The sequence below is a fragment of the Paroedura picta genome, chromosome 10 (genome assembly GCF_049243985.1).
Source record: "Paroedura picta isolate Pp20150507F chromosome 10, Ppicta_v3.0, whole genome shotgun sequence".
Classification (NCBI taxonomy): domain Eukaryota; kingdom Metazoa; phylum Chordata; class Lepidosauria; order Squamata; family Gekkonidae; genus Paroedura; species Paroedura picta.
The window spans coordinates 33,802,775-34,329,052 of record NC_135378.1 but is presented as its reverse complement, the minus strand read 5'-3'; the positions used below and the strand labels follow the sequence as shown (position 1 = coordinate 34,329,052).

At 42.0% G+C, this 526,278-nt stretch overlaps 11 protein-coding genes across 43 annotated transcripts; 5 read left to right on the top strand and 6 right to left on the bottom strand.

Moving 5' to 3' along the window:
• Nucleotides 1–14,958: 14,958 nt before the first annotated feature.
• Nucleotides 14,959–75,799, bottom strand: PCM1 (pericentriolar material 1). 12 transcript variants are annotated; one of them, XM_077302119.1, is made up of 41 exons: nt 75,650–75,799; nt 70,272–70,397; nt 68,504–68,749; nt 65,735–66,004; nt 65,002–65,172; nt 64,735–64,851; nt 62,325–62,513; nt 60,271–60,448; nt 58,869–58,978; nt 57,132–57,351; nt 56,134–56,323; nt 54,542–54,718; nt 53,758–53,912; nt 53,141–53,358; nt 51,929–52,077; nt 51,433–51,562; nt 50,002–50,118; nt 47,675–47,865; nt 45,620–45,808; nt 43,859–44,081; nt 41,486–41,631; nt 38,829–39,025; nt 37,598–37,784; nt 36,071–36,432; nt 35,489–35,656; nt 34,372–34,428; nt 32,011–32,183; nt 31,801–31,929; nt 29,416–29,536; nt 29,054–29,194; nt 27,450–27,583; nt 24,546–24,680; nt 23,556–23,753; nt 23,025–23,084; nt 20,661–20,793; nt 19,450–19,607; nt 18,200–18,278; nt 16,915–17,171; nt 15,815–15,907; nt 15,584–15,707; nt 14,959–15,233 (listed from the first exon to the last, which is right to left on the bottom strand). In XM_077302119.1, exons 2-41 carry the CDS (start codon nt 70,365–70,367, stop codon nt 15,208–15,210), a joined length of 6,414 nt encoding a protein of 2,137 aa, XP_077158234.1. In that variant the 5' UTR covers nt 70,368–70,397; nt 75,650–75,799; the 3' UTR covers nt 14,959–15,207. The 12 variants fall into 12 exon arrangements, with proteins under 12 accessions (XP_077158234.1, XP_077158232.1, XP_077158236.1 ...); XM_077302117.1 differs by lacking the exon at nt 75,650–75,799 and adding an exon at nt 75,469–75,649; XM_077302121.1 differs by lacking the exon at nt 75,650–75,799 and adding an exon at nt 75,469–75,649 and having other exon boundaries at nt 18,212–18,278.
• Nucleotides 75,800–83,742: 7,943 nt separating this feature from the next.
• FGL1 (fibrinogen like 1) lies at nt 83,743–117,447 on the top strand. 2 transcript variants are annotated; one of them, XM_077302115.1, is made up of 8 exons: nt 83,743–83,818; nt 89,207–89,282; nt 97,252–97,432; nt 99,746–99,905; nt 101,228–101,325; nt 103,834–103,922; nt 105,005–105,192; nt 113,882–117,447. In XM_077302115.1, exons 2-8 carry the CDS (start codon nt 89,217–89,219, stop codon nt 114,039–114,041), a joined length of 942 nt encoding a protein of 313 aa, XP_077158230.1. In that variant the 5' UTR covers nt 83,743–83,818; nt 89,207–89,216; the 3' UTR covers nt 114,042–117,447. The 2 variants fall into 2 exon arrangements, with proteins under 2 accessions (XP_077158230.1, XP_077158231.1); XM_077302116.1 differs by lacking the exon at nt 83,743–83,818 and adding an exon at nt 85,037–85,131.
• Nucleotides 117,448–144,228: 26,781 nt separating this feature from the next.
• On the top strand, nt 144,229–259,530 carry MTUS1 (microtubule associated scaffold protein 1). 7 transcript variants are annotated; one of them, XM_077302110.1, is made up of 16 exons: nt 144,229–144,298; nt 173,367–175,519; nt 177,413–177,593; nt 189,143–189,328; nt 196,659–196,781; nt 199,709–199,813; nt 200,933–200,983; nt 229,469–229,686; nt 242,763–242,829; nt 250,515–250,729; nt 251,712–251,817; nt 252,774–252,847; nt 253,881–253,976; nt 254,905–255,021; nt 256,470–256,567; nt 257,180–259,530. In XM_077302110.1, the coding sequence occupies exons 2-16, from the start codon at nt 173,507–173,509 to the stop codon at nt 257,394–257,396; spliced, it is 3,867 nt and encodes a 1,288-aa protein (XP_077158225.1). In that variant the 5' UTR covers nt 144,229–144,298; nt 173,367–173,506; the 3' UTR covers nt 257,397–259,530. The 7 variants fall into 7 exon arrangements, with proteins under 7 accessions (XP_077158225.1, XP_077158223.1, XP_077158226.1 ...); XM_077302108.1 differs by having other exon boundaries at nt 144,298–144,450; XM_077302109.1 differs by lacking the exon at nt 144,229–144,298 and adding an exon at nt 161,234–161,579.
• Nucleotides 259,531–262,371: 2,841 nt separating this feature from the next.
• PDGFRL (platelet derived growth factor receptor like) lies at nt 262,372–277,974 on the bottom strand. The gene is made up of 6 exons (XM_077302107.1): nt 277,791–277,974; nt 274,774–275,068; nt 268,987–269,138; nt 267,463–267,756; nt 265,658–265,797; nt 262,372–263,245 (listed from the first exon to the last, which is right to left on the bottom strand). Exons 1-6 carry the CDS (start codon nt 277,843–277,845, stop codon nt 263,057–263,059), a joined length of 1,125 nt encoding a protein of 374 aa, XP_077158222.1. The 5' UTR covers nt 277,846–277,974; the 3' UTR covers nt 262,372–263,056.
• A 2,276-nt stretch (nt 277,975–280,250) lies between these two features.
• Nucleotides 280,251–329,523, bottom strand: SLC7A2 (solute carrier family 7 member 2). 5 transcript variants are annotated; one of them, XM_077302104.1, is made up of 12 exons: nt 329,295–329,523; nt 304,399–304,789; nt 300,670–300,825; nt 299,299–299,464; nt 298,159–298,295; nt 296,898–297,120; nt 293,143–293,282; nt 290,392–290,494; nt 288,245–288,450; nt 287,765–287,931; nt 286,953–287,061; nt 280,251–286,137 (listed from the first exon to the last, which is right to left on the bottom strand). In XM_077302104.1, the coding sequence occupies exons 2-12, from the start codon at nt 304,772–304,774 to the stop codon at nt 285,917–285,919; spliced, it is 2,004 nt and encodes a 667-aa protein (XP_077158219.1). In that variant the 5' UTR covers nt 304,775–304,789; nt 329,295–329,523; the 3' UTR covers nt 280,251–285,916. The 5 variants fall into 5 exon arrangements, with proteins under 5 accessions (XP_077158219.1, XP_077158217.1, XP_077158218.1 ...); XM_077302102.1 differs by lacking the exon at nt 329,295–329,523 and adding an exon at nt 316,415–316,515; XM_077302103.1 differs by lacking the exons at nt 293,143–293,282; nt 329,295–329,523 and adding exons at nt 292,554–292,690; nt 316,415–316,515.
• Nucleotides 329,524–333,031: 3,508 nt separating this feature from the next.
• MTMR7 (myotubularin related protein 7) lies at nt 333,032–390,162 on the top strand. 3 transcript variants are annotated; one of them, XM_077302089.1, is made up of 16 exons: nt 333,032–333,192; nt 333,863–333,924; nt 335,113–335,202; nt 363,225–363,347; nt 364,278–364,440; nt 369,851–370,008; nt 370,931–371,059; nt 372,419–372,553; nt 377,936–378,068; nt 381,797–381,906; nt 383,352–383,477; nt 384,502–384,551; nt 385,125–385,325; nt 385,988–386,119; nt 387,949–388,075; nt 388,605–390,162. In XM_077302089.1, exons 5-16 carry the CDS (start codon nt 364,380–364,382, stop codon nt 388,965–388,967), a joined length of 1,725 nt encoding a protein of 574 aa, XP_077158204.1. In that variant the 5' UTR covers nt 333,032–333,192; nt 333,863–333,924; nt 335,113–335,202; nt 363,225–363,347; nt 364,278–364,379; the 3' UTR covers nt 388,968–390,162. The 3 variants fall into 3 exon arrangements, with proteins under 3 accessions (XP_077158204.1, XP_077158203.1, XP_077158202.1); XM_077302088.1 differs by lacking the exons at nt 333,032–333,192; nt 333,863–333,924; nt 335,113–335,202 and adding exons at nt 348,233–348,444; nt 359,849–360,052; XM_077302087.1 differs by lacking the exons at nt 333,032–333,192; nt 333,863–333,924; nt 335,113–335,202 and adding an exon at nt 348,233–348,444.
• A 3,244-nt stretch (nt 390,163–393,406) lies between these two features.
• On the bottom strand, nt 393,407–409,323 carry VPS37A (VPS37A subunit of ESCRT-I). Its single transcript, XM_077302094.1, has 12 exons — nt 409,056–409,323; nt 403,906–403,980; nt 402,390–402,504; nt 401,571–401,671; nt 399,681–399,897; nt 398,476–398,546; nt 397,588–397,715; nt 397,437–397,495; nt 397,286–397,354; nt 396,229–396,372; nt 395,349–395,429; nt 393,407–393,698 (listed from the first exon to the last, which is right to left on the bottom strand). The coding sequence occupies exons 1-11, from the start codon at nt 409,187–409,189 to the stop codon at nt 395,349–395,351; spliced, it is 1,194 nt and encodes a 397-aa protein (XP_077158209.1). The 5' UTR covers nt 409,190–409,323; the 3' UTR covers nt 393,407–393,698.
• A 140-nt stretch (nt 409,324–409,463) lies between these two features.
• On the top strand, nt 409,464–425,880 carry CNOT7 (CCR4-NOT transcription complex subunit 7). Of its 5 annotated transcripts, none has more exons than XM_077302098.1 (7): nt 409,487–409,760; nt 412,197–412,396; nt 413,902–414,095; nt 414,828–414,989; nt 418,581–418,725; nt 422,430–422,540; nt 424,146–425,880. In XM_077302098.1, exons 2-7 carry the CDS (start codon nt 412,280–412,282, stop codon nt 424,272–424,274), a joined length of 858 nt encoding a protein of 285 aa, XP_077158213.1. In that variant the 5' UTR covers nt 409,487–409,760; nt 412,197–412,279; the 3' UTR covers nt 424,275–425,880. The 5 variants fall into 5 exon arrangements, with proteins under 5 accessions (XP_077158215.1, XP_077158216.1, XP_077158213.1 ...); XM_077302097.1 differs by having other exon boundaries at nt 409,489–409,702; XM_077302099.1 differs by lacking the exon at nt 409,487–409,760 and adding an exon at nt 410,474–410,492.
• A 1,916-nt stretch (nt 425,881–427,796) lies between these two features.
• ZDHHC2 (zDHHC palmitoyltransferase 2) lies at nt 427,797–463,579 on the bottom strand. The gene is made up of 13 exons (XM_077302096.1): nt 463,226–463,579; nt 448,298–448,324; nt 446,568–446,662; nt 444,252–444,372; nt 442,177–442,246; nt 439,732–439,764; nt 439,025–439,145; nt 436,997–437,129; nt 436,770–436,896; nt 436,531–436,623; nt 434,929–435,038; nt 433,255–433,330; nt 427,797–433,101 (listed from the first exon to the last, which is right to left on the bottom strand). The coding sequence occupies exons 1-12, from the start codon at nt 463,404–463,406 to the stop codon at nt 433,290–433,292; spliced, it is 1,152 nt and encodes a 383-aa protein (XP_077158211.1). The 5' UTR covers nt 463,407–463,579; the 3' UTR covers nt 427,797–433,101; nt 433,255–433,289.
• A 3,645-nt stretch (nt 463,580–467,224) lies between these two features.
• On the bottom strand, nt 467,225–503,559 carry MICU3 (mitochondrial calcium uptake 3). 4 transcript variants are annotated; one of them, XM_077302091.1, is made up of 15 exons: nt 503,173–503,552; nt 495,303–495,456; nt 493,465–493,496; nt 492,668–492,746; nt 490,685–490,732; nt 489,552–489,634; nt 486,541–486,612; nt 485,249–485,284; nt 482,854–482,949; nt 481,301–481,401; nt 477,484–477,655; nt 474,824–474,932; nt 472,804–472,961; nt 471,444–471,517; nt 467,225–470,522 (listed from the first exon to the last, which is right to left on the bottom strand). In XM_077302091.1, exons 1-14 carry the CDS (start codon nt 503,512–503,514, stop codon nt 471,449–471,451), a joined length of 1,551 nt encoding a protein of 516 aa, XP_077158206.1. In that variant the 5' UTR covers nt 503,515–503,552; the 3' UTR covers nt 467,225–470,522; nt 471,444–471,448. The 4 variants fall into 4 exon arrangements, with proteins under 4 accessions (XP_077158206.1, XP_077158205.1, XP_077158207.1 ...); XM_077302090.1 differs by having other exon boundaries at nt 467,225–470,689; nt 503,173–503,550; XM_077302092.1 differs by lacking the exon at nt 482,854–482,949 and having other exon boundaries at nt 467,225–470,689.
• A 13,371-nt stretch (nt 503,560–516,930) lies between these two features.
• Nucleotides 516,931–525,093, top strand: FGF20 (fibroblast growth factor 20). Of its 2 annotated transcripts, none has more exons than XM_077302085.1 (3): nt 516,931–517,136; nt 522,612–522,715; nt 524,047–525,093. In XM_077302085.1, exons 2-3 carry the CDS (start codon nt 522,686–522,688, stop codon nt 524,290–524,292), a joined length of 276 nt encoding a protein of 91 aa, XP_077158200.1. In that variant the 5' UTR covers nt 516,931–517,136; nt 522,612–522,685; the 3' UTR covers nt 524,293–525,093. The 2 variants fall into 2 exon arrangements, with proteins under 2 accessions (XP_077158200.1, XP_077158199.1); XM_077302084.1 differs by lacking the exon at nt 516,931–517,136 and adding an exon at nt 518,608–519,437.
• Nucleotides 525,094–526,278: the final 1,185 nt, after the last annotated feature.

Sequence of the window (526,278 nt, the reverse complement as noted above, 5' to 3'; positions counted from 1 at the left end):
CCCGGATCTCCCATGAAGCCGTGGCACCTTCCTGGGCCCGCAGCCCCTTGCATTTTAAAGCATCATCCTGCGTTCCCTCCCTTATCGCCTCTCACAAAAATGGCCTTGCTGGGAGCTCAGACTAAATACCAAATGGCCAGACGGGCTGCGTTGACACCTTGTAGATCTGAGGAAACTGTATTACCCTTTCTGTGTGATTTGATATTACCACCAAAAGCAATCCCTGTGTCTCCCTCCCCCCTTCCAAGATATATAAGCTATGAAACCCCCTCCCCTAATGTCTCTGTCAAGAATCCTCTCTGTGAGCTGTTTGCGAAGTGCTGATCTATGTCCTGATTCTCCAAATAAAGATTTCAGCCTGAAACCTGAGAGTGATGTCTGTTGTGCGAATCTGCTGGGTCTCACACTCCTTGTTTCTTGTTGATTTAACCGCAATGCAATTCATTGAAGTCAACAATGGTTTAAAATTGGCTCACGGCACTCTTTTGCACAGCCTTTAATAGAAACCTCTCCAACATTGGAGTTAGCTGTACACAGAGGAGGCTATACATTGATGTTGCTTCGTCAGGGAGGATCCTCCTTGCATAGCGTGATCAAGACTAGAGGTAATAAAACTTCTAAAACAACATGGAGCTTCCCAGCATGCTCACTCCAGGCTTCCCAACAATTTGAACGAACAGATAAGACAGCCAAGTATTTTAAAATGAGGAAAAGAGTAGACTTATCACCGTGTCTCAGCGTCCCCCCAGTCCCCAGTTTGTTGGTATTCGGGTGCAAATAACATAACCCCCTCAGAAACCTCTTGACAAGGTCAAATGAGTGAATAACGACTTATCGTTCACCTCCGTGTGAAATGCGGAAATGGCAGCTAAATACACCTTCAAAGAAGAAAAACTCAAACCTGCCATTTTTAATGACAGGAGGTATTCAAAAACAGTTTGCAAAGAAGCATTTACAGGGTTCTCATGCTTAGACTCCATTCTCTAAACCTCCACCACCTACAATCATATGAATTTCTAGTACTCTGCTTATGCAAATTCAGTAAGACGTTCAGTTCACTATAAAATATCAGATCTCTGTCCCTTACCTACATGCTGTTAATTGGCGTCTCTGTGGGCTGTAATGAAAGACTACTGACAACATCAAGAGATCTGGCTCTTGGGGAAGGTTCTGCCACCTGCCCCGGGACATTTGCAGTAGGGTTGAGAACCAGACCTGCCGAGGACAGAACGACACTATTAAAATTAACTCTTTCTCCCTCCTGGCCTTTTCTAATACTCGGACTATCAAGGGAAGTGGAGAGAATGCCTAGAACAGTGTTCCCTCCCAACAAAGCTGAAGGCATCCACCAAGGAGCCTTCTCCTCTGCCAAAGCAGGAGCAGTAACTCCAGGTTCTGGAATTGTTCTGAGTGGTGAATAAATCCACCTCCAATGTTCCCCATACTGTATTTCCTGGAGAGAACCCAATTGTGAGAGATGGCCATGTGCCTGCTGAGCACATCTGCCTGAGTGTTGACCTCCCCAGGGATATGTAAAGCCTGCATAGTAGAACCTATTCTTATCAACATCTCCCAAAGTGTGAGGGCCTCTTGACACATTCATCTGGAGCCTTTACCCCCTTGCTCATTGATGTAAAACATGGTGGCCATGTTGTCTGACTGAAGGAGAATATTGCAACCTTTGACCATATCTGAAAAACAGGTAAGGGCATAATTCATAGCTTTCATTTCCAACAAATTTGTGTGGTGTTGTCTTTTTGTGTCTAACCAAACCTAACTGATCTTCTCAGTTCTGCCCAAGGGAAACAACCCTTTACTCTGCAGAAAGTCAAGACAACAAATTGTACACTCTGAGATGGCTATAATTTGGATTTTTCTCAATTAACCAGCAACCCCAAGTGGGAGCATGTATTCAGAGTGGTCTGATCGTCAAGAGCTTCTGCAGACTCAGCCACTAACAACCAATCATCTAAGTATGGGAAAATATTACATCCTAAAACTCTCAGATAAGCCACCACTGGGGCAATACATTTGGTAAACATTATGGGCCTGGTTGCTAACCAAAATGGGAGTATGGTATACTGGTACACTGTGTCACCACATTTGAACAGCAAATATTTCCTATGGTTATATTAGGTCGCCACCATTTGTTATTTGCTATTTGCTAATTGTCATTGTTATATGTTGTAAATTGTTTTTATTGTTTTAACTGTTATGGGGATTTTAAACTGTATGGATTTTGTTATTTGTTAACTGCCGCAAGCCAGCTATGGGAGTGGCGGAAAAAATATCAAATTAATAATAATAATAATAGTGTGAGATGGAGTTTGTTCAGTAGTAATCGACTTAGCAGTTTGCTTATTCATTTTTATGGTAAGCAAAGTCTCATCAGTCTTAGAAGAGAACAAAGTTGAGCCTTCAAAGAGAAGATCCTCAATCTTGCAGTTCGTCTCAAAAGGGTAAAGCTGTGGAACACAACCAGGAATGCTGGCAAAGAACCACAGCACCCGCCATGGACCGCGACGTAGTGTCAGCTGCATGCTTGCTAGCCTGGATCTGTTGCTTTAACAGTCAAGTTGCTTCCACCTGGAACACTTTAGTTTTCTTGTCATCAGGCAATAGCCCCAGGTACAGAACCATATTTTTCCACAAAAAGGGTTGATATCCAGCCATGACAGTCTGATAATTAGCCAAATTGAATCCTAACACAGCAGAAGAGTAAAGCTTCCTGCCAAGCCCTTCCAGCTTCCTAACCTCCTTGTCAATAGCTCAGAATAGGGACAGGATGGCCAGCGCATAGGTAAATAGCGGTGGTGCTCCAGTTCAACCCAGGGTGATGGTTGGTGAAGAGAGGTATTAGGTGCAACCTCCCCCTCGGAAACAGAGGAAATAGGTAACCCAGGCAACGGCACATCCGACAGTCCCTCAAGAAACTGCTGAGTTGGTTCCGGGGTGTCACTAGATACTAAGTCGGGTGGGAGGTTTGGGTTTCTCCTTCTTCCCTTTTACTTTCCTTGCAGGTACCTCAGAAGACGCCCGTTGCTCATGAGCAGACTTCGACGCTACTCAGGTCCAAGCAGACCTCAAACCCGATGCTTTCTCAGTCGAGGCTCTTGACAAGGCCAGTTTGGACTGAAGAACAGAAGCCTGTAAGGCTTTCTCCCACAATTCTGCCTGGAGCTTACAAGCTTGATCCCCTTTAGCTTTAGAGGTAAACTTTTGTCAGATCTTACAGGTGGGAACAGAATGCTCTTCCCCCAGACAGAACAGAAAGAGGTGCTCATCCATCTGAGGAATCTTCGCACCACACTTGGTGCATTTCTTGAACAAAACTTTCTGAGCCATAACGCTCGATAATGAAGAAGAAGCACACACTAGGCAAATGTCCAACTCCTTCAGCAGCAAAAAAGGAATTGACGGGGAGGGCACTGTGGCATAGGGTGCATGCTCCATAGGAGGAGTCACAAATTGTGCGCAACACCCTCTTGAAGCTTTAAGAAGAAGAAGAGTTGCTTCTTATATGCCTCTTTTCTCTATCCAAAGGATCTCAAATTGGCTTATATTCGCCTTCCCTTTCCTCTCCCCACAACAGACACCCAGTGAGGTAGGTGAGGCTGAGAGAGCCCTGCTTGGTCAGAACAGCTTTATCAGTGCCATGGTGAGCCCTAGGTCACCCAGCTGGCTGCATGTGGGGGAGTGCAGAATCAAACCCAGCTCGCCAAATTAGACATCTGGACTCCTAACCACTACATCAAACTGGCTCTACTAGGGAATAACCTCTCTGAGGCAGGCCTGCTCATGCGCTGTCCCCATGTGTGAACTGCACAGAATGACCCTGGGTGCTTGACTTCTGCGTCGGAAGAAGTGGAACACTCTAGTTCCACTGGATCTGCTTGTTTCTCAACATGCTTATATTGATCAAAGCTGTTGTTTTATTTACCAAAGACTTGCTTCATTCCTAAGACCTGCTTCTTGTTTAGACACCGAGGGTTTTAGTGAGTCCAATTAGCATAATTTCACCAAAAGAAAAACATGTATGTCTTAAGTGCCACTCTTCTAACTGCTATGCAATAGCATATACTGCTATAGCAAGCAGGGCAAGTTGATCCTGCTATGGAAATGGTAGACTGACACCAGGAGCTTCACCTAGTTTTTCACTCTCAGGCATGCAGAGGGGAATTGAGGGTGTTGTACTCAGCTTGGACACATACCAGCTAATAGGCCAAGTCTGAAATTATTTTACCAGTCACCCAGTAACGAATTAGCTGAGTAAGAAAAATTTTTAATAGACTAGCCAGCGAGTAATGTTTCTTCTCTCTTATTGCAAATCACTTTCTTTTGTAGGAGAAGCAGCAAAGAGTGTGGCTGCTTTTCTAGTGAGAGGGATAATACAGACAGTCAAACTCAACATTCCAGATTTTGTGGGCAGACAAATACTATAAGACAAAGTATAGAAAAACCATATTCTAGTCACCCTGGGCCCATTCTGCTTACAGGGAATACTTTACACCTGAATTCTTTAACTTGACCATTCAGAACAATTCTTCACTTCCAAGAGGAGTGTGCATATATACCCAGCCAATTTAAATACTACTGGCAATTTAAATACTACTAGGAATAGCTAGGGAAGCCCATAGTTTATTCAAGTTCACTAGACAATGTGAAACAAGCTCAGTGAGTAAGGAACACACACAGGCTGTATTTCCTGTATTGTCCTGCTTATCACATCTGAGACAGCCCTTCCTTTAGATAACAGCTGCTTCTTTGTACCCTGCTTTTTACTACTTTTGTGCACACTTGGGTGGTTTTAAAGGTGCCACTTTGTCCAGGGGTAGTCAACCTGTGGTCCTCCAGATGTCCATGGACTACAATTCCCATGAGCCCTGGCCAGCAAATGCTGTAGTCCATGGACATCTGGAGGACCACAGGTTGACTACCCCTACTTAACTCTGCACAAGAGTAGGCTGTTGATGTGACAGGCTGAGAGTTTACTGTCCAACTTCAGTGGGGCAAAGTCATCCACAGATGGTTAGGTCACCCCTCTGCTCGGCCTATTCATGTTCAAAATTATTTTGAGTGGCCTTAATGGATGACCATGGACTCGCCTTCTTGTTTTGAATAGCCCTCCATTCAGGTAGCAGGCTCCTGGCTAGCTCCAGTCACTCACTGGAAAGAAACCTTTTTCTACTATTTAATTGCAAAATGAGCAAAGGAAAAACTCCAGGGGCTGCGCCCACTCAGAGATCCAGCGCAACAGCCCTGAAGACAGTCGAAGAGGGACTTCAAGTAGTCAGCTGAGAGCCTGCCCAAGGCTTTTGGGCTGGGGCCTCAGACTATAAAGACGGATATCAAGGAGGCAGCTGACTCCCTGCCTGAGGCTTCTGGGTTGGGGATTCAGAAGGTGGAGTACACAGGTGTGCAATCAGCAGCCTCTGCAGAGTGAGCCCCCCTCGAAATCTCAGGAGGGGGGGGTTGTCTGCCACCAGTTGGGACTGGAAAGTGGACGATGCAGAGCTCTGTGGGAGTCACACGGGGCCAGCATGCCCCAGCAGTTAGACTATTCCAGTCCTTGGGAAATCCCTAGCTGTGGGATAAAGCCCTTGCAGAAGCCAAGACCATCCCAGGAGTAGGAGAGAGCTCCAAGGTGCCAGGCAGGAAAGGGGACAGGTCAAGTGACCCATACCTGGGCACTAGAGAAAATGTGTGCAGGAGTAGAGCAACAAAATGGAGCTACAACCACATCTGGCAAACTTTGAGGCAGTGGGCAGCAGACTTGAGTCAGAGGTGGCAGACGTGGTTCAGGTTTTGTTCAATGGCTGTAAGAGAGCTCTGAGACCGAATGCCTTGGAGGGACAGATTGCTGTGATTAATGAGACTCTAGGCCGCAGCAGGTGCAGGAGTTTGAGCTCAAATAGATAGGTGTAAGAGAGTCATCAAGGGCTTGATGCAGCTGGCTTCCTCAATTAAGCACCATTTCCCCTCCAGGAAACTCTCTGCTATCTTGATGGCACAGTTGTACTTATCATTTGAATATCTAAGAGCAGTTAAACTACAATGTCTATTTTGGAAGTTGACCTTCCTAATGGCAGTGACCTTTGCAAGGAGTGTCAGAGATTGAAGCACTGTCCTAATGAAAGGAGCTGTGCATCTCCCAGAAAGATTCTGTGGAACTGTTCATGGATTTTTTCCTTCATCCCCAAAGGGAACTCAGTGTTCTGCAGGGCCCACAGTCTGGTATGGCCCGCCTTCTGTCCCAAACCAAAGGACAGGAAGAAGGAATGGCATACCTTAGACATGAGCTGGGTTCTACGTGTTTACCTGAACAGGACAGCATCCCTTACAGTGTCTGAAGCCTTATTAATTTTCCCAGAGCACCCAGAACCTGGGGAAGCCAGTGTCCTATCCACCCCTATGTTCTGGCTGAAACCGTGCATCTATAGGGCATATGAGCGGTGATACGGTGGTCTGGTTTGACCTTTGCTAGACACTACAAGATAGACTAATCCACCAATTCTGCCACCTGTTGGAGCATTCTTCTGCCAAAGGCTGGAGGAAGAAGCCTTTGGCAGAAGAATGCTCCAACAGGTGACAGAATATCAGATGGTGCCCATACGCTGTTTGTTTTCCTCGGGAGCATAGCTTGGGCATAGCTAACCATCTGTGGATGACTTCCCCCACTGAAGCAGAATGAAACACTGGCCTTTCCTGAAGGTTTCTTCTCTTCAGTGGGGCAAAGTCATCCACTTCCTACCCAATAACAACAAAAACACCTTGGACTGGAAGGCAACATATGAATACAGATCTGTATGGAGAAGCTTGTGAAAAAAACTGGGAATCCTGCCATGATCACCCAATTAAGGCCAATCAAAATAATTTGAATATGAATAGCCCCACCTGAGTGTGCCAAGGCATGACCTAACAATCTGTGGATGACTTCACCTCACTGAAGAGAAGAAACCTTCAGGTAAGACCAGTGTTTCATTTTGATCTACAACTATGTGAAAGAATTTTATGCTCTTGACTTTAGAGAAGTTACAACTCACCTGAAACAAGTATAAAGTCTTGAAACAACCAGATACTGTACTTTCATACCTGGTTTAAGTTTTGTAATACCTCAGAACCATAGTCCAAGTCAGTGGTCCCCAACCCCCGGTCCGAGGACCGGTGCTGGTCTGTAGATCAGTGGGTACCGGGCCGCGGCTCCTCCTCAGCTCCCCAGCAGCTGCCTCGGGGGGCTGCCCTGCCACTCTGCTGCCAGCTCACCTTTGGTGCTCTCCAGCAGCCTCCATAGCTGGGGCTCCTCCTCGGCGTGGCACTGTGCAACTGCGCTGGCAGGAAAGCAAGTGGAGCAGGGTCTCGGGTGGCAGCGGCGATGTCCCACAGCAAAAGACTACCCCCCTCCCAGGCCTCAGCAAAATTGTCAAGCATTGACTGGTCCCTGGTGATAAAAAGGTTGGGGACCACTGGTCCAAGCCATTCAACTCTGATGTTAGTCGCACCATTCCCTACAAAAAAGAGTTGAGTTGAACACTGAGAATAAACTTTACGAGGTTATTCCATTCATGCTTTTTAAAAAAACACATTTGCTATTTTCCAGGTCTTCAACATCAGCTTAATATTGGCAAGAATTCTGACCTTCCACTAAGAAGCCATTTTAGTTCATGCCAAGTTCACAATTCACTTGGCATTCACAATTACTTCAATATCTTCTTGTTCAAGCATCTCAGATACCATAAAGGAACCACAATGGGTCTATAGGTGGGGGTCACCAACTGAGAGCAAACAGAAGAACTGGCCTTAAAAGTAGTTTTAACAGACAACACATTTTTCCATATATGTAAAACTGTGCATTTCAAAAGGGTTTTCAAAATTGTGCATAAGAAACATCATATACTTCAGCATTACATTTTTTATTTGGGTTTAATGAAGTATCATGCGTGTAATATGCAAATATAAATTTCAATACTGATATATATAATAAATAAATAAAAAGTAGGAAGTATGTGCTGTTAGGTGATGCCAACTACTATGGGCCAATCAGAACAGGCCCATTTGAGCTGCAAAATACAGTTGTAGCTGACAGACCATTGCCTGGTGAAAAAAAACAAAGCCCCCCCCCCAAATACAGAAATTGACCATCCTTAGAGCAGAACAGGAACTTAACTGGCTGCCCTTTAAAAAGAAACTCTGTGTGTGTTCTCCCTCATGACTGGCCCTGGGGAAGCATTCACTATAGATCAGTCTGAACAGCCTCAGATAATTGAGTTTAATTCCCTGTTGTTGAGTAAGCTCTTCCAATGGCTGTCATCTTGTTGCACAAACCTGCTGAAAAGATTTCCCAGAGCCTACCAGCCTCCCCTCATTTTCAGCTGGGTGTGTACATTTGGCAATCAAGACTTCATCCCACCCCCCACCCCCAGGGATCATGGGTGTGAGAGTCACTCCAGTTTCCTAACAGGAGGGAACAACTCACCTGAAGGAGTGCCTCTCAGCTGCAATTTGAATGTTAACAAAGCAGCCAAGAGATAGATTCAAATGCCTAGCCCTGTTGGTCTGAAGTAGCACAATAAAATCAGAGTCCAATAGCACTTTTAAGATTTATTCAAGGCGTGAGCTTTCGAGTGCAAGCACTGTGAGGAAAGGTGGCTTTTGACTGGGAACTTCCTCAAGGAAATATCACATTTCTTTGCAAGGTTATGCTTGAAAGTTTGCCAACAATAAGTGATGCCTCGATTGCAATACAGTTTGGCCCACAAACAGAGAGAGGGAATTATCAGATATTGGGTCCAGCAATAATTTCCACTGATAGTTTCTGTCTGCTCATTGAGATTCTCTCCTCTTCGCTGTCCAGCTGCAGTCCCCAAATGTTCTTGGAGAACAGGCAACCCTGGGAAATGGCATAAGGAGCTGATGGGGAGTCCGCAGTAGAAAGCGGGTAGGGTCAGTAAAACTGCCTCCCTCCCTTTAGTTAGCAAAAATCTGAATCCAACCCCATCTCCCCTTCCGTAGCCTTTTTTAAACCTAGAAAGCTATAAGCTTTAGCCTTCTCTTTCTTCCACTGTTCTCTTGTTTGGGGGACAGGGGGCTCCCACCTTGGGCCGGTCTACTGATAAGTGCAGCTGGGCAACAAGAACAAAAGTGTTCTGAATGTAGCTGTGTTGCATACCACTAGGAGGTCACTGTGGTGCTTCCAAATAATTTATCTAAAGGAACGGGCCTTTTTCAGCACTGTTTCATAGTGAGCTCCTACTTTCCAAGGAGCTTCTCATCGCATCCACAAGATCCATGGAAAAGCACAGCAGAATATTTTGTCCTAATTTGCAGCGCTGCATCTTCCAGCTGCCAGTTTCTGGCCCATTTGTCCTGTATTGGAAAGAGAAATTAGTTGTTGATCTGGCTTAAAAATATCAGCTGCTTCACACATGACACAGATGTAAACTGGAGCCCCAATCCTGTCTGTGAAATAGTAATGCATGAGTCTGTGTGATAGTAATGCATGAGTTGTGGGATTTTTTCACTGTTCCTGCGTGCTCCTTATTTTAATTATACTTGCCTCACAGCCTCCTCCCCATACACCCACACGAATGCTTTTTTTCCAGTCTGTAAACCTGAATGTCAGGTGATAACCATTTTAAAAAGACATATGCAAAAGGTTTTCTTGCGACTATACATAATCTGCATATTAATTTTTGATAGTCCCCTTTTCCCCCTTGATGTCACATTATGGAAGGGGAACTTAGTCTTCCTTTCAGTTAATGAGATTTTGTTTGGTTTTGTTAACACAATCTTATTTGTTTAGGCTCCCTCACTCAGTGCTACATCTGCATAATGGGCATTCTCCCACGCATCCTTTCCTCATATGCAAGACGTTCCACTGGTGTAACGGGAAATCTCACTTTAGTTTTCTTCATCACATTCATTAAGGTTGTTAGCTTTGGGGTGGGAAATACCTGGAGATTTGAGGGGGTCGTGTCTGGGGAGTTTGGAGATTGGGGAGGAGCTTAGCCAGGTATAATGCCGTAGAATCAACTCTCCAAAGCATCTATTTCCTCCGAGAGAACTGATCTTAGTTACCTGGAGAGCAATTATAACCCCAGTAGCCATCCATGTTGCATGGGTGCAACCTATGTGGGCCCCTTCGAGCCTTGATATCACTCACTGGTGGTTGCTGAGGGAAGTGAAAGGCAGGGAAGATCAGCCTCAGCCAGTGGCTTTTGTTGGATTCAATCCACAGGATCCAACCTGTAGACTTTGAAAGTAAATAGGGATTTATGTAGAAGCAGGTGGTGGAGTTCAATTTCCATGTGTTGGGTAGAGATTCATTTTCAGATTAAGAAGCTGTCAACCAGCAAGCAAGGATATAGCTGTTGTGCCTCCTGCTGCAAACGTCTTCAAATTGGTCTCTCATCCCCTGCCTGCGTCGGTGAAGAAAACCCTGAGACTTTACTCACTGCAGCGGGTGGGAACAGGTAGGAGTGAGGTGGTTGGGGAGTGCAATGGTTGCATAACTGAAAGAACTAGAACTTCTGAAGGCACCGACAGGATCTCATACTTGACATCCAGCAACCCTAATTTGCACCTCTGCATCATTTTGTCTTGTGTTCCCCGATGGCCATTAAATAACCAGAACGACATCCAGCTTAGGCTGTAATAAAATTGTGTTAGTCTTTAATGTACCACAAAGACTTCAGTTCCTTTCCTTTAGTGGTCAGATTGTTTGACCTAAGGTCTCACATCGGGCCACACAAAAATATTTTTGTTACTAGCAAAAAAACCCCTTACATCCAGGAATGCAATGGGCGCTAGCGGCCCTCGCCAGTCAGAACGGGCAGTCGGGGTTGTGATGTACCTCAGGCAGCGTCCAGGAAATGTCTGTCGGCAAGGCTGGGCAAGCATGGCTTGTGGAGGCAGGCGCTCTAGGGGCCGGAGCAATCCAGACGTGACCAGCGAATTGGCCCGGCTCGAACGGAAGCCCAGGCTATACAGTGCTGTCCTGATGACCGTTTCCCAAATATTAAGAGGAACTGTAGTAAGGATATGTATATATTTCTGTATAATTCTATTTTCTTTCTCAATTTGGAATTAAACCTTAGACATTTTTTAAGCCCATCATAAAAAAAATATTTTCCTTCCATGTAATCATCACTGAGAATTTTTACCATGGCTAAAGTAATTTTTGGATGTTCAACTTTTAATAAAATTGTACAATTTTAATTCTATTAATGGACATTAAATTCCTCAGGACTGGAACCAACTATTTCACTATTGGGTTATACCATAGGCTATACAAAATCATATAACCCAGTGTTTCATTCTCTTCCCAAACACATCTATAATATCTGTCCTGAAAAGTTAGTAGATGTGTTGCTCTGAAGCAGCATAGTGTAATTCCAGTGACACCTTTAAGACCAACTTTTACTCAAGGTATAAGTTTGAGTTCACACACTTCTTCAATTACATGTAAACTAGCTTCAAAGCCCATTCCTAAGAACAGGCCTTGAAAGGGTCCCTTCCCCTGACCAGGCAGCTTAAGGTGGCTTTGGGTGGCAGCCCAAGTGGGGTGGGCAGGGGCTGGACAGCTCGTTAGCAGGCCAGGGACAGAGCTCCTTAGCAGGCCGGAGGCCCTAATTAGTAGGCTCAATGGGAGGCCCTCGTTAGCAGGCCATCCACCACAACCCTTTGCCCAGGGCCCTCTCCTCTTACCTGCTGCTGGCTCCAGGCACTGAGGCACATCTGAGAGCAAAGAGGCTAGAGTCCAGGTACGGAGGGCAGGAATTGCAGGGGCAGGGCCCTATTCCAACTTGGACAGCCAGACACGTCCCACCCCCCCAGGCGGTTTCACAAATATATAGAGGAACCATGCATAAGGATGGAAGTTGCCAGTAATGTATATTGTTGTGAGCGGCTGAAAGCCAGTTGGCCTGGGAATAGCAGACTATAAGACTAATTAATAAAATAATAAATATATCAAAATTGGATATTAATGGGCAGATGTTCCCTTAAGTGTGGAATGCTGAGAGTAATTAACTGAGACTTTGCTATCATGTTCCATCCATCTCCTCTCAACAATCCCACAGAAAATTGTGCCCTTTCCTTTTTATATCCCCCAGGGAAAACAGCTAGAAAAATACTTTGTTTCTGGAAGTGGATATTATGAGAAATTAATTTTTGCTGTGGAGAGTTGAATGAGCATTTTAACAGCCCCCCTCCAATAATAAAAGCCCTGATTTACATAATCTGCTGTCTTAAACTATGGTAAGAGTTTGGAGGATGGTGACAAATAGTACCTCACTTTTGGACTCCACGCAGCTCATTTAAAAGACACCTCCTTTTGGAGTTGTCTTGTTCAGATAGTATCAACTTACTGAAAAATATCTTCATTAGCAATTTGCCTGTTCTTTTACACATTTGTAAACTTCGAAAAGTGTCAATGGAAACATGAAGGATCCTGCCATGAACAATGAAGTAATAAGAATTCTAACCCACAAATCAATCTTTCTCTGTGATACGGCATGCTGTTCCTTTTGCCAAGACTAAAGTGTGTGAATCTGAAAGTGACACCAATGAGTCAGAGGAAAATGTTAGACTTCCCAAACAAGCAGAGACCAAGCCTACAGGTAGCAATTTAGCGAGGAGAAACAAGAAGTTTCAACCCTATGGTCATGGCAGCTGGACAGCTACACCTGTACAATGAAATCAGTGAAAATCCAGAGCTAGTTTCAGTAATGACAGATGATGTGTGAGAAACTTACAGTAAGGTAAACCAAGAAGTATTCTAATCTCTTTAAGTAGATCTGACAAAATTAAGTCATATGTAGGGAATGATAAACCCCCATTTGGATTTAAACATTTTAAATTTTGTGTTAATAATGGAAGAAACAATCTGGATTATGCAAAAAAACAAAAACAAAACCCAAGTCGTGAGTTGCTCATATCTCTTTCATGGATAGCAGGTTTCCATGGATGGCTAAAAAAGAAGACACTAATATGAAGCTTTGACTCAAGTGGATTCCACTGCCTGTTGGTATAGACTGAGACACAATGGGTCCCCAACCAATCAGATAAGCATCTATGAACAGCTGAAGATCATGTAGATAAATCCCTAGGGACACACCTTTTAGTATGTTGGAGTCTACTGACCACAAAAACAGGAACCTAATGACTTGTCTAGATATTGAAAGTTTTTACCAGTGCAGGTCTAACCCCATTCTGAATGTCCCTAGAAACCAGTTCTGTAGGATATGCACGCAGTCTCACATGATGAATCATTGCTATGATGGAGGTCATAAGACCTAGCATCTTCTGGATGGGAATTCAATGCCCCGGAGGGACATAGCAAAGCCAATGGGTTGAAATTAATTCAAAATAATTTTCAGCTAAGAATCCAGAAGTAGTTACTGACAGAGCGGTTCCTCGGTGGAACAGGCTTCCTCAAGAGTTGGTAGGTTCTCCTTCTTTGGAAGCTTTTAAGCAGAGGCCGAGCCTCAGAGGAAGGCAGTATATAAATGTAAAAATAAATATAAAAATAAAATCTGGCAGAAATGCTGATTCTATGAACTTAGGCAGATTTTGAGTGGTTGGGCAGAAGGGTCTGTGCCAGTGCTTTGATCTTGTAGTCCTTTCTTGCATGCCCAGGGAAATGCTGATCATCACTTGGGATCCGGAGACCATATTGGCCAGAGATTCGCGCTATTTTGGGCATGGAATTGAGGACACTGTGGGTGGGCAGGCAGTTGTGAGTTCCCTATATTGTGCAGGAGGTTGGACTAGATGACCCTGGAAGGTTACTCCGAACTCTCTTATTCAATGTCCTTTGTGGGTATCAGAGTGGACTTAGGACTATTTATGAGGAGAAAATATATCATGTAGGATCAGGCTTTGAAACCAATGAACTAGGTTTCTGGTTCTTAGTCAGGGAAGAGATGCTAATCAGCTGTAGAAGTGAATATGGGTTCAAGTTGACAGTGCTTTAGCATAATTGCTAAGGGTGCTCTCAAACAAAGCGAACAGCAGAGATGGTAAGACAAGGAAGGAAAAGTGTATATATAAGCTGACTTCAGGATACTAAAACTATACTAGTTTCTACTATACCATCTGATTATGGCTTCAGGGGGAAAAACACTTTGAAGCATCTACATATTTTCTCCCATATGTATCTTCACTGCTTCACACTACATGTAAATGCAGCTCTCAAAGGAACACTTGTACACTTAAAAGCAACACTCTCACTTTCATAAAGGGAAAGAAAACTCCTTTTAGGAATATACATGGGAACAGCCTTAATCAGGATTGCATAAAATGTAAGGAAGAAGAAAAGTTGATTCTTATATGCTGCTTTTCTCTTCCCAAAGGAGGCTCAATGTGGCTTACAGTCGCTTTCCCATTCCTCTCCCCACAACAGACACCCTGTGAGGTGGGTGAGGCTGAGAGAGCCCTGATATCACTTGCTTGGTCAGAACAGTTTTATCAATGCTGTGGTGAGCCCAAGGTCCAGCTGGTTGCATGTGGGGGAGTGCAGAATCGAACCCGGCTCGCCAGATTAGAAGTCCGCACTCCTAACCACTACACCAAACTGGCAAAGCTAGATCCAGTATGACAAGGGTACAACAAGCTGGACCTAATACAACCAATAAACAGAATGAATACTGGCGTGCCGTTCTGGAAAAACACTTGAGAAAAAGATTGTGTTCCAACACAATCTGTAACAGTTCTCACAGTTCCAGCTGTACAACAGCTGGAACTAGACCGTAGGATTTAGTTTCATTTCTCAATGCACTAATCGAAGGTGTAATCCTCAGATACCCTATATTCATTAGTGTTGTATGTTTTAAATTTAAAAAACCCTGGCCTTTCACAGAATCCTTTACAGTATAAACAAACACAAGATAATTCAATACAAATTGTTTTGGTTTCACTGAATCCATTACGCTTCAGAGTTTCATTTAGCAACCCTTCAAAACACATACAAGTCAAACTTTATTTAAAACTGCTGAAATTACATTAAAAATGTAAGACAGAAAAGAAAACTGTGCAGCAAGACTGAAAAGTCAGTTTTCGCGGTTTAGGTTTTTATGTGCAGATTAGCATGCCTATTCTAAGAGGCAGTGAAAAACTAATTTACATTTTTGTACAAACATGTGAATTTTAGGAAGAGTTTTCTATATGCATTCACAGAAGTTAGGCCAAGGAGAATCTCTGGAGGGTATTTCACGCACTCTGGGCTCCCGATGGCTCTATAAAAGAACAGAAGAAAAAACTGCTGAGAACAGCCACGGATACAAGAACAATTAGCATAGGGCACTGGCTGAGGAAGTCAGCTGTGCAGGGTGCTGTCATTCACACATGAATGTCCATTCCCTAGATCGAAGCCAGAACAAACAAAATTAGCACAACTATATAAATCCTCACCCCTGTGGGTTGCTGCCACCCCAAGGGTGCACAATAAAGTGAAACTGCCAAGTCCTACTCCAGATTGTCCAGGTATTTTAGGAATGACCATCCAGGAGAAACAGGCTTTTAATACAAATTGAGTACTTTCAAGTTTATAAGGACAAGGCTGAATAAGGAATTTAAAACTCCTCACCTGGTTCCTTTAGCATCTGTGGATCTCCTGCTAATTCCTCACCATGACTTTTTGCACCAGCTAGTATTTCCTCAGCAATGTTGTTGGTCTGGGCTTCTGCCACCATTTTCTTCATTATATCTTCCTGGAAGTAAACATAATCAAAAAAAGTTCCTACAATTCTGTGTCCTTGTACTATTTAAACAGAAAAGCTTTGTACACTTCTCAATACAGATTTTTTAAGCGACATACCTCAGAGTATACTGCAAGTTTAAGAGGCAGATCTTCAACTTGCACAAAATCATCTTCATCTGATTTCTGACTGACATTTCCAGAACCTGTTTCCTGTTGAGAAAATAACATTGTTAAATTAATACAGTATTTAAAGTGGTACAGTCCTGGTCACATTAAGAACTTTTAGGTCCCTCTTAGGGTTGGGAGCTTCAGCGGCAGTTCATGCCTAAAGCAGTCAGTGTGTTGGGGAGGGGAGGGAAGTTCTGCATGCAGGCGCCGGGTTGTGCACCGGTGCTCCCCCCCCCCTGCAGTGCTGGTTGCTTTGTGCGCGAACGGCTGCTTCGGATGCTGAAGCATCCAACCCTAGTCCCTCTGCTGTCAGCAGCATACTTACGCACATAGTTATGCAAGTAAAGTCAATGGGACTGAAAACTCTTTACTTTGGTTTAGACCAGTCTTTCTCAACTTGTTAATGGTTGAGAAACCCCTGAAACATTCCTCAGGCTTTGAGAAACCCCAGAAGGGGCACAATCATGCAGAATATTTTTGGGAAGCAAAACTGTGTACAGGCCCACCTGGGGACACTCCCCTTCCTATCCCCCCCCCCCAGCCCATTATTGGCCATTCAGGGGAGGAGGGCTTGACATGACCATATATGGTCTTATCACCCAATAAATGTTTAACAAATGTTAAATATATATATTAAAAATAATTAATTCCCACCCATTCAGGTAACCCTTCCAGGACCATCAAGAAACACTGGTTTAGACTGTGGCTGATGTTATTAATATCCCAGCCACTGCATTTTCCTCTCTTCTCCCTTCCTGCTGAAGCCTCGTCCCCCTATAATTCTACTCAGGGCAGGGGGATGGGGTGAAAATCATATTCCAGAGGCAAAAATCTCAATTAGTGGAAACTGTTCCTGGGGTTAATTTCCTTACTTCCCAAAGCTAAATTCTTGCTCTCTAGAATGTGGGTAAAATGGTTTGAGGGAAAAGGCTTCCCAGGACTAAATTCTCAACAGGTCATGTTAATCAAATACTATTTTTAAATCCTTCTCCAGCCTAAGCACCTTTCCATTTACATTTCAATGCAGAGTTGAGTCAAACTATACATACATATTCATTCACCAATACAGGAGATTCTGTATCAGGGCTTCCAACCACAGAGCTTTCAGGAGATCCTAATGAAGATTTATTTTCCCCATATACAGTTTCTGATGTGTGATTCTTGTTTTCTTCTGATGAAGGGGTTGGTTCTTCTGCTGTTAATACTGCACTAGGATTAAGATCCTCAGCAACTGTAACAGGTAAAAGTTGCGTATCTTCCAATACATTAATGTACGGAGGCACAACAGCAGGTAAGCTCTGATCACCTAAAAAGAAAAAACAAAAACAAAACGAAGCAACATTTTATTGCACTGATACAAAGGAAAAGCAGAAGGACTGAGTACCCAATGGCAGGGTTGTAGAAAGGGCCAGATACACACTCAAGCTTTTAAAAGTGACCATTAGGCAACAAGGCTAACTCCTCAAATCAGTAAAAAAATCTTCAATTAAAAGAGGATAGTCTGTTATGTCATGCAGAATATCAGTACTAAGGGTCATACTAAAGCTTGCATCAACATGGTATCTGGTACTTGGGGAATCATGAGCACCTCCAGAATGTTCCCTTTCCTATAGTCACTGGAGAAGAAGAGAAGGTCCTGGATAATCTGCTTTGTTTCCTGAAATCATTCTGCTTTATTCTCAGGTTAGTTTTCAGTTTAACAGTACACAAACTGTAACCCACATACATTCATTCACAATCCTTATGCTAGCTGCATTTAACACCTGTATGGCTCCTAATTAGATCACAAAGAGCTAGCATGGTGTAGTGATTAAAGAGCAGTGGCCTCTAATCTGGAGAGCCAGGTTTGATTCCTCCACATGCAGCCAGCTGGGTGACTTTGGGCTAGTAATGATTCTCTTAGAACTATTCTCACAGAGCAGTTCTCTTAAGAGTTCGCTCAGCCCCACTTACTTCACAGGGTGTCTGTTACTGGGAGATTTAGGGAAAGCCATTTGTAAGCTGCTTTGGGATTTCTTTGCGTAATAAAAAGTCGGGTATAATCCTCCTCCAGCTCTTTTTCTTATTGTTGTATTATAAATCTTAAGGGAAGGGGTTCAGTCCTATTCCATCAAGCAAATGATGATTTTTCTTACCTTCCTAGTAACAGCACTGTCCTATGTATAGGTACTCCAGGTTAAGGCCATGAGGAACTCTGCATAGGATTGCCCACTTGAGACCCATCCCAATCTTAGTGGCTGTAAAAGCAGTAACGTGAAGCACGCAGCCCAATTTTGAATAAGGCCACAAAAGTTTTAAGGGACCCCTTGTTTGCCTTTTTAAAAAAACCCACACCTTTATTTGTACCTTCACCATTTATAGATGCCAATTCAGTATTGTAGCCATTTGGATTCTCCAATTCGTGCTGTGAAACCTAAAAAGACAATGTTTAAAATGATGACAAAAGACCAAGAGGTCACTCATATCCACTTACAATGTATTAAGATAAAGTTCCAACAAAACAGCTAAAATGAAAACCAAACTTCTGCAACAATAACATTGTAATTAATATATATCAAAATGATTTACACGTTAAAAACAGCATATCAACTGGCACCACCCCACCAACTTGTGTCATCTCACAATCGGTTTATTTAGTTCAAAGGCTCTCAGGAATAGAACTCACTATAGATGGTTATACGTTTTGAAAACTTTCAAATCGGATCTGATTATTGTATTCTGTACTTCCCAACAGTTTGGAGTGGTCCTCACCCACTCGAGAGTAGATTTGTTACTCTTTGTATTGCATGTAGTTTTACACTGGCCTGTCTTTGAAACATCTCTCCCCTGTCCTTTTGTGGTTTGTACCTTTTAATATAAATGAATCAGCCAAAAGCACACCTCTGATTAAACAAGTTTTTGCCCATGAAAGCTTACAGCAGTCCAAATTTTGTTGGGTGCCTTAGATGCCACTGAACTCCTGTTCGATTTGGCTGCTACAGACTAGCCTCTCTCAAACCAAACTGTCATCAGTCCAGAAGTCATACAGGGAAGATGCCAGGCTCATCTCCAATGCCTTTGTAGCTAAAGTAACCCAAATTAACAGCAAAACCATTTTTTTCATTTCAAAACCCACCACTTCTAGAAGGTTGATGTTGAACTTGAGCTTTCCACTCTAATGAAACTGTAATGTTTCCATCCTTCTATAGCACTGTTTCTGAATGTTACATTGCAAATACCTTTAATTCCTAAACCCACATGTCAAAACTCAGTTTGAAAAGCTACTATAAAAGCTTGTTTAGCTAATAGAAGTTTACCCACCTAAGCATAAGCCTTAGATAATCCTTTGAAAAGCACAATAAACAATTTAAACAATTTTTCTAACTATATCACAAGCTAATTTTCCTAACCATCTACACTTCTCTGCAGAAGCATCACTGAGGGTAGCAGAACAATTATACAGCAGATAAGGAAACTAAACTCTCCAACTGAATCTGGAAGTTTTTTGGTGTTTTTTAAAGACCTATTTATAACGAACTGTACACATCTCTGAAATTCACAGTGTATTACCAATATGATCCCTAGTGTTTCCATTCTGTAAATACCTGCTCTTGTTCATTTTCAACTACAGTTTCATTGTTTGCTTGGAGAGAAGTTTGGACATCTACAGGTCCTTCTTCAAATTCATCTATTTCTTCATCTTCATTTTCATCTTCTCCACTTCCATAATTAGTCAGAGCCTGGGTTTCTGCTTTAGACAAGCCTGAAGTTAAGTGCAATAAGTTTTAAAATGTAACTACAATACAACCACAGTGTGATCAGTTATGCCTCCAAACTTTGTGCCTGCATGCTCCCTCCCCTTTGGGAATGCATCGCTTTTTGCTTTAGTACTAACCATGGTTTTCTATTACATCCCAACTGCCAGATGACAGTGCTCCCTTCAAGCCAGGTAAACAACTCATAAGACCATGCTTTGGTGGTTAGGATGTATAAGAAAACTGTACTCCATGTCAAAGCAACCTATCATTAATTGAACTGTGTAAAAGGGAAAGGAGAGCAAGGCTTTAAAAAGGCATTGGGGGAGGAAAAGTGCAGTCTAGTATTCATGAAATGCAAACTGAAAACCTCCATGTAGGTTTTTAACCAATGGTTTTTTTACCATTGAGAAATACTTGAAACATTCTTCAGGTTTCAAGAAACTCTAGCAGTGATGTCAGCAGTGATATATCACTAAACCATCTTTAAAAAATGTTAAAATTAAGTAATGCCCACCTAATTGGTGAAACCCTTCTTGGAGTTATCATGAAACTCTGGGGTTTCATGAAAACCTGGTTGAGAAAGCCTGCTATAACTGGAAGGCACTGAGGAAGATTGTGTTCTACAGATGACCTCAACTCACCATCCAAAGGCAGCATTTAGAACATATAAGGGAACGGATTTTGAAGCTGGACTATTCTTTGTGGAGTTCTCTGAAAATCACTTTTTAAACAGATCAGTTTACTCCTTGCAGGAAAAGCAACAAATTATAGTTGTGGGCACAGTTCTTTTGTATGTATATTTAATCAAATTCTTTGTATCCTCTTAATGTTCTTTAATTGTTCTCTGACAGTATTATTTTTTAGTTGCTGTGCTTAAAAACAGGAAAAGATAATTTGAAAATTTAAATCTGACGAAAAATGGAACTGGGAGATCTCATGACTTTGTAAAAGTGATTACATACTGAAAATTCAATCTTAGTTTAAAAGTAAAAATATATACAACTATGGAAAAAGCTTAATTGCCTAACGTTGCAATCAATGTAATAAAGGCTGCTTACTTATGGATACGGGGCAATGTTCACTTTCCTCTTCTTCCTGGTCAGAAGCATCTGATCCTCTGCTTTTTGTATCTTCTGCATTATATACTGCAGGTTCATGAGCTTGTTTAACTGTTTCAGTTTCATCTTTATCCTAATCATGAACAAAATTATTTTACTGCAGAGATACATAAAAGTATTCCGTTTATTCTAAATGACATTTAAGAAATGAATTGCCCACTGTCTACTCTTAAGAATCCCTAAATATCAATCAAACTTCATGGAGAACCTAACCATCATTTAAGTTTACAACCCTGACTACAGATGCTGATGAGGAAGGAACTGAAAGCTTATTTATTCAAGTGTCCAGGAAAAAATCTATGACATACTTCAACAAGATGTGCTGATTAGAGATGAGCATGAACCAGTCACAAATCTGTCTGGTTTGTGCCCCCCAAGTTCAGAGGAGGCACCACCCTGAACATTTCTCGAACCTTTTGCCTGGTTGGGCCATTTAAACCTAGCAGCTGAGCAGGGTGGTCTGTTCCTCAGCTGTTAGTTTTAAATGTCTCTGAGTCATTTAAACTGCCCAGTTTGATTCCCACCCATTATAAGGGGGAGGAAAAACCAACCACTAAAATGACTGCTGAGTCTGACAGCCATTTTAGGCTGACAGCAGATGGGCCCAGCTAGGGCTCTTCTGGGCAGTCTGGTTTAGGCCAGAATGCTCAACAGAGCTCACCAAGAAGCCAATCCAAGGGGGAGAATGGGCTTAGCTAGGGAGAATCTAGCTACTGATGAAAGTTAAAGTAGAAAGTGTTAACAATTTGTATTCTTTGGCTCCATCAACAACCAACAGGAGCCTAAAACCAAGAAATCAGAAGGAAATTACTGGTAATATAACAACAACTTTACTTTTTATAGCCCGCCCTCCCTGGTTGGCTCAGGAATGGCTGCTATAAAGAAGTTCGAGAAGGTTCTTAAATGAAAGGATGTGTAACTGGCAACCGAAATCCAGATAATGCATGACATAATATTCCCATTACTATGTATGGCTGTGAAAGTTGGGCAATGAAGTAAAATGATAAGAAGAAAACTGGTGTTGGAGAAGAGTTACAGATAATATAGCCCACTGAAAAGGCAAATAAATAAAAGTTATGTCAAATCAAGCCTAAACTCTCTCTGGAATGACTAAACTGAGGCTATAGTACTTTGATCACATTATGAGAAGAGTCACCGGAAAAGACAGTAATGCTTGGAAAAGATGAAGGCAGTAGGAAAAGAGGAAGACCCAACATGAAAGGGATTGACTCAATGAAGGAAGCCATGGCTTGCAAAGACTTGAACAAGGCTGTTAATGAAGTGACTTAACAGCACATACATACAAAAAAAAAGTTTAATCTTCTAATTAAACCTATAAGCATTACACACCCCACTAGATCTGAGAAGAAGCTGTGAAGAAAAAAAAAACGGGTGGGAACTGTAACATATAAACTGATTTCTTAATCTGAAAAGGCTGCTTAGCAACTTCTGTTCTTATCTCAGATTCCTGGATTCATTTGGTTGCATCTTGTTCAAAACAAAATATAGCTTACATTAACTGTTGTCTCTCCTTGTCATCCCACATCATGCACAATTGGATATAGTGCCAGTGAACTGAATCCTCTCTTCTTTGTAATTTATTTTATTTGGGACAACGTGACTGTAATGTGATGTTTGTAATATGTAATGTAATTCTGAATTTAACTCTCTGGAATCAGGACAAGATAGTTGCCAGCACAGCTTGTCACTTGCAGGGATGTTTCCATGCTTGGATGGAGATGGATGGGGCTAGCAACAGCTGGGAAAGTGTCCTCCATTACTTACTAATGGGGACAGTTTTATTTTCCCAATGTTTCTGTGAACTACAACCGAACGCAAAAGGACCAATTAGCTGTTTTAGTACAGAATTATCATATGGCATCATATGGCTTAATTTGTATATTATGATACAGTTTACTAATTTGACATAATTTGCTTTTTACCCTATATCTCCACAATTATGATGGTTTTTCATTTAGTCTGAAGAAGAGTGCATGCACTCAAAAGTTCATGGATTGAATACATCTTTGTTGGTCTTAAAGGGGCTATTGGACTCTTGATGTTTTACTAAAGAGAAGATCATTTGAGGAATGCTTCCATACATTGAAATAAAACAAAAGTGTTCACCTACATTTAAACATAACTTCTGAGCAAGTCATTGCTAATACTGGATGAGGAAAAAAACATTTAGCTGCTTGATTTATTTGCCTTTTCAATGGGCTATATTAAAAGAGAAATAATAAGCCTATAGCACCCTATTTTTTTAAATAACTCAAAATAAACAATACATTAATATAATCTCACTTTGTCTTCATCAATATCCTCAGCAGATGAACAGGCTCCTCCTTCTAGTGCCTTTTTTGCCTTTGAAACATAGAATTGAAAGTTAGTAGTGTTTCTGTACAAAGCCAAGCAAGCTACCGATAAGTATCAAGTGTACTTTCTACTATGGAATCCATGAAGATAGTCCGTCCCCCTAGAGGCAGAATGACCTATTTCCTGGTTCTAGGGATCATGGAAGAAGGAGGACCCAAGCGCAAGCAGATACCATCCTTTCCTTCAAATGATAATGGTCATTGCTTTTCTGTCCTGGAATGCTTTGGTGCAACCTGGACACAAATAATTATTCTACAAAGAGCATCATGTCAGCATGCTAACATATAGCAGACAGAGCTTCTAATATACTTTCAACCACCAGGGCTTCTAATATACGTTCAAAACAGTTCCATTTACAAATTCATACAATTGTTGTGTGACCTAAAATATTTTGAGAGTGACTTTACCTAAGATGATAAACTATCCATATTAGTTCATTTAAAATATGACAGTCCTCACCTCTTTGGCATATGACTGTATCATTCCATCTGCTTCAATCTTTCTTTTACATCTTTGCTTTACTGTTAGGCTGTTGTTGTCCAAATCTTGCATGAGTTTAAAGAAGGCTAGTTCATTGAATAAGACTTCAGAAATCTCCACAAGAAGGTCCTCCCCACAATCCTTTAATTTCTTACCAGCAAATTTTGCTAGTGAATCCTGTTATTGGGGGGGGGGGGGAAGCACAGAAAACACAAAACCATTTTCATTTATAATTTAACATGTTCTCCAAAGAATCCAATGGTATATATGTCAGTTTATCTCTTTAGATCTTCTCAATTGCTCTATGAGGTAGACAGAGATTAAAGTTGACAAGGCCGATGGACCAAGACAAATTTGAAATTGCTACAATAACAATCTAAATAGTAGGTTATGAAGAAAAAGTATTACAATGTTTTACATCACCATGCTTACTCTGAAGTTTCTGAAATAATTAGGAAGCAGATACTAGCTGTGCTTGAAGACTTTGGAGAAGTACTTAAGGTGCAAAAAATTTATGCTAACTTGCAAAGTAAATGAGGCTTTATAAACAGCATGGACTTGATAAAGTAGCTTTGGTCCTGTGAAATCAACAAGCTCACTAATGTGGTAAAATCAGCTATCACCATGGAAGGGGAGGTGAAGCATGTACACATTAAACTGACAAAGTAAGATAATCTCATAATGTTTCCACTATATAAAAAAGTGAAAATGAGTCCCAGGAGAATTTAGGCCATTTTTCTCCCCAACAGGAATCCAAGCAGCATACATTGCTCTCCCTGCATTTTATCTTAATTACTACCACCACCCTGTGAAATAGGCTAGGCTGAAAAAGAATGACTGGCCCGAGGTTACCCAGCAAGTTTCTACTGCAGAGTAGGGATCTGAACCTGGGTTTGCAGATACTAATCAACATTACAGCATGCTGGCTCCCAATTCTTGGTTTAAGGCCCAGAAACTGATCACACTCACCTGCAATATGCTACCAAGTTGCTTATGAAAGATCTTCACAAATTCTTTGCTTTCATCATTTTGTTGTGTAAGTGTCAAGACCATGCGCCTTACTGAAGTCAATAGCTGAGGAGAGCATACCTCATCCATATGTTCCTAGAAAGAGTTAAAACAGATAATCTTTAACTTATTTTAAAGGAAAAAACTCAAGAAAAAGATATTCTTTTTTAACAGCAGCGGTTCTTATGCAAATTGCACCAAAATGTGGGAAAAGTTAAGATCTTCAATGCATTACTTAATAATATCATATAGTACTATAACATCATTAAATCATCAATGTCTTCTGTGTAGACACACACTGGCATTGTGTCTGCACAGGCTGGCTGCAGACATTTTCTTTCTAGCTCCAAAGCTCGGGAACCTTTCACAGTCAGCCAATACACAGGATTCCCCCCACAATGTGTCACATGCTCCTCAAGTAGGCACCCCTCTTCCCTCAGTTCCTGCTAAGCCACCATGAGCCTATCATGGCACAAATAGACTGTGTGAGAGCTCATGGTAGGGCAAGGAGGAAGGAATGTATATCTGCACAACAGATGTTGATGAACAACAGTTACAGGCAAGCATAACTCAGTTTTCATCTCCCACCTTATTGTGGAGCCCCATATTGGGACCATCAGCGAGCTATTTGCCAGAAGACGTAGGGTGAGTCTCTCACTGAAAAAAAGTCTGCAGAACAGCCTTGTCTACATTAGCTTCTTTTCTTTGCCTTCAGATCTAGGGCATAATGTCTCAAAAATATGTGTCAACTAGATTGCTGCCTTGCAGATATCCAGAAGGGGAACCTGCTGATGAAAGGCAGTTGATGACTCTTGTTCTCAGGCGGAAAACTGAGAGGAGATGATCCTCTAGATGCACAAATGGATGACAGCCCCTACCCATCTAGGTATGGACTGGGCTGATGCAGCTTTGTCCTTCTTGGAAACACAATAACTAAGAAATAATGCTTTATCCTTATGAAAAGGCCTAAATAATATAGGACAGCTATCCAAATATCAAGGGAATGGAGGGGTTTTTCTGCTTGTGAAAGTGGGGAGGAAACCCAGTACGACAATTTCCTGTGCTAGGTGGAACTTGGAAACAACTTAACGGAAGAAAATCTAGACTCAGGTGCAACACAACATATTCATTAAATATCATAAGGAAATGTAGATGAACTCTTAAGTGCTGCAAGTTCATTAACCCCTCCTGGCTGAGGTAGCCACTAAAAATACTACTTTCCTGTCTGAATCAGCACCCTCTTTTCTTTGAGGATATCTGAAAATGAGGTAAGGGCAAATCTTACTGCATGAAGTGCCAAAATATTATTACAGGGAGTTGGTTTGCATCACAAGCCAACCACCCTAAACTGAAAAACCTTGACAATCTTGGCAGTCCTAATCAATAAGGATGCATCTGTGAACCCAAAAACTAAATTGGACCCCCCCCCCCAAAAAAAAGAGAACAGGTGACAATCTTCACCAAACTGACTTAATACAAATGGAAGCTGCTAGAAAGTTTCTTATCCTCATTGAGGGAAGGGGGCTCCAGCTTTTGGTTGTGTGGGAATCCTGCACATGCACTGGCTTCGAAAAAGGTGGGGCACTCCTACCCTGGAGTTTTCTGAGCTAGAAAGAAAATGTTTGTGACTGGCCTGTGTGGGTGCACTCCTGATGTGGAGCTGCATAGTAAGATGGACGATGAACACAGGGCACCACAGACCGAAGAGCGCAAAACTACCATTCCACGCTAAGCACTTATCAGCCTGGACTTCAATTAACTTAGAAAAGTGTAACTCTGTTTAAAATGGTATTGTTAAGTCCCTAAAGAAATTCTAGTCCTCTTACATCAGCCCCTGGTAAATTTAAGTAATAGACTTGTTTTATTGTGGCAGTGAATACTTCATCTAAAGTTTTATCATATACAAACCTAAGTTGCTGAACAATGCTGCCTTATGTCTTGATTTTAGTGTGTAGCCTTAGCAGGTTATGTAGCTATACTGCATATCTATAAGCGTCCAACACAGCATTCAATATACATGCCTGTACTGTAAGAAGCTTCTGCAGTTTAATAAGATAAATGATTATAATGATTGCTGCTTATCAGAGAGAACCAGAAAAATATACATGCCTCTGATTTCTGCTATAAAATCTACATATTACACTTACAGTAGAAGAGAGGCACCCATCTAGCTAGCCGGTAAATATTTGGGAAGAAAGATTACTTTTAATAATCTGGCCAGAAACCCTCAAAACCAGTAGTGCATGACATGGCAGCTAGTCAGGAAGAGGAAGATTCATCCCTGCATATACACAACTGGCTTCACTGAATCCTTTCCAGTTGGGAAAGAAGATGCCAAATGTTCAGCTCACTCAGAGCAATCACACCAAAAACAGGGGGATGGGGAGGAACAGAACTGAAGTCTGCATAAATGTCAAGAGCCTCCGGGGAGGGCGGTATAGAAGTATGATAAATAAATAAATAAGAACTCTGTTTGTTTCTGCTGGCTTGCATCCATTTTGCTGAGAGAAAATGCCGGGTAATTCAGTAGCCAGTGCAACCCAGGCAGTATTCCTTTTGCATTTTACTGCTTAGTTCTCTGTAACACCTGTACATCCCCTCCCCATACTGTATTTTATTGGTAATTAAGAGAAGATACCCACACAACCAGGATCAGATCCATGATATTGGTGCATGCTATCAAAAACTAATCTACCACCATACGTTCTTTATATTAAGGCAGTACAGTGGTCAGGTAAAAATTTGTGCTGCCTGGAACAAAACGGTTAAAAGTGGATAAACTTAGCGGCCTCTTGAGCAAGAAAAATCAAGCTACAGTTTGTTAAAAGCTGGTTTGCTTAATTTTTTCAAACTTAATTTAATTACCTTCAGAAAAGGGATCACCTCTTTCATGATAGCTTTAATTTGCCGGTCAAGCTGCTGAGTATCAATTCGTGGACAAGGGACAGCAGATACTTCACTAGGTTGTTGAGCACAGTGACCTTCAATTGTATCTGACACTTTAAAAAGTAAAAAAAAAGTTAGCCAATTTCAGAATAGGTAGCAACTGCTACCTATAAGATTATGTAAAGGCTTTCAATTATTTTTAGCAAATACTTAAAAGTCCAAGGGTTGTGTTTCATCACCCCACACAGCCAAGAAGAGCGTATTTCTCCAGCACAAGAGCATTCTCCCATGCACAAGGCTTTTTCCTCTGTCAGAAGAGTCTCTTGTGCTGCCAGATGGATTGCACAGCTACAAACCCCAAGGATTGCACAGCTGATAACAGTAGGATATAACCTAATTTGTGTGATCACCATCTTTTCTGCTTGCTCTGCCCATAAAAGGGAATCATTTTCAGTCATTCTCGCCTCTCACAGAAGGCCCTCAACTTTGCTCCCATGTGCATACACATGCTTACTCAGAGAACAATGTTAAGGCACCTGAAGCCAAATATGGCCTGGTCTACTCATGCAGGCGAATATAGTAAAACTAGGCTAATTACTGCATTTTTATTCCACCTTTCTTGAAGGAACTCAAATAGTGGAGAATGTGGTTCTCCCCTCCAATTTTTACCTCATAATCACTCTGTGAGATAGGTTAGGTTGAAAGGAACTGACTAGTCCAAGCTTCATGGTTAAGAAGGGATTTGCCATATGCAAAACCCTGGAAAAAGGAACGCAGAAGTATTCATGTGCACACATACGTTTTTATTCCACCCTCACCCGCCTTCTTTATTGTTCTAACTGAAAAATTGGAAATTTTGGAGAACACTGAAAACACCTATGAAATATCCTCTCTTGTTTGAATTAAGTAAAATATTTTTAAGAAGACAAGATTTTACTTAACTGGAATGTGTAAGATGAAAAAAATTATGTGACAATCCAAAACATTAGATAATGTTGTACATATATGATTGAAAATTTGTTGACTATGAACTGTTTAAATTGTGGATAATTTTGTCCACAATTATATTATTGAATAATTTTCTCTTTAGTATTGGATATTTGTGCAATTTTAATTGTTGGAAATTGAGGCATTTATATTCTAAAATTTAATATGCAAAGTCATTTTAAAGGATTACATCAGTAATATACATCTAGGTTTAATAAGTAACTACTGCATAATTTTGTTTTTTAAGATCCTTTTCTGATCACAACATCGCACAGTATCTAGGAACGGGAGGTATGTGGGTCATAATTATGCTATGTAAAAACTTCCTGGAAATAACAAATTAGCACATCAGAAATAAATGTTTCTAGTTCATCGCTTCATATGTTGCATTAGTTTTTAGGGATTAATGGGAGAAAACTTTAAAAACTGTAAACCCCCAATGATATATATTTTACCACCTCAGCACTCTGCCACTGAAGACTGGACAATATTCTAGATGGGAGACTGTCTGAGAAGGCCACATGTGTTGCGGTGAGGTGCTTTGTAAAAAGGATGGAACAAAACTGTGCTAGATGTATGTATACATATAACCATACCTTCCGGTTTAGAAGCTGAAGCAACCTGGGGATTACTACCACAACCGTCTTCAGAGTCAAGATTACTGTCAGCTGCCATTTTTACTCGCTCATATTCCCTCATCCGAGCCAATGCCTGACCTAAATGAATCACAGTGTTGCCTATATTCAGGCAACAAAACCTTTTACAATATGTTTTAGTTCTGAAGTCAAACATTAGCACATAACATTTAAATATAAAAAAATAGAAGAACAAAGAGTACAATTATGTTTTGGTATACACCAGTGCAGAATAGTTTGATGTGAAAGTAGTTCAGATGCCCTATCAAAACAAACATCAAGTGGCTGTTGTATTTCATTTCAGCATAGGCTTTTATGCTTACCAAGATCATCAGTAGCAAAGGGCTCAAAATTTGAAGATGCAGACATAGTACTGCCATTGTCTGCATCGTTCTGTTCACATTCTCTACTGGCTCCTGGGTCAAAGTTCTTCTCAAATGTCTCCTTTAAAACATACAACAAACTGATAAGTATTTTCCCACAAATAACCTACCAAATACCAATTATCACTTAAAACTATATTTCTTTAAAATGTACTACATAGAGTCATAATTATGAACAAAGACCATTTGGTATAGTGGTTAAGAGTGGAGGCTTCTAATTTGGTGAGCTGGGTTTGATTCCCCTCTCCTCCACATGCAGCCAGACCTCGGGCTAAAGGTAAAGGTAAAGGTATCCCCTGTGCAAGCACCGAGTCATGTCTGACCCTTGGGATGACGCCCTCTAGCGTTTTCATGGCAGACTCAATACGGGGTGGTTTGCCAGTGCCTTCCCCATCGGGCTACTCAGTCCTAATAATGCAGTTCACAGAGCAGTCCTGTCAGAGCTCTCTTATTTCCCAGCCCACCTACTTCACAGGGTCTCTGTTGTGGGGAGAGGAAGGGAAGCTACTTTTGCAAGCTACTTTTGAGACTCTTCCTGGTAGTGAAAATGGGTTATAAAAACCAACTCTTCTTCTTCCATAGGAATATTTGTGATTCCTGCAAAAAGATTAGGCCTTTTCCGTAGTCTCTTGTTCAGAACTGAAACTGTGCTTCATGTTGAGCGTTAAAAGCAAATGTCAAGCTGACCATTGCTCACAGGGAAGATAAGGAGGAAGGGAGGGATTCACAGGTGCTGAGTACATGATCTGCCCTAGTGATTTCAAGGCTGCCCAAGTGGCCCGACACATTCCATCTTGCTATTAATGCAGATATTTGTGCAGAATCACACCAGCACAGGCTGTTAGGCACAAGTACTGATTCTTCATTCAAATTTTGTCCTTAGCTTGGAATACAACTAGTTTGGGACACTTTTTATCTGGGGTGGGACAGCATGGCCAGGCACCTGTTGTGTTGGACTCTGGAACTATCTTGGTCTCAATCCTGTTGAGGCAACCTCTGCATCAAATAACCATTGTTTGTAAAGAATATTAAGATCAGATATTTAGCTTTGTTATTTTATCATCGCTGCTCTTATTGTATATTCCTGCACATTGTTTTAATAAATGAATAGCTTTAATTTTATTTCTTGTGTTCTTGAATACCGTGGCTTCAATATCGATCTACTAATTTGGCCCAGGCTGGCTACAGCTACCAAAGTAACATGTCTCTGGAACTCACTTTGCAAGTGCAGAACCTTGCAGGATTAATTTCCTGTTCAGACTTGGGAGAGCTAGAGGCCTGATCCCTTGGTCTCATAACAGACTTTGGTTGGTTTGTTCTGCCCAACCAATCAACTCCCTTAACCCAAGCTCCCTGTCTTGTGGCGTTTGTGACAGTTCCTTCTTCAGTAGTTTCTTCTTGCATTCATATACATAACCTAACCATAAAACTTCATAAGTGGAGTCTCATCCTTTTGAATTCACTTTCTTAAGAGTAATGCCAATATCAAATAAAAGCAAACACCTGTCTGAGACAAGAGCTCTTTTCTTATAATACATGTCTGGATTAAGGGAGAAGCCTCACAAAAAGGAAGCCACAGGGTATATAAGCTATATGAGATGGATTAACAAAGCTCAGCCTTCTCCATATCTTAGTTAAGGAACACAATAGAGAGAGGAATATATGATTAATGGAAAAGTTGACAAGAATGACAAGGAAATGAGGAAAGAGCCTGGGGAACCTTGAGGATTCCCATGCACAGGCCCATCAAACAATATTTTACAGCTTTTTTTTAAGCAATGGGTTCTTATCACCATTGCATGATACATGGAAATTTTCAATTTATACTTTTATAAAGTATGTTGGTTGGATCCCACATTCTGTCAGTGATCCAGACCTGGAAAACTCAACTCCAGAATTCAGAGACACATTTGGACTGTGGAACTGCACTGAAGAGAGTGATTTCACCCCATCTACCTCTTTCATCAGAAGAGCTATGCTGAGCAAAGTTGACAATGTCACCTGCTTACCCCTCCTGAATACAATCCCCAACTTCAGCAATCAACTTTCGTAGATCTGAAATGGGCCGCTGGGAGGGCAGATTGTGGAAAAGGGCAGAATGTGAGCAGATCACAGGATCCAACCTGATGTCTTATTGATAATGAAGACTTTTCTACCATTCTCTTTTGAAGCCATTCCTCTACAACAAGTTTTACATACATTTCATCCATGTCTGATGACAGAAAGAAACACAGCTTTGTGGTCCTACCAAATTTCAGCATCAAAGCCTGTAAAGAGGTATATTTCACAATTAAATATTCCAAACATCACTTGAAAGAAACTTACATCGTCTGTAGTTGCAAGGCTTTCACTGGGTGTAAGTTCTGAATTGGATCCTACCCACGCTGTTGAGTTCAAAGGTTTTGGACATTCTGCTTTTGTGTTATCTTCAGATGTATGCCTTGCTACTATATCCTAATCAAAGCAATAGATCTGTTAACACTATTATTAGCAAAGAACACACACAGATGTGCAAACATTAAGTTTTTAACATACCTGTAATGCATAAAGTGCTCTTTGTCTCAAATAGTCTGAATTTAGCATCTGAAGTTCATGAAAAAGTTCAATTAGAAAATGAGGGCGAGATTCGTTTTGAGATATCAGTGTAGCTACTTCAGAATAAATGGTGTCTCTCAAAGCTTCAAACATAGAAAGATCACTGCCTGTTTCTGTAGAATGGTGAAGAAAACAGTAAGTACAATCGCCATTCTCTGTTGTTCCTACTGTAACATGAAAATATGGAGGGGCTGTTTCTTATGGGAGGGGGGCATCCAAGTAACTTTAAAGTGAGCAGTGGCAATTCCATGTGCCTGTGCATGACAGCTGAGATTCTAGCTATCATATATGTCTTGCACAAAGATTCAATTAGTTTCTACAGGTTATGCCTCATACATCACAAATATGTCATCTAAACTCTATACAAAAGGTCCTGCTAGAAAGCACAAGAAATCAGAGTGGATCTCTTGCCCAAGAGTGCAGCAAATACAGCAAAACACCACTATTGCCAAAAACTGCAGTAAAGGTATAACAAAACACCACTATTGCCTGTACGACCTGTAGCAATGTGTATTTGCTTGAAGCAACAGCACAATGAACTTGCTATACCTGTGCAACACTGCAATTTGGGATCAATTCATTAGTTGAGATGCAGTACACTGCATCCTAAACTTTGTGTCTCATTTTCAAACACACACTGCTTTAAATATTTATTGGAGCAGCAGTACATTTTCCTATTAGAGCTTTCCTTTCCTCCAGTAAAAACTGATACATTGTTCTTGAGAAGTATTCTTTTGTTATTATTTGTTATTAATTAGTTTTATATACTGCCACTCTCGGACCAGCTAGCTCGTGGCAGTTTACCGGCATGAAATAACAATAAAACCCCAAGCTGTAGTTGCTGTTAATCACCCAATGGACAAAAGGAGTGAACATTTTTTTTGGAACTGATAGTTCTTTTTGGACCCCTGTCACCAAGTAAAAAGGTAATTAGGTCATTGAAGTATACATCAGAATGAGCTTGCAAACACAGTGAAACTACACCTCCTGAGGTTAGCATGCAAAGGACATTCCAGAAAGATATGTGCTATCGTGTCCATCTTACCTAAGGGACAGGGGCAGCTTTGTTTTGAATAAGATAAATGTAAATTAACCCCTCATAACTGCCAAGGAATGAGTACTTAGTCTGGCCAGAAGGAATGCCCTTAACAAGCTGTGAGAAGACAACAGATAGGAAGTAGAATACCAAGCAACTGGGTTGAACAGGTGTGGCATGCTCTAAAGGTAGAGCTTTGGTGGATTGATTTTACACCATTTCTCACCAAAGCAAATGCTGCGTGAAAGCCCAGGGGCTGGATAGTGTCCAGGTTAACACTGAGAGCCAATAGTTTATAGAAAACAGCCTTATACCACTACATTAAGTGTAACTGCCCCACTAACATGTCAAGACACAATTAAATGAAGAGTCATATGACACCTTAAAACACAGTGGCTGGAGTGCATAACATGACAATCTTCAAGTCAGAAGAATGAACTAGATTAAGTTAGAAATTTGTGTTATGAACAGCAACAAGCTTGCATTGTCCAAGTCTCAAGCACAGCCTGCAGCTGTAATGATTGACAGTACAAGCAGCAGGTCACACAAAATATTTACAAATACTGGATTCTTACCTATCCTGAGATAAACACTGCTAGGCTTAAGCATTAGTGATTTCAACTAACTACCAACTGCTTAGTTTCTAAAACAGAGAGTAGGGCTCACACCTGCCTGCGAGGCCTGGTTTACACAAGCCAGAGAATTAAGTGGTAGAATGGAATACACCAGTTTGGAACGTAGGTGATAGATTCGTTCTAAATGTTCCTTCACATGATCAAAATATTCCTGAAAACTGGTACAATAGAGGGAAACCTGAAAACTTGGCAACTAGTACCTCTCCCCCTTCTTTCCCTTATTTTGTTTCTTTTCTCATGTAAGGAGTTTTTAACATGCTGAAGCATTTCAGAACCATCTTCCATCTGCACTCTGAAGTGGTGCAGTTCATTTTTCCACTACAGCATTCTACAGTTTTATTTTATTCTCCTGCTTTTATGTAAATCAGGCTTAAATTGACACACTCCCAGACGTGCACTGTGACAAATTAGGTACTTAATTATCTACTTGCTTTCTTATTTATTTTCCCATCTATACCACAGCCTTAATAACAGTGAACAATTTTTGCAGATTCACCACTTTTGCAGATTCACCACTTTACTTAAGTGTACTATTAGTTAATTTAATCAGCAAGGTCTGAGAAATGAAATTGACCAGAAAAAGAGGAAAAAATTAAGATAAGTTTAGAAGCTAAGCAGTTAATGCGTTACCTGGTGCTTCTATGCATGCATTTCTGTTAGATTGCTGCAGTATTCTCCTAGCATGTGCTGCAGGAAAGGGGGGTGGGAAGGATAGACAGTGATAAACACAAAAATGTGTGTCAGAAATAAAGGCAAGGCCTAATGAAATAATGGGAGAAAGTCCACTTAGTAATATTAAATTTTTCCTCCAAAGGAACAAGGACACTTAGGGAAAGCAAATCTCATTATCTTATAAAATCCCAGGAAAAAATATTCAAGGTTTCAAGAGGGATTTTTAAAAATATGGTATTTCTGGCCCAACAGCCCGTTTCCTGACATCAGAATTTATTACATTTAATTTGCCTACAATACATGTGAAATCACAACATTTTGGTAAATGTAAAACTGAATCAAGTGTTGGGACTAATCTAATCTCCCACAATTTCAAAGAAACCCAAAAGGGAAAGAGAAAAAACCCACACATACACACACCACGCTGGTAAAAAGGGACACTATCAGTTAAGTATTTTAGTAACATACTATCTAGTCTTAGTTCTTAAATGGAAGAAGTATGGCTCTGGCCTGCCTATAAGACCTGTTTTAAATGGAACTATATGGTTGTCTCTTCATGACATGAAGAGTTTATTGAGAAACCTGAAATTCTGCTTGCAAACACTTTCTTCCTTTAAAATACATGCCTGAATGTGTCCCTTCAAAAGTGAAAAAGTGCAATGCTGAACAGTACAGTACATGCAGGTGCAATCTCAGGAAACGAAGTGTTGATTGTTTTATACTTAAAAGAATACTAAAAATTAAACCTATGGTTCAATAAATACCATTAACATTTTAACATAATATAATGAAGCCGAGGCGATTTTTAAGATAAAATTAAATCCACGGTTACCTGTATCTAGTTGCTATTTCATTTATAGCTCCTTAAATATATTTGTAAATGTAGCCAAAATTCCCTGTACGTTCTAAGAACAAACAGTGCTTTCTCATCCATGCATACTTAGGTAGAGGTTTTATACTACAATAACAGTAAACAACAATGTAATTATGAAAAAAAGCTCTTGACTTGAATTTGATTAGTCACAAAACAAATTTTCTGAAGGAAAACTCTGCTAGGTTGTTTTAGTGAGAGTACCTGAGGACATTTCTGATGATCTACTGTATTTAATTATTTTTTCTAGTTGTTCCCGATTCTTTTTACTGAATATTTTTGCTTGGACAACTTCTTCCTTCCGAGTAGAGTGTCTGTTCCTATTGCCCTTGTAAGGTTCACCTGTACTAGAAACACTGGCACTTTCATAACCTTAAAGGAAAAGAGAATTTTTTTTTCAAACTCGGCTCAAAATTTCATTAAAAAGATGTTCTAGCATTCTAACCATCATAAAATTTCAAATACCGGCCAATTATTAGCACAGTTTAAAGGCCTCCTTTAACTTCATATAACCACTCCCCATGACAGCTGGCAGAAGAGGATTGACAGGTGGGGATCTGAACTAGCAACTGGGATAGTTGCCATCTCAGAAGGGGAGGAAGAATCAAGGGAATTGTGAGAGAGGCTGAAGGAAGAAAATTGTCACTGGGTGAGGGGCATGTCTGGCCAAGTTCTCCTTAAGCTAGTCACCTGACCTTCTTCAGTCCATTTCTAAGGAACCAAACAGCTGCAGGTATTAACAAAACTGAGAACAACAAATTGTATGTTTGCACACTGTGCACTTACCTTTCGTTTTAGGCCTGTTTTTAAAATGTGAAGTATTCCTTCTCTTACTCTTTGACTTTGGCGTTTTGTCTTTGGAAGCTAGACTGGCCTGTGCAGATGCTTTCCTGGGTTTGAATGTCTTTGTCACAGTAGTAGGATCTACTGGATCTGGCATGCTACTAAAACTCTCCAGAGATTCCTCATCAAATTCTCTTCTCCTGCTGGTGTCAGGTTCATTTCTGTGATTAACACTGACGGAATTTTGTACTGGAACTGCAAAGCCAGTCTTGAGGAACAACTGGTTCTCTTTTTCTCCATCCTGATGGTCATTTACCCAAGTCAGTCTACTGTTCTCCCCTTCCTCTTCAAGCTGCTTCACACCTCTTAATAGAAAAGGAAAACCGATTCATTTGAAAATACATACTTCCCTATAGAGACCTGCTTAAAGGATGGTGGACAACTAATAGAACAAAACTATTGAGAATCCAGCACATAAAAGTGGCATAAAACAAGCACCAAGTAGCCTAAAATAATATAGATAAAACTATATTCAGGCTAGGAACAAACAGTGGAACTGACCCATTCTGGACTCCGTGGGGACGCATTGGGCCTGCTTTTCTGGCCGCACCGAAGCCGGGACCTCAGAGGGGAGTGGGGAAAGCCAACGGTGCGTCGGGGCTGCTCCTTTCGCCACTCCACGCCACGCCCGGGGGGGGGGCAGGAAAGGCTTGGCCGCAGCACAAAGAGCAGGCCCGGCGTGTCACAGACGCGCTGGGCCTGCTTCTGTCGCTGCGCTGAAGCCGCCAAATAGGGGGGGAGAGGGGCCAGCGGGGGGGGGCCTGCAAGAAGCCCTGCGAGCCCCCCTGCCCCACATGCTAGCGCCCACTGTATTTAAAAATAAAATGGGCTTTGCCCCTAGTTACAGATATAATCAATTAGCAGGGCAATCCTAAAGAGTTACACCTTTTTAAACCCATTCAGGGCCTAGAAGGTTGCAACTCTTCAGGAGTGCACTGTACACTGTAATGTTCTATTATTCGTTTAATGCATACTTCCTTGCATGGTTTTTGCCAATTTCCCTTCCCCACCTGCAGCTTTTCCCACCACATTGCACCACTGTGTGTATCCCCACACCCCTCTGGAGTAATTGTGCAACAGTACAGTGCTTTCGTAGTCACCAAATCCTACTTCATTTTATGAATTAGCACTAAAGTGAGAATAGTCATTTCCCACCCCACCCCACCATAAACCAAAACTGAAGTTAGGTGCTCTAAGTCTGGAAATAAAGTAGAACTTACAGGCACAGCTAGATCAAAGTCAAGCCATGTAATCATTTACATGAAAGTGGCCTTTGTAATACCAACAAACCTAAAGTCTTACATCACTATACAGATGCCTCTTTCAGTATGAAGCATAGTATATCTGAGAACAGCACAAGAAAAGGCATGCATGTCCTGAACTTTAATTCTATTCCTCAATCTTTTATGTCTAATATGGATTCTGATGTGCTGTTGCTCACAGACAAAGGCTCAGTTGAAACTCCAGTACCTTGGCTTTTCTGCTCCAGCACTGGGACTACTTTCAAAGGGCTTTGGAAATGCCATATATTCAGTTTTCCCAGTAGTGTTATGTTCTAGGGGTGGTTGTTGCTGCTGCTGCTGTTCACTAGTCCGAGCAGTATAATTGTGTGGAAAGTCACCCAAGCCAGATGGAAACATGGAACCAAAGTTGATACCTGTGGCAAAAATAACAGGTAGAATATATGGGATTACTTGATCTTATCCTCACAGCCACCTATGAGATAATGCAGTGATTTAGTAGAATGATTTGTTAAGGGCACCCAGTGAGCTTCCTGGTAGGATGAGAGGGGCACAGTGGCAGTACTACTGCTCTGGTCTCAACAATGTGAGATGAACAGATTTTTAAAGGTGAGCAAAATAACTGACAATATACACTGCCTTGTGCAGAAGTTGTAGTGACTCAAACTATTTGAATTGGAATGTTTTACTGGTTTCAAGCACTACTGAAGCACCCAAGTCACTGGGCCCATTAAACATACTATTCCTTGTTTTAACTGAACACTGTAACAACAAAAAAGGGAATAAAGTAACCTAATGTGTATACCCAAGCTAGGAACCCAAATGGTTGAGCAGCAGCAGAATATATATTAAATGCAAATATTTATTTCAATACATGTGCACGTGACAAGGAATCAGAAAACCAAACGTATCCAAAAACATCAATTAAGCGTCTTTAATTGGAGCCTGTAGAGGGCAGGCATGTAGAACAAGCTGTTATTCTTACTTCCTATTTGTTATGTCTAGCCTTTGTAATCAAATGATTGTGTAAACCAAGGTTTTTACTATATTATTTTTCCCCAGTTTTACAAAGATTAAGCCAGAAATACAATAGTTAAACTGTCTTCAATAAATGTTACATTTATTGCACAGATCTACACTTTAGTTTATTTTAAAGAAAAGAAAGGAACACGTTATAATGAAATAAACTGGAAAGGACTAGAAAAGGTTTCTTCCAGAGATAAATATGAAAAAAAAAGCAAAACCCGGATTTATTTAGTTATTAAAACATATAGTTTAGTTATTAAAACATATAGTTATTAAAACATGAGCCTTCGGGGAGGGCGGTATATAAATCTAAATAAATAAATAAAAATATATATTCTGCCTTTCCTCTTGGTTTAAGGTGGAGGAAGTTTGCAACAAATTAGCTTGCATTTCTAATGAATTCCAAATTATTTTACAGAGCCCAAGAGTCCTACCTGGTGGGAAAGGAGAAAAATTTGCAAACCCAGGCATGTTAAAAAGATTCATTGTTGGGGAAGGAAAGCTTAAGGGACAAAACGCAGTTGGTGAGGGAGGTGGTGGTGCCTGGCTGCTTTTCTCTTTCTTTGGTGTTCTTTCTTGCTTCTGCTGCTGCTCTTGTTGGCGCATTAGATCATTTAACATTTGCTTCAACCTGTGAAGATAACAGCAGTTTTGGGGTAGCATTACATAAAAAGACATCTAGGTAGGGTTTCATTTCAATAAATAACAAATGCATACGCGAATATTCTCCCACTGCAAAGCATCCTCCAAGGGCATCTGTGTGCAGTCTCTGTTAGAAAGGGAATTCATCTACATTCCTTAGAGGTTGAGGCTCACTGGCAGAGCATCTGCTTGGCATGCAGAAGGTCTCAGGTTCAAATTTCCTGGAAGCTCCAGTTAAAAGAATCAGGTAGGAGGTGATGGGAAAACCCTCAGCCTGAGACTCTGGAAAGCTGCTGCTGGTCTGAGAAGACAATACTGACTTTGGTTACCAAGAGTATGATTCTGTATAAGGCAGTTTCATGTGTACGTGTGTGTACGTGTGTGTGTATGACAAACCAACAATTTTTTTCCACCTTGAGGCCTGCCAGCCAGGTGAAGGTCTCTTTCTTTTTGCTACTGTTTCTCTGGCCAAGACACACTCTGGCATTTCTTCCTCTAAGAACAGACTGAACTGTCACAGACCTGACTATTAATGTTATAGACTCTTGACTTATAAATTTGGCAATATTCTTTGTGTTCCATCCTTGGAAAAGATAACTATGAATTAAGGGGTGCGTACATAGTACTAAGAAGAAACACATCAGATTTGAAACCATTATTTCTATAGGAAAGTCATTCTAAACTCAGAGGTACTTGCATCATACATTCAGAGGGAATACATTAAACGATAGAGGCATAATGAGTTTCACAAAACTGGATCTATATATGGTAACAACATCAAAAGCACCCCTGAATATCTCAGACATGGGTTGCTTATGACTATTTAATCTTTCTGAAAGTCTTTTGGTGAGAATCTTAGAAATTCTATTTAATCTTTTAAATTTAAGATAAGCATTAGATAAGATGCTTTTCTAATTTCATTAACACATGCAAGTGTTTCGTTGCATCACGGTTCTTTTACATTTAATTATTTCAAGAGTCTTTTTGATTGATTTTAAATAAAAAGCTTTAAAAGGTAACATGAGTGAGCTCTGGCAGAGATATAAGGTTTCCACTTAACACTTGGAACAAATAAAATTCTGACCTTTTCAGTCAGGGCTGACATACTCTAGAGATTAGTTATAGGCGAAAATAATTTCAGTACAGCCTGTTATTTAGTGGTAAACAGGGATAGCACAAATTGGTTCATGCACAAAAAGCTAGCCCAAATTTGGCCTAATTTGGAGCCTCAGGATTCATGTTCATGGATTTTTAACTGATTTTGTCAGTTTGGCTGTTTGGGCCATTTAAGCAGCACAACTGACCTATTAGGTTTAGCTAAGCAGCACAACTGACCTATTAGGTTTAAACGGCTGCCAGCCATTTATTTATTTGATTTTTAAGCTGCCCCTCTCTGACAACGGCCTCATTTAAAACCTATATTTCAGCCTAACAGCTTGGAAGCAGAGAAAGTAAAACTGACCAGGAAAATGGCTGCTAGCCATTTCAATCTAGCAACAGGGTTGGTCCATGGGGCAGGTCCACCTATCAGCTTTTAGATTTCAATGTCTGTCAACCATTAAACCAGTTTCTATCCCTCCTCCATTTAGAAGTATGTTCTGGGCATTTTTGGTTCAATTTAGAGTTTTTTTCGGGGGCTGTTCTGAACGCTGAACCAAACCAGAATATAAACTTCACCTCTGCTCGGTTGAAGAAGCTGGAATACTTCTTCAGAGAGAATGAGTACCCAAGATTCCTGTGTGCAAGAAATGTCATCCAATCGAATCTAGATTCCCAAATAAAGAATGCAATTCTAATTCTCAAACAGATATGCTAAAAATCATTTTCTGGCAATTCCCTTCATCAAGAAGGCCTTTCCATACTTCTAAGCCTTTTATCATAAAAATGTGACTAGCAAACACACAGGAACTATTTCCAACTGTTGAAGAGCAGCAGACATATTTCTTGCTGCCTCTGGTCCCAGATGGAATACAAACACAGAATTCACAAACAATACAACTGATTAAGGGCCCACACTGCATTAAAAAAAGTCAAGAGACACTCTACACAAGGGGTAGTCAACCTGTGGTCCTCCAGATGTTCATGGACTACAATTCCCATGAGCCCCTGCCAGCTTTTGCTGTCGGGCTCATGAGAATTGTAGTCCATGAACATCTGGAGGACCACAGGTTGACTACCCCTGCTCTACACAGCCTGTAGCATGTTAATGGAATTTTGTTTGGTATCTGCAAATTCTATTTCTTCAGCCTATTTTTGGAAGGGATAAAACATGACTGGATCTTAATTAACCCTAGGTTCCAATGTAACTGTCAGAGGATAATTATCTGTATGCAAGTGCACCAGAACTCCGATGTGAAAGGACTTCCCTCAATATAAAGGACAGACCATTTTTCTGTATCATCATCGCATATTCAGTTTTTGTGAGAAGGGAAGGCTATCATATGCATACCTCTGGACATTATTTTGTTGCCAAGTCAGTTGTGTATAGCACTGATTCAACTGGTGCATTATGAGATGAACTTGAGGTGAAGCAACGTTACTTGGCATCACACTGTATGGGCCAGTGAGCAAGGTTTGCAAGAGACAGGAAAGAGTCTGTAAAAAAACCAACAAAAAATGTCAGTGTATTTTCCAAGTCTAAATCAAGTTCAAATTATTTATTTATTACATTTATATACCATTCGACTGGCCGGCTACCTTCTTGACCTGAGCCTTGAGTGTTAAGGCGGCATCGATAGTCACCCCCAAATTCCTGGCTTGGGGCACGATCCTAAGTTGCATCCCTGCCAGGGAGGGTAAGTGTACTTCCTCACCTGGTCCCCTATGACCCAACCACAGAACCTCTGTCTTGGCGGGGTTGAGTTTCAGGCGACTCTGCTCGAGCCATTCAGCTACGGCTTTCAAACATCTGGTGAATGGATCCGGGGGGAGTCTGGGCAGCCATCCATAAGGAGAAAGAGCTGGGTGTCATCAGCATACTGATGGCATCCCAGCCCAAAGCTCACCAGCTGGGCCAGAGGGCGCATAAAGATGTTAAATAGTGTGGGGGAGAGCACAGAGCCTGAGGGACCCCACATGGGAGCCAGTAAGGGCCCGGTAGCTCCCCTCCCGCTTCCACCCCTCTGAATCCTGTTCTGGAGGAAGAGGCGTATCTAGCTAAGAGCTGTGCCCCTTTCCCCATCCCAACGAGTCGGTGTGCCAGCAGTTCACGATCGACCACTTCGAACGCGGCTGTCAGATCTAAAAGAACAAGCACGGTATATCTGCCCCGATCCAGCTGGCAACGGAGATCATCCAGCAGGGCGACCAACATAGTCTCCACCCCGTGGCCAGGACAAAAGCCAGACTGATATGGCCCTTTTACTGAAAAGGGCCTCATATAGTAAAAGATTCTCTCTGAGGTATATCGAATTCTGGTCATCAAAAGTTTTAGATTTCAATACTAGCACCTTTAACTGGATTCAGAAACACTCAGGAAGACACTGCCCCCAAATAATGGTTTAGGATAGAAACTGTCATTGCTGAATTAGCAAAATGCAGAGCCAGACAACATCAGAATACTGAGGACTAGGAGTGTGCATTTGGCTGGATCCGAGTTAAAAAAAATACCTGAAAAATATTTAAACTGTATTTTTCAGGTATTTATGAAGCCAAATATAGATCAGAGAATCTTACCAGCTACAGGTACAGCTAATCCTGAATAAAGCTGAATTGTTTGGCTTTCTTCCTGGGTATATTTGGCTAAACCAAATCACTGGTAGTAGAAAGGTTAATAGCAGGGGAAGTCAACCTGTGGTCCTCCAGATGTCCATGGACTACAATTCCCATGAGCCCCTGACAGCAAAAGCTGGCAGGGGCTCATTGGAATTGTAGTCCATGAACATCTGGAGGACCACAGGTTGACTACCCCTAGTTTACAGGACTGCAAAGAGACTTCCAGTTTTCCTCCAGGGCTCTTTCTCACTTTTTGTTAATTTCCAGGGCAACAGGAGAGAGAGGTGAATCTCTTAATTTCAATGGCAAAAGCAGCTTAGAGCCAATTATTGCAACACTTTTGCAAATGGTATTACTTTGCAGGTTTGCAACTTGCAAGGCTGCTGTTGGTTTCAGATGTGAAGTCCAACTAAGTAATTACCTTGTTTTCCTCACCCATATCCCAGGGAAAAGGAGGAGGGGAAGGGGAGCAGTGGCAATCTGGCTAATAGAATTTCAGGTTAGGAGCACTGTTTTTTAGCCAATCTTTTTCTAAAAAAATTCTTCTGTTCATGGGCAAAGTACATAAAAACATGTGTCTGGCTCAGCTAGGGTTGGAGAGTGTGCACTGGCTTTAGCTTCTGCTCCTGCTGCCTGAGAGACCCTGAGCTGTAGATTTCAGATCAGTTTCTGCCTGCTTACATGGAGAAGAGTGAAGATAACAACTTGCTTGACTGAACAAGAACAGATGGAAACCCCAAAAAGAACCAACTTCTGTGACTGGCTAAAGAGCAGTGTTCCCCCCATCTCCAATTTGATGTGCTAAACCAACAATTTTGCAATTTGGATACCTGCAAAGTAATGCCATTTGCAAAAGCATTGCAATGATTAACTCCAGCTCACCATAAGGTGCTTTTGCCATTGGGCTGCAGAGATGCCTCACCTCTCTGTATTATCTATATTAGTAGCTGACCAGATTCTCTAATCTGTATTCAGCTTTAAAAATACCTAAATGCACGTCTCTGATCTTGGCTATCACACCTGTGGCATTCCAAGGTGGATCAAATCCAGGCATCTTAGTGATGGGGAAATGGAGGAAGAAGAAAGAAAAGAAAGTTTCTCTATTCACCTGCTGGTCCTGCATTAAAGTTTGACAAATATTAACACTGAATTCAAGCTGTTTCTTCAGCTGGTTAATCTGTTCTTGCCATTGTTCTTTCTCTTCCACGTATGACAGTTCAGACATCCAGCGATGGTTTTCTTGCCGCCGCATGCTGAGATTCTGTTGCTGCCTTGCTTTAGTCAGGGGACGATAATTTCCATCTGCTGAAAGAGGACGAGGATTCTTCCAGCTTGAAAGAAAGTTACATCAAATATTTTAGATTTAAAAGTTCTGAGTTCAGTACAAAAAAACTTCATACAGATTTTAAATTTGAGCATTACTTAGAAAGCAAAAGTCTGGATACAGAGCAAATGCATGTGGAAAATAATCTAGATCCCCCCCCCCCCTTCTCCAATCCTGGATACAGAGCAAATATATTTCAAAAACCATCTTGATTTCCCCCCCCCCGAATCATGGGGAACCCCCCCCCCACTTAGTTTCAAGCCTCCTTTACTCTACCTTGTTAGTCTTACCCCTCCCATTAATGAGATGCAGTGTCTGGACTTCTGTAACTCGCTCTATGCAGGCCTACCCTTATCCTTGATCCAGAAACTACAGCTGGTACAGAACACCATGACCAGGATTCTCACTAATACACCATGGAGATCCCACATCTGGCCTATATTCCAACAACTCTGCTGGCTCCCAGTTGAATTCCAGATTACCCTTAAGGTTTTGGTAATCACCTTTAAGGCCATACACGGTATGGACCCAGTGTCTCCGAGGGACTGCCTTCTTGCCTATACCCCCCAAAGGGCCTTTTGCTCTGCCACCTCCAATTGGCTGCGGATCCTTGGCCCCAGAGAAACTCGCCGGACCTCAACAATGGCCAGGGCCTTCTTGGTCCTGGCCCCCACCTGGTGGAACTAGCGCCCTGAAGAGATCAGGATCCTGTCAGAAATCTCACAATTTCACAGGGCTTGCAAAAGGGAGCTCCTCCACCAGGCATTTGCTTGAGGCCGATTAGCCCCAAAACACCCACTGGTCCCCCAGACACCCCCTCCCATGACCGAAGAATCGGACCAACCCTAAGCTGTGTCAATGGTCCTGATTGTTGTATTTGTTGCAATGTTCTATGTAATTACCCCATGATATTATATGCAAGCCGCCCAGAGTCATATGGAAAGGCAGTATAAAAATCTAAAATAAATAAATAAATATGTATGCTTGGAATTATATCTTAATACGGGTATCCATCACTGTTGTTGCAGCCCTAATGATACTGTGATTGCCTGAAAAATAACTGTTCTTCTCAATAAAACTTGATCTCAGCAGATTCCATGTCTCAGTGGTTCTTCCAGTCTTGTCAAGGAGCTTTGTTATCCAACAATCCTCTAGTTACTGCTTGTACTATGTCATTCCCTTGAGTTGGGCATAAATCGTAAGACAGCAGCTGCTTTTTCTCACAGGACTGAGGAGGCAAAAGAAAGAAGCCTTCTTTATCCCTAGTGTGAATTCCATGTGGATTGGAAAGTGGGTCTCAGTCACAGACCCCCATCTAGGACATGCCTTCTCAACCATACTTGGTAACAGATTTTAGAAGATGGGCAACAACAAAATTCACCCTAATAGCAAGCTGATAGAAGTAAAGAAAAGTCAGAATTGGATACACTTTTCCATTTCAAAAGTTACAGCCATTCAGGAGTAAATACAGTAGTACAAAATACATTACTGCAAACAATTTAATCAGGAAATACTGCCTAATTACAATAAGAATATGCAACTAACCTGTCCTTATCGTCCTTCACAAAATATGTACTCTGATCGACATTAGGACACATGGAAAACTCATTTGAACTAGATTCTTGCTCTTCTTCCTCTTCTGCTTGACCAAGTCCATCAGACACGTATGCATCTTCATCTCCTTCATCTTCATCTAAAGCACACTGAGTGGACCCTCCCCACGTTGCCATTGTCCTAGTATATACATATATTACATATTAAAAAATAAGTAATTTTGCTGCCAAAGCATAATACAAGGAATAATTTTACACCACGTACAGTCAGTAATGGTCATGTACATTCAACAGTTTGGAAATATGGTCCTTCATTTGTTCCTTTTCTTTTAGGAGTTCTACAATACCAAAGTGATACTGAAGCAGCAGTTTTCCATTCATAACTTTATAGGAGGACTCCTCAACAGGAACATATTTCACCATTTTATAGCCTAACAGTGTACCATGGACCCAGCCAGTAGTGAACAGCAGCAGAACTGGCTATAAAACCATCAGCCTGGCTATTAAGCACACAACAACTGTTCAAAAGTCACTGACATTTTCAGAGATGAAAGATCCCTGCATAAAAGATTCTTCCAAGAATTTGAGGCTACTCATACTGTTCATTACATTTTGACTGTTTAAGTCAGGGGTAGTCAAACTGCGGCCCTCCAGATGTCCATGGACTACAATTCCCAGAAGCCTCTGCCAGCATTCACTGACAGGGGCTTCTGGGAATTGTAGTCCATGGACATCAGGAGGGCCGCAGTTTGACTACCCCTGGTTTAAGTACTGACACAACTGATTATCTTTCACCAACAAAGCATCGAAGACATGAAACTCGCAGCAATATCATGATAGTACGGGTGGGCATTCAGGGTTACCTGAACAAAAAATATGCATTAGGGTTTTCTCTGGAAAACTGAGAAAACCCCCCCAAGAAAATTCTAAATATATTTGGGAATTATACTAGTAGATCCAAAAACAGTAGAGAGGCAGAAGCAGATAATTCCTGCCTCTTAGCTGTTTTGTCTACTGTAGTCCATTTAAACTTTATGAGAAAAGACAGTCCGAGGACCAGATGTGCCGGGGGGAAGCCAACTGTAGGGAACAATCTGCTAGTTGTGGCACAGCAGATCCTGGGGTCAGTTTCTCCTGCAGCACAGTTTAAACTGCGCTGCTGCAGGAACAACCATCCCAGCTAGGATCTGCATGCAGCAGGGAGAAACCTCTCTGCGGCACACAAATCTTGGGACCAGCATCCCCCCAACTGAGCCTATAGGGAGAGGTCTCACTACAGAATCAGCTCCTTGGTAAAGTCTCTTAAGCACTCTGCTTTAAACTGGGTTGCCCAACAGAGTTTACAGGGAGAACTCTCCCCACAGGATTGGCTCCTTGTCGGGGCTTTGTTGGGCAGTTAGTTTCAAGTCATCTTCACAGCACAGCCCCAGATGAGCCTGTAGGGAGAATTCTCCCTGCAGGATCTGCTACTTAGCCAGCTCTTTGGGACAATTCGGTTTAAAGGAACCATGCTAAAGAGCCCCAACTGAGCCACGGCTCAGCTGTTTTTAGTAGTTTTGCTGCTGCTTTTTCTTGGGGGTTTTTGGTTCAACTCAATTTGATCTGAAAACATTTGAGATTTCCAAACAAATCCCAGATCTGAATACTACACTGGCACTGGAATCCAGCTTTCATCAGGAATCCTGAATTTGGGGGAGGGGGGGCGGCAATAGACTTGATCCAAAAAAAAAACACCAGGTGAAAACTGTACAACCCTATTCAACAGGAATCAACCCAGAAGTTGCCTCATTACTTGTAACCTGCTGAGAGCCCAGCATCACTGGGAGTGGCAGAATATAAATCCAAAACTAAATAAACAATAAATTATAATAGAGAAAGCAATGCCCAGACTCACTATAGGATATGCTAATGACGAAAGAGAGTGTATGTGCATGCATATACAGACACAAAATATTTCTAAAACAAGTTATTTTTCAACAGATTTCTACCGTTATACTGAATGTTTATAGTATTAAACTGTATGAATCACAAACACTAATTCTCTCACTTTTCTGTTCTGCTTTGTTGAGGAGTACACTGAGCCTCTGATCCATCACTCTTAACAGATCCAGCACCACCAGAAGTGCTATCAAGAAGATCTCTTCTTCTCTGGTGTTCAGCCATTAAAGCTTCAAGCTGCTTTCTCCTTTGTCGCAGTTCCTCTCTCAAAATCTCATGTCTGCGCATCTCAGACCAAAGCTGTTTGAAATGAAAGGTTGAGAGATAACATTTTAATGAACTGGAAGAATATTGTCCTAACTGCAAGTTTTTATTTATAATATTTAACATAGAGGACAATCTTGACAAGTGGAAAAGATGCCTCTTCTTGGCAACAACCAGGTCCTCACTCTAAAATGAGCTTCCCTACAGACAATGAGGCATGGTTTGGGGGAACCACCCCTTGTAAGGCTACAGAATCATCAAAGGAAAATATAAGCAACTACAACAATCACTAAAAACAGAAAAATCAAACATAATCCTCAACAAGGAGAAAGGCATCCTCTCATATTCCAAGCCTGCTAAGTAAATGTGCTGGCTCTCTCAACTAGAAGGCAAACCCTAAACCATCTACAGCACTGACATGGATCTCTGTCTCACTCTTAAATACACAAGTGGACAGATTTTCCCATATGTGGAAAGGGGTTTTGAGAATCCATGCCCCCACAAGATCTTGTACTGTTTTTCATCTGACCAGTGCATCACTAACTCAAGAGACTCATGAAATTAAAGACTGGCTGCTCAGAATGGATCACTGTAGGACCTATCCACAGAATTCAGGAACTTGGGAGGCAAGCAAGGAGGATCAGATGTTGTTCAACTGCAGCACAGCCCATACTGTAGCACAAAGTGGTCCTGAGGACCAATTAAAGTCAGACTTCAGCTGAGGAGTCTTACAGGACTTGTGAGGCCCCCACTCTCTCTCTGACTTCAGTGGGAGCCCTGATCCTGCCAGATTCAAAATTCATGTTCTTTTTCTTGAGCTGGACATGGTAATTGAATACTCTGGCTTCAAGGCATGGATTCCTCCTTCTGGTCAACATTGGTGTGGTGGGACCTTGGGGCTTCTCTCTGAGGGTCCTCTTACGCCCATGACCTTTGGAATGGTATAGCTGCAAGAGGAACCTCCTCCTGAAATGGTCCCACCCTATTTTGACAGTGGACCAGGGGAAGTCTCAATAGAACATCACAGAGGAAATTTTCTTGAAGGGAAGGCATTTGCAAATCCAACCCCTCTACCCTGTTGTTAAGAACGCTATAGCAGAAGAAACCAAGAACTGTGTTGCCTGCTATCTGGGCAGGATATGTCAGGAAAGCTCCTCCTCAGCATGTATTTAGCAAAAGGATCATGCCTTTTCTACTCATCAAGAGTGGCCTACACTGGAACTGCTAGAAAACATAAATTAGTATATGATTCCAAATTTTATATAAGATAAAGGATTATATAAATACTAGCAAGAAAGCAGGAATGCAATGGGCACTAGGACCCAGGGGACACCGGAGGTGCATATCTCTGTGTGTGTGTCTCTCTCTCCCTCTCGCTGCATGTCTTGTGCAGCAGGAGGCATAGCAGGTAATTAGGGCTCATTCTTAGGAAGGAATCAGGACTGGTATCCAGTTTGGGGTAGCTCTCTGTGTCTCTCTTCTCCCTCCCTCCATCACAGCATGGGTGGCTCTGTGTCTGTCAGCAGGTTGGGGCAGCTCTCTCTGTGTCTCTCTCTGCCTCTCTCGCAGCAGGAGCGATAGGAGGGAATGAGGGCTCATGTTCGGTCTGGCAGGGCTCTGTCTCTCTCTGTCTCTGGCGCATCTGAGAGGAATGTGGCTAATGTCCTGGGAGGGAGGGTGGGAGCTGTAGGGGCAGGGCCAATCATGGCTGCACCCTGATTGACCCTATTCCACCTTGGACAGCCGGACACGTCCCACCCCCCAGGCTGTTTCACAAATATATAGAGGAACCAAGGAGATTCTATACATTTTTTTTATTAACTCGGATTGTACCTTCAGATTCCTGTACTCTATAGCCACATACCAATACTGTACTAGGTGCTACTTTGTCCCACCCACTAAGAATTCCATCCCTGCATGTCTCAATTCCTTCTCATGGTAACCCATTATTTTACGCCTCTACTTCATCCACTCCCTCCAACATTGTTCAGATCTCTAATTTTTATGCTGATTTAATTTTTCAGATGTCAACATTCTGAGAATTGTTTGATCTGGATATATTATTTAAAAATACAGGAAAATCTACCAGCCAGTCGCAATAGTAAATACAAAATGTATCCAATAAATCAAAATTGCAAAAGAAAATTTAATAATGTCATTAATATATAATACCTCACTGTCAGCCACAGCTGTTTCTTCTTGCTGAGCCACAGCCTTGCTTGCTGTGTTAGTTTCATTAACAACTGGTGTTGAAGCATTACCTGGACAGTTATCCAGGCTAGATGATAGCTAAGAGTAAAATTTAAATCATGATGAAATTAAACAAAATTACAACAAAATAAATATTCTAATATGAGCATTAATATCAAATGATGATTTGGATCCAGTATAGCACTTTGAATCTTTGTTGACCTGTATGTTTTTGTAAGATTATGGAAAGCTACCTCAGAAGGTCAGAGAGAATATGGGATAGGGTACCAGAGAGGAGGTTGCATAGGAAAGGGATACATTGGCAGAAAACCCCTCCTTGGATAAGTTCCCCCTCCATCTGACTAAGAATGTGTGAAGTGGAGCAGTTTTCATGGATTTCCCCCTTCCCATCCACCACACTGCCCTGCATCCAACACTAAGGGGCCCCTTAACCTTCAGGTGTGGACATGAATTTGTAGGAAGACAGCAGCAAAGTCCCTTTCACAACCAGAACAGAGACACAGTGGTCTGAATCCAACTCATCTGTAATATTTATTTTTATCAGTTTAATCAGTGCCACACTTCAACAAGCATACTAGCAGAAAATGCTTTTGAATAAGCCCACAGATGATATACACAACGTTCCACTCACTAGTTATTGTGGGGTTTGCATCAAACTGAACTGAATAAGTTTCTGTACTGCTTGTCTAATCAGAACCTATGGTCTCTTTCACATATAGTTTTGTCCTCCTATTTCTGACCTTTCAGTATATTAGCAGCCTCAATGTCTAAACTTCTCTAAAATGGTTTTTAAAAAATTGTGTAGCCTCTGTATTTTTATCACTTATGTTTCCCCCCCCTACTTTTATAAATCAAGACATTCTGTGAAAAAAGAAAAATTCTAAAATGCTGAACTCAAAGAAAAGATACAGGTAGGACAAATTCTAGTGTCCATACTTTCTAATCTTAAAGCAACAGTACACAAACCATCCTCACTATCACTCAACAGTAAACATCTCTTGAGCTGGAAGGCTCACTTGCATGTCAGTTTTCATGACCATAAGTACAGCCCTGCACATTCCAAATTATACCTATGAATTATGTATCGTTAAAGGTGGAATACTAGAATTTGTTCTTGAAAACTTTGATATACATCTGTGGAACCCTAAGCTGACAATAAACTTGGACTTTTTTGTTAATGTTTCTGATTTTTTTTCTACAGCTCACTATATTTTCAAAACTTCTCTCTGCAGCTGCAAGTATTGAAAAGGTTACAAACACACACATTAATATAAATTAAACATTAATATAAAAAAGAATAGATGCTTGAAAGGTCAACATTCCAATGAGAAACCAAGCCTCACAGAAAACTGGCACTGGGGCTGTCCCTTTCCTAATGTGCAATCTACCTACCTGAAGATCTGGACAAGCCTTCTGCAGCACCTGGATTTTTTCCTGAATCTTTATCAGCTTCTGCCTCTCTTCTTGGAGATGTTTAAGTTCTCTCTGTTGCTGTTGAAGTTTGGCTTCATAGAATCTTTCCCTACACCAAAATTAATATCTTCCTGAACAAGGATTTCACAACAAATAATACAGAAAAAGAAATAGGCAGACTCCAACCCTATATTAATTTGGAACGGAAACCATTAGTCTATCAGTTTTCTGGTACATAGCTTTATCTTTAAAAAATGAATCTACTTTGAATAAGCGAAATTTCCAGGCTTCATAATGCTCCCAATAGTGACAGACAACGCCCCCCCAAACAAGCAATACCTTCTTAATGGCTTTCACTCCTCCCCCCTTGGACTTTAAACATTTGGGAGGAAAGAATAGGCTGGACACCCTGCCTTAAATCCAGCAGATGAGTCTGTACTATCAGGAATTTAAAGAAAAGTGAAAGAGGCCATACCTTGCTTTTTCATTCAGCACCACGCCTTTCTGTGACTTGTTTGTATTGGTTCGGAAGTTGTTTGGTTGCTGCTTTTCTTTTTCCTCTTCAGCCAGAAAGAATTCACCCATGTTATCCCTCACTGCCGCCTGTGGCTCTACATCCTCCTCCTAAAAGAGCAAGTGTCTTCAAGCCATGGTAACAAAGACACAGCCAGGCAAACATCTCTCTATTTTGTTGTTGTTGTTGTTAAGTGTTAAAACATCTATATATCTATGTCTCCAGAGTAAGCAGGACCGTGGATATTTAAATCTACTGCTAGGGCCCACCCTAAAATAGATCTTTCTGCAAATGTGGGGGACCTCCCAAATTTGCAGGAAAATTTGAAAAGGTAAAAAAACCACAAATACCTAAAACAAATCACAAAGGGTTTAAATTCCACCCCGAAGTGCAAGTGTTGCCTGTGCATGTACAGTCAACGCATGTACCTTTTATGGAGATTATGGGGATGAAGGAGGCTGATAGGCTACAGGATAGTAAGCAATGTATTGATGTTGGTGAGGAGGCAGGTTGGCAGCTAGGAAGCCATCCCACAGTGAGCCTAACAGCCACAGAGCAAGGCAGGCTCACTGGAGAGGAGACAGGCAGCTCCGGGGACAGGAAAGGGAGGCTTGACAGTGAAGAGGCCAACAGCAGTGGCAGCAATAGCTTAGTGAACTGTGGTGGGGGGGGGAGATGTTGGCTGGTGATGAGGCTGGCAGCCATGGAAGCACTAGCTCAGGCATGCTGGGGAGACAGGCAGGCTTGCTGGAGAGGAGGCTTAGTGGATCTTTCTGGGAGGCCAGCAGCTGCAACGGCAGGAGCTTAGCAATCTTGGGGGGGGGGGAGGTCCCACCAACAAAAGGCCAGCAGCCGCAGTGGGGTCAGCAACAGCAGACGGCCACCTAGCTTCAGCAACAGCTCAGAGATTGGGGTGGGTGGGGCGCCGGCTTGCTGGCAAAGAGGACCAGCTGGCATTAATTGAGCAGCCTGAAAAGTTGTGCTGCACCTGACAAGCAAGTGAGTTTTACAGGTTCATGTGTAGCTTAATATGGAAAAGTTATTTGCCTTACAGATGAAACCAAGTTTAGACAAACCACAACGTACTACCCAACTTGCTTTTCAGAAACCCTAATAGTGTTGAAGTGGCTATACTGGCATAGAGTCTAAAATCTTGTAAGAAATAAACCATACCTGTACCATAGCAACAAGATTTTGAAGCTGTCTAAGTTTCTGCTTTGCTGCTATCAGTCTACTAATCTTCTGCTCAAACTCCACGTCTACTGGAGCATCATCAGCCACACTACTTCTGCGACTGGATAAGGAGGCTTCGCTGGCTCTATCAGCTTCACCATCCTCCTCACCTTGTGGCATATCTGCATCTTCATCGTCTTCTCTATTATAGTGACAGTCTGAAAGAAAAACAACGTTTTAAAAAGCTTATATCCCGAAAATCTTTTTGGTCTTTAAGGCATTACTTGCTCTTCTACTTCAAATCAGTATTACCTACCTGAAATTAACCACAAGTGATTCTAACAGAAAACTGTACTTTTTCATTAAAACGTGTACATGATCTTAAGTATCTTGATCAGGAATTAATCCCCATAAATTTCATATAATAGTATTAAGGTTTCAATTTCACATTATGATTATGCAAGGACTCCATGAAATATTAAGACATCTTTTAAAAAAAATATTCAAAGCATAAAACAAAAAGAAATCCAAATGGCTTGAATACTCTCAAACCGTCACTGCAACCAGAGGGACCTTTTATGCCCATGCAAACACATTGAGATTATTTTGAGACATACCTAAGGTTGAGGGCATGTTCAGAGTTCTTACATTAGCAGATCGGTTGTTTATTTCACAAGCTGTATTAAGATGCCTTCCATTTTGGTTATTTGTCCCACATTGCAAATTGCTATTGCAATTTATTTCTCCCCAACTACCGGTGCCCTGAGGGTTTCTAACAAAGAAAAAGGTGTAAAATGTATCTCTTCCAAGTTCCAAGCAAAAAATTAAAAAGCTCAAATACACTAAAATACTTATTGGCTCATTATCTTTGTTTGATAACTAGAAAGCTCAAGCTGTGCGTATCACAGCAAGCAAGATGATTCACTATAACAATTCACCTTTAAAATATAATTTGTAAAAACACTACATTTATAACCAAAAACAGCACATTTACAAAGAAAATGACCTACCATTCTTTTACTTACATTTACTTACTTTTCCTGACTTCTACAATCAACTTCATACTTAATTACAAAAACCAAAGATCTTTCAACCTGTATGTTCAAACCCAGGGGAGAAAGTACAACCTCTGACAACTAGGTTGGTCAGGAATGACCATTATAACTGTTTACATGAAGGGAGTGTGAGTTCATGCACTTCCCATTTTTGCACAGATTTACAAGCACCCAAGTTGCCCCACTTCTCCAAATATTCATCAGGCATTACGTATTTCAGATAATGTCACGTTATAGAACAACTGCTGGCCAGACAAAAAATAGCCATTTAGAGTTTGATAATGTAAATCTAGAATCTACTAGCATGATGGTAATATTATTTTATTAGGCAGCAATCAAAACTAACCTAATATTAGTAACAGGCTGTGGATTCTCATGCTCTGAATCACATTCTGAATCTTCAGTTTCTTCTTCCTCTTTAGTGTTTTCATTTACCGCATCAGTCATCATATCAGAGGTCTGTTCATAATAATGGACTAATTCACGCAGTTCATTCAGTCTTTTCCGAACTTCATTTAACTTCCTACAAGAAAAGAGATCCAAGTGACAATTTGTTCATTTGATTTTAACAAAAAAAATCCTAATTTATTATTGTTTTGGGACATTCACAGTTGGCAGGTTCAGAGCTGCTGGTTGCAGATCATTTGAAGAAGCATTTCCAAAGGAGGAAAAATTTAATCTATGCACACATAAAGTAGATTTGCCTCATGTCAGTTTAGGGTACCACACATTTGAATAATTTCTTTGCAATCTGGCTAACAATAAATCAGATTTATACAGCATATTTTAAGTCGACAAAGTGCTTCACGTACATTATCTTCTAAGAAATTCTACAACTGTTTCAGAGTCAGATTAATATTATCACCGGTATAAATTAAGGAAGGAAGTCAAGAAAATGCAGGCCCATCTAGTTCCTGAAAACCATAAGTTTTAAACTAGATAAATCACAATCTCATCACTATGTCATACCACCTCCTTGTTCTGCATCCTATTTTCCTGGTGATCTCCATCGTAAGATAGAATCAAGTTCTGATAGCACAGATAACATGGTACCACCAAGTAGTCATGTGAAGTTTATTTGTACACTAGCTGCAAAGCCCATTCATAAGAATGGGCTTTGAAAGGGCCCCCCCTCCCCACTGCGGTTGCTTCCCCGTGGTCCAGCAAGTACACCAGGGCACCTCTACCGGGTGCCGGGTGTGCTTGCTGGGCCACGGGGAAGTAGTCTGTTCCCCCCTCCCCACCAGCAGCTCGAATGCTTCCCCCCCCCAGCGGCTCGAACGCTTCCCCCTCTCCCCAGGCAGCTCAAACGCTGCCGTGCTCGCCGTCCAGGTGTGGTCTGGCAGTGAGGCTCAGCGAGCAGCGTCCACATGCCGTCTGTAGGCAGGCCCTTTGGGGGCCGGGCCAATCAGAAGACACACAGCGTGCTGTGCGCCTTCTGATCGGGCTAGGGCCGGTTCCTTGATGGACAGGGCCCCGAACAGTCTCCTCCTAGGAGGCTGTTTGCCAAATATATAAGGGAGCAACATAGAGTTAAGGATGTTAGAGATCTGAGCTGAAAGATTCAGCTAGAATGCGCGTGCTAATTCTTTGGGAGAAATCAGCATGAAAGCACCTGAACTTTCTTTTTTTCAGAAGTTCCAACCAACCAAGCACATGTAATTCCTTGCAATGTACTGAGCCTTCTTCCAATAGAAAAGCCACCTGAGTTGAAGGAAAGCATCAAACTTTGCTTGGTGAGTGCTAAAATAGGAGAAGGTGCCCCAACATGTCCTGACAGAACACCTTTACAATAGGAATTGGGAAACAGGAACCCAAAGCAGGACTAACCAGTTCGTCCTGTGTAGCAAGCACAAGTCTGACAAAACATCACTGTTAGCTGGTCAATAAAGGTAGCCCACACAACAATTATACAAAATCAGAATCTAAGAATATTACTGTAGCTTCTCAGTTGGGTTTAGGTGTTCATCATCTTCACTCTCATTCTGAGAGGTTACAGAATCCCGATGATACACAATAGATGATGGTAAACTGGGAGGTTCTTCGTTAACAGCTGCCACTTCAGAAGCTGCTGACATGGGATTTCTTTGATCTGCACTTCTCTGAGGTGAGGTAGAGGCAGGCAATACTGCAAACCAGAAGATGGAACCATTGTCTTTTTTTAGGCAAAAATTAACTCAAGGATTGCTTTTATGATTATGTGTTGTGGATCACTGTACTAAATAATTGCTTGGTGAAACACAAGCCAAGAAAAGAACATGCACACTTCCAGCTTGATCCACTAAATGCCAAGTGGCCTCAATAAAGAACAATCACCTCCCAAGTAGCAAGAGCCATCCTGCATTTTCTGGGTGTACTTTTACTGCTTTTCTTCAGAACTGGGCAAAGAAAATCAAGTTCTCTGGCTTCCCCTCCTGTAAACTTACTCTACAGGAGACTTCAACTGTACCAATGGAAAAGCCAAGTCACGTATTATTAGAGCAAATGTGGCACCAGATATGTTCAAAAAGCGCAGAGAAAAGTTATCATCCCTTTCCTCATCTCCTTTCACTGTAAACCTTTCTGCAACTTTTTAGATTTTTGATATGTATAGACAAATCTACACAAGGTCTAACCTCTTCCCAGTCTCCCTGCTCAGCAGCTGCTTCCCAGGGTTTCCCTATTGTATCCCTAAGCAGGAACAAATGTTTTAGGATCAAGTTAGTTAACTAGCCATGAGCCTGCTACCTGAGTGGAGGGCCATCCTATGTCACCCAGGAAGTCATGCAAAATCATTTGCACAGCCCTACCTGAGCAAGTAGAAGCTTGGTTGACCTCCTCCACTGGTCAGGGATTTGAATAATCCAGATTAAAATGTTCTTAGAAAATGCAAAACTGACAGGACTTCTACTTACTTCAAAAATGGAATACACAACTAAAAATTACAAGCTACTTACGTGATGAATTGTTAAGATGCTGATCCCGAAGTGTATGTAGTTCTCCTAGTAATTTGTCCATTTTTTGTTTTTTACCCTGGAGAGCTATCATCTTACTAAAGAGTTGTGCCTTCTCTTCAGACAAATGCTCAGACAAGGAAGAATTCCTGCTTTGAGAAACCTCCCTAGTAAGAGAGAGACTTTCTGCTTGTCTTCTATTATCTATTATTTCAGGCTGACCCTGAAAGTAAAGATACATACATTTCATTTTTGGTGGTTAACACTAGAATACATCATCAGCTGTAACTTTTAAAAATTCAAGGCCAAATTTTAAGGGTTTCATGTAATTAAAAAATCAATAGCAAGAAAAGATATCTGCACAATACATCAGCTTTTAATAAAATACTCAATTTCTATGTATTTTAAAACAAGGCAAAGGCTGCTAGAAGAGTTGTTTTTATATTCCACTTTTCACTGCCCAAAGGAGTCTCAAAGCAACTTACAATCCCCTTCCCTTCTTCCCCCACAACAGACACCCTGTAAGTTAGATGAGGCTGAGAGAGCTCTGACAGGACTGTTCATCAGCACTATCAGAGTTGTGACAAGTTCAAGGTGACCCAGCTGGCTGCATGCGGAGTGGTGAATCCAGATTAGAAGCCATTGCTCTTAGCCACTACACTACGCTGGTTCTATGTTCTAACAGCATAGTTTAAAAAAGACCAGGCAATACCATCTTGGTTTCTCAGACATATATGATGAGATTTGAAGAACTATTCTGCCCTTACAATTTTTCAGTTTTTTTCCAGCAAGCCTACAAACAGGTATGGATTTCTGCATACTAGTGAGCATTCCAATTACACAGTAACATACAGATTTTTAAATTTAAAGGAATAAAGACTAAGCATAAACATTACCCTCAATGAGGCACTATATAGTGACACCAGGAGAACATCAGTGACACACACATTTTTAAAAAAGCAAACTGGCCTACGAAGGACTCTAGAGTTTAAAATATCCAGGATTGGTAAACTATATTTTCCAAATAATTTTTCCTAAACTCTTTGTAGACTCCAGTGCAGGGGTCCCAACCTACAGCCCGCGGGCCACATGTGGCCCACCAAGGTCATTTATCCGGCCCACCAAGGTCATTTATCCAGCCCACCGGGTGTTTTTGTTTCTTTACTTAAAAATAAGGTATGTGCAGTGTGCATAGGAATTTGTTCGTAGTTGTTTTTTTTAAAACTATAGTCCAGCCCTCCAACAGTCTGAGGGACAGTGAACTGGCCTCGTTTTAGAAGTCTGAGGACCCTTGCTCCAGGGTATCAAATACTGGTCATACCATGAGACATAGAAACATGAAATCACAACTATTGTAAGGATTATAACCAGTTAATGTTTAACTTACTCAAGGACCCTGATCAGTAGACCAGGAAGTCTATCTCTAAAAGAATGGAACAAAGGAAGGTCCCACGTTTGTGTGGCAAAAATGTACAGAAATAATGAATGGCAGTGGGGGGGGGGGGGGGATGATTGTCAAATGGGACAATCAATTTGCTCAATCAATATATTATGCAATTGATTTTTCCCTCTATTTATCAGAACTGTGAATACACATCGTACTCTAAGACAAGCATCAAGGAAGGAACTGCAGAATGGACAGATGAATGCTATTGTTCTTTTTCAGTAGCAGACTTCTCACTGGGATTAATAAACCATTTACTCTTAAGTTTGTACATGTTTAATATAAACAGGTGTTACCTGAGATTCATGAAGTTGGTTGTGAAAACGCTTTATTAAGTCATTTAATTCTTCATTTAACTCAGATGTGAAACTCACTCCTGAAACGCTACCTGTAGTTTCTGTTACAACTATTGGGGGTAGGAAGGGGAGAAAAAAAAATATGAAACTGCATTTTTAAAATCACAGCACAGAGAATAACAAATTTCTATGGAAACCTCAACTTATGGCAGAAAGGATAAATTCTGTTCTAGAGTGTATTTGTTATGTGGGCCGGATCTGACATAAATGTCACTTTGTCAGGCTACGTGTGCCATAAAATGTAAAGAAAGGTGCCATAAAACATAAAGAAATATTATTTTAAACTTTATAAAGGATGCAGACAAACCCTATCAGCATTATTTTTACTCAAAATATCACCAAAAGCAATTGATTCCTAACTCTGAAAGCAAGTGAATTAATAGGAAACCACAAAAGCCAAATAACCACATTAAATCATACACAAGATTACTTTCTGTCCAAGAGATACTATGGGGGGATGGGAATTTAGCATTCCATACGAGTTAGTTATTTTTGTATAGATTGCATTTTTATGAGACAAGTTTACCTTGCAAGTAGATATTGCAAGTAAATAAAACTACCCTCCGCAACTGAGCGTGGCTGTGATCCATCCCTCACTCTTTGTTTCCTTTTTTCCCCCATCTTACCTCAGAGGATCTCAAGGAATCACACCAGACTCCCTCCCCTCCCCTCCCTCCCTCACCAAGATGACAGGGTACTGCTATATTTGGGGGGGGGGATGGGGATTAACTTGGATCTCCCAGATTCCCCTCCCCCATTCCTATCCCTCCAGCATCTCCCAACAGAGGAAATAAGGCTTATGGGAAGGCCTGATAGAGAAGTTGTTTCCAAAACCTCCAAGGGGCATTTTTGTCTCCCTGTAATCCTTTGCCCTCGGTACTGAAAAGAGAGGGGTTGGTGGGAGTGATTGCAATTCCCCATCCCCAATACCCTACTTTCTGTTACCATGGCACCTCTTTTTCCCTTTGGTCCTCCATGTGCTTCGAAGGCCAGGACATCTTTCCCTTCAGAGTGGGAATCCTCGTCCTCCCCCCTTCACCACTCCTCGTCCTCCCCCCTTACCACTGGTCCAAACCCTTTGTGAGTAAACCGATACTCTATACACCCACTCTTGCTTTCCCCCCCTCCCAGTCACGGGAGGGTACACTGTTTTTCAAAGTGCTGTAAGTTGCTGTGAAGATTTTGTAGTAAAAAAACAACATTTGTATGTTGTAAAGAAATACGTTTATCAACTGATGAGTTTCTTCTGGATACTAACAATTAGGACCAAGGCAGCGAATACCCAATCTGTTATGGAAAAGCAAAAAGGATTTTTGTTCAAGGAACGAAAACCTCAGCATACCAGAATCATCCATGACAGCAATGGCTTGCTCAGCTTTGTGTTGCAGGGCAAGGAGAGCTGCCTGCCTCCCTTGAAGAGCTTTCAGTTGCTCCTGTTGCTGCAACATCCTCTTCAGTAAATCATGTTGCTTCTTCAGATTTGCAAGCTCTTCCGTAGCCTCTTGCTGGGGATCTCTGGCCTAGAAATAAAGGAGACAATTATGAAAAATCAAGGGTTTATTTTTTTAGATTTGCATGGTTCTGCTTGAGAAGTAAATGGGAGGAGTAACTCTCATCTCCATCAATGAAAGTCACAATCACTGGACTAATTTCATTATGCCTACAATTGCTTTGTAAAACCGCAACTCAATCATTTGTGATCTTACTTTCAATGAATAAATGAAACCCAAAATTTGAAAATAAAGGAGTTTGGGGTAACAATTACACTGAATAAAATTGTAAGTTACTGCTTAATATCTTGGAAGTAAATTCCAGATATTAATTACACTTTTCATCTATCTGCCCTATCTTATGAGACTCAGGGCAGTTTACATTATTAGGATATAAAAATACATAAAATTGTTATAAAATATAAATTTAAATACATAAATTAAATTACAACATTAAAATAGATATTGAACAGTTACCCGCTCTCCTATCATGGGAGAAAAACAGGGGGGTTATAAGTATTCCCCACTGTGGTTGACCAGTGGGATCTGACAGGATACTTGAATATTTTGCATGTTTCACATTGAATTATTTGTATATTAACCTGCCTTTCTGAAAGTTGCAAGATTCATTATAGGTCATGTTTTAATACTAACTTACTACCTCACATCCCACCCCAAGCAAGAATAACATTAGTTAAGAGTTAAGCTATGTCTCTCACTGAAATTAATGGAACAAAACGATCAAATCAGGCCACATTGCACCCATTACTGCTACTATCACTAACCATTTAATTAATACAATAATCCAGCCCCATGATTATTTAGTTGCCCATATTACAATGAAAACTGGGAAAGACAAAATAAATCACTGATAAAAGCCACGATCCAGACAAAGTTCCTATCACACAACTCAAACATCTTCCCAACAATGAATGAGACAATGAAGGACAATTACAGGTTTAATTTGAAAACTAAATGCTTAAAACAATTAGAGGTAGTAGGATTTTTAAAAAACGAAACAGAAAGGAAGTCACTATAGTAGTAAAGGTGGTATTGGTATTTTAGACTCAATAGTATTTGTGTTGAACAACCAATTGGTATGAAAACACTAAACTAGGTTTCTACAAGGAAGCTATGAAATTTTTGTATCCAGCAGTTCCATGGATTAAGTTTTATACACAAAACTGCAGCAATATTTCAGATATTTGAACTTTACTATTATACTCAAAGAAGAACTTTGTTAAAAAAACACTATAGGGTTATAAAACTAAATTGACATGGCACTGCCTCTCATAAAGGAAGATATTTGTGTTGGGATGACAAGTTTAGATAAAAGGGATTTGCTCACAGTAGCTTTTCTGCTAGTGCAAGAGGAAAGGACACACTCTTTGACCTCTTAAAAGGCTAAGCCAGGAACCATGGGACTCAGACAGAATTTTTTAAAAGATGTTGTAAGGATAAAATTGAGGGAGGGGGAGAGAGAATGATGTTGCAGACTGCTTTGGTTCCTGACTGGGGAGAAAAACAAAACATAAATATCAAAATCAAAATGAATAAAACAAACCACAGGAGATGGGGACTGCAGCACGGAGGGGAATGGGGTGAGATCTTCTCTCTTGCACCAGGTAAAAGCTGGTAGGATTCAACACAACAGAACACTTAAGATGCTAATTTTCAATTGTTTGCTGTAAGCAGGTTTTAAAAATTAATTTTACATGATAAAAATGATAAGTGTAACCAAAAGCTTTTAAAAGTATTAATAAACTCAATTATTTCAAAGTAAAGAAGCAGTAATTAACACATTTTAAACTGCTTTTAAGACAGATAAATCATGGAAGAGGAAGAAAAAGGCTGATTATTTGAACGCCTATATTATAAGATTTCCAGTGCAATATTTGTAGTGTACCTTTGAGAGCAATCCAGGTTCTTGCCTATTAATCATACTAGGCCAGATTTCCCTGTCATTCAGAGGAGCTCTGTCACTTTTCACTTTGGGACTTGCTGTAATGTTCATGTCTGAAACCTGTCCTTGAGAAGCTGAATTCCCTAGTTTGTCCTCAATGCGGGGTCGGGTTCTCAGACTAAAAGATACCTCCTTTATCAAATAGTTTAGCAAGTTAGACTGTGAACATATACTTCTGCTAAGAACAACATTTACTTATACAAATTACTGGCATACTCAGTTTCTGATTTGTCAACACATCACACAATTTAAATTGTCCTATTCCTTAATATTTTAATATATTTACATTTTTACAAAAAGGAAAGTTTCAAATATCAAAGGCACATGAGTACCAAGTTTAAGTTTCCCCATTATAACTCTCTCAATGGAATCTTGCAATGCTTTAAACTCCAACAAAAGCTTTAAAAGCAATTGAGCATAAGGATGGACAAAAAGACCCATTTCTTTCAATGTGTGCATTTTTAAATTTATCTTTCATAGGTATAGCAATCAGCTTTCCAGACTGATTTGCAAGTCGGATGGAATTAGAAGACTCAGGGAATATAAGAATCTAGTCCAATAAACTACTACTTGCATGAGTGGCACTTATACATACTTCTGGATTATGACGGTTATTCAGTCAGAATTCCTATAATCTGACAAAGGAATTTATACAAGCAATTCTGTAAATTCTTTGCACCGGAGCATGCAAAATGCTATGCCGGAGTTGTGCCAATGATACAAAAACAGCTGCAAAAGCAGCTGTGGCCAACTCTATACATAGTAATGTTTTAAAGAAGTGAATCGTTTGAGTTGTGATGATGTTCCATAACAACCAGGATCCAGCAACAGCAATGCACTTAAAAACTATGAGCCTCATTCAAATCATTATATTCTTATTGTTAAACTGCAGTGGAGATCTATTGTCAAAGATCTGGCATATAAATATAAATAATTTTAAATAAAATTTATCAAAAGCATGGCCATGTAGGCCTATGTATGAATCATGCCCAGTTTCTATCCAACTTTTTTCAGACACAATAACCAAACTATGGCTTGTTTATGTAAAGAATAAGGAAGTTCTTGGAATCACTTCCTCCATCTTCATTCAGGGTGCCACATTGTCTAATATCTTTCTTGAACTCTGCAGCCTTTACTACCAGGAACTGCTTCTGTCTGTCCGTACCCCTCCCCACAAAATAAACACTCTTATGTTTTCCCCCACCCCCGCCAACAGCTGCACACTGACTGCTAAGCATATATGAGTGCAAGACAGATCTGTGCTACAGAGTAGGGAATGGGTTAAGTTGACATTTCAACATTTCTACCCCCCTCAGAACGTTGATAAAATAAGTGAAAAATGAGGGGGGGGGGGAGATGCTGGAAAATTTAGGCTCAGGGCACACAGAAACACTGAATAAGCAGAGAATGAGGGGGAAAGGCTAATGGCAGAATGAAGAAATACAACTCAACATCTGCCCTGACTCTTGGATTCTGAATTGCAGGTCAATGTTAAGCATTATAAAGGTTCTTTATGCTTTAAAAATAATTTCTAAGGTTTAAACAAGTTATGGGACTAATGAGCAAGTAACTTTTAGATAAGGACACAAGTTTAATGACTTTTTGGAGTAATAAAATCTGTCTCTATTCAATATATTTTTATTCGCCAAAAGTTCTCTCTTAACTAATTTGTAGATGAATGTGACTCACTAAAGAGACTGAAGGTGAAGAAGTCACCCAGGCAAAGTTGTAGTACAAAGATTTATCACATAAACAAAGCCGTGTTTTCTTAATCTTCAAAAAAATAAAAAACAGTATGTTTAATTCTGCACCAGCACAATTAGTAGCCTGTTAAGACCTCAGCTGTTAAATATTTTTACTCTTCCGGTTACAATTACGGGTTTTCCTATCAACTCATTTTCTAGTATGCTTCAAAACCTGAGGTTACCTCATAAGGTTAAGCAGAGAGGAGTTTCTACACTCCTGAAAATAAACTAGCAACCAGCAGGATACGAGCTATGTTGAACTGACCCCCAAGTAAGGGTGAATAATGAAGTAGGGTTTACTATGCAAATCAACAGTGTTTAGTGGGATCCTATAAGCTAAAACAGACCATTTTTGTGCTGTTCATCATGGTGGGGGGTGGCAGAGCTTCCTGGATTTATAGAAGCTGTTTTAAGTACTGAGACTCACCACTGCAGCAAAGTTTTTCTGTAATGTTTAGTGTCCCTAAGTCAGACGTGGGTATTAGTTCTTTGCATTTCTCGGAGTTTTAAGGATTTCTTTATATCAAAATAGAGACCCACAATAATAGTGATCTGCAGAGAGAAAAAATCTCCACCTCTAGCACCTTAATGACTAAAAATCAGCTTACCGTGGTATCTGAAACTTCAGACTGCACATCTACGTTTAGCGATGTGCTCTCAGCTACAGAACCAGATCCCACAGCTGAATCTACAGTCCGACCATCCTCCTCCTCATTTTCTCTAGCCTGGAATATTGCAGTGGCATAAACAAAAAACTATATAAATGGGGTCGTAAAGTAAACTCGAAGGGAAAATGCTACATTTTGAATTCAACCCCCAAGCTATTGACCAACATCAAAAATTTATTTCACATACTTCAAAGTTCTCCAACTTACAAGCATCTTCTGCAAAAATTTCAGGTATGATTTCTCCTGCTCCTTCAAATGATCTATGAGATGTGCTAAGCGTTCAACATTAGCAGATCTCTCATTTTTCTCAACAAGGTCATCCCGCATTGAACTGGCTTTTGCAATATAGTCACGAATTTGAACTAATCTGCTTACAATCTGAAAAGACAAGGGACAGTAGCGAGTTAATCTATTGCAATGCATAAATACTAAGGGAATGAGTAAGACGTTGCGAAAATCAAATGGAACAGGAAAACAACTTGTCTTAAAATGATCACATGCACAAAAAGTTATACCAGCCACAGGAAGAGCTATGGAAATGTGTATTGCAAATTTAAAATCTAAATCAATAGCCACTCATTTACATAGTCATCATACTATATAAATAAGGACAAGAACAATAATAAACATGGACTGGTTTGAATAGTCTGACTACACATGAAAAGCCTTTAAAGTGTTAAGAGTGCCAAAATCCAATCAGATCAGGTACCTTTATTTCGGCCAGCGACCAGTACAAAATACAAAACAGTAAAACACAATCTGCTGCACATCTTTCATACCTATTAATTATGTACTGTCTGGCTGATTGTTAGCCTACATAATTTAGCTATCAACACACTTAAAAGATGCTATCGACCAATAAATAATTCCTGTCAACAACTAATTAGGCTTAAGATTACTTTCAAAATAACATATATGAAAAATGTATCACAAGCACCACCTGGCTACTGTCCACAGCAGGTTCGCCTCTTCCACCTTCTTCAATCGAAATGGGACAATTTTGCAGCAAATCCTTACTCAAGGCAGCTGTAAGTAATTCTTTATACTGTGATCCACAAGTTTCTTGTGTTTGAGAACTTGCTGTTGCATCTTTGTCTTTGTTGGTATTAATCTGTAGTGACAGGAAGTTGAATGGCTTTCTGTTTTCATTAAGCTGCCGTTTGTTGTTAGCAGCTGTTGCTCTCCCTTGAGAATCACTTCCAATACTTCTCTACACAAAAAGCAAAGTATAACAAGATCACTTAGACCTTTCAAACTTGAGTCCAACCTTGAGATTAAACAACAGACACCCTAGGAGGTAGGTGGGGCTGTGAGTACAGGAGCAGAGCATGCCATTTTGCTTGGCACACAGGGCCAGGTTTTTACCCAAGCAATGAAGACATAGACAGCATTACTGGGGCCAGTGCTGTGAAAGATGGCAACAGATATGACGTGCCCATCACTGCCCTCCAGACCTGCATAGTCATGAGCCAAGTCCAAATCAAAATCTCTTGAGATTCTAGCAGTGACACTGAGACCTGGCTTGTTCTATATGTATGCAGCTAAGTACAGCCTTCAACTCCCCCCCCCATCACACTTTTACCTGCCAGCACACCAACATTTTCACAGGTGTTGCTTTGTTTTCTTGGGCCAAAAAAACATTGGTTATCCGTGCTCCAAACTAGTCTGCATTCTCAAGGACCCATTATGCACGGGGGTAATAACACACATTTGGGGTGGAATGGCGGTGACTAAAATCACCGATAACGCACGGAGCCGGCTGCAACCGGCCGCAGCTTCGGTGCATGCCGCCGAAAAAGCCGCGTCAGTGAAACGCGGAAGAAAGCGCAGCTTCCGGGTGACCGGGGCGCAACCAGAAGCGGCGCCGGGATCGCCGCATGCATTATCGGTTACTCTGGGGTTTGCCGCCGTCACGCCCCCTCCCGTGCATAACCAGTGTGCTTCGCATCTTCCCCCTCCGCGTTTTCCATGTGACCCGAAATCGCCGTTTCGGCGGACGTGCATAATGGGCCAAGGTGTAGCTCAGAGTCCCCCCCCACCCCCAAAAAGAAAGAACCAATTCCCTTACAACTTACTTACAAGAATCTCACCTAACAAGAGAAGCATTGTCCTGAGTAACAATGAAAACACTTGTGTTTTTTCTTAGGAGCATATGACTTAATGGAAAAATAAATTTCCTTTTAAATTGTCCATCTTTCACTTCTTTCTCCTTAATTAGGTTCAAGAAATATCAGCAAATCTTCAAACAAGCTTTCTTGTCTTTCTTGAGTAAGGATTATAAGCCAGTGTTCCCCTTTTCACCTATTTCGCTGCATTGTCTAAATTATCTAAACTCTAAAATAAAATTGTTCTACAGCCCTCACTCCCTTCTGTCTTGCTGTCTCCCCAGACTCCCTAACCTTCTTTTAATTTTAATTCAGAAATAAAAAAGCTTGAACACATGACAATGCATAGGTCACTTACTGCTCCTTTTATCTTGGGGGATAGAATGGGATCTAAACAAAAAGTAATAAGTGGGCTGTGAACTGATTTTTACTATAACAACATTTCGTGTGGAACAAAATCAATTATGTGTATGAGATCAAAATAAATACTATCTTATGATAAAGATGCTTGCCCTGCCACAAGTTTCTACTCACACAAGCGTATATATGAACCTGCCTTATACTGAATCAGACCATCAATATTTCAAGGTCAGTAGCGTCTACTCAGACGGCAATGGCTCTCTCCAGGCATCAGACAGATCTTTCACATCATCTACTGCCCAATCCTTTTAGCTGGATATACTGGGGACTTGCTGCCTCCAAAGCAAACGTTCATCCACTGAGCCAGAGCCCCTTCACTCAAAAGGACCTAAAGCAAATTAGTCCTGCTCAACAAGCAATCACTAGCAGGGATGGGGACAACAGAGAATGGTAAGGGGGGGGGGGAGATGGGACAATGACCTGAACAAGCAGCACCCTAGGCTTTATGGGGATAGGAGTGGGAAAATTTCACCCTACTGCTCAGAAGAAACAAAGGTAAGTGGCATACAGAACTTCTCCTGTCACAGAAATGCTGCTTCTTCTCACTTTTCACCTCCTCTGTTCATCCACAACAAACTGTGAAAAGGAAGTCAGAACTACAGATTGAAGGAATTACTCAGCAACAGCTCCATGTATCCTCTTTTCTTTTCCCAATTACTTAACATGTATTCAGATATCACACCCACTTGACTACAGCTCCTTCCCCCCTTTTCCCTTCCAGAAAACATCTGATAAAGAGGAAGTTGTGTGCACAGAGGAAAACACATGCAAGCAGATGCATTTTGTCCACCTTCACTGCTACTTCATTCACATCCATTGCATGCCCTTCTACAATGCCTATTTTATGCAACTGAAAGGGAATTTAGAGACTAAGCATCAGTATTAAGAAAGCCAAATTTGTCTGGCCAAGAGCAGACATCAATGCAGAATTAACTTCAGAAATTTTAAGATGGAGGGAAAAAAACACCTAGTGCATTGCTATTCTGGGGTTAGAAATCTGATTAAAAAATTACAGAATGTATTTAACTCATATCTCTAACAAGCTGAGATGCAGTTCAATAGAGTGCTAAATTGACATAACGGTTATCTAGTAAAACTAAGGTAAAACTTAAGTCAGTATAGCTTATTAAACATATATTGTCTTTTGCATGTACACTATCGCACTCAATGTAGTAAACACAAACCTGATCCAAATCACTGAAGTTTATTCTTTGCTTAAGTTTTTCCAGTTCTGCCTGCTCAGGGACAGACATCTGAGTCATGTATCTGGTATGAGGAAAGCTCTGAGGGGTCTTTGATTTCCGTCGTCCAATTCCTGGTGTGGATTCTGGAGAGATGTCATTAGTAAGTCTTGTTTCACTTTCACCAATGATTTTTTTCCTGTTTTTCTCTGAAGATCTGTTTGGTCTCTTGGGCTGACCACCCCAACTCTTTGATAACAAAAAAGAAAGAAAAGCATATGACAACTGGAAAGAAGGATTCACTTCATGTTAATAACATGGGAGGAGGATTAACTTAGATTGCATTTGACTTCAAAATATGCACTCCACAAGTTACAGCATACATAACAGAACATTTCAGACAGTGTGTTCAACAATCTATATATACTATAGGCGTGTGTGGCCACCATCTGAAAGTATCTAAGTTATCCAAGATGGGTGATCAAGAGGAGTGGGTGTAGAAATTGATATATTTTTTAAAAAATGGATCAGGAACACAGGGGGCTAAAGAGATTTTTCTGCTAACTTCTAACACCCCCTATGCTAGAAGAAAAATCTTTAAAAAACAAAAAACAACAACAACATTTACACAGGGGCGTTTAAATCCCCCCCAGAGTAATAGAGCAAGCACAAAGAAAGCTTTTTATTGATCACTTTCTGAAGTGGCAGCAAAACAACCCAGGGCCATCTGAGGCTCTGTGGAGATGGCAAAGGAAGCTGGGGACCACTTTGGGCCAAAGGTGGCTGCAGGGGCACTTAGGAGCCATGCCAATGAGGAAGTGGGAGGGAAATGGGATTTCCTCCCATAAGTTTCCAGGCCTTCTCTGTAGGAGTCTCAATGGTAACATAGGGGAAGGGGAACAGAGGGGCAACAGGTTTGAGTTGTGAGCCTGGGAGCAACGCTGGGAGTTGCAGCTGGCCCTGAGATGAGAGCCTCAGTTGGGGATGGGATTATGGGGGCTCAGTGGTAGAGGCTTTGAGGGCAGGAGCTTTGGGGGCCACAGACCCAGCAGTAGAGGTCTGAAGCCATGCTGGACTCTCTAGTGCTGTCAGGGGATGGGTGAGAGCACAGAGGATGAACTGCAACAGTGGGGGCAGAGGGAGACATGATACTCACTTAGCTGGAAGTGTCTGGGGGGAATAAAGAAAGGGATCCCCCTGTGAATATTACATGTCCTCACTTAAATCTCCTCCAAAGCATGGGGGGGGGGGTTGAGGTCACTGAAGACATTGAGGGAGGCCAGGAGAGTCGGTGCTGCCATTGGTGTGTGTTGGGGGAGTTACCAAGCAGGCAGGTGACCAGGAGGATCAGTGGTGCTGCTGTTGGCAGGAGTGTTGGCAGTGCTGTTGAGGCAGGAAGAATGATAAGGTAGGGGATATAGAAACAGTAAGGAAGTGTGACAGTAGGTATACAGAATTGAGATGGAAAGGAAGAGAAGAACCAGGTGAGAGAGACAGAGAGAGAGAGAGAGAGAGAGAGGGGGGGAGAGAAATAAGGGATAGGGGAGAAAGCATAGGTGGGAGGGATGAGATAAGTACTCCTACAAGTTTCTTGCAGGTCCCCATTTGGACCATCTAACCTGATTTCAAGTTTCTACTCTGACACTGATTAATCATCTCCCTTTCTCTTAAAGTAGTCCTGAATTTTTTGTTTCCAAATTTCCCATATAGCTACTTTGTAGAAGAAATTATCACAATCCACAATGGATCAGATCAAAACATGTAGCTGTACCGTATTGTTCAATCGATCATCAAGGCTTTCATTGCCCCAGCTGGGTAAGTCATGGTCCTCCATTCCTTCTTCAAAAGGACTGCCTCCTGCTGCCATACTAGACAATCAACCAGCCACTGAGTATACCTGTAAGGTCAACAGAAGTTGTGCTTAATGTTAGGTTCTACCCATGTAACATATTAACACAAAGATTCCAGTGAATACAAGCCCACTTAAAGAAATATTGTATGTTCGTTTTTAATTTTAAGGATAATTTTTTTAAAAAGCAAAACAACATAATAAGCATCAAGGCAAAACTCAAGAACATCAACAATATACTATTAGTCCAGTCTTTTTCAACCTTTTGAACATGGAGGAGCCCCTAAAATAAATGTTCAGATATTGAGGAGCCTCAGAAGTCATGTCAGCTGGCCATGCCCCCCTGCCATGCCGTCAGAAGTGACATCACTACCCACACCTTTGACCTTCCTTTTGCTCCCTCTCCCCACCTCTACTACTACTATGGTGACTACCTCATGTAGGCCGGAAAGAAGAGGAGATGAGAAGAGTAGGAGACCCCCTCCCATACACACACCATGCCACTTCAGAGCTCCCACAGGACCCCTTCAAAGCTCCCACGAACTTCCACGGGTCCACAGATCCCTGGTTGGGAATCCCTGCATTAGTCTATCAACCCCCCCCCCAAAAAAAAAGAACAACAACACAGAAATACTTTGATAACTGATTTTATAAACCCAAATAAGGACTAACTGAAATGAGAAAACTGCTGCAATTCTATGGAACCCATGAAATAACCCTGAACAACCCAGTGCGTCTCACTTTAAACAACACAGGCATGAGATCATATTGTTTATCATGTTACATCCAAGCAGAAAGGCTTTACTGTTTTTAAATCAAAACTCTAAAAGATAAGATTTTCTTACTAGACAGCTTCTGACCATAGGAGTCACTTGCTTGGCAACAGTACAAGCAGGCAGCACCCATAGCCCTCAAAAGAGATCAAGCAGCAAAACAGCAACTGCTTGTCAGCAGAGCAAATGAAGGAGTTGGGAATGCTGTACCTACAATTAGTATCCAAGCACCACTTAAACTCTACTTGCTCTGAAACTATACATACAGTTTACCTCAATTTTAGCTCTCTGGAAAATTTAAAGAACTGCAGGATGTCACCAGCTCTGAAAGAGCAAGTAGTGGCTAAGTAGGGGGCAGTCTGGTATTCCAGTTAGCCAGGTGCCCAATAAGACAGCTTTAGTTGTATTTAAATTTTATAAAGCACTGAAATAGCTTGTTCAAAGGCAGCACACTTTACCATACTGATATTGCCACCTTCACTCGATATTTAAGAAGCCTAAATCTTTATTGAACACATCAGCACACACTTTGAGCTAGAAGTTCTCTCTGCCTGCCTGCTTTTCCAGGTAGTCCTTTTATGCTCATCTTCCTTGAAGCTATTTTCAGAAGAATCCTCTTATAAAAGCTTTGCTGTCCTGCTGTGGACTCAACTTCCATGAATACCAAGAGATGGTATATAAGCTAACACTGACTTTTGGTACAAATCTGTTGTACTTTAAACAATGCCAAACAAAAATTATACAAAATTGAAATGCAAAGAGTCTTAAGTACTTTACTTTCTGTATTACTGAACTTCTCAATGCTGTAAGAAACGAACTTTTCTCTTTCTGTTTATGCAGAGAGAAAAATTGCTGTCAGAGGTTTGAATTAAACTGAGATAGTATACATATAAGGTAAAGGTAAAGGTATCCCCTGTGCAAGCACCGAGTCATGTCTGACCCTTGGGGTGACGCCCTCTAGCGTTTTCATGGCAGACTCAATACGGGGTGGTTTGCCAGTGCCTTCCCCAGTCATTACCGTTTACCCCCCAGCAAGCAAGCTGGGTACTCATTTTACCGACCTCGGAAGGATGGAAGGCTGAGTCAACCTTGAGCTGGCTGCTGGGATTGAACTCCCAGCCTCATGGGCAAAGCTTTTAGACGGCTGCCTTACCATTCTGCGCCACAAGAAGCTCATCAGTATACATATACATATGTATACATATAGTATACTTCAATTTTAGCTTTCTGGGAAATGTAAAGAACTGCAGGCCATTTAGGAAGTCACCAGCTTTATGGAGTCTTCTTGTATTCCTACTATTAGCTAAGTTCAAAAGTAAAAAGAAATAGATCCAGCACCATTCAATGTTGCTGCTATCAACCAATTCGACAACCATGAAGATCAAATTGTGCAATATAAAGTTATAATAAATATTACAAACACAACCTAAATAATACACTTCTGTGCAAGGAGCAAAACCAGTAGGGGAAAGAATTTGTTCCGTACTTGTGCTTCATAATAGAAGATAAGTCAATCAAATTTAGTATATTGATGTTATCATTCATATATTCAGGTTGTCACATCCCAAATACCAGAATCTTTCATAAATTGTTACAAGCCAGGTATTTTGCACAGTAGAAATACAGATCAAAATAACAGAAATAATTGTATGTTGGAGTTACCATATACAGAGCAGTTTACGCTGTAAACATTTCAGGACCAAAAAGAAAAAAAAGGGGGGGGGGAGAGTCTGCAGCCAAGTTCCAATTCTCCAATGCGCTTATCCTCTATGAAACACTGCTAGGATTGCAAAAAGGATCCAATTATAATGCTGTGTACAACTGTCTTGTGACTGGAAAGATTTTTTAAAATCATGTTTAACTGAATATCCTCCATATAAAACCTTCATACGCCTATATCTGGCACTTTGAAGGAAACAATGGTAGACTGGCATGAACAAGCCAAGTTGAGTCAGTGCTACAGAGGCCAGTTCAGTTTGGCCAGCAGTGCCATCTCTCCCACTGACTCAGTGGTAGTGACAGGTGATACCAATAATTGTTGCTGCCAAACCACCAGACACAGGCAACCACCACAGCACTAGTGGAACATCTGCAGAGATAAGAAATTTGCCTGAAGATTATGGCTTATGTGAGTGAGCTGAGCTTCTTCAAAAAAAAAAAAAAGCTGGCATTGAGGGCGTAACAACATGAACCTATGTATGTTTATTTAGAAATGACTCCTCCCCATTGAGTTCCATTGTGTTTACCTCCTATTTGGTAATCCTAGAACAGCAAACAAAAATTGTGCTTTCTTCCAGATGACCAAGATCCCTCCAGCCCCATTCCACATATATACTCGAGCATAAACTGACCCGGATTTTAGTCACGGCACCTAATTTTACCACAATATATCAATAATAACAGGTAAGTGGGACCCTCACTCGAGTATAAGCCTTGGGGGGCTTTTTCAGCATAAAAATGTGCTGAAAAAGTCAGCTTATACTCAAGTAGTAAATGACCAGTCCACCCATGAAAGGAAATTACAGATGAGAGCAGCAACACAGGAAAGGTGGGAGATACTTCAATGTGTGGCAGGTAGTTCAACAGTATCTTCCCACACAACTGACAATAGGATCTACACAAATCCTGCTATCACAAAATTTCCATCTAGTCTAGGGAGTGAATATTTGTGAACATGGATGAAATCAGTTCCATAACCTGATAAACACCCACAAGAAGCTTGCAGGATTTGACCTGTCATATAAGGTATGGAAGATGGCTAATAGGACACAATCAGGCTATGGCAGTTGTGTGAACCTGCTGTTTAAAGCAGGCAAAATACCAGGTCCCAAAAGTGATTGTAGTGAAACCTACCAAACTATTTTCCATCTATCATAGGATTGTGAGTGTCATGTTTTCAAAGGAGATGAGATGCTCTTTATATTCTCCCCAGCTGTGATTGAATGGATTAAAAATTTAGTATTTAGAGCAGTTCTCAACCACCATAACGCCACGACCCTAACTGTGGCAGCAGGGCTGGAGCATGCGCACAACAATCTGGAGGCAGCCAGTGCCACGGCTCCACCACCGCTGGCTGCCACCAGCTGCAACCCTGGCAACCCCACGGAAGGGGGCAGGTGACCCCAACTGGGGTCGGGACCCCAAGGTTGAGAACGACTGATTTAGAGCAACTGCCTAATCTGTCTGTATAACTGTTGTACCTAGTTTGCTACATCCTCTATATTATTATATGTGTGTAACTCTACTATATGATAAACTTCCTGTGTGTAACTCTACTATATGATAAACAATTCCCACACATGGTACAGTACAGATTACCTATCGTTGACTTCATAAATCCCTTCTCTTACAGGATCAGCCTGCTACAAAAAATGGACTCTCAGATATTCAATCACCCATGATGTAGGATTGGAATAGTCTCTGCAATGGGTCCAAGTGTATCTTATACCAGAACTTTTTTTGCAGCTTGCCTGCCTTTCTTGAGTTCAACCATTTGATTTCTTTTCTAAACGTAAATTAAAATTGTAGTGGCAGACTTCAATATAGTTCTTAGCCTGATATATCTTGCTTCCAGCTTAATCTTGTATGTTCTTTGCTGCAGTTCTCAACTTCTCAACATATTGGTGTCTATTTTTATAGCCCAATTTCGAAATTAACAAAAAGGGGGGGAAAACACGGCCTATAAGACTGGAATACCCTCTGCAATGGATCCAAAAGCCTTTAGGCCGGCGAATCCCCTTCCCACCATTCAATAGTACATACTTAAAATGGGGCCCACCTGCTGAGTCTGAGGGTCAGATCCTGTACGGGTCAGGGCGGAGGAGCGGCTAGAGCTCCCTCTCTGTCGAAGTCCACCTACCTTTCCCCCCACCTAACCAAGCAAAGAACTGGGACGAAGGGCGGTTGGCGGGGAGGAGTCCGCGAAGAAGAGCCCGCTCTTTCCCTAGAACGGCGGCAAAAAGTCTACCTGAGGGAGGGGGCTACCTGGGAAGAGTAGCACATGAAGAGGAAAAATGGACTGCGTCGTCTCCTTGGAGACAAGGTGCCAACCCCCCTCCCCCCCCCCGCACACTCCTCCTTCCAGGCCCGCCAGGTGGTCGGGGGAGGAGCCTATCAAGGGCGCGCATGGGGCTGCGGAGGAAGAAAGCGTGCGGCGAGCGACGCGCTTGAGCAGAAGGACACGCCCCTCCCTCAACTTCGCTGCTTAGGTTTCTGGCGGAGAGAGGCGGGGTGCGCGCGCACCCAGGCCCAGGACACCCTTGCCGTTCTCACCTCAGCCGCCGCTCTCCAGGCCCAGCTATTGTGGAAGTGGCAGACAGCGTGATTGCCCCCAGCCGTTATTTTACCTGACTGTAGGGCCGGCCTGGCCTGCGTCGCGCGCTTTCCTACCGGCGCTCGGCACCTGTGTCCGCGGCGGAGGAACCACCTGAGGGAAACCCCTCACACGGCACCCCTAACGGCTGCTCTCGCCGCCATCTTGGCCTTCTTTCTATGGAAACCAGAGGGAAGGGGCGGACGGACACACACCGTTACTTAGTAACCTCTCCTTGAGATACAGTCATGCTGTTCCGCACCGTTGAGTCCCGCCTCCGTTTCTCCTCCCCGCCTCCCTTTTTTTCTGGGGCACGTGATCCGCGAGCATCCAATCCTGTTCCGTTGCTATGTGCCGCCGGACCAGTTAGCAGCCCAGTGGAAGACAGCCGCTAACGCTACGTTTCTTCTAGAGTAATGCGTATGATGTAATGTGCGGCTGACTGGATTCTGGGATAGGGATTCTGGGAATTGTAGTTTCGTCTCGCTCTCTCCCGCAACTACTGCTCTTGCGTTGCATCCTCCCATGTATCATCAATTCATTGCTGAAGGTCGTTGCTGAGATTAGCTGCAGAATACTGGCTAGCTCACAAAGAGGAGGAGAAGATTAAGCTCAAATACAGATCTCCTTTGTGAGATGCAGTAGAGTTGTCTGTAGCTGAAAAACATAATTTTTCTTGTAGAAAACATGACAAATAATATATTGGTAGGTTCATAACAAAATCGAAGACCAATCAAAGTAACTGTGCAAGAATGTTCCCAAATGTGTAATAAGGTAGGACTGCCAGTCCCCGGTATTACAACTAAGGCTGCCAATTTCTAGGTGGTGGCTGGTGATTTCCTGGCATTTCAACTGATCTCCAGGCAGCAAAGATCAGTTTGCCTGGAGAAAACAGCTACTTTGGAAGATGGACTCTATGGGAATATACTCCATTGAAGTCCCATCCCTCTCCAATCCTGCCTTCCTCAGACTCCGCCCCCCAAATCTCCAGGTATTTCCCAGTCGGGAGCTGGTAATCCGCATTGCAACTGATCCGGAAATGATGCAAATGACTGCTTGGAGGATGACTTCCATGATATTATGCCCTGTTGGAATCAAATTTATCGAGGCTTTTCTTTCCCTCAACCTCCTTTGTCAGATGCATGTGGGGCGGATTGGTCATTGTGGCCACAGGAAAAAGTCCAGAGGGCTGATGGTTTTGGTGGGGGACATCCTCTTGACAACAGGAAAAAGGGTTTGCACAGAGATATTAGAACACCAAAAAATGCGTAAGCAAATAATGGCTTAAAGTATAATAAACAATTTCTGCAAGAGTTGTTGTTCAAAGCCTTTCCCTTCAATTTATTGCTTGAAGTATTCACAACAAATCATCAAAAGGATTGTTTCTGTTAATCCGACTTTTCTCAGTTGATAATTTTACAAGACACAATTAAAAAAAACATTTTACATAACGCCAATTTTTTAAAAAATGCATTGGAAACAGCTTAACAATAATCAACTCACCATACAAAAACAAAGTTTTCAGTATACTCCAAGAAGAGCTTTCCAAAATATACAAGGAGTTTCTTTAAAATGTTTCCAAATTCTTCTATTTTATCCTCTATCTTGCTTGAATTTTTAATGGTTGTCAAACACATTACAATCTCATCAGCAAATAAATTTAGTTTGTATCAGTACTCATGTACAGTTATTCCCTTTATATGATCTGTTTGGCAGATTAAAGCTGCAAGGGGTTCTAGATAGAGACCAGATAACAGTGCTGATAGAGGGTCCCCTTGTCTTACTCCCTTCATTATATTGAACTGTTGAGAGTGCATACTCTCTTTCTCTACGCACACAATCTGGCTGTAGAACCACAGTATATTATACCTGGCCAGTTTATAAAGTTTTCACCCGAGCCAAAGTGATTAAGGCATTTAATTAAATCTCTAAGTTCTGCCCTATCAAAGGCCTTTTCAGTTCCTATAAAACAAACCCCCTAGCTTATTATATTAAAACACTACATTCATTTGTCCGGCAGATGGCAGAACAAGGTAAGGAAAATGTGAAGTGGGTGTTTGGGTGTAGAACATAACAGTTCAATTAAAAGGACAAAATTCAACTTCAGCAGTGGCACCTTTAAGACAGAAGCAGTTGCCTCCAACTTCGTTCTGCAGCTTCAGACCAACACAGTTACCCACCTGAATCTAGTTTAATTAGATATTTATTAAAATCTTCTGGAAATCTCAAGTGAGTACACAATTGTGCTATAAAATGCATTGTGATGCACAGAATATTCATCAGTTTATAAAAATATATTTTGGCCCCATAGAGTTACAAAAGACACAGGTCTAGAAAAAGAAACACTTTTTTTCTCAGATGATTTGGCATACCCATTTCCCAGTAGCAGAAAGATGGTGATCTGACCTTCAGCAAGCTAAGAAAACAGCAGACTCAGTGAAGACTGGAAAAATTGTTAAAGCAGAATATAAAACAGCACCTCTGCACATACCCAACACCTTTTTATTTCTGCTTCTGTAGTAATGCACAGATTGTATAGGAAAGTGATATGTATTCCCATAATCTTGATGGAATTATATGTGTCTTTTCAAAGGTATCTGAAGACCAATATATATGGAGATTCAGGATTTCAGCTCACAATAATTGAAACATTGAGCAGACCAAACTCTGTTTAAAAATACTTAATCACCGCATATTTGCTTTATGACCAGAATCAAATGTGATTAATTTAGTACTGGGACATCTATCTTGAAAACTTTTTCAGTAATGCTAATCTGTTATTATCAGATTAATATTTGATCATATTAACTAAGGTTTTGGAACCAGTTTTTGAGTTTGTTCCAAACTGGGAGAGCCAGTTTGGTGTTGTGGTTAGGAGTGCGGACTTCTAATCTGGCATGCCGGGTTCGATTCTGTGCTCCCCCACATGCAGCCAGCTGGGTGACCTTGGGCTCGCCACGGCAATGATAAAACTGTTCTGACCGGGCAGTGATATCAGGGCTCTCTCAGCCTCACCCACCCCACAGGGTGTCTGTTGTGGGGAGAGGAATGGGAAGGCGACTGTAAGCCGCTTTGAGCCTCCTTTGGGTAGGGAAAAGCGGCATATAAGAACCAACTTCTTCTTCTTCTTCTTCTTCTTCATCTAGCCAATGCTGCCAGAAGCAGGGCACTTTCTTGCTAAGAATTCCTTTTAAAAGACACCTAAATCAGTTGGGAAGTTTTTGATATGGTTGTTTGTATGTTTATGAAAGCTTCAGGTTTCTCACAGGAACTGAACAACTAGTGCAGGGAAACCAAAGGAAGAAAAGATAGGATAGAACTCTTAAAATTAGTTTAAAATTAGGCTTCAACATCCATGTACTGGCTCTGAAAGAGTTTCATTCCCTTTAGATCAGGGGTTATCAACCTGTGGTCCTACAGACACCCATGGACTACAATTCCCATGAGCCCCTGCCAGCATTTGCTGGCAGGGGCTCATGGGAATTGTAGTCCATGTACATCTGGAGGACCACAGGTTGACTACCCCTGCTTTAGATGAATGTTGGAAGTTGGAAGTATGTTGGAATGTTGGATGTTGGAAGTATTCATTATCAAGCAACAAAAATGGCTCCATGAACAGTTCACCATGAAAAAATCCTTTTATGGAATAGGCTATCAATGAAATTTGGGGGAGCTCAGATGACATGTAGTATTTTGTTTGTACAATTTGTTTGTACAGTTTTGTATAATTACTCTAGCAGCAGTGGACCTAAAAAGAATATTGAGATATTTTCTTGGAACAACCAAGCAGTTTTTCCTTGTGCCCAATTAAATCAGACTTCCTCCTCTTCCTTAGGCATTGTTATGGGAAACAAAGTGGCTAAGCACCAAATTCCGAAGCTGCATTTCAAAAACAAACCGTTGAGAACACAATCTGGTTTAATAATTGGAAAATTAAAGAGAGCATCTGATAACAATCATCCCCAAACAGTTTCAGATACCCTCAAAGTGCTCTGCTGTCTCAACACCTTATGGCTTTAATTTAAATAATGTGTCAGCGTTTAGGAATTTAAAGTATCAAGCTATGTTAGAGACTTCAAAGACCAAATAATTATTTGTCCATATGTTTTCATATTTTCTTAATATGAAAACGTGCCTGCCTGAATTGTAGAACATTTTATTATGTTATAAACTTGGACAAAGTTTACATCAGATCTGAGGGCAACATTATCTTTTGCAGATGCATTGTGATGCTTGTTGAGTCTATACTACAGTGTGAGCTATCAAAACACATTGTCAGATTTCAGCAGAGAATAAAGTAATAGTTCACCAAGTATTCTGGAAGTCAACAGAAGGACATTTCCATGTTATAAAGGACAAAGTATTGATTCACATAAGTTCCAGTGGGTGGGTCCTATGTAGAGATGAGCACGAGCCACATTTTTGTAGTTTGGCTGTGTTCGTGGTTCAGGCCTGTTCACAAACTGAATTATTAGCTTGTATAATTTTGCAAGCCTTTTAAACTTTAAACCTCTTCTTTCTGCTCCCCCCAAAAGCTTTCTGCTCTTCTCAAACCTCCACAAACTGCATCAAAATTTGTAGAAGTTCATGGTGATGCTTCAGTGCTCAAACATCGCTTCAAGAACATGAACTGGCCACAATTATTGACCAGCTAGCTGTGTCTATCTGTAATCCTATTCATGAAAATACTTTAGACTTTATTATTATTATTTAGACTTATTACAGGCCACTCCTAAACTGAACCCACATTAGAAAATAAGCACCCACATAACTGACTATTGGACCAAATCCTTGGGACAGCAGTCAGAAAGCTCAGACACATCTGTGAGGGCTGCCCTCTTACCTGTGGCTGAAGGGCTTAGATGGAGTGGCAAAGAGACCAGAGGATTGGGGCCAGGAAGAAAGCATGAAAGTAGAGGGGTACCTGTGAAGAAGAATGGGATAAAGCCAGGGTGAGGAACAGTGTTAAAACCTACCTTCACTGCAGGAGAGTGACAGTTTAGGCAATTCCATGCAGAGGATGGAGACAAAGGCAAACAGTAGGCTTATTGGGGGCTGGCTAGCATTGAAGGCACAGCAGTGCCAGAGTCAAAGAAGTAGTCCCTGAGGAAACTCATTGCCACAGTGCAAGGGGAAATATGAGTTGCAGCAGGGCAAGCTCCTAGAATAGATATTCTACCAGGAATCTGGCAGTCTTGGGACTAACATGATAAAGTGTTCAAAGTGCACTTGCTGTTTTGGTGTTGTGTTGTCACCTTAAATTTGTGGAGAGAAGATTGGGTATGAATATTTTAGATAAATAAAAATTAAATCACCAACCGATGGGGCCCCATTGAGACTTCTTGCATCATCTGCCAGGTCACCTATACAGCCATGAGGGACAGATGTACATCCCATAATAGAAAGTAAAATCTCTTTGCTTTCAATCAGTGGTTAGTAGGTCAAAGAGATGAAGGGAGGATTGATCTGCTTTGGCATGGTTGGTTAAGTACAAACTATTAATTGCCTATTAGTTGAACTCTTGTTCATGAACATATAACTTAAAAAAATAAATACCTTGTCACTGAGCAGAAGAGGGCAGTTACTGAAAACACTCTACTTCTTTATTGATCCTTTTTCTCTAGAACCTTCAACTGCCTGCTATTTTGCAAGTTGGAGAAGTTTAGACAGCCACAGAGAGACTCCTTCTGTTGGCTTGCTTTAAAACATTCATATTTTATTCTTCTGTTAGCTATCTTGAGTATTTTTGATGGAAATATTAGATATTATTATTATTATTATTATTATTATTATTATTATTATTATTATTATTATTATTATTATTATTATTATTATTATTATTATTATTATTATTTCAATTTATTACCTGCCACTCCCAAGTGGCTGTGGTGGGTTACAATAGTCTGAATAAAATCCCCAATAAAACTCCCCTTAAACCTCCAGACATAAAAAACAGAGATCCATAATCACAAATCAAGAAAAGATACAGCGGAAAAACAAATGAATTCAAACAATCCAGTCCCCCCACTAGCAATATCATAAAGGGAGGGGGAAGAGGGGGGCAGATGGAATCCATAGCTGCCATACACAATGCTCTATCCTGAAAGAGCAATTTAGAGCAATTTAATTAATATACAAATAATAGTTTACAAGCCTATTTCTGATAGCCCACAATATATAGGCCTAAAAATAGAACTTCCCAGTGTAGGCAGAAGATTTAGTTCCCATTCATTTTGGATGATTAAATAGAAGGTAACCACCCACAATAGAACCCTTGGGCTGCTATTTACCTCAGTACAAAATACGTGAATGCTGCTGCCTGTCCATGCAAAGTTTCAAAGTAAGGAAACAGCAATTTCTCAATGAGTTAACATTTATCAGCTAAGAATCACCAAAATGCTTCCTCATCCTTCCTCATAAGTATAAATTTTATATAGTTTGCCTCTAACAGCTGAAATTGTGTGCAAGTCCATTACATGTATTTAGTTTGTCCTTGACATGCTACACTGTTTGTATATATGTAAACAAACTGATTCATAACAGATGGCAAGAAAGGTGATTTGAACAAGGACCAAGTAACGGTTTTTTGCAATTGGATGAACTATGACCTATTTTTTTAATATGACAGTTGAAACAGATTTGAAACTTCACAGTCTAAGACTCAGCCTGGTGAGAAATGACAAAGCTTCAAGGTGGTTGTTAGTGCACAAAAGTCAAGGTTGTTCCGAATTTAACGTGTTGCTTCATGGCACATTGATTTCCAAATGACAAAAACATAACATAGCAGGAATAACAGCTTTATAAGCTAACAGGAAGGGGTTTCATAATTAAAATTATTTAATTAGGCATTCTTGCATTAAAAAGAGAGATAAGTAATCTTTTCAAGTTCTTGAGTTATATTACCATTTGTTTAAGAGGCAATAAAATGCAATGTTTAGAGTTCAGATACACTGGGGAGAAGGCTGTATACTTGAAGTGTAATGGAGGCGCGGGATTACTGTGATATTTCTTAATTTTATCTGTACACCACCTTGGTGTGGTGGTTAACAGTAGCGGCTTCTAATCTGGTGAGCTGGATTTACTTCCCTGCTCTTCCACATGCTAGTCACAGTCCTGAGAGTGCTGTTCTCACAGAGCAGTTATTTCAGAGCTCTCTCAGCCCCACCTAACAAACAGGGTTGTGAGGAGAAGAAGAGAAGGTGATTATAAACTGCTTTGAGGCTCCTTCTGGTAGTGAAAAACGATGTATAAAAACCAACTTCTTTACTGAGCACACTTTTTCTGAAATGGAAGATTAACCAACTAGGATAGAGTGGCCCCCCTTGTATCCCAGGCCAACGTTCACTGATTTCCCATGAAAGTCAGAGATGGCAGCCATGGCCACTTCTGTTCCTCACTGTAGGTGTTCCAGGTGCCACACATAGGAGTTCACAAAAAGGCAGATAACAGAAAGTGGGCAACAAAAGCTGCAGCTACTTTGCCACCTTTACAGTGTAAGCCTAAGGACATTTTCCAAGTAGTAAGCTCCAGTTAATAGATCCGAGTAGGATTCTGAATAGATCTGCCTAGGTAGGCTTGGCACCTCTGAGCTGGGAAATACCTGGAGATGTGGTTGGATAGAGCTTGGGAAGGGACTTCAGCAGGCTATAATGCCTTACAGTTCACACTCCGAAGTGGCCATTTTCTCCAGGGGAACTGATCTTAGTCATGTGGCGATATCTTATAGTAGCAAGAGATCTCCAGGTGCCAGCAGGAGGTTGGTAACCCTATGCTTAGGATGGCTCTGTTCAAACCCATCTGCCAAATTGTCCAGACAGTCAGACCAGACTCTGACAAGTACATGAGAAAATGTCTTCTCTCACACTCACAGTTTCCCTATAACATTACTAAAAAGAGCACATATTTTAGGGGATACTAGAAATCTGATCATGCTTCTTGATCATATTTGCACATTTACTGAACTCCCCATTCTGGATTGCAGCCACTCCCCCCGTAATATTAAGAGGTTTTTTCCCTGTTGGTCTTCAGAAATGATAGTCACTGCTCTGGCTGCAGCATATCTTGGCCCTCAAACCTAGATTCTATCTCAAATGTCTTTCTAAACTAGTGCCGTTTAATGAGAGAAACTTAAATAAAATCCGTAACAGACTTTTACACTTCTCCCCCTCCTTGTCGATCTTATTTATATTCTCTTTGGAAGACAACAAGTTAGCAATAGCCTTCACAAACACTACTCCTCTGAACATTCCTCCCCACTGACTCATTACGGTTTGAACTGTTCAAAATTTAATAGCAAAAACTATCTCATTCTGGAGAAGGCTGTGATATTCTGTGCAGCCCTTCAGAAGACATTCACCGCTCAAGGATCTTTACTGCACTCGAAGGTAAACAGGAATGCCTGGAGGGTGGAGGCGGTTTCTATATTACTTTATATAGAATGACTGTAGTGTGCTCTAAGGGGGTTAAATAGGTAAATGAAATGTCAAAGAAATTAAGAGTTGTATTTTGGCCTTCAAATAAACACAGACAATTTCACAAAATGAATATCAGTATCTGTTCCATAGAGGATTTAAAACAAAAAACCCTAATGCTATAAAAGTGATAGCATGATTCTGTTGTAAGTGCTTGCTATTTAATCCCCAGATCATGCATTACTTTCTTCAGAACTGAAAAGATAGTTGAGCTGTGGAGAATTCTCCTTAACTAGAGTATCTTGTATCACTTCTATTGAAGGAATTCTCTTTTAAAGACTCCCTGGGCCATCATTACTACTGTTCTAGGGGTGAGATGGACAGTCTCTATTCCCTTGACCGCGGCCAGGAGATCTTTTTGTAGCTGTCCATTACCTTGTATTGTGTTCTAGGGAAATGTAAAATTTACAGTAGCCTTCTTTGCCCTAGCAGAATGTTCCTATGCAATTTCAAGACAAAAAGAGGTATTAAAATGGATCAACCACTTGTTAATTTCGCCTAATTTTTGCATGGGAACTGTAGCTCTTCCTATGCAAGTTGTTTTGAGAGCCAGGAAATCGACACAACAATAAAAAATCAAGGGTTTGCATTTTGGTTGGTTTGCTGGTTCAGGGCCAGCTTGGTATATTGGTTAAGAGTGGTGTCCTCTAGTCTGAAGAACCAGGTTTGATTTCCCATAGCCAGTTGGGTGACCTTGGACCACTGACAGTTCTCTCAGAGCTCTCTTAGCCCCACCTGCCTCACAAGGTGTCTGTTGTGGGGAAAGGAAGGGAAGGTGACTGTAAGCTGCTCTGAGACTCCTTCAGGTAGTGAAAAGCGGTGTGTAGAAGCCAGCTCCTCTTCCTCTGTTTGTTAGTTTGTTTGTTTGGCTATAGCTATAACATAAGCATATTCTGGCATTTTTTGTGCATTTTATCAGAACAGAGATTTCTTTAAAAAGCTGTGGTTCGTTTAAAGAGTACGAGGGAATAAACGGGGAGGGTGGAAGTTAACAATCCAAAGGGAGGCCAGGCAACAATGAGCCTGAGCCCCAGATCTTAACTAATGAGTGGGAGAAGCAGGAAGCAAAAAGACAAAAACAAAACGAGAAGAGAGGAGAATAGGAAGTTGTACTGCACAATGCCCTTTTGAAATCCCCTCAACTCCTCCTCTCCTCCTGCCAAACAATGGTAATGACTGTGAAAGCTTCTTTCTCCTCTCCATGCCTTCTGTCATTGCTGCTGCAGGTAAGAAGACAGGGAAATGGAGTTTTCAAGACAGTGTTTTGCTTTCAGAGCAGTGTTATGCCTGTTGTTGCTGGTGTAAGCTATTTTTAAAGACACTTATTTGTATTGTGGGGGGTAGAGGTTATTAGTAAAACTGAAAAAAAAACCACTTTCCCCTTGTTTGTCTGTTTTATTGCATGGGTGTGGGAGAGAAAATCAAAGAAACAAAGTAAGAGAGAAGGTAATAAAAGAAGTGTAGGTCACCAGCGTTCCTTCCATCCCAGTTCTGGTAACAAAGTTCAAGTCAGTTCACACATTAAGATGTAGCAGCAGCATTACAGAGTAAATAGATTGTCTTAAACTTGCAGGGAGGGCAGTGATGAAGATAGTGAAATGCATCACTTGGAGGGAAAGAGTTAGATTTTGAGGTATCCTTTAGTAAACAAATCATTATTGCACTGCTCTCCATTGTGGTGTAGCAGTTGAAGTGTTGATCTAGGACCATAGAGGCCTAGGTTAACACCCATGCTCTGCTATCAAGCTCACTGCTTGACCTAAGACTAGTTAGTACAGCCTAATCCATCTCAGAGGATTGTTAAGGATAAAATAGGGGAAGAAGAAGACCTGGGGTGAATCTGCACCGGGCTTTTTATCCTCAGTGACCCTGAATTAAAGAAAGTCATCTACATCTTATTCAATTTCCATTCTGATATTTAGCACTTTAAATTTTCCCTCTGCAACGTCTATGATTGATCTGGAGTCAAACTACCTTTCCCCAGTGATATCCAGGACAAGTTATAAGTCGCTACATTTGAGGAAACCACTCTGAGAGCCCCAGTATTAAGTGTAAATGCCACACCCCCATAGTAAATATTCTGCATTTTGCTGGATTAACTTCCTCCTCCTCCTTCATGCCTCCAATACTGATGTAGTGTGGTTGTCTGTCGCTGATTGGTCAGGGTGTCAGTTCAAAAACTGCCTGGTTCTCAGTTGCCATTCCCTCACAAGACTTATTTTTGCCCTCATTTCGGGATCAATTTTAAAGTGACTGCACTCCAAAAGCCCACACTCTGTGAGGCTGCTGCCTCCCCTCCCCCTCCACTCCTGCAGGAAAAGAAAGATAAACAAGCAGCCTCATGCTTCACTTGTCCCTCCCTGGGGGGGGGGTCGGATGATGCTCCAGCCAGGATTAAAGGATCACAAGGCGGGAGAGTGCTTTATTTCCTGCCTTTTGACTCCTGAGAGGGATCAATGTGGCAAATTGCTTACAGAAAGAAATAACGGAATTTAAAATAGTGGAATTCGGCGTAATGCATACCTGCCTTTGTAGTGGAATCCAGTAGCGTTTCAATCGTTTCCCACAGGTTTCCGGTCTCACCAAAAATCGTTAGAAAGGAAGCGATTTTTTCCGTGCTTTGTCCCGCCCCTAGCTGTCAATCAAATGAGCAGCCAATGGGCGGTTGTTACCATGCTCCAGAAAAGCCCCTTTCTCTTTAAGAACAGGTTTAAAAAAAAAAGAAAAACACACGCTGCAACGAATATGCCTTGATTCCTTGATTCCTCCTAACGTAGAGACCCATCTAGCTGGCAGCTGGCGTGTGAGCTGCTGATTCATCATTGCCATGCTCCCCCGAGTGAAAAAAAATCCCCCCCCGTGCACGGGTGCAATTTTTGGCCGAAAATAAAGGGAACTTGCAAACGGGGCTGTGTTGTGCTTGGTGACTTGAGGGGAGCGTTAAAGCAGCTCTGTGGAGGGACTGCAGCCGGAGACGCCTCGCTGGGTGAATAAAGGCTCGCCGGCTCATTGATCTCTGCTCGCTCCGAGAAAAAAAAATGGCGATCGCTTCACCGGAAGTTCAGAGGAGAGAGCCAAGGGGAGGGATTTTGCTGAAACCGCAACAATGGTAACGCACAGAACTTTTACAAAACTGTTGCAGATTGTTTGCAAGAGTGTAGCGCTTTCCAGAGGGTGAATCCACTTTTTGGAATTTCCCTAGAAGCGCTACAATGAAGCACTTTTCACGGGTCTGTTTCAGGAGTGTGGCAGATTGTGTGCGACGTCGTGCATAACTGCAAATTAGTAGCATTTACAATTTGCCACACTCCTGCTACATTTAACTTGTGTGGAATGGGCCTGTGTATTTTCTACTCCCAAGCCACCACCACCCTAGGAGCTTGGAGGGGAGGGGTCTAGCTTTGAACAGAAAACCTGCCAGAAGAGCTGTCCTCTATTAGCTGGCTGGTAGAGACAGGGAGGGGAGCTCAGAACAATGTAACTGTATTTAGGATTAAGCAGGCTGGAACAGCTTTCTTTTAAGGATGTGCTGGAGTGCCTTGGACTTTGCCATGGATAAAACTACAGCAAATTGGAGACCTGGTAGAGATTTATAAAAATTGCACATGGGGTAAGAGGGAATAGACACAGAGACCTTTTTTCCTCCCTCTCTTGTAATACTTGTATTTGTGGGCTCGCAATGAAATTGTTGGGAAATAGTTTCAGGACAGACAGAAGAAAATTCATCTTTACTTAACAAGTAGTAAAGCAAAAAAGCTGCAAGGATAGAGTTTCTCTTTTAATTTGCAAACAGTTTCTTCCAATAGATCTTGCGTAATACTATTCATTTGGCTCTTATTTAGGATTAAATTCCACTGAGCTTTGTGGGCCACCTTCCCCATAAACCTAAATTGAGATAGGGCTACATAGCTCACATTCGATATTAAGGTAGTTCACCAGTCAACATCATTTTTTTAAAAAAGGAAAAGAAGCAAAACCTTCCTTCATGTCACATGACCAGTTTCAGCTGTGTGCCTGAGGTTCCTGAGCAACACAATAGTTCTGCTGTGCTGAAGAGTCTTTTATCTGTTGCTTCAGTTTGTCTTCATGCTTAATTATAGTCTTTTGTTAGATCTAATTTGTTCTGTTTTCCCCCCATAAGAGCATATCTCATTAGCCAAAAAAATATATAAAATAAATCAAAATAATGAGACCAAAACCTTAGCCAGCTCCATGATGCAAGCTTGGAGTGGATGTCCTTGGGGAGAGAGCTTTCCCAAACAGCAAAATGCTTTTCATTTGACATTTCACCAGCCAAGATTTTAAAGCTGTCGGAATGCAACTGATTTTTTTTAGATCCACCCAAAGTATTGTGAAGGGCTCAAGAAAAGCTGAGGGGCAGAACCCAGCTTGTGAGAAACAAGGGAGTGAGTTTTTAAATTTTATTTCTGTCAGAGGTCAGCGGCGATTCAAATGGCCTCCAGATGTGCTGAAAGAACACACTTAACATTATGAAAGCTTGTTGTACTTGTGCAAGTGGATGGCTGACTTTACTACACTCATCTCTTTGGTAATAAGGAGCCTGACGGCACAGGCGGTTCCTAACACATGTATGCACTGTGAACTGAACTTGGTATTTTGCTAACCTCAGTGACCACCTACTCCTTGATGAAGCTATTCAGTGACCACTGTCATCTTTGGAGGCCTTGCTTTGAGATCCCCACCTTCTGAGATTAAACGGTGGTCTGGGGGATGGTGGTCAGTTGTGGCACCAAAACTCAGGAACTCTCTCCCTAGGGACACTTGTCTGTCTCTTTCTGTTGCCATCTTCCACCAGTGGGTGCAGGCTTTTGGCTTTGTTTTGCTTGGCATTCCTGTCCTAGGATTTATTTCTTCCCAAGACAAATGGTCCATGAGTGTTTTTACTAACCCACAGACTTAATATCAATGAGGTGTTTTGAATGAGTTTTAAGGGTTTTTAAATGTGGTTTTGTTATGTATGTTTTCATTTGCTAGCTGCCTTGATAGCCCTATGAAGTCAGAAAGGTAGTATATGAATTGAATAAATAATGCATTATATGCTGACTGAGAAGCTATTTGTATATGAACATAACGGGAGTTTTGAGGACTTGTGAATGGGTTATATCTTGTGAATTTTGGAAGTAATTCGTTCCCAGTGCTTCTGCACTAATGTACAAATTCAGGAGCACACAGAAGTACCCTCTATCGGTTCTTGGAACCCCAGTGCTGAGCTGTCAACAGCTGTGCTTGTAGTTCTGCTGAAAAATAATGATGCCCCAGAATGATCATGGTCTCTTTCAGGTTCGTCAAAATGAAAAATTGGAGTGTGTTCCATTTTATTCTTCTGAGTGTCTCGATAACAAGGGCTGCCAGCCTGGTAAGTTTTACTTCCTAAATGTCACTTATTGCTTCTTCTCACTTTTAGAATCAGTAGCATAGTGAAATCAGCTTAGTGTATTTTGGTTACTTTGAGATCAAAGGCGAGTTTGGTTGAGGGTCATGTGGCTATGGGGGGGTCTCCGCAGCCTCGCTGCCCGATTGCCCCCTGCAGCAATCCTCATGGCCCCCTTGTCGCTTGCAGCAGCTGCCTGGAGGAGGCCAACCTCGTGACCCAACAGGCCTTTGCAGCTGTGAGCACCACCTGGAGGAGACCGGTCTCACAGCCTTACTGCTCCCTGCAGCTGCAGCCCAGAAGAGACGCCTCATGGCCCTGCTGACCCCTGAAGCTGCAGCCTGGAAGAGGCTAGCCTTCCTGCCCAGCTGCCCACTGCGGCTGCAGTCTAGAGGAGGCCGGTCTTACAGCCTGGTTACCCTGTGGAGCCACAGCCTCCTCCTGAGGGAGGCCAGCAGCAGTGATGGCCTCACGGTCCGAGCCAGGCTGCAGCCAGCATCTCCGAAGCCAAACCTGGGCACTGTCACAACTGCCACACCACCATCCACACCTTGGGGCCCGTGGAGGAGATTAGTCACCCCCTAGAGCCACAGCTGCCATGTCCATCCAGTGGTTCTTCACAGGTAGGCCAGGGCCCCTGGGATGCCTATTGAGAGGCGAGGGGTGGGGTGTGGGTGATCCTCCAACTCAGGGTGGTTTGGGTACCCATGCCCAGAGCTCCCCCTCCCAAACAGCTATTTTCTCCAGGGGAGCTGTCTGCTAGTCTCCCCCATTCTAAATACAACGATCCTCGATACCAGTAATAAACATTAGAACCAGCTTTCTGCTGAACCAGGCTGCGAATCTCATGGTTATCTTTATTGAATAGCATAGGGTTACAGGAAGCAAAAGCTCTTTCCCAAACTTTGCTGCATGAGATCCTTTTACAGGTTATGTCACTGACTGAATCTAGGACTTTCTGTTCACAAATTAAGCGCTTTGATCCATGGTAAGGAAGAATGGGAGTACATTTATTGTGACATAAGCAAAACAGTCCCCAGAATAATTTGAATATATCCTTATAGATTCTACTTTGCTAGCATTATTACTAGAAACTACTTAGCTGAAGTAAAAGAATTTAATCCAATAAGAACTTAAATGTTAGAAATTTCAAAATGCTCTACAAATAACAAAGAATTCCCAGCCTTTCTAGTGGTAAAAATGGGAGCAGGTCCCCTTTGACTTCCAAAAACGCTGTGCTGGTGACCGTGGGATCTGCAGAGGTAAAAGCCATGTGGGATAGGACCTACAGTAAAGGTGCAGTCGTGTGAGCTTGGATGGAGAGACTGGCTAAAACCAACCAAAACATTGTTAGTTTCTTGATACATCTTAATTAGTAGTTGTAAATATTCAGCATTGAGCCAAATGATTCAATTATCTGTTTCTCAACAGTCCCATCAGTGCATACTTATGTCAATAAAAGTTTCCAGTCTCTGGATCTTAGGCGGTGCCGAGAAAGCCAGATTTTTCTTATTTCACATAACTTATTTGATGCATAAGGAATCAGTCTATCAGTGGCCAGTGGCAATGGTGACTGAGTGGAATCTCCACATTCAGAGGTGAAAACCTCTGAATCCTAGAGCTAGGAGATAACATCAAGGGAAGATCTCAGCCTCTATGCCCTTTTATTGGCCTTCTAGAGGAACTGGTTAGCCACTGTGTGAGATGGGATGCTGGACTACATAGACCATTGGTCTTATCATGCAGGGCTTTTCTTATATGTTCTTAAAGTGATGTCATATCATTGCTGATAAAGATTTGTTTTTCTTTCTCTCATTGGCTGCTGTGGATCTGCCACCTCCAGCAGACAAATGAAAACCTTATGAGGCCATGTCCAGCAGCAATTACTGGGCAACTTGCTGCCATATAATCTGCATTCTTATCCAGATGTGGTAGTGGATTTGACTTGATGCCACATAACTCTTCTGGGCACAGTGGTAGCCTCCATATAATATGAGTGACTTGTCCCAGCCTGGAAATGGCAACTTGGCCAGATTTGTTCCAGGGGAAGGCTACTAGTGGGGAGAGGGTAGTAGTTAAGTGTAAAACCAAGATCTGGGAGGACAAGTTTGAACTCCCCACGCTGCCATGGAAGTTGCTGGATGGCCTTGGGCCAGTCTTCTCTCTCAGCCTAATCTATATATATGTGTGTATGTGTATGTGTATATGTATATGTGTGTGTGTGTGTGTATATATATATATATACATATATATATATATACATACATATATATATATGTGTGTGTGTGTGTGTGTATATATATATATATACACACACACACACACACACACACACACACACACACACACACATATATATATATATATATATATATATATATATATATATATGAAAATGAATTTGAGAGATGGGTCAGAGGCCAGCAGGGAAGACATGCCCCCGCCCAGTTGTGCCACTTATAGGGGCCCTACCAGGCCATGCCTGGAACCACCTAGTGACTTGGTCCGAGCAGCTGGAAACCCAGGATCTTTTTCTGAAAAGGAGTGGAGCAGCAAGTGCCAGAGGGGGATCTCTGCCCCAAGCATGAGATGTGTGTGGGGCACACAGGCCAGGAAAACTACTGCGGACAGTTTCCTCTTCCCAGAACTGGAAATGTTTGCTGCTGTTGGGAGGGGGAAGGTATAACCCCCCCCCCCCCGTTGGCACAATTGTTTGTAATAACTGCCATAAGGAATAAAAAATGTCTCAGCTTGAAAAAAAGATGAATTTGAATGTCTCCACTGGGAGCTGGATGGCAGTTTGTGGCTCCACAAAACTATCTTTTTATTTTCCAGATGCATTAAAGGCAGTAGCTGGGCTAAACAATGGGACCGCATGGCCATCCCTCTGCATTTGATAGCAGCTGTTTAGTATATGGCTCTGAGTTTATATAATAAAAATAATAATAACTAACAGAGCACACAGAGCCGGTTACACTCTGCCTGCTTCCAATTACTGACATGGCCACAATCGAAACTGCATTTTTTCCCAATGATTATTTTGTTTTCCATTGCCTTTTTAATTTAGTTGAAGGAAATAAACAACCTGCTAGTACTTCTAAATCTGTGTTGTGAAAATTCTTTCCCCCACATCTAGTATCAGGCTTTTAACTCCAGCTGTCCATGATGGGGTGTTGCACGGGGAGTAAACTTGGGGTGACAGGGTAGTAGCACACAACCTTCAGATGTGCAAGCATCACAGTTGTGTTGATTTCTATTTGAGCACTGTCCTTGTGACTCTCCCCACAGGGAGCAATTCTGGCACTGACACCATGAGAAACTTGCTGTTACCCTTAAATGACTTGTTGGGAGGCAGAATGAGAGTGAGTGAGTCTGGCTGCCTGGCTAGCTTGGATCTGTGGCCTGCCTCTCCCAAGCACTTTTTGTGAATCTGTTCAGGAGAGATGTCACATCTAAGAACAAAGGCTCTTGAATGGCTTTCTGGCATCTCTAGAACTGTTGATTCCATGTGCCTCAGAACATCAAACTGTTGCTAATACTACTTAATATGATTACTTTCATGAACAAAGGCGATTTAATGTACTACAAAGGCAGTGATTACACAGTGCTGTTCATCAACAGGGCCATTTAGGTTGGGTGAGGACGGGGCTCCCATGTCTCAAGCCCCATGTGATTGTTCCTCTCTAAGGTATTTGTTTATTATTAATTTAGTAGTTTTTAATCCTATCCTTTCTCCAAGGAGTTCGGGACACTTTATATCATTCTCCTTGCTTCAATTTATCCCTACAACAACTTGGTGAGGAAGGCCAGGCTGACAGAGTGACTAGCCCAAGATCCCCTGGCAGGCTCTATGACAAGGGTGGGAAATAAATTTCAGTGTCTCAGTCCTGAGTCTGATGCCCTAACTAGGTACACCCAACCAGCTGCTTAACTAACTGGTTCTCTAAACTCTTGTTTACTTCATTGGAGTTTGGCTTTTTGATTTCATGCCCAGCTTCCACACTTCCTCTCCTATATGGTCTTCCTGAATCATCATCATTCATTTGTTCTACAGGTAAACATGCAAAAATTTTCATCAACAGTTGCATATTGTTTGCTCTTGAATGTGAGAATTTCTAGACTGCTGCTTTAGCTTAGGCTGATATATGGAGGTGCAGACCTCTCCATTAATCCAATATGAAGAGGGTCATCTGCCCAGGGGGCTATTCAGCTTTACTCAGGTCTTGACCGGCTCTAACAACTTCAGGATCTTATGCTTCCTAGAATTCCAACCAGATGCCCTTTCAAGCTTCCTGTGCTCTTCCATGGGGACAAGCCACATATGAGGACCGTTATGTGCACGCTAAGAAGTTATGCCTTGGATAAAACTTTGAGGGTCTTCAAAGTGTATTTAAGCACTTTTACTTTTTAACCATTGTACTGGTCACACTACTCCTATACTGTTGTGAGGTGCAGAACAGAATGGGTTGAAGTCGCAGTATTAGGAGTGCTTCTTCGCAGGTTTTCCTCCAGAACAAAGAATCAGATTTGCCTGTGCAAGAACATTTGATGGAGAGCCACAGCCCATCCCATTTCTGAAGCCGTGTGAGTGTAACATGACATACACAGGTTGTTCATGCACTACATTTTACTAGTGTACACTTAAAAAACAGTCAAAGTTGACATGTCAGCAACCATCACTTTTGCGTGTCTGTCCTATTCACATATGAAAAAGAGAAACAGGGCATCTGATTTCTGTATCAAGGGATGTGCGGGTGACAAAAGCTGAGCTTCCTCCTTCCCCATACAGTCTCCAGTGGTCCTTTACTCCAGCTGGATTGGCTGGCTTCCTGTACTGAAACTGGGCTGGTAGGAAAGAAGCTGATGCAGCCCAGCCAGGCAAGGCAGAGAAATGGTCAGCTTGCTTGACCCTGTTGATGTAAAAACAAAGCATGCCAACATCATCCATGGTGGCTGTCACTGTTGTGTTTAGTTTGATTCCAAAATGTACACTTTCAAAAGCATCAGGTGTGAGTTGATCCTAATTAGACAAAGAGTTTAAATGGTTGAAACTATGGGACCTTCTTGGAACATGGCTAAGAAGTTGATTCTATGCTTGGGTGCTTTGCAGCTAGAAAGCCAGCAGAGGGAGCAGGTGTTTTATTGCATAGTTTTCTGTTGAAGTCTATAAAGGGGGGAAAAATCATGAGTAGCCAAGTATCAAGCCAAAGCTTATTACAGCAAAGCTATTAAAGGGCCAATCAACATTCTCAGTTTCCCTAGAAGCTTAGTCAGCAGGTAGTTTTGCTGGAGGGCTGGTGCTCAGTTCAAGTTCACTATCATGCGGTCTGGATGGGAAGATACATGTTTTCAAAGGTCTTGTGTAGACATTTCCCCACTGTTGGTTTCTTGCAGCCATCATTCAGCCCCTCCCCGGCCACATTTCCTGCAAACAAGACTGACTGTGGTGAAACATACCTGCTCAAGGCAAAGTATCACACAGCAATATAGGCATGTCAAGCATTGTTTATTTGTTTGATTTATACTCCGCTTTGCCATCACCATGCCAAAAGTAGCTAACAAATTGCTATGGATCAAACAGTATCACTGACCATTTTCTCCTTAAAAAAACATGCATGAAAGGGCAAAACTTTCCCTTGCCCCCAATGGCATGTATTTTCAATGGGAAAGGCACTATTTAATGTACACCTTTCATTGATATCATCAACTATGTCATCAGCGGGAATTTTCTTTTGTTTGGCTGTTTGGAAGCGACTCTGAATCGCCGCTTTTGGCTCGGCTTTGCAGCCGCTCAAGCTTACCTGAAGCCTCATTCTCTCCCTGGATCCTAAATCTATATAACTGAGTCCATTGCTTACTCTCTTTGCATATTCATTCTGTATGTATATCGTGGAGATGAGGCGTTCCTCATTGCCTGTTTTATAATAACAGCGCAGCAACTTGGAATGGGTTTAAATAGATTTGTCATTGCAAGCGTTAGTTAATTTAGCTGGCAGACGGCCATTTTAATCAGTGAAAGCAATTGTGCTTGTTTGAACTAAGAGCTACGGATATACTTGTTTGGTGTGCTATGGAAATAAGCATGGAAGAATATGCAAATATGATCTAACCGTGAGTGAGCACTTTTATATATTATCTGAAGGCCAATCTCTTTTGTATATTTGTATTGTTGTCCTTTCCCGGAGAAGCTGATTGTGCCATAGCCCTGCAATTTAGGTTAGGGTGACGAAGAATAATGTGCCTGGAGTCACCCTGTGGGAATATGAACCTGAATTTCCGTCATCTGAGTCTAATGTTCTAACCACTATGATGCACCACACACCCCTTGCTATTGGGTTAGGAATCATTGATTTAGGTGGTATTGCCCAAACTTGTCATATCTTGGAAGAAAAGCAAGGTCAGCTATGGTCAGTATTTGGATGGGAGACCACCAAGGAGCCTAAGGTGGTCATGAACAGGCAGGCAATGGCAAGACACCTCTGAACATCTCTTGCCTTGAAACTCACCTGAGGTTGTTGTTAGTCAGCCATGACAGAAAATAAGATTTATATTAAGAACAGCTCTCCTCTTTTAGTATCTCAAAAGACATACTGCCGATTTTGAACTAAGCCATTTGTTTATCAATGCATTGGTTTAAATTTTTTTGAAAAGGAGAGGGATTAATCTATTGTCATTCATTAACCATTTAACCTTACCGTATGAACCAAGGAGTAGTAATCCTTCTATACCTGCTCAATGGAGCCTCATTCCTTATACTGAAACTCATCAAAGCGAGCAGGCAGGAAAGTTGCCTTCTGGCCGAATTGTTACAGCATTACCAAAGCTGCTTTGGACTGGCAACAAGCCCACCCCTCTGGAATAGTTTCCTGACAAGCTGCCTAACCCCACCTCATGTTTTCCAAGCTGTTCTCCGTTGCCATATATTGGATTGCACTCAGGGCTAGGAATTAAATGAAAAGCAAACATCTGAGATGCAACACAAATATTTAAAAGGCAGGCCTGCAACCAAGATTGCTCCAGAGTCAACATGCTGCAAGTAACACATGCTTATTTAGGCAACCTAAAGATGAGTGCTGCAACCAGGAGGGGATCAAGTTAAAAATAATAGCCCATTTTTAATTCCCCCCTTCTCTGAAGGTTTCAGTGTCCCTCTGTCAAGCTCACAAATCAAGGCCATTTCCTGCTGTTTGTCAACAAAGCCAAGTAGCATCTTCAGGAATGAAAAGAGCAGTCTGGTTCCTTGAAAGTATCTCCTGTTTTACCACAATTTACAGTATATAATTATGACCCAAGCTGTGTATATCTTTCCATGCTATGGTAATACTGACTACTTTTAAATTGAGCCAAAACATAATTAATGTGTGTGTGTGTGTGGGGGGGGGGGGAAACGGGACAAGGGACTTATCTGTTGGAGCCAATAAATCCAGAACTGCACAGACCTTGTTCCTGGTGCTGTTGTATCCATGCAAAGGGAAGAAATGCACAGAACTATTTATTGCCAGATCTGACAGAACCAGCATGAAGACAGAATATTTACTTGTTTAAATCAATAGGCCAAGACGAATCATTGTAAAGGGAAAAGGTTTGAACCTTGATATTCAAAAGGCTGTTCTAGGGCATGCCTGGCTTACCATGCTGTTTTTAAAGATGGTTCTATGAATGTGAAAGCAAGTAGGATTAGCTAGTCTAGCCACCAAGGGGAAGGGAGGGGCAGGCCTCAGGCGGCACTGCGAGTGGAAACACTGACTGCTTAAAAAATCATTGATGAGCATGCATGAGCATCTCTTTAACAGACTGCTAATAATGGAATGTGTTTTTTGCTTACAAAAGGGTTCATGAAACTGCATGTGAAATGTTTTTTCTAGTAATGGGTGAAGGACATGCACAAGATGTAATAGTTCACTAATGCTCAGGGTAGGTGTATTCTTTTTAATCCTAATAAATGTTTTGACAGACCCTGGAAAGTTGTTTCCAAGAGCAGTTGCGGCTCCAGGCCCAAGTAAGACTTCTGGAGCACAGCGTGAAGGAGCAACAGGCAAAAATTGTAGAGCTTTTGATGATGAAGGACATAGAACAAAGAGTACAAGGCGATGAAGACAATGTCATCAGTCTGGGGGAAGAGACAGAGTACAAAGGTCAGAACAGAACCTCACTTTCTGCTTTTCTTATGCCAACAAGAAAATCACATAGGAGGGTGGGAAAGTATTTGACCAGTATTCATCCCTCCCTCCATCTTCCAGTATTCTTTATCTCAAATAAAGCACGGAGTATCATGGAGGAGGACCCAACCCATCTTTATAAGGCACAAAAAGGAGCAACTGCTCAAAGGGACTTGTGGACATACCAGATAAGAGCAGAATGCAGGTCCATAGGCTTTTATATTGTGTACCCTAGCCAGAGGATCAGAAACTTGTCATATGAGAATTTAAAAATATACTTGTGAAACACAGGAACACAGTTAGTCTGTAGGTTGTGGACTCTGCTCACTTGCAGTTAGACTTCTGTCATGATATTTTATAGCCTTAAAAGGGATAGTGGTGTGCTTTATTTATGAGTATCATGTATGAAAAATCACCACTTTCCTGTTTTGATAAAAGAGATCAAATATCGAGCATAATGGATTGATTCCCAGATCTCCTTTAATCTAAGACGGATCCTTTGACTATCAACTAGTAAGATTTCCTCCAATGGAGAAAGCTCTTTCTTTGTTGAATGAAATCTTTCTCTGTTGGAAAAAGACTTGGCAGATAGTCATATCATAGAATCCAGTTTAGTTTAAGGGAGCCCTAGGATCCAGCCCTATATGTCCCATATAACAGATTCCTCTTGGAAGATTCAGGCACCATCTTTACCCTGTTCCTTGTTTCCAGCATGTATTATTTGCAGACATATTACCTGAACATAGAGTCCTACCTGTAATAGCTAATAGATTTTATTACTGTCATTTGAGGTAGTCTTATAATGGAAAAAAGGTAATGCATTTCTATGATGCTGATCTAGCAATGGTATACAGGGAAAGGAGGCAGATTCATTTTAGAATTAGCATTTTAAAAATGTGAATAATAGGTCTGACATAAGAAACTGCAAAAAAGTGGAAACTTTTTTTTATGTTTTACTAAGCTTGTATGCTAAAAAAGGCTGAGTCAGCTATAATAGTGGGAAAGCATTTGCGGGTAAAAATATAACTTACAATAAGTTAAGTACAGTTTCCAAAGGTTTATAATTTAGTTATTTAACCAGAAAAACATTGCTATTTATCTTGAGTTTTTCCAGAGGCAGCTCAGCTGGGACTTATTGTGGCAGAAGACTATACAAACAGTGAATTTTAATTTAGCTTCATTAGTGCTAACCAAAAAATCAAAACAGACTAGAGAATTAAATGCCATTTTAGATTACCAAAAGATCTGCTTTTTCCATGGTTAGCAGAGAGGGAGACTGCCGATCTCTAAGGGTATTTTTAGACTGTGCTGTTGTCTGAAAAAATGAATTCCCAAATATTTCATGGGAACGGTATCCCTACTGTTTGGCATCCACATCACAGTGCAAAACTTACGTTAAACACGTAGCTGCCACGTAATTGGAAGGTGTACGTCCAGGTCTCCCCCTGTTGTGTACTGAGCCACAGCTTTCTCAGTTTCTTTGGCCCAATTTTAATTATATTGGCTTCTGCTGGTACAGAAATGCATGGATGCTTCTAGTAAAATGTCGTGGAAGGGGATTGAGTCACAGAGATTCCATGTTCAGGTGCAGCTACACTTTTTATGTAGCATCTAGTTTACCTTCAATGGGAAAGTTTAGAGAGCTTAGTACAGTCCTTTATCCAGTTGTATAGCTGCTCTCAGCAGTGTCAACATGAGACACCTCATATCAGAGGCACAGGTCACTGGTACAGTACATGCCTCGAATGCAGAAGGATCCAGTTTTAATGTATTCTTACATTTTATACTGTGATCACACTGCAATTACTGGCATGTCCACTTGAAGCATCTCAGGTCACAGGTACTGGGAAAGACTTCTCTGCCAAGGAATTGCTATCAGTCGTAATAGAACAATACTGAATTAGGTGAGCTGGTGGCTTGATTCAGAATAAAACAACTTCATGTTTTTGTTGTGGTGTGCCTTTGAACTATTACTGCTGCTAAAAACATAGGCCACCTGTGGTGATTAATGTCTCTTAATTTGAGATCCACCAATCTAAATCAGTATACCATTCATAGATGACATCCCTTTAGGGGCTCAATAGACCTTCAGATGGTTAGTGCTTGCCTGGAATTGCTAAAACGAAGGAATGGCCAAACACCTGGAAGGATCTAATACATGGTGAGTGGGTTGCATTTGGCTTGAATGGGGCACACGTCATTTAGGATTTCACTAAAGAAATGCATTGTGGAACTTACAGAGCATTTAACTGAACTGAGTGGAATGACTAATGCATTGGGATCCCCCAGACTGTGCTGAGATCTATACTGCTGGACACACAGAAAGTGGATTTTACACAATGAAACCTCTCCGGAGTCCCCGTGGATTTGTGGCCTACTGTGATATGTCAGGCAGAGGAGGATGGACTGTTTTTCAGAGGAGGTCAGATGGGAGTCAAAATTTCGATAGGTGAGTGTTGAACTTTATAATGAGCTGCCATGATGACGGTAAATGGGAGATGGAAACGGTGAGCTGTTCATAGTGCAGTCATTATTCCAGATGGTCAAAAAGGCAACTTGCTTCAGTGGTAATCCTGAGTACAAGTGTGGTCCTGATTCATGTTGCTCCCCATCCCCTACCCCAACCAGACACCCAGGGGCATGGACATGGAAACTTTGGTAGTTTCCACATGTCAAATTGACTCCCAGTGGAAATGTCAATCCTGCACTGGTTGAGAGGTATGCATTATTTTTACTCCACGTTTCCCTTTGCATTAACTTGCAGGCACAAATATCCTTTTCTGATTTACACATCTCAAAGCATTCTTTGTTTAAGGAGAGGTAATGGGTGATGTTACCTGGAAACTAGAAGTTTTCTTTGAGGGGGTGATTGGTTGGGGTCTCAATAATGACACCAAGAAGAGAGCAAGTGGGAACTAATTCATACTAGCAGGAGTTCATAGTAGGCAAATATACATGTGTCAGATTTTCTTTTACAAAAGAAAAGCAGCCATTTTTTATCCCCATCAAATGCTTTGTAAAGCACTATAATTGTTAGGGGAATATAAACAATTTTAAAAGCAAATCTGCCCGCATACTTACGATTTAATTAGTATAAAACAAGACAATGATGAAAGGAAAGGAAATCAAAGGGAAGGATGGTCAGGGAAAGTAAGGATAAATAGCTGATTCACAAGGGGTCAGGCCCCATATGGCAGATGGAGAGCCATGCTCAAATCCCACTAGTGACTCTCTTTGTGCTTTCCTGCATTTCTGATTGGGAAAAGGGCGTGGGAAAATGGTGTAAGTGGGAAAGTGAGCCTCCCATTACCGAGCTCTGCATTGCTGATCCATATCAGCGTTCTTATGCGTGTTTTTTTCCATCTCAGCTACATACATGGGGATTTGAACCTTAACCTCCAAGCACTTGAATGTGAAAACCGAGGAAGAGGTTCATATGTCAGGTGGGAAGATATTCCAGTCCCAGTAAGAATGTTATATGGGAGGGAGTAACAGAGCTGCCCTAAGCAGAGTGACACCATTTCTAAATCCATTGGAGTCACTGTGCTTAGACGGGTGTCACTCTGCTGAGGACTCTGCAAGCCCCAAATATATCAGTGTCTTCCTACCATTAAAGGACTCTGGGAGCAGACCTGTGCCCAGGCTGAGTACCAGGGAAGTGTGTTATTAGAATTATATCCTTTGGGACTTAAAAGGGTTCATTTAAGTGACTAATAAGCTACTAATTTCCTTTGAATGGCACAAGTCAGTAGGTTTACATTTTATTTTCAGAGACTGGGCTGAGTATGAACAAGGTTTTGGTGATTTTGCTTCTCCAGAGGGTGAATACTGGCTGGGAAATAAAAATCTTCACTATCTGACTTCTCAGGGTAAGATCTGTACATTCTTGGTCAGGAAGCAAAGGTCAACAGCAAACCGATTTCTCTGCAGACGCATTTCAGCTCCATGCAACCACTTCACATTTAGCCCATCGAGGTCTAAAGCACTTCTGTTTGGGTTTTTGTCAAGACAACCTGAAAGAGGACCTCTTTTCTCTTGAGGGGTTGCTTTCCTGGTTTCCTATGAAAGCCACTTTGTCACTGCAGTTCCCTGTTATGGTTTGCACCTGTGTTACATGCTGCATCGCCATCTTGTGATTTCTGTACAGACAAATGTGGTGGAGAGTTGTTAACGGCAGCATTAGATAGCACGTGTGGAAAGACACCCACATCCCCTTTTAATTGTTTTCTTGGATCAGGTCATGTGCACCTCTGAACTACATACGCATACAGCAAATGTCAGAACAATAAATAACCACCATGATTACATAAACATTCAAGAAGAGGTACATATTGTGATCTCATATTTTGAAAAAAAGGGGGAAAGATGAATACCTCCCTTTTGAATGGCAAGGGCAGAGAAAGGCCAGGTAGACAGGAATGTAGTACAGGAGATTCATGCAAGTATTTCTGAGACAGAAGCTGAGATACTGTGGTTAGAGGTTGGTCGTAAAAATGGTGGGAGCCCCCTCCTAACTAGAGGAGGAAATAGCACCATGATGGTTTACTTGGGTTATGCTGTGCTACATTTGTACTTGATTTAAAATCAATCATGTCAAAATGAACTCTGGAAATGTGGAGAGCAGCAGAAGGATGGGACAGATGTTATTTGGACTGAAAGTAATAACTGAATGAATCAAGCATAATAATAGCAGAGAAAACATTTGTATAATTGTCCTAGATTGACTCCGCAGTTATGATTTGCCGGTGTGTTTTTGACCGCATCGGATTCTAAATGTAGACTCCTAATTTGCACCTGTCATTCTCCATCTATGGTTTTCTCCTGTTACTGGTCAGACCTCCAATCATGGCATGTGCTTGGCATTTTTGTCAGGAGAGTGGGCAGTCATGCCTTCCCTGTTTTTGTCTAAGCATGGCAATAATGTGCTCGCACCATAATGAAATCCTTAAGAGCCTGATTTTTGTGTAAAAGATTTGTTATTCCGTTGGACTTTAGGAAGACTACTGTGGCATTTTTCACGGTTGTGGAAACAGTCTTAGAGTTTATTTAATACTTTAAATTATGATTTTGTCTGAAAACATCCTATTGTTTAGTCAGTCAGCTGAAGACTGTTTAAAAAAAAAAGAACTTTCTCCTCTGATAGACAGGTGTATATGTTTCAGAAACCTGCAGAACCTGTTTGACCAGAGTGAAACAGAATTGCATACATATGCACACCATGAGCACTTTCATCTCTTAAAAATAATTGCCGATCTCAAACATGTGTTCCAATCAGGCAGAGGCATAATTTTGGAATAGTCAATTATATATTGAAATACTCAATTAAAAAATCAGTCATGTGTTGGTGAACATTTCTTTCACTGCTTACTAATCTCACTGCTTGTACATCTTAATATACCTGTTATGGAAATTGCATTGAACTGTAGTCAAAATTTGAACCAATGGGACTTTTGCACCACAGATGTAATCACGATGTTAAATATCATTAACATGTAAATTTAGTACTATTCTGGATCCACACCAGAACAAATCTCATCAGATTTTTTGTCTCCTCAAAACCATAAAGGAGTTAGATTGGCTCAAGAGCAGGACCCTGAAATTGCTCATGGGGGATGGGAAATTGCACCCCCTTCTTAGCCCCATTTGCCCTTGTGGCTGATGCTGCACTTTCTCTCCTTCCCCCTGGCTACTCCCTCCCTTCACTTTTTACTGGGTGGTGGCTGTTGCCACTATGCTAGGCACCATATTGGATGGGGGTCACGACATTTTTTTATGGCAGAAAATGCTGATTTGTAACCCTGAGGGTTTTCCTGGGTTTATGGCCTTCTAATTTGTAACCCGAGCTAGCTGGATTGAGTGTATTAGAGATACGGCACACATATTTTGTTCTGTTTGGTCATGCCCTATTTCATGGACACAGGAAGGGGACTTCACACAGGAAAATTGTACCTACATACTAATATGTTTCCCTACTTTAAGGATGTTGAGTCTGCTTAGACTATTTGAAGTAGTCTAAGCACACTCAACATCCTAAAATTAGAGAAACATATGAGTATGTCCCAGTTGGTTAGTATATGGTTAGAACCAATAGCAAATTGCTTTATTAGGGAATCCCTGCTGCATTGGAATATAGAAAAGAAAGCTTCTAATCATACTTAAATAAAGCCAGTATTAACATGTCAATATGTAATACAGATGTGATGCCGCGGTATCATTCGAATCAGTGGGAAATCAAACTTTAGATAGTGGCCCTATAAGCAAGGAGCAGTGCACACAGAGGACTCTTTTAATGCTTGTAGTCAATTGAACAGAACCTCTTTCAGCCCTTCTTTCCTGCATGTGGACAATCTACTCACAATTTGTTGTTGTCATTCTAGGAAATTATACATTAAAAATAGATATGTCTGATTTTATGGGAGAGCAGCGCTTTGCACAATATGAAAACTTCCGAGTTGGGGATGAACAGGTAATAGAATGCATTCGCATTAATTGGCACATGAAAATCTCGAATTTAAATGAGGTTTCAAAGCAACTTGGGGGCGGAGGATGATTCAATCTTTGGCACAGATATGTAGTTCAGACATGTTGGACTTTCCTTCAAATTCCTCACTTTCACATAAAGTTCTGGATATCAAGGAGCCCCAAATTATCAGTATGCCTAGTTTCCCTATATTGCTTTTGTGTTTGGATCTGGGTTGTTTTTGTTGGGGAAGGAATGTTGTGTTGATATTTCCCTGCTCCATTCTTCCTTATGAGTAATATTTCTGGGGGACCAGAGGGGCTGTTTTTAAGACTACTGGTACCTGTCTTTTAAATAATCACCAAATTTCAAGTGATTGGGCCAAGTGATCCAGTTCTACAGGCCCCTGAATGAGGTGTTCCCAACCATCCTTCAATGTCTTCTGATCTAAAGTATAACATGTTTATAAAAATGTAAAACTCAAGAATCATGACCAACATAGTGTTTCTTGGAGGAACTGCCATCCGAATCCTCGGAGGTCCCCCGCATCCAAATACTAGCCAGGGTTGGCCCTGCGTAGCTTCTGAGATCTTTATGGGATTGGGACTGCCTGGGCTATCCAGATCAGGGTAGCTTAGTTATATCTAAGCACACATCCCCAATCCTATCTTAGATGGAAGGTTGGGATATAAATATTTTAGATTTAAAAAATAAAAAAAATTGTTTCAAACATGATAAGGTAAATTGAGCGAGCTTGATTTCTGAGGCACCTTTCAATGTGGCCAATAATTTGTCATCTGCAGTTGACCATCATAGGGTAAAGATGGACATTCATTAGATTTCTTTATTGGAAGCCAAATTATGTTTTAAAACCCCCTAAAACTATTGTCATCATTTCTCCTCCTCCTATATACTACCTCAGTATTGTTATTATGATCACAGCCAATCAAATGAAATTGTATGAGGTGCTTCTATTTGTCAGTATTTCTGTATAGATAGGGAATATTGTTTTCTTTTTCAAATATACTTCTTAAATGTTGAGATGATGCAGACGTGTGATTCTCCAACCCTCTCCGATTTGCCCCTAGAGTTCCTACATGATGACTTGTGGACAATACTCTGGAACAGCTGGTGACTCCTTCACTGGGGGTTTTCACCCTGAAGTGAAATGGTGGGCAAACCATCAAGGAATGAAATTCACTACCAAAGACAGAGATAACGACAAGTATGAAAAGAACTGTGCTGAAGAAGACAATGCTGGCTGGTGGTTTAACAGGTCTGATACCTTTCCCTTCCTTTGTACTTGAAATATTTGACTGTGATTTTGACTCAAAATGCATTTGTACCAATGCAGTTTTGCTACATCTGGATAGCAGTCCAAGTCTCAGAAATTGCTAGCCCATCAGGCATCCGTCCTGATACTGCATGCATGTAATCACACACAACTGCTAAGGCTACAATCCTTCTTTGGATGTACGTCTTACTGAAGTGATAGAAATTCACTTGTGTGTATACGTTTTTAAGATCATGCTGTGCGTACTTGTGACCAAAGTACAGAAAAAATTATTTCAGCAGAATGAGGTTCCATTGCTCTGCTCTAGGATGTGCTGTGAAAAGGTCTTCCATAAAGCAGAGGCTTAGTTGAATCTTGCCTACTAAATCATTGTCTACCCCATTAAAAAAAAAACAGTGGGAATCTCTGTTCCGCTAGAGAGCCAGCTTGATGTTGCGGTTAAGAGCGGCAGCTTCTAATCTGGTGAGCTGCTTTCAATTCCCCGCTTCTCCATATGCAGTGAGTGGAGTGACCATCGGAGGGGAAGGGCAAGTTTGAGTGGAAGGTACTGTGAGACTGGCTTTGCCCAAAATGTACCACCACTACTTTTAGATGTGGGATATATCAGTTTAAATATTATTCAGTGTAATTGGGTTACATTGCAAACCACCCAGAAAAATACAGCACTTTGTTCTTGCTGATAGTGTTCAGAATCTACTTGAAATTCAGATGAAAGATATATTTGTTGTATTTCATAAATTTGAGTTTCCTTGTTATGCAGCAGCCATTTATTAGCAATCCCATGACTCTTCTTTATGAGCCACTTAAGGAGATTATTTGACGTGCAAAAACTGCCCCTTGTTTCCATATGTTCTCCCCCAGCAATGAATGATCTACTCAGTGATGGTATACATGAGTATTCTCTTCCCCCATGTTATACTCCCTCAAATCCTGTAAAACTGGTTAGGCTGAGGGCCAAACCACGCCATACGTTTTGCCCTGCTATGGAGTGGCATGTGGATTATTCCATGCCCAGCTCCAGCACAGAACAAATACCACCCATGAATCCCTTTCTGCTTCAGAAAAGTGCATGGGAGTGAAGACAATAGCTCCTCCCCCCATACTGTAGTCCTGAGGTGAATTGTGGCTCTACAGGCTGTAAAAACAATATTCTGCACAGCTGCTGAGGGGGAAGCAATCAGGTTCAGGGATTCCATGGGAAATTTCTGCTGATGGAGGAGAGATTTTCACTGACTTGGCTTCCCTTTCAGACCTCTGACTCCCCCCCTCCTCCCCCACGCTGTTCCTGGGGCGTCTACTATTGCCTAGGAGCAAAGGTACACAGGAAAGCCAGACAATCCCCCTTGGCTGATGGAAATCTTTTCTTTTATTTTTTTTTAGTAATGACTTAACTGCAGGATCCAGTCCTAATTTGATACCACTGCTATCCAGTTTTCTATTTCTATATCTTAAAAACTACAAGCTTTTTGAAACTTGGGGGATTCTTCTAAGGAGAGGCACCAACAGCTAACCTGCAAATTTGATATATCTGCCTCAAAAATACACCCCCCATACCCCTATTTAGCCTTATGACTATTGACCACAACATTCCCCATAGCTATAATGGAGGCAAAAAAATCAGGATTCCTCAAAAGTCCGTAATCTGAATACCATATTGGGATTGGAAGTTGAGATTATCAGGAAATATTTTGGGTTCCATTATACCAAATTCCCAAAATGCTGATTTTGTGTGTGTGCACACCTCAACTAAGCCACTGTCTTATGTAATTTGCCTCAACAGCTAAATCAGATATGACATGTGTATGGTGTGGAAGACAAGCTAGAACTGGGGAGAATAAAATGATTTCCCCCTTCAACTTGTTCAGAATGATTTTGTATGTTTTAAGCAACATCACATGAGTTGCATATAATTAGTCATAGAGAATGTTAGGACCAACAGGAACTCTTAATTAGACTACATGTATGCATTGGCAGAAAACCATGCAAAGAAATGTCAATAGCGACTGCCAAAAAAGACAAAAACAAAATGAAATTGGTTGCGAAACAGAATGAGCAACATACTTATGCAATAACCATAAAAATGTACATTTTCCCCTGGAAATTTTACCACTTTAGAGTAGTCTGAAATCACTGGCAAGGGCTGCCAATCAAAATCAGTGTTGGTGTTTGCTTGAGTCTCCCTAAATATTCTAGATTTTTGTAGGGAAGTTGTTTCGACCTGTCCATTACTTGATAACTTGCCAGCCATGTCACAACTGCAAATGTCATGGAATCAGTCCACATTTTGGTTGATCTGGTGCCAAATTTACTGTGTGAAAGTACAGTTCATTTCAACTCTGTCATCAGTGCTACAGTGATAAAAGGAAGAAATGAACCTGTGTGTAATCCTGTTTCCATTGAAGTCAACATTTCCAGTGACTTCAGAAGGAAATTTGTGTATATGTTGTTGGAGACTTTGACAAATAACATTGTTTTCCCACGAAGCATTAGAGAATCACACCCAAGATGTTTTTAGGGTCGCAGGATATAACAATGATGCCGGGCTTATTGCTTCCCTAATTGTTTCATTTGAATTGCTAGTTTAAAGCTGAACACAGACTATCTTCTGGAAGATCAAGGGAAAATTAAAATTGCTTGTAATCCAATCCTATGCATGTTTACTAATAAGTAAACCCTACTTATTCTGAGTCAGTGTGGATGGTAGACAAATTTTGATTTTATAACCTTCCTGTGCAGAGTGGTTTGTCACCTAGTTGTTTTGAGGACAAAGCAGATCTGTCAGTAGATTTTGTTCAGATGACTGAACAAACCATAACTGGCTTGATCTGGGAATAAAATTCCTTGAATTCATTTGCTCCCTTCCTTCACCTGCACAGTTCATTGCATTGAAAGACTTCTAAGTACCTGCTGTTTGTTTCTTATCTACCTACAACTAAGATCTTCAATCAGGATTAAACAATAGAAACCTTGACAGTAGGAAAGAAAATGCATTTCGTTGGCATGTATGAATTTGGACGTCACAACAAATCACGGTTCATTGTTAACGAGGAAGTCTTTGGCCTCGGTGTGGCATGCCAGGAAAAGGGGAGGAGGGGCATGTGTGAGCCTGAGGACTTCCTAAATGCAGTCCTGGTGTTCCTTCTCCACTTCTCACTTGATAGGAAATGCTGGCAGAGCGACGCAAAAGATAGCTGGTGCGCCAGCACTGGGGCTGGTGTTTGGACAGGGCAAGGAAAACATCCTCTCCCCACTCAGATCCTGGCACGTCTGCAGGCCAGCCACCTCAGCCCCACAGCTGCAAAACAGAATCGCTTGCAAAACATGCTTCAGAGTCAGTTCAGCTTAGCATCAATGTAACGAGGGGCTTAGCGCTGAGACTGCGGTGCAGTAATGTGCATGCTAAGGGGAAAAGCTACTGTAGCTCCCGACTCAAGCATTGCAAGTGCAGCATGGGAACAGCAGCATGGTTAGATGGATCAGTTCCTCGTCTGGCGCATGATCGTCATCTTTGCTTGGGAAGAATAAGACAGCCTGCAGTTTGCAAGCACAAGGTTGTGTGCCTCTTTTATGAACAGATAGTGTTTTCTGATGGTCACTTTGTTCTGCAGTGGCAATACGTTCTGAAAATGACAGTGCCCAGCTCCACGTTTCCTCACGTTTGTCCTGAACAATGCAGCATTGGAACAGTAAAACAGTGTACAAGAACAAAGCTGTGCACTGCAGGCCAGAGGGAATCACTGCCACATATACATAATCAAAGGTGACGAAGCTCCCTGCACTACATTCTAGGGGGTTTTATAACTGGGCAAATCTGTGGTTTTTGGAAAGGGTTAAACAATGAGATTTTCTTGCCTTCCATGAAGACATGAGGAGGCCTCCACAGCTAGGAACATACACCCATGAAGCTGCTTTGTCTTGAGTCAGGCCATTAGTCAGCCTGGATGGGAGCATCTCTCCAGGGTCTCAGGTCAAGGTCTTTCACATCCTCTATGACCTGGTCTTTTATAACTGGAGAAGCTGGGGATTGAACCTGAGACAGCTGTGTGTAAAGCAGAGGTTCTGCCACTGAGCCACAGCCTCTCCCCTACACTGTTCCACAGGGCCTGCAAGGCAGAGCTCTTCTGCCAGGCTTTTGGAGAGACCAACTTCAGATACTCAGTAACATCTCAGAGGATACCTGTTATGCTTCAAAGCTGTTTTGTTCCTCTGTTTACAATGTGCCCTCTCTACCAAAACAATCTTTAGAAATACCATCACACAAGGATGCTTTTGGCAGACAAACAACATGGTACTTCTTGGCAAGTGTGAGTTGAGGGTTTCCTTGGTCCTGGCTGAGCCGTCTGGGTTCTTACCTTCACTGAGGGAGTGGTGTCTCAGTGCAGGTAGGACAGGGTAGAAGGACTGTATTGCATCACCCACACAGCCCTTCCTGTCCACCTCCAAGCTGCCACCGCTTTTGAGGTGTGCAGCCCCCACCTCTACCTTGGCTGCTTGAGTTAAGTGCAGGCCAAGAACCACCCTCCAACTCAATGGGGAGAGAGCTATTTCTGATGGAAGAAGTTCTACTCCCCCTCCTTAAAGAGCCTTCTGGTGATGAAGCATTGCTTGTTTCCCTGGAATGGCCCTCTCCATTAGCCAGAGCTGTCACAGCTGCTGGGCCTTAGGCAAGGTCTATCCCTGTCTGCCAGCTCCATGCTCACCCTAGGAGGCCTGACAGCCCTGCAGGACACACTGGCCCATTGGTCAATGCAGCACTCTGTGAGTCCAGCCAGCTGGGGCCTTCAACTTGGGGTGGATCCCCATCTCACAGCTGTAGGACTTCTGGAAGGTGCTGACTGTATGGGAATAAGGGATCTGCAGAGCAGGTAACTGCATAGTATATACTTCTTTCACTTGCCATCTTGAGGCAGGCTCTGTGGAGACTGGCCCAGGGGCTGTCTCTGAAGTCTGGTAGCAAAGACAGGACACAGAACTACTTGCCCTAAATTCAAGGGCCACACTTGAGATGTTGGCAGACGTACCCTCCGCCTCTGAAACTAGATAGCCAGGCCCTCACTGCAAGGAAATCCGTGAGGAGGGAAATGTATCCTGTACCCTAAGAGTCCTTGTACTAACCAAGCATGCTGCATCATTCACAATGAAGGTCATTTTACTAGTCCTTAGATGTCCAGGTGATGCATTCTGGTCCCTGAGAGAAATCCTATCCAGCTTTGGAACATGCTGTCTGCTGAGAAATTCTTTTCACTCCCAGCCTCTCTGCGCCAGGGCTGCCAAACAACACCGTCCACACTACTGTCGTATTCCTGATACTGCTGTTGCAGATCAGCTGACTCACGGCCATTGACTGCAGAAGGCACTGTTGTGTTTTCCATACACAAGCGTCACACTTTCTTTATCTCTTGTGGAAACAAAATGAAGCCCTTGAAGCATCTAGGAGAATTTTGAAGGCAGTTTGTGGTGGTAATAGGAAGGCTGTTAAGAGCTGCCAAGGGGAGGATTTCTGCCTAGCCAATTAAAAGGTAGCTGAGAGGATCTAAGCTGCTGGATGGTGGCCAGTTTGCCTATATTTAACCTGCTGGAGAGAGATCTGTCCCCTAATAGCTGGGCTGATGGTAATTACTTTTGTTCCGGCATGTTATTGCTGGCAAACACACTCTCAAAGCAAACTCCCAAGCGACTGACCCAGGCAGTGCACAAACTCACATTCCTGTCATATGGTTTTCCCTGCCAAAAAGCCTTGTCCCGAGGCACAATCTTCACAGGTTCGGAAAAACATTCTCAGATGAAGCTGATTAACAGGCAGGAACTAATGGCATTCAAGCGTCAGACAGAGAGAACAGGCGGGTCTTTTGTTCTGAGACTGCTGTTCTCAAACCCTGTCGCAGAGAACGCTCCACTGTCAAGGAGGGAGCAACAGAGGTCATTCTGTTAATGGCGGGAAAGTTTCTAGCCTTTTTATATTTCTTCCCAACTGGTAAGTGAATCCTGACTGGAGGTAAAGATCAGCCTGTGCGTTCTGAGATGGGGGACGGTTTAAAGGAACACAGCAGCAGGCATCCCCTACAGAGTTGCTGAGGGATAAGTGTATCTGAGGGGCCGGACACAACGATGGTGTTTAATAACATCACCATCAAGCCAGCTGTAGCTGTCCCTGAATGGCCCCGGAGAAGTCGGGTGGGGTGGAAGGAACTGGGCCACACATAACGGTTTGCATCATCTTTCAACAGGAAGAAGCCGCTGTTTGGTATCAAAATACCAAACAGCAAAATATTTGCAAGTTAAATATATTCTACAGAGGAGCAATTACTGTGCACAGAAGCAGTAATCCACCACATGGCTAGCACAACATTACCGTTGAAGTAGAAAGGGGTAGGGGAAAAGGAAGGTCCTCCACTGGGAGTAGGGGAGGATGTGAACAAATGATCAGTGACGTACAAAAACTCCTACCTTGCCACAAATGTTCTTCGTCTTTGAAGTGCCACTGGACTCTTGCACTTTTCCACTGGAAGGATGCAGAGTGCAGAGTCAGTCAGGGTTCTAAAGCTTACCTGGGCTGCAGAAAATCCTTAAGGATCAAGATAACTTTGGGTTGCACTATTGGTTACTTATTCCTGAAAATGGCAGCAGTGCTTTTGCCCCTCACACTCCAAACTCTCGGATCCTTGTTCAGATGGACTGAAATCTTACATTTGGGATTGGCCTGTCATAAACAGGATTGCCTGGGAAGATAACTAAACTAACAGTTGATCCATCCCTTTGATGTCAGTATGTTCTTAATGTAGACAAGGGACTGCGGTTCTATCCCCGTCAGAGGCCAAAATAAAAAGGGACAGTTCAGCAATGGGCAAGACAGTTAAACTAGGAAGTTTTACAAAGTTTGCCAAGAAGCTAAATCAGACAAGATAAAGAGAGTTTTGTGAATAGAACTCCCAACATCATTCTCTTTAATTAACAGGCATATAAAGTAAAATTGGGAGTAAGAAGAGAAGCAGTTAAAACCTTCTTCCCTGCTGTTTTCAGACTTCAAACCAGACTTTCTCAACTTTTTTTTATCACTGAGAAACCCCTGGAACATTCTTCAGACTTCGAGAAACCCCAGGAGTGGCACGATCATACAGCATATGGTTGGGAAGCATAACTGTGTACATGCCTACCTGGGGCCCCTCATCTTCCCACCCCCTCCACTGGCCATTTGGGGATTGGTGATGGGTTGACATGACATGGTCATAACACACAATAAATGTTTAACAAATTAAAAAAATTAACTCCCACCAATTCAGAAAACCCTTCCACAGCCGTCAAGAAACCCCAGGGTTTCACAAGACCCTGGTTGAGAAAGCCTGATTCAAATGAAGTACCCATATCAGTAACAGTGTATTTCCCTAATGGGCAAATAATGGGGCACTTTGGATCAGGAAAACCTTGCAGAGAGAAGGCTACTTCACCCCACCCTTGCAAGTTGAATCTGGTTCCTGAGTACTTGGTATGGAAAGGGAGGGAAAACATGTTGGAAGCTCCATTCATGGAACTCCCATCATTGCGTCGGGTTTGGCTGTGGGTGTCAGACAACATTTAATATTTACATATCAATAAGCAAAAGTGTTGTGGTTTATTATTATTGTTGTTGTTATTGTTGTTAGATTTATTTCCTGCCATTCCCTGTAGGCTCGGGGTGGGTAACAGTAGTTTCCATCCCATTAAAAGACTTTAAAACAATCCCAACATGGCGGAAAAAACTCTCATTGTTCCCACCCCCTGCTATCAGAGCGGCAGGGAAGGATGGGGAGGAGATATAGCCTGCTAGAACCAAGTGTGTGTGTGGGGGGGTGATGGCTCTCATTCGCTGGCCCCGGCCTCAACCAAAAACCTGACCGAAAAGGCCCTGGCCCTGATCACTGGCCAGGCGCACTTCCCTAGGGCCGGGAATGACCAGAAAGTTTCCCCCCGCAGAGCGTATTGGGAGGAAAATGGTTTCTGGCCCCCTGAGAGATTGGATTTGGATCCGTTTGTCCTAGACAGAAACTGGTGAAGGTGATGGGACCTTGGGCTACAACCACCACCACTTCTAATTGCTGAATAAGCCACAGAAGCAAGAGATGAAGTAGTCTGGGTTTACCACATGATTAGCAGCTACGGGTGACTGCCTTTCCAAGCAGTTACAACTCCTGCAGAGTCTCTTTAAAAGCAGCAACCCTGTGATTACGCAGCATCTGTTTCCACCCCAAATCTAGACTCCATAGAGGAGTTTCAACTATGTGCCTTCCTGGAAGGACTCCCTGCCATTTTGAGAAAGGTGGTCTTCTTGAATTCCAAGATCCCTTGTCATAGCTTAGCTCCATAAATACAGAGGGCTGCAGCCATCAGGTATAAACCATAAGCTCACCATAACACTTTGATTTGGAAGTTTGGTGTTCCAAACCAAACATTTTGGTTTTCCAGCCTGTCAACTTTAACAAAACTCAGCTAGAAGTTGATGCGCTCGGCTGTAGACTTATCATCAGCTTGTTCTGACCCATTCTGATCTGAAACACTTGAAGAGTTAGAAAAGGCTTTCTGTAATGAGATTCTAGCAATATTAATGGCCACATATGCTATGTATAAATGCCAAGGGTAATAGTTTGGTTTGCATCTAAAGGGAAATCTTTTCTTATTCTCCTCTCCTTCCTTCCAGATGTCACTCCGCCAACCTGAATGGCTTGTATTACAACGGACCCTACTCAGCAGCAACGGACAATGGAATCGTGTGGTTTACGTGGCATGGGTGGTGGTACTCTCTGAAGTCGGTTGCCATGAAAGTGAGGCCGTCAAGCTTCAGCCCTGACAATATTTAAATCGGTGTACTCATACTTTTCCTTTTAAAGAAATTGGCCAAAAATGTATTGGAATTTACCTCTGTGTAAACTGGCAATGTTACAGATAAGAGCTGCAAGACCAACAGGATCCACTTCTACATGGCTATCTCAGTTCACAGCAACTCCCCAGCACCTGTGCAGTGTCCTCCTGCTTTGATACACACCCCAGTGTTCCCTTCAATTCCCCCCAGTATTTCCTAAACCTGTTGTGGGACGATCCTTTTGGAATGATTGCATCTCCAAAGCATATTTGCACCAGTGCAGTGAAATGTGCACATCCCCGCCCCCCCCCCAGTCCCACCCCACACTGGCATCGTTTTCCTTGCCTCAGCCCCCTTGCAACTATCACACTCACCTCCATGCTAGAAGAGTGCTGGGGCTGGCTTTTAAAAATGTTTGTTTGCACATTGCTATAGCATTAGAACACTGTACGTCAATTGTTTTTCTATTTGGTTTTTTCCCGGCAAGTCGCAACTGACGTAAAGGCAACCCTGTAGGATTTTCAAGGGAGGAGACATTCAGAGGTGGTTTTGCCATGGCCGGCCTCTGCGACACAACCCTGGTATTGCTTGGAGGTCTCCCATCCCAATACTAACAAGGCCTGACCTTCCTTAGCTTCTGAAATCTGATATGATCAGGCTATCCTGGGTTATCCAGGTCAAGGCGATATGTCCATTACTGATTTAAAAAACAACAACCACACTTCTCCAATGACACAGGAGGCAATGAGATTAAGGCAAGGAAAATGCAGGGGAAATTGCCCATGTGGACGTTCCTTTGCCATTGCAAATGCCTCTGTATTTGCATTAGGAAGCTTTGTATGGAAGCACCCACAGGGATGAATGTTTATTGTCAATAAACCGCAGCATATGTAGCTCTGTGGGAAATTGGGCAAGTGGATTTTGCACAGTGGCAAATAAAAACCAGTATTGGATTCTGCAGTTTATGATGTCGCTGTGACCGTTTATGCACTGGCGGTTTTATTCCAGGCTTTCAGGCTGGAGTTTTAGTCATGGCAGGTTGCCCCACCTCTTCCTGCACCCACATGGGGGAGCATTTGGCCTGGTGCACCTCATCAGCCCCCGATCTGTGCTCCTGACAGGGGGGTGGGGCAGTGAAGTTCCCAGTGCATAAACGGTCTATGTGAAAAAATTAAAGACAATTAGACTTCAAATTTTATCCATAGTTTAGTGTCTTTTGCTACAGTTAATGGTCTTTTAAATCTGCTTGACCCATTCTTTGTAGTTGTCTAATTGTCTGGTGGTTTTGGATTTGACATCCTTCTTAATCCTTAAATATCGACAAGATTCCTCAATGTGGCAACTCCCCCGGACTCAGTGCTGTTGCACCTTAATTCTATCATTTTTTTGGAAAGATGTGACTCTCACAATCTTGACATTTGTGTTCTAAAATTACACTTGATGCAATTCACTTTTCCAGACACTTTAAATTAATGACCTATATATCGCTGCTACATCATGCTTAGTCTGCACTTTCTGTAATGCCCAGCTTGTCACATAACATTTATGTGGAATGGTGGATCTCAGAAGAATAATTTCAGAAGAAATGCAGTATGGAAAAAAAAATCTGGCCAAGGGGCTATTTCTCAGATCCAATGTGTGACATTTCTTACTCTTTATTGTTAGTCCAGCTGTAGATTTAATTCCCTTCCACTGAGTAGAAGGGAAATTTTGGGTCAAACTGGTTTTTGTTGGGGATTTTTTGCAATTAATTTCTGATGAAGTTAGTTGAGGAACCTGGAACACACCCTTTCTCTCAACCTAAGCTACTTAACATAGGGGTTGTAAAAGTAATATGGGAAATGGGGAAATCTCCAACCAAATAAAAGCAATTCAAATCTCCAACCAGGAGTGTGACAGAGTGGCTAGAAGGGGTTAAGAGGGATGTGCTTGTGTCTTGTACCAGGCTACATAAAATGAAATTCTTATTTGAATCCAGAAGTGTGGCCCACGAGGCTAAAAACATATACAGATCACCATACAGGCGAGTCTGTTGGAGTCAGTGTAGGCAGGGAATGTTCTTGTCTCACTTCCTGGTTTATGATAAGCATCCTTTCACAAAGTAAGCTACTATTTATATTCCATATGCATTGTATTATAGGAAATAAATAAGGGTGGCTTCGTGTTTAAAGAGCCAGCGCAGGAAATCTGGATTCTGTTCTGAGCTCTTCTGTGGAGATTTTTCACTTTGAAGGTTTTCTCCCCCTATTCTTATTACACTGTTTTTTAAAATAGTATTTTGTGCATCCAAACCTATCCATATGTAATATCCATGCAATTACTTTTCTGTTCATCTGACCTGCATGTGACAATGAGCACCATCCACCAAAAGCTCATTCTGAAATAAATTTGATTGCTCTTTTAGGGTCTACCAGACTTCTGTTCTGTTTTGCTACAACAAACAAACATTGGCTACCTCTCTGGAATTATTTTCTGTCCACAGCCAGATAGCTAGAATGAATTCTCTTCCTCTTGAGGCAGGAAGATCAAAATGACTCCCCAAAGTACATTGTAATATCTCAGGATACCAGGAAAAAGCTTGCTTTTTAAAAAAAACGTCTGTGGCTTCCAATCAGGGAGCCACATGCCATGCAGGGTTAAGCTTTTCTGTTGGGACCTCTAGCTTGTCCATGCAGCAAGGACCAATAGGAAGAAGTCCCAAGCAAAAGACCCAAGGTAATTATGAACTTCAAACTACTGCAATTTCAAATAATGCTAGCTTTATTTGTTTAAGATAAGTTCCAAATGTGGGGAAAGGAGACTTTGTGGTTTTATTTTTTCCTTGTACCCTTGGACAGCCTGAATGCTTAACCTGACCATGTGTATCATTTTCATTTATTAATCTTCTATTTTTAATGTTTTAAGACTGATCACTGAAACATAAGATACATTTTCTGTTTTAGGTCTATTATTATTGAGGAGAATCTAAGCAGTCAAGCCTTTAAATTTGACTCTGGATTTTTGGGCCTGCTGGACACACCATTTGTTTTCCTCTGGCGTATTTAGTCTGCAAATACCACCCCAAAGCACAGTGTTCCTTAATTGGGTGGAAACATCATATGTGACGTTTGAAGTGGTGTCCAAAATTCTTTCTTTTTACTTCATGTAATTGCCCTATTGCAGTTATGCAATTAGTGTCAAGTACCCTGTATACTCATGTATAAACCTAGTTTTTCAGCACCTTTTTCACACTGAAAAAGCCCTCCTCGGCTTATACGCGGGTATTTATGGTAATTGAAATAAAAGCCTGCTCCAGCCAGCCAATCATTGCTCTGGCAGCTTGTAGGACATTAACAGTTTGAGTTAGGGACTCTGATTTTTTTTTCCCTTTTGCCTTCACTTCTTCCTCTCCTTAATCATTTCTTCCAAACTATTCTTTTGGTTTCTTTGGGTGAAAAACGGGGTACAAAAACCAGCAGCTGTTCATCCTCTTGACTCTTCTGTATTTGTTGGGGGGGGGGGGAGGCTGTATGGGAGAGCCTTTGACAATGGAGCATTTCCCACCCTTGGCTTATATGCGAGTCAATAAATTTGCCCAGATTTTGTGGTAAAATTGAGTGCCTCGGCTTATATGCGGATCGGCTTATATGTGAGTATATACAGTAAGTGCCTTCCATTTTAATCCTCCTGCTTGAGTTCTTTGAATTAAAGGAAACACAAAGGAATGCAGGCAAAGTGGGAGGGGCGGAGGAACCCTTTTGAAATTGATCAAACTATTTGTGAAACTGACTAGAACAACTATGAAGCTCCCTTTTCTTATTGCCAAGCTACTGGATTCTCTGTCTTGTTATCAGCCACTATGAAAAATGGAAGAGGCCCCACCACGTTTTCCTTGCTGGTCCTTCCCTCTGCCTCTCTCCCCTCTCCAGAGCTTGTGAAGAGGCTTCTTGGAGAGCTGCATAATAGACCTTAATGTCTGAAGCACATTAAAGGGGAGGGATATAATATAAACTTGTCATCCCAGGAGTCAATAGCTAGAAATTGCAAAGTTGCAATAAATTGCCTCCATGCTAGTTTATAAAAAAGCAGCAGGAGCAAAGCAGCAAATGTAGCCTCTAAATGGCAATACAGGTTCCGACTGCAGGACATGCTGACTCCATTTAGCAGGAGATATTCTCAGGGTTTCTGGTGGCAGTGGGAGTTACCCAGTTTGTTTTTGGTATCCTTGGGAAGTGAGGGAAAGAATGGCAATGCTGAGCAGACATATGGGGTGGGTGTGGGGGTTTCCAATCCAAATTGAAATGCGTGGTTTGCAAATCTATTCCTTTACAGGTGCCACCAGCTAGTACAGGGACTGGGGAAAGGAGTATTGAGTGTACAATTTTTAAAAGTAAGAAATTGTAAGTTCCCAAGGGCTAGAAACTCGTTTTCCTACCACCTAAATATCCATTGTTTTATTATGCCACTGAAACAAATTTTGCATTATATGAATGCCCCTTTTCTTTTATGAAACGGGTCTTGAAAATGGATAAATGCAGTATATTAGTTTAAACCTGGTGGCCTGCTGGTAACTAGTAACAATAATATTTAACATCCATATAGCGCTTTGTGAAAGTCATATCTTTCTCAGTAGTGCTTTCAACAGCCTTGCCAGGTAGTTCAGTATTTTGAAGTTTATCTTGTAGGTAAAATGGGATGGTGATAGAATAAGAACTGACCTACAGCTACCGGGCAAGTACACAATGGACCTGATACTAGATGGGCACATTTCTCAGTCCACACTTGCGCAGTGCAATTCTATGCATGTCTAATGTGTCAATTCTGCTTCATGGCAATTGGTCCGAGTACATGCACTCAAAAGCTCATGCCTTGAATAAATCTTTGTTGGTCTTAAAGATGCTATTGGACTATTTTGATTAGTCCTAAGGAAATGTGAGAAGCATTGCATCTTTAGCCACTTAAACAATAGTAGCTCAGTTTTTAATAAATGAATAAATATTAAGGCTGTTTTCAAAGAGCAAACTAATTCCAGAAGTGTGTTGTTGTCACTATTAATCTGATTCCTCTATAGGTCTGCAGGTTTATTGGAGAAACCCCGTATGGAATTCTTGTATGGCTGCTGAAGATCAGCTTGCATGTTCTGACATGCTATAGGAGGCATTCAATATTTAGCAGTGTACCAGCATGAATCTATCACAATAGCAAGATCTCCTAGCCAAAGAACAACCAGAGAAACTGCAGAATAGTAGCAGCCTGTCATTCAGGACTGAATAAAGGCTGTTATTGTAGCCTTCAGCAGTGTTTGGAGCACAAAAGCTTTTTAAAAAAACAAAACTCCCTTGGTAGAAATCCACTAAAAAATTTGGTTATACAGGTTTTAGGTTTTTAAAATATCTATAGAGTTATTATCCAACTGTTAACACTTTTTGAACACTAAATAAGTAGTAATGACAGGATAATGGATAAATTAACATTCCGTTGAACAGGCCAATTAACTCAAAGTGCTGGGATTTTAGCTGATTTGTAGACAGAGCTGTAAATAGGATACATAGGCATGTTTTCGCCTGCTGCTTCTTCCCACATTCAGAATCTAGAAATATGAGCCGACAGGCATTGGAGAAGAGCTGGCAGCAGCAGCAGTTGATTTATAAAGGTTTCTTCCACATGGACTATTAGGGATCGATATTCAGAGCCTGCAGCTGATATTAAATAGATGGCTCAAGACAATGTTCTCCAGCCTTTCCAGATGTAGAGTCCACCTTTCATTCCCATGCAGTAGCATGAGAAACCACTGAGCTGCTAGCACCTGACAGGAAGTCATGGGCTGTTACAGCCATGAAGCAGGATGAGGAGGAGCCACAGAGTTACGACTTCACTTGTGTCAAGGGCAGCAAACCAAGAGAGGAGGGGTGGGGGGGAGGGGTGGGAAACACAAGGCAAGAGCCTTGACCAAGACAACAGAGGCAAGCTCCATTTAAAAGCGTTCTGTTGGTGACTTCAGTCATTGCTCCATGAGTCTTCCACCACTGCCAGTCAAACACCACTGCCCTTTGCCTGTGCTTGTGGCAGCTCAGTGCCCAGTACATTACTTCATACATGATTTTCTTCCACCTGTCAATCATTCCAAGCAACCAATCCCCTTTCTTTAAAATCCCCTTTGATTTAAAGGTCCCGCAATGCCCACTATTTTTTTTTAATCATACTTCTCCGTTTAAATGCCTATGCATATAATAATAGATGCATAGTGCTTTTTGAATGCCACCCCTTATGGAATCACGAGGCTTTTGATATTTTTTAAAATTAATCTCGTTCCTGATTGGGGGGGGGGGGCTGGGGGGCTTTAGAGAGGCATGCTTTGTGTTACAACTTTGGGAAAACATTATTTTATTTCTGGCATCGCCTGCATGGTTATCTGCCTATTCGTTGCTCCAGGATGTTAGACATGTTTTAAAAGACATTCCCATCCCCAGGAACAAGGGAGAGGGAGGTGGGTACGAGGGAGAGATGAGGCAGGTGGCCTTAGCATGTTTGAGCCTCCAAACCTTCCCTCTGCTGGTTGCCTGCTGGTTGCTCTCCCTTAGCTAGCGATAAATAGGTTGGGGAATCCACTTTATGCAATTCCCGAACTTGCGCTTTAAAATAGAGGATATAGCCAGCTGGTTACAGCTGAGATGCTGGATGTTGGCGACATCATATGGAGGGCCCGGAATATAATGACTACATAAGATAAGTATTTCACTACATTTAATGGGTATGGAAACTCCCTGTTTTTATTGCTTTGCATAGGATTCCCATGGGTGTTGAAGGAGTTTTTATTTTTGCATTACTGAAATGCAGTAGGTTCAGGGGGGTAGCCATGTTGGTCTGAAACAGCAGGACAATATCTGAGTCCAGTGGCATCTTTAAGATCAACAGTGTTTTACCCAAGGTATAAGCTTTCGTGTGCACGCGCACTGCTAATTCCTATTTCAATGCATGCACACGAAAGCTTATATCTCGACTAGAACTTTGTCGATTTTTAAGGTGCCACTGGACTGGAACTTCATTCTGAAACCTAGTAGCAGTCTCCCCGGAGCAGAAAGGGTATGCCTCCAACGGAATGTTAGGAAAAAGAAATGGCTTGGGAGTTTCATTGATGACTGTAAGCAAAACAGCTCGCCCCCCTCCAGGATGTATTCCAGCTGTCAGCTGATTACAAAGAGCTTCCTCTCCCTGCTGGCCTGAGGTCAAAGGCCCAGGTCATTTGGTAATCCATATTTCCTATGTGGTAACAAGCTCGTATTCCCATGGCACTTTCCCATTCATCTGACTTTTTAACACACCAGGATGTAGCCGCCCTTGTGTTACGCAGCCTGGGGAAAGACGATGAAACAGAGCTGCAAGATGCAGTTTGCACTAGTGGGTGCTCTGCACATTGCCCCTCCAGTTAGGTAAATCACACGTTCGCAAAGAGGCTTAGCTGCTTTCTACACCAAGTGCAATTAGCTTGGCAAAAGGTTCTTGCTGTTAATGCTCCTACAGGTTTCTTGAGATCTATTATACACATATGCAGTGGGCTAGCAAAAATTTTCTGTTTGGGTGAATTTATAAAGTTTGCAGTATTCATGGGCATTCAGAGCTGCGGGCCCTGCGGGAGCTTTGAACATTCCACAGGGCCTGTAAAACGGAGCTCTTCCGCCAGGTCGGTGGTTGAGGCTGGGCCACAAAGTCAATCTGGCCCCCCCATAATATCTATACTAGCTATAGAAGCAGTAGCTAAGACCAACTTACGCCCTCATTCTCCCTCCCCCTCGGTTGGGTATTGGGGGTGGGTTAGTCTAGGTTCATATGTTTTGCCGCATCTTGGCTTACTGTGTTCACTATGTTTTTGTGTTGTGATTCTAATGTATGGGGTTTTTATTGGGGTTTTTATTGCTGTAACTCGCTTCGAGCCTCCGGGGAGAGGTGAGTAACAAATTTAACAACAACAACAACAATAAGATTGCATGTGTTGCTGCTGGAGTCCTTCTTTCTTTGTGTCGCATTCTTTGCCCATCTTTTATGCCCTATTTGCCTTTCATAAGAACTCACTCTTTCATCCTAGTCTGATTGATATGCTGTCACAGGTCATTTTATTTTAGGTGGAAGACTGGCAATGAGGTGATTTTTCATGTCAGATCTCTTGTCCAAGGCTCAGCTCTTCCATAAACTATGAGTAATCTAGACAAATATAGGGAGAGTCCTATGTTGCTTCTTCTATTACCAGGGCCAATAGAGCAGCAACTGTTTATGCCTGTATCTCTTAGGAATATTGTAGCATTCTAAATTGGACTACAACTTGGAGATTCCAAAATGGTATTGATATTCAAGAGAGGATGGGGATATGAAAATAGTCCTAGTGTCACTTTTGCAGGAGCCAAACAACTTGGATCCCAACTCAAGTGGTCCCCTGTGGCATCACCGGCCGCTTAGGAGACACATTGGGCCAGGAGCAAGCTCAGTCACCAGTGGTTCTCCAGGTCAGCAACCCACCATCCCATGAAGGCTCAAAGCTGACCTGTCCCTGTCCATCTTGAAATAGGGAGGCCCATTATGGCAATTCTGACATATCATTGGTAGGCAAAGTCACGAAACTCCAGCTCACTTACTTTGGCCATATCATGCGATCCAGCTTAATGGAGAAAGCAATTATTCAAGGATTGGTCAGTGGAGAAAGGAAACCAGGCTGACAAAGAACACGGTGGCTAGACACGATTGGAATGGACACCGGCCAGAACACTGCATGGCTGAGGGAGGCGGTGTGGGATCGAGGATCATGGCCGTGGCTGTGCCAAGGGCTTGCCAAGAGTCGGACACAACAATTATGTCAATTCAAGGTTTCCTGGCAAAACCAAGTATGTTTAGCTAACATTAACAAGGTATTTATTCAAGCCTGGATTTCATGTTTGAAAGAACATCAGATTCGTGAGAGATGTACAGGTATCATTTGAACGTACAGTTACAATTGCCAGCTGTCCTGGCCGTTTCCCCTTTCATTTCACCGACAGTATCTTCTTTCATTGGAGTGTATTTGGAACACCCGTCTCTAGGAGCGTAAGACGAGCCTGCGAGAGAAGTCCGCTTCAATAAATGTTCCGCCGTGTGGGTGTGTTTTGTCTTGCCAACTCATTCTGATGCAAACCAATCTCATGCTTCCTGCAAAAGGTAGCCTTCCTAGAGTTTCATTCGTTAATAATTTAAAGCAAAGGGGTTTTGGTACGTCGTGCGTATGTTAAGCCACTGTGACAGAGAAACATGAAACTACTGTGGATCACTAGATGAAGGGCTAAAAATAAATTCCCAACCTGCACAAACCCCCCACCTTTACTGCCTTGAAAGAACAAAGCACAGCAGAACCATTTAGGAATGCATCGAAGACACCCCTCATTGAAGTTACCTTTAGAATCTCTAGTCTCCAGGTGAGGCCTGGAGATCTCCTACAATTACAACTGCTCTCCAGATGACAGAAATTGGTTCTCTGGAGAAAATGGTTGCTTGGCTGGGTGGACTGTCATGGTATACACTATAGCATCACTGCTAAGGTCCCACTCCTTCTCAGGATTCATCCCCAAAAATTCTGGGAATGTCCCAATCTGGAATTGGCAGCCATAAATTCATTATCATCATGGTGGTATGAGAAGAAAGCTTAATGGCTTGGGGGCTTTACAAGGATCTAAAGAAGAGCTGCTTTAACTCTGTTCTCATGAGTGTTTGAACCAAGGCAAGAAATGGCCAGTTTCATCAGAGTGAGAATCTTGCCTTTCTTTGCCAAGTTACTTGAAGTCCAGAACCCAGCTTTTGTGTCACCCTCCTCACGTCGCATACTCTGAGGCAGGGGTGGCCAGACTGCGGCTCTCAGATGTCCATGGACTGCAATGACCCTGAGCCCTAGCCAGCACGCTGCCAGCTTAATGGGAAATATCTTTAAAACGCTGAGGTCTTACACTCCTGATCTTGAAAGCAAGCCCTGTTTATAAACAAGTAATAGATTACAGATCAAGAAAGAAATGTCTTTACTCATGTTCTGGGAATACATTTACAATCTCTTCTTAACGTTGTATTGTCATATTTACTTGATGCCTTAATATATAGCCCTCATTGTTACTTTGCTTTCTGCTGTTCTATTGTGTCTTCAGCAGTATTCCATGCAACACAGAGACCATTGTGTTTAGCAGTCTTCCTCAACCTTTTTATCACCAGGGACCGGTCAACGCTTGACAATTTTACTGAGGCCCGGGGAGGTGGGGTAGTCTTTTGCCGAGGGACATTGCTGTCACCGCCTGAGCCCCTGCTCCACTTGCTTTCCCGCCAGCGCCCCTTACTTCCCACTACCCGCTGGGGGACGCTGCCAGTAGCAGCTGCGCAGTGCCATGCTGAGGGGGAGCCCCAGCCATGGTGGCCGCCAGAGAGCACCAAAGGTGTGCTGGCGGCAGAGTGGCAGGGCAGCGCCTGAGGCAGCAGCCAGGGAGGAGGATGAGGGGGAGCTGCGGCATGATACCGACTGATCTACGGACCAGTACCAGTCTCCGGACCAGGGGTTGGAGACTATTGGTGTTTAGGATAAAAAACCAAATGAAAGCCATATGTTTCACACTCAGGGATACTGGAATTTAAAAAGAAGCACAGAAAGAGAGATGGAAGAAAGGGAATTTTACCTAGCCAGAGGTCATTGGGGCAAGCAAACTTTGTAGAATTTAAATTGTTTGAAAGTCGCCTCAACACTCATGCCACTTTTGCCTGTCTCAAAGAGACTGAGCACATATTTACTTTATTTTTAAAGAGAAAAATCTGAAAGATGCTTTTTGCCTGAGATGACATGGAACAAAAGAAATACATGGGAAGTCTCTGAGAAATGAAGCCTTCCTCAGACCTTTTCCAGCTCTCTTGCAGAGCTATCCTAAGCAGGTATATTCAAATGGTGTACTCTCAGAAAGCGTTCTTAAGACAGCACTGGTAAAAAATTGTTATCTGTCTCCAGTCAACATTCCTCTCTGGCTACTAATGAAAGTCAGTGAGTATTACCCCTGGCCACAGCCTGGTGGAATGCTCTGATGACCGAAATCAGGGTCTTGTGGGACTTGAATCAGTTCTACAGGACCTGCAAGACAGCTATTCCACCAGGTCTATGGTTGAGGCAAGGAATATAGCACCTGACATCCCTGGTGAAAAGACCTACTTGACCATCAAAGATGAGATCCACCCATCCAAGGGAGGAAAGCCTTCCTCAGCCCTCCCCAGTCCTCAAACTAATTGGCGAATGTATGGGAACAGTGGCTAAATGTTCTACGTTTTTAGTGTTATTTTAATCGACCTTTATGACTGCATTTTACTGACTGATGTTACCCATCCTGAGCCTCAAGGAAGGGTGGGTTATAAAAATAAACTTTTAAAAATTCTTTTTATCTTATTTTAAACAACATGCGGACATAATGTTCTTAGGCTGTAGTCAAGAGAGATTGGGAGGGGATATGCTTAAAAAGAAAGGTTCTGGACCTTAGATCTCCATGGGAACCCTACCGTTTGTCTTGGAAGGCAGCTCTTCTACTTAACTTTTGAGTGTGTTTGAGTGAGCATGCTTCAGTTGCTTGGCTGAGCCATGAGCATTCTGGTACATACTTTTTGATAGTATGACTCAGATAGCCCTGACCTGGCCTAGCTTGATCTCATCACATCTCAGAAGCTAAGCAGGGTTTGGGCCTTGTTAGTACGTCAGTGGGACACTATCCAGGAAGACCGGGGTTGCTATGCTGGGAGAAGGAGTGACAAACAACTTCTGCTCATCTCCTGCCTTCAAACTCTACGGGGTTTGCCATAAATTGGCTGTGACTTGATGGGCGCTTTTCACCACCATCATTACTTGATGTATTTCCTCAAAGATGGGATTTGGCTGCATATGGGAAAGGACGGTCCAGAACTAGTGTGGATGAAGAAAGAGGGGCAGAACTACAGGACCGTAACTGTAGAACAATGGACGATTTAAATGTTTTTTTCCTTCTTCTGTCATCTTTCTTTATATGCCAGTAAAAGTCTTCTGATTAGGATACAGGATCAGCAGGAACCTATAAGAGATGCCTCTGCCACTGCTACTTACAGTGGTGTCTTTAGCAAACCCTGGAATATGACCAAAATTGTCAGAGCTTCTTCTAGTCCAATATCGTTCAGCAAACTCAGGATTCTGACAGTCTCCTGGCATTTGTCTGGTGGCTCGAAGCTTCCTTTCTGATCCTGTTTCTGTTAGAACAGCAGTCACCCAGAAAAATACCTTACGTGCTGTCTGCTCTCAAGTCACTAATTTCATCACATCTGAAGATTTTGCTCACTCAATGTTCTTGTTTTTTCTTCCTTTCTTCCTTTCAAGCAATGCTTATTTTACTTAAGACCTTACTTACCTCACGTAGGAGACATGCCAGGAGACATCTAAAGGGGAGGCAAGCAAAAATCAGGTTGAAGTACAGAAGGGCAGACACAAGTGCGGGCAGGAGATCAACAAAAAGGGAAGAATAAAGAAGCTAGGAAGTTCTGAAGAATGTTGCCAATTAATCAAGAGCAAGAAGCCCATTGGTTTTTCTGTGAGAAAAATAACTTCCCCCAGGTTTCAGTGCCAGGTATGCAACAACTACAATTTAGCTTGTGCAAGACAATGTACATACTAACAGGGTCACTAGAGCCAGCTTGATGTAGTGGGTAAGAGTGTTGCTCTCTAATCTGGAGAGCTGGGTTTGATTCACCACTTCTCCTCCACATGCAGCCAGCTGGCTGACCTTGGGCTAGTCACAGTTCTGTTGGAGCTGTTCTCCTGAGCAGTAATATAAGGGCTCTCTCAGCCTCACCTACCTCACAGGGTGTCTGTTGTGGGGGAGAGGAAGGGAAGGTGATTGTATGAGACTCCTTTGGGTAGTGACTAGCAGAGTATAAAAAAACAACTCTTCTTCTAGAACGGTTACAATGACGGGGATACATTAGTCTTATCTGGACTAATCATGCTTATCATTGTGTACTTTATAAATGCTCCATCTGACGGAAATTAAAGGGGATTTCACAGCTCAGCAACACAGAGATTCCATTTGAGCATGTTTAAATTTCTATGTTGTACCATAACACATAAACGGTAATGACTGGGGAAGGCACTGGCAAACCACCCCATATTGAGTCTGCCATGAAAACACTAGAGGGCGTCACCCCAAGGGTCAGACATGACCCAGTAATTGCACAGGGGCTACCTTTATCTTTAAGACCTTTGAACAGCAGCAAATTATGATACAGCATAATAAAACAGTTTGCACAGGAGATACCTTTACCTTTACCTTTTACCATAACACAAGACAGTCCTACCTTTTTGTGCACTGGACTGTTTATTAAATCGCAAAATTAAGTTAGGAAGAGATGTCAGGTTTTTGCTTTGTTAAACTAAAGCTTGAATCTTGTGGGTAGGCCCCACTGAACACGGTGGGTTTTAGGATGCCAAGTCAGTACAATATTCATGCAGCCTTCCAAACTCTGCCCTATATTTGTTACAGTCTGCTGCATGACAGACAGTAGATTGCCCTAGACTCTCCTATGTGTGCAAGATTTGTGAAACTTGCCATTGGTGCTAAAATGCCTAGTGATGTCACAACCTAGGGCTTTCGGATGCGCTTTGGAAGGTTCTTTCCTCTTTTTCTTCTTCTGTTGCTTTCTGCTGTCCAAGGCCCTTCGCTTTCCCTCATGCATTACCAGAGGAGATCCATTTTGTCTTTGGAGATCCATAGAAGAACAATTGGGGCACAATCTGATTAAATGTAAGTACTTTCAGGAAGTGGTGGAAATGCTGTTTTTTTACGTAGGGGGTGTACATACATCATTGTGGCAGGATGGCATCCACTGGGTTTACACTCCAATAAAATTCCTTTGGAAAGATCGAGAGAAACATTGGTTCTTGGCCTCAAAAGCTGGCCTTGAGCCGACTACTCTGAATGCACTTGCAAAAGTATTACTAGCCATCAATATTTAATGATAAAGTAAGGTGCTTTCTGTAACATAATAACCGAAGAGGGTGGAGAAAATGGGATTCTATTACATCAGAGGCTGGAATGAGCTACAATTAGTCTGATGGCTGGAGCCCTAAAGTTGTTTATCTGGCCTTTATTTTTCAATTGTGTGGGTTGCTTTGATCCTAAGGCCTCTATATACAGAAGAATCAGCCATATTCCAGATTGACATATGGGGGATGAAAAAGTGTATTTTCACTGCAAGTGAACTGATCTTTGCTACCTGGAAATCTCCTGGGATTACAACTGATCTCCAGGTGACAGAAGAAGAAGAGTTGTTTTTTATACCCGGCTCTTCACTGCCCAAGGGAGTCTCAACGCGGCTTATAGTCACTCTCCTTTCCTCTCCACCCAAAAGATACCCTTTGAGGTAGGTGGGGCTAAGAGAGCCCTGCTATTACTGCTCTGTGTGAACAATACTATCAGAGCTGTGACTAGCACAAGGTCACCAAGCTGGCTGAATGTGGAGGAGGGGGGAATCAAACCCAGCTCTCCAAATTAGAAGCTGCTGCTCTTAACCACTACACCACGCTGTCTCTTCCTTCACCTGGAGAAAACGGTGCATTGGAAGACGAACTCTGTCATTATATCCTATTGAAGTCTCTCCTCTGTTCAAGCTTCTCCAAGATTCAGCCTCCTCCCCACCCCCACAAAAAAATCTCCTGGTATTTCCCAACCGGGAGCGGGCACCCCTAGTATCAGGTGGGGAGAGAAATGGTTTTCAAGTGTTTTTGTCAATTTGTTTGTACTTTTTCCTCTCCCCTGCCTCCCAATTGCCTTTCCAATCATTCTAAATATTCTATATAGTTTAGAATGTTTTCACTTTCCTTTCTGTACCCTGATTTTTATATTTCTCCCCCAGACCTGCTTTTGTTTTAAATGACTACTGTTACATTTTGGAAAAAAACCTTCTGACTGAAGCTAAGAGCACATTGTTCAAGATACAGAGAGTAAGCATCAGCACCTAGTAGTAAGTGCATTTTTATTATGAAGCATATAGGTCTCGGATCCTGAAGATGAAACACAAATACTTTGGCCACCTCATGAGAAGAAAGGACTCCCTGGAGAAGAGCCTAATGCTGGGAGTGATCGAGGGCAAAAGAAGACGGGGACGACAGAGAATGAAGTGGCTGGATGGAGTCACTGAAGCAGTAGGTGCAAACTTAAATGGACTCCGGGGAATGGTAGAGGACAGGAAGGCCTGGAGGATCATTGTCCATGGGGTCACGATGGGTTGGACATGACTTTGCACCTAACAACAACAAGAAGGTAATCTTCTTGTCACTATCTCCATTTCTTCCCCATCTATTTGCCAGGAATTGAGAGGGCTGGATGCCATGATCTTCGTTTTCTTGATGTTGAGTGTCAAGCCAACTTTTGCACTCTCCTCCTTCACCCGCATCAACAGGCTCTTTAATTCCTCTTCACTTTCTGCCATAAGAGTGGTATCATCTGCATATCTGAGGCTGTTGATATTTCTTCCTGCAATCTTGATCCCAATTTGTGACTCCTCTAATCCCGCCTTTCTCATGATGTGCTCCACATAAAAGTTAAATAGGCAAGGTGACAATATACAGCCTTGCCGAACTCCTTTCTCAATTTTGAACCAATCAGTGATTCCATGTTCAGTTCTCACTGTTGCTCTGGTATTCCCATCTCTTTAAGAACTTGCCACAATTTGTTGTGCTCCACACAATCAAAGGCTTTAGCATAGTCAATGAAGCAGAAGTAGATGTTCTTCTGGAACTCCATAGCTTTCTCCATGATCCAGCGTATGTTGGCAATTTGATCTCTAGTTCCTCTGCCTCTTCGAATTCCTGCCTGTACTTCTGGAAGTTCTTGGTCCACATATTGCTGGAGCCTAACTTGTAAAATTTTGAGCATAACTTTGCTAGTGTGAGAAATGAGTGCAATGGTGCGGTAGTTTGAACATTCTTTGGCATTGCCCTTCTTTGGGATTGGAATGTAAACTGACCTTTTCCAATCCTGTGGCCATTATTGAGTTTTCCAAATTTGCTGGCATATTGAGTGTAGCACTTTTACTGCATCGTCTTTTAAGATTTTGAATAGTTCAACTGGAATGCTGTCACCACCACTAGCTTTATTGTTGCTCAGACTTCCTAAGGCCCATTTTACTTTACATTCCAGGATGTCTGGCTCCAGGTCAGTAACTACCCCATTGTGGTTATCAGGGATGTTAAGCTCGCTCTTGTATAGTTCTTCTGTATAATTTTGCTACTTTTTTTTTTAGATTACCTTCTTTTAGGTAGATTACCTTCTACCTGATCCTTTTAACTGGAGATGATGGGGACTGAACCTGGGACCTTCTGCATGCAAAACAGATGCTCTACCATTGAGTCACAGTCAATCTCCTAGACAATGTATACATGATGGAAACAGTGGCTGGTTTTAAAGTAGTGATCAATACTAGATCTTAGATTATTCAATATTTTATGAACCAAAGATGAACTACCATTCCATGATAAACAACTAGTTTTAATGACACTGTTGTGTTACTGAAAGAGGTGAGTTGTCTGTATAATAAAAAATATAAAAAAGAAAGACATTAATTTGCATGAATAGACAGATCATACATTTATTAAAATATGGCTCCAAGTCAGCTATAAAGCTCACACCATTTGCAAAACCATAATCCGATGAATCATGGTAGTGATAAGAACACCTTTGTTCCTAGCTTTCACGCCGTGCTTTTTGTTCCCTTGCATTCTTTTCTTTTTTAACTGCAATTTTCAAATTATTTAGCTGCAGGCATTTTCCTGAATTGAAACCTGCGTTTGGACAGATTTGCTTGTTGAGAAATGAGCTGTTAGATAACAATCTGACTTTAAGAAATCTCTTTTCCTTCTTACTAAGCCTCCTCTTAATTAGCTTTTGGAGATGGGTGTCTTTTACAGCAGTTCTCTCAAGTGCTACTAGTAACTTACTACTACTTTTACATTAGCTAGTCAAAAATTGAGCCATTGGACTTAGTTTTTGTTTTGTTACTTCAGACAAGCACAGCTACCCACTTGAAATTAGCTAATAAAATATGGCTAGATAAAATTGCTTTGTGATCTGCTTCTGGACCATCCTTTATCTTTGAAAATGCCTGTTTCTTACTTTCTGTGAATAGCTTTGTTGGGACAGATTCATTACTCCTAATCCTAAAAGAATACTTATAAGGAAATTGTCTGCATTCCTGTCTTTCTTTCACCAAGGGAGGCTGATTCCAGCAAACAAAGCACCGTACATGTTCTTTGCAGACATAGGTACACCATGACAACCAAGCCATTTCTGGAAATATATTCTCTTACACACTCTTTCTCCCCTGAGTAGTGGGATATTCAGGACAGTCCTGACCAAAGATGTTTTCATGTCTGAGCCCTACCATTTAAAGCCTTTCTCTTTTCACTGTTGAGAAACCCCTGAAACATTCTTCTGGCTTCGAGAAACCCCAGCAGTGGCATGAAGGTGCAGAATATAGTTGGAAAATGTAGCTGTGTATATGCCCACCCAAGGCCCCGCCCTTCCCACTCCCTCCAGGTCCATCATTGGCCATTTGGGGAGAGGGGGGGACAACATGACCGTATATGGTCATATCACCCAATAAGGGCTTAACAATTTTAAAAAATATATAAAAATTAATTAACTCCCACCCATCACGAATCCCTTCCAGGGCAACACAAAACCCTGATCTTATCGCTTCCCTACCTTGTCTCTCTATAGAATTTAAAATGGAAGCCTATGCATTTATCCTGCAGTTCGCAGTCAGGGCCATTTGTGTCTCCTCAGGTTGTACCACACTCCTTGGGGCAGGGGCCAGAATAGCCTTCTATCTCATGAGCCAGTTGATCCTCGGAACTTTGTCCAGCTTCAGGCTTAAATAGCCTGAGGGGGAAACAGCTCTTTCTGCTCTGGAAGCAACACCTGGAACTCATTTTGTCCAGGCTTAACTGGATCCAGAATCCTGCAAAGGATTACACCCACGGGAAGCCCAGGAGGTGGAACACAGGTTGCAGGCCTGGCTCTCTGTCTCTGCTGGGCAATTTCTGCATAAGCCCACTACCTGCGGGGACAGAGGGGAGTTCTGGTGGAGGAGCTCCAACTGCAGGTTTCTCTAGGGCAAGCTCTGGGACAGTTGGGCCAGGGAATGTACCATACAAGGGTCTCCTGGAGTTCCCAAGTTTCCCCTAGGCCACGTTTCTGATTCTCTAGTCTCCACTGAAGCTTCCAAGTTGGACTCCAGATAGAATTTAATGGGGGTTGTGACCACCTGTTTAATCAGAAGTCATACTATATTCAATGGGGCGGTCTCCCAGGTAAGTGTCCATAGCACTGCAGTTTAAGTCATTGTGATTAATTTCTGCTGGGTTGTGCTATTTGTTTTGAATGAGAAACATTTTAAGGGTCAGGATATCTAACAAAGCCTAGACAAGATATAAAACCAGTTCACAAAAGACAAATAGTAAGAAAAATGCACCCCGCCGTAGGTTTAAAGCTGAATTCAAACCAACATTAATCAATCTGACAGTCAAATGAATCTATAACTATGTAGAGGCTTTGGTGCAAACAGCTTTTGTACTGCAGAATAATGGAGGAGGAAGTCTGCTTGGACAACAAGAAAGCTGTGCTTAGAATTACGGGGACTGTGGGTATAAAAGTCATGTGGGAAGGGGGCCGCATCATGGAGGACAACTGAGGGAGAGTGAGTGAAAAAGATGGCTGGCTGTAACCCAATGGCTTGTCATGCTCCTGCCCACATCAGACACAACAACAAATCAGTCAACCTCCCCCCCCCAAAAAAAAAGAAAAGCTGCCTAATATCTGTCCAAGGACTACTCATGATGAGATGATAGTTACAAGGAGCAGAGGAAGAGAACATGCAAAGTGTGTTGTGAATGTCCCACTGAACGCAATGGAAGAAGACTGGCAGATTGATTCCCATTAATGTTTACTCAAAAGTAAGATTCAAGGATGTAGCCATGTTGGTCTGAAGCAGAAGAATAAAATCTGAGTCCAGATCATCAAAGTTTTATTCTGGCTGTAAGCTTTCATGTGCATGCACATGTCTTCAGATATATTGAAAATAAATTCACCAACCATTACATACAAGCAGAGGGTAGGGAGGGAATTACCAGGATAGGTTAATCAAGATGCATAAGTAACCAAGTGATAGATATGGCTAAGGTTGGTTTAAGACAGTCTGTAAGACCTTTGAACAGCAGCAAATTATGATACAGCATAATAAAACAGTTTACAAACAGATGCCAGAACTGAATTACTATAGCATGTGTAGCAAGAAACCAGTATTGCTGTTAAGCCCTGGGGGTAGATCCCATAGGTTTCACATGTGCATATAAAGCTGCCATATACCAAGTCAAACCACTGATCTATCAACTGCTGATTGGCAGCAACTGATCAGGAGCACAAAAGGTTCCTGTTCCTCAAGTCTGAGGGCCATTCCGCACGACTTTAATATAGCACTAGTCTTACATTTTGTTTTCGCCACTAAAACTGCATTACGCATGATGTCGTGAGCAATCTGCAGCACTCCTGCAACACTAGCGTCAAAATCGCTTCTTTGTAGCGATTTTCGGGGAATCGGGAAAAGTGGATTCACCCTCAGAAAATCGCTACACTCTTACCAACAACCTGCAACACTTGCGAAAAAGACCTGTGCGTTCTCAATGTAGCGGTTGCAACAAAGTCCCTCCCTCTGGCTCTCTCCTCTGAACTTCCGGTGAAGCGATTGCCATTTTTCCCCCTTTGGAGTGGAGAAAGCAACGAACCAGCGAGGCTTCATTCACCCAGCGAGGCTTCTCCGGCTACAGTCCCTCCTCAGAAGTGCTTTAAAGCTACTCTAAGTCTCCAAGCACAACACAGCCCCCTGTTCACCAGTTCCCTTTAATTTCGGCCAAAAATCGCGCCCGTGGGGGGGGATTTTTTCCCCACTCAGGGGAGCATGGTAACGATGAATCGCCAGCTCACATGCCAGCTAGATGGGTCACTCCGTTGCAACGAATCAACGCATATTCGTTGCAACGTTTTTTTTTTAACCTGTGCTTAAAGGGAAAGGAGCTTTTCGGGAGCATGATAACAACCGCCCATTGGTTGTTCCGTTTAATTGACGGCCAGGGGCGGGAACAAGCAGAGAAAAAAATCGCTTCCTTTCTAGCAATTCCTGCAAGACCGGAAACCTGTGGGGAATGAATGAAACGCTACTGGATTCCACAACAAATGAAGGTATGTGGAACGCTGAGATTCCACTATTTAAAATAGCGTTTCTGCTTTGTGAAAGCAATTGGCAACATTGGTCCTTGTGCGGAATGGACCTGAAGATTGACCTGAAGATACCCAAGACCTTCTGAATAAAATGAATGACCTGCCACTGATTATGACTTCTTCTCTGTTAACTTTCAGTCCAAGGATCACATAATAAATTTCAGACATGAAAATGGGCTGTTCTCCGGAATCCAGCCAACGCTATTTCAATATTAGCTACATGCAGATTGTCTACACCAGGCTTTCTCAACCTTTCTCAATTTTCATTAAACCTAGGGATCCTTGACAGCCCTGGGTTTCCTGAATTGGAGGGTGTTAATTACACTGCTATACATATTTTAAATTTGTTCAACATTTATTGAGTGATAAGACCATATACAACCTGCCTCCTCCCCAAATGGCCAATGGTGAGTCTGCAGGGGCTGGGAAGAGGAGGGGCCTTGGATGAGCATGTACATAGCTATGATTCCCAACTGTATTCTACATGATCGCACCACTTTTGGGGTTTCTCAGAGCCTGAAGAATGTTTCAGGACTTTCTCCACAGTTAAAAGGTCAAGAAAGTCTGGTCTACACATGAATGCCTATTGATGAGAACCGGAACCACCATGTACAGCTGATGGCAATTATCCCACAACCAACATTGTGGAGCTGGTCCAAGAAATTTCAGCATATAAGCCTTTGCTTATTCCTGGGGAAAGGGGATAAAATCACAGCCAGTGTCTGTGGTTCAGATGAGGCATTCCAGACTATTTTTCTGTGCTTGGATTTGCCAGTGGGATATGAAAACCGCTTTGGGACATTAAGTTCCCTTGACACTAGTATAGGGCTGAAGCTACTACTTTAACAACTATTATTGTTTTCTCCCTGGTAAAATGAAAATAAGTAATAGAGGGAAAGAATGACTCTGCACTAAAACTGTCAGATGAGTGGGCTTGAGGGGAAATTGTGTAAACCAAGATCTTGAAGGGAGAAAACGAAATGTGACAAGCTTTCAAACCTTAACAATCAGGTAATAGAAGGCTACCTTGGCAGTGACAAACACAGGATCTTCACACATAACTTGCCTCACACTAAATGTTTTCAAAACAAAACCTCAGAACAGCCCCTAGCATTTGGAATTTTGTTTAATGAGCCTGGTTTGTATCCTTTGGAACATCTCAATTCTGCGGCGAGGAACACAAATTATGTGCAGATTTATGAAACAAAGCCTCGTATTGGAGCAAGTTCTGTTGGTATAAGAAACTGCAAACTTCTAAGTGAACACAGAATTAATTGAGGGAGAGATACATTGAGGGAGGAAGATTCACTGTCAATCCAAACACTTTTAGTCACTCCAAATAGTAGTTGCAAAAGGAGAGAAACCAGCAGAGGCAGTTAATGGCTGTTGAAATGATCCTGGACACAGGATCAATGCTTATTGGGAAAGATGGTTTAAGAATATCATCAACCGGTAAGGAATGGATGCTTTAGTCTGATCCTGCATTGGACAGGGGGTTGGACTCAAAGGTGCTTGTAAATGGTTCGTCATCTTCTTAGAGAAGAGTGTATGAGTGGAGTGCCTCAGTGATCTGTCCTGGGCCCTGTGTTGTTCAACATATTTATAAATGATTTGGATGAAGGAATAGAGGGAGTACTTACTAACTTTGCAGATGACACTAAACTGGGCGGGGTAGCAAACACACCAGAAGACAGAATCAGAATACAGGATGATTTTGATAGGCTAGAAAACTGGGCTAAAATGAATAACATTAATTTCAATTGTGATAAATGTAAAGTTCCTCATTTAGGAAAAATCAAATGTATCACTATAGGATGGCTGAGACTTATCTTGGCAATAGTACATGTGAAAAGGATCTGGGGGTCTTAGTAGACCATACACTGCACATGAGTCAGCAGTGTGACTCAGTGGCTAAAAAGGTGAATGGGATTTTGTTAAAAGAACTATAGTGTCCAGATCACGTGAGGTGATGTTACCACTGGACTCTGGTCTGGTAAGATCTCACTTCGAGTACTGTGTTAAGTTTTAAGCACCACAACTGAAGAAAGAAATAGAGAAACTGAAGCATATCCAGAGGGATTTGGAGACCAAGTCATATGAGGAAAGGTTGAGGGAGCTTGGTCTGTTTAGTCTGAAGAGAAGACAACTAAGAGGTTATATGATAACCATCTTCAAATACTTGAAGGGCAGTCATATAGAACGGTGGTCCCCAACCACTGGGCCCTGGCACTGGGCCACAGCTCCCTCTCCCCGCCGTAAGAAACTTACCAGGCCGCAAGCTTGCGGCTCAGCAAGCTTCTTACTATGGGAGGGGGGGAGAGGGAAGCAGGGCCGCGCATGCGCACATGCGCCATGTGCGGCCGAAAACGTGCATGCGTGAAAGTTCCATGCATGCATATTTCGGCCATGCATTACACATGCGCGGCCACACATGCGCGGCATGTGCAGCCGGGCAATCGCCCTCCTTTCTGTCGCCGGTCCCCAGCCTCAAAAAAGTTGGGGACCACTAATATAGAAGATGGAAGAGAGTTGTTTTCTGTTGCCTCAGAGGGGCAGACCAGAACCAGTGGGTTGAAATTAATTCTAAAGAACTTTTGGCGAAACATCTGGAGGAAGTCCCTGACAGTTAAAGCAGGTCCTCAGTGGAACAGGCTTCCTTGGGAGGTGGTGAGATCTTCTTTGGAAGTTTTTAAGCAGAAGCTAGATAGTAATATGACAGAAATGCTGTTACAACAATACAATATAACACAAAACCTTTAATGGCATTCACAATATAAAACAATATACAAATCAGTTCTGTAATAAAAGTCTAAAAAACTGTGAGGAAAGTTACAAAAAGGCAAGGGAGCGGCAAATACAAAAAGATGAAGCCAGTGATGTTTACTTCTTTACCCTGTGGGACATTACTATAGATAAAAACTTGGCTACCCGTTCAGTGGTCTCCGAGCTGTTTTTATGAACTTAGGCAGATGGTGAGTGGGTGGGTAGGAAGAAATGCACCAGTGTTTTTCTCTTGTGGCCCTTCCTTGCATACCCAGGGAATTGCTAATCGCCTCTGAGGGATGGCAGGTGAATTTCTTCCAAATCAGGCTGGATTCTGGAGATTTTTGGTGTGTGGGGGATCACCTGGGCATGAAATTGGGGTCACTGTGGGTGGGCAGGTAGTTGTGAGTTCCTGCATTGCGCAAGCGGTTGGACTAGATGACCCTGGAATCCCTTCCAACTCTATGATTCTATGCATGTTAGTTCCATCAAAACAAAGTCTTTTATTTTTACTTGATTCTTTAATAGATGGAACCTTACTATAGGCATCTTCTAATGTCTTCTGGGGGATTGCACTTTAGCTTTTGAACAGTTCTTCCCAAACCCATGAACCAAAGGTTTTTCTTCTCTCTTTCAAGCATTGGAACCACTTGACTTGGTCCCAGGACTCTAAATGGAATTTAGATCTAACCAAAAGGGTTGAAGGTGTGAATGTTTTCAGGATTTCAGCATGGATTCCTAGTGTAATTATAAACTGGGGACTCGGTGAAATGCCTACAATTGTAAGCTATGTTCTGTTTCTGTAGCTTTCTTCCATTCTGTCTAATAATAATCCATGAACAGGGTTGGGAAATACCTGGAGATTTTTGGGGTGGAGCCTGACGAGGGTGGAGTTTGAGGAGGGAAGGGGAATTATGCCCCATTGGATTCCACAGAGCAAGTATTCCCAACGAGGGGTCCATGGACTCCCAGGGGTTTGTTGCTTTCTCCTCCTGCTTTAATGGACTCAGCCACAAGCTAGGGAACCAACCATTTCCATTGCTCCCCCTCTCAAATGTGAGTTATTTCATGGTTTATATGCCTGCATGCCTACTCCTGCTGTAAATCATCTTCTATCTCTTCCCTCATTCAGTTATCCTTGAGCCTGCCTGTTAATGCAGGTGGTGATGTCACTTCTAGGGGCATGGCAGGGAGGCGTGGCCAGCTGACATCACTTCCAGGGCTCCTCGAAACCTAAATAATTATTTCAGGGGGTCTTCCAAAGTCAAAAGGTTGAAAAAGGCTGCCACAGAGTCTACCTTACAAAGCAGTGGTCTTTTACAGGGAAATTGATCTCTCTTGTGTTGTAATCCCAGAATATCTCCAGTCACCACCTGGAGGTGAACCCTGTATCCTGAATCCTGTAGCCAAAATTGAGCACTTATGTTGTGGTATCTGAACAATAATTCAGAAAGTGTGCCACATCATCAACATATTGACTCCAGTTCTTTCTAATACTGTTTTATCCTGGTCCTAATCCGGTTCCACAAATATGGGATTAAGGAACGGGTGTCCCAGCTACAGCACTCAGAGCATAGACCTAGTTTCTGAGGCACTAGATGGGTGTTTCTAAATATACATCCTCCTCTGTGGGTGTTAATTTCAATTGTGGTTTGTCAGGTCCACACGACTAAATCCTGTCGTTTGCTGTAGTTACTATTTTCTTCAATGGGATTCAAATCAAGTGTTCCCTCACCACGAAGTTAACCACATTGAGGGTAAACATAATTGTTCTTTCATGTGGAGGTAAAGCAACACTATGTTTGCATGCCATTCATTCCTTTTATGCTTTTTTTTTTTTTTTTTTTTTTTTTTTTTAGATATACAAAAGAAAAGTTATTATTAATCAACTTACTTGAGAGATCGTAGACCTCACATTAACTGCTTGATACAATCTGAGAGCTATCCTAGCAGATATTTCTAGGTTTGAGTTAGATGCTTAACATTAAACATTTCTTATAGCACAGTATTAGTTTTGGCCCTGTATCAATACCCTGATAAAGGGAGAGGAAAGTAGGGCTTTGCCTTAAAGATGTACAAAGAAAAAAAATTACAAAAGGATTTCATAATTTCTCCTTATCCTTAATACAGATACATCTACAAACCATTTATACTTGGCCCATTCTAAGAGCCATCCTGACAGGTATAAGTTGAGAGCTTTGCATTTTCTACAGATCAATATGAGCTTTGGCCCTATAACAATACACCAATAAAAAAAATAATAAGAGGGGAAAGCCCCATTTTATATTTCCAACGCTAACGATTATATTACCTATATGCCTACTAAGAAAAAGAAACAAGAGAGAAAAAAGGCACTGCTTCCCCTTTTTCATAAAAATAGCAATATAGGATACAGTATATGTTGTTAATACAGAGAATAATAAGATTTCCAGGTTTAGATTAAATGCTTAACATTAAACATAGAACAATATAAGCTTTCAGTCTTCTATAGCTTCTCCTTATCCTTGGTTCTAATACATCTACAAAACAATTTTTGCTTGACCCATTCTAAGAACCATCCTCAGTGTAGGCTTTAGTCCTAGGACAATTCACTAATAGAAGAAAGAAAAAATAAGGGGGGAGAACCCCATTTTACATTTTCAGCACTAATGATTATATTACCTATATGCCTATAAAAGAAAAGAGACAAAAAAAAAAACAAGAGCGAAAGAGACACTGCTTCCCCTTTTTCATAAAAATGGAAATATAGAATACGGTATAACATTAAACATAAAACAATATGAGCTTTCGGTCTTCTTAAGGGGGTCTCATCTCGAGGCTTGCTACATCTTGTCGTTCCCGTAAAATTATATTCTGTCCCATTGGCCTTTGGCGTAGAAAGTGCAGTTGTACTCTTTCCCGCAAAATATGCATCGATAAATCTTGAGGCCGTTGCACCTCCTGGACTCCAGTATCAATACAATTTTTTCCCCAGAGAGATCCTTTAAATCGGTTACTTTCACTGCAGATCCATATTTCTTTTGATTGATTTTTGTACACTCTTGCTTTGAGATGGCTGTATGTCTTTTTAAAAAGGGTGTCCTTATCTGGGCTGCAGAACTCCGGCATCCCATTTTCCGTCTCCAGAATTTCAGATTTCTCTTCTACTGTTGGTTTTCCACCTTGTTTAGAGCTGTCATCAGCCACTGTTATTGATCCATTATTCCTGTTAAAGACGTCTTCCTTGGCATCTTGGATCTCCTTGAAGATATGAATTTCAGATTTCTCTTCTGCTGTTGGTTTTCCACCTTGTTTAAAGCTGTCATCAGTCACTGTTATTGATCCATCATTCCTATTGAAGACTTCTTCCTTGCCATCTTGGATCTCCTTGGAGATATTTTTGATCAATCCATCTAAGAATACTTTGTAATCTTGGGTTTGTATCTCTATTAGATGAGCCAATCTTTTTAACATAGACATGATTTTGACTTTAAAAAAACCCGGCCCCAAACAATTTTACAAGTGGCCAGTAGAGGTCCTCTGTTTTATCCTCTAATGTTCCGGCACAGGCATGTGACGTATTGAAGCCGGTTAAGGCAGGGATTCTCGTACTGGCACAAAGTTCTCGTGAGATTTTCACATTCACTGCTCTTATCTCTATCTCCGAAAACCAAAACAATTACAATAAGAGCTTTTGCCAATTAATTCGAGTTGATTTGAATCCTTCTTCTGCTTAGTTAGGAGAATTAGCCTGCCTCTTAACGAGGTGGCTTCAAGCAGAGCAGAGTAAGAGGAGGGGGGAAACAAAGGGCTTTGATGCAGGAAGAGAGACGGAGAAAAAAAAAAGCGAGAGATACTTGCAGTAAATGATGTTTTGGAACTCAGCCGAAGTCCTCCCCTCAGTTCAAAGCGTTCATTTGTGGTAAATCATCATGTAGGGTTGAAGCAGATACTTTAAGATTAAAGAAAGAAAAGAAAGTCCGAGGTAGAAAATGGCAGTCGTCCTCTGGACCTGGAACGCTGACAGCCTATAATCCAGGGAGATATACTCCCTAAAGGATTGGAGACGGCCCCAAGAACTTCCTGGGTAGAAAGGTGAGGTGAGGTTTGCGTACCCCTCCTCTCATTCCTTTTATGCTTGATTCAAAGACTCCAGTGCCCCTCCCAAAACAATAAATTGTACTTCCTGTTAATTGGAATGTGCCTACATATATACACACACTCCAACATTCCATGTGCTATCTTTTAATTCATGCAAAGGGGGTAGGTCCATAAGGAAGATTCGTAGTTGGATTTCTACACAAACTGTGGCACATTTCTACACAAACTTTGAGGGCCCACATTCAGCCGGTGCTTCGTCATCTGCACTGGTTACCAGTCTGTTTCCGAATCAGATTCAAGGTATTGGTATTGACCTTTAAGGCTATACGCGGCCTGGGTCCCGTCTACCTGCGGGACCGCTTGGTTGCTTATGCCCCCCGCAGGGCACTCCGCTCTGCGGGTATGAATTTACTGGTTGTCCCGGGCCCACGGGATGTTCGCCTGGCCTCGACCCGGGCCAGGGCCTTTTCAGTCCTGGCCCCGACCTGGTGGAACGAGCTCCCAGAAGAGCTAAGGGCCCTGCAGGATCTACCAGCTTTCCGCAGGGCCTGTAAGACGGAGCTCTTCCGCCAGGCATATGGTTGAGGCCAGGGCAGCTCTCCCACTAATCCATCAGAGGATCCCCTCCAATATTGAGATCTCTAACACCGAGATCATGGTTAGATGTATTGTACTGGTGCCACCCTCTTCTGAACATTATTCTCTCTACCAGGCTGAACTAAGATCAGAATTGTATGTGATATGTTATGTGATATGTTATATGTAACTTTTAATTGGGGTTTTTATGGGGATTTTATTGTGTTTTAACTATTTATGTTGTAAACCGCCCTGAGACCTATTGGGAGAAGGGCGGTCTAAAAATTAAATAATAATAATAATAATAATAATAATAATAATAATAATAATAATAATAATAACAACAACAACAACAACAACAACAACAACAACATGAAAGCTCATTTTGAAATTAATGTTGTTCGTCTTTAAGATGCCACTAGACTTTTGTTCTATTAACTATAATAAACCCAAGTCAGCAGTAATCTCTCATGGAATTTAGAACTAAGACATTTGGATATTCTCATAACTTTGAATTGCCAGGCACAGCAGAGGCTAGGCTTCTTAGACCTTTAATAGAAGATGAAATTTCAGAAGAAACAGTTTATTTTGCATGGTTGAGAAATGCAATCCCCTATGACAGGGGTAGTCAACCTGTGGTTCTCCAGATGTTCATGGACTACAATTCCCATGAGCCCCTGCCAGTGAATGCTGGCAGGGGCTCATGGGAATTGTAGTCCATGGACATCTGGAGGACCACAGATTGACTACCCCTGCCCTATGATATACACTTATGAAAGCTACTGGAGCACCTTCCTGTACTGCATTTTGTAATCTTCTCTGACAAGTAAAAGTTGTCTCCCAAAGTATGCTAGTACAACACAGCAATTACAAGTGACCTAGCCCCTGCTTCAAGGGCAAAGGGAAACACTGGTTTACTTGGAAGTAAATCCTAAAATGCGGCTTTAAATGTGCAGCTCGTAATACAACATCTGGTTCCAGCACAAATGGGGAACTGAGTAAATTTACTTAAAATCACAGTGTCAGATTTTAAGACAACTTTTTAAAAAGTCTGAAAGCTAATGCTCACCACCAATTATTTCTACTCAAAAGTTTTCTAACTATTTTCTTTTAACTGGCCTGTGAGGTCTCAAACCAGTGTTTTACTTTGATAACTTTAAAATGTGTCAGTTAATTTATAATCCTAATTTTAGGTTGCAATCAGAAACCAACCACTGGAATGAGTGGGCAGATTCCAAGTAAAGATGATCATGCACAGAACATTTGTCAGAAAATTGTCACGTACCTGTTTTTCTGGGAGTTTAAAAAATCCTGCCCTAATTTTAAAGACCTCAGGGTGGTATATATGGTTTATGACTGCCATGGGTTCGCTTGATGGCAGGATCTCAACCAAGGTTTGTTGGATCCTAGTCGAAAATTGTAAGCATCAAGATAGTTTCAAGTGGGTAGCTGAGAATGGTCTGTAGAGGAAGAGCAAGATTTGAATCCCATGGCACAGGGTACAAATTTCCAGCCTTAAAGCTCCTGTCTTCAGATATCTGACATACCCTGGAAAAATTGTTGATCTTTAAGGTATTATGGGATTGAAATCACAGAGAGGAAACTGAGGCAGGGAGCGTTTAACTTAGAGCCACTGGCCTAGCAAGAATGGAGCTAAGACTTGCCAGTAAACACAAGGTGGAACTGGTTGCTCTGATTTCTGTTATGAAATCTGCTGGATGCTCTGGCAGCATTCAGCATTTATTGTACCCTTCAAATGACTCTGGTCTCTTTTATTACATACCTTATCCTCTTGCTGTTTTTAATAGCTCTTTTATCAGTTGCTTGTCCTATGGCCCCCAGGGTCAGCAATCCGAGCAAATACTTGCGCCACTGGAATATACTGGTTGCCCTTTATCACAGTTCTCCTGGCAGAGTTGTCAACATTTTCTTCTGAGTAAACTCCTGCACTTTTAGCAGTTGTCCTGCCTATTTAGATAATGTGCTTTCGCAGTTGGAATTTCCTGCACACAACAGGAAAATCTAAAGCGCCTTACCCAGCAAGTGCATTATCCGACAGAAATTTCAGACAAGTGAAATTTCCCTGGAATGCAGACGCAGGATTAAGGGCAGTTTCCCCGACTAAGATTCTTTGGGCAGTTCTTGAAGGCCCTTTCAGAATGTTGGGTTTTTTTAAATGTCGCCAACAGGACAGCCCTGGTATAAATCCTAGAGGGGGCGCCCCCCCAACTTAAGCCCCCCCCCCCCAAAAAAAAGTAGTTGATCCGATTCAGTGGGCGACACTGTTTTGAGCGCCTCTTCCCTTTGGTCAGTTGCACCGGCATTCAGGCAGATGCTTCCTGGTGCAGCGAAAAAGACGAGCGCTGGACCCCGCGCCGAGCTCCTGGCCCGGGCCCGGTCTGGAGGAATGCCGTGACGTCACCGCGGAAGGCAGGTGCCCCAGCGGGCGCCACAAGGTACAAGAGGGAAGGAAGGTCTGACTTGTCCCGGCTGGTCTGGAGCACGCGCACTGGGCAGCTCCGGCGGCGGCGTGAGTGGAGAAGGAAGGAGGGAAGGAAAGAAGGGAGGGGGGTGGGAAAGAAAAAGAGCCCGAGCAAGCGCGCCTTTGCGCGCTCTCGTCCCGCTCCGCTCCGCTCGGGCCCCAGCGCGGCAAATGGTCCTGCTGCAGCCGCAGAGCAGAAGGTAGCGAAACCCTGCAGGGCCCTGGGGCGGGGAGGGAACTGCGCTCCGCGTCGGGAGGGCTTCTTCGCCGCTTGCCCGGCTGCGGGGGGGGTGGGGGGGCGCAGGCCAACTTTGGCGAGGGACTTGGGCCGGGGGGCGGCAGGCGGGCGGGCGGCAGGCGGGCTGCCCGTGCCCTTTTCGCGCGTGGCGCGGCCGGGAGCGACAGAGAGACGGGGCGCCCTGGCGCCGCTCACGAGTGGGCACTTGGCAGTCTCTGCTGGGTGGTTGGGAGGGACCGGGAAGGAGGCAGGAGGGGGGGGGGGGGTCGCTGTCAAGTTGGCGCGAGTTTGCGCCACGCGCGGACCAAGAGGCGTGCCGGAGGGGGGGGGGCTCTCATTGGTAGGGCTTCTCCCCCCCCCCCCACTTTTGGGCTGAGGGTGAAATGCGGCGCCGGCTGCTCGCTGCCCGTGGCTCCTTCTGCGGCTCTCTGCACCAGGGTGCAGAGGCGGGGAGGGAGGGAGGGAGGCTGGCGCTCGGCCCCGGGTCCCGGGCGGCGAGAGGAGCACTGCCGAGAAGTCCTCCCGGCAGGCGCGCTCTTACGCTTCTCCCCTCCCGCACGTCGTGCCTTCCCTGCCCCTCCCTCGGCTTCAGGCCGGGCCAGGCGCCTCGGCGGGGGCGAAAAGAAAACAAAAGTTGGCCCCGGTTGCCGTGGCTGGGCCGAAGGGGGCTCCCTGCTCCCTGCCGTGCGGGCCTCGAGCTGCAAAGCCCGTCGAAACCGACCGGGCCGGTTGCGGCTCTTTTTGCGCTCTCCTTTGAAGGAGAAGAGCAGCCCTCCCGGCACAACAGCGCAGCATTTGCATCGCCTGCCCTGGAGGATGCCGCCCGCCCGCCTGCCTGCCTGCCTCTTGGCCCTGCCACACGCCTGCCTAGGGTGCATGAAGAGGCCGCAGCCTGTGCCGGGTGGGTCCCGCACAGCGGCCCTGCGAGGTAGTGGCCAAGGTCACCTGGCTGAAGGGGCGCAGGAGCCTCTTGCCTGGCTCCAAAGACGGAGATGACAGAGACGGGGGGGGGGGGCGTGCTTTATTTGAGGCTGTAGGTGGAGGAGCCCACTTTGGAATGTACTCCTGTTAAAAAGTTCTCCCAACTAGACCTGGTATTCAATGCTAGTTTTCTGGGCTTTATGCAAAAGAACCTTCAGAGCCAGAATCCTCCACTTGCAATTTGTAATTCTGCTGTTTCATCTTCCACCTTGCCTCTATTAATGGAAGAGAGAAAGTGGTTTGCTTCAGGCTATCTCAGGAATTTGGGATCTTGGGATTTCCAGACTCAGAGGTCACTTCATTGCGACTGAAGTGTAGGCTCTCTCTCTCTCCCCCCCACAAACACTATTGGTCACCTGGAGTTAGGTATCACCAATTTGGGAAATGATGCAGAGGGTTAACTCTTCACTCAGTGGTGTTGCCTCAGCCTGCCAGATGACCTGCTGATCTGCTTGTATTTAAGGGTTAAAAGTGTTCTTCAAGATCTGATGATAAATCTCCAATATAACATAGTTTATCCCCTACTCATTGTTCTGTGTCAGTTCTAAAACATGTTTGTGGACCAGTGGTTACCACATTGTAACATTGTTAGACGTGTCTATGAAAAGCATCTTTTGAGCCTCTCTATTGATATATGCAAGAGCCTCTTGTGGCTCAGAGTGGTAAGGCAGCAGTCATGCAGTCTGAAAGCTCTGCCCATGAGGCTGGGAGTTCAATTCCAGCAGCCGGCTCAAGGTTGACTCAGCCTTCCATCCTTCCGAGGTTGGTAAAATGAGTACCCAGCTTGCTGGGGGGGTAAACGGTAATGACTGAGGAAGGCACTGGCAAACCACCCCGTATTGAGTCTGCTATGAAAACGCTAGAGGGCGTAACCCCAAGGGTCAGACATGACCTGGTGCTTGCACAGGGGTACCTTTACCTTTACCTTTTATTGATATATGCAGAGCCTCTTGTGGTGCAGAGTGGTAAGGCAGCAGACATGCAGTCTGAAAGCTCTGCCCATGAGGCTGGGAGTTCAATCCCAGCAACCGGCTCAAGGTTTTTTTTTTTTTTATGATAATTTTATTGTTTATTATTATATAAAGCATTTACAGAGAAGTTGTAAAGAAAAAGCGACCAGTTGATATGGTTTGCCATCTCTTTTAACATAGATATTTAGTTCTCATCACATATTATTCCTAGTCTAAAAGTTTTTACCATTTTTCTTAGCCAAGTGATTGTTAATACATATGAGATCTGTTATAGGAATACATTCTGTTATTATCTTAAATGATATTAGGTCAGTCTCCTTCACTACTGTTGTCTTGTTAATGCCTATAAAATATGGTTTGTCATCCTCTTTTGGCATACATATTAACATACATATTCAATTCCCATCGCATATTAATCCTGATCTAGGAGTTATTACCATCTTTCTTAACAAAGTGGTTGTTGATACATAGGAAGGTATAATCTATTATAAGGATATATTCTATTATTGTCTTAAGTGATATAAAGTCAGTTCCCTTCATATATTAGACCTGTCCTAAAGTGCAACCGGCTCAAGGTTGACTCAGCCTTCCATCCTTCTGAGGTCAGTAAAATGAGTACCCATCTTGCTGAGGTGTAAATGGTAATGACTGGGGAAGGCACTGGCAAACCACCCCGTATTGAGTCTGCCATGAAAATGCTAGAGGGCGTCACCCCAAGGGTCAGACATGACCCAGTGCTTGCACAGGGGATACCTTTACCTTTATTGATATATGCAAGTCTTCATGTTTAGCATAGAATTTGAGAGAGACACTGTCAAATAATTTTATCCTTTGAAAAGTTTACATGCAATTTGGGGACCCTCCCCCACCAAACCTAGAGTGCCTTGCATCTCTAAAACTTAGGTCTATTAAGATGTACATCTGATATTTTTAATTTCCTTTTGCTTTCTATTGTACATCAACAGTATTCTTGTACAAGTAATACGTAAATTTCAAAGCTGTTTCCAGTATCACATGGAAAAGTTATTGGACTTGAAACTGGGAGGTTCAGGTCATTACTTCATTGTCTCTACCTCATTTGCATAATAGGATTATTAAAGTTCTGGTGATGAATGGCACCAAGATTGGGAATATTTGCTAGATTAAATGCTTCATATAAATGATCAGGACTTTTGTACTCATTTTGTTAGCACTTACTATCACGATGCAAATTCAGTACTGTGGTTATCTCATTTGCAAGAATAAGCCAACATTCATGATTCCCAGTAGAATGAATTTTACTCTGACTTATTTAGTATGAGTTGGTTTTTATTCAGGAACTTGATCTGGATTTGTGTGTGAACATTTAGCCACGAAAACCTAACAGGACTGTCCTTTTAGAAGTCAGAAGTATGTTTCTTTCCCCCTTCCCCCTCTAGTCCTGGCATCAGATTTCTCTTCATTTCTTTTAGACCATATCCAGTGTCCGGACTTGTCTCAAGATAAACCCACTGCTTTAATAGGAAACTGTTTATAGGATGACAAGCAAAAACTCTTGCCTTTTCCCACAGGTGGGGGGGGGGGGAAGCCAGAATATATAAAACAAGGTAGAATAATCACAGGGGTATTCCTAGGTAGCTTGCAGATCAGGCTTCTGAACCAAACTAGGAAGAATATCATGGAGAAAATGCTGATTGTGGTCTATAATTCTTCAGTCTCTAGATGAGGCTGTCATTGAGACAAGTGGATAGAATATGCATGCCCTGTTCCCCTGTTACAAAGGAAGCAATTGGATGCTTCTCTGTGTCAGGCAGCCTGAAGAGTGTCAAGTAGCACTCCAGCTCTCTTTCACGTCCAATGGAAAAGTCTTTTCTTTCCTATGCACAGTCAGTTGCATTTTTAACTCTGTGCCTCCTTGCTGTGCTAAGCATTCTGCATTGCTGTAAGAGTAGCAAGGAATAATGATTTGACTGCGGATGTAGAAGAACAGCTAGCTTACCTCTTGATTAAGTCTTGGTGCGTCATACTCACTGAGAGGCTAGGCTGGAACTGCCGTTAGGTGCCATGAATTTTAATGTTAATGTTAATTTTGGTGATAATTTTGTTAACCAGAAATGATGTGCAGTTGGTAGGAAATATGTGATTCAAAGCTGTTGATCCAGATAAGTGTGTAACCTTTTAGACCTGGGATCCTTTATTAATACTGATCATGTATTACAAGGGATAAAAATTAAAACTCCAGTATGGGTGCCTCATTCTTTTCCCTTCCAATATCTTTCAGATAAAATGGCAAACGGGCCAAAACAGCCACTAGCATGGCCACCAGTGATTTGCAGCTGATTAGTTATATAGGCTAGATATCAGGAAAAAAAATGTCAGTCAAAGTAGTTCAGCAGTGGAATAGGCTGCCTAAGGAGGTGGTGAGCTCCCCCTCACTGGCAATCTTCAAGCAAAGGTTGGATACACACTTTTCTTGGATGCTTTAGGATGTTTTGGGCTGATCCTGCATTGTAAGGAGATACTAGCTCAGAGGATGGGGGGTTGGAAAACTGATCTGCTCATAGTAATCCCATCTAGGAATACAACTTCATTCCTCCTGTATATTGCAGACATCATAAAGATGCATGTAGTTGGTCAAAGAGAAGCTACTAGGAGTCAATCCTCTGCAAAGATGTGCTGTCTTGTTTTAAATATTGGGCACCTGAGTTGCTCCCAAAACAATAACTAAAGTTTACCTCATGGTATGAAGTAAATCCCTGCCCTTTTATGTAGTGTTTGTGAAAAATGCCAGGAAGTTAATTTGATCTCTGTTGAGGAGAAGAAGCCCAATCAATCATTGGAAGAAGATATAATTGGGGTTAGCCAACTCACCAAGCACTGTTAATCTGGATACTTAGATCAAGATGGGTAGGCATGCTAGTCTGCCTGTGGCAATAGAGAAAGGCAAGAGTTCAGAGATGCCTTAAAGACTAACTACGTATATGGCAGGGAATGAACCTTGGTGAGTCGCTGCTCACTTCTTCATGAAAGAACGAAGCTGATACCCTGACACAAGTTTTGTTAGTTAAACTTTATTATTGCAGTCGTTCAGACCAAGTTATATAAACAAAATCATAAGACCCAAACAGTGTGGTCATTAGGGATAACACAATTAAGACCAATCCTAAAAATAAAACGTAAACTTATCTTTCTTACAAACGTTGTATTTTTATGGCAGTGGCGCCAAATTTTGTTAGTCTTTGAGGAGTTACTGGACACTTGGTCTAGTCCAGGTATTTGTTCCTGGAGTCACATTTAAAGTACCATTAATATCCCTGAAAATAATTATTGGGGTACTTGTTGGTGTATGTATGTGGGGTACTTCTGGTGGTATGTATGTATGTATGTATGTATGTATGTATGACAGTTTTACTTTTTTCCAACAAAGGCACTGCAGTGGAAGTTAAGGGAGCTGGATGCATCTCTTTGAAAATTATGTAATTATTTGGGAAAATAAATGTTGGTGGAGCACAGGAAGCCTTAACTCTTCTTTTTATGTACTCTCCTCTCCGTTTGCTTTTCTCTTGCACACAGTCAGTGACCATAGCCTTGACCTGAAAGGAACCTATCTATAACTGGACTAATCTTCCAGTTTAAGCTGGCCATTTCTTCTTAGAGATTTAATGTGAGTGGCCTAATGTATTTTAATTGAGGACATATACACTTCTCCTAAAGAAACGGGGGGGGGGATGTTCTTATGAATGCCTCAGGCATGGGTGTCTTCTTGTAATATGGATAGCTTCTAGAATCTGAAGTCTTACTTAATTCTCTCATTGGATGTGTGTAATGTGGACCTCTCAAGGCATGGGTCCTAAGTGTGTTACTGGTGGTTTTGTGGTTATATAGACTGTTACCACACAACTGGAGCATATTCCCCCCCCCCCCATAAAACCTCCTCGGAACCCCCCACACAGAACTCTGTTTTGAAAGGGTTTTCTTCATAACAAATTCACAATATTTTCATATGAATATAAGTGCCAAAAGTTTTGTAAATGCTAAAAGTCCAGAATCTGTTCTTGTATAACCCTTCTGAGAAGTTTAATAATTAACCAGTTTTACACAGGAAAAAAAATTGATTTCAGCGTTTCTGTTAATATAAAAGATGGCCTCCAAGGATAGAAAAATTGGAAAGGAGATTAATTTTTAATTTGTTATCAGCTTTGTGACCAAGAAGAGGTAGGATCTGAGCAGTCTCTTGAGACTCAGTAAGAAATTAGAAGGGTGCACATTCCTTTAAAACACACATACGCACAACGCACAGCATACCCAGAGCAAAGAAATGACCCACTACTGAAATGTGCAGAATAAATTCAGCTGTGTGTAATAAGCTGATGAAATCCCTAAATGCTTTTATTTGCTGTGCTGGCATATAATATGCCACTGAGTTAAACATTCTCCAGGTGTCTCTTTTAAGCTGTTGGGAAGAAAGGGAAATAAAACAGGTTACTTTATAACATTTGTTTAATTGTCTACTGATTATATCTTCTGTGGGTGGGAAAAATGTGAATCATCAGCCTGCACTTTATAACTTGGCTATTCATATGTCCTTTTGTTATCTGTTTGCAATACAGCGCTATGAATATACATTTACGTACAAGTGTCGCACCATGTTAAGCTTGGGAAACAAGGGCACAGAATGTTCTTGTGGAGCTGTCTGAGACTGTAAAACCTCTACTTGTAGACTTAGAAGTGAGCCCCATTGCGATCACTGGAAATAAACAATTACTCCCATATTACTGCTAGTTAAATAATTTCGGTTGTATTGGATGACTAGATTGTGTGCATAACCTGGGAATCTTCCGAGAAGGTTGACAAGCCTGTAAGAACTTTAAATCCACCCTGGGTCTGTTCTTAGAGAGTGGTGGTCTATACATTTAACAATAAATAAACAGAGTTGATAGCATGCATTTGTGCCTTCCAGGGGGCTGTTTAGTAGAAGCCATTCATAAAAAGAGAAGACTCTTTAGTTGATTCAGGGATGAAATGTGTGCTGTGTCAAGCTAAAAGCAAGAAAGGCTGCAATGCATGAATATTGTTTTTCTGAGATATCCTGAAAGGTCTGTCAGGCTGCTTGCACTATGGAGGTTGTCAGCTAATCTGGAAATGGAGTTAAATGGTACCTGTAAAGTATTTTTGAACCATGTCATGAATCCCTTCCTGGTTATCAAGATTTTAGTAAAACTCGCAAATGAGAAAATCCCCTTTCTTCTGGCAAGTGGGGTTGACAGCGGAGCCTGCAGATCTCCCAGAAGTCTCAAGATGACAGGTAGGTTTTTCTGGAGCAAATGGCTGCTTTGGAAGGTGAACTCTATGGCTCGAAGCACTCTTCTCCCTGGACACCACCCCAGATTTCCAGGAATTTCCAAACCCAGAGTTAGTAACCCTACTAGCAAGACTGGGTGCAGGCCAGCCATGAGCAAAGCTAGTGTATGCTCTTTGGAGAAAAGCAGTAGCCAAATAGGCCCCAGGAAGGCTGGGGAAATAGGGCCCTCCAACTCTGGCAGCCTCCTGCCTTTCCTACGGGCCTGTGGCAGACCATTTTTTGTTTAAATTTCTGCTGATGAATTAAGGAATTCCCAAAGAGAATGTGATAAAATGAACTTGAATATGAAGTACTAAGCTGCCTGCTTCCACTGTTCACAGCTATGTTATGCTGGAGCTTACTGAAACATGCACTAGTAATCCTCTTCTGCATAATCAACTCTAGGCATCTTTTTCACAAGACTGCACGATAATACTTTTTGTTTCTTTGAATGTGCCAGGAATTAAACAACCAGCATCAGCTACCGAGGTGCTGTATATTCTTTTTATGAACCAAGCCTGAGGGATTAAGGATGTATATTGTATACCTGCAGCAACAGCCAAAGGAGTAACTTTGGAAGAGAGAAGTGGTGCTGGGTGCTTATTTTTTTCTCCCTATCCCAAAATGTTGTTGCCTCTAACCTCCTATCTGCTTTCAAAGCTTCTGAGTACTGAAAAGAGAATTTAAAAACTTTGGTTTAAGAGGTACCCAGAAGTTGGCAATTTGGATGGGGAGTTTGTCAAACCCCTCCCCTGCATGTTACTTCTACTTAGGGTTATCAATTTGGTTGGGAAATTCCTGACTGCTTGGGGGTTAATCAGTTGGGGATTGTTTACCCATTTTTCCCAGGAGGAATAGTCAGGAAACGTTGGGTCATAGAACATTTCATTGAAGTTTTTTCAGTGCAGAAATGAGTGAAAGCTTTATTTGTTCACACAGTTGCCTACGACCTCATTCTCTCTTATTCCACTTTAGCCTCCCCGCAACACTATGAGATAGGCTAGACTGAGAAAACATGACAGGCCTACATTCACCCAGTGAGTATCCGTTGCAGAGGAGGAACTCAAGCCTGGGTATCCACATCCTCGTCTGTTACTTGAACCACTATACCATGCTGGTTTTAGGACAAGGTTTTTATTCACTCAGGCAACCTTCTAAAAAGGATGTAGTATATCGTGTATAACCATCTCCAGCAAGCAGTCCTCAGACTTTAACAACTTCAAAGACAGCTATTTCCATTAATAATCTGTTATGGAACCCTTAAGCCTCCTAGGTATGTGGTAGCTACAGTCCAGCTGGACAAGGATGGTAAGGGACCTGGAAGAACATTTCAGAGGGCATAACTATTAGGATCTCATTGAAACCGTGGTTGACTGCTGTTCATGAATGCAGAAGCTTTATCTTGGTCAGTTTCCTTTGCTGTGGAATTGTCTCTGTCAGAATCCTTTCTCATGGAAAATAAACAAAAAATGATGAGTGTAACAGATTACTGAATTAGGGGTATGTTGCGTGGTCCACTCAACTGGTTATTTCTTAGGGCTGATTGATTGGTTCCCATTGACTAATCAGTTTCTGTTCTGGCAAGGGCTCCAACCAGATGCCATCATCTACTGCGGGGGTCGTTAACCCCCGGTATGCGGACCAGTATCGGGCCGTAAAGGCCTTGGTACTGGTTGCCATTGGCCGCACCTGCCTCTTCCCCCTCCCGCAGCAAGAAGCTCGCCAGGCTGTGAGCGAAGCGGCTGCCAAAGTGGCCGCTTCGCTCGTGGCCCGGCTAGTTTCTCATTGTGTGTGGGGGGAGAGGTAGGTGCGTCTGCCAGCATGCCGGCGGACACAAACGCGCATGTGCGGAGCTGCCATGCATGCACATTTGATCCCCCAGCGGACGTAAATGTGCATGCGCGGCAGCTCTGTGCATGCGTGTTTGCATGCAGCTGCCATGCATGCGTGTTTGCACTTGCCGGCAGGGCGCAAACACATATGCATGGCAGCTCCACGCATGTGCGGTGCCTGGGCCACCGGCTCTCCCCCACCCCCAGAAGCAGTCCTAAACGAGGAAAAGGTTGGGGACCGCTGATCTACTGCACCCACAGAAAAAGAACTGAACCAACGTGCAGCAAAAAAGACACTATTGTTCCATTGTTGAATGTTAACTTGTAAACTGTTTTGTTTTCCTAATACAAGTTCTTGTTAAGAACGTTACACATTCAAAGCAAGAAGTTTATTATATTGTACTGTCTTACAAAAGTTTCCAGTGTAAACCACCCTGAACCACAAAGGAGGGCGGTATATATAAATATAATAAATTAAATGGATGGATGGATGGGTGGATGGATGGATGGATGGATGCTGGGAGCTGCCCCTCCCAGCTGTTTGATCTGCCCTCTGAAAGGGGGTGAAGTTAGTTCTACCCAGAACAGGAATGCCGTTCCCCTTGTTTGTAGAAAAACAATATTGACAGTATCTGGCAGTCAGTTGACAGTATCTGGCTGGGTGCAAGGATGTGCCTTTAGTTCTTACAAAGGACTTATGGAATCCTGGGATCATGAGCCCCCAATTCAAAGTTTCTTCAACATTAGGAAAGGATAATTGCTGTACATACTGTAGGCATATTTCAAAGATATATTTGTTGCCTAAATATGACTACTGTAATTTCATCTACACTTAATACCATATGCATATGATGATTTTACACTATGGAAGAGGTCAGTGTTAACTTGATATCCCAGTTTGCTAATAGTTTTGATACAGTCACACAGGCATGGATCCATTGGTAATTTCCACACATGGAAGAGATTTCTATCAGTGGAGTCTGTCTCTCCTCCTGCAGCCTGAAATGCTGGGGGGGGGGGGGGCAGGGAAAAGCCTTAGAGGAATGGGGAAATAAGTGAAAATGTCACTTGTCCCCAGAAATTTCCCCTTGGCTCCCAATCAGAGTATTATGAACGATTTCTAAGTCATAATAAAGGTTGTTTACTGTAAAAGTTATGTTTTCTGCTTTCAACTCTTATATGGCAGAAAACTAAGATACCTGTGGTAGGTAACATGGGTTGCAGCTCTGTTGCTATTTTTGGGGGGTGGGGTGGGGGTTTCTTGCTACGATGAACCATACACTTTTCAGTGACGGAGGCATTCAGAGGTGCTTTGCTGTTGCTGATCTCAGGACAGTGAGCCTGGTTTTTTTGGTTGTCTCCTATCTAAATATTAACCAGGTCTGAGCAGTTTCTCAGATACTCAGGGCCTAAACCGCATATGGCCTTGAAGGTGATTACCAGAACTTTAAACCTGATCTGGTAGTCAACTTGTAGCCAGAGCAGCTGTTGGAGTGCAGACCAGATGTGGGTCCTCAAGAATAGGGTGAGCAATATTATTCTTTTCACAGAATCAGACAGTTTCTTTCCAAAATGTTTATCTGGGAGACCATGTATGTTGGGTGCTAAAACTAATTTAGTAAACCAAGTTTCCAGTTGTTAACTTGTGTTAAAGCAGATGAACTGCAGAGCTCTTTGACTAAAGCATTACATTAAGGATGACTAAACGCGTGTCTCTGTTTTTCTTCCTGATGTCTTGTGTAATGTTTCTGGTTGCTGATTGGGACAGTTGCTAATTTGATTGTTAATTGAGGTTGCCTTAATTTGTGGGGTAGGGCAGGAATTCATATCCTTGCAGTTCTCAACAAAACTCAGTTGCGGTTGATAAGACTATCCCTTTACACTTACTTTATTCTAATTAAGTTACCCTTCCGTTTTAGATGGCTGACATGTTGGCATTTCTGCTCACTCCTGAATGATAGTGAAGTCTGTAAATGTGTGCCAACTTGCTATCAACAGGTGTTAAAAGCAGTCACCATCTTTGGCAGATTCAAGTGTTTTAGTGAGGGAAAAATATGCTGATGCATGCCAAACCTATTATCTTAAAAATACTGGTGAAAAGCTACAGAGTGTCTGTTAAATCTAATCTTGCATTGTTCAGTCACAAGGCATATAAAGTCATTAGCAAAACTGTGTGTGTGATCTGTGTGACCATCGTACAGAAACCGTTCTTTCTTTAATCTAGGAATCACCCACAAATTATTAGAATCTTTTCCTGGATGCTCCACTTGTGCTCTGCATGAAACAAGTTGCCACCAGTGGTCTGGATCCTGAATAACTGTGCAAACCAATGCGAAGTATTGCAGTCTAAGATCATAGACTTCAGTGGATTTAAATTGGAGTAACTCTGCATAGGATTGCTCTGTAAAATTTCTGATAGCAGCTTGGAACTTTCCTCCTTCCCACTGATCTCCATGAAATGCTGATCCTGAAGTGTAACATGGGGTGGGGGTAGTCTGACGTTGAAAGAGGAACTGGTGGCTATTACCAATTAGGCAGGTACAACCCAGGTCTCTAAAGCTGCTATACAATCTGTTTATTTGAATTCTGTTTCAGAGTAAGTTCTGTTGTTCAGGAGGTTTAAGCCTGATACCACTGGTGAAACAAAGCAGGAGCTATGTATAGGTGGATTTATGTTCGAGTAATTTGGGATAACTCTTTGACTGTCGGTATAGTGTACCTCTCTCGTAAATGTGTAGTTGGTGATAAAACTAGGTAGAAGGATAAGTATTATATCACCTGAATTGTAATATTAAATGTGTGAGCAGTCTCTTGAAGTATATACTTTTTTCTATATTTAATGAATTCATTGTTTAAAATTTATTAAATACGCTACCGTGCAAAACTATTATAGTCCTAATTTTTGTACTGTTTAGCTATAATCGTAGCAGAATTGTACAGCACGGCTAAGTAGGTGGTGTATTGTTGACACTATGTAGCAAATGCTAATAGTCTTTTACTAGATTTGGGACCCTTGGGAAGCTTTCCATTAATAACTTTGTACTTTTAAATCCAACTCTTAAGATTTTATTTTATGTAAAGATTTTATAGAGCTCCTCACTGAGTAGTCTCTTGTACGTCCCTCTCCAGAGGAAGTGGGTGTGGCTTTGAAACTGTTACTCCCAGGAAACTCAATACTACTAGTATAAAGTGAACAGCTCTTGTATTGTAATAATGATTACATTCTCTCTCGCAGCTTCCTTTGACATTCAGACAATATGTATGTTTTTGGGGAGGAGGGCTGTATCCAAGTAAATGAATAATTTCAGCAAAATGGACAGGATCTCATGGAAATTAAAGCTCAGTTCTAGAGAACAATAAAATTAGTGTGGTGAATCAGAGGTGCCTTTAATATTAGTTTTATAAAACAGCAGTTTTAGAACCACTGTGGGGAAAGCAGTTTTTATAATGGAGGAAAGCTACAAAAGCAAGTATGTTATGGAGCAGGGGTCCCCAACCCCCGGTCGGCGGCCCGGTACCGGGCTGTAAAGGCCATCGTACCGGGCCGCCAGCGGCCGCACCTGCCTCCGCCCCCTGCAGCGAGAGGGGGGAAAGAGGCCGGCACGGCAGTCGACGTACCAGCGACGCTAACGCGCACGCGCGGAACTGCCACACATGCGCGTTTGCGCCCCTGGTGGCCAAAACGCGCATGCACGGCAACTCTGCACATGCGTGTTAGCGCCACCTGGTGGCCAAAACGCGCATGCGCGTTTATGAGCAACTGCGGCAGCCGGGCCGCTGGCTCTCCCCCACCCCCGGAGGCGGTCCCCGACCAGATGAAGGTTGGGGACCACTGTTATGGAGGAAGAGCTGTTGGAAGAGAGGAACCTCTAATGGGGATGGGTATCACAAGTCTTTGAAATTAACCTAAGTAATTCTTCGGATCTCTGTCAACATTAAAAACTTCTAACTTTTGTTGATTGTGAGCTGTTATTATGGAATGAGGTGTAAGGAGGTTAAAGTACTTGGATCCACTGACTGGTGTTGTGTATTTCAAAACCTGCCTAGTTCCCTTGTTTGTAGAGGCTTAGTGGGCGTAAGAATAGTTAATGGTATCAACCTGTTTTGTTTGCCAATGCTGATTGTAGGCAGTTACTTTGCAAGATATCAACAATAGCTAAGGAAGAGAAAATATTACATCCTTTATGTTAGCGCTCTCTTAGATTCTAGTGATGGGGGCCAATTAAATAGAAATCGTGGGAGACTATATAATCGTGGGAGAACAACGTAAGCCACTTTGGGCCCCCTTTGGGGATTATTGTAAGTGGGTGGTGTGAAGCTAGGCAGATTGTGAGTGGGCAGGCAGAAGGGATTGTGTCTGAGTTTGGCTCTTGTGGCCCTTTCTTGCATGCCCAGGGAAATGCTAATCACCACTTTGGGGTCAGAAGGTAAATTTCCTCCAAATCAGGCTGACTAGGGATTCTGGTTTCCTTGGGGAGGGGGAGCTCATCTGGACATCAAATTGGAGTCATTATGGGTGGGCAGGTAGTTGTGAATTTCCTGCTTTCTGCAGGGGTTTGGACTACATGACCTTGGAAGTCCTTTCTAACTCTGATTCTATTCTATGACACAGTTGCGATTGAACCTGAATCTCCCACATCCTCTAGTCTGATGCTCCAACCACTGTATCACACTTTGCATCAAGCTTACATATACTTATTGTAGGCATATTGATGAGATGGATTCTGCAGAGGTCACTCAATAGTACTTGCATAAGTTATATTTAGAGCTAGTGTACAGCAGACTCTGTTAGAGAAAAGTTGCTATTAATACTGTTCAGTTATTTATATGCAAGTTGGAGCAATAGCAGTTTGTATGGTTTATAACAGTGGTCCCCAACCTTTTTATCACCCGGGACCGGTCAATGCTTGACAATTTTACTGAGGCCCGGCGGGGTTGTAGTCTTTTGCTGAGGGATGTCGCTGACGCCGCCTGAGCCCCTGTTCCACTTGCTTTCCCACTGTGCCCCTGACTTCCCGCTGCCCGCTGGAAGGCACTGCCAGCAATAGCTGCACAGTGCCACGCTGAGAGGGAGCCCCACCCATGGCGGCCTCTGGAGAGCACCAAAGGTGAGCCAGCAGTAGAGTGGCAGGGCAGCCCCTGAGGCAGCAGCCGGGAAGGAGGACAAGGAGAAGCTACGGACCGGTACTGACTGATAAACGGACCGACACCGGTCCCCGGACCGGGGGTTGGGGACCACTGGTTTATAACTTCTTACAGATATACATCTTTACAAATTAAAAAAAGTTAAGTTGCTCTTCTTCTGCCCCTATGGCACTGAAACATGGTGAATTAACCTGGTTTCTCAGCTTTTCTCTTGTATGACAAAAACTGAAGATCTGCTTTAAATTTACTAGCAAAACACCACATTTTTTAATGAAGTGTAAACATATTTTTTGTTTGAGGTAGGAGAGATCTTAAAATTGTTCTTAAATTATATAATATATAATACTAGATTTAAAATGATATTGATGAGATTTGAAAAGCCAGTTAGAATACCAAAAGTGCTTCTTGGTAACTGGAAGCCACTGGGCCAGTTTGTAACATAAGAAAGTTGTGCTAGCAGATACTTGGGAAGGTTGGTACTTTACCATTACCACCCCTTTGCTGTTTGAGATGGCCTTTAAACAATCAAAAAAGGACACTGGAGATTTTCAAATGTGCAACTTCCTGCCTTTCAGTCTGCAAGAGAGTAATTTTAACTGTGCTTTAGTCTAGTGGTGGTTCTTGTTTATAAGATAGGGCAGACTATAAATCCTATGAATAAAATAAATAAAACTGCATTGAGCAAACGCCTACTGAAGAAGCTGTAGTAGGTAGTGAAATGAAATCCACTCTTGTGCTGCTTCAGTTGGTAATTTGAGGCTCATCTGGGAACAGGTTCCAAATTATGATTGAAACAGCTCTTGCATCTCTAGTTTGTTTTTATATAGTGATATAAATAATATTCTGAGCAAGAATATCCAATCTGTATTCCTAGGCCTGTAATAAATGTTTATAATTTTAAGATTTGTTACAAATGGCCCATGATGGGCTTGGAGGGGGTGGGCATATACACAGCTATGCTTCCTAGCCACGTTCTGCATGATCACATCACTTCTGGGATTTCTAGAGGTGTGAAAAATGTTTCAGGAGTTTCTCAATGGTAAAAAAGTTGAGAAAGGCTGCTCTAGGATGTTACTTGGATAAGTAACAAAGTATATGTAAGATTTAGGTAGCCACACATTTAACTTCTTGTGCATCTCCCCGGAGAACCCTGTGGATTATAGTATTTTTAGAACTGTTATATTCCTAACCTCAACTTCTCACAGAACTAGTAGTACAATTCCCCGGCTGGAAGGAAGGAATGACTGTTAGAGTGCCATGACTGTGCTATCAAGGGGCTAAACTGTACCAACTGAATTTTCTAACAAAAACCTCTCTGAAAATATCTGATTTCCTGGAGTACAGGCTGGTGACTCTGGGTAAAGATTCCATAGAGATCTCTCCAGTTCATAGTGATAATTACAGGGGATGGGGTAAGCATTTAGTTCAAACTATGTAGCAGGGGTGGGTGACCTCCAGGAGGAGCCTGGAGTTCTTCCAGTCTACCGGGATCAGTGACCCTGGAGATTATGGCAAGTTGAGAGAGTAGGTTCTAAGAAGGATTGCCTGCTCCGGGTTGGGGAGAAACTTGGAGACTTTGGGGGTGGAGCCTGCAGATGGTGGGGTTTGGGGAGGGAAGGGACCTGAATGGGATATAATGCCATACACTCCACCATCTAAGTGGGCACTTTCTCCAGGGGAATAGATCTCTGTTGCCTGGGGGTGAGCTGTAATTCCAGGGGATGCCTAGGTCCCACCTGGGTGGACTGGCATCCTTATGATATCACATGCTTGCTGAGTTCCCCTCTCCAGAATCTTATAAAATTAAGTAATCCAATATTGGCAACCCTTTGAATTGGGGATAAAATCAGGTTGTGGTTTATTAGCTCATAAAAGGAAACTGAGTGATTTATGCCTGTCATTTATCTTTAAAGATCTGGACATGTCTTGCATTATTTATTTTTTTTGAGACAGTCTGATTTAAGGCACTCATTATGCTAAATCTTTAGATGATATTTACTTGCAAATAAGTGTTCTTAATTAAGAAGGCAGTCCTAGTTGTTGGTTGCATTTATTTATTTATTTATTGGCTTAACATCCCACCCCTACCTCTTTTTGTTTAGCTGCAATGGACAGCGAAATGTGTTATAAAATGGTCTTTGTATTATTGAGTGATTATTATTGTGCTGAAATCTTGCCACTATAAAAGGTGTTGATGCTCAAAGAGATTATTAACTACCTTAAATATATAAGTTTTTGTACATAAATACTTTTGTGACATTCTACTCATTCAACACGTTTACCTTGATACTTTAAAAATTATTAATTAAAGGGATTCCTCATAGCTAATTTCTCTGCAAGAGTTTGGCAGTGTTGAGTTTCTCTAGTGCTGAGATGCAAAGATTTTTGGCAAATCATGTTCTCTTGGTTGCTAGGTAACATGGAATGTTGATAATTTGTAGCTCCTCCTACAGCTGGATGGTTAACCAGTTGCTCATTTTGTCAGGCTGCACTTTTCCTTTTACTGTAGATAAGTTATGGAGCTAATGATAATTGCAGGACACAAGAATGTCTGTGTGCCCTCATGCCGCCTTAAAAGCCATGAAGGGTTTGGCGAGAGCTCCTGGACACGGCGCTGCTGGCAAGCAACGAGTCACGGCTGGCAACAAATCCCAGGAAAATTCTTGAGTCAGGGAAAAAAAGTTACTAAACTCTGCCCTGTTTGCTGTTCACTGAGCTGGTCTCTGAATAGAGGACTCCTTGTAAAGTCTGTTTTGGATTTCTTCTTTTCTAGCAGTGGCTTCTTTGCTAATGTGCTCAAATGTAACAGACTGTCTGCTGCAGAGTAGTTAAATAAGAGCTGGTGAGTACTTTAATCTACTTAAAGCTATGAATAAATTTGTTCCAGCAGTACTAATGTTTAAGCTTTGAGCAATCGACTTTGGTGGCTGCGGGATGAGTTTTGTCTGGCTAACAGAATAAACTTTGTCTGCTCCTATTGCATCTATCGCAGTAAAGTGATCTAATATGGATCTAAGTGGAGAGTTGTGGGTAGTATTTTTCAACGGGGTTGGCTGTGAGCTTTAAATGCCGGAAGACATTTTTGATGCTAGGTAGTATGGAGAGGTTCTATTCATGAAAATAAAAGCGTTCTAAGAAAATTAACTGTTTTAACATATGTTGAAGCAGGATATCCCGAAAAGCAGCAAGCGCCCCTGCCGGCACCAGAACGAATGTTTTCCCCCAGTTGGGATCAAACCAGCAAACAGCAGGTGGAATAAATATTTCTTTTTATAGATGGCCAGAGTGAACTATAGCTGCCTTGGCCTTGTAGAAAAGATTGTGTATTGCTATTGTTTTCCTTGTACTATGTAATTAAAACCAGCCTTTCCCTAAATTCTTCTGTGCCAAGATGAATTTGGTTATGTTAGTCTCAAGGTCTGTTATGCTTTCCATGAGAGGGAAATTGACAGCTTCCCCAGAAAAGCAATTTAAGAAAATGCTTATAGCTTCCACAAACAGAACTGCAATTAGTGGATTGTTATGCTTATCAAAGTCATATGCATCATTTAAATATTCATTTAGCAGGCCGTAGCCATCATTTCAACAAAGGAATCGATGTTATGGCTGCATGTTTCTTTTCTATCCACCCCTTCCCCTTTGAGACCTGTATGGATAGAAAATGTGTGATGCGAGGTCCTAACTGAGCCATTGAGACAACACATTTGAATCTAACCAATACTTCATAATTGGAGCTTATTCCATACTGACTGCTTTGGAACTAGTGGACCGGGATCTCTCAGGAGATGGTTTTGGACTGCAGCAGGAAGAAGAAAGTCGTATTTTGCCAGTGAAAATCTTTCTGCCTGCAGGAACATCCAAGTAAATTCAAGCCAGTGTACCTAGGATCGTAGCTTTGAGGTGTGCCAGAGAAGTTAATGGTTACTTTCCCACTGAGAACAAGATGTTTCCCTGCAGAAGAATTTCAGACGTTGACAGTCTAAAAAGTTCACCAAAGCAGCAGTCCAAATAGGTTTTTGTGTTAAACTTTGTAGATATGTAGAGCATGATTAAATAAAGGCTGTTCATTGCATCTGTAGCTAGATGATTAAATATTTGAAAAGTTATTTTTGCCTAGTATAAAGTTTTAGCGTTACTAACATACCAAAGTCTGATTGAATGGTTTAGATTAGCTAAATTTGTGAAAGTAACTTGGAAATAGAGTCCAGCCGTACCTTAGTGTTATTCAAGAAGTAAGCTTTTGTGTGCATGCAAAGTTCTTCAGGCATAATGAAATTAAAATTTTCCAGTCCATGCATGTTTAGGCAGAGGGTGACTTAATAAATCAGTCAACAGGTACAAAGGTCTTGCAGCAATAACAAGCTAAATTTATGAGGTTGTCATTTGTTTGGGCTCAACTTGGGGGGGGCATAACAAAGAAATAAGTCAAGATATGAGATTGATGGACATATGCATCCCCAAGTGTACAACAGAAACAATCAACTGTGCCCCTATCAGTACGTTCTGTCCATCTAAAGCATACATTGAACATTTATTTTAAAGGCATGTTATAAAACTGGAAACATAGCCTTATAATGCCTTGCTGCTTTGCAAACCATTTTCTCTTAATAGCAGTGTATTCTTTGCTATTATTGTTCTTTCTGTTTCTAAATGTTCTGTTCCTAGGTATTAAAAGCAGTAATCAATCTGTTTGACTGCTGTGTTTCACATCAGTCAGATAATAATAAATAAATGTCTGGAGTTCATCTCTGCTCAGTGATAGCCAGCCTAGCTAGCAAAACTCCAAGTTAAGTCTACAGTCTCTGACTACTGCTTTTGTTGTTCACGGTGGTACATCTCTCCACACCATCCTTTGCTGTTTAATCTGTGCAGTAAGTATTTACTCAGCAGTAAGTTCAATGAGGCTTATTTCAGGTAAGTTTGCACAGGATTGCAACCTTCGTGTGATCTTACCCCACCTGGCCAGGAAGCAGGTTAGAAACAAACAGGAATGGAAGCCTCATTCTTACAATTAGGCCTATGCACCCTGTTCGTTCTTCTGGCTAGTAACCCATGTCTTGAAGCACTGGGTCTTTACTGATGCCAAAAGGTGTGGCTGATTTGACAGACCAAATTTGTTGCTATTGGAGATGATTTTGTTGGGCTCTCCAAGCGTGCCCCAGTGTTGTGCCCCAGTGTTGGGGTGTCTTTGTCATACAACCTCCAGATCTCCTTGAAGAGCAAGAGCCTTCTTGTATTCATTGAGTACTTGTAGAATGCCCATGCCCAGGTTCACATTTCTTACACTACTAGTGAGCATTTTATCCTCCACTGTCTGATCAATGTGTATTAGATTTGCTTAGGTGGTCAGGTAATGGGATAAGAGGCTTCCACATATCTAAGGATAGATATTCCTCCCAAATGTAACTGGACCACTTACATTCCGATTCAGAAGTAATTGTACTTTCAGGATTAACTAGTTTCTAGTAAATAGCTTCTGCTGCTCAGCAGTATGAATGGGTTTTTTTTGTAGACAATTAAACTCTTAAGGGTTGTGGTGGTTCTTTTCCCTTATAATAAACTGGGCAGATGTGAGTCAAAACATTCTTGGCTTGTCCCCTTAATGCCATAGTAATTCTAGAGTCAAGAAGCAAATTAACCATGTGTAGAAAATATGTTTGCAATATGGCATGCTTATCTCTTTTACTGTGTCTGCAGGACTTTATTTAAACTATATCAGAAAAAAACAAGAACATCTTTTCCTTACAGCCCAGCCCTGTACATTGATGAGGGATGGGGTTTAATGTAATCTGATTTCTTCAAGACTGTCACAAATTAATACCCCAGTGTTTTATAGTAGCGCTAGATTTCTTCTTAATATTAGAAAATAATTTCAGCAGGTTTTTCTATCATATTTTTAAAACGTCACTTTAATCCATTATACATATTGGGGAGGGGATTCCCTCAGTGATGTTGAGCAAAAACATGACAAAGCTTCATTTACTAGCTCTGCTCATCATTATTGCTTTCAAAGACTTGAATGTATTGCTTGATTTAAAGGGTAGTGGTGTTGGTCTGAACGAGCACAACAAAATTTTAGTCCCGTGGTTGATCTTAAAGGTGCTATTGGACTCAAATTTTGTTGAATGTATTGTGTGTGTTAATTAGATAATATTGCACTAGAGATTTAATGCAATGGCAAGTTCAGACATTTCCTTTACAAAAGTAAAGCGACTTGTTTGCCTGGAAATATCAGTTTTGATAATATAAACCGAACCAGATTTCTCTGTTGTAATCTATTGTAATGAGATTGCTTTTTATATTCAGATAAAAGTATCTTGCTGTGTGGCCTACGTGGGTTTAACACTCTGTGCAATCTAAATTAAAAATGACTGTGGTTAACTTTTTAAGAGGAAAACATTTCTCTCTTCTCCTGGCCCTCCCAAATTATTGGCTTGGATCCGGTAAAGAATTGGCTGTGGTTCAAATACCATTGTAACTACGTTTGCAGAAGCTGCTGGTGGAATGATGGCTGAAGCATGAATGGGATTTCTAATAGTTTTCCTGTGCCTTCTTGCTGTTAAAGAAACTTCCACTTGTTGTGTCTCCTGAGCAGCACCTACGCAATCTATTTGTATCTGGAATGCAGACACAGTGAAGTGCAGTTTGCTCCCAGCACGGAGATTGAATTTGCAGGCTTCCAGCAGCAGATACCTAACTGGAGAAAATAGCGCTCACAAGTAGAAATGGCTTTAGTCTGAAAGTGCTGTGGGGGAGAAACCATTAGCGTGATACGGAGGGTTTCCTAATTACCAAGTGTTTCTGCCTGCCAAAATCAAGCTTCCAAAGGGAAGAAATGCTTTTCCTGGGAAATTCTAATCTGTCATCTTTGGCAAAGTTTAAATATGCAGAGAGGGTAAAGCGCCAGACTGCTGAAAATAATAGCTTTATTTGGGGGAAAAAATCAAATGTTCTATAGAAAGCAAAGAGATTCTTAACTGTCTGTGACTGTGCTGTTGTCTTAATTGGGAGGGAATATGGTCAACGAAGCAGGAAATCTCCAAATGAGCTGATCAGGACATAGAAGGGGACTATTTGAAAAATATCAGGAAGTTCCTAATTAACTATGCTTAACTACACATATCCTATGATGACCCTTGTAGGATGTTCTTCATGTGTTGAATCATACACACTACAGAGGTTGCATATTCCAACAGTAATGAGAAAACAGATGACAACAGCCCTAAAGAAATGCTGCAAAAATAGAATGTGTCCTAATGTAATGGTAGGTTACTGCAAAATGTTGACTTGGTGTCAAGCATGTAGCAGGTACTATAAGAAATGGAACCAATCTTGGTGTGACCATCAGAGGATGTCTTAGCACTGCTTTTAATACTTATAGACTACTTTTCAACCTAAGTTTTCAAAATCACATCACAGTAGAAGCATAAAAATTGGGAACCACTGATTTAAAGCATTGTCTTTCTGTAGCCTCACTAATGATTTCAGCAACCTTTCCCACAACAAAACAAAGGTCAAAGAAAATTAGAATCTTTAAAAAATTGCATCTGGTTAAATCTAACGGATTCATATCTGTGCACATGCAGGCTTTTAATACTCCCTTCAGAAGCTGTTTAAAGTCAGGTATCAGGGAACATCCAGGGCAACACCAACAAGAAGGGAAAATTCAGCCTCCAGTCTTTAACTTGTATGAATAAAAATGCTTTCTGCATTGTAATGCCTGAGGATGGGATCAGTCTATAGAATGGAAACAGCATGTTTTTTTTTTAATTATCTCCCAATGAAATTTATTTTTAAGCTGAACTTTGTAGGAAATCTAATAAGCTTAGTGGGGACCAGTGATCTTTCAATATTACAGTTCAAGAAGTTAAAATTTCAGATGAATTTGAGTGTCGTTATATAAACAAAATAGTTCTTGGCTGACTAAGAATGGAGGTTGTGGCTTTGCTAAATGCAGCGTGTCTCAATTATTGGACGCCTCTTGCTGTTTCATACTTACTCTGTACAGCGCCAGAAAGAGTGTTTTGCCAATATATATTGAGACCTTTAGAATTGTTTTTCTTAAGTGCCTGCAACATTTAGAGGTGGTGTCCTCAGAATAGTTGCATAACTTTGTTCCATTAAACCATTTACAGCCCTTATAAAACGGGGTGTTTTCTTGAGATTCTTAATTCAGCACTGTTCCCATACAGATGTTACAGGTGGTACACCTGAATGAGCTTGGATTTTGCATTGCCTCAGGTCCCTTCTGGAGGTCCCACTTCCTCTCCTTTCTCCCACTGAAGCTTCACAATAATGCTCTTGAGCAGCAGAAATAGTTACAACTTAAAGGATGGAAGGACTGAGAAAAAAATGCCCACTGCTAATACCCAGGCTATCCTGGTCTCTTCAGGTTTCAGAAACTAAACCTGGTTGGCCCTGAGTAGTGTTTGAATGGGAGACTTCCACGGAATACCAGGGTGATGACATGGAGGCAGGCAAATGGCAAACCACTTCTGAACTTTCTTGTCTTGAAAACTCTACAGGGCCTCTCTATACCAGATGTGACTTGATCGAAGCAACAAAAACAAAGTACTTTTAGGGTCCTTACTACAAAATACCACCTACCCTGAGCTATCCAGGAAGGGTAGGATACAAAGATAAAATTTTGTTTTATTTCTTTTATTAAAATAAATAAAAAATAAGATATGTACTAAGGTCCTCAAAGAACCTGGAGTTCTCAGATGGGGCATTTGGAAGAATATGAAAGATTGTGTCAATTCTGCCATAAGGACAATGCAAAGGCCCTCAGAATATGGAATATTCAGGCATCTGTCCTGGTGAACCTAAGAAGAATTAGCATTAAACTTTGCCAGGCAAGAAGTCATCACATCACTGAGGGGTAGTTAAATAATATGCATATGATGGACCCGTTATGCACGGCGGCAGCTACTCCGCACTGCCGTCATGCTGTTGCGGCAGAGCAGGATACCCCGCTGTTCCCCAAGCAGTGTGGGGCTGCCCCAGCGTAGCGTGCGCACATGTGCTTTGTGCCGGGGCCAGCAGGGTAAGCGGCAGCAGCCAGTGGGGGGGGGGAGATGGGAAGGGCTGGGGGAGTGGGGGGTGGGCCCCCTCCACATGCTTTGGTGGGGGCAGGGGGATGCCCCTGCCAGCTCTGCAGAGACCACAGGGGTGTGCAGTGTCCCTATAGGGACACCATAGGGCTGGGCGGGCCAAGAGGCCCGCCCTGGCAATTATGCACAGCGCCGGCCCACCGCAGCCCCTGCAGGCACCCGCAGCATCCAGGAAGCCGTGGAAGTTCCCACGTTTCTATATCATGGGCCTTCCATGGCCCTGGGCCGGGCTGGGCCCTGGATGGTTGTGACATCGGACATAATCAGGGATTTTCCCTGAAGCCCTGTCGCCACCACTTCGGGCATTCTGGCCCATGCATAATGGGTCATGGAGAGTTCCATTTAGTGTTTGAGAGACAAATGACCCATAGTGTTAAATCCTTGGGTTCGAAGGAAGCTAGGACCACTGGGATTTCAATCAGCTCTTTTTTATGATCTCAGCATGATGATACAAGAGGCAAAACTAAACTGAGAGACCCCTGAAACTCCCCAATTTATATATAGTAGCAAAGAACGGATCTTCCCGCAGGTTTCGCTTTAAACTGACTGGGTTCTGCAGGTGGAATCTAGCTGCACATTAGTCAGTTACATTGCCTGCTTTGATCCTACCTCGGACCTCAAGCTTGGTCCTTGACAGGACCACAAGCACAACGGTTAGCTGTTGTGTTTTCATGTCAATCAGCTTCATTGCTGCTTGCCAGCACCTGTGTCCTTTGCTAAATTTAGTTTAATTGTAGGCTAAACCAAAAGATTTACAGTATGTGTAAGCACCACTCGAGTGTCCTTTTTTAACCTTCCAAAAATTATTTTGCTTAAGTTTTGACTGTTTCTCCCCTACCTGTTCTGCAGAGATCAGTGGCAAATGGTACAAACAGTATAGAGTTGTTATTAGGGCATACTTGCTTTCTCAGAGTTCTGCTCCTTCAGAGGAGTCATGTGGCTATAATAAGAGTGGGTAGGATCCTGTGATTTATGAGCACTTAGGCACCACTGATCTTCCACATGTTCTGCAGCAGTTTTATCTGAGCCTGGTAAAGTTAGTTCCTGAGATTATGGAGGCCATCTGGGCTAATAGCCACAGGGCTTTCAGAGAGTAGGGGATGAAATTTCCATCTGCAGAAATGGAACACACGGGGTGGGGAATGTTGCTCTGCTGCAGCTCCCTGATCTGCATGGCTGTTAGTGAGATGGGACCGCTTGGGGGGACAGCAGCGTGGCAGAGGTCTGTGACTGATGACGCTTCTGCTGTTGGACGGCGGGATCTAATCTAGTTTCTCACAGAAGGATGCAAGACTTGAATGCAGGTATAAAAAGACCAGGCCTAGTTGTAATTTTCTTCAGTTTTGTTTTTGCCCCCCTGAGCCTTCAGTGAAAGGTGGATTAGGAGTCAAATAGAGTTAGCAAGAGATAATCCCTGTGCATGGTGGCTTGATTTCAGAATAGTTACTGCTAATAGGAGTCTCTTGGATGGGTTATAGATAATGAGTTTTGGGAATAGTGCACTACAATAAGTATATAGTGCAACTGGTATGTGTTGCACTGGAATACTTTCCCAAATGAGTTCAGAGCCCTGCAGGGCTTGTAAATCAGACTGGTCCAACCAGGTCTGTGGTTGAGGCCAAAAACAACAAATTATGTCGGCCTCCCTGTCAAAGCCCCCACTTGTATGCTACCTTGAGTTGGTAGGACCTTCGTGTGGCCTCTCTCCATCCTTTCCAAGGTATTTAACAGAATTTAGCAATCAATGATTTAACTGTTTTAGATTGTTTTTAATTAATTTATGTAGTAATTTACTGCATGAATATATAATTTTTGTATGTTTTATTATAATGTACTTCATCCTGACTCTAGAGGGCAGAAAACAAGTATAAAATTATAAATAAGTATAAATGTAACTCATGGTTGATGGCATGTTGTCCCCTTCAGATTTTTCTCTGGCACATCTGTGGCTCTTCATTCAGGGATGTTGTGACTGACCAAACTGGCAGAATGTGACCTGTAATTTGGGCATGCAGTAGAAGGTTATAAAGGGAAAATATCATGCAGGTGGGGGAGAAGCCAGTTAATTGTGGCAGAATAGCACCACTATAACCTGCCAAGTTATTAGAACGGAATAAAAAGGCAGCTTGAAAATGGCCCCAGTGTCTGATTCTCATGGGCATAGGTTACTGCGCTTGCATAACCATTTACCAGTTGACTGCATCTCCCTTTCTACTGGCCCATCCCATGACATAGAGCAGTGGTCCCCAACCTTTTTATCACCGGGGACCACTCAACGCCGGGGACCACTCACCGGGGACCACTCAACGCCTTTTACTGAGGCCCGGAATGGGGGGGTAGGTTACTCCTCTACTCTCAACCACTGCCCTAATGCTCTCTGATCGGTATGGTAATGTTTAAACATCCCTTCAAAATAAGATACAGACACGCCACAACAATGAACATAAGGAACATTTTATTTTCATGGAAATGTTAACTCATGACAATGACAAATCAATGGGAACCCTGAGCTTGTTTCTCTGCAACGAGATAGTCCTATCTGGGAGTGATGGGAGACAATGACACCCAAAGTGTGTTGTAGGGGGCTGGGGGGGATGAAGTAAAGGGCCGGGGGGGGGGGAGAAGGCATCCTTCGGGGCCCACCTCCAATTAGTCGAAGGACCACATGTGGTCCCCGGTCCACAGGTTGGGGATCACTAACATAGAGGAATCTTGTAACTGACCAGACTGGCAAAGCATGAACTCTAATTTGGACAAACAGCAGAAAAGTAATATTGGGCAGATGCATGGGACAATGACAGAAGAATGTCATGGGACTAGGGGAGAACCCTGTTACTAAATGCTACTCATAAGCACACCAGAGTCTCTGTCCGAGCTCTGTAGAAAGGGATAATGAGACAATGCCATTTAGGTAGAGGAGAGTGTGGATTCACGTCCTGCATTTTCTTGTTCTATCCGAGTGACCACTCAGCCATGGGAAATGGGGAAAAGAATTATGAGGCCTCTTTTACTGAACTCCTACCTTTCAGCAGTGTTGTACTCTGTCTCCCCCCGCCCCACCCCTGCTGCAATTTGTCCTTTGGCAAGGCTATGAACTAGTAACAGTAAGATTTCTCTTCTAGGATGAAGTGTAGTTCATCCCAAGAGTTTTCTATGTTACCACATGCCCTCTACTCAATATTTTGACATTTAATTCATAGTTGTCATTTTCTAGTTCTGATTCTTGTAGCCTAAATCCTTGGCAAAAATGGAAAGAAAGATAAAGATGGGTTTGTGTTTCAGTGGGCTGTGTTTTTCATTAGGCTCAGTAGTTCTTCTCATCCATAACGAAGCATAGCTTTGACTCTTACCCCGTTTGAGTGTGTGATATTACGGACACGTCTTTCTTTGTCAGTATACAAAAGTCAAGCAGTAAATAGAATTGTGCCTTTTCATAATGCTCCTCCTTTTGATTAGTTGTCAAGAATGTGAATAATAAAATAAAACTTTTCTGGATCTTAAAGACTAACTTCCATTGCAAAGATAAAAGTCCAGCAACACCTTTAATACTAACAAAGTATAAGATCAACAAAGTGGGTATAAGCACCAGGCACTCTGTTTATTCCTGATAGACTAGTAGACTTGATGCTTCTCCCAGTTCCATATTTGGTGTTTGTTATCCAGTTCCAAAGGCTATTTTGCGTTTCTTGGATGAAGCTACTTTAAACCCATTGGAATATGTTGCATGTTTTTGCTTGAACCCCACTGATTTCTAGTATATGATAAGGATCTTGTAATCTTGGGATGCTTGCTCATGAAGAGATGCCTCATCTCCAGAGAATTTATAAGGCAAAAAACGAGGAATCACCACGGGTGGTTCATATTGTTGTCTTTTAAAAATTATGGAATCGATATAGATATAGAATAATTACTGTTTTATAACCATTGCAATAGCATGTTCCATCCCATGTATATGAAACTACACAATAATCTACAGCTTTAAGGAGGTCTGAGACCATTTGTCTCTTGTGCATGAGGTTGCAAAGAAAATTAGACTAGGATTGTGTAAAATAATCCACCAGTGTGCATCAACAAGTATAGGAGAACAAGAAATAAAAGATTGGTGAATATGGTGTATATTGATGATTAGTGTTGGACTATGATATGCAGGGCCGGATTTACATGAAAAGAGGCCCTAGGCTATTCCACTTATGTGGCCCTTTCACCTCCCATTTTTAAGTTTGTAAATTATATGAGAGAGAATAAAATACATCATTACTGTGATATATATCAATATGTTAAATGAAACATGTTGTGATTGGTACTAACCTTTATAAAAAATGTGGAATATAGGCTCCTCTTGATCTTGAGGCCCTAGGCTGAAGCCTAGTTAGCCTATAGGAAAATCCGGCCCTGACAATATGAGACAGCCAGGATACAGTCCCTCCTCTTGTCAGAATCCCCTGATTATTGCCATGGTTTACTGTGTCTTAGCCTTGCTGTAGACATCTTCTTTGTCCTTTAGCCCTGAATTGTCTGCTAGATATTCAGTAGTGTAACTAACAACTGTTGTTATCATAGTAAGTAGTAACACTGGATGCTCCAAGGTCAATTCTGTGTATGTTATCACTGTTGGACACTTTCCTGGACAGTTTTCTAGTCTGTCATCCTGACACCTCTGTCGTGGAAATCCGCCACCTTGGGCCAGTCATTCTTTTTTTGCCTAATGTTGTGAGGGCAAAATGTTGGTGAAAAGGAGGTATAATTGGGCAAAATTTATTCAGTAATATAGTGTAATACTCTTTAACACTTTTAAAGAAACATGTTGCCAACTGCCTTGCCCATGGAATAGATCTCTGAGGAGAATCTTAGTGGGCTACAATGCCATAAAATCCAAGCTATGAATCATAATTTTTCTCTGGGGAAACTGATCTCTATAGACTGGAGATGAGCTCTAATTCTGGGAGACCCTCAGGCCCCAACTGGAGGTTGGCATCTCTAGTCAGTCAGTCTCTTACCCCGTGCATGTTCTTAAGAAAATGTATAGAAGTCAAGATACAGTAATGCCTTTTCAATTGCAGTATTTTCTTCTGAGAAATACTTTAATGAAGTATTTTTAATAATTTCATTATAGGGGGAAAAATCTGAATGCGTGTTCTTGTCTTGTGCTGTTATTTCTAGCAGGTCATTCAAAAGCAGCTTTATACCAATGTGTGTTCATTACTAATAAGGATTTGACTACATTGTTTAGATATCTTTTGTTCTCAGGTTGGAAGCCCTAAAGTCTAAAACTTTAATTATTGCCCTTCTATGCATACTTCCTGGTGGTAGGTGGGGTACAGGACATTGAAATGAGTGTATCTGATTTCAAAGGAAACTTGGATAAGATTGGGTTGTATGTTCCCTTGAATCCAGTTAAACAAGTTGTAGCAAACTTAAATCTGCATTCCATGAGTCATGATTAGTTCTAGTTAGATCAGGGCTCTTATTTGTATTATATTTTTAAATATTTCATTTTTCCATATCTCCAAAACTAGATCAAAGAGTTGTGCATATACTTGAAGATCCCGTAATCAAGAAAAATGAATTAATGATCCTTGGGAGAAGCTTTACAGAAAAAAACTTGCCCTGAAATCCTAAACTTCAAACTTGGACTATGCTAAACTAGACATCAAACATGAATGTGGAAGAGTTGGAGGAAATGGCCTTACAGCCTCCTTTAATCATAAGGGATGAAAATGGCAATAAGTGTATGTGTCCTAATGCTGCGTTACCCTCACTAAATGGAAGCCCTGCTAGCCAGTACCAAAAAGCAGAACACGAAGACTACATAGAAGTAAAGGATACAAATGATCTGATCAGTAGATCAAGCCTTCCATGCACTGAAGCAGAAGACATGCAGAAGGTTTTCAGTGACTACATTTGCATGGGGACCATGGATTTAGAGGCTGTGCATATCCCGGCTTCCAAGGAGCAATATTACATGCATGCCTTGAAACAAAATGTCACAGAACCAACAGGCCTTCTTATAGATGGTCTTGCAATGACGAATATTCAGAATCTCGGTACTGAGGAATCTGTGCCTTATTGCCAGGCAGATCGAACGCACTTTGCTGCTGTGGAGTTCAGTCAAAGCACGGCAATCCAAGATGAATTCGATTGTTCTCAAAAAGGACAGGAAGGAGCTAGCTCAAGTGAGTTTTTCGTTACAGTTATAAACTTGGAGAGCAAACGTAATGAAGAAGGATCTGGCCATCAGGTATTTGTATCTTCTGGGGAAATGAATGCAAGGGACAGTTTGACAAACAGTGTCAGCTCCTGTCAGCTAGAGGCCCCTGGCAAACACAGTATGGTGAACATGAACCTGGGTAGGGGAACCCCACTTGCTAATGCTCTTTCAGAAACTGGAGAGAACGTCACCAGTTATATTGATTTGGTATCGCAGAACAGGGAGTGGTATGAAAACCAAGGACAGCAGGATGCTGAATGGGTAACTCCTCGCTATAGGGGCTCACTAGAACTGGAACCATTTAAGCGGTACAAAAGTGAGCCTTATATGCACAGCACACCTGAGCATGATGAAGATAATAAATGGGCGGCCAAACACGGAAAGTTTGGTGCTGTCAATGCCTTATGCCCTCTGGCAATACAGAGTTTTGATGAGCAGTTGGAGAAGGAGCTTTGCAAAGATGAGGAGTCTCTGACCAAAGGACCAAATTTCTCAGAAAATGATCAGGATTTTCTTGAGGGAGACGCTCCAGAATCTGAAACAATACAAAAAGGTATACCAAAGCTAGAAAGAGCTGCCCTGACTGAACCCAAGTGTGAGGCAACCTTTGTTGTTTTTAGTCCCATCCCTTGTGAAAATGGCTCTACTTCTTCTTTTACGAACTCATTAAAAAATTCAACCTGTGCTGTTTTTGCCAGGGCAGAGGAAGTTGGTGGTATTTCTAAAGCTGGGAAGAATAACCACATAGTGAAAGAGTGTGCCAGGAGGACTCCATTTAGAAGTAATTCTGAACGAGTCATGGTTAAACCAAACGGCAGATCTCCACTTGCTGCTACCATAACCAAAGCAAGAAAGGCAGAAATAGTGAGCTTTCCAAAGCCAAACTTTAAAAATATTAAGCCAAAAGTTGTGTCCAGGCCCATACCACAGTCAAAAGAAAGTGCTGCAGTAAAAGCAGCACAAAGGTCTCCTCAGCTGTCTACCACTTCATCATCTTCCCCATCGTCTTCCCCGAGGCAAACCTCTTCCATTGCAGTGCTGAGGAAAAAAATGGACTTGGATAGAGGTACAAAAGCAGAAACACCAATGAATAAGACCTGTAAGCAACATTTTAATAAACACTTTCCTAGCCAAGCTCTACATGCTGCAACTCATTCTGAAAATGCTTCCCACAAGGTTACAAAAACAGCTGTGTTAAAACAGAATGTGGAACAGGCCGACAAAGTGAGGTGCCCCAGCTCAACATTCCTCCCTGCTTCTGGGGCCGCTGCATGTGCAAACAACACGGGTGGGACACTGAATGACAAGATGGAAATCGCGGAGTCCTATGTACGGCCTTGCAGTTTGAACATCTGTCCAGTACCTCAAGAGGAGTTCCAGAATGACTGCCTGGGGATTCCGACAGAAAAGTCTGCTCAGGATCCAGGGAATGAAGGCGTTGGACTTGCGCGTCTTCCTTCGGTAAGGATTTTCCCCTTTGAATATATCTTCAGATTGCAGGTTTAAAACACCTACAGGGAAAGGAAGAAACCAAATGAGCTTCTAGAATGCTTGGTGGTTAATCTCGGGCACCCTGGCTTGGTAAAAGCTGTATGAGGTTCTGTGCTTTGCTACTTACAGCCCAAACTTCTGCTGAGGACTAGAATACTCCGTCTGAGTGGTGTAGTCTAAGATGGATGGGATTTGGATGATGTTGCTTTGTCAAATTTTCGAGATGACAGCTATGTAGACGATCTTCTCTCTCAGAACAGCATTAATATATACTACACAAGAGCAGCCTTCAATAAGAGCTCCTAGGAAGTCAATAGCAATTATTTTGTCAGTAGTGATGGCCCCTCCTTCTCTAGTGCCCATCCTGTTGTAGATATCCAGTTCTCCACTCTTCCCAGTTGCAGAGAACTCATGGAAGAGGAATGGCTGTCACTTTATATTGGACTCTGTCCATGGGGAGTAAACAAGAGGAACTTGCATTACTGCTTGTCTCCTTCAAAACCTAATGCAAAATGAGGCAGGACCCTCCTTTTTTTCTAGTTTTTAGGCCTAAGTTCTACCTTTGTGCCTAGCTTAAAAGAAGGAAATATGGGCCTTTCTTCCCTTTCCCCCTACTTCACTGGCCAGTGTGACCACTTCCCTGCAGGGACGTTTTGAAAATATCAGATCATGGTTTTCTGATCCCTTCCCAAATAATCTGTGAGTGCTATGAAATTGGAGGATGGGAAACTTGCTGTCCTGCTATGCTTGGCTTCAATAAAGTCAGAACCAACATGTGTTCCTCTCACTTGTTCTGTGCATACCTGTGGGAGGTTTGCATCCTCATTGTGAGTTTGTTGGAAGACTTGGAGGAGATGGCAGCTATTGACAATTGCTGAATGGCTACTAAGCCCCAAACCAATACTGCTTTGGTTTGCATGTCTCTGTTGCTGATGTTTGGCTGGCTTCAGTGCTTAGAGCAGGGGTAGTCAAACTGCGGCCCTCCAGATGTCCATGGACTACAATTCCCAGAAGCCCCTGCCAGCAAATGCTGGCAGGGGCTTCTGGGAATTGTAGTCCATGGACATCTGGAGGGCCGCAGTTTGACTACCCCTGGCTTAGAGAAAAAGAATCACATTTTGATAGGGCGTTTAACAGAAGATTGACTGTCAGTTCTCTTCCAAGGTCTCGGACAAGCATCTTTCCCAGCCGTGTTACCTTTTACTGTTTTACTTGGAGAAGCCATGATTCAAACTTGGTTGATTTTAGGTACAAACTGAGCTATGACTGCAAATCTTGGAAACATATATGATCCAGCATTGTATGTGAGGTTATTGTTCCCTAAATCTTAGAATCTGCGTGAGAGTGTTTCAAATGAATGACAGTGCAGAATTATTTATTTTTAGTTCTTAACTGATTTGTCAAGTAGCACCCTGTCCCCTTTGAAGCTTTCCTTGAAGTTGTATAAGGTAAATGGTTTTATTGGTTTTAATTATTTTTTGTGTAGACAATTTTTCCCCCCTCTGGTGTTTTGTTAGGAAGTAAAGCATTTGAAATCTTGTGATCACACCTGTTCTTGCATTGTTAAGAAAGATTTAGGTGGCTGCCATTAAATTAAATGATGTAAACCACTCTGAGTCCTTGGGAAGGGTGGTATAAACATTAAATAAAGTTTTAGCCAATAAATTATGCCATGATTTTGAGACTGTCTTTGAGTTCATGTGGGATCAAATTATTCTTCAGTGGCCTTTGTCGATTGTATTCATTGAATTGTAACATGACATACTGCACCTCATAGCAATGCAAAGAATCTGGAATACAGATACTGCTTTACATATTTGCTCAGTATATCTTTGTATCCTGTGTTTTTAAAACATGGTGTAGGCTTCTTCACCGAAAGGAGAGAGGAAACAACAGCCAAGTTTACCTAAGGACCCACCAGTCATCCTGAGAAATATCCCAGATTCCAGGAGGACATTCTGCTCCAGGAGAGGAAGTGACAGTAAAAATATTCATACGCCCAAAGTATCGTCTCCTCAAAGAGCAATTCTACCTTTGAATTCAGGTGAGAAAATTTTTTTTAGTTGGTTTTGTATACAAGTCTTATGACAAGGGATTGCTAAATAAACATGGTTTTGAAAGTTGTGTGTGTGCTAAAAGATTTCTGCAGGCCAGAGCTGATTGAGAAATTTTGGCATCCAGTTCTGATGTGTCTGGAGGGTGCTGGGTTTCATTTGGCATGCTAACAACTCATGATAAAGAATTATGTGGAATTCTGCCTCACAGCTTACAGCAAATATTTTACAGCAGAAATTTTGTAGATCACTTTCTTGCCCCCTTTCTCTGGAAGTGTTTTGCTGAATCCAGGTCTGCAATTTTAGCCTTATTTGGAGTTCAGCCATATTGCTTCTCCCGTGTGTAGCAGTTTCCAATTGGTTTAATCTTGAGATTGAGGGAATGGAGAGATCATGTGACTGCTGCCAGTACGCACTGGTGTGTGCAGTTTATTCTGCATAATATGTGAAGTGGAATTGTTCAGGAGGGTATTTTTTAGAAAACAGTTGGTAGTTTTCCTAGCAGAGAAAAACCAGTTTTTAAAATACTGCATTGTTGGATGTATTGCACTACTTAGCATTCTTTTCTAGCTCTGTCATTTAGTGTTATTCCTTTTGTGCATAATATTAGCTGTTTTGCTTCATTATGTTTAATTCTTAGCGTGGCCCCATTTATCAGTATTTAAACCCAAAGAATGGAGCCATGAACACACAAGATGGATCTTTCTGTAAACCTGAAAGAAAAGCCCAGGTAGTCAGAAAAATCTGAACTCTTAATACACTGGGTTGTTAAAACCTTCCAAAATAATAGAAGCAGCAGTTGTACCTTTACTAGGTTGCCACTATAGTATTGCAACCCTTCAAACCTTGGCTTTTTTCAGAAAAGGGCAGGGTTCCTTCCAGAGCTGTTTTGGACCAGGACCAGGGGCTACAGTGGGGCAACTAGCAACCATGCAATTTGCGTAACTCACCTGGGTGCTTGGCTCCACTGGCAGCCTCCACACAACTTATATGACTTCAGCTATGCTGAGTAGTGGCCACCACACAACTCACTTGAGCCGTTTACAACTTTACAGCTTTGGCAACTTGGCCAAACTATTCCCAGGAAGTGGCTACCAGAGGTTGGGGTGGAAGAAGGGGGAATCTGAGAGAGCCAATGTGGTGTGGTAGTGTTAAACTAGGATCTGTAAAACCAAGGTTCAGAATCCCTACTCTCATGGAAGTTTTCTGGATAACCTTTCACCCTTTCTCATTCTAATCTACCTCACAGTGCTGTTGTGAGAATAAAATGGAGATACTTTGAATCATAGAATCATAGAGTTGGAAGGGACCTCCAGGGTCATCTAGTCCTATCCCCTGCACAATGCAGGAACTCACAACACACCCACAGTGATCCCAATTTCATGCCCAAGTGACCCCCCCCCCAAAAAAAAAATCTCCAGAATCCAGCCTCCTGACTTTCCTGGAGGAAATTCACCTACTGTCCCACAGTGGAGTAAATGAAGCAAATAATACAGTTGAAGACTGGGGCACGGATAAAAGTAAGGCTGGTTTATGAGCAGGGAGGAGAGAAGAGAGCAGAAAAAGGAAAGAGGCTATAATAGCTGCCTGGAAGTGCAAGGTTTCTGTCTTGCTGTTTTTTTTTTTTAAACCTCTGTTTACCCTGAGGTGGACTACTAAGCTCAGAACACGTTGATGGAACTTAGTGACTGTGTTCTCCCAATATGTCTGAAAATGCTGGATGTCAATGTTTGCGGATTATTTGTTGCTTATCTTCCAAAACATCTCATTCTGTTTCATTTGGGGGCAGGGAAGTGGATAAAGGGGGAAGGGGGATGAATGAACCATAAGTATGAATGTGATGAGGAAATACTGGCCTATACTTAACTCTCACCCACTTGAAAGCCAAAATGGTAAATGTTTCTGAAATCTATATAACTATCCTAATTATCACCTTCTTACTATGGTGAACGTGAATGCTCCCATTCAGTAGCTATTGCTCAATAGCTTAGGTAACAGAGATAACAGTGACATGGCAGAGGCCATTGAGCTTTCTGGGTTGAGTGAGCGTTTATGCCTGGCTTTCCTATTGCACAATAGAGTGCTCATGTTGCTGTGCTCTTGCATGCCAAGGGGAGAGATGGGCGGTGGGAACTTCTCCAGTGTTCCGTGTCTGCATAAGAAAGAGCCGTATGCTCCTTCCTGCAGCAGTTGGGTAGCTTCATTTTATTCTGCTGTAATAAACATTTCTAGCCATCAAGTTGGTCTGGGCATGAAGAGCTGATTTTGAAAACATGCCATACATTTAAAAGCCTGTCGATGACTCTCAGCCAGAAAAACCTGCTTTAATTTTGCTTGGCTTTCCCACCCTCTCTACAATGAGAGAGAACAAAAAAAATAACTTCCCTGTGTTATATATACACATGCACAAATGAGTGTGTACGTGTGAGGAGGTGTTAGAAAAGTGTTTCTTGTATAAGACCTATGTATAAGAGAGAACAGATTGTAATTTTTCCAAACCTATAAAATTTCCTTTAAAATTGGATTAAGAATGGTTAAAAAAAATCCTCGTGTTCTTCATGCTGTCTTAAAGTCCACTTTCGGTAGCTGACCTTGGGAAACCAAAATCCCCCCTCAATATTATTGTTAGAGCAGTTCACTTTCTGCATGACTTTCTCTTGAATGGCAGCTTGAACTTCTGTAGCCTTCGGCTCTTATCCTGCTAACTCCTTGTGGCTCTGCTGGATAGGGGAGTGCAAACTGAAAGTCTCATGCAGTCATAACATCTAACTAGATCACAGCCTTGGTCTAGGCTGAACCCAACATAATGCCATCAGTTCCTTGTGTAGTAAATGACAAGAAGAGGGTTTTCTTTTTTACTTCCCTGGGGAGTTTATGGTCTTCTAAGAAGTCACTGTAAGGAACAATCACATTAAAGTCACCATTCATTTACATCAGGGGTAGTCACAACCGGTTGTCCTCCAGATGTTCATGGACTACAATTCCCATGAGCCCCTGCCAGCATTTGCTGGCAGGGGCTCATGAGAATTGTAGTCCATGAACATCTGGAGGACCACAGGTTGACTACCCCTGATTTACAGTATATGGACAGTATATCAATCATTCTCAATGGGTGCTCTGTCTCTTTGGGACTTCCTCCTTTTTGGAGCCTTTCCAAATATATAATAAAATATATATATAAAACCTTTAAAGGTGGATGAGTTCTTAGTCTTATAGCTAGCTAACGTAAGAGGAGGTACAGTATCTCTTTAATATTAGTAGTACCCCAAGCCCCTGAAGCTTCTCTGTATTATATTGAACATGGATGCTGAGAAATACAGGTGTGGCTTGTTAGATAAAGACGATTTAAGGGCAAGCCAATAAATATTAACCAAGGATTTTATTCCATAATTTCTGGTAGAAGGGTGTATATATAAATGATTGAGCACATTTCGTCATAGGTCATGGCACCGTACTTAGTTACAAAGTATATTCAAAATACTTGGGCAGTTGTTAGTGTCTGAAATAAAACTTTGGTGTATTGAGGAAATGGGAGAATTGTGCTTCTATTGAAAGCATGTGTGTTTTTTAGGCAGGAACGTGCCAATAAATTGGAAGTATCACACTATCTCACCCAAAGTTTTGCTCAGAGTTGGACAAAATCCTTCCATAGTGAAAAGAACTCTCCCCTTTGGAGATGGGATAGCAACACAGTCCCTCCTGACTAAATTGTATCCAGAGACTTTTGAAGTTATATTTGTTCCTTAAATCCCACTTTGGGGGTGAGGGTGGGGGTTGGGAGTTAATGTAATTTAGCTATTGTTCCCACATGCTTAGTTCTAGCATGAAGGTTCAGAGTTAATTCAAAGGGTAGATCAAAATAATCTGGTAGGATACAAAATGGATTGGGGTAGAGATTCCTAAAATCTGGTTATCCAGCAACTCTCTTTAGAATAGAGAGTCATGCAGCTCTGTATAATATAAAGGTTAGTCATTGGATCTGAATGAATGTGTCCTTTTAAATACCAGTGTGGATAAAGGGGTACCCATCCTGTAGAGCTATTTCCCAGCATGGTTCAGTCATAACTTGGCCATGTTTAGTATAATTAAGCAATGGAAAATGAATAAGTTTATCTTCCCTTGTCCCCAAACAACCTGTTGCACTAAATATTAAAAAGACAGCTGGTTTAACCCTGGGAGGAGGAGAAAGATGGCCAGAGACAGGTGTGTGTAGGCTCAGTGGGGTGGCAGCAGGCAACACAGTGTTAAATGGCTACTAAAGACAGCAGGTGCACATTCGGCCTTTGTAGTGTGCTCCATGTTATTATGCCAAGTCTGATGTAAGGCCAGTGTAAGGGTGATTTTTCTTAAGTCATCCTTAAGCTTATATCCCTACCCTCCCAGGGAGCAAGCCTTGGAGTGAAGCGGAGGGTATTCCAGGAAGGCACCTTAACTGTGCTTCTGACATAAAATGGAGATACCTCGAGATAGACAAGAGAGGGGAAGAGAAAACAAAATGGCAGAGGAAAAGATATGAGTCTCTGTGCTCTTTAATGCATGCTGTGAGATGACCACCTGTATGTAAGCCTGGTAGATTCTAAACTTGAGGGTTGAAGAAGAAGCCCCTCCCACCTCAAGTTATTGAAAGATTGATGGCCCTTTTTGCCCCCGTGGTGAGCTTGTACCCCTGAGTTGTGACTGCCCCACCGTGTACCACTGGAAAATCTTCCATTTGTTAAAAATAAATAAAAATCATTATTTAATAAAATTAAGCTTGAGTGCAGAATTAATAAAGGACTAATGCCATTGTTAATGCAATAATAGACAACCTTTGGAGCTTCAAAGCTGTTATGTATTTCAGATGTCTATCCTCCAGGCTTGTGTGAAAATATGTGTATGTAAACCAGGGTTGTCAAATTCAAAAGACATATAATAATCCAAACAAAGTAATCAAGTTATGAATTCACCTGAGTTGGTGAAATAAAAATCTAAGCTGAAATTCTTGCTTAGATGTCTCTTTTCACATGGTAGAAATAATACTGTAATTATTAATCTGACATGAAATTAATAAAACAGAGTTACAGTTAAACCAAGATACTCCTGTGACATCCCTGAAAGAGAGCTGTTAAAAACTTTTGAAACCCATGAGTTGACAACATCATGTAGTTATTTAGAAATTATTTCAGTGCCTTCATCTTTTTCTTACTTTCAAACTCCTGTAAGCAAAGTCCATGATATATTTAAATGTTTACGAATATTGCTCCAATAACATAATTTGTCTATGGTTTTGATTTTAATATTTTAAATCCTACTTGACTTTTTTCTTAGCCATGTATTTGATGCTTTTGAAACAAAATTAATGTGGATTAATCCTTAAAATTCGCACTGCCTGCTGGTGCAGGATTTCACTCTTCTTAAGCCCATTGACTTAGAAGGGTATAATTCTGCTTAGGATGTCACTGTTGGTTTGCTAAATAAGTCAAAATGAGCCACTAAATCAGCTTGTGCATTAGTTCTGATTTCAGAAAAACCAGGGCACTTCTTGACTGCAACCTTTGTGATTTTAATTTGTAGTGTTTTAATGCAGACAGAAGAACTGAACCCAGTATAATCAGATTTCTTTTTGGTAATGTCATAATGCTAAACCATTTTGTTCAATGAAATTGAAGTCTCAGCTACACAGGACGTTCAGCTGCACTTTATCGTTCATCCTTCCCTTGCTGCTCATTTTGTTTAAAGCAATGTACAGCCTTGGGTGGAAGAATGGGGTGGGTAGGGAGAATTTTGTCCAGATAATTAACTGTTGTGTCCCTTTCTCCTGTTGAGAACTGTCCCCTCCAGCTGTTTTTCTATTAATCGAAGGAAGAAAATATATAGATTGTTTTCTGCTGGAAGATTCTGAGCAGAAAAGTGGGAGTGTTTTAAGTGTGGCACGTGGTTTAAGCATCCCTTCTCTTCAAGTCCCTTGCTAGCTCTATCCAAATTTGCAGCCCCCTGGAGCTGTTCTTGGTGTGTTTTGTAAAAAGTAGGAAAGGAGATACATGTGACTGCCTGAAATATCTGCTTTTGGCCTCAGCTAGGTATGTGTCTAATACGCCAGTAGTGGTTAAGAGCGATGGACTCTAATTTGGAGAACCAGGTTTGTTTGTTTATTTATATTTCGATTTTTATACCCCCGCTCTCAATACTGTCTTGTGGCGGTTTACAATAAAACAATAAAATACCAATATCCCTCTTTAAAAAACCCTTAACAAATTAATCAGATGGCAGTACTATCGGAGTTCCAGTCTCCCACCCCCTGGGTCCGATTCCACGCTCCTCCGCATGCAGCCAACTTGGGTTAGTTTCAGTTCTCTTAGAGCTGCTCTCACACAGCAGTTCTGTCTGAGATCTCTCAGCCCCACCTACCTCACAGGGGGCCCGTTCAGGGAAGGAGGTGTTTCTAAGATACTTTGGGACTCTTTTGGGGAGTGAAAAGCAGGGTATACAAACCAGCTCTTCTTTTTAATTCAGTGAAAGAATATGAAAGTATTTAAAGAGCCCCCAAACAGCTGATCCTGAGGCTGCAGAAAGCCTGGGAAGCATTTAAAGACCCCCAACAGACAACAGACATCATCAGGATGAGCAGTTTGGTAGGGTCCTTGTCAATTTCTGATTCAAATCAGCTGAATCAAACCCAAATTGATTTCAGCTTCCGTGGTTCAGCTGATTTAAACTGATTGGATTTTTGATTCGGCTCAGGTAAGGCAGGAAGTACCCAAATCAGCACTGATCTGGGTATTTTTCATCTTATCTGAGCGAAATCACCCATCCCTATTACTGACTTCATAGCTGAAACTATGCTGCTCACAGTATAGTTCAAACCAAAATATACAAGATGTGTGAACGCTACTCATGTTAAGTTCTCTATGGTTTGTTTCAAAATGACCAGTGGAGGGACTTGTTGGGGTACCACTCTTTGATGCCTCTTCTTAATAGATTAAATCTCAACCATGTTGTAAAAATACATTTGAAGTTGTTTATATGTGCATTCCTTCAGAGGGATTTCCTTGTTAGTGGGTCATTAACTTGCAAGAACTTGTTAGGACTTCAGTAAACCATTAAAATCTAGTGAATAAGAACACAGACTTTTTCCCACTGTTGTGAAATGCATATAACTTTCAGGTTCCAGGCTAGCAGTTTTGGGTGTTATGCTTTATGGTTTTTGTATCAGTTCTGTTTTTGAAAACTGCTTTTCTTCAACCTCGTAGGTAAGGAATTTGAAGGAAGCATTTATGTTTTTTCAGTGGAGCACCTTTTCTCTTCGTTGCTTACCTTCCTCAAATATCTGGCAGCAACATGAGCAAAACTTGTATTCAGATTTGTGTTTGAAGGAGCTGATGTATGCTTCCATGCAGCCTGATCAGGGGGTTTTCTTCACAGCAGCAAATGGTGTAGTTGCCACTCTAGGAATCATGATTTACTTACTTTCGTTTGCGTCTTGGAGCATTAGCAGGGTTACCTTGCCATCTCAGTAGTTAGGTCATGTGTGGAGTAGAGTCCTCAGTAGTTGATCACCAAAAGAGCCATTGTACTTCAGTGATTATTTGAATCACATTCAGGAGGCAAAGGATCAGATTGCCTCTGCCATGGAAGTTCTCTGTGTGAGGCTGGTCTAGCCACTCTCGTTTTAACCAACCATACATGGTAGTTGTTGGGATAAAGTAAAGAATTAGGGGGAAATTATCTTACAACCAGTTTGGTTCCCCATTTGGGAGAACAGCAGAATGTAAATATTTGAATTAATATAATTTACTGCTGTTGAATTGGTCCTTGATCTTAAGGCTTAATTCAGATGATTTTGTTCTGAAGAAAGATCGTTTCTATTAGGAGGTGAAAGAATGAAGGTCAGTGTTTAGTTTTGTACTAATTGTGTTGATATTATGAAATCCACCATCAGTCTTTTGCCCAGTCCCACATAGGGCTGTGCATGAGCAGGTCTGCTGTTGGAGAGTTTCTTACACCTAAAAGTCTCCAGGGGGTGCTGTGTGTCAAAGCCAGAAAACTTGTTGCTGCCTGGGGACCACATGCTTCCATGCAACAGTGGCCCCACCCCAGTTCCTCTCTAGCAGCCAAAGAAGAAGGTCGTCTTTGTGGCATCTCCAGTCTTTCATGTTGTGAGGAATTGATACCCAATTTGCTGGGGTGGTTTTGGCTTCTGAATTATAAAAGCTCTTTTCAAAAAATGCATCTGTTATGGGGTGAAGATGACTCAAACTGATAAACGTGACTTATGTCAGTTTTGTTTGGGTGAAAAGCACAACATCCCCAAATTTAAGGCCTAGCAATGCTTTACCCCCAAAGCTTAAGGAGATAGGTTATCAAAGCTTAAAGCAACATTGTGGGAGAAAGCCATCATTGGTCACTTAGGAAGGGCGGTGGGTGGGCTGACAAGGATATATATATGTTCATATCACCTGATAATTGTTTAACAAATTTAAAATATATATATTAACAATTAATTAACTCCCACCCATTCAGGAAACCCTTCCAGGGCCTCCAAGGAACCCCAGAGTTTCACTAAACCCTGGTTGAGAAAGCATCCCTTAAAACAGTGGTCCCCAACCTCCGGTCTGGAGACCGGTACTGGTCCGTGGATCAGTCAGTACTGGGCCGCGGCTCTTCCTCGTCCTCCTCCATGGCTGCTGCCTCAGGGGCTGCCCTGCCACTCTGCTGCCGGCTCACTTTGTTGCTCTCCAGCGGCCACCCACTGCCGGGGCTCCCCCTCGGCGTGGCACTGCTGCCAGCGCCCCCCAGCAGACGGCAGGAAGTCAGGGGCGGTGGCGGCGACGTCCCTTAGCAAAAGACTACCCCCTCCCCCTGGGCCTCAGTAAAATTGTCAAGCATTGACCGGTCCCCGGTGATAAAAAGGTTGGGGACCACTGCCTTAGAAGAACTCTGGAATTCCACAGAAATAGAGCACTGTTTGTATGCTTCACTGGTCCTAATAGAGGAAAGAGGGCTTCATCCCAAACGTTGTCATGGTAATTTGTCTCCATGCTATCGTTGAGCCAGTTTGTTGTGCCTGCTAAGCCTCCATGCCCATTTGAATAGAGCTATGGATTCTTCAGCAGCTTTCTTCCATGGAGTACTGTTGATGGAGATTTGTTGACTTGTTACTTGGTTGTCAACCGATACATTTGTCTGCCCCTACACTTTGGATCTGCAGATGAGATGAGAAGCTCAAGTGCGGAAGGCAGTACTTCATTTGCTGTTCTGGTGAGGAGGGCATAAAAGATGGATGATGAAAACAAAAGGTGCACTTCACTGTAATTATTGTTCATTGAGTACCTTCTATGCAGACAAACATACCCTCCCTGCTGCATGTTCTGGCTGCACTAGAAGTATTGAAGGTGGAGGTGCTGGTGCATAGAAGCACATGGTGCTTGGACAGTATTTTTGCTCTGGCGCATAGTGCCCCCTGGAGCGTTTTAGGTATAAGAATCTCTTTGATGGCAGGCCTGCTCATGTGTACCTGCTCAGGAGATACTCGATGAACAATAGATGTAGGTAAGTGCAACTTGGTTTTAAGATAGTTATGAAAGGAATCAATATAGCAGCTGAAGATACCCACATTCCTGTACTGCCCTATACTGCCACCTTGTGTTGGATCTATTGTATGTTTCTTAAATAGCTTATTTATGGGCCTCAAAATGGATTTTTGTCAGAAATCAAATGGTGTTGTTAATCTGCAACCCAACCATCTGATATATGCTATGTAAATTTAGGCTATAAGACACTGGGTTCCTACCTGGGTGCTAACTGTGGGCTTATTTCCCTCCCTCTTGAGTTATTCTGAAGTCTGAGTTAAGTGCCTAAAAGACATATCTGTATCCCTGTCTCTGGGTTGTATAATTATCCAGCAAAAGCAGTGAGTAACTGGTAGTCTACTGAATTAGGAGGTCGGGGCATGGGTTCATCATGGAGGTCATGATCTATTAGAATATTTAAATTCAAGATCTTGTGGAAGGCATTAGGCTATAGTATGGCGATGTTGTTTTTGGCCAGTGATACTGGGAGGAAAGATTTCCAAAACAGAAAAATTTCCATTGAAGAACTTTGCCTTCTGCTAACATTATTGAGATTACATATTTAATTTTTCCAATTTGGATTTTCCTGGAAAACCCACGTTGCAGGTTTTGATCAATATCAGTATTGCAGGATGTCTTATTTAATGCAAATAGTTTTCAGAAACATGACCAATAAGTATGTGTAAATAGTAAGTTCTTACGAAGTTTAACAGCTGTTGCAACCTGTTCTATTTTTGGGGGGGGGGGCATGGAATAGGGTCACTGTGGGTGGGCAGATAGTTGTGAGTTTCCTGTATTCTGCAGGAGGTTGAACTAGATGACCCTGGAGATCCCTTCTAACTCCATTATTCTTTTCGAGAGCCATGCAACTTTCCCCAGATTATTAGAGAAACTAGCTTCAAACCCCGTTCCTAAGAACGGGCCTTGAAAGGCCCCTGGCCTGGCAGCTTAAGGTGGCTTTGGGCAGCAGCTCGCAGTTGGATCAAGTGGGGTGGGCAGGGGCTGGACAGCTTGTTAGTAGGCCGGGGACAGAGCTCCTTAGCAGGCAGTCAGCAGGCTGGGAGGCCATCATTAGTAGGCTCAGCCTAGCAGGCCAGGAGGCCAGGGCCCTCTCCCCTCACCTGCTGCTGGCTCCAGGCACTGAGGCATCTGAGAGCATGAGAGCAAAGAGGCTAGAGTCCAGGGACGGAGGGCAGGAGCTGCAGGGGCAGGTCCAATTAGGGCAAAGCTGGCTGCGCCCTGATTGGCCCTATTCTAACATGGACAGCCGGACATGTCCCACCCCCTAGGCTGTTTCACAAATATATAGAGGAACAACAATAGATAAGGATGGATTAACACTGTTTTTACTTTTAAGCAATTTAGAGATGAGCACAGGATTTTCATCAAAGATTCAGATCTTGCCCCTCCACTGACCTTTCAAGATGATTTTAAGGCTAGCTATTTTCTTGATCAGCCTTTCTCAACTTTTTTACCATTGAAAACCCCCTGAAACATTCTTCATGCTTCAAGAAACCCCAGAGATGGTGCGCTCATGCAGAATATGGTTGGGAAGCATAGCTGTGCAGAAACCCACCCAGGGCCCCTTCCCTTCCCACTTCCTCCAGGCCATCACTGACCATTTTGGGCAGAAGGGTGGGTCAACATGACCATATATGGTTTTATCACCTCACAAATGTTTAACAAATTCAAAAAATATATTTAAAATTAATCAGCTCCCATCCATTCAGGAAACCCTTCTGAGGTCATCAAGAAACTCCATGGTTTCATGAAACCCTGGTTGGGAAAGCGTGCTCCTGACCTTAGTCTTGCCACGCCCCCGTCTCAGTCTCTACCATGGAAATCATACTGCTCTAGCTTACAGAGCTATTGTAATGATTACAATAATGTAATATATGTTTTGAGTGTTGAAAGCAATTCATACTACCATGTTATCGTGACTTTTTGTGTGACTATCAGCCCTGGCTCATTCTTTCTCTTTACACTGATAGGAGCAGCATCTTTTTCTCCTAAAGGGAGGCTCACACCTGCAAGAGCATTGCCTGGATCTTTGACCAGTGCTGGCAAAGGAATTCCTAAATCAAAAGTGCCCGTCAAAGGACCAGGATTTCGGAGAACCCCTAGTCTCTCTTCGGTCAGCAGCACGCAGAGTGACCAAAGTACTTGCAGCAATAAATGTAAGTCAATCCTGATAATCTTTTACTCCAGTGACTAGTTGGCTACAGTATGAGATGGCTTGTTTTCGCCTGTTGTTCAGACCAATGACCTTGCCTCCAGCTCTTGACCTTTATATGCTGCTTTAGCTATCGATCAGAAAATGTTAATTGATGTCTTGAGTGACTTTTGTGCATGTCCTGTCATGAGCGGTGATAGTCTCTAGCTATGCAAGAAACAATATTTTTCCTACCTTATTAAATCTTTTTGTATAAATGCATGTGTCACAAGTTTACTTGTCATTTACAGCCTTATGCAAATGCTTAAGAGCATATAGTTTAAGTGCAAAAAGAGTTAATAAGAGAGGCTTGTTTGTCAGTGCCTTGAACTGTATAAAATATAGGACACAAGGTAGGGATTTGGGGGGGGGGGAGAATGGTAGCACATACTGAAGTAACTCAAGGCTGTTTTCTGGGAAAGAAGTCTGTTATGCTAAAAACATTGATGAGTTAGGCTAACAGTACAGCTATAGTCTTTCCTGTATTCCCCTCCCCCCTCCTTTGGCTATGAAAATAAAGGCTCCCTTTTGTGCTGTTTTTTTTAAGCTGATTGTGACATTTAAATTTTGCAGCATGCATCTCTCCTACCAAGAGATTGGTTCTGCACTGACAGCCATGTTGCCTTTTTTGTGTGTGTGTGTGTGTTTGCCGTTTGGTTTACTCCAGTGCCTGGAATCACCTAAAGAGGTTGTGAATGCTCTGTTTTGTTTTTTTATTCTTGCTCTGAACAAAGGGGAGATCTTTGCTTGGAGACAAAGAACTGTGGAGGTTTCCTTTTCAGATTAAGCATCCAGTGGAAGACTCTTTCTCAGCCTGATTTGCTAGTTGGCTTAATCTGTTTTGTCTCCTGCCTGCCTTGGAGCTTACCATTTTTTTCCACTCTAATTCACTAAGAGCGAGCGTGGGGGAATACTAGCAGAGCGGGGGAACATGGCTGCAGTCTTTCGGGCTTTGAGCTTGCTTTGATCCTTTTAAATGACTATACCAGGAGGACTTCGCAGTTGCACAGAAACTGAATTTTCTCCTCACATTTTCTCCAATTCCACCTTAACGCCACCGGCAGATTCAGGAAGCCACTACGATATTACCTTACTGACCTTGCTGGTGGTGGGATCTTACAGCTTTTGTATAATCCCTTTGTTAGCTTCATTTACTGGGAGAAGAAGTAGGTGTTCATCTTTTCTTTCTTAAGCAAAAGGGCAGCATGCGTTTGGTTTCTTATTCAATAAAGAGTGTGTGTGTTTGTGTATGTCAGAATGCTTTATAAATTGTGGTTGGCTCCCTTTTATTCAGTGTGCTTTTTGTGGGGGAGGGAGAGTAATATTCTGTCTAAATGTAAGCTTGTATTACTGCCGTTTGAGCAATAATCAGGTCTGGGAAGTATCACTTGATTCATTTCTCAGTGCAGGGTTTTTTTTTTGCTGTCAGATGGCTCTTTTAGATCTTCAGATTAATATTTATATATGATAGTCCCAATAATAGTTTGGCTCAGTAGATGGCTGATGACAGACAAAGCTGAGTTGAAAGAAGCATCTTGCTGGGGCATTTTAAGGTCAAAATAGGATGCTTGCTCAGTGTGGCTGTTACAAGTGTAAATTAATAAATACCTGTTAATAATGGGAAATGAATAAAAGTGTAGAGCTTCCCTAGGACTCTTTTCTCCTTTAAAGAAAGCAAGCTTGCATTAGCTGTTTGCTCACTGTGTCTTGTCATCTGCTTCTGTGATTCCCTTAGAAGTTTAAGTTCCTGCAGCGTGTTTTGTTTGTAGAGATAGCTCTTAACTCCTCTCTCTTATTTTAAGATATTTTTGTATAATAGAGCAAAAATTGAAATAGATCTTGAAGTGAGCTAAGAACTATAAATTCTTATGCAAGTTAAACTAAGGAGTTGCATGCATTCCTGTCTACAGAATGAGGCTTTTTTTAAAAAAGCAATTTTGTGGGTTGGGCTGATGTGTATAGAACCCCCCCTGCCTCATGCGTAAGGCAGGTTATTATACTGTTTTGTTCTTATGCTTGGGCTATTGTAACTTTGATAGGCATATAAAGTACTCATCTCTTTCCAGAACTGTCTTGGAACTTGGAAGTGCTGCATTTTTTGTTAGAAGGAAGAACATGCCAATGACTGATAAATCAATTTTTTTTAAGTCGGCTTTCCCATAGCTATGGACTTGCTGGACTTTTAAGAGTCTAGTAAATGGGATATGGTCTAGGTCCTTCCTCCATATGAATGTGTTTTCTTAAAGCACTCAGTTGCTCAAATATAGAATTGTTAAATGTAATCCCTACTGAAAGTCATGTAGAGACTGTTTGGCAAACTTCTGTCTTGTACTGGGCTTTTTGCCCCACAAGGCGGGTGCCAAAGAAGTCATCTGATCAGGTTTCTTCCAACCTTATCTGACCACTAAGAAACAGAAAATGACATGATCCAATTAATCAGCAAGCTGTACCAATTGGAGTTTACACTTAAACAGCTTAGACATTAATTGGCTGGTGGTACCCATCTTATTGTGAGGTAAAGAGCACCTGCAACAGGAGTCCTTGAATTAACTAATTAATAGGTTATTTAATTAATTAAGAGGTGATGTGATAACCACCTTCAAATACTTGAAGGGGATGGTAGGTGAATTTCCTCCAGGCCAGGCTGGATTCTGGAGACTTTTGGTGGGTGGGTAGGTGGGGATCACTTGGGCATTAAATTGGGGTCACTGTGGGTGGGCAGGTAGTTGTGAGTGTCCTGCATTGTGCAGGGGGTTCAACAAGATGACCCTGGAAGTCCCTTCCAACTCTATGATTCTATGAATCTGATTCTAATTGCATACTTAAACACAGATGCAGAGGCTTTTTAAGTTTATTGATATGGTCTAATTTTGTGAATACTGACTTTGAACATTCTTATTGTAACAAGTTCTTTTGTAAAGACTGTTAACACTGTACTGTCATCAAACTAGGTCAGTAGAACACTTTTTTCAGTGTGGTGGTTTGTTTTGTAGGGAGCATTGTCTCATAGTCCTAGAACGTCTGACTGATGGTTGCTATAAGCACTGTACTTGAAGAAAGAGAGGCAAGCATATAAGGAAAGAGTTATATTAACCAGTGAGAAACTTCCGATTTGATTGATGGACTGTATAGCCTATAGTTGCAAGAAGAGAGGCAGCCTTGCCTAATTCCCTTTCTTGTTGCAGCCTGGCGGCCCTCAGGAACAAGCTTTAGGGGCTGTTTGTGGCTGCTATGAGAGTGGAGGTGGGGCCATTGTGCTCTGCTGGGGGAATTCCTTGTGCTTGCAAGAAATGCTCATCTAGAGTAAAGTTGCCATGGACATTCCACATGGATGTTTTGTTCCACTTTGGCTTTCTTACCACAATACAGTTGCTGTGCTCGTTCCCAAAGCCGATTTTGTATAATCCCTTTGGAAAGATCTCATCCGCAAACCACCAAAGGTGCTTTGACTGTTAAGATGTTTCTTTTTTCCTTGTAGAACTCACCCACATTTCTGTATCTCTGCCCTTGCTGCTACCATTTTCCCCAGCTGCTCAAAAGGCCTTTTGAGGGGATTTAAAATTGCAGTCATAAATATGCTGACTTAGTAAGCGCATGAAGCAGATTCTGAGAATCCACGTTGAAGGTCAGTTAGCTATGTGTTTGGCAGCTAAAAATAGCCTCCTTCTTTTTCCAGATGTGGCTTTAGTTTTTATCTAGGCATTGGTGGTATTTATTTTCAACTTTTAGAGTCCAGTGTTTACCTCTGGGCAGTTATTAAAGTCCTGCTGCCATAGTGAAATGAGTGTCTTCTTAAACTGTTAGATTAGCTTTGAAAGCAGTGCATGACTTGCCCATTAGTCTTCTCAACTTTATTGGATTGTGGTACGCAACCTCAGCTTTATTGGATTGTTGTAGGTGATGGGTAGGTAGGCTTGGCTAGTCTTGCATATGTGTGCTTTTCCAGAGGTGTTAATATCTGAATGTCATGAACTATTATCCCAGAGTAGTCACCTTCTTTTGCTAACCTCTGCATTCTGAGAGAGAATATATTTTCAAGTACAAATACTTGACATTTAAGTAGAACAGTCCCAAATCCTTAACACAAGGGAGCAGGCCATGGGAACACACCCTCCCACCATTCTCATGCACAGTTCTACTTGCTCTATCTTCACTGGTATTGGCCATAGTTAAGGCTAATATTGGCACTGGTTGTAACCCTGACTAATGGTGACCAAAGTTTCAAATGCACTGGAGACACAGGTTGGAAAGGTGGGAATTATAGTGGGGTAGTATATATCATATATGTGTGTGGTGTAGCCAGGAGAGCTTACGACTGGAGGATTGTCTAGCAACCAGGCAAGAGATCTTCAGAGGTGGTTTGCCATTGCCGTCCTCTGCGTCGTGACCTCTAGTGTTCCTTGGAAGTCTCCTAGTCAAATATTAACCAAGGCCAACCCTGCTTAGCTTCCAAGATCTGATGAAATCAGAGGTCAGGACAGTGGGGTAAGATACTTGGTAGAAATTGAAGGGACTTAAATTTCTGTAATGAATGGATCAGAATTCTGTGTGAACACAAGGTATGCTCCTTCCTTCCTTCCTTCCTTCCTTCCTTCCTTCCTTCCTTCCTTCCTTCCTTCCTTCCTTCCTTCCTTCCTTCCTTCATTCATTCATTCATTCATTCATTCATTCATTCGATTTCTATCCCACCACTTTCCGTAGAAGCATGATGGGTTACATAAAACAGATAAAAATCCCAATAAAACTAACCATCCCCCTTAAAACCATAGAAACACAAGAAAACAGCATAGTCCCCATTCCTCCCCACGAGGCCAGGCATGCTTCCCTGGGGCCAGGAACCACGAGCAGATTAGCACTCATAGAGCAAAGGACCTTGCGGGGAGCATAAGGAGACAAACAGTCCCTCAGGTTCTAGTGACTGGAGTAGGCTTTCCTAGCTAGGGTTTTGTGAAACCCTGGGGTTTCTTGATGGCCTTGGAAGGGTTTCTTGAATGAGTGGAAGTGAGTTGTTTATACATTTTTGAAATTTGTTAAATATTTATTGGCTGATATGACCATATATGGCCATGTCATTCCACCCCCCCTCCCCCAATGACCAGTGATAGGCCTGGAAGGGGTAGGAAGGGGAGAGGCCCTGGGTGAGCATGCACACAGCTGTTTCCCAACCATATTCTGCAACATTGCTCCACTTCTGGATTATGTTTCAGAGGTTTCCCAATGGAAAAAAGTTTCCCAATGGAAAAAAAAGTCCAGAAAGGCTGGACTAGAGCAAGAAGACTGAAACTGGTCTTGGTGCAGTTTTCCTAGGGAAGAAGAAGAGCTGGTTCTTTTATGCCGCTTTTCTCTACCCGAAGGAGTCTCAAAGTGGCTTACAATCACCTTCTCTTTCCTCTCCCCACAGCAGACATCCTGTGAGATAGGTGAGGCTGAGAGAGCCCTGTTATTACTGCTCAGTCAGAACAGCTTTATCAGTGCTGTGGTGAGCCCAGGGTTTCCCAGCTGGCTGCATGTGGGGAAGCACGGAATCAAACTTGGCTTGTCCACACTCCTAACCACTACACCAAGCTGGCTAGTTTTCAGAGGTGGCTGTGCTGCTAGATTTTTTTCCTGCTTTACCTCCTACTTTCACTCCCTCCCTAGTAGATTTGGGAGCATATAAAAACCAGTGATATGCTTTGTATGTGAATAGGAATTTCACAGCAGGGAGAAAGCTTGTAATAACTCGGCTTTGTTCCAAGAGGAAGTTATGTGAAAGTGCAATATGAATAAGTATGTGAAAGGAACACATTGTAGAGACTAGAAAAGTCTCTACAGTGTGCAAAAAAATAAAAGGGACAGGAAGGAGAACAAGCAATAGTGGTACATAAATGGACAGCTAGAAAAGAGAGCCAGCCATATGGAATGAATTATTTTTACTGCTTTACATGTAGTAATAGCTGTAGGTGGGGGAGGGTTAGTAGAAACCTTTTTTGTTGATTGTAAAATGTTCTGCAAGAATTCTTAACAAAAAAGTGGCATGTGGGAGGAGGATAGTCTATAAGAAGAATAATTCTGGGAGCTTTAGTACAGATTGCCTTGTAGAATGGCTTTTGATATGGCCTCACTCCCCTTAACTCTCCCACAATTATCATCCAAGCTTGAGAGCTGTAGCATGCAGGCTTCTGGAATCACTTTATTGGTCGGAGATCCAGCTGCAATGAATCTTTGAAAGCATTTCCCAAACAAAGATTTTATGTAGGGTTACCAGATGTCTTCCTTTTAGAAGACATATCCTCTCTTTTTGTGGTCTCAGTCTTCTTTTGGACTCTTTAAAAATAACTGATGAAAATGTCCTCTTTGGGGGTCATAATGATCCCTTGTTTGAATTAGTCCTCTGTTGCTTTTCAAAATATGGTTACCCTAATTTTGTGTCTTTGGGCTTGGGTGAATTAGACTAGTCTCTGTGTATACAAAGGGATAACATGCACAGAATGCTTTTGAGAAGGATGGGACAGTGCAAATCCAACAGAGCTGTGTTGGGACCTCAAACTCTAGTTTTTGGACAGCTTGTACCAACATTGGTGAAGAGCAGCGATGCCCATAGAATCATAGAATCATAGAGTTGGAAGGGGCCATACAGGCCATCTAGTCCAACCCCCTGCTCAACGCAGGATTAGCCCTAAGCATCCTAAAGCATCCAAGAAAAGTGTGTATCCATCCTTTGCTTGAAGACTGCCAGTGAGGGGGAGCTCACCACCTCCTTAGGCAGCCTATTCCACTGCTGAACTACTCTGTGAAAACTTTTTTCCTGATATCTAGCCTATATTGTTGTACTTGAAGTTTAAACCCATTACCCATGCCAAACCTTCTACATTCTTGACATAGCATGGTGGGCACAAAAGAGCAGCTAGACGTCAAATGACTGTTGCCGTTTACTTTAAGTCACATAATGAAGATCCTTGTGCTGGGATGGCAAGCAATGTTTAAAAAAATCTGCATGGATGAAGCCCCACCTGGTTCCACCCATTTCCTAAAAACATTGGGTGGGTGATTGGAAAGATTTCAGTGGGCCCCACACTTGGTGATTCTTGGAATAGCAGCTTCAGACAATCAGTGGTTGTCTCCTGGTTTCTGTGACTCCTTGGTTTCTGGTTGAACTCCAGCAGCAGTTAGCATTCAGTCTATGTTCCAATGTAAAAAGTACTGGATGTTAAAATACCCACTTATAACTAGAATGTACTAGCAGATGTGGTGCTGGTTGTGGACTCTTTGAATTGAAGTTGTGTTCTATGTCATTTCTTCTTTGTTATTGACAGCTTCAAGTGCCACAATTATCATCAAGAATGGAGAGTGGCCTTCCAAGTCTGCTTGTCAAAATGGTTCTGCTATAAAGCCAGTGCCCAGGCCAAGAGTGTATTCCCTGAAAAACACTCCAAAAGGTATGTGACTTTTGCATAGCATTTGCCCAGGCATGAGAGAGGCATCCTTACCTTAAAAAAAAAAAAAACACCCCACCGCCATTGTTCTGTTAACTGTGTTCAGTTACAAGCAGTCACCTTGCAAGGTGAATATGGGCTTTTGGTTCCGGTTTTCTAAAACTTGGCGTGGCCTGTTATTCTCAGTCAGCTGTGTTTGAATTGGTGGACTACCAAATCTGCAAAAGGTTTGCTAAGAAATTCATAGGAATAGCTATCTGATCATTATTGTCTGTAATAATTGGCTATGACTGTTGGCTGAAATTCACAGGATTCTAGGTAGCTTGCAGACTAAGCTAGATGCATTATAAGCTTAGAATTGATGCTGTTATATAAAAAGGTCTAGGATTTATAAATGGTTGACATTTTGCTCATGTGTTGGAGGTTGTGACCTCAATAAGACACTAATATTTGCAGCCTGTGGAAAAGATGATCTTTAAACTATTAAGCTTCCCTCTCCAAGTGACTAAGTATGCAGCCAAAGTGATTTTTGTAAGTCAGGACATGTGCTAATGTTGTTCCTGGTGCAGTGGAGCAGAGTTACTGTAGTATATGGAGTAGTTGCACTGCTAATGTAGAGGTCTGATTACATCTGATCCAAGCCCTTGGCAAGGGAGACAACGTATTTTAAACCCTTTCTATACTGCAGTCTTGTAGAATACTTTGGTTCTTGCATAATTGCAAGACTGTTTTCCAAGCAACAAGTTGGATAATTCAGTTACTTAAGAGTTCATAGTTGGATGCCAGAACATCTCCCCCAACCTTTCAGAAGAATCAAAATAGCACAGAGCTGGAAGAGACCACAAAGGGCCGTGTAGTCCAGTCCCCCTTGTGTAGAAGGTGTGAGGGGCAGAAGTACAATATAAACAGCCTTTCTTTTTTACTGAATATGGATGTGGCTTAAGTATCAGTAATGTCAAGATCATATAGGAAGACTTTGCTGCCTTGTCTCTAGCTGGAAACTGTGCATTATATGATATGTTACAGTACTGCACACTGAGTGTCCCAACTTCACATAGTTGATGGCAGCAGGAGGAGGATGCATCGCCACATTACCATTTCACGTGGTTATGTATGTATGTTTCTATTTGTATACCGCCACTCATGACTGGTCGTTCACAGAACAAGCATTAAAATTATAATATGAAATCCCCATAAAACCCTGTGCTTGATTAGCTTGCTACAGGGAGGATCTTCAGTTACTCAGAAAAGCAAACCTTTGACTTGATGGAAAAGATTTTATTGATTGCATAGCATGGCTGGAGCCAGTTTGGTGTAGTGGTTAGGAGTGCGGACTTCTAATCTGGCATGCCGGGTTCGATTCTGCACTCCCCCACATGCAGCCAGCTGGGTGATCTTGGGCTCGCCATGGCACTGATAAAACTGTTCTGACTGAGCAGTGATATCAGAGCTCACCCACCTCACAGGGTGTCTGTTGTGGGGAGAGGAAAGGGAAGGTTCTATGATTCTAAGGTGAATGTAAGCCTCTTTGAGCTTCCTTCGGGTAGAGAAAAGCGGCATATAAGAACCAATTCTTCTTCTTCTTACTGCTAGGTCTGTGGACAAATAGTCACTAGGGTTCTTATCTCAGCCCATAAACCTGCCACAAGTAAATCTTAAACAACTGGCAACGATTGGGCAACCCATAATGGGATCTGTCCTGAAACGCACCAATTGCACATCTCTATTTGTTATATCTCAAAGGTATTGGTTTTGGTATCTTTTCTAAAATATGTCAGCTACTTCAGCTTTTCATGTTTCAGCTTTTCAGGAGCATTAAATCTGTGGGTTTATAGGTAGACACGGACAATGAAAGTGATTTGAGTTCTGTATTAAAACCCCAGCGAACTGAACCATCAAACTCCCACTAAACTACAACTTATATAGAGAGGCAGGCAAAGGATCTTCCTGCCAATGCTTGCTTTTGGTAAATTTTAGTTTAAACTGACTGGATCCAGCAGTTGGGATCTAGCCATGCATTGGTCAGTTATACTGCCCACTTGGATCCTTCCTCGGATCTCAAATTTGGGCCTTGGCAGAACCACAAACACAACAGGGAAGATCCTGGCAATGTGTGACTTGTATATAAGACTGCATTTCTACTAGCTGTCACCTCAGCATGAAGAGTGAGAGAACTGCATGCTCTGCAATACAACCCTCCATTCACAAAATTTCACAAAGTCAAGGTTGTCCTTTGTCCAGATGTGACTTTCCTCCCTAAGCTGGTTTCTCATAATCGCCTCTTGCAGGACATAATACTTCTAGTGTTTTTTTTCCAATCCTAGCTTCACAAGCAGAACAGACTTTGCACTTCTTAGATATTAGGAGAGTTCTACTTCTGATCTAGATGTACAAAAGACTTAAGCATACAAATGAATTCTGATCTCTTCTTATCTGTTCTGCACCCCATGGTGTAGTGGTTGACCATGGTGGTCTCTAATCTGGAGAGTCGAGTTTGATTCCCTACTCTTCCACAAATAGCCAGCTGGGTGACCCTGGGCCAACAACAAGGGAAGAATTATGGGAAGAACATTCTTCCCACCTCTATCATGTGCCAGTTTTGGTGGGAAAATTTGGCACAAGTCAGAGAGGGGAGTGCTCCTAGCACTTCCAATTTTCTAGAAAAATCTGGATTCCCCATCTCTGAAGATGGCCTGTACTTACACAGTCCCATGCATGCCTGCACAGAAGACCACTTAATGAACAGCCATTACAGGTAAGTGTAGCTCTGTTATCCTTTTTTAATGTCTAGTTAGACCTTGGTGTGGGGTTATGGGGGGTGTTTGCAGCAGTATATTCTAGCACCCTGTCTTATTTGTCTGGAGATGTTTAAAATACTTACACCTAATTGAATTTCGGGGGGGGGGGGGTCATCTATGGATTTCATTTAGGAACAAAAAGAAAGTTTGGTGTGGTGAGCCCCTGTGTGCCAAAATCGGCTGGAGCACTTCTTCCAGGAAGGAAAACCAGTGATTCAAACAGCAGTCAGCAATCAGGTAGAGTCTTACTTGATGATGAGCTAATGTTCTTACCTTTTCCTAAGAAAATTCAGCATGTTAACTGCTTTTATTGCTCTTGCTGAAGGTCAAGCTAAGAAATGGGATGCCTCTTGGACATTTTTTTCTACTGGGGACAATCCTGAGCCGTTTAAATGATGATGCATATATCTAACTGTACATCTGGTTTAGTAGGATTTCAGTTGGCTCAATTTAGGAGTGCCCCCGACATGATCACTATTTAGAATGTTTTTCCGGAAAAAGTGGTTGATGGTTCCATGTATGACATAAAATATTTTTGTCATACCAATTTTGCTGCTGGCGCAAAAACTACATGCATTCATTCCTGGAAGCTATGCTGATAGAAGCAAGAGTTTCCAAGTACTTTATATTCAATCTCAGGAGAAATTACTATTAAACTACTGTTTAGTATGCTGTCAACTGGATGGCCCAGGTTAGCCCAATCTCATCAGATCTCTGAAGTAGAGTAGGGTCAGCCCACATTAGTATTTGGTAACAGAGACCACCCGTGAAGCCCAGGGTTGCCATGTTAGAGGCAGACAATGGCAAACCACCTGTGAAAAGTTTGCTTGTGAAAATTTTATTTTAAATAAGTACTTTATAACTGTTGATGCTGGTAGTGGTTGTCTGTATCACATAGGCCTCTACAATCTTGGACATGGTACTATAAAAAGAATGTCAGGAGGAAGTCTGGCAGTTCGCAAGCAGCTATTCCTACAGGGCAGGGACACACAAGGCTGTAAGTTGTCCTCTGGTGGCCAGGTGATGGGCAGCAGGAAACACAGAGGCAAGGCCTCAGATCTGAGAAGGGAAGCTGGGAATCCTGGCCTTTGCATCAGGCAGTTCTTCACAGAGATCAGGTGATGGCAGCAGGTTACTGACGAGAGAAAGAAAAGTCTCTCCAGAAGTTGGAAAAATCCTAGAAGGCAGGGTGGAACATGATCAGTAGGACAAAGCACGCTTATTCTATCACACTGAAGCATCTCTCCCCCCCGTTTGTATGTCCATGTGTAAAACAATAATTAAAAATCTTGCTTGTCAATTGATTTCCTGAAAATTAAATGTGAACCACTGACCTAAGTTTTCTGTTTCCCACAGGGCCTTCAGGACAAAATGGGCCTCGAAATTTATTCTCAGCATTCACTTCTGGTGAGCAGTTTTTTCTTTTGTTTGTAAAGATGTCTTCCTAACAAGGATGCTAGACTTGCACAGCCCAATCTGCATCTTATGAGCCTCTTGTGGCGCAGAGTGGTAAGGCAGCTGTCTGAAAGCTTTGCCCATGAGGTTGGGAGTTCAATCCCAGCAGCCGGCTCAAGGTTGACTCAGCCTTCCATCCTTCCGAGGTCGGTAAAATGAGTACCCAGCTTGCTGGGGGGTAAACGGTCATGACTGGGGAAGGCACTGGCAAACCACCCCGTATTGAGTCTGCCATGAAAACGCTAGAGGGCGTCACCCCAAGGGTCAGACATGACTCGGTGCTTGCACAGGGGATACCTTTACCTTTACCTTTAATCTGCATCTTGGATGGTGTATTCTCACATGACATTGTACACATTAGGCGATTGGCCCATCAGAGACATTATTGTATATTGTGTTTAGCAGTAACTCTTCAGGGTTACAGATAGAGGCCTTATGCATCGCATGCTACTCAGTCCTTTTCACAGAGAATGCCAAGCATTGGACTCCAGACAGTCTGCATGCAGAACAAGAACTCTCCTGTTGAACTATAGACCTGTCCAGCTTTAAAAATTTTGGTGTAGACTGAGAAGCCAATTCTCCTCATGTTTTGCTTAGCTCAATTCATTTTATTTCTTGCTCCACCCCCCTAATCTTTTCTCACACCCATACTTCCCTTCTGTTTTGGTCTTCTCCACCATCAGCATATAGATTATAATCATCTCAGGGAATGGATCCATCGTGCTGTAAAACTGTTGTGCTCATACTTCAGAAGTGAATGTAATTTAAGTCAATAGAAATGGCAGATGTAAGACTTGCTTGGCAATTCCTAATCATGGAGATAACAGTTTGTCTAAAGAAAGGCTTTTATTTCTAGTCATGCAACCTTGTTATTATTGGTATAACTGCTGTCATATAGATAATTTCATACAAGTAGCCTTATTAGTCGGTAGCAGCAGAATAAAACAGGAATCCAGGGGCATCTTAAAGATGCAAACACTCCTTAAGGGAACCCTGGACTCATGTTTTATTTTGCCATCATCATGAAATTTGCTTTAATTTCTGCCTAGTCAACAAAATTCCCCAGTACTATTTATTGAATTAATTTTGAAATTAACAAGTGACTTGAGTAAAGCAGAGCAGATCTAAAGTAAATGCTTCAGGCTGTGCAGCAGCAGAGAGATAACATGGAACTTTGATTTGTATTAGCCACAATTACTCATATAAAAGAGTGGCTTATAAAAAGAGGGGAATGATTTTAACTTATACAAAGGATTGCCAAGCAGTAGCTCAGCGTAAATTGAAGGGGGCGCCATCAATACAACAACATTACTTCTAGGAAAAACACGGAAGTGATGTCATGCCCTTCTAAGAATCACCAGGAACTCTATGGTTTTATTATTCTTTCCACAAATTCCTAGAAAGGCATTATCTTAATTTGATGTTTGCCCTGAAAGTGATGTTATGCTGTTGTACAGACAGTGGTTTCTTTATTTTTCTTCTGCTGGAGCAATGGCAAGCAACTAGGAGCTTGGGCAGAAAATCTCCTACTCCGTGTGAGTACCAGGCAAACTAGTTCACAAGTTTTAGTGATGAGCGATGTCCACAGCAAGCACAAAGTCTGAAAACTGTTCTTACAATACAGAAGGGAGCGGGAGTCATTTTACACTTTTGAGATGTTAGGGACCTGTTAATTGAAACTGGGCACAGAATGGAAACTTGATTATATATAGAATGGAGAAAATTAGAAGTGTTCTTTTAAGTTAAAAACTACATGGATGCCAAGTTGCCTGTGTCAGAAAGAAGAGACAGAAAGCTCCCCCCCGTTTTTTGCAATTCATTATTTCACAACAAAAGACTCTTAACAGTGTTTCCCTGGAAAATAACACAAGGCATAATTATCCAGTACTAACAATAAAGTTGTTGTTAGCAGTTTTTCCCTAGCTGAATATGTCTGTAAAAATTGGAGTAGGGAATGTAATAGAGCACCAGCTATGCATGCAGAAAGTCCCAAACAAAATCCTTGGTCTCGCTAATTGAAGGATTTTTGTTGCAAAAGCTTTTCTCTGTCTGAGAACCTGGAAACTATTGCCGGCCAGAGCAAACAGTGCTGGACCAATGGTTTTCTTTGATGGGTCTGCTGGGTTTTATGTGTCTATAATTAAAAAAATTCTTTAAAAAGGATTAATTTATTTTCCTTTACAGTAGTGAAGGGGATTTCATATTATTGCTTTGTGTCTTTCTTGACTTCTTGAGAAACTTAGGAAAGCATGTTAAAAGGACTTTGTCAAACACAAACCTGTACTTGACTCGAACTAGTAATATGATACTCCTTAATTTCTTTTATTACTTAGTTTCTTTCCTTCTCATATAACTTTTCCTGATTTGCTGTCTCCTCCTTAAAAAGTTGAAATAATAAAACAAACCACCCCGTATTGAGTCTGCCTTGAAAACGCTGGAGGGCGTCACCCCAAGGGTCAGACATGACCCAGTGCTTGCACAGGGGATACCTTTACCTTTACCTTAAAGGTTCAAATAAAAGTGATCTTAGTTCAGTGACCTACTAGAAATCCAGCATTGTTTTACTCTTGGTCCACTGGTTGAAGGTCAGTAATCGGAATGCACAGAGCCAGAGAAAGGTGCAAACAGCACCCCTCTATGGCTGTTTCTGCTGGCAAAAATAGTGCAGTAGGGAAGCTGGAAGCTCCTCCTTCATAGCCTCCTATTGGAGCCCAATAGACTGTTTTTAACATGAATACTTGATACAAGGAGCTATGTGTGATCAAGAGTTTGGTCTGGTAGCCATGTCCAAAATAGTATCACTCATCTAGAGCCAAGCTAGACTTTATAACTGTTAACTAATTTTATAGAGCATTGAAATCTCTCCCCTGGAAAGCTATAGTGAGAGTCCCTTTACTCCCTGCCCACTAACACATCCTAGTTAACTGTACTCTCCACCCTCAGTATTGCCTGTATGGGTTTCGTCTACTCCTTCCAATATGCCAGAGTCAGAAGCTACAAGGCTGAATATTAAGGTTGCCAAACTTCAGGTGGTGGGTAGAGATCTCTTGTTATTACAGCTGATCTTTAGCCCACAGATATCTGTTCACTTGGAGGAAATGGCTGCTTTGGACGGTGGAATCTGTGGCATTATATCCCACTGAAGTTGCACCCCTCCCCAAACCTCACCCTCCTCAAGCTGCACTCCCCAAATCTCCAGGTATTTTCCCAACCCAGAGCTGGAACTGCTGCACTGTTTGTGGTGTGCTTGGTTTTTTTGAGTGGCTCTTGGTTGGGATTTTCCATTTCCTTTTTGTATTTGACTTTTGATGGGTTTGATTCATTATGTTGATACATATGCGCCGATCACCTGTTGGCCATCTTGAGTGGGGCAGAAATTCTTTTTCTTATAGTTTTTTCTATTGGTGTACCCAACACAGTTAGTTGGCTTGTAGTTGACATTTTTATACTATGGTAATTACTGGCATCATATAATCTAAAATTGGCTTTCTGCTTATTGCCGAATAAGGGTTTATTGATGCATCCTGAATTTCTGAGAATAACTGGACAGTAAGGCAGTATGATTTATTGTGAAAAACACCTTTTCTAGTGTTCATTGGCTGTAGTTACTACTTGACTAGATCAGGAAGATACTGTGAAACACAAATGTTGGTTATTGTGGGGTACCATTAGAATGATAGTTGGAGATTGTGATGAATTCGTACAGTGGTTATAGACTTGTGAATGAGCAAGGGGTGAGAAGTAGGTGACAAAAGACTTCAATAAATTGTGCTGCTGGGAATGTTCTCAGGAGATGTTAATTTGGAAACAGTTGCTATGTTCAAAATAAGCTTTTCAAAGACTTGACACTTGGAGAGGGTATTGTAGAGCTGATTGCCCTACATGCACTCTTTTGTGTTCCACCTTCTGTAGCTTCAGATGAAACTAATTTTACTTTGTGTAATACCTCAAAATTGTAAGCTGGAAAAACTGGGAAACTTACCTTAAAAGAGCTCCATTGCTCTGGAACATTGTGTGGTGGAGAGGAGGCTCTTCTTGATTCCATCTCTTACTGCTTTTGGTAGGATGAATGGGCTGCCTGGGGGAAGGATGCTGTTTATTTCATATTCCTCTGATTTCATAGTCAGACATATGGAACAAGAGAAAAAGGCAACAGTCCCCCATCCCATGGCCCTTGGGGGAGTGAGAATGGCATGAAAGGATACCTGAAGCCCATGTTCCTCCTTTGCAGCAGTCCAGAACCAAAGCAATAAACTTCTTTGCAGTATGCCTGCACATGCACAGTACACATGTGGGACTGCATAGGTGACAACTTTGTGAACAACTATTACAGATACGTTTGGAACAATATAACCTATATTTACTTACAGGTAACTATAGATTTGGCATACTCTGCATAGGGACATACTTGGTGGCTTAATTCCGCTTCCAGGTCCATTTGATATTCCTTCTTGAACTGGCAGTTGTCCTTACTATACTGTCCAAAGCATCAAAACAATGTTTAAGACTAACCAAGTTTTATTCAAGATATAAGTGTTCATATGCATGAACACGGCCTTAAATGCAATAAACTGGAAATTACCAGTCCATACATATAGGTGGAGGGTGAATAATACATTATCATGTAGCATAGTGAAGTTGTTTAACAGATTCAAGTTCCAAATGGGAATAAGAAGCTTAGTTTATATGTTTCCCATTTATTTGGTAAATTCGGGAGGGGAAGAGGAAAGAAAATGAAGGAAATAAATATGTCAAAACTGGAAGTTGATGGGCAGATGGCTACCCACCTGAATCTGCCCGGAGCACGTGACCTTTATTGAAGGCTGATTTAATGATGAAAAGCTACCTGGGATGTCTCTCTAGGAATGCTTTTCATCCCGTTTAAGCAAATGCTTTTCACTGATAAGTTCATGGACACATTATTCCAGTGAATTAGAAAAGAAATCAGTATTTTGTTAAAAAAAATGATTAAAATATAGCTGCTACAAAAACAGAATTATAAAAAAAGCATCCGATAAGAGAGCCCTGGTTAAACAGAGTAAACTTAATCTGTTAGGGAGGATATTGAACCTTCTCCTCTAGTGGCCTTGAAAAAAAAGATTTGTATCATCTGTGGTATTACTGGGTGATATATTCAGCCTGGGAGACCACCCACTTCCTCCTCCTCCTCCTCCCCCCCCTCCTGCTTCCCATCCCTACTAGGTTCTGTAGTAGATTAAGCATGAACCGTGTGATGTAATTCGGAGGCTGCTTGCCTTCTGAATCGCAGAGCAGTTTTATGCTGTGGGGAGAGCTTGGTATTAACTGCATCAGTTGGTGAAAGACGCTGCCAGCAGTGCGTGCGTTGTGGATACACTTATCTGCTTTCTTGGATTCGTGTGTGTGTGTGTGTGTGTGTGTGTATTCCTTTGAGGAATTTTAGTAAAACAAGGAAAGGTTCCGCTGTATCGTGAGTTTGTTTTTGCTGGCCGAGCACTGTACTGGCCTCAGTCGGCGCTGAGTTACAGATATAGCATGTGACAGTACATGGAGACTGCTTCTTGCTTGATTTTATTCCATTTGCTCCGAAGACATGTTATGGACTCCGAAATTCTCCTTGTCCAACATGCACGTTCAACTGACTGCAAAAGGATTACTACGAAACCTTCGTCTGCCTTCTAGCTATAGGAAAAGCACGGTTATTTTCCATGCAGGTTGGTACTGTTTTTGTGTGCACGGGGAAAAGGGACATCTTGTTTACTTCTGGTGTTCTTCTTAGCAATTAGGGATTTTTAGGGAGGGACCATGACACTGTTTTTCTTTTTGGCGGCATGTAACCTTAGAAAAACCATGTAGTTGCAGGAAGATTAGATTAATCTTCAGTTTCTCCTATGTGTGTGAGCTGTTGGACAGATGTGTCATCTCATCTCTCGGACTGTGAAGATCATTATTTTAGTGTGATGCTTTTTAATCTGCTATGTAGAGCCTTTCATATATGAATCTGCTAAGTAGAGCCTTTTAAAATGTGTCTACCCCCCCCCCAGTGGCAAAATCCATATTTTTAGCACCATATTTTCTGCGTAGGATTGTGCTGAAAACACTGAGCACCACCGCCATTCCCCCATGCCCTATACTGACTAGGGTTCGATTGAATGTTGCCCAGCACCCTTCCGCATGCCCCAGTCCCACTGACCATACCTCTAATGGGTAGCTGGCTTAGGTAAAGTCCCTTCCTCAATAGATGCCTCAAGGTGCTTGCCATCTTGGGTCCATATTAATGGGTCAAAATCCTGAACACATGATGGCTGTTCTAACCAAAGCAGTGCTCTGTTATACAACCCGAACAACTGTCTTTATCCTTTTAAAATGTCACCACCTCTGGCAAAAAAAGTCGATCTACATTCTAATGCCAGCCTTAGCTCTTGGGCACATGGAAAAGAAGTAGAAATGAGGTAAATTATATTCCTGGGTGAAGCCCAGGTGATTCATTGTAAATGAGGATACATTAATTTTTTTCTGAGGGTTCCCCCCCCCCCCTGTTTCAATCCTGGACGTGATAATAGAGTATAGTATTGAAACTTTAATTTTGGCCCAGAAATTGAGGGATGGGTTGTTGAAAATATGCATGGAACAAATATGTCACAAGACATATGGGGGCTGGGGGAGCAGTGTTCAGTCCTTGGCACGCTATTATTGTGGCTGCTTGTTTTGTGTGTTGTTTTCCATGTCACTTGCCTTCTCTTCCCCCCCTCTGCTCTTCTCCCCCCCCTTCTTCCCATAGGCATTTCCTTTTCAGCCTAGCAACTAATAATCTTAACATCTCACTAGGTCTCTAGGGTATTTTTGACATGCAATTCATGCCCAGTTCTGTGCTGCCCTTGTATGCTTGGTCTTTGTATATTCTTATTTATGCTTTCTCAGTTGCTTGGTCTGACTATCATTCAGATTAATTGTTGTTCATCTGTGCCGGAATGTTTCATTGGCAAGCATTGAGCCAAGCAAACATTAATATATGAGCTGCATGGTACATGTTGCACAACTGTGCTCTTTACACAAATACTTTAGAGGTGCCAGTTATTGGTGTTGCTAACCAACGGGTGAACCTTTTATGTCTTGTAGATTGCTTAAAATGCAGCAGAAGCACACACACACACACACACACACACACATAAACACAATGGGTGGGGGGGAGTGTAGCTTTGTGTGCCAAATGTAACCGACCTGAGTAGCTGTTTACATAAAGGCTCCTGTGCAGTTGTATAAATGTGACTGATTATCCTTGGGCTCCTGTCTTGTACAATATCATGTCTGCCTTGAAACTAGCCATGCGTTTGAAGCAGTCTTTGTACAGTGTGGTACCCAAAGATGCTGCTAGATCACAGTTGGACTTTCTGCGTCTTGTTAAGATGCTCAGGGAACAGTGGGTTTTCTTGAAATTTTCTTAACACCATCCATCCAGTATTTAGCAATGTTTTTATTGAAGTACATAGGAGACGGGTAAAACCTGTGTGTTCTGGGATGCCTGCATTCAGTTCAGTTGCTGGTTCTTGGACCAGCTAGAACATTGGTCCAAGAAAGCTGTGATGCTCCATCTCCACTCCCTCTGCCCCCCCCCCCACTTGTAAACCTTCATTACTTAATAGTATGGGCAATGGCACTAGCCCTCAGGCATAAGGAAAATGGATTAATTATAATGAGTTTATGCAAGCAGGATTAGGGTGGTGCAGATGATCATTCAAATCTTCGTCTGCCCCTATATATACTGGTTCTGTTGCTTTTGCACTTTCCTTGGAAAGACCCAGCTGTTAACCCAGTCTGCATTGCACCATGTAAGGGCTCATGGAACAAATCCAGATTAAACTTGGATGTCTGCATTTGCATTTATTTTATTTTATTTATTATTACATTTTAGGCTGCCACTCCTGGGCTGCTGGCTCATGGCGGCTAAAAACAGTAAAACAGCAAAATATAAAAAACATAAAAACCCTACCCACCCGCAAGTTAATATTCACAGCTAAATCCCTCCCCACCTTCCCTTAATCTACCCAGCCTCCAGAAATGATGTCAAAGGTGAGTCTGCAAGGAGGGGCACCATCATCTGTCGGCCTGGCCTCAACCAAAAGCCTGGAGGAAGAACTCTGTCTTGCTGGCCCTGTGGAACTGTGTCAGCTCCAACAGGGCCCTTGGCTCTTCCGGGAGCTGTTCCACTAGGCAGGCCAGTCAAACCTTCTGTGGGCCCAGGATCACCAGCTTATTCAAACCCACATAGTGAAGAGCTCTGCAGAGGGCATAAGGAGAGATGTGGTCCCTCAGGTACACTAGACACAGACCATGCATGGCCTTAAAGGTTAACACCAGAAGTTTGAACCTGATCCGGTATTCACTGGTAGCAATGCAGCTGTCTGAGCATCAGCTCCATATGGGCCCTCCAAGCTGTTCTAGTGAGGACCCTAGGAGCTGCATTCTGCACCAGCTGCAGTTTCTGGGTCAGGGACAAGGGAAGACCCACATAGAACTAGTTACAGAAATCCAGCCTGGAGATGACTGTTGCTTGGATCGCTGTGGCTAGGTGTTCTGGGGACAGATAGGGAGCTAGTAGCCGTGCTTGGCGCTGATGGAAAAACGTCAGTTGGGCTACTTTGGTGACCTGAGCCTCCAAAGTAAGGGAGGCATCCAGGATCATACCAGATTCCTGGCAGAGTATGAGATCTTCAGTTGCACCCTGTCCAGGCTGGGAAAACATGCTTAACCATAGTTTTGTTTAATATACCATGGTTTCAGGTCCTTGTAAGCCATAGTCCATCAAATGGCCCAATGTAGGCACTATAAATTGGCTGGCCAAGAGCAGCAGCTTATAAATGTAATGAATTTAAAAAAAATTAGAAGAGGCAGGAGAGAAGAAGAATGTCTCTTAAGATGGTGCCTGCTAGCTCCTACTAACCCAATCTTAGCAGAGTTTGGAAGCTAAGCCGGGTTGGCCATAAGTACTTGGATGGGACACCCCCAAGGAAAACTGGGGTTGCTGTGTAGAAGGCGGCAATGGAAAACCACCTCTGCTCATCTCTGGCCTTGAAACCCTCACACTTTTGGGGTTGCTATAAGTCAGTGGCAGTTTAATGGCTTACAGTCATCATTTACACAATAACTGTTTTAAAAAACTAAATTGGGAACCATTTTTGTGTGTCAGTGGTAACATGCATGGTCCCACAATACGCACTGACAGCAGCTTTGCAATGCAAAACACAGGGATTAAATTAACATCTGGATTTCTCTGCCGACCCAGTTTTCTTTGTAACTGAGACTGGAACTGGATAGAGGAGGCTGGAAGATCTCTGGTGGTAGAATCATGCGTATTTGAAAATCCTGTGATCACAACTATGCCTAATAAGTTTTCTTGCAACTCATTCAGTCCTTCGGGTCAGAAGAGTCCTCCTGAATATCCATATAAGTACCTGGAGGAGAAATGTTGTAGTAGCTACCTCCCTGCAGACAAACGCTGCATCATAACGCTGCAAGATGGTGCTAAAATGAATTTCGGTCAGGATAATGGCACTGGCGCCACATTTCACATTGATGAAGCTGCATTTCAGAATTGACTGTGGAATATGTTCGTGAGCAAGCTAGCCCTTCTGTATATTAACATATTTAAAAGGGTATACTGTTGTGAAGAATGTGTCCTGTTCTAACGTTACATAATGCTTAAGCCGTCACTTCCAAGTGTATTCTTTTTCTCTCCCTTGAATCGGCTCCTAAGGCACCTTAGATTATTGCATGGTTCCTTAAACATTTATACACTTTTTTGAACATCGATCACTTGAGACAAAACAGGTAAATACCCATTCTGTCTCTTATTAGCGTTTTAGAAGTCAAACATATTTATGCAGAACCAGTAAACACTCAAGAGTGAGCAGAAAGTAATGATGGAAATTGTTGTAAAATACATGAGTTACAAAGTTTGAAATGTAAAAAATGCTTGTAGTAAGGACAATAGTATGTTATGAACATGTTTTTGAGCTATAATGAAGGGGATATTAGGGAGAAATATTTTCTGTTCTATACACCCAGTAATATATAATTTAGATATATATCATCAGATATTTAATCCTTTCTTTTGTTTCGTTTTGATATTATCTTGTTTTGTAAAAAATAAAAATATTATTATATTAAAAAGTGTGAACAGAAGCAGGCATTTGGCTAAACTTCTTCATTCGTCATTGGTGTGACAGAATGTATAAGCATCTGTAGAGAGCTGTCTTAAAGAGAACAGATTCACATTAGCCATTTAGATTCATCTTGTATTTCTCTCCATTGTGCTATTTTATCCAGGGGCTGTTTTTTGTACATCACTTACTCTTAGATCCCATTCTGAACTGTATGTTGTATGTTCACTTTGTAATATACAGCATGAAGAACTACACTATGAACACAAAGGTGCAGCAACTTGCATAGACTGTATAAATGGAATAGACTTAGTCCACTAAAAGGTGGATTATTGTGAGTAGCTGTGGCAGGAGACAAGTACATATTTTCAGACACTAGACTGATATTCTTGGTTTATGAAGTAGGGATAATGCCATAAATTTCTCTATCTTTAAAGAAGTACATACAGTATAACACCTGTCAAACCTAGAGAATAATGTGATATAAAAATGTGTAATGTCTGCAGAAATCTTCTCTAAATTATCATGTAATGTGGAGGAAGGAGGGATAACGTTTTCTTATTCTTGGAGAAAATCTTGTTAGTTTTTGTAGATGCTGCACAGTAGTAACAACTTAAATCTCTTCTTGGATTCCAACAGGAATCCTGAAAAGACCATTCTTGCAAGAACCAAAGCAAGAAGGTATAGCTATATAGAGTGAAATATAATTGACAGGTGGAGACATAGAAATCTCCCTATCTAGCAGAAAATACTTTGACTAGCTTAGCGATTCCTCTAGTATTAGTCTACTTGATATTTAAGTTGCTGCAACTATGAAGTCCAAAACTGTATATCTAATATATTGGTAGTATGCAGTCGGATGAGGCTAATGGCCCATTCCAGTTCAACATTCTGTGTCACACAGTGACCCAAACCCAGGTGCCATCAGGACATCCACCAGCAGGGCCAGAACTCCAGAAGCCCTCCCACTGTGGTCCCCAAGTACCAGGAATACAGAGCACCACTGCCCCAGACACAGGGCTTCATCTATGCATTGTGATGCTCTTCTGCTCCATATGTTTATCAGATCCCCTCAATCATAATTTTTCCAAGCTTAAAATGCCCTAAACTCTATTTTTCATAGGGAAGGTGTTCCATCTCCTTAATCATTTTAGTTGCCCTTTTCTGGACCTTTTCCAGTGCTATAGTGATATATTGACCAGAATAATTGTACACAGTATTCCAAATGAAACTGTGTCATAGATTTATACTGGGACATTATGATACTGGCTGGTCCCCTTTCTAATACTCCCCAGTGTAGCATTTGCAGTTACACACTGAGAGTTATCTATCCTTATTCCAAGATCTCTCTCCTGGTCAGTTACTGCCACTTTGGACCCCATAGATATCTTTATACTTGGCATTTTTGGCAAGAGCAAGGTCCTTGAATACAACTGTATTTAGAGATGCCAGAACGAGGCTGCCCTGCTGCATAAAGTAGAATCAGCTGGAAGGACATGCATGCCTTTGGGTCTAGGATTCTTCAGAATGTGATGGTCCTTGCCTATTGTTGTGGTTTATATCAGAAGACCCATTAATAGCTTGTTAGTCAACAAAGCTAGCTTGTTGTATACTCACCAGTGTCCTGCCTGAAAAGATGGATGGCCTTTCTAGAAGACTTCCAAGTTCCAGCTTGTTTAGCATCCTCAGACCTGGAGCAGAGAAGCTTGTTGTGGGGAGACCATGGTGTCTGCTGCCCTTCTTGGCTTTCAAAAGCAAAACCACTTTGGTCTGCCGCAGAACTGAGGAACACTGATATTGACATATAAAATCCTTGGCTGCCTTTTAGTATTTATTTAGTACAGTATTTAAATTCTTTAAATTCCTTTTGCAACCATGGTGGCTGTAACCTGAAATTTTATGTGACTCTCTAAAGATTTGCCTGTAAAATGACTGCTGTGCCTGGGAAAGAGTCTAGGGCTATATGAGAGCTTGATGCTTTAATGAGAATAATGCACTGCCAATATCAGAAGGTCTGTGAGCCAGAGGATGGGATGGGGTTCTTACCGCCAGGGGGGGGGGCCTTGTAATCAGGGTTTTATTATAGCTTTATGAGGATTATTTTGTGGGGAGATTTTTCCACTGTGAACCACCAAGAGCCATTCAGAAGTGGCGGAATAGAAGATAAATAAATAATATATCTAGCTGAACTGATTTTTAAAAATTATTTTCATACCATCTGTTGGGGCAGAAGGGGTAGAATTATATTCTTAACTGGAATGTGTTGGCTCATTCTGTAACTCTTTCTGTATATGAATCTGTTGTAGTATTTTTAGTCTAAAGATATCAAAATCTTGTATCTTGAGAAAATAGCTTGCTTGTGATAAGACCAGAGTCACACAAAGCTGGAAGAGATCACAAAGGGTCATCCAGTCTAGCCTTTTACCTTCTTGGTGATTCAAAAAACATATACTCCTGACAGGTACTTATCCAATCTCCTCCTAAAATTTTTGAAGGAAGGCAACTCCACCATCCTCCAGGGCAGCCTATGAGTTGGGCATCTGGGATCTGTAGGTCTTGAACCTTCATTCATAGCACAGCACCTTCCCCATTACATCAGCTCCATGGTAGAGGTATTTGCTTTGCACGCCGAAAGTCAAAAGTTCAGTAATTGACAATTGCTATTAAAAGTATCAGACAATCGGTGTTGTGAAAGACTTCTATGAGAAGCTCTGGAGAGCCGCTACCGTGTCAGGGTGGACAATACTGACTTTGATACTTCCGCAGTTTAGCTTGGTATAAACCAACTTCATGTGTATTCTGATCAGTACTTGCTTGGATTGGGATTATCATGGCCCTACGCCCAAAGTGAAAGTGATCAGCCATACAAGTGGAAATAAGCCCCCTTAAATAACCTGGCATGGTTCTGTGCTATGTATTGCATTACCATCTATATTTAGTACCAGCATTATATATATTTTGGGTACAGTCTAAATGTTAGCACACCTAAAATACCTTTAAAAGTCAGTCGGGAATTAAGCATAAGTGTACGTCTCTGATTTCAGTGAGATGCAGTTTGTGTTTGTTATGCTGTTTGGTGCCCCTGTTATATCTAAAGGAAGGATGGGCTAATACTGCAGCACCACCCTCAAAAACACCTGGGAGGTGTCTCCCCTCACCTCCACCAAAATAAAATCAGTATTCTCGGACTCTGGGGTTCCATGATTTATTTATTACATATTTTTAGTCACTGCTCAGCCGAAGGGTCTTGTGGCAATTTACAACAAATAATGTAAAGACAACATAAAAACAAAAAACAAACATAACATATTAGCATTAAAATATTAATCTATTAAGTATTAAAATTATCAATGTTTGGCTTGGCTTGTTCTCTACAGGTATTGAGTAGTATGAGGGAAACTAGCCCTCATTCCCTCATCCCTCAAATTCAAACAGCAAAGAGAAGACTTCAGCTTTCTGTCCTAGATGTTAATGTTTATGATGTCCCATGTCATAAGTGAGACTCAAACATCTTATGAACTGACAAATTGCATGTAATGATGGGGACAGAGGTTCAAGTAGATTGTGGAAGACCCTGTCAGTGGAGGCTGAACTTCCTAGTGGCCTTGTTCTGTTTGGCCAATTTCACATGGGTGGAAAAAGCCAGGGCAGCATCAGTATGGACCCAGGGCTAATCCCGATGTCCACATGACATTGCTGCCAGGCCACCGCCCGCCCAGGCCTGGTGCAGATCGGGCCCCAGAAGCCCTGCGCTAAGGGAATGCAGATTCTTCCCACAACAGGCCTGTCTGGACCCTATGGAGGTTAGTAGGAGACAAAAATGCCCTAGACAGCTTTGCAGCATTTTATGGCACCATGAGACAGACCAGTACTTTTATTTATTTTGCTGTTTTGCAGGAAGGTAGGATTGCCAAGTCCCCCTCCACCCCGGGGAGCACATTTCAGTGCCAGAGCAGATCCAGTGCCAAAATGTGTCTCCCTTGGGGACACAGAATGGTGCAGAGCATGCAGCTCCACAGCAACGCACCACTGATGGCCCAGTGTGGTTGCCCCCATGTAGAATGGGCCGTTCAGTAGAATCCCCATGAATTGAACTTTTCTTTCATGCAAGTTGGTGGCTGATGCCCACTTGAGTGGCTAGACAATGCTGTTCTTAGAGAGGCTTGTTGTTGAGTTGTGCAAACTCTTCCCATTGATTTAGCATTAAGGTCATCATTGGAAAACAAAGGTACCAGGGAAGGCCATGTCTAATTGCTTTCTGCCATAGTACTGAAGCGGCTCCATTTTAATTTTATAGCAGCAAATTACAGGCTTGGGTTAGAGATACACCCTGGTGATTTGCCCATCAATCAGGCTTCAGCCTTTTCGTTTCCCCCTGTGCTGCTGAAAGGCGGAATTTGGGCAGGGAGGATAAAGGCCAGTTTGAGCATTGCCTCACATTCCATCTATAGCAGTAATTTAAGCCCCTGCTGAGAATTAGCACTAGTTTTCTGAAGCCTGTAGCAGGCTGGGAGAACTGTTCCCCCTGCCTTAGTCCCCTTTCAGCCATCCGGAAGGATAATCAAGCCACACTGGGCTTTTGTGTGTATAAGACTTCCTATGAGTCTTCTATACCAGCCGTCAACTTGCAAAGTGACCTAACCCACTAAATTAAGTTCAGTTTCCTTTTGAGGCCTTGCTTCTTACATGCCACCTGAGATATTTTAGTTTTATGATTTGAAAGCTGTTCTAGGTTTAGCAAGTGTTGCACGTACATGCATCAGAACACATTTGTAAATGTATTTCTGTCTTGGATACCTGGTTGAAAGAGAAGCTTTTGAAATGAGTCACACGTCAATTAAGTATTTAATCCTTAGTTTCAGGGAGGAGGGGGTTAGCACAATTTATATATTTAAAAATATATCAATAGCACTGAAAGGCTCTTATGTTAGTACTAATAGTAAAGCTCGTTGTGTTCTGTAATGCAACGGGTGCTAGTTCATGGTTTGGTGTGGGTTTAGTGCCTCACTTGGAAGCTGGCAAACCTAAGAGGAGTTCTCTTTGTGCACAGCAGTCTTGACCCTAGTCAGGTTTATGCACACCTAAATAGTGTGGGATTCCAGAACATGAATGTACACCAATCTGGCAACCTTTCCTCTTCTTTACACAGTTTTCTTGACCTGAAATAGATCAGGTGGTGCTATGTGGCTGGTTAGGTGACCACAGAAGCATTGTATACTTTTGAGGCCCCACTTCCAAACCTCAAGGAATATTTCCGGACTAGGGACAGCCAACCTCCAGGTGGGGCCTGGAGGACTGGAATTGCTGCTCATCTCCAGACAAGATCAGCTCCGCTGGCAGAAACGGCTGCTTTGGAGGGTAGACAGGGTTGTTGTGTAGAAGAAACATTTAAGGCCTCCCACATAGGTTGTTGTGGACACAAAACACTTGAGGCCTACTGCACAGGGTTGTTGTGCAGATGAAACAGGAGGCAAAAAGAACCTCTGCAACAGCATCCAGTTTCACCAGCACAACAACTTTGTGCAGGAGGACTTGAATGTTTAGAAAGTTGCAGAGAAGAGACATGCATGACTTGGCTGCATCTGCCCTCGAGCAGCGAGGCTGGCCACAGCAGTATTTTAAGTGAGAAGGAGCTTTTCTGTGGCTTCTCTGTCAGCCAGCGGTTAGGCAGGAGGGGAAAGCTTTCCCCCCTGAAAAGGAATGCACGTGCATGCCCTCAAACTCCCCTGTGATGCTCTTGGAATGTGACCCTTGCCTCAGTCAGTGGCTATTAAAGGCTCCCTTCACAGCAGGCCTGAAGTGAGGAGGGTGCAGAATCTTAAGCAAGAGTAGAAATTGGCCCTGGGGAAGGGAAGATTCCACCAATAGGAGTCTTTGGAACCGTCAGTATGCTATCAGGCCTCAAGTTGTGCTGTACTAAAGTTCTGGAAATAACTGGCTACGACTAGCTTGGCATCATTGCTGCTATGCTGATGGGATTATTTTGCTCCCTTCCACATTGCAAAATTTATACCTGTCTCTAACTTTCTTCTTAGCTTCAAATCAAAAGGTAAAATTGCCAAGGATGAAAGACAAACAAAAAACTCTGTCAGTAAAGTAAGAGAAAAGCGTAAGCATGTGGAAATAAACCTCTTCCTTCTTTTCATCACTGAGCAAACAATATATTTCTTTGATGCCAGTGCAGATGGATACAAAGATGGTACAGGCCTTCTAAATGAGTACTATACACATTTGTGCTGTTATAAGCTTGCAGTGTAGACAGAGCCCAAGGCTATTGCTTATACCAGTACTGCTCTTAAGAGAGCTATTGCTGTATGGTAGTAACAGACAAACATTTTCATTTCTAGCTGAGGGGGAAAGCATTAAAAGGTAAACTTGTTATCCTAACCAGTAAAGTAAACCAGGATCCTGGACAAGACTGATGTTGTGTTTTTGAATTCCCTTTAAGAATTTTTGCAAAATCTGCCAGGTAGGCTTGTTCTTTGTCCTGTGTATAATGGAATATCCAATAAGAAGGTCATGCTAAATATATAAGTAATTCTGGCTATCCATTTCATGTGTCGTGATAGCTATGTCTTTAGACAAAAGACATAAGCCTGGTGTCCTTCAGTCTTCCTGATTTGGGGCTCATTGAGCTGCAAGCATGTAGTAAAGAATCATATGATAGGAAGAAGAGTAGCCAGAGTTATGACCTTACCAGTGTCAAATCTAGGATCTTGAGATGGGGATAGGAAAGAGAAGAAAAGCACTGGGAGATATACCATAATGAAGGAAAAACACAGGGGTGACAGCAATCTGAGAATATTCTTTACCAGTACCTTTGAGTAACTGCACCTTGTTGTCCTGCTACTCTTCTTGGTATGTGTGCAAAAATAGGCAGGAGACATAGTAGCTGAGTTCTCTAGACAGGCAGGTCTATGAAGCTGATGACCACGGCTGTTGTCATAGCTAAAGCTAAACTACTGTCATGCAAAGTAGTTGCTAGTTCTGCTCAGCCAAGTTCCATATTCAAAATAATCACCAATGACTAATGTTGTAATATGATTAACAATTTCATTCACTGAAAACATTTATTAGCAGTCTTTCTTTCTTACAGAGCTCAAGGCAGCTCACAGCACAGATGAATTGCATAGCGTAATACATTAAAAACTAAAAAAGATTTAAAATCCCACTTCAGGAATGCTAATGAACTTAACCATTTGCAGTCCTAAATAAAGCCACCTTCAACTGCCTCCTAAAGCTCTTAATTTCCAAGTAGGAACATATGGGAGGAGATGATCATTCATACCACCATTCTTGGGGTCTCCACTGGCAAACCTGACACCAGATCAACTATCTCAAGAAGAAAGATGGCAGAACAATGGGGTGGGTAGTACATCAGCAGAATACCTACCCTATCCTAGTCATCCGCCTTCAAGAATACACAGACCATTGGAGACTTGATAAATGGAATCATGCTAGACTACCCCACATCACTTGAACAAATGTCCACTGTTAATAATTGAAGCTGCTGATGAGAGAACTTGTGCAGTGTAATAAGCACGTTGACCTGGACTTTGGATAGCCATGGACCCTCCCCAGGATTAATTAGGGGAAACCTATTTCATTAATTCTGGGCCCCTTTGGGTGTTTGTGTGTGTGCATATTTAAAAAATGTATTTCTTGCATTTCTGCCTTCATCAGGATCACCAAGGTGGTTACCAGATTAGAAATATGCATATACTAGAAATATTTATTAAAAACCAAGCAAAAATATTTTTGTAGATGAGCAAAATGCCCCAAGTCTCAGAATTGGGTTTAGATGATCCTGTCCTGGAACTACACTAAATTAAGTATTTTGGGCACATCAAACAAGCTACTTCTCACACCTCCTTCCCAATATTTGCTGTACGTGGGGAACTAGATCTTTGTCTCTTTTGTTCATGTACAGTCTTGAACAGAATACTTTAAGGACAGGGACTCTGGATTATTCTAACCATCTGTGTTCTTAACATTTAAAACTTTATATGAGTAACTAGTGGTAATTTTAAGGTTTAGACCTTGAGACCTGGGTGACTTTGGGGCAGTAAAGCTCTTCTTCTCTTGTGTCTCCCTAAATGGAGGTTTATGTCATTGGAGAACACGTCTGTAATATATGGAGGCAATGCATAGAACTTTATAGTAGAAAAGAGGGGTTGAGTTATGAGGCAGGGCAATTGCGATCGCATTGGTATTCCTTCTCTATTAATTTAAAGATTAGTGCTGCTCAGAGGCCGTCAGTATTTCTGTCCTTCCAAGGCTTTATTTTTGCAAAGGAAGCATTTTTAGTATGGCTTAGTGGGCTAGATGTGAAATTCTGTTCTGCTTTATCTTGCACAGGACAAGGCACAATTGCTGTAAAGGTAAGGGTAAAGGTATCCCCTGTGCAAGCACCGGGTTATGTCTGACCCTTGGGATGATGCCCTCTAGTGTTTTCATGGCAGACTCAATACGGGGTGGTTTGCCACTCTGCGCCACAAGAGGCTCTCTAAAATTGCTTTAGTGGCTGTTTAATTTATATGATATGAGAATTCTTGACTTACTCTCAGACCTCAGAGGAAGAAGGATTTAAACTAGGTTTAGGGAAAGTATGCAGGGTTACCTGAACATTTAACAGGGACTGAACCCGGGAACTTCTGAATGCAAGGCAGATGCTCTATCTCTGGATCATATCCCCATTCTGCTTGAGAACTGCAGTTTCTGGGCATAGCCAAACCGCTGCTCATGATATTCTGGCATTTTACGGACACTAGTATTTGAGCCAGTACACTTTAGTTCTGTAGTAAGATGCAATGCAGCTCTGACTTTTGATATACACCTTCTGTGCTGCTCATATGGTGCTTTTCAGCAGCTTATGGAATCTTAATTTGAAACCAAAAGCCCCCATCTTAAATAACTGCATATGGAAATAAAATATTTTGGTCTTCATTTTTTTTGTATGCCATATTTCTTCAAAGGAAAAAAGACTTGCAATAGAAGAAGATCTTGAGCAGTGCTGTGCCCGTGTATAATATAATAAGGCACACGCAGAAGACCGTCAAATCTGCATTTGGCTTATTATTATTTCTTCATCGTATTTCATGTGTAGTGTAGCCGAGAGATCTGAGGATCGTCTGCCAGCCAGGCAAGGGAAGGTCGGAGGTGGTTTGCCATTGCCTACTTCTATGTCATGACCTTTGGTGTTCCTTTGAAGAACTCCATCCAAATCCTTGGAGTCTCCCAACCAAATACTAGCCAGGTTCGGCCCTGCTGAGCTTCCAAGATATGTTGGGATTGGGCTAAATGCAGGCTCAGTTCAGAGATCACACTGAACCTTGGCTTTGCTGTGGGTAGTTGTTGTTGTTAGGTGCAAAGTCATGTCCGACCCATCGCGACCCCATGGACAATGATCCTCCAGGCCCTCCTGTCCTCTACCATTCCCCAGAGTCCATTTAAGTTTGCACCTACTGCTTCAGTTGCTCTATCCAGCCACCTCATTCTCTGTCGTCCCCTTCTTCTTTTGTCCTCAATCGCTCCCAGCATTAGGCTCTTCTCCAGAGAGTCCTTCCTTCTTATGAGGTGGCCAAAGTATTTGAGTTTCATCTTCAGGATCTTGCCTTCTAAGAAGCAGTTAAGGTTCCTCAAACTAGCATCTGTAGTTGGATGATCAGCCACAGTTAGTCGCAACTACGGTATTGTATAAGGTCTGAATGTTGCCGTTCTACTTTAATCTGGGTTTATTTGTTGTTTTAGTATGCCTTCCCAGGCGACGTAGAATAAGCGATGACACCAGCATTCGTCAGGGAAAACCAGGCTCTGTGTTCCTGTCAACTGGACTGAGAGAACTAACGATAGTTTAACTATCGTTTCTCATTGTGTCTGAACTGAGCCAGAAACTCTTGAAGCCTCCTTCTTAGACTTAATAGCTCCGTTTATATATATCAAAAGTCTGCATTATATAAGTGAAATGTAAGAGTTTTTAATAATGAGAAGAAGGCATCCTTTACATACATTCAAAGAAAAACTCAAGTTTTCTCACATGAGATAGCTATTTCCAAGAAGCACAGGACTCTGAGATCTCAGTCCTGTCAGTCTGGATGCAAACGACAGTCTGTTTGCTTGGCTTCTTTTCAGAGAGATGAAATACATGGATCAAAAAGTCTGGGCAATTTTGTGCTCATTAAGTTTTACAGTAGCAAACCAGCCTCCCCAGTTCTGCATATTGTTTTGTGTTGCCACATAAGAGTGCAGATACAGACTTAGATATCACAAACAGCCACTGCATTCCTTCATCAGATGTTATTAGCATCTAAAAGATAAGCTTTGGATCACAGGATTCCAAAATTTTGAGCATCTGCAGGGGAACGTCTTCACTACAAGATTGATTTATTTCCCTATTCTGGCTGTCTTGTTTTTGCCCTTGCTAACCAATGGCTTCATAGGATTGCTCAGTGGTACTACTGGATTCATAGACAATATTATCTATCAAAACAAAAGCAAAGCATCTGAAAACAAAATGGGGAATTTGGTCAGGACTTGGTTGTCTGCTGAATACTTAAATAATTGCAATTAAGTGGGAAGGGATCATCAAACTGCCTTTTCCTTGAAAAAAAGTTAAGTGTTGGCACTTTTTGCATTTACTAACTACTATAATTACCTCAGAATCTCGCATGCTAATAATTGGTGTTGGCACATTTCCCCAAACATCTCTGGAATAATGTTTGTGGTAACAGTCCAGGATCTGTCTTATACTTTAGAATTAGTTTCCGTCTCACTTAAAGTATACATACAACTAATTTTGCCATTACACAAAAGCATCCAACCAATCTAAAATACATACTTTTCCATGTCAGCTGTTGCCATTGTACTAAACACTTTCACTACTTGTATACCAGATCAAAAGGAGATATATTTTATTGGTTAATTTTATTTTATTGGTTCACTCCCATATTATTCCAGTCTTATTACTAATCCTGATAGGCTTTTTGGATCTCAAGATTAGAATTTCATTCCTTTGGATTAGAATTGATTTTAGCCTCCTGGCACATATTTGGTTTCCTGAAGCTTTACCATGCATCCATGTGTACCTCTTTGAAAAAATAAAATAGTGTGATCACAAAATAAGGTTGCAAACTGATCTGTGAAAGGCATGTTAGCATTTGTTTTTAAAGCTTTATGTTTCCGATGTACCTTTGCCTGTCAGTTCAAATGTCATTGAATAATTAAATTCTTTCTGCGATTAATCTGTAGAATTAAGTTTTAAAGCATTGCTCGTCTGTGTTCCTGTGCTCAGCAGGCAGCTTTAAATGGAACTCCCACACATCTTTTACACTTGAAGTAATTCCTGTTCCCACACCTTGGTGACATCCTGTTTGTTATGACATCGGCCTCCCTGAATCAGATATGCTTTGAATATGACATAAGTATGCCATATAAGGAAAATATCTTCTTCTATAAATAAAATGATAGGGCGTCAGTCTTGTTTAGTCATTCCTGAATTTAAAGGCTTAACAGGACAAAAAATGAACTCCTGTAATGTCCTGTGTAGGAGATCTTGGCAGATTCCATTCCCCTCCATTTATTTGTTTAAGATTATGTAACCCTTATTTGCCCAAAACAATCTGTAGCATAGGTTGTCTGAAATCAGAAAAATGAGCAGTTCAGCAGAGATGGAAACAGATGGCTAAAAATCCTTAGACTTTAGAGATGGTACTGTTCCCTTCTCTGGTGTACAGTGATGTGTCTTAATGTGGCTTTCTTCACATAATGAATGCAGTACTGTTGCATTTGAAAATGTAAGCCCATTTCACATGAAATGGCAGACATGCTTCAGCATGTTCACAAGGTGTGTCGGGTTGGAGGGCTCTGTAGCTTATAGGACAGGCATTGGCATTCACTAGGGGAGCTCTTGTTTTGTTGCACTCTATAGTGTGTATCTACAGTGTGCCTAAAAGCCTACACATCTCCTTTTAAACATGATGTTCAGTATGAACATACAGTAGGTATTCTAGAAATTCCTTGTGCCTTGTAGAGTCAGGTGTTCTTCAATATACCTGTAGCAAGTACCCTTTTTCTTTATACACTCTGACCATATGGTACACATAAAGATGCTGAAATCTTTGACAGTAAACTTTGACAGGGTACAACTAATTAATTTTAAAGAGTATCAAATTGAATTGGAGAGTATAGATAAATAATTCTAACACTTCTGAAAGCATAGTCTTGTTGAGATGCTCCTTTATTATCCTCATGATGCTTCAGGTTTTTTAATAGAAATCTTCTCTTAAAGATAAAGAACTCAATTGTTGCTCACCTGGCAGTATGGCAGTACTATGGCAAAAGCAGCCATAAATTCACGGGCAGACATAACTCCTTTTCCTTGTAATGAGCTGTCTTCCAGTTATCTGTGGGTTGCTCCCAACACGTAGATGGATTTTTCTTTACTGGGAAGAGTGAATTCCTCTGAACTATCCTGTGTTGCTGAAAGAAGACAAACAGGTATTCAAAAAGAGAAAACACCCATATGTTCTTTTGACTGACACGTGGATATAATTATGGGCGGATCTATGGGTGACATCCTACATAAATGCAGCAAAGGACTTGATGAGTATGGGTGTGGCTACAGCAGACATCCATTTATGTTAGGTATCTCCTTGCTGAAGCCTGCAGTTGACTTCAAGAGCTGGTATGATGTGCTTTGATTCTGTCAAGCTGGTTTATTCATCTGGACCCATAACTAAGGGAAACCCATGTCTGTCTACACATTTTCTCAAGAAGTAACCTTCGGCTTGCAAAATATGGAAGTTGGGGAGTAAGAATCTGTCACTTGTGACTTCACGGTGATGGAGAGCTTAGTTGCCATCCTAAGAAAAGTCAGTGTGAACCGGCAAATGATAGACGTTGAAGAGAAAGAATTTAACAGCATGGAAGAACCCAAAGAAGAAACAGGGACAGTCCTAGATTTACAAAAGTTCCAGAAAGAGATTAAAGAGGATCTTTTGGCGGAGATCAAATCCAGTCAACTAGAAATGAAGTGTGTGCTTCAGGAAATCAAGGAGGCATGGATGGAAATGGAACGGCGCTTGAACACCCAAGCCAATCTGGTAACACTGATGAAGGAAGTGATCCACAGTTTATCCAACATTAAAGTGCTTCAGTACATGCCAAAGAGCCACTGGAACCGTGTTGCAGAAGAAAGAGAGCAGGCGGCTCAGTCCTTGGATGAGAAAGTTGGAAGTATTCACAAGTGGGAATGGAATGGTGTCAGTGAGGGGGATAAAGAGGACAAGAGCGTGGATATTGGTAAGAACTTTCCTGATGTATGTTGCTATAGACTTCTGAAATGGAAGCTTAAAACTTTTCCTCCTCTGAGTTGTTTTGAAACAGCACAGTAATCTTGTGATTCAGCTGGCTTTCTTTTCTTGACTTGGATAGGTGATCTTCTTCTTCTTCTTCTGGAAGTTAAAAGAAATGGCACACTCAGATATATGGTGATTCTGCACATAAAGTGTTTGTCTCTGAAGTGGTCAGGATGAAGTGTAGGTCCTAAGGCATCTCAAAGGGGAAGCTTTATTAGTTGAAGCAATACATATGAGGCTGTCAGATGGCACAGACAGGCATGTCTGGGAACTAGCAGGTATTAAGCATGCTCTCCTTTGTTGCCAAGAGGGTGTGGCTCTATAGTTGAAATACACCCAACAGAGTAGAATAGCACTCAACTTGAAATATTGCCAAATCTAGTAAACTGCAAGTAGAGGGGAACTGGATCTTCCCATCCTTATGAAAAAAGAACTCAAGAGCAATGGAGTTGACACCATGATTATTTACAGTTGATCCTGACTTTAATAGGTCTTGATTCATCCTGCTGAAATGTGCTGCTGTTTTGTCCTAATTAGATCTCTCTAGAAGACAAATCCTTAGTTGAATTACCTCAAACAAGAGCTGATGAGTAAAATAAGAAAACTCACATTAGAAGCCATGTGACACAGCAGGTGTCACATGGAAGAGGAGTACAAGAGGTATAAAACTTGAATAGGATGTTATCTGGCCCAGTAGATTTTCAGTGTTAATTTATATGAAAAATGACATAATGGTTATGCTATGAGCAGCATTGTGTGTATTATGCTTGGTCTGTGTACTGGATTAGAACCACTGGTTGCATTTTATCTCCTGTCATGTCCCACCAGGGGAAATATCTCTAGTGGGAACTGGGTTCCTTGTATTGGTAAGACTCTTCCATTGATTTGGAGGAAGCACTCTACCATTAGCGAAAGGCATCTAAGCCAACCCAAGGAATTGTAGCTGTATAGAGTGACTCAAATTTCCATGCCTTTATCTGTGACTATTCTAGATTCCACCTGACAAGAGTTGTGTACTTAGGAAATACCTAGCAGATTTATCTTCCTCCTAAAACGTATTTTTTGTGTAGCAGCTTTCCTCAAGGCCAATTTAACAGGCTCTGGACTAGACCATTGCACCCTAGCAAAAGAAGAATGAATCCACATGCAAGGTTTTGTGTTCCATTTGGGGTGGTGAGGTTCGTTTAACAATATTCCTGTTGATAGTTTCAAAGAGTAGCTGGTCTGATCTGCAGTAGAATAGCTAGATTCACGTCCAGTAGAACCTTGAAACTTTTAGGAGTCGAATTTCCCTTCATCAAATCCTGGTGGCCTCTCAGGTGCTATTGGACTAGAATCTAGGAGCCCAGGGGCTTCTTCCATTGATCCTTCAAGACCCTTTTAAATGTTGTTGGCTCAGAGCTACTAAGACTAAATTTGCACACCTGGGCTTTTCCCCAAGTGACCGACTTAATCTGGGTGAGTGAGTCTTCAAGCAAATAATAGAAGACACCGAAAGACAAATGGACATACCAAGTGCTCCATCCTTTCTCTCATTGCTTGCTATGAGATATACGGTAAAATCATCAATAAATATAGAAGAGCCTTTACATTAGCAAGATGCTCAGTCATGCCTACAGCACTTCTGGAGGGCAGATACAAAAGAACTGCAATCTCAGAGATTGTTGCCCTTTGTATTCCGCAGCCCGTAGCAAGCTTATTCATCCCCTCTTAGGTTGGATGCCATTTCAAACAGAAGCAGATGGGACCAAAGAATTACTCCTGGATGAAAAGCAAGTTACATTCCAGACAATGAAATTCCATACCCACATGATTCAAGCCCGCCAGAAGGATATAAAATATTTACAATTATAATCACCTGTCCTTTTAATTACTTACAGTACATTGAAAATGTTTATTTTTTATTGCCTAAAATTTTTAAAGCGTTATCATGTTTAATCTCTGCATTCTGGCCTGTGACCTTATACATAAAATTGACTTGACTAGCTGTTCCAATTGGTTTTGCTTTTGTGATGGTTGGGGGTTCCTTTATAAATAGTAATTTATGACAATGTAATAGTCCAGATACCAACTTATACCTGGTTATTGCTCAATAAATACTTCAATAAAATGGCATCTGTTAGAAGAGCAATACTAAAGTACTCAGTGGAGATAAGGTGCTCAGTTCTTTGTATGAAGAGCTGTACCACATATTCTTAACTCACAGTTCACAATAGAGGTCTGGTTTCCGGCTCAGTCTTCGCTTGTTTTAGAATCAAGTAGGAGCTCCTGTCTTCTAGAATTACCATAGTAGCTTGGTGGCAAGGCCATAGGAATGCAGTATCTTTTGGTGTCCCAGTTGAAATTATTTCTGGAACTAATTCCAGTCACTCTATCAAGGACTAATTCACCAATGTCACATGCTGTCCTTTTGGTACTATGGCTAATACACAATGTTCTTTGACACAATGGACACATGAGGCAGTTCTAAGGCAGGTTGCATATTAAAGATGAACATAAATTCAGTGTTGTGGGCAGGGGTGTTCTACAGGGTTGCTAGCTTCCAAGTGGGACCTCTCACTATTACAACTTGCCTCCAGACAATAGATATAAATTCCCCAGGAGAAAAAAACACATTGTCTTCTTATTAGAAACTTATGTACATACATATAGTAGAATCCTTGTTTGCTCACTGTAACAGGGCTAGTGGAACACATCAAATGGTCAATCTGGAGGATGGGCTCCATGACCCTGGACCCTGCAATGGTTCTTCCCTTTCTCCACCCTCCCCAGGCTTCACTCCCAAAAATCTCCAGACATCTCTAGTACACAAATTCTGTTAATTTATCCTTGTTCTGTTACTACTTCAACATTTCCATCTGTGCAAAGAACTGTGAATGCTTGAGAAATAATTGAAAAGATGGTGAAGGAGGAGATGATTAAGATTTATTTTCTTGGTTTTGCTTTTATTCAGAAATAAGTCTTGTCATGCATCTTCCATATGCTTCTTTCTGTAGCCTTTTGTGAACTAGGCTGTTTCTGCAAAAGATTGTTCCAAAGTAAATAAATCTGGATTCTAAGGTTCCGTAATATTTTTTGTTGCTTTTTGGCACAGATATATGATTTACTGTTTGAGAATATGCAACATTTTATTCTCCATCTGCATCTGGATGTGATATGATTTGTTCCGTTTTTATCTGCGTTGGTAGGGACAGTTTTATATGCATTTGATAACTAAATCTTCCAAGATGATTTGGAATTCATGGAGAACTTGGAACATTCTTCAGAACGAGCAGCTCAAATTTTAAAGTAGCTCAAAGGTACCCAGGATTAGCCACTTAAAAAACAGAGAGATTCATTTATAGTGATGGGTTTATTGGTTATCAGCCAAGTTAACACTGCCTAATCTAGCACTGAGAAGGGAAATGTATTGGTGAGTTTGAGGTGGCCTGTGGTGCTTGTGTCGCTTAATCGTTTGTTTACGAATACAGCACTAGTCCTAGGGTATCCAAAGATGAACTGGGTTTTCATATAGCTAATATATTTCTGAGGGTGGATTATATACTTATCACAAGCTTTTGTTCATCCTCCCTTGTCCATAAATTATATATAGTCCCTTTACAAGTATTTAATTATATATAATTTTTATTATTAACGGAAAGCAGCATACTATATTCTAAGGTTTATTCTTGCCCTGAGAGCTCAAATGAAAGGGTTTTTTTTTTGTCAAATCTGATGAGCTGACATAGGACCTTCTCTCTCAAGCTATTTCTTTGGTAGATGATACATGTTTCATGAGTAGTCAACAGTATATAGCGAAGAAACTTTACAAGTAAGGATGTGGCATTACATTGCTCTTTGTAAAATTTGGGAGGCATCTGTCTGAAACTTTGAAACAGTCCTTTCATGCTTGTGATCTGGCAATGTTGCTTGATAAACCAGTGTTGGAAATTCATCCTTGGAGAACTAGGACAATGTGAGTATGTCTGACTACAAAAATCAAATTTAAGAACAGAAAACCAGTGAAGATTTCTGCAATTGACATTGCAACTGCTTGTGTGTCCTGTTTTTATATGACTAGCCTATTTAAATAAATGACAGACAGGTGATGATGATGCTATTCGTTCAGTCGTGTCCAACCCTCGGCGATTCTATAGGAAAGTCTTTGCCATGCACCCATGTCTCTGACTGCTTCTTTAGTTGGTTCATGGTCATCCCTGTATCGACAGACAGGTACTGAATACCTTATGGCTGAATTGCTAACATTTACAAGTGTTATCCTTAGGACAGCTATGACACCAGAATTTCAGGAATGAACCATGTAACCTTTCTGACTCCATCTTAGTAATTACCTTTTCACATCTCATCTTAAAATGGTTAAGCAATTTATTGTTCAATTGATGATTTGAGAAGCCCTTTAATTTCAACATTAGTATTGCAATACGCAGCTTCAGTAACTGCAGCAGGAATCTAACAACAAACAATTGGCTAAATCTTAAGTATGCTCACTTGTTTGTTATACAAATGTCAATTTAAATTATGCCAATTTAAATACAATTCATTCAAAGTGGATTATGCTGCTTATTGCATTCAAAACTGCAACATCAGAATAATTAGTATACACTAGAAAAGAATCTCAATGCTGTTGATAACTGTACTGAAATGGAAAAAGTATATGAGGATAGGAGTAGCTGCTATCATGGAATTAATGGATAAACTTCAACTCACTGACCATAAAATCCTGGTGAAAATCCAATGCTTCATTGAAAGCCAGTCTAGCAAACAAATAAAATAGTTTTCATAGTTAGAAGTTATTTGTAGTAATATGCTGCTTGCCTCTTTAAAAAAAACATTGTTCATTGAAAAGCAGTGTGGACAATGGATGACTTGATATGATTCTTACTTATTTGTAGGTTCGGAGTTCACATAATAAAAATGGTGTTTTTTCCCCTTTGTTTTTGCAGTTGACAAAGGAAAGCAGAGGAATCCTAAGAACTCATGCATACAAACCCGCAGTTCTACTGAAGTGCATTCTACAGAAACAAAAACACACGACTTGACGCAATACAAAAAAAAATGTGAACACCAAAGTGGAATTATCCAACAACTGAAGAAATGCTTGGCAAGCAGTAACAGGAAATTTGAAGCATTAACTCTAGTGATCCAACACTTACAGTCTGAGGTAAAATTACTCTGGTACTTTAAATGTTCTTTAATTTCATTGTTTTTCTGCGCACTTCCATCTGTTAAAACTAAACAGCTGAAAAATTTCCACATGCCGAGGGAAACATTTGCATGTTTAGAGCCATTTGTGCAGAAAATGAAAATATAAATCTGTGTTCAGAAAGTGTTTTGGCAAACACTCCTTGGTTTGCAGAGAAAAGGTGCCAAACTGAGAAACTGCAATAATTGAAACTGCTCAAAAAGTGACCAGCTTGGGCTCTTCCACTCTAAAGAGTGATTCTGTGTTTAAATAATGACGGGTCTTCCAGTGTAGATGTTAATTTCTGTGTTGCATATAATGGAGGGAGAAGAGTGGGGAGGATGTGTGAGGTTAAGGATGACTGCTGTCTTGTACTGTGTGGGAGAAGATAGTAAAATACTGGAGGAAGGTCTGAACAGATCTCCCGATCAGCTTCTGTCTCTTTCACTGCAAGGTCCACCATGGTATAGAGGGCACACTTTTTGTCCCAGTGGGAATCCAAAATGGCTTACATCATCTCCACCCTTCTGTTTCATCCATACAACAATCCTGTGAGGTAGTGAGCTTCTATGTCAGGAATGAGGATTGGAAGCAAGGAGGTATGGTTCCCAGTGCATTAAATATGTGTTAAAAGGCACTCACATGTCAAGGTCCCTCACAGTATAGTATCAAATGACTAAATGGTTGACTGTTGAACATAAGGAGAATATAGCAATACCTGCTGAAAGCAGAAATCAGAGTTACCAAGTTTTTCCATTTGAACACTTTTTCAGTTCAGTTCAGATCTGATGATATTGATAATCCACTGTTTGTGAATTTTGAATGCACTGAGAGGAGCTATTAACAATAAATCCAACAACCTAGAAATCTAAGAGATAGTGACAGCATGGAAAAATACTGAGAAGCCCTTCAGACCCCTAAGAAGAGGGAGTCCCTGATTGATGGCATGATGCCAATGACACCCTCCGGAATTCTCCGATGATTTAGGCCATTTCCATGCTATTTGCCCCAGATTTGATGCTCTTGAGTGGCAAGTTTCTTTTCTTGGTTCCCCATAGCACTGCCATGCATTACCTCCTATGGTTTTCCCAGCTTTCCTCTCAGTCTTTCTAGAAACTGCATTTGCTTCAGAGTTTGAGAAAAGCTGTAACAAAAGGCTGAGTGGCCACTGTGTGGGCAAGACGGTTCTCAGATTTGCCCAGGCCCATTCCCTCCTCCACCATGGCAGCTGTTTTCCCCACAGTAGCCATTTCCTCCCCCACCACTAGGGGGCACTTTTGATCTTCTAACGGGCCATTGAGCATCATATTGCTATAATAGCATGATATGTGTAACTCTCTCTGAGTTACTATTTTTCATTTTTTAAAAATGTACAGTAACTTTTTGGAGGGAGGTATACATAGAGAAAGGCATATTTCTACAAAAGGGGTAAAAAAGGGATTATGGTCTTTTAAGTTAAAAATGAAAGATATGAATTCAGAGAGCCTGCTCTCAGTGTTCTGTCTTAAGGGAGAGTACTCAACTCTTATGAGTCTGGAAGAATTTTGTCCTTAGGCTTTCTCTTTTGTAAATGAATGAAGGATGAATTTCTGTTTTTCTGCATATCTGGAGAGTCTCTTGAGTACGTAGACATGCACACTTGGTTGTATTCGTGGCTTGGCTCCGTGGCTTTTATCATGGCACAGGGAGGCGGACATTTTATCATTATTTAATATTCAAGGAGAACTTTATGGATGAGAGCGTAGAGATCAGAATTGCTTTTGATTGTTTCAGGCAAAAGAGGAAAGCAGTAGAGTGAAAAGCCGCTTCAGAAGCAGTTGTAAAACCTGTATCTGTAGTGCAGTGAAAAATTACGGTCCTTAGTGGTATAAAGTATATAATCTACATCAGCTATTTTTAGATGTTAATTATTGTTAATTTTGGGATATGCCTGGTCTAACTGGACACCTAATGCTATGAAATGAAGTTAATAAGTACCCTAAAGGTCAGATTTAATATAAAAGACATAAGGAAGTAAGCGCTGAATCATTCAGAGTCTGTCTCTCTTTGAAATAAAAAAATGGCCCTTTCTGAGCTGCTTGGTTCATTGCCCATGGTTGTCCCACACATTTTTCTAGGCCCTTTCTTTCCCCCTTATATTAGTCCCAACATCTTTTTACATACTGCATCCTCTTGATAAATTTCTAACCCGAGCTTTATTTCCGTAATGGGAGTGTCCTCGCACGATGAACAGATTTTCCTGTATTTTCAAACCATTTATATCAGGGGTAGTCAAACTGCGGCCCTCCAGATATCTACAATTCCCATGAGCCCCTTGCTGACAGGGGCTCATGGGAATTGTAGTCCATGGACATCTGGAGGGCCGCAGTTTGACTACCCCTGATTTAGATGTTCTGCTCAGTTTTGTGTGCTGTTGGTCTAGTGCTCTCTCTATGATCCTTGTTTCTCTTGCTTGTTATACATGAGTCATTGCCCCTAACAGTTATGTACCCATGATGCTTTCCTTGATAAGTGAGCATATTGCTGTTGCTCATCCAGTTTCCCATATATGAAATGGAAATTGCTTTGTTCCTTACTGCTTGTGACAAACTGTAAATCACCGTGTAAAGCATTGAAGCTTAGAAGTGATGCTTTTGAGAGTTTAAATTAAAGGTGTTGTTTTTCCCAGTGAATTCTGTGCGTTGGTGAGAAAGTACCCTAAAGCCAAATTTCATGACATTCATTAAAGGCAGGGGCTTGGTTGGCCATTGCAGCCATCGGTGGGTCAATGGCTTTGGGAGCCATTCCAAAGGGCTGCTCCATGCCAGGTCAAAAAGAGGCATGGGATCAAGATGGAGATATGGAGAAGGAGAGCACACCACAATAAGAAATGCATCGGTTTGGCCCACCCTGTCTTCCAACAGTTAAGGATGGGGATACACCTTCCTGGCCCTACTGGAGCAAGGGATGGGAGAGGCCTGCTCATCCTTGCTTCATCTGGCTGGACAAGCTGTCTGCTTCTCTTTTGTAGGACTGAGGGTGTGGCCAAAGTGGGCCATTACACCCCCATGCATTTTCCCCAATTAAAAAAAGTCTTTGTGAAGTAATGTACGAACAACCCATCTGGGCTATTGGAGGATTCAAGAAAAATGAAAGAAGGATGTTGAAGACAGGGATTTTCAGTGCAGTTCCCACTGTGATTACTACCCTGTTGGTAGGGTGACATCAAAGCGAGGGCCATTAAGCTTCACTTGGAAGGCATAGTGGAAGTCTTTATTATGGCAAAATGTGAATATTTGTATCTTCTGTTTTGTTTTTTCTTTGTGGAGAGTTTGTTAATAGTTTTGTTGTTTTCTAGATATGCTCTTTTCATTAATACAAGCAAAAACCACCTAATACCTTTTATCAGGACAATTTAAGAAGTGGCAAAACAGAATGCCGTCTTTTCAGTTGTCCAAAATGATCCTCAGGCAGGATGTTTTTAAAAATCACATGGGCAGATGTCACGTTTCAGGCTGTGCTCTGAGGACTTTGTCTTGCTAGCAGTCTCATGTGAATTTCAAAGCAGGTATGCAGATCGTAAATGGTGCTGGTGACAGATTCTTGTTTCTTCCTAGAGGGCCAAAGTTGCAGGCTGAACATGCCTTGAAACATTCTTCCTTCCCTTTCAAAAATTCTAGCCTCGTGAATAGTACTCAAAAGTTTGTTATTTGGTTGGTGTAAAAAAGCCATTTGGTGGCCTCTGATTTTGGGCTTCGCTTTGGACCAATGGTTGTCCAGTTGTGTCGCTTTTCTCCAGTAATGGGGTTCAAAATTGTTGGCCATTTCAGCTCTCCAGTGTGCTACTTGAAGTTTAAAAATCAATTGGTTTTAATTGTGTTTATTTTGCAACTGCACCTTGTGCCATATTAGAAGGGAATGTGATTAAACTGGGGGAAAGTCTCAATCTGTAGCTTTGAAAATATGAAATGTTTGGCATGTTGCCTCTGTGACCTCTAAGTAAACTACGGCTCTTCAAGACAAATTACTTGCAGCTATTAATTCTTAACATGTCTCATTGATCTCTTAATGCCTAACATGTTCCAGCTTTAGCAGTTTTTCCTTATTTATACCTAAGAGGTTACAATTTGACAGGAAAAACTCATTTAGCACTGTGCCTTTTAAATGAAAACTTGGCATACGTTTAGCAGTGCTTTTTCATATTTTGGCGTATGAGAAGAAAGGTATTTCAGTTGGCAGGATATATAAGGTTCAAAGGCTTGTTAGACATGCTGAAGATTAAAATTGTGAGTGTGTCTATGAAAATTTAATCTTCATTATGTCTAACAGGGATATGCATTTTAAGAACTTCTCTAATTTAAAATCAGAGTGGTTTGTGTTCCCCCTTGGTTGGGGGACCCCAGTTTAGTTAGTCAAAATAACTCATCCTTCTGTTTAATCTTCATTTATCTTGTTAGAACAGGGGTGGGCAAACTGTGTCTCTTCGAGTGTCCATGGGCTACAATTCCCATGAGCTGCTGACAGCATGGGAATTGTAGTCCATGGACATCTGGAGAGCCACAGTTTGGCTACCTGTGGTGTAGACTACTATGTAGGCTAAGCTATAAACTCATATTTTTCTATTACTGTCAAAGATATAAAGTGTTACCCACATCTCAGTGACTGAAAGCAACTTCTATCTAGTGTAGGAGAAAGTGTAGGAGAAATTGCTATATAATTTGGATCTGTACCAGAGTGAACAGTGTTCTGAGGGCTCAAAATAAATCATAGAGTCATAGAGTTGGAAGTGGCTACACAGGCCAGTCCACCCCCTGCTCAATGCAGGTTCAGCCTTAAAGCATCCATGAAAAGCCATGAATATGGTCTTCTAGTATTAGTACTATTCTGTTAATGGCACAGAGCACCAGAAATACTCAGTAGACACATTTCATTTTTAATACTGCTAGTTTTGCCACATGACATGTTAAAGAGCTGGCTGGAAATAAAAGGAAAATATAGACTTTCCTCTTCAATTTGTTATCCAGGGCTGAGTTCTGCGTATGGCACTGAATGAATTGATTTAAGATAGAGAATATTCTGTACCTGATTTAAATGGCCAGAAGCAAGAGAACAAAGTATAAATCAAGTTCCCCATAGTGCTTTTGGGTTCTCTTTCCCTGAGCAAAGATTTATACTCCTTAGTTACAATAAAAATATTTTATGTTGTAAATAATAACACAGCATAAAATAATACTATCCAGGTTTAATATAATATAAACATTTGAATGTAAGAGCCAGATGCATTTTTGCATCATAGAATTAGGTGCGTAGAAGGGGGCAGGAACATTTTTGAAGTTAAAGGACTTAATTTTGATTTTCTGTACCTATAGAAAGGCAGCAGTGAAATTCATGTATTTAAAGACAAAAAATGTCTTGACCTTTCCAAAGGAAGAATAGCCTGAGGAAAGTGTAATCTATCCTTTTGAGCTTCCGAGGAGGGCAGTATATAAATGTGAAAAATAAACAAACAAACTATTTTTTAAAAAAAGAAATCTTTAATTTCCATTTATTTTCTATTGAACAGCGAGGCAATGGCTTTGTGAGCTTATATATTCAAGCCCTAGTTAAGCAATTATTCCTGAAAATTTGTGCTCTGATAGCACATGTCCTTTTATATTATTTTGGTAACACTTGATTTTTTAAAAAACGAATGAGGAAAATACATATGTGACTGGCTGCAAATATATGTATTTATTTAAAATATTCTGCTCTGCCCTAACAATTATTTTCAAAGTGTTTAACTATATACAATCTGAAATAATCAAATTAAGATTGCCAGTTTCCACTTGGCCATTGATGGGAAATGGGAGGGGGTAGGGTTGATCTAGGTAGGAATATTCCTGGAGATTTGGGGGTGGTGCATGGGGAGGGGAGAGACATAAGTGGAGTAGAGTCTACCCTCCAAAACACCCATTTTATCCTGGGTAATTTATCTGTGTAGTCTGGAGAGAAAATGTAATTCCAGGGGATCCCCAGACCCCACCTGGAGACTGTCGTCCCTAATCAAATACAGTATTAAAAGAAGACAACATAACTGAGCAGTTAAAAACTATTGAACTATTAAAAGCAACACTGGAGATATAATTAAATACATTTTCATTTTTTAAATTCTTTTTGCTAGAAGTGTGAATGTAGACTGTGGCTTCATTTATAATCCAGGTTACATCTGGATTAAAGGTACACCTAATATGACTGAATCTTACTTTATTTCAGCTCCAAAATGCTATTTTAAAAATCCTGTTTATATCCATGCTTTACAGAAGTAAGCATTAAAATTACCATTAGAAACTAGTGGGCTTCTCTACTATGAAGTGGCTAATTTGTTGTGGGAAAAGTTAGCTTTCATACTTTACCTTCACCATATTATATGTTTATTAACTACTTTAATAACTCATCTAGTCCCACAAATTACAAGAGGTTCCCCCCCCTCTAAAATGCATGAGTACTGTTCTACTAACTATCAAGTAATAGAACTATTTGTTCATTTTACTTCACTAGGATGTAGTCTGTAATTTATTCATGTATAATATAGGAGAATTCTGGCACAGGTAGGAAAATCCATTTCCTGCAAATTTTATCACTATCTGGCAGTTTTAAATGGCAACCTTCTCATTCATTATCGAACGCACTTTATTTAGGAATTTACTTGGACTAGAAGCTTTGATGAGATTAATTAAATTTAGTGCATAGTAGATGTAATTTATAGTTCTACTCATTCACATTGTCATTTAAAATGACATCATAAAATATAGCTGGAAACTTTGGCTGTTCAGAGCTCACCAAAAATTATGCATATTTTATTTTCCCCTTTAAAAAAAAAAAAAAAAAAAAGAATGTTTCATATACTTTAAAACATGGAAGAAGTAGGAGATATTATATTGACAAGAATTTGTACTCCCTGGAAACTGAAGAAAACAATAGTTTCAGAAGGTGAGCTGGATGGGATCATATTCCTGTTGAGTTCCTTCCCCTCTTCAGACTCTGTCCTTCCCAGTCTGTACCCCAGAGCTCCATACATTTGTTAGGAAGCGTTAACAACCCTTCCCAAAAAGTCTCCATCTTTGGTAGGCTGGAAAAGCCTTCTCCTGCTTGCTCCTGGCCATGGGATTTTCCATTGCTTGATTTTCTCCCTCCCTCCCTAATGAGAATCATAGTGACTTTTACAAATCACTTTTACAAAGACTAAAATATGGCTGCTGCACAACAGGTCCAATAACCCAGTGGTCCCCAACCTTTTTCGGGCCGGGGACCGGGGGGGAGAGGGAGGCGCAGGCACTGGCACACCAGCGGGTGCAAACACACAGGCATGCTGGCGCCTCCCCCCTCGCGGCGTGGCCCGTTACCGAGGGCTCCACGGCCCAGTACCGGTCCAAGGATGGGGGGTTGGATACGTCATTTCCTTCTATAGAAGTGAATGAAGTGCAAGAGTTGCATTAGAGACTAGGTTTTTAGTCCAATGAATGGGGGAAAAGAATTCAGTTCTAGTTATTTTTAATCTAACAGGAGCAGTTTGTGTTTGATGCTAAAGTCAATAAGCTTGCAGCAGGCTACACAGATTCCTAAATATCGAGGGAACTTCTGGGGTGGAAAGATTTGTTCAATAGTTTTTGCAAAGATATATGAAGTGTTATTGGTTACCAATAGGGTTGCCAGCTCTGGGTTGGGAAATACCTGTAGATTTGGGGGGTGGAGCTTGCAGAAGGCAGGGTTTGGGGAGGGGAGGGACCTCAGCAGGACATCATGCCATAGTCAGCCCTCCAGAGTGGCCATTTTCTCCAGGAGAACTGATCTCGGTAGTCGGGAGATCAGCTGTATTAATGGTAGATCTGCAAGTGCTACTTGTTGCTGAAGGAGGGAAGGGTTTTCTCTCTTATTTACATATTTTCTCTTTTTGCTGCCAGGATGAGAGCAAAGCTGTACTAAGCATACTATCCTCCTCCTGTACTATGCATAAACTATATCTATCAGCAGCTTTGAATACTGTGGCTGATGCTTTCTTTTTCTTATAGAGATGGAAGATGCCAGTAGATAGTGGTGGAGAAACCATCACACCAGCCAGTGCTGGACAGAAATTGTAGCACTTGATGCTTTTATTCATGTACTCTTCAAGAAGTACAAATGTTTTCAAATCTAGTAATTTCCCTCCTATTCCTTTGTTGTGTACTTTCAGCATCAAGGCTATATTACTGAACCAAAACAAGCGGCAGGTTCGATAACTGTTTTCTTGCCCCTGTGAAACTCGATCCTCCTTTTCAGTGATTTCTCTTTTCCGTGGCTGAAAGGTGCAAAACCAGTTATACATGGATAGGCGTGGGGAGGACTGGCTGAAGCAACATGGTCATTGCTCCAGTGCATTCAAATGCCAGTTGCCTTCTGCACTGCATTACTTTCAAATGGATTAGCATTTTGGTGCATACTCCTGATGCAAGGGAGCATTGGCCCATTGGCAGTGCTCTTATGACTATTCCCAGCAGATCAGGAAATAGTGACAGCAAACTGGAAAGGAGGGATAAGCAATGGAATGAAGGCTAGGTGTGGGCTGAAAACATTTTCTGCACATTTTCTATCTCCACTGTCAGCCATCAGTAGCCTCTTTCCCTGTAGAAACACAAGCTGAAGAATAAATAAATAAGAATAGGAAATAGGCATTAGGAAACCTGCAGGTTATTCCTTTTGCTACCTGTTATGATGAGCCCAGCTTCAGACTGAGCATTTCATTGATCTGAAAGACTTGGCAAATCCTTCACTTTACTGGAACTCGCTGAGTTTGCATTTTATAAATTAATTTTTATCTCCACCTGCCTGCTTTTATTACATGTTTGCACCATTACATTTATCAAGCTTAAATGCACCGGCTACAGTGGTGTGAAGTTGGTACGGTTGCCAATCCCCAGGTGGTGGCTGGAGAGCTTCCTGTATTACAACTGATCTCCAGGTGAAAGAGATCAGTTCCTCTGGAAAAAATGGCTGAAGGTGAAACAGAGACTTCCTATTTCACTGCCGCTCTGATACCACATTTCCACTCAGAAAAACAAAAGCAATTTGTCAGACTTTGAGTTCAGGCTCAAGTTTCAAAGTCCATTGTCCAGCAGAGGATTACAGGCTAATTCTGGGATTGTATTTGCTGTAGCAGTTAACTATCAACACTTGTTTCTGTCCAGTGTAGACTTGAAGAGGGCCTCTTGTGGCGCAGAGTGGTAAGGCAGCAGACATGCAGTCTGAAAGCTCTGCCCATGAGGCTGGGAGTTCAATCCCAGCAGCCGGCTCAAGGTTGACTCAGGTGTCCATCCTTCTGAGGTCGGTAAAACTGGGGGGTAAACGGTAATGACTGGGGAAGGCACTGGCAAACCACTCCGTATTGAGTCTGCCATGAAAACGCTAGAGGGTGTCACCTCAAGGGTCAGACATGACCCGGTGCTTGCACAGGGGATACCTTTACCTTTACCTTACTTCATTTTAAGAGTCATGCTGGATCAAGCCAGTGTTCCTTCAAGTCCCCCATCCAGCCACTAGACTGTGGATGGTCAAAATAGGGCATAGAGGAAAAGGTTTTTTTCTAATGCTGGTCTCCTGGCACTGATATTCAGAGGTTAACGGCCTCTAGATGTGGAGGTTGTGCTCGTCATTCTGGCTGATCCCCTTTTAAAGCAATCCATGCTGCTGGCTGTTGATATGTCAACTGGCAGTGAATGCCACAATTTAATTGCTTGTTGACTAAAGAAGTACTCCCTGTGTGTATCCTGAAACTATTACACATCAATTTCCTTGGGGTCCCCCCCAGTTCAAATATTATGAGATGGGGGGGAAAGTTTTCAGTCCTCCTTCTCGTATGTTTCGTGTGTGTCAAATCTTGTGAACTATTAGAACATCGCATTCAAATTCACTAGCATAACTTGCCCAAAAATATTGTTATTTCCCCTCAGCCATATTTTGATTGAGATCTAGCATATTTGCTGCTAAACAGATATAGACTTTGACTTCAGAAGTGTTATTGGCTCTGTGTAGCATCTTGAGCATATATGTCGGGCTGCCAGACTCCAGGTGGCGCCTGGAAATTGCTAAGAATTAAAATTAACCTCTGGATTACAGTGTGAACCCCATGGGAGTATATCCCACTGAGGCCCCTCCTTCCGCCAGCCCCAGACTCCACTGCCAAATGGCCAGAAATTTCCCAACCTGGAGTCAGCAACCCTTTGTATATGAGACATGTAGATTAGACTTGTATCTGAAATTATTCCCTATATATATTGGCCCTTAGGTGCCTGAGAAGAGAGCAGCTCAACTCCTACATACATCTCTGTTCTACCTGGCAAATGATGCCATAGGTACTAAGATGTAACTTTTTATCTGGTACCCTCAGCTTCTATTTTACATGGCTAAAATATTTGCATTAGTCTCCTTTCTTTAGCTTAGACATCCAAGAATGTGGCTGGGTACACAGTGATTGCCTCATGTTTTGCATATCAATCTTGACGACCCTCAAGGACATTTAATTTAACAATACGGCATTTTACCACCCTATTAGGGTGCTACTGCACCCCCTCTCCAAGAACATTGCCTTAATTGTTTCTCTAACTTTGGGTTGATGGGAGTGGCTGGCCACTAATAGAGTTATCAGATAAGTGGATTTTTCTTATTGTGAGTTTTAAACCAATTTGTGGGTGGAATGTATGTCTTGATTGTAACCCATGTATTCTCAAGGTGGGGCTGTCTGTCTGCATTGCAATTTTTGCTCTTGAATTCAAACTACCGTAGTTCTTAGAACACGGGTAACCTTTGAAATCCTTATGGCGTTCAAGGATTATTTCCCACATGCCCAGGTACTTATTATTTATCATATATATGGAATTTAAAGTTCAAACTTCTTTCCAGGCTTTTCCTCAACATCCTGGTTATTAGTATTCCTATTTTAATATAGGCTATATGCAAACTAAGGTTTGGACTCATTTGTCCAAGATTATCCCAGGATCTTATGACCAAAGTAGGGTTTGATCAGAACCCAGCTGGCCCATACCAATATTACCAGACAGTAATAAGCATATTTATGTTTCCGAAAAGCGCCACATCAGGAGGAAACAAAAGAAGAATCCCCAGTTCCTTCTGGTGGAAGAGGGGGCTGAAGATTCAGCCAGGGATTTGCAACCTAGACTGACGGTGCCAATCTTTGGAGAGTTGCCCTGTACAAGTCAAAGGACTTAAAAAGATGCAGTTGTCCTTGGGATGGCACTGCTAGATTTTACCAACTGTTTTGAAACTGGGAATAGTAGGAAATGATCTGAATCGTATTGTTTTGATGGGAAACTTGTACGGTTTCCAATAAGCAAGATTTCTATTGGTGCTCAGGTTTCTAATGAATGTGTCATCTCATTTGCCCAAATTCATTTCCTTCCTCCCCTGCATCATCTGGATTTTAAGACTGTAGCCTCCTTGGAGCAGGGACTTTAACTTCTTATTGTTATGTAAATCACCATGTATGCAGGCTCTGAACTAATGACTAATTGTACAGCAATATTGGCAGGACCTGTTCTTTTCCCCTGCTCATTTCATTCATGTCATCTTTTTCTTTGCATTTATTCATTGAGTCAACGCTGAGAATAACTAATTCAGAAAAGCTAAAAATAAGATCCATTATCTGTGGAAGAGGTCAGGATTTATCCCCTCCCCTCCCCTTTACTGTACCAGCTGATATTTGAGTAAGTGGCCATCGATCTTCGTAATGTCTGGTTCTCATTTTTCAAAAAACGAAAGGGCTGTGGCTTTAAGTAATCACTGGCTGCTTGTGCCAAGTCCAAGAGCTGCAGCGTCTGCTTCTGTCGGGGGAGAGGCCAGTAGAAGAAGTACGGTAACTGCACAGCATGATGAAGTAGGGGGCTGAGGGCCGTGTCCAATGGAGTGCTAGCTAGCCGTGAGTTAAATGTAGCCCAACCAGTTTTAGTTTGTGGTAGTGGTGCCACCTGTACACTCCTGCTGTGTTTGAACAGCAGGGGGAGAAACGGAAATCTGGGTGCAGAAGCCGGAGGATGGGCTGCTCCAGCAGCAAAATGTGCCTGTATTCTCAGTGTGCGGCAAAGAAGGTAGTTAATGTTTTGTTCTGTAGTGCTCTTCTGGAACGATACCAGGGACTCTTCAGGAGTGCTTTGCTGCAAGCAAGGTGAAAAATGGTTCCAGCAGCAAGTGACCGGGGGGGGGGGGGAGGGACCGGACCTTGTGATCTTTGCACAATGTTCCGTCCTCTACAGCAGTGGCTGCGTCTAGAGAGACCAGGAGTGAGGTCAAATTCATCCCCATCCTGTTTTATTTTGTGGGTGCTGCTGCATGAGATTCTTGTCCAGTTTCAGACTCTTTACTGTACTGTTCTGGAATGTGGTTGATAGTGGGTTTGGGAAGGGGGAGGAGAAGCAAAGGCTTGCTGTCCTCAGGAGCTTAGTGCTGGCACACACCGTGTTTGAATTCTTGAAGCTGGTATGAATTGTATGGCTGCCTGCATCTCGATACGACAAGCAACTTGTCCGCTCTGCTTGTCTTCTTAACTGTGGTGGGGCTTTAGCCTGCCTTGGAAAGCTTAAAAGCCTTCCATATCTAAGCACCATGTTTACCTTTGTTACAAAGTGCATGTGCCACGTAATGTTTTCATGCTGTCCTCTGAGTTATGGGAAGGAGGCATGCGTCTTGGATCCTAGAGTGTTAGCCTGGTGCTGGTATTGTTTTTGTCTTGGAAGAGCTGCTCATACTTGCCCACCATTTACTTTTATGAATTTAAAAGTCAATTGTGCACTTAAAAGAACTGGTTCAGAGATTTTACCAAACCAGCTGCTAGGTCTTTTATTTTGGCATCTGGGTTTTCTTAACTCAGGGGTATCTGTCTCTGGTGTGTGTGTGTAAAGTTACAAAGCTGTTATCCTGGATGATTCATATCTTGGCTTCCCTTTCCTGTCTCTTGTCATTCTCCAGATAGCATCCGAGTTAATTACTGGAAAGTGTCATGTTTTCTGTTCAGAACGTTTACTATGTTCTGTGTATGTTTTTTCTCCCCACAGAGAGAGGAAACACTAAAGCAACACAAAGAGCTATCTCTAGAACTTATTCACCTTCGTGGAGAGTTGGGTAAGCGTCCGTTCGTTTTTGTAGTGGCAATTTAGATAAAAATGTAGCAGCTCAACTGAATTAAGACATAACCCATGGGATTGAACCAGCAAAATCTAATCCCCTGAGTGCATTCTGTTCAAGAGTTTATGCTTTGCATTTCTCCTGCGTTTTGACTGCATGACCCCAGGTTCACTGAATTCCTGGCACCAACTTGACTGAGCGTACCAGAGCTTCCTCTCAAAGGCATATCTGATGGTCAGAACATTCACAGGGAGGGGAGGATGACGGTGGGATGACTGTCTGTCAGCTTGCATTTGTCCCTGTTTGTTTAAATGTTTCTAACAGATATGTATTTTGCATCTTGCCAGTAAGTGAAACAACTGTAAAATATCTCGTATTTTATTAATCACCGTGTGTCATGCTGGGTCTTTCTAGACACGAGAGTAAAATAAAAGAAATGTTACTTACAGTAAATAGGCTAATTACTTGAGGGCAGCATATACTGATGACCATAATACTGGAAATGGTCTGAAATGAGGCAAGTTTCCAAGTAGGGTTGTCAGCCTCCAGGAAGGACCTGGAGTTGTCCTAGAATTGCAATTGGCCTCTGAGCTACAGAGATCAGTTCCCCTGGGGGGAAATGACAGCTGTGGAGAAAGGACTCCATGGTATCACAACTTGCACTGAACTTTCTCCGCTCCTAAAGCACCACCTTCCCCAAGGCATGGCCTTCAAATCTCCAGCTATTTCACAAGCTGGAGCTGGCAGCCAAGCAGCCAAATGAAGGCTTGCCTCATAGCCAGTTTCTTCAGAAATTTAAGCTTTAAAACTGATGGTTGGTGGTTGTATTACAACTGATCTCGAGTCCACAGAGATCAGATCCTCAGGAGAAAATGGCAATTTTGGATTACAGACTCCATGGCATTATGCCCTGCTGGAAGTCCTTCCCAAACTGCACCCTCCCTCCAAGCTCTACCCCAAATCACCAGGAACTCCTCAATCCAGAGCTGGCAGTCTAATTCCAGTTCACCTCTGACCTCCACCAAGAACTTGCTGCTGCTCTTATGCAAGATGGTTTCACTCTGCCTTAGCCCTGTCTGCCGTCCAGCTATAATGTTGACCTACCCCACGGGTCTGCTGGAAGGCTCACTGAATGTGATATATGTGGAACACCTCACCCAATTAAGAATAACATGTTATTAGTAAGAAAAGGCAGGTGAATGTGACCCTCTAAGTTTGGACAGATGTGCAGCTTTCATTTTCATTCCAGATGTGCTTTATTACGAGACTGGCAGGGTCTACTGGCTTAAGGAGCAGGTTAGCTTTTTTGTGCTGCAAATTGTCTTTAGAACCACCTACTTAGCTTTCAGAATGTATTTGTAAACATGGCCTTGGCCACAGTGCAAAGCCTTAATACACTGGCCTATTTTTAACTGCTGGAAGCTGCCTGTCGTATTATGATTGCATCTGCTGCAAGCTTACACCAGGTTAGATAAAGGGCCTCATTTTGTTCAGGGCCATGAATGTCTTTGAATGGCTTCTGTAAACCATGTGTGTTAATCTAATTGTTTTCAAGTGCTGGGTAAGTTACCCTAGCATTTTTCACAAGGGAAAATGACACTTAGCCTTTACTGCCCCTTGTTCCATTTATTGCACAAAAATGAACCAACTTTGCTGTATTATGTAAGTAGAAATTGTGCAAATTCTACTCAGACCACGGTGGTGTGCCTCTGGCACACGTTTACCTCTTTTTAATCTTTGGTTTTAATACAGGTTAGACTAGCAATACACTCTAAAGAATTGGGGCAAGCTTGAATGGAATTCCATGTGCAGTGGCCAATCCCACCAAATGTTGTGTTGTCACCAAATTCTGTCCCACTTTTGAAAGAAGAGGCTCCAGGAAATAAGGGAGTCTGTGTAGAACAGCAGAAGAGACGAGTTCTAAAAATACGTATAGGGAAAGCTATGTTGACAGAGAACTTCTGGGTCATTGTTTATTGCTTTTAGTTATCCAGCTAGCTTAAAAATTTACACCCATTTTTAGGGGTGTGAATGTAGCCTTCTGGAGGTAACCATGGCTTGAGGTGAAACTGTGTCCTTTACATCAAGAGAGCTTCCGCAAAGCCGATTAAGTTAGGCTGCTTTGGGGTTAGCAGTGCTAGTGATTAGGCTGTCAGGGCTGTTTTGGATGAGTCTCGGAAGCAAAAGTGACTTGCATTTTTGATTCCCAGTTTTTGCTTGGATGCCTAAAGTAGATCTCACCTAATGAGTGAAATCTGAGTTGCCAAGGTCACCTGATTGGCCTAACCATGGCTAGCATCCATGAATCCCATTTGCAAAACTGCAAAATATGGTCCCTTGTAACCTTCACGGCTCGTTTCAGCAAAAAGGGCTCTCCTGTACATGGTTTTCTACTTTCGGATAGCTATAAAAGGTCACTAGAGTGGCTTTCCTTTGCTCTTTTCAGAGACGTTTCAAATTTATAGATTTAGGAAGGCTCTCCCCATTTTTAGTCCACCCTTCCTCCAGCTATCTTATATGTTCTCCCCCATCTTTTGTCATCACAACAATCTAATGAAGTGGGTTAGGTTGAGAGTGAGTCATTATTACATGGGAGTTAAGACCTCAGGCTCCAACCTAGCCCAATGGTGTAACCATCACTACACCAAACTCCTAGATTGGTTTTTTGACAGAAGGGAAATTAGAATTGCCCGCTTCTCTGTATTTCTTGTCTTGGAAGCATTTGATGTTCATGATCTTTCTGAGGAGTGGAAAGGCTGGACTGCTAAATTAAAATAAGCAATACCCAGGGCCATTTCGCACGGCTTCAAAATAGCACAATGGTTGCTAATTGGAAACGCTACTAATTTGCCATAACCCACGACGTCGTAGACAATCTGCAACAATCCTGAAACCGACCCGCAAAAAGCGCTTCGTTGTAGCGCTTTCAGGGGAATCCAGAAAAGTGGATTCACCCTCCGGATAGCGATACACTCCTGCAACCAATCTGCAACAATAGCGCTAAAGACCTGTGCGTTACCATTGTTGCGGGTTCTTCAAAGTCCCTCCCCCTGGCTCTCTCCTCCAAACTTCCGGCGAAGCGATCGCCATTTTTTTTTCTCCGAGCGAGCGGGGATAAACGCACCAGCGAGCCTCTTTCTGTTTAGAGGCTTCCCTGGCTTCAGTCCTTCACCTTTAGTCACTAAGCACAAACCACATAAAAGCCCGTTTGCTGAAATAAAGTCCCTTTATTTTTCACACATTAATTCAGCCGAAAATCGGGCCCGTGAGAGGGGGGGGGGATTTTTTTTTATCACTCGAGGCAGCGTGCCAACGATCATACAATCAAACGACAGCTCACATTAGGCAGCTGGATGGGTCTCTCCGTTGCAACGAATCTACCTAGATTCGTTGCTATGGGTCTGTTTTTTTTTTTTTTAAAAAACCTTTCTTAAAGGGAAAGGGGCTGTTTGGGAGCATGCTAACGGCTGCCCATTGGCTGCTTGACGGCCAGGGGCGGGATGAGCTCGGCAATAGCGCTTCCTTTCTAGCGATTTCTGCCGAGACCGGAAGCCTGTGGGAAACACTAAAAAACGCATCTGATTCCACTACAAAGGCAGGTATGCATAACAATGAATTCCACTATTTTAAATGGCGATTTTTCATTCCGCAAACAATTTGCAACAAAGATCCCCGTGCGAAAAGGCCCCCAATATGCAGGTTATTACATTTTTAACCTGCCCTGTCTCCAAGATGCTTAGTATAACCTGCTTGCTTGCCTGTCTGTCTTTCTCCATTTTACTCTGACACCAACCATATCTGCTAGGTAGAGGCTGAGAGATTGTAAGTAGCTCAGGTTTTGTCAGCTGTTTGTCAAAGAGTTTCGCAGTTCTTATCAAGTGCCTTAGCCATTACTCTGCTGTGACTCTCAAGTTCTAAAGTTGTTGACTGGGCACCAGTGGAATGTTAGATTATTGTATATCAGGATACTTCTTAATATGCCAAGACCATGTTGGAGCATAGTGGGAAGCAATGGGATTTAGCAGAGTTTACTCAGACCTTTAAATTGAGCCCGCTTGATGTAGTGTGGCAACCTCTAATCTGGAAAATTGGAATATGAATCTCCCCTGGGTAACTTTGGATCCGTCACAGTTTTCTCAAGGCCTTGTCAGCCCCACCCACCCCCTAGGGTGTCTGTTGTGGGGAGAGGTAGTTTAGGCCAGTGGTCCCCAACCCCCGGTCTGGGGACCGGTGCCGGTCCGTGGATCAGTTGGTACCGGTCCGCGGCTCCTCCTCGTCCTCCTTCCTGGCTGCTGCCTCGGGGGCTGCCCTGCCACTCTGCTGCCAGCTCACCTTTGGTGTTCTCCAGTGGCCACCATGGCTGGGGCTCCCCCTCGGTGTGGCACTGGGCAGCTGCTGCTGACAGCGCCCCCCAGTGAGCGACGGGAAGTCAGGGGCACCGGTGGGAAAGCAAGTGGAGCAGGAGCTCAGGCAGTGGCGACATCCCTCGGCAAAAGACTACCCCCCCCCCCCCGGGCCTCAGTAAAATTGTTACGCGTTGACCAGTCCCCAGTGATCAAAAGGTTGGGGACCACTGGTTTAGGCGATTATAAGCCATTTTGAGACTTCTTTGGGAAGAAAAAAGAGGAGTACAAAAAACCACACTCTTTTTGGCATTTGTGGCTGTTTCTTTAATTTTGGATCATATTAGTATTGTGTGTTTATTCTTTGAGCAATTTCACACAGCTATTTGGAGATGTGGGATATATTTTTTTCTAAATAAATAAAGCAGTGTGTGTCTTCCTCAATCCTGTAGTAAATTCTTCTGTGCATGTTGTAGCCTTCCTTCCTTCCTTCCTTCCTTCCTTCCTTCCTTCCTTCCTTCCTTCCTTCCTTCCTTCCTTCCTTCCTTCCTTCCTTCCTTCCTTCCTTCCTTCCTTCCTTCCTTCATGATGGTCTGCCTCCTGTGAACAGACAACCAATAATTTATGAGCCAATACCACAGAGCTCCTTTTCCACAGTTGAGGATTTAGTGAATGCAGATATGGCTTGCCATTTTTGAAAGGAGTCATTATCATAAATAAATAGACTTGTTGGCTTGCATTGAAGGTTATCTGAGGATAATACATAAATTATTTGGTTTTCTGGTAGAGCTACAGAAATCAAATGCCCATGGAATTAATGCTTTGGGGGGGGGGGCTGTTTAATAGTGACAGTGCAAGAAGAGTGTGGGCACATCTATATAGCCACAGTTGTTGTATCCTGGCATCCAGATACAGCTTAACTACGCAATATTTAATTAACACACTGGTTAAGGAAAGGAAAACAATCAAATATATTTTATGGACAGGCCCCTTTTCCTCAAGTTCACCTTCAGCTCCTCTTCATTTAATATTTGTAGAATTGCTTTATGGATTAGGCGCCTCCTCAGCAGACAGACACTAAAAAAAAAATAACTGAGAGGTAAAACTATTTCTGTTATTTAAATAAACTTAATATAACTTCCTGTGTGCACTAGCTCTGGAAGCCCACATGGTTCAAGCTAGGAATCTTTGACCAATAGGGATTTTTCTGCAATGTCGCCCAGAGGTATTTGTCCATAGGACTGTTGTCTGAGTCTCCTGGCTTTCCCTGTTCCCCAAGTGAAAGATTTATTCACTTTTGGATAGCAGGAACCAACAGTCTGCGTGCCAGAGGAGTCTAGCCAGCAGGCTCATCATCTGCTCACGGAACCCAGTCCTAGATCTCCCATTATGTAGTGTAGGTGAGAGAAAAAGCAGGAGTCTTTTCACAGCAGCAGAAACTTCTGCTGCTTCCTTTGTCCTTACACCTGCGCAAATCAGAAGAACTTCTGCCTCTCTCAGTCTCTCTGGGCACCCCAAGGATTTTGTTGTACTTGTTGTTGCTATTAAGTCACAGTTGATTTATGGCCAACCCTGCAAGCTTTCAAGACTTGAGACATTCAAAGATGATTTGCCTCTGTCTGCCTCTACATCATGCCCCCTGGCCTTCTTGGTGGTCTTCCATCCAAATGCTAACCAGAGCCAATCCTGCTTAGCTTCCAAGATTGCCAAATGGGGAACAGAGAACACCAGTAAGACAAGCCAATGTTTGTGGACCCTTGCTGGTGAAGCAGCAGAACACCAATCATCATCAGCAGAACATCAATCATCTCAACATTTGTGGGCCCTGCAAAGCTTTAGGGTGAATGGTGCTTTGCATGTTTTATGTTTTGCTTGTCCCAGAGGGGTTTATAGAGAACCCAGTTCTGCAATCAGGCTAACAAAACACAAAAACGAGAGACAAGGGGAGGAAAAAGCTGAAGATGCAGCGGGTCTGATCGTCTGCTGACAACAGGAACTGCTCCCTGTCCTCCTTTAAGTGACAGCCTTTCAAATTCTTAAAGAAGAAGAAGAGTTGGTTCTTATATGCCACTTTCCTCTACCCGAAGGAGGCTCAAAATGGCTTACAGTCGCCTTCCCTTTCCTCTCCCCACAACAGACACCCTGTGACGTAGGTGAGGCTGAGAGAGCTCTGATATCACTGCTCAGTCAGAACAGCTTTATCAGTGCTGTGTTGAGCCCAAGGTCACCCAGCTGGCTGCATGTGGGGGAGTGCAGAATCCGCACTCCTAACCACTACACCAAACTGGTGTAGTGGAAAGAGAGTGGAAGTGCCATAACCATTTGGGGATAAAATGTTTCTAGTCATTCAGGAGTCTTGGCCTGGGGGCACCAATTTTGGTTTCTTAGTTCCTGTTGGTTATATCAAGATCTTGACTGGAAAGAAAGAGCAATATCTTATGTTTATCAGAGTAACCATTCCATTTAATTAGGAGTGCATTGAAGACTTTTGGCCTGGTTAGTATCATATATAGGGCAGTATAGGAAGATAAGTTGTATTGCTTCAATGTAGCCTTGTTTGTGTGTGCAGGTGTTTGGAATTTTCTGGAATTTCCTGGCCATCATGGCTGATATTAAAGGATATTAAAGCTAGCATAAAGGCCCTCCATTGCTGCAGGTTGATGAGATGATAGAAATAAAAAAACTAGATTATCAGAAGGAGGTGAAATTTCCAAAAAGACTGGAGAGCAGGTTTTTCTGGCTGCTTCATTAAGAGTACAATATCTAGAATTCTGCATTTTAGAATTGTATCTGCTAGTATTGCAGGCACCAAGACCAGCAAATCTAGAAAGATTCTAAATGTTTAACTTATTCGCTCAACATTGCTTTATCATTTAAAGGACTGGTATTTGGTGAGCATTAAGAAGATAAAGTTGGTAGGCTCAGAATTGAGTTGTGCTTTTTGGCAGTTTAGTATCTAGCTTTAACGGTTTACTTATCTAAAGTCTGAAACTGCAACCAAACTTTTATGGGTGATTTGTATCTGTATCCGTAACAAGTACCCTGCAAAATTAGTGTGTACTAGATATAAAATATTAAGTGTGTGTTGGCCACCTTATTGGGAGAACAGCTTAGCCCTGTATATACTTCCTTTGATTCTGGAATTTTAATATGAAATGAGAACTTTCAACAATACTTCCTTGCAGAGATGCTTGATGGCTTATTAAATTAGCTGTGGTTCTGAGCTTCCAAGCTTTTTCAAAAATCAAGGGACTTAGGGGTCTTGTTCATTCTAGTCACATATTTCTCTCTCTCTCACACACACACATATTTAAAATAAAACAATCTCTTCATTTCTAGGAACTGCTACAACAGCATGTGAGAAATTGGAGAAAGACAGGAATGAACTACAAGCAGCTTATGAAGGATTTGTGCAAAAGCTGAACCAGCAGCACCAAAGTGATCTAGCTGAGCTGGAGGAGAGGCTAAAACAGTTCTACACAGCCGAGTGTGAAAAACTACAGACGATCTGTATCGAAGAAGCTGAAAAATATAAAGCACAGCTCCAAGAACAGGTAGATGGTCTGAGAATGGGAGCTGATACTTGGGTTAATAAGCCAATAAGCAAGGCTGGAGCTGGGTGTTAGCTTTATGCACTGGGTCTTTTTGTAATGCAACTTCTGTTTGGACCAGTGAGGATTATCTGGGAGATGTCTCCTCCTTGGCCCATTATGCACGGCCGCCGAAATGGCGATTTCGGGTCACATGGAAAACACGGAGGGGGAAGAAGCTAAGCACACCGGTTATGCACAGGATGGGACGCAACGGTGGCAAAACCCAGAGTAACCGATTATGCATGAGGCGACCCCGGCGCCGCCTCTGGTTGCGCCCCAGTCACCTGGAAGATGCACTTTCTTCCGCATTTCGCTAACAAAGCTTTTTCAGCAGCATGCACCAAATCTGCAGCCGGTTGCAGCCTGCACCGTGCGTTATCGGTGATTTTAGTCGCCGCCATTCCACCCCGAATGTGCGCTATTCCCCCCCGTGCATAATGGGCCCTTTTGAGAAAATATTTTTTCTTCACAGAGTTGTTCCAGTACTCCGTTTTTTTTATTGATGGAGAATTCTCTGATTGCTCAAAGGAGTTTTGCTCCTCTTAATGAAGTTGTGCCACTGGAATAAAATTGAGGTCACTGACACTTAACAATGCTGGGATTCATTTAAAATCTTTTGGCGTGAAGGTTTTGAAATTCCTAGTAGTTGTGTCAGCAGAAGATTTAGATTGTCTCTAGAATTAACATAAGGTGAAATCAATCATCTTGAACAATACCTCCAATGAATAATAGTTACCTCATCTCTCTGATGTTGTTGTGTTTGTTATTAGACCAAGGCATCTGTATCTACACAAAAGAATCCATGCAGAAGGCTTTGGGTGGAAGGACAGCATTAAAATGTTTATAATAAATAATTATGAACCAGCACAGTCAGTTGTGGCCAGAAACAAATTGGGAAATTGTTTCAAATGTCCTGAGAAATTTAGATGTTCTCACTCATCAGGTTGATGACTTGACCATTACCCATGAGAACTTTAAAACTGAACTTGAAGCCAGTCATACAGAGAAGATTGAAGAACTGAAGAGGGAATACGAATCATCCTTTTCTGGCAAGTTATTTGGCTTACTTACCTACATTGTGTTCTGTTCTCTGGTGGATGACTGCTTAAGACAGGCTATCCCAATGGGTTGCTTAAGGCCACCATGACACCTGCCAATACTTCCTTGGCATTTCAGAAAGTGGGTGGCCAATTGGAAAGCAGAGGTTGGTTGTTTTCATTGAAGTGGCTGCAATAACAGATACTCACTGTTATTCCCCCTTCAAGCATTCTTTCTTCCCAGGAAGTTTCAGAAGGGAGGTATTCTATTTGGCTCTGCCTGTTCTGCTTTTGACTCCACCTACTGTGGCAGCCATTCTAAGGTGTCACTCACCAGCCTTCACCACCCGCTTGCAAAGTTTCCAAAGCTGCTTGCAGACTCAAAAAAGGGTGGGGTTAATTGTAGGGAATGTTTCTATCATGACTTCAAACACATCCGGTATATGTCATCTTGCATTCTATTGAAATCAGCTTGTATTTTCCCTACCAAAATAACAATGTTCTGGTTTTCCAGTTTACTTAACATCATATAATCTAGAGAAGAAGTGGCATGAGTGTACAGAATATAGTTGGGAAGCATAGCTGTGTACATGCCTACCTGGGACACCTCCCCTTCCCATGCCCTCCAGACCCATAACTGTCCATTTTGGGAGGGGGGGTATGGGTCAACATGATTGTATATGGTCATATCACTTGATAAATGTTTAACAAATTTTAAAAATATATTAAAAATTAATTAACTCCTACCCATTCGGGAAACCCTTTCAGGGCCATTAACAAACCCCAAGGTTTCATGAAACCCTGGTTGAGAAAGCCTCCCATATCTCATGAAGGGAGCACTGACTCTCAAAAGTTTCTACCGTGGAAATCTTGTTGGTCTGTAAGGTGCCACTGTCCTTGCATCTGACTGAGCCTTAAGCAAGTGCACTTATCACACAAAACTAAATGATCTTTTAAATGTTTTTCAGAGCTCAAGAATACCCATGAATCAGAAAGAAAGACCCTTCAAGAATCGTTCCAAGAGAAACACGAAGAACTAGAGGTTTGGATTTCTCTTTTTGGATTTACAGGCACCTGTAAAATAAGGGTTGTAATCTGCCATAACAATACAAACTGCATATATCTCAAACTTGAACTGTTGTAGTCTGAAGCCTCACCCCAGTTCTGCACCCCCCACTTGCTATTAGAGTCATCTCCTACAAGTTGGAAAATTCATGTAGATTTGGAGGTGGGGCCTATGGGACTGAATTCACCCTCTAAAATAGGCCGTATTCTCTAGAGAACTGATCTGTGTCACCTGGGGATCAGTTGTAATTAGGGTTGTGCGAGGCGGTATCCGAAGTGGCCGTTCCAGGCTGAAACAGCCAGCGGCGTGGGGGGGGGAAGGGTAGGCACAGGCGCCAGCACGCCAGTCGGTGCATACATGCAGGCACAGAGCTCTGTGCCTGCATGCAAGCGCCAGGTTGCGCACCGGTGCCTCCCCTCCCCACCCCCTGCACTGCGGTGCTGGCTGCTTCAGCCTGGAACGGCTGCTTTGGACACCACCGCGCACAACCCTGGTTGTAATTCTATGTATGCCCTGCCTGGAGGATGGCAAGTGTTCTTGTGCATGGATTTCTGGTATTTTGGGTAGCTTCCCCCTAGCTTCAGAAATGTAATCTGAGACTAGACAATGTGGCTCTTCTTGCTTAAACCTGTATTTCATGCTCAGACCAGCTGACCAGTGAAGACAAACCTGATGTAGAACATTTTTTTTCTGTAAATTATAACCTAGTTCTTCAATTTCCACGGACTCTTACCTTGCATTCCTGTCAGTTGTAGTATTTGTTACTGTTTCTTGTCATCCTTTTCCAACAAGTCCATTCAGCTTTCCTAAAACTGAATGTTTTTCTAAAACATTCATGACTGTATTAAAAGCTCAGGTACAGACTATAACGTTATGGTCCTGTGATGAAAGTCCAACATTTCTCTTTACAGTGCTCTAATTTCTGCTATATGTGAGTTCGTAAGACCAGTTAGAGGCCTGGCTTGCGTCGAACAGACTAAATAATAAATTATGATATTTTACCTTTCAGAAAAAAATTGCTGAGTTACAGAGTGAAAACGATTCCTTCAATGAAAAGCTGAAGTTGGAAGAGCAAAAACGAATAGCCAAAGAAAAAGCAAATCTTGCAAGTACCAGTTTGGGCTTTAAAAGTGTACATCTGGAAAACCTATACATAAATGTAGAGGTCTTCAATTAGTATCTGACACCTTTTGAGTGCCTCTGCTGTTTTGCTGCCCATCCTAGCCTGAGCAATTTCTGGTTTGAAGGATTTGTATTTTTTCATGAAAAGTTAAAAGATAATGCCTGGAAATATCTTTCTCTGGGTCTCTTTGAATGTCTTTCTCTTTCATCTATTGGTTTTGGAATCTTTACCAGTTGAATGAGTCTAAAAGACATGTTCCTAATTGAATTTTGTTTACTTTGGGCTCACTGCTGACCAAAAGATGCAAAAGGAAAGTTGGCTGGAAGATGTTTGGAGATATGTAGTTTTAATTGTTTTTGATATATGGATTTATATTGCTGACTTGATAAGAAATCATTTTATCACAATAGTTGTAACCTTAAACAGCTTGTATTTTAAGATCCACTTATTTTTCAATAGCCATGAACATTTTATTGGCTGTAACACAACTAAGGATAAGTTTGATGGGTTTTCTTTTCTCCTGTCACAAGATGATTTATTTGTGGTTTCAGAGCTGAAGGCCATGTGGAGTTTTTATTGCCATGTTTGCTTTTGTTTAGGCTGACCCATGAATAACTTTTTAAAAGACACCAATAGAATCCTGCTCTGAATTTTCATCACTTACACCAATAAATAAGTTTACAAAAGTATAAACAGGGCTATAAAGCCAGCCTGTAAAGTGTCTTCAAAGAGTTGTAGAGATTTTCCCCATCCATACAAATACTTCTGATTCTGAATGTGAGGTAAAGGATATGCTGGTACATTGAAAAAATTCACCGTGGTTTGGACGTTCTGTATTAAATTCCTAACTTGTTTTCCGTGTGTTTAGGAGAGAGATGTCTCTAAACTTTTTCTGGGTGTCATTTTTCAGAAAAACCCTCAGATCATGTATTTAGAACAAGAGCTGGAAAGTTTAAAAGCAGTGCTGGAGATCAAGAATGAGAAACTGCATCAACAAGATAAGAAACTGTTGAACATGGAAAAAATGGTAAGATTTTCCTGGGTGTGGTATTGTTGTTGCTAGGTGCGAAGTCGTGTCCGACCCATCTCGACCCCATGGACAATGATCCTCCAGGCCATCCTGTCTTCTACTGTTCCCTGGAGTCCATTTAAGTTTGCAGGGTGTGGTATGAAGTCCTCTAAAATTTGAATTTGTGCATGTTTTTGCACAATTAGCATCCTACTTTATAACTCAGAAACTGCAGTAATTTGGAAAGGGTGCCAAAATGTATATATCAATCAGTCCCTAGTTCAGTCTCAAATTTAATCCGGCTAGAACATAATCTTTGTTCAGCACATGGTGTCTAGCTACATTAGATTGGCATTGCTGATGGAAATTTTGACTTCCCGAGGTGGAAAGAAAGACCAGGAGAGGGTCCCAGGAAGTTTCTAACTGCTGGGATGAACAAGGCACTAATTATTTGGAATCTATGAAAGGTCAACTGTTTTGAACTTCAACCAAGAACTGCTTAGAGAACTGTCATTTCAAACAAGAGTCTCTTCTGGAGATGAAATAAGGCAGAGTTCCTGTGAAAATTTCAGTGTGTGAGATGGATATATGTGCAAGACAATCCCCCCCCCCAAAAAAACACAGTTTATTTGTCATGGAAAGGCAGTTGTGTGTGTGTGTTTTCATGTGGGATTCCACATAGGAAATCTGGCCTTGTGTGAATCAACCTTGGTAGGAATTCTGTCATGTGAAAGAAGATATTAGTGTGGACTGTTGGGATGCATGGCAAGGTTGCTAGTGTGGTGGTTTTTCTTATGAATGTGAATTCTAGGTCCCCCCCCCCTCTGTGCGTATGTGTAGATGTTGTCATTCTGTTGCCAATCATCTGCACCTTTATGCTATGCTCATAAATGCTGTTATGGTCACTGCACTTCTTTGGTGCTTTCTTCAGAGAGTTTGGGGTGGCACCTGTGGAATTTCTTCCCATTGCATCATTGGAACAGTACTGCGATGTGATCTTCATGGCTGGATGGGGATTCTCATGCAGGCTTCCCCAGTATAAGTCTGAGAATTACTGTCTCTCAAACATGACTGGTCTGCTAAGAAGATACAATTCTGCAAAGTGCTAGTAGAAAATGGGGGACTGCACAGGGATAAGACTTGGTGTCCTGTGTTTTGAACAACTTCCATCACGTTTTTTTCTGGAGACTGTAGGCTGTGTTGCATGTGGAGTTGACTTGTAATTATCTGTTATCGTCTGCCAAAGAAATGGTAGTTACCAGTTTATACCTGTAACAGATCAGTGATGTTTTTATTGGTGAGGGAATAGCAAAATGTAGCTTTTGTCTATGGTTTTATGCTTGTTGTATGTTTTGAGTTGCGTTTGCTTTGTTTCTGAGTTCAGTATAATGGCATAATACAACAAACATGATCTCACTTACATATGCATATCAAGTAACTCGAATTTACACACTTTTCTCTGCAAGGTGGAAAACAACACAGCCTTGGGGGAGAAATGGAGGAAACTTCAGCAGGAGAATGAAGAATTAAAAGCTCGAATGAGCAAACACATGGAGCTTTCGAGGTAATTTAAAGAGAGACTCTATCTGCCCTGTCTAGTACTATGTACCATGTACAACAGCTGCAATATACTAAGGGGAGTAGGTTGAGTGAAAAAGAATATCACAAGATCCCCTGAGCCTGTGTGGAAAGGCGAGGGGTTTAGTTAAAATAAACCAGAGCTCAGCCCCTTGGCAAGTGAAGAGCAGCTTGCCCAAGGGCACAGGAACTCTTCCCACCCATCTCTGCAGGACTTCCTCAAATGCCCATTTTTGGGAGGTAATTTACAGTCACTAAGAGTGAAACTTAGGAGTCCTAGTGAAATACTGATAGTTGGTCAATGGTCTTGGAATGTGTATTCAAGCAGAAGAGAGGATGTTGTGTTTGAGGACTGGAAAGATGTGATGGCATCTTCATGTCCACCGTAGGAACACAGTTGCCACTTTACATGATTTTAAAATGACTCAGGGGCCTGATCACATTTATAACCTTAGGGGAGCTCCACACAGATTACACCTTCCTGTAGGAAACAGGACCAAGCAGATGGGTGGCATATCACACAATGAGCATACTACTCCCTCCAAACCCAGATAATAAGTGTGTGGCTTCATGTCCTTCTGCTTTTTTCTCCCTGTAGACAACTTTCCACTGAGCAGGCAGTTTTACAAGAGTCCCTGGAGAAAGAATCCAAAGTAAACAAACGCCTGTCAATGGAAAATGAAGAACTTCTCTGGAAGCTACACAATGGGGACCTGTGCAGCCGAAGAAACCTGTCCCCTACCACTCCAACAATGCCTTTCCAGTCTCCGAGGAATTCTGGATCCTTCTCCAGCCCACCCATGTCGCCCAGATGACACCCCTGTGTGTGCGGAGCTGCTCTTTTTGTAGACATTTCGTCCACGGTCTGCAGAACTTAAACGTGAATTGAGGGAGCAAAGAGTTACATGGGCCGTATGTGACTGAAATGTAACTGGAAACTGCTGTCACGAGGAACAAGTATAAAACATACGCAGAGCTCTGGAGTAGGGCTCACCAAGGCTCCTCCTTGTTTTGTTTTGTTTTAAAGACTTCAGTAATAACTTTTGGACGTTGTTGCACAAAGCACTTCAAAGAGCAAGAAAAAGGTCTTGTTCATTTTTGCCTTTTGCCTAACTATAGGGGAAAAATTGCTCAGGAACTTATAAATAAATGGTCGTAACCTTTAATGCGTTCCTCACCGTAGGCACCTTTCAGAGACTCTGGGTGTGGTGTGAAAGGATTGGATGTAGTCTAAGTGTGTCTGATGTGGCCGCCTTCACCATGTACATTGTAAAGGATGAAAGCTGAAGAATACAGTGATGTCTATCATGAATAAAACATTGTCAGTATGCATGTTGGGTTTTTTTTTAATCAAAGGTTTCTCATTTTTCTGGGACTGAGAAAAAGCTGCCATTTGTGCTCTTGGGTCCTTCCTAATCTCTCAGCTTCAGTTCCGTCAGAGGATGAAAGGAAATGGCTGTCTGGTTTTTGTCTGTGTCTGCCTCAGTTGAATCTGTAGACCAGGGGTAGTCAAACTGCGGCCCTCCAGATGTCCATGGACTACAATTCCCAGGAGCCCCTGCCAGCATTCGCTGGCAGGGGCTCCTGGGAATTGTAGTCCATGGACATCTGGTGGGTCGCAGTTTGACTACCCCTGCTGTAGACTGATAATCCCTTAAACCATAATTTAATGTTCAATTTCTTTTTTGCTTTCCTACTTTACACCTTAACCCTATTGGAATTAGATCCCCCCCCCAAGCTAATGTCCCCGTCCTCTTTTTAAAATGCTACACATCTCCTTTTGCATCTCCTTTTGTCCGAGTTTGATAGCAATTGTAGAAGGCTGAACTGATCCCAAATTGCCAGGTTTCAAGTTGAAGGGGAAAACCTTCAGAGGCTGTTCTTTCTGTAATAAGCAAGAGAATGAGATTGCGCATGCCTACCAAAACTTGTTTTTCCTTGCATTGCGAAGAGCAAAAAGCCCGGATCAGTGACTTGCCATTTTGCACTTTTTTGCACTTTTGCAATTAATGGCTAAAAGGAGAAATCCATACCCAGGTATTCTGTAACAGATTTACCTACTCTTTCTAATAAGACTTCAGGACTCTTCAATTTCATTTACAAAGAGGTTTTTCTCTGCTCTCCGGTCACACCATTACAAAGACAAAATTGCTGAAGTTGTATGTGGAAGATGTTCATGTCACATGTAACATTTGATACTATATTACAGATTTAAAGATGACAGTGCATGTCTGCTCTTGTAGATGATCTGGTCAAAATTTATTTTTATGATTTCATAGGTCTTTTAAGTCCAAACAAAGTTTTTATTATGAAATGGGATTGTCTGATGCTGCAGCTTGGTGTACGGGCATCGCCAAAACATCCAAGAATGCATCGATAATTGCTTTGCTGTGGAACAATCCACTCCTTAGCAAAGAGCTATAGCTCACTACTACTTTGCACCAGAAATCTTGAAAACTGTTAGAGTTTCTTTGTCCCTTTCCATAAAACTGGAGAAAGGAAATCCAGGGGAATCTTCAATGAACTTGAGCAGTAAAATGGTTAAAACCAAATGTTTTGGTCTAGGATGCAAAAATGTTCACTCTAAAAGAGGAAGATTTTAGTTACCCTTATTCTGTAATTATGGAAGTATTATCTACTCTGTAATATGAAAAATTCAAGGATGAAATATTTAATTTTCTTTTCATGCTGTATAAAGTGTGCCTGCCCTTGCAACATTTTACTTGCCCTTACCCCATTTATGGCACTGTACTTGCCACTGTAGCTAGAGATGTCAGCACTTCTGAATAACCTCTTGTCCAGAAATTGAGTAGAACCATGAAAATTCCGCTTTAGGCTGAAACTTGGCTTAGAAGCATGTCTTCGAGCAATTTTATTTCTTTGGCAAGAACAATTTTGATGCTATGTATACTTGAGTGTTGAAAATTAAAATAAAACTTTTTTTTTCTACTGGTTTATATGACTTGCCTCACTGGGAAAAGGGTGGGTTAGGAAAAGAGATTGCTTATATGCTAAGTCATGCAGGACTGATTTTTCAGACTGGTGGGTGTGCTGCTTCCATATGGCTGCTTTCAATACTGTTCTAGGTAACTTTGAACCTGGGAGGTCACTTACATGGGAAGCCATGTCACTGACTCCTCTTCCCACCCGATCGCTTGACTTTTAGACATTTATGTTATATCAAAGGACTGACAAAGTGTCAAGGAAACCAGCTGTACTGGAAGTTAGTTCATTCATTGTATTGAGTTGAAGTTACATTCATCGTATTGAATTTTAAAGTGATAGGATTAAAGAACAACATATAGATTGGTTGAACTTATCATTTTGTTGTTTTTCTACAGTCTGGCCTTTATGCCGTTATGGTGTATTCACCGTGAACTCCTGTTATTGTGCCTATATCAAAGGACTTGCCTGTCTCTGTGAACAGAGCATTCTTGAGTAACAATTAGAGTAGGAAATTGGAAGACATGTATAATATTGGTTGGCTATAGCAGGTAATGCTTTTGGCAGAATGAAGCATTCATCCAATCAGTGGGCATAGTCAAGTACTGTGCTGTTTGATAGGGATACACATTAGGGTTGGGCGCTTTGGCGGCCGAAGCCCCCAACCCTAATACACATCCCATATTACTTATATCATAGCTGCCTGCACAAAAAGTTGCTTCAACAGGCATACCTTCTTTGTTGAATCATGGCGAATGTGCAACTAAAGTTGAGTTCATTGATAAAGTACAACTGCTGAAAATCCAAAGAGCTTTATAGCCTAATGGAAGTTCTTATATAAATGCATTCATTGAAGGAGGGGTTAAGAATGAACTATATGACTTACGCATATCCACCTGCTGTCTGTGATTTCAAAACAAATAAAGGTCAATTTTTCACAAGCACTATGGTGAATCAGTTGTTGTACATCACATATGTTTGGCTTGTTTTCCTGCAATCCATATCATAAATGAGATGCGGAATGCACCTTGACCCTCTTATCTTTATTAGGTTACAATGGGGGTAGCAAGGGAGAACAGCTGTTTAGGATTGGGATTAAATGTACTGTTACCCTAGGATTTCTGAAAGGTAGAATTTAGCTTTTAAACCATTGTACAGAAATGCATGTATCTATGCAGTCCTAACACCTTTTCTCAGTGTGTACATAGCTGTATGTCGAAATATGAAATAAGCAATGTAATTCATACCGACCAACGGAAATAGCCATGATATTGGTCAGCATTCTGTCTACTAGCCTCTGTCGAATCTAAGCAGGAAATGACAAAGGCATCTTTCAAACTGAGTAATGTGAACATTTTATTTAAATTGGTTACACTTTGCATGACTGTCACCCTTGTATTGAGACACATGTAAATTATTTGGGAGTAACTGTGACAAATGGAACAGACATTAGTGCCATGGGTTTTACATATTAGTAATGATATATAGCCCTGACTTGTATAATGTGTAGACTAGGCTGTCAGATCTCAGAAGATGGGAGTCCACCAAGAAAGTCCGGGGTTGCTATAAATATGGAGCAAAGGTAAACCACCTTGAAAATCCTTCAAAACCCTTCAAGGTGGCAATAAATCGGCTGCAACTTGATGGTACTTTCCAGCATCACCAATAATTTGCATACTAATATAAATATCAGTATGTAAGAAGCAAACTTGCACATGAGTCCATAGAAACCTGCATTGGCCCGACCTAAGTTTTTATCAAATTTGTGTGCTTGCGCTGGAACTCTCTCGTTTCTAATATTTATTTAAACTGCAGCTTAAAACTAATACATCATTTGGGCTACATTTCCCCCCCATGACATCGTCATCTTAACCAGTCGACGTCACTACCCAGACACCAGAACTTCGTTTTATCCCTGTTTGGCAATGTTTTCAACATTAAATATTTAATGTAATTGAAACTTATGAAATGGCTTCTGTAGGATTTTCTTCATTGAACAGTGGTGGGGTACTCATTTGGGAAGATTTTCAAGGAAGGCTGGCTGTTTACCAAGGAAATAGACATTGGCTAGGCCAGTTATGTCTTCACAGAATATCTATACTCTCAGGTACTTGTGTTGTGTTGCAGTTGGAAGGTTTTTGTTTGCAGTGAAAAACTTTCATCCTAAACTACACCCTAAGCATATTGACTTCAAAGGATTTGGAAGAGTATAGCTCGATTGTATATATTTCAGCCAGCAAACTTCCCTGTCATGTTTGTAGAAGTGGCATCACAATGTGAGACACTTTATTCATCAATTGACAGCTTTACTGGGCTGAGCTATCTAAGGGTTTATGATACCATTACATATTACACCAAGCATGAGTCATGTCAGAGGATCTGCAACTTGCAACTACACATGCATCAGGGAGCACACCTTTACAAAAGGCACACTGCAAGGAAGGGGGGCCTACAGGCTTCCCTTCCACATCATATTTGCAAGCATAGAGCATGAAGGGCCCAGGTTATCCCATTGCACTCCACATGACCACAGTCACATGACCACGGTACATGGGAAGAATGTGAAAGGTAGAAGTGCCTCACCCATTTTTCTTGCTAAAGCAGAGCACGGGAACTCTGAAGCCCCTTCCTCTTTCATCCAAGTGTTTAGATTCCCATCAAGCAGAAGGGTGGTTTGTAAAGGTGAGTCCCCTAATCTGTATATAGATGTAGATGACATGATGCATCTTTTGCATTGTAGCTCAGTCCTGATAATGAGTTATTTCATGGAATAAGATTGTTGAGTTGCCTTAACTGTTTCTTTCCTTTTCAACAAGGGCCATTTAAAGAGTATTATGATCAAACATGTAAAGCTTGCAAAATATTTTATTTAATAATATGCAACTTAAAACAAGTCTTAGTATACTGACAATATAAAAACTCATATGATGGTTTCAACAACAACTTTAAAAGCATTTTATCTTGATGACTAATGGGCTTGAGAAAAAAATTCTTGCTAGACGAACATGAGTGATTCTACAGGTGTGATTTTATATCCTCTTCCTTCATGTTCTGCTTAGCAAGAAGAAAGCATTTTTCAGCAAACTAACTTTTGGCTGCATTAAACTATACCAGCAAGAGATTCATCACATTAAATTTGATGTTTTTATTTCCTAAAATGGGTGTCTCTCCTGATTAATATTTATATAGCACTTTCAAGTGCTCAAAACACATCATAGACACAAGCTCAAGAGTCTTCACATCCAAGACTCACAATGTAGGTTAGTATTTCACCCCCCTGATGGGAAGTCAACAATTACTATGGCCAAGAAGGTGGCTTCCAGGAGGCCACCTGGAGTTCATAGTTTAGCCGCTGTGTTGTACTAGCTGTCAATCAGCATCTTATGACTACAAGCCTGGAGTCTACTAGTATGCAAAAAAACAGAATGCACCGCATAGGAACCAGTCTGACTTCCAGTTCAGTGTGCTAAAGCTAGCCAGAAGCAGTCCAGCCTTACATTTCTTGTTCTGGCTCTATTTCCAGCTCAGTATATCACATCAGTTCAACATGGGTAGCTACTGTTGTCTGTCCTCGAAGGTTCTGAGCTATACAAATATAGTTTCCAGCATCAATGGTTTCAAAATCTTCTACGGTAATGACGCTCTCTGAGATTCTTGTGGTGTGACCGATTCCTCGTTCAATCAGCCTCCAGGTGTCCTGGATGATCACAGGCCTTTCATACTGTTTGAAAGACACACGAAACCCCAAACAGTAAATAGCATAAAAGTGCATAAAGGTAAAGATAAAAGTATCCCCTGTGCAAGCACCGAGTCATGTCTGATCCTTGGGGTGACACTCTCTAGCATTTTCTTGGCAGACTCATTACAGGGTGGTTTGCCATTCCCTTCCCCAGTCATTACCGTTTTACCCCCCAGCAAGCTGGGTACTCATTTTACCGACCTCGGAAGGATGGAAGGCTGAGTCAACCTTGAGCCGGCTGCTGGGATCGAACTCCCAGCCTCATGGGCAGTGCTTCAGACTGCATGACTGCTGCCTTACCACTCTGTGCCACAAGAGGCTGGAGTACAAAATAAAGTTAACAGCATTTTGTTATAGTGTGAGTTATATTGCAGAGCAATTAAAGGAAGCAACTGGGCTGCCAGCTAACAGAATCACAACTGTTCTTATAAATAAAAGGTAGGTCTTCTGCTGCCTGTTTTAAATTCATATTAGCCTTAACACTTGGAAGGAAAATGTGATATGCAAGGTAAAACTGAATTTGGCTCAGCTCAATACTACTGCACAGTTTAAGCAGAAGTAAGTCCTAATGCGCTCTACCCAAAGGACTCTCAAAGCGGCTTAAAATTGCCTTCCCTTCCTCTCCCCACAACAGGCACCTTGTGAGGCAGGTGGGGCTGAGAGAGCTCAGAGAGAACGGGGACTGGCCCAACCCTCAGCAGGCTTCATGTGGGTGGGGAGAGGGGAATCATACCAGGCACTTAAGATTAGAGTCTGCCACTATTAACCACCATGTCACTCAGGCTCTTAACTTGACAGTAACTGTACAGAAAAAGGAATCCTTAGTCAGCACCACAACATTGCCTGAAATACATCTGCCTGAATTGCAATTGCAGATCTTAGCTCCCCCCCCCCTAGTTTTAATGTTATTTAGTTTCTATGGTAATCTTAGAGAACTAGTTTCAGAGGACAGCCCTGTTGATCTACAGTAGAACAATTAGATCTGAGTCCGGCAGTGTGCTATTTTATTAGTGACTAGATATTAAGCCTGCTGTAGGCAAAATACACCGGGCGCTATCGGGGTGGGTGGATGGATGGGCAGGAGGAAGGAAGAAAGGGAGAGAGAGAGAGAGAGAGAGAGAGAGAGAGAGAAAGAGGGAGGGAGGGAGGGAGGGAGGGAGGGAGGAAGGAAGGAAGGAAGGAAGGAAGGAAGGAAGGAAGGAAGGAAGGAAGGAAGGAAGGAGAGCAGATAGGGGAGAGAGAGAAATTAAGGAAGAAAGGAAGGAGGAAGGAAGGAAGAAGGAAGGCAGGTAGGAGGTAGGTTGTAGGGAACGGGGCAGGGGTTGGAGGAAGGGTGGGGGGAAGGTCCTTTTGGGGAGGGGGAGGCAGCAAAGGGTAGGTGGGTGGGCTGGGAAGCGGCGGTGGAGGGTAGCGCGGAGGGTGGGCGGCATCAGCAGAAGGGGGAAAGCCATCCCCCCCCATGGTCCGTGGCTTGGTGTGGCAAAAGGAGCAGGCCCAGCGCGTCTCCATCATCCCCCACCCCGGACGGGGGGATCCCGGACGTGGCCCGCCCCTTTCTCCTCTCCTTTACCTCTTAGCCTTTTATTTAGACCGCTCCACAGGAGCGGTTTAAAAATGCCAAGCACATTGTAAGCATATGACTTCCGGGGGCATAGCAAGGAGGGCCCCAGGCTTTGGAACTGATAGCAGCACCTTGAATTGAACTGAGAAACAAACTGCCTGCCAAGACAGATCTTTCACAGCTGGTGTGACATGCAATCACAAGTTAGCACCAGCCAATTTGTGGGTCACTCTATTTCGTAATAACAGAAGTTCCCGAATTGTCTTTGGAGAGGTGCACATTATTCAACTACTGTACAGCACTGATGCCATATTCAGTGTTTCTTTGCCAAGGAAAAGAACTGAGGCTAAGATCCTCCTCCTCTGAAAAAAGGGCAGCTCTGGTACTAAGAGTAAGTACCTTGTAACTAATACAACTTCCTGCCTGCAATCTTTTCCGGCAGAGAGTCAAATGGCAGCCATAGGTGTCTTCTTCCTCTTCCTGGAGCTAACAGCAGTTCGGTGTATGTATTGTATGTGTGGGAATAGCTCTGATCCAAATTGGGTCTATCCATTCCACACACATGCACACACTGTCCATTAAACATTAAAGTAATTGAGAAATTAGAATATAGATCTCCCATCAAATGTTGTTTAACACTTGGGGAGGAGATGGAAATAGAGCTCAATATTATCACCGCTACACTAGCTGAACTTCTTCAAGGCCTGAGCAGTTCTGTTTGCAGCTAACACTATTAGTTTACACGTTGTTGTACGATCCCTGCTAGAACTATAGTAGCATATATCATCTTCTGTTTTATTACAGGGAAATAATAAAAAGAAGAAATAGCTTACCTCTTGCCCTGGATATATCCAGTTAAATTCCACTTCTACATCTGGCTCTCCCAAAACTGTGCACAGAATGCTGATATCATCTCCACCACTAGCATTGTTGGAGGATGCCTTAATGGTGGTTGAAGGGGGACCACTGGGGACTGGTTAAAAGACAGGTGACATGAAAGAAGAAATTCAGGTTCCTCACCTGAAATTGCAATTCTGCAAATCAAACGTTGTTTACAACAACATGTAAACTAACATAAAAATGTTGGCAACCTTGAATTCCATCTACATTTTTATGGTACTTAATAATTTATCTTTAGCTCTCTTTTAGTCTTCCTGCATCTTAGATCTAATTTTGTTCTGGAGGCAGCCTTAATAAAATTATTTGTAGATGTAGATTAGCTTTCCTGTAGTACTTAAATGCTAATCTTTATTATATTAATGCCTAGGACATTTTCCCTAAAGAATGCTAAGTGCCCTTGAGCAGGGAGTTGTCAAGCTCACACAAGGCTTCCACAAATTTTGTTAGTCTTTGAGTTATTTTAGGTTCATATTTAAGGTGGATATTCTCTTTTTTGTTTCAAAAGCACTTAAATACTTCTGTATTCTTGCTCTTTGCAACAGCTACAGACAGACTTGTGCGGCTACTCATCTTGATCTAAAATAATTGGTTTGCCTTTTTAAAAGTTTCACTTGGATGGTATTCATTTGGGCTTTATAAACAGCCATCGTTATTCCTTTTGGGGCTCTAATGTTACAGAAAACATTTCCAGAACTCTCCATCCACAGGGATTATTTCTTTCTGAGCCTGCAGAAAAATAGTCATTTATAAGAGTAACTAACAAAATTGAAACTGAAACAATAATTTTCATAATCAGTCCCAAGGCTATGTGTGCTCTAACAAAAGCAAATATTCTGGTCAAGATAACCAAATGAAATGGAGCCGAAGTCTATGATGTGTTAGTTATGAAAATTGTGTGATTCCCTCTTGGCCGCTGTATAATTCCACAGTCCAACTTAGAAGTGAAGTCGCTTCCACTGATAAATCGGCTGTGAAGGGAAATCATTTAGTCTGGGGAAAACAGGTTGGCCATACCTTCATCGCAACCAGAATTTTCACATGACTAACTAGATCAGTGGTTCTCAACCTGGGGGTTGGGACCCCTTTGGGGCGGTTGAATGACCCTTTCACAGGGGTCATGGCAGGGCAAGCAGCTAGGCCGGGGAGAGCGCCATCCACACAACAACCTTGTGGGGTAGATCAAGATAGAGCATTCATCTGTCTGCAGCAGCGGAAAAGAGCAAAATCGCCATGGTGGGACAAGAGACAGAACTGAACTGAGAAACCCCAGAAAAAAACAAAACAATTTATATACCACCATGAACAATGAATCTTCATGCCATTGGTCAGTTTTGGTTTAATTTCTGTGAAAGAACACTTGCATAATTTTATGGTTGGGGGTCACCACATTAGGAATTGTATTAAAGGATCATGGCATTAGGAAGGTTGAGAACCACTGAACTAGATTATCTTCTGGACAGTAAAAACATTCCTGATCTCCTGCCCGTTAAATTGTAAATATGGACCTTTGTGCTGGCATGGCAGGTCAAGAACGATCTCATTGTGGTGCACATTGCTCTACTCATGCTTCTTGTTTTCCTTATCATAAAGGGGTCCCTCAAGCAGTTCCCAGAAAGCCATTATTAAATCCACTATGCTCAGGTTGAACTGTGTTGAAACAGTACTCAGGGTCTGTTCCAACAAGAATTTTTGGTACATGAGGAGCAAAACTATGCTCCACCAATTCAATTAATCCTACCTTCCACATAAAGCAGCTGGTATTTAATGGAAATCTGGGGTGCTCCTCTTGATTCGGCTCTGCAGTAAACGACTCCTTTGTGTTCAGTCTTTGGATGCTGATAGACAAAGCCCCTCTTGACATCATAGATAATGTTAATTCCATCCACTTTGACTTCTTCGGCTGGAAATTCCTGATGAAGCGTTACTTTTGCGAACGGGTTGGTCACTCGGCAAGGGATCACTGCAGGCTTATCTGGGTTGAGGTACACCACCTCGAAATAGCTGGGAGAAGGAACAAAGAGCTCCCCTTTATCTGTTTAAAAAGTAATTAATGTGTGTTATGTACAAGCCTGATGCATTTTATTTCCTTATCGTTTTAACAGTCTGACCTCCTTGAAAAACTGGCAATTCAACGACAGGAGAAAACATTTCTTTTACTAGATCTGTAATATCTGATATTCCCTAACAATAAATTGATACCTAAGAACTTTTTAAAAGATTCATAAAGAAAAAAATGAAAAAAGTTATCTGAAAGTGTTACGTACTTCACTGTATTATTGCTAAAACTACAGTTTACAGTTTACATGCCCTCCATAAGCACACACCTGTACCTCTAGGAGTGTGTGCTTTGGCTTTGCCCATAACAACCTGCCATATATAACTGGTAGGCTGTATTTGGCTTGTTGAGTTACACAGGTGGCCTAAGAAGAAAGGCAATAAATCTCTGAGTGAGCCACTTTTCAGTGGCAGCTTCGTTATTGAAGTAAGAAGAAGAAGAAGAGCTGGTCCTTTACACCCTGCATTTCACTAACCAAGGACTCTTTCCTCTTTTTCAACTCTCATTCTCTGCTGTTGAAATTAAAAGAACCTGTTATGAGAGATGGTAGTGATATGTTAGGATGGTGGGTTGCTTAAGCAAGCGCAAATTAATTGTTGCTCTACCCTTTGTTGCATGCTGTAATGGGTAGGAAACCACACAAGGGAGGTAGTCAGAGTGCCTCTAGGCATTTTATAGAATCATAGAGTTGGAAGGGACCTCCTGGGTCATCTAGTCCAACCCCCTGCACTATGCAGGACACTCACAACCCTATCACTCATCCACTGTAACCTGCCACCCACTTGAGCCTTCACAGAATCAGCCTCTCCGTCAGATGGCTATCCAGCCTCTGTTTAAACATTTCCAAAGATGGAGAACCCACCACCTCCTGAGGAAGCCTGTTCCACTGAGAAACTGCTCTAATCTTGAGCTTCAAAAAGTCTTCTCCACGGCAGGTCTGTGCTTGTGCCGTACCCATGTATGACTGGACAGGTGACCACAATGAACAGCAGTTACAGGTAAGTGCAACCTTGTTTACCATTTTATTTTAGTTCTAAATAAACCAGAATAATTTGTCCAGAAAAATAAGAATAAAGGATTTCCCCAAATTATTCACCCAGTGGAAACAGTGTACCACATGAGTATGTCTAACTCCGACTCTGCTGTGATGCGCACCCTGTAGCATCAGAACAGGCTTTCTTGGGGGCCAGTGACCCACTCTGTTACCTGCAAAAAAGATGTACGTTGAGCCTGTTTTTGACTCGTCCTTCTTGCAGTTGTAGCCTTTGCATAGGAGTAGCCAGCAACTGTATTCACCAGTGTCTGCTGCAGTGGAATTTGCCAAGATCAGCTGACTGTATCTGTCGTGCTGCTTGATGCTAGCAAGAATAAAGACAAAGCACAGCTAAACTCTGCTGGCAGTAGATGTAACATTTCCCTTACTTATCTGATGGGTTACTTTATTGTGCCACTTCTTACCATTCACAAAATCACATTAAAAGGCAAAATTAAAAAGTTTTAAAATTTCTGAAATGAATGGCCATATTTTAGGGCAAGTTTCAGCCTTTATTTTAATTTTCTCAGTGCTTCATAGAATCCTAGTATTAGAAGGGGTCATACAGCCATCTAGTCCAACCTCCTGATCAATGCAGGATCACCCTAAAACATCCAGGATAGGTATCTGTCCAACCGCTACTTGAAGACTGCCAGTGAGGGGGAGCTCATCACCTCCTTACGCAGTTGATTCCACTATGAATTCCTCCCCACCCCCCGATATCTAGCTGATATTATTCTCCACATAGTTTAAACCCATGTTTACTTTTCCTCAGTAAACATGAGGACTAGAACCATTCTCCGTCTTTTCTCCACCCCACCATGAACAAGTTTGTTTCAGACTCCCAGAATAACCCTTAAGACTCACAAATTGGCATATTTACTGCATGTTTTGAAAGCGTTTAGCATGACAGATTTTGTCTAGACTTTCATTAAACTGCAATTTTTGCCTAACCCCATCCTTTCTTGCAAAACTCAATATTGCAACATATTAATTTACTCTTGCAACATGCTGGGGAAGGAGGGAAAGGAAACAGAGAGAAGCAGTATAAGGGCTCTACCCTGCAAATACTGCAGCACTTTGCAAATTATGTCCCACCCCCAGCCTTCACTCAGTATCCTCTCTCTGCTCCCCTGCACCCCAGCAGATCACCAACCATGGAATACTTTCCCTGACATCCGTGGACATCTTATTACTAATGCCACCCATGGCTATGTTGCTTCTGCCTGTTGTACCCCACTCCAGAAATGTTGTAAGTAGCCATCTCCACGACTGGATGAGTATAGCCATATAATGGCTCTCCAATACACCCAGGCACACTTGACCAATAGGAAAGAGACCCATCAACAGTAGGCTGTTTTGGAAAACAGCCATTTTGGATAAGCAGACCTGCTTCTCCATTTGTGGTAAGATCACAGCATCTCTGATGAGGCGTGTTGGACTTGCACAACTAAGGTGTAGTAAATTAGAATAAACTCCTAACACCCCGAATGTAATTCCGTGGGAACAAATTAGCAGTATGTCTCCTGCGGTTTCAACAGTTACGTTGTTTATTTCAAAGAAACAAAAGGACTACTACTTCTGTTTAAATACATACTGATCCTCCCCTCCAATTGGATGGTGCAGCCTGTATAATACACAGCTAAATATAAGCCACAACCTTTCCATATCTGCCTAAGGCTATTTTTAAAGCAAGTTTCAACAAAACTATGGATGTGATCCAGCCAAAGTAAAGCACATCTATGTCCCATCAAGTTATATCCATGTCTGGCTCTTTTCCACTGAAACTGAAGGACTCTGAAGTACCAAAGCTTTGCTGCAACACATCCTTCTCATTTTTTTCCAGTTAAGGCCCCTGAAATGTAAGCAAGGGAAGCAGGAAAAATCCTATACAGTGCCTCTTCCTTGTTTAGAAAAATCTTGGGTTGTTTTTCAGCTCAAAATATAAATGATAGTTCAGATTTAAGGTACATTCCTGCTCCAAATATGGCAGTGCTAAATTAATCATGGGGTCTGTTCCAGGCATTTATGAGTCCAATATTTGGCCTTCAACTGGGTACACAAATGTTGACAGTACAAATAATTGGAGTATGGAGAAATGCCATAGGATCCTAATTTTGAATTCACCTTTCCCATGCAGAATTTCAGCTGCGTCCCCAGTTAAGGTCTTTGAACAATTAAAAAGCTGGACTTATCGACAGGCCTTTAAACATTTTAATAGACATTAGTTGCATGCACACAAAAGCTCACACCTTGAATAGATCTTTGTTGGTCTTAAAGGTGCTTTTGGACTCAAGTTTTGTTCTACTAAATAATGCCCTTTCAATCCACTTTACAACTGGATTTCACTGCATAAAACAGCAAAAATCCACTTGCAAATGGTCCCTGTAGAACAGGATTGAAACGACATTATTTAGAATGTGTGAAAATGCCTTTGTGTCTAAGGAAAAAACAAACACACACACGACAAGTTATGCCACAATTATTTGTTAACACCTCCCACCAAGGCTGAACCCGAGACCATTTCCGTACAGAGGGGCTTCCTGCTTGCAAATGCAGGATGGGAAATCTCGCATTTGCAGCCCTCCTCACAGGGAGACCCCTTCCATGTTTTATCTCTGTCCCGTTGCAGCTTTTTGCCTCCTGACGAGGCTGCAAGGGAAAACAAGCCGAACTTCTCCCTCCACTCCTTGGCTTGTCAATCATAGCAAGCCACCAATCACAGTACAGCAGTTCTCTCATGGACAGAAATGTTCTTCTTCCCTGCCACAATTTTTTTAAAGGCACTTCCACATTGCTATGTGGTAATGCCACAACACAGATGCATTTTTAAATAAAAATCTACACTGCCACATTGCTATGGAGAAATGCCAGAGTGATACAGTATTCCCCCCCCCCCCTTTAAAATTCCTGTTCTTTGGAACTTTATTTCTGTCTGGGTGGATTTCTGAGATGCTGAACATGGTCCCTGGAGCCCAAAAAGGCATTTTCTGTTAATGGTTGGCTTAAGAACAAGGTGCTCAGACCCCTGTATGATCAGGAAAAGGCTGCTGGATCACCTGCCCCCCCCCCCTTTCCCAGCTAATTCCCCACTTCCAGAAAACAGAAACGGGGTTGTGTTTTGCCTGCCTGATCCCAAAAAGACTATGGACTCTTTAAAGATTTTATTTTACATTTGATAATGTAGCTTTAAAGGCCATATCATTTTAAAAAATTTACTCGGAACATGAAATGGAGAGGGGAGAGCAGGTGTGAGGGCGGGACAAAGCTGCCAAGACTATCACACATTTCCTCCTCCGTACTGGCTTATCCCTGTTTGCTCACCGATGGGATGCGCAATTTACGGATGTACCTCCAGTTTTCACAATTCCTGAAATCACGAGTTAAAAATGGTCAAAACTCAACCCAGCCATTGGACAGCCTCGGGATGCAGGCGACGTCATGTAAAGGGGGCTCTAAAACCCCTCAACATTCGAAGTCTGTCCAGGAAAGATTCCTCATGGGGAAATGGTCAGATTGTTACAGGCTAAATCTGCCATCTAGTGGACTAATGCACAATAACTTGTTCTCTAATTGCCACAGGATCAGGCAGATTAATATTATTCCAGGTTCACAAAACAGAGCATTCCACATACTATTTTAAAACCCCTGCAAATTTTTGGAGGACTTGTCCCTTTTTTCTTTGTTGAAAAAATAATCACTAGAGAGACAGATAGTGTTGAGGTTTAAGAGAACTAACACATCAATTATCTTTACAAAAAGGCAAAACAATTGTAGTCACGAAAACAACTTCATTGACTTTACTGGTAAATTGTTGCCTGAGGCACCTTTTTCTTTTTTTCCAGTGGAAAGAAAGACTGAGCTTCAAGCAAGAGAACAAATGTAAAACCCGACTATAAGATGTGAGAATTTCTTCGGGGAAAGGAGTTAAGATCCCAGCATGGTGCAACGGTAAACACTGTGTACCTTTTATTCTTTAGCGATGTACTAGTTTACTTCCATTAGTAACAATTACTTTGATAGCTCTCCAAAGGCATCATGCTTCATACAAGCTAAAATTGAATCCAGAGGAAAATCAAACTAATGATTTGTTTCTTGTTTCTCTCTCTGCACTATTTCCCCCTCCCTTGAAAGCCCCCGTTCCTTTGTCCTGCTTCAAATACATTCCTTCTATCAACCTGCCTTTATCTGTTTTTAGCTTTCTTTCCCGCTGGCAGCCTCTGCCTGAGAAAACTATGGCCCTGCTATCAGGCCAAGTGCACTTGTGCTGTAGCAAGCTTGCAAGGGCTTGCAGGGCATACCTCACCCCTGCATTCAACTTTCCACAGTACGTCCTCTTTCCCTCTTCTGGTGACTCTCATATTGTCCTGCTTCCCTGTTTCTTTCTCTCCTTCCCACCTACCAGCCATCCAACCATGATCTGCCCCTCATCTTCAGCTATATTTATTGCTTACTTCACTTATGCCCTTCCTTTCTCCACAATGGGGATCCGAAGCAACTTACATCATTCTCCTTTCCTCCATTTTGTCCTCACCACAACCATGGGAGGTAGGTTAGGCTGAGAATGTGTGATTGTCTAAGGTCACTCAGACCGTTTATGCACTGGAGGTTTCATGCTAGCCTGCAGGCAGAAGTTTTAGTCATGGCAGGTGGCCCCATCTCTTCCTGCACACACACAGGTGAGCATTTGGCCCTGTGTGCCTCATCTGCTCACAATTTGTGCTCCTGAATGGTAGATGGGGCAGTGAAGTGCCCAGTATGTAAACAGTCTCAGCGAGCATTATGACAGAATAAGCATTTGAACTTGGGTCTCCCAAATCCTAGTTTGAAACTGCTACATGACACTGGCTTTCATGAGGTGGCTGTTGTTGAATAACAGTGAGCAGTTAGGCTTTGGCGAGGCATGGAATTCTTGTGGTACCAAGTCACTCAGTGGTTGCTGACAGGCCTGGCCCTCATGAGTCTTCCCTCAAGGGAAGTCCAGTCTGCCTTTTACTGACAGAAACCAAGGCTTCAACTGGCAATACTGTTGAGGTTGCCTAGCAACAGCTACATAGGGCCTTTGTTTCTTAATCCTGCAAGTGCTGCTTTGGTTATCTGGGAGGATTTTAAGCACCCCAGTGTTTTTTTATACAGGACAGATTTTTCTGCAAACCTGGGGGTTTTCTCAGATGTTTAGAAAGATCTGTCTTGCCCTATGATGGCTGCAGTCTCTAAGTATCCACAGAGTCAGCCATTTTAAGAATGAGAGAAATTGACAGTTGACATACAGCTACACTAGCAAGCAAACTTTATTGCACTAGGCCATAGGCCATTGTAAGATCATACAGCTACATACAACATTGACCCATACCATAAGGAGACTATTATTCAAAAACCCTGTGATCAAGCAGCAGATGTAAAATACTTACATATCGAATATAAGCTTCACACTCTTTAAGGTAGGGAACACTAATAAGTGGGAAATTAATTTAAATGTAAAAGATTTTCCTAGAATCAGCCGAAATCCTCATGACAACGCAGACATTACAGCATAAATATTAGGGAGAAAATATTACTATGTTATGAAACTTTTAAAAGCTAGAAAACTAATTTGTGTGACATTTATTTTATTTATTTACATTTGTATACCATCCTCCCCTGAGTCTTACCCAAATTCTTTTAACTATTCATTTCTTTAACATATATATAGCCCAACTTTTTCTCCATCAAAGAGAGTTTGAGCAACTAATTTCCTTTGCAATCCCCATGACTGGTTCTTCAGACTCCACATTCACCCTGAGGTTCACTTCATTTGATTCAGTGGCAATTAAGACACCTTCTGATAAATCCCATTGTTTTTAGCTTCCTTTTAACTTCTCTCTATGTTGTCTGTGAGGAGGGCACTCCACATTTGCTTAGGACTTTTGTGTTTCTTTCAATGAAGTCTGTTAACAACTCTATGAATTTCTCGTGCTTACCTGAGTCTGGAGTCTTTAAAAGTGTCATGATAAGCAGGATAGCTCCATCCGATCCTATTCCCTTTGCACCGCAGTTCTATATTCTGCCCTGCAGAGAGGCTTAGAGTTGCGGCCGGCTTCTGAAAGCGGCCCTTATCCATCACTTGCGTCATTATGGAGTAGATCTTTGGGGATGAGTCTGAGGATTCCCTCTCCTTTAATTTAGGGATTTTGGGTTTTACTTTTTTGTTGGCAGGTTTAATCCTGTTCTCTCCTGGTTCCTTTGGACGCTTGTTCTTCACAGACTGACCAACAGCTATCAGAAGGGAGAAGGGGAGTGGGATATAGTGTAAATATCATTATTCTATATTTATCCTGTTATGGAGGGCACTTCCCCCCCCCATGTTATTTTTTCTCCTTCCAACATAAACATATTATTGATGTAACATTTAGATTTAAACAAGCAAGCAGAATGGAGCTTCTTTTTTGACACTGTTCATTTTTTCTTTACCTCAGGCAGGATGCTCCCAGACAAGCTATTTTAAATTGGCATACATTTAAATTAATACATGCAAATAAACAATTACTAGGTTTCTTTCCCTAGGGAGAGATGACACTCCTGTACAAAATCAATTATTACCAGATGCTATTACAGGTCATTTGCCATTCAAGTCTAAGTCGACCTGCTGATTCTCCATGTCTGGAGATACTAGAAGAATACCTCCTGTAGTTGCTTGGTTAAGGCTCACAAGCCAGTGTGAGCCAGGTTCCACTGACAAACTTATCTCCTAATATTTTGTTAATGCGGCTGAAGAAAGTAATGAAGCAGGCTTTATTTGTACCAGAACCCTACTCACTATGCATTATTGAGAATTTCTCCTCTGGCTTGCCAAGGATTGGAAATAGACACAAAGCATAATTCTTGATTAACAACAGATTGCATTAATGTTTGGGTGTGTGTGTGTGTTTATGTGTCTATCTGTCTGTCTATATATATGCAAAAACTGTCTATATATGTGCAAAAACTGGTTGAAGGTAAAGCTTTATTACCCTGACCTGGATAGCCCAGGCTATCTTCAGATCTTGTAAAGCTAAGTAGGGTTGGTCCTGGTTAGGGTTTGGAAGGGGGACCTCCAAGAAATCCCAGAGTTGTGAAATGGAGGCTGGTAATGGCAAACCACTCCTAAACCATTTTTTGCCTTGAAAACCCTACAGGGTCACTGTAAGTCAGCTGTGACTTAATGGCACTGTACACCAAAGCTTTTAATGGAGTGTAAATTACAGGCATTTTATTTGGCTGGAAGTAGGGTTACCAGCTATGGTTTGGGGAATCCCTTGGTAGAGCCTGAGAAGGGTGGAGTTTGGGAGGGGAGGGACTTCAATGGGGTATAATGCCATAGATGCCACCTTACAAAGTGGCCATTTTCTCCAACAGGAGATCTCCAGCCATCACCTGTAAATTGACAGCCCTAATTGGGGGATTGGAGTTTTATTGTTATTTGATGTTTTAAGTATGTGCGGTAAGCTATCTGGAGCCACAGGTAGAAGAAAAATATGTTTTAATATATATATTTAGATACTTGTGTAGTAAAGGAGGGTATGTAATGCTTTCTAAGAAGTGCTTTTATAGAGAAGAAAGTTTCTTGAAATGGAAGTCTATTACTGCAAAGGAATTTGGAGCAATTGATTAGGAGCTGTGAAGGGCAAAAGAAGCCTTCAGTATATATCTTATCTATGGCAGTTTCTTGGTCCTGCCCCCAAACTGGTCCTTCATTCAAACAGGGTGCTACAAACATGCATATGTGTATAAATAACACTTAGGAATTCTATGATTTCAGGATACTGGATTAGACAGTTCTTGTGCTGTCTCCTAATTCTATGAGTTTATCTTCAGTAATATGCTCAGTAATATTGGTGACATAATCTGGAAAAACAATGAGAAGGGCACAAATCCCTTACTTTCCTGGAGACATTTAGAGAGGAAAATTGTTTGGACAAACTTCAGTTGGTTTTGTGAAACAAACATTGAACTATTAATCTGTGGTAACTAATGTTCTGTTGTAACAGCATGCAACAGGAAGGTTTTAGTGCCATTCCAATATATTTTCCCCCAAAGTAAAACCCATTGAAGTTCCAGGGGGGTTGTTCTTTGTAGCTTGGATTTCAGCCTTGAATTACAGCTGGGCTCCCTACTGCATTTCATGTGTGAAATGCCCATAAGCCAATAGAGAAAGTGATGCTACAAATGGATACACCGGTGAAGAAAAGGGATGATGCTAGTTGCAAAAAAGATGTGACAAAAAGCAGTGACACATCTTTTGTTTTCTAAAGCTCTAAAGTCCCCTACACACATGAAAAATAGAGTCCAATAGCACCTTTAAGACCAACAAAGATTTATTCAAGGTGCACGCTTTGAATAAATCTTTGTTGGTCTTTAAAAGTGCTATTGGACTTTATTTTTGTTGTGCTGCTTCAGACCAACACGACTACCCATTAGAACCTGTGTTTACATTCCACTGTCTAAAATGACCCTAAAAAAGACCCTCAAATTTCCCGCAGTTTGTGCCTGATCCGAGACACAACTGCACCTGAATATTGTGGACCCCGAGTGCTAGCATCCCTCAAGGATGGCTCCATGTTGAAAGCCTGGTTGCTATTGCCTTTTCAAAAAAAGAGCCCCTCTTGCGAGGCTGGCTGAGCAGCGCCGTTCTGAAGTCACTCTAGGAAAGCGGGGGAAAGAAGTGAGCCCAAATTCTCCAGATTCTTGAACGGGGCGTGTGTCAGGCGGCCGTCTGCGTTGCTGGCAGCCCAGGCTCGCTGGGGAAAGCGGCGCCCTTGCCAGGTAACGGGAAACCAGCGGGCCCCTTCCCATCCCGGCGGAAAGAAGGACCCCCCCACCTCCACTTTCCCAAGGCGGGCGCGACCCTCGGCGGGCGAGGAGCGTCCGGCAGGTTGCAGGAGTTGAGACTGGCGCGGGGGGGGGGGCGAGGAGGGCAGCCCCCGGGCGGGAGGAGAGGCGCCCCCCTGGCGGGACTCACCGTTGTGCAGCGCTTGGTGCAGCAGTAAGCAGCAGAGCAGGAGCCAGGCCTTCATGATGGGCGGCAGGGCGAGAGCGGAGAGCCGCCAGCCCAGCCCAGCACCCGCGGCCCGGCCGCCAACTTTTTGAGCGAGACGTAGTGGCGGGGGAGCGCCGGGAAGGGCGGGGAGGGGGAGAGAAGCGGCGCTTTCCGCTCCCGCCTTCGCCTCCGCCTCCGCCTCCCCCGGCACCGGCAGCTCGGGGCCCGGGCGGACTAGGGAGGCTCCCCCCGCCCCGAAGCGACTATTGCGACTATTGCAACAGGCAGCCCCCCCCCACACACACAGGGCCCCCCCGAAGGGCTGGTTGGCAGGCAGCCGTGGCCGGCGTCCCTTGGCCTTGGGGGCCAGGTGGGGAAGGAAGGGGCTAGGCTCGCGGTCGTCGAGGCAGCCCAGCGCTGGGCAGGCTCTGAACGCGGACTGGAGAGAAGACGGCTCTGCTGAGACTCTTCTGGGCGTCTGTCTCTAGAGCAGCTGAGCGGAGGGCTGCGGCCCAGGAAGGACCCCTGCAGGGAGCCCCCCCCCCCCGTGAACACGCGCTCGGGCCCGGCCGGAGGAATTGTGGCTCCCCAGATGGCCACCTCTGCACGAGGGCGGTGATGCAGGTCGGCCTCCGCTGGACAGGGGCATTTGGGCACTTCAGAATGAGGGGTGGTGTATGTCCCCCAAATGGAACAGGTATCTGGTCAGGTTCACAGAACCCAGAGCGGCCAGCTTCAGGTGGGGAATACCTGGAAATTTGGAGGTGGGGTTTGGGAAGGGGAGGGACTTCAATGGAGTAGGATACCATCAAGTCCACCTTCCAAAACTTCTCTTTTGAGGTCTCCGAGCCACCACCTGGAGATTGGCAGCACTCGGTGTGTGCTACTTCCTGGGTTTAATTCCTGTAGTATATATGGGACAATAACACACATGATTATAGCTTAAAAAGAAACACGGAGGGTTGAATTGGATGACTCCTCAGGTTTCCGCCAATAGGCAAAGGATTTTCTTTATCAGAGGAAGCCTCTCTCCCTCAGAAAAGAGCTACCTGCTGAAGGCAGGCCTTCTGAGGAAGAAATGCGGTGGGAAAGCCCACAGGTCTGAAAGAAGCCACGAAACCCAATGCCAAATTGTTGAAGTCAGCAAAAATGATACGTTTGTATGGGACCACTGAAAATAGATTTAGTAGAGCATTGCCTATATCTTTATTAGAATGTAGCGTGACCAAAGTCTTTGAGCAGCCATTACCTGCAAGAAAGTCATGTATGGTGCTTGAAGGTAGGCAGGATAAGGGAAGACACAAGGCTTCTTGTTGTCTCCAAGGTGACTATTATCTTCCCGGCTGTGTAAATGTTGCAGATCTAGGAATGTGCAGATGTGGAAGGGCACCATTTGGGGTATACTTTGAGGGAGAGTGTGCTAGAAACATTAATTTCTAGCACATTGTGGCAATATCTCTTCCGTGAGGTGCTTCCCAGTCTATTGGGATGCAGGCAGAGCAATTGCCATGAGACCCTGGCCAACCCAAAAGCATGGACCAATAGAAATATAAACTGGAAATAGACAGTATATTCAAATGGGTAGCCGCCGTGTTGTTCTGAAGTAGCACAATAAAATCAGAGTCCAGTATCACCTTTAAGACCAACAAAGATTTATTCAAGGTGTGAGATTTCGAGTGCAAGCACTCTTCCTCAGAATTAGATTCAAATGTCATGTAAGGCAGTGGTCCCCAACCTGCGGGCCGCGGCACCCTCTCCCCGCCCCCCCCCGCAGTAAAAAACTTCGAAGGCCGCAAGTTTGCGGCCTGGGAAGCTTCTTACTGCGGGAGGGCGGGGAGAGGGAATCAGGGCCGGCCGCGCCCATGCAGGGCCCGTGGGTGCGGCCCGATGTGTGGGCGTGGCCCATGGGTGCGGCCCGATGCGCGAGCACAGCCCGCGGGCGCGGCCGATGCGTGGGCGTGGCCCGCGCCCCGATGCCCTGCCGTTCCCCAACCTCAGAAAGGTTGGGGACCACTGATGTAAGGAGTTCATAGTATGACGAAGAGTGCTTGCACTCAAAAGCTCATGCCCTGAATAAATCTTTGTTGGTCTTAAAGGTGCTACTGGACTCTGATTTTGTTGTGGAAATTGACGGGTTTGGAAAGTTACAAAAGATCTGTGCCAGCCTTGATGGGACAGAGATCTGTATTACAGTCCTGTAGCTGTCTTATCTCCCTAATTTGTTCAACATACATTTTATCCTTTGCTTCATCTGAGATTCTCATTTGATTCTTTTGAATTATTGCTCTTATTGATTTTGCTGAATTTCACACTCAGATCTTGGTCTTTTCATTTGTGTCAAACATCACAACATTTTGGAATTGTAATTGCCTGAAGATTGCTATAGCCCATCATTATGGTTTACATATTTCCACCTGAGTGTTTAAAAATGCAAAACAAAACTATACGGCATTTACAATTTTAATTTTTATGTTAAAAAATACAGAACAAACACAAGATTATTGTCCTAAGCAGCCTTTTTAAAAACAGTGAACAGCAGCATACAAATTTCTTCTCAAATCTACAGTAACTATAAACCACTAACATTTTCTTGTAAAAGTGAAAAAACCCAAAGCACCAGGAAGTAGTTTTATTCCTTTGCACATAAACACATTTTTACATTAATAAAATGCTATTTTTTCTTTAGCAGATTATGACACATCCTGCTCTGAAGCTGAAGGACCTATCCCCATTCATGTGCACAGAGCAAATAACATTTAGATAATAATAATGAATACAATGTACAATATACACAGTGATACGGCAAAGTTAAGCGCTCTTTTTGATTTTGAAAAATGAACACTCAAAAGTATTTCCATGTAGTGATCAGTGACGGTTTCTCAGTCCTGACTCAGCAAGTTTCCCCAGGAGTTTGCTCAAGACAAGTGATGAAAATGCTTTAAAGACATGTATATATATACTGATCCTATGGTCAGCCTGCCAGGTCCAGTCTTAGAAAATGGGCTTATTCCCTAGTAAGCGGACCATTTAAGTTTGACTTTTTACTAATGTGATGGACTTAACCAGATTTTCAGCTTGTAAGAAAATAAAGAAAATCCCCTTTGACCACCCAAAACTTGAGATCATGAAACTTGGAAGATCATAAAACTTGCAAGGATGGGAGTTGTAGTAAGGAGAACCGTTTCTGTAAAAAGTTTCCAAATAAGTCCATAAACACTTGTCATCTATATAGCATGTCTTCAAATACTAACAGAATTCTCAGGTCCTCAATCTAGTAATTTACCAAAGGTGGACATTTATCTTCTCAGAGTTGTCATATGAGTCGTTGGGTTGCAGTAAAGGCATGGAGAGTCCATTTCTGTTGACCACTGGTTGACCCCCTACAAACACAATACGTGTATTCAATTTATACTTATCTTATTAAAAGCTGAGTTAAGGCGATGCTAAGAATGAAATCTGAAGTGGCCACATACAAAAATCATTTTTTAAAAAGAAAAAAGAAACATTGATCATAATGTTCTTTCAGGTTTAAGAGGGTTTTCTTTAATGGCTCTTTGGACCTAAAAGTCCATCGCCTGTTGTTGGCGTAGGTAGTAAGAGTCTCTACGAGCAAGTTATTACTTTGCACATTTGGGGCATTTGTGTTTTTAATGTTGAAACATAAAACAGTAGCAGAACTGCTATAGCATTAAGGCTTCTGATAGTCAGGAAAATATGCCTGCATTACTGAAACAAGATCATTTCCTTTCTCAGCCTTGGGGCTCTGTGGGACCATTTACGCACTGGGAACTTCACTGCCCTAGCTCCCGTGCAGGAGCACAAATCGGGGGCGGATGAGGCACACCGGGCCACATGCTCCCCCGCGTGGTTGCAGGAAGGGGTGGGGCAACCTGCCAGCCCAGCATGAAACCTCCAGTGCATAAATGGAGGTTGGCATTAGCAGATCATTCTTTCTCACTCTAGCTAAGTCATGATGATTTGTCAGAGTGGTTTTGGGGCATGGGGAAGAACCATTGCTCTGAACCCTCCAGGTGGTGAGAAGGACATCACCGCATGAGCTTCAAGTAAAAACAATAGCCAGCCGAATCTAGAGATCCTTGCACATTCAGATATGCATTTGCTTACTTCACTTCCAGCCAAGCTTTTCTTCCCAGTTAGGTCTCAAAGCATCTTACGTCATTCTCCTCTCCTCCCTTTTCTCCTACAACAGCCTTGAGAGGTAGATCAAGATGGGTAGCTGTGTTTGTCTGTAGCGGCAGAAAAGAGCAGGAGCACTGCGTCGGAAGAAGTGAGCTCTAGATTTAGAGGCTTTTTGTACAGAGCTCCAAAATGAATAAAGAACCCTTCAATATGCCAGGGCTTTCCTACTCATTCACTGTCCGAACACATCCCTTTGAAAGCATGAAGTTGCCTTCATCAATGGGCTGGATGTGATCAACCAAGCCAGCTAAGAACTCCCTGCATGCAAAAAAACCTAGAGGATTCTGGACTAGTCCAATAATGTGTGAATAGTAATACACAGTATTATTCCCTAATGAAAAAACTTGCAAGATATGGACCCATTTCCGACTTTTGCCGAATTCACATATGGACACTTGTCATTTTAAGCAACAGTACTTCAAAATGTAACAAAGATCCCAAGGAAAGTTCTCCTACAGGAGCCATCTCTTATTCTAAATAGAGCACAACTGCACTGCAATAATTAGGTGTTCTTACTTTTGTTTTCAGTTATTTTTGTAGTGATTTACCACTCACATAATTTCTAAGAGTAACTATAATTCAATGACACTTCAGTCCAACTACACTTTACAAAGTCCTCAAATTGTGACCAAATTATGCCACAAAGACTTTTGATCACATGTGAGTTGGTGGAAGACCATTTACATTTAGTAATGGCCGCAATTAGGGCATGGGTGGCTAAACTGCGGCTCTCCAGATGTCCAGGGACTCCAATTCCCATGAGCCCCTGCCAGCACACGCAGGGCCCTGAATCAGGGCATCCTCTCCTCACCTCAATTTTTAAAATAATTTGCCACTAACAAATGTATTATGTCCCTCCATTTTCTTCAGCCATTTACAAACCTACATATAAAAAGCAGACTTACAATGCAAGTCCAGTACATCCTGCAATTAAAATGCACTTGTCATTTAGTGCTGCTATTAAGCTCAGCATCGGTTGCTTCCAAGATGCCATTTTTGTTTCCATTTTGGCATCCAAACTGGAGCAGGATTTTTTTGGAGTATCCCTATGCCATTACCCCCCAGTCACCCACAATCTACGTTCTCTCCTGCTTTGACATGATTGTCCTGAAAACTTGACATAATGGACATTTCTTCGAAAGATCAAAGTCAAAGTACCTTGATGTACAGACAGGAAAGTGCAAATTTTTGAAGGTCCTGCCTATGCAACAGCATTTTCCTTGCCTCAGGAACCATGGCCTCCACCACCCCTAGGGTTGCCAATTCCAGTTTGGGAAATCCCTGGAGATTTGTAGGTAGTGCCTGGAGGTATGTGTATGTGTGAGCTCAGCAGGTCTGTAATACCACAGAGTTCACCATCCAAAGTTGCTATTTACTCCAGGGAAGCTATAGTATGGAGACTGATGTAATTCCAGGAGACCTCCAGGCCTCAATGGTGAGTTGACATCCTGGATTACTTTGGGGGGGACTTTTAAAAAATATATCAGCAATGGTTCCGCTGCTAGCAAAAGCAAGATAACTTTATATTGAACTAATGCTCTAAATCCCCAGCTTTGCCTTCTAAAAGTCATTGTCTAGCTATTAACATTTAAAAAGTGAAAGCTGGGAATTCAGAAAAGTTAGTAGGACCTGGCAACAAATCATTATAATATTGAGCAATTGCCCATTTTTTTAAAAAAGCTTGGGGGGGAAAAAACTGTTGATGGTACAGCGTGAGGAGTGGTGACCAGAGGGGGCGCATGTGAGCGCAGCACAGAAGGATGTGTTACTCTAAGAATGCTACCCAGAGAATCTCCACTGCGAGGGAGTAGCCATTGCTAGGGTGCCTTCAGAAGTTTTGTGTGAAATGTATCCGTGCTTCCTCTTTTTGCATGGCTAATGTGAAAGCCTGACCTGAATTTTTAAATGAAGGTCTCCAGCCACCGTTACAGCAAAAACCTTTAAAGACTATGACAATATGATTCTAATGCTGAGAAACCAGAAGGTATCCAATACAGTGTATAGTTATCTCTCCTGCCAAAAAGAGCATCACACCTTTCCTTCCTCACTTTTTCCTGAGGGAGGGGAACATTGATTCCCTGGGGCATCTCTGGCTTAGCTGATTGCCTAGTTGTATGTTCTCTCACTGTTTCCTGTATAGGCCAATGTGCAAACGACACATAAAAGCATTTTTTCACTACTTCCTCACAAATGGTGACATAGAAATACATCATGCACACTGCCACCTTCAACAGGGGCAAGTGACGACAACGTACACTAAAAAAAATTAATCCCACCAATGGCCCATTGTACCAAATAAAGGTGCCGTGGCCTAAGATTTATAAATAAAATATTTCATACTAAAGATTATTCATCCCTGAAGACATCACTTTTTATATTTCAGATATTTTAAATGAAGAGCTAACTCTCTTCTATATATCTGGTCTTTTACCAAGATAAAACCCATCCTCCCCAAAAATAAATTAGTACTCTCTGTGATTAATATAAAAATTCTAAATCAGTTATTAAAACATTGAATGGCCCAGTACCCCATGATACTGCTGCATAGAAACAGAACACTTGGAAATGTCACAGTCCCTAGCTGCAGAAATATGTAATCATGATTGCTTGACCAGAGTCACAATTTTTTCTAATCATTACCTGTAAACGCTACCTGTGTCCTCATCAGATGGTTCACACTTTCAGCTATATCACAGACCACTTCCCTGCTAGACAAACCATCTGGAAAAACTCCAATTACATAGATGCATAATGGCCTTTAGTGCTTTTTTCAAGCCTAGAAACTTCTGTTTGAGCTGCTGATTGACAAAGAAGAAGAACTTGGAATAACACTGACAGAAGATAATTTCAGTAATTACTACATCAGCAAGCATAAGTCAGTAATTAAAAAAAAATACTGTTCTTTTACCATTTTTCTTAGCAATGTTCATTGCTTGCATAATTTGAATCTCATGAAGGATTCCTGTCGACAGAAACTGGAGCTATTTTAGTTAATTCTCCCCTTCTGCTACAGATCTCCAAGGCTATTCCTGGGGAGGTCCCCTTTTCCCCAGGAACAGCATTTTGGACTGCAGCAGGAGGGAGAAGGAGGGGAAGTCCCACCCTGTGACCAGAAATCTCTTCTGTCCACAGAAATGTCTAGGGGATCCAACCCATTTCACAAATAAGGCAATATTCATGGCATTCTTAACATGCAGCACCCAGTGTTGAAAAGCTAGACCACATTAATGTGATTTGCATTCTTTACCACCTTGAGCACTTTTTAAAAAATTCAGGTATTCTTGCTAATGTGGAATAGCAAGTGCTTAATGATCAGGTTATTAATACTTATTTAATGAGACACCACCACCACATCAGTCCGGAAACACAAACCAAGTTGTTTCAGAAAGCCCCCCTTTAAGCTCTTCTTAGGAATTAGTTATTGGTTGTAATCAACTGCTTATTCAAAATATTGGACTCTGCTCAGAAAAGAAAGGGTTTAGAGCAGGGGTAGTGAAACTGCAGCCCTCCAGATGTCCATGGACTACAATTCCCATGAGCCCCTCGCTGGCAGGGGCTCCTGGGAATTGTAGTCCATGGACATCTGGTGGGCCGCAGTTTCACTACCCCTGGTTTAGAGTGATAGACAAGTCAAATCAGCCACTTTGAACATTTCCCCCTTCCCATCACCATCTCAGTTGTTATCTGAAGTACACCCCCATCACAGGGAAATCCCCCTCGGAAAAGATCTCATCTAGCAGCCGGTCCGGAACATAATTCGTACTTTCTAGGAGACATTTTTGGTAAGGTATTTTGGTAAGGTTATTGTTAGTTCTTCATGAGCAAATATTGGCCTATTTCTTTTAGCAACTCCGTTCTTTTACAGTTCATTGCTTGATAGATGCATATGACGCAGCAGTGGGCAGATATTAACATTCACTTGTCCTTTCACTGGTAATGAAGTGAGCGCTTTCACTTGAATTCCTGTCCTCATTGGGCCCGCTCAGAGGGTTCTTTTCTGGAGTTGCACTTTTCCCCAAGAAGCTGTCGTCATCCCCAGGACGGCCTTCCAAGCTGTCATCATCATCATACTCCTGAGGGCGTCCCTCTGTACTATGTCGTATACCATAAGCAAAGTAAATAAGGAAACCTTTCAAAGAGGAAAAAAAGAGAGTTTTTTTTCCAAGCCTGTCAGGCTAGACCTCAATCCCACTGTTATCCTAGGAGATCAGGGTAGTACCCATGATTCTCCCTTCATCCATTTTATCCTCACAACAACCCCCTGGGACTTGTTTGACCAAGACAGAGAATAATGGGTCCATGGTTATCCAGTAAGATTCATGGCAACGAAAGAGTTCCCAGTCATAGGCCAGCACTGACCAATAAATGGCTCTAACTGAAGGACTGAGATACAAACTCTCAATAAGTTTCAACATGCAAGGCAGTCCTTAGCTAAAGGCTCAAAAGCCTTTCTCAAGTACACTAGTGAAAAGATAGTCCCAGGAGAGAGCTCTGAGCAGATCTGGGCCTGGCCAGTTCCTGAATGGCAAGCTTTCTGGCTAATCCATTTTGAGATCCATAATGGAAGGAGTGGGAAATGGATACTAATATAATTAATACATTAAAAATGGCTCATGTTTCTCTCCATTTTCTACATGCAGCCTTGAAAAGAATTATAAAATTAGTTTCATCTTCAGTTAGAGCAACTAAATTGGCATGGACCACTGCAACGGCTATTCAACTACGCAATCATATGGATAAGGGGAATGGCCAACATTGACAAATCCAGCAGGCAGTATTTTTCTTTTCCATCTCGGGTAAACACAGACAGAGATAAACCAGAGGCACATATATGCCACAACCCACAGCAATCCAGCACAATGCTAGAAACCCAAGTATGTGCAGCTGCTCTTACCGTGCTACTTAAATGTTTATTTTGAGATACCTACAGCCAGGAACACTTACCAAAAGCCATCCAGATGCTAAAGCGGACCCACGTCTCTCCACTTAACTGTACCATCAAGTAAACATTGACCAGGATGCTAAAAGATGGCAAAAGTGGCAAGAGGGGAACCTAGGGACAAACATTTCACAACTCTGTATTTTGAGTAAATACTGACCATATTCATTTTGTACAAATGCAATTAAACGGACATATCTATACGAACATATTTTTAAAGAAACAGACATATCTGTAAACCCATATTTTAAAAGAAAATAATTAAATCTTCAGCAAATCTTAAATCTTAATACAACTTTTTCCATTCCCCAGGCCAAAGAAGAATTGGGACTTTTCTTTTCATTATAATGTTAGGAAAACCTGGGATTCTCCACCAATTGCCCCCGTCAAAACTATCTTAGTCTGTGTAGTTTTTCTTAATTATATCTGCATTTCACCATAATTACTTCTCATCCATTACTTTCCTGTGTTTCATGATCCTTTGGATCCACTTTTTCCCCCCAAACCTATAAACTAATTGTATACTGAGGATCTACTCAGTCCATCTGAAAAAAAAATATCCTGAGAAAACTTCCCCTGGAATAAAATTTGGTTGGTCTTGAAGATGCCACAGGACTCCTGTTTATTTTTTTGCAGCCACAGACTAAAAATGCTATGGAATGAATAAATGTTCTATAAAAATGTGCTAGAGCTAGCAACATCAGTCTACGGCATATTATTTTTACCATTAAAGTTTACATGGAGCTTTCTCCAGACTGTCAGAACTACAGCTAGTCAGATACCCCAAAGTGTGCATGGATTCAAGTTTGCAACATACCATAAATGACACTTTTTGTTGACTTTGCGGTTGCCTCCAGATGGCAAAAATAACAATGGCAAGCAGCACTGCAAGAGCTGCAAGGAGGCCGACACTCCAGGGCTCCAGATTAGCAAGGAAGTGAATTCCATAGGTGATCAGAATGCTTAAGCCGCAAACCACACAAGCTACGTAAAAGTTGACCAAAAGAAACAGGAAAGAGAGTGTTTCAGCATTTCAAAATCTTACGTAGTCAAACCTTCATGTAATATGCAAGAATTTTAGCAACAGTGATACAGCTGCTTTCAAAAATTAAATCAAAGGGTTTTCAATATTTAAAAGTAAATATTAAGAACAGGCAATTTGGAGTCACTCTAAAACTATTTCCAGCCAGTGTTCTCTCTAAGTCCAACACTTGAAATCAAGGATAAGTTCCATGATTGTTGACTGTGCCTTGTTCCAAATTTGCTCTTCGGTTGAATGCCACCATTTCTAACTTACCCAGCAAGCCCACCAGAAAGCTGACCATGGTGGCAGACTGTTCAGTTGGCAGACTTGAGGGATTAATCAAAGTTACGAGGCTGAAACTGTGTCCTTGCAGCATACTTATTTGGGATTCGCTTGCTGTTGATTCCCTCTCTGATCCTGCAAGAGCCTCTTTTTCTGTGGAATATTTGGGTTGCTCATAACTTAAATTGGGTTGGTACCTGTACACAAAAACAAAAGCAGATGTTCCTGTATCACCAGGTTCTAAGGACAGAGAAGGGAGACCAAACCTCAGATCATGTCAATACATCAGAGTCCAAAAGCTCTTTCTGTTGTGGCTCCCGCTTTGTGGAATGGCCTAACCCAGGCGTAGTCAACCTGTGGTCCTCAGATGTTCATGGACTACAATTCCCATGAGCCCCTGCCAGCGTTTGCAATGAGAATTGTAGTCACTGAACATCTGGAGGACCACAGGTTGACTACCCCTGGCCTAACCAAAAGAGTTGGGAACACTTATCATTTTCCAAAATGTGTAAAATGGAATATTTCAGCAGGGCATTTCTGTAAATGGAAGTAGGATGCAGTAATGTCCATGATCTTAGGCTGTTCACTGTATATTCTAGCCTTTATCAACCTCTTTACTGTTGTGAAATCCCTGAAACACTCTTCAGGCTTCGAGAAATCCCAGAAAGTGGCATGATTGCATGGAATATGATTGGGAAGCATAGCTTTGTACATGCCTACCTGGGGTCCCTCCCCTTCCCATCCCTTCCAGACCCATAACTGGCAATTTTGGGAGGGGAGGGGCAGATTGACATGACCATATATGGTCACATCACAGATATATTTTAACAATTTTTAAAAAATTAGTGAAATGTTCCCAGGGTTTCACAAGGCCTTGGTTGAGAAAGTGTGTTCCTATACTATTGGGAGTGTGTTGCTGTTCTTAATCTTACAAATCTTAGTATTTGCAAATCTTAGTATTTGCAAAGAATATTAATGTAGTGTACTGTCCTTACTTCCATTGCTTTTAATTGCATAGTCCACCTTGTGCCTCAGGACATGAAGTAAATAACAAGCCACATCACCAGCAAACAAAAACCACTTCTTATTTTGTGCAGCATTACTTAAATAAGATAAATAAATCTTTATTTTTATACCCCACCTATAGGAAGGAGAAGTGTCTAGGTTTTCTTAATGTTGCAAGACATCCAGCAAACAAGGGGAGAAAAACAGGTAGGAGAGGCCAAAGGGAACATCTCATCTAGTAGCAACTTCACTCCCCTGTTTCATCTCTGAATCACAATACAGGTATGTAGTGTACAAATAGCCAATCAAAAGTTCTGAGAAATTTCAGTGTGGAGAAATTTCAACTGTACCTGAATATCCAAGCCATATAACCCCCAATGGAGAGATTTTAAAAAATCAGAAGTGGAATACAGTGGGAAAGTCACCCCTCTTCAGTAAGCCCTTGCTTACATGTTTGCAAGCAATGTGAACTGTGCCACTACTGACACACATAATTTAGTAGGTCATAGTAGGTCAGTAATATGAAAATAACAAAACATTTCTATCTGATGTAGACAACTAAGAGTCTGATGGTGGCATAAAGGTTTTTTAAAATGTAAGGTAAGCAGGTGGCCAGATCTTACTTTATTAGATATGTATGTAATTTATAGGCCAACTTCAATAGGTAAGTGAACTTAAAATGAGCCCAAAGGAATTTAAGATCAAGCCAACAGAACTTGCTTAAGATCCTTGGCCCCAAGATTGTCAAAATGGCCTCAACTTGGCGTGGTGGAACACTCTTCCTGGAGAGATTAGGGGTGGCAGAACTTGGGACAGTTCCACGGGGCCTGTAAAACAGAGCTGTTCCATCAGGCCTACAAGTTGAGGCCAGAAATGACACCAGAGGTCTGTGCCCAAAACATCAGCCATGGCTTTACCACATTGGTTCCTCCCACTGGGAAATTACAGAAAGTCTGAACTAACTGTATGCAGAATGATTTAATATATAAAAACACTGCTAAAATGTTGTTACCCACCCTGGGTCTTTTTGGGGAAGGGCAGGTGAGAAATAAATTATTATTATTAAATGGTGTCTGGATTGCACGGTAAATCATTTTCAAGACTGCATTTAAATGATAAAAAGTGGGACTCACCTAAGAATGAGAACACAAGCCGCAACGAGAGAGTAAGCAAGAAGGGTACCAATAGACATCATGTCTACTAAGGCTTTTAGGTCAAAAAGAAAAGCCATTAGAGCTAGAAAAACCAAGACAGACAGAATTTGTGTCAAAACGTGCATATTAACAAAAGCCTGGCATTTTGCAACCAATAATCCATTAACATTTAAAGTCTGCATTAAGAAACATGAAAGTGGTTATGCTATTTGGGGAGAATCATCCTCTGACAAATTATGGAAAATGTGGCAACACCTTGCTTCGTAGCCAAAATCAATGGCTGCATGATGGCAGCATTTTATCACATTTTGTGACACACATCTTGGGAGACATTTGGCTGACCTAACTCCGTCTCTTCCTGACCTGGATAGCCCAGGCTCGTCAGATTTCAGAAACTAAGCAAGGTCAGCCCTGGTTAGTATTTGCAAAGAATACCAGGGTCCCAAAACAGAGGCAGGCAATGGCAAAACCACTTTTGAATGTCTCTTGCTTTGACAACCCTACAGAGCCACCATAACTCGGCTGCGACTTGACAGGGGAAGAAATCGCCCTCTGAAATTTGTCAACCTCAGTGTTTACCCAACCAATATCATTGTTAGTTTTAATATAAGAAAATAACTTTTATTTGCATAACACATACCATACATGTAAATTCATGCATAAAATGTAAGGACAAAATTGACTAGGGACATATCTTGTGCAGTCCATGGGAATTGTGCAATGTGTGTCCTTGTGCAAATCCCATTTATTTTTACAGGGCTTGGACAAGAGATGTTCCTGGTGCCTTGTGCCCATATCAGGTGTCTCTCCTTCTGTTTCCTGCAGAAAGCTTATGCAATGGGATTTTGGACCCCCAAGTGCTCATAAATGGCAGTCCCTCTTTAAACAGTGCTAAAATCAATCAAATGTATAGGGGGATGGGGGAGAAAATGCTCAAGGCATAAAATAAATTTACTCTGATAAACTACAAAAAAATGAAATCCAATAATACTAGTGTTTTATGCAGGCATAACCCTGGCTTCTTGAAAACCATGGTTTACAAACTGGATGCCCGCCTCCACCAAAACAATGTTAACAATCCTTTCATGTTGCATATGCATCAATGTCACCTATAATGAATACCAGTCAGTTTTCTACTGAGCCCCGGTTTGCAAATCCACTGCAAAACATGGCTCAGGCTCAAGGTTACAAAGGAACCATATGTTGGTGCACATGTAATATAAAATTATCAGTAATATGGAAATAAACTACCCTGGAGAAGGAAGGAAGGAGACTTGCATGTTTCTGAATACATATATGTGCCTGAATCTGGAGCTTCAGATTTATACCTGCTTATTATTTCCTTTTAACAGGTGATGGTTTGTTCCTGAAATGTATTATTATGGGTAATATATGTAGTATTACTTCCACATACTTTCCTTATTCATATATGCCATATCCCTAACACATATGGAGCTCAGAAGCTAATATACTAGAAATACATCATACCAAATTGCTTAAAACAAGACTGATGATTTTCTGAAGCCCCTACGTTTTAACGTACAGCTGATTTCTCTCCATATCTGACATACTGATACAATTTGCCTTGCCTGCCCTTCTCTGTGTACATTTTAGCCATCATTTATGGGGAGGGAGTAGTTATCTAAATTTGGCCTTCAGTGGCAACCTTTCTTAAAAGGTTAGCATCTAAACCTCTGAACACTGTTTAAAATGGAGAGACTACCCATACTAAATTGAACAGAAGTGCAGTACAAAGCTTTTGTGCCAACTGCCTTTTGCTGAGAACATCTTAGGCAGAAAGGAAGTTCTTAACACAAAACTGCACAAAGGAGCAGAGCTCAATGTCAGTCTTGAAAAAGAAGGAGAGTTCATTAAAGCATTCACATAACACTCCCTTCTTGACACATGCACACCACAGTATCCTTTGGCCCACAGGAGGAAGAGGAGACCTCCAAGGAGTCGGACTTCTGCCACCATCATTACCACCACCACCACCACCACCACCACCATTGAGGGTTGTGATGTTTTCTGATTAGTCAGCAACTGCATTCCTAATTTACATGCATGGGAAATTAGCAAGGGTTATGCACGTAACAGGGCTTAGGTCCCAATTAAGCAAGACCTGAATGTACCGAGCTTACCAGAAATGCACCCTGCTGTCAGCGTGGCAGCAACAGGAGACTGCCTCTTGCTCACCTTGGCAAGAAATCTAAAGAGTAAACCATCTCGTGCCATGGCAAACAGAATGCGGGGCAAAGGAAACATAGAGCCCAGAAGACTAGAACAAAAGAATTTAATGGTTCAAGTGCTACGATAACAGTATGATTCTCCATTTCAAAACCAAACACAAACAAAGGACGAAAAAGGGGAAAAAATCCTGGTAAAATGCACATTTGGTCTAAAGCAGGGGTAGTCAAACTGCGGCCCTCCAGATGTCCATGGACTACAATTTCCAGGAGCCCCTGCCAGCATTCGCTGGCAGGGGCTCCTGGGAATTGTAGTCCATGGACATCTGGAGGGCCGCAGTTTGATTACCCCTGGTCTAAAGCATCCCAATAACCTAAAACAAGATTCGTGAAACTTAAAAAGTTGACTAGCTTCACTCAAGGATGCACGTTTTATTTTTCCAGCCGTAACAAAGCCCTAACTGCCTGCCAGGGAGTTATTTCTATATTGAATCATGGATGAGTGTGTCCATCTTTCTTAAAACAAGTTAGTTCCCAGCCTCACCTGCTACAGCCCCGGATGACAGAGTAGCAACAAGCGGAGTCTTCGTTTTGGGATTGACTTGAGCTAGACATTTGAAAAGCAACCCATCCTTCGCCATAGCATAGATTACACGCGGCATTGGAAAAATGGATCCAAGGAGACTGAATGAAAAGCAAAACAACATGCAACAAGGCCAACACGTCATGCAATGCACTGAGGAAGCGAGAAACAGAGCTAATTAACAGCACGTAGTACCAGAAATATAACCCAGAAACATGAGCCAATACAGTTTAGATGCAAGATTTCCTTGACTCTTCAATCCAATTTTCTGATACCTACTTTAAGTTTTCAAAGTTTGTCATAAGTCTTCTGGCTCAGAGAGCGTCTTCATGAGATGGAGGACCAGCTCCACGTAAGACAATGGTGCTGTCTGTGGAAGTACAGTTTTTTGCTCTCAGAAAACAGGGCATGACCACTTAAGCTGGATATCTGCACCACCAGACATCTGTGTAGCAGAGGTACATCCACCTTGTCTACCACTACATGAAGACAATCACTGACCCATTAAGTATTTGAACCATGCTTATGTTTCCTTGCCTGATAACAAATCATGAGAGGCCTCATCCACTGTTAGTGCCTTTTTAAGATGGGGAAAAATAGTCTAAAAGATTTTTTAAATTTTTTGTTAGCCTTCTACCCTGCCATTCCCCAAAAGGGCTCAATGGTGTGAGTAGGGACAACCAACAGGCCTCTAGAACAAGGCCATGAATCTTGTTCTCCCAGGTTCCAATTTATTACTTTGTCCTCGGCCCAAATGTATGAACTCTACCCACACATAGCATGATACATGCCTTTTTAGCCCTTCTCTCTTTTAAGACAAAATGCAAAGTAAAGTATTTAAAAATTTAGTGGATATTCCAACCAATATCAATGTTACATGCCTTTTGCAGGCATACAAAATGCAAACTACAAATTTAAGACTCATGTGAGAAAATGTTCCAGTTCTTTCTCTCTCTCTCTCTCTCTCTCTCTCTCTCTCTCTTTCTCTCTCTTCTTTTCTCTTCTCTCTCTCTCTCTCTCTCTCTCTCTTTTTGGGGGGGTCTGATTTATGATAATATAGTCCTTCTACAGATGAAACCATTTAAAGTGACTTGGGTCTTTCACTGCAGCTCTTTGAAATGTGACGAAAGCAGAACAAATCTGGTAATACTTGCAAAGCAATTAAGCTTTACTGAACCTTGGAAGATGATGGCAGGCAGCAGGAGGAAACCAACACAGGCCACAGCATACGTGCAGTCAGGGAGCACTTGCAAAAATAGCAGGAACCATTTATAATTCAGGAAATACATTAAACTTAAGTTGCAGTACTGATTTTGACTGCAGTCCCTGTGTCCAACCTATATTAGAAAGAGGTGCCATATAAGAAGTTTCATCAATGGATCAAGCCCAGTAGGGTCTACTACAGCCGTTAGTGGCTCTCCAAGGCCAGCTGCAGATATCCTTTCCAACCCAATTAAAACTTCACCGCTGGATGTGTGGCCTTCTGCAGCACAAATCCAGGGTTATGGCTCAGTGGCAGCACACTTTATTTGATTCTTTAGCAAAGTCTCCATAGCCCTGTGAGGATGTGCAGGTCTTGCCCACATATTGAAAAGAAGCAAACAGTCGTCACATAGGAATAAAGCAAAACTACTGGGGCTGGTGGGAGTGACAGAACAACTTTTAAATAGAGATGGTATTTTGACCTGGCACAGATGTAGCGTTCCTAAATTCCAAACCCTGGATGCATCTATTCATAGGATATGCCAATTTTAAACACCGCAACAGCAAAGCAACCTCAGCAGTTAGTGAAGTGAGGATAAGCAAAATGTTAGGATGCCTGCATAGCAATGCCAGCTTTAAATGCTAGAAATAATTCAAATCAGTTAAGCTGGGCTTTGGTACATTTAAACCATCTTTACTCTAAACAGAGTAGGGCAGGTGAAGTGGCCTTGGTTGCCTTTGTTCCCTTTGGATATAAAGCTGAAATTAGATCCTGTGACAAAGTCACTTCAGGTTGAAGTACAACCAGCTTGAATGATTTGTGGAGCACAAGACAGACCTATACCAAATGCTAGGTTCTCTAATTAATCTCCCTCATTTTAGGTAAGCAAGGATAGTTCAGATCAATCTGAGCATAAGTGCTCTCCTAGGCTCAGCCCTTCCTGACTTTCCTCCCAAATTCAGTTTAGCGTGTGCATTTGCAATAGCTGCAGTGTCTTGAACTAAAGCTGGAAGAAATACTTACAGGCAGCTGCTGTGTTCGCCTAACCCGCTACATGTATTTTCATGCTATTCAAGTGCATTCTAGACAACATTCAACACATTGTGAAGCTTGGGAACTGGCACTAGCTGAAGGAGACAGGGGACTCATAAACATAACTTTCTTCCTCACAGTAAGAAAAAGTTGCACAGGTTTAAAAACAAACCAACCAAACCCAAGCTACACGTTCAGAAGAAACTTGCCGCACTGCCTTTTAAATGTTCCCATAGATTTACAAAAATTGCTTCATATAGCAATTGGGAGGGAAGCAAGGACAGGGGCTTTTGCTTCAGCAACCTACCCACCTACAGGCAGCCAACATCTGACATTCACTGATGCGTTCCCCCACCTGCTTTGCAAAGAGGTAGAATACCAAAAGGGCTATACTTCATGATTTCCTTATTTAACTGAACCCTGAAGCCAGAATCCAAAGATCTAGATGATTGTAGATCAGCTAGATTTTGGAAGTTTTTCAGCAGAGGTTAGCCACTTCACAGAAATCCTGATTCTATGAAGTTATGCAGATTGTAAGTGGGTGGGCAGAAGGATTGTGTCAGTGCTTGGCTCTTGTGGTTCTTTCTTGCATGCCCAGAGAAATGCCGATCGCCCCTTTGGGAAGGCGAATTTCCTCCAGGCTGGATAGGCGAAGGATTCTAGGGGTTTTTTTTGGGGGGGGCATCATCTGGGCATGGAATTGGGGTCACTGTGGGTGGACAGGAAGTTGTGAATTTCCTGCATTCTGCAGGGGATTGATGATACTGAAGGACCCTTCCAACTCGACGATTCTATGATTAACTCTACAGTCCGAAAGGTCCTTGGAACTCATATTTCTTGAATACCATCCTTTCAGCCAGAATGCCTAGGATCCTTCAGCATCGATACTTCAAGGCTACCATCTTTATTATTTTTTTAATGAAATGAAACCTAGCCCACCATCAAGCACTGCAGAAACTATTAAGTAAATCATGCACACTTTCTTGCATTATTGCATGGGCAGGGTAATTAGGCTGTCTTGAATGCCCTACTTTACATATATTGTGTTGGCTTTAATTATTCTTTTCCACTCAACACTGGGGGGGGGGTATCCAACCAATCCTCCAGGTAGCCTCCCTCCAGCCTAAGGAGATCTCCTCCAAGAGCCATTTACATTAGTGGGAGGCTTCTTAAGATTCGAAAAATACCTCACATTTGACCCCAAAGGGAAGGTTGTGTAAGTACATAAATAAGTCAATAGAAACTATTCTCAGAGGAGTGGCAGGATAAGTGTAGAACCCACCCCCAGTATCATTCTGGCACGGGATAATAAGAAGTATGGGCTAGGCTGAAAATTATCTCACTTTGTGTCTAAGCAGTAACAACCTTTATTATTCATGACACCTCTCTTTGGCAAATCTATTTGCACATAAACAGTTTTAAAATAATTTGTCTAATGACATTATTCCCAATAACGTATAAGTTTGTCCTTATTTTTTACCTTGTAGATAAAGCACACAGAGATCCCACTGCTACAAGATATTTTGCCGGGCCCCATCCGACATACTCAAAGGCTACAGGGAGAGGACTCTTCTCGTCTATTAAGTAGTATGGCATCATAAGAGTCAAAGCAGCTGAAACCCCAAAATAGGCCATAAAACAGACCAGCAGGGAAGTTACAATTCCAATTGGAATGGCTTTCTGGGGATTTTTGACCTCTTCTCCTGTAGAAGAAAACACACAACAAGAAGTTCACAGGGTGTGAATAAAAATAGGATCAAATGCTGCTGTCCATTTGGCTGGAGAAATTTTTCATTTAGCATGAAAGAGTTCTTATAAACTAGCACAGAGGGCTGTGCGCGGCGGCGACAAATCGGCTGTTCCAGGCCGCCACAGCCAACGCTGCACTGTGGGGGGAAGGGGAGCACACTAGGGTTGTGTGAGGCAGCGTCCGAATTGTCCATTCCAGGCCGCCGCAGCCAGTGCTGCGCCGCAGGGGGGAGGGGAGTGTACAGCTACGCACACACACCCCCTGCGCAGTGAGGCGCTGGCTGCAGCAGCCTGGAACGGCCAATTTGGCCACTGCCACACACAATCCTACTAGCACATTTGTCTGTGTTTGGGATGCTGCATGGGGCAGACAGCAGTCACATGGCTCTTTTGGTTTATGGTAACTGCTGATGGGGCTTTCCATGAACAACAGAGTAAATACCACTGACTCAGACAAACGAGGAATCTACATCAGAATGCTTGGAGGCCTGTGCCTCATATCAACAGGGGGAGGCAAAAGGAGCAGCATCAAGAAGTAGAGCAGTTTTTTTTTACACCTCACTTTCCATTACCCGAAAGAGTCCCCAGATGGCTTACAAACACCTTTCCCTTCGTCTCCCCACAGCAGATACCTTTTGAGGTAGGTAGAACAAAGAGAGCTCTAGGAGAACTGTTCTGTGAGAATGGGTCTAAGGGAACTGTGACTAGCCCAAGGTCACCCAGCTGGCTGCATGTGGAAGACTGAGGAATCAAACCTAATTTAAAGAGTCCACCGCTTTTTAAACATTACATCCAACTGGCTGTAGTCCTATAGACACTTAAGGGAGAAAGCTCCGTTGAGCCGGAACATTCTGTAAGGAGAACACGGGTTCTACCACTGTGCTACAGCACTGACACACAAGAACAGACTGCCACCGCTCAGCATTTATCTACTACAGCTCTATAATATATAAACTGCAACTCTGACTGAGTACCCAAATTGTGCACCTTACCAGTTGTTGCAATGCAGTCGAATCCTATAAAGGCATAGAAGCAAGTTGCTGCACCAGCCAGTGTCCCTGTGAACCCATATGGCATAAAACCGCCAGCTCCAAACGCACTGGTCACATTCTCAGAAGAAGACAGGTTTCTAAAAAAATTATAATACAATACAAGAATGTAAAACAGAGTTTCTCCCCACCTAGCAAGGCTACTTGACTAAAAATAAAGGAATATCCTAAAGTTACTTTCTATAGATGTGGAACTTAAAACCTGCAAATGCAAAGCGGAAGAACAGCTCTCTACAAACAAATATTTCTTGAGAGATATACAAACCAAGTTGTTCTAGGGGAGCCAAAGATGACATGCATACATGAGCTTCCCTTATTTGTTCCTTTATCATTTCCCCTAAATGTATTAGGTCCATTCTGCACACAGTCAATAATGCACTTTCAATGTGATTTTGCAGCTACTTTTAAAGTGTATTGAATGTACTTTACTTATAACTTTTGATAGATCAGCACCATAGTTTTGCTTCTATGTAGCATAGACCGATACAAGTCTGGGATGGACAGCTCTGCAGAATCCAATGTGCAACAGGCCATTTGGTTTTGAGCTTCATCTAGAAATGTACAGAGATGACAACATTCTGGCTGGATTTGTACAGAGCTATATGTTGTCATTACAGGGATCAGCCATCTTGAGGAATTATTTAGCAGGCAGCCGTGGCACAGTGGAGAACTTTCTGATGTGTAGCAAACCTCTGGGACATATGAACCTGACGGCTAAACATATGAACCTGACGGACAGTATATTTTCATATTTGCGGAAGAACTTTACTTTTATAGTCTAAGGTACCTTGCAAAAATAGCCTAGAATTGCAGCTCATACCCCTCCAGTTATTCAACTTAAATGTCACAACATTCTCACTAACAGTGCAAACTGATTTTCATCCTTCTAATCTAAACTTATGGACTGCAATGGTTTTAGATTAGCCTGAAAGTAACATTTCCTTGCCTTCAGTGGCTACACAACAGTTTTAGTAGTACATCAATCCTACATTTTTATTTATTTTGTACGTTAATATGTTAACAGACCATCCAGCACAAATAAATTTGATATGGCTCATAGAAGCAAAACAAAGCTGGCATTACTCTATGTATACTGTGTAGTTTATGAGGAATTCTTCCGTTTTCTTCCAGTTGCTTATATCTCCTTTCACAAAACCAGAAATCATCACGAAGAGGAGGACCAAGATGTTAATGGCAGTGAAGACTTTATTCACCCAGGCAGATTCTTTTACTCCAAATGATAACAAGCCTATAAAAATCAGACATTATTAATGATTACACCATAATTAAACTCTACTTTACACAATTTCTATATGGGCTTACATCTGTCACTGTTTACAATACCTTCTTTTTATGTTAGACAGCTCTTGAGGCCAGCCCACACACTCACCATGCCCAGAATGTATGTTCCAGCCCAAATTCAGTAGCAGCCCCATCCCATGGAATGGAATGTTCAAAGAAGTGCAAACAGCGCCACCTTTGGCAGTGTTCTCTTTTGTTTATTGTTGCTTGCTGGCCCTGTTGTATTTATATATTCATTCCATTTATGGAGTCTTGGGGTGGTGTACACAGAATAGTGGGAATGAGGAGATACATCAAAACATTTGCAACAATTTGAAAGTGGTTCCTGTTATTATGCATATTTGTCAATCTGATGGTTTTAGTACATTCATTTATTTTATTAACAGCATTATGGGAATAGCTTTCAGCCACTGTTTTCAGCAAAGCAGTATATAAGTATTTTAAATATATAAGCAGATAACAATTTCTGTGCATGCATTTCTGCCCATGCATAAACTCAACGGCTATTTGTATTGGATATGCATGTAGACCATAAAGTTTCCTTAGTTCTTATGGTTTTGAAGTAGAAAGACTGTGGGAATGGGATGTATGTAAATCCTACCCAATGAAATAAGAGACATCTGAATGGGCTTCTGCCCCAGTACACATTATAGGATTTCTGGACTGTCAATGGTCCAATTGAGCCTTAGCTATATTAAAAGTGTTCCAACAAATGCTCCCTTATGCATGTCCTTCAGAATTGTGGCAGTTCAGGAAGGGTCCTGATCTCTTCAGGGAGCTTATTCCACCAGGTGGGGGCCAGGACCAAGAAGGCTTTGGTCCTGGTTGAGGTCCGGCATGCTGCTTTTGGGGTATTTGGGGAGGGACGGGTGGGTTGACATGATAATATATGGTCATATCACCCAATAAATAATTAACTCCCACCCATTCAGGAAACCCTTCCAGGGCCATCATGAAACCCTGGTTGAAAAAGCCTGGGTCCAATTAACTTTTCAATCTTAACACAAAGACCAAAGTCAGGAGGGGTTGGCCCCATATTACTTAGATCATCATAATTATAAATATGTAGCACTGGGGGCAAAGGAACATTTGATACGATCACAATGGATTCTTCTCTTTAGTTGGATATAATAAAATTTTAATATTTCTTACCTGCCAGGAGTAATATAAGACAGACTGCAAAAAAATCTGGATACTCTGCTAAACCAGAATAATTCATTCTGAAGTAGGTTCTAAAAAAGTAACCGATTTGTTTTCCAAGTAGCTCATCAAAGGTGCCACTCCACGCTCTTGCTACACTGGATGTCCCTTAACAAAACAGGAGGGGAAAGTTGTAAATGTTGCAGATCAGAGCTAGCCTTTAAAGCAAAAGAAGTGACAGTTATTGCCTAGTCGTATTTAGTTGTATTTCTTTCAAAGTAGTTTAAGAGTTTTAAATCCTGAACCTAGATTTAAAGCTGCAAACCTCAAGATAATGTTGGCCCTTATGTGGTTTTATATTAGGTCCTTTATTATGATATACACTTCACTTTTCTGGAAGTCAGACAAAATGTAACTCATGCCCCAAAATCTGGATATGGTCTTAATAAAAAGCCCGGTTTGAAATGCTACAACACTAAAACATTAGATGATGGCTATTTTTTTTTCCTCTGTAAATCACCAAGCAGATTGGGAAACTTAAAATAAAAAAAGTATCTTCCTGAATGGCTCATCATTTGGGAAGCAGCCATGAGGATCTAACCAGCTTTTCTTTTGGTGACAAAGGAAGGAAGGAAGGTTCCTCTGCACGGACAAAAGCCATGTAGGAGAGGGGCAAGGAGGATGACTGGGGGAGACTGGCTGAAAACGCTGGCTGGATCCAGCCCACTGCCTGAGCCCCTTTGTCTTGGGTTTCATCTGCTACTTCCTGGCAGTCACTTATATCAGCAAAGTGAGTGAAAAATACGCCTCTTTGTATGAATTGGTACTGCAGAATCAGTAACTGTAACCAGAAATCATTTCCTCTCTACAGCTACATTCCCAAGATCTTTGGGGCTACTCTTGAGTGGAGGCACTGGAAAGAGCCTTAAATGCAATGGCAGGTTTAGAATTACATTTCCAACACAGCTATTGCTCTCTATACCGAGCCAAATGAGCAGCCTCCAAAATTGATATTGTTGCACTCCACAGGCTGCAGCAGTACACACCTCCTCTTACTACTCTATGTTTGAAAGCAAAACTACAGCACCACACCCTGGAAGATTACACAACAGTTACTGACAGGAGGCGAGGAATACTTCTTCTAGGATGTATTTGCTATGCTGGATGCTAGCCAGTACACCAGGAGCCAAGTATTCTTTGCCAAAACCATAAACAAAAGTTTTATGCCGCTCTCAGAAAGCACAGTAGTTATCTAACACATTTTTATCCCACCCTTTCTTCGGGGCAATTTACCTGGTTCTCCCTTCTGCTTTTCTTCTCCCTGCAACAATCTGGTGAGATAGGTGAGATTGACAAGAGAGTAACTCGCTCAAAATAAGCTAGCAAGTTTCATGGCAGTGAGGGGATTTGAACTTAGTCTGATAGTTTAAACACTGCACCACTCTACTATCAGATGTTCAGGATAACAGTCACCTGCTACTCAGGATAATTTAAGGCCTGGACACTCAATCCAGGACCCCTAGGTGATGCAATCTAATATTCCACGTTAACACCCCTAATTTGGCTCTTACCAATTTTTCCCCAATCGAAAGAGTCTCCGCCCTCTCCTACTCCCTTGAAATGAAAGGAGGGAGAGATTATGGCTTCTAATCTGTTAACTGCAATTAAGAGTGGGCCACAAGATCCGATGCACATTTTCTCCTCCAGTACAAATTCTATTCTTTCTTGCTTCTCCCAAGAGGGAGAAAAACTGGGTGCAGCAGGGGAAGAGAGGTAATGTCTAGATTCCCCACCCATCTACTTGGGAAGAAGGCTTCATTTTTTTATTCTCATACACATTTAAAGCAACTCGTTATTGTCGAAAGAATGGAATTGCATGGCCATACAAGGCTCCCATAGCTGAAGGTTGGTGCATTTCATAAGTTACACTTTCCATAAACCCATGTATGTCCAACACTTGGGAACTCAAGTATAAGTAAAATAAAACTGAAAAGACTCTGTTATCAATAGTCACCTACTTTCTAGCCAGGAACACAGGACCTAGGGAAAGTGTAATGTACAAAAAACTAATAAACCTTCAAGTTACAGCTACATGTCATAGAATTCTTGAAGTATCTGCATTCATGTTGTTAGCATTACTGGGTTATTGAGGTTGTAATGCAGAGGAAATGAGTAGACCGTGTCTATCACTCTGAGCTCTTCATATACTCTCCACTGGCAGCATTGCCATCTGCAAGGCAACCTATTTGCAGTTTCTGCTATCCATTGCACAGCCCATCCTTTCCATCTCCACATCAAGAGTTCTGGATCACACTTTGGCAAACTACAACAATCATTTCTTCTTAAACCCCCTTATAAATATCTAATATCACTGCAAAAAACAAACAAGCAAGCAAGCAAACCAAAAACACCCCCAACCTTATCATTGTGACCATGTGCTGCTCCACCTTTAATCCCTACATTCACTTCTTGAACTCTCCTGGATTCAGCCCGCACTCCTCATCCTTACCTTCAGAGCCTTCCATGATCTGCCTCCTCCTTCCCTCTCAGACATGACACCTCCTCCCTGTGATCGTCTCTATTACCCCAACCTGTCCAAAAGCCTCCTGCAACTTCTAATAACTCTCATGATCTTCAAGACCACTTTGGAGAATACTTGTGTGATGCCAACTCTCCCATCTCCCACTACAATTTCCCTTCTGCACCAAAACTAAGACTTATGAGAGGGGTCATGGTTCAGTGTAGAGCCTGTATGTTGCATACAAAGTTCTCAGGTGTGATCCTTGGCATCTCCAGCTTAAATGATCAGGAAGAAGGTGCTATGACAATATCAACCTTAGTCCCTAAAGACCTACTGACCTTAATAAACCATTAGTTCTGACACTGATAGACCAGTACTGACCTTGATAGACCTGTAGCTTCTTGTGCACAAGCACATGTAATTGGATCCCACCCACCTGTTCCTACCTGTAAGCTCCACAGAGCAGGGATCAGTCTTCTTGTATTCTAGTAGGTGGCGGGCCGTGAAGGCCATGGCGCCGGGCCGCAGCTCCCTCTCCCCGCCCCCCCCCGCAGTAAAAAACTTCCCAGGCCGCAAGCTTGCGGCCCGGGAAGCTTCTTACTGTGGGAGGGTGGGGAGAGGAAATCAGGGCCGTGCCCGTGCATTGCGCATGCGCGAATGCGTCATGTGTGGCTGAAATCGCGCATGCGTGGCACTTTTTCACATGCGCACATGCGCAAAAGTGCCGCACATGTGCGATTTCGGCCGCGCATGACGCATTCGCGCATGGGCGGGCTGCGGGTGCGGCCCGCTGCCCTGCCGGTCCCCAACCTTTCTGAGGCTGACCACTGTTCTAAAGAACTATGCATACTGATGTCATTATTTATAGTGTCTAGGGTCCTGAGATGCTCAGAGAAAAGGTGGGCATGAAAATTTTAAGTAAGTAAAATAAAGTTTGAAGAACTCTTCTGCTTAACCTTTTAACCCATTCATCCTCACTAAACCCCAACCACAGCATTGTCCTCAGGTGTTGTAGTCTACTGGGCATTTTGTAATTCAGACTACTGTCAACAAACCATAAGAGATCAAGTAGATTAAGACAGTGTTCAGAAGAGGCAGATCTCTTTCCTGAACAAGCATAAGATGGAAAAGACTGACCAAGTAATTTTACAATAGCAATCAGGAAACAACAATCCAAGTAGGCCATTAACTGCTTTTTTCCTATTTGGCCTCAGACTCACCTATCACATAGGACAAAATGAGATTCCAGCCAGTGATAAAAGCCCAGAGTTCACCAACAGTTACATAAGTATAGAGATAGGCAGAGCCAGTTTTTGGAACACGAGCACCAAATTCAGCATAGCAGAGACCGGCCATCACAGAAGCTAAGGCAGCAATGAGGAAAGAAATGACAATACTGGGTCCAGAATCAGCCTTTGCAACTTCTCCGGCGAGGACATAAACACCTGCCCCTAGGGTGCTTCCGACTCCTAGAGCAATAAGGTCCACAGTAGATAAACAGCGACATAATTTGGAATCTTCAAGGCTGTCCGAGGTGATGATTTTCCGCCTCAAAAGGCACCGAATAAATGACAAGGCTGGTCTGCAAGTTATCATTTTGGATGAGGAGGCCTGGGGGGGAAAATTAAAAGTTTATCACAATAAATATATATATATATATGTGTGTGTGCATTTTGTTAACTTCACATTAACTGTTGTAAAACAGAAGGTATGTTTCAATGAAACTAAAGCAGTTCCAATCACCAGCGAGCAAATATTTTAAAGCTTTCTAGGTTGAGTATAGGGGGGGGGGAAACAGTACCTGGGCTGCTTCCTGTTTAATATGGAGATTTATTATTCCAAAAGCTGGTAAACACTAACAGGTCAAAACATATTAAAACTGTGGATAACATAGGGACTCAGAGTCCCTTCCTATATACTATTTCTCTAAATCTCAAATTTATCATGAACAGGGAAACAAAGGTAATTCAATAGCATAATTTCCGCACAAAATATGTGTATATGGCTGCCCATTTTAATGTTAACCTTGAAAGTAGCTATAAAGCATGCGGTGTTTAAAAATAAGGGTTTAGAAGAAGGTCTATACTAGCACTACAGCCAAATACATAAATGTCACCATTCAGGTTCACGATACTACTGTGGACTATGTTACTGGGGATAGTACATACCATCTATTTCTGCATGCATTATCATATGTTGTAATTTCTTTACAACATATTTAATGTTTAATATGCCATGTTAATACTTATTGGATGTCACATCCTACAGACTGCATTGATGCTGGCAGGGGTTCATGGGAATTGTAGTCCATGGACATCTGGAGAACCCCTGTTTGGCCAGACTGTGTAATTCACCTTGGGGCTGAGTGAGAAAGACACCCTAATATCCTGTTCTCTTAGGGTTCCAGGTGAGGCTGGAGAGTTCCCTCCACTACAAGTGACCTCTAGGAGATAGGTATCAGTTCACCAGGTGAAAATGGCCTCCTTGGGAGGTGGGCTTCATGGCATCAACCTCCATTGAATCTTTCCTCTCCTCAAATCCTGCTGTCCTCAAGCTCTGCCCCCCCCCCCCCCCCAAAAAAAAAATCTAGGTATTTCAAAACCCAGAGCTGGCAACTCTATGTTCTCTTTCACACGTAATGTGATCATGGAATTGCATTCCACTCACAGCCTCTACAGAGAATATTAAGAACGTTTACATATTTGCATTAAGAACTTTTGTATACAACAGAGCTGTACCACAGAGAGAAGGAATACAGAATTCCTTTTCATTTCATTGCTTTTGATTCTCCAATAAAGTAAGCATGTCTGCAGATATTGCAAATGCCATTTTGTTACAAACCATTGCTAAATGAAGGTACAGATACAGAAGCCTTTATTGGCATAATGAACAACACAAGTAGGGAGAGACAAAGTGATTTGTTTTAAATCAAGTGGAGTTACGCAGTTTGGTTAAAAACAAGGAATTAAGTCTAAAAACCTTGCCTAAAAATGCTGCAATACGGGTGGTTTGGGCAGGATCCTTGCTATCAAGTAATTTATTAACTATTACAGTTTCGTCACAGTGGAGTTGAAGGGAGGATAGAACTTCATTGCTAAATGAAATTAAGAGGATACCACCCAAGATATTTAATTGTTGTGGAACCATCTTTATTTCGGCCCACACTGCAAATATTACTTCTAAATACTAGCCATTTAAACTCCAAATTGCTTCCTTTTTTACTACCATAGTAGATTCCACAAAACAGTAGTCATTGATTTCCTTCAGTGTATATTCATTCCTGCTCCCGCCTGACAGATCTTAATTGCACCATACAGTTCTCAAAAGGCTCCCAATCTAAAGTAACACAACACTTTTACATTCTTGTGTCTCAACCACAAGAGAGCTCCCTTTCCTCTTACAATTAAATGGCTCTCTTGCCGGACTAGTTACTCCTACTTGCTCCTGCTAAGAGATATTGCAAGGTGAGTGCTGTTCCACCTTTCAAAATCCAACTCAATTCCCCCTCAACCTTAACTCCAAATAGGCAAATTCAAGCCCACAATCCTCTCACATCTTCATTGTCTCACTCCATATTCGCTCTCACACAATGCAGCTGCCAAGTTTTCCCTTCTCAGACCTCTTCCAAGCAGCCACAGTAAGTGAGCAACTGTTACTCATTTGAGAGGATCACAGACATCTGTCTTTAAACACAGTGATGCTGTTGCAGGGATATCCCATTTTTCAAGTACCCAGAATAGAAAAATTTTGTAGGGATTGCAGGAAAATCCGAATGTCCTCCTGAATGCACTTCAGAGCATAGCAGTAAATAATAACGTCTTATTTAGGTAGAGTGCTTGCCTTCATTTGTGACACAAAAGATAATTCTCTCCCAACCATGTACCATAGATTTTAAGAAACAATTCTTTAGGCTAAGTATTCCTCCCGCCCCACTCCCCAGGTCAGAGCAAGCTGCCTGTTTCTGTTTTAGAGGAGAAAAATCTGAGCCAACCCAGCAGTAGCTAACCTGGCTCTCAAGCTGTCTTCTATTTTAACATATCAGGCAAAATGCAGTCCCCACTGTTTTTTGATGATGCTGTACTTATGGAGCCTATTTGTCATCATTTTACATTCTAGAGGTGAAACCTTAAACAGTTACAACTTTTTATTGAAGTCAATGGGGTTTGAAAGATTTAAGTGTTTAGGATTGCCTTGTAAATGTAGCAAAAACAGCCAAAAAAGAATTCATGAAACACTGAAAGCTATTAAAGAGAAACTCTTCATAAAACATTTATTTCCATTGTTCTTGACTCATCTAATTAGACAATGCATTGATTAGATTATTTCCCTTTATGCACTTAGGCTTTCAGTATTAGCTTACCGTCTTCCAATTGGACATATTTGTTTTTTTTCTGTTTTGTAAATAGAACGTTAAAGTATGATCACACTAGGTGGCATGTTTTTAATCTACAAAAGGACAGCATTGTTTAGAAAAGCAGAACTATCCACATTTCAGAGACATTCTGTATGAGGCAGACAAGAATATATTTCAGTTTATACATTCAGTACAGATGTTAAACTTCAATTCATTTCAGTAAAGACTCCACCTCAACAAACCCTTTCTAAAATCCCAAATTATTTATATGAAAATTAATCCTCAGATACTATGTGTGTCCTTCAAAATTAGTTTTACAAGCCTCCCCCTTCAAAATACCAACTTGCTTTCCAGCCCAGCCTCTACTCACCCAACAATAATATTCAGCTTCTAATTATCTGTCAATGTAGACTGCAAACGTTCAGGGTGGTTTTGCTCAAACATCTGCCTTCAAAAGTGGAAACAGTAGGTGGTGTAAAGCTGCATGCTCCAAGGGGGTGGAGGAAAAGCAGGCACAGGTGATTGGAGGACACAGAACTTACCCAGCTCTTTGCCAAACCAAAAAAGAAAAAGGTTTTGCTGTTCATATAAATCATTGTGTATTATATACACAAAGTGAAATCATGTTTAGTTTCGCCCCCCTTTGAAATAAAATATCTGTTTTCTTTTTTTAAATATGTCCACAAAACTAGTCTAATACCAATACATGTTTATTGATGATACACACTTTGATTAGCTTAATTAATAGACCAATTGTAGCCTAATTGTGCTCTGTGTGGGTAGAGTGCCATCCAGTTGCAGCCAACTTATGGCGACCCTATAGGGTTTTCAAGGCTGGCAATGTTCAGCTGTGGTTTGCTATTGCCAGCCTCTGCATAGCAACCCTGGACTTCCTTAGTGTTCTCCACAAAGCCAAGCTGAGCCTGGTTAGCTTCCAAGATCTGATGAGATCAGGCTAGCCTGGGCCATTTTCTCCAGCTGCCTGTCAAAGCCCTGACTCATCAGGCCTTGGAAGCCAAACAGGGCTAGCGTTTGGATGAGAGATCTCTAAGAAACACTAGGGTGCAGGTAAGCAATGGCACACCATTTCTCAATGTCTCTTGCCTGGTTGCCAGAAAACAGGGGTAGTCAAACTGCAGCCCTCCGGATGTCCATGGACTACAATTCCCATGAGCCCCTGCCAGCAAATGCTGGCAGGGGCTCATGGGAATTGTAGTCCATGGACATCTGGAGAGCCGCAGTTTGACTACCTCTGCTCTAGAATCTCCTGGCTATACTACACACATGCCATACGATAATAAACTATTTATTTTACGAATTGTAATTCTGCAAGCCATAAATGTGCAGAAACAAGGTTCTTCGTGCAAATCAAGGAAACTTTCTGGACTGTCATATCAGTTCATTAACGGACGGTGACAAATTTTGATCACTGAAGAGTTGTGTACTTTTGCTTTTAAAGCTTATTTTATTTCTAGTGGACCAAGGGATGAAAACAACAAAACATTAAACATTAATAATTACCTTCAAACCTTACTCTGAACTGTGCATTTTGTTTACTAAGTTACAGCTGAGCTCATAGTTCTGTCAACGGGCACTGAACTGGAAAATTATGTGTAAGAATCCTCAGACGGTTCATCCACTAATTCTTTAAATCAGATGATATTGTTTTGGGTTTTTTGCACATAAGCAGCCTTTCTAAACTTTTTTGAGATAAATGTAATAAATGCAGATATACGTTGACGTGATTGTGGCAGACAATTTGGGGGCTGTGCCCAGAAAGATTCTACATCCTAAGCACTTCTGAAATGGTATGAGTTGCTGCTCTTTTTTATTAAGTGAAAGAATATGTAGATCAGTACCTAAACCTATCTTAACCCCTTTGAAGAGAGCACTCAAAAAGAAAGCTTTCCTCTCTCCAAAGGTAAACCCTTCCTGCCTTGCCCATCAGAACTCACAATGCATGCAGCGTCAGATATCAGCTTCTAAAAATCCACCTGCTATGTGGACGTAGGCAACTATTACGCTGATTTTGTTGTGCTACTTCAGACCAACATGGCTACCCGCTTGAATCTCTCCAGTGCAGCTCCACTTAAATTCCCCCCTCCTTTAATGCCCACCCATTTACAGAAGACAATTGAGAACACCATACTAGACATGGTAGTATTGAAGGGTAATGCTATGAGCACTGATAGGACAACATTCAAAAGACAACTACAAGCAGAAGCACGGTCATACCTTGCAAGAGCAATACACTTGGTGGAAAGCAATCCCTTGCAATTTTCATCTGGTACAATTTCCTGAACCAAACACCATCTATACAGGCTCTACCTCTTGAACCATCAAACAGCTATAGCAGGGGTGGCCAAACTGTGGCTCTCCAGATGTACATGAACTACAATAACCATGGGTCTTTGCCTGGACAGCTGGACATCACAGTTTGGCCACCCTTGAGCTATAGCACAGTGTTGTAATTAACCTTCTCATCCCAGTTCTTCCCTTCCCTCCATTTTCCTGCTCCTACTTGACCTCATTTTTGTACAGGTACAAGCTAGCCCCAAAACAAACAAACTGACCAAGTGCACAACATTCTGTATTTCCCACAAGAAGACCACAGCACAGCTGTGGATTATTTTATTGCTGATTTACCACCTGCTACTATATTCTGTCCATTGAGTCCACTCTCTGTCACCTGCATATCTCACAAGGAACAAGGAGAAAAGGAGGAGAGTGAAATCTCTAGCCCCAAATTATGGGTGACAATTTGGGAAATGAACTTCATACTTTGTTTGCCCTACAAGCAGTATCTAAGGTTTACTCAAATCAAATGCTCTTGACCACGTATTTGCTTTTAAGCAATGCAAAGCAAATAGTCACTGCGCTGCTTAAACATGTTACGTGACTATATGTCACAAGGCGGACCAACTGCTTTACGTAAATCATAAGGTGTAGTTTTTGCATAGTTATGCACAACAATTCTGTTTTAGATCATTGAGTTCCTTACTGAATTTCTGTCCATTCCTCTTCCAAAAAACTAATTAATGCTTTAGGCCAGGTATCTCCAGCCTGTGGCCCACCGGTGGCTACCAAGCTTTCTGTGCACGTGTGGCCCTCCAACCTGCATGTTTGCATTTCCCTCAGACCCACAGTATTCTTCTTCTCTCTGAAGCAGGGGTGGCCAAACTGTGGCTTTCCAGATGTCCATGGTCTTCAATTCCCATGAGCCCCCAACAACACAATAGCAACATGGTTTCTTCTTGTCTCTGTGGTTCCATCTGTCTCCACTTGGTCTTATCCTCCATAGTAGCATTTTGGCCAGTGCTTTACTAGCTACCAAAGTTCAGATATCTGTGACACTCAGCTTGTCCACTCCATTTCTCTATATATCACCAGGTTGAAGGCTATATATGTGTGAACAGGTACAGAAGTTGTCTGGCCTTCTTTTGCAGAAAAGGACAGTAAAGGGGCTGTGTTTTTTATTTTTTAAAAGATAGAAATTGTTTTGCATACTGAACATTTCTAGAGGTTCCTCCCATCAAGGCTCCTCCAAGTGGTTCCCAAGGCTGCTGGTGAGGTTGCTGCTGCAGACAAAAGTATTCTTCCTTCCTCAACAAGAGCCAGTTGCTCTGCCTTCCTGCCTTGCTTGTTTCTGCATCTCCTCTCCTCTCCCACACCCACTTCAGCTAGGAGTCTTCTCGTGCATCTGTGACCACAGGAGCCAGTGAGTGGCTTCTTGGCTTGAGAGGGAAGGAGTGCTCTCTTGACAACAAAACTTATGGGATTCCCATTCCCACATCTTCCTCCAGTCAAGTTCCTCTCCCTGCAGCTGCCATTTTGCTTCTCATGACTGAGGCTTGGCTTGCAGGCAGTGATGTGTATGTGCACCTTGCATATAACTTGAAACCAACTTAATGGCACAACCATTACTCCAGGTGAGAGGCTGCACTTCCACTGGCTCACTCTCTCCCTACCTGTCCTTTTTATAGAGCCCCAAAGTATTAGCATGTGCAGCTTTAAACCTCAAGGCAGTGTGTTCATTAATAAATAAATCTCATAGAATTCAATGTATTTAGGATTGCAGTTTGGCCATCTGGTAGGTCAGACCCATAATCCATTAAAAAAACCTCTGGAATCCTTTAATCTAGCAACACATGCCAACCTAATTAGTGTGGTTTTTGTGGATGTTTTCTGCTCAATTTATCCCTATAATTTCAGTGGCTCTGTTTGTACTCCATACAATGATGGATACGTCTCCCAATGCACTTCTACAACACTTGCTACTTCAAAACTAGAATACATGTTTTCCACACTCATTCCTGCCACCATCATAATCTCTACATCAATTTAATATAGTCCCTTTAAATGTAATTCATTAAAAAGAACTTTTAAAAAGTCTTCATAACAGGAAAAGGGTCATGCATCAGAGAGCAATCCAGGAAGCAGTGGGAAGCATACAGCTTCTGCAAAGAGCTCAATTGCAATCTTGAAACAATCGGAAATGCTGTTTATTTTTACAACGACAAACTGCAGGCATCACAACTTGATAAACACAGCAATAGCAACAGTGCAATCAATACAAATCTGACTAGTTGGGGAAAGCGTTTCTGTATTCAGAAGAACAACCCTAAAGAATCCAAGGTAAACCTCTCTGTTTTGTAGGAGTTAACCTGTGATATTCAAAAATTCTGCCACTCACCTCACGGAGTCCTTAGTAACTCTGATTCACTTTGGTTTCAGGCAGGGGAGAATGAGCTTGTAAATTGCTGCCAGTGACCCACTAGGACTTTCTGAAATAATCACAGCGGTGTCCTTATCTTTGTCAATGAACACAGGAACCACCAGAGAAGGTCACAGAAATATTTCACTGGAAACTGCTTCAGGTCTACAGACGGGGAGGTTTAATCCACTCCCATAACAGAAGAACCTAGCAGCTATGTAACAGCAAACATCAGTAATTTAATCTGGCTTTCAACAAATCTAAAATGGTTGCAGGAACATACTACTAGATATCATTCTCCAGATGTTCCCAAACAAGTTAAAGAAACTGCTCATAATCTTGTGGGCGGACTCGGTTCTTCACTACCACTGTGATTTCTTTAAAGCAATTTATGGGAGGTTCTATCCTTTTAAAGGCACAGCCCTTGAACAAACTCTTGCAGTCGAGATTTAAACAAACCGTTTGCAAGAGGAAACAGTAATAAAAGACCGTGTTGAGGACTGGGGAGAGGAAGCAGGAGGGGGAATAAAAAGTTACAACCAATTTCTCATCCTTATTGAAATTATTATAGAGAGGTGAAAAGTTTGAATGCAAAGTAGATGGTAAGCAATTTTCTCATACATACAACTGGCCAAAGGCCAAAAGAAGAACCTCTACCAGTGGACTAGTAATAATTGATAACAATCCACCCCCCCCCCTTTTTTCCCCTAGTTGTCATTCCCACCTTAGGAAATTACTGGGATCTAGTTGACTGAGGACACTGGGTAACTTTTGCACCCTGACTAAACTTATATTACCCTAACAGGATGGCTCGGGAAGACAAATTTCACAACAGGTCAAAGCAATAAAACGTGGCACAAGATGGCAAGTAAGTTTATCACTTTTATACATCCTGGAGGGCCAGCTGTGGGGTTCAAAGATTTCGACTTGAAAGAACTCAAATGATAGTCTGATTTTCTTCCAGGAACTGACATAGCTATATACCACTGTGACACCCCCCCCAGGTAAATGGCTACATTTGATAGGGGGGAAAAACAGCAGAATAGCCCAGTATTTTCTTTAAATTACAGGGAACTTCTTCAAATCAAGAAAATCTAAGGTTCTTCCTGTGAAGTGGCACTGCCCTTCCACACAACCGTTACACACTGCTGCCATCCCAATCCTGCAGGACAAGGATTGGCACAAAGCACGCCTCCCAGAGTGCAGCAGTCACAAAATATTTTTACAGCAAGCTGGTAGAGAATGTTGGAATTACCCCCATAATGCCAACATAATTGTTTGTACTTCACTAGCAAAATGGACTGATACACATTCTGCATTCTTGCTCTCTCCAAACAAATGCACTAAAATTATCATGGGCCAACGTTGATTCAATGCTTTCTTGCATGGCAAAGACTCCTCCCCCATGCTTCAGACAGCATGTCAGCTGCTTTACCACCCTGCGCCACAAGAGGCTCAATATAGTTGTATATCATAGAATCATAGAATCATAGAGTTGGAAGGGGCCATACAGGCCATCTAGTCCAACCCCCTGCTCAACGCAGGATCAGCCCTAAGCATCCTAAAGCATCCAAGAAAAGTGTGTATCCAACCTTTGCTTGAAGACTGCCAGTGAGGGGGAGCTTACCACCTCCTTAGGCAGCCTATTCCACTGCTGAACTACTCTGACTGTGAAAAATTTTTCCCTGATATCTAGCCTATATCGTTGTACTTGTAGTTTAAACCCATTACTGTCTGTCCTTTCCTCTGCAGCCAATGGGAACAGCATCCTGCCCTCCTCCAAGTGACAAACTTTCAAATACTTAAAGAGGGCTATCATGTCCCCTCTCAACCTCCTTTTCTCCAGCCTGAACATTCACAAGTCCCTCAACCTATCTTCATAGGGCTTGGTCCCTTGGCCCCAGATAATCTTCGTCGCTCTCCTCTGTACCCTTTCAATTTTATCTACGTCCTTCTGGAAGTGAGGCCTCCAGAACTGCACACAGTACTCCTGGTGTGGTCTGACCAGTGCCGTATACAATGGGACTATGACATCTTATGATTTTGATGTGATGCCCCTGTTGATACAGCCCAAAATGGCATTTGCCTTTTTTACCGCTGCATCACACTGCCTGCTCATGTTTAGTTTACAATCCACAAGTACCCCAAGGTCTCGTTCACACACAGTGTTACCTGGAAGCGTATCCCCCATCCAGTAGGCATGCTTTTCATTTTTCTGACCCAGATGCAGAACTTTACACTTATCTTTATTAAATTGCATCTTGTTCTCATTTGCCCATTTTTCCATTGTGTTCAGATCTTGTGTTCAGTATATGTGCATTTAAATGTTCCAAATAAACCAAACGTTCCTTCCCAGTTGCCATTTCTGCAGTTATTGCACTGAGACTGGGCTGCCCATCTGCTATTCACAGTCAATGGTCCTCGACTCAGTTTAAAACTTTCAGTTTAAAACAATTTGCTCAATTGACAATTTTGTTTAAAACATGGAAAATTTTCTCACTCGCTTTCAGCTTTGCATGTATGTATACCTATGTGGGTGAAATAATTTATTCAATTATTTTACTTGATAATTTGAAGGATGTTCCTGAATATACCACTGTCTGGATTGAGATCTTTTTCTTTTCATTTATATAAGCAACTATTTTACACATGCAATAACTGGATTAAAACTTTTTTTTGGTGTTGTTGATTGTTCTTTAAGTGTTTCTAATTCTTTAATTGAATTCAAACATGCTTTTCTGAAGATTTAAGGGCACTTTTCTGACAGGGGTGTACAAATGTCCATGTTATCTTCCTACTACACCCCATTGAACTCCCCCTCTACTTTGTCTGGAGACATTTAGGCACAGAATAAAAGGCAAAATTAAAGGGGGAATTGGCATACATGGGCATCCTCTCTTAAGAAAACCTGTGCCCTTAAGTCTGTGGATTGTTTGGTTGGAAATAAACCAGAGTACTTGGCTATGCTCTACTTCATACCAGGATCACCTTAGATCAGCATGAGGGGGAGAGCGTTACTGGATGTACTACTGAATTTGATTAATTGTTCCTTTGTATTGTTCCTTTACAGAATTGCTAACAGAAAAACTTGTGCAGATTGCAGGCAATCTAGCCACTGCTCTTGAATGGTGGGGATTTGACAGGCAAGTTTATTATTCACCACCATTCTCTTCTGCTTACATATCAAGAAGCGCTACCAATCCATTTTCAAAGAACTACTTTAACCAGAGATTCTCACATCTGACAGGCATTAGAGCAGTGGTCCCCAACCCCCAGTCTGGGGACCGGGATCAGTCCGTGGATCAGTTGGTACTGGGCCGTGGCTCCTCCTCGTCCTCCTCCCCGGCTGCTGCCCTGCCACTCTGCCGCCGGCTCATCTTTGGTGCTCTCCAGCAACCACCATGGCTGGGGCTCCCCCTCAGCGTGGCACTGCACAGCTGCTGCTGGCAGCACCCCCCAGTGGGTGGTGGGAAGTCAGGGACGCCGGCGGGAAAGCAAGTGGAGCAAGGGCTCAGGCGGCGACATCCTTCAGCAAAAGACTACCCCCCTCAGGCCTCAGTAAAATTGTCAAGCGTTGACTGGTCCCCAGTGATAAAATGGTTGGGACCACTGCATTAGAGAAATCCACAAATGCTGTAAACAAATATTTTCCAGAGGCGCATTTTAAACAAGATAACACAACAGTATATCCAATGTTGGGCAACTCATCTTTTTTTTTAAGACTTTCTCTGCCAAGATCTTATGTTCAAGATCTCATGTTGGTAAGGCCCATCTTCCTGCTTATTTAGGTGAAGGCAGATACATATTTTAGCCATTATATCAGTTAAAAACTAACAAGGAGAGTCATCAGTGATTTTTTTGTAGATGGGAATTATACTGGGTTGTCTACTATTTAGAACACCAGCTATTGGGTAGGATCCAACCAGCATTTCTGCTGATGAGACAGACCGTTCCCACTGACTACCCAAGAAGGCTGTGCTGGGGAGAACGGGACCTGCATGGACAAAAACCATGTGGGACAAGAATTTAGCATGACTGAGCACTTTGACTGGATCCCACACACTGTTGATGACTTGTTTAGATTGAACCGACCCTCCTACTAGCCCAAAGTAAAGATGCCAGCAGATACGAATATTGGCTTCAAGGTTGAAATCATAAACATACTCACTTGGAAGTAAGTCCCCTTTAACTGGATGTCTCTCAAAGAATGTTCATGTTGACCACTATGGAGTATTACTGTAGACCCTTGGAGCATATTTATTTATGTTTCAAGAACCTGTACTACTGAAATGGATCCTGTTCTATTTATCCACTAGGTCTTGCTGCTTTTAATCAATAACACTATTTTACCTCTCACCTAGTGGTTAAAGTTTCTACAGTGATCTCTTGTGCAAGACATCAGCGAAACCTCCTATTTCTACTTTAGCCTCACTTACCTCCTTAAAGAACCGCTGACAAGTTAGAAGGGATGATTTATTCTGATGAACTGTGTAGCTTTCCTGATCATGCGGCCATCATCCACCTAATCTGCATGTCTATTTTTACGCTTCTTCTAGAACTCAAAGTGAGGTCTGCCTGGTATAATTATTGCATTCACCTTAAGAACATTTGGAGTTCGTTTTCACCCTTTGTCTTATATTTTGTTTTCCTTTACACCCAGTAACCTCTTGAGAAAAATGCACTGCCATGTCAAATTTTACGGGGAGTGGGTGAAAATTAAACCAAATCTTTTCTCAGCAACAAAGAATCCCAAGGTTTCATAATGACTATTACAGTTAAAAGTAACATATCATACTAGAGTACTTGGTCAAGTGTAATTTCTCATGTTTGAGCTCTAAATGGGTATGTTACATGAAAATTCCTTGTTTTATTCCCCTGTTCTATGAAACCTAGTTCCACTTGGTATGTTAGGAATGTATGCACCACTAGTTCATTCTATTTTTTCTCTATGAATTTATGCAGGCTATGAGTGAGTGGGCAGGAAGGGATGTGCCAGTGTTTGTCTCTTGTAGCTCTTCCTTGCATACCCAGGGAACTGCTAATCGCCATGGTGGAATGGTAAATGAATTTCCTCCAGGCCAGGCTGGATTCTAGAGATTTTTGGTGGGGGGATCACTTGGGCATGAAATTGGGGTCACTGTGAGTGGGCAGATAGTTGTGAATTCCTGCATTGCGCAGGGGGTTCGACAAGATGGCCCTGGAGGTCCCTCCCAACTCTGTGATTCTATGATTTTTCTACTGGATTATGACTGCTATACCCTACCTATACAATGAAAAGAAATGCCAGCGTAAATCATGGTTATGCTGAGGTGGCATCTAAGCACCTCCCAGTGACAGGTAAGCGAGGGTGGGGAGCCCAAACCTGTTTCTCCATTCCCCTTGCATGAGACTGGGTGCCACCTTTAGGGAGCAAGATTAGGCTGGCCCCTGGTTGCTGTGGCACAGGCAGCCCTTAGGATCACTGCCACGATCCCATTCCCATCCCAAGAAGAACACAAAAAGCAAGGGCTCATATATAGCATTATTGGACTGTTTTTCTTGTATTTAAATATGCTGCATATCTGTACGTTATATAATACTGTTTAAGTGCTTGCAGATTAGCCCTTGCTTTTTATGTTTGGTTTGGATTCTGTATACCCCCCCTTTTTTCTGTATCACTGTCCCAAGAAAGGCAAATGCCTCCTAAAATAGTCATTTTTCAGGATTTGTGCAGCCTTGTTGGATAAAGTCACAATTCATTCAAAGGTCACAGGGTCCCCTGAGATGGAATTCTCCAACAGAACGTTAACCTCTGAGATTAAAAAGCAGACACCCAATCCACTTCAGCGCACTTAATACATAATATATAATATCCCCCTTCAAGATAATGTATAATGTCCACTCCGGAGTACAAGAAACACTTATTTATAACTGAAGCAACCAATGCCAGACAGAGTTCCATTTTCAAGATGCATTCTTGACTTTAAATAGCAGTCTTGCACTTAATGTATCAGTAACAGGGTATGAAATACTTCCCCCTTCCTTCCCTCTCCCCAAAGCACAATTAATTGAAGTCCGAATTTCTTGGGAAGGTTGACAAAATACAGACATAAGGAGTCTGACGAAGCCATTCTGTCACTTATTTTAACTAGGACATGCCATTATGGCTATACTTTTCAAGCGCTGCACCTTGTGAAATACACTGGGAACTTGAGCAGCGATTTTAAAATGGGCCATGCAGTGACTGCGTCAAATGACCTTCTGTTAACCCAAACATATGGTGCAACTTTCTCTACTGCTTGAAGTATGTGCTGCTCAGAGTACAGAGCGCCTAGTCTGGGCAGCCAGATCAGGGCCATGTGCTCTGCATTTGACTCAGAGAAGTCATGGATTGAAGGCTTTCCCCTTTCCCCTTTATATAGGTGCACATGCTAAACATTCCACAAATTACACATGACTTATTGTAGGTATGAAGGCCAGAGCTTCCATCATTCCTTGGCATTTATTTTCACCATTCAAATTAATGTCCATCGATGTTAAAAATAGAAAGAATAGTATAACATGGGAGAACCAGTCTTTGCGTGGAAATGAACATACAAACTAATTAAATTGTCAAGACTGGGCAAAAACAGAGAGTGCCCACTTTACAATTACAGTGAAACTTCATATAAACTACTGATAGGATGCAGTCAGTTTAATCGTTTTTATATATTTATTTTGTCTACAGAAGACAGGTTTTCAAAGACTTGCAGGTAGCTCTTTCCGGTCAGCACGGCTGTTCATGTCATTTTGTAGGTCTAGCTGTGTTTTGGAGTCAAACTAGTTTTATTTCATTCATTCATTCATTCATTCATTCATTCATTCGTATATCGCCTTCCCCTAAACAAAAACAATACATCAAACTCAGTGGTTATAATGAATGAAAGGTAATATAATAATAATAAAAGTGAGGTATAAGTTAGATCAAAGATTCCCAACCAGGGCTCCCTGGAGCCCTGGGGCTCTGTGAGAGCTCCCCAGGAGTTCTCCATCCTTTCCCCTTACAGTAGCGATCCCCAACCTGTGGGCCGCGGACCACATGTGGTCCTTCGACTAATTGGAGGTGGGCCCCAAAGGACGCCTTCCCCCCCCGGCCCTTTACTTCACCCCCCCCCAGCCCTTTACAACACGCTTCATTGTTGTGGCGTGTCTGTATCTTATTTTGAAGGGATGTTTAAACATTACCATAGCGATCAGAGAGCGCTAGGGCAGTGGTTGAGAGTAGAGGAGTAAACTACCTCCCCCCCCCACCGGGCCTCAGTAAAAGGCGTTGAGTGGTCCCCGGTGAGTGGTCCCCAGCGTTGAGTGGTCCCCGGTGATAAAAAGGTTGGGGACCACTGCCTTAAGGGACTCCTGCCTTAAGGGACTCGGGCATAAGCTGTGAAAGCAGGGAACTGTCTGCTTCCACCAAACTGGGTTCTCATGTCTTTACCATGCCTGGGAAAGGGGGTGGAACCTACTTTTGCCTCAAGCCCCTTACCTTCACCTGGTGACTGGAGACTGACCCTGGAGTTTACTTGTTAAAAGCAAGAAACTTTTATCCAACATCACCAATTTGACCCGGGTAGATTTTCCAATCTCAAATGCATCCATTCTTGTAAGGCTTAAGAAAATGGAAACAGTTGAGATGGAGCAGAAGAAAGTATTAAAATAGCACACATTGTTTACATTAGGCAAATGTAGACAATTTCAGAACACAGAGCTCTAATGCTTTAGATAAATTACCATCTGCAGCAAAGTCCAGTGTGTCTAGGTGACCCTGGCAAGTTATCTTGACAAAAGTCCAGCAAGGGACAATTTTGGACATCAGTCAAGATTCAACAGGACCAATTCGTTTTTAAATTCCCTGAGGGAAGTTTAAAGACTGCCTGAGGCAACTTGATTGTCAAACCTCCCTGATTTTCTATTATTTTGGTTTGGGTCTCCCCCTTTTTATTTAAAGTTTCCCCATCACATATACAGTATCAGAATTCCACAATTAAAGATACATCTGTTCATAACTCTCTCATTTTGACATATTTCCTTCATTATGTTTTTCCCTGGAATTCAACCCAAACTAATGGTAACTTTACAAATTAAGCTTGATTCCTAAATATGGACTGGTAACTCCCATTTCACTGCACTGGAGGAAATATGCATACACACGGAAGCTTATACCTTGAATAAAACTTTGTCGGCCTTAAAAGTACCAATTTGATTCAAACATGATTCTACTACTTCAGATCAACATGGCTACCCACTGCACAGATCACACGAGAAATATTAAGAAATTCACAACAAACACAGGCACATCTAAACACTTCCTATTCAGCAGGTTAGTTCTATACTACTTCTGTGCAAGGGAGAAGGCGCAACATCGACAGTAATTTAATGCAAGTCTTGCTCTTCTTTTTTTGCTTCAGTGAACTAAGTGCAACCCCAGCTGTCATGGCACAGGGCATAACTAAAGGGATTTTGAAAAGGCCTACTCGAACCTTGCTGACATCATGTACTTAGGCAATTATTGAGTAAATAACCAAAGAGTGTAGTTCTAATGTCGTTTGTACAGCAGATAACTGTTTTGAACCTTCAGCAATAAAGAGAGAATTATGTAAGGGACTTTTAACCAAATGGAGTCTGGAAATAGCTATAAGGAGGTGAAAAAGGTAACCATGTAGCTGACAAACAGAATGGCTCTTTTAAATTGCAAGATATCTTGTTTATTTTGGGATGTCAAAGAAAATTTTAAAACTGTAAGACAGATACAGATTTCTAACTTTATTCAAAATCTGAAAGCCTCAGGACTGAAATATTGTATATACTAGCCAAAAAGCCCATTGCATAAGAAATGCAATGGGCGCTAGCGGAGGCTGTGCTGGAAAGGGGGAATGGGGGAGGGAGGCGAAGCACCTTGTCAGGTGCCCCCGGCAAGCACGCAGCATCCCTGTGGCCCGCCGAGCACACCCGCCGCCTCTGCAAGGCGGTAGGCATGCTCAGCAGGCCATGGGGAAGGCCAGCCCATCCCCCCCCGGCAAGCACGTGGGCTCCCCACGGCCCACCGAGCACACCCACCGCCTAGTCAGCGGGCATCGGGAAAGGCTTCCCCGGCCCCTTTCCGCTCAGGGAGAGCGGTGCTTATCCAGGTGAATGGCCTCCTAACTGGAGGGCTCGCATGGTCTCTTGGTGGCTCGGTCAGCTCCTGGAGGCGGGCGCTCCAGGGGCCAGCCCAGTCTGGATGCTCCCAGCTTTGCTGGGCGCATCCGAATTGGCCTGCTGCCTGTGGTCTCAGAGGGCCAGACAGGGCCGGAAAGGGCTGGACAGCAGCCCAGAGACAGCGCCGCCCAGATGGCCTTTTCAAAAATATAGAGAGGAACTGTGGTAAGGATGTGCATTCAGAAAACACTCATATAGTTCATTGCTGGCTCAGAACTTCTTAAATGCATATCAACCTGCCTAAGCCTTAAGATCAATGGATGGACCGTTCTTGCAGGGACCAATCTTTTCTCAAGATAGGGCCTCCTGAGAGAGCCTGTTCAACTTGTGCCCCTGGATTATGGAATACTCTCCACCATGAGCTGAGACTTGTGCCATCCCTAAAGCAAACCTGATATGTTTATTCTATAAGACCATTGAACATTTTATGCTTGGGGCTTCCCTGTTTCAAATTAGTAGATGCCATACTGTTCCAGTTGGTCCCTGGTTTGTGTATTTTATGGTTTGTGCATTTTTATTAATATAATAACAATTGCAAACCTACCCAATTGTCTCTAGTATGCAGGAAATTGTTATTCACCCTATATAACTGTATTAGTGCATAAAGGAAATCAACATTTGTCATGCACAACTATCCCCAACACATAAATCCTTCTCTCAAATTAAGAACAGGAACTAAAAGACACTCTTTAAAACATTTGACTTTTGAATAAGAAAATGGGAGGCAACACTTCAATTTGGACAAACAGAAAACAAAGGGCAGACACAAAATCCTAGCTAACTTCCTACTGGAATTGCAAATTAGAGGACACTGCTTCCAAACTGGACTTGGTTGCAAGTTACCTTGCTGCATTCATTATTAGAATGCATACAGAGTCCATGCCTGTGCCACACTGAAAGGAGCAGTGCCTTGGAGAAAGGGACTATATTAAACTTGCAGTGACACAGGACATGGTACATTCCATGGCAGGCATTTCATTTCACTGCTAGCTTAACATCTAGAAGTGATAGTGTTCCAATAGGGTGTCCCCTGCACTAATTGTATGTTGGACTTACACAGTCTAAAAGCAGCGGTTATTAACCTTTACCTTATCCCCCCCCCACACACACACACACACAAACTACAAATACAAAAATCTTAACACCGCCCGCAGCACCGAGGGCGCCGCGGACTAAATAAAACAGTAAGGGCTTTAGGGGCGGGATGTGTCCGGGATGAGGAAGGGTCCGGATTGGACCCTTCCTCCGGACAGACAATCAGAGGGACCAATCGGCAGGCGCCTGCCGATTGGTCCCTCCGATTTTCAGCCCCGAGCAACTGCGAGGCACGCGCAGCGCGCCTCGCAGTTGCTCCTTTGCCGCCGGCCTGATGCGTCGGGAGGCGCAAAGCGCCTCCGATGCATCAGGCCACCGGCCTGCCGCTACCGCTACCGCAAGCACATCGCCCCCCCGCCGCAGCCAGCCAGAAGCCGCCGCCACTTCAAGCTTCAGGACCCCGCCCTGACGCAGCCAGCCAGAAGCCGCCGCCAATGGAAGCTTCGGGACCGCCGCCACCAGCTGTGCCCTGCCCCATGGACCAACAGCCACCCAGCTCCTGTGACGAGGTAGGCACCAGGCCCACCGGACAACCCTGCCGTTGCCGAGCAGGGCCGCACAGCCCCGCCGCCCTCATGGTGTGCCCTGCTAGCGCCCGCTGCATTTTGACTGCAGCGGGCTTATTTACTAGTCAGAACAGAAACCAGCATTCCAAAGACACATCACAAACAATGCAACTTCATGTAATTATATTTCTGATAAGACCCAATACCTTTTATGTGTTACTACTGTATATTTACGTTTCCTCCTTAGTATTTTACTTTGCCGAAGAGCATCGCACTGTGCTTGGCAATCTCCATTTAACACAGGCTTTTTCAAGCAAAGTTTTGTGGAAGCCTGGGGTTTCTTGACACCTAGAAACGTTTCCCAAATGGGTGGGAGTTTATTAATTTTTAATATATTTTAAAAATTTATTGGGTGATGTGACCATATACGGATATGTCGACCTGCCCTCTTCTTTCCACTTAGGTGGGCATGTACACAGCTATGCTTCCCTACTATATTCTCCATGATCACATCACTTCTGGGGTTTCTAAGAGCCTGAGAAATATTTCAGCAGTTTCTCAATGGCATTTTTTGAGGGAGTCTCAAAGAGGCTTAGAGTTTTTTCAAGATTCAACCTCACTCTTTATAAATTGGAATATATTCACTAAATTGGGGGGGGGGGAGTTGCATAACATGGGTAAATATCCTTTCATTTGAAAACTGATTTTTTTGCATCAATACTTAATGCTCAACAAAATTCTGATATGGACACTGCTAGTGAAGTGTTGATTTGCACTTAATGGGAGCTGTTCAAGTCAGCAGGACCAGCTGCTTGGTTTGTTGACATACAGCCAAGTTAGCACCGCTAGTCAGTTTTGCTCAAATTTCTTGTCAAATGACCAAAATGTGCAAACATTTGCAAGAGGGGCCTCAATAGGGGGTTACTAAGCTGCCTTATGAGTTGAGAAAATACACACTGTGCCATATTAAAAGTGCCCACACTGTTTGCTTTATTTCAGCTTTATCCATAGCACTGAATAGTGACAGAACAGTTTCTCTCCTGTTAAATGGAAGGAGTCATTATGGTACCACACTCAGAGTTTGGAAAGGAGGAAGTTAACACAGCAAGGACTTTGGTGATTTCCCATTTGCCCTAATATTCTATTTCTATTATCCCATGTTACCCCTTTGTTTTATTTTTTGCATTCAGACAACTTTGTCAATATCCCCATACTGTACTCGTTTTTTTCTCACACTCCCCCTCCTTTCCGAAACTAGTTTTTCCTGTAATTTTTTTTTCCACTGTGGAATGAAGACAGCCTCTTCCCTGGAATCTGAATTTTTTTTTTCACCTCGTGGATTGCCACCAAATCCTCCCAGAAAGGGCAGGTTTGGGCAGTGAGCTGCTTTTTGAGAAATCTGCATGCCAGCGTTTCAAGGCTTCAGCACTGGAGGCGGTGCTTGTGCAGAAAAATATTTCTGCACCTGGAGGCTGGACATTAGCAACTGACCATGGTCTTCCTTATCATTTCTTTATTCACACTCAAAAGCTAGTCCTAGAACATTCCTAGGTGCCATTTTAAAATATATTTTGCAGTGCATATAGCTAGCAAAAGAACACGCAGTCAAAGAAAACACGTTTTTGTGAGCTGTGGACCTGATGCAAGTCAATGACCTCAAAATGTTGAGAGGGGGATCAAATGAAGGAAAAAGATACAACCAATAAGAAGTCAGATGCATACATTAGATACAACTCTCTGGTTTGGTGTGATGGGAGGGGACTAGTAAGAGGATTTCTTGGGTCCCTTGAAGCTACTGAAGCCCTGCAATACTTCAGCTCATGTATGTGTGGGGCAATGGAGTGGGGAGCAGAAACCAATCCACAATGTGAATGTGAACAGATGGAACACTGACTTGTGGGAGGGGGGGGGGACATTCAGCATGTTTGTCACAAGCAAAGTGTGAAAGCTGGGATGTTAAAAAGCATCCATCAATGAGGCATGCAGTAACATGAAAAGGTACATATTCTATTAATTTGCCACAAGCAAGGCACTATCACAAGCACATAGAAGTAGTGCCTTAGGCCCTTATTACTAGCCACAATCTCACTCACTCTGGACCAATTCAGAGTCATTCAGTATGCATTACGGTGGAGAGGAACCAGAAGCAGAAAACGATGGTAACCTCATACGGAATTTATATCCCACTTTCTCCTTAATCAGAGACTCTAAGTGGCTGTTCATGTCATTCTCCCATCCTCCACTTAATCCTTGCAAGAACTATTTGTGGGGGTAGGTTAGGCTGAGAGACTGTGACAGGGACTAAGGCTTCCATGGTTCAACAGGGGATATGAACCTGGTCATCCTAGTTCCTTTAAGCACTACATTAGGTCAGCCCTCTTTTCATCTTTTAACTTGCAGTAATAGAAACAAGCAACACCTCCTTGTGTATGTCTCTCATTGTGTACACTCGGCTCACAATATGGAACACCACAAAGCAACATGATGTCAGGGAGGGGCGCCTAATAAATATACTTCCCTCTGCGGGTATGAATTTGCTGGCTGTCTTGGGACCCCGGGACATTCGCCTGGCCTCAAACAAAGCCAGGGCTTTTTCGGCTCTGCCCCCAACCTGGTAGAATGAGCTCCCTGAAGAGCTATGGGCCCTGTCGGATTTGTCAGCTTCCCACAGGACCTGTAAAGTGGAGTTCTTCCGCCAGGTGTATGGTTGAGGCCATGATGCGTCCTGGAGTTACCACTGGCAGATCCTTTAGCACTGGTTAAATCAGGACTCTTGCTCCCAATGAGAAAGAGCTCTTGACCACAAGTTGGACAGAGGGCAGGGGTTAAAACTATCTTTAAATGTTTAATGTTTAACGTTTTTAAGGGGTGTTATTGTTTTATTGGGTTTTATTGTTTTATTGTGAACCGCCGTGAGCTGGAATGGAGAGCGGCAGTATAGAAATCTGAAAATAAATAAATAAATAACAAATAATATGTATTACTGCATCATGTACAGTTCTATTCAAGATATAAACTTTCATGTGCATAAAACTTTGTTGGCCTTGAAGGTGCCACTGGACTCAAACTTTGTTCTGCTGCTTCAGACCAACATGGCTACCCCCCTGAACTTACCTCATGGATTAAAAAAGGAGGATCTGGGGCTGCCATTTTTAGCAGCAACCTACCATGCTCCTCTTGTGGTGCAGAAGAGCCTCTTGTGGCGCAGAGTGGTAAGGCAGCAGACATGCAGTCTGAAAGCTCTGCCCATGAGGCTGGGAGTTTGATCCCAGCAACCGGCTCAAGGTTGACTCAGCCTTCCATCCTTCCGAGGTCGGTAAAATGAGTACCCAGCTTACTGGGGGGTAAATGGCAATGACTGGGGAAGGCACTGGCAAACCACCCCGTATTGAGTCTGCCATGAAAACACTGGAGGGTGTCACCCCAAGGGTCAGACATGACCCAGTGCTTGCACAGGGGATACCTTTGCTTTTACCTTTACCATGCTCCATCATACCAGAATCACAAACTGACCCAGATCATCTTATGAATGTTAGCTCTTTCGGTCAAATATTTCATTTCTGCTTCAGTTTCATATGTCTCGCTACTATTTGGACGATGCAAATGAAGAAAAGGAACGGCAAACTGCTGTTCAGTAAAGGTTTTTTAAAATCCAGAAACAGTCTTTTGTGTCTATATAAAGTCAGTGCAAAAAGAAAGTCAGAACGAGGTCTGGAGTTCACTCTCATTTTAACAGATATAAGCTTTCGGCAGTAGCTTTGTTCCTCATACACTGCAATATATATCAATTTTATGTATTTTTCGCAGCTAATTGTATTCCTTCATATATCACTTTGGCAATAGGCTCAGTTTTAAAGAGGAGAAGCCTGTGTGTGGAGAATCTTCCTATTCTAAAGACTTGACAGAATGCATGGGATTCTCCACTTTAAAACTGAGCTTATTGCCAAAGTGATATTTGAAGGAATACAGTTATCTGCAAAAAAATACATGAAATTGACATGTATTGCAATGTATGAGGAACTAAGCTACTGCTGAAAGCTATTGTCTGTGAAAACGAGAGTGAACCTCGTTCTGACTGAGCTGTTTTGCCCTGAGTTTATATATACACGAAAGACTGTTTCTGGATTTAAAAAAACCTTTATTGTACAGCAATTCATCATTCCTTTTCTTTGTTCACATTCCTGTGGGATTGACTGGTTTTCGTTTTTTATTATTTAGACAATTACACCAAATCATGTCCACTTGAGAGACTGGTTGAAGTCAGTGGCTGACAAGTTTTGGGTGGCATTTATGATCAGACATAGTTTGTGGTTGCCAAAACCCAACGATATCATACAGAGCTTTGGAAGGGCCAGAGAAGATCACTATAGTACTCTTCTGAGATGAACGTGAAGAAGAGTTGGTTTTTGTACCCTGCTTTTTAGTACCCAAAGGAGTCTCAAAGTGGCTTACAATCACCTTCCCTTCTCTCCCCACAACAGACACCCTGTGAGGTGGGTGAGGCTGAGAGAGCCCTGATATCACTGCTTGGTCAGAACAGCTTCATCAGTGCTGTGGCGAGCCCAAGGTCACCCAGCTGGCTGCATGTGGGGGAGTGGGGAATCAAACCCTGATCTCCAGAGCAGAGAGTACCTCTCTTACCCACTACACCAAGCTGACTTACATGGTGGCTTGTTTCTTTTCTTTTATTAACTTCGAAAGCACCAGTGAGGGTTCTTGCTTCTTTCCCAGGCCCAATGTACATGAAGGAGACCCTGGAGACACGTAGGCAGGGGCTGCTGTCCCCAAATGAAGCAATGATTCATAACAGCAAACACAATTGTACACCACTGACTGACATTCCTAAATGAGATTTCAAAATAGAAGCTTCACTCAAAAAGGGGAAAAGCATAATTGTGCTTTAGAATTCACAGTGCCTACACCCCTGCCCCCCCCCCAAAGGGGACAGGAAATTCTGCTGTAACAAATTTCTCCAGCTGCTATTAGTACAACAGGTTTTGATCATGTCATCCAATTTCCATTCTCTGTGTACACAATTATATTTAAATAGATATAGCCTGGTAAAACGTGTGCAAAAAAAGTCGAGAGACACAGCAGGTTTGCTCCTTGCTAAGTCTGAACTTGCTCTGCTGTAATCTTGGCATGAAAGTCATTTCTCTTTTCTCGCAGAGATGTTTTCCAGCTGAAGCAGAACATTCAGGTGTATGAGACAGCCTGGCACGTTGCATGAAGACCCACAGGGGTTTCTTCTGCAGCCTGGACGTCAATGAATTCCTAACAGAGCTCTTGCAATGAAAGGCACACACACTGTCATGAGCTATAACTATAAATATATGTTGTTACCAGCTTGAACCAGCTCAACCCAGAACTGCCCCCGAGCTGCCCTTTGCCACATCTGTACCTACGATCAGAGACTGCAAAGTCAACAAGAAGTTTTCAGTTTGTCAATATAAGGAGCGCATCTCCCTCCTAAGGCTCCCGCAAGAGGAAATCCATGGTCAATTTCCACAGGATTCCTCCAACTGTACTCCGGAGCAGAGGCTTCATCAAACCAGCTGACCAACCTCTCAACCACCTCAAATCCAATGTTTGCCAAAGGACGTGGCAAGGCAATCGCCACATCACACCCACCCACACCCCGTCCTTTCTAGCAGCATTGACCTCTCTCTCTCTCTCTCTCTTTTTACCAGCTCCGGGGCAAGCAAAGGAGGGCAACTTCTCCTTGGCATGGGGAGGCAGTGCCCTTGTTAAACTCGATCCTGCTCTGCAAGCGACTGATCATGAAGCAGAAACAAGCTCGCCGCGAGTGAGAAGGCAGCAGCGCCGCCAGCACCGGGCAAGGGCACCCCCGCCCCCAGGCTCCCCCAAACATCCAAGGGGCTCTTTCAAAGAAGCCTGCCCCCCTTGCCTCCTAGCCACTCTCCGTCCCTCCCGGGAATCCCTTAAATGGCGTTGGGGAGGGGGGTGGAGGACGCAGATCTCCCCTTGCAAAAGCCCTGTGCTCGGCTACTGGCGCCTGTAACCCGTTCCCACGTGCTTCGGCAGCGCAAAGCCCGCTCTCCCCGTTTCCACACACACACACACACACACACCCTGACGGGGAGCAGCCCTTTAAGCGGGGAGGGTCCTTCCTTCTGGGCAGCAGCAGCAGCATCCCGCCCGTTTTGGGCCCGCCGCCCACGCCAGGGGGTGGAATCGGACAAGAGGGAGGCAGGCAGGGAGGAGACTTGCACTCACGGGAGCCGGAGCGTGCGAGTTGTGGTGGTGGAGGAGGAGGAGGAGGACTTGTGACGAGCTGCGGGCGGTGTTGCTTGGGGGCGATGGGCTGCCGGGAGGGGACCCCGCGCTTGGCTGGCTGGCGGGCTTGGCTAGCCCAGGCGCGCACGGCAGCAAGCCCCGGTAGGCAGAGGCAAGAGCCCGGCAGAGCCCCGCGCAGATACCCCGGAGTCCAGCCCCCCAGGCCCACCACGTGGGCAACCTGCCCCTCGCCTCGCCCCTCCTCTCGCCTCGCTTCGCCCAAAGGGCCCGCCCGCCCCGCCTGGCCAATGAGAAGGGGAGGCGGTGGTCGGCCGGGGAAAGCGGCGGTCTCGCAGGTCGGGGGACAAGGGCAGGGGAAGGCGCAAGCCGTGGCATTCGTGCGGCACCTCGCTCTCAGCCCCGAGCCGTGCTGTAGGCCGGTTTCAACGAATTGTGCCCCGCGCAAAATGCCCCCCGGGGGGGGTGTCATTCTGTGGCGTCATCTTTCCCCCCAAACCGCCTGAATGTGGGTCGGTCTGAACGCGACCCCAAAGTCAATCGGGCAAGTCTGCAGTACAACAAAAATAGAGTCCAAAGACCAACAAAGATTTATTCAAGGCGTGAGCTTTCGAGTGCGTGCATGCATGCATGTATATATGTCTGCATGCATACATAGAATCGGGCTGTTATCACGGACTGCACGCAACGGCGAGGGATGGGTACAGCATTATAAAAGCAAGAGTCAAGTGGATAGCCGTGTTCGTCTGAAGGAGCACAACAAAATTTGAGTCTAATGGCACCTTTAAGACCAGCAAAGATTTATTCAAGGCGTGAGCTCTCGAGTGCAGGCACACTTCCTCAGATAATGGAACAGGGATCAGAAGTGTACAGCTATAAGGAGAAAGTAAATCAGTACCAAATCAGTAGACAGCAACATAAGTCCAAATATGCAGTATGGTAATTCTTGGCTAGAAAAACAAATCAGTCGTTTGGGTTCAGTTGTCATTCACAAAAACATTGGGGGCAATAAAAGTGTACAGTTAGTGATTAATGGCAGACAGTTTACGAGTTGTGAAAAGAAGTAAGCAACTTGTTAGCCCCATCCATCTCCACCCAAGCATGGAGGCAACCCGACAAGTGACAAGCCATGCTGAGTTTGTTATTCTGTCCTGAGAACAGAGAGTTAGATTCTAAATAGCACAACATACATCACATAACAGTCCCATGGTCCCTAATGAAATAAAAAGAAGTGGGGATTGCAAGGAATGATGTGATTGTAAGGAATGTTGTGATCTCATCACATTCTATCAAAGCAGCCATTTCCTCTAGGTGAATTGATCCTTGTTGGAGATCAGTCATAAGAGCTGGACATCTCCAGCCACCCCCTGGAGGTTGAAGAAACTGATTAAGCCAGCTACAAAGTGTAGAAGAGTAGCCACAACTTTAATCCAAATATGCATTATGTCAAAATGTGGTCCGGATAATAACACATTTTCATAAACTTCCTCAGTGACATAACTATCAAGTAAGAAATGATAAATCACAACCGCCTGGAGGTTGGCAACTTAAGTTCATCTTTTTTTTAATGTAGTTGTTGGGGAGCTCTATCTCCTCAGTCCCTGCCTAGTCTCCCACTTGCCCTGCAGCAATTTCTGTACACAGATGAGTCAAAGACACGCCATCCGATCTAAAAATATTTCTCCATTAGAACTTCAAACAATTCTTCAAATGGTGCAGCCAACTTAGAAGGATTACGGATGGTGCTTATTCTCTCCGTAGAAATTCTTATTGTCCTGAGAGATCAGACAATGCAGACCGCCAATGTTTAGGCTGGGAAGCCTTCAGTCGTAGTATTATAATCCTTTTGAGTAAATCTTGCTCAGTGTGGTAAAGCCCTTTGATGTACTTCAGATTTTAACACCCCCCCAATGCTCTCAGACATTCTATACAGCAACATTAAAATAAAAATCCTGTTACTCCCTTATGTAAGTTGGAATACTCTCCCTAAGCCCTTTCTCGTTTTCTGTCTGAACTAATCAGTTTATCCCTTTCTAAAAAGAATCCAGAAAGGCCAATGCTGCTGCTTTCTAACAAATCGTTTTTTGTCTGTCAGGCTGCAAGTAACCCCTTACAATCTCCTTCCCTGTTGCCCATCCAGTGATGCTTTGAGCCATATTGGTCACAACCAGTGGGAGAGCATTTGTGCATTTTCTAGCATTGTTTATTAATATTATATAAGCAGGAACCTATAATGACTCAAGGGGGAGAATAAATACTACAGCCCCTGCCCCCTCCTCAGATCTGGCTACACTTTCCCTTACTTTCCCCATCTTTGCTCCCTACCTGAAAACAGGTGCTTTATTCCATGCCAACAGGGACAAACAAAAGGTTCAGCATTTTCACAAGTTAGGGTTGCTATTTAAAAGGGGAAGAACAGGACCCATAAAATGTTGTAACCGCACCATTTGTGGCTGTGGTACAGAATGAATTCAAATGATTTATGTATTTATTTATTTATTTACTTTGTTTAACTTCTCTCCAATAGAGGAGCTGATTTAGTACCCTGCTTTTTATTGCCAGAAGAAGTTTCAAAGCATTGCTTACCTTTCCTGTCTCCATAACATACGTCATGTGAGGTAGGCAGGGCTGAAGAGCTCTGAGAGAACTGTGACAGGCCCATGGTCACCCAGCTGGCTACATGTGGAGGAGTGGGGAATCAAACCCAGTTCTCCAGATGAGAGGTTGCTGCTCTTAACCATTACACCAAGCTGGCTCTCAGTAGGGACCCAAAGTGGCCCATATTGTTCTCCCCACCACCACCACACACACATACTCTTGTATGTTTACAACAATCCCCTGAGGCAGGTTAGGCTGAAAGTGTGTTGCCAGTCCAATATCACCAAGTGAACTTCCATGGGAGAGTTGGAACTTGACCCTGGGCTTCTGAGAGCATCCTCTAATTCTTTGATCCATGGCTTCCCAACCACAGTACTCAGGTACCACATAGTACTGTGAAGGCCCCTCAATGGTACCATGACATGGTGGGAGGGGTTTAAAAATGGCAGCTGGGGAGACCCCTCCCCAGGGTTAAAAAAAAAATCTACCTTGATTTGGGCAGGTTGCCCCCCGCCCAAGTAGGTCTGGAGGGGGTAGAAAGAGGAGGGTCCCTGGCTATTTAAACCTTTGCTGCCTGAGGCTTCTCTCACCTCTGGGGGGTCATGGCAGCTGACATAACTTCCTGGTCCCTTGAAGCCTGACAAATATTTCAGCAGTACCTCCACGGTCAAAAGGTTGAAAAGGGCTGCTCTATCCAATAGACACTGCTCAAGCCATTGGATAGGAATAATCCCTATTATTGAATGTAATTCAATTGAATGGATTATTGAATCTAAATTGAACTTGAATTTATTGAACTCGAATGTAAATCCACACACACATATTTTTGTAATGAAGGCAATATAACAGCAGCAGCATTGCCAAGCCTTGCTGGTTAGGGACTGGCTGAGGTTGAGGATTAGTGGTTCACCTAGGGAGTTCATAGAGCACACTCTCTTAGCTATTACACAACAGTGCATCATTTGTACCATTTACAGGCTAGTATGCTGAGCCAAAATGACGCAAAGGACATGTTCGGGGGGGGGGGGGGGGGAATCACTCTCCAAGGTAAAGCATTCCTAACAAAGAAGGCTGCATCTGTTTAGCTGAGCGGCTGCCACCCCTTTCTCCGCCCCCTGAGGGAATGTTATATTCAGAATCAATGATGTCTCTGAAGGAAAACAAAACAAACCCAGAATTCAGGACATCTCTTTTGGAAAAGGTGGCAATGCCCTCTGGGGCATGATATGTCTATTTGGCAGGACAATGAGAGAAATCTTACTTTGGATCCCCTGGGACACAGGTAAATATAGCTGTTATTATCCAGGACAGCGTGTCCTTTCACTCTTTCTGAATATACACACAAACAGGGGCAAAAATTAACTGAGAATAGCAGTTAAAACAAAATTACTTATAAAAAGAAGCCTCTATTTATGACCACTGCCTGCCATCCATATGGCACGAAGCAGGGTAAGTCTTTAAGACAGCATGCTTTTATGATACATGAAAGCTGCTTTTTTTACTGTCAAGAAACCCCTGAAACATTCTTCAGGCTTCGAGAAACCCCAGAAGTGACATCATTGTGTAGAATACGGTCGGGAAACATAGCTGTGCACATGCCCATTCAGGGCCCCAGCCCTTCCCACCCACTCCAGGCCCATCACTGGCCATTGGGGGGGGGGGGCAGGAGGTCAATATGACCATATATTTCTTATCACCCAATAAATGTTTAATAAATTTAAAGAATATTTATATAATTAATTAACTCCTACCTATTCAGGAAACCCTTCCAGGGCCATCTAGAAGTACCAGGGTTTTACAAAACCCTGTTTGACAAAGCCTGGTTTAAAGACTTCAGTGTAGTAATCATACATTTCTACTAATCCCTTCTGGTGAATGGGTTTCTGATTATAGAACTATAGCTGTGCTTGTTATTGCACTTCATTTATACCCTGTTTTTTCTCCCCGGTAAGGATCCAAAACGGCTTACAGTATTCCACCCTTCTTCATTTCATCCTCACAACAACCCCATAAGGTAAGTTAGGCTGACCCTGTTTGATTGCCCCATAGATTTCTATGTCAAAGTGGGGTTTCTATTGGAATATGCAAGATCTGAGCTGTGCATGATTGAGCAGAATATAAAGAATGTCCTGCAGGGGTTTGGAGATGTGTATTTAGCATCACTAAATCAAGAACTTCCTGATATTTTTCAAATTATCTCCTCTTGTGTTCTGATTGGCTCAGTGGGGGACTTCCTGCTCCTTTGAGCATAATTCCCCCCTGCTTGACTCCAGAACAGCAGTTGAACAAAAAAATGACTGCAGACAACAGTTAGAACAGCTAGTTGGGAATCTCACTCTCCTCTCTCTTTACAAAGCTGTTTCTCTTCATAATAAAATTATTTTATTCCTTTAAGATGCTTGTTGCTTTGCTCTTTCACTTATCTAAGCTGTGACAATAGTTTCAAGTTCAATGTGCCGAGAGTTATATAAAAAGGAAGTTTACAAGAGGTAGTAACAGGAAGAGTGCAACCATTCTCTCTCTAGAGACTACTCATACAACAGTAGCAACCTGTGAATAGCAGATGTGTTCAGCAACTAGGTATTTTTAAAATATGCTGAATGCAGTACCCCTGCCAAGAAAACCCAACCTGCTTATCTCGGTTGATAGATTCAAGTGGGTTAGCCGTGTTGGTCTGAAGTAGCAGAACAAATATTGAGTCCACTGGCACCTTGAAGACCAACAAGGGTGTAAGCTTTCGTGTATAGGCATACTTCCGCAAATACAATGAAATGGAGTTACCAGTCCATACTTATAGGTAAAGTGTGAGAAGTAAATTATCATACAACATAATGAAAGTGTTTAACAGATTCCAGCATCAAACGGTGATAACCAGCCTAGTTTATAAAGTTACCATTTGCTTGGATTCAATTTAGGGGGAAACATAGTAAAGGAAATAAGTATGTCAGAATTGGAGATTGGTGGACAGATGTACCCTTACTTGTGGAATGCTGCAGGTAATTAACAGAGACCCTGCCATTATGCTCCATCCATGTCCTCTCAGGGAAGAAGATGCTGGAAGGTCCACTGCATGGCTGAGAGGAGACAAATGGAGAGATTCTCAGAGGAAAAGAGGGCCAGATATAGACCTCTAAACAGCCCTAATGTCCTTAGAGAAGTGTGTATAACTATATATATATTAGCAGCATTTTTTCTCGCCCAGATGAAATCCAGCATCCTTTGAGAATGGTGGGAAGGAAGCTGGTTGAATTCTGAAGATCCACCCCCTCCCTAATACAAGGGAAGCCAGAAGGTCAGTAAGACAAAGAACAGTCTCTTTCCATGCATTCCCTAAGGACAATGTTTATTGTTTAGGGCTTCTAATCGTAATAGGGGGAAAAAAATAAGAACTACGATCAATCCTTATATATGCTCCTTCTGCCAGGAGATGGTAAACTGAGGAACAAGACCTGGTTCTACTGGTGTGACCATATTCGGAGGGAAATATGTAGAAAATGGAGGTGGGGAGGTTTTTAAAAGGACAAATGCCTATATTTGAGAAAAAAAATTCAATGCTGGCTTTCGCCTTAAAGCCTCAACAGAGAAATCAACTGACAACATACAAATAATTTATTCAAGTAGGCACCCATGTTGGTCTGAAGTAGCAGAACAGATGTTTCCAATGGGACCTTTCAGACCATCAAAGTGTTATTTAGGTTGTAAGTGGCATTGTCTGAGGATGCACATGGAAGCTTAGAACCTGAATAAAACATTTAAAGCTTCTGATATCAGAAGAAGCAGGGTTTGGTCTAGAAGCAGTGTCTTAAAACCAGTGCCTAGGTTTGCTAAGCCGACTGAAGAAAAATGTCCTGACCCTTTATCAGAAGGCAAGACTGCTCTTTCACCTTTAAAGGGTCCCCCCCATGACAGGTATAGCCTTTCTCAGCTTTGCATAATGAAAACCTCCTTACGAAGGTGTAAGAGCATAGCCTTCCTTTGCATCTTATCAGTTGGAGGATAAGAAACATCTGTTTAATAAAACTTTTTTGGGGGGAGGAGCTGTAAATTTTAGTCAAAACCCAATTTATATACAATCTCGAATAATGGATCTTCCTGCCAGTGTGTGCTATTGGTCAGTTTCAGTTTAAACTAATTGTATCCCCAGGGATCTAGCAGTGCATTGGTCAATTACACTGCCCACTTTGATCCTGCCTAGGACCTCAAGCTCAGCCTTCAGCAGACCCACTAGCAGAACCACAAACACAACACGAACCTGCATCTCTCAGTCCAACATTCCAGTCCCTTCCACACTGGCTGCCTTATGACATTGCCACACAAGCTCATAAAAACAGCAAACTCTGCATTTTCTGCCCTTTACTGGCAGTAGATTAAGATCTTTCCAAGCACACAGTTTGGGGAATTAACTGCAGATTGTAGAGATCGGGCCTGGGCCTTTCTGTAGGACAGAGAAGTGCTCTTCCACTGAACCCCAACTCTTTCTCATTGACTGGATTTATTCAAATGTGTTTTGACAAATAACTAAACAAACTTATACAATTTGGATAATGTAAAAAAACAAAAACCAAACAGCACATTCAGGTAAGAAAGCAAAAGTGGATTATAAAAATGTGGCAGACATTTAGACTGTTTATGCACTGGAGGTTTCGTGCTGGGCTGCAGGCTGAAGTTTTTGTTGTGGCACCTCTTCCTGCACCCACATGGGGGAGCATATGGCCAGGTGTGAATCATCTGCCCCCGATTTGTGCTCCTGCACAGGAGCTGGGGCAGTGGAGGTTCCCAGTGTGTAAACGGTCGTACAGAGTAATCTAAGCAGGTCTACTCAGAAGTAATTTTTTTCTAATGGGGCTTAAAGGTATCCCCTGTGCAAACACTGGGTCATGTCTGACCCTTGGGGTGACGCCCTCTAGTGCAAACACTGGGTCATGTCTGACCCTTGGGGTGATGCCCTCTAGTGTTTTCATGGCAGACTCAATATGGGGTGGTTTGCCAGTGCCTTCCCCAGTCATTACCGTTTACCCCCCAGCAAGCTGGGTACTCATTTTACCGATCTCGGAAAGGATGGAAGGCTGAGTCAACCTTGAGCCAGCTGCTGGGATCAAACTCCCAGCCTCATTGGGCAGAGCTTCAAACAGCATGTTTGCTGCTTTACCACTCTGTGCCACAAGAGGCTCTTAATGGAGCTTATTATCAGGAAAATGTTCTTAGGATTGCAGCCTTAACTGGTGAAATTCTAGGACTGGATATAGCAGAAATCTGTATATCTAATGCTCTAAATGAGAACTCCATTATTTAATGAATATTTGGAGTTCGCCATATATATTTCCAGGCTGACTCAGTAAGAAAAACTGGAGAAACTAAAATTGAGAAATATTATTATCAAGTAAATTCATGCTGAAACTGAAATGTGAACTCAGCTCTTTTTGCCCTAACTAGAATAACTACCAAAATGTATACCTGAGATATAGGGGAAATGCATAGTGTTCAGACATAGTGAGAAAATTATTATAGGATTCTCTCCCCACCCCTTTTCCTGAGAAAATGAATGCTTTTGATAATGCCAATTACAATCTTAGCACTTATCCTGAATGCTTTTTGTCTAAGACCTTTGATTAATCGTCTGCTTTCTTGGAAGCTTCTCTGTATCTGTCATTGCATTTGATAGGACTTGGCTGATGGAACTTTGAAGAACTTTGAAGAACTGAGTCTTTAACACCACGGTAGATGTGATGCCAAAACTAGGAGTGCAAAGTCTGTGAGAATCACGAGGTTTACTGGGTATGCCAAGAATTATTCTAGCCCAGTGACTATAGCAGTCATTTTACATTCTTTACTCCGCTGAAAGGGTGAAATCTGGGGCCTTATCTGTATGCCAGTTATCAAATAGGGAACCTTAATTTGGCTAAGGTTTTCAATCAGTTTTATTAAACATCTCACCCAATTTTTTCACACAGGTTTTTGTACTTAGATTTTTAATTGGAGCTTATATTTGCCGGCATATAAGACGATTGGGCGTATAAGACGACCCCCCAACATTTCCACTCTTACAGTACTATGTGCCACTATGGGCAGCTATGTCTATCCCAACTGAAGTGCACCCGGCGTATAGGACGACCCCCCCACTTGGAGGCATGTTTTTCAGGGGCAAAAAGTAGTCTTATACGCCAGCAAATACTGTAATTCTTCTTTAAGTGTCACTAAGCATTCAATCATTAATACAATAATGTAGGAAAATTCAATGCAGTCTTTACATATGTTTGTTTTGCAAGGGAATAACATGTGTAATCCCTTTCAGTGTAAGTGATCGGTATAATCTCTTCATCCTAAATAATTGGGGCAGGGGGGGGTTACAAAAATGAGCGCATGCATCACTTAGCGTTTAAAGGACTTGAGTAGGTGTGGGGAGACCCAGGTTCCAATTATACATGAAGCAAATTGGGAGACTTTGTATTAAGTCTGTTGGTTAGGAAGACACAGACACAGCTCTTCGGAAACCATCAGTTCTTTATTAACTCCAACTCCAACAAGAAACACCGAATGGCAAACTCTAGAACCCGTGGAACTTACATACAATTCAGATGGCCACCAAGGAACCTGATTGGCCCTTAACGGAGCCCACAGACTGGTCCATTTTCAGAATCCCAATTCAGTAAACGATTGGCTGGATTACAATCCTTCATTTATATAGTTTTGTAGGAGTCGAATGCCCACATACACAACACTTTGTGCCAGTCACTCTCTCTGCTTATCTCACAGGGCTATTGTGAGGCTTAAGTGGGCTAGTGTTGCCCTGAGCTACCAGGAGGACAATGGACATCAAATAAAGGGTATCTCATAAATTATCACACTGGGTGAGATAGTAGAGGTCCCAACTCAAGAATTGAGTACTCTGCAGCCAGGGCCAATCCTCCAGTGGTACGAGACCCTTTATCTATCTATCTATCTATCTATCTATCTATCTATCTATCTATCTATCTATCTATCTATCTATCTATCTATCTATCTATCTATCTATCTATCTATCTATCTATCTATCTATCTATCTATCTATCTATCTATCTATCTATCTATCTATCTATCTATCTATCTATCTATCTATCTATCTATCATCTATCTATCTATCTATCTATGTCTGTCTGTCTGTCTGTCTGTCTGTCTGTCTGTCTATGTTGGGTGGGGACAGTGTTCTGGTCTGAGGGCAAAACTATATGGAAGAAGCTAATTCTGCTATAGAGTTTTACCCCCAAATGAGAGCATTGCTCCCAACATGCCTAATTTCCGGGTCAACTTCTGAAGTTCCTCCCTGCTTCCAGTAAGTGTCCCTCCCATCTCCTGCTGGCTCTCTGAGAGCCCTGGCCCCCCTAGCCTTCCCTTGTCCCTCTGGTCCTCCTCAGCCTCATCCCTCTTCGGCATTAACAGCATTATAACCCCTGGGCAAAACAGTGTACTGGGGCCCTGGCTGCACAACCACTCACAGGAATAAAAATGTAAAATCAGTGTTTAAACATTTTAAAACATGCTGTACAGCAAAGATTAATCAACACAAATGTTCAGACAATATAACATGAGCCTTGAACTTGAGAAACAAAAGATTCAACGTATAAATGATACTCAATTGGTGTAGTACTTAAGAGCGATGGCCTCTAATCTGGCAAACTGGGTTTGATTCCGCGCTCCCCCACATGCAGCCAGCTGGGTGACCTTGGCCTTGCCACAGCACTCAGAAAGCTGTTCTGACAGAGCAGGGCTCTCTCAGCCCCACCTATCTCACAGGGTGTCTTTTGTGGGGAGAGGAAAGGAAAGGTGACTGTAAGCAGATTTGAGACTCCTTCGGATAGAGAAAAGCGGCATATAAGAACCAATTCCTCCTCTTCTTCTTCTAGAATTAACTCTTATCATCAATCAAAGATAATCACAGCTACACTTGACCATTGTGGGCAGTTCCTGACTCACCCGGTTGCACAGAGAGACAACTTAGACCTGTATTTTAAAGTATCGGGACTTGTATTATCCTGGATATCACATGAATCAGACTCATACTCAAAACATCTGACAAGCATAGCATAGCAGTTAAAATGGGGGAAACCCTATATTCAGATCTTCATTGGGGTGTCCATCAGGCCAATTCACAAGTTGAGAAGTCCTTGTGGCAGACACATGAGATTGGATTCAAGCTAACTTTCCCACCAATGGGAAGCAATTCTGTCCATGGAACAGCATTTTCCTTTCATGCTTCCTTTATTTGATCCACAGTGAACCCATAAATGAATTAGAGAAATTATTTGTAACGTTCACATTAAAAATTAAACTGAATAACGTTTAACAACAGTGAAAGGTTACAAGTTAAACTGAATCACATGAAAAGATTTACCTCAGGATCAACATCTGTCATGCGTCACTTTTCTGAAGACCCAAGTAGGGGAAAAGCTTATGTGCTCAAGGGCAGCATGACAAAGAAACATGATCATGACATCCTATATGATTTACCTACCTTACAATTTCCCAATTTCCTAAACTGCTGGCTTTTCTTACTGTATGTTTGCTGTTCACCACAGATGTTTGTCAGAATAGCCATCCTTGATATTTCCACGACTACTTGTTTGTTTGTTTATTTAGATTTTTATACTGCACTTCCATATGGCTTTGGGTGATTTACATAAAATGTCATAGGGTAATTACATAGAACATCATAACATCATTATTATTATATTGTTATTCTGGTACCTGTTACCATATGTTAATTGTATCTCTTCCTGTTTTCTGTAAACCGCCCTGAGCCCTCGGGGAGGGCGGTATATAAATATAATAAATAAAAATATAATAAATAAATAACAAATATAATAATCCTAACATAACAAATCTAGACAGCATCCTAAAAAGCAGAGACATCACCCTGCCAACAAAAGGGCGTCTAGTCAATGCTATGGTTTTCCCAGTTGCAATGTATGGCTCTGAAAGTTGGACCATAAGGAAGGCCGAGCGTCAAAGAATTGAGACTTTTGAACTCTGGTGCTGGAGAAGACTCTTGCGAGTCCCTTGAACTGCAAGGCGAACAAATCGGTCAGTCCTAGAGGAGATCAGCCCTGCCTGCTCCTTAAAAGGCCACATCCTGAAGATGAAACTCAAATACTTTGGCAACCTCATGAGAAGGAAGGATTCCCTGGAGAAGAGCCTAATGCTGGGAGCAATTGAGGGCAAAAGAAGAAGGGGACGACAGAGAATGAGGTGGCTATATGGAGTTACTGAAGCAGTCGGTGTGAGCTTAAATGGACTCCGGGGAATGGTAGAGGGCAGGAAGGCCTGAAGGATCATTGTCCATGGGGTTGCGATGGGTCAGACACGACTTCGCACCTAACAACAACAACAACATATATCAACTAGAACAATATTTCAACAGAAACAAGAACTCTGACTGAATCCTTGGGTAGGTCAGATTATTTCGGTCATAGAAGGGGGTGTCTGAGATGGGGGACCAGCGGATGTTGTTGGTTGGTCGGTCTCATGCAAATGCCTGGTGAAGGAGCTCCCTTTTGCAGGCCCTGCAGAATTATGGGAGTTTGGGCAGGTCCCTGATCTCTTCAGGGGGCTTGAAGGTAGGTACCTTAAGCCTAATCCAGAATTCAATTGGGAGTCAGCTGAGTTGTTGGAGTACAGGCTGGATGTGAAATCTCCATGGTGTATTAGTGAGCATTCTGGCCGTAGCATTCTGTACCAGTTGTAGTTTCCAGATCAAGGATAAGGGTAGGTCTGTGTAGATTGAGTTGCAGAAGTCCAGTCTAGAGGTGACCGTTGCATGGATCACTGTGGCTAGGTCTTGTGGGGCCAGTAGCTTGGCTTGGCAGAGGTGGTAAAATCCCAGCCATACTACCTTTGTGACCTGGGCTTCCATTGTATGGGAAGCATCCAGAATCACACCCAAGTTCCTGGTGGAGTGAGTTGCTAAGAGCTGCACACCATCCAGGGTGGGCAGATGTGCTTCCTCACATGTGCTTCCTCACATGGTCCCTTCCTACCCAGCCACAGGACCTCCTTGCAGGATTGAGCTTCAGACGTATCCTGGTGTCGGTGAGGTGGTGAGCTAAGAGCTCATGATCGACTGTCAAATACTGCTGACAGGTCTAATAGTACCAATAATGCTGACCCGCCTCAATCCAACTGGCGGCGAATGTCATCTGTTAGGGTGACTAGTGCTGTCTCTGCCCCATGGCCACTGTGCAAGCAATAGGTTTCACTGCTTATTTAGAAAGTCTTTCCTTCCTTACCAAGAACTCCAACAGCTTCTCTTAAAAAGGCCCATCTAGTCACAGGGATTTTACAAAATTGATTGCTAAATGGTTTTAAACTCAAATAACATTTCATGTAGGAAATTTTCCAGTAAGAATGGGTGAACCGTCATACTCCGGAGAAATGAAAACATGACCCTCTAACCCTCCCAGCAAATAACCACTTGATTACCTAATGATTGCCAATGGAATCCTTAAAAAAGGCACAACTATCTAAATAATTGGACACAGAAGGATAGAATATCAACCTACCCACTATTTATATAAATGTGGACTCTTACTGGGCCATGCCAAAGATGTACACTTTGATGTTTAGAGTCCTGTGACATGTCTTCAAACATATCAAACATGTAGAGAGGGAGGGCCCACACCTACCAGGAGTCCATTTGAATTGGAGTTGTGCTGACTGTGCTTCCAATTGCATATAGTCAGTCACCCTGCTTGTTTCATCAGCTACAGTAAACCAAGCTCCATCAGGCTGGGAGAGGACATTCAAGGACTGATCATGTCAAACAGCTCAAATCATCTCAAAATTCCTTAGATTGAGTAGGCTAGGGGCTTTGACAGGAGTTTAGAAGTGTTATTCAAGCTTCAAGGGAAACCTCTAGCAGGTTTCTAACCGTACTAAGCTTTACAAAGAATTCAAGAATTTGCTTTAAGAAAGGTTAAGAGCTAGCTTTAAAATATCAAATCCAGTTCTGATGGATAGACAGAAAAATCTCATTTGTCAGGTATTGGGCCCAGAACAGGTGTTGGGCCTAGAGGCAATATCTAAACCTTGCCTCATGGCCTATTAGGTTTGCAATACCTACTGGAGAAAAAATGTCTTGACCTGGGTATATTATGCATAGCAGGAAACCTTGCAAAAAGTTTACCCAAAAAGACATTTCTATTTCTGCACATGACAGCATTTTCACTGTGCAAAACTGAGCATTGTATTTCTGATTCTGCATGGCTCTCCTCCTCATAGCTATCGACTGTGTTTTTTTCAGTGTAGTATTTAAAACTAGGTTTGCAACAACTTTTCTTTTGTGATGGTACTTATGACACTTTTTTCATGCGTAAATGTTAGTGTGTTTTTGGTCTCCCCTGAGCCCCTGTGATAGCCCCTTTTCTGCTTGCAGTCCCTCATCTACCATTGGGAGCTTAAGGTTCCTGCTGCTGATTCTCTGCTTCCTCAGTATCAGTGATCACGTGAACATGCAATTTGATTCAGTCTCCCTGGCAACTGAACCAACTAATTGCCATGTAAATCAGGAGGATTATTCTCTGGTATGCATGGCATTTCCTGCTACCACTTTCTCTAAATGCTCCTGAGACTACCTCTGATCAGTGACCATGGTAAGAGAGTGGGGCGTGTTGTTTGACAGTTTATCAGCCTGGTGAAGTGGAGGGATCTTCCCTATGCTGCATTGCATGGGCTCAGAGACTGTCTGAAATGCTGGTTCCATCTTGCAGAAGAATGAGAAAACAGAACTGCTTCAGGCTATGGGCAGAGGCTCCTGTTTTGGGCTTGCCATTGATTAAAAATAAAATTTAGTGACAGCCCGACTTTCACAAGGTATGTGGAACACATACCTGCTCAGGGGCTCCTTGTTCCCCCCTCCCCCTCTCTCAGACACACACACACACAAACTCCTTCCTTCCATTCCTCCCTGCCCTCATTGTCCATACCTCTCACTTACCTGACCTCCTCCATAGTCCCTACCCCCTTCCTCAGACACACACCTGGGAAATTTCCTACATGTTCATAATCACATCCATTTCAGGGGGCACACTAGAAGATGTGTTCCACATCAAAAACCTTCATGGGGGAGGGGATGGTATGGTGGGGCTTTAAGTTTGCGTGGGGACCTGTGGTCCATCCTGCCCACTCTCTATGTGGAGCAGTATACCTCAAAGGGGGAAATGTGGTAATTTTGGCATTCAAAACTCTATGTATCCCCAGGGTAATTTCTATGTCTATGAACTACAATTCCCATGAGTCCTTGCCAGCAGCATGTGCTAAAGTGGCGGTCAGATGACATTGTTTCCCTCGTGCAAAAACAGTGCCCAAAAAAACAACGCAGTATCAGAGCACATGCATAAATGGAAATGTTTTAAAAGGATGATTTAAAACAGTTGGCAAACTGACTGCGGATAAAACCGGAACATTCATAATAGCCCCTGAATAACAGAAGGTTAATCGGAAGATAGGGGCACTTGACTTTTTTCATGGTGTGGAGGCAAAATAACATAATTTGGTAAATAACCGCACAGTAAGACACTATTAACGCACTGACCCTGACAGGTATTTGGATGGAAGACCTCCAAGGATTTGAGTGGGAGTTCCTCCAAAGAACTCGGGGGGTCATGACACGGAGGCAGGAAATGGCAAACCACCTCTGAAGTTCCCTTGCCTGGCTGCCTGACAAATCTCGGATCTCCTGACTGCACTACACACATCATACAATAAATAAATAATAATAATGCATTCCTTTTAAAGGGACAAGATATTTTTCTGCAGCCTTCTTCATCATCATGGGTATATTTTCACTACAGACATACAGACTTTATATCAGTGTTATCTCTTTATATCCAGAGTATCTGTCCTGGCTTCTCCTGAAGAATCAAGCAAATTTGTTTGGGATGCTGAAGATTGTTATAGTTCTCAAGCTATCCTTAACCGAACTACAGTTGCCCAGAATTCTCTGGAGAGACAGAAGCACTCTTAAGCCCATTTATGTCTGGAAGGGCCATTATTTACCACAGGTTTAGTAATAGCTAAGATAAAAAACAATGTGCTAGTTATGAATTTTATATATACAGCATGGCTGGCGAACTGTTCGATCAAGAAGCAGCGCTGCTAGAGTCCTTATGAGTCATCTGGAGGCTGGGCAAACAGGATGTTTGCTCAGTACCTAGCAGCGTGTTCTTGCCCTCTCACACACACTTCTTGGAGACTTTTGGCATACTGCCTTACTGCCGTCTGGCACGCTTGGCAGTTCTCGGGATATTGCAGCAAGGTAGTTAGCAGTCACGTTGACATTAAAAACAAATGTGATCCCTTTTGCCCCTAAAAACCCTCCCTTTCAGCAATATGGTCAGGCACTGTGAATCCTATGTTGACAAGCACACCTCAGGCCACAGGATAACAACTTGAAATGGCTTGCCAATGTTTGCACCAATGAAAAGGACCAGCTTGCTTGCTGAGGAATTAAAAACCAAAGCAATATTACTCTGTTTTCTGTTAGGAGGGTGGGAATGCAATTCTGTGCAGTTACTGCAGTCAAACCAATAGAAATCAGAAGGTTGTGCTTTTAGTAAATCTGTGCAGGATTTCACCGTTAGACTGCAGTCCCGAACATACTTACTAGGGTATAACTCCCACTGAATTCAATGACTTACTTCTGGGTAAACATACTGTTGAAATTTTACAGTAAGACCAATGTTCTAGAGACAGAAACATCCTTTGTGTAGTTTTTGAAATTTTTCATATCTTACCTGAGATTACAATGGAGCAGAATTGTTTTCTATTGTCCCAGAGGATCAGACAAGAACCAACAGATTTAAGTTAATTCAAAAGAATTTCTGGCTAAACATCCAGAAAAAAGTTCCTGACAGAGCAGTTCCTCAGTGGAACAGGCTTTCTCGGGAGGTGGTGGGTTCTCCTTCTTTGGAAGTTTTTAAGCAAAGGCTAGATAGCCATCTAACAGAAATGCTGATTCTGTGAATGTAGGGAAATTGTGAGTGGGTGGGCAGAAGGGATTGCATGGTTCTTGTGGCCCTTTCTTGCATGCCCAGGGAAATTTGAGTGAAGCTGACCAAAACAACAGTATCTATTGGGCCCGCAAATAACTCCTATCTATACACTGAATCCTGCACCAGTCTACCCATGGAGTCACGCTTGCATAGTTAGCAAGTTAACTTGATGTTAACTTGAGAGCCAGTTTGGTGTAGTGGTTAGGAATGCAGACTTCTAATCTGGCATGCTAGGTTTGATTCTGTGCTCCCCCACATGCAACCAGCTGGGGGACCTTGGGCTCGCCACGGCACTGATAAAACTGTTCTGACCGGGCAGTGATATCAGGGCTCTCTCAGCTTCACCTACTTCACAGGGTGTCTGTTGTGGGGAGAGGAAGGGAAGGCGACTATAAGCCACATTGAGCCTCCTTCGGGTAGATTTTTTTTGGGGGGGGGGAGGCATCATCTGGGCATGGATCTGGGGGCACTGTGGATGGGCAGGTAGTTGTGAGTTTCCTGCATAGTGCAGAGGGTTGGACTAGATGACCCTGGAGGTTTCTATGTAAACAGTTTTGTTTGAAGCATCTCCTGGATTTCATTTGTCTCTCTTATCTGAAGCCTGTGACTAGATTTATTTGTGCTTCCACTGAAACCAGTTTCACTTTACAAGTTCATATTTGAGAATATTGGAAAAAAATAACCAAATGTTTGGACTGTATTGGAACAATGAAAACCTGTTGTTAACTGTGGACTAAGGTAGCCAACTCTGGGTTGGGAAATTCCTGAATTTTGTATGTGTGTATCTGACAGATGGGGAGGGGGGAACAAGGAGCCCTAGAGCAGGTATGAGTTCCACATACTTTATGAGAGTCAAGCTGTCACTAATTTTCTCTACCAGAAAGAGTCTCAAAGCAGCTTACAATCCCCTTCCCTTTCCTCTCCCCACAATGCTCACCTTATGGGGTAGGTGAGGTTGTGAAAGCCCTGATATTTTTGCACAGTCAGAACAGCTCTAACAGGGCTGTGGTGAGCCCAAGGGCAGCAAGCATGTGCGGGAGTGGGGAATCAAACCCGGCTCAGCAGATTAGAAGGCACAGCCTTCTAACCACTACACCAAGCTGGCTCTTGTGATTGGCCCAAGGTCATCCAGTTAGCTTCCATGACAGCATGGGGATTCAGACCTGGGTCCAGCACTGTAACCATGCCCTCCCATTTCTCCTAGAAAACAGATTTGGGGTTCCTTTACATCAGCAGGTCACTCTAGAAGTGACAAGCCTGCTGCCTCGAACTGCTGCCTAAGGGGCAGTCATTTACTAGCTGTGATTTTCCCTTTAGCTCTATGGGCTAAATTCTTGGCAGGAATCCTCTCTGTTTTAAACTCATATCTCAATGCAGAGAGGTTAATATTTCTGCTTTCAGATGTTTATGCCTGCATGCTACAGAGTTTCCTTGTACTCATATGCTTAAAAATATTAGGTCCCAGATTCAATTGAAGTAACTAATGGTTTAGTTTATAGCTCTAACAGGATCTTGCTACATATTGTCTAAACATTGTTCATATTTTTATACTCATTATTGGTTTACTGTTTCACACGTGATGGCTAATGACTAGATACAATAAAGAAGAAGAAGAATTGGTTCGTAAATGCCGTTTTTCTCTATCCGAAGGAGTCTCAAAGCGGCTTACAGTCGCCTTCCCATTCCTCTCCCCACAACAGACACCCTGTGGGGTGGGTGAGGCTGAGAGAGCCCTGATATCACTGCTCAGTCAGAACAGTTTTATCAGTGCCGTGGCGAGCCCAAGGTCACCCAGCTGGTTGCATGTGGGGGAGCGCAGAATCGAACCCGGCATGCCAGATTAGAAGTCCGCACTCCTAACCACTACACCAAACTGGCTCTACTACACCAAACATGATGGCTACCACTTTCGCTCTATGCCAGAAGAAAACTCATTCGCTTTTTTCTACCTGTCAGCCTGTCAAATGATGGAGGGAGGGGCAAGACAGGAAAAGAGCTTGGAAAGAGCTACTTTTACAAAATGCTGCTTTCCTTCACAGCCCTTAGAAAGGCAGGAGCACTTCCCCAGATCCATCTTTCCTTCCCCTTGCATAGTAAAGATAGAAATGGATGTGCCAGCTATGCATTTTATGTATAGCACATGGCTTGCGAACGGTATACTCGAATCTGTCAGGCTTTAGGGCCTAGTCCTTTGTGGGGAAGCCTCTAGCTCTGCCTGCATCCGAAGCTGTAAGGAGAAGCATGGCAGTCGCCGCAAGAGGTGGAGCTAAGCAATGACCAGCGAGCATCAAAACAGAGGCACATTATTGGGGGGGGGGGGGGAGGAGAGGGCTGAATAAGCTTTTCCCAGCACCTGCCTCCTCCTTTCTCTCGGGTCTTCCCGTGGGTTTGTGAATGTTCCTCTGATCAAACCCGGATCTCTATGCAGCCACCTGTCTTGTTTGTGTAAGGTGCAGGAAGGAGAATCCCTGCTGAGAGGACCGGTCGCCATGGAGTACATCAGACTGCCCAAGGTTAGTTGCAAAGGGAGGGAAAGAGACAGATGTTTGCTGTGACGAGGCAGGCAGGGGAAAGAGGGCTTTTACAGGGTTTTAATGTGCTAATTTGGGGGAGAAGGCATTTCCTCGAGGGGCAGGACAGGTTGAATGGATCCTCTCTGTAAAACAAATGGAAACAGAAAGATATTTGCTGAGCCATTTATCCCTCCCCCCAACTGCAATTGTTTCAGCAAAATGGGGACATCCTTCACATTGTCAGGAATGGCTTTATGCTTACTCATCCATTAGTGGCAGGTAGTATTGCAGCATCCGTCTCAGAGAGAAGGGGAAAGGTGTACTACCCACCCCCACCGTCATTTTGAGCTGCTGCTTTATTGGTATGAAATTTAGCTAGAGCCTTCCAGATTTGTTAGAAGAACCACCCTAACCCTGTACATTATAAAAACAGGCAGTGTGTGATACATTTTCCGTGCAAACAAAAACAAAACAGAAATCAGATTGCAATGGATCATATCGTAGTGGGAAAGTTTGTTTGTTTGTTTATATATTTGTATTCAGGTGATAGAAAATGTTTTTTTATTTTGACTGATTTTTAAATCTCTGTGATAATGATTATTCATCATGATAACATGGGCTTAAAATAATGGCTTCTGGTACATATTACATCATTAGGCTTCTAGCTCCTGGACCGGAAGTGTGAGGGGGGCATATAATGCTATGTCCTGTATTTTCTTAAAGAACATTACTCTTTATGATGTTTCTTCCTCTTTTGAAGGTTTAGCAAGCAGTTTTCTTTTTAAAACATTCTTGTTTATGTGGATACCAATAAGAATTGTGAGCCTATCCCTACCTTATTTCAAAAACAGTCAGAATATGGAAGGTAAAAATATTCTTTTCAAAATGTTTAGTATAGAAAAAGAGAATATTGTAGAAAATGAATATAGGCAGGGTTGTGAAAATTCTGATGTTTCTGGGTTCATTGGGTGAACAGAGAATCTGCTATTTTGTGTTGAACATGGCAGTTGGCAATTTTCATCTTTCATGTAACAAGTTTCTAGCCCTCATGCTTTTTAAAAATCTTGGAAATGTTTCTTTGAGCTTTTCTCTCATTATTAACCCTTCCTTATCAAAAGTTTCCAAGCGGGTTACCAACTTGAATCTTATAAGCAAGATACAAACATAAACTTATCTACTAGTTTTTTTTTTGTTAGCCAAGCAGATATGTAGCACATTCTGCATTGAAAAATGGGTTCACAACATGCAATAATCTAGTGTCCTGAGATTCTTAAACAATTTGCCCTATGTGCTGGTAGAGGTAGAAGCAGGTCACATGCAGGCAAAAGCACTAGCAAAGTGTAATGGGCCTAGTAATAATGAGGGAGTTTCAGAGCTAGCACAGCACATCCTGCTGAGGCATGTGCCCCCTGAGGCTTACCACCATGCACAGTAAAACAAAGAAGCAGAAGGGAGTGTGGACACTTCCTTGTAGTACCATTTTGACTCTTGAAGGCATGAAAGACCAGGAATGTCAGAGGTTATAGGATGGGGTCTGTGCTCTATTAAGCCCCTAGAAAAGACAGGAGGTGTGAGTTGCTGACCAGCCCCTGTTGGATTCAGGAGTCTGCTGTACACTAGAGCCCACTTCTCCAGCAAAGTCTCTCACTTCCTACCAGAGGGGAAAAGCATTCAACATCAGAGAACTACTTCTATTCAGCAATACCTGTGCACATCATTCATGAAGCACCTCCACGTGCTTCAGCTGACATCCCCAGGCTAACCTGTTTCACCTTTACTGAAAGGTTAGCCCCTGAGGTGGCTTGATCACTAATATTATGAGTGCTGCACTCAGCCATATTCCTAGCTTAGAACGCCACCTACCCAGTACTAGGCTGGGCCTGAGCTCTGCGGTTTGCAAAGCTCACTAATTGCTCTCATGTCTGTGCTAGCCAGCTAACTAACTACTCCTTCTACTTGTTCCCTGCTGGGGCCTTTTATCCATCTCCTTCTGGCTGCACTGAGTTCCTGAATCCCCAGCTTCCTTCTGTGAAGGTTCTTCCTCCTCATGAGATGTCTACAGCCAAGGAGGTCTTTACTTCAAGCAGGGCAGTGTTCTTTGTTATTTCTCTGGTCTTCTCCTCAGTTACTCAGGGAGGCATACCCAGTGGAGGGCTGATCTGGTCCTTTTCTGCACACATCAGATAATGCACTTTCAATGTGCTTTTGCCGTTGAACTTTCCTGTGAGGAACAGGAAAATCTGCTTCTAAAGTGCATTGGAAGTGAATTATCCAACATGTGCAGAATGAACCCTTTACAATTTGGCTTCTTTTTTAAAAAACTGCTTCATGCCGCTCATAGCGCTGCACAGAATATAGGACTCTTTTTGGTCTGCCTGGCTGCTGGTGTTAGGCCAGCTTTATTTGTATCTTTGTTTATTTGCAGCCAGACTTTCTCCCTGAGACTGAAAGTGGGTTACACAACTATAACAGACAATGCATGCAGACAATATACAACATCCATAGCCATAGGGCTGGGATTACAAAATCAGAACATTTATTAAAATGCTTTGGCAGCAATGTGAGCAGGCAATGGGTTGGGTTGTGGGGTAGAGACGGAACGGGATTTAATTTTTCTGTTTTGACTGTTAATGAAACATGAAAAATAAAACAGTTCTTAAAGAGAGCAAAGCAAACAACAAACAGTATGCATATAATAAACAATGCAGAAAATTGATTACAAAAGTAGAAGACAATATAATAAGAGCAAGGTAAATATACATAAAATAAGCAGGACAGCAGAATGCAACTCATAAAAGCAACCTGCTGATGCATTCTATTGCAGCCCTGTTTCTTTTCTTTTCTTTTCTTTTCTTTTCTTTTCTTTTCTTTTCTTTTCTTTTCTTTTCTTTTCTTTTCTTTTCTTTTCTTTTCTTTTCTTTTCTTTTCTTTTCTTTTCTTTTCTTTTCTTTTCTTTATATACTGCCCTCCCTTGTGGCTCAGGGTGGTTTACATCGAACGTTTGTGATACAGTACAAGGAAGCAGTAGCAGTAGAACGGTAGAACTTGTAACAGTGGAGTATTCCACATTTAACTCTAGAATAATCATTTATCATTTATCAGTAGAGTAATTTGATATTAGAACACTATAGCTTTACAAATCCACGATTCTGGTGTGGTTTGGCTCTTCATCTGTAGGGCACAGTTGGAGGTGAGAGGGGCCTCATTTTTGTTTCCTTTCCAGTCCTTGGAATGAGGTAAATGTGGGAGCTTTCCTCACCTCCCCAGGCAGGCAATTCCACAAGATGAGTGTTCCAACAAACTATACTTAGGTATGGGCAGCTGCTGATCACCCCCATTTTCAGGGTGGCCCTTCAGCAAAATTTGCTGAGATGAGTGAAGCTGTTGCAAGAGATGTAGTCCTGTGGATAGCTGAGTCCAAGGCCATGGAAGGCTTTGCAGGTGATAACCACTTCCTTGTATTTAACTTGGTAACTAATTGCCAAGTTAATTAATTACCTAAATGAAATACCATTGCTAATTAGTTACTAATGGAGTGACTGTAGAATAGCTATAATATGCATACTCCACCTAACTTCTGGCCCTGACCTGGACATCCCAGGTTAGCGTGATCTCATCAGTCAGCTGTCAGAAACTAAGCAGGGTCAACCCTGCCAGATAACAGGGTTGTGACTAGGTGAACGCATTTGGCTAAATCCAAGCCAATAAAAAAGAAATCCAAAAAATCTTATCAGTATTTTTCAGATATTCTTTCAGCTGGATATAGATTGGGCTGAATTTTGACTGTTGGAAGTGGCCAAGTCCCCAAAATCTTGAAAATATTTGGGATTTATTTTGACTGGTTGATAAATCAAATTTAAAGGATAGTTAAAGAGACTGCAGCCCCTTTAAATGCCTTCTGGTTGAACTTGCTGCTTGGAGAAGGTGATTGCAAGCACTTTAAATGCCGTTGGAGTTCAGTCACAGCTTAGAAAAGCATTTAAAGGAACTGCATTCCCTTTAAGTGCCCCTTTCTCTCCTTTGGAAACAATTGATGATGGGGGCACCTTATTTTGGGGCCCATAGAATTGGACCCCCTAATCCAATATTTTTGAAACTTGTGAGGGTTTCTGAAGAGGGATACCAGCAGCTATGAGGCAAATTTGGTCCCTTTACCTTTAAAAAAACAGCCCCCTCTAGATCCCCAGATACCCCCAGATTGATTCTCCATTATACCCTATGCAGACTTTGACTCTAATGGTTCTCATAGAGCATACCAGTATTTTGGGAATCTCAGGAAATACTGATTTTGAGGGCGGGGATGTCAGTGTACCCAAACCCAACAAATGGGGTGTATATGTGTGTTTGTTTTGCAACACAGAGATAGGCAATGGCAAGCCTGCTCTGAACATCTCTCATCTTAAAAACGTCATTGGCAGCAAAAAGCAGAATGATACCAAAGACATAGATGAGACCTTTCATTTAGATTGCAGGTTGTTAATCCATGCAACGTGTTAGACCTTCCATTGATATAAGTGCTGCTATGATTTGGCAGCAAAGCTATTTCATTTCATTTCCAATGAATGGGCCAAATGCTTCCCTAGTGTACCATGTCTGTGATACAGTAATATCAAGAGTGCTTTGGATATTGTTCCCCTTGTTAATGTAACTTTTTGGAGTGAATGAAATCGCTTTAACAATCTAGGTTTTCCCTATGAGCAAAAAAAGCATTTTGTGCTGCCTGTTGCAACTTGAATTTAAGAAATATTTGGAAACATTACATACACCTATATCACAATTAGGATTTTCTATAGTTCAAAGGTGACCCTATTGAAAACCTGAATGTTTTCATTTGTCATGAAGTTAGGCTGAGATGAATCCAACTTATTCTGTGCTACCTAAATTCAAGCTTGATTGTAACTTAATGGAAGTCATTTGAGTACTTTTTGACGTATTTTGGGCAATGTTTTTAAGGAAGTGAAGGTCGTTCAATAGCAGATATTTCTGATGGATGCTGATTTTCTAGACCCTGTTCAGTCTTTCATTCAGCGTTGTTTGGGGAGTGAGTTGTGTGTGGAAGATTATTTTTAATTTCTGACTGGCTTTGATTCATTGAGCATAATATCCTTCTGGTCTGCCTGGGAGTTGGAGGCATGAGGAGGCCCTGTGCTTCACTGGTTCCACTGCCACCTTGGAAGCTGTTTTCAAAAGGTGCTCTATGGCAGGGTTGGTCAACCTGTGGTCCTCCAGATGCCCATGGACTACAATTCCTATGAGAATTGTAATGGGAATTGGGAATTGTAATCCTCATGGGAATTGTAATCCATGGGCATCTGGAAGACCACAGGTTGACTACCCCTGCTCTATGGGATCGATGCTGCAATTGTCCACAAGACTCTCTTTTATTCCTTCTACCATTTATATCAAACAGTTGGAAGAAGTTCTTCAGAGGCTTGGGGTTAATGTCACGAATGTGCAGATTCCCAGTTCTGTTCCTTGTTTTCATCTAATCCAGGCATAGCTGCGGATGTTCTGGACAAGTTTGTTGAGGGTTAATAAAGCGAAGCTCAGTGCAGGTAAAATGAATATTAAGAATATTCAGGTACATCTGGATGGGGTGGTTCTTCTCGTCCATCTTTGTGCAGTGAATGCATGAGTCTGTGACTTCCATGGTTATAAATATCATGGGGGTACTAGTTCACGATAGAAGAACTGGCTGGGGTTTTTATACCATGCTTTTCACTACCTGAAGGAGTCCCAAAACGATTTATAAACACTTTCCCCTTCCTCTCCCCACAACAGATACTCTATGAGTATCTTAGGTGGGGCTGAGAGAGCTCTGATAAAACTGCTCTGTGAGAACAACCCTAAGAGAACTGTGACTAGCTCAAGGTTACCCTGCTGGCTGCATGTGGAGGATTGGGAAATCAAACCCAGTTCTCCAGATTAGAGTCTGCTGCTTAACCACTACACCTTCATTGGCCATGAAACTCACTTGGTACCCTTGAGCTTGTCACACTCTCTCAGGCTAATTTACCTCAGAAGGGTATTATAACGAAAAATTAGCAAATGGGAGAACCATGAGGTGCCTTGAGCCTTTACAAGACAGAAGGAATAAAAACATGATAGGTAAACCTAGATTAACACTTAGATTCAAGTGGGTAGCCATGTTGGTCTGAAGCAGCCACTGGACTCTGATTTTGTTCTAGATTAACACTGTGGAAAATTAGCTTTCAGATAGCTCCGTACATGTGTGAAAAGGCCTACAGTGTGTTTTTCATTCAGTGCTGTTTTCACATTCATCCATAGAGTCTAACATGTGTACCCTGGACTTCTCAATATGAATACGAGAAGAATGATCCATTCTTCTTGAAGAGACTTCCAGTGCTTCTAGGTAAATGCTAAGAATAGATTTTTTATATCCCTGTGGGGTACATCCATTTCCAAAATGTGGATCTCAAGGGAGTAAACATGCGTGTCTATAGAACAGCAGCTATAAACAACAAAATCATGTAGCTTCTGAAGGGTTCATAGAGAAGACTACCTCACAGTGTTTGCTATGACAGGGTCCTTGAAAGTAACTTTGAACAACTTAAGACTATTACAGTGTGTGGTAGGTGAGACAAGGCCATGTTGAGTTTTTTGAACAGAAATCTAGATTTAACATTCTTTTCTCGAGCAATAATTAATTTGATTCCATGGCATGAAGAAAATCTGAATTAGGAGATGGTAATATAATACATAATCAAACCTGTTTAACCCTTCCACATTCAGCCAGCTGGGTGACCTTGGGCTAGTCACAATTCTCTCAGGGCAGTTCTCGCAGAACAGCTTTCTCTGCCCCACCTTCCTCATGGGGTGCTTGTTGTGGGGAGAGGAAGGGGAAATTGTTTGTACGCTGCTTCGGGACTCCTTTGGGTAGTGAAAAGCGTGGTTTAAAAAGATTCAAATAGTATCAAACAGACAACTGTTTGTGAGTGTGTAAAACAGTGGGTCAGACGGATCCAACCAGTGTTTGTGCTACTAAAAACAGGAGATAATATTTACAAATATGTAGGTGACAATGTCCTAAAAAGATTAACAGTACAGTCTTAAGCAGAGTTCCAATGGGCTTAGAAGGAAGTGTCTAGAAGAAAGTTGTAGACATCACCATCCAAAACTGTGCAACCAGGATAAATATTCACACATACCCTCCCCTGCATTGACAGCAGGGTTTTAATCTTTGTACTAGATTGTATCATAGTTGTGTGTTTTCCAGTATCCTAGTTCTGTTGTATTAAAACCCTTTCTGTTGAGAAGACATTTAGAACTAGGAAGGATAATCTGTTCCCACTGAAACTGTGATAAAGGGCGGCTTCAATTCTCTTATCGGATTTCCTAAGTTTCTCTTCCAAAACTGTAGAGAAGGAGCAACATGATGGACACTCATTTACAGAATGCTCATTGTGCTGCTTTTTGCATTTTAGGCCAGAAAAATTACTGTCATCATTGGTCTCTTCCATCTCAAAACTTTTCACAGTTAGAAGCTTGAGTCTAACCATGTGAGCTCGAGGTCATATAAGGAAAAGGACAGCATGCAGTTGTGCGTTGGATTCCAACGGCATCCCAGCTGTGTTCCCTTTGCTCATCACTCATCGCCTTGGCTAAGGGTCGATGATTTTCCCTCCCAACTTTTTCTCCTGCAGTTAGTACGAATAGGGAATTTTCCATTGGTCTCACTCTGTGAAGACATGAGTACATGTAGCTGTTTTTCTTCTTTTTTAATTAGATGTGGAAATCCTTTTTACTAGATGTATAATCCCATTTTACCCAACCAAGAGGGTTGTCTGCAAGTGATTTCAGCTACCGTACTGCCATATGACCGATATTGTCTCTTGAAACCACTAATGGTTTTGCAGCTTTCCTATTTCTGAAATGGATTTGTGTCCTGGCTAAAAACGAGACATTGCATGCCAATGCATGTTTAATATCCCAACAATAACACCAGTTCATTTGTGCTTCTTATTTCTGTAAGTTCTCTCACTATCTAGCAGATCTCTCCCCCCACCACCACCTTATTTCTAATTTAAGTCACATGAGCTTGGTTTCTCCTGCAATTCATCTACTTGCTAGAGATTCTGATCAGAAAATCCATCTGATGAGATATAGGCTGTAGTTTTCAAAAGTGCATGGTGCTGTTAAACCACGTTTGTGGATTAAGCTATGATATTTTTGTGCTTGATGAGAAAGGAAGCCTAAAAACACAATGGGAAAATATGTGGGAATATGCAGGCCAATTTAAGCCTGCATGGAAATTGGTTTTTGTGCCTGAAAGTGGCATTTCATAATATGTGATTTTTCAGAAGGACAGAGCACCCCTAGGAAACAATCTCTTTTTGGCAAAGATCTTGCTGTGAGAAGCAGAGCAATTGTCTTGCCTTCTGCTTGTCTGATGGTATTTTTTCAAGTGGTGGTTACCATGGTAAAAGGGGAAAACATTTTCAGGTTCATATACGCTTCCCCAGTTGCCAAAATGAGGGCCTCTTGTGTGTGGTGTGTGAGCTGTCGGTCAGTCAAAAGTTTGAGGGCTGGTTGCTGAGAAAAGATCTGTGCAGGAGCTGTCCACAGAATCAGAAACCTGGGAAGTAGATAATCGTGGCCCTGCAGGGCTAGAACCTGCCCGTTTGTATATCTGCCCAGAGCCAGTCTTATGGAATCCTGAACCAATGGATGATTGGTTGGCCTGATTGGTTGGATGATAAGAGGTGGCCTCATCCTTCCCATCACTTGACTGGGAGCCCTAATCCTCAGTACAGCCAGGTAATGTAATGCCTTAGTTTGCCAGGCAGGCACTCCTTCTTCTGGTTCAGGCTTCTTAGGCCGGTGTCCGTCTTAGATTTTGGGCTTCCAGAGAGGACCAGGGGGGTTGTGCAGGCATATAGACCCAACTGGGAGATTCCCTTTTCTTCATCTCCATTGGTATCATAGTCTTCTGCTTCATGTTGTAGTTGGAGGATCCCTCTGGGGCCCTGATGTACATGGAACCTTGAATGCGGCACTGGAGGATATCTGGAGGATTCTATCTACTTCTAATTCTGATCCAGTGCAAGTCATGACTGTGTGTTACATTAAAGCTGAACAAACCCCCTATCTTCTGGTTGGCTGAGAAACAAATAGCACTGTTATGGATGGGAAGAGCCACCCACTGACAGAGAGAGAGGTTCTTATGATAATGTAGCATAGCATATTCCACAAAGGTAGTTCTTATTACTCCAGATTCACCAGGGAGCCCCCAACATTTGTTTTATGTGATTGCTGTTACTCATAAGAATCCAATGAAGGTGAATAGAATTTGTATTCTTTCTCATTAAGAATATGTCTCTTTGTAAACATTGTAAATTGTGATGACCTCTGAGAGAAGAGGACAACTCCTGGAACCTCTAGTTGTGCAAATGAAAGAAAGTCACAAGAAAGGTAGGTGTTCAATATTTGGAACTAGATCCATTGTAATGACTGGCTCATTTAATGTGCTTTCCAGTCTTAACTGCGTCATGGTGATCCCCTCCACAGGGAGTGCCAGGCATGAAATGAGCAGAGGTGCTCTGCTGTGGCCTTCCTCTGTGTAGCAACCCATGTCTTCCTCATCCACTGCCTGTCCAAGGACCTTCTGCTGCTGACCCTGCTTCGTTCCAAAGTCTACATGAGCTCAGCCAAACCGGGTTAATGGGGCTGTTAACTCTTTTAATGAGCAATTAAAGACATATGATGTGTTGTGAGATCAAACAAGAAATAAATGTAACTGTATGTTTATGTAGCACTTACCTCTCTGTTCTGAAGTCAGCCCAAGGAATAATTTGCCCCATTCTTTCCCTAACTATGACATGCTTTTCTTAAATGACCTCCCAGCTAACTTGTTCAAAAGGGCAGTGTTCAAGTTTATTCTCTGAGTAAAAATGCCTAACATCTGTTTGCAGTTTTGCATACTATTTAATTTCTATTTTTGCCTCCCCTCCAAGTCACTCTGGGTTTTAAAATAGAATGTTTGTGTCCACTTTATTATACCATGTAAGGGTTTGCAATAAATATCTTGGCTTATGTTTTTCTTTGCGCTCCTTTTAGATGGCAGCATCCACGATCACTAGGAAAAAATAAATTATGGCGGACAGGCACAGTTTTAAATAGATAGCTTTGTCACTGATAATTTACTGGGCAGGTTATCTCTCTCGGGGGGGGGGGGGAGGTTAGTGCTCATTAAAGTGAACTATCACATCATCTCTAATATGTTCCCTGTAGGTACAATGCTCCCAGTTTTAAAGATGAGAACTGATATCTTTCATATCTTACAACTTTAGTCCATCTAAGTAACTGGCTTTTAATGTACATGCTTGCCCTCCAAACAGGCATGAAGAGGGATTGTGTGCGAGATTTTCATTTGGTTGATTATCAGGACCATCCTAAGAACACTATCCTGGATAAAATGGCACTTGCTTCCATATAGATTAGCTTAGATTGCAAAACGGACCTCTTCTGCCAGGTCTATGGTTGAGGCTGGGGTTGGCGAGGTAGATCAATGCCCCCCCCTCCGGGTATGAGTAGTACATCGTTGACTTCCTTCCTCACCCCTCTTGTAGTGTGGGATGGGTAGGGGTTTTCCTGCCATGTTGGGGCTTTTATGTCTTTTAATGGGGTTTTTAATGGGGTTTTATAAGACTTTGTAACCCGCCACGAGCTGACTCAGAAGTGGCGGGGAATAAATTGAATAATAATAATAATAATAATAATAATAATAATAATAATAATAATAATAATAATAATAATAATAATAATAATAATAATAATAGATTGCTAATTGTAAGGTTGACATTTGTCAGGATTGTCTAAAAATTCATCAAGATTTCTAGAATATGAAACCATACCTGTACATACCCTGGCCACAAGGGCTTCCAAAGGAAGCTAAAATGGTCATAATTCTCCATATTATACAATTCTTCTACTTGTTATATGATCTAATACAGTCATAATCAGCTCAACCCAGCTAAGGCTGATAAAATTATAACTGCTACAGTGTATTTATAGCAAATTCATGGTGTTTCTGGGATTATATTGATCAGTGTATTTCCTATCAAATACCTATTTTAAAATACTGTACTTTGAGATACCTTTTCTTCTGTGGACGTCTTGGTTATGTAAACATAATCTATTAGGCTTGTCTCTAGTCTGTATTCTATATCATCTTTACCTATGATTTATTATTTGTTTACTTATAAATTTTCTGTGCTGTTTCCCCAGAGAACCTGCTTTGGAACGTTTTCAAGATTTCATTGACAGACTAAAGTGTTAAGTGACTAATCAGTGAGAAGAAATTTAATTGCTTAGATACATTTACGTTGGCATAGCTGTAGGATAAGAGCATACATTTATGGTTTTATGGCTGTTTTGGTTCCAGTGCGCTACTGCAACAGAGTAAAACAAATCTGATAATCATCGAAGTGAAAATCTAGCACACAGTTCTTCAAAACGGAGAGTAACATCCTTACACACAGGGAACATAATGATATTAGAGATGATGAGATATTAGAGTTCCCATTAATGAGCACCAACCCCCTCAGAGAGAGATAACCCGCCCAATAAATTATCAGTTGTTAAGACGGTGAGTCCATTTTTTTAGATTTCCTTTTATCTTCTGAACTATCTTCTTTCAATATCTCAAAAATAATCTATATTAAGGTTTTTGTAATATGCAGACTATTTAATTGATCAATTGAAGGGCAGATGGTAGATGTATATAAAATTCTATTATCAGCTAAATAGGCATAGTCCTGGCTATTGTGATTTGTGCATCTAACTAGGCTGCCACTTTTGATTGTATTCTCTGGCACAACAAGCTGCTTTCCAGTGTATCCTCTTGGCCTAGAGTGCTTTGATGATCTGGCAGGGAGCCTTAAGGGTGACTTTGGCGCTGACCTAGCACAGCTCATTTCTCCACTGGGAATGCTGTGAGCTACATAAAAATAGTTCCCAGAGGCCACATTGGTTAGAAAATGTTTCTTAAATTTTTTTTTAGCTTTCTGCTTGTGCGGCCAGTGTTTGACATGGGTCATATAAGAACTAGCCAAGAAACCCATGAATCATGGATTTGTGTATATGTGTGTGTATTTAAATTGGGTCAGGTCCCAAGATTCTCATCTTACTTGTCTTAACTCCTTTGTTACAAAATTGTTCTCAGTGCAGATCAGGACAGCAACAAGCTTTAATACAGGCATGAGAACATGGCAAAAGGGAAGCCAATTTGAACTCATGGAAACTCTCTGAACAACTATTTGGTTCACTTGGCAAAAAGCAATTTTAGTCTTGTTTAAATCCCAACCTTCCTTGAGGATACAAAGAGGCTTTTTAAAGCACAATAACGTAAGAAAAGGCTTGGCGAAGAATGCCCTCTCTCTTTAATAGTGGTTTAATGTGTAAAAATGGGCATTTAATGGGATGGTAGTGAATAATGGTAAGGCAGCCGCCTGAAAGCTTTGCTCATGAGGTTGGGAGTTCGATCCCAGCAGCCGGCTCAAGGTTGACTCAGCCTTCCATCCTTCCGAGGTCGGTAAAATGAGGACCCAGCTTGCTGCTGGGGGGTAAACGGTCATGACTGGGGAAGGCACTGGCAAACCACCCCGTATTGAGTCTGCCATGAAAACGCTAGAGGGCGTCACCCCAAGGGTCAGACATGACTCGGTGCTTGCACAGGGGATACCTTTACCTTTACCTTTAGTGAATAATACCAGCTGGTGACTGATATCCCATTCTGAGGCTCTTGAAGGGACAGGAGTTGCACCCCCCAGCCCACAGATGCTGGCAACCCTACATAAGAAGAACCCTTCTGGATCAGACCAATGATTCAGTATCCTCTTTTGCACATTGACCGACAAGTTGACCTAGAAGGCCAAGAAATAGCACAGAAGCCAAGACCCTCTCCAGATGTTGCCTCCGTATTGGAATACAGAGGTTACTGCCTCAAAATATGGAGGTTTCCTTCACTGAGGCTAATAGCCATTAATAAACCACGAATCTGTCTAATCCCCCTGTAATATGATCATCCTTTGTGAGATAAGCCATTTTACTGGCTAGTCTCTTGTGAGGCCATGTCTCACAAGCAACACATGGCCTCCCTCTGCAGATATCTAAATTTGCAGATTGAGGTCATACTAAATAGATTTCTCTTTAGGCTTAGGGGACTTTTAAGATTTGCCGAACAATCTGAAATATTTAGAGGGGGTTAAATCCCCCCAAAATACTTATTGTCAGGATCTGCCTGGTTGCCAGCCTTCTGCCATGAGCCTGTTGGTGTCAGCTGTCAGTGTCCCTTGTCATTCTACATATTGTCATCTGTCAATGATGGGCCTGGGAAAGTTAACTGATTTTGACTGGTTTTATTGCTTTGCATTGCCAGTTTTCTCTTCAGAGTATGGAACTATGAGAGAGGGGAACTTGGACAATATTGGTGAGGCTGGCCTTGAGTCAGTCTTGCACAAATAATGTTATGCATACCCTGGCACAAAACTAGTTTTCACGCTTTTCCTGGGAACAGGAGGAAGCCCACCAGTTGTCAGTTGGGGGTGGTGTTTCTGGGATTATATTGATCAGTGTATTGTCTATCAAATCAATTTCTACAAGAATAATTATGAGCTTTATATCACTACTTCAGTAAACTGCTTTTGGAGCTAACGCCAAGTATGCTCATTGAGAAAGTCGACTGGGGGCTGATACTTAGCAGAGCTGTTGACAGTTGTATCCAGGAGCTTCCCTAGGTCTGGCTTCAGGCAGCTGCTCTAGGCCTGACTGTGGTGGTGGCAGACTCCAGTAGCCACTCTGGCCCCACTTACTTTGGCAGAATTGGTGATGGGAGAATCCAGGAGCTGTTCCAGCCCTGACTACAGGCAGACAATCTAGGCCTATGGCAATGGATGCTGGAAGCCAATCTTGGCTTGAAGCTACTCCTGTGCACTGCTGTTGCTGCCATTGGGCTAAAAGATGGATGCTGGAGCCTGGAGCTACACCAGGATTGGCAAGGGGGGGGTGATGGGACACACACACAAACACACGTGGCCTGGCTGCTGTCATAGTTACCGTAGCTCCTAAGATAGGAAAATAGAAGGGGAGAGGAATTGTCTGAGGGAGGTGGAAGGAGAAAGAGGGGGGTATGAGGGAGGGTAAGAAAAAGAAGAGGGAGAACTATAGGGGAGAGAAAGAGAGGAGCAGGTTGAGATAGGAAGGGAGGAAGGAAGGAAGGAAGGAAGGAAGGAAGGAAGGAAGGAAGGAAGGAAGGAAGGAAGGAAGGAAGGAAGGAAGGAAGGAAGGAAGGAAGGAATAAACTTTGCCGAGAAAGGAGATGAGGGAAGGAAGCAGATATAGGGAAATGGATTTTCTTGGCAAGTTTCTTGCAGATCCCAGCTTGGTTGTATCTAAGATGTGCTAGTACCTAGTACAGATATGGTGTTTCTCAGCATCGGTATGTTTAATTATTTTTTTAACCAAAGATTGTTGTACATATTCATGAGTCTATCTGCCATTGGGTATGCTCTGTGGTTTGTGGATTACTATTCATCTCATCAGCTGCAGGCAGCCACAGGTAGGGCAGAACTATGGCTCTTATCTCTTCCATGGTACCATATCAATTTTGAATGAAGCAGCAGATGAAAGCGTAGCTTGGTCAAAGTCTTATGTATGTATCTAACAAATCATTTAAAATTTTGTTGCTGGAAGTTTTTTTTTTTTTTAGAAAAACAAAATAAGTGACCGTTGTGATTTTTTTCATCTCTCTCGTGATTCAGGTGGAAAATGTCCGTTTAATTGATGGAGCATCTTCCAAACAGGCAGCATTAGGAACCCTATATCTAACTGCTACTCATGTAATCTTTGTGGAAAACGAATTGGATGCTTGCAAAGAGACATGGGTAAGACAATTTACTTATACATCTGATCTATTAGTGTACCCTATAAAGTACTCTTTATTCTTTTCAAGGTTTTTGGGCAGCTTTTTGTATGGTTCCCTGTGCTTAGAGTGTTTCCCTTCATGGATAATTAAGGCAGAAACTGTTAGGGAGTGAGGTGTGGTTTTGCTTATTTGTAAGAGCTCATGAGTAAAAGAGTAGTTGGATGAGGGCAAGGGAATTTGTGGTTCATATTTATACTTTTGGAATGGAAAGATTATAAACAGCTTCTGCATATAGTTTACACACAGTGGCCAGGCAGTTGCCATGTAAACTTTCCCTTCATGTTGCCATGTAAACTTTCCCTTCACGTTAGCACGGATATTTAGAGACATTGCCTTGAATATGGAAGCTTCCTTTGGTCACCATGACTTGGAACATTTGATGGACTGATGATATCTAGGTATGTAAAGCCCAGAGGGGGTCTGACAGCCCGTTAGGTTTCTTAGGCTACAATTTCCCTTGGACTAAGCCCTGTTTGGTTGATAAACCAGCTTCAATCCATGGTTTTATGATGCTGGGCTAATGAACTCTAGCTAACCATAGTTAGTAGAGTGTCTCTCACTTGGACGATCACAGCAGCCACAGTTAATTAAATACGGTTTTGCATGATGTCTTAACCAAGCCGGTGTATAGTTCCGCTCGTTTATTGTTGGTACCACAGGTTCTGCTGGAAGTCTACAGGCTGCTTCAAGAGGGCATGCTCAGAGTTTGAATGTGCTCATAAAAAATAAGAGCCAACTCTTCTTGTTGTTGCTGTTGTAATGAAGCTTTACTCCCTCTTTATTACATCAAACTTTACGTCCATTGGTACACATAGTGCAGGTGGGTTGAATTATATTGTAGCATATTCTTTATGAGTGTTCAGCTTCATACCTTGGTTTCCCTTTTCAGATTCTTCACAGCCAAATCTCCTCTATTGAGAAGCAAGCAACAACTGCTAGTGGTTGCCCGTTGCTGATTCGCTGCAAGAACTTCCAAATAATTCAGTTTATCATGCCCCAGGAAAGGGATTGTCATGATGTTTACATATCTCTAATACGTCTGGCACACCCAGGTATGCAGTGGAAGTTTAGCAGATGCACCAGTAGCCTGTTTATCTCAATTGAATGCTGTCTATGAGAATCTCACTTTACATAAAGTTGCACTATTTTCCCATCTGAAAGCTCCAGTTCATCTTCTTAACTACATTGACTTTTGCCATCTTGTATGTATTGGGGGTTTGTCCCCAATTGTTATTGGTAGAGAGTGCCATCAAGTCACAGCAGACTTCTGGAGACCCTGTAGGGTTTTCCAGGCAAGAGATGTTCAGAGGTGGTTTGCCATTGCATGGCTCCATGTCATAACCATGGAATTCCTTGGAGGTCTTCCATGCAAATACTAGCCAGGGTTGTCAGGCTCCTGCAGCTTTCTTATGTCCATGCTGCCTGTTGAATATCATTGCCTGTCTTGTGAATCCCACTCATTTTCCTCATCTCTCTCCGTTATTATATTCCCTTCTTTTGATTACTTTCCCTTCTCATGTTGACTTCAATTGAGTTAGAAAGATGTAGTTCTGCATAAGATTGCATATAGCCAGCTTGTTGTAGAGGTTAGGAGTGCGGATGTCTAATCTGGCGAGCCGGGTTTGAATGTGCACTCCCCCACATGCAACCAGCTGGGTGATCTTGGGCTAGCCACAGCGCTAAGAAAACTGTTCTGACAGAGCAGGAATATCAGGGCTCTCTCAGCCTCACCCACCTCACAGGATATCTGTTGTGGGGAGAGGAAAGGGAAGGAGATTGTAAGGTAGTGAAAAACAGCGTATAAGAACCAACTCTTTTTCTTCTTCTTCTTCTTCTTGACTTAGATCCAGTGGGCAAAATTCTGTTTTTGCAAAAGAACTTTCCTAAGTTCCTCTTGAAGCAGTCCGTGGAGTCTTCCCCCCAAACCATTTTGAAACTATGGGAGCCTTCTGAAATAGTGGGGGCCTTTTCGCACGGGGATCTTTGTTGCAAATTGTTTGCGGAATGAAAAATCGCCATTTAAAATAGTGGAATTCGTCGTTATGCATACCTGCCTTTGTAGTGGAATCAGTTGCGTTTTTTAGCGTTTCCCACAGGCTTCCGGTCTCGGCAGAAATCGCTAGAAAGGAAGCGCTATTGCCAAGCTCGTCCCGCCCCTGGCCGTCAAGCAGCCAATGGGCAGCCGTTAGCATGCTCCCAAACAGCCCCTTTCCCTTTAAGAAAGGTTTTTTAAAAAAAAAAAACCGACCCATAGCAACGAATCTAGGTAGATTCGTTGCTACGGAGAGACCCATCCAGCTGCCTAATGTGAGCTGTCGTTTGATTGTATGATCGTTTGCACGCTGCCTCGAGTGATAAAAAAAAATTCCCCCCCCCCTTCTCACGGGCCCGATTTTCGGCTGAATTTATGTGTAAAAAATAAAGGGACTTTATTTCAGCAAACGGGCTTTTAAGTGGTTTGTGCTTAGTGACTAAAGGTGAAGGACTGAAGCCAGGGAAGCCTCTAAACAGAAAGAGGCTCGCCGGTGCGTTTATCCCCGCTCGCTCGGAGAAAAAAAAATGGCGATCGCTTCGCCGGAAGTTTGGAGGAGAGAGCCAGGGGGAGGGACTTTGAAGAACCAGCAACAATGGTAACGCACAGGTCTTTAGCGCTACTGTTGCAGATTGGTTGCAGGAGTGTATCGCTATCTGGAGGGTGAATCCACTTTTCTGGATTCCCCTGAAAGCGCCACAACGAGGCGCTTTTTGCGGGTCGGTTTCAGGATTGTTGCAGATTGTCTACGACGTCGTGGGTTATGGCAAATTAGTAGCGTTTCCAATTAGCAACCATTGTGCTATTTTGAAGCCGTGCGAAATGGCCCTGGGAATATTCATCTGGAGAGGGAGTGGTGGAATTGGGAGAATCCTTTCTTGCATACACAAAGGCATTCATATAATTTCATGTTCATATAATTTGAAGAGTTTTATCAGTCATCCATTGAGGCTTTTCATTACATTTGAGACCCTATCCATGATAAAAATGTAAAAGTTAATTGCTGATGTGCATAAAAATATCGCAAAACATCTTAAGTGTCAAAAATTTAACAGATGGGACGTTTGAGCCCCCTTGCTCCCCTACCCACCTGAATTGGCCCTGAATCTGAACAAGCGTTGTATGTTTTTCTTAGTTGTTGGAATGTTGATAAAACATATTTTGTCTAATTTGATCTTGTGGCAAGTGCTTCCAACCAGTGATATGAGCAGGTGTAATGGTAATGAATGAGTTTAATGCATGTTTTGGAAACTGGTGAGCAAGTAAATGTCATGTATCCAGCCAGGTCCTTCTATTTAATTTTCTTCCCAAGTTAAACATAACAATTGTACATAAGCAAATGGAACATAAACCAGGGCTCGTTGTACATAAATATATTCAGTGACAGTAAACAGAATAAGAAGTCTGAGCTCCAGAAATCTCAAACGGTATTCAAACCATCTCGTTGTATGTTTGCTTAAAGTATCGTCCCCTTCATTTCCTCTCCATTTTTTAAGTATACAACAAATTACGTTGCACTTTCTATTATTTTGGGTCCACTTAGGTCCCTCAGTCCTGCTTTTGTTGTATCTGAAAAAGGATTGCACCAGAGGGTGGGTAGAGATGTGACTCTGAATGTGTTCTTAAATTCACACTGTGTCGAATAAGGATCTAATCCAGCATAGTTAATGCACATTCTTTTTGAAAAGTTTTGTCCTCTCCTGTTGTTCTTGGGTTTTTCCACAATGCTCAAGCTCGTCTTCTTATCTACATTGTCTTTTGCCCTCTCTTATGCACAGTACTGGGTTTTTGTCCCCATTTGTTACTGCTGGAAAGTGTTATCAAGTCACATCAGACGTCAGGCATCCCTGTAGGGCAGGGGCGGCCAGACTGTGGCTCTCCAGATGTCCATGGACTACAATTCCCATCAACCCCTACCAGCATGTGGGGTTTTCAAGGCAAGGGATGTGGTGGTTTTCCATTGCCTGGCTCTGTCACAACCTTGGTATTCCTTGGGGGTCTCCTATTCAAATACTAGCCAGGGTTGACTCTGCTTAGCTTCTGAGATCTGTCGAGATCAGGCTATTGCAGCTTTGTTATGCCCATGCTGCCCGTTGAACATCATTGCCTATCTTGTAGATTCCACTACATTCTCACCTCACTCCATTATTATATTCCCTTCTTTGGGTGACTTTCCCTTCTCAGGTTGACAGTTCATCTATACTTCGGCTTGCTTGCTTACATTGCATCATTTGTTCTTATTCCAAAGGCATAGGTTATAAAATTTTAATTTGACAATCATGGGGATTTTTTGCTGAAAAAAATGAAACACAAAAACAGACAATAGAAACTAATAATTTTGTATGAAAAGATGCTTAATTGTCTAATCTGAACGAAGTACACAAATTAAGCAAACATTCATGGTAACTGTTTCTTTTGTGCTGTTTATTGTGATTGTGCTTATCATGGAAGGGAACAAAAAGTTGTGCAGAGTGTAGAAGCTCTGCCTTTTGGCTTCCAGAAACCCTGTGGATACATGTGATATTGGTTCTGTTACCTTGATTCTGAATTTATTATTATTATTATATTTATTAACTGCCCTATCTTGTGAGATTGCAATCCCAAGAACACTTTCCTGGGAGTGAAGCCACTAAATAAGTGGGGGCTTACTTCTGAGCAGACCTGCTTAGGATTGCTTGCTAAATGTACTGGAGACTTCAGTCATGATGTGGATCATCATCATCATCATCATCATCCTTTCATAAAAGAAGAAAGGGGCATGAAGATCCTCTAATATCTGGTGGCAATAAACTGGGATTTATCAGGACTTTTGCTCCTGCTCAATATTGCAAATGTTTTGTAATCGATTAGCACAGAGAATCCAGAGAACATTTTGCTACCATTTCAGGACTGGAATTAACAAGACCGAGTTTACACTGGCGGATTGCCTGTGGTTTAGATCTGGATATATCTTTATTGCTGTATAGTTATCCGGTGTGACTTCAGTGTTGGCTTACTTCTGGAGCTTTCAGTTGTAATTTATTAACTCATTTTCTTTGGAATGCCAGAAGAAGGAGGCACTTGAAACTCTTCTGGTATAGCACTTCAGTCCCCCTGGGCACAAATAGTTGGCTAGAGTGTCTCCCCCTCCTTATTTCATTGTAACAGAATGTAAGGTATTTACTCGCCTTCTTCTTCTCCTGGGGAAAAGAAAAGAGCACAGCAGTAGCTTAATTCCCCACTGTAGTCACTTTAAAAGAGCAAGTATAAAAGTTAAGCATCTCTATTAGTTGGGCAAGAATTACTTTTGAGGTTGGCAATAATATCCCTTTGGTGATGGTTGTCCACCTGTGAAACTCTTCGCTCTCACCATTTGGGTTTGTAACGAACCTCCTGCATTTTGAGTGCCAGTGGAAAAATCTAGCTATTTCCCAGGGCTTTCAGTTGAGTGTAGGAATTTTTGCTCCCTGTACCCTTCAGTATTACTGGCTGTAATGTCTTGTGCTTGACTTTGATATGATCTGCCTATTTATTTGGGGTTTTTAAAATCTCCACCAGTTAATGAATTGCAGGGCTGTTACATTAATGTTTTAAATAGGTATTTTTGAAGATGCTTCTAGTTTTTCTTGCTGGTTTAAATTTTTTTCTGTGTGTGTTTACTGTGATTTGTTGTTGCATCTTAACACCCTACCCGCTTTGTAAGCAAGGAACATATTAGATTGAGAGGTGAGATATAAATACTGCCCCCCTTCGGCCAGGAATCCATTGTACTAGTTTTTGACTGCTCTTTTTAAGCTAGATACATACCACCTTCAGCATTTTGAGTAGAAAGGCAACTCAGAAATGTTTTAACTAAATAATAATTAGCTACATGTAGTAAAATAATCCATGAGTCTATGAATGCTGGTGTCATCTAATAATTAAGAGGGGAACAATTTTGGATGACATTGTTCTGCCGATCCAGGTGAATTTTTGATGAATTTTCCTGCCAAAGAGCAAACTATATGTTGTCAGAAGAAGACCGCAGTCACAAGCATGATGTGACCATACCAAGGTGTTTCTAAAAGAGATTATTCTGCCTTATTTAAGCAAATAAGCACAGCAGAAGGCAGCACAAATCTTAATGTTATGCACACAGCACCATCCCTTGGACCACTCTCCATACAATGTATACAATGGCCAAAAATAATCTGAGACATCTCAAACCGCAGCTGTCTACCAAATTTGGCCGTAGTTCGTCTGTGCAGACAAATTACTGAAGGTTTGTTTGAGGTCTCATCTTTCTTATTCTTGGAGGGAGTTATTCCAAGACATTGCCAACTTCATTTTTTATCATCTGGAAAAAAATATATGAGAGCATAATTTAGCAAATAAAAGCTGATATTTTGTGGTGGAACAATAATAATTCAAATAGATAAATTGTCTGTCTTCATTTCCCCCCTCCCCTTCAGTGAAATATGAAGAATTGTACTGTTTTTCTTTCAACCCCAAAATAAACAAAGAAGAACGAGAACAAGGCTGGAAGTTGATTGACCTAAAAGAAGAATATCATCGGATGGGGGTCCCAAATAATTACTGGCAGCTCAGTGATGTCAACAGAGACTACCGAGTGAGTCACTGCTATTGAAAGTGGGCCAAATAATATGTTACAGCCGTGATCCCCAACATGGCATCTATGGGGACAAGGGTTCCCACTGATGTGGTTCCTGATACTCATTTAGTTCCCTGGCAAAGCAAAAAGCTAATTCACCTCGCTGGAACTGGTGGTTCTTCAGAAGAGCCACCCCATCATAGCTGTCCCCATCAGAGGAAGATACTAGATTTAAATCTCACAAAATTTTGTAACTACCCTCCATGACAGCCATTTGGCGACTATTTTTTTCCCATGGCAGCCATTTTGTGGTGTAGCCGCTACCTTTTTTCAAAATCCCAAAAGCGTACACATACTCAACAAGTCTAAGGAAGTCTGCATTACAGACATTGTGTCTTCTTATGATTATGATTATGATCAATTCAATTTCTAAACCGCCCTTCTAAGACCTAACTGCTGTGTAGTTAAAGACATTTCATGATGTGGTTTCATTGTGCTGAAGGTTTATTTACATTCACTCCATTTCATTCTGCCACATACTGGAAGCAATGGAAAAAGATAATTTCTGAGCAGAATGTCAGGTTGTGTTTCTTCTTTAACTGAACTGCATTTGGAAGAAGCAGGGAGAAGACATGTTAATTCTACGGGGTGGCCACATTCTTCATTCTTAAATTATTACTATCCAGTTTTGCCAAAAGCCTGCCTACCTGTTTAGGAAAGCTAAACAAAGATTAGCTGAATTGTTGATCTTTAAATAGATAGATCTGTATTTGTTGGTAAGAAGGAATGAGTTTTCAATTTTTTTTCCTGCTCTTTTTAGTACAGTGTTCCTGAAATGTATAATTTGAGAAGTGCTTTGAAATAATCCATTAATAATCCAATAGAGCGTGCCCCAAAATATAATTGGCGAAGGGTCTTTTGTGTTTCTGCTTTTGGATAGGTGTGTGACTCTTATCCCACTGAAGTGTATGTGCCCAAATCCGCCACTGCCCATATCATTGTGGGAAGCTCTAAATTCCGGAGTAGGAGACGTTTCCCAGCACTTTCCTACTACTACAAGACCAATAATGTAAGTGTGGAATTGAATTTTAGATACAGTCTGATTTTAAAATATTTTGAGAGTGACAAATGATTAAGGTTATGTGATATGTGATAACTGAAAATATTTCCGATGGCTGTTTTTAAACTTTCAAAATTGTTTTTTACTAGTCATAAATAACTATGACCATTACCACCAATGATATCACATGCTTTAGTGAGAGGGTAAGATAAATAGGAGTATCTCTTCTAAGATGGAGGCTGGGATCCACAGGTGCTTGTAACTATTTATGCTAAAACAGTAAAAAAAAATAATACTGGGTTGGATCCTATAGTAAATTTCTGCTAATGGAACTGGTGCAATTTTTCCCTGTCATGCTGTAGACTTCTTGTTCGTGATGGTCCTGAATGCCATGGGTTGTGGCATTTCCAGGATCATTCTGATCAGCAGCAGGAAAGAGAAGGCAGGGAACTCCCATTCTCTTGATGGACACCTCTCCCAATAGTGGGAGATTTGCTGGGAGATCTAAGCCCTTGTATCATTAACCAAAGGATATCTTTTTAACTGGGAGTATAACTGACCAAACTTTAGAGCTCTGCTTTCAGAGTGGTAGCATATTGCTCCAGTCTTACAGTTAATGGGTCATCCAAATGTTTGCCATGAGTATACACTCCAGTTTGGCTTACTGTCACTAGAAGGCTTGTAGAGCCATTCAAAACAGCAATTTGTGCTTGTGACAACTAATTTCCATGGTCAATTTGCTATAAACTGGATAAAGTCCAGGCTAGCACAACCAACTGCACAGTCATTAACTGGGGACTATATCTACTGGTCTTATGTTTATTAAAGAAAAGCAGGAGAGTACCAGTGTCCTACTGTCTAGAATCCCATGATGCTACTGAATCTACAGCAAATTAGGCAGTTAATAGGTTTACCCCATGCATGGAAAGCTTGAGCCACTTACTAATAAAAATGATGGATTTCAAGCCATTGGTTCAGAGATTAATCCCACCAATTTAGAATCAATGGTGCCTACCGTTTAGAAGAACAGTGTGACTGTGGTGATAGTGTTGACTGCCTCCTAGTTTTTAAAAGGGGGCCATATTGAATAGGGGCTAAATGGAGAAAATGGCTCGGTTGGAGAGTGGAATCTATGCCATTATTCCCAGCTGACCACCCTTCCCTGACCAGGCTCCAACTCCCAAATCCCCAGGTATATCCTAACCCAGATTGGGCGGCCCTAAGGCAGCCATATTTTTTCTGGGCTCAGCCTTAACCTAGTTGAGTATTACTTTTTCAGTAGTAAACAGCGGTGCCTGTATTGCTAATGGGAAATGCTATGTGGGCATTCCAGATCTTCACTCACTTTATCTCTCTTTTCCCACACAGGCTTCCATATGTAGGAGCAGCCAGCCTCTGTCAGGCTTCAGTGCTAGATGCCTTGAGGATGAACAGATGCTTCAGTCTATCGCTAAGGCCAATCCAGGAAGCGATTTCATATATGTTGTCGATACACGGCCCAAAGTAAGAGGATTTGTATATTTTTACTGATTACTGTTATAAATTTGTCGTAAACCTCCCCAAGGTGACTAGACACAAGGGAGCGGTATAAAAATCCCCAAATCAATCAATCCTGACCGGAGGTTCCAGTCATGCATCTTACCTGTTTTGACCGGTAGTCTTGAAGATGCCAGAAAGGAAATTCTTCTGGTTTGTTCCTCAATAGGTCAAGGCTGAATATGATATGGAGAACCATCAGTGTTTATTCATCTTTTTACTCACTCACATAGGAAGCAAAGAGGGACTGTGGCACTCCGTGAGAGCACCCGTTTTTCATGTAGAAGATCCTAGGTTCAATCCCCACTGCTGGGACCTTAAAGGGTTGAATGTCTGTATAAATGTTAAAATTATATTACTTTTATTGCGCACAATTACAAAAACTCAAACAACCCTTTCACAGGGGTTGCGGCAGGGTGAGCAGTTTGGCCATGGGGGGGGGGAGCTGCCACTGTTGCTGATCCTCCTGCAGGCGCCTGCGCTCAGCTGCCAACCACTCCAGCAGTGCCTCCGGTGCAGCGCAGTCTCCTGCCAGGCTCTCCAGGTGGTAGCACAGTTCGGCGGGACAAGAGGGAAACTGAACTGAGAAACCCCGGAAAACAAAAACAAATTTATATGCAATCCTGAACAATGGATCTTCACGCCATTGGTCAGTTTTGGTTTAATTTCTGTGAAAGAACACTTGCATAATTTAATGGTTGGGGGTCACTACAACATGGGGAACTGTATTAAAGGGTCGTGGCATTAGGAAGGTTGAGAATCACTCCACTATGTGAACCACTAGACTGATGCATTTCGGCCCTTATAGGTCTGGTTTTGACACACGCCAGTTTGTTACACATATAAAACCTGTACAGCAACCAATAAAAGCTCCAATGTAAGAGCTGTAATCAGAATCACTTAATGATAGAAGATGTCTAGTTATCAGTCATTAGCTCTCTTCTAAAAGCTGCCCCAAAATTTCAATGATGTGTTTTCTTATTATTGCCTGTATTGCACTGAGTGAAGTGCAGTTGATAAACCCGTGGCCTGGCTTGGGATGCAGGAGTTTCATGGGGCCTTTGAGTGGCTAATGTTTACAGAAAAGAAGCTTCAGATACTCTGCTTGTTGAAGCTTTCGTCTCCTAGCCCAATATTGGAACCAGGCTAGAAGGAAAATGCTTTAAGCCAGGGAATGCTGAGACTTAATGTTAAATCTGTGGGTTCCAAGGAAGCCTGGACCCTTGGGAGTTCATCACCTCTTTATTAGGATCTCAGCATGGTGGTACAAGAGGCCAAACTGAACACAGAACCCCCTGGCAAGCCCCAACTTAAATACAATCACAAACAGTGGATCTTCTCCTGGACCATTGGTCAGTTTCGGTTTAAATTGACTGGATCCTGCAGACAAGATCTAGCAGTGTATTGGTCAATTACATTGCCTGTTTCAATCCTGCCACAAACACAACACTTAAGGTAGAGGAATGTTTACTACCTCTAATCAGTTTGTTGTATTTAAAACAGAAAATATTTTTTTCAAGCTGCATTTTACATATGAAGAGGTTATTGAATTTGCAAATAAATACATATGGATAACCTTGTTAAGTCTAATTTAGCCCTTACATGGAAACCTCCCTGGAATTTTAAAGATTTTGATTTAAACAGACATGTAGGACCCCTCATGGCTTAACACCGAGGAGTCTTTTAGAAGTCAACAGAACATGGAGCTCCTCTTATGGGTATGTGCCATAATTTGTGTCCTAGAAGAACATGTTGTTCCAGTGCAAACAGCATTTCCATATTTCACTAACATTTGAGAACTAGCAGATGGTTGGTTTGTTCACTTAGTGGATAATTTTCTCTTTTTATCGTAAAACACGAATGGCCACTTTGTGAAAGTAATCTCTATAACAGAGGAAATGGTTGTTGTCCCCCCTCCCCAATTTAGAATGCATTGTGTAACATTGTCCCATCACAGTGTAAAATGAATGCTTAGATTGCCAACCTCCAGGTGGGGCCTGGAGATCTCTAGAAGCCGTGGAAATTGGTTCCACAGGGGGGAAATGTCTGCTTTGGACGGCAGAGTCCTGCTGAAGCCTTTCTCCTCTCAAACTCTGCTCTCAGCAGGCTCCACCACCCAAATCTTCAGGTATTGCTCCACCCAGAGCTGGCAATCCTTCACTTTCTTGTGGCTATCTTAATACTGTTACATGCACCCTCTCTGTGTCGAGTCCCATGGGCAATGGCTGCAGCAAGGGCTGTGTTTCCTTTGAAGAAGAGAGCATTGGGAGGGTTGTGATATCTCTGTAATATTTGCTTAATTGATGTATACAAGTAGAACATACGTTTTACATTCCTAATCAGACTGTAGATCCCTAGAGATCATAGATCTACATGCAACCCCTGAATTCTCAATTCCAGCTAATTCCAGCTAGAAACTTTAAAATTACCTCTCCCCAATCAAAGTATGATTGTTACCTTTCCCTCAGACATCCATATGCACTTACAGAATACCTGCTTATCCAACTCCAGCCCTATGGGTGATTTGCCCTTCAGTGACCACCCGTAGTATTCCAGGAGCATCAGCATTGTTTTGTTTGCAGGGATCAAAGTGACCAAATTTTGCAGCATTTTGAGAAGCTTAAAACTGGCCACTTGTTATGTGCTTTTTTATTCTACCTAGAGTTGCCTGCTCCTATCAGGACCGGGAGGTCCCATGCTCTGGGGGCCCTCCACCTGGCACCAATCAGCTGGCCAGTGGGGAACTTGCTGGCAGGAAAACTGGGCCTTGGCCTGTGCTGCTGGCAACATGGCAATGTCGCTTCCAGTGCAAACTAGAAGTAATGTCACCATGTCGACAGCAATGCAGGGATTCTCAGGTATATCGGCAAAAACTATGATAAAAATGGCTTCTAACAGAGTTTTTGCTCAGATACCAGAGTGTTTCCATGTCACCAGCAATGTGATGGTGTGATTTCTGATGCACTGGGAGCAACAGCACCACATCGCTGGTAACACAGTTCTAGACCTAGTTTTCTTCCAGGTGCCAGGGGTAGAAGCTCTACCTTACTGGTAGATCTTCTGTGATGTCACAGTGCAACTACAAACTTTAATTCAGTAATGGAATGCTGACAATTGCTATAACTTTACAACATTCTAAATACTGTAGCAGCACTTCTACTATAGATATTCTGGAGTACACAGAAGAGGAAAAGTGGCTTTCTGTGGAGGTGGAGTCAATACTCTGAATTGGTGCAAGCAGCCTCTGTGTGTGAACAGCATGTTCTGCAACATCAGGGAAACCTTCCAAAGCTGCAATAGAACCCACCAGGGTCTGGTTTTGTTCCCCATTTCCTAGAACCACAAACTTACCACTAAAATTCTGCTTTTGGGAAGAATTAAGCAGCACCCACATCTATGAATGATCTGTAACATTTTCAAGGAGCAGTTGTGTGCTCCTGTCTCTGATGTTTCTTGAAACTGTTCATGATTAATTTACTGACTTGGTGCCTCTTAGCAAACAAGGAAGAGCATCAAAAATTCAACATCTGACAGCAGCTCAGCTTGCCAGTGTATACCGTGGTGTGCTGCAAAGAGACTGCCATCTGCTGGGCGTACTATATAGTTGCAGGCAGCATTGAGCAACCGTACACAGGCAACATCAGTCAGGAGAACACGCCTTTTATTAGTTGTACTTAATCCCTGCCATGAACTGGCCCTTTCACAAGACTGAAAAGCCACTGCCAAGCTTTTGCAGGCAAAATGTGACAGCTCTTGCGGCATATCTGCTAAACCCCAACTCTGCATCTGACTTCTGTGGTATGAAGAGCTATAAATACAGGGCACTGTCAAAAAATAAACGTTCCCATTAACCCAACAACTTTATTATGGTCTGAACCACATTCACAGGGGGAGTGACAAGCCGTTAGCCTCTTCTTTTTAAATAGTGACACTCCTGCCTGTCAGGATGACAGACTCGAAAACAACAACTTCTTTAGAAAGCGTTTATTTCAAAGCAGGTCTATCCAGGACGTTCAAAGGCGAAACTGACTTGTCAATTGAAAATGCAGTTCTTATCCCCCAAACTTTCCCCGCCCAAAGATGTTCACACACACACAGACACAACAAGCTCTTCACGTCCAGGTGCCGTCCGGGAATGCGTCCAATAATGATAACTTGCCTAGCATTGGCCTTGGAGCGCCCAGAGTTACTACTTGCAGCGATAACAGCACTTGTTACTTTGCTGGATAGTTAGCAGACAGTTCAGGCTTAGAAAACAGACAGACAACATGGCTACACTGAGGCTAAGACAGAATAAACCGTGGCAGTAAACAGGGGATTCTGACACTGCCTTTGTTTTACATAGAGCAAGTTTTCCCACTAGGCACATTTCTCTGCTTTGGTATGTGTGAGGGGATTGTTTTAATCCTCTAGAGCAGGGGTGAGCAAACTATGGCCCTCTAGAGCAGACGCTGGCAGGGGGCTCCTGGGAATTGTAGTCCATGGACATCTGGAGGGCCGCAGTTTGACTACCCCTGCTCTAGAGCATATAGAGTTGCTAGATCCCCTCATGGAAGAGGGGGTCTCCCACAGACAAGCTCTGCCTCCCAGCTGCTGTTCAGCTGTCTGGCAGGGAAACAACTGGGGAAAGGGAAAGGCCCAGATCTCATCCCCGGTGCCACACAGGAAGTGATGCTATCACACTAGTGATATCCTGTGCAGCACTCTGGTATTTGGGAGAAACTCTATGGCTGGCTTCTATCATAGCATTACCTGGATGTTGCTGGTACAATGATATCTTTTCCCATGTGACGCCAGTGACGAGGCCTGGATCTTTCTCGCTCTTCAGGTAAGTTCCACCCATCATCGGCTAGATCTAAAGGCTTTGAGCCGGATTAGTCCCACTCCAAAGATTGTACAATCTCCCATATTCAGTTTCACCCTGGAGGACCAACCAAGAGGGCACAGAAGACCAAGCCTGTCTCCTGGTGTTGCCTCCTCCTCCTGGTCTATACCAGTTTACTGCCTCTGAGCTCACTGCCCTTAACTCACCAGGACTAGTAACTTTACCTACCTCAGGGTTGTTTTGAGGATAAAATGGAGAAGGGAGAGCCATGTGAGCTGCTGGAGCTTTGGAGAAAAGCAGAATAAAACTCTGCTAGAAAAGTAGCCTTACTCATGTGTCTCCTTGTATGTCCAGTGAGTGCTGCCTGTTCATATGTAAAAATATACAACAAAATGACTTAGTTGATTATCAGCATTTCCCTTTTGAAATAAATCCACTTCACATCCTTTCTTTCTCTCCACAGTAAAGAGTGTGACCATTGTCTGTTCTGAACCTTAAATTTTTCTCTTTTTCTACATTCATAGCTCAACGCAATGGCAAACAGAGCCGCTGGGAAGGGCTACGAAAATGAAGACAATTACTCCAACATCAAGTTTCAGTTCATTGGCATTGAGAATATCCACGTCATGAGGAGCAGTCTCCAAAAAATGCTAGAAGGTATCCTGATGTCGAGAACAGCTTCATGCCACATGCTGACAGCTGCACTGCACCACTTCTGGGGCCATTCTGCTTTTTATTTGTTTGTTTGTTTTCGTATTCATATCCCGCAACTCCCAAACAAATCATTGTGGTGGGTAACATTCATGTCCACAATAAAATACAATAAAACAATTAAAACCACCCATTAAAGCATACCAGGTGGCCACAAATCCTCCCCTACTTAACAGCCTCCTTACAATACCTCCGTGGTGGGGAAGTGCCAGATGGAGAGGCTGATTCCAGGAGGGGCCCCAGATCTTCCTTGCTCTGGCCTCAACCTGGTGGAAGAGCTTTGTCTTACAGGCCCTGCGGAACCATGAGACCAACAATGGTCGCAATGCCAGAGGAGACTATTGTTGAGCTGATGCGGATGATCATTGCCACTGAAGGATCTTAGGCAAGAAGAGCAGGTTTTTTACTACCCGAAGGAGTCTCAAAGCAGCTTACAATTTCCTTCCCTTCCTCTTTCCATAACAGACATCCTGTGAGATAGGTGGGGCTGAGAGAGCTCTGAGAGAACTGTACCTGGCCCAAGGTCACTCAGCTGGCTGCATGTGGAGGACTGGCAAATCAAATCTACTTCTCCAGATTAGAAGCTGCTACTCTTAACCACCGTACCAAGCTGTCTCTTTGTAGCCCCTGAAGCATTGGCAGGATTGCTGGGCCTTGCCCTTGCTTGCCCGTGGACACTTCTAGGGCAAGGGAAGTTAACTGGCCAGTCGATCCCAGCTGGAGATTCCAGAGATTGGAGTAGGGATTTCCTATAAACGAGGCACATGTCCTTCTCCTAAGCTATAAGGTAAAGGTATCCCCTGTGCAAGCACTGGGTCATGTCTGACCCTTGGGGTGACGCCCTCTAGTGTTTTCATGGCAGACTCAATATGGGCTGGTTTGCCAGTGCCTTCCCCAGTCATTACCGTTTACCCCCCAGCAAGCTGGGTCCTCATTTTACCGACCTCAGAAGGATGGAAGGCTGAATCAACCTTGAGCCGGTTGCTGGGATCAAACTCCCAGCCTCATGGGCAGAGCTTTCAGACTGCATGTCTGCTGCCTTACCACTCTGTGCCACAAGAGGCTCCTAAGCTATAGTTTGTTTCTATTGTTGCCATTGGCCTGACTTAATTTCCATGCCATGGGTAGGACCTCGGGGAGCGGTTCTGCTAAGAGTGGCCATCTTCTTCTGATGCAGCTTGCAGGAGGAAGGCTTCCCCATTAACAGAACAGATCTGTAGGGAACCAACCCAATGTGCCAATTAATGAAGTTATGAGAGTGTCATCAAGTCACAGCTGACTTAGGGTGATGCCAGCAGGGCTCATGGGAATTGTAGTCCAGGGACATCTGGTGGGCCACAGTTTGCCTACCCCTGCCGTAGGGCTTTCAAGGCAAGAGACGTCCAGAGGCGGCTTGCCTTGCCTGCCTCTGTGTAGCAACCCTGGACTTCCTTGGTGTTCTCCCATTCAAATGCTGCCAAGTACCGATCCTTATTGAGTCATGAAACACACTGAGTGGCCATGGGTAGTAAAATTTTTCTCTGTATAATCTCTTTTACAGGGCTGTTGTGAGGATAAAATAATCCTTACACGACACCCTTACCCTGAGCCCTGTGGAGGATAAACAGATGTGAACAAATAAACACAAACCAGTCCCGTGGTTACCTCTCTTGCTGGCATTCTTTGCTGATGGGGCCAGATGCCTATCAATATGCTTTCCTTTCTTCCACACCACAGCTCCTCTCCTAGGAAGTGAAATAAGGTCATTTTGACAGTTGCTGAGCTTGCAAGAAATTTGAGCTCCCCCCTCCCTGGACACCCAGCAGCATTTTTCCTGTGCTTAAGGCCAGATCTGTCCCAAATTCTCGCGTCTGCAGATCCTTTTTATAGATTAAAGTGTTTCAGGGATATTTCCCCTCTCCCCCTGCTGATATGCAGATAGGGAGGCACCCATGGGATCTAATGGTGCTTTTGCTTACTGAGTTCCTATCTAAATGAATTCCCAGTTGAACGCCCGTCATTTTGCCTATACATAGCATTTGCCTGTAATTTAGGGCAGTGTGGACTTTGCTCAGTAAAGTTGAGAACAAATATTGGTTTTGATCGGGGAGCAGGGCTCTCTTTTGGTTTTATCGTTCACTTTGCAAACAAGCGGCCGCTGATTTCAGATCAAACGCTGCTGCTAATTGCGCACTCCACCATCTGCACAGATGCATTAATCAATTGACGGGCTTACTTGCTGTCAAGGCCCATCATGAAGAGATGCCATTTTAAGGGGTGCCATTTTGAAAACTGTCTTTTTGTGATAAAGTACGGCAAGAACGATCAGGGAGTGCGTGAAAGCTGGAAAGTCAAACACTGAGCCTCCAGGGAAGGGCGGGGTATACATCCCCCCCCCAAAAAAAATAAATGTCTATTGTGAATGGTGTGGGACTGGGGTTGCCAGCTGTGGGCTGGAAAATACTTGGAGACCTTGGTGTGTGTGTGTGGAGCCAGGAGTGGCCAGGATTCGGGGCGAGGAGGGATTTCAGTGTTGTATAATGCTATGGAGTCCTCCTCCAAAGCAGCCATTTTCTCCAGAGGAACTGATCTCTTTAGTCTGGAGATGACCTTTAATTCCAGGGGATCACCATGTGGAACACTCACCTTCAGAACGTCCAAAAATGTATTTATGCATGTTTGTTTATCCTTTCTCCCAGAGCGTTTACGATTTTACAAGCTCTGGTAGTGACTATAAATCAGTTTTCCGGATGTAAAATCACTCCTTTCCCAGCAGCTTAAATTAGTGGTATGAGCAAATGAGACTTTGCATTAGAATAGAAGGGACTGCTTCCTCAGGATCTGTGCCTAGCGCACACACACTTTCATTAGGATAGATTGCAAAGTCTTAGGGGTTTGATGCAGGACATTTGGCTTTGGAGCACTGATCTGGTCACTCGATGAGGCAAAGTTGGTAAACTCCATTGCTGGAAAACACAAGGAAGGTTCACTGTACGATGACTGCTATTGCCAATAGTAATAATAATTGACAGAAGAAAATACATCTCCATACATCCCTTATTTAGTGGAGTGGCAAAAAAATAACAACATCCTGTTGGATACCTGTGTGTCCAGAAGCTCTAGTTCTTTTTTCAAATAAAAGCTTTGAGGAGAGGAGCGATGCAGGAGGGAGGGATGCTTATCCCTTTTTCTGCTGGCCATTTTTCTGCTCAAAATCAGTCATACTCAGTTGTCCCCGCCCACCCGCCCCATGGAGCTCCAGAGGGGAAGTAAGCGGGTAGGGATTTGAAGGGGGCAAGGGTTAAGAGCCCCTCTCCTCCATTCAAAGTAGAAGTCTGCTAAGTCTGCATTTCATTTAAAGGGTGGAAATCAAAGCTTTAAGTATACACATCTGCATGTAAATTGCGATTTGCTTTGAATTCATGAGCTGGCTCCATTTAACAGCCGTTGACTTTGCAGTAATGTAAGGGGATGTGAAAATTCTTGTCTGTCTCTGTCCAAGGTTTCCCCTTCACATTTGTAGGCCTTTATTTGGCAATTAAGTAATATACGGGCCTGTGCAAACCAGTTTCTGGTCCCTTAGAAATATCTGGAATATTTCCATAAAGGACTGGGAGCGAATGTTGGAACTGACCCTGTGAAACCAAGGAATCCAAATGTTTGACCATGTATTGAAATTGTGACTTTCTTTACAGTTTGTGAGCTGAGATCTCCTTCGATGAATGACTTCCTCTGGGGACTGGAGAATTCAGGCTGGTTAAAGCACATCAAAGCCATCATGGACGCAGGCATTTTTATTGCCAAGGTATAGGACTTCTTGGGAAACTGCGGGGAAAGCTGATTTAGGAAGCAGAAAATCTGGCTGATGGCCTTGCCTTAAGAAATAACTGTGGCCCTCAAAGGTGTTATGTTTCAGTGCTCAAAGTAATCATGTGTTTCAGTGAGAGCAGATACAGTGTGGAACAGCGTTACTCAAGCAGTTGTAGGTTTGGGGCCCCCTGTTTCATTCTGATCTTCTACCCCTGGAGTCATCACTTGGCTTTATCATCTGACAAGATTCTTTAATTGTATGTGAATGCAATACATTATCAAAAGGAAAAAAGATGGTAATCAGAGCTGGAGCTCTGGGCAGCCATTCCAAGGAGCAGAATAAAATGATAAGCCAGTTGTTGGGAGAACAGATAGAGGATCAGTGGGCCAGTAGGAAGACCTTTTCAGATATGACTAATACAGGCCGCCTGCTAAATAACAGCTTGTAGTTCCATTTCTGGCCTGTAGTGGCATCAGCCTGCTTTTTCAACATTCATGTGAACGCTTCCAGTGGGTCAGTGAAAGTGTTACCTCAGTCTTATGTCATAATTAAGCTAGGTCTGTGGTAAAGCCAGCTGTATCCATACACCTTGGCTGGGCACCTACCCTGGCCATGGAAGTTGCAATGTTCGGCTAAAGTTCTGGGTACCTGGGGATACTTGGGCCTTAAGTGTCACTTTGCTGCCAAATGAGGACCAAGACTAAGGGGGGAGTCTTAGCTGTGCCTTATGGATCACGTTAGTTAAGTAGACAAAGACAGCCTGAAGTGTCAGGATATCTGTGGGGGCAAACCTGGTACACTTGAAATATAATCTGTATGGAATGAATGGACCCTGTAGAAAATGTTGTGCGTGGAGAACTGTCAGTTATTATTACGTGCACTGAACGTGAAAGGCCCTGCAGATGGTCCTCCTCATTCACCTAGTGGAGTCTGGATTAAATACCATGTTCACATCTTCCTGGAACCTGCTCTCTGCCCCTGGATAGATGGTTCAGATGGTAAATGCATTGATTGATTGATTTATCACGGGGTCTGTATAATGTAGCCAGGAGATCAGAGGACTGTCTGGCAGCCAGGCAAGTGACGTTGGGAGGTGATTTGCCATTTCCTGCCTCCACGTCATGACCCCCCTGTGTTCCTTGGAGGAACTCCATCCAGCTCCTAGGTCTCCCATCCAAATACTAGCTGTAGCTTCTGAGATCTGATGGGAATGGGCTTGCCTAGGCTATCCAGGTCAGGGTATGGAAGGCAGAGAGGACAGCTCTGGCTCCCACCCATACCAGATTCAGGAATTTAATATCTGATCCTGCTGATGGAGGCATTCTGGGTTGAAAGTTTTTGCACCTGTTTGGTGAACTTCTCTCTGTAATGCTTATTTCATACAGGAAACCAACTGCTCCTTGTTACCTATCTATCTCCTCCCTCCCTCTCTGTTTCAGGCTGTAGCTGAAGAAGGCGTGAGTGTTCTCGTCCACTGTTCTGATGGATGGGACCGGACCTCTCAGGTTTGCTCTGTAGCAAGCCTTTTGCTTGATCCGTTCTATAGAACTATGAAAGGATTTATGGTAAGCAAATCTGCTGTACACGGAGGCGGGTCTCGGAAACTGGTGTGCCCCGTAATGCCAAAGTGTTCAGGGATAAAAGGGTTTCCCACAGAATGAAACCATTTTCACTGGTATAACTCCCTTGTATGTGTTTTCATGCCAGTGGGACAATGGCTAAAGCATTGCTGAAAATTCAACAAGGTGGAACAAGGGCATTATCACTTCCTTTGTAACCTTCTGTCTTTTAAAAATTGTCCAAGATCATCACAGAAAAAGACAAGTATAAAAATACATAAGTTAAGATAGCAAAATAGTGCAAAACTGAAAAAAAAACAAAAAACACAATCTCATCTCACAGTAAGAGAGGAGGACAATCATCCCAACATACCAAAGCCATGAAAATCTAACTGTGTAGAACCAAGAGCTGTAACAATAAAGAGGGCGGACGGCAGTCAGAGATAGGAGGGTGTCCCGCTTCCAGAAAGGTGGTGATGGAAGGGAGTTACATTTGGATAGGCCAGAGCTGACCAGCTATTGCTATGGACTCTCAAGGCAGCTCAAAGCTCCTCTTTGCATTCTCAGTACCAAAGCAGCTATATAGAGCAGGGGTAGTCAAACTGCGGCCCTCCAGATGTCCATGGACTACAATTCCCATGAGCCTGGGGCTCCTGGGAAATGTAGTCCATGGACATCTGGAGGGCCGCAGTTTGACTACCCCTGGTATAGAGGTTGCCATGATTCTGCTTCTTTGGTGCTATCCTCAACAAATAAGAAAAAGAGTTGGTACTTATATGCTGCTTTCTCCCAGTGTTTGTTGAAGTTTTGCTGGCAACACTGTTTGTGCTGTGGTCCTGAATGGAATCGCCATTCCACACACCGTGTGTAAGAAATACAACAATGCTGTGAACTCCATTGACAGATCTCCTACTGTGGAATGCAGGGGAGGGGACTCACAGTGAGGGTGGTTTGGCAACTTTCCCCTGCTGGCTTCAAACTTCACCTGAACTCCATTGCTTGCTACTTACCTACCCTTCTCTCATTTTAGGTATTAATCGATAAGGACTGGGTTTCATTTGGTCATAAATTTAACCACAGGTAAGCATGGTTGGCTAATGTAGACTTTTCCCAATGCTGTGGCCAACTTGAGTACAATCTTCCTGGTTGCTATTGGAAATTAAATGAAGAGAGTTTCTAACTAGCTACGGAAATTTTCTAAGCTATTTGAACCTCTCCTGAGCCATTTTGAATGAAGCCCAGATCCCAAAAGTGATCCCCCCCCCTCAGCCATGGGACTTCCCCTTTTGCCTTAGGCACAGGTGACAGAGAAGGCAGCAGCATGAGGACGGTGTTGCAAACACACTGGTGCAGTGAGGCATGGCAAATGCAGTTCCCATCCTTCCTTGTTCCAATGGGCATTACAAACTATGCTTGTAGCTATATCGAGGCCTACATTCCAGGGCTCTGGTTCTCACTTGTTGCTTTGGTAAAGTTTGGGGATAGTGCAGGGGTGACCATTACCACCCCAGTATACACACTAGCTTTTAGCTCTGAGGCACTGGCAAATTATACAAAATCAGCCTTTTAATGTTCATCTCAGAGGTTGGATCCTATTCATTTTTATGCATCCTTCCATATAAGGGACTGACTTTTTCCATGGGATCGTTTTAGGTATGGCAATTTAGATGGCGACCCAAAGGAGATCTCTCCCGTGATCGACCAGTTCATCGAGTGTGTGTGGCAACTGATGGAACAATTTCCTTGTGCCTTTGAATTCAACGAAATGTTCCTAATCCACATACAGCACCACATCTATTCCTGCCAGTTCGGGAATTTTCTGTGCAACAATCAGAAGGAGAGGCGAGAGCTGAAGTAAGACGGACTTTCTCTTAAACCATAAGCTTACACTCCTTCTTGTTACTTTGCATTGCAAAGCATTTTGAGGAATGGGAGGCTACAAAACACACAGCTTGTCCCATGGAAATTCCCCCCCCCCCCCGCCTTTTCCTGATTACAGCTTTGCAGTCAACATGCCTTCAGAGTGGACAGTAAAAGCTTGGGCTTTTAGTAGCTCATTCTTTCCCATTCTACAGAGGTTCTTAGTGTAGTGGTGAAGAGCAATGGACTCCAATTTGGAGAACTGGGTTGGATTCCCCATTCCACTACATGCAGCCAGTTGGGTGAGCTTGAGCTAGTTTTAAGTTCTCTTAGGGCTGTTCTCAAGAAACAGTTCTTTTAGAGCTCTCTCAGCCCCACCTACCTCAGAGGGTGTCTGTTAGAGGGACAGGAAGGGAAAAAGTCTTTACAAGCTGCTTCAGGACTCTTTCAGGTAGTGAAAAGTGGTGTATAAAAAACCCAGCTCTTTTTTAAATGTTGTTTTTCTAAGTGACCCATCAGCCGATTTTTCCTGAATGGCCATCTGAATTCTAGGCTCCCTAACTACAGACTTACTTTCTCAGTTTCCTTACACCTATGGACTTTGGAGAGAAAAGGTCTAGCAGAGCAATTCACAGACTTGCATTTTAAACCCTCAGGATTCAAGAACGGACATATTCACTTTGGGCTCATTTATGGAAGAATCGTGCTGATTACATGAACCCTCTGTATAGGGAAGACAATAACCAGACCTTGAATCCACAGTCAGCTCCTTGGCATTTTGTTTACAAGTAAGTGAGGTTCTTGCCATTGGCTGTTCTTTACCAGAATGTTCTAGGCTAAAAAGCCACTGCCCGTATTCTGTGCTTTATTCCAGTGTGTACATAGATAATTCAATGAAAACTCAGCTTTTTTCATTCATTAGCTTTACAACAAGCTATTTCTATCCCAGTTATGTAAAAGGTATAGAAGTGCATTTACAGCCATTCCCTGAAAAAGTTAAGAGCAGTTTATATGATTGCTAACTGAAATCCTACCTTATACGGGTAGGGACAACATTTACCAGTTTCTCCAACTTCTTATTAAAAGGGCTTTTGTGTTGCTTATTGTCTGATTTACTAAAATAAAATAAAAAATTACATTCAAGACAAATCCTAAGTCAGCTGCATGTCTGAGAATGAAGTACATCTGAAGTGCGTGGGTTTGGCAAAGAAAGGAATAATCCATCTACCATCAGTGCTTATCGTATTACAGTCTCTTAAAATAGCTTCTTAAGCCCTTACTTGACTGCTCCATTCTGAATCCACGTCTGATTTGTACTTAACCCAGTCACTGATCTACTTATGAGCACGCGGTCAGCCTCTGACCACATGTAACTGGAGGAATCAGGCAATAGGGGTAGGCCAGGCTCATCCAAGCCATTCCCAGGGCATTTTTGCACACTGGTAAAAATAGCATTATGCCAGCTGAATGGCGTAGAGCTAAATATTATCACACCTCCAAGCCACTCCTCACCTTTTTGCTGTCTCTTGTCTGCCACCTTTTTGCACTTCTAATCCTCCACAACTGCTGCTGGAAATGGCAGAAGAGAGCAACACACGTTATGTGTGACTCTCTTCCGCCTGTCAATCAATCTCTGTTTTAAAGGTCCCGCAATGCCCACTATTTTTTTTTTAATTCATACTTCTCCGTTTAAACGCCTATGCATAGATGCAGGGTGCTTTTTGAATGCCACCCCTTATGGAATCACGAGTCTTTAGATGCTTTTAAACATTAATCTAAATCCTGATTTGGGCGGGGGGACGACCTTTAGAGAGGCATGCTTTGTGTCACAACTTTGGGGAAAAAATACTTTTATTTCTGGTATTGCCTGCACACTTGTCCACCTATTCGTTGCTCCAGGCGGGACATTGGAGGCAGAGGCAGCGCTTCTTCGCCTCCATACATTTTTTTGGCTGGTGGCCTGCTGGTTGTCCACTGGGGGATAGCACTTTTTAGGTTGGTGAATACACTTTTGGGGATTCACCAACTCATGCTTTAAAATGGAGGATATAGCAAGCAGTTTGCTGGCCAGACGTGGGAGGTTGGCAACGTCATGCGGAGCGGCCAGAATATAGCGTCTTCAGAGCGTAATGTGATGATAAGTTTATGGCATGCAGAAAAGCCCCCAGTATTTGTTTCAATGTATCCCATTCTCATGAGCCTCTTGTGGCGCAGAGTGGTAAGGCAGCCGCCTGAAAGCTTTGCTCATGAGGTTGGGAGTTCGATCCCAGCAGCCGGCTCAAGGTTGACTCAGCCTTCCATCCTTCCGAGGTCGGTAAAATGAGTACCCAGCTTGCTGCTGGGGGGTAAACGGTCATGACTGGGGAAGGCACTGGCAAACCACCCCGTATTGAGTCTGCCATGAAAACGCTAGAGGGCGTCACCCCAAGGGTCAGACATGACTCGGTGCTTGCACAGGGGATACCTTTACCTTTACTTTTATCCCATTCTCAGAAATGGCTTCTGTTTATGTCCTAATGGAGAACAATTATTGAGCAGCAGCAAATTCTTTCTAGCGCTGTCATGCTCTTTGTGACATTTTTCATTTTTGCAAATATATGGATATTTTCCCTTCCAGGTTCTGGAGTGGCATGTACAATCGCTTTGAAAAAGGTTTGCATCCTCGGCAGTCTGTGACTGAATACCTTATGGCGGTAAAGGAAGAAACACAGCAGTTGGAAGAAGAGCTGGCAGTCCTAGAAGAGGTAGGAGTCCTTGGGCTGGAATCTTAAGTTCTGCTTCTTCTTGAGTGGCTCCCTTTTCCGTTGTGGGGCTGAGGAGTATGTTCATCCAGCACTGGGAGCTTCCATGCCTGACAGATCAGTATCTTTCAATGAGCCAAAAAGCACCTTGGAGCAAAGTACTGCCTAACAGAGGACTGACTCTGCACAAGAAAGTCCACAGATAGGAGCAGATCTGAGGTTTGGCTCATACATGGTTATGACTGTTGCAAACGGCATATTCTCTTGCTAGATGGGCTATCATTCCAAATATGAACAAGAACCTGCCAAAAAGGGGGGTGGGGAGAATACATTTCTCAGGCTAAAGATACGTTGCCTGGAGAAACCAGCCAGTCTCCTAAATCTCCACTGCAGTTTTGCCTTCCTGTTGGCTTCTGCAAGAGTCTCTTCCAGAGTTATTGTACAGGTTTCCACCAATGTGTGTGTGTCCATGACATCGGTATAGTTACGTAAATGCTAACTATGGAATGAATTCTTGTTTCTCGACTCACAGAGATTGGCAAAGCTCGGAAAAGTGCAATTAAATAACGGCGAGATGACACAGCAACAAAATGGAATCGGCAAGTTGCGACTTTCTACCTCTAACAACAGCGTAGCCAACAAACCTCAGGATTATATTGGCAACCTGAAGTCATTTCCCTCTCGGAGTCCTTCTCAGGGAGACGAAGAAGATTCAGCCCTGATTCTTACGCAAGATAACCTGAAAAGCTCCGATCCAGACCTTTCAGCCAACAGCGATCAGGAATCGGGGGTGGAGGATATGAGCTGTCGGTCCCCGAGTGGAGGAGGTTGTTTGCCCAGTGAGGATAGCATCAAAGATCGTGATTCCGATGAAGCCGTTTGTCTCACTGTCTGAAACAGCAGCTGGCCAGCAGGTGATCAGACTGTCTGTTTTAGAAAAAAGATTGTCCAAAGAAAGGGAGTTGTGCAATTGCGCAGTTCAATAAAAAGCCAGGTGTGATAAAGTTGTCAGCTAGAATGTGAGAATGGGAAGACATCTCTCACATTTACAGCATCCATGTCTTTACTGAATTACTTCACCTTCCCTGGATCTTTTGAGGAGAGGTACAAAACGAAAGCTTTATATTTAACTTGCAATGATTCATTCATATTATGGGTTGGCAAGCAAATGGCACCCATTCCAAAAGAGAAGTGCTCACTGATATAAATCATGCCAAAAAAGCCCCACCAAAAACACTAGAGTCAAGAAATTTGTTAGGGATCGTATTTCCTCCTGATTTTCAGTTTTTGACTAGAATATCCTTAGCAGGTTTAGTGGTTTGCCATTAAATAGTTTTGCTAAAGATAAAACAATGAACCAACATAAAAGTTACTGGAGTTATCTTATTGGCTATTGGAATAAGACCAATTTTGTATCTACACTATAAGCATGTCTCTGTGTATAGTGGTTAAGAGTGGACTCTGATCTGGAGAGCCAGGTTTGATTCCCCACTCTTCCACATACAACTAGCTGTGTGACCTTGGGTTAGTCACAGTTCTGTTAAGAGCTCTCAGCCCCACCTACCTCACATGGTGTCAGCTGTGGGGAGAGAAAGGGAATGACGTTTGTAAGCTGCCTTGGCACTCCTTCTGACAGGGAAAAGTGGAATATAAAGAACCAGCTCTTCTCTGGAAAACACTGAGGCTTCTTCAAAGAATCCTAAAAATTGTATCATGAAGGTCCCAAGAATGAATCTGTTAAAATCCCTGAGCACTCCCACAGGACTACATTCCTCGGGGCCAAGAGAATGGCTGTATGATCAACTTAAACAATGTGTAGATACTCATACTGCTATAAGGCAGGAAATACCAACACATGGCATTGTACTACTCGTGTCTCCTACTTGTACGTGGTAAGTTTATTGTGCATTAGGGATTCTCTCCTACTGCCTCATTTGCCATTTGTAGGCTTGCCGACATACATCGTGGAGGCCTTTAAATATCATTGCACTCAAATTTAACAAACTCTCCACAGAGATTTCTAATGTCATCAAACTACTGTGTCTGTAAATTGGTGTGGATTTAAAAAAATAATAAATCCTATACAGATATATGTTTGTTAGAGCATGATCTTTCAGTGTTTAACTAGGGGTGTGTGTCAGGCCTTTTCTACCAACTGAGGGGACCCACACAGCCTCTTATGATTTTGGAGAAATGGGTTTGTTTTAAATTGTAGACCTTTTCCCCTGTTACAAGAAGAACAGTGATCACTGAGGCAGGAGTTGTATGTAAATAGAGAAGACAAGTTATTAACAGATTGGCTTAAAAAAACACAGATCTGCAGTGGAGGTCTCTGGATTGTCTAATCTGATATACTTGGTTTAATTCCTGACTGCTCCACATGCAGCCAGCTGGGTGACCTTGTGATAGTCACAGTTCTCTTACAGCTGTTCTGACAGAGCTCTCTCATCTTCCCACCTATCTCACATGGTGTTACTTGTGGGGAGAGGAAGGGAAAGGAGTTTGTAAACAGCTTTGAACTCCTTTGGATAGGGAAAAGTATAAAAAACAGCTCATCAGAATCATAAAACCATGGTGTTGGAAGGGACATCCAGGATCATCTAGTCCAACACCCTGCACAATGCAGGAAACTCACAACTACCTGCCCACCCACAGTGACCTCAATTTCATGCCCTGGTGATTCCCACCCCAAAGTACATTGGCTTGTATCCCTCCCTTTAGAATTTCCAGGGGTTCAAGCAGGAGGCTTTTAACTGATTCTCCCTATTATGAAAAGGAAAATGCTCAAGGTGAAGAGACACTCAGAAGCGGCTCTCCATGCCTACCTGTATAGCGACCCTGTGTAATCTCCCATCCAAATCCTAACCAGGGCTTCTGAGATCTGGAAAGATCATGGTATCTTTTGTTCACTACAGAGTTTGTATTCTAACCTTTGTCTTTTATTTTTCCCTACCAGTTACATGGAAAAATTTAATATACGTGTACTGAAATAGCAATGTGTAATAGTTTAAATATCTCCCTCAAATATTGCGTATATTTGATTATTTTCTTATAGAAAATGAAGACATTGACACTCTAGATTACATAATTGAGCCCAACAGTTCAATTTTATATGTTAAGTGGTAAATGGGGCCATTTTCAGTTTCCCCCAGTATTTCAGAACACCCCTTCCCCCCACGGTTTCAAAATTTCCGGCAATTCCCCACCTCCCCAGAAGATCAGCATATGCAGTGTGAGGTGTTGTTTCCAAAATAGTCTTCCCTCCAGCTGCCTCCACACAAACTGGATCAGGAGGTAGGAGGTAGCAGCTTCTCCAAATATAATGTGCTGTTTATGTATTGCTATAAATAAAGGAATTCTGAAAAATACCGGCACTAACTCTACTGCAAGAAAAATATTCAGATGTGACAAAATCCTTCACTGTAAGGCTGGGAATTTCAAACCTCAGTGTTGTTCAAACTGTATCTAGCAATTATTTTGCATCCTGGCCTGTCTTCAACTTTAGTGCTCAAGAAATTTTCAAGGTCACATGCCAATTTCATGTCATTTGTTGTATAAGCATGCATGTTTATCCTTTACAAAACTCAGAAAAAATCAAACTATATTTAGCTGCCACACAGCAGAAACATGAAGGCAGTTAAGAGCATTACAACAACCACTTGGTGTGTACCTCAGGATCTAATGACCTTAAGTATTAGATTAGAATCCACTTGGCAGGAACTTGAGGTTCAAAGCAGAGGGCCCAGTGCTGCATCCCTGACAGTACAACACCCCTTATGAATAAATATAAGACACAAAACATAAATCTTAATATGAATACTTGGAAATGAAATAATATAAGAGGTAGAAACATTTTTGTTTGACTTTTGAAAAGATTATGATAGACAGAGTGCTTCACTATGAGCCTGGAGCATATGATCCCTTCTTTCTGTGAACTGCACTAGGACAACTATAGGTACAGAACTCTCAAACTGATACACTGTGCTGCCTAGCACAGGACACCAGTAGCACACAATAGCAGAGATGACCCCACAAAGGAAATAAGTCCCACATGATTTAAATGGTTGGCAGGAAAGAGTGGAAAAGACCACAAAGCAATGCACTGCTAGTAAGACAGTTTAAGTGACACATGTGACAATATTTGTTCCACCAGACTATTTATTTCCAGTTCAAGACGTGTCCCCCAGCTATTGTGAAAGTGAACTCTGCTGCTGTTTCCCCCATTTGTGGAATCTGAAGTTTAAATTGTAAATGCAATTAGCCATAAATAAAGTTTTCAAAGGCCTTTACAGCTTTACCATTACCAGTAAAAGGAATTACTTGGTAAGAAAATTAATGGGGGAAATGACCTGTTCCAAAAGTTTACACCATTAAATTACGACTGACAAATAGGGTTCAAGAATACAGCTGCCTACAATCTGAGTGATGTAATCATTCTTTACAGGAGTGATGACATTCTACAAGCACCATGAAGAAAGAAGATAGTCTAAAGTTTTATACGACAGCATATTTCCTTTATCTTAAGGCCTGTATCTTGGATTTCACCTTATAAGAATTAAGTCAGAGCTGCTGTAACCTAGAACAAATGGATGGGCAAACTTACTCATGATTGCTGCCCAAGACTGAAAAACAGTTTCAGTCTAACTAAGAGTTCCCACCCCCAGAACTGGCTTTGCTCTAAGGGCAGCACCCTTTCAATTCCTCGTGCTCTCAAAAAATGGCTACATGCAGTTCCAAGCGTAAAATGGAACAGAAACAGTTGTGTCTCACTTTCTCATGACTGCGGAGGTTTTTCAAAAACACTGCCTCTTCCTGTTTTGCCTCTTTCCTAAGATTTCCTAGCTTCCGGTGAGAAGGACAAGTACTATACTATGTTGTGTTTCAGATACCCATGTATTCTTTTGCATTCACAAAAGCAGAGGCTTTCAGGATACTGCAAAGATCATGAAAGATGCATCATCACTTACTTCCCTTGGAAAGAAGATGGCTGTCTGGTCATACCAATGGGCTACAAAGACAATACTTGAACTTCTCAGTCTTGCAGCACAGCAAAAGGTAGAGTACACAAAGGATTTTGCAGTGCAAGTCTACAAGCTCCCACGGCTTCATTTCAATGCATCATTCTCAATAAGAATGGTTAAAAATCAGATTTCTGTTTCTTGAGATCAGGTCACTCTTATGAAGAAGTGTCAACAGATGCACCTTGCCTTATAGTATGTTGCGACTTATTTTTTAATCATCACCGTTTCTGTATTGCCCCGGAACCAGCCTGACCAACGTTTTAATACAAAAGTTATGGCTTGTGTAGTATAGAATTAAAAAAACTAGCCAATGTTACGTGTTTAGATATTTAATCTATAAAGTAGGTGGCGATAGCAGCAGGAACTTAAACATGGTAAATTATTATCGATAATAAATACAGAAAATATTAGTGCAAAAATTGCAGCAGGATTTCTTGGATAAAATGATCATATAAAGAGACTCTAATTTATACAAAAAATTTGTCCAGCTCTTATAGACAGTCAGTTCTATAAATACAACCATGATGAAATGCTTATTTGCAAAATAATATTTATGAAAATGTGCTTTGCTGGATTTGTTCACTTGCCTCGGAAACTGGAAAAACCTGTGAACATAAACATAAAATTTCTCATTTTCAACATAGCTTTACAGAACCACAAGCTCCAAATGAATTCAGGACAGGCAGCTGATGCCCATCTTTATGCCTCATGAAATGTCTCTTATTTTCTTTATGCAAAAGTAAAAGCTCAAGTTATCAACATCTTCTATAAAATAATACTGAGTTACCAGGAATTCCCAGGATTTCCCACCATCGCTGTTTGTACCACACTGATAGTTTGTTATTTGCTTTGGTGTTCCTTCTTAAACCGTGGGGGAAAACAGCACAGAGGAGGCAAGTTCTAGCCATCTTCACAAAGCAGTATTAAAATAGAGAATGGTTACAAGGCTGGACTAAGATCTGGGAGACCCAGGTCTTGAATCCTCATTCTGCCATGGAAATTTGCTGGGTGGCCCTGGGCCAGTCACACACTCTCCGCCTAACCTACCTCGCTTAATTGTTGTGAGGATAACATGGAAGGAGAGTGATGTAAGGTGTTTGTGGTCCTCATTAGAGAGAAAGCCAGGCTATAAATGAATTCGTTTAAGGATCTGTTCAAACAGATGATACAGATGTGAGCTTAAAATTCTATGCAAGTCGTTGACCTTTAGGTACTGCAGTGTTTGCAACTGCAAGTGATGATGGTTGACCTGCAAAGGTATGACTATACACTTATTTTTACAACCGTTGTCACATAGTGCTCTCTGCTTATTTTTCTGATCTTTGGCAGGTTTTGATACCCTCAATCACAGTACCTTTTCAGGCATGCATGAGTATCTGAGACACTGCTCTTTAGTAACTTCTCTCCTGCTTAGCAGAATGTGGTTCTGAGTGGCTCCAGAACTGCTTCACAATATTAATGTTATGGAATTCCACAGTGATCTGGCACTTGTAGTTTTTAGCATCTAGATGGATCAGGAAGTTCCAAACTCCGGGGCAAGGTAGTAGCGTCACCAGCATACGGATAGCACCCAACCCTGTTTCTCTTTTCCACCTAATCTGTATGTCACTATGCTGATAAGAAACCTAGAGAAAGTATTTGGCTAAGAGATTCTGTGGATGGCTGACTCTTCAGACCACAAGGTATCAACAGGTTCAGCTGCAGTTGCCCTTTAAGACCAGATTCTTGCTTGGAACAACTACTTCAGCCAACTACATAGATGGACAACTGCAGTGGCTTCTACCAACTTTGGCTGGTGTCCCAGCTATGTGATTTGCTTTGATCATTGAATAATATTTTGCAGTTATCAGGTATAGCAAACAGCTAGCCTTAACATGTGCAGAAACTTCTGCTGACTGGGATGCACCATAGTGATTGTCTTCCCTCCCAAATACTGGAAGATCTTCACTGGGTTCCAATTTGATTCCAAACCCAGTTCAAATTATTGATTCTGTTCTATAAAGCCCTAAACTGATTGGGCTATTTCAGGAAGTGGTTTCTGATATCAGAACTAGTCCAAGTATTTAGATCATCTTCTGAGGGACTTAACTTCATTGATCCCAGCAGCCAGGTGGGTGACTTCAGGAGATAGGTTGTCCTTCAGCAACCTTGCTGTGACAGGGTAGTGTAAGGTCGTGTTATCACAATTATATTGAATTTCTAGACATAGATTGCATGGTGTATGGTACACTAGAGAATTATGTATATTAACATACCTATAGTGGAGCATGAAATTGGCTCCGCATTGATATTGCCTGTTGAAGCTTTTCTTCTTTGGCTCTTCTACAGTGGCAAATCTAGAAGATAATGACAAACAACATTGCTCTTTATCCAGATATTTTATCTACAACCATTGTTTTTAGATTTGTGGACCACTTGTTGTTTATATCAACATTGTTCTCTCCAAACATGTTTTTACCTCTACATTGGTCACTTCTCTATGAAAATCAATAGGGAAAAAGCCATGATGGATAACAGGAAAAAAGAACCAATTACTAGATACTCAGATACACCAATTACTAGTTTCAAGTTTGGCCATGCTTTGTTGATATCATTTCTTAAATAATAAAGCTATCAAAGTTAAAACTAAAACATACATTGTGCCAAGATTCACCAGTCTGAGTTACAACGTCCTAGCATTTTAAGTTTTCAACAATATGCATGATTAATATTCCTTCCCCAAGTGCTTTGATTTAGTCAACAACACATTAATAGAATAGTTCATCTCTAGTCATGGACTGGGCCACTGAAGGAGATGCAGGCCACATTTATTTTAGATTTACATGATCTTATCCAGCCTTGAGTTTTCTATAAGGTCAAGAAGAGCTGTGCATAATTGTTCCAATAATAATAAAATAATTTTGGGGAATTCAAGGAAGCAGCGGGGAACCTGGGAAACTGGAGGTGATGAACATTAGCATGGCTCCAAAGGCTGTCATAGTAGAGTTTGTAATTTAAAATGTTGGCATATCTCCTTTTCAAAATTACAAGAACTGAACACCCCTCTCCCAAAACACACAAATGTGCATTAATTCAATTGGTTGCATGCTGTTAGGGTTTGATTTTGCCAAAAACACTCAAGATAGTTTTACATACTGTTCTCTTCTCCATGAAGCTACTAAGAAAGTCATCTATCTCCGTTTTCCCTTCCAGGAAGTCTTCTGCAATAGTGTCCGATTCCTCTTCTGCTTCATGGGCAGCTACTTTCAGTCTCGCCTGCAGAGCACTTGCACTGCAACTCTGCAAAAACATAAATGAGAAACATTTTGGTGAAAATTGCATTCACCTGGAATTTGGCACAGTGAATAGACTTATAAATGCACTGTGAAGCAGCAAAGCTTAGTAAAGCTGCAGTCATCCCCAAGCATACTGTTTGGGAAGAAAATGTTAAGCCCCAGATTTTACATAAACCCCCATACCTATGAGCTGCTCATACCCAGGTATAAGCATGACACTTGTTTGTAATAGCTGGTAAGTTTAAGCATAATATTACTGAACACAAATGTTTCTTTTTCTTTTTTTAAATGCTGGATAGCTCCAGCCTTTATTTTGTTTTAGACAGAAAATAACACAAATGTTTCATTTAGTCCTCAAGAGTCAATTCAAGTCATTTGTAGAAACAACAATGATCTACACATGCGACAAAATGAGACTCTCATTTTGAGAGTGAGCACTCTCAAAATGAGCACTCTTGGATGGATGGGAAGACACTTATCAGTTTGAGTCAACTAGATCCCCCGAAGTTGTGCAATTTCAAAAAACAAGCAAACAAAAACCAGATCCCATTATGACAGGGTATTTGGAGCCAAGATTTTTCTGAAATCCTTGATTGTTTTCAGGTTCAATAGACCTGAACAACAACAACAAAAGAGGCGGGGAGGGGAAAGTGACAAAGCCATAAAAGCAGCTGAGAGGTGGCTCACCTGGGGCTCTTTTGGGTGGTCCATTTAAATTGGCTTGGCAGCCAATCCTGCAGGGAGAACTCATCTCCTGGCCACGATCTGCTGGGCAGTCACATTTAGACTGGTCTGTCCAACAAAGCCCACCCAGGAGCTGGTCCGGCAGTCTCCCTTCGGGCTCTGCTGGGCAGCCCAGTTTAAACCAGACTATCCAAGGGAAAGCCTGAATTAGGCAAATGTCATTCACAACTTACCTCACTAAGTTCGTGCTGCCTCTGCATCTTCTTTTCAAATATGGCCTTCATCTGGGTAAGTTGTTCATACTAGGAGGAACAAATATTCTGTTTTAAAAAGCCAGTAATTTGTTTTCTCAAGGGCCAGATAATTCTTTCTTCAGCTACTTACTTTATCTAGCACTGCTTGCCTTTTATCCTCCAAACTAGGTTCCAACAGTAGATTTTTTTCTGCAAAAATAATTTTTAAAAATAATTCTTCAATTTGACAGTCATTTGCTTCCCAGAATATTCTTGCAATTACAAACACTTTGATGCCTTACTTGCTAGCTCTTCGATACTTTTCACTAAATCATCCTTATCATTAATGACTTGCTTCAACTGAGGCAGATTAACAAATTGTTCCAGCAGCACATCTTCCTGTTCATTCATTTCTGTCAGCTGAGAAATGCTAGATTTCAGAAGAAATAAAAACAGTATTTTATAAAGAAGTCCCACAGTAAAATATCAGCTATTCATTTTTGCTTTAACAATGTTTCATTTTACTTGTTTTCTGGTTATGATGTTTTTGACACAGTAAGCCATTACTCTTAATTCATATCTTATTTAAGTGCCCCTTTGTAGATTTTCAAATATCACGTCTTTTCAGAATCCTGGAAATGAAATATTGCCATATTTCTATTACAATTCCCATGAGCCCAAATGCTGGCAGGGGCTCATGGGAATTGTAGTCCATGGACATCTGGAGGACCACAGGCTGACGTCCCCTGATGTAAAGCACAGAAACAACAATAATTTAAAAGCACATAAGGACCCAAATGCAATGGATGGTATTATACTTGTTCGCCTTATTAAACAAGTGCAACCCTATTCTTTACCCTCCAGATTAGAGGAACCTTTCCAGGGGACGGAACTTGGTATAATGGTTTACATCAGTGGTCCCCAACCTTTTTTTCACCGGGGACCAGTCAATGCTTGACAATTTTACTGAGGCCCGGGGGAGGGGGGCGTTAGTCTTTTGCCGAGGGACGTCACCACCACCTGAGCCCCTGCTCCACTTGCTTTCCCACCAGCGCCCCCGACTTCCCCTGAAGTTCTATTCTCTCTAAAAGCAATCCTCTTGGGTAGATATCTAACAATATTAAAAGTTAGTTTATAGTAAAAAGTTATGCCTCTCAATTTTACAATTGTACTGCTCTTTATAGTTTTACCTAAATTCCGATAGTTCTGGAAATGCATCAGGAACATCAGGCATCTTGTAACTGTAGCCATTTTGGCTCCCCTAATAATGGTAAGAAAGGAGATAGTTTTCAAAGACAAATACTGACTACTAACCCCACCAAGACCAGCCCCTGTGTGGCTGAAAATGTAAAGTGATAACTCAAACGTAATCTACTTGGTGGAGGCTTAACCAGTCTGCAATAGATCAGTTAGATTTGAGTCCAGTAGCACTTTTGAGACCAATGTTTCAGGGTATAAGCTTTTGAGAATGCTGTTTTTGAAAGCATTCTTTATTTCAATAATATTAAGACTGTTAAATGGTAAATAAGATAAATATATTTCCCCTAAAAAGCCCATTTAATGCCAGTATTCTATTTCAAATAAGTGTTCTGTTGCAAGGCTTGTAGAAGCACCTAGCACATATATTAACTGCCTAAGAACATTATGCAGGAGTGAGCATTCAGCATAAACCAAGCCCCCCCCCCTCCTCGTAAAATACATTACCCTAGCCAAGCCCAAATAAAAGCCAACAGGATTTTCAGCTGTACCGAGATTCAGCTGAGCCGACAGAAGCTGAGAGCTCCACAGTACCTCAGCTGGGATCGGCTCCTCTTGAAGCTCTGTTTAAACCAAGTTGCAAGAAGAGCCAGCCCAGGAGAAACCAAATCACTCTGGCTTTTTAACAATCAGTATTTTTCTTTTCAGGTCTTCTGGAACCCCCCAAAATTTGGGATTTCCAAAAAATCCTGGATCTGAATACCACACCAGTATTGGGATCCAGATATATCTTTTTTTTTTTTTGGGGGGGGGGGGGAACCCAACAGACCTGAACCAAAAAATACCAATTTTTTTGTGCACATCCTCAATCACGAGAGAAGAATGAGCTTCTAACTTGTTCTTTCATTTTTAAATGATCCAAATTGTTCTGTGGGCAGCCTGGCTCTCTGATAACTGCTGCAGCCGAAAAGTGTGGAATGTAACCCTTTTGGACATCTTGCATCAATATACAACATTTCTCCTGCTGCTGCTGAATTATGCCAAAAGAGAACATTTTGTCAAATTATTACAGCGTGGACAATAGATAGTGGCTATCATGTCTAGATACAAAGTTATAATTCTTGTCCTTGAATTCAATGAAATATATCTGGAATATATGTGAACAGCTTGAATTAGAGACTTCACTACACAGACACACCTGTGAAAATGTTTCTGCTGTTGGAACAGGTAAGGGTAACTCTGCTATCATGCCATAGGAAGGAGCAGCAGGTCTATCTGTAGCGTAGCCCGAAGAAAGTGATTCTGTAAGTGGCACAGATGCTACAGACCTATTTGCCTCTTGAGACAAATATGGTGAAAGAAATGGAAAGTTCTGAGGAGCATAGGGAGACATTCCAGCTGGTTTGTTGTAGAGGCTAAGAAAAGAAAAAATAACAGATTCTATATTTTGCCACTGTATTCTTTTTTTTTCAAATGAAAATATTTATATATAAAGATCCTGTAGAACAACGCTGCATACCGTGCTTTGGAAAGCCTTGGCTTATTTTCTTGGCAACAAATTTCTAGCAAAGTGTGAGATTATAGCACTCTAGTAACACACAATACATATCTTTATTTCTAGTCTACTGAGCTAGGGAGCAGGCAGTGGCCCAGCACTCAAGAGGCAGCTGGAAGTACATGTGGGATTATGTCACAGCTAGGATCATTGGCCATCCTGCTCTTCTTCGGGCATGCTACAGATTCCTGCTGCCTGTGCCACACCACCATCAAGAGACTAGGCCACTTCAGCCTCTTGATCAAACTCAAAATTTTAGTTCAGACATTAGGCCTGCAGAACATGGAAACTTCCTGAACTCTGAACACCAAGGTCAAGTTGACAGTGACTCAGAGGGTAAAATATTGGAAGGATGGGGGGGGGGGGTGTAGTATGTAGGTGCAAGGTGTTTTATCAACTCTAAATGTTTCAAGGGTGCCCTTAGTGGGCCTATACAATCCATCTTCTTAGTGTAAAGTCTTATAGGCATTTGTCTATTGCTCCTGATAGTAACAGGCAATTTCACCTGATTGGTAATATCACTGGTCAGTTGGGTTGCACCACTGGGCTACATTTGATAGGTTAGTCTAAATCATGCCACCACAGGCTACGAGGAATAAACCAAAGATACTTTATTCTAGATTAGTATGGCTCTTTTGCTTGGATTCAACTTCCCTGGGACATTTTGACTGGTGTAGGCCATGACAGCTAAACACTTGGTGATTTTGAACCTTGCCTTGTTAAGTATCCTCTTGATGAGAGAACCATTGTTTGTAAATAATTAGGATTAGCTAATCTGTTTTATTTTATTCTCACTGTTCTTTTGCTCTGTGTTGTATATTCTTACACATCCTGTTAAATAAATCTCTTTAATTATATTATGCTGTGTTCTTGAATTAAGAACGCTTCAATCTGAATCCAGTACTTCGTCCCAAGTTAGCTACAGCTCCAAAGTAACTTCTTCTGGGACTCACCTTATGAGTGTGCAATTTTACATGGCTAGTTAGTTGATTCCACCTGGGAAGGGCTAGAGAGTCTCTGGCTGTCTGGGTAGTCAAGGGTGCTGGTAGCAGTGGTACTGAGGTGTGTGGATTCACACTTCAGCCTTTTGTTTTGTTTACCCTTTGCCCAAACCCAAATCCTAGAGCGGGCCCACCTGGCAACGCTATGGAGATGGGGTGTTTATGATAACCTATATCACAAGTTATATCCCATGCTCTAAACAAAGTGTACACAAATGTAGAAAGAGGAGAGATAGCAATACAATCAGGACTAAGATCCACACCCCATAATATAAGGAAAACTTCAGGAGGACCACTTCTGAATGTTATATAGAGTAACCTGGGGTAAAGCTGGAGTAGAGCAAACTAACAGCCAACCAAATTTGTCCATTCAGTTCTGCTGATATGAATACTTTAACTATGCATTCAATTCAACACATGTCTTTATATTAAGCTAATCATATACAGGTACAAGCAAAGCTTAAGAAGCTCATTTTGGATTTATCTTAATTGTGTTCAGAATTTTTGTCTCTATGAATTCTGACTTACTTACAATGGAAATGATGTTGAGCTGGGAGCCAAAACTGGAGGGTTCTTCCAGAACTCATCAAGTATACTCTGAACAATTTTTCCAAGATCTGAGTGCATTGTGAACTATTTGGAGATTGAAAAACTGAATTATATTTAGCACCCCTATAGCACTTTGTATTATAATAGATTATTTCATGCTAAATCACGAAAAATTAGCAGGGCTGCTAATTTTGGTCAAACTCTAATCAGAAGCTTATTTAAAAAAATTCTAGGTAATGAATGCAAGAGCCAGTGATACATTTTGGCACCAGGACCAGTTGCTTCCGCAGAAACATGGGGTTGGATTGTGACTGTAATTTAATACATCCTAGGAATCTCATAGCTTGAAATAATGGATCTGTAATAAGGATTAATGTAGTGAAAAGTATATATTACTCTACATTTATGATTCTATAAGAAAAACTGAGATGTTATAAATAGTATCTGCTACTGTGACCACATTGGTTGAGGACTTTGTGCACTACCACATAAATTTGGAAGAGAAAATATTGTTTTTACGTTATATATAAAAATAAATACTTTTCACTTTCTCATCTTTACAATTTTTTTCTATATGGAATATTTTGGTATCTTTTATGTTAAGAATGCAACAGTATCTAGCTATCAGCAATAAAATTAAATTCAAGATTTTAAGTTTGAAAACACCTAAGTTATCTCTGGAAAACCACTCTAAAAATGTTTAGCTATTTCAGAAAGTAATAATTTTGATCAAAGAACATGCTCCAAAAGCTCAGCAGTTAATTACTCTCATTATATTAGACAATTCTGTAATTATACATACGTTGCTTATTAATGGGCAGGTCACATACACGCCTTGTTTGTCCATTAAGTGATGTCGTATTGGAGGGTAAACACTAATGACTGGTTTTTCCTGAGGAAACTGAGGAGGCAGCAAGCTGAAAACACCAATACAAAATTACTACCACAAGATTTATATAAATAATACAGCAGTCTTTTAAGTACCTGTAAAAAGATTCTCATCGCAGTTTTAAGATTTAAAAAATGCTATTTTAGCCTTCCCATAAATACATTTAGAGTGAACACTTCTGAAACTTGAGATTGTAAAAACGAGAGTTTACAGGTTAGAAAAGAAAAAGGATGGGATTGGTTAAATGGGCTGCCCAGCATCCAGGCAGGGAGAAACCTTCAGAATCTTGAAAATGAGGAAGCAACAAGACTATTAAGAAGTTAAGAAATGACAGTCTAAGAAGGAATAATTGTCTAAAGTAAACAGTCGGGATATAAAAGAGAGTACTGAATAGGCCTGAAAAGTATAGAATTGTGAAGTCTAGAAGGGAGTCTGAAATATATTTGTGTTAAATGTCATGACTAAAAAGAAATTATTACAGTTAAAGGTTTAGAATGCAGATAATCCTAGGTTGAGAACTATGCTCAGCTGCAAAAATTCAATAGTAATACAAGTTCTAATTTTGTGTTTTCTCTTCAGGAACTAGTTAAGAGTATATTCTTAACTTTTCATGTCTATTAACTTTTTAGAAGGGACAAGTTCATAATCTTCAAGAAGAGCTTGCGTAAAATTGATACAGCATACTGAGAAGTGCAATTTAATGTAGTGGCAGTGGAAAAGGATGTACAAGTAGGGGGTAGGACATGTCTTGTTCCCAGGGATTGTTTCCACAAGGCTTTCTAGCCTCCCTCCCTTCTTCCCGGCCACAATGCTTCTTCGGTAGACAGGACAACTTGGGGTTGTAGCTGTAGGAAGGTTGCTGAATTTGGCTCTTGGAAATCCTTCAGTGAAAATGCGCTGTAGTATTTAATCCAATATCTAGAATCACCATCTAGGCTACATTGGCAGTTGCAGAATGAGATGCCTCCGGCTTGCTTTGCGACAGATTATATTATAACAGTTTTCAGACTACATGGGCTTGTCTTCCTTGAAAATGCAGACCTGCCTGACAATGGAATGGCAACATCCTCTTTGATCGCTTTTACTGTATACTTCACTGACAGATACAAATAAGACTGCTTTACAGCCCTTGGATTGCAACAAGCTTGCTATATCTAAGAAATATGTGAACTAATCAATCATTTTTTAAATGAATTACCACGATAATTTCCTGGATGGAATTTTGTTGCTGCTATGATAAGTCATATTCCCTTCCTTTAGCCTTCCCTAAAATTCACAGTGAGTACATAAAGCACAATAACAAAACATTGAGTAACTTAATTCCAATGTGTGAAGATCTGACCCAACATTAGAAAGTTTGCATACTCTAATTTAAAATGCATAACTTAACTGTTCAAAGTGGCATATAATTAGACCATACTGTACTTACATGTTAATATTAATGGTGAGGTTATTTACAGTGAATGGCAATCGATATTCCACATCTTTTTGTATTTCTGCTATCCTATGAAAAGAAATGTAGGTATTTATCAACTGTCACTGGAACACCTAGTCAGCAAACGTAAATTAATATGGGCATATTATACTGTTAAATCCCATAATTAGCCCCAGCCATCTAAATTTTGTGAAAAATTAAAATACACACAAAACTCATTTTCATATCAAGCCTAAACCTGTTCTGCCACTTTATCTGTGAACCGCTGGACGCGGTATAATTGGTTGAGGCCTAAGTGGGAGGAGAAAGTCCAGGATAGCGGAAAGCACTGATTGGTCCCTCGCCCGGACTGACAAGAATTCCAGCCAGTTGGGTGAGAGCTCAATCGGAAGGCGCAAACGCCTTCTGATTTGGCCCTCACCAGGACAGACCAGAGTTCCATCCAGTCGAGAAGATCTTTGCGCTTCCCGACCTGCCCACCCAGCCCAGTCAGGGGCAATCTGGAGACATCGCTGCTAGTTTGCTCCTGACCACCGCAGGGAGAGGAGGTCAGTAGGGTTGCCAAGGGGGATGAGAACAGAGGCTTGAACAGGCTGCGCCAGCCCTTTTCACCCCAAGGCTGTCCTAACTGTCACTTCCAACTGTAAATTGCCTCAGAACCCTGACAGAGCTGGCAGGAGGCTGCAGAGTGCGCTCCCTCTCCCTCCCTCCCTTCAGGCCTGCTGCGAAGGAGCGTCTGACAGGCCCTGGCTGAGGGGAGGGAGACGTTTCAGAGAGCAACGCAGGGAAGTCTGTGGGCATGGGGGTGGGCATTCCTTGGGGGGGGGGAATTTCTCCTTCTGCCAAATGGCTGACAGGGAAGCAACAGAAAAGCCCGTTCTCACTTAAAATACTGCTCTGGCCGGGGTTAAACACAGCCAAGCCATGTGTATTTCTTCTTTGCAACTCTCTGCAGATTTGAGGCCACAGCACAGCGTTATTCTGCAGATGGAACTGGATGCTGTTGCGGAGGTTCTTTTGTCTCCTGTTTCATCTGCACAACAACCGTGTGCAGTAGGCCTCAAGTCTTTCAATTCAACAACAACCTGTGTGGGAGGCCTTAAATGTTTCTTCTCTGCCACAACCCTGTCCAAAGTAGCCCTTTCTGCCGGGGGGGGGGCTGATCTTTATACTATGAAGATGAGCTGGAGGTGGGAGTTCAAAATCATACAATGCCTCAGAATCCAGCCTTCAAGAAGGCTGCAGGTGCGCTTATGGGCCCGGGGGGAAGGCCGCACCACTACCGGGGGGGGGGAGGAAGCCTTCCCCCCAGCCCCAAAAACACACCTAGCGCCCATTGTATTTACATGTACAACGGGCTTGGCCCCAAGTTAGCATCATAAAATGCATAATTTTATAGCTCTTTTAGCATACAAAACTATATTAATTGGCAAAGTATAATTGTCTGGCAGTGCCATCATAATAACACTTTGGAACTTACTTCCAAGTAGACAAGTTCTGGATCACTCCTTTAGTTTTCCAAAAGCAAAACTGAAACTATACCCAACACTAAAGCAAGACAGGTGCAAGCTGTTGCACCTTATGTAATTTTAGCGTATTTCACTTATTCTACAAGAAAAACAAACCGTTGCATAGAATATATTGAGTAGACCACCAAGTTTTCCAATAGGAAAGAAAAAGAATATTTTAGAAAACTGATTTTTAGGACTTCATTAAAAAATCAAGTTTTTTTCAGCTTTGGAGTCAGTAAGAAAGGCAGGTTATAAATGAAGTACATAAACATTTAATAACCCAGAAACACTTCCTCAATTTTTTCTGGTCTTTTCCAGGTCTTCACATCTTGATCCTCAACAAACGCTTATAGAATTAAATGTGCTTAGATTTGGCTGGATTGTGTTCTGCATTACACTTTCTCCCATGGAAACACACAATGCAAGGTAAATGAACTCGCTATGTAGAGTGGACGGTTTAGAACCTTTAGGTTGGTGCAGACAAGAATCTTCACATTTCTGAACATCAGATTCCCTAGGTTGGCTTACTGTCACATCTTCTTTAGCCTCTATATTAGTACGCAGCACTTTTTGGCCACATTTAGCCAAAAGACCTCCAGTTATAACTTTCTACATTCTACAAAAATTTATTATTTTACCATTCAGATATGTTAGTATACAGAATGACATACAAGTGTATGTTCCAAGTTTAAATGCTGGGTCAAGATGCATAAGATTCTTAAGGGGTATCACAAAGCTGTAATCAAGAGTGGGTCATCTCTGTTCTGGTGGATAGCAGAAAATACTTGAACTTAAATGTTTCTTCTCTGCCACAACCCTGTCCAAAGTAGCCCTTTCTTAGGAAAAATTAGTTTAAATGTTATATCCAAACATTCCAAAAAAAACTAATCTTTGTTGGAATAATACTGGCAAAACTTTAAAGACAATACAAGAAAAAACAAAGTCACTTAAAAAAATTAACAGTAGTTTTAGCATATCCAAAGAATTGCAGGATATGCCAAGAATATATTTTGTCTGTTTCAAAATGTTTACATTTTTCCAAGGACATCTCACTTCTACTGCCAGCAACTTGAAGATCACTTTTCTGGGTACAAGCCCTGTTAACTATACTGGAACTTATTTCAAGTTAGACCCCACTTAAGACTGCTTTCAGTTTCTGTAGCACAATTTGCAATACTTCTTTCTTTTATGTCACACTGATGATTGATGATGACAATATCACTTTCCATGTGAGAGAAGACATTTACAGAAAAATGTCAATTCTGACTGTGGTCAATTCAAACACATGAGATAAACTCATAGTGTGATTTTTATAATTAAGAATATTATATTTTATGTATTTGTAGTTTCATCATTCTTCTCTTTATACATCAGCAAAACATACATATACATATATACATACACAATGACAATTTCTAGGGATAATTACAACCTTGAAACTGTGATGCTTATTTGATATTGCATCAGATCCAGCTAGCTATTTATTTCAACATTGCTCAATTCTGCTCCTTATTACAGCCCCCATATTACATTACTTTTGTCCATGCAAGTCCCATGATTCCTGGAATAGTAAAAAGGGCAACAAGCAAAAGGTTAGCTGGATCCAGCCTACTGAATTGGTAATAGCATCTATTTTAACAAAACTATTTTGTAGAAACAGAAACACATTAATGGAAAAATATTCCATAGTACATATCTGGAGAATGTGCATGAGAATCCCCAGGCTTACAGTGTGTTATCTTATCTAGACCCCAACAGTTATCACCCTAGCTGGCATTTCAAATATCCACTATTATGTTTATGATGATCAAAATACCAATTTCAATCATTTCACTAGTTCTACAGTCCGAGAAGTATGCTGTCGCATTCATGTAAGTATACACCTTGTGTTATTCTGTAGCATTTCAATTCTAAACTTTACATTTCTCATTTCAAAGACTAAATCTTACCCCTTGCGAAACACCTTTATACATAACTTTACACTGCCCCCTCACGGTCACCTTGACTGGCAGTTCAGTATTGAAGGACTCACATAAGTGGTCTTTTTCACCACCTCCAGTTAAAAGGATGAGGTGGAAGGTGATATGGCATGAACCTGGGATCCTCTGTATGTAAAACAGCAGAGCCAGCATGGTGAATCCACAGGTTCAGACCTGCCTCTCTGCCTTGGAAGTTTGCTGTGTGATCTTGGCCCATTTGCTCTTCCTCAAATCTACCATGGCTGTTGTGAGAGTAAAATGGAGGCAACAAAAAACATGCCACCATGATCAACCTAGAGAAAGGGCAAAACCAAAGCATAACAAAAATAAGGTTTCAGTCCAGTGGCACTTTAAGACCAACAAAGTTTTATTCACAATGTAGGTCAGGCTTTCTCAACCAGAGTTTCATGAAACCCTGGGGTTTCCTAATTGTCCAGGGAAGAGTTTCCTGAATGGGTGGGAGTTAATTAATTTTTAATGTATTGTTGAAAATCGTTAAACATTTATCAGGTCATGTCAGCCTACTCCACACTTCCAAAAAAATGGCCAATGATGGACCTAGAGGGGGTAAGAAGGAGCTGGCCCCCACCTGGGTGCGTACAGCTATGTTTCCCAACCATCTTCAGCACAATCACACTATTTCTGGAGTTTCTCGAGGCCTGAAGAGTGTTTCAGGGGGCTTTCAATGGTAAAAAAGTTGAGAAAAGCTGATTTAAGTATTGATGTGCAAGAATGATACTTCAGATATAAAGAAACAGAATTTCCTCAACCATAAATTTGGTGAGAGAGAGGGCAGGGGTGGGATTAATTGCCAGGAAGGTTTAGCTAGAGTTTAGATGCACAATTAACTGGCCAATTACAGCTGAGCTAGAATCGAGGCAGTTTCAGAATCTCATACATGGCTCTCAATCAGCATACAAATTTGTTCCACCAGTCCTATGGTTGAAGTCAGGTAACCGCCGACAGGAAACCCCCATAAGGAGACAATAATAGAAAGTGGTTTTTCACAAAGGACTATTGTTTTGATATATTTACAGTTTATGATGTATGGCTTTAAAATGCTGTTCACTACCCTGAGCTAATAAGGGAAGGGCAGTATACAAACACAATATTTATTTATTATTAATTTATTTAGAGCTAATGGGAGTCTATCTCAGTAGTAGTCCCAAAGTAAACAAATCCAACTTGGGACGCAAGCAGGAACGGAGAGGCCGGGATGTGCAGTTGTTTAGGCCAGGGGTAGTCAACCTGTGGTCCTCCAGTTGTCCATGGACTACAATTGTATAGAGCCCCTGCCAGCAAATGCTGGCAGGGGCTCATGGGAATTGTAGTCCATGGACATCTGGAGGACCACAGGTTGACTACCCCTGGTTTAGGCTGCCCACCTAAAAGAGAAGCAGCTTGCCAGTTTCTCACCTCCCCAACTGCCGACACAGAAATGAGCGAGCCCGGGGGTCCAGCCGCCCCTTTGGCGTACGTGTGTGTGTGTAGGGAAGGGGACAGCAACGGCCCACCGCTTCCCCTCCTCACAAGGCGGCCAGGGATCCCTCCGAGTCCCCGCGCAGCTCCACACTTGAAGCGGCCGCCTTCTGCCAGGGTCGGGGGGGGGGAGCGCAATACCACCTCCCTTTCCCCAGGCGGGCGGTTCACTCACGCGGTGTGGGCGCCCCGCAGGGACTCGATCTGCCGCTGCTTCTGCTGCTGGAGGCTCGTGAGCGTCGCCGCCGAGGTCGAAGCGGCGGCCCCACCACCGCCGCCCGCTTTGGAGAGCGGGAAGAGCCAGTTCATCCTCCTCTCGGTCTCGCCGCCTGAGGGGGAAGCGCCCGGACTGCTCTCTCCCGCGAGCGCCGCCCCCTCAGGCACGAACTCGGGTGGCACCGCCTCCCTCGGCACGACAGCGCCCCAAACGCGCCTGCGCACAAGCGCTCCTACGGAACGGCGTCAGGGTTCGGCTCCCGGATCGGGCCTTCCTATTGGCGGACAGGCCACCGCAACGTCCAATGAGATGAGCGTGGAGAGGAAAGCACGGCGTCACTAACCCAAGACGTGAGAGAGAGGGGGAGGGAGGGGGAGTGAACGACAAGGCCGGGAAAAAAAAAAGAAAAAGAAAAAAAAGGCCGCGAGCTGAGGGTTAAAATGTTAAGCGGCGGCGCGCGGTGATGATGTAATGGCTTTGTGCGCTGGGCGGCCAGGGGGCAGCAAGAACGGCCGCTTGCTGCGCTTTCTCGTCTCCACTCGCCGCGCTGGGGCTTCCTCCGCCGCCGGGTCCTAGCTAGACCCGGCCTCTCCTCCCCTTCCCGCGTGAGTAGCCGCCCCCCCTTCCGGTCGGCGAGCGCGGGCCGCGCGTGAGGCTGGGCAGGTAGCTAGCTGCAGGGGCGGCGGCGTTGTTCCCGGGCGCTGGGGGAGTGGAGGAGGCGGCCGGGGTGGGAAAGGGGGAGGGCGGCCGTGAGGGGCCACTGGGCCCCTCAGCCCAAATTCTTCGCTCAGGGGGCAGGAAAGGGACGGAAAGTGGCTCCCGCCCCCGGCCGGCGAAGTCTTCCGTTCCCTACTGTGGTGTTTTATTTTCAAAGAAGAAGAAGAAATGTATTTATTCATTTTCTTTATAAGATAGACGTCCTGACGCAGTTTCCTCCCATACATCAAATGGACTGTCACGTAAATGAAAATTGAAGAAAAAAAATATTTTGGTCTTCTTTTTACTTCGAAATGCTTTCGCCACGGTTAATGGGGGACCCTGATAGTGGGACTTTTGGTGGCACATTGAGCACTACACGATTTTATCCTGGCATAGCTTTTCATGGACCTGTGCTGGAGTAAAATCTGATTAGTCTTCAGGAAGACTCTCTCTCCCCCCCCCCCCCCCTTCAGCCCTCTAACGCAGCTGCTCCCCTGGAGTTGCTGTTGCTTGAGAGGAGCTGTGTAAGAGAGTCTCTTCTTCGGCAGCAATGGAAGAGGGGGCTGTGAGAGGATGGGGTGTGGCTTATTGTGATCCTGGAATATTTATCAGAGGGGATGTCTCAGTTAAATGTTCCCTTCATGCATTGGGACTCATGCAGCTTTTAGCACAGTAAATAGATTTAAAGGTGTCCAGGTAATTTGTTGTTATTTCAGAAAACTTAAAATAACCGGCTCTCTGAAATTCTGCAGCTTATGTTATTGTAACTGTGTTGAAAATAAGAATAACTGCAGAGAGTTCTTTACTTGCCTGTGTAGTTGAAAAATAAGCTATCCAAGAACCTTAGTTAGAGCATGTGCTCCAACAGTCAGCAGATTGGTCATGAACATCTGCACTGTTCAAAGTTTGGGTTTCAGGAAGCCATCACAAATACTAAAAATAATGAAACATGCAGAGGTATGTTGAAAGACATGCTTTTATATAGTAACAGATTCAGAAACTGATGGGAAGGCATATGCATGGGTTCCTGTGCCCTTGGGATAGCAACCCAATGCAGAGACAAATAAACCCAACTTATAGAGTTTTAATATGTTCTTGGTGTGGATTTTTGGGCCGCTGTCAAACCGTGATAGCTGGGAAGAAGGTACACTAGCCCATTATCATATGCATGTCAGTTCATTGTTGTAGTTCAAATTCTAAGCAGTCAATCCTAAATAGTGCAGGGTAGTATTTCTAATTCCTTGGTTGTTGCTGCAGATGTCAGTTTACAGGAAGCGGAGTGCTTAGAATTTTTTTATGGCCACTTTTCTGTTGTAACAGTATGTGTACTGCTGCTCATCTTCCTGTTGTTGTCTCTTGTACCATCTCTTATGTGACTCTGGGTTGTGGAAATTTATGGCAGGTTTAGTAACACAGGTATAGTGTTACTTCAGACATTTTTCTATAACATACCCAGGAAGTGAGCATGCTTTTTGGTAGAAGGGCACTAGGTTCCTGCTTTTTGTGTTAAGTATGTGCACATATTAATGCAATCTCATTCTATTTTGTATCTGTTCTAAGCAGAGGTTTTCAATTTTACTTTCAACAGTTTTGTGAACTTGTTTTAATGTTTCCCATGGAGTAAATTGTATGGATGTTTTCCTAAATTTCTACACTGTTCTTTGTATTAATTTAAATTGTAAGTATTTATGGTCGCCATATTAAGATTATATACTTACAAGTCAATCCTGATGGGATAAATAATCTTTCAAATGAAATATGCTTACATTCAGACTGAAAGAATTAGTAATGATGGCTTCTAGTTCAGAGTCCTCATATTGATAGGCAAATAGTTTCAAAGTAGACTTAAATATTGACTTTTTGGGGAAAGCCACACTTGTAAAAGTAGGATTTTTTTAAAGTTCACGTTTGCTTCACAGTTGCTTTGTGTTCTTTTTATGGTGGTGGTGTTTGCCACATACAGTAAAAGAATTATTTCTGTTTGGGGTGGATCCATCCATTCTCTCAGTAGTCTTCTTCCAACTGAAGTGGATCTTTCTCTAATGGAAGAGGCACTTAATTTAGAAGAACACTCCTTAGATTGAAGGCAGACATCAAATTTGAGCCAAAAGGAAAATTGGGATAGAAATAGTTTAATAATCATTGAAGGGGTAGGGTCCACCCCACTGTGTGTGGTATGATCTTATCAGCAGTTCTTGGTTCTTTGAGATACTATCCAGAGATAGGCAAACCAATACATCTTTTTGGAAAAGTTGCCAGTATACCAGGATTTCTGGTTTTGTGTTGGATGTGATCATGATACACACTGAAGTTTTCTAAAAAAAACACTTCATTATTAGCTTTTTTCTGAGCTCCGTTTTGAATCTGGAATAATTGTAGTTTCTTTTGCTTGTATTTTAGGTACGTAACTAAAATCTATTTTACGAGACAGGTTCTTTGTCAAGTATACCTTTTTGATGCCTGGTATTTGAAACCTCCCAAGTATGCCAGCAGCTACAGTAGATCACAGCCAAAGAATTTGTGAAGTTTGGGCTTGCAACCTGGATGAAGAGATGAAGAAAATTCGCCAAGTTATACGAAAGTTTAACTACGTTGCCATGGTATTTTCAATTTATCTTTGCTTAGGCTGAAGATGCTTTAAACATTATTTGGAAGCAGAAAGTGTAAAGAAAATAATTGAGAGGTTGAAGAATAATAAAAGGCTATAGGTCCATGGAAATAAGCTTGTAAAAATTATTCCAAGTTAAGACTCATGGTTATGTTCTTGGGTTTTGTGCCATCTTAGTAACCTTTGGTTTACATGGGACAGGTGAGTGATTTGGCTGCCTTCCATAACAGTACTGACCTCAGGGACTCTTGGGCCACCAGTGGCATGGGAAATCAGCAATAAGGTCTTCATATTGAGAAAAAGGATATTCTGAGTACAAAAAACGGGGCTTACTGTAAGTCCCCAGAGTAATCTTGCAGAATTCTGGACAATAGACCTTTGGTCTGATCCAGGAGAAATCTTCATCCCAAACAAAAATACGTCCAGTCTTATTTATTTATTTTACAAAATTTATATTGCACAAGGACCACCAAGGTGGCTCAGAAAACACAAGTGAAGATTGGCATGCATAAAGATTAGCATAGAGACTTAAATATTTTTTCCAGTATGAGGTTTTGTAAGACGAAACTCTCCTCTAGATACAATATGGGATACAACCACTATTTATGTAAGGAAGCTTGCAAACACTGTTTGCTTTGTTTCAAAATCCTGGTCGTTGCATCTTGATTGCATTGGTGTAAACTTCTATGAATATTAGATTGGGTCCTGTGACTACCTTCCCTAAAGGAAAAACTCTTCATCTGAAGGAAACTGGCAAACATGTTAACATTCAACTGAAGAGCTTGCTTTTTTCTCTATCTACAAGCCCCTGATATCAGCTCAATTATTGGCAAGTGTTCTTTACAAAACAAGTTACATTTCCTCCTCTGATAATGTAGAGCGTTCCATTTTTCTGATGTCGAGCTTTTTCTGTACAAGTGTCAAATCTAGATTAGATATGTACTTGGGTTGCTGAATGGATGTGTGTTTTAATTAGCTCTGTGTTCTGTACTAAAACTGTCCTGTATCCTTATAGTCTCCTGGTGATGCAAAAGGTGGCTGGGATCAGGGGTGAGTGTGACCTCTTGCTCTAGTACAGCAACCAAGTATGGTGCAACTGCCCCAGTACACTTGCGGTGTGTAAGCCCTTGTGTGGTCCAGATATCTTGTGGTAGGGCACATTTTATAGTGATGTGTGTTGGCAGGATCATAGTTCTCCTGCTGTACTGCACTTATTCATTGTTGAAACCATGTAACAGAAGTATTCAGGGATATAAAATGCCGAATCCCATAGTGTAACCACATCATAAAATATTGGATTTTTGTGATAAGTTTATATGGGATGCCCATAGCACTGTATGCCCTAGTGTCTTGTGCTTCCACAGTTGGCTTCTAATCTTTGTAACCTTTTTTTTTTTGAACCTTTATCAAACATGTTTCCAAAAAAATATAAGCTTCAAGGAGAAAGGCATGAATAGAATGGTATTTACTTTTGGTAATTTCTGCTTGATCTTTCAGGATACAGAGTTTCCAGGAGTAGTTGCAAGGCCTATTGGAGAATTCAGAAGCAATGCAGACTATCAATACCAACTACTCCGTTGTAATGTAGACTTATTAAAGATAATTCAGTTAGGATTGACATTCATGAACGAGCAAGGCGAATATCCTCCAGGAACTTCAACGTGGCAATTTAATTTTAAATTTAATTTAACGTAAGTGTTGGAATCCTGAACATCTCTCTGTGTATGGAATTTTGCACATAATACATGTTCCTATAAAGTCCTGAAAGAGTGATGGCTGTAATTTGTGATGTGCTATATCAGTGTAAATTCATGCTGTAAAGGCTGTTCATGGAAATGTGTTTCACATTTGAAGCTCATTTGACTTTATTACAACAAATAATTGCTGAGAAAATGTAAGGAGTTGAAATAGCCATAAAATTTTAAAAAACTTATCTCCCTAGCTTCACTAGGATTTGCCTTAAATATGTTTAAGGTGGCTATGGATAGAAGTGCCTGAAAATTGAGATGAGTGGGACTTTACATCAGCTGTTGGTAACTCAATGCTTGGATTGGCTACTGATTTTGCTTAATGAATAGCAAAGCTTTTCATCACTCAAAGTATTCAGTGATTACATAAACCTCAGTCTAAAGGTGAGTTACACTGAAATCAGAAATCTTCAGATTTCAGTGGTATACAACCTTGAGGAATGAGTGAAGTGTTGTGTGGTGCTACAGCGGCTTGTTCCTAATCAGTGGTACATTCTGACCAAATATCCTGTTGATATCTGTCTTAATTATATTTAACAGTTTAATTGTAACAACTAGCACAAATATTGCAATATTGGCCAGTTATAGGAAGGAATTTATGTGGGATTCCTCTTTAGAATTTCATCCTGAGAATTCCACGTTTTAAGTGAGTTTTTGCTGTGTTGTTTCTCCTAGAGAGGACATGTATGCCCAGGACTCTATAGAGCTACTAACAACATCCGGAATCCAGTTCAAAAAACATGAGGAAGAAGGAATTGAAACACAATACTTCGCTGAACTTCTAATGACATCGGGTGTAGTGCTGTGTGAAGGTGTCAAGTGGCTTTCATTTCATAGGTAAATGCCGCAAACATCCTGATCGGTTTCCCTTTTTTTCTTGAATTATAGCATAAAATAATTGCTACTAATAACTAACCTAGAACATCAGGGCTGGATGAATTCTGGATATAGCAACATTTAAAGCAGCAAAACATTTACAGTGAAGTTTACACTTCAGTTCCAATTAGAAACAAATAACTGGTGTCTTAAAACAAGGCACTGAAGTATCAGCCTTGTAGAGAGGGAGCACTGTATATTTTTATTTTGCCTTGACAGTTTTCCAGGTCAGAGGAAGGAACACCCACATATCTCTACCCTTTGTGTACGCTTAGCAGGTAAATGGAAACTGGAATTAGTTGATTAACATCGTTGGAAGGTCCAAATTCAGTGCACCTCTGAAGACTCTTTGATAATGCTGGTAGGGAAAACACAAACCTTCTTTATTAATTGTAATGCCAAAGTTTGGAAAAATGAAACTTTGTTTGCTTCCTGCATGGATTATTTTCAGTTTTCCCTCAACCCAGCCCCTTAGGGTAAACAAATCAGTCAAAACCTATCGAAGGATTTGGACTTCAGTCTAGGTGTTGGCTTAAGTATCCAGCAATGATTTTATTCAAATGCACCAGCCGGAGGATGTTTTCTGTTGAGCACTGTGTTGTGTGTTGCTGCATGCTGCTGCCACACAACACAGACTGGAAAATAGCTTGCGTAAAGCAGCTTGGCGGATTACTTCATAAAGTGCTTAGCTCCTTTTTCTGTTGGGAGCCTTACTACAGGGAAATGTTGCCTACCGAATCTTTGTTTTGGTATGCATGCATACTGGCAGGTATTCGGAGAAAAAGTTGCTGGTAACGCTATTTAACTTCCAGGGTTTGCAATGGAAAGATGATTTGCAGAACAATGTGAGTATAAATTAATATAGCATGTGCAATAGGATTTAATGAACTCTTGGAATGCAAATTTCTCACTACTAAGAAGCTATCGTAGTGGCAATTGTATAGTGGCAAGTGACTTAGTGGCAATTGTATAGAATAGAATTAGAGAGGGCTTCTTTTACAAAACATTAATTGGTTTGTATCATGCACATAAGTGACCAAGTCAAAGATGTTTTATTTAGACCAATATAATAATATCACAGTTCAAAAATGTATGACATTTTGATTCAATAATGTAAAATCTATAACATATATATAGAGTTTAGAAACTGTTTAATTACCACTAAAAATGTTTTAAAAGGATTTTAAATGCTATTGCATTTAAAATTTTAAAGGCCATTGCATTTAAAATTCCATCGGACAGCCTAAAATCTATATGAAATGAAAAAACCTATTTAACCTTGAATGAAAACTATTTAACCTTTAATGGAGCTGTGTGTCTTAATAGCGGGAGCACCAAATTTAGCAATATAAACAGTTGCATGGCTTACTTCCAATTGTTTATTGTATCTTTTATCTTTTAAAGATTAAAAAATAAAGCATTTTAAATAGAAATTTTAAAAATCTATTTAAACCAAATATGTTCTTCAATTTTATTAAAATAGATAAAATTCCATGTAGAGCCTGCATATGGTGGTAGTGTGGGGGAAATTAAGTCTAATGGCAAAATTTACTGAAATCAGAATTCTCAGTTTGAGCAAGTGGCAACTTCCGGGTATCTGTTTGTTTGCGAGTTTTCTGTTTTTGGACTTTTACTGATGCTTGAAGCACTGCTGGGGTTTTCTGAATGTTTATTTACCGTTGGCTTCATTTCTACACTGCCTTTCTACCCACTGGGGACCCAGGGTGACCTCCATCATTCTCCTCTCGTTTCATCCTCACAACAGCTCTGTGAGGTAGGTTAGGCTGAGAGTGTGTGACTGGCCCAAGTTCACCCAACATGTTTTGGTGACAGAGCAGGGATTTGAACCCAGGACTCCCTATCCTAGTCCAAGGCTCTAGCCACTATACCACACTGGTTATTTAATATAGGCCCTAATATTTGAAGCAATGGTAGAGTTCATTGGTCATTAAAAAAATAATTTCCGGAAGCCGTCATAACCTCTCTGTATGCACGTTGGTCATAAATTCTTAAAAGAAACTGCTGACAATAGCAACAGGGGCCTCTGCTCGCCATTCAGTGGGCCTAAAACAAAGAAATCCTCTGAGCTCTTAAGTCAGTCATGTCTGTGTCAACTCATTTAATTTAGTAGCTGTAGATTGGTACATCTTGTCTGGGCAGCTGCTTGTTGTCAGTGCAAATGAACAAACAGAATAGAATTGGCAGTTTTTGAAAGAACTTCTTAAAATGGATCCAGTAACATTATTCAGCAGTATCTTGCTCTTACCTGAGTAACTCTGTGCCTTGAAAATGCACAGCCCTATTTGTAGTTCTTGGGAATGCACTGAATACAGGAGAGCTTCCTTTGTAGTAACCTTAAGCATCCCAGTCCTGTACAAACACATCTAATTCTAACAATGTAGAAGTCCCTGGCCAAGATTTAGCAAATGAACGGCCAGGTGCTGCTTTGAATTGTATGTAAGATCTTTAAAAAATGTGTATGTTTTATGGCTTCTCATGGCTTCTCATGTTTCTTTTCTATTTTTCATTGAGATTAGCTATTTTAGTTGGCAGGGTATTCATTAGACACAATGATTACTACATATAGCTGCTGGCTGGAATTTTGTATAGTCTTTTGTGCTAGCCACTCTTGTCTCCATCAAGTTTTTAAAAAGGCAAACTGGTAAAAGTCTATCTGTTTGATTGCCAAGCACTGTATATAAGGGTTTAAAATGTGTACCATACATTTACTTAAAATAAGCTTTCGATAGTGTTAGTATATTTATAATTACGCTTGTATTCCGTCTTTCCCTGGTGGCTCAGGGCGGATCACATCGATACAGATTAATTTAATATACCGCAAAAAATCTTTTATGTCAAAAACAATTTAAATTTAAGGTATAGAATCACTTAAAAAGCTGCCTTATTTTCATAAAATAGGTGTACATTAGAAATGTTAGCATGAGTAGAATAGCTGTATTTGTTGCTCAGAAAATATATAGTTAGTTGGTCTAGTGATAGCCCAAAACAAGTATCTTAATACAGTGGAATGTTTCCAGTCTGTTTTGCTAGGTTTTCTGGCATCCTTGTTGAGTTCTGCTGTAGGGAGAATAACTCTGCCAAAGGTTAACATTAAGTACATTTTACTCCCTGCACTGCTACTGTTATGGAGCAGGGGACCTCATGCTCTGCAATGAGAGGGGAAGACCCAGCAGTAACTAAACGGATGGAAGTGCCTCATGTGGCAGAAAACAAATGTTTGGATCAAACCCTTACTCTGTGCAACTGATGCATCATGATGAGAAGTTGGCACCTTTGATTCTATAAAAGGGACATTAAGCATTCATATAAAATCAAAGCATTAAAGGGCAATGAGTCATACTGGCGCTACATCAGTTTGGTGTATGCAGTACATATGTAACCTTAGAAAGAATGCCTATACCAGGAAGGCACTGGGAAGTGATTCTTAGAATGTGTTCCTTTGATTGTTTTTGTTAATGGGAACGTTTTGTGGCATCATTGACAATATAAACTCGTTTTTTTCCCCCCTCTCCGTTTATGGTTAATCTACAGTGGCTATGATTTTGGCTATCTAATCAAGATCCTGACAAATTCCAATTTACCCGAAGAAGAGATGGACTTCTTTGAGATCCTGAGACTGTTTTTTCCTGTCATTTATGATGTGAAGTACCTCATGAAGAGTTGCAAAAATCTCAAGGTAATGGCAGTGTATTCTATGGGTATTGAACAGTGTATTCTAGAATAGTGCTGCGTTAGTGGGGGAGGGGGTAATGTGTAGCTAAAGCTTTGTCTTTATAGCAGGAACAGCAAAAGAGGAAGCTAACATGGAAGCAAGGCTGTACCGTTCGATTCATGATCCTTCCCATGACAAAGTAGCAATTCCATTTTTTTATCGGCATCCTCACTGTTAGCCATTATGTTTGCTGCTGCAAGAGGTTGAGTGGGTGGCACAGTTTCTAGAAGGCTAGAAAAGGACCTTCTATGAATGGCTGTACCAACTGTCAGAGCCCATAGATTCCACAGTGATCCAGAGGCCTCTTAATCTGGCAGTTACGAGTGAGCTTTTGTGTGAACTGTGTTTGGGCAATCTTATGCACTTGGGATGGTGAAATATTGTGGCCTATGAAAAAGCATTGTAAACACAAAAGGCAGCACAGCAAGTCAAGAAATTTAGGATAAAAAATGAATTCACTGCTCAGAAGCTACTTAGGCTACTAACTGGCTTATTCTGTTAGGCATAACATTTGGAGACTCCTATTGGACTGGAGGACAAATGCATGCTGGACATGGAGGCATGAAATGAAGAACAGCAAAGTGGACTCATTGCTGCTCCTGTGATGTTAACAGAAAATTGGGAAAGGAAACCTCTGCCATGTATAACCATACAGAAATTAACGGTGCACAGCTGTGCCAAGGCCAAGGGATAGCTTGGGGTTTTCAACTTGGGATTTTGTAAGTGAAAGGAGCCCATGAGAACTAGACACTGATCCACATTGTGGCTAAATCCCAATTAAAGTCTGGCTGCTGATATTCTGAGACAACGACGAAAGACACTTTGCCTAGTGATTAACTGTGAATTGTTTGCAAATAAGGGAATGTTACACATCATTTGCAGAACTATTAAAACCCCTGACAATTGTGGCTAATATTTTTTTCCGAAAGTTCTCGCTCAACTACTGAATTAGCTGGAAATAAATGTATCCCAGTTGAATGTAATTATGTAAGGAACAAGAGGTCGGCTGTGCAGACAACAGGCAGAGTTCCCTAAGTTTTCATGACTTCAGAATTGTTACCATCTGAGCTTTTCCTTTTGTTGGCCCACAGCTCAATTTCCCAGTGACTTCTCCCCCCTCCCAGGTTAACATTCCTTTTCAAATACAGTTTGAAAAAGAAGAGTAAGTCAAAAATACTCTGTGCGCACAGGCTGTGTGACCAAATTGTTACTGTGTGTTGGTGGATCTGTTGCTTGTTCTGCTTCTTTGTTGGCAAATAAACTGTTACATTGCTATCAGAACATGACATCTCTTGTTTGTTTATTTGTTTTTTGTTAATGATGAAGGTGAGAATGGTTCTGCTGCATTAGGTGATGTCAGTTAGGTGATTTATACCCCACCCTGAGCCTCCGGGGAAGGTTAGGGTATAAATGCAATAAATAAATAAATGCAATAAATAAATAAATAAAAACAGTTCAATTGCTGGACATGGGAAGATGTGCTTTAAAAGCACCTTACAGGAAAGGATGGCAGTCATGTGGGTGATTTATTTTGAAACTTCTGGGGAATGAAGATTATTTTACAGGTCTTCATGGGTCTTATTGAATGCTAGTATAATGCCACAACTGTGCATATCCTTGTAACCAAAGTAAATAATAAAACTTGTGTGATACATACAGAAGGAAGCAGAAACCTGTTACATTCATCTTAACAGAGGTGGCCAGCCTAAAGTTAGATGTTGAAAAAGAGATCAAAAGCATTCACTAATCCTATGTACGAATAATGTAAGCAATGCTGAAGCAAACAGCTACAGAGCCCTACAGTCACTTGTTTATGTACAGAATTTACACTCTGCCTTACTTGCTAAAATATTGATGTAAACTACCCTGAGATGTCAGGCTCGGTAGGGGTGGTCTATAAATGTAAATAATAAATAAAATAAATAAAAGTGGCTAATGTTTAAAAATGTACATTAAAAAGAAACAAAAACATTAAAAAAACCAGAAGCATCAAAAAAGGATCTCAGTTTGCAGTTATTGGCCAGTGAGTCTTTTTTCCATGGGACCCCGAAGACCCTGCTAATACAGGCAGTACTGAGTGAGTCAGATCATTGGTCTGGGCTCAGAATGAGCCGCTTGATATGCTCATCATTTGGGATCCTAAGTTCAATCACTTATTTTGTAGAAATTGAATCATGGGCCCATGTATTTATTATCTCCGCCATTACCTTTATTGGCATTCCATAACATTACAGCGTATAAGTAAGAAAAAGGCAAACAACTGGAGATACATGTAAACAATGGAACAATTGCAATAAAATATGCTAAAACAGTTTAGTTCTAACTTTTAGAATTTCCACCAAAAATTTTGCAACCGTGAATGTAATTTCAGGTGAATAATCCCTTAATAAGTATCGAAATGCACTTTCCCCATTTATCTGTGTAGTAGTGACCAGGCCGTTGCTTGAAAAAATGATCATATGTCATGTAAGGAAGTATCATTTACACTGATGCACTCATCCTTTTCAGACATGAGACACACCTTTAATGTCCAACCTATAGCAAGAGGACCCAATTTTAACTTTTTGATATTTACAGTGCTGACATACTGCCATTGTTCTCCCCTGTTAAACCTGGAGACTGCAGTTCTGGAGGTGGCAAAGGTTGTAGAACTGGTGTTGGTCAGACAGGCCTGTTTGGCTCTTGTAGGGTGGTTTTATAATATGTTCGATTTCTAGGTAACTGGTGATGTCATTACTATAGAATGGGTAAAGATGCATAGGATAAAAATTTCATTTTCTTTTTCCTCTCACCCCCACTCCATTTTAGAATCATAGAGTTGGAAGGGGCCATACAGGCCATCTAGTCCAACCCCCTGCTCAACGCAGGATCAGCCCTAAGTATCCTAAAGCATCCAAGAAAAGTGTGTATCCAACCTTTGCTTGAAGACTTCCAGTGAGGGGGCGCTCACCACCTCCTTAGGCAGCCTATTCCACTGCTGAACTACTCTGACTGAAAAATCTTTATACCTTTATTTAAAAAAAACATACACAAATATTGTGATGTCATTGGTTTGATTTGATCATGACCCAGTCAATGAACTTAAGTTATTTAGAAAGCGGAGGATTTTGGAAGTTTCTATGGATGGTGCGTCCTTCTTATACTCTTGCCATTTCAACGGTTCACAACTGCATATATCACCAGGCCTGAGGTTCTCTTGGAGTCCTTGCTGTGTTGAACCTCAAGATGGGCCAGTGCAGAGCCCATTTTGTCAATGCCTACACTGCAGGCAGGGTTCTTGTTTTGACTATACCCATGGCTTTAGCTGTTTGTTCCAACTGGGCTCTCTCCCACCCACTTAGTGCTTTAAAGCAGGGGTAGTCAACCTGTGGTCCTCCAGATGTCCGTGGACTGCAATTCCCATGAGCCCCTGCCAGCAAACGCTGGCATGGACTCATGGGAATTGTAATCCATGGACTTCTGGAGGACCACAGGTTGACTACCCCTGCTTTAGAGAATTTCTGATTTCAGCCACAGTGGTGATCTAAATCAGTTACGTACTTGCCATCTTTTTCTCTTCCTCCCTGCTGTAAACAAATAGGGTGGGGTTGCCGTTCATTATGGTGAGTTAATCTGTTTGGTCTCTTTGTGGCAGAACCTGTTGACTGTGTAGCAATCTTCTTTTTCAGGGTGGATTGCAAGAAGTAGCTGAGCAGTTAGAGTTGGAGAGGATAGGACCACAGCATCAGGCGGGATCTGATTCTCTACTAACCGGCATGGCCTTCTTCAAAATGAGAGAGGTACGTGTAAGGTTCTTGGATGACCTCCAGCCCAAAGGCCTTTAAAATATTACCTGTGCTTTTATTTTCCACAGAAGACTGTGTCCACTGGGGGTAACCTTGTGAAAGTTGAATTAAAAAAGAGTCTAGAATACTGGCACTATAAAGGCTAAGCGAATTCCAGCACCCTTAAAAGGCTAAGAGAATTAATTCCAGCCCCAAGTGTTTATGAGTCAACTGTAAGGCAAACATGTTTATGTTCAAAGTTGCAGGCAACAAAAAGGGTGTGGGTGTTAGGAGGAGAGATGTTCTGAAGAGAGTAACTGATCAAAGAGTAACCAGTCCACTCAGAGTCAATGAGGACCACTCCCAGCTAGAATTTTGAGTATGAACATTTCTGCCTAATGGTTGAACATTTTGTGCATCTGATGAAGTCAGTTCTGATGCAAGCTGGAGTCAATGCCAGTTTAACTTTTAAGATGCAGCAAGAAAAGAAAGGAGAGTTTACTGACAGAAGACAAAATACCGAAGGTACCCTAAAATAACCTCCATGCGCAAAGAAAACCAATGTTAATAAAATGAGTTACTATTCAAATTAAATGTTTGAGATTTTGCTGAATGTTTCTAAAGAACTTTTGAGGTGCCACCGGTCTCTGTTTTAAGGGCCCTGGTTTATTTAGATATATTTATCGTACGGCAGGAAGAGTAACAGGGAACCCCCCTCAAAGAAGGCTTCACTCTGTTAGGTGTAAGCAAGCAAGCAAGCTATTAATTGTGTTGAACATCCTTGGAAGTCATCCTTAGCTTATGTATGCATGACCAGAAAGAAAAAAAACTGCAGCTTCCTGCTCACAGCCTAGTAAGTGTGATATAGACAACAGTGTGCCCTCCCAATGAATGAAAGGCACCTAATGGGATTTAGTTTTATGGGATAATAATGAAATGATGATTATGATGCCAGCCACTCCATTCTGGGGCTTTTTATGACACGTATGCCCCTGACTACCGAGATGGAGAGGATGGGCTGTTTTCCAGGAGAGAGTCCTGAGTTTCCAAACCCTCTGGTTTTTCCTAACTGGAGGTGCTTATACAAACAGCCAAGGGGCCCAGCGTGGAATTTTGTCCTTGGTGAAGAAATGAAGAAAGTTCAGTGGCTTGTCACTGTTGTGTTACATTAGATTTAATTCATTTGTACTTTAAAGGGAGGGTATAGTTAGCAAGCATCCATAATACCTGAAGAACTGATCTAGTGGAGACATGGTTGTAGAATTGTTAGTGACTGGTAATAAGTGTTACTGGCTTTACTCCTCCCCCCCCCTCTGCAAATTTTAACAGCTGCTGAGTTTCCTGACACAATAATCCTTCATACGAGAAGAGGCCAAGTCAGCAGTTGTAGAGATGGGAAATGCAGCAGCTATTAAATGCTTGCCTCTTTCACAGCTGTTAAATGCACAAGCAAGCCTAATGGTAGAAAAAGACTTCAGACTGAAATACTTTTTCGGGGGGAGGGGAAGATTTTATTGGCTGAGCTTTGAAACAGGCTTTCAGATGCAGTTACTTGATTTGCTGCTGGTTGGCAAAAGGAGGGAAACCAGCAATTTCAAGTTGTGTTCAAATTTTCTCCAGATGTTCTTTGAAGATCACATCGATGATGCCAAGTACTGCGGTCACTTGTATGGTCTTGGTTCCGCTTCATCTTATGTACAGAATGGGACAGGAAATGCATATGAAGAAGAAGCCAGCAAGCAATCATGACATGAAATGAGAAGTCGTCTTTTCAGAGCACCACGTGCTTGTACATAGGTTTTATCTCTGGTTGAATCCTTTGGACAATAAGGCATTCTTTTTTCCTCCCTTTCTCAGCACATGGTCCCTTTTTTCTGCCTTTATATACTAAAAACTGACTGTTCCTTTCCCAGTTCTTTGACTTTGATGCATAGACATTTCTGGGTTTAAATGTGGCCTTGTACCTTCCCCATCTATACACAAGCACATGTAGGAGCAGCGTGGCAGGCAGAAGAGGAAAGCTAAAATGATAATGAAATTTCTGGTAAACTTTAATTGGACGTAATATTGGTTTATTATCTTCCTTATAGTCCCCCCACCCCCATAAAACTATTATGACCGATATCCTCATTAGTGTATGCCCCCTTCCCAGTATCCAGGAGTTTTAGCTGTTCAAGATTGTGGACCATCACGTTTGCACTTTAGAAGAGTGACTCTGAGTCAGATCCTCTGGTTTTTCCATCCCGACCTTGAGAAAAACATTCATCTGCCAACTTGAAGTAACCTCATCCCCACCCCCCAGGTTTTGAACTGCTTGAACCAAATTGCTGCATAAATCTCTGTTGAGAATTACTGAACAGATGTTCTTATAACTTAACTGGTATTCGGTCTTCCAAGTAGTTTGCCAGGTTAACACACTGTGATGGAATAACTGGGTTGCGATGAGGGGAAATCTCCTGTGCGCACTCTTATGTGCTCTCAGCTACTATGCAAGAGCCCAGTTCTGTTCCAGTGTAGCTCCTTTTCATTTCTGGGGTGGGTAGGGAGTGTATGCAGGAGAAATCCCTTCTAGATTGCTTCCTCTGTCCGCAAACTGGTTTTACAGCCATCAGGAAAAATTTCTGTGTCCTTAAAATTTTTGAGTCTTGGAACTTTAAAATGATAGAAACTTCAATTAGCTTGACTGCACACAGACATGTGGACCCTTTTCCTTACCCCTTTCCAGCAAACTATGCCCATGAAATACTATTTATTGTGTACTTGAATGGATGGGTGAACACAAAGTTAATTAAGGATGAGATCCAAAGATCTGAAAACAACTTGATATTTAGCTAAATCAACAGAGGAAAATACATTTTGACGTTACTGTAGCTGCTACAAAGGCATTTGTTGTAAAACAACAAATCTATTTGTACCTAATAAAGTTAACTGAGGAGCGTGAGGCTAGCTTATTTTTTTTAAGTCTGTTTTAGAAATGCATTGTTTTTATTAGAGGACCACAAAGGACTTTCTTAACCATGCAGAGGATGCACACACAGAGCAGTGGTGCAGGAGGACTTTAAGTTGACAGCTAAACCCTGCCCTGAAAATGACAGAGTGCCTGCGGGGCAGCCTTTGGCTCACTCACCTACTCTGAAAATCAATAAGGAGTAAATCTTAGAAATGTTCTGCAAGTTGATTTGTTTACCATGTACTTTAACCTGCTTTTCTCTCCCCCCTTCTCCTCATTAAGTTACAATGATGTAACTGGGTGGTCCTTTTTTTTTTTTTAAAGACAAAACAAAAGAAATTTGCATAAGAGGGAATTTGTTTTTAAAGCTTTTGTAAATAAAGGCTTCAAAAATGTTTTCTTACATATGTGCAGACTGGTGGTTTTGCTTTGAAACCTCTACAGGCATGTCTGTCTACCCAGTGGATCTCTTGCTTGTGTCTTTCTTACACTAGTAATATTTCACTCAGCTGTACTTTTTTTTTTGGGGGGGGGAGTTTGCAGTGCAGGCTTTACCATTCATGGGTTTAGTGCTGCAGGCAGTGAGTGTAATGGTAGTGTTACAGCTATTGGGCCTGTTAAGTGTTTACTTTGTTAAAGGATTCTCCTTACAGAAATTGTGATGTTGGGGAAGGAAAAGGGACTTTCGTGATTATGACTCACATCTGTTAGTGGTTGCTTATGGTCATTAAGAACTTTGTAACCATTGGATAGTTCAGTCCTCCTTCAGTGGCAGGAATCCTGTGTTTGGCACACTCCTGCAAAATAGAAAGGTGAAATGCCAACATTTTTCTACTCAGTTTATAGTTTGCCTAGAAAAGCTGAGTGTTGTTTTTTTCTCTGACATATATCCAACGTTTGTTCTGCTGCCAGTTGAACCCATTCATCTGTAAACCACTTGGGGAGCGGTATAAATAATTCGCTAAGGGGGGTGGGCCGAGTCCAGGATACGAAAGGGGCCAATCGGAAGGTGCGTAGTGCATGCCTTCTGATTGGGCCTGGACTGTGACAACAGAGGGGCCAATTGGAAGGCGCAAAGCGCCTTCTGATTGGCCCATTGACCGACTGCCTCCACTTCGCAGTGGAAGCCGGGCACTCGGCAGGGAGGGGGGTGGGTAGGGGAGCCTTCCCTGTGGGCCCTGGAGCAGGGACACGGCAGGCCTGCTCCGAGGCCCGCAGGGAAGCCGGGGAATTGCCAGGGAGGGGGCGGCCAGGGGAGGCTTCCCTGCGGGCCTTGCAGCAGGCCCACTGCGTCCCCGCCACGGCGGGTCTGCTCTGAGGCCCGCAGGGAAGCTGGGGAATCAATGGGGAGGGGGAAAAGAATGCTCACCAAATATGTTCAGTGAACTCAGCCATTTAGGCTTCATTTCTAGAAAAGACAATTTGTAATCTTTCTTCACATGGTGGCTTTATTCAAGACTAGGGGCCAAGCCTGTTGCATTCAAGAATGCAACAGGTGATAGATTAGGGGGGTGGAGTAGAACTCTGCAGATGGCCTCCTTTTCCCCCCAGGACCTATAAAGGCTGCAGACAGCTGTTAGGGAACTCACCGGCAGGGACAGCTCTCATGCGGCAGGGATCTGCAGCCTCTGAGGGAAGTGGCAGGGGATGGTCAGGGACAGAAGGTGATTGGCTGGCCACTGGACAGACAGGCAAGCTGGTTAGAGGAGGAGGCACTCAGGGGTGGAACAGCCACCCTGAATGGGTGTTAGTCACTTAAGCAATGAGACACACTAATCCAAGCCATTACCAGAAATATATGTGGAGCAGTTTTGTGTGCTTTATCTGAAGAAATGTGTATGTACACAAATGTTTGTAGACCCTAAACTTATTCTTTAGGTTGAAAAATATTAGCTGGTGTTACTATTGCAATTGCTTTTTCTCCTTGGAAATACAGAGAGAGCCAACATTTATTCTCTGGAAGCAGTTTCCTCGTAATCTGGCAGTGAGTACAAGGCATAGTTGCAGCTCTCTGATTAACAATCTTTACATGAGGTTCCACTGGGAGAGGCAGATAGTACTGGGCTGGAGTCCCATTCACAAAGTAGATTATCGGCAAATCCTTTTGTCACAGCCACTATTCCTTACCTCCGACTCTGGGAAATGGGCTTTGTAAGGTAGGTGTGTAAAAGAGAGAGGGTAGATTTGGCCTTGGAACCTGCATTGGCTGATCGCTGTTCTGAGAAAACCAATTCATCCTACTACAGGTATTTGTACATTTATACACAATATGTCTGCCTCAATATTTGCCAATTTGTTTTAAAGCATCACCACTCAGAATCTTTTATCTTAAAGGTTTTTTTTTATTTTTTTGCCCAGCAGCAAGTTAATGTGATACAAAAATACAGAATACTGCTTTACAGAGTACAAACTGAAGCAAGCAAAACGTACTCTCCCACTCTGTGAGAGCTATAGCTATGCTGTGTTGCTTCTTAGCAATGCATATTCAGGCAAGCACTGGGAATGGTTTCCAGGGTCCCCCCTCCCCCTTTATTACAGGACGAGAGGTTAAAGCACTTCCAGAGCAGAACATTTTGAGACTGACTTAATTCTGCCTCAAAAGTCTCACCAGAAATACCAAAGGAGTAAGAAGAGTCATACAAAGCCATGAGCAATCTGTCATTAATGTCCTTGAGAGTGATTCACTGTAGGTGAAATGAAGTTGTCCACTCATAGCACCCTGAGTATTCCAAAAGGCTAGTTTCCAGCAGTCACGCTTTAATAGTCGTCATTGTCTTCCCTTTGTTGTGTGTGCCCCTGGCCTTTGTAAAAGCCATGTAACACCCAAAGAGTAACTACTTAAATAACTGGTATCAGCTGGTGGATGGCAAAACGCAGTCTCTGTTTTGCTTTCTCTGTGTTTTCTTCTACATTGGATTTGGTATCACACTTAAAGTCTGTTGCTGGAATGTAGGAGAAGCCCAGGCTGAGCCTGTTACGTAATAAGAACTTTGATTCCTTCAAATTCATTACCTCCTTGGCAGATCATATTTAACTACTGTGTACTGCTTCTGGTATATTAACCTAGTAGTAATCTACCATTCAAAGTGGTGGTCTGGGACTCTGAAACGGAGAGCCAATCTAGATCTACTTACTTCCTAATTAGTTCAGCCTGCCATTATTTCAAGGTCATTTTTTTCTGTGAAAGAAGTAATTTACTGCAAAGGTTGTTCAGAGATTTTGATCTCAAAAGCTGTTGTAAGTGCTGTACTAAAGCAACACTATTTGGGGCCAAAGGTCTTAAAGCTTATATAATGTTTTGTTTCAATTTTAATTTTGTTACCTTAGTTCTTGACTAGGCAATTTTCCAAGAATAATACTATTGCACCTATTTGTAATAGAAAATATAAAACTTACTATGCATATTTTGCATTGATTGAGAATATTTCAGATTTGCCACTGAGTGACTGAAAACGCTATTTCTAATTTATCTCTTCAATTCTGTTTGATGTTTAGACCAAAATCTGAAAGATGGGAAGAATGCTGTTTACAAAGGCACTCCTGTCACTGTTACACGGAAACAGTTTAAACATTTTGATGATCAAACATAAGGGCAGAGAGTTCTTCATAGAATACTGCCCAGTAGGCTATCAGCTTTTGGGAAAACACAGTACTCTGTCACTGTAGGTGCTCAAAGCCCCCCCCCCCCCAACAAAATGGAACTGAAGGAGGCCTTGGCACAAACTTTCCTCAAGTAACACTGATAATGCTAGGATTCATTTGGTTTTCACTACCGGATATGCAATAATTACGGAAGCTGCTCATTTTAAACCAGACTGAAAACTGAGATTTATTATTCTTCAGTTCTATCCAGCAAGATTTTAAAAATAATTGAAGTGCTTTTAAATACTTGTCAAGACCTGTCGATTACCCTATGAAGAGGTGAGACGCTTCAACTGCTCAGGTCTTGCACCCCCCCATCAAACAATATATCCAAATGTTGGCTGGGAAGGGTATATAATGCTGACACTGCGGTATCTTTTGACCCACGGATGGTCTGAACCAGTCCTTAAGTATTTTACATATGCACTCATTTGAATATCTGTGGCCAATCATGGTTATTAATGAATGAGTAATAACTTCCATGTACTCGGCTGTAGCTATGAACACCAGCTCAGGCTGTGTGCTTGATACATGCAAATATTTCACAAGTCTGGAAAATGTGCATGTGGTACAATCGCCTATTGTAAACTCATTATCATTGGGGGAAGGGGGTAAAACTACGAGGCAAAAGTATCCCAAGGACTGAAATAACAATAGCCCCCGTGTGGGTTATGCCTGGCTGACCCGCAGTTTAAGAACATTTATCCAAACACTTCCTATACTAGGGGTCATATCATGCTAATGTAGCTGCCATGATACCTTCTTAAAGATCCAGATTTAGAATTTTATCTAGTTCTGTCAGGTATTGAATTTGGCCAGTTACAGGGAGGTATGCATGTGCATACCTGATCCCATGTGCAGCAGTGTGCAGAACTATAGTAACAACCTCTGTTTTCTATATTACCAGTCAGTTGCAATTTTACTCCAAAAATTTACTAGCTGCATCTTAATTCTGACTGTTCCACCATCTTATCAGCTTACTTATTTTTTTAAAAATAGTCAAAAGAGTGGCAGTATTCTCTCACCTTGAGTTCATATTAAAGTACCATGCAGGTGGTATTGAAATACTATTCAAGAAATGCCAATCTTTACATTAAAAACTTTTCCTGTATAAATAATGTCAGAATATCTCATACAAAAGAACACAGAATTAAAAATATAGTAATGCTGAAGTTAAGTCATTCTACAGCAAGTTAGCCAACTTCCTCTGGATATGTTTGCAGGTACCTGTACATAATTATGTGTGTGAAAGAGTACACAAACATATTATCTGTTCTAGAATAACTGAATCCTAAATGTATAGAACTAAAACTATGTTTACTTAGAGCTCTGTAGTCTGTCCATGCAAGTGTGCAGTAAGAGAACTCTTTAACAAGGTTGGGTCCAAAGTTTGGTTTCGGCTCCAAGAAAGCATCTCTCCCCCAATATTGCTCCTGAGGAACAGGGACCCTTAAAAACACCATAAGGGGTAAATCTGGGGCTGCAATAACAGGGAAAAACCCCTTCCCTCAAACAGAAACCAGTCTTTCCCAACCCAATTCTGCACTGTAGGAGATTTGCCTTCCCAAATGATAAGTTATGCAAGTTGTTTGGATTTCCGTTTGTACTCAAAGGCAGCCTCCATCTTGTTCCTTGCCAAGGATCAGTGCTGTCCCCTGCTCCCTCATGATTTCGGTGGAAGGCTCCACTGCTCACTAAAACCAACAGAATTTGCTTCTGAGACAATATGTTCAGCTTTGAGATACAAGAGTATTTGATATTCCCAGTCTTCTGCTTTCTAACAAGTGGACAGCTGGAAAAAAAAACATATCCCTCTAATGCAGCATCATTCTACATGAAAACTCCCTTGAGATATACCGAAATCCCCCTTCTCAAAGAAGAAAAGTACAACCAGAGAAACCAGCAGCCTTTTCTATGAAGCAAGGAAGACTTGAAGCGTCCTCTGAATTTTACCAGCATTTACTATAGTTCAAGCATATATTATTATCTGTAATAAATATGTCACATGAAATCTGAATTCCAGCTTAAGTCTTTTCACTTCATTTTTATACATATTTTAATGAATATAGGTAAGTATTAAAGGCAGCCCTGCAACTAACACACACAACACAACAGAGGTGCATGATGATTAAGCACTGGGAGTATGAGACTTCATCATATTCCCATTATTCTCTGACTGATTTCAAGTTTGAAACTGAGAAGCAAATCAATAGTAGCCTTATAGGAGGTATAAACTAAGCTACAGAAACTAGCAGCTGCAAAATGCCTACATATATTGTGTAAAACTATGTGCTACTGCACAAAAGGTTGTCAGATATCCCACCTCTAAGGACTCATGTTCTGGCACTTTTGGTGATTGAGCCTGCAAACAGTCTTTGTATGGATTAAAAATGCTGGAAATAAGACCTTCCAAATCTATTATTGTACAGCTGCAATGTTACTACCGAGATGTCATGCTATCTCCAAATGGGTGCTACAGCCATCCCAAAAGAATTGTTTTGAACTAACATGTTGCAGTAAGTCTTAATAAGAACAATGGTTTTCTGAGATAGTATAAAAGCACTAATCCTCTCAGGTATGACACTAAAACTTCTTCATGCTTCTGAAGGTATTTTATAAGTCATAGGACCATAGGACCAGATCCAAGTTGTACTTTACCTACAGAAAAAAAAAATTAATCTGACTGCCAAATCAACTTTGAAAGCTAAGATTTCTGATTCTCAGTGGTGCCTGAGAATGAACTGTATGATTTCATCACCCCAGTTTCTTAGCTAATAATGTAATCAAGTGTATGAACTATTCACCCTGTACTTTATTTAACCAACCATGTTACATTAAATCTGTATCGCTTCATCTGCCATATGATGCATGCAAAGGCACTGATAAAGTATGTTGGTAACAATGCAATTTTCTTGGCTTCAGAACTCTCTGAAAAAAACCTTAAAGCAGATTAGTTAAACTGATTCTACAAAACCTATCCTGAAGGCCTGGACAATGGCTAGTTTAATTTAAAATACTTTTCTGCAAGGCCAACTTTGCTTCAGTCTATTCGGAACTACAGTAATTATTGTGAGTGTACTACATGATAACACTCATCTCCTTGTATATACATCATCAGGGTAATGATGAGGAATGCTGCAATTTAAGGACAGTAGTCAAACTTTGACAAGAGAGTTATTACATCAGCCTCTTACAAGGAACAAACAGAACAGGATTATCATATCAAGGGTTCTCAAGCAATATCAAATATTCCTAATAGGGTTTGATACCAAATAGTAAAGTATTGCACATTTAGTTTCATAAGATTACGCTCTGACATTTTAAACTGTGTGTTCTTAGATACACAGAATTAGGTGTGTATGATTTTGCTTCTCCACTATGAATTCATTAAACAATCTGCATGAAGGAGAAAGAGGAGGGGATGTTATAGTAGTCTTTCAACATTTATCCAGCCTATTACAGATCAGTTTAAAATGATCACTAACTCTGCTGAAAGGCAGGAATCAAAATACAGTTTGATCATCATACCTAACTGATCAATAGATAAAAGTTGATTCCCAGCTATAAGAATAGGTGCGCAACTGGAAACCAGAGGCAAGATTCAAAGATTGAAGAACTGCTGCATGAGCATGGACAGGGTTTAAATACCTGAAGTACCAATGCAAATGCAAAAAAACATCCTTAGATTGCAAAGTATTAAGTGCTGTCTTTTAAGCCTTAATGAAAGACTTCCTGTTTTCCCATCCTTCAATGTTCACGATTTTCTTTTTGTATTTTAATAACACTTTATGTTAGCCAAAACATTCTTTCATACACACCAAGAGATGAAAACAGGTCTTGTATTTCAAACAATGATATGGAGACAGCTATATTAGGTCTTGAAATTTCTTCTAAGCCCATCCATGTAGCAGTGGACTGGAACGGCTGGTTGATAGATGCTGATGTTGTAGAAAGATCCCTCTTCCTCTCAGCAACAGTTCCAAACTATAAGAAAGCATTAAAGCACACCAATTTGAAAAGGAAATATATTAACTGAGTGATGTGACTGACAACTTCTTTGTCTGCATGTCAGATTGGAGTTACGGCCTATAAGGAGGTTAAAGAACATCCTAACAAAGTTTAGGAAAACCAATTCACCTTGAACAGCCAGGATACTTTTTAACTTGTATGTGCTAGGTTTCATTCTCCATAGTTAGCGCAGGATTGCTCATACCTTGGAAAAAAATAAAACCATGTTGTTAAAGCCATTTTTTTAAAAATGGAGCAGGCAAATTAAATTGTTATTAGAGGTTATCCTTGATTGGTAAATAACTTCTGTCCTGGGTCTTAGACAACCTCCCTGCCCAACTTTCAGCAAGAGAAACTGGAATAATGGTTCAAGAGAAATAAACACAAAACAGGTACAACAGTCACAGGGATATACTGCCATGGCATTTGAACAAAGTTTGAGTCCACTGGCCTCTTGGAGACAAAAGTATAAGCTTAGCCTATCACAGAGGCCATTGAACTCAATCTTTGTTCTGCTGCCTCAGACCAATAGGGCTACACACCTGAATCCATCTGCTATGGCATTTGTGAAACTTAGCAGTGATCACTGCTCATGTCTGCTGATCACTGCTCATGTCTGCTAAGGAGGCACGGAGAACTAGCATGTCTATGTAGGGGTTTTCCACTGTTAGGAAGCTGCTAAGACCCTCTCTCCAATGACCACCAGTTTAACTTCTGAAAGTGGACAAACTTGGAAAATGCCTTTAAAAATTAAAGTGGGAAGGCTCCTATGGGAGCAGACTTGGCAGTCCTTTGGATAGCTTTGTTATCAGCCTTACCTGGGTCAAGTCTGCACTTTGCTTTTTATCCTCTCCCAGCCTGAATAAACCCCTCCCCTCTGCAACATGCATGATTGATCCGCAGTGACCCTAACTTTCCCCCGCAATATCCAGGAGTGGATATAAGTCACTATATTTGAGAAACCCGCCTTTGAAAGCTCCTAGTATAAGTGTAGATCTGCATTTTGCCACATTAACATCTGCCCCGGTGCCTGCAACACTGATGTAGAGAAGCAGTCTGTCTCTGATTGGGCATCAATTCAAAGACTTCCTGGTTGCAAGACTTCCCTCCCAAGACTTAATTTTGCCCTACTTTTGGAATCTGTTTTAAAGTGACTGCGCTCCAGAAGCCCACACTTCTGAGCAGAGATATGCCTCATTCTCTGGGAGCATGTTTCTGTCTTCCCTCCTCCCCTTCAAGAAAAGAAAGAAACAAGCAGCCTCGTGCTGTACTTGGCTGGCTCGGCAGTCAAGATACAAGATATAAAGCACTCCTTTAATGCTGGCTAGACTTCACCCAACCCCCCACCTCGCTTGTTCAGGAAAAGAAAAATAAGCAGCTTCGCAACCACCGCTCCCCTCCCCCTTCTATGCTTCCCCAATCAAGTGCACAACCCTTTGTTTCAATTCAGTGGGTAGGAAGGAGGAAAACCTGGGTTCAAATCGATCTGAATTCATCAGGATTGATAATGTAAAAAACAAAGTAAGTGCAGAACCAGCCGTAGTTTTTATGTGACTTTTCACAAAACACAAGTGTTTACTAAGATGTCATGAAAGAATAATAATGGTACAGAGATCAGAGGACTTTTATTAAGTTAGTCATCTACTGAGAAATACTGAGCTTGCAGGACATTTAAGATTTCACATTAGTCTCTTTGTAGAGTTTGATATGTACAAGAATTCATTTTTTTCACATGTGATGGAAATTGCTGAATGCTATATTGCCACAATTAAAAATATTTCAGTATATTAAAAAAACTCTTACCTAGTTTGTTCTTTTCAATACTTGCATTAGTTTCTGTCCAAGAATGAGTGTCTGTAAGAAGGTGGCTTTGGGAATCTCGTAATGGCTTTGAAGGAAAATGGTGATTCTCACTGTTTGAAAGCAATAAATTATGAAAAAGAAGCAAAATATCTTCATGAATGTACTGTAAGACAACCAAGGTGAGGTAACAAGAAATTTCACTTCAAGTATAAATCAGCCAGTATCCCATAAATATTCCAATGAAAAAATATGCAGGAATTTTTGAGTTAAAATTTTTAAAACATGAAAGTTGTAGATACAGGTAATGAAGTCTTTAGTGCTTGGGAGCTGTATGTAAGGAACAAACTGAAGATAGTAAATAGAGAGGAATATTTGTCCCCAAGCTATCAGAGAGAGATGGTCTTTTTGCAAAGTTAATGCAAGTAGTTAAGCCCTACAAGAAACCTTAAATGGCTGAAAGCAGCCACAATTACTGTAACTACATAATGTAGAGAAAAAGACAGACACAATGAGAAACTTCTTTACATGATATTCTCCCACCTCCCTATGACTGACCCCATGGCATGTCGTGTTGACTAAATGAAGTATAATTTAAAATATCAAAATGCATATCCTGGGTTCTGTTTCCACTAACTGAGATATCACATGTGTAGCGGTTTTCACATGACACCACACTTGGTGCTCGTGGCCACAGAACATGATGGAGTCTGGCCTGGAGCAGCAAGAGCTGAAAACACACCAAGAAAGCCATATGATATTTTTAGTTACTACAAACAAAGACACATTGTGCAAAATACACTATAAACAGCATCCCTTAATCAAAAAGCTCCCTGTCTGTGATATCTAGCTACCACAACATAACAGAACTTTAGCTATGTAAGCAGAATACAGTGGCACTAGGCTAAAGCCTAGGAAAGAGACAAACACCACAATTAAAATGATGAAAGCCATCAGCTGTCTTGCAGAAAGGCAAGGTATTGATGGCTGATGAAGAGATGAGCTGATACATGCTAGTGTAAAATGTGAGAAATGAGAGGCAGATTAGGGTATTATAATCACTTTCAATTTTTCTTTCCCCCCCTCCTTAATTTTAAATTGTTCTTCTGATCATCCCATTCTATTCCCTCTTAGAGTTAGAGGACAGAGCGATACAATGAAAGGTAGGGGTTTTTGATGACAAACATTCCAAATGATAATAGGACTAATATTAGAAGAAAATGGTCTCTAAAAATATAGACCCTCATAGGATACGAGTTAGTTGCCAATGTTTTTAAAATTTTATAATCTGCATTTTCAGAATGTTCTAACAGCATGCTACAGTTGGCCATAATTCCATATCTCTCTCATGCTGCATGAAGGTGCATGTGGGTGCACAGCAGATGTCATCCCTGAAGAAATAATGGACTTTGCCTGGTTTCAGTATCATGCTAAGGAATGCTATCAACCTCTCTGTACAAAAAAATAGTATTGTTGGATGTTAGAAAAGGATTACTACTAAGACCTAAATCCATTTTATAATATTAAACTATATATTGACTCCAACCAAGATATAAGCTAACAAGGCAAGCAACAACTTTTAACGAGAAAGAAACATGGATTTACTTTTTGTTCGAAGAAGTGAGTCCAGAAGGTGTGGAAGCTTGCTCAGCATCTTGGGTAACAAGGCATGTAGGAAAGGAGCAGCCATCCCCTTGACTGGAAAAAGAAAACAAGATTTGGTAACATTTGACTTCGGCAAACAACATTTTAAGAAGTCATGTTTTCAGTGTAAATATTTAGCATGATACGTTTAGCTTCAGATACTATTTAGCATAACAGTGCTCTTGTACTAGAATATCTACCTAGAAAAAACTGGCAGCAACCAATATTTTTTCTCATCTCCAACGACTTGTCTTAGATTTTTGCTGAAGCCCAAGCTAAATCCATTCTTATCTGTTCCATGCCGGAAAATAGGTGCTCTGAATGCCTCTAGAAAAACAAATACATGTTTAGATTTCCTGACATGTTTAAACAGAAATATGCATGTCAAGGGATAGGATTTATTATTAGCGGAACTAGACAAACTTACCTAGTGTGGATTTATTTCTGCTGACTAGCCAACAGTGATATCCAAAGAGAGAGGATAAGCTGATAGAGAACATGGTTGCAGCAAAGAATAAAAACATGATATGGAACTTGGCTTGAGTATCTGAAAGGCCATTCTATAAAGAGGGGAAGAAAACAGAGTTTATTGATGCAGAATATAACTACTGCTATAGCTGTATAAGCACAACTTTTTAAAAAAGAGTAGACTGAAGTTGATAAAGTGATATTATGTCTCAAAAACTGAAGAGTAAGGCTTTTTGTAATTGTCCACAAAACCTAAATTAGGCTAGCTACAATTAGTTTTCTGATCATAATTACAAATAATCTTATTTAGATGTGGCAAGTTAATTATAGTGGTCTAAGTGGCATCACCTGAAGACTCAGCTGGTGTTAAAAGATGGTGGAATTCCCTGACATGTGGAGTCCTGCACAGAGTTATCCCCTCTCCGATGTTTAACATCTGCATGCAAGCCCTTGCACAATTTCGGACTGGGGTGTCACCAATATGCTGTTGACCCAGCTATATCTGTTGATAGGTGGCCATTTGTCTACCCCGAGTCCTTGGCCCAATGTCTGGAGGTCATGGCTCAAGTATAATTGCTGAAGTTAAATCCAGCTAAGATTAAAGTCCTTTGGTTGGGCTGTTGGGTCTCAGATGGGCTGCTACAACTCCCAGTTCTTGATGGGGTTCAACTAACATATTCGGTGACTGTTGACAGCCTGGGTGTGAAGCTGGGTGCCTCACTATCAATGGAGACCCAGGTCAGAAATGCTACCCACCAGGCTTTTTACCACCTTTGCCACGCATGGCAGCTGGCACTCTGTTGACCACTGACCTAACCACCATGATCCATGCAACAGACTGGATTATTATAACTTGCTTTACATAGGATTTAACCTTGAGACTGACTTGCAGATTCCAACTGGACCAGCATGGGTCCTCATGGGGAGAATCCATATAAAACCTGTGCTTACACAGCTGCACTGGCTCCAGACTGAAGGCCAAATCAGATTCATGGTTCTGGTTCTTACCTTTAAGGTCCTAAATGGTATCGGACTCTAGTATCTTTGGAACTATGTCTTCAAAGGGCAATAAGGTTCAGTGACCGATACCTACTTAGGGTCCCCGGCCATAAAGAGATCAAACTGGCCTCAACCAGAGCCAGGACATTTTGGTCCTGATTCTGGCTTGGTGGAATGCTCTACCAAAGGAGACAGAGCCCTGTGGGACCTGTGAAAGTTCCACAGGGCTTGCAAAGCAGAGCTGTTCTGCTAGGTATATGGCTGAGGCCTAGGTATCTGATCTTTAGACCTCCCTGCCTACACTTATATCTACATCAGTATCTACCAGGCAAACTTACATCATCTCCCCTCCACCCCAACCCATCAGCATAGATTGTATTTGAATTTTGATGTAACTTATGTTTTTAAAGGCACCTTATACTGTATGAATTTTAAAATGTGATCTGCCCTAAGTCATTTGAGATAGGGCGGAATACAAATTTTAAAAGGAAACAAATAAATATAAAATACATTATTGCTTATGGCCATTGATACAAGGCAACATTAACTTTAAGTACCAGTCTTTTAAAATGCTAGAAGAATATAATGTTGCTGTTTTTTTGCCTCTTGATACAACAGCCTTGAAACTCATGAAAATCTAAACAGTTTAATTGGCTTGGATCCCCATGCTATGCCTACACAGCAGGGCAGAACTTCATGTATTAGGCAATTTCAACCCCCCTCCCCCCAGTGAATACTGATCCTTCCACTTCTAGCCTGCAACCCAGTGTGTGTGTTGGGGGTGGGTCCATAGGAAGATAGAGGACTCTTCAATGGCTGGGTTGAAATCAACAAGGCTCTCTGCCTTTTTCTTTTTCAGTTAGCAGTAGGCACAGTTAGGACCCAAATCATGGCCTAGAAACTGCTTTTTAAAGAACAATGCTATCAGTCAACAAATTTCCATTTACAAATCTCAACATAGTAAACCAAGAATAGCTTTAAGACTTACTGTCCAGAATTTAATAAAATACTGTAAATCAGTTGCAGCAACGAAAAGGCAGTATAACAGAGAATATGCCAAGAAAAGGAGAAAAAACTTGTAATTGGAGAATCCAACACAGTTGTTCACCCTGGGAGGGAAAAGCATACATTAATGAAAATAAGCACATATATAATCACTAGTTTCATCTAATCTTAAAAATTCCTTCATCTGTAAATCCAACCCTTTACATCTCAGCTTTATCACCTTGTCTTGGATTCAGCACAGCATTTCTGTGGGCAGAAGAATTTCTACCCATAGCATGACTATCACACTCACCTCAGTATAGCCCAAAAAGCACCCCCCTCAACAGCTGCTCCAGAGTTGTATCCAGCTCAGTGAAATGCCTTTGCTAAACTAATTAGTATGTGTAAGGTAATGCCATAATTCCCTCTGTAGTCATCACTTTTAAGTAGTGATGTAGCATTTACCTTCAGAGGCCCCGGGTGTGCTTCTAGGCCCAAGGGGAAGGCTGCACCACCGCTGGGGGAGGGGGGGGGGAAGCAGGCCTTCCCTCATCGGGCCCAGAAACGCCACACCCGGGGGCAATGCCGCCTCTACGTGTCTGCTGGGCGGCCATGGCGGGGGGGGGGGGGGCTTTCAAAGCCAGTTCTCACGAATGGGCTTTGAATCTGGTATTACCTAATCTAAGAAGTGAAAGTAATACATTTACTCACCAAGGGCAATGGTGGTCCATTTTCAAAATACATCTTAAAAAGATAAATGAAAAAAATTAATTATTATCCCTATCATGATTCACGGTACTTGTAAAGGAATACAAAGGACTTACTTGACTGAATAAATGCTCATCTCACCATATAGCTACCTATAGTTTGTTCTATAGAACTTACTGCTAAAAAGTTATGCTACATTTAACTGGAGAAGTGTTACTGGGAGCAGCTTCTCAGACCATAGACCTCATCTATGGTAGATCATGAAACTATTAACTTCCCGGGAGGTTTGCTCAATTAAGTGAGATTAATTGCAAGCTGTTTCAAAACTTCAAGAACAGCCATGATAGCCAAGGATCATAATCAGTATATCGCAATAAGTTTCAGTTTTTTTTAAAAAGTGAATCTTACTGTTAGTGCTGATTTTGATGTGACTAACACAGAGGATCAAAGATGCTTACATTATTCTCCTCTCCTTTATTTTATCCTCATAACAACAACTTAGGGGGATGGAGGAAACTGAACGTGTGTGACTGGCCCAAGGCCACCCAAGTAAGTTTCTGTGGAAGAATAAGGAGCTGGACCTGGGGTTCCCAGAACCTAGTTGGCCTCTCTAGCCCAGGGATTGTAAACCAGGGCTCTCTGACAGCTCCCCAGTCTTTCCCCTATATCCTGCTTTAATGGACTTAACCACAAGCAATTCCTGGCAGTGCCATGAAAGCAGGGAACTGGCCACTTCCATTGACCTCAAGTGGTTACCGCACCTGGGAAAGGTGGCAGAGTTTGGACACCTACTCCTGCCTCAAACCATCTCCTTTCTCTTTCCCCCTCAGTACTCCTCAGGTATGGCAAGGAGGCACAGCCAGCTGACATCACTTCTGGCCTGGTTCCGGGGCTCCTCAAAGGCTGAAAAATATTTCAGCCACTCCTCCAGGGTCAAAAGGTTGAAAAATGCTGCTTTAGTCCCTATGCCATACTGGCTTTCACTGCCACACTTCCTGTATCTTCCCTTGCAGTGAGTATTAAATGTTTATGAAATCATGAGGAATGCACAGATCTTATGATATATGAGACTGGCAAGATCCACGTTTCAAAAACTATGGCCCAGTAAAAAAAATGATACAAATCACATGAATTTCTTATAAATGATACATTACTGAGGAAGCCCTTACTATATAAACACAAAACAACAGTTCATGTCAAAAAGGGATTTAAATTTAAGGTCGAATTATGAAATTAATACCATCATACAATAAACTGATCTTGGACATCAGCCAACACAACAGCAATACTAAATATCAGCAGACATACCAAAAGTACATAACACAGCAATAGAACAGTCCCCATATACAAAGACAGATACAGCCTGGCCTCATCATAACCAAATAGGGCCATGCATTAAATTTAATTACATGCTATACCTGTATTGCTAACAGCATTTATATCTGGTAATGATCTTATTCCTTATTGTCAATGCTCAAAACTTTAGTAAGAAGAACATAAATAAATGGAATGGAAATGGAATTATGAAATTATGAAAAACTGGGAAAACAGAAAGGTACAAGCCCTACATTGTTCTTAGTCTGAATCCTTAGTTTTAAATTTATTCTATGTATAGCATAAAGGTGATGTAGCTGGACTGGGTGGACTACTGGCATGACTCAGAAGAACTCTTATAATGTATGTCTGATTGAACAAACGAAAGTGAACAGAAAGTTGCATTGTCTTCTCACTCAAGTGACAGACCTGCAATATGGCCTTAAGACAGTAGTCCCCAACATTTTTCTCACCAGGGACCAGTCAACGCTTGACAATTTTACTGAGGCCCGGGGGGGGGGGGGGGAGTCTTTTGCCAAGGGATGTCGCCATCGCCGTTGCTCCACTTGCTTTCCCACCGGCGCCCCTGACTTCTCACAGCCGGCTGTGGGGCGCTGTCTGCAGCAGCTGCACAGTGCCATGCTGAGAGGGAGCCCCAGCCATGACAGCTGCCGGAGAGCATCAAAGGTGAGCTGGCGACAGAGTGGCAGGGCAGCCCCCGAGGAGGAGGACAAGGAGGAGCCGCGGCCCAGTACCAACTGATCCACGGACCGATCCCGGTCATGGGACCGGGGGTTGGGGACAGCTGCCTTAAGACTTAAGCATGCACATCTACCAAGCGTATCATACCAGGCAGATCTAAGTTACAAACAGAAGATGATCACTCGTAAACAATGCTAAATGCAATAATCCAAAACATGAAGGGAACAATATGCAGCTGCTCAGGAATAAGTCCCATTGAGTTCAATGGGTCTTAAACAAATGGTGATAATGGTAGAATTTAACCTTAAGGGAATAGACTGAAAGTAATTCTTGATAAACAGTGAATATGCCATTTCTTTGGCAGCTCATGTTCGTGTTTTAGACATTTATTTTCCACAGCATTAATAGAAAATGCAGCGATTTGCTTCTTACTTGTCGCAGGCAGAGCAGTGATGGCAACGATCAGGCTTTATAAGTTGGCATCGGTCACAGTATCTGATAGCTATGAGGAAAGGAGAAAGTGTTCTGTTTAACACAAGTGCTGATTTGTGGGAATCCTTTAAAAATGTGACTGTTCTTTTGGTCTCAGCGACTGAAATAAAAATGTGGAAGTAGCAGAACTTTTTGTTCTGCCAAGAGATTCATGTTTCTCTTCTAGGCAGGGAAAATTTGACATCTAAACTTCTGTTAAGAACACCAACTTTCAATCTATGCATCCTTATCCAATTTGTGACCACCCTAGGCAAACATTTCAAGGCAAAATATGGCCCTGCCTGGTCAAGACAAAAAGAAGCATAGAATGGTACCAGCATATGGTAACACGCAACCTCTCCCTGCTGTTTCATTTGGATATTAAAAAGCAGGGAAGAGAATAGATCCCAGGAGAATCAATGGCTGCTTCTGTCTAGGATGAGAAAAGATATCCCTTCTGCATGTGCTGCAGAACAGGAGTGAGGAGTGTGAAAATGGGTGGGAATGGCACCCCCACACTCTGTCCTCACCTGACACTGCAGGGTCAGCTGAAAAGAGAAAAAAGGCTTAAAGGGGAAACCAATAAGGAGCTGACCCCCTCATAGTTGCCCTCTGTTCACAGCTAGCTCAAAGGAGGAAGCCTTAAGAGGCCCATAGGTCATGTTCACACTGAGCACATCATTGTGCAAGAGCTCTCTTCCAATGTCAGAGCATGTTGCTCTCCACTGGGGAAAACACGCGGAATGTGGAAGGTACAGATTGTCCATGAAAAGAGTGACAGTCTTACAGTAACATTTCCAGGTATTTCAAAGTGAAATAGGAGTGGGACTCACTAAACAAATAGCCCACCACCATCTCACATCAATCCAAAAGTATACAGTGAACAAAAGATACCAAAAACAATCTGAAAAGTCAGAAGAAATCAAGACTATACTCCCCTTATCTATCTCAAATAATGGATCTTCAACTAGGGCAAACAAGTCCTGAAGTCAAACTGAGCAGATAATATATTGCTCCAGCAGCTACAGTATCATTTTTAGTAAATAGGAGTATCTTCTCTAACGTGTACCTACAACATTACTGATTCCTTTATTTTATAGCTTTGCACCATGAAGCAAAATATGCTAAACTTGTAAATGTTAACAAATCTATCAAATAAAGCAGGAGTCCTCAACCTTTTTGAGGCAGCAAGCACCTCTGGAATTTTGAGAGGGGTGGTGGTATTACTCCCAAATGGAGGCAGAGTCAAGCCCAAAATGGCTCCTCCCAAAGGTGGAGCCAAACAACATACCTCCTTCCTCACATCTCCTGGAAAGAAGGAAATCTGGAAGGAGGAATGGAACCACACGCTTGTTAAGGAAATCCTAGTTGGTTACCAGTCCTCCTCATTGTCCCATGGAAAACCCTTTTATTTGAATGAGGGAAGTTAATAATTGCTTCCTTACTGTCTTACAATGGTGCCAACCAGCAGGCACCAATGTAAGTAACGAGCAAGAACCATGGTGCCCATGGCACCATATCGAGAAACCCTGAAATACAAGAATCAGTAATTTTTACAAATTCACTGTTAACATTAATAGTTTTTATTTATGCTGGTTCATTCCTGAAGATTGCTGTGGACAGCATGGGGCAAAAGAATCGGAGCCTGGGTATTATTGCCACCTCTATGAACTGGCTCAAGTTGTTGCCTACGCAACAGGATGATGCATACTGCCATTAATGTCAAAGTAACTGCACATGCAAGGGAGTGTAGAAACTTCCATGTGCTGTAGAAAGATACAATTCCCCTGTGCCTTCCTCAGGACAATGATAGCTGCAAAACCTATATGAATGAGGATCATTGCTCAGGGCACATCACATAATTTTTTTCACAAAATCATTAAACTAAGCTTCCAAATACTACTAAGGACTTTTAATAACTGTAATTTAGGATTCATATGGCCATCCCAATATAATTTTAGATTGCATTGGAGTATTTGTTAGTATTATTTCAAATATAAAAATACATCAGAACACCACTATTGACAAATGTTTACCTCCAGACATTGTTCTTGTATAGATGGGGAGGTCCCTGGCTGCTCTCTTCAACACTTCTTGATGGGTTTCACCTCTAGGTTCTCTTTCCAACAGTTCTTTGTCTGCATAGGTCAGGTGAAACTGAGAAGAAATGTAATTGCTAATTGTTAGCAAACCAATAAGTAAACCTGTTCATACATCCTAAAAGGCAGAGTTAATTATATGACAGATTATGTGAATATTAATAATTAGACATAATCTGGAAATAAAGGTAAAAGTATCCCCTGTGCAAGCACCGAGTCATGTCTGACCCTTGAGGTGACGCCCTCTAGCGTTTTCATGGCAGACTCAATACGGGGTGGTTTGCCAGTGCCTTCCCCAGTCATTACCGTTTACCCCCCAGCAAGCTGGGTACTCATTTTACCGACCTCGGAAGGATGGAAGGCTGAGTCAACCTTGAGCCGGCTGCTGGGATTGAACTCCCGGCCTCATGGACAAAGCTTCCAGACGGCTGCCTTACCACTCTGCGCCACAAGAGGCTCTAATCTGGAAATAATCTATTACTAATAATTGCTACAGAATGATAGCACAATATCCAATAATGTTGATACAGCCCATGTCTATTTATGTGTGACAGAATGGTGATAGCTGGATTTGAGTCCAGTAGTCTGTACTGGTCGAGGACTGTAACAACAGTAAACTGAATTGAACTGAGTCCGGCTGTAATGTAGAAACCAACAAGATTTTGGGAGAACTAATGCTCCCAGGGCTCCCTGTTGCTTAAATCTCAACCATAGAGGGAGTGTTTGCCACTGAACAGCAGACATCACCCATTACTTCACACAAGTAATATATTTCTCCAGCTAACAACATGGTTAGACAAGATCATGCTTTCAGCCATCACAGCCTTCAAGAAGACACAATCAGTGAAAAGAATGGATCTTTTCTGTTTCAAAAATGAATGCAAAATGATCCCAAGTATTCACTTCTGAATCTATCTTTTCATTACTGAAATTTCATTCATATTTAGTTCTGAGAATCAACATGTTTATTCCTTCACACTACAGGGAAATGGGAAAATACAAAGCAGCGGCAACGGTGAACACAGCAGCATGGGAACGGGTGGGGTCACATTTTTATACCCATCTGGATGCAGCCCCGGTCAAGACTAGATAATTTAGTGCTTAAGTGTTTTGGTCTGTAACTGAGCTCAAGAAGACAATCTTGCCAAGTCTGAAGGTCAGAAGTACTTGAATAAACTGCAGTATTTTTTGATGCTGCATTACATCATTTAACTAAATTACCACCTGCTTGTAGATGGTTACAGGAGCTTGTTGCTAAGGGATAATTTGAATTACACTTTATCACAGGTCATTGCCTTCCAACGTAAGCTTGCTAAATCCAACCTAAGAAAAAGTAATTTGCTTTTTATTAAAATTGCACTAGTGGAATGGATTCTCCAGAGAGGAAACATATGAGTTTTATAAATACGTAAATCATTTTTTTTTTTGCAAAGGCTAACATTAGACTTCTCATTAACCATGGATTTTGATCCTAAAGTTCTTACATTTCTAAAAATATGAAGAATATGACAATAAGCATGCTGAACTGTTCACATTCATAAGCCACTAAAAGGTAATTTTATGTATTTCTACAAGTAACCTTAATCATGAAACCATTTACTCCATGATCAACATCAAAAATATTCAGAGGGGCTTGTCTTTTAAAATGAGCATGGACAGAAATTATGGAACTACATGTACACATTTGGGAGGGGGGAATCAGCTGCAGAACAGCACAAGCTATATATCTGGAAGTATTTTAAAAATACTTACCATATGTCTATTCCACATTCTATAGTAACATGCACCAAGAAGTATGCAGGAGTGAAAATGCATTCCTGAATGCTGTTGGCTTTTATTTAATATGTATGTGAAAGAACTTAATAGCAGCCACATCAAGGACGCAAGTTATGAATGTGGGATATTTAAAATGAAAGAATAATAGAGTTGGAAGGGGCCATTCAGGCCATCTAGTCCAACCCCCTGCTCAACGCAGGAAGCATCCTAAAGCATCCAAGAAAAGTGTGTATCCCACCTTTGCTTGAAGACTGCCAGTGAAAGAATAAAGAGCAACTGCTGTGGGTTTATTCACCTAGATATACTTGTCAGTTATAAGCTTTATTATGAAATGGAGAACTTCAGATTATTAGTAGGATGTGAAAGTGGAAGCATTAAATTAATTCAAAACATCATTTAATCCTTACATACAAGGGAACTCAATATACCGGACAACAAATTAACATCATGCTTATCTTATAGCAAATTGTAACTTACTTCTTTGGAAGGATGCATTGGCAACGTAAAGATTGTTTTCCAGTAAGACCACACAAACATTGTGAGAAATAGATGATAGCCAATCAGGCACATCACTAAAAACAAAGATGTAAAATGAAGGCATTAAACAAACAGCTGAAATTGTAATACAAAGACGAGCTTGCTCATGTATTCAGTTACAATATATTATAAACCCTCAAATGAAGTCTGAGTAGATTGTTTTTTGCTAAAAGATCTGAAAACCCTTTCAAGCAAGATGACTGCCATCATTTGTTAATTTTATTGGGCATGTTCATATTAACTAATTTTAAAAAATGAGCCAAAGTTGTGTTCTACATTAGTGTATAGCTACCGCTAACAGAAAAAAATAGTTACAGCCAGTAATATTTGCAACAGTCTATTATTTTGAGGCCTGGCTTACTATTTATTGTTTCCAGGTAGGAGGGGGCAAACTCAGCAGTTATATAATAGACAAGGGCACTTAACCAGATCCTTAGAATTACACAGACTGCTCAAAGGGGGGGGGGGGAACACCCTTCAGTTGTGTTTGCTTTCCCAGCATAACTATCAATTATATTAATATTTTAGCAGCTTGGGGAGGACTTTTTTCCTCAAGTATATCCCTTGAGAAATGTTATACTTCACACATGTGCACACACAAACACGCTCTTGATGGGCAACATGCCAGCAGGCAGAAAGATAGGAAAACAGTTTGCTGGCATGCCCCCATCTGCAAATGCCTTGTCTGTTCTGCACCCCTTCCCCAATATCACAGTGGATTTAGTTTTGCTTTGACATTGTTGCACTTTCATTAACCTTCTGGAGTTACCCCAGCTCTGCTGCAATTTCCCCAAAACCTGTTTTGGTGTGGTCTTACCCAATACAATTCTCCTCCTTTCCCCAGTTGACAGGCTTTGCACCTTTAACACACTACAGCAATATCCAATTGCCAATAATTTTAAAGAAACCAGTTAAAACAACAACAACAACAACAACCAGGGTTGTGGTGGTGATGAGAAACAGAGAGCAGAAGAGGAAAACATAAAGTAAGTATCTGCATGGAAGCAGTTATCCTCATGCAGAAGCAGTCTTAGGGCGAAACCAGATGAAATGGAAGACATTTGTGATGACCTGATATCTCATCATCTTTAATGGGAAGAGCCTCAATTTGGAAGAGGGGCTGGAGACAGAGAACATGCCATTGGGCCATTTGCCACGTACTGCCTACTTTGATTGGTAATGGCACTCAGGTACAGGTATTTTATATCACCGATTATTGGTTCCTCTTCACTAGTGATGACTGGGATTGAACGCTGAGCCATACTCTCACTATAGAAGCAATTCCAATGGTGCAGAGCCATTTTTTATTTTTAAGTTTGATTCTACAGACCTTGGTACAATTTAAATCAAATGGTGGCAGGATAGTTCAAACAGCTTCATTGTTCCAATTTTATTAATCTTCTCTGTTAGATTATATGGAACACCTACCAATCTTATGACTTCACATCACTGGCTATATTTTTCTTCCGCCATACCACAAAATGAAGAAAAACACAAGCAATCACCTGAACTGCACTGGGTAAGCTTACAAATATTACATGTAGGTGGCTATTTGAGACTGAACTTATTGATTTGTGCTAACGATCCAGGTTTCCAAAAAAACAATATAAGCAACATTAAACAGCTAGCTGGCATTGACTAGAAATACAACTTAAAAGGTTATAACTTACCTTTTTCTCCAATAAAGATCATGGTTACTGAAAAACATAGGAAAAAATGAAAATTTTAGCTGCCATTATTTTGACACAGCAAAGTATTCCATTAACTTGATCCTATTTTTCAGTAAGTGATAAAGAAATTAATGCTTCAAATTTTAATATTTTAATGCTTCACAAATCTCCAACCAAAATCTGCTGCAAATGTCAAAATATCTCTTTCAAAAAAATATCGTACACAAAGTCACAAGATTTCTGGGTGACTACTTGCCATAGCAGAAGATAAAAAGTAGTGATACCCAGACTCTTCACAGGGACAAAAACCTGCTCTGGAGCGCTTTAATCCATCCCCTCCCCCTCCCTCTGTCTCACAAATACACACAAGCAAACCCCTTCCCTCCCCAACCTACTCTCTCTGGTCCCCACCCTCCCAGACATAAACACACACAGAGTCCTCCCCTTCCTTCCTTACAGAGACAGCTTGGTGTTGTGGTTAATCTGGTGAGCTGGGTTTGATTCTGCATTCCACCACAAGCAACCACCTGGGTGACCTTGGGCTCGCCACGGCACTGATACAGCTTTTCTGACCGAGTAGTAATATCAGGGCTCTCTCAGCCTCACCTACCTCAGAGGGTGTCTGTTGTGGGGAGAGGGAAGGGAAGGGAATTGTAAGCTACTTTGAGACTTTGGTAGAGAAAAGCAGCATATAAGAACCAATTTTCTTCCTCCCTCGTCTCCAAGGAGGGCCCCAGCGTCCTCCAGCCTGGAGGGGGTTGCAACCTGTGCACCAACCCCTGAAGGCCTGGAGGGCAGCTGTCCCACCCCAGAGAGCTGTATGGCTTCTGCCCTGGCACCCAGAGACCTCCCGACCACTCAGACTCCCTGATCGCTCCCCAATCTCCTCACCTTTGCAGCAGTGCTGGCCTACCTAGCCTCAGCACTGTCATGAGATGTCCCCTGGCTGAGCAGGGTGGCATTGGCATGCTCAGCCACTATGCTGGCCTGCCTGGCTGCTGTACTGCCCTGTGTCTACCCAGGCCTCCCTGGGTAGTGCAGTGGTGGCCAAGCCCCCCCACCCACAGCCTGCGCTGCCCCAGCCGGCTGCTTGCTGCAGTGCCCCACAGCTGCCCCAGCCTCTTCTGGCGCGTTCCCTGGGGTGGGGCTAAGGACGTCATGTCCATACCCATTTCGGTCCCAGGGGCTGCACCAGAAGATGTGTCCCACATCAATAAAAATGGACATGATCTATACCAGAGGTTCCCCAAGCTTTTTGATTCTGTGTACACCTTTGGAATGTTGAGATTGGGTGAATGACTGCTCGGATTAAAAACAAATCAAAGACTATTAGAATGAAGGCATGGCTAAATACTTTTAAGTTTTGGCTTTGTGTGCACTTTAGATCCAATTCTAACAGTTCTGTGTCCTTAATACTCACAGAACATTATACATATTAGTGGCTAAGATGCATTGAGCAAAAGATTAGATCTCTGGATACCTATTAAAGATTATTTATGGCAACCGAACCCTACACATGAATATCTAAAGCGTAGGTTATTGGTCATGGAATTACAAAATCTTAGTTAGACAGCCAGAGAATATTGTTCTCCCTGGAGTTTGGGACTTCTGCCAAGCTATGGAGCCAGTGCTTCATATATATACAACTTAGCAGCCCCCCCCCCAACTGTGGTGAGCAAGATTTAATGCTCTTCCCTCTGTTGTTCTTCAGGGGAGATACACAAAAGACCCCACTCTAAAAGAATATGCCCCTGTCATTCTGGCTGCATTGAAACTATTGTATATGTTTTTTTCTATTGTCCATTCTACACCATTACTTGGGGGCATCAACCCACTTTCCCCCTAAACAACAAGGACTTGATGATGAGACTAAAATCATTTTCCTATTAGGAAACAAAAACTCTCAAGTTACTGCTTTGGTTGCCAAGTTTGTACAGCTGGCTATGAGGTCTTATAACTGTAGAACAATTAATGCTTTATAATGGATTTTTCTTTTCTGCCATCTTTCTTTGTATGCCATTAAAGGTCTTCTGATGGCTGCCAAAAGAAGTATACAATAACCAAAAAAACCTACTGCAGGCGGCAAAGCCGAGCAGAATACCTCACTTCTCACAAATCCTGGGAAGAAAGAATGCCTGAAGGCAGAATTGAACCCCACACTGACTAAGGAGAAGTCTCCATATGATTTTCCTTCACGTATGTATCTGAACAAGTGGGGCGTCTCACAAAGGTTCATGTTGAAATAAATATTAAGAGTTGGTTCTTATATGCTGCTTTTCTCTACCCGAAGGAGTATCAAAGCAACTTCCAATCACCTTCCCTTTCCTCCCTCCACAACAGACACCCTGTGGGGTAGGTGAGGCTGTGAGAGCTGTGATATTACTGCTTGGTCAGAACAGCTTGATCAGTGCTGTGATGGGCCCAAGGTTATCCAGCTGGCTGCATGTGGGGGAGCAGGGAATCAAATTTGGCTTGCCAGATGAGAAGCCACTGCTCTTAACCACTATACCAAGTGTTTAAGGTGCCATGGGTTTTGTTTTATTTTGAAAACTGTACCAATATGTCATGGAACTTTTTCTCACCTACAACGTAGATATAACGTATTAGCAGTGCATGTATGTTATAACTGAATAAATGCTTTAGCTCCGGATACTTTCAAAGTTGAAAATTCTTCATCCATGCTTGTGGTTTGGGCTCACAATTTCCTAGAAACATGGGGGGAAATGTTCTACTTCTAAAGATGGCTGCTAATTGTTTGAAACAATGAATGAATGGATGACATTTCCTATACCATATTAGGCAAGCTAGGCAGTTTACGAATTGTAACTAGTGTTTTTCAAGTGATTATTCCTAGGAATTTTGTGAAAATATTCATGTATGTTTTAATGATTTATAAATCAGGTGTGAAGTGATAAAATATGAACCAACAAAATGAAAAAAAAATCAAGTTATGAATTCTCTTGATTAGTTGTTCAGCTCAAAGCAAAACCAGTCACATGATGGCAATGAGGCTCTGATGTGGAGACAAAAAAACAGCACAAGTTATGAGGGGTCCCATGAGCTTTGTGGCCAAGAGTTACATTTTGTTCAAAGAGCCAAAATGGCATATCATGCAGTTATTTGAGAATGCTATATTTAGTCTGTCGGTTTACAGTACCTTGTTATATTTTTCTCAAATTTAAAATATATAAAAGAAGAACATGCTGTACAGTCTTCATTTTTTTAAGTTTTGAATTTGTTTGAACAGTTGTTTCCACATTTAAGTCACATATGAATTTGGGTCCCCCATCAGACATTTCAGTTCTGTTCAAATCAAATCAAACTATTTAGGGGATCAGATAATTTCCCAAAAATTCCCCAAGTCTATTTTTTTTAAAAACACACACACCACTGTTTTCTTCTGAACACTGCTAGCATTCCACATGTATTTCAACAACTTTGAGAGGATACATAATATTAAACCTCTTGGTTGGTGACATTTCAACTTTCCCAACAAGTCAAAAATTATGAACACAAGCCCTACGCTTAAATGCATTGCAGGTCAGTTAAATCTTGCTGGAATTTTAAACTTAATCACAAGTAAAGACTGACTCGAGACTGACCCAAATCAATAAAATGTAAAGAATGCATGTATGTTATCCTTGCAGATATTTAAACTCCTATAACAATGCTCCAGATGTTGCTGGTCTGTACATCTCTACCTTCTCTGAACTGCAACACAGGTAAAAGCAGAGAAGGAACACTGAAAAAGCCATGAAGGACAGGAACACAGGATTAATGTAACAGGATTAACTTTTGCTTATATATTCCTACTGTTATGATGGTCAATTCTTAGTCTGACGAAGACTGCTTGCACTCGAAAGCTCACGCCTTGAATAAATCTTTGTTGGTCTTAAAGGTGCTACTGGACTCTGATTTTATTAGGAACACAACAGATTGCACATGGGTAACAGGAAAACACACAGCCCCTTGGAAAAACCTTTCTCAAAGTTCAGTTACAGACCTTTGTAAAACCAACACTATTTGCTTATTTACAGCAAAAATATCTTGAGTTTATGGTACACAAGGCAGCTTGCAAAAATCCAAATGTGATAAAACAAAATAAACATTGTGGGACAGTAGTGGTAGCAAACAAACACAAACTCCTCCATAGCCAGGAAGAAGTAAAGTGAGAATGTATCAACAGCCAAAGAAAACAAGCCATCTTCAACTAATGACAGTGTTACACCCATGTTGGCAGCAGGCAAATAACCCTTGGCAGAGTTTTCTGGAGTTGTAGCACAACTACATAAATTACCTGGTCTCTAGTCTCAACTTGCTTTATTTCTGATGATGAGATGTGGAGTACGGCCTCTGTAAAAGAGCTAAAGGAATGGGCACAGAGATATAGAAGCACGTGATGTTTTACATATCCTGGTCCCAATATTTTCAAGCTCTCTATTAAAGGCTGCCCTTTGAATTAAACTGGGAGCCAACACATATCTCTAAACATATCTCTAATTTGGGCATGTTTCAAAAAATGTCATTTCATTTGTTTTATCAACCAAATAATCAGCATGTTGTGTAACTGAAATCATTCAAATTTTTGAGAGCCTTTTGGACACAGAAGTGAGTTCTGTGCAACAGAATGCTGTAGCTAAGGAACTGTTATAGTCTTGTGGGATCAGTACAGTGCAACATTTCATCCATTACGCACTTTATTTTTTGCTGAGCTGCATTAGATGGGTCCACTTAAGATTCATCTCCAATTATGAGAAATGAGTAGATAGTCTGTAGACTACTGGGATGACAGGCAAAACTTTTTGTTGATTTGCTTGGATAACCTCTGAAACACTGTAAGCCACGTTTTGCTCTATTGTAAACTACTGGCTGTTCATATGGTGGATACTTTGGAAAGCTTGGCCTTCCTACTCTGAACTAACTGAAGCTTCCAAATAGTTTCCAAGGCAGCAACATTTATAATTTATTACAAGAGATGTGACTAGAACAAGTGTGATTAAGTTATCACTTTCCCAAGAAGGAACACAGATAGTTCTCCCATATTTTGTAAGAAAGAAGCTACTTGGCTGTCACAGATGACACCCTTGTTGCTTTTAAGTGAGTACACATCAAACAATACAAGTCTTGGACCATTAGTCCATACAGAAACTGCAGCAAATATCTTGAACAGTTGTTTGGGAATACTAATGGGCTGAGGGGTAACAAATTGAAGCTCAGCTTAGCAGATTCAGGAGCTTTCAAGTCATTTCGTTAACATACCTCCTAATGTACCAGGTGGCAACACTTTGTTTGCATATTCCACATCTCATTGACTAGTTCATTGGCTGTTAGAACTTCTTGTTTCTTATTCAATTAAAAAAGCCACATGTACCATTTGCCATCTTTTAGAACTTTCTTACTTGTAAATCTTAACCTTATTTTTATAATAAATCAGTTATTTGAATATTTTATAGTAATGCTTGTTCTTTTCACAATCTCCCTCTATGCTCTAATCATACTATCAAGATTTGTCCTATCATCCATATATGATGATTATATATATATATATATATATATATATATATATATATATATATATATATATATATATATATATATATATATATGTGTGTGTGTGTGTGTGTGTATGTATGTATGTATGTATGTATGTATGTATGTATGTATGTATGTATGTATATGTATATGTATATGTATATGTATATGTATATGTATATGTATATGTATATGTATATGTATGTATGTATATGTATATGTATGTATGTATGTATATATATATATGTGTATATATATATATGTATATATATGTGTGTATATATATATATATGTGTGTGTATATGTGTGTGTATATGTGTGTGTATATGTGTGTGTATATGTGTGTGTATATGTGTGTGTATATGTGTGTGTATATATATATATGTAGGTCTTTATCCAAAGTGGTGAACTTTTATTGCCTTTAGAAAGTTTGTGAAGAGCTGAAATGGCAGCAGGTTGTTTTTAGTAGGATTTAGACCCCTGTGTGGGTCAGAAAGAACTGGGCAGGAGATAGGAAGAGTTCTGGCTGGAAAACACTGTGGGGCTTTTTGCACGCCTTCAAAATCGCACAATGGTTGCCAATTGGAAACGCTATTGATTTGCCATAACGCACGACGTCGTAGACAATCTGCCACACACCTGAAACCAATCTGCAAAAAGCGCTTCCTTGTAGCGCTTTCAGGGGAATCCCAAAAAGTGGATTCACCCTCCGGAAAGCGCTACACTCTTGCAACCAATCTGCAACACTAGCGAAAAAGACCTGTGCGTTAACATTGTTGCGGTTTCTTCAAAGTCCCTCCTCCTGAGCCTGTCCTCCAAACTTCCGGCGAAGCGATCGCCATTTTTTTTTCTCCGAGCGAGCGGGGATAAACGCACCAGCTAGCCTCTTTCTGTTTAGAGGCTTCCCTGGCTTCAGTCCTTCACCTTTAGTCACTAAGCACAAACCACAGAAAAGCCCGTTTGCTGATGTATTTTCCCATTAATTTTTACACATTCATTCAGCCGAAAATCGGGCCCGTGAGAGGGGAGGGGGGATTTTTTTTTTTTCACTCGAGGCAGCGTGGCAACGATCATACGATCAAACGACAGCTCAAACACATTAGGCAGCTGGATGGGTCTCTCTGTTGCAACGAATCTACACAGATTCGTTACAATGGGTGTGTGTTTTTTTTTTTTTTTAAACCCTTCTTAAAGGGAAAGGGGCTGTTTGGGAGCATGCTAACGGCTGCCCATTGGCTGCTTGACGGCCAGGGGCGGGACGAGTTTGGCAATAGCGCTTCCTTTCTAGCGATTTCTGCCGAGACCGGAAGCTGTGGGAAACGCTACAAAACGCAACTGGATTCCACTACAAAGGCAGGTATGCATAACGACGAATTCCACTATTTTAAATGGCGATTTTTCATTCAGTGACCAATTTGCAACAAAGATCCCGGTGCGTAAAGCCCCTGTGTATGTTTAGGTTATTCACAAATCTAAACTGGTAAAACAAAATCAACAACAAATCCCTACACACATAAAGCAAGCACATACGGTTTATGTTATTCAATTTCAGTTTTTGTGAATTAATCATGCCACTATGAGACAAATTTACAGATCATAAATGATTGAATGCAATGCTTTCTCTTAAGCGATATGAGTAATTTTAATGTGCATGTATGAGAATATGTGTTTATGAGAGAGGAGGTTAAGAAATGAGAAATCATGAAGGGCAAGTTTTCATGCTCATCAAAAGTAGATATGCTTCGAGTATTCGTTTAAACATATGGCTCCCTTGCAAGAGGAAAAAAATTAGTAATCTTCACATAAGCTGGAATTTAGTTTTAGGTAGTACACTAGATATAATACTTCCCAATACTTCTGTCACCCTGACAGAGTCTTCTGATATTCAAAAAAAATGTTGGGCAATCCAGTGTTTAACTCATCAAAAGAATGGGTCCATTAATGGCTTTTAGCTATGAGGGTTACCTGCAATCCCTATGTTCAGAAGCAGCATATCTCTGGATACCAGTTGCTAGAAGTCAACAATATGGAAAGGCTTTGGCCTCTATTGCCCTGCTTGTCTGACATCTAGGACACAGTGAGAGCCATTGTGGTGCATCTAGCACCAGTAAGATCCAAGTACAAATCCTCACTCATGCACAAAGCTTCTTGATGACCCTGGGCTAGTCAATCTCACCTTCTTGCACAGACAAAATGAATGAGAGAACTATGCACGCCATCTTGAACTCCCTGATGGAAGGATGGGATAAAAATGTAATGATAGATAAACATAACCTGGTTTGATTAAGACAAACTCTTTATATTAAACTGGGAATTCCTTGTGATTTCCTCCAATGATAAAAGTATTGTCCATGTATTTTTTTGATGTCAACTTTTCAGTGTGCTTTATGCTGTCCCCTTCCCCCATTTTACTTATTATGACCTTCAACTTTCTGAAGATCATCACCTATGTTTCAGCTAAACAGCTCTTGCTCAAGAAAGTAATTTTAGACAATTGCCTGACTGGGAATTTTAAGGCTTCCAGTCTCTTTCTGAGCAAGCCTCTTTTTGAGAAAGCCTTCAGTCTCTTTTAGAGTAAGCCTTGAGTAAGCAAAAAGAGTCTCTTGTGGCGCAGAGTGGTAAGGCAGCCGTCTGAAAGCTTTGCCCATGAGGCTGGGAGTTCAATCCCAGCAGCCAGCTCAAGGTTGACTCAGCCTTCCATCCTTCCGAGGTCGGTAAAATGAGTACCCAGCTTGCTGGGGGGTAAACGGTCATGACTGGGGAAGGCACTGGCAAACCACCCCGTATTAAGTCTGCCATAAAAACGCTAGAGGGCGTCACCCCAAGGGTCAGACATGACTCAGTGCTTGCACAGGGGATACCTTTACCTTTACCTGAGTAAGCAATCCATTGTAAGCACTCAGAATGTTCACTTACATAAAATTCTTATCTAATATTGTCTTATTTCTGAAGGCCAAGGCCTTTGTTTGAAAAAAAACAAAACACCTGACCTGCACAATAGGCACATGGGCAAAAAATGTCATTGATTTCTCTTGCTCAGAATGAAGGTAACAAAGGTAACAAGTATCAAAACTATTTATCCCAAGCAAAATCACAACCTATTTGAACTATTATCCTATGCAAAATTAAAACAGATTTGCCTTTGTGCATATCCCAAAAGAAGCAAAAGTGAAGAATTAATATGCCTAGTACATGGATAAGCTATACCCTGCATGTGTGCTGAATGCTGACAGATGTGAGATCACTGGCTACCTAGAATACCTGGCATAATGACATCATCGATCCATGCTACTTTGAAGCCAGCCTCCAGTGTGCAGCTGCAGCGCATACTGTTGCTGCACAGGTTCATGCACTGCTGCTGAGCACACTCAGACTGTGAAAGAGACATGGGAGTTTGCTGCCCATATGTTTAGTGGAGCCATCTCAATGATAAGCAGAAGCCACCAACATAAAATGATGATTAATATTAAAGGAAAAAATAAGGGAGGCCAAATGAAGCAAACAGAAATTAATAAGGGCTCATAACAAAAATTATGCATGCATTACTCCTACAGACAGAGAAGAACCACTAACAGAAACAATAAAATAATTATTTGAAACACAAGGGGGGAGGGGGAACAAGCAAAAGCAAGACCATTACAAAAACAAAAGAGATCAATAGCCTGATTAGTAGAATCAAACAGGCAAAATTCTCAGATGACATAGTACCATGGACATGCGATTTAGCTAAGGCAATTTATTACAATTAGGTAACAGTTTCTGTGGATGTGAGCAGAAATCAAATTTGCAAGGATCAAAAGAGGACCATGAAAGGGGAAAAACATGGCTCTGTAAAAAAACAAACCAACCCAGATGACAAGAAACCATAGAAATAAAAATGATACAAGTTGGTAATTTACTAAATCATAGCCAAACTAAATTATGACCTTTATTTTAAAATAAACTATGGTAAAGCAGAATCAGCTGGTTAGATATCTGGCTGCAGACCTCAATAACATCCAGGACCTCAGTATCTTTCTGGCAGCTAAATTTATGCTGCAATGATGTTAGTAAATACATGTCTTTGCAGCCAAGTCAGTCAATATGGGCTAGATCCCAGCTGAAACCCATATGACATCCCTTATGGTTATTAGACATGAAGAAAATTAATATCTTGCTTTAAGAACTACAAGAGTAGCTCAACATTTTTGGGCAGCACAGCTGAACCTCTACAAAAACGGAACTGCATTTTTCATGCCAGCATTATACAAAATCTGGAATCTAGCTGTTAAGTGTTTGTTATTTTCACTAAAAAATGAAAATCAATTTCCCATCTTCACCATCCCCACAAACTATCACACCTCCCCTCCCCCTGTGTAGCTATTAAAACACAGACAAGTCATCACATATCCAGGTAGTATGCATTAGGCATTGTACTGAATGAGAAAACAAATTGTACTGTAACTATTCAACAAACAGTTCCACTGCCACATATTAAGTCTCAGATTGATATGCCGCTTCCGTTGCTCTACCTTTACTTCATGTGGAAGCCAGTTTGCCATTACATCTGCACTGAGCAGCCAAAATCCTTGATATATTGCTGGATGGTAGCTTCAAATACTTCTGGAGAATTTGCCATTAAATCCAAACTGCACAAACAATAGCCTATGACTCTACTTCAAACCATGGTTTAGGGGTTATTGAAGCATGAGAGAAGAGGGCATACCTAACAACACATTATGTTCTCTGTCCAAGAAACAATGGCTTGAAATCACCAAACACGGTATGTACTTGGAGAAAAATAGAAATTAGATGAGAGGACATTTCAGAAAGCATTGCCACATATCTCACTTGTGACAACTTACTCAACAGCAAAACAAAGTTAAGAATGTAACTATCTCATAACCACCTACTAATCTTGGACTATTTATTGAGAAGCCAGAAACAAAATGTATCCTTGCAGTCTAGGGATCAAGAATCTGGACCCGGAAGTACATGGTTCCAACCTTGTCCTAGTCACAAATCCATGGGGCAAGCTTAGACAACTTGTGAAGCACTTGGGCCACCCTACACAAATCCTGCATATTGTATTTCAGGTCCTGAGATGCTCACGGAAGGGGAGAACATGATTTCCATCCCAGGAGATCCCAGCAGCAGTAGGGGGTGGGGGGAGCATTTTGGTCTGCAGACGAAAGCAAACTGAGCTCCAAGGACAGAAATCCTTGTGTCAACAGAAATTTTCAGCAGGATCCAAACTATTACATTTTTCAAATCTATGTTTAAAAATTTATTTAGAAAGTGAAAAAATCCTACTCCACTAAAATATATTGTTGCCATTTTTTATAGGTGGCAAAAACAGCTATACATTCAAACTCCAAAACACTGAATCATATAGATGCTTAATGCATCCTGGTTGTCAAACGATTTCTCACCAAAACGCAATAGGGTAGTATAGAATTTTTTTTAAGCACATAGTCCATTTTTAAACAGATCCAATGAATAAATGGAACTTTTGTGGCAGAAAAACTCATAGCCCACTTGAAAATAAACCAAAATAAAAAACTGGGGGGGGGGGGGAGAAATCTTAACATTACAAACAATTTTGGATAGAGTTGATAATGTCTAGGCAACATCAGAGATGTTGTACATGGGGCTGTTTTTGAAAAGACTTGGGATTTCCAGCCAGCTTTGAAAATCTCTGCCAAAGCATTCATTAAATGCTGAAAGATCTCTGGTTTCATTTTGTGTCTGAGAAGCACTGGGATTGATTTTTCATAGCCCTACATGGTTGGGACACTTCTTCATTACCAGAGGCCTTTCTCCAGGCACCCCGACATTTGGAAATAGGAAGAGACAGGGCCTTATTTGTAGGGCCTTACTGTGGTTGTACCCGGTTTAAAGAACTCCAGCCAAAAGACATTAATCTAGTAATTTGACACTTGCTTTCCAGTTCTCGGTACTATGGGAATACTCAGTTTTCTGACTGCAGTTTCGAACCCACTTAAAGAAGCTTCTCAAAGAACTTTCCACTCTGTACTATTGTTCCTCCAGGTACCAACATCCTATGTGTATGCCTGCATATGCACCAGATCTACTGTTAGCAATAAAACCTCAAAACTGTTTCCCCCCCACAACATTTCAGATTAAGTGTATGGCACATCCAGGAACATGAGACACATGATGGACAGTCAGGATATATGTTGTAGAAATGACCTTAGGTGAGATGAGGCATTTTATCACCAACCTAAATTTGGAAACGACTACAACATGCAGTAGCCCAAAGGTAAGGTAGAGAGAGACCTAAATATAGGAATGTGTACTGATCCTAGAAAGCTCCCAGTGTTTCTCACCCAACATCAAAGCACCTGGATTTTGCTACTGTTTTTTCCTGCAGAGCTGGGTTTTTTTAAACCTGAAATCAGATGTCTTGCAATTTCCTGGTAAAAAGCTTTTCTCAGCTCCACTATCCAAATTATTAATATGGAGATAACAGTATCTGATCCTGGGGACCTTTTGAATGCCAAAACAGAACAACAACAAAAAAACCCCCCGAAATTCGACAACTACATGAAAAAAAGTTGACTCTTATGTCTGAACTCTTGCTAACTAAAATGTGTTTGTCAGATTACTACTTCTTGAAGAGCCTATACTTTGTCTTTACTCTTAATAAATTATTTTGGGCAAAAATTTAAAATAAGCCCTTTTAATAGCATATGTGCAGTGTTTATAAGTAGTTCAAGTATTATACAACATGTACCTTTTGTGGCACAGATAAAAGCCCAAATGTAAAGAAGTTTTGGGCAGCCCAGAAGTTTTGGGCAGCCCAGACTTCCTTCCATATGGTGAAAGAAATTATCTGAGCTTGGTGCTAAAATATAAATATAAAAAATATAAATATAAATATATAAAAGAGCTTCCACTGTGAAAAGGATGATCCTATTGCCTGATGAGAGGGTCTTAAATGGGAGAAAGGCCCATATGTTTATTGCAACCCTCCCCCTCAACCCATGATATTACTGCTGTATCCTGGCATAAAATGCAATCTGGTGCCTTCTGGAAGAAACAACCGGCCTCTCTGTGTTGCCAGGGGCTTTTAAAAACATATTCATATGGTGGAGTACACTATGGCAGAGTACCATCCCTCTCAGATGGTAGCCAGAATGAAATGTAGAGTCATTACCTACAACCACAGCTGCTTCGACATTTATTTTATTATATTTGTATACAGCCCTCCCCTGAGGCTCCTGGCCAATAGCAAAAAAAGAACCTCTAAATTCAGGAACACTATACCTCATTACCAGATACGAGGCTCAACATGTTACCTTCATGCGTTCTTTAATGATCATTCAAACCCCCTGAAACAGACACATACCACCACAACTAAACCAGTATTCATAAGGAAATTTTTCAGCACCAATGATTTTGATTCATCGTACGTGAACAGTTAATTAACCCAAGAGATATCATTTACCTTACAAAAGGCAGAGCAACCCTCAAGAGTAAACACCACCACAGAAATACATTTTTAAAAGCCACTGGCAACACAGAGAGGCGCAGGGTATTTCTTTCAAAAGGCACTAGATTGCATTTTCTAGCCAGATTCATGTTATTTTTCCTGGAGTAAAGAAAACGCAAAGCACTCTCTTTAAATTATTTATTTTATTTATTAATTTATGGATTTGTATTCTGCCTGCCTTCAGAAATTACGTACATCTTCCTTTCAACACAATGACAATATGTTGGGGTAAAGGATAAGTAGGATGTGTACTACATTGCCAAGTAGGTTAGATGCTGTGTTTGCCAATTATTGCTAAGCAACATGTACTCAGCTATACATAACTATGAATCAGGAATACCCACAATAAAATTGGAAGAGTCACAGGAATTTGGCCCCGATGTGCAAGGAGAGAGGAATGTGTCCTCAACTCTGAATTGGCTCATGGTGAACCCATTCGGGGCGTTTCAGGCAAAAGACAAGTGGAGGGGAGTTGGCGTTGCTTAACACTGCACTGCATAGCAATCCCAGTCTTCTTTGGTGGTCTCCTACCCAAGTAGACCATGGCCAGTCCCGCTTATCCCTGGAGCTCTGATGAGGCACAGCAACCAAATGTTTATCCTAAGAGAAGTCAAACTAATTGTGTGTATTATTTAAATCTATTCTTCTTTACAGAGGATTTTAATATGAATTATTCTGCTCTGTGTGGGGAAACAGAGTCTGCCATTCAGCCGAGGAAACACTACGCATGTAAACAACCTGCAGCAATAGTAGCAGCTGCAGTCACCACTCCCAAACCAAGGCAACTTAGGAGTGGTATTTTTTCACATCGAAGTCTAACAATTCCCAACTGTAAGAATATACATGCACACACAATCACACCCTAGTTAGTCTGTTTTAGGTAGCATGGATTCATTACATCATTAATTCTGAATTACCCACTACCACCATAAACAGAAAATCTAGCAGGAACCTTCATTTCCCACATTAAAACATTTAGCCACTTCCAAGTAAGCGTGGGTGGCTAAAGAGCTTCGTAAGTGACCAAAATAAAAATCAGTGGCTTTTTGTAAACACATGCACTATCTTTTTCCAAGGCCAACTCTGAACCAAACAATCACATAGTTCATGCTCACCTCACAAGCAGTGCCCACTTCCTGATGGTTAGTAGCCCTATCAGATGGGGATAAATTCTGTAGTTAGGGGCAACAAAGTGTGCATATGTTTTTCCTGAAGTATTTCTTCATCCCTTTCCTGTTTAGGATAAATACCTTGAAAGCCAAACAGTATTTGGCTCAAACATTTTTCATGACTAAACCGCACAGATTCAAATCCTTGCTCTCATGGAGAGGATAGTTATACTGTGCTAATTATGCTAATCTAGAACATAAGGGACTGGAATACACCACAGTTGGAACCCCAAAACACATTAGAATAACACTAGTAGAAGAAAAGAGGGCAAAGCTAAGCTTATTTAGAAAACTGGCAAGGGGGAAAAAATGTAGGACTCAAAGGCACAGCCACCAGTTCATTTTCCTCCGGGATACTTCCGTGTGCATATTCAGAAATCCTAAATAAACATAGCACCATTTCGCCCATAAACTAACATGGCTAAACAGCACGGGTTCAAATCCTTGTGTATCAGTATGTGCACCGGGGGGGGGGGGATCCTGCACATTATGTTTATATGCCCAAATGACGAGAGCAACTTATTGTCACAGCTTCATCCCGTAAAACAAACCAGAGAAAACCAAGGGAGGGTCTGGACTAGGTGAGGGAGACCGGTAGGGGCTCCGGCTGAAGTCCCTGGGACTGCCACCCTTCTCCTGCCTGGCTCCCCTGCCCCATGTTAGTGTGGGCACACACCCCAACACACAAACGTCAACATGCAGACATGTCACACTCGGACGCGCGGAACTTACGCAGACAGAGTTGGACCACATAGGCGTAGTAGGACCAGGCGACGATGCTGCAGATGAACAGAACCGGCACCCAGTAGAGCAGCCACTGGCAGCGCCGCCTGACGCCCCCCCTCCAAGCGCTGCTCCGGATGGCCGAGCCCCTCGAGGAAGAAGCCGCCGTCGCCGCCGTGGACGTCGCCATCTTCCCGCACCCCGTCCCCTCGCCTCGCCTCGGCGGGCTAGCTGCTCAGGCCAACGGGAGGGCCGGGGCCCTCGCACCACATGCCCACCACTGGCGGCGGCGGCGGCAGCGCCTGTGCCTGTGCGCGGTCCCGGCGCTCTGCCCTCCCCGCCCCTCCTGCCTTGGCGGAACGAGGCGGCCGCTCCTCCCCTCCGAGCCGCCAACCACCGGCCCTCGCCTCCCCACCCCCAGGCGCGGGCGGTCTAGGAAGCAGGCTCGGCCAGCGAAGCCCGGCCCTCAGGCGCGGCCCCCGTCCGCCGGCAGCCAGGCTGGCCCGCATCTTCAGAAGGCCTCCCGGCCCGCTCGGGACCATTCGGCGGGAGGCGCTCTCTCAACCGCCAGCGGGAAGGGGAAGGGGAAGGGAGGCCGGCCAAGAGTGTCCTCCTCACCCCCAGCCCGTTGGGTGGGGGGCCAACGGCAGCGGGCGGGAAGGGCTGCCCCGAGGGAATGGGGCCCGGGGAGGCCTTGGGAGCGTGGGCCTCGGCGTCTGCCGCCCCTTCAGCAGAGCTCTGGAAAGGGAACAGGGGCCCGGGGGCCGCGCCGGTCCCCCTTCGAGAACAGCCCTGCCCTCGTCCTCCGGGCAGGGGCGCGCCGAAGCTGACCCGGTTTCGCCCTCAAGACTTGGAAGGGGCGCTGAGGGCGCTTCTCCCTTGGTCTTTAGGAGGGCCTCTTCGGGGGATTTTTGATTGGCTGATTAAAAGAAATATTATTGAGGGGGGAGTTATAGATGATAGTATTTGAATAGCACTCCCATCCCACTTTTAAATTGTTTTAAAATGCTGGCAGAGCTGCTGTAGGGAGGGCAGGCTAGTCAATTGCGGCATCCAATGCTTTTAGTTGGCTTGTCTGTTACGGTGGTTCCCCACCTGGGCAATGCTGCCTCCTGGGGGACAGTGGGATTAGGTAGGGGCTGCGAGGGGTGGGGGGCGCTGGAAGTGGGATCCTTCAACCATGGCACTCACTTATTTGTGATTGACCAAGCTACGGCATTCTACTGGCAAACGGCGATCCAATTTTTTGCCTCTGCATAGTACTGAATTTTGGTGGAAACTATCAGGATTTTTGTTGGTTCATATATGCTGCTTTTCTCTACCCCAAGGAGTCTGAAAACAGTTTACATTCACCCTTCCCTGTCCTCTTCTCACAACAGACATGAGAGGTAGGTGAGGTTGAGAGAGCCCTGCTATTACTGCTTGGTGAGAACAGCTTTCTCAGTGTTGTGGGAAGCCCAAGGTCACCCAGCTGGTTACCTATGGGGGAGCATGGAATCAAACCTGGTTCACCAGATTAGAAGTCCACACTCCTAACCACTACACCAAGCTGGCTTGGTGCCACCAGAGTTCTAGTCAGACCAGCATACTGCACTTTGAGAAACTGCTGTCAACTTGGTGTGTTTTTTGTCTCTGTTTTTAAAGTTTTTGTTGAGAAGTCCTTAACGTAATATTATTGAATGTGGGAGTTATATTCCTGTGGAATCTGATTATTATGAAGAGGCTTTTTAGCTATATAACTGTTGTTATTATCATAGCTGAAACAATATTTTAGGTTATATGAGGATTTAAAATTTCTCAGTAACAGCTTTCATTAGAGAGTAGAAGATACATTTGACAAACAATTAAAAATCTCAGACAATCCTTTATTAAGAAAATATAACACATTGTCTTATGGGTGTCTTCCAGGGATTTACACATTCTTGAAAAGACAGTATTAATCCTTGACAAAATCTGTTCAGTTTTAAATGTCTAACACATGGGTATACTTTTTCCCTTTAGCAAAGTTTTCACTATTGCATATTACATTTGTATCTGTAACATATATAAAACACGGTTGAGATTGTAGGAGGAGTTTTTGACTGACTCACTGCCTACCCCCACCCCAGACGAAGGTTCTGAAACCGCCAACTGCTGCTCTTGCTTAGGATTCCACACACCCCTTCCCTTCAGGCCTACTATCAAGGAAGCCTCTAATGGCTTCTGACTGAGGTGAGGGATGAGATCTCCAGGCCCCACCTGGAGATTGGCTACTCCAGGTTGGAAATATTGTGAGGTTGAGCCTCAAAATGTTACAATGTCTCAGAATCCATCCTCCAAAGGAGCAAATTTTGCCTGCAGAGTTGATGTTTATAGTCTACAGATAAGCAGTGACTGTGGGCTCTGACCAGCCCTTACCAGCAACAGGTATTTCTTGGTGTAAACGTACAGACCATCAAGGGTCCTGCGAGTCCAGAAACTTCATTCTTGTACCTGCAAATGATAAACAAGCAACTGACCAAGAAACATAGGGGCTGAAGTGACTTTGCTCAAGCCTGACCTGATAAAATCAGTATTTGCCATGAGGTGTCTATGAAAAAAAAAGACATGTGGCCCAGAATTTCCAGTATAGGGTTTACAGGAAAGTAAACAGTGAGACTTTGGGGGGGGCTGTTTCCCAATAATGGGGAGCCGGTTAGGCTGGGGTCCAGGAGACCTGTGGTGGCCCCAGCTTTGCAGCAGCAGAACGTGGCCAATGGGGAGGTAGGTGACCTGGGGGCTGGGATGCCTCTGGTGGCTCCCTGCATAGTGCAGGGGGTTGGACTAGATGGGCCACGAGGTCCCTTTCAACTCTATTATTCTATGATTGTATTTGTGGCTAGATCTTGTTGGAATTAGGCTGGTAAATTAGGCTACCAAATCACAAGTCAATTTAGATTATTCCTATGTAGTTCAAAGGAGTTTTGGATCATTTAACTGTCCTGTGGTCTGAAGGCAATAAGGCAAATTGTTAAGAAGGTCCATACTTGGAACAAACATCTATTGGTTATACTGTGTACATTCCTTATGTGTCTACACTAAATAAATACTGTGTGCCAAATTTACTTGATACAATCTTCATTGTCTTCTCAAATAATGTTGAACGGGCCACAGCTAGGAAAGGCTTTGATGTAAATTAGCTTCCTTTGTTTGCATGTCAAATAATGCTGCTTGCCTTGAATCAAAGCAAGCTGTCTTAGCTCAAAGGTCATAGTAGAGTTAGGGTTGTGAATAAAGCAGGGTTGCAATTTCCTGTTACTATTGTTTATCAAGCATATTCTATCCATGCACACTGTGGGACGATGCAGATGGTTTGACTGTGAAAGAGAATTTTTTCTACCTGTCTAGAGTTTTGCGAGGGGGGGGGGGGAATACCTCCTCTGTCACACTCATGCGTGGCAGAATTTCTCACTGAAACCATCATGAACTGTGAGAGGCACCCACTTGTCACAGTTCAAGTAGGGAATGATCTCTCCCTGTCAATTGGTTATAGATAACTAGCCAAAAAGCCCATTGTATCGCAAAATACAATAGCATTAGCCCCGCCCCCTCTCCGGGCAGGCCAGCTGAGGCCTGGAAAGGCCTCCACGGGCATTTTGGGGGGGGGGAACGCTGGCGGGGAATCCATACCTCCCACCGCCATGCTGAAAAGGCTCACCAAAGCCTCAGCCCCCCTACCCAGCTCCCGATGATAGGCGGGCTGGGATGCGGCAGCGTAGTAGGATCTTGCCTCTTGCAGCAGATATGTTGTGGCAGGCATTTGGGGACAGCATTATGTTGGATCACAATTCCAAAGGCGCCACATGGTCAAAAGGGTTGGAGATCCATGATCTAGGACAGGGGTAGTCAACCTGTGGCAGGGGCTCATGGGAATTGTAGTCCATGGACATCTGGAGGACCACAGGTTGACTACCCCTGATCTAGGAGATAGAAGGCCTCAAAGTTTAAGTAGGAAAATATATCGGAAGATGAACACATTAAGCAACACTGTTGGAACAAAATGAGAATTTATTGAATTTAGAAGGCAATAAAAATAATTTAGGGTTGGGTTTTACACATTTTAAAAGAAAAAAATCAAAAAAGATTCTAAGAGAAGTAGTTTATGAGCTTGGACACTGCAATTTTAACCTCAGTAGTACTGTCAAAATGTACATTTTGGGAAAAAATCATGATCTAATTTTACACACTGCTTCTTTTGCCAAAAACATGCATGCAAGCTAAATGCCACCGATTCTGCAATTCAAAGGTTAATTGAATATGCAACACACATCAGTCTAACCATCGTATTACATTTCAAGGTACTTATCAATAAGTATGCAGAATTACTTATGCAGTGTCAATTATTTTGTTTTCAGTTCAATTTAAATGTTTTGTCGCAAAGCTATTGTGTATTGCCTATGTGATCCTGTGCAGTTATGCAGCAGAGCAGGCCATGCATGCATGGATCCTTGATGCTTTTCTGCTCATGCAAGGCAGCATCAATTTTCTCCTTTTACAGCCTTCTGGGTAGCTAGTCTGGAGACTCCCCTACTCCCCGGAGACGTAACTGAAGGTATACGAACCTCCAGAAGGGTTGGGAAAACAGCAGCTCCCCTTCCTATAAGTGGAAGTGGTTTCTGCTGTTATGCTCCAAGCCTCAGTGCTATTTCAATTTTTACTGACATCACTAGTTCAGTGGAAATTGAAGAAGAAGAAGAGTTGGTTCTTATATGCCGCTTTTCTCTACCCAAAGGAGGCTCAAAGTGGCTTACAGTCGCCTTCCCTTTCCTCTCCCCACAACAGACACCCTGTGAGGTGGGTGAGGCTGAGAGAGCCCTGATATCACTGCTCAGTCAGAACAGTGCTGTGGCGAACCCAAGGTCACCCAGCTGGCTGCATGTGGGGGAGTGCAGAATCAAACCCGGGTCACCTTAGAAGTCTGCACTCCTAACCACTACACCAAACTGGCTCTCAGATTGACAGATTCAGAACATGGATGTTGAGAAAAAATTCCCACTCATGTGGCCAAGGATTCTCTAGGCAGGCATGTTGGAAAGGGTTTCTTTTCCTGTACATTCCCATATTATTTATAGCTGAGCATTCCATTTCATATAGTTTCATATGCTTCTTCAAAAGAGGACAAATGTTGTGCTCAAATGACACACAGTGTGTGGGTTGCATATACACCATGTGGAGAGATGCCTCAGTCACATGAGTGTGAATCAGCCACTAGAGCACAGGTGGAAGTAAAATTATGCTCCACTAATCCATCCACAAATTCTCACATCTATTAAATAACCATTCCCTATATATAATACATATAAATATTAAAAAGCAGCTATGGATGGAGTAGCTTATTGTTTGCAGTGTTCCACATGATTTCTCACTATTATTTCTTAAGTCACAATGCAATCCTAAAAAAGTCTAGTCAGAAATAAATCCTATCAGGTTCCAGCAGAATTTATTCCTATCTAAATGTGCAAAGGATTACAGCCTAACTATTATAAAGTCAGGGTAATTTTACTGGCCATGGCAAAATACTATTACAGTCACTGCATCTGAAATTAAAAATAAACTAGGAAGCAATTTTAAAACTCTTTAGTTCGACATGCTAGTTATCCAAACATTTAGTGCTTCATAAACAATACCCTGCATACTATGTCATGCACTACATGACAAAAGGATTTTTTTTACAGATTTACTGGTCTATTTCAAGAAATGTTAAAAATATGATACATCATGTTTTTCTACCATATGGAATGAATAAATAGGCTAGGAAATATTCTCATTTCCCTTCTGCGTCTATAATTTAAGCCAATAAAAAGCAGCAAGTACAAGTAAAAACAGTTAATACTATGATTCTCGTATCCGTTAAAATTACTAATTACTAAAATTACTAATTTAACTAATTATAATGGGATTAATTAAAAACAGCTGTGTTTAGATGGCCTATAAGTCATAGCTAGCTATTATTATCAATTTTCCTTGTTAATTGTTGTTTAAAACATTAACATTAACCTGCACTATAAGAGTTCCTTAAATTATATTATTTCAAAAACTTGGGCTGAATCCAAATTAATTTTTCCTTTTGTGCAAGGCACTTCTGTTTGTGGAACAGAACTTTCCTGCATCCTGTTCCCCTACTGCAGTCCACTGATCTCCTTGAAATGCTGCTCCTTGGGGGCAGAGGGCTCTCAGGGGGGGTTTGTATCAGGAAGAAGGAATTGGAAATTACTCCACTTCTTCCATTAGCAGAAAACCTTGCCCTGGATCCAGCCTTTTGTCCGGTTATATAGCTTTCAGCTACAATATTATTGTCTTTTGCTTCAAAACAAACCTGATCTCACATTTTCTACTGAAGGTATATTCACATTATAACATCTCATGGAAATAGTTTTCCCATAGCTGTTATTAAAGGCACATTCACTAGTTAAAACATATTTAAAAGGATTGGCACTTGAAAATAAAACAAATAACAATACAATTAAAAATAAATTCTTAAAATACACTCACATTCTTGTAGACTCTTGTAACCTATACATTTAAAATTAAATGGCTGGATACAGCAGGCTTGTCCCCAGTTGGATATGCAGAGAGGTGCTGTATGCAGCTCCTCACTGTAGCAACAACTGGAATTGTGTATGCCAAGTTGGAAGGAAGGAATTCTATCATGGAGATGTTTGGAAGGGAGAATGAGAGGCTGGCTTTTTTTCTTCCATGCCAAATTGGTGAAAAACAGGTTCTCGACTTTTTTTCAAAGGGCTGTGTGTGTGCAGATCCAGTTAAGAATGTAAGATTGTACTGGGCCAATGGTCCATCTAGTTCAGCGTCCGATATCACACAGTGGTCAACCAGTTCTCTGGAAGGCCAACAACATGACATAGAGGCCAAGGCCTTTCTCTCATCTTTCCTCCTGGCTCTAAGATTCAGAGATTTAATGCCTATGAATGTGGCGGTTTCCCTCAGTCACCATAGTTAGTGGCTACTGATAGATCCATTGTACATGAAAACCCTTTTAAAGCTGTTTATTCCTGTGGCCATCACTATACCTTCTGGCAGTGAATTCCACATTTTAATCTCTGCTCCACACATACCATTTTGGATAAGGTAAACGTATTCTTTAAATATCACAAATGTTTAGGAAAAAATCCTAAATTGATGACTCTTCATGTCTCTGTCACTCATCTTAATGAAGTGAATGAAACTTATAATAGCAGCACAGCACTTGCAGGATTGCAGCCAAAGATGATAAAATGTTGTACGCTGCTACAGATGGTAGATGTATGGCTTAATTATTTTCTGCTCTGTCCTTAGAAAGAAAGAAAGAAAGAAAGAGTGCAACAATGAGGATTGAAGGTGGAATTGTCTTTGTGTTCATCTCAGCAGATCTTGATTTCAAAACTGCTTCCAAAACTTTTTGAAGTGCTTGCTGGTTACAGTCATCACACAAACATAGTAGTCCTTCAAACAGAAAAGCTGCCCAAAATATAACCATGGAAAAAAAGAAACATTAAATGCTTGATAAGAGTGAATTTCAGCTGTATGGTGAAAACAAATACTCTAATATAACTGTGACCTGTACAGAGGAAGCTAAAAGATCTATTACTTTCTTCTCCTTAATACATACAGGAGTAATTCTAACCAGTAGTTAAAGGGTGACATCTTAGTTTAGTCCATTTCAAGACAAATAATTAAAAAAGGCTTATCTTAGTTTTCTTTTCTTTTTTTGTAAACCAAAGTTTATATTTTAAAAAACTTTCCTGAACTTTGTTTCCTGTTTGCAAATTACAACTCACTCAATAACATACTATTTTGTCTTTGGGAAAAGAAACAGTTTTAATGGCTAAGCATAAATACAAGAGTCTGCTTTTCCTATTAAAATTAATGACACTTACATAAACATGGTGTTTAAGACAGGACTGCAGCCTCTGAGAACATATTAACCAGAATATTATTTTGGAAAAAATTAATTTTCACCCATAATCTGTAGTGTAAAATAATAAAAAAAACCCAACACCTTGCACTCACTAATACAAAAGTGGCACTAATGGGAAAAATAGTATGTGATCCAAATTTTAATCCCTCTTTTCTCTCTTCCCACCCTTACTCTTAATCAGTAGATCATACACTGTCAGTACGAAACCTCCTATGCATGTTTTTAATTACGCAGTACACCCCACTGAAATGCTCTTACGAGTAACCTTAGAAACACTGTGCAGCAAAGACATACCATTTTTATCTGCTATTGAGTTCTTTCTTCACACAGGATTTGAAGGTAGTGTATTTCTGGATGCTTTTGTAACCCTGAGAAGCAGAAGACAAAGACGTGCACGTGTGCAGTCAGTGTCAATACAACCAAAGGTAAGTGTGAGATGAAAAACATGACGATATAAAAGGCTGAGATGAAATGGTAAATACGATATGTTGGTCACACAATAGAAAGTTCTACAGAAATAATTTTAGATTCTAAAGTCATGCCCCTTTGAAGCAATTGTCTACATGACAATTATTGCTTTCAAATTAAGAAGAGGAGAATGTTTATCTTGGTAAGAAAGAGAGAAAATATGTTTGATAATGAAGATATGGAAACTCCATTGTACGTAAAATTCTATGACAAAGCATTCATTTAATTCTCCATTTACAAGGTGGCAGCTGAACATCAGATCATGTGAAGGAAAAATAATTTAAATCAGGATGACTCAGCCTTTACACAAGTAATATATTTGTAAGATAGAGATGTACCTTCAGAAAGGAAGGAAAATGTATGTATTTCTTTAGAGCCATGCTGTTGGTAAACTGATTTAAGAATACATTTTTATTCTCCAGTAACTACCATGGCAATTAGGTCTCAAACTTTACAATGGTAGTTTTTAAAAAACAGTATTTGAAATACAAGAAAGGAATTACCACATCTGAAGGAAGATATAAGCTTTCCTGGTTCACCAATACTAAAAAACAAGGCCCCTTGCAATGATTTATCCCTCGTAATAATTATAATTATTAACTTAAAATATTAGATCTATTCAGGTTTAAAAATAAATTCTACCCATAAATGTACTGTAGTTTGATAGTCACAGAAGGATGCACACCACTGAAACCTGTAGATTAAATGCAAGATTAAGTTATTGTAAAAATTCATTTGCATTGATTGCAATTTAAGCCATTTCTTGTCTCTAGAGGGCAGTCAGGCAACAGATAAAACCTCTACTGTAGAAGTGACTGACTTACAAGAGGTTTGAAACAGAAATTCCAATGCATAAAATGTAATAAATGAATCCTGCTAAATAATTAATTGAGGACCTACTCGAAGCATAATAAACTAGATTAAACCTGGTTCTATGTGAGCATAGTTCTATAAGATATAATGACCTTGATTAAGAATAAGTGCCATTTCCATTAGAAGCCTAATGTTAATACATAGAAGACTAATATTAACAATGTTCTTATTAAAAAAAACAAATCTATGGAACCTTTTATCTAAATTACTTACAAGAACAATAACATCAAAAGTTAGTTTACAGGCTTGTTTACATAACCAGCCCAATTGGAATATAATCCATTGATGAATAAAAGATCCTTTATATACTTACCCTGGATCCTCGATGCAATCGGTCTTTCATAATACCGATAAATTCTTTGTAGCTCAGCTGATCATCTTTGTCTACATCAAAGATTTTGAAGACTGTGTTCACTAAATGTGCTGAAAGCTTCAAGCCCGTAGCAACATATACAGCACGCTTGAACTCATCTAAAAGGTGCAAGCACACATGACAATGATGACATCATTTGATCATCATAGGTGAACTGAGAGTGGAAGTTCTAGGAGAACTGAGCTGGAAAGCTTATCAGCCTATCAACAGAAAGAATGGCTATGCAACACAGTATGTTCAACTACCCCTTCTGCTTTGCTAATCCAATCACAGGCTGTTATTCATATGGCCTTTAATTAACACTGTTCCTTCAAGGATGTTGAAAAGGAGGTGGTAATATCTTGAGGGGATTACTACTTCCATTCAAGTTCTTTCTTCAAGCCATAGTTCCCCCTTCTTAGGAGGAACTATTGTTAAGTGCCTGAAATAAGAGGATAGAGGGTTGGGGCCATGGCCCTGTAATAGAATACACTTTTCCATTCAGAGCATCCTAGGTTTGGTCCTGGCACCTTCAGTCAGAGCAAATCACAGAATAGACAGCACTGACCAGATGTCTGACTTGGTATACGACAGCTTCATATGTTCAGCGGCACATGCCCAATGTTAATTATTGAAATTGTATAGGAAGATTTATTCAAGCACTATAAACAGTCATTTTGGTTTCAGTTTGAAAATAGGGATTTTCTTCCTTTGAATCATTTTTATACTGCCTTAAAAACCATTTAAAACCTCAAATTGTTAGGCAGCATTCAGAGAGCTTTAAACAAGTAAATAAAGTAAGGCTCTCTGAAATAGCTCTGTTTTATCAAGCTGTACCTAAAGAGGCAATGCAGCTCTTCTCACAAAGGTCAGTACATTTCAGAGATAAAACCCTTGCAAGGCTTGTAACTGACCTCACTTCCCTCAAAGAAAAGAAGGCCAACAGACAGCTCTAGAAAAAGTCCAGTTATCACTCAATTTGTTTAAGGAGAAGTTATATGGGCTATAAAGGGTTTGAAAAGGTCAAGAACTGAACTTGGAAGGACCCTAGCAGCCAATGTAGTTGATCTGTTATAGGTATAGTATAACTAGATCCAATCGACAGGAATGCTGCTACATTTATTGCACTTTCCTGATTGTCTCCAAACAATACCCCATATACAGTAGCCTTGCCACAAGGTTTCACACCATGGATCTGTATGATAAGATCACCTGAGTCGAAGAAGTAAAGGAATTTATGAGCCAAATGCAAAAGGAACAAAGCACTTCTCGCACCAGGAGGTGCTTTTTGTGCTAAAACTGTCAGATCTAATGCAATGATTAAATAAGAAAAATGTGAATTCTTGCACATTGTACGGTCTTTGGGTAAAAGAAACACTGGATTGGGAAGAAGAAGCACATTTAGATTTTATACCTCGGGGAATTATATTTTCAAATACTTAATGCACCAGGGACAACAATGAGGGGAAAAATCTGTTCCATCCTAAGCAGTTACATCTAAGTTTACTGATGCTCACAGGCTTAGAAGTGTGTAACTCTGCTTAGGATAGGCCTGTATACATCATATCTCCCATAACAAAGTGAATTCCATGAGCAAACAAGGGAAGGAAAAAGCAGCGGGATGAACTCAATGGAACTGCAATCAGATAGTATGGAGACAATGTAGATCTAAAAGAATAAGTAGTTATTCCTATGAAGGAAGAACACACACATGCAGCAAGATAGCTATCTAGCTCTATCTTGCATGTTTATTAGCTGGTGGGAAAAAGCTTGCTTACAGTTAGATGTATTATGTCTCCTGGGTAGCGTTACTCTTGGAACTTCTGTGAGGTGGGGAAGCAAGAAGGATGAGTATTTCTAATGTTATTACACAGTATTTTCTGATGAGTTGGAACTAAGAGCAAATGGTACAGAAATGTCTCAAAGCCATCCATTTTTTTTTTAAAAATTGCCTTTAACATTGAAATTAGATATTCTTTACCTTGTCCAATTGAGCGGCTTGCAAAATTATACATTTGCATTGCAATTGCAAAATCTTCTAGATTGTTCAAAAACTGGAAAAATGATCTGAATTCATCAAATGTAATACCCTGTTGAATTTTTAAAAAGTCTATATTAGTACATTAGAAGGAAAGGGTGCAGCAGCAACTCCTTGCTTGAACTGGCTGTAGCAGCCTCACAACTGATAGGAAGCAAGCAGAGGATGGAGAAAATGTCTTCCCCTCACCACATATCTGCAACACTCCTGTTGTACCAAACGGTGCTAATGGAGAAAGGGAGGAGGCCTTCCTTCAGTAGCACAGCTGGACCTCTTTCCCTGCGGCTTATTGAACTTAAAGAAAATTCACTTGTTATCCATCGCTCAATAATTTAAACCTTCTAACACTACACTGAGATTAAACTGAAATGTGAGATGAGGAATTAGAAACAGTTAAAATGAAATTCTTAGAGATATCTTGACCTCTGATGTTTTAAGCTGAAACTGGCTATTCGGGAGTGAGGCTTCTGTTAAAGCATCTGGGTTACTTATTTCCCCCTCCTTCCTACAGCCATAACATCCCACATAGTTTTTACCCAATGATCTTCAGCCCAAGAATTCCTCTGATGCCACATCCCTCTGAAGCTTCTCTCTTTTAATTGTTTATTTTAAAATGTACTTCATAAGTATTTGTTAGCCTGCTTCTGCATTGTGTGACACAATTTCTGGCAATGTTCTTTCCTATTCTCACTTTTAAACTACTATCTGCAAATGCTGATTTTTTTTTTAAACAGCAACAAGAATGATTTGGGACGGTTCTAGCTTGAGAAAATTTATTTCAAGAGTTTAAATAAATAAATGAATAATATAAAGAAAGGGAACACAAAAGCCATCCTGAGACCACTTTGTTGAGAGGCAGCCTAAAAATTACATCCATGAATAAAAATCAATCCTCCAAATGGGGCTGAAAGAGATAGTCCAATGTCATGCGAACCATGCAGATTTGTATTACATTCCCATCCATTAGTAAAGCCTTTCAGAAATCCCAGAGCCAAAAATACCCAGTCTTCCTAACAACTGGGGCATAGCTGATGGGGAGATGATGCTGAGCCTTCCACTGTTTTAGAATTTTTCTGTTCAACCAGAACCAGAAGGAATGATGCTTTTACACAATATGAATGGTTAAAACAGTTTTGTTTTCACACTGCAGGTCTGTAATCAATTTATAATCTTTAAAATGACTGAAATCAAGTACATTTGTTCTGTTGTTCACACAGCTGGTTAACTAAATACTTGGTCATTCTGGGTAGATTATGCTAACTTTTGTAAGCCATAAAATAACAGAGAATCCAATAAAGGACACTGCCACCCACACCTATAGTTTGGAATTCAGCCATCAAAACATAAATAGCATTTTATATTATGTAAACCAGCCTTTCAATCTTTTGACGGGGAGGAGCCCCTGAAATATTTTTCAGGCTTCAAGAAGAGTAGGTTTTTATACCCCACGTTTCCCTACTCAAAGGAGTCTCAAAGGGACTTACAATCGCCCTCCTTTCCTCTCACCCAACAGACACCCTGTGAGGAAGGTGGTGCTAAGAGGGCTCTGAGAACTGAGACAAGCCCAAGGCCACCCAGCTGGCTGCATGCGGCGGAGTGGGGAATCAAACTGGGTTCCCCAGATTAGAGGCCATTGCTCTTAATCTCTACCCCATGCTGGCTCTCCAAGGAGCCCTGGAACTGGGCCAGAAGTGATGTCAGCTGGTCACGCCTTCCTGCCACACCTGAGGAGGACTGAAGGGGGAGAGAAAGGAGGTGGTTTGAGGCAGGAGTAGGTGACCACGTTCTACCCCTTTCCCGCGCAAGAATGTCACCCTCAAGGCAATGGCAGTGGCTGGTTCTATGATTACACAGCAATGCCAGGAATAGCTTGTGGCCAAGTCCATTGAGGCCGGTGAGCCCCTGGCTGGGGAACTCTCATGATGCCCCTGGGGCGCTCTCATGGTTGGGAATCCCTGATGTAGACAAACTGGCTGTTTATATCAGTGTCAGTGATACATTATTGTAAAGGGTGGTGGTGGAAACAGAAGGTTTGCCAATGTTTGTTTAATAAAGCTGTAGCACCTTTGTCAGCTGTGTGATGGGCTGAAAGTCAGCAACTGAAGGTTTTCCCAGCAGCATGTCAGAAAACTGTCAGTTGCAGAATTTCTGCATGCCATATGGGAGAACCTAACATAATCTGAAATACTATATTTTAATTATGTTGTAATGAACCATGAGAAGGAGTAGAATTTCACAAATGTTGAGGGTAAAAGGTCTGAGACATTAATATTATTCCACTTTACTTCTAGGCACATTTTAGTTTCTACATTCGTTATCCAGAAGATGTATAAACCCTATTGAAATGCAGAGGACCTGAGCAAAATTCATCCATATGCTTACATTTTTCCTCTGCAGCGTTATGGACCGACTCCTTGCCCCTTCATTCTAAATCCCAAATGGTCAGGAATCTATAGAGGTCACCATGTGCAGGCTACATTTCTAAGCATGTATATACTTTCAAATAATTCATACTTTTTCCAGTAAACTCTATTTTTTTACCCATTGAAATCCATAGACTATGAAATTTTAAAACTGCAGAAGTCCTAAGACTTAAAACTTACGTGCTCTTCTGGCATACTACAGCGCACATTTTCCAGGTAGCTTGATATATTTTCAACATTCGTGTATCTTAAAAGTATATGAGCAAAGTCTTCCTCACTGATGGTATTCATCCCATTAGAGTAGGAAAGGAATTCTATTTCAAGAACTTCAGTTTGAAGGCTATCCATAAACCTAAAGTAGAAAAATACTGATATTCTTAAGAGTATATATAAAACATTCAAACTCTACAGTAAAAGAGAAATATCAATAAAGAAACAGAATTAGCAAATAAAGTCTACTCAATATAGATGTGCTAAACAAGTTCAGTAAGGAAGTATAACAGTTACCAGTGCTACATTTGTGATTTAGAAATCACCAATTTCACGCTTTAAGAAAGCATACTAGCTTTAATACTAACTAGCATAAAAACATAAATTTACCTTCCCATGTACTGGCTTCAGCCTCTTGGTTGTATAAAAGCCAAAAATAAAATATAATACCACATAAATAAATTAAATTTTACATTTATTTCCTGGTCATATTAATATTGACTCAGAATTAAATGTATCTATAAGGTATCAAGATAGCCCAGGCTAGCCCAAGCTCATCAGATTTCGGAGGGTCAGCCCTGACTAGTTTTTGGATGGGAGACCTCCAAGGAATACCAGGGTAGTGATGTCAAGGCCGGCAATGGCAAAACACCTCTGAACATCTCTTGTCTTGAGAATCCTACAGGGTGGTCATAAGTCAGCTGTGACTTGATAGAACTTTCTACCACCACCATAACATTTACAGATTTTGCACATTTGGGCAATTTGAAAAGAAAATGCAGAGGTGATAATGCCAAGTCTAGCACTCACTTTACATCCAAACAGTGTAAGAGTTGAACCTGAAGGCGAAAGCTCTGCATTTATTTTTTCTGCAGCACAGAACAAATACCAGGTTCCATGTCACAATGGCATCAAGAAAAACAGCACCTAGCATTTCAACCATGATTTTATTGTGTGTATTTCAAAAGTCCACACTGGAATATTAAAGAGTTGGATGAAACCAGTTTTTCCACTGAAGCAAAAGGGAGGAAAGCTTTGACTACCAAAAACAGTTGTACAGGTCTGTCATTTCAAATACTTAGGGATGGTCTTTCAGACCTCTGGTAGCTGGAAAGCCCATGGGGACTATGTGGCCAACAACACACAGAAAAGTGCAAATGCCATTCTTAAGTTTTTTAGATCAAAAGGTGGACAATATATACCTGCAGCACTCAAATTATTTGAAGCCAAGGCAGTGTCACAACTATTATATGGCACACAGTTGGGCCCCCTCTCAAACTTGGCCCCCTTAGAGAGGGTTCAATCTAAATTTTTAAGATCTGCTCTTCAAGTGCCAAAGTGTGTCTCCAATGTTACTCTGAGACTTGAGACAGGTTTCATGAAGATGGAGGCTAGAGTATGGCTGACTGCTTTAAATTACTGGCTTAGACTATCCTTTTTCCCTCGTGGCCTTGCCCCACTAACAACTGAGGATGGCTATCAATCATCTTGGCAACGAAACATCAGAGCTAAAATCACACTCTTGGGGTTCTCTCCTGAGTTCCTACTGAGTATGGGATATGATCAGGCCAAAGAAGTTGTTAAGCAGAGACTGACCGACATAGAACGCCAACAGGACCTAGCTAATAACCCATCTTTCATTAATAGTGAACCCAATAGATATTCATCTTTCTCTATGACATATCTGGCCAAGCTTGAAGTACCTAGTCATAGGAGGGCCTTCACTTTAGCACGCTGTGATGCCTTCCCTTCGGCGGTATTAGAAGGAAGATATAGGAAAATACCCTATACTGAAAGGAAATGCACCTGTGGCTCTGGACATGTAGAAACCATGGAACATGTTCTCTTTCAATGTCGATTCTATAATGAGATTCGAACTAGTCTAATTCTTCCATTGCTAGGCAGATTCCCAGGGCACTCAGGAGAATTTTACATTTCTCTGCTGCTTGCAGATATAGAAAATAACACAACTTATAGAGTTGCCAAGTTCTGCACAGCAGCGATCAAAATTCATAATAGAATGGTCTGGACAGCTTTTAAATGAATCTGGACAGCTGTGTTTATCTACCTTTTCTATTTTCTATTGTTATCTTTTAAGATGTTTTAATTCCTGGTTTTAATGGATGTTTCTGTATCATCTTATGCTGGTCTATGACCGTAATAAAACTAACTGAACAGTTGTACTTAGGATCAGGGGACCTGTGTGGGCAAAAGCTAAGTAGAATGGGGCTGCAATAAGGAGGGGAATTGGACAAGGCTGAGCAAAATCGAAGGCTAGATCCAACCCAAAGTTTGTTTATCATGTCACAGCAGAGTATTTTGTGCATGCTATAAAAATATATGTACCTGAGGCTCTTGTCATTGCCTGTTTGTATATAAAATTAACTGGTAGTATATGAAGTCACTTCTTAAACAGTTGCTTTCTTACTGGCTACAGTATTCAACTAAACAGAGCTTTTTAATGGGATCATGAATAATTGGGGAGGTTAAAGGTTAAATACTAGCTTTTTTGATATGATGATGACATTCAGGGTTGCAGATATGTTTATATACTACACCAGTGGCTCCTCCTTGTCCTCCTCCCCAGCTGCTGCCTCGGGGGCTGCCCTGCCACTCTGCTGCCAGCTCACCTTTGGTGCTCTCCAGTGGCTGCCATGGCTGGTGCTTCCCCTCAGCATGGCACTGCGCAGCTGCTGCTGGCAGCACCCCCCAGCAGGCGACGGTAAGTCAGGGGCGCCAGTGGAAAGCAAGTGGAGCAGGGGCTCAGGTGGTGGCAAAGTCCCTCGGCAAAAGACTACCCCCCCTCCGGGCCTCAGGAAAATTGTCAAGTGTTGACCGGTCCCCGGTGACAAAAAGGTTGGGGACCACTGTACTACACCACTTTTGCCATAGCTTTAATACAAATCTGAGACTATGAAGAGGTGAAATTGCTATGGTGGCAACAAATAGAAAATGTTGTCATTCAAATAAGAATGGATAAAGACTGAAAAATGAGTCAAAGTCCTCCCCTATTCAATTGCCAAGGCTCACTGTAGCATTTTAATAGGCTCAATAAATAATTATAATTAATATATTTATCTCCTGTTGCTTGGTATTTAGCTATATCTCCCAATTATCCCTGCTATCTTCTCTCTGTACTCTTGTCATACCTACTCATTGAGGATTCCACTCTGTGAGTTGACAAAGTTCATAGAAACTAAAATAATGCCAATACCCTAGATGAATTCTATGTACCTAACTGCTTACAATCTTACATATGACAGATGACAAGGAAAAAAACAAACAAGGCAAAAGGACTATAACATGTAGGTGGGGAAAATTACAAATGGTTGTCCTAAAGGTCACCTTTCCAAACCATCTACATGAAACATAAAAAGAATGTGGAACAGAGTCTCATTTGGACTTGAGAATATTGTAATATGCAAATCAAAGCTCAATCCCACCTTACAGAGAATTTATCTTGTTTTTTTCCCCCTACCACTGGTACACTGCTAACACTATACTACTTAACATCATGCAAGATGTGTAGCTGAAGGGTTTAAATTTTCATTTGGAATAAACATTTTACAAGGAGTCACGTTGTGTATTTCCCTCCCAAACTCATTCATGTTTTTAGGGACATTAATAACTGGTGAAGTTAATGCCTGAATATAACCCTAGCAGTGTTGTCAGAATGAAATATATTTGGAAAATATATGACTGCAGAACAATATACACATTCAGACAATGACAGTATGAGTAGGCATTATTTCTATGTAGATATAAGAAGTATAAAGTCAAGGTTCACCTATAAAAGTCTTCAAAGTTAAGTTCAGCCTTTCCTTTCTTGCCAAAAAAGTGGACCAGCAGTGTGGTATCAGACTGTAAACCAGTGATGTCATCTGCACGCTTAAAATTCCAAAATAAAATTTAGTTTAAGCTGTAATCAATTTAACAGAAATAAATAGCAGTCCTAAAATATTTTGCTTTGAAAAAAAATGCTTTTAAAACCAAATATATTCATGCACTTTGCAACATTTGTTAGTAATATATCAGTCAGGTTATACAATAGACATGTCAACTGTGAATTATGTTTTAGCTCAATAAACTTTATACTATGACATGGTATGATCAAAACTGATAAATAAAAGCAAAGACTTTAGTTTGATAAGTGAAATGAATGAGGAATAATTAGGTAGTGAAAATAAGCTTGTGTATTAAAATATTTTTAAAATATTCTTACAAAGGAAAGTCAAAACATATTTGGAGCTGCGTTTTCATCATAACATCTTTAATGTCAAAGAAGTTGAAGAAGTTTGACGGGGAGAATAAAACAATGTAAGCCTACCTCTGCTGCTAGCTAGTGTCATATTTGGTTTCGACACCATGCTGTTATCTCTCTGCAAAAACCTGTCCGTGCGAAAATATCACTTTCTATTAGGAAAAAACTCATGAATGCACAGAGTAAGGGTAGAATTGTAATGGTTGGACAGAGTCAGAAACCATGCCCATGCCTAATCAAACACTGTCCTCCTGAAGAGGGAAGCTTGAACTACAGGGCATAGTTTAGATAATCAGGCCCTTAAAGATCTTGCAGTAAGGTTACATGGGATTCAGGCAAATAAAACTGACAGATGACCATTACAGCTATAGCTTTCAAAGCCATTTGAGTGCAGTTGGGCACATTCCTGGAGTGGTGTGAAGTCAATTTACAAGGCAGATGTATGGTGCATGCCAAGTTTTGTATTACCCTGGGTCATCCTGGGTGACTACAGCAATTTCTTTTGATCTTGAAATTTTGAGAATCATCAGGAATGTATTTCACTTCCCCACAATATATTAACAGTATTCTAAGCATTTAAGTGATACTCATCTGCCAGAGAAAGCTTTCAATGTAAATAGCCGTGAAAAGTGGGGAAAAGAAACAGCATCCGGAGAGGTGATATTTTAATCATAATGCTTTGTCAATGGGTGTTTTATTAGGGGGAATATACTGAATTCAAATTAATTTTTTTCAACATAAAATTCTAGACATCCTTCTAATATCTAGTGGTCCAGCAGGATTACTTTTTTCAGTGAATATGTTTTTAATAGAAATGAATAGTCAAATATCCCAAGGATGTAGAACACAACACTTAACTTCTATACATCTACTAAATAAGACAACTGTGGCAGTTTAAAGTAATTTTGCTTACAAACATATGAGAACACTTCATAAACCATAGCACCAAATAAAAAACAATAAATGAATGAAGAACAAAAGGCCCAGAATTCCAACAGTAAGTCAAATTAAAAATAAGGAGGAAAAACAAAGAATGGGACATGAAAAAGTGTATAGACCACACAGAGGTTTTATTATACCTCTGCTAGGTCCGAAAAGAGTGCCTGGCTTGTGCTACGTCTCAGAGTATCCCAATAGCTTCTTGGAACAAGGTTCTCTCCTTCTGTTTTAAGCACCTGTGGAATTTTTTAAAAGCATAGGTGTTGAATGGAAAAAAATCAAGGAATAATCACAAGGAACAGCTTATACACTTGTATATCTTTGCTAACAAATTTTTTAAAAGAAGAAAGCTATATAAGATTACCTTTTTGTTTCTTCCTGCACAAATAATGATAACAATATACAACACTGTCATTTCCAAAGCAGCAGTAGCCACACTTCCTTATTTGTCATGATGTGAGTTAAGAAACATCACTCAAAATTGTTGTTAATACATCTTTGCATGTAGAATCACAATACTGAACTAAACACTGAAGTATATAATAAAGGATGTTGGAGGGAACACTTAAACCCAATTCTTGAATCTCAAAGACTATGCATGGACTGAGATTTTTTTTAGTGCAGTTCAGTAAAAAAAAATGTGAACCCAGTTCTGAGAAAATCACCCATGCAAGTGTCACTGTAATCTATGATACACTAACCTGTTTCACTGATTGTAAAGCAACTTAAACACAATTAACATCTTCTGGATTAGATTTAATGTTGCACTTGCTCAATAAAAACATCTATGGGCACGATATACCCAAAGATTGGTCCTTTAAATTCTATAATATATTTTTAATTCTCAGAATCAAAATAATTTAGTTGCATTTAACTTTGGCTGAATTATACTCAACGTTTTGATCAGAAGCCAACATATTCTCTCAAAAAACATAAAAAGAATATTTTAATATTATACATACTACATGAAAATTACTAGTTAATGTAGATATTTTTCTTCAGGCAAAAATGCTATCTCTAATTATCTGCTAAGAAATGATGTGCTTATTTTAGGCTTTCTGTAGTGACATGCTTGATGACACAGAGTAGAAGCTATTGATGTACATGTTCCCGCACTGTCATTCCCCTGAAAATTACAAATATTATATTAATTGATATTCTTATCCCTAAATACACTCAGAAATAAACAACTCCAACCAAGTATGTGGTAACCCTTATAATGTGGAATCCTTGCAGCAAGTTTGGACCTAGGTTTCCATTTAGAGTATATTAACTGTGGAAAGATGAAAGCAGAGTCAATCTGGCACTGGGCCACATCCTTCAGCTACGACTGTGACCAAAATTGAATGGAGGGGGAGATAGTAACCCTGAAGCAAAGAACTAGGAGAATACCAGATACCTGCAAATTTACAGCTGAGTTTATAGATCCCTTCACCCTGGATTGCCCCTGGAGAAGGGTCTATGACAGGCATTATCACAATTGATAGCTTATTCAATGGAGGCCATACTTGCAGGTCCTGAACCAAAGAGGTTTCCTTTGTAAATAAGAACCCCTCCTTTTTTTGGGGGGGGTTCTGGTTGGGAAGTCCCTGCAAACACCTTTTACTGGCATTAATATAGTACAATAATTCCTTGATAATGAGCTATTTTATAAAACATAAAATCTGGTTCAATGCAATGTGGACACAAGATGAAAGTGAAGGTTTGTACTAGGAGAGGGAAACTGGTAAAAATTCATGCTCCCTAGTCCAGAAAAATGGAGAAACTGCAAGGATGAATACATTGCATTATTTTTGTCCTGTTGAGGCATGCTCTACATAGGATTCTTAGGCAGATACGTTATAAGTACAGAGAAGTAGTTCTTGACTACAACCATCTTCAGAATGCATTTGCCTGAAAATCCTACAACAGGAATGATTATGTGCAGGGAAAACAGACAAGCCATAATACATAAGCCACATATTAAGTCATTCACATTTGATCTGTGTTCAAATCAATACCAGTTTTGTTAATACTTTTCAGTTATGCATGCTGTACATGCATGTAAATAATACAACATAAGAGTAAATAACTATGACACATTTGCAATTTTTCCAGTCACTCCCTGCATGCCAGCTGCACCAAGAGTAATGCATAACACACAGGGGCTGAAAGGAGTACCCTTTTTCTACTTATAATTCACACACTTACATCATATGTCCTACATGGCATAGTAATTAAACAGACAAAACATAAATTAGCTTATATAGATCTGAGGATGAAACTGAGACATTAAAGGATTAACCCATCACCAACAGTAGAAGTCTTCTGTAGCTACGGGATAAAAGTTTTGCATGGTGGACAAAGAGGATAAGAAGGATACTCTCTACATTCTCTCTTGCCGTCTCCAAACTTTTAGAGAGAGAGAGAGAGAAAGGATCTTTAAGTTGTGACAGGAGAAAATCTCCTTCACCTCCAGAAATTTTTAGTTTTAACTGCTTTTTTCATATAGGTTAATGGCACTTCGTACAGTAAAAAACAAAAGAGAATACATACAGCATTAGAAGTGTGGTATCCATAAAGCTGAAGATGCTATATGGCAAAGTGAAGAATTTCATTCCCAAATGAAGTCAAGGTAACAAGTGAAAGAAAGAAGACAAAAGAATTCATTTTTGTTATAGTTTAAAGTTGCATAGTTTATACTACAGCCTAAACAGTCACACTTCAATATTAAAATAGTCTTAGATGTTAAGTTTCATTGACTGCAGTTCTGAGCAGAGTTACACCTTTCTAAGGTATAACCACTGATTTAAATTGATTTAAAAAGGGTGTAATTTTGTTTAGGATCACACCAATAGTCACTATTACAATAACAGTACAGAAGACTTGAATGGCTTTCAGCAGGACAGAATCAGTTCTCACCTCGTTTTCTGATAAGCTCTGGACCTACTTCAAAAAAAGGAAAACCTCTGGGAAACAGAAAGAAGTATGATTTTATATTCTACACTTTGCCATGGTTGGGGTGTGTGTGAACACAGCACTACCTTCACATAAAACATAGAGCAAGCTTTTATTACCTTCCTCTTGTTGGAACTGAATGTACCAGGGAAGCCAAACACATCTTTAGTGATCTGTCTTGGTGACATAACATGGCTGAACAAAACCTAGGGGATCAGCTGTTCTTTATGCAGGATGAGACATTTCTTTGGCTGACACCCTAATTTTCTCCCACACATTTCCTTTATACTTAAAGTTTGAGAAGACAATGTTATGTTCCTCAGAATAGAAGATACTTACTTATGACCCATTATGCACTGCAGCAGCCATGCTGCGTCAGGGCAGCATGCCCCGGCACTTCCCGCATATGCATGGGGGAGGGAATCCTCTGGCATATGCAGACTGCCCCGGCATAGCGCGTGCAAAACACTGGGGCTCGAAAGCCCGGTACACTGCCTAGAGGTGGCAGCAGCGGGGGGTTAGGGGGGAGCATGGGGTGAAGCTGACAGGGGCGTGCAGTGTCCCTGCAGGGACACCGTAGTTCGGTACATAATTATGCACAGCACTGGGCCGACCTAGCCTCCTCTGGCACCCATAGCATCCCAGGGAACATGGAAGATTCCAGGGCACTGTGCTGGGCCAGGGCTGGGATGGCAGCAGCATAGTGCACAATCAGGGCTGCCCTGCTGCCGCCACCCCGGATTACCTGCCCATGCATAATCAGTCTATAGTTAGTAATGCCAGTTTAACAACCCCATCTCATATCTCCTCTTTGAGAACAGGCCTCAAGCAATCTTGGATAGACAGCCAGAAATATAACTGTACCACCAACCTGTTTCAGTGATACCCACCAGCAAGGCACGTTTCTCTTCATCTCCTTTTCTTTCTTTCTTCTCATTTTTCTTCCTGAATATTTCTTGCAGCTGCAACAAAAACAATTACATCATCTAACTCTCTGGTCTCAGGACAAAATTACAAACTGAGCACCTTGTCACTTCCGTGCTTGGGTGGAGACCGATGGGACAAAGCAACTACCGTATTTGTCGGCGTATAAGGCGACTGGGCGTATAAGACGACCCCCCAACATTTCTTCTCAAAGCCGTGAGCCCAGTGGGGGGGGGGAGCCGCCGCCCGCCGCCGCCCGCCGCCGCCCGCCGCCGCTCGCCGCTCGCCCAGTGGGGGGGGAGCTACCGCCGCCGCTGCTTGCCGCCGCCGCTCGCCCAGTGGGGGGGGGAGCTACCGCCGCCGCCGCTCACCGCCGCTCGCCCAGTGGGGAGGGGAGCTACCGCCGCCGCTGCTTGCCGCCGCCGCTCGCCCAGTGGGGGGGGAGCTACCGCCGCTCGCCCAGTGGGGGGGAGCTACCGCCGCCGCTCGCCCAGTGGGGAGGGAGCTGCCGCCGCTCACCGCCGCTTGCCCAGTGGGGGGGGGGGGGAGCTACCGCCGCCGTTGCTCGCCGCCGCCACTCGCCCAGACTGAAGTGCACCCGGCGTATAAGACGGCCCCCCCATTTGGAGGCATGTTTTTTAGAGGAAAAAAGCCGTCTTATACGCCGACAAATACGGTAGTTTCTTTTAATTATTTCTTTCCCAAATAAATCTTTGTTCATCTTAAAAGTGCTATTGGAATCAAATTTTGTTGAATTACATCATCTGTAGCTGTTCTATGGAAATAACTGAACCTTTTGAGTTCAGTTGCAGTTCACAAAATCATTGGAGAAATAAAACTGTCCATGTTAGTAATTGATGGCAGACACTTTCCCAGTTGTGAAAATAAATAATTAAAAGAGACTAATTGCTTGCCCCATCCTTCTCCACCCAAGCATGGAAGCAAGATAACTTGCCATCACAGCTTGTCACTTGCAGGGATGCTTTCACGCTTGGGTGGAGATGGACGGGGCAAGCACAGGAAAGCTCACGCCTTGAATAAATCTTTGTTGGTCTTAAAGGTACTATTGGACTCATTTTTTGTTGTGCTACTCCAGACCAATAAGGCTGGTCTGATATAGCCAAGTTTGTTGTTAGTAGTGCACTGAAAGCAATAGGGGTCAGTTGTAACTAGCTGTTGTATAATTTTTGATACATCATGGAGTATTTACATACATTTTCTTCTACTAAGCTCTTACAGGGTTGCGTATTTCATGCTACTTGATCAAGAATTTTTGAGACACAGGAAGTTACAACCTCAAAGTAATAGTGTTAGCCTACAATTCTTCTTAGCATATTAGTTTCCTAGTGTGCAGGCATTTCTTTTGGCATAAGGAATCTTCAAATATGGCTCTTCCTTCTGAAGCAGAACACGCCTAGTGCCACATGTTCTTTCTAAATGTTTGAAATAACTAACTTTGGATTAAGCCTATAGAAAAAAAAGGTCGTCATCAAGTAAAGGCAATGAGTGTGATGGTAACTGAAAAAGCAAAAAAGATCTTTAAAAAAACCCAGTTCATGCTTTGATTTCCCCTTACATCAGATACGAGGAAGATCTTGTTGCACTCATCAATAAAGCTCGTTTGAACTTCTGGAAATGAACCTTTTGTATAGAAGAAGTGCTATGGGATACCAATGAACACAGCAGTGAGCATGAATTAATCTGGGAGCACTTTTCATAGGAACATTGTCTGAAGCAAAATAATGGGATTGACTATTGAAAGCAGGGAGGACAAAACAACATCTCTTGTATCAAGGGAACAAAATCCTTCTGTTCTCTGACCTCAGACTTATGACATAAGTAAATAGAATAAAAAATACATCTGTAAAGTATCTGATTTGATGACTTAGGTTAAAAATGTGGATGTGCTGTTGCATACAGAATAAATGGGTATTACAAATTATTTGACATGTTTCAAGCTCTCTATGAAAGAAGGTTTAAAAACATGAATGTCAAGTACAATACTACTGACTTGATAATACTGGTTTTATGTATATGAAAGCACAATCCCACCCCTCTCTTACTGAATTTAAAATTGAAGCTATTGTTCATGTCATCAGCCTGTGGCTTCTTGGTCAATACAGGTGTATCTTTGGAATCAGTGCAAAGACAAAAAGAGGCTCAGAAACAGGAATAAAATTGGGGAAATCTCATTGGTAGTTGTTTGGCAACTTTCAAATACCTTCCCCTCCATGTAATATACAAGCAGTCTACATTTTAGATGCTTAACTCCAACAAACTCATATCTGCCAGCTAGTCACCTAATGAATTATGGGAGTATTTCTCCTGTGTCTCTTTTTCTCTTGTATTTCCTAGTCTCCTATCGTCCTCTTTTTCTCCTGCTTCCTAGTCTGTCTCTCCAACCACATCCTTCCTGGCTTCTGCATTCATTGGTGGCAAGATTTCCTTGCTGCAACCCTAATGTGACACATTCATGTCACTGTTAGGTAGCCATCTACATGTTTCTTATTTTATGAAGCCACAAAGTGGCACTAGAGGATCCAAAGAGAAAAGTTGAGAATCTGTGGAAGAGGTAGGGGTGATGGGATAGAAGTTGTAGGTACTTGTAAGGGGTGTTTTTAGGGGGGTTTATTGTTTTAAATTGTGTGAACCGCCGCAAGACCATTGGATGAGCAGCAGTATATAAATCAATCAATCAATACTTCAGGTTCCAGGATACAGAGGCTGTCCAGACAGTTTAGCTATCAATAATTGATCGCAGGAGGCTTTCACAGATTTTTCATGAACTACTTACTACAGGGTAAAAAACAAACCAAAGCACATGATTATTTATTTATTTGAAGATACCCACCCTGTTGTAAAAGCATAGGCAGATTACTGCAATAAAATCCAATGTGCATAATTAGTCACTAATAATAAGCCACCAATCTAAAAAAACTGAAGAAACTCATACAAGGGCAAGTTCTAGTATACCCACCACCAAGAATTCCTTTTTATCTACCATCTCATTTCCATCTGTATCGAACATGTTGAAAGCTATCCTGAAACCAGCGTGTGGCTCTGTCAAGGAATAAAGAAAAAGAAATGGTGAATAGGGACAAAGTAGACATGAAGCCAGCCATTTCATATCTTTAAATGTGGAACTGCCCCAACCACGATGTAAAAGGAGTGAATATCTGATTTCGAATCATAAAAGAGGCAGAAAAGGGAAGCGCTCCCATATCTGCTACTTATTTTTCCACGGGTCCTCAAACACTTTTCATGCAGCCAAGGTTACTTCCAGCTGAATAACTGAGAGGAGAACTCTCAGGGAAAGGAGCTGTATGTAGATAAGGATCTACATACATGGATGGAGAAGCAACATACATGACTTGGAGCTTGGTAGGTATAGTCTTCAATATATGGGAAGACTCCTATTAGACAGAATGTTTTCTGCTTTGTATTTTAAGTACGGTACCTGCATTTTTACACATTTATTTTAGTTTTGGTTTCACAAGCTGTTTTTTATATAACACTTTGTTTTAATTGTTAGCTGCTATGCTGGCACGAATTGGCTGGAAAGGTATAATATTTGTAAATAAAAGTAAATACATTATCAGAAATGGAATTTCCTTCTTGCTTTGTGCAGTGTCTGGGAACATCTGCATGATTGCACTTGAATGCACATCTGAACCAGCTTGTAATGCAGGAATCCATTTTTGTTATTTCATCCTGCCACATAAAAATGACAGAAGAGCCAGTTTCATTTTATTTATATAATGCCTATGTTAGCAGAAAACATGAGTTCTGAGGAAGGATTTGAAAGAAATCGCGCAAGTGGCATCATATTAGTAGCATGAGGCAACAAGTGAGAAACTGCACTTTCCTCAAAATTATAAGCCTGGAACTTAGATTAAAAGTCAAGGATTTTTCAGTACTTCTAGGATATCCATTTAAAGTTCATTTTCTCATTCAATTATGCCTATAATATTTCAATGGGGGAAGACGAAGAACAAAATACAAATTATAAAATTTTCCTATTCCCCAGAATCTTGACACAAGTTTTAACAAACATAAAATAGTTTCATATGTAGTCATATATTCAACTTCTTTTTTACTTTGAAAACTTACTTGTTAAGATAGATAACAAGAACAGATATTCTGTATAAGAAATCACACCTGAAAAAAGCAAGTCAGTAAGTTAGTTGTTTTTGCCTCCTTCAGTAATAAATCCTTAATCATTACTTACTGAAAATATATTAATGGTATAATTGATAGTTTGCTTAAAGGTAATAAAAAGTATTACAAAACAAGACACAGGCTACAGATTAATGGCCATATAACTTCCAGCTGGAATGGATACATGGAACTCTTTCCTCTCACCAGAATGGGCGTTCTGTGCACCACAATGTGTTCCCATATTTGTAAAAACAAGCTTATCAAGGAGAGTGGGTTATAACATTTAAGGCTGTAACCCTATTAATGTCACTAGAAAAAAACGTATCCTTTAAAACTAGTTTTCCCTTCACTAGTTTTAAGATATATCTTTGACCAACAAATAAAATAAATGCCTTTGGTCTGAGTGCAATATTTTATGATTAGTAATAGAAGTAAATAAATCCGGTCATGGCCCCAATCACCTGGGGCATGTGGCCATCATTAATGGAGGTGGGGAGGACAATGGTAGACCAAAGGAGGATGACAGTCTTTTTGTATGGGAGGCTATCTAGCCGGGCGCACTCAGCCACGGGTATGGTGTGTGTCCTGGTGGGCTTAAAAAGATGGTCGAGGTGAGTGCCTGGCCTCTTTTGATGCTCACACTGCTGAGGATTGTTGCTCCCACCCTCCCACCCTGTTTTCAATAGTTTTTTTTTACTGTTTTTGTTTGTTTTCTCTGTCATAGCTGCAGATTTGTTGGGGCCAGATCCTTTGGGGCTGGGCTCTGCCTAGTTCAGGAGCCTCCTTATTAGGCTGTGTATTTGCATATTCAGTAATGTCTTCCTGGACAGGGAGATGGCTGCTGCATAGGCAAGGTGACCCCTATAAAGTCTAACACCCATGGACTTCTCTTTAGCTTCACCTTCCCAGCGAACTGGTAGGCCTGATGGAGAGGGAGAGCTTGACAGGCATGTCGCTTGGACTTCATGGGCGGGCGGGTCGATGGATTCTCCTACCCAAGAGACTGTGGTCTGCTGGCTGCAGAATGGGGAGGAATGGTTTGGTGAATCCACCCCCTCATATTTAGTTTGTCTGCACTTATTTGTGTAACAATGAGAGCTGTGGTCTCAATCTGCCAAACTAAATTCATATGTGTTTGTGTATCCCTTGAGTGCTGGTACTGTCCCGCCCCTACTCAGCAAATGCCTTCCCCATATTTTTCACAAGGATACTGTGTTAGAAAGTAATTCAGAGATAGGTAAGAAATGTTATGTTAAATGCTATGGTCTCTAGAATTCAATACAGGTTTAATATTCCAAATAAAAGACTGAAGGCCTCTTGCAAATGTGTGTGCTCCCCTTAGACCATTTATGCACTGGAGGTTTCATGCCAGGCTGCAGGCTGGAGTTTTAGTCGTGGCAGGTTGCCCCACCTCTTCCTGCACCCACATGGGGGAACATTTGGCCTGGTGCACCTCATCCACCCCCGATTTGTGCTCCTGCACAGGAGCTGGGGCAGTGAAGTTCTCAGTGCATAAACGGTCTTATCCTCACATTTCTTTTCCCTCTCACTTTGCACAGCTACTGCACAGCAATACATTATGAACTGATTTATATTAGTAATAATCATGGGATCTTAAACCAGAGGTTGCACAACCATTTCTAATCATGGCTGTAAATTCTGACATGAAAGAATCTGTGGTTAGCATTAACATTAGAAGAGCTGTAATGATGTAACATGGTTGAAAGGGGTTCATCTGTAAGATGTCAGGGAGGAAGGTGCAAGCTGGCCATGCTTTTGGTACTTGGAATGTTGCTGCTGCACCTCACCTGTGATGATCACAATGACATTAATGTTGACAAATGAAAACTGGATCCATCTAAAGTGGATAGTCCCATTACCAGAGTCAAAAGAATTCATATCAAAGATATTACACAAACAAATAGTATTCAATACCTTTCTCCTGAAGATTCCGGAAGAGCTTTGATGACCCTTTCCAAATGGGTGGAGTTTCTACAAGGATTTGATTCAATTCCTGAAAAGCATTTATTTAAAAAAATAAGACTAACTGTTTAACAAACATTCAGTGAGATTAAAGGTGGGGTGGGATCAGTACAACTAGAGTCAGATTAACTCCAAAAGTTAGATTAATCCTTTGTAGTATAAAACAGTTGAAATGTGCACTACAAAAACCTGCAAACTCCTGCTAGTAGTAAATCTGAGAGTCCTATTCTCACTCCTGCTAGTAGTAAATTTTACAATCCTATGCTTAGCACTAGGGCACAAAATCAGAAGTATCCACTGACAAAGTAGAACAGGGGTCCCTAACCCATTTTGAGTCTGGGGACACCTTTGGAACTCAGACACAGTCTGGTAAACACAACCACTAAATGGCTGAGACGGGAGAGAGAGTCAACCACTAGATTTCAAGAAGTGAGATTAGGGATATCAACTTTTCATGCTCAGCACAGTTTAAAATGAACATACAGCTTCAAAGTGTATTCTTTTATATAGCTAATCTTCAATCACAGTGCATATTCTTGTGCTTTGATACAGCTGCTGCCAAAGCAATGTTTTTAAAAATCTGCTCAGACAATCAGCTTTCCAGTGGTTAATGAGAAAATCTGCTGGGCAAAAGCCCCACCTATTTTCTAAAAATGCTCAGTGGCATCAGGAAAGATGTCAGTAGATTGCATATTAGGGACATCTGAGGAAGAGACTGTTGTGTACTTGGGGGCACCCTAATGACTCACCTGTTTTGAAATGGTCCGCAATTGTTTTGTTCCTAAAATGAAGATACAAATAACTATGTATTTAAAATCTTCAACAGTATGTTCTTATAGACCAATTTCATGATTAACAGTGCAATTTACTTTTCATCATTTCAGTTCTCAAAATCAGCTAAAACTTAGTTTTAAAAAACTTTGTTGTTGTTGTTGTTAGGTGCGAGGTCATGTCCGACCCATCGCGACCTCATGGACAATGATCCTCCAGGCCTTCCTGTCCTCTAACATTCCCCAGAGTCCATTTAAGTTCGCACCGACTGCTTCAGTGACTCCATCCAGCCACCTCATTCTCTGTCGTCCCCTTCTTCTTTTGCCCTCGATCGCTCCCAGCATTAGGCTCTTCTCCAGGGAGTCCTTCCTTCTCATGAGGTGGCCAAAGTATTTGAGTTTCATCTTCAGGATCTGGCCTTCTAAGGAGCAGTCAGGGCTGATCTCCTCTAGGACTGACCGGTTTGTTTGCCTTGCAGTCCAAGGGACTCGCAAGAGTCTTCTCCAGCACCAGAGTCCAAAAGCCTCAATTCTTTGAAGCTCAGCCTTCCTTATGGTCCAACTTTCACAGCCATACATTGCAACTGGGAAGACTATAGCCGTGACTAGACGCACTTTAGTTGGCAGGGTGATGTCTCTGCTTTTTAAAATGCTGTCTAGATTTGCCATAGCTTTCCTCCCCAGGAGCAAGCGTTTTTTAATTTCTTTGCTGCAGTCCCCATCTTGGAGCCCAGGAAAATAAAATCTGTCACTACCTCCATTTCTTCCCCAACCATTTGCCAGGATAAACAAACGTAGGTTTCATTCATATGCACGTAGAACTCAGCAGAACATACTTTCATGAATATTTAGTTCAAAATATTAGTCTGCTAGATGTCAATTGAACTTACAGTCCTATGGATGTCTATTTGAAATTGACATAATTTATTACAAACCACATGACAATATTTTCTTCACAGAAAGGAATATGTCTATTTTTAGCTTCTTGTCATATGAAGCATGCCAGAGAAAAGGAACAGCCAGCTACTGTAGACTTTATTAATAGGTTCCCAAGTTCACTATTAAGTTTGTCCATGTGGATACATATCTGAGAATGGTTTGGAATGCTCTCAAAAATGCACAATGTGATTACAAAAAAAACTATCACTGATTATAGTACAGTTCACTTAAAGTTACGCTGTTCAAAAGTGAAACCTTCAGTTGTTAAAATCTTTGTAAAGATTCAATAGGTTGGACAACAGAACACAGAGTCTGGCATTACTCTATTGAAGATGGGAAAACACACATTCCTATGCCATAGAAAATGAGGCTGTTAACTGCCACAGTAAAGGAAATGACAAGCCTATTCTCTGAATCTGACAATGATGTACACGCATGACAAAATAATCTAATTCCCAATGTTATAGATTGGTGCTGTTATGAAATACATAGATCTTCACAATACCAAAACAGTTTAGTATCACAGATAAAGCTATGAAAACAAATCAATAACTGCAGACAGAGAAGGGAAATGGAAAGATTGTGTGCAGTGGAATAATTATTTAGTTAACACTTAATATGCTAAAGGATTTTGCAGACCTCATCTAACTATGCATTACAGGATCCATGAAACAAATATTATGTCTGTTTTACATAATTCTTCTTGATTAATCAGGGCTCACGAGCTTACACTTTAAGGACTCCTGTACTAACTGCAGAAATGTATGACATCTTAACTGAGCCCATATAACGAGGCAGCTTGTAAATTAAATAAAGTGAATGTGTGGCATTTAATGAGCATAGTATTGGTGTGCAAAAGGGTGGAGAGCTAAACTCACGTCTTGGTTCCTCATTTGTTACAGACTGAATGAAATCATATGGTGTCATGAACAGCTGCCCTTCAAATTCTAAGCTGGCAAACATACGAAACCGCTGTTCTCGGGATGTTGCATAAAGACCTAAATCTTCATAATCTGGTCTGTTTTCTGTGCCCTGTTAAAAGACAAAACAAAAAGTAAAAAGAAAATAAGCTGTTGATTTCTAATTACTGTGGTTCTTTTACCTCTCCCCACAATGTTCTCCTATCTCATACTCAAAATTGGCTCACCTTCTCTTCACCTTCAGTGCCCCAACCTGATTCTCTAGTCATAGAATTCTTCTTCCTTCTCTCCTTTTCACATGCTCCTTTTAGTCTACTCAGCTTTAAGAAACATATTCTAGTTATCTATATGTATTCTGTTTTACAGTACATACAGCCTTTCTGTCAAAAGATGTTAGATGTCATCTATCATTAAGGATGTGTACTGTAGCTGCATTTTTAAAGGTCAATTGGTCTGTCTCTGTCTTGCTGGCTAGAAAAGAACTTAGTAAGCCTCCTCTTGACTATAAAGCAGCATATGAAGTGGAAAAGAACTTGCTCCCACTAAGTATCAGAATTAGGGCTGCTATGAATGCATGCTGGGAACAAAGATGGCAAAAGTGTGCCCAAGTCATGCACATTCAAACTTTTGTGTGTGAAACAGAATGGAAATCACACCCGACAGACCATGCAATGAGATCCAGGAAAGGACAAAAGCATTGGTGAGGTAATGGGTAAGAGTCAATAAGTGTTCAATTTCTATTCTTACTTTTGGAGATTATCTGATCCAAATCTCTTAGTAATTAGCGGCAAACCTCAAAAACTTTCATGAAAGCATATCCCTATCAAAAGATTTTAAGACTTTTGTTTCCTAATCTTCCTGGCAATCTTACAGTGATCTTGTATCATGTTATAGCTCAGCACCTTTACAAAACTGGACATAGCCATTTCTCTCGAGCACACTGTCACGAATCTCCGATTAAAGCCATTATGTTGTTGTTATGAACAGCAGATCTTAGATCACCTGTGTAAGTCTTTAGAGCTAGGTTGCTTAACAGGGTTTTCTGAAAGCCAATGTAACTACAGCCATTTCTTTCAGAATTAACCTGTCTTTAAAACAAGAAAGGCCAAAAATAAAAAAGCTTTGAAACTAATGCATCCAACATAGAATAACTCTCCACCAATCTAATCATTATTAGGATAGGGTATTCAGACTAAATCAAGACACTTTTTCCAGCCCGGTCCCGCTGAAATCAATGGGAACTTCTTGAATACATTGTTTAATGACTGCACCTTTGAAAGCTCTTTGGGATATACATGAACATGAGCAACTGTATCTTCAGTTAATCTTCTCTCCCAGTCAAGCAATAACTATTATTTAGTTCTTCAGAAGTACAAAATTGTTAAAATACGATTCATAAGTATTTAACAGAATTCCACTGAAACTCTTCCATATTTCACTTTTTTCAACAATAACAAAATAACCCTTTTCAAATGCATTTAAACTTCAGTGGTCCAAGTGCCTCTAAGAAAAGGTTTTATGTAATTACGTAACTGGAGGGTTTTTTTTAAAGAAAAAAACATCCTTCAACATCATCTGTTTCTTAATTTCTTCTGACCATCATATCAATTCCCTCATAGTTCATTGCATGCAATCCTTCCTACTTCTGTCTATTAAGCTACTTCAGATGAATTAGCCTTCTTTTGGGAGGGTTTTTGTAAAAAAAATGTCCTATCTGAGGTACACGTTATGCACTGTGATTTCTGAGTAGTCTTCAAGTGTAGTCCCATGTGACAACAGTCTAGTCTCAACATGACTGTGGCATGATCCACATGGCCAGATCAGCTAGGTAGTTAGCCAAACTCTATGCTCAATGGAAAAGCTGAATTCACCTACTTCTCTGGCAATAATGCTTAGTCAACAGTTAGAAAGGGCCTGTTTACCTTTAACCACTTGACCACAGCTGCCAGGCTGTTTTGTCCAATACTTAAATATCCCAGAAAGCAAGAAACCTACCTGTATCTGGGCTTCATCCAGCCGGGACCTGACAAAATCCCAAACATGCATACATGGCTCAGTAGCTGGACTGGCTTAGTACATCAATACTGAGCTGCCTTCTCAGGGGCCCGCCAACTCTTCAGCCCTCATTGGATGGAGGCACAGAGAGAACCTGGAGAACTGGTGGTCTGGGAATTTGCCCTAAATGGCATGGGGCTGGTTTTTCCAGGGTCTTTAGCATTGGCAGCATTTGACAGCATTGTCCAGAGATTTTTGACATTTTAATGTTTGTTACTAAACAAATTAAACAAATCTAAATTCTGTTCTCAAAATATGATAGTTAGAAAATCTTTCCTGCTCATTTTACCAAAGTATCATTTAAAACAACATCTGTGCCTCATTTTCAGTTAAATTCAGGTAAAGCATGACATCATTTAATTCCTAGATTTTTTTAAGAAAGAAGAAACAAATGATTCATTGCCAAGAGTTGGTCTCATGTTTCCTTAAGGCCAGCAATTCTAAAGCTTCCACTCCAAAGGAAAAAAAGGAAAGAAAAAAAGTAATTTTCCCATGGAGAAAAGGCTGAACTCCAGATAAAAGACCTACTGCATGCAAATTGATGCCAAGATGCTCCAAAGATGTAACTCTTCAAATATATTCATAGTTATCAATAGTCAAATAGCACTTTTTAAAGTTCCTCTACAAACACTAACATATAATTTTATCAAAAGTTTTGAATTACTTCTACACTGGATCAATAATTCAACTGAGGTTCTGATTAACTCATTGTGAACCATGAAAAACTCAACACATTATGACCAAAGGAGTTACTAGCTCGAACTACAGTTTGGTACTACATGTCAGACAAAAATGGTACTGCATAGACTGAAAGTGTAGGACACACAGTATTATAGTCCAAGAGGAAAGTCTCAGCTGAACTTTATACCTCAACCAAGAATTTAAACATGAACTAAACAACACATTTCATTAAAAGTCCATGGGAAGTTAAGAAAAAGATGCAGCATATCCTGCCTTCATGCCAAATTCAGATCACTTTTATCTAAGTCTTTATTTATTTTATTTATTTTTAGATTTCTATGCCTCCGCTCTCCAAAGGTCTCACAGCAGTTTACAACAATAATAAAAATACAATAAAACCCATAAAATTGTAATAACAATTACAAATTAATTACAATTAATCAGATGGTTATTTAAATCCTAAGAGCCCTGACCCTCACTCCTCTCTGTTCAGTCCAAGGGTCGGTTCTCTTGCATTAGGAATGAGGCCAGATCTAATCAACTTGGTGGGGGGGGGGATCCTCCGATGAAAACACCCAGATGGCACCCCGGCCTCAGCCGTATGCCCGTATCTATCTTGCAGGCCCTGCGAAAAGCTGGCAACTCTAGCAGGGCCCTCAGCTCTTCTGGGAGCTCATTCCACCAGGCTGGGGCCAGGGCCGAAAAGGTCTTGGTCCTGGTTGAGGTCAGACGAACATCCCGGGAGTCTGGAACAACCAGCAGGTAATACCCGCAGAGTGAAGAGCCCTGCGGGGGGCATAAGCAACTAAGCTTATGCTTAGTTACCTGCAGGTAAGTAGGACCCAGGCTGTGTAAAGCCTTGAACTTGACTCGGAAGCAGACTGGTAACCAGTGCAGATGTCAAAGCACCGGCTGAATATGGCCCCTCCAAAATGTTCCAGTGAGGACCCTTGCAGCTGCATTTTGTACCAGCTGCAATTTCCTGGGTCAAAGTTAGGGGTAGACCCGCGTAGCGCAAGCTACAGAAGTCTAATCTGGAAGTGACCATGGCATGGACCACTATAGCCAAGTGGTCAGAGGACAGGTAGGGAGCTAATAGCCACGCTTGGTGCAGGTGGAAAAATGCCATCCAGTCTACTTTCATGATCTGAGCCTCCATAGACAAAGAGGAATCAGAGGTCACCCCCAAATTCCTGGCAACCAGTGCAGGTGTTAGTTGCACTCTATCTAGGCAACGGAGGTGTGCTTCCTAGTCCTGCCCTCTTCTACCCAGCCACAGGACCTCCTTCTTAGAGGGGTTGAGTTTCAGATGACACTGTCTGAGCCATCCAACCACCGCTTCCAAACATCTGGCAAATGTAACTGGGGGAGGGGGGGAGTCTGGCCAACCATCCATTAGGAGATAGAGTTGGGTGTCATCTGCATATTGATAACAACCACCCCATAGCCCTGGACCAGCTGGGCTAGAGGGCGCATATAGATGTTAAAAAGTGGGGGGGAGACCCCACAAGAGATTTTTATTTTAAATAAGCAATTTTCACATTCTTGTTTGAAATTAATGTGACTTTGTACAAGTGAAGGAAAAGAAAACAATTTAAAAACTTGTGTTTTACTTGGCCTGAGGCTAACATAATATGCTCCCAAGTAGATAAAAGTGGTATAATTTTGTTTGCTTGCTGGGTGGCCAAAAGGTTAAACATCAAATTCTTAGTGTGGGAAAATCCCAAAGCAGACAAAACTGTTTTGGTGCTTAAACACTGGGTTTCTATAGAGAGAACCAAGTGGTCCTGGTATTTGATCCTCCTTAGTGCTTAAGATTTTACATAAATATTCCAAAACACAGCAAGTTGAAATAAATAAAAACATTAAGCTTGCTGCTGTGATTTGAAAAATAGGGGAAATTTAGTCAAATATCAAAGTATTAATAGATTCTGAATCTATCTCCAAAACTGACAGATAGCAAATTATGCTATGTTTTCTATATATTTATATATCCCATATTCACCATAAAGTTTGTATTTTTGTCATGTTTATCCAAAGTATTATGTATTACCTGTATGGTCACAATTGTCATTCCTTTCATCTCAAACTAATTCATGTCCTACACTGTAGCTATTACACATTGCATAATATGATGTGTTTTGACAATCTACTTACATAAAGATCTACAAATTCCAGGAAAAATAGATGGCATGCAGTTCCAGACTATGACTCTCAAAAATAGATGTATTTTAAGTTTTTAAAATATTTTATTGTATTTGGGTTTTTAATCTACATATCTGTTGGAAGCCACCCTGAGACCATATTGGTGAGGGGCAGCTTAGAAAACTAACAAATAAATAAATAATTAATAAAAGTAGACATGTTAGTCTGTTGCAACATATGTGAATAACTGCTTCTGAATGTTAAACAATAATGAACCTCAAGCACTTCTGCATATAGAGTTTCATTACTGAAGACAGAAACAGAGAATAAACACTACTGCTCAGTTTTCCTGCAGTCTTCCTGCAATATTCAGCTCAGGAGAGGAAAAAAGTGAAGTTGTACTTGGAGAAGCATCATAAGTGTTTTCTATGGTTGCACTTTGGTCATTTGTGCATACTTTAACCCAGTGGTCCCCAACCCCCGGTCTGGAGACCGCTACCGGTCTGTGGATCAGTTGGTACCGGGCCGTGGTTCCGCCTCATCATCCTCCCCAGCTGCTGTCTTGGGGGCTGCCCTGCCACTCTGCCGCCAGCTCACCTTTGGTGCTCTCCAGCAGCCGCTATGGCTGGGGCTCCCCCTTGGCGTGGCAATGCACAACTGCTGCTGGCAGCGCCCCCCAACAGGCGGCGGGAAGTCAGGGGCGCTGGCGGGAAAGCAAGTGGAGTAGGGGCTCAGGTGGTGGTGACATCCCTCAGCAAAAGACTACCCCCCCAGGCCTCGGTAAAATTGTCAAGCGTTGACAGGTCCCCGGTGATTAAAAGGTTGGCTTTAACCTAACAGGGAGGGCTAATGCTGAATTATAGGACAAGTTGTTTCCAACCCAACATTTCTATTTCACTAAAACTTCTTTGGAATCCATATTTTCAATTCCAACAGAATCTCATAGTACTGATTCTGTTTTGAGATATGAATTTGATAGTAAGGTAGTTCAGTTTTGCTATAACTTGAGTGCATTTCCCCCCTGAATTTTTGTCTTTTTTATTTCAATCTGCTCTTTGATTGACATTATGTCAGCATAGTTGGAAGCGTTGAAATCACCCCTACCATAAACCTGCATAAAGGAAATAATACCTGCCTTTCCTTTATTATGATTAGTCTAACAACTGTAGATTAGAATCTCTTCCTCAGATTTAGTTATTGCTGTCTAGTACTCTGCATAGGATACTTTTAGAAAAAACAGCAAACCATGATAAAGATCTGCAAGTTTATCACAGGCAGTGGATTAATCTGGATCATGCAATGATGGGATTTACAGCTGCCTAGACTGCAGCCTGCCTGATATGCATTTCCCTATGCAAACTTATGAACATAACTCTTTTTGACAGTCAACGTCTCTACTGTTGTACACCTGTAATATAATAAACATTAATATTTCATAACATGGAAAATCACAACTCTTCTTAACGGCCATAGATATTCAATTTCACCTTTCTTGTATGAAAAAAACATGAATACACTATTACCAGCTATTAAGATTTTTAAAATTAAATGACAACTGAATGACTTGCTCTAATGGATCCCAGTTAGGCAAGCTTCTTCCATATTTGGTAAAATGCCTTATAAAAATGGGTCAAAAAAATCTGGTGCTTCAGTGTGAAAAAAAATTACAACTCAGCACACATTATTCCTCCTCAGGAACACTTCAACCATAATGCATTTTCCACATGGAAATTCTTAAGTTAGAATAAGTATGACTACTGCACAGTTAAACACATGCAACAATCTCACATATATATATTGTTGTGCATACAGTTTAAATGCACTAGGAATCTGTAGCCAGTCACTTTTCAGCCAAGGTGAATTTAATTATTTGGGCAATTCAAGCATCCTAAGAAATATGCAACTTTGCTTTGTATTTTCCTACTGTGAAATAATTCCCACATGGGAAAACTATATGGCTCAAATCACTTATATAACAAATTACTGCATCCAAGTGACTCGCCAAGACTATAAGAAGCAAGAAAGAGGAGACAGGTAGATAACTCTGAAGGCCACTGCATCAAGGGACAGGGGTTCCTTTTTTTTTAAGGATGTAAGTAAATAATTTTATTATAGCCCAACCTTCCCTGTGCAGCTCAGGGCAGGAAACAACAAGTCTTAAAAGGATAGAGTTGGAAGGGGCCATACATGCCATCTAGTCCAACCCCTTGGTCAATCCAGGATCAGCCTGAAGCATTCATGATATGTAGCTGTCCAGCTACTGCTTGAAGACTGCCAGTGAGAGGGAGCTCACCACCATCTTAGGCTGCCTTTTCCAGGCTGAACTATTCAGACTGTGAATCCCACCTCCCTCCATATCTAGCAGGTACCACTCGACACATAGTTTTAACGCCATCACTGTGGGTCCTATCCAATCCAATCTTATGTATAAATACTTTAGATTAATCAACTTCTAAAAGCTGCTTGTCTATAATTGACAATGTCACCGCGCTGAAAAGATTTTTGTTGTGGCGGATCGGCTTTCAGCTAGCCTTCTGCTCATCTGCCCATCCCCTTCCCCTCCCCAACAGCAGCTGTGATCCGAGATGCTGACTCAAGCACTGTGCGGGCTGCACAGGAGAGGAGAAGGGAGGGGACTGCCCTGCAAAGAGAAGGACGCGCTTGCCTCTGCAATAACTGCTGCTTCTGAAAGAGGATGCTCGCCACTTTTTTAGGGCGCACCAATAACAGTTTTACGACAGGCAGCCATTCAACAGGTAAAGCGAGGGTTAATTGTGCGCAATTAAACGCCGGATTGCTGCCTAGCACGCCGCCCATCAAACAGCGGGGACCCTAAAAGTGGCAAGTGCAGGACGGGCAGCCCCTCCCTCAGGAGCATCCCCTTCGGCCCCGCCCCTGGAGAAACAGCCGGGGAGGGAAGAGGAGGCAGGCCGAGGCGCACACCTACCGCCGTCTCCTTGGCAGCGGCCGCGACGGGGATGGGCAGCAGCCCTCGGCCCTGGGCAGCCTCGCCGGCCCCTCCGCGCGCTCCGCGGCCGCCCCGCTCCTGCGGCGTCCGCTCGCCGGCCCGTTCGGAGAAGCGCTGGCACCAGAGCCACGCGAGCGCCCCGCCGGCCGCCCCCGCCGCCACGACGCCCAGCCCGCTCGGCGCCCCCCCGCCGCCGCCGCCGCCGAAGCCCCCCAGGCGCCGCCCCTGGCCACACTCCGGGCCGCCATCACCGCCGAAGCCCGGAGGGCGACACCCCCGCCGCCGCCGCCACCTGAGGAGACCCCGCAGCGCCGCTGCCATAGCGCGAGCCACGGAGCGGGCGCCCGGTCTCGCGAGAGGAGAGGCTCCCCGGCTTCCAATATCCCGTTATTCCGCGCGCCTCTCCTCGCCCTCCCGCCCTCGCTCGCTCCGAGTTGGCTTTGCTTCACGCCTGTCGTTCAAGCACGTTGTTATTGTAACATATAACGTCCCGTCCCCCCCTTTAAAAACACTCTCTCCTTGACATCTCTCTGGAAACAGACCCTCGACCTACTAGCTGCAATTGACATTGATGCTGTTCGTTAAAGGTGGTTTTAAATATGGGTTGAGATAGTTGCATCGATTGTTTGAATTGGGTGTTGTTTTATTGAAGCGGTATCCCACCCTGAGCCGGGATATCGGAGGGCGGCGTGTAAATGGAATACATACATAAATATTGCCAGGAAAAAGTTGTTATTCATTTATGGTGCCGCTGCTGATGTTAGCCTTTCACTGGTGTCCAACCTCTGGTGATCCTATGCCTCAACTGTGACCATGTCTTAGCTGTGCTAAGACCATGTCTTAGCTGTGCTACTTTTTGGAACAGCTTCTTTTTGGGACAGAGGGGCATTACACAAACAATACCAGTGGGATACATTACAGAGACTTGGAAACAATGTTTTGGAAATGAAAAGGCAGAAAAGCAGCATATTTATTAACCCAGCCAGACCAAAAAGCTTCCAGAACGCCCAGTAACAGGCCGGAACAGGTATTAAACAAGAGTACCACAAAAAACAGTGGGATGAATTACAGACACTTGAGAACAATATTTTAGAAATGAAAAAAGTGGAACTCTCACTCCTTTATTAACCCCTTCCAAGCCAAAATGCCCTTTGAACATCACAGAATGGGCATTAAACAAACAAGAGTACCACAAAAAATGTGGGAGGCATTAGAGACACTCAAGAACGATATTTAAAAAATGAAAATGTGGAACTTTCACCCCTTTATTACTTTGCTCTAGGCCAAAATACCACTGGAACACACCAGAACAGACATTAAACAAGCAATGCCACACACACACAATTTGCATTACAGACACTCAAGGACAATATTTTTGAAAAAGTTTTATTTACCTTTATTAACCCTTTCAATGTCAGAATGCCTCTGGAACATCCAGGAACAAGCTGGAACAGGCATTAAACTAATAATAGGACATATTTAAGGCATGACAGAATAATATTTTGGAACTCCAAATGCAGAAATATTTGGGACTAAAATACCTCCAGAACACCCCAAAACAAGATTTTATAATTTATAATGTACCAAAAGTGATGCCTAAATGTCAATGGAACATTTTAGACCACTAGATGAAATGTTACCTTGCTGTTTGTGCTTATGATGGTCTTCTACAGTTGACAGAGCCATCATCAAGAGAGCTGGACCCTTCTGAAGATCATAGACTTCAATGGACCTACAGGGGTGTGACTCTGCTGCAGTTTGCAGAGTTAACAGCTTTTTCTCAGCTATACCTGTTAGTTTTGTGGCTTATCATGTTCCAACAGAACCATATTTGTTCATCTACCTCTCCCCATCCCTCTAGCTGCAACCTCCTGGAATCTTCAGTCCACAATTTCTCCTCCACGTTATTTTATTTATTTTATTTTATTTGAGATTTCAGCCATTCAAATAGACCAATTAGTTCCTGAGCATAGCTCCCAGAGTTCCTCATGACAGCTCCTCTATGCACTCCTGCTTTGAGAACACTGGAAATACTTTGTGGCCGCAAATGTAAAAATAATAAGAGGGGCACAACTGAAGAAGTGACCCCTTTACTGAAGAGCTATTGCCTATATGATATCCTGTACTTGTAATACAGGTGATGCTATATGATGTTATATTAAGATTACAATTGCAACTACTGAAGAAGCAATAGAAAGCGGGATTGAATACCTGGGACCTGTAGGATTTACTAAATCTCAACAAGACGCAACCTTTTGCCTATTGGTTTCGTTTGCTTTGGGTGTTTTTATAGTTCTACATCATCCTTCACCCTCTTAAGAGTAGAAGACCTTGATCCTGTTATATATGCATATTGATATATGTATGTGGATTAATGAGGTTCATCCAGTTCTTCTAAAACAATCTGTTATTGTTAAAAAAAAGCAACAACCCAGAATAGTCATGTTTCCTTTGAACCGTTATGATTTTTTATACCACCTGGGGGCACCCTGTTGGTGTGATAATGACAGAAATCACATGCTAAAGGATCCACCACTTCACAAATAAGGAACTAATTTTCTATGGAAAAGCAGAACATAATATTTCCTTTTTCTGCACCGAAGTAAGCCATCAAATAATTGGGATATTTGGTTGATATATCAGAGCCTTGTCCAGTCATGGAAGTGTGATGTTAAGTACAATAAAATAAATCTCCGAAGAAGAATATTGCAGAAAAGATAGAACCTTACATTTATTCAATTATATTCAGTTCACATTCAGGTTGCAGTCTAAAGAAGAAAGAGAAGCTTCATCTAAAAAGTACTTTCCATATCACAAATGGCCAACTAACCTGGCATCATGTGTGTGGTAGGATGAGGGCATTGTATCTACAGGAAAGACCTGCAGAGACATGTGTCTTCATGGAAGGCCATGTGAGAAGAGAGAGGACACAGCACGAGAGGAGGCTGCAGAGGCTGTTGCTCCCAGGTTAAGTTAAAGAGAGTTGTCCCATTCAAGGAGATTTCATCAGCACACACTGAGTGATGTAACACCTCCTTATCTCCAAGCATGCTCAGTTGCTCACTCCAATACAAATGAACCTCAAAACAATACACAGTTCTTAGGAAACTGTCAAGGAATTCCATTGCCTATGCAAATCATAATATTCTTTTGCTTTGGGAGTGTTGTTTTTTTTAATTAAAAAACTTGAATCACCTATATATTTATTCAATGCCATTGAAAATGCCGTTCTAGGAAGTCAAAGGGAAATGATTAGATTGCAATGTGTGCTCGAAGTAGAATAATGTGTTCTTGAGGGGGAAAAAACCTCTTAAAATGTATTTAACTTTCTATAATAGCATCACAGGAGGGCCAGAAAAACTTTAGAGTTATCTTTTCCTGTCACGTGACTAATGCAAATAGGTGAAAAAAGTTCCTTATCGTGTCTTTTGGTACTTGATAAAGCAGCAAAACTGCTTCAGAGTTCAGACATGAAAGGCTATGCTTGAAAAAGGTCAGATTGTTTTGTATTCCCCCCCCCCTTGCTCCCTTCTAAGCATACTGATACTAGTTTTTAAAAGAATATTTTGGTATTCTTTTGTAATTGACTGTAATTGACAGTCATTTTAGAAATGTTTTATTGGTTCTAATTAATTGCAGCACTGTAACCTTTTAGCTGCTTAATTATCAATTTTGAGAGGGCTCATTAATCCCTAAGCTTTTCCAAACTTGCAAACCTATGGGTTGGGCTCCCAGAAGGTATTTTAATTCTTATTAGGAATGCTGTAGGTAGCATTCAAAATGTCCTATGTGACACTACAGAGAGCTAAACTTGAAGCTTACTGGGAAGCTGCAGGTGGAACAGAATGTAAAGGCTGCAATTATCTCACTGGGTCGCTCCATTCAAGCTGCTAGTTTTGACTGAAATAAATGATTTTGACTCCCAACATAGCCTGCCTCCTCAACTGTCCCATCCACAGTTTCTTGGAGCGACCCTACTAAGAATGCATTTTTATTCATTCTGTTGGTTTGGAAACTAAGGGCACCTTCTGAAGGCTTTCCAAAATCTTACCCTGAGCCTGTTCCTATTTGTGGTCGAATTTGAGAGGCAGGACTCAACTGTTCATAGAGTTTCAGGATGGGCATGAATTACTTTATGAACTGAAATTCATCAGGAATTCTGACAAGTTCGTGGTTCATGTGGCAGATCAACCAGCAAGAACTTTCCACAGTCAAGTGGTTTGCAGCAGTTTGTGGATGGATAATTTCCTGGAAGAATTAAAATGTTTAGCAAACTTCAAAGGAATGGGGGGAGGGATTCTCCAATCTTGGAAACACCAATAGGGCCCTCCAAAGATTAACAGGCTCTGCTGGCTGCCAATAAAAGAATTCCTATTTTGCTCTGTGGGATCAGAATGCTATGGACACCCTCATCTCAGCTCCACACCTTCTCCTCTGTTGGGTGTTTGCAGTTAGACAGAGAGGCAGAAAACTTGTTAAAAGCAGAGCACATTCATTTATTCTTGATTATGAACACCTCTCCTCTGCTGGGGTTTGGCCTCAGGACTCTGAGACACCCTGTCTCCTTATGCCGATCAGAGTGTCTTAGTTACTGGGTGCCTTTGCTAAGGACCCACATTCATATCTCCCCATCCCTCTTGATTGTGGACACTTCTGTGCACCATGAGAGGGAAAGTGGGTGCAAAGGGTGCTTGTTATTGGGAGAAGTTCTTCACCCTCTAGAGATGCCTGCCTTTCTGTCCTTCAGAACCTGCCATGGGTGTGGGATCTGTCAGCATAGAGGGGGGATGCTTGCCTTGCTTCCGGTGACTGGCTGGATGTTTCTCTGTGAGCTTGCTGTCACTGACTTGTCCCTGAGGTATTCCTGTATCTTCAGCTGACATTTCTACAGCGAGCACTGGAGAAGACTTTCTTTGGGGGGGGGGGTTTGTCCATAACTGGGATCCCATATATGTAATCTGCCCCTAATTTGGAGAGATTGTAGAGGAACAGGTGGCAAGGTGAGGTTCCCTATGCCTTTGGCTTGTATAGCTTGAACCGGTGCTTGAGATTATCTCCAGAAAGCACTATCCCCCACAGCATCTTCTTTGGGGGGTCATAAGTGCCTATAACTTGGAGGGCATATAAAAAACCATCAGGGTGAGATGTCCTGTGAGTCCGGCATCTCTAGCTTGCACAGGGTCCAATCAATACACTCCTGAACCTCTTGAATCTATGGCTGTCATGTCCCTGGAAAATACTTTCCTAGGGACACCTTATTGGGAGGAGCAGTGGTACCTCATACCCTATAAATCTAACCCTCACCAAATTCTTCTCTACCTGACTTCCAGAGAAGAATCATCTCCTGTGAATTTGGTATCTCTAGGGCACTGGAGGGTCGGGCATTCTCATGTCACAAAGCTAATGAACTGCACCAGAGCTCTATGTCTAGAGCTCTATGATTCTATGTTCTAGTCTATGATCTAGAACAGTGGAGCAGGAAGAAGGCTTAAGCCCCAGGAGGTAATGCTGCCCATGCATACTGGAAAACTGAGTTCCCAGCATGGAATTCCAGGCACACATTGAATCCAAGGCACTGCATGGTGTTCACCATGTCAGCTCTGTAATGTGTGACTCAATCTGCCATTTAGAACTGAATCTATATCTCCTTCTCACTGTAGCAACTGCCATTATAGAGCACTTTCTGGCTTTACACTAGCAGCCACTGCAACATTTAATCTATGGCGATGCTTCCATAGTGACAGGTGTTGGAACAGTGTATAATGTGGCTCATAGCCAAGGAAATTCCCCCTCATCTAAAGAACTAGGGCAATGCCGGAGAGTGATCTCTTCCCTCTTGACATACATTACATCAAGTTGCAAACAAGTTAATGCCAAACTCAGAAAGGGGCTTTCAAGGTAAGTGAGAAGCAGAGGTGGTTTGAACTTTGGAGCTTGGAGGCAAATTTCCACCAGGCCAGACTGGCCAGGGATTCTGGTTTGGAGGGGCATTGAGGTCACTGTGGATGGGAATTTCCTACATTGTGCAGAGGGTTGGACTCCTTTATCCTGTCATTCCTATAGGGTCTAAAGATAATTGTTTATGGCTCAAGAACTGGGTACACTATGAACTGAAACAAACTATATCCATACCCATCCCTATGAATTTTACAGGATCTGACTTTTAACTGGATGTTTCATATGTAACTTTAAATGTTGTTGTTGTTGTTAGGTGCAAAATCATGTCTGACCCATCGCGACCCCATGGACAATGATCCTCCAGGCCTTCCTGTCCTCTACCACTCCCCGGAGTCCATTTAAGTTTGCACCGACTGCTTCAGTGACTCCATCCAGCCACCTCATCCTCTGTCGTCCCCTTCTTCTTTTGCCCTCAATCGCTCCCAGCATAGGCTCTTCTCCAGGGAGTCCTTCCTTCTCATGAGGTGGCCAAAGTATTTGAGTCATCAGGATCTAAAGAGCAGTCAGGGCTGGTCTCCTCTAGGACTGACTGGTTTGTTCACCTTGCAGTCCAAGGGACCTTTAAATAGCCATCCATTTTTAGACCACATCTTCAAGACTAATCCAGATCATCTTCTTCCACAATGTATACAACACTTTTCAGACCCCCTCTGCCACAAGGACTTCGTGGTGTCTCTTGTGACTAGATATTTCTAGCTGGACAGAGTAACAGCTTGAGTGAAAATGTGCCGAGTAAAGGAGTTAAATATTCCCTTCCTTCCTACTGCTTCCAAACGGCTTATCTGAAGTGAAGATAAAGTCATCAGGACGTCTCCCTCATTAATTCTGGTTTTGTTCTAAAATGGAAAGGTATCTGTTCCAGATGATGGTTCTGTGCTTCTGATAGCTTGCTTTTTTAACTTCTTGGGATAGCAAGTAAATGACACATGGTGGATCCTACTTGTGCCTTTTCTTGGAACAAAGCTGCCATCAACAAAGGGCAATAGTTAAAATAGTTAGATCAGAGACCTGGATTCAAATCTCCACACTGCTATGGAATCTCACTAGGTGGTTTAGGTTCAATCACTCTCTCAGCCTATTCTACCCTATAGTGTTACTTTAAAATGAAGGAAAGAAGAGCAATTTGGTCCTAGTTGGGGAGAAAAGTGGGGACATAAATATCTAAACACAAAGTCCTGTTACAAACTGGAATAATATTGACATACTCTGTATCTGATCATCTCTCTCTTAATGGTAATAGCTTTGGTCCAGTTGACTTTTCCGATGTTTTGCAGTATGCTGCTGCATTAATTATAGCTTGATCCTTCTTCCTTGTGTCAATTATATGGGGAAAAACACTTGATTGGTGTTTCAGACTTTTAAAAAGCTATCTCTAAGACACCACTGTGCACCATTGGTTCTTCTTTGGATTCTGCATCTTTGATCTGGTTCTTTGATTTAGTCCTGCAATTAAGAAGATTTGGTTCAAAGAAAAAGCCTATTGGTTGATGCTTTGCACTGATGTGATAATGTTTACACAGATGTGCTTTGAAAGCTCGATGGTGGATTTTGGGGGTCCAGCCACATGACAGGCCCCTGTTATTTGAAAGGTAAACTTATATAACATCTATCTGCAGCAGCTTTTCCAACAAGCCTGCAAGTTCTTTCTCTGTCTCTCTTTCACTCTCTTTCAGAGGTGATTTATCTGATCATTGTATTTAACATTATTTTCATTTGGGAGTTTTAAATCCTTCCATAATAAATCACTCGCTTTCAACAATTTTTTTTAATCACTCAGGTGTGCACAGGGCAGTACTTAGGACTGCTGTGATGAAAAGGTATAGCATTACCTGCTTTAAGCCACCTGCCAATTAATTAGCCCCAAACTCTCTCCAGCAAATACAGCAAAGCAGCCAAATCCATTTGATCTCTCAGATTTACACGGTGACTGAAAAGACACATGGAAAGAGACTTTAAAAAGTGCCTCCTGTTCTTTCTTATAGCGCCATAATGTTTTTGTTAAACAAAAGTGTAAGCCTGCTGAGTGATTTTTTCCCCCTCCAGCCCTTTCAAGATTTAATACTGAAACATCTTCGACAGAGAAATAACATTTATATAGATAACAATATACAGCGTATTGAGGTTGGTAAGCATACATGCTGCAATGCTGGAGTCACATGAATGCAGTGAACCAGCGTAATTCAAAGGACAGCTGGATTGGAAGTTTATGGATCCAGGACTCTAGCAAGTCACATCCTTACCACCTTAACTTTCCCCACATGTAAAAAGGGAATAGTAACACCCCACATTGCTGTGAGGAGGACTCGACTACGAATTTGTAATCCATCTTTCATGTGGATCAGCCATATGGAAGGGCGGTATAGAAATCAAATAAACAAATAAGCAAACATGGCAAACTGTTGTAGGCATTAGTATATTAATATAGTTTTCATTCCCTTGCTTCCCTGCTACAAATGAGCCCTGATTATCTCCTATGGCTCCTGCTGCCATACGTCCTATGGCACATGCATCTGCACCTGCTGGTGTCACCTGGGCCCTAGCGCCCATTGCATTCCTGGTTGCAATGGGCTTTCTTGCTAGTATCCTAACCCTGCTCGCAGCGCCGCGGGCGCCGCGGACTAAATAAAGCCGTAAGGGCTTAGGGGGAGGAGTTAGGGCAGGCTCTGTCCGGGATGAGGAAGGGCGAAGCGCCTGCCGATTGGCCTCTCCGATTCCCGCCCTGCCAACAAGGGAGCAACTGCAAGCGTCGGAGGCGTGAAGCACGTCTCGCCGTGTCAGGCCGCCGGCCAGGGCCAGCCACACCCTTCTCTGCCTTTTTCGATCCTCTCCCCCCCATCCTCTCCCCTTTTTTGATCCTCTCCCCCCCCCCCATCCTCAGCCGCTCACAGCGCGGCTGGCAGGGGCTCCCTTGCCTAGCGCCCGCTGTATTGTGAGTACAACGGGCTTGATTACTAGTTTATGTATATTGTGTAGTCCTCACTTACATTAGACTCCTTATCTGCATTGTCAAGGCACAGCTAAACTTAAATTGGGCAAATTATGTAGTCCAATGAGCTCTAATTTTAGAATGACCCAAACACTTTTACCTCTGTGTCTTGAAATATAGGTTAGGACATAAGTCAGGACAAATCACAAACCAAATGAAGCAAGGTAGGACCAAACTGGAATAGAACTCTTTGGCTGTGAACACTTCTGATTTATAATGCAATCTTAACCAGAGTTATGAACTTGAGAGGTATAATTTTGCATAGAATGGTACTATTATATATTGCTCAATCTCATATAAAGAAATGGGAATTTATAGTAGGAGCTAGGAGAGTTCATGTGTACAGAATGCAAACATCTACAGGACCTTGCTCCACACAAATGTACTCCCTTGAATGCAAGAAGCAGCTAATGGGCAGAACACTGGAAGCATCAATAGACATCAGCTGGCCAGACTGGTTTTATGATTTCACTAGGGGCCAAGCCCGTTGCATTCAAGAATACGACAGACGCTAGATTAGGGGGGTGGAGTGGAAGAACTCTGCAGATGGCTACCCCCACCCCTCAGGACCTGGAAAGGCTACAGGCAGCTGTTATGGAACTCACCAGCAGGGGCAGCTCTCGTGCAGCAACGATCTGCAACCTCCAAGACTCAGAGGGAAATGGGAGGGTGAGGGAGTGGTCAGGGGTGGTTGACAAAAGGCGATTAATTGGCCGCTGGACAGACAGGCAAGCAAGTTGGAGGAGGAGGCACTCAGAGGTGGGACAGCTGCCCTAAGTGGGTGTTAAGCGCTGAGTGGCATTTAAGCTATGAGACACACTCCTCCTTCAAGGCCTGATACTGATTTTACTGCTTTACTGTTATTATTATGGGTATTGCAAACTTTGTGTGGTTTTAAAATGTTGTAAATTCTATGATATCCTGTACCTTTTCCCAGTTAGCCTAATCAGGAACAGCCACAGAGTATCTTGGTTTTTTCAGTTCTTTACAGTAGAAGGTGCAATATATACACACAACTACATTTATATCACCAATATGGTCCATACAAGGGCACCAAAGAGCTAGTTTGTGGCCCACATATCTTCACAATGTGAAAGACCTCATCAGAGACCATGCAGTCTGAGCAGACAGTACTGACCTCAATGTACCAAGAATATGATTCTGTGAAAGCAGCTACGTGGCTCTATATGTGTGCATGATAGATGTCAACAATGATAGACGTCAACAAGGGCCAGGGCCTTTTCAGTCCTGGGCCCCACCTGGTGGAATGAGCTCCCCGAAAAGAACTTCCACAATTCTGCAGGGCCTGCAAAAGGGAGCTCTTCCGCCAGGCATTTGCTTGAGGCCGACTGACCCATAACATATACAGGTCCCCCCCCCCCCAGACTGAGAGGCTGAACCTACCAAGGGAGTGTCAAAGTTATTGTTGTTGAAATACTGTTCCAGTTGTTCTAGCTGTTATGTTATTGTTATTGTTATATTGTTATATTGATATTGATAGTGTTCTATGTAAATGTTCCAAAATGTTTTATGTAGACCACACAGAGCCATAGGGAAGGGCGCTATAAAAATCTCAATAAACAAACAAACAAACAAACAAATAAATAAAATATGACAAATAAACATGGGGCTATTTATGACTTGCCAATATGTTATAATCATGGACTTCACATCCACTTCCTAGAAATCTATATATCTAGATCTTGTTGGCAGAGTTTAAATTTGTAAAGAGCAATGATGCAGTAGGCTGAGTAAAAGAAAATAGTTTTATTAAGAAAAGAAACAAATTTTGTAAAGAAAGAGGAGAGAGAGACTGTTCAGTTGTCTTCATTCAGGTCATTCTGGAGGCAAGCAGGGAGGAAGAGTGCTCAAAGGAATAGGAAGTCTCCAAAGAGCCAATCAGGACATAGAGGAGATTATTTTAAAAATAGCATATTTAGTTCAGAAACCTTCTGATATCTGCACATTACCTCTGATGCTCCCTGCAGGACATTCCCCCTATTTTGCTCAATGCACACTAATTCTTGCATATTCTAAGAGGTATACAGCATCTATGAACCCAGATACATTATCTACTGTGTTTATCTTCAACAGAAGTAAAATTGCTGTGTGTTGAGACTAAAGGATTCATATCACTAACTTAGTACTCCTGTTCCTAAACCAATGAGAGAATCCTGAGCTAAATGAGTAATTCAATATAACAACATAGTATTGCCGTGCTCCAGTATAGTATTTCTTACATAATGTGTAACAGATCTCTCGTTAGCAACCTGTCTGTTTTTCACCTTATAAGGTGAAGGTTTTCCACCTTTTTAAGGGGACAAGGATATGGCTGCAAAAAGGGAAGGGATTACTAGGAACAATCCTAGGGCTTATTTCTCCAGAGGAATGACTAGGCCAAATGACATGCATTTTAAAGTACACTCAACAATCACTCAAGAATTGTCCCTGTTGTGCATTACCACTTTTCACAACAAATGCTCATCCCACCCATCTTGCACAGTAGAAACCATCTCCCTGCATTAACCTCCCCCAAATGTTGACTTACAGAGTTGAATTTATTTTTTGTGACACCAACAAGGAACCTGTGGTTTAACAAAGCTGATATCCCTACTATGTATTTGTTTCTATAACTTTCACTTGTTTGGCTTGTAGCTTCTGAGCAGCCAGAACAAAGAATGCTGCTCTATTAGTTATCAAGGGATCATCATCAGAAAACACAAAGGAGAGTTTTTCAAGAATGGAAGAAGAAGAAGAGGGTAAAGTTGCTAGGATCTTCTCTTGAAATCTGGTTCTGACTTGTTGCATTTATTACGCCCCCTACTTACACTATCACCCAGCATCCTGGGGACAGCGTGACTTCCACCGCTGCTTCTATTATGTTCCTTTTTCCTTGCTCTGTATAGGGGGATCCACATTCTCTCCTTAAGGCTACTGAACACAGTTGCCAGGTGAACACTCTGTTTGACCACCATGCTCTGCACATGAGCAGAGCCTTGATTCAGTGCATCTCATCCTTACTGTTTGCCTCTTAACTAACATGGAAATGAGCAACTTTCGTAGATTCAGGGGTAGTCAACCTGTGGTCCTCCAGATGTTCATGGACTACAATTCTCATGAGCCCCTGCCAGGAATTGTAGTCCATGAACATCTGGAGGACCACAGGTTGACTACCCCTGGATTAGCTTACTTTTTTGCTGCTTCTGCAGTTGCGTAGTTCTTTGGTCTGTTGCTGGCCTGTGCAGGAGCTGATATCAATTGATCAGAAGGCTTGTGTCTGCTAAAGTTATGGAGTAGGTAACTGAGCAACAAGGTAATCATTTCAAAAAACCCCTGAGCACATTTTTTTAAACCTTTGCATTTGCTCTTTATTATTTAGACAATTAAAAATGCATTATACAACATCCTGACAGAGGCAATAAACTACAATTTCCACAAGGTTGTACAAGAATATGCATGCATAAACCGCTCTGAGAGCCAGCTTGGAGTAGCGGTTAATAGCGGTAGCCTCTAATCTGGAGAATTAGTCCCCAACTCCTCCACATGCAGCCCAGCTAGGTGACAATTGGGCAAATTGGGCAAATTACAGTTCTCTCACTCAGCCCCACCCCCTCACTGGGCATCTATTGTGGGGAAAGGAAGGGCAGGTGATTGTAAACTGCTTTGAGACTCCCTTGGGTAGTGAGAAGTGGAATACAAAAAAACTAGCTCTCCTTCTTCTGAAGCTGGAGCTTTCAGCAACCATTAATAGAACCAGCATACTGGAGTGCTTAGTCTGTCAGACTGAGATCTGGGAGACACAGGTTGCATTTTCCACCTTGCCATGGAATCTTACCAGTTTTCTTTAGGCCAGTCACTGCCCCTCATCCCAGTCTAACTCACAGAATTTCTGTGTGGATAAAGGGAGGACGTTGAAAGCCATTTTGCCTCCACATTGGAGAGGAAGATGGGATATCAATGAAGTAAGTTACCAAATTAATAAAGATACAGTACCAGATGGAACTTCCTCTGCGAAGTTTAGGTTTGTTTGTTTCTTGATAAAGCTGGTTGCAATGGGGATTATTGTATTTTTGCACATGAGCATCCACCTTAACCCCCTGCTGGACAGTGCTGGGGACACCCCCAGTGGAATCTTCCATCTGGCATGGGAGTCTGCTGTGTGGCCTTGTGACAGTCGTACTCTCTCCTACACTACCCAAACAGTTAGGTGAATGTTCAGTTGCCGTTATGACAACATGCAATCGCAATGCAAGTTGTGCTAGTGAGTGCTTGAGCATGCCGACCTCTCCCTTCCACCTAAGGCAGAAAATAATTTGGCTCAGAATTAGGCCTTCCTTCCTCTTTCTTGTGAGAACTCCTGGATGGCACCAGCAGGGACTTTCCCCCCATTTCTCTCTCTCTCTCTCTCTCTCTCTCTCTTGTATGCATTATGTGTAATTGGTAAAGGAGCCAATTTGAGGAAGGAAATCCAGGTCTCTGCAAATCAGAGCAATTGCCATAGAATCTCTTTCAGGGATGCAAAAAGAATGGTGCGATAGTTTTTTTTAACCTAGAGGATACATCGGTTAACAAGAGAGGGTTAAAAATGAGGAGCCAAAGCCTTCCCTTAAAGTAGAAACACTGGATGAAGTGCTAAAGTGGGCTGCAGATCGTAATGTTGCTGTCAGTGGATGGAAAGACTGGAGAAAGGTTCCTGCATGGCTGTCTGTCCCTTTGTTTCCTTCCCTTGCTGATCTGCAGGTCTAGTCCGTCTCTCTCACGCACCTCAGCACACAGTGGAAAAGAGGCCCAGGAAAGCACTATTAAGTGGCATGCATGCAATCAGCCCTGGTCTCCTGGGGCCTTGCTTGGAAAGCAGAAAACACTTCTTCTTTTCCTTCCTTACAGAGCATGCAGGGAAGGGAGAGCTGCTGGAACAGATGAAGTGCCCCATGTAGCAAGAGGAAAGGCTCACCTAGCCCCGCATCCCTCCCCAGCTTTACAGTCCACAGGTGGTCAGGTATCGGGTGGTTTGGTACCTCTGTTCTACACCCTGTTTTCACACATTGGTTGACTATTGCTCTGCTATGCCACTGTTGGTATGAAACTGAAGTCACTGTGGGCAGGTTGGACTAGATGACCCTAGAGATCCCTTCCAACCCTATGATTCTATGATACAATGGCACCTCTTTCAAAGATGGGCAAAGGCAGGCAGGTTGGTATGATGATGGACTCATACACTGAGGTCCAACAGTTTTTCCTGACATTGTGTGTGTGTGTGTGTGTGTGTGTGTGTGTGTGTGTGTGTGTGTGTGTGCTAAAACAAAGTACTCCAAAACCGGGAAACCCATAGTGGTGGTAGGAAGAGCTGTCAAGTCACAGCTGATTAATGGCAACCCCATAGGATTTTCAAAGCTAGAGATGTTCAGAGGTGGCTTGCTATTGGCTGCCTCTGGTGTTTGTTCAGGAGTCTCCCATGCAAATACTAGCCAGGGCCAGCCTTGCTTAACTTTTGAGATCTTACCAGATCCGTCTAGCTTGGGCTCATAGAGTTGATGGCAGCTCCTAGAGTAGCTTGATGACACTGATTGGTAAGATCTAAAGGAAATGTCAGGAATCCTTGGGCCTCCTTTCTGAGATTCACACCTGTGTCATGGCAGAAGATGGAAATGAGCGTGACATTTGGACAGGTGCTCAGCTCTGATATTCGCTGTCCCTTTGGGGCTCTTCCTATTGTGTCAGACTAAACAAGAAATGTCATCCGCTTTACCAAACTTCTGAAATAGCCCAGACAACGATCCTTGTTTTATGTATGTCATATGCACTGCTGCTAAACCCTGTGTCAGTGCAGGCCTCACAATAGTGATAGGTGTCACATTGTCTGTGATAAATGAAGCATGAAAGCAAAGCAAAGCAGGAGGAGAGGGAGGGAGGCTCTTAAAAGAAGGGGGAAACCCCAGCAGAGGATGCCAGTTCATTGGGGGAGATGAGAAAAATCCCCCTTTTTGGAAACATGAGGTGATAAAAGGTGCAGGGTGGTGGTGTGTGTGTGTGTGTGTGGGGGGGAGAGGCAAGGCATGTAACCCTTTTATGAGTTGCTCTGAAAGCCAAGGAGTCAAACTGTTAGATCTTTGCTCCCCGTTCTTCCCTTTCATGTGTGTCTGGGCAGGTCTAACCCTCAGGTAACGCCCTTTCTCCTGCTTCTGCGTCTTACCTTTCCCTGCACCTGTCCACGTAAGGCGCTGCGAGAGGCCAGCCCTCCTCCTGCTGCCGCTGCCGGAGTCCCTGCCAAGCGGCGAGAGGCTCGGCCATCAAACGGGAGCGGAGATCCGACGGCCTCCGCCCTTCCCCCTCGACGGCAGCGTGTGCGAGGAGGGGGGCGGCGGGGCGGGAGGGTGTTTCCAGGGAGGAGTGGGAAGCCCCGTCTCTGGGGGCGCGTTTGTGCGAGTGGATGACTGGGGAGCCTTCGGAACTCCCCTTCGTCACTTCGGAGCGAGGCGGGGGAGGGGCGGAGAGGTGTGAGGAGGGGAAGAGAAGAAGCTGCGTCTAAGATTTCAAACGGCGCGGCTCCCCGGCGTGCGAGCCACCTTCGGCATTATTAGCATATGTCCGGGGGGGAGAGGAACCGACCTGCCCCATGCACGTATATATGTCCCGTGCCGCCGCACTCGCTGCTCTTTGCGCTGGGAGAGCACAGCCTCGCGTGGAGCTCCTCCGTCCGTCGGCCCCCGAGACTCCCGGCCAGCGGCACCGGCACCCTCACCCACCCACCCATTCCCTGCAGCGGCTGCCGATGTGTTTATGCCCGCCTCGCCACCCCCATGCCCGGGGAGAGAAGAGCCTCCCCAGACAGACAGCCTCTATCTTAATGCGAAGTCCGGCCGGCGAGAGAACCTCCAGCATCGGCTGAGCCTTTAGAGCGGGCGCCGTCGAGCCTCCCTCTCCCCGCACCGGGGCGCCGGCCCCCGTCGTTCTCGGCTGTGCCCTCCTCCTCCTCCTCCTCTCCGAGCCGTCCCGTCGGGCTTCCCCATGGCGCCCCTAGCCGAAGTGGGGGGCTTCCTCGGCGGCCTGGAAGGCTTGGGCCAGCAGGTGGGCTCCCATTTCCTGTTGCCTCCTGCCGGGGAGAGGCCGCCTTTGCTGGGCGACCGCCTGGCTCACGTCGAGAGAGGCTCCCGAGGGGGCCTGGCGGCAGGAACCGCGGACCTAGCCCACTTGCAGGGCATCCTACGCCGGAGGCAGCTCTACTGCAGGACGGGCTTCCACCTGCAGATCCTGCCCGACGGCAGCGTCCAGGGCACTCGGCAGGACCACAGCCTCTTCGGTAAGGCGCCGCTCTTCGAGCCCTCCTCCCTTCCCCGCGGTCGCTCTCTCTCTCTCTCTCGCGGCGGCTTCATCTCTCTCCCCCCCCCCCCGCCGCGACGGAAGCATCCTATAGCAACAGATGGTATAGCAACGGCTCTCCTCGAGCTGGAAGTTTCAAAACAACTTAATCCGGACTAGGAAAGGCGGGTGGAAGGTGTTGTGGACAGCACAGAGTGCAGGTGCTCGGACATTCCGGGGACAGCGGCCGGAATGGCTGCACAGGTGGAGATTTGCCAAGAGTGCCTCGGAGCACCCTGCAGGGTCCTGCTGCGCCCATCCCGGCCGTTGCACCCAGGCCAGAGATAACATTGTGCAATACCTATGTTGGAATTACATGCCCATAGGTATTGCATGTGCATACATGTCAAGCTGCTTGGGAAGCTAGGATGGTTTGCAGCTTGCAAACAGCCAGGGCTGATGCACACACCTGCCTCAGTTGTCATGTGTGGTCCACGTGGCTGAGTACCATTTCCTGAGGAAATGACCTCCACTTCATCTTTCTGTTCATGGAACATCGAAACTGACTTATATAGATGGTAAAACATAAAATAATAAGCAAGCCAGTGGTACATGCAGTTTTGGAAGCCTAGACATGACCTAGAGTGCTTCCGTTGTCAGAAATATGTCACAGATGAGTCAGGTCAGAAGAGAAGGTGACCAGGTCAGCGGCTGCTGAGTCCTGGCATCTATCACTTTAGGAATGAAGCATCACATATTTGCTGAGTCAGTTACCAGTGTCACATGCAACATGGCTCTGGGTGGAGAAGGAAAAGGGTCCCATCACCTTCCGCCTTTTACTCTGTTTTCTTCCAGTTCCCTTAATAAAAAGAGAGGATGTAATTCTAGATAATCACTTGTAATTCAGTCCTGTGATCCAGTGCCTGTGTATAGACTCCATGTATTTGAATAGAATTTATGCATCTGCAAATATTTGCAGGATTGCAATCTTAAATCCAGTGCTGGGCATACAAAATGCAGCTGAATTGAACTGAACACCCAGGGCACTGAATTGTGCAACTGCACTGAACTGACATTGCTGTTTAATGTCAGTGTAGCCCGGGGATTCACCCCGGGGTTATGCAGGAGCTCCTCAGGGGTCACGCGGTATTTCCCAGAAGTTCGGAGAGCTGCTGACATCCCTAGACATCACCGGAGCCCACTTCCCTTGCTGCTCTGAAGGTCTAGTCTCTCCACAATGGAAGTGGTAAATGATCAGTGGATTGATTGGCTGGTTTCTGCATCTTACTTCCATGCATGTCACCACTTCTGGGATTCCTCGAAGCCTAAAAATATCTCAGGGATTTCTTCACAGTCAAGATGCCGAATATTAGGTATCTGCAGAACAGCTTTTTGACAGTGCCTTTCTAAGCTCATTGACTACCAAAGATCAATGGGAGGTATATGTGCATCATAAGCCTGCATGAATCTTTGCAAGAGTCTGGGCAGGTGTCTGCTCTTCCCACTTAATAATCTCAAGGTATTTGCTGATGGCTGGGCGTAGGCAAACTCATTGTCTTTGGAGCTTGCTGAGATCTGGACAGTGACGTGGGTCTGGCCAACGTAGGCTGCATCTCATACCACCTCTGTGCCGGGCCAGCTGGGAACGAGACAAGCCCTAGTTGGGTGTCAGTGCCCTTGGTGGGATGTGGTGCCTGAAGCAGCCGCTCGAGCCTTGAATTGACCCTGTTGGAACAAGAAGTGGGGAGAGAGCGGCTTGCCCAAGGCTAGTCAGTGACTGAATCTGCAGAGAAGCAGGTGTTAGATCTTAGGCCTCCCAGGTCCAAAAATCTGCCACTCTGATTTAGAACACAATTGTGCAACTAATAACCAAGAAAGGGGACTTCTCTGAGAATGGGAAAAGTTGCTTGATTTGAAAGGGCAAGCCAGCAGGGCAGGCTGCAGGCGGGCCAACCTTATCTAAAGAAACCGGCTATTATTGGCAGTCATTGAGTGCCTGGTGAATTAACAGGCACAATCAGTGACTGAAGAGGTTTTCTATCAGGTTTCCGATAGTCAAAACAATCCCCTGCAGCAGGTTCTTAACTGATTTACAACACATTGGAAATGCCAATGTTTTTCCAAAGGAAAGTAGCTCTTAGTTCAACGCAGAGTTCTGCACAGAAGGGAGACGTCTTGCAGCATGTAAACACGAAGCAATTGCCAAAAAAAAAGTCTGAAATGGAGATCAAACATTTCTGCGACTTCTTTATTCTATCTTCATTCTCAGTAAATGTGTCTGATGTGGTCTCTTTGTGAGTTGAATCACCTGCTTATTATGATGGGGGAAGGGCGACAGTGTCTTTGAAAATGATATCAGAAATACAGAGTACCTCCCATGTCTTTCAATGGAACTTTGAATATTAGAAATTTCTGATGATTTATTTGCAACAGAAAGATTTAACATCTGATATTTGCAAAAGATTGGTCTGGGGATGCCCCTTAATGTCACACATCTGAAACCTAACCATTTCCAGTTAAAACTCCACAAATTGTACATGATAACATATATATGTTATTTTTCTTTCGATGGAAAGCAGTTCAGTTTTTTAAAAAAGATATTGATACATATATGAGAGATTCAAAGCTGAAAGGCAATGATGAGTACCATGTGTAGCTGCAAAAAAATTAACAAAGGATTTTCCCCAATCTATTCATCTAACATTATTGTGGTTTAAGAATAAATGGGCACAAACCAGCCAAAGATAAGCAATGTCAAGCTTGCTTGATTTTTGTTGATGGTATTTAATTATCATATTAATACCACTGTTGATGATATTAATTATCATATGGTATATAATTATACTGAATTTTCTCAGTATTATATTTACTAGTCATATTTATGTCCTGCCTTCATGTGTGGAAGCAGCATAAATAGGATCACTTGAAAGTCTCCCATATCCAGCCCAACTACAGCAAGGTTGCAGATTCTGTGACTTCAGTCAATACCCTCCGATCAATTAGATATCAAAATTGATTGCTAGAACTAATTGTTACTAAAATAACCAGGTTGCAGATGTTGTTATAATATTCAAGCTAGATTTCTTTTAGTAGCAGCGGGCACTGTATTTCATACATCAATCTTAATTTACATGGAAATTAACATCAGACCTGTGGTTTTTTTGTGTCAATGCAGGTATCCTTGAATTCATCAGTGTGGCAGTGGGACTAGTCAGTATTCGAGGGGTGGACAGCGGCCTTTACCTTGGAATGAACGAGAAAGGAGAACTCTATGGCTCTGTAAGTTTCAGCATCATTAACGCCCCTTAAACGTTATGTTGAATGAGATACCCTATTACAGACATTGGGAACTTTGCCACTGGCTTCTATAAGAAGTGCATTATAGCTCTTTTATTATTTACCTGGAGTCAGCAAGTGACTTATCTGGCATCAACAAAGGGAATCAGCTCTCTAATGGTCCTGTCTCATAATCTGGCAGCCGTATGGGTGATCTAACAATTGTTATCCTGAACTGACCTCTGAGCTTCTGCCAAAGTTACTGAGGCTTGGTTTAGCCTTCTTCTTGGCCTCCAGTTCTGATTACTTTTGGTCCTTTAAATTAGGGGCCCACTGACAAATTTACCTGTAAGTTAAGATGGCATATCTGCCCCTGAGAAAAAATGTCCTTCAAAAGAAAATAAGGAAGGGTTATACTGCACTATTGAATAGAGAACATTTTGTCACTTTGGAGGATAAAAATGAGGGCGAGTTCAGAGGGTGAAGTAACATTTATTCTGATTAGTTTCAAAGTCCTGAGATACCTCTACTGCAGCCTTTTTCAACCTTTCGGCCATGGAGAAGCCCCTGGAATATTTTTCAGGTTTCAAGGAGTCCCGGAACTGGCCCGGAAGCATGGCCAAGTCCATTAAGGCAGGATATAGGCTGGAGAACCACTGGGAGCCCTGGTTGGGAATCCTTACTCTACAGTATTGTGTAGTAGCTACTCTCTTCCTGGGTCAGCCTTAAACATAAGTCATGCCTTAAGCTCACTTACTGCATTTTAGGGAGCAAAATAAGGAGCCATAAAAGGAAATGCAGGAAATAGTGATACGATCGCCTTCTCCTTTGTGATTCAGGTGGGGCTCTGGCAGGACCGCCTAATCCAGGTTGGGAAATAACTGGAGGTTGAGCCTGAAGAAAATGGGCTTTGGGGCGGGAGTGACTCCAGTGGAGTAAAATGCCATGGAGTGCACCTTCCAAAGCAGCCATTTTCTCCAGGTGAACTGGTCTCTGTTGCCTGAATATCAGTTGTAATCCCAGCAGATCTTCAGCAGATCCTCAGTCACCACCTGGAGGGTGGTAACCCTGGGATATCTATTTTCCTTGCTGCTAATGTAATCCTCAGCAAAAGGAGAAACTTTTAATCAACACAATCACTTTCCTTATATTCCACTGCTGTTTGTAGAAGTATACAAAACGTTTAAACCCAGCAGAAGCGGTTGATTCTTATTCCATCAGTTGAGAGAAAAGTTACTTTTGATATTGGACTTTTTGAAATGATTTTTTTTCCTGAGTAGGTGGTTGCACTTTGAGTGAATCCCTTTTCTAACTTTTTGTTTTATTTTCTATAGGAAAAGCTCACTCCTGAATGTGTCTTCAGAGAACAGTTTGAAGAGAACTGGTACAACACTTATTCCTCCAATGTGTACAAGCATGGCGACTCAGGCCGGTGGTACTTTGTAGCCCTCAACAAAGATGGCAGCCCCAGAGATGGGGCACGGTCTAAAAGGCACCAGAAATTCACTCATTTCTTGCCCAGGCCAGTGGATCCGGAAAGGGTGCCAGAACTCTACAAGGATTTGTTAGTGTTCACTTGAAGTTCAGCACAGAAAGGAAATGGAATCTTAGTCTCGACACAAAGAATTATGGACTCCTGAGGTTGAATTTTGGACCAGCTGGGATGGATGAGGCCCTTGAGTTGTAGAGAAGCCTTCATTTCCTAATGTCTGGATTTAGGAGAAAGAGCCTTACCATGAAGTGGTCTTTTAGGTTTATTCGATAATGTGCTGGTCAAGTAGATGACAGAAAGTTGAAACTGGACAGTTTACGTACCAGACAGAGGCTCAACTACTCTGGATTATTTCCCTTCTGTAGACCATGAGAAACTACCTAAATAAAGTTTGTGGAGCTGGACTATCGAAAACTGGAAGAAAAATCAGCAAGCTGACAGGGAGCATAAAAAGAACACCAAGTGGGCTGGTTGGATGAAGTTCTGGTGACTATACTGACTTGGAAATGAAATTCAGAATATTTTTTCCCTTCAGGATGGACCTAATTTATACACTTTCAGATTGCAGATATTTATTTTAAATATTTATTTATTACAGAGTTTATTTTTTACTGGGCTATGAAGAGAGTACCACCCTTTACCCTGACATAAACCATTTATGGTGCCAATATTACAATGAGCTAGTATCACGGTGCACAAAGAAAAGAGACATTTCATCAGAAGACATTACCCATGGAGTAACATCTCTCGAAAAATGGTCATGATGAGTTAATAGTTTGGGGTTATATTTTATGTACACCCTGTGCCTGATTAATAGTCATAAACAGGAAAAAAAATATCTCAGTTGCCTTATGATGACTACCCCCTATATATTTGTACCGAATTTTAAAAGGCTCATTAAAAAAGAATTAAAATATATACATTTGTGTTTGTTTTACAGTTATTCTTTAAGTAATATTATGATAAAAGAACTATCTAAGACCATTTATGCACTGGGAACTTCACAGCCCTGGCTCCCGTGAAGGAGCACAAATCGGGGGCGGATGAGGTACACCGGGCCAAATGCTCCCCCGTGTGGGTGCAGGAAGAGGTGGGGCAACCTGCCACGTCTAAAACTCCAGCCTGCAGCCTGGCATGAAACCTCCAGTGCATAAACGGTCTAAGGGAGGCATGTGGTTTTCTTCCCCTTACTCCCTCAGGTTTCAGATCATATGGAGTTATTATTCCGAGGTACCTATGTCCGGGAGGGGAGACGGCATGATGTTGCCTGATCTTGTAAGACCTCAGAAGCTAAGCAGGGTCAGTACTACTTCACAGGCATTCTGCAAATGATTGTTGTGAGAGACCATTAAATCACTTTCTGAGTTAGATATATATACATACAAAATGTATAAAGACCTATGGTTTACAGGGGCAGTCAAACTGCGGCCCTCCAGATGTCCATGGACTACAATTCCCATGAGTCCTGCCAGCGATAAGGAAAGGCGATAGGATTTTGCCACCTTTGATACTATAAACTGTTTTGGGGAGATTGGAGGGTTCAACCACTGATGAAGCCAATGAAAATGGAATTGATCTAGAAGCCGTTATGGTTGTTCCTTCTAGTATATAAAAGATGTAAAAGAAATTGTATTTACTCGTTGTATATATTACAAACATATTGCCTTAGAAAGGTTCCCTTTCTTTTCAGCCAAGAGAGAAGACAACTAAGAGGTGATATGATAGCCATCTTCAAGTAAATGAAGGGCTGTCACATAGAGGATGGGGTTGTTTTCTGTTACCCCAGAGGGTCAGACCAGGACCAATGGGATGAAATTGATTCAAAAGAATTTTGGCTAAATATATGGAAGAAGTTCCTGACAATTAGAGCAGTTCCTCAGTGGAACAGGCTTCCTTGGAAGGTGACAAGTTCTTGTTCTTAAGTTTTTAAGCAGAGGCTAGATAGCCATTTGACAGCAATGCTGGTTGTGTGAACTTAGGCAGAAGGGATTGTATCTGATCTTGGCTCTTGTGGCCTTTTCTTGCATGCCCAGGGATCTCCACTTTGGGGCTAGAAGATGTCAGACCAGGGATT

Bases quoted from the DNA above. Each gene is read 5' to 3' on its own strand.
- PCM1 (XM_077302119.1), bottom strand. From the start codon at position 70,367: ATGGCAGCAGGAGGCAGTCCTTTTGAAGAAGGAATGGAGGACCATGAC. The intron at 45,809-47,674 runs GTGAGAGAATTA...TGTATATACTAG, and splicing joins CAACAAAGCAGAACAGAAAA to GACAATGGCAACGTGGGGAG. The intron at 19,608-20,660 runs GTAAGCAGCCTT...ACTTAACTTCAG, and splicing joins ACATTGCCCCGTATCCATAA to GCTTGTCTAAAGCAGAAACC.
- FGL1 (XM_077302115.1), top strand. From the start codon at position 89,217: ATGAAAAATTGGAGTGTGTTCCATTTTATTCTTCTGAGTGTCTCGATA. The intron at 101,326-103,833 runs GTAAGATCTGTA...TTGTCATTCTAG, and splicing joins TCACTATCTGACTTCTCAGG to GAAATTATACATTAAAAATA. The intron at 105,193-113,881 runs GTCTGATACCTT...CCTTCCTTCCAG, and splicing joins GCTGGCTGGTGGTTTAACAG to ATGTCACTCCGCCAACCTGA.
- MTUS1 (XM_077302110.1), top strand. From the start codon at position 173,507: ATGAATGTGGAAGAGTTGGAGGAAATGGCCTTACAGCCTCCTTTAATC. The intron at 196,782-199,708 runs GTATGTGACTTT...GATTTCATTTAG, and splicing joins CCTGAAAAACACTCCAAAAG to GAACAAAAAGAAAGTTTGGT. The intron at 255,022-256,469 runs GTAAGATTTTCC...TTTCTCTGCAAG, and splicing joins TGTTGAACATGGAAAAAATG to GTGGAAAACAACACAGCCTT.
- PDGFRL (XM_077302107.1), bottom strand. From the start codon at position 277,845: ATGAAGGCCTGGCTCCTGCTCTGCTGCTTACTGCTGCACCAAGCGCTG. The intron at 269,139-274,773 runs GTAAGCACGAGA...TATTCTTGCTAG, and splicing joins TTTAAAGACTCCAGACTCAG to CATCAAGCAGCACGACAGAT. The intron at 267,757-268,986 runs GTAACAGAGTGG...CTTTTTAAACAG, and splicing joins AACGTACATCTTTTTTGCAG to ATAAAGGGGAGCTCTTTGTT.
- SLC7A2 (XM_077302102.1), bottom strand. From the start codon at position 316,501: ATGCTCCAAGGGTCTACAGTAATACTCCATAGTGGTCAACATGAACAT. The intron at 300,826-304,398 runs GTGAGTCTGAGG...TGTTTTGTTAAG, and splicing joins CATTTTGTCCTATGTGATAG to GGACATCCAGTGTAGCAAGA. The intron at 293,283-296,897 runs GTAAAAAATAAG...CTTTTCATTCAG, and splicing joins CTGTGTGCTTTATCTACAAG to TCTCCTTGGATCCATTTTTC.
- MTMR7 (XM_077302087.1), top strand. From the start codon at position 348,421: ATGGAGTACATCAGACTGCCCAAG. The intron at 372,554-377,935 runs GTAAGAGGATTT...CTACATTCATAG, and splicing joins TTGTCGATACACGGCCCAAA to CTCAACGCAATGGCAAACAG. The intron at 381,907-383,351 runs GTATAGGACTTC...TCTCTGTTTCAG, and splicing joins CAGGCATTTTTATTGCCAAG to GCTGTAGCTGAAGAAGGCGT.
- VPS37A (XM_077302094.1), bottom strand. From the start codon at position 409,189: ATGAACTGGCTCTTCCCGCTCTCCAAAGCGGGCGGCGGTGGTGGGGCC. The intron at 397,716-398,475 runs GTAAAACTATAA...TCTGAAATCTAG, and splicing joins CCAGAACTATCGGAATTTAG to CATTTCTCAGCTGACAGAAA. The intron at 396,373-397,285 runs GTAAGTTGTGAA...ATGTTTTTGCAG, and splicing joins GGCAGCACGAACTTAGTGAG to AGTTGCAGTGCAAGTGCTCT.
- CNOT7 (XM_077302098.1), top strand. From the start codon at position 412,280: ATGCCAGCAGCTACAGTAGATCACAGCCAAAGAATTTGTGAAGTTTGG. The intron at 414,990-418,580 runs GTAAATGCCGCA...GTTAATCTACAG, and splicing joins AAGTGGCTTTCATTTCATAG to TGGCTATGATTTTGGCTATC. The intron at 418,726-422,429 runs GTAATGGCAGTG...CTTCTTTTTCAG, and splicing joins AGAGTTGCAAAAATCTCAAG to GGTGGATTGCAAGAAGTAGC.
- ZDHHC2 (XM_077302096.1), bottom strand. From the start codon at position 463,406: ATGGCGACGTCCACGGCGGCGACGGCGGCTTCTTCCTCGAGGGGCTCG. The intron at 448,325-463,225 runs GTAAGTTCCGCG...TATGTTTTTCAG, and splicing joins TGTGGTCCAACTCTGTCTGC to TAACCATGATCTTTATTGGA. The intron at 433,331-434,928 runs GTAAGAGTTTTT...TTTTTTTCCAAG, and splicing joins TATTGAAAAGAACAAACTAG to GTATGAGCAATCCTGCGCTA.
- MICU3 (XM_077302091.1), bottom strand. From the start codon at position 503,514: ATGGCAGCGGCGCTGCGGGGTCTCCTCAGGTGGCGGCGGCGGCGGGGG. The intron at 489,635-490,684 runs GTAAGTTTTCAA...ATTCCTTGACAG, and splicing joins CTTGTTATCTATCTTAACAA to AGCCACACGCTGGTTTCAGG. The intron at 486,613-489,551 runs GTGGGTATACTA...TTTTTGTTGCAG, and splicing joins ATAAAAAGGAATTCTTGGTG to CTGCAAGAAATATTCAGGAA.
- FGF20 (XM_077302084.1), top strand. From the start codon at position 519,146: ATGGCGCCCCTAGCCGAAGTGGGGGGCTTCCTCGGCGGCCTGGAAGGC. The intron at 519,438-522,611 runs GTAAGGCGCCGC...GTGTCAATGCAG, and splicing joins GCAGGACCACAGCCTCTTCG to GTATCCTTGAATTCATCAGT. The intron at 522,716-524,046 runs GTAAGTTTCAGC...TATTTTCTATAG, and splicing joins AAGGAGAACTCTATGGCTCT to GAAAAGCTCACTCCTGAATG.